The sequence below is a fragment of the Emydura macquarii genome, unplaced genomic scaffold (assembly GCF_026122565.2).
Source record: "Emydura macquarii macquarii isolate MOO-44397 ecotype Brisbane River unplaced genomic scaffold, CSIRO-AGI_Emac_v2 contig_450, whole genome shotgun sequence".
NCBI lineage: Eukaryota > Metazoa > Chordata > Testudines > Chelidae > Emydura > Emydura macquarii.
In genome coordinates, this window is record NW_027130587.1 from 6,399,803 (window position 1) to 6,976,518 (window position 576,716).

The 576,716-nt window shown below is 44.2% G+C and overlaps 8 protein-coding genes and 1 long non-coding RNA gene across 12 annotated transcripts; 7 read left to right on the top strand and 2 right to left on the bottom strand.

The window, feature by feature from the left end:
* Positions 1-303: 303 nt before the first annotated feature.
* Positions 304-44,264, top strand: SPNS3 (SPNS lysolipid transporter 3, sphingosine-1-phosphate (putative)). Its single transcript, XM_067537878.1, has 12 exons — positions 304-529; positions 5,487-5,552; positions 6,765-6,901; positions 7,622-7,773; positions 8,403-8,469; positions 9,784-9,974; positions 11,660-11,812; positions 16,993-17,182; positions 26,636-26,701; positions 34,873-34,971; positions 39,555-39,726; positions 40,263-44,264. Exons 1-12 carry the CDS (start codon positions 304-306, stop codon positions 40,304-40,306), a joined length of 1,563 nt encoding a protein of 520 aa, XP_067393979.1. The 3' UTR covers positions 40,307-44,264.
* Positions 44,265-68,400: 24,136 nt separating this feature from the next.
* On the top strand, positions 68,401-109,589 carry LOC137146553 (uncharacterized). The gene is made up of 3 exons (XR_010917971.1): positions 68,401-68,485; positions 92,978-93,109; positions 109,456-109,589. It is a non-coding gene; the product is annotated as an uncharacterized lncRNA (long non-coding RNA).
* A 702-nt stretch (positions 109,590-110,291) lies between these two features.
* SPNS2 (SPNS lysolipid transporter 2, sphingosine-1-phosphate) lies at positions 110,292-262,239 on the top strand. 2 transcript variants are annotated; one of them, XM_067537879.1, is made up of 13 exons: positions 110,292-110,595; positions 148,879-148,944; positions 184,158-184,294; positions 208,551-208,702; positions 210,920-210,986; positions 214,299-214,441; positions 215,990-216,142; positions 219,045-219,234; positions 220,333-220,398; positions 227,481-227,579; positions 239,926-240,089; positions 254,299-254,345; positions 256,947-262,239. In XM_067537879.1, the coding sequence occupies exons 1-12, from the start codon at positions 110,292-110,294 to the stop codon at positions 254,339-254,341; spliced, it is 1,584 nt and encodes a 527-aa protein (XP_067393980.1). In that variant the 3' UTR covers positions 254,342-254,345; positions 256,947-262,239. The 2 variants fall into 2 exon arrangements, with proteins under 2 accessions (XP_067393980.1, XP_067393981.1); XM_067537880.1 differs by lacking the exons at positions 254,299-254,345; positions 256,947-262,239 and adding an exon at positions 249,074-249,384.
* A 5,844-nt stretch (positions 262,240-268,083) lies between these two features.
* Positions 268,084-342,713, bottom strand: MYBBP1A (MYB binding protein 1a). Of its 2 annotated transcripts, none has more exons than XM_067537882.1 (27): positions 342,426-342,700; positions 341,717-341,812; positions 340,308-340,391; positions 339,907-339,981; positions 338,671-338,778; positions 336,983-337,173; positions 336,459-336,626; positions 335,212-335,329; positions 332,499-332,788; positions 331,450-331,557; positions 330,716-330,841; positions 328,386-328,592; positions 326,924-327,032; positions 325,599-325,686; positions 324,460-324,611; positions 323,478-323,570; positions 322,491-322,637; positions 321,130-321,294; positions 319,834-319,991; positions 318,463-318,597; positions 316,836-316,956; positions 313,921-314,052; positions 311,355-311,423; positions 287,907-288,020; positions 272,366-272,467; positions 271,349-271,477; positions 268,084-268,554 (listed from the first exon to the last, which is right to left on the bottom strand). In XM_067537882.1, the coding sequence occupies exons 1-27, from the start codon at positions 342,594-342,596 to the stop codon at positions 268,201-268,203; spliced, it is 3,810 nt and encodes a 1,269-aa protein (XP_067393983.1). In that variant the 5' UTR covers positions 342,597-342,700; the 3' UTR covers positions 268,084-268,200. The 2 variants fall into 2 exon arrangements, with proteins under 2 accessions (XP_067393983.1, XP_067393982.1); XM_067537881.1 differs by having other exon boundaries at positions 268,356-268,554; positions 271,353-271,477; positions 342,426-342,713.
* A 2,879-nt stretch (positions 342,714-345,592) lies between these two features.
* EIF4H (eukaryotic translation initiation factor 4H) lies at positions 345,593-361,453 on the top strand. The gene is made up of 7 exons (XM_067537883.1): positions 345,593-345,709; positions 355,091-355,275; positions 356,350-356,414; positions 356,528-356,627; positions 357,366-357,431; positions 359,836-359,994; positions 360,264-361,453. Exons 1-7 carry the CDS (start codon positions 345,654-345,656, stop codon positions 360,398-360,400), a joined length of 768 nt encoding a protein of 255 aa, XP_067393984.1. The 5' UTR covers positions 345,593-345,653; the 3' UTR covers positions 360,401-361,453.
* Positions 361,454-362,406: 953 nt separating this feature from the next.
* Positions 362,407-387,909, top strand: LOC137146665 (linker for activation of T-cells family member 2-like). Its single transcript, XM_067538162.1, has 8 exons — positions 362,407-366,502; positions 367,840-368,016; positions 378,448-378,554; positions 381,648-381,687; positions 383,569-383,612; positions 386,442-386,496; positions 387,153-387,190; positions 387,746-387,909. The coding sequence occupies exons 3-8, from the start codon at positions 378,467-378,469 to the stop codon at positions 387,907-387,909; spliced, it is 429 nt and encodes a 142-aa protein (XP_067394263.1). The 5' UTR covers positions 362,407-366,502; positions 367,840-368,016; positions 378,448-378,466.
* A 1,132-nt stretch (positions 387,910-389,041) lies between these two features.
* LOC137146557 (linker for activation of T-cells family member 2-like) lies at positions 389,042-404,097 on the top strand. The gene is made up of 7 exons (XM_067537886.1): positions 389,042-389,230; positions 390,782-390,812; positions 391,897-391,952; positions 397,038-397,100; positions 397,782-397,844; positions 398,797-398,857; positions 400,157-404,097. The coding sequence occupies exons 1-6, from the start codon at positions 389,143-389,145 to the stop codon at positions 398,853-398,855; spliced, it is 360 nt and encodes a 119-aa protein (XP_067393987.1). The 5' UTR covers positions 389,042-389,142; the 3' UTR covers positions 398,856-398,857; positions 400,157-404,097.
* Positions 404,098-405,088: 991 nt separating this feature from the next.
* Positions 405,089-417,221, bottom strand: RFC2 (replication factor C subunit 2). The gene is made up of 11 exons (XM_067537885.1): positions 417,047-417,221; positions 414,157-414,226; positions 413,011-413,052; positions 412,496-412,602; positions 411,443-411,544; positions 410,698-410,798; positions 409,516-409,673; positions 408,897-408,962; positions 408,178-408,258; positions 406,742-406,855; positions 405,089-405,564 (listed from the first exon to the last, which is right to left on the bottom strand). Exons 1-11 carry the CDS (start codon positions 417,157-417,159, stop codon positions 405,454-405,456), a joined length of 1,065 nt encoding a protein of 354 aa, XP_067393986.1. The 5' UTR covers positions 417,160-417,221; the 3' UTR covers positions 405,089-405,453.
* Positions 417,222-441,781: 24,560 nt separating this feature from the next.
* CLIP2 (CAP-Gly domain containing linker protein 2) lies at positions 441,782-551,969 on the top strand. Of its 2 annotated transcripts, none has more exons than XM_067537887.1 (19): positions 441,782-441,872; positions 453,547-453,616; positions 454,314-454,448; positions 463,209-463,432; positions 493,389-493,921; positions 509,188-509,312; positions 517,313-517,526; positions 518,624-518,821; positions 520,214-520,317; positions 523,821-523,881; positions 532,368-533,312; positions 534,866-534,923; positions 536,429-536,512; positions 537,061-537,217; positions 537,807-537,966; positions 539,848-540,033; positions 545,529-545,591; positions 546,309-546,367; positions 546,820-551,969. In XM_067537887.1, the coding sequence occupies exons 4-19, from the start codon at positions 463,321-463,323 to the stop codon at positions 546,935-546,937; spliced, it is 3,177 nt and encodes a 1,058-aa protein (XP_067393988.1). In that variant the 5' UTR covers positions 441,782-441,872; positions 453,547-453,616; positions 454,314-454,448; positions 463,209-463,320; the 3' UTR covers positions 546,938-551,969. The 2 variants fall into 2 exon arrangements, with proteins under 2 accessions (XP_067393988.1, XP_067393989.1); XM_067537888.1 differs by lacking the exon at positions 546,309-546,367 and adding an exon at positions 530,240-530,344 and having other exon boundaries at positions 546,820-546,944.
* The last annotated feature ends 24,747 nt before the right edge of the window (positions 551,970-576,716 follow it).

Sequence of the window (576,716 nt, forward strand, 5' to 3'; positions counted from 1 at the left end):
CTCACAGTGGATTATTTTGAATTTACATGGTCCGCTCTTTGCACTTGGAGTGCAAAGTAGAATGTATTCTACAACTTACATTTCTCAGCAAAAACCACAGGGTAGAGCTCCTTTTTCTGCAGAAGCTCTACCATGGGGAACCTTAATTTTCAGTGTTAGTGGCTAGCCTTGTGGGAGGATCTTCTTTTCAGGAAATGACTACAGTGGGTGAAGTTCCTCATAACTTAATTGCAAAATTGAGACTTCACTTAATGCACTTAGGGAAGACTTTGAAACTTGCAGTGGCTTTATGCACTGTGGATCATGCAGAACTCTGTGCCAGAGGGGTCCAGTGAAATGTATGAGTCCACAGGCCTGCGTTTACAGAGGTCCTTTGGCTCACGGAATTATGGAGCTGTTGCACCAAGAACAAGATATGCTCAGTTCTTTCAGGCACCAAGAAACATTTCAGCAAAGAGATCTTACCTAGCAGTTGGTGTGCTGTGCTATATTAACTTACTCAACTATATGGATTGGTTTATTGTACCAGGTAGGACTCTTCTTCCTCTATCTTAGAAAGAACAAACTATAGTTTTCAGCAACTCTATTCACTCTATAGTTAATGGGGAAACATTTGACTTAAAACTATTTATCTGTGTAAAAAAAGTAAATCCTTCAGAGTCACAGACTGTTTCACTTATTTTCTTTGGTCTGTTGGTCACACTTCCTGTCAAGGTGCCATTTATAGATTTTAACCAATGATTTAATAATTATTAAGGGTCAATAGATTTTTAAGCAACCTCCAACAATTCATGTCTGTAACGTGTATAACCTGCATTAATTATTTATTAACCTTTCAACCATTTTTATAAATGGAATCTGGGCAAAAAGCATAACTGGTCTGGTTGTATATAACGACTTGGCACAGTTTTGACAAAGATGTTTTTGTGGGGGTGTTGACAGGCAGCTCACAACATCTGCCTCCAGTAGGCTTTGCTCCCATCTGCCTGGGGAAGTGCGTGGGGAATTATTGCCCTCTTTGCTTGCTTTAGACAAAGCTTCTGTGAGCCTTGCTTGAATAAGGACTAATGATGAGATCGTCCCTGACTCTCTTCTCCTATGGAGGGGATTTAAGGAGCAAAAAATCTACTCTTTTGGCTAAATTTTGTCAGGGAAAGTGGTTTGATCTTTTGGCCCTGTGGAAACTGTGTGATCTATGCAATTAGGAGTTTCACATAATTGTGTGAAGAGCTGAGGCTAGTGGATACACACTCTCCATTGGATTGCTCTTCAGACTCACAAATAGCTCTCTGAATAAGATCATGCTAATTTAGGGGGCTGGTTTTTGTCAAGACATGAGTGGGAGCTGTGATAAGAGCACTGCTTCTAGTGGAGCTTCATTGCAAATGGGATATCTGGGGAGTAGTGGGGAAGCCATGGTTCTGCAGATGAATTGTGATCTGTGGGATTTATTTCTGTCTAGGTGTCATAAGCCTATTTCTACTCCTCTCCCTTCCTCGCCTGCAAACCTCTAGCTTGCCCTCAGGAAGGTAACTTGGAGGTAAGAATGAAAACTTGTGGCGGGTTTCCCAGGTTGCCTGTAGGTGATTTTTAGTTTGTGATTGGCCGTAAAGACTGGGATTCCCTCAGTCTCTCTATCTACCAGACATACTTTTTATTCACAAAATAGCAACTTCAACTTGGCGATCATGAGTCTCTTGTTTGTCAAAGTCTTTGCGGGTTTGATCAGTCAGTCTAGACTTAAGTAAATGCCTAACTTCCCTTAACAGGAAAAGGAGTTATTTTGTGCACTCAGATGAAACTATATATGCTTTAGACTTAATTCACACAGCAAGCAGTTTTAGCAACTGAGAGGTACTGGGGCTGTACATTGCATGTGGGTTCAAATTTGTTTCCCTCTGAATAATTGGGGAAATGAACATGACTTGTTTTCAGCCAAGAATAGGAAACAAATAGGAATATGAGCTAAATGAAGTAGCAAGGCAGTTACTGCCATAAACCCTTCATGGGAACTTTAATTCTCTTACTATTTTCTTTTGCTTAAGCATCAGATAATTGGCCCTCAGCTAGGAGCCGAATGGGGGATGGGTAGAATAACAGGGGTGGGGAATAAGGGAAAAGAGCACACTTGGGGAAAGTTGGTTGTTAATAAAGTGAATTTGCCAAAGGCTAGGCATGCAACGTCATGGTCATGGTCACTGTCATTCGGCTCATTACTGACTAGAACTATACTACCTTAGCTCCTTCGATCCTATGATCTGAAAGTTCATTACACATATTAGTGAAAGTTTTACAGCACCCCTTTGAAGTCTGTGATGGCACCCCAGTTTAACAAATAAGGAGAATGAGGCACAGTTTAACACAACCAAGATAACACAGGAACTCGATAGCAGAGATGGAGCTAGAACCCAAGCCTTCAAAATATCAGTCCTGTACCCTAATCGCAAGATAGGAGTTAACTGAAATATGTTTTAATTCTAATTGTTATATATTCCCCTTTTGTTTGCTGTGTGGGAAATCCAGTTAAAATGACTTATACCGTATAGAAATATCCTGTACATCAGCTTGAAGTCAAGCTGTATTGCAGAATTCTTGCATCAACCACCTTCCTTTTAACTCTAACTCTTTGGATGTCAGAACCCTTAAATAAAAGGTATGTTGACTCAGCCCATGGCAGCGAGTCTCCCAGTGCGGGTTGACGGACTTTGGCTAGTGGGATTTGCACTAATGCTCTATAAATAGCTCTGTAGGCTGCACGGGAAGTTGCAGCTTGGGCTGGAGCTGAGGCTCTGAAGCCCACCCCCCATTCCCCATGCTTCAGAGGCCAAGCTCTGGTCTGAGCTGCACCTTCAAAGTGCTGTCTATACAACTATTTTTAGAGCACTAGAGTGAGCCCCACTAGTCTGAGTCTGTCTGCCCGGTCTGGGAGACTTGCTGCTATGGGCTGTGTAGATACACCCAAAGTGCCTTTGCTTTTAATAGATTTAAACAGGAAAGTAGGGGAAGTGTATGCACCAACTTGCAAGAGTACTGGAGGCAGTGGAGAAGTTGTGGTTTTATGTTCGTAACACTTCTTTTCAAGATACAATCTGCTTTGCTCAGACCCTCAACTTCTACCTTTTGTCTGTGTGCATCTAATTATATAAGTGGAAAGGAGATAATAGAATCTGTCAAATGTTTCTTCAAGTGTTGATAATTATGTTAGTTTGAATTTTGACCATCTTGTCTATAATCTTTGTTGCTGGGGATTAAGGTCAATACTTTCCAACTTGGTTCCCATTAAACATTATACACCTGAATAACTGGCCTGACTTTCTGAGGTGCTAATCATCTTTGGTTCCTATTAACTGCAGTGGCTTGGTATATGAAAGCTAGAGAATTATTTAAGTGGATAACTTTAGGTTGCATTCAAATGGAAAATCTTTAACCTGGGTTGGAACGCTCAATATGTGTATGCAGGAAAGGAAGCATTTAATTCCAGTTGTAGTTTCACTTAGATATATTACTTTCTGTATTTTCTGTTGTTCGGTGGTGTTGTGCATTGATAAATAGCTACTAAATTCTACCAGTGTTACCCCAGAGGCATGGATGAAGGGGTTTAGTTTAGAAATTAATCAAAGTGGTGTAAAATTTTGACCATTAAAGTTCTGTCTCAATCACGAAATACCTTCAGGACTTAAGTATGGGTCTGCTCTGAAAAGTGACTAAAAATGTCACTGGAGTTCCAGGTGTTTTGACATCAATGTTTTTTCCCCCTTAATTTTAAGACCTGCAAAATTATCTTGGGATATGAAAATCAAAGTCTGAAGGTCTACATAATCACTAAAAGCAAAGGCTTTGCAGGCAAATTCTGCCTTCAATTACACCTGTGTTTTCTGTATTGAAGGCACAGGGACTGTACACATGACGTGTACACTTGATTGTAGAAACGACCGGTGAAGGAAAATAGATTCTCCAATCACTGAGTGAGTTTGCAGGAGTAGTAGACAACAAAAGAAAATCTGTTTGTACATGAAGAATATAATCAGAGGCAATTAAAAATCAAGCATGGAGCCTCAGTGTTTCTGTTAGTCTCATTTCAAAGTCACTTTAATGTGTCATTAAACTAGCCACATTCAACAGTTGCTTGTTTAGCAAGCAGTTGGAGATTAGACAGTGGCACCATCTTCTCATTATAGTCTTTAAATTCCTTTTCAAAAATATAAAAATAAACTAAACAAATACATGAAGTGAGAAATTTAAATTGATATAACATCCTCTATTATCATCGGATTAAAGGAATACAAATTACAACCCTGTTTCTTTATTGTTTAAGCCTCTGTTATCTGTCTTTAATTTTGTCCCAGAAAAGAGCTGGTGCGTGATTTATTACACGATAAATGTGTGCTAGCTACAAATGCCGTTTAAAAATGGTGATGGTCATGATATCGTGCAAAAGTCATGTTCTATTACAATTGCATTAATGCATCCATCTGATGCTAAATCTTACTATTTTTCCCCATTCTGTTGCTGATGTAAAGTCAAATAATTTTGAAAAAAACTAACATTTCTTTCAATAATTTTGAATAAGCTGAAGTGTCCAAATTTTGTCACTAGTCTTAATTATTTAAGAGGAAGTGAGGAAGAGCATAAACCAGCCCTTCACATCTTTATATAAACCAGATACAGAAATATCAAATAATTCTTTATCATTGCAAACTTGGGGTGTTTGTCAGTGTCATAGGGATCACAAGAATCCTTTGTCTCAAAATTGCTATCCTACCTGTGCCTCAGTTTACCCATACAAAGTGGTCAGAATAACAATCTTTCCAAATGATGAAAACCATTTTTAGAGAATTACTATACCAATCACTTGAGTTTCTTTCTTTTAGCCTTTAGCTTGTAATAAGGACTGTTGTAACCATTGATACTCTCTTTGGAGAAAGGCAGAAATTAAAGCACCTCTGTATGCTGGAAATGGTAAAACTCATCCTTAACAGGTTTTTAGAAATAACTTTTCTTATCCTAAACATTTCAGTATCTCTAGCTCCATGAGGCTAAAAGCCTGCTAAATTAAACTACCATCTATTTTATTTTGTTTCCCATTGGGTCTTTCTAAACCTTGAATTGTAAACTGTTTATATATCACTGTGCTCACACATGGCTCTGCAGAAACTGTAGTGGAAATCCTGGCTGAGTTGAGTCTTGCAAGATCTACATAGTAGGATGACTATGAATTTCCTGAACAAAGTGATGGAAACTTCAAAATGACTAGTTTATTGATGTATACAAGATGCTATGGAAGGTGTCTTGCACACTTCATTTTGAAGATTACAGCACCTGTTTGTGTGAGATTACATGAAAATTAATGGGACAAACTCATTATGTCTGTGCAGCCCCATGTCTTGAAGTGAGTCTTCAGGTTAGCAAATGAGTAAAATGGCAACTACTGAGGAATGAGGTACTCTGCAATTGCTGCATGATTATGATTTTTCTTTTTGTTGCAGGGGTACTGTTGGATATAAAGAAGTACTTCAACATCAGTGATAGCCATGCAGGCTTACTGCAGACAGGTAAAGAGATGTCACACTACTGGGAACAACTTAGCCTGCCACACATCCATGTTGTCTGTTGCTAAAATGCATTCTAACTTTTTCCTGCTCCATGTTTTTTTTTTTCCAGTTCCCCGCTGTTCTGTTGATTTCAGGTTTGATTTTTAAAATGTTTAGTCAGGTTGCTCACAAATGCAAGACTCAAAGTCACTGGCTAAATCTGATCAAGTCTGCAGCCTTCTAAGAGTAAAGAAAGGTCTTGACTGTGTGATCACTAAGGTTCCTTCGGGACTTCAACCATAAGAATTGAGGGGTTAACCTTGGTTTCTCGGACAAATTCCAATTTGGGCAATAAAGCTCTGCATACGAAAATTCTCCTTGAGGTTGCCATTGGGAAAGCTATTTGCTTCCTGCCCTGAATTTAACAGGAAAAAATTCTGACCTAGTCAATTAACTCCAGGGTATAAAGGGAGCAGGCTAACCAGTTAAATAGCTCTTTTTTCCATAAAGCAATTGGCATGAATGAATGTTCTAGATAAAGTGGTCATTGCGTGTAATTCCTTTGTTTTATTTTAACTGTGGGGTATCTTTCTGTCTCTGTAAAATGATCAGTTCCAGAACTAGAACTCTGTGACAGAATTCAGTAGTATTTAAGGTTGTGTACGCCCTTTTAGAGTGTGTTGTGGGAATAACTAGTCCATTCTGGATGGTGACGTGAACTAGTAAATTGGGTTGACAGTGTCTGAATTGTAACTGCAGAATCTGGAGGCCTTCAAAGAAAAGCCAGGGAGATGTCACTAAGGTGCAACCTTTGGCTGAATTTTCAGTGTCTCCTATGGTCTATTGAGATACCTGGGAGAAGTGTCTTTCAGCTATGTATATAAAATAGTAGCGTTAACAAATTTCAATCAGTTGATTGCTTTAAACATGTATTTTACTGTTCGTGGGCTTTGTCATCTCCATCTGTAAACTTTGATCACTATAAAAGCTACTGTCTAAGACAGAATTAATAAATCCAGCCATCTTGTAACTAGAAAGGAACCAGAGATATAAAAATGTGAACTGTTTGGATCTGGAGGTTTGGCTCCGAGTTCACTACTCATGAATTGCAATTCTACAACCTCAAAATTGGACATTCAGCCTAATAAGAGCATGGTATTCCTCTCCGGGGAGGGAGGAGAGCTATGTGAATAATCTGACCAGCATTGTCATTACTCTTGCTTTGGATTGCAGTCTTCATCCTCTGTTTTTTGCTATCTGCACTCGTCTTTGGATACCTTGGTGACCGGTACAACAGGAAAGTCATCCTCAGCGCTGGTATCTTCCTCTGGTCAGGTGCGACGTTAGGCAGCTCATTCCTCACTGAATCGGTATGTCACTTCCTTATTTGGAATGATACTTTTAGAAATCAGCTGCCTGAGTCTTGCAGTGACTCATGGAACTTTTGTTCTGATCAAGTTATACTTTGCAAAAGCTTTCAGGCAGCACCCTGGACATGAGTAAATGGGCTTTGTGCAGGAAAGCTCCATAGGGAATGATACTCTGTCCCTTCCAAGCCATAGAGCACCAGTGAAGCTATTCTTCAGCTGCTGCTGCAATACTGTTAGCAGTGTCCTTGCCCTCTTGCTGAGCACATGCACTAGGGTGTGGGGGATTGGCTGGTGAATTGGTGGAACTGCTGACCATGCCTTGCAGTGCCCCTCGGTGACACCCCAAGAATTCATGCTGCTGCAGAAGGAAGCTTGAAAAGCACAGCACTGTCATGCAAGCGGGTGCAGGTGTGGGAGGACATAACACACTGAAGTCAATGGGAGACATGAATGAATAAATGCACAGCACTGCAGGATTTGGCCCAGTCACTTCAGCTGCCCTTTTTAGATCCTCCAGTTTAGCGATGCTACCTTAGTAACCATGCGGGGGACTCAAAGTGTTCTTCCTATTGTAAACACTGGTAAGTGTAAGAACTCTGGCAGAGGCAGCTAAAAACTTGTCTACACCAAAACTCCCATCCCATGAAAAAAGTGCTTCTTTAAAAGGTAGCTTCCATTTCATATGTGCTTTTTGGATCTTAATGCCTCTTCTGCCCCCAGTACTCCTGGATATTCTTCCTTTTGCGAGGATTTGTTGGTGTTGGCACAGCCAGTTATTCCACCATAGCACCTACTATAATTGCGGACCTATTTGAAGAAGATCGAAGGACCTTGATGTTGTCTGTCTTCTATATCTTCATCCCAGTTGGAAGGTTTGGCTGTTCGCCAGTAACTGGCACTTCTTAGTTTCTTAGTCTTGTCCCTACCCCGCCACCCCCCCCCCCTTCAACCCCATTTACCATTATCTCCGTGGGAGAAAGTAGGCAAGCCAGAGGCATCACCACATTGCTTCTCTGCCTTCATGGGCCTGGATCATCCTTTCCTAGGATAGTCCAACAGTGTAGGAAAGCTGCTCCCCAATCTTAACATTTTGTGTGGGACTGCTGGGTAAGGGCCATTCTCCTGTTGCCCTCCAAATCTGTCCGCTGAGGGAAGGTAGCCTGACCACCTGTGATTCAACAGTAGGGACACTCAGTCTGTGTCTGCACTATGAAAAACCAGTACCCATTTTATAGCATCAGCATACTTGCATCTGTGCTAATGGAGACCTGGCTTGGGTATTCTTAGCACCATCTCAAACCTGCTCTGAGCAGGTTAAAATGCCTGAGCCCGACTGGTTCCCATGGGAATTACAATTGAATAGGCCTCACTGCTAGGAAATGACAGCAAAAAATGTTCCTCTACCTCCTCTCAGTACAAATCCTTCCCCCTGCGGGGTCTCGGGGTCTCCCTGAACCAATGGAAATTAATGAAGTCTTGGCATCCGTATTTGTTTTTACAGTGGCCTTGGTTATGTTCTGGCATCTGTTGTGACACGGGCTGCTGGCCATTGGCATTGGGCATTCAGGGTGAGTCTTTCCTTTTCTATGACTGCTCAGTACTGATCCACTCTTTGTACAATCCGTTTTAATTGGGATCGACATAGTTTATTGGGGTCTGTATCGTGAGGATTTCAATCCTATATGTAGCAACTTATCTGATCACTGTGTCTCAACAAGAATGTTAAAAGGGATGTAAAGAAACAAAATACAAGAATGAATGGATGGGAACATAGTTATCACAACAGACAAGAGAGTTGCAGTCCTAAAACCTTATGTTAAAGCCCCCTTTTCCTACGTGAACTCACTATTTAATGGAACTCTTTCTGGAGCGTGAGTGGTGTTTTAAGGCTCCATGACTGTAACAGTGCTCATTTTAAAGCAAGGATGGGTGAGCTGCCGAGCTGCCCTCAGATCAATTTTTAGGTGGGACATTGAATTCTCCTTAGTCTCAAAGGCACTCCCTAATTCAAAACCCATTTGGAAGCACTACAGTGGACCGAAGGGTAGCTGGCCTTTTCAAACAAAGGTACCTAAAAATTAAAATGGCCATCACTTTGGCATAGAATCATGTCATTCTGCAGAGAAATTGTTACAAATTGTTGAGCCAGTTTTGCAAAAACAAAACTGCTGGAAACAACCCCTCTCCCCTCTTGTATTTAGTCATATTCCCATGATGGATGCCCTGCCCTTACAGGACATTTCACTTCTTCAAAGTACTTTATAAATCTTCCTAGCTTACCTGCAAAGTGTGTCAGCTAGTGTCAGTGGGGAAAAGAGGACATGGAGTTTGACTTAGGGCTGCACAGGAAATGAGTGACAACTGGGACTAGAACTCTGGAATACTTGACTTGCTGCAGTCCCACGCTCAATTCTTCTACATCATGCTGCTCAAAGTGACCTGAATAAACCCCCACCCCTTTGAGGTACTTGGAGGATTAGAAGTGTGCATGTTTGGGGTGAATGCTTCTAATTGCAGCAGGTCTGCTAAGACTCCCATATTTGGTGACCCTCCCGCTCAAGATCCCAGCGTTGCATCATGGGGAGCTCTCCCCTTACATTTTTCTTCAGGACCATGGGGACAAGAACAGTGCTTTTGCATAGGAGAATGTATAAGGGGTGGGGGAATATACTGCATCTTTTCACTGAAGTCACCAAAAGGATTTCTCCTCTTAGATAAAAGCTAGTCATGTTTAGGTGATACATGCAGCTGGGTTTAGGCCTGTCTGCAGCTTCCCTAGATGTAAATCTTTAGGCGCAATGTTGTGACTTTCTTTTGCTATTAACTGTCCTTCAGTATAAGAGGAAAGGTGATATGACCTTACTCCAAATTTGTCTATACAGATAACTCCTTGCATGGGGGTTATAGCACTGGTTCTTCTGATTCTACTGGTCCCTGATCCAACCCAGGATGCAGCTGAGGGACACGGAGGCCAGAGCACCAGCAGCACAACTCAGGGAGCAAATGAGAACCATGGTGCCCAGAGTACTGCCAGCATGACCTGGTGTGAAGATGTCATATCCCTCATCAAGAAGTAGGTGGTTATGGCTCCAAAGGCTACACTTAGTGCCATTACTTGTGACCAATGTGCTGTTGAACTCTGTGCCCAGGTGTTAATGTTGATATTATTGTGTGAATACTTGCTTTTCACGGTGCTGAATTTGTTGGTGTCTCCTAAGGAGCATTGGATCAGCACTTCTCAGGCAGTCTTGTATGGTATTAAATAGCCAGCTACAGTGCCTTCTGATACCAGGGGGCTAGATCCTCCAAGATCAGGACTTTAGGTTTATGGAGTAACCGTGCATCCTGTGTTGCATGATTAGCTAAGCACTTCAGCTTTGGCAAAAGGCTAGAAAAGCTGATTTTCTTTATCTGCTAGGTGGCACTGTTGACCTGCATGAAGTGTCTTTCTCCTAGGCAGGACTAATATAGTGATCTGGCTTGAAATGCATTCTTGTCAGCTGCCTTTATTTTAAAGATGAACTCACTCTTTTGCTTTCTTAGGAACCAGGCTTGATCATGGTATCTTGCCATCATGGAGTGGCTAAATCATCTGGGAGGATGGAATTGTGGTTCATTAGCTGGTGGGTGGACACTAGAGCAGAGTCCTCCACTTGGAGACTGGAGTTTTTTTGCATGTATCCTATGCAGTAATCACACCTGAGACCCAAATCATGATTTTCTTGGTCTGTAGACAATAGTTGTCTTAAGTGAGCCAAAAGGGATTCTGTCTTTGGTTGTTCCAGTGCAAGCAATGCAAAGCTTTTCTCATCAGGAGGTCTTCAAACGTTAATGATGTAACACATCTGTGGCCACCTAGTGTCATATACTGTGACCTATTTACCTCTAGTAGTGACTGATCCACAAAGAAAATCAAGAGAGATCTATTTAACTCAAGTGCTAGAGCCACATGTCTTTAGGAGATGAGGTACTAAGGTTCTAGTCTTGGCTCACGGAGGCATTCTGACGTGTCAGCTGCAGCACATGTACCTTACACTAAGACGTCATCTAAATCACTAAGACTCTATGGACCCCTTAAACTAAAGCAGACTTACTGTTAGCCCGGGGGAGGGGGAGGGTCTATAAAACAGTTAAATGGTTCTAATTGCTACTAGTAGAGGCAGCTTGTTACATTGCTTATCCTTCAGCTTGAAAACTATGTAGACCGACTAAGAAATAATTTATACTTCCATGACACTTTGAGATACAGTAACACTTAACTTCTCAACCCCTTTCTTAACTATTGCACCATCCAAACAAATGGTTGTACTCGTGTGTATTGGCAACAAAACAGACTTCAAATCATCCTGAGGCACTTGGGGCTCTGTGCACTGTATTTTCAAACTGTTGGCAAGTCATTAAATTCTCACCCACCTTCCTAAGCTGTAATTTTACTTTCAGCACCTACCTGCAGCAAACGCTGGTTTGAATCTGCAAGAGACTAAAAATGGACTTTAACACGGTGAAAGCAATAGTTCACATAACTAACTAATGCCTACTATTTGCTGGTCTGAGTGTATATAGATTTGTTCTCTTCAATGATCAGATCTTCATAATCAACAGGGAAGTTTCACACATTGTTACAGCTCTCTGAAGCAATCCATTCATATTGATTATTAGAACACTAGATGCCCAGGCTGGACTTCCCCTTTCTTCCCAGGCCCCATTCTTTCAAACTGTTGATCATAACGCTAATACTTATTTCTTTTGGTGTGACAGCCGAAGTTTCATCTGGTCCTCATTGGGTGTGACAGCCATGGCCTTTATGACGGGAGCCCTGGGATTCTGGGTACCACTGTTCCTTTCCATGGCACAGCTAGCCCATGACCTTGTACCGCCATGCCTTCAGGAGCCATGCAATTCTTCTAACAGGTGAGGCACACTTTACTCTGAAAAGATCAGACAGGATATAGGAAATGCACATATGACCACTCCCTGTTTCTAAATGCTAATGGTTATCATGTGCTTTCTCTTCCTGAAGACAAAGGGTGGGATGTGGCTGTGAACGCTTACTGAGAAGGTATATGAGGCATTAATGTTGATGTATTGCTCCATTTTACAGATGATAAACTGACTCAGATAACTGACTTGTCCAGGGTCACACAGGTAGTATGTGATGGAGCCAGGAACTAATGCCAACATTCCCTCTTTATGATGGGGCATAATACATCTGTACATTGCTTTAAATCATCTGAGGAAAGAGATGAGGTGTGCATGTTAGGATTATCAATGTAATCTCTGGATTAAATTTCTTTTACTTTACACTTCTTGTGATACAATCTACTGAATTGAAAAGACTGCTCTTCAGCCCAAGTGAATGGATCACCTAATTAAGAGAAGAGGCTGGCTTGCTCCTGAAATGCCTCTCCGATTCCTTGATTTGGCTCATGTACAATGTGCCGGCTCACTAAAATGTTAAAATCTGCCACTGGCAAAGGGCTCTGATCTCTCCCAGGTGGAGCTGATTTGTAGTGGAGTAAGGGAGATCCAGGGCAACATAATAACTTCTTTAAACAATATCCCTACTTGGATGCCCCTGAATCCCTGACAGGTATCCCAGACAAGCAGCAGCACTTGCAAGAAGCAGAAGTCTAAGGGTCAGCCTCACACACACATTTATCAGTTCAGGTGTTCCCACAAGACTTGCACTGATTTTGCTACATTGAATTAGTGAAACCTGTGCAATTTCTGTGTGCAGACAAGCCCTTAATTTGGCTTCTTGGGGAGCACCCCAATGAAACTTATTCCCTTATAGGGCATTCCAGTTGCATCAGATTTATATCAGTACTGTATTAAAATATGTGGTTTGGAGGGGAAAAGTAATTTAAACATTCAGGTAATGAAAAATTGCTGGTTGGAGAAGGGTTGAAGTATGAGGTTTAGATTCAGAGTTTAAGGGAGTTTAGTTCTACCTTCAGTGGATATGGAGAACAAATTATCATTGTCCTCTTCCCTTTAACATATTTGAAGACTGTTATCAGATTCTCCAGTTTGTCCATATCTTTCTAAAAGTATGGACATCCCTATTCCTTTCCTGCTATTCAGGTATTAGAATCCACTGCCAGGATGGCAAAGTCACTGTGACTCCAGGGTGAAGCAGACTTCATTCATCTGGCACAGTACCATAACCTTTTATATCAAAATAGGGTAATTTCTACCAATCAATAATTTATTTGCCAACTGAGCTCTTCTGGAGAGGAACTCTCCATTCCAGATCTTGATATACAGATAAAATATCTGGTACCTTCAGAAAACTGTGTGTGGTGTCAGAAGGAAGGGAGGGATTTGTTACCATGTGTCCCAGCAAGGCAGCAGGACAGAGCATCTGAGGCTGTAATTCTGATCTGACATTTCATTGGCTGTGATGGTCTCAGAACCTTTCCTCCTTCAGGGTGGAGGAAGACTATCCTCTTTGGCCTTCTGCACTTAGGGGTAGTAGAATGTATTCAGTACTGCGCTCTGACCCTCGCCAGCTACTGCCTTTGTCAACAGCAAACATCAGAACATCTCCCCTACTCCTCTATGTACTGACTGCCCGGTACCAGACTCCATGCAAGTGTGCTTACCCTTGACTCGTCGGGTTTATGATCTGTCATGAGTATCCCAAACCAATCTATCCCTAGCCTTTCAGGATTTTTCAAGGACTGAGTGATTTGCCATACTCTTCATCTATGTAAGGGTTTAGAATGAGATAAAGCAAACCAGTAGAACCCTGGTGATGTCCTGGTGTCTGTGAGATGCAAGAAACCTTAAGGAAGCAGGCCAGAAGGTTCTGAACTCAGTGCTTGAGATATCTTCAAATTGGGTAATCAGATGGGTAGCTTGACAGGAGATGGCGGCAGCAGTCAGAATTTCATTGCACAAGTTTTTTGCACTGATCAGACATCAGCATACACTTAGGCAGTGAAACCCAGCCTGGGAGGACTTGTCCAACTTTTAGATTAACACAGGTTCACTGATAGCAGAGCGCTTTAATGATATGTTACCTACAAGTAACTGAAAGGGAAGCATATTTGCCCTGGTACAGATGTCAGTATTAGAGCAGGGGGAAATCTTTCAGCAGAACCCAGTTTTGGTGAAAAATGCAGATTCTGCGGCACGAAAACATTTTTTGCGAATTTGTGTTGATTTGCCAAATTGTTTCTGTTTGGGGGTGGGGAGATGGTGTAGAAAACACCATTCTAGAAATCAATGTTTGGTTTTGGCATTCTAAATGAAACACTTTGGTTTTTCAACTATAGCCTAAATGACTTGTTTCAAATTCCAATTTTATTTTAAAACTAGAAACCAAAATAGTTAAAATGTAAAAATATTTTGTTTTAAGTCAAATTCAAATTATTTTTTAATTTTTTGGGACTGCTAGTGAACTGAAAAATCACTTATTCACACAGCTGTAGTTGAAAGCTGCATATTACTTATTAGTGACTGTTGCTTAGGAAATGAGTGTTCTTCCCGGCTTGGGTAGGTCTGACTCGGGTGGGAGAGGGAAAAAAGCTAAACTTTCAATTGTATCTTGAGTACATTTTTGCAAGTGTAAGGTGTGGGTGCATGGTTTTATTGTTTGACTTATTTTTGAATTATTATTCCATGGCAATGGCAGTACGGTAGACCCTGCCTTTAGAAAGTAAAAGGCAGCACCTGATAGTTACAATCTAACTTTATGTACTGCCTCCCTAAAGGTTGGTTTGTCATTGTTTTTAATTCTTGGCATAAACGAATACCAGGGACTGCATATAGCTGGCTTTATATTGTTATACTTGAACAATGAAGAGGCAACGCATACATAGAAATGTTAGACCTACATCTGACAATTCTGGGAGTTCAATGAGCAGCATATTCCCGGATCTCTCCAGTGATACTTTAAGAATGTCTGCAGCTGCTTAATAGCCAGAGGGCATTAGGCACTAATGTTGCAGCACCTAGGTTCCTTTAAACACAGGTTTAAAATCCCAGCGTAACTGACTTCTTGCCCCCCATCCTTGCAAGGCAGATAAATATGTTCCATGGAGATTGTGTGCAGGTCTCCATGCTGAGACCTTTGCACTGACCAGACAGGTACCTGGGGTTTTCAAACATAAAAGATCCCATGGCAGTCTTTTTAAAAAACAAAAACCATCCCTAGAAATGAGTTTCTGATCTCTACTTAGCCAAAAGGCCTCTTCCCCTCCCCTGCCCATTGTGCTGTGCCCTGTTTCTGTCTTAACTGCTCCCTTTCTATATTATGGGTGGCTTTGTTTCAGTACTAGCCTACAGCTCATAGCTCCTTTGAGATAAAAAGGGATCTCTAAACACAAAAGGGCTCCTCAAAAACATTAATGTAACCTTAGAGCAGTTGTTCTCAACCTATTTATCATTGTGGGCCACATATGTAGCTCTCTATTGTGTGGGCTGCATCCACACAATATATATATTGTATGACCCTGAGGATGTCGTATGGGCTGCAGCTGAGTGCTGATTGGGCCGCAAGGAGTCTACAGGCCACGGGTTAAGAACCACTGCCTTAGAGCTTCAAACTTGCCTGCACCAGGCAAATGAGTGTAAAGTAGATCTTTTGACCACTGATGCTCTATCCATATCATTTCTAACAAGAACTGTTTAACTGTGATGGTTTCTTAGAGTATTGCATACTTGAACTCTGCTAATGGAGTTGGCTGTCAGTTATTGCTTCACCTTTTTAGTGTAGAATTAGTAACAAGGAGAAATGGTAAGAGCCAGTGTGCTACAGATTCCTCCTTTGGCATCACAGTCTGCTATGTACAAGTGCAGAGCTCCCTGCCCTAGATCCAGGGAGAGCCAAGAAAGGGCATAGCTTCTTAAGGGTATGTCTACTCCGCAATTCGATACCCATGGTTGGCCCATGCCAGCTGACTTGGGCTAAGGGGCTTTTTAATTGTAGTGTAGACGTTTGGGCTTGGTCTGCAGCCCATGCTCTGGGTTCCTCCCACCTTGCATGATCCTAGAGCCCAGGCTCTATCCAAGCCCCATGAACCCGAGTCAGCTGGCACGGGCCAGCTGTGGATGTCTAATTGCAGAGTAGATATAACCTTAAAGCCACATAGCGTGCTGCCAGAATGCTAAAATCTTTAGAACCTCTTGTGTTCTGAACACTACACTCCTGTCTCCCCTTCATTCAAGAGAGCTATGACGGATTAAACAGTCAGTCATGCCACACTCTTTATTTATCACCGGAAGTTTATTTTTGTCATCAAAATCTCATCTGGGACAGAGAGGAAAGAGTTTACAAAAGTCCCACTGGAAGTCAAGTCTTGTGAGCAACTAGGTCACATGCTTTCAAGAAGGCAAACTGGCTGTTCCTCTGAGGAGCTCTTCAGCTTTCACAGGCATATGATACAAAACTGAGTGGCATTTGAAATTCTACATTGTGAAAATATTTTGTGTAGTTCCAACTGGATAACAATTCAGTCTGTCCCGAGTTGTAACGTAAAGAGGCGCTGTATCCAACAGTGTGAGAAGTGTCGCATGTGAGCCGGATTAATTTGAAGGTTATGATGGGTTGTACCAGCATGATCACATGTGATGGAATCTCTTCCAAGGGAGCAGACTGTGGTGCAAAGCTACCCCATCTGCATTTGGGGTGGCGGGAGTAACTCAGTTTGTAGGTGTGGCTATGATGACTGGAAACACCTCTGAATCCATGGTTGTCTAAGGCAGCTCTTACTGATGGAGCACCCAGTGGATTGTTAAATTGATCTCCCTTCCTCAGGACAGGGGTGATAACACCTGCTCTGTGCACGCTGCTTTGGTGGACAGGACATTGACAGAGGTGTAATTTGCAGATGCTGAGGCATGTATCTAGCCCTGGAGGACTTGAGTAAAATGGAGGCCAGATTTGATATCACCATTAAATTTCTTTTCTGCTTTGTAAAGTAAACACACACAAAAGGGGTGGGAAGAAAAGAAGCTTGAAACTTCAATCTGGGACATACAAGAGAAGCTGAGGTCACAAATTAATGATAGACTCTTGGACTGATTCTTCTCCCTTAATGTGTCTTTATTACCCTACTCACCCCATCCCTTTGCTTTACCACCAGCCTGATATTTGGAGGAATTACCATTGTGACGGGAATTGTTGGTGTCATCTCTGGGGCAGGAATTTCAAGAAGATGTAAGAAGATAAATGCTAAGGCTGACCCTCTTATCTGTGCTGTGGGCATGTTCTCCTCTGCCCCATGCCTCTATCTGTCTATCATGCTGGCTGCGCAAAGCATCGTTGCTACTTACGTAAGTGTTGATAAACTGTGTGGCCTTGACAAATGGCTTTGTTCAATAGCATGGGTGGTTTGCAGGGTGTAGTCCTCAGAATGGTTTAGTTGAAGGAATTTAATTGACAGCTTGCACTGGGCTCATGTTATGCCGCAATATAGCCCACAGGCCAAGTGTTGTCCCCGAGGCTCTAACCTGGTCTGTGGTTGCAATCTCCACTTCAGAGAAGCAGCCTAGGGACTACATGCCCCATTGTGCAGAGCTCCCCTTTAATCTGAACAGCCAGACCACCTGTGGAAAAGGGGACATGGCAGACTGGGTCTTGTAACCTCCACGCGCTGCATCTTTATGTTGAAGAGGATGGTAAGTTTATGCAACCTAGTTTGGCCGCTTCCTAAAAGGCTACAGTGCACCTTTATCTGGGCATGGTTTGACTGCCCCTGGTTTCCGAAGGTATATAGGTGCAAACTCAAACTTGGTGTTTAATTGAATGAATCTGCTATGTATGGTACTATTTCTTTTCTCTCCCAGCACACTTAAAGATTACAGTATGCTTGGCACCGTACAATAAACAGAGTTCCTATTAAGAAGAATTTACTTAGCAAGTAATGTGCCCAAAATCACTGGTTGCTTTTGAAAATTTAGGCTTGCGGAAATGTAACCAGAAGCATAAATAGCCTAAATCCTGTTCTTAGTAAAGAGTAATGCAGAAACATACCAAGAGACATTAATAACTGCAGGAACTCCCTGTGAGGATGAACTGAATGCAAACCTTATTTTAGCAATAATCGGTTAACAGCTATGAAGGGACTCCAAGCCCTCTCCAATGACTGTAGATCCACCATTACCAGAATTAACATAAATAATAGGATCCATGTAAAGTTAATTACAGTAATCAACACTTCACTGCAAAAAGAGTGCTTTCACAGTGCTTTCTTTTCTAAAAATAGCTTTTGTTCAAAAAGGTTTTCCTTTTGCCTCTTCAGCAGTCTAAAATCCCAGTGAAAGACTACTTAAGGGGGGAAACGGATGAATTTTTCATACACATAGAGCAATATGTGGACTTGACTTTTTTTTTTTTTTAGGATTCGGGTATATGGCGGTAAATGGCAGAGAATATAATTGCCTTGAGAATCTGTTTGCTTTCTCTTTGTAAGAGTCTCTATCTCAAATCTGTTTACAGTCCTGCTGCTAGCCGACATTTTTACACCTAAAGGTGTGCAGCACACAATCATAACTGCATATTCTTCAAATGGTGTCCCTTTGGGTGCTCCATTTCTGGTGTTGGTGTGTCGTAAGTCGGAGATTTCTATCAGCAGTGGTCTTCTGGGTCGCGCATGTCATCCCCATCTCATGGCGCTGTTATCTTGCTTGGCGCACACGTGACTCAACTCTCTCAGTTCCTTCTCAACCATCTGCAGTCCAAGACGGAGCCCTCAGCAGTTCATACCTTTAGCTTTTTTTAACAATTAGATAGTCATTATAGAGTATATGTTTAGTCATTTGCCCTATTAAAAAAATTTTTTTCCTCATAGTGTAGAATAGCGTTTTCCTTCAGGGAACCTGACATTATGCCCTGTTCACCAGATTATAAACAATGCATGTCCTACAGAGACATGATACCAGCATCAGATGGACACTCTCCATGTGTGTGATGTCTGGATGTGGGGCACATACCCCAAAAGTGCACTCATTGTAAAAACTTAAAATCTAGAGCCAGAAGGGACCTGACTCATCTTAATGGAAAAGTTGTTGAGACCCGCCTCAGATCCTGGCCAGGAAACCTCATTGTCAAAGTCCAGAACAGCTCAAACCTCAGAAAAGTCTTCAAGAAAACATGCCTCAGAAAAAAACAGCAAAAAAGAAGACCTCAATGGCAAAATCTCTTAGTGATACCAACGAATAAGGACATGTGAGGCACTGGTTTCTTCTTATTCAATGAATAAGGACGTGAGGCACTGGTTTCTTCTGTTACCACCTGTTGAGCAGCACCAGGGACTCATAATGTTACACTGAGGAATCAAAAATAAGAATAAAAAATAAATCGACCTCCGCTATGGCACCAATGAAACAAGAGGCACGGACACCAGTTTCACAGGTCAAGCTGCTTCCAACCAATTTAACATTAACTTCAGCACTGACTGTGGCATCGATTCTGACTGCGGCACTGACAATGGTTATGGTGCTGATCCCAACCACAGCACTGAGTATGGCTATGATACTCATCATGATGACAGCACCGACCCGGACTATAGCACCAATAAAAACCCCGGTACCAATGTCGGCACCGGGACAAAAACACATATCAAAACATTATTGCCATCAGAGAGAGAGAGAGATGTAACATGCACACCACTGTTGCCACTGTTTGACACAGATACCTCCCCAGTACACATCACACTTGACGAGGCTCTCTCTCCCATACCATTTTCCAGCAACGAAGAAGACATGGGAGAGGAAGGAGTCTTCTCTTCACAACATTCCTCACCTACCAGACCAACTCCTGAATCTCTAAAACATAGGTCCCTAGACAATTATGGTATGGACTTCCCTGGTTCGGGCTACCCATGCCTTTCCCTATGTAATGGCCCAACTGGAATACACGGTCCGCTTATACGAGGGTTTACAGCAGACCCCCTACACCCTATAGGGACACAACCAGATCTCTGTCACAATCAATCCTACCTGTTTCTGAACCACCACCCAAAATTACTGAGGAAAGGAGGAAAGTACTGAGCAGAAGCCATCACCTCCAGTTCCTAACTCATCTTCATCAGCTGATGCGGCAATAATACCCCCCATGACTGCAGATGACTTCATGCACTTTCAGGAACTATTTAAAAATGTGGCAGAAAATCTGGAAATTCTACTTGAGGAGGTCACTGAAATGCACAATAAACTGTTGCAGATTCTTCACACCACTGCCTCATCAAAAATCACGTTACTGATTGACAAAGCACTATTGGAGCTGGCCAACAATATCTGGCAAACACTAGCAACCATTCCACCCACTTGCAAGAGGGCAGACAAAACATATTACGTCCCCTGAAAGGGTATGGAATTTATTTTTTCCCACACCCCCTCCAGCTCTCTTATTATGGAGGCAGTGAACCACCTGAGCAACAGCCCCAATAAAGGTGCACACCACAGGTTAACGAGTGAAAAAGGCTAGACCTATTTGGTCGCAAAGTGTACTCAACCACTATGTTGCAACTACATGTAGCCAACTAAATATCCCTAACTGTTTAGCCCTTTTCACAGATCAGGAAATAAATGACCTGGAAAAAGGGGTAAAGAGTGAGGTGGCAACATTTGCAAATGATATAAAACTACTCAACATAATTAAGTCCAAAGCAGACTGCAAAAAGTTACAAAGGAATCTCACAAAACTGGGTGACTGGGAAACAAAATGGCAGATGAAATTCAAAGTAATGCACATTGGAAAACATAATCCCAACTATACATATAAAATGATGGGGTCCAAATTAGCTGTTATCAGTCAAGAAAGAGATCTTGAACTCATTGTGGATAGTTCTCTGAAAACATTCATTCAATGTGCAACAGCAGTCAAAAAGCTAACAAAATGTTGAGAATCATGAGGAAGGGGATAGATAAGACAGAAAATATCATATTGCCTCTTTATAAATCTATGGTATGCCCACACCTTGAATCTGCATCTTGCATATCTGGTCGCCACCTCTCAAAAAAGATATATTGGAATTGGAAAAGGTACAGAAAAAGGTAAATAAAAAGATTAGGGGTATGGAAAAGCTTCCATAGGAGGAGCTATTAATAAGACTTGGACTTTTAAGCTTGGAAAAGAGACGACTGGGGGAGAGGGGGATATGATAAAGGTCTATAAAATCAGGACTGGTGTGGAGAAAGTAAATAAGGAAATGTTATTTACTCATAAAACAAAAACTAGGGGTCACCAAATGAAATTAATAGGCAGCAGGTTTAAAACGAACAAAAGAAAATATTTCGTCACACAACACAAGTCAACCTGTGAAACTCCTTGCCAGAGGATGTTGTGAAGGCCAAGACTATAAAGGGATTCAAAAAAGAACTAGATAAGTTCATGGAGAATGGGTCCATGAATGGATATTATCCAGGATAGGCAGGGGCTGCTGTTTGTCAGAGACTGGAAATGGCCAATGGGATCGATCACTTGATGATTATGTGTTCTATTCATTCCCTCTGAAGCACCTGGCATTGGCCACTGTCGGAAGACAGGATATTAGGCTAGATGAACCATTGGTCTGACCCAATATGGCCATTCTTATGTTATGTAACTACGCTACATTGCTTTCAAATTATGACTACAACAATTACTCCAATATCATGGAATTTATTAATGCTATTTCAAAAGAGAGAAAAGAGCAATTCAGATCACTCATAAATGAAACACATCTGGTGGCTAGAACTGCCTTTCAGGCCTCCCTCGACGTGGCTCACATGCATAGGGCATTGCAGCTCTACTTGGCGGGCTCGCCAAAAGAACTAGAACCCACCATAGAGGACACTGCAGCTGCACTAAATTTGCAGTACTTAGGGCCACTAATGTAAAATAATATATTTGAGGGAAGGAGGAAACTGTCATTAAGACTTAAATAATGGACCAAGTGTGCATCCAAGCTCCTTTGATGTTAGTTGTTGCAACAGGGATAAATCTAGCTTATTATGGATGGCAGGCAGATAGAATTTCACTTTGCAAGCCAATGTTGCAATGCATTTATTAGTCATCTTGAAGACAATCATGGAAGATTATTTGTGTAATGGTGTATTACAAAACATGTGACTGACTTGCAGCGGGGCATTCTTGTGTCTCATTTCATGTTTAAATATCATAGTACAGTGTTCAGTCCATTTTATAGGTGCAATATAAGAATACAAGTATCTCATTCACAGCAATAATCCCAATAAAATAATAACCCTGTTACTGTGGAATTTTATAATCCAGGATCTCAGCTGACTCTGTGGTATGAACAGTACAGTACTTGGCTTTCCCTGTTGTTTTGGACTGACATTCCAAGGCCTTGGGTATATAATTATACTTATTAACAGATGAGAGCTGACTTGCCACAAAACAGACAAGATTATCTATAGCTCTAATGGAACCATTCCCTATATTTGTTTAGAGTAGTGATTTGAGAGGTCTGAGGCTGCATTAGGGAATGGCAGAAATAGCAGGGTGCACATACATAATGCATTGTGTGTGGCTTTTCTGTGTGAGTAAAGTCTTCCAGGATCTTTTTCCCTCAACCAGGAAAAAGGAACACACACCAAATCTCTCTGTTACTCCTGCGTGCTGCTGGATGGCTGAGTATACAGGGCATGTACCATGCTCCATTTATACTATAGGAAGGAAAATAAAATTGGTGTTAGTTCAAGAACAGATAACAACTACACTGATATGAATCTGCAGCTTTAGGTTTTGCAACACAAAGCAGGTTGGGGTAATATTTTTCCACTGTGAGCTAAAAGTACCATCTGCATGAGGCCTTAACAATGAATTCTGTTAGCCCTAGGTGGAATCCCTCATACTACCAGAACTAACAAAATCTGATAATATATGAAATAGTACAAAGTATTTCTTTCAGTAATGATCCAGACTACCCAAGTGGAATTGTAAGGAGCTGTAGGGCCTGGAGCCTTTGCTATAGCATGCTGTAACTTTTTCCCTGTTCCTCTGCTCTCCCAGCTCATGTCAGTCCCACCACTTGTTATACTCTGGGCACAGTTATTCTTTGACTTCCCTGGGATGAATTTGGCCCTCTTTCTCAGCAGCTTGTTTGTCACATCCTTGTACTGCAAGAAGTGCCTGGACCTATTTTCACTTTGATTTTAACACTAGATTTTAGAGTTTAAAGCTATTCTGTATCTGTATGACAAATGAGCTCCATGTCCTCTTTTTTTTGTGCATGTGCATTTTATAATACCTTGTCCTACTATACTGCCTTTCAGCCCAGTATATCAAATTATTTACAAATGCAAAGCATCATGAGCCCCTGTAAGGGAGCTGTGTGGTGTTAACTTCCTACTTCTGGAAAACAGGAATAAGTGAGTTGCTGAAGACCATACAGTAATTAGTAGTAGCCAGGAAGAGTGCAGGACTCTTCCAATCTTTTGTTCTAATCACTGCACATACACCTCTTCTAAATCCAAAAGATCTACCACTTTCTTCCAGTGTTTCTATAAATCTCCACTTTCTTTCAATGTCTCTTCTCTACATCATTTGAACCTGCACTGTCTCTTATAGCCTATTGCAGGATTGATGGATTTGCATAAAGCTTATGCTGCACAGCAGGATTCAACTGCATGCAAACACTTTGCACAAAGCCTCTTTCTAGTACTGAAATCTGCTACTTTAATCTGCAGTGATTCTAAAATATCAAATCACAAACAATGATCTAGTTGAATTTTCAGTCACCAGTAAAAGGGAGGAAGTAAGGGACTTGTCTAGGCACATGATCAGTTAGGACTATCCAGGGAGAAATTAATGAAACGGTGGTAGTTTGGGGTGAGACAGAGAAGGGCTGGGTGTTCTCAAAAGGTTCACAAGGTGCTAGGGTATCTGTGGTTGTTGCCTGGTGGCTTGACATAGACAGAGTTGTAGACTGTAAATTCTGCAAGCAAATCTAGTGTGATGATAATAACAACTGCTTTTCACAACTTCATTGATTCAAGCTCTAGCATTTGAATTCTCTAAATGAACCGTTTTGGTGGATGTTATTCCCCAGAATCATAGCACCACTGAGCTTCTCCGGAAGTAGTTATGCTTTAGTCAGTAGTGAGGTGCATGGACTAAGGAGGAAGGAAAGCTTGCCACAGCATCTTCCAGGATCATATGTGAATATGGCCCAGTGGTTCCCAACCCTTTTGGCTCGAGGGCTGCAGATATCATTTTTACAACCCTGAAGGGTCACCAGTTTCCACTAGCAGCCCACCCATCCCCATTGCAGCAAGCTGGAAGGAGTTCAGCAAGGAGGCTGCCTCCTTGATGATCTCCCGTCCCCCTGGCTGCAGCAGGGAAACTGCACGCATCCTGTAGCCCTGTGCGCTCCACCTGGGTCCCTAGGCAGTGGCTCCCTTCTGCAGCCAGGGGGATGGGAGATCAGTGCTCCCCTCCCTCTGGCTCCAGCAGGGACCCCAGCACCTATGGACTCAGGTGGAGCACTTGGCTGTAGCAGGGAGCACAGCAAGGGGGAGAGGAGCGCTGATCTCCCATCCCCTTGGTGACAGCAAGGAGACTGCACCGATCTTCTAATCCTGCAGCAATGCGCTCCTCCTGGGTCTTAGGCTACGGCTTCCTTCTGTAGCCAGTAGGACGGGAGCAGCAGGCCACTTTGGAAGACCCCACGGGCCGCTTTTGGGCCATGGGTTGGGAACCACTGATATAGCCTGTGCTTTAACTGTAAATTCACCCACAACTCTTTAAAAAAAAAAACCCAAGAAAAACAAAATCACAGATTGTAACTGTACCATGGGTCAAGTGACAACAGGCATAATTAGCTATTCACATAAGCACCTGCTTTAACTCCTGGGTTTAATTTAATGTAGAGAATAGTCTAGACTCAACTGCAAGCCTTGGAAATTCAGATTTTCCTTGCAACTATTACTGTGGATAGCTCAAAGTTATGTTGTGCTAATGACCGAGAAACAGAAAGACCTGGAATCCTGAACTCACTGGGTACAGCATGAAGACAGGCTCTGACATTTCCGTTCAGGGCCACACATGCTCCTGGTACCTGCCACGTCAGTGCCACTTCATTTCAAAAGTGTCCACACTAGAACTAATTCTGGATTCATCCCACTAGTGCTGGCTCCCACTGATGGGGACTCAAAGCTGCCTTTTAACAAACCCCTGGTTTCCTGGTGTGATGTTTTGGGGATTAATGTGAAATGAGTCATGTCCAAAATTTCCTGATCAGCATCAAGGAGTCATTGTGCTATGTGATATAACCTATTCCTGTAGTGAAATTATAATTTAGCTTACTGTGCATATTACATAACTGTGGCCGCTGTCACTAAAGTCAGATGCTGCCTTCTGAAATTGCTCAGGAGTGATAGTTTAAATCAGTGGCTCACTACCTTTCCAGACTATTGTACCCCTTTCAGGACTCTGATTTGTCTTGCGTACTCCTAGTTTCACCTCACTTAAAAACTATTTGCTTACAAAATCAGATGTAAAAATACAAAAGTGTCACAGCACACTGTTACTGAAAATTGCTTCCTTTCTCATTTTTACCATATAATTGTAAAATAAATCAATTAGAATATAAATATTGTACTTACATTTCAGTGGATAGAGCAGTATAAACAAGCCATTGTCTGTATGCAATTTTAGTTTGTATTGATTTAGCTAGTGCTTTTTATGCAGCCTGTTGTAAAACTTGGCAAATACATAGATGAGTTATGTAATCCCTGGAAGACCTCTGTGTACCTCCAGGGGTATGTGTACCCCTGGTTGAGAACCACTGATTTAAATTACAGGTTAACTTTTTTTAATCTTGTGGTGCTTCCATCAGATACCACTTGGTCCATACAACCTGATTTAAACCTCTGTCTGGGGACTGGCAGGGAGAGGGCTAATGCTTTCCAAGACCACAGCTGTAAGACCTGTTAGGGACCCAGCCATGGTGGGAAGTGTGGCGTGGGCCATCTGTGGTGAATTACGGAATTCCCACAGGACACCATAAGAGGGATGTGATCCAAGGAGTCAGGGCGGGCTGTGTCTAGGAGCCAGTCTCTCCCTCCTCTTGAGAAGAGCCCTCTTAGTGGAGTACTTGAACTTTTACCTGCAGGGAGTTAGGATGACCAGATGTCCCAATTTTATAGGGACAGTCCCGATATTCGGGACTTCCTCTTTTAGAGGCGCCTATTGCCACCTACCCCCGTCCTGATTTTTCACACTTGCTATCTAGTCACCCTACACGGAGTTATCCTGTTGATTTCATTTAGGAACTCAGGCAAAAGAACCCCATGGAGGTCATTTTAAAACTCATCTGACTGTGGGGAGCTTCCTCAACGCTAATGCTTTGATTTTCTTTTTTTCCTTTTTTCGACTGATTTCCTTTTTTTGACTGGGTTCTGAAACACTTGCTCCCATCTGCTACACCTAAACCTGCCGCTGTCCCTTCTGTTTGTTACATATGGTGTATCTGAGAGTTTGGGGATTGGGAGTGAGGACTCATGACTCCTGTCCCTTGCTCTGCCACTGACAAGATGTGCTGTTGGGCAAGTCACTTACCCTCTGTGCTTCTATTTCCACATTTTTAAAATAGAGACACTATTCGCATATATCTCAGGGTGTTAGGATGCTTAGTTAAGGGTTTGTAAAGAGATTTGCATGTACAGCACCTCTCATCATCATGGCGAAGTGTAATTACATGTCAGTGAACTCTCCTAGCCCCTTTATGGTACAGAAAATCAATCTGTCATACAAAGCTGCTGTGCTTTTTCTTTTTGCAGATTTTTATTGCACTTGGAGAATTTTTTTTATCCTTAAACTGGGCCATTGTGACTGACATACTACTGGTAAGTTCAAGTTCATTCTTCCTACAGTTGTATAATTTGTGCGGATAATTTTAATTCTATTCTCAAATTTGTGTATTCAAGCACCGCAAAGTACCTGGCTCGCCTAGTAAGACTCCTCCCAAGAATACCGTAATTGGTACCCCATTAACACTAAAACCTGGCCTTGCACCAGTAAGAGACTCCATTTCGCTGCCCCATTTAAATGTTTAATTTTTATGCTGAAATGGCTTTGAATAAGAGATCCAAATGGGGAAAACTCAACATCTTTAAATCACAGTTTTCTAAAGAAAATTGCTGATTAGGGAAGTCTGATGAAAAATGCATAGTTACTCTCCTTGCTTTTTGTTGTCACTACTGGAACTCCCAGTAGTCTAGTGAACTTCACTGTTTTCCTAACACTCTGGCAATGTGGCACTGTGTATTAATTTGATCTGTAAATGCTGTAACCTGTGTGCACTGTTGTGGGGAATAGAGGAATTTGCTGATAATTGACAGAGTGGTGAAATGAGATGGAGTCGCTTGCTTTGTAATTTTAACCCCAGATATTTAATATTTTGAGACTGCTAATCTCTCTGGAAGGGGAAAAGGTGTTCTAACAGCAAATGCCAATATTTCAGATGGATGTTATCCTGTCATTAGTGATCTCTACTGATAGTATAAATGAAGGGGCATGCTCAGTAGCCATAAACTCACTTTCAGCATGAACTTGAAGCCCCTCGGAACAATGGCTTTGCTGCCATGCTGCCATGTAGAGATACTGTACTCATTTAGGCACAGCGTTGGGACTTGGGGACCATTCTTGTCATGCATTTGGAGTGTGCATGACTTTGGGACAGTAGCTGTGGTGGAGATTGGGAAGATGATTGCTGCCCAGTCAAGTGGGATTAATAATATACTTCTGTTATAACTAATGCTGTCAGTCAGTGTCCTGATGGACACCTATCCCATCAGCTCTTGCCTTCAGGTGACCTCTTCTATCAGTTTGTTCAGTCAGTCAGTCCTTGCTCTTTCTGCCTATTCAGTAACAACTTGTCTCTACTGAAATCGCCTCTCAAGACTGACATCTTCTTCCCAGCGATAGAAGCTGTTATTGTGGCTCTTTTTTTTTTTAGTGAGGACCATCTGCTAACATTGCCACTCTATAGAGGAGTTCATGTTCACAATCAGTGCCAGTTCACACCTTCCTAGTGGTTGAAATTCTGTGGCCTGTTCTGTTGTGCAATAGGTCAAACTTAAAGGTAGTTTAAAAACTCAAAAGACCAACTAAGTCACAACTTTGATACACTCTTTGGTGTGGTAGAAAGTGATGCTACACCAATCAGTTCCAAACCTTTTAATTTTCCCACTTTCCAGTACAGAACTTTGCCATCATTTTATTTGTGACTAAATGCCCATTGGGACAAAGCACATTAAGCTATTTTCTGAGTATGCTTTGTGATGTAATACTAAATTGTAAACTTCGGTAATTCTCATTTTCCTGGTTATGCCAATCTTGACTTAGTTATCTAGTTGTCTTTGCTCACTCAAGGGCACTATAACTTAGGAATTATATTCCATTGCATTGAAAATCAGTGTGGGTTCAGTGTACTGATTCTATCATCTTGGCTGCAGAGCAACACTGTAACCATTTAATCTTGGGTCTTTTTATATATATATATATATATATATATATATATATATATATATATATATGTTGTAATTTGTATTGTTCACACAGTTGCTGATGATCTGTCTGGCCTTGGGTATGGCTGTTCTTATTTTGCCGTGAAAGTGGCTTTTCTTTCTCCCCACGTGGTGTTGCTATCCAAAAAATGTAGTCAGGCTTTATTTATCCTGCAATCTACAGAGCAGCAGAGAAAGGAAGATGCTGCCTGAATGATAAGGCTCCTGCTCGTTTGTGGCTATTGTATCAAGATCTTTGCACGTAGCAACCTCTGTGCCCCCTTCCCAGCAATAAACATGAAGAGAACTAATGTAAAACCACAGCCATAATCATGTGTGAATGGTGAGGTGCCAAGCTCCCTTGTGCCTCTCCTCTAGCGACACGGGAGGTTGTACCTAGAGTCTCCATGTGTATGAATCTGGTTACCAAAGTGAACAACCAAAAACAACTATCAGAAGGGAAGAAGTCAGCACGGAGAACATTTACTTGCAGCGTGTCCGTGCGTGCACAGAAGGTCTTAGGCAGCCGAGAGTGAGGAAGATGCCTTGGCTGGAGGCTTTGGGTTGGGGTTGGGTCAGCTTGTCAGCATCTCTCAGGTCTGGTTTGGGAGTAGGTCTTGAGGTGTATGGGTACATCTGTCACAGCTGGCAGTGTGAATGGCAGCTCTCCTGGGAACGTATTCACTTCTGTTTTTAGAGAACTAGCTCAAGTACATCTAGCACAGGCACATCTACGTGATTGCCATTTGCATCATTGGTTGTGACGTAGACTTGTGTGTCTGTGCGTGGCCAGTCTGTCAGTTTCTTCTGCTTGGCTACTTGGCAGCTCCATCATGTAGCCAATTAGCAAAGGGCTGTCTCTGTAAAATCAGAGGCCAGTGGGACAGGCCCTGTAAATTAAGACATTTGTTTGGGGCATCCTGCCTGTCTGACAAGGAATCCGGACTGGATCTCCCAGCAGATGACTTGCAGGCTGCCATTGGAATCAGTGGGAATGAGTGGGTGTCTAAGACATCTCCTTTGATAAGCAGGATGTTACAGCACATGATTCAGAAGCCTCTGTATGGGGGTGCTTGGTTTGTTCAGTTCCTAACAAATGCCATGTTGCATTATATGCTAGTAGGAGGAAGAGCGCTTACTAAAGCGGTATCCACTCAGTTCCCATTGCATTAGGATACATCATGGGAACTGAGTAGATACTCTTCCTCCTGCTAGCATATAACCTCTGACAGAATGAACTGCACAGCTGTAGAACACTAAGTGTTATATATGAGTGAAACCATAAGATGAACCTTACTCACCTCTTCATCCTTGTTGACTACTCCTAGCAGCCCCACTCCATCCACTCCTTGTCATTCTGGATATTGTCAGTTGAGTGACGGCAGCATCAGTGGAATTGAGTGGGTGCAGGATATTGAACTGGGCTATAGAGATTTCAATTTCTGGGATGCTTGTTCAATAATTCTTAATACTTTTCATCTCTATATCTTTCAGTGTATAGTAGCAATCATTAATCCTTGTAGAGATGGGGAATGAAGTCAGGAATACAACCCAAGTCTCCTGACTCCATTCCAGTGCCTTACCCACTGTAGCATGGCAACGTCTTATCCACATATTTATAGGAATGTGCTGGCAGAATTTTTGCTCTTTGTCCCTGGAGAAAATGGTCCTTCCCCAAAAGCAACTAAACACAAACTGGCACTTTGGCAGTTAATTTAATTGAAGGGCAGTGGTTAAAAGCTGTAACATTATTCAACGTAAAGTTGCTATCCAGCTGTAGTAAGGGCTTATCTCAATGGCTGTATTTCTTGCCACTAGTTAGTTACTTTGGAGCAACTCTGTTTGTAGACACTTACTTCAGATTAAGTACCCAGTTACTTTTTTATTTCAAAACAAGCATCCATATACAAATTCACAGCAAAATAACTAGTGGCATGAATTAAAACATCTTCTCTGGCAGCAAAGATGTGTGCTCACAGCAAGAGAGGTCATGTATCTTAGTTATCTCCTATAAAACCCTAATGGTAACAAAATGCAGGTAGTTTTAAGCACTCTGTAGCTAGGTGAGGTTAACAATCATAGATTCCAAAGTCAGAGGGGACCATTGTTGTCATCTAGTCTGAGCTCCTGGATGACACAGGCCATAGAACTTCCCTAAAATAATTTACTTTTCAACAGTCTATATATTACACCGCCCACACACCTGTGGCTGATCTTGCCTACCTACCTACCTCACAGCAAAAACTACCTGTGTTTTATCGCCACTGGGATTTTGTGGTAAAATAGCTAACATGTACTAGTTGTCTCACTGTAAACACACACACCTTTTTGGGCAGTCAAGATATGGCCTTAGCTATTTTGGTTCCAGTTTTTGTAGGCATGATGTTTGAAATACGATGCCTTCTATTAAAGCAACATATCCCAACTAGTGTCTGGATAAGGCATGAAGGAAGGGGAGAATGCTTTTCACGTGAAGTCACTGGACAGCATGAGACTTGCATTTTAAAGTGATGCCAACAGCGGATGCTACCAGTCCGGACAGACCACAAGTGGGGATCTTTATGGAAAACCCAGGTACAGCAAGGATTGGTATTTGCTAACTGGGCAGTGCTCTTGTGTCTGTTGGTGCTGAACCCAGTGCCTAACATGGTGAGGGAGAGAGGGGGCTTTTGGGCTATTGCAGGTGATTTCTTAAAGATGTAAAATTGAGACCTGCTCTATACACCATTTTTTTTTTTGTACTGGCCTAGATATGTCGGTAAGGGAGGTGATTTTTATTTTGAACCAAAATAGCTACACTGATATAACTGTAGTGTGGACGCAGTTATACTGACATAACTTATTTCTCTTTCCAATACAGGAATAAACTATACCCGTATAACTGCATCCACATTATAGTGGTATGGTTAAAGTGTTAAAACCTTTGTGTGTAGAACTTGATGTCTTTTGGTAATTAAAGAGCTTATGGTCCTTTTTTGCAAGAGTATAGGTGTTAACCCTGGGGTCCTGGCGACAACTAACTTGTGTAATTACTTTTAGCCTTCCTAATTTCCATCTTCAGTTTCAGCTGAAGCAGTTATTCCACCTACCCTAAATATATGGTGGTGGAGTGTTGCTGGTTCAGAGAAGCTGCATTTCAATGATGGGTGGAGTGATTCCTCTGTCAAGGGCTTTGGGATCTCTTTTGATGGAAAGTGACATATAGACAGACATATGCAAGTCAGACATGAAAGCTGGATCTTTCTCTTAAACCTCTTTGCTTTGCTTGTTAGCTCCCTTTTACACAGACAAGAAACAAATATTTATTTTCTCACAGTAGCTAATGCAGGCACCTTGGGTTTGTCTCTTAGAAAGAAAAACACCAGCCATCACATTAAATACTTCATGAGATGCCCTACGATGAGGGACAATTTCTATATTTATGAGAAGAATGTTAATAATTAACAACGCAGCAATGTGTCCTTGTCTGGTTCTGTCTTGTCTAGGATTTTAGGATTATGAGCCTATAATAGAAAAAACTGTCCTTCCACAGAGCCCAGAGAAAGGAATACAATGTTACATAGCTTCTCCTCATTCACTTACTGGAGATGAGCTTCAGCTGTGAAGTCCAGAGCAGTCCCCAGCTTCAGGGGTGTTTGGATCTGGAACTTTGGTGTTGCCGTATCTCATTGTAAAATCCCAGGGTTGCCTTAATCCAGGGGTGGATTTTCAGTACCCTTGTGTAAAAGGAAAGGGATAAGCATGTGATTCACTTAAACATCTATTAGAGGGCAATGGTATAAAGGCTTCTAATGCTGTCCCAGAACAGAATTATGCCTGCCCCTCTGCATAACAGTGCCTCATCTCAGAGGGTGCTAATTCAGCAGCATCTAGAGGGTTAGGCAGCTGATAGAAACTAACAGAATGAATTTCACATGTCTGAAACTAAGCCTATAAGTGAATGTAGCGAGTTGAAAACAAGATAAACAGCCCATTTGATTTTGAGGCTTCAGATTCTTCTAGCAATGGGCTAGCCACAAATTTCCAGGGTTGGAGAGGGCTGTAACACCAGAGCTGTCTGTCTTAACTTGGAGCTCTAGGATTGACTTGCAATGCAGTTACATTGTCCACCTTCATTCAAGCAGTTTTGAAGACCTTTATTGAAGGTCTTTGTTCTCCAGTGAAAAGTCTTGGTGGTGCTGTAGTACCAGAATTCCTAGTCAGGGCTAATGTTAGCATTGCTGAACAAGGAGGTTTCAATTGTTCAGGGCCTCTCTGCCCACCTTTTTGGCATGTTCCGTTCAGACTCATTTGGCTGTAGCCTCTTTCTGTTTCTGGGCTTCACTGAACTCAGAGCAAAACTTGACCAAACTCAACCATTTTCTCTTCTTCTTTTTTAAATGAGTAACTGAGCTGGTAGCAGTAGCCAGCCAGGCCAGCCACTTGGGAGAAACATCATCACAATTAGCCAGTGTGTTATAGTCCCATCAGGGAATCCTTACCCATGTCTGGAGTCCACAGGAGTCAAATTCACACAGAAGCCACGACTTCTCCAAACAGCCTTCCCCCTCCAGCAGGTGATTAATCTAAAAGTCAGGCAGGCAGCCTAAAAACCTCTCAGAACTCCATGTGAGAGTCCCTCAGCACCATCTGGGTTTGAGGTGAAACCTGAGACCGGACAAGACTCCGTAGGCCTGGAGTTTAATGTGAAAGTTTGGCATAGATACAACTGATGCTAGGGCATCACCTGTGATTAGAGCCTTAAGTGAAGGTAGTGTTTGGTGTTTCTCCTCTTCCTCCTCAGAGATCTTTCACAATTGCTGGGATCAGAGTTTCATACAGCAATAATATATCCAGTGGGTCAGATACCAGTGCTTTGTCCTCCCTAGTTAGGAACAAGGGAGGCATATTAATAGACAGAAGAACAGTTTTGTGGTCAAGGCACTTAACTCAAGACTCAGCTTGCCACATGTAAAAAGGGATAATACTCTCACCTACTCCTTGTTTTGCCTACCTAGATTGTAATCTCTTTGTGGCTAGGATTGTCGAATTGTGGGTATTTCTACATCAGGAGAATACACAGTGCATTAACAGATCTTCAGCACAATGTTAAACACAATTTTACCCTTGGAGTTAACCATGACCAGTTGACATGTTTCTAAAATACAACTTGTCTTTGTCCACATTAAGGGTAAAATATCATCTAACATGTTGAAGACGTGTTAAGACACACTCATTGTTCCTGGTGTAGGCTTATATTGGCTGCACAGTACCTAGTTATAGTGGAACCTGAATCTCAGTTGGGACCTCATGGCACTGACATAATACCACTGTGTGTTTATCTGTGGGCCCCAGGTGGGCTTTGGCTTGATTGTAGTTGGTCTGAGGCTGAGTGCACTATCTCTGGGCTGGATGTATGACTGTGTCTTTCTCTTCAAAGATAATACAGATAAAAAGACTGGACTATAAAGGGTGGGAGGGAGGGAAGGGAGAACACTGTGCTTTTGTCTTAAAAGTGAGCTTTAACATTTTTGGTGTTTCAGTGTTCTGTGAAATCCATCGCTTGACTGTTGGTAAACATACTGTCAGAACAAAAAAGAGGCATAAACTATGTAGGATCCCACTGTACTTTTTATGCATAGTTAATCTTTGCCATTATCCCAAATGACCATATTTCATTTTTAAAAATCACTGTAATTATCTCAGTGTTTTTCAATGTCTTGAACATGCAGGTACATATGTTCTTTCAACTGGTTATTTAAAGGGTGTGTAATTAAAGCAGTTTGTGAACAATATTATTAGGTAGAAAGGATGGCTCTGGGGAAAAGTAAATAAAAGGAAACAAATTTAGTCTGTCATCAGATATAGAATTACCACCATCTGACACCTTTTTTGGTGTCCTGTCTGAAAAGTTTGAGCTCCAGTCCCAGTGACTTGGAATGCATAATGTGTGGTCCTGGCTTGCATCCTTTTTAGTCTCGGCAGATGCCATACTGAGTCTTGAGTCACAAGTACTCTCAGTCCAAAAGGCAGTCTTACTAGGCCAAGCAAACTGACGGTGTGGTGTCAGTGAAACTACACAGAAAACTGCAGCGCAAACATCTGCTTGCGGATAAATCAGTAAAGCCACAATGGCTATCATTCGGCATCATCAGTAAATGCTAAAATCACATGGCAGAAAGAACCAGTACATGCTGCATTGAGAGAGGTGGATGAGGTCTTTTATTGGACCAGCTCCTGTTGGTGAGCTCTTCTCCAGGTCTGGGAAATGTGTACAGCTAAATGTATCACAGCTAAATACACTGTGAAACAGATTGTTTAGCACATGGCGTTGTTATATATTTCAATGGACCATTCAAGGTGAAATGGCCAGCTGATACCTCTCCAGTCATAGGGGGAAAAGAAAGGAGGGGGGAAAAAGCTATTAATGGACTGTCACATTCTCCCCATTTCTGTAGCCTAGAACTGTGGAGGTCATTCACAGAACTATTGATTCTTTATATATTGCTCATCCTCTTGTTTTGTTTCAGTGTGTGGTGGTACCAAAGCGCCACTCAACAGCTGTTGCGTTGCAGATTTTGGTGAGCCATTTGCTGGGAGATGCAGGCAGCCCATACCTGATTGGAACTGTAAGTAATGGGATTTTTTTGTCTACCTCTCTGATGCTTATCCAAACTTTTTTTAATATAAAATGTTTGAAAATTTCCGAAAAATAAGATCTGATTCCTGATCCTAGATTGGAAATGCCTTGAATAGCCTTTCTTGCAGTATGGAATTGGGATCTAGATGCAACTTAAACCAGCCCTTCTATACTAAGGGCCCTGTATTGGCCCTCTGGCCATGCAAACACTTAAGAACAAACTCTGAACATATCATTAGTCCCATTGAGTGCAAAAGTGTCTGCAGCAGGATTGGGGCCTCACTTGGATATCAGCTATACTTATTCATACATTTTTTATAGCAGTCTGATTATGGAAATGGCACATGTTCAGAGTGTTTAAATCCAAGTGCAAAACCTGCTTTCTGCCAAGTTAATGGACAAGTTCATGGGAACTAATAAAATAACATTTTGCACCTCAAAATGTAAAATGTAGTTAAATAAAATCTGTGGGCAAGATCTCATTCTTCAAAATACCTTCTGGAAAACTCAAATTATGCAACTCTTGTAATAGCAGGAGGGACTGCTGTAGTTGAGGTTGCATAATGGTTGGCATTCCAAGCCCCTGGTCTCAAGTGCTCCTAACTTTCCAAAACTTTATTTCTGGACTCAAACTTTCTACCTGTTGTCTTTAAGTATGATTTTTTTTTTTTTTTTGAAAGACTAAGGGAAGGAAAAGGGTACAAAGAGTGGGAATGAACTTCATGTCACTTCCAAAAATAACTGGAAGGTTCTGTGGCGCCCGTGCCAAAATGGGATAGGCAGTTGAAATTTGGCAGGGATATGCTCACTGAAGAAAAGTACATGGGAGTGGTCTGATGAATGCTGGTTTTGATTTTATGGCTCTGATGCTTTGAAAGTCACTCTGATGTGCAGTAACTTTTACACAGTAGCACTAGGCTCTTGTTGGTAGCTAAAGAAGGCTAAATAAATGAGTGCCTGTAAGGCAGCAGCACATTCAACAAGAAGTGCCTGGATATGAGTTTTGAGTTCCGATGCTCCTTTATCAACTTCTCTGCTTTGGCACAACTAGGAGGCCTGGAGCTGGATGTACCACAGCTGGGGAAGATGCAGAGGCCTGTCCCTAGCTCTGGGGCTCCTAAGGATTTCAGGAGAAAAGGGGATTTTTCCAGATGCGTGTGCTTGGTCACATTTAGCCAAATATTTCCAGATTAGAGAATTTCTCAATTTTTTTTTAAAAAAGTTGCCAGGTTAAAACTGCAGAAATTAAATTTGACCACCAGAACCCCTTTGTGTCTGCATTATGATAATAGTCTTTATGATGCCATGTCATTTCCATTTGAGAAACAGCAGCATGTGATCATGTCACTAAAGACTCCTGATGCAGATGCACAAGCAGAGTTAAGGTTGGCTGCTCAAATTTAACTTTAGCATTTTTTTTACTTAAATGTTTACGCTGCATAGTTAAGCACTTAGTTTTTGGTGAGGATGACATCTAAATGATGCCTAGCGCTTAGTGCTTCCATTTGCAGATCCTGTAAGGAATTAAACATTAACAAATTATGCCTGACCTTTTCTGTGCGGTATATAAGTGGTGATATCATCACCTTCTTACAGACTGGAAAACAGAGGCAAAAGTTAGGATGGTGACAAAGTCATTTGTGGGTAAAGCTAGGTGTAGAATCCAGGTCTCCTGACTCAGTCCTGCACCTCATTAATGAGATCAATATTGGTAAATGATGTTGGTCAAACTTTCCCTCCCAACCCTTATGTCTTTGCAGCTCAGTGATTTCTGCATATTCCTTCAAGAACTGGGTGATTCCCCTCCATTAGTTTGTTCTTAAGGAGAATGTAGTAAATTGGCATGTAGTAGATACCCAACATCCAAGTTACTTGTGAGATGTTTCTGCTCCAGTGAGCAGAGGGGAGAGAAGGTTCTTCCTTAGGAAGATCTCAAAGCCTGTAGCGCAGAACTGAATTCCATATGGATTAGGCATTGTGCCAGAAACTTCAGTTCTGCCTCCATCGTACATTCATGCTAAGAACATCAAGCAGAGCCAGAGGGGATAACCTGATGTGGGATGCACATAGCAACTTCCAGCTGAGACCATCTTAGCACAGCTGCTACCAGTCTGGCCAGAAGGAAATTTCCCTTTGGCTCACCTGGTACAGCTGCTACCCATGGCCAATAAGAATCCCAGTTGATAGGTTTATCCTCCAACCAAGATAGTCCTGCCACAAGATGGGAGAATCCTACTGTTTGGTTAAACCCGTTGTTAGGAGTTGTGCTACCTTTTGGCAAATAAGAAGGTCACTTTATCTACTAGATGATGCTGTGTTTCTATTAGAGGGTTTTTCATTGGTTGAGATTTAGTGCTAATGGAAGACAACAGGTTGACAACCCGGGTTGCCAAAGGCCTCTGAAATAATAAAAACATGGTATATGCATATACCTAATACAGCAAGGTCAGAGGCAATACAGACTCTTCCCTCTCCCTCAACCTTCTTGCCAGGATGTGCCTCAGGCCTGGAGGGATGAGACTATTTACATCTCCATGGCCCACTGATCTTTGGCATCAATGGAGGCTGCTGACATGGTTCCAAATTAGTGCCAGCTGTAATGATGCGTTATGGTGTGGATACTTGCCCATGAGAGCCTAGGTTGAGGCTTCCTACTGAATGCATTGAGGGCTCCATGAACTTCTGATCTAGATTTTTTTCTGTCATATGGCTTCTGCAAGCCCATTTCCCAGGCCTATTGCATCCGTCTCGTAACTGACATGCAAAATGCTTTTCTGAGTTGTCTTGCTGTTTGAAAGTATATTATCTTGTATGCAATTCTTAAATTGTTGTTTACTTGAAAAGCATTTAAGGAAAAAAGTATAAGCCTCCTATGTCTTATCCCAACCTTAACTCATAAAACTGTTTAAGTGATGATACATAATGATGGAACTATCTTTGCAAGCAACACTACACTAAGCAGAGGTAATAAGTCAGTGACTGATGCTGTTGTATTTCCAGCTGGGATTCTTGTGGGAAAAGCCTCTTTCTTGCAGAATTTCTAGACTCAAGACATTCAGATAAATATCAGACTTTGGGAGGCTTGTGTGCACCAGCAGCCCTTCTGAAATTCACCCATCTCTGATCTCGTTAGCCAGACACTAAATATTCCTTGTTCAGATCTTGCTGTTGCATGCTACCCTGCTTCTCCTACCTCTTGATTTTTTTTTTTAAATCCACTCTGGAAAGGCTGTGAATGGCCTCTTTCACAGGGTCTGTCTACATTGCAAAAAGAGACTCCCCCAGCAGTGTATCTCAGAACCTGGGTCTACAGAGCTGGGCTCATGCCACGGGGCTAAAACTAGCAATGTAGATGTTTCCACTTGGGCTGGAGCGTGGGCTCTACACTTCGATTTTTAGCAATATAGTGGAAGCCTGAGCCTGTAGACCCAGGCTCTGATACTCACTGCTACAGTGGATTTTGGTTTGGGGTTGTTTTGTTTTTTTTGCCATGTAAAAATACCCGGAGTCTAAATATTTTATTATTTTCTGAGTGGCAGAGATTTCCTTACTGTGCTTTAAATAAATAAATAAATGTGTTACAGCTGCATTTTAGCAGAAACTCTTGAGACAATCCCTGGATGCCTTTTTACAGATAATCTTACTCTGATCTGGGTAAATTGCCATAAATAATCATATCATACCAGTGTGACTTTAAGAAGTTCTTGTTTATGTATATTTCAAGTCACTTAGCTTATCAGATCTATGATGGGCTAATGTAAGAGTAAAAAAACCCTGCCCTTTTATATCCATCCCTCAGTTCTGCTCCACCAGGGGATTTTAAGCCCATGGGGAATGAGGTTAAATACTGAGATTTTTATTGAACACCTTGCCACACAGCTAAAACTCATTCATTTGGGCCAGTCATGATTCCTGCAGCTTCCTCCCCCTCCAGTCCATGGGATATGCAGCTACTAAGACCTCTTCCTTTCCATTTCTTACCATGTCACCCCACCCCATCTTGAATGCCTCCTTGCTCAAAGTCAAATTTCCTTTCCTCATCTTGATGCCCCTTCATAGCTCTTTCCTTCTCTTCTTGTCTCTTAGTGCTGCTGCCTGCTTCTGCCAACAATGCTAGCCTTGACACCCACTCCATCAAAAGTAAAAGCCCTGATTAGGAATGGGTGAAGATGTTCTGATAATTCAAGAAATGACTCAAACCTTTGTACAAACTTAAAATGTGGACCAAGCCTATTTTATGAAGAAAGAGTAGGAAACAGTGAAATGAGTTAATGGCTACTGCAGGAGCACTCCACCATGCCGTGGTTGCAGCATTTCCAGTTCACATGAAACTGGAAGCTCTAGAAATATGCACCAACTTGATTGCATGAGACTTCTAGGCCGAATGAATATTGAAATGCAGTGAAGGCCGATTTGTGTATGTTACCAGATACAGCACATGTAGGCAGTGAGTTTTCCTTTCCTATTCTTTCAGTCTTATTCTTGTCAGAGATGGCATTGTGAGCAACACAAAAGTATGGAGAAAATAACCCATTTAGTCCAAAGTAAATGACACTATGTTCCCCTCTCTAGATCTCTGATGTTATCCAGACCAGCCAGACTGACTCACACCAGGGGGCCTTCCGGAGCCTGCAGTACAGCTTCATCTTGTGCGCCTTCATTGGTGTCCTTGGGGGAGGCTTTTTCCTCCTCACGTCCCTTTATATTGAGGAAGATCGTAAGGAAGCACAGCAGCTTTGCAGAGGTTTCTATATCCATTTGTAATTTCCTCTGACAGCCTATCCAATTGCTTGTATCCCAAGCTAAAATAATCTCTGTCTAAAATATGTGACGTAACAAAGGGCAGTCTATTCAATTCAAACCTGCAGCAAAACCAAACCAACTACAGTAGCAGACTAAACAAATACCTTATGCCCTGGGACAATAGGCTTTGCAACATGCCCCAAAAGTCAGCAAATTGCCATTCTTGGCAATCCCTCAAGTAACTTCACAACACTACAATAAGAAGAAGTAATAAGATAGCACTATTGTAAGTATTGCATAATTCAAAACATTGTGGGAATTTTAAGTCTTTTTCTGGAGCATCAGTCATTCATAGGCAAAATGCCAGGTGAGAAGGACCATTTCTGGTCTTATGCAATAATTCTTAGAAATTCTCTCTCATTCCATACAAGGATCTAGGTTCAAAACTGTAAGAATTGTAGTGAGTGTGTAATGTTCCCTTATCACAAACACTCTATTCAGTAGCCCACTTCTTCTGACTCAGACTCTGTTTTCCAGGTATTGAGAACAAAGGCTACATTTCAAATGAAGATGAACTCTAGGATGAGCTTCCCAAAGCATGAAGGAGTCACTGTCTCTTTTCCTTTTGCCTGATGAAGCTACAGTTGGAGGAAAAGGCTAAATAACAATTCCTCCATATGGAAAAAAAATATATGTACCAATTTTTATGATGCTTTTGTCAAAAACTGCTACTGAAGTGGCATATGGCAAACCTCCACCCCCGTCTGTGAAACTAGCATGAGAGCGCCAAGGAGTTGAGTAGCTCCAAAAGCCAGGAATATAGAGCTGTCACAGAAATGGCTATTATCCCAAAGAAGACAGTCCCATTTAAGGTGGAATGTCTAGTTGAGATGGGGGATGGGGCTACTGAAAATTCTCAGCAGGATGATGAGGTTTCTGCCTAAAAGTTTTGGAAAATCAAGACAAGTACAAACATAACTGGGGATTCTGTATCCCCATGTCCTTATTTATGACAATGGAAGGCAAAGGCTGGCTGTGGAACAAAATTAGGTGTTGTAGTGAAGAGATTTGACAGTCTCTCACTAAAATACATTCATGCCCTGTTTTTTTAAGCCACTGAGATTCACTGTCTTTACCTGTGCACTGTGGCCTTAGCTCTCTCAGTTTTGTTTTTTGTGGCTACAGTTGTTCATTTGAATTAACACTTTAACACAACTGTCCATTGTTAGCGCTTAGCCATTTCAGAACCATTATGGATGTCTCTATGGCACTTACCGATGGACACTACCTGGGAAACAATTGTGTCGCTCTCAGTCAGAAGGCTGTGTCCCTCTTGCAAAGAGTGATATTCAAATATGGAGATTCTCAGCAATGCCTCAAAACCAGGGACTTGTGCCCCACTGAGTGCTGATGTTATGAGCCTCACCCATCGTATTACTGCTCCCCAAAAAGCAGACAGAACATGAAGTACTCTAGAGCACTACTGAGAATAACTCCTTAATTTCACCATCAAAATATGCAATTATAGCAACTCCTGTTTAAATGTATTCCAGAAATTAACTGAGGGCCAAATATGGACAGCACTTACACTTGTGGTACTCCATTGAAGTCAGTGGGGTCAGTAGGACTGAACAAGTATAAGTAGGGGCAGAACTTGCTGTTTCGGAAGTTTAATAAATTAAACTTTAAACAGTCACACACACAAAATGGAAAACTAACCTGGAGCAACTTCTGCATGAGATTCCACAGTGATCTAGTATGTCAAGGTCCAAAACAGTCTGGATTCCAACTCTTCCCATATGTAGAAGCAGCTGAGATCATTCTTCCACTGAAATTCTGACTGGAAAGTGACATGGTGCAGATGAGGTCTTCTAGTCAGTGATGGATTCCTAATATTAAATGAAAGCATTGGAACATCTTGGTCTTGCAACATGATATCATGTGTCCACACACAGTAGCTTTTCTTGGCATTTTTCAAGTGTTTGTACCAGTTGGTGGCAATGCCTGAACTGACAGCTTTGGTTCAAATGTGGTTGAACTGGTGAAGTCAGCAATGTCTTCTCCCTTGCTAGATAGAAAGCACCATGCTCTGCTGCTGCACTGGTTCAGCCAGTTTTCCTAGGCTTCCCAAAATGCAGAGCCTCATTGTGGAATGGAGTTAGGGGGACTGGAAAAATACCCAAAATCCTCTTCTACTTCAACATTGCTGGTCACTATTGGATTGGTCTTTAAGGAGCCTTAGGATGCACTTGTACAACCATGATTATACAATGTGCTGTGTGGATAAATCTAAAGGGCTTTCACAAACTCTTGCCAAGTGAACAAGCTAAATTGCAAGGACAAGTGAAACATCATTAATATAATTAATAACTCTTTAGCCATGTCTTTGCTAGGCACAATCTACGAGCACATCAATCTCTTATGCCCTGAATACGCCCTCATTTTCCAAAAGGGCAAACCCCAGATCAATTTGGTAACAACAGAAAGCTCCTTGAAACTTAAAATACATACAGCATAAAGCTCTCAAAGAAAGAATTAGCAGCATGTCATCTAGAAACAAAAAACCTTTGGGACCAAATCCTGAAGTCCTGAGTAAGGAAATAGGATTTGGCCTCATGTAACTGGATTAAACTAAACTGGAAAAAGACACTGTTCCTCCAGAATAAAAGTGTCCACACAGGAGTTTATATCAAAATAATTATTCAGAAATAGCTATTCCAAAAAACTTCCAAGCGTTGACAAGTCCTAATACTTGGGACCAAATTCTGCCTTTCTGGCAGTTAGGGACTTCAGTGGCAGGTGTACACCAGAAACAGAAGCCAAAACTTTTCCTTCTGGTCAGTTTAATTACACAACCTTCTCTTGGTAGCTACTTTGTATTAGATTATTTTTCTTCATATTTTATTTGTATTTTTTTATCATTTGCATATATTCACACTGTTCTATATTCTATATAACACTCTATATTACTTTGTAAGTCTGTGTACACATTACATGCACATGCATCCAAACAATATAACTATGAATTGACCAGGGTGTTTTCTGTTTTGTCTGTTACTAACTTTCTGGCCAAGAATTAATCTTTTAAGGTAAGTAAAGGGTTTAGAGCTTGGAACTGAACGGCTATGAGATTCAGTAAAGCAATCTGAAGTCTTCAACCTCCAGGCTGACTGTAGCCTAGAGTAAGCAGTGATGGAAAGTTGCTACCACTAGATGATTCACAGGTGTCCACATTACAGATTCACACCACAAGTGGCTCCTGTCAGTCTTGACAGAGAGGCCAAGACCTTAAAGGGTCATGAAGCCTAAATTATGTCTGCTGTTAGAGGGGAAGACATCTTTGGAGCAGCATTATGAAGCTTTCCCTACATGGCATTGTCTGTTCTGTGAATAAAGAACATGACTGTCAAACCAGAACTAAAACTTGCTATTTAAAAATTCAGTATATTGAGTGAGAGATGGCAAATAGCTTTTCTGCAGAAGCTATATAAACTCCATGACAAAACAGATTCCAGGTATGATTTCCTAAAATCTTACCTGTCTGTGTGCAAGTTCATGAAAATAGGACTTCAGGGTGGAAATCAGAGATGGACAAATCAACACTTCACCCCAGTATTTTTCCAGTTTGGTTTGTTTGTTTGTTTTGTCATGCTGCAGACAGATTTTCAACGACAGTGCTACTGATTCCAACCATCTAAAAGGCCAGATGCTCTGAATTTAGCTCGTGCCTCTCTGAAACTGCAAGACTACTGTATGGATTGTTGCAAACTGTTGAGGCAAGGTTCTTTCAGACTGGCAATGACTGAGTGAGTGTAAAGTGGGATGCATGAAAGGAATCAAACTTCTTCTTTTAAAAAAAAAATCAACCTGCTGAAGAATTTTAGTATGCTCTTTGACAGCACCAACATTTACACTGAGAGATAAAAGAAACAATTCAGCTATGCTGGTGTGGGAAGTAGAGTTTTGTCTCTAGGGCTGCACACTCTAGGGTAAGAGGGGTACATGTCAAACTTGCTGTTCTCTGGCATCTCCTGGTTGAATGGAGGGGCATTTCTGGCTATCTGCTTACTGAATTTTCTGCGTTACTGGGTGAAGGAAAAGTGTGTTATAGGTTCATGTTAGCTAGAGGTGGAAGAGTCTTTTTAGACGATATACTCCTGAAAGCACAGGATATAGAGGATGTATAAGTTGTTACATCTGATGTTAGCTCAAAAGTAGTGAGTGAGTCATAACAGACTACAAAACTAAATGCGGGGAAGATTGTAAGAAAGTAGTGCCTGAGAATAAAGTAAGAGCTGTTCTTTCTCCTCGCCCCTTCCCATTTACTTTAGCCATAAAAGTTGAAAATATTGCCCTTCCTACCTGTCTCTGCCCCTCTGGCAACACAAAGAATTGATATCTGACATTAGGAGCTAGGTATTCAAAGTCATTTTCGCACACTTCTCATGACTATAAAACCAGGTGTGGGGACTAGCTGTAAAATTTGGATCTGGATCTGGATCTATCTATCTAAAATATTGCAGTTAATAAAAGCTGGTGTGGTGACTTTTTAAGCTTTGCTTGGGTTTTGGCTTTGCTCATTATGGAATTAGGGTCAGCCAAAGTTTGGGAATCGTCACAACTGGTGGTATACAGCATTTGGATGATGCATAACTTAATTTTCAGGCATGTGCAAAAGAATTTAAACACATAATGCATAGTGACACCATGGTGCCAACTCTCATTACAAATGTAGTTATAGGGTTTGTATTCATGATCAAGAGGCAATTTAATAATTGAGTTACCTGCTGTTCATACCATGCTGTCCTCTAATACAAGGACACATGCCTACTTATATGGCACTCAGCTAGGATCCTCTAGCCATCTTTTGCTGGACTTGCTTCATTCCAACAAGTTCCCTATTCCTACCATAATTCTTTGAGTAAGACTGATGTCTTAGAATTTGAAATTAACCAAAAGATGTCAGGAAGGATATAACCATTTTAAGGTTATATGCTTTTAGCATTCTATCAAAAATCTTTAGTAGGCTTGTTGTTTGAACAGTATTACATGCCAATAAAGTAACAAGAGAATTATTTAGGAGTCCATTGCACACAAGTTAATTAGAATATGAAGTGCCTGCTGTCTGCCCACTTAGAAAAGAGATGCTACAGAAGACTGCTGCTTCCTAAGCTAGTTTGTTCTTTGGTCTTGGAATCTTCTTTGTGTGATTAAATAAAAGGTAAGTATGTGAAGGAAACCAAAATGGGTGCTTGTGATGCCACAATGCACAATCACCTGGAAGACTTCAGTTTGTCTCTTGTATTTGGCAAATAAAACAAAATGGGATCAGTTGTATTTTCTTAACCAAAAAAAAAAAAAAAAAAGTACATCTTCTTTTCCTACCCTAGTATCTCCTCTCTACTCTCCCACACTAAAATAAAAGTTAAAAAACAAAACATTTTGGAGCCACTCCAAAAGATGCAGTGTTGTCATCCTATAAGGTTATGATCTATCCAACAAACTTTGGGCAGACGAGTCATGTTGGGCTTTAGGGTTCTGTGTGTATATTAAGGTTTTTAGAATGTTACAGGCCTTCAACTTGCTGCGAAAGGGGTGACCAAACCAGAAAACAGTAAGCCAGCAGGACAAGTCCAAGGTAAATTTAGTAATGCACATTACTCATCTCCCTAGATGACTCCTTTCATCTGAAGCAACACTGATATTACATGCTATTGTTAATGGAAGGACTTTGTTTTCAAAACCCATTTGTTATCTTGGTCAATGATCCCGGGTATTTGTTCCTGAAAGTGGAGTGTGATACTAAGGAAGTCTAACTAGTTGTAGCAATGACTGGAGATGTAGAGATGGCAGTCTGTGGCTTTACATTCTCTCTAACGGTACATCTATACTGCAGCTGGGAGCATGCTTCCCAGTGCAAATAGACAGACATGCTAGCTGTGCTTGAGCTTGTGCACTAAAAATAGTTGTATAGCTGGGGGTAGCTGACCCCCTGGGTACGTACTTGAACAGCTAGCCCAACCCACCACCCATGGTACCCCTGGCCACACTACTATTTTTAGCATGGCAGCTTGAGCAGAAGTAGCATGTGTCTGTCTCCCTGAGCTGGGAAGCTTGTTCCCAGCTGGAGTGTAGCTGTATCCTGAGGTGGTTCTTTTTAAATATCCCTTGTCTTGTTCCTTTTCACTCTAACCGCTGACACAGCTGAATTACTGTGGGCAGGACACGGTGTGAAGCAGCAGTCGCTGTTATGTGGAGTGTGGCCGCAGAAACCCAATGTTGTCCTTCAGTTTGGATGGCAGGTTTCAGGAGTGCAGAACACTGCCATCAGTACCAGGCTTTGATTGTTGCTGGAGTTCTGTGATATTCAAACTGATCTAGTAGTTCTTTAAGGCACAGACAGCTCGCATTTAATAGACATTGAGCTATGATTTCTAAGCTAACTCACTTAGAACCAAAGGCTTTATAAGATATGATCAACAGTGATGGTGGTGATGGAGCCCTTTCTGCATTCTGAGCCCCTTGCTGGTCCTAAGAACAGTTGCACTGAATTGTCTTGCAAGCTATAGATAGTAGTGGAGTGCATGCCAGCTGTTCAGCCCAGCATGTGCCTGGATTTTTTCCAATTCTTTCTATGTTCTGATCTTCTAAACTGAGTGACTCGTGTGCAGATGAAAGGTCTGGGATTGGCAGTCCCAGATAGAATGTTTATTAGCAGAACACAGAGCATGCAAGATCCCCCTGGCTGCCCTGCCCATCTGCCTCTCAATCTACCACAAGTGGGAGGGATCGCCTCCCAGGAGTAAGAGGGGAGTTCAGACTCCATGTCAAGTGAGGAATGTGACACACTGCATGTTTTAGGTTTATCCCCACAGGAAGCAGTGCTATGGATATTGTGTTATGGGTATTGCTGATGAGAGATGGGTTGCTCTATAATTGCAACAAAAACTGTTCATATTCTGGACGGCAAACTCTTAGCTCATGTAAATCTCAGCGCTGACAGGAGAACTCGAAGAATATCTGCATCCATTTTGTGCACATTATATGATCCAAATCCTGAGGGCCTTATTAAATCGAAATCTGATTTGCTTGCAGGAGTTGGTTACAATAACTGAAGCTGCCAAAAGGTTAATGACTGCCACGTTCTCACTCAGGCACGAACTGACCCTCACAATTGAGAGTATAATTATGATGCTCAGAAAGACCAGTGTGAACAGAAGATGGCACCATGTAGGCCGAGTCCACTTCCAGTTCATTCATTCACATTGTAAGCTCTGCTTCTCTCCAGCAATCAATACAAAATCTGAACTGGTTTCTCACCTCTAATTGAACTGACCAGGGATTGACTAGCCTGACAGGGTAGGATAATAGCTTTCTTAGGCTGCTTGCAGGTTGTCTGCTCTCCGCATAAAGTATCACCTGTTTCTGTGTGATGGACATTGAAGCTTGGTACCCGTGACAGAGACTGCATTATTGCTGCTCTTTTTGTGCAGCATCAGTTGCAGCCAGCAGTAAAACAAAGTGACTGACCATCTGCAGTTCCTGAGCTAGGATGACCACAGCCAATATGCTCCGATTCAGGTAATCTCTTCCAGTTAGAAGGACAACAACAGATCCTTTTCTTGTTCATGTTTGTTATTGTTAGTTGTCTTGTTCCACTAAGCTGTGATGCAAAGAAACAGAGGCAGGAAATTCAGTGAGACCTTAAATCAACTGACTCCCTCCCTCCCCTCTGGAAAAATCTCATCTATCTTGAGGTAAAGTGCCAGTCAGCAGAGCTGGGGAGAGCGTGGGCCTGGAGGCCTCCTGTGGTGCTCTTCTGGCTTGTCGTATAAACACACATTTAGGCAGGCAATCAATAAATCCCCAGGATTTCTTTGGAAAGCAAGCAGCAATATGTGCAAGAGGGCAGCAGCCACTTTCCAAAGTGTAGTGTCGCAGCTACTTACTTTCCTTCTACAGGTATTGTTCCTGGAGGAACACAGAATGCTACTGACATTTATGGACATCGGGTAAGGTCCAAGGTAAGAAAATAGTTCCATACGGAGCCGCATACACATGGCAAATCTCTGCATGCATCGGATCTCTTAATCACGTGTATCTAACTAGCTCTTCCTCCTTCTCTACTTAGGGATTGAATCTAGTTGTATTAAAACAGTGTCGCCAGAATAACTAGTCTTCAGGTGGTGTCTTCACTGCAAAAATGGTGGGGAGTTTAACAGCGGTATAACACATATTTGCTATCTTGTCGTCAAGTCCTAGTGGAGACAAGGTACTGTAGTTTCTATCATGAGGAAAATGTTTTTCACTAGGAGGGTGGTGAAGCACTAGAATGGGTTACCTAGGGAGGTGGTGGAATCTCCATCTTTAGAGGTTTTTAAGCTATGGCTTGACAAAGCCCTGGCTGGGATGATTTAGGTGAGATTAGTCCTGCTTTGAGCAGGGGGTTGGACTAGATGACCTCCTGTGGTCCCTTCCAACTCTAATAGTCTATGATTCTATGACAATAAGCTGAAGCTTTCTCCATTTTCTGTTCACTAGAGATTCTCACCAAGTTATTTTTTTACGTAGTGTGTTGTTGTCCTCCTTCCTTTCAGGACACACAGGATGATAGAACTGACTTAATTTTCTTGCTAAAGGTGAGCCAAATGGGTGATCAAATGTGTATGTTCAGGTGGGCATATAAGGGAAAAGTTAGTACAGCAAGGCCAGATGAGCCAAAGACACCGTGTAGCCAATTGTGCCGATTAATGGGGTCACACTTTTCGGTTTTAGCCTTTTTTTTTTCTAAAATGTGAGCTCAGTATCTGTGAAAACTGCCAGTCTGAGAGCCACAAGGTGAGAAATCCTCACTTAACCATAAAGTCAGATACAGCACAGGCCATGTTTTCTGATGCTACCTCTCCAATATGCTCCTTGGAGGCAGGAGTGGTTGGTTCGCTCTCCAGGCCCCAACCAGTCCTGGGACTCTGCCGAGTCTGCCAACAATGATACTAAATAGTGCTGATTTTGAGTGAGTGATAGGACACACTTCTCACTAAAATCTGGAGAGAGCGCACCAGCTCATTTCATACAGGGCTTTTTCACACAGAAGCCTTCAGATGGTAATACCTTTGGGTGACCACTGAGCTGGCATTCAAATAGATGAAATTGGCTGCATCTCTTTACTAAGACTGCCAGTCAGCTTTTATAGGTGCAATTTACTAATCATGCATTCTCCTATAATTCTTCTCTTTATTGTCATTTGGTAGAGTCTAGTAATGTTGACTTGAGCGTAATACGAAGAGAGGTTTGCCTCCAGTACTAACTCCAGAACATAATTGCATTGTTTTCACTCAATATAACTTAACGATCACTGCAGTCTTATTCTAATGTGTACAGTTGGGTACACAGCTCTGTTTGTAATAACACAATGGTTATAATTTCAGAGCAGTTGTTTCAACTGCTGTGAAAACCGTAAATGCACAGCTGACACTGTCTCCAAATTCTGTTTTCAAATGCTGTTTTCACAGGACTAAGGAATCGTAACTGAATTCCAACAAGCCTGTGAAATTGGCTTGAAGCCAATGGGAGTTGCATGTCCTCAGTGCCCCATAGAATTAGGTCCTTATAGTGCATGCATGTTGGCCTATGTGCTCTAAGATTCACACAGTAAAAACAGTAGGATTTTAAAGGCCCTATATTTGGCCCTCCTGATAGTGCTGAATCCCATTTTGCAGTGCTCTTGTACTGTGGTGCTTCTGTTCCCACATCTATATTTTTTCCACGTTGCTATGAAAAGTGCTTCTAAACAACGTTGAAAAATAAAATTCAATTTGTTTTGTGTTGATGTGTATAATTTCCTTGGACAGTGGGTCAGGAACCTGAGAGGGTCAGAGGCAACCATTTTTTAAAATCTTGGCTTAAAACTGTGTTTAAATCCATATTAAAGTGCCTGAATAAGTGGCCTGATTTTTCTAAAGTGCCAAGCACGCACCTCTTCCTAATGATGGGAGCTGCTGCATGCTCAGAACTTTAGAAAACCAGGCCACTTATTTAAGCTCTTAACTGTGGGTTTGGGAACCTAATCTTAGGCATTCATTTGTTGAAAATCTTGAGTGGAGGCACATAGGAACATAGAACTGGAAAGGACCTTCAGTTCTAGGTCACCGAATCCTATTGCAGGCAACCCTATCCTACAGTCTCATTCATAGACTGACTGAGCTGCATCTTAAAAACATATCTGCCCCCAGTACTTCTACTGGAAGATCCTCACTCCCTGATGATTAGAAATCTTGTTCTAACTTCCAGCCTAAATGTATTCATGGCCAGTTTAAGGATATCTTTAGCCTGCTGAATGAAAAAAGGCCATTTTAGAAAAACAAAACACAAGACAGTAAGTACTCACTGGGATTAATAGTCAGTATGTCAAGCCATGCAATTCTAACCCCTTTACTGTTTTTCACCACTGCAGCTTCAGGTCAGGGTTAGAACAAGTTTTCTGAAAACACCGACACTCCATTGGACTTCCAAAGTGCAAGGGGCAGCATTGAAGCTGCAGTTAGCCCAACGTACCAGAAATGTGTGAGAGCGCTCACAGTGGATAAGATGAATCGGAAAAGCACAGCTCATTTTTTCCAAAGGGCCATGCTGAAATCTTATTCCACAGCAGGTCTGGGTCAAAACACTTCTGCTTGGCTCACCTACTGAGCCGTATAGTGCTTGACTGAAGTGCAGGTCAGATTGTAAATGAATAGCTTAATTTATCTCAGAATTTTATGGACCTGGGGACAATAGCCAGATGGTATGGTGTGGAGTTACCACAGAAAGTAGAGATGGAGAATACTACATTGACAGTCCCATCTGTCTTCCTCTACTGCATTTTCTAGTGCGTTGTCCACTGTTAAAAGCCTCAAGCAGTAGAAACAGAATGGCTGTAGATGCCACATTGATAAGGTGCTTTATCAGTATGTAGGCAGCTAAACGGCAACCATTTTTTTTTGAAAGGCAACCACGTGGGCTAATTTCACCATGGAAACAGCCACCTGATTTAAACTTGGACTCCGCTCCAGGTCAGAGGTCACTAGTGCTCACCCCCATTTAATTTCATTGTTCCACAAACTTGATGCACTTCACTCCGAGTTATTTAATAGGAGTTGTGGGGCTAAATCCCATGCATGAGAATTAGTTTTCTTTGGCACTTTGTCCTCTGCAAGTCATAGAGGACAGAACTGTTTGCCTAATCTTCAAATAAGAAGGCACACTGCCTAAAGAGAATTCTGTGATTTGAATTCTGTCTACAGAACTTTTTTTTAAGTTGACGTCAGATATGCCCATCTCCTACCTATTAACCTAGACATGCTGTGTGGTCTTATCCTCCTCTAATAGCATGTGATTAAATATGATTCATCATAATCTCTGAACAAACAGCTGAGCACGTGCATGTAGAAGAATATCAGGGAGTGAAGCAGATAGTTATTTTCATAGCAGCTGCTTTCTCCTGTAAATTCAGTTAAATTGTTAAGCGCTATCACAGTGTTGTTGCAGGCCAATGCCTCCTTATTTAGTGCAGTGACTAATGCTCTCTGCTACACTTTAATGAGCCTGTGTCATTTGGGAGACAAAGTGGCACTGGAGGGGACTGGCAGTAACAATGAGATTGTAGTGTTCACTGTGGATATCAGTGACTTTGAAGGATGTGGATAGTCTGTCTCTGGAGAGAATGAAACCTCACACGAACGGAGGTGGAGTAAGGGCTTATGCTAGGTCGTATTTTTAAGGAACTTGTTTTTCGCTTGTCGTAGAAGTGCAGGAGAGGATAAGGAGATGGGGTAAAAGTATCTTAATTGCTGATGCCTCCTGAAAAGGAAACTTATTTCATGATGGGAAGTAATTCACTCAAGCAGAGAGATGACTCTAGTGGAATGCTGCATGCTCCCTAGAGAAGAAACAATACTGCAAGTGTGAGTCTGCTCAGAAATGACTTCAACAAGGGCAATGCTGGGGTTTCATTTTTTTTGTAATCTCAGCCACCCCAGACCTGTTTTGTTACAAGTCAATATATTAACTTCCAGCTCTGCAAACCTGCCCTAGAGCTGAATCAAGCTGGGTTCTCTTTGACCCATGTGTCATTCCTGGTCATAGATTTTGCAGGCCAAATACAGTGGGTTATACACAGATATAGGGATAGGAATTTAATAATTCCGCTCCATCAAATCCGTGTTTGGCGCCACAGGGCTACAGGCAGTAAAGTTAAAATCTTACCAGTCATGGGTGAGGGGGCTAGGAATAGTGCCCAGGTCTATGTTCAGCTTGGGTGGCCTAAACACTGGTCTGGGATGAGATGCAGCTTATTCAAGTGGCCCAGCAAAACATGCCTCTAGCAGTAGAGGCTGCCAGAAAGCAGGTCTGCAGTTCCAGTTGGTGCTCTGTATTCCTGTCTCGCTAGGCTTTCCTTCACCAGCGAAGGTGTCTAGCAGGCACAGGACAGGTCTGAGCCTGCAGCTCCCGATCTTTCTCTTGGCGTGAGAGAGGACAGCTCCATGCCCCTCTGGAATGATGCTCCCCAGCTCTAGCACTTCCTCTTCCCCTGGGAGGGAGGCAGGGAAAGTTGTTTGACAGTGTAAAGGGGAAAAGGACCCCCCAAATTACAAGAGCCACCTTTGCCCTCGCTTACCATGGGGAAGACCTGGAGAAACATCAAGAAGCATATCGGGTTTTGTAAAGTGAAAGTGGGTTTTGTAATGCTGTTCTTTTCAGGTTCTTTTACCTTGTACATCACTATGGTATCTGTTTGTCTCTATCATGGCTAGTACTTGCAGTTCTATAATGGTGACTTGTCATTCTGTGTTTTCCTGCCTAGACTGAATGACAGTGAGCCACATCTTCTAGTAAGACATACCCACTGCCTCACAACACTGCTAGTTCCCCACTGCTTGACAAGGGAAATGAAAGGGAGAGGTGCAGGCCACAGCAGGAGATTAAGCTGGCCAAGAACCAGTGCAGAGCAGATCAGATCAGATGGGAAACAAGGCCAGAAGGTGCACAAAGAGTGTATGGGGATAGGAAGGTGGTGTGGGAAGATGGCAAAGCAGGAATAGAGGAGGAAAGAGGTCAGGAAAAGGAAAAATACTTGAGGTATCCATGTAAAAATCCATGTAATAGGCTTTCAGTGTCTCATTTAACATCAGTGACATTAAGATTTTTCAAAGAAACATCAAATTAATTTGTTTCTTCAAAGGATTTATTTTAATTCCTCATTAAAATAAGAGAAGTACATGGGTTTTTCCCATTTTAATAGGATTAATTTTAGAGCCACCCCATGGGTTCTTTTATTCAAATATCCTATATGAAATTGGCTCACCAGATCTAATCAGGTATATTTTTTTCTCTCATTGATCACTGTCAGGAAGGAAATTAATTTTTCTGAGGCAGAGAGAACAGTATAAAAGGGATGAATATCCTTCACCCACCCAGCCCTTCACTTGCATTCAGTTCAGTTGCTCTAAATTAAGCCAGTATTTTCCCAATGCCAGTCATCACCCTAATTACTTTTGTTTGGTTTACTTTATATTTCTCTTTGCTATCCAATGTGGAAATGCCATAAGAAGCACTGATATTTTAAATAGAGAGGAAGTGGGGACGCCTTGTATCCAGAGCCAAAGCTTATCGCTCAGGCATGTTTTTCAGGGCAGGTTTGCAGTTTCTGATGCTGGGCTTTCATATGCTATGGCCAACAGTTCTGTTGCCTTGCAAATAAAGATTAACTACAGTTCCTGGGTTCAGTGCCCTAGTCTGAGACCATTCTTAGTGGTGTCTGTCAGTCCATCTTACTCTTTGAACAACTGAAAGGGGCAGTGGTGGAATATAACATTCCTTTTATATGTAGCTCTCAAAGCAGTTTAGAAAGGCAAGTCCACATTATTATCCCCATGTTAAAGATAGAGAACCCAAGACATAGCTGGGAATAGAACCTAGGTCTCCTGACTTCCAGCCCCATGTCCTATCTATTAGAACATGGCACCTCCCTCTGTGGACTGTTAATTGCAGAAAAGCAGTGTTGATGCATTATATGATGAATACATCTTAAGTCCAGCAGCAGAGAGAGAGGTTAGGTGGCGTAGCTAAGGGAAGACAGATCTTTTAGGATAACTGAAGATGTAGAGGTGATGGGGGATGGGGTGGGAGAAAGACAAACGTGATAGAAGTCTCACCAGGCCAAGAAGTGGGTTTAGAGGAAGCCTTTCATGATGCAGGAGACAGCCAGGAAGGACTCTTGTGCAAACAGAATATGGTCACCATGCTTGTAAAAATAAATAACATTTTTTGAGTTCATTCCATGCTAGGATCTCAAAATGCTTGCAATGATCATTGAATTAATTCTTCTGACCCCCTTTGTGGTTAGGTTGTTGTATCCCCATTGTAAAACTGAGAAAACAGAAGCACAGAGAAGTGAAGGGCCATACTTTTAAGAGAGCTCAGGGATGGATTTTTAGGTGCACAGCATCCACAGCTGGGGACAGATAGTCCAAAGAGCTCAGCTTTCATTTAGACACATAAATCAATGCCACACTTACAAAAGAGCTCAGCAACCAGCAGCTCCCATTGTGATGCTTATGGCCAGATTCTCAGAAGCTCAGCAGCATTCGGCACACTGAGCTCTTCTGAAAATCTGTCTGCTTGCTTTGGTGCCAGAAGTGGGAGCTGTGAGCTCTCCTTGAAAATCTGGCCCAGTTGTGGGAGCACAGCCCTTCTGAAAATTCTGGCCCTAAATGACTTGCTGAAAGACATGCAGCCAGCCAGTAGTAGTGCTGGGCAGGCAATGAAAGGCTGCTGACTTCCAGTCCTGGGCCTTAAAAATAGGTCATCCTTCTTCCCCTTCAGAAACAAGGTTCCTGTTTTTCACTATTATTAAAGTGTTATTTCCTGAGGGGGAAGTTCATTAGCTGAGTGAGATGATGTGTAGTGCTGGATTGGCTTGCCTGGATAAGTGTCCTCATACGTTATTTGGTGCAAAATAATTAGGCCTGACCCAGGAGCGACTGGTGTATAATTTCCTAGTGTTGATCAATGAGCACACAAGGATTCTCTGTGTACAGTAGAACCTCAGAGTTACGAACACTAGAGTTACAAACTGACCAGTCAACCACACCCCTCATTTGTAACCGGAAGTACACAATTAGGCAGCAGCAGAGACCCAAAAAAAAGGCAAATACAGTACAGTGTTGTGTTAAATGTAAACTACTAAAAAAATAAAGGGAAAGTGCATTTTTCTTCTGCATAGTAGTGTTTCAAAGCTGTATTTAGTCAATGTTCAGTTGTAAACTTTTGAAAGAACAACCATAACATTTTGTTTCAGGTTACGAACATTTCCCGAGGTGTTTGTAACCCTGAGGTTCTACTGTTCTTAATCACCAGGATTTTCTTTAGCCATTAAATCAGAATTTCTTTGACCTTGTAGAGTCATACATCATTTTACTTCATTCTTGTCATTCCCCAAGGCAATGATTACCTTGTAATGAGCATCTTGCCTGTGGTGCTCTCTTTTAAACTGTATTTTGGGTTAGTAACTGCAAGTAGTACAATAATAAGTTTGGGGACATTTTGGGTCTGTCTTTTAAGACAGGGGATTGCTTCATAAGTGTGTCTGATGCAGGTTGCATTGTAATTTTCAATGCAGATGCTACCTCTCAGCAATCTGATGCCTAACATCTTTATGGAAAATACAACACTTGAGTTGAAATTACAGTCTAAGGTGCTGCCATTGCCTTCCTGGGATTTAAACCAACTGTTAGGAAAGACCAGGGCATTGCTGTGGATAGTGCAATAAAGACCTCTGCTCCGTGTGCTGCAGTGGTCAAAAAAGCAAATCTTAGGATGCCTAAGAAAGAGCTGGAGAATAAAAATGAAAACATGATGCCTCTACATAAATCAATAGTACTGCTGCAATCGGGGGGTTAGTCTGGGTCACCTATCACCCAAATCAGAATCAGAAATGAAGCAGGCCTAGAGACAGGTGCTGAGAACAGTTAGACACAGGAAACTTCCCTGGGATAAGAGATTGAAGTGAGTGCAGCCATTCCATGTAGAGAGGTAACAAATAAGAAGCAACACAAAGGCTGCGTTTGTATAGCGCCTAGGAGTCCTACTCCATGACGGGGATTATTAGGTGCTATTGCAAAAGAAATAATGAGTGGTTCCGAGAGAATAGTCTGGGCACTTGATTCACCCTCTCTCATAACACAAGAGCATGAGGCTATTCAATGAAATTGAAAGGAAGAAGATTTCAAACCTAAGCAAACATTTCCACACAGTGCACAACTGGCCTGTGGAACTCATTCATTCTACTAAGCTAGTGAGCAGAGTGAGTAGTAGGATTTTAAAAAGAGACTGGATGTTTGTGGGGATAACAAGAACATCCAGAGTTAAGAGTAAGGCTTACATCGTTTTTTTAAAAAAGTTTTAGAAGGGTTATAAACCCTCCGACTTCAGGCTATAAGCCAAACTAAGGAATGGAAGTTAGGATAAATGTTCCCCGGGAGCATGTTATCCTGGGCCATGACTGGCCCCGGAAGCATTTCTTGCATCTTCCTGTGAAGCATCTGGTGCTGGAGCCAGTTGGAGACCAGCTGGTGGATTAGATGGACCCCTTTTGTGGTCCTCCTGCCATTGAAGCCAATGCCAAAACTACACCAGGAGTAGGATTTGGCTCTAATTTCTGCTAGGAATTCGAAGGTAAGGATGCCAACTACAGATGGAGAAGATGGTTTATTAGATTGTCTACTCTGCCCAACGTAAGCCAGTGCTGAATTGTTCTGCATGATTTCAGGCTAGCTGAGGCCACTGATTGTGCAAGCCCACAGTCTGATTGGTGGGCTAGGACCTACTGTATACACCTATGCACCAATATAGCCGTGTAATGCTGACACCTAATTACTAGAGAATCATTTTCCCAAATACCTGTGCCCTTTGTGAAATAAAGCAAGGAAACTGAATAGGGGAACACAGTCAATAGAAGCATCTTGGGGTTGGGGCTCGGAAGGAGAAGAGCAATACTTTGCCCTTCCTAGCAAAATGTAAGGCTGCCCTTTCTTCAGCAATTTGTGACCCTTCAGCTAATTCAGCTGGACCATTTTCTGTTGTGAAAACTCAAGGGCCCAATCCAGTGAGGGGCTGAACACCACCATCCCTGCTCACTTCAGTAAGCAGTGACATTGTTGATGGAGGATTCAGTCCTTCGAAGACCTGCAACGTAAACTGACATCTATTCAATGTTCTAACCGTGGGCCCAGATTTTCAAGTGCTCAGCCCTCATTGAGGCACTTTTCCAAGGTGCTCAGCACCCAAACAGCTTCCATTGAAACGTTTGTGCCCACATTTTCCTAACAGTTTGGAACCAAATATGCTGAGCATTTTTGAAAATCCAGCTGCTTGTGTGAGCTGCCTCTTTGGAAAATCTGGACGTGATTGTGGGTGCTAAGCATTCGTTCTTATTAATGGAAAGCAAGTTCTCTTGAGCCACAAATTGCTGCTGAAAGGGCAGGTGGGTTGCTGGGGAACAGCAGAAAGTGTCCAAATAGCCCAGGGTGCTTTAAAAAGCATCCCTTGCCCAGGCTCAGCTCCCCCTTCTAAAACTGAATTTGACTTCGGAGTTGGAAAGAAATGTTCTGATAAAACTTTAGGGGTGCCAAGCCCATTTTCTCTACAACAGAATAAAACAGACCTAAAGGACAATGGGAGAGACAAGTCTGGTTGATTTCCTTTTAAAATGAAATAGAACGCTGGAGCAGAAAGGTAGTTCATGACGTGGAAGGATGAAATACGAATGAGGATTCATTTCCATAAATAGCTGGCACGCATCTGAGTGTGTCAGGAATTAGTAATTGCACATCAGGAGGGACTTGCCAAACCCACCTTGCTCACTGAAACTGCTGTATTAAAAAGTTAAGGCTTTTGATCTGTTCTGCGCTGAGAGGAATTGTTATTGATGAGAAGCAAAGAAAAATGCATCCTTCTACTGGAAAGAGCATAGAATGAACTGGCTACAAGGGAATGAAACAGACAAACACCACTGCGAAGCAACGAACCTCTTCTCAGAGTGATATTACACTACCACCACTGTGCAAGCTGGATTGCATCTATAGCGTAGAATCCGAATTACTCAGCTGTGGAGCGTAGTCCCTATGCAGCTAATAGAATGCATTCTCTAGCTCTGCACTGCTGGAGGATTGGAATCTTCTCTCAGCTTTTGCTGTGAAGTTCCCTGAGGCCGTGGAGTAGATTGTCATGCAGAGACAACTTCCTAGTTGGCCATTATTTATTTACAATACTACACAATCAAGCAGTTTTTGGACAACACTACCAATTGGCTCCAGGCTCACACTTTGCTTCCATCAGCCAGCATCTGCTACAAAGAGCTGTTGGAATGCTCAAGCCCTCCCCTAGATAAACCCACGGGGCATTGACAGCAGCCCCCATGCACCAGGGCAGGTATGAGTGTACACAGAGGAATAGGAGGCAGGAAGAAGTATCAAACAAGCCTCACACTGAGCCGGGCAGCCTGGAGAAAGCATAAAGCAAGAACAAATAGGAGACAATATAAATTGGTCTAGGCGGGGGTAAGAATGCATCTTATCCTGTAGGGAACATATTGTTTAATTATCAGAGGCCTGTTGCTTGCAGAGGGAAACCTAAGTTAAGAAATTAGGTGTTTTATTTTCTTTTGCATATGGAATGAACTGGCCTATGGCTGCTTGCTGTACCTGGTTCGGAGCACAGGGGATAGGATAGGATGTAGGGGAGTCTGTCATCTAGATATAACACAGATAGAAGAGAGCACTGTTGGTGCTTTTGCACCAAGTTGATTTGTTAATATATAGCATGGTACATCCAGGCCTTGCCAGGCCCCATCCAACGACAAATTGGATGCTCCCTTAGCCTGTGGCTTTTGGAGGCCTCGAAAGATCTTCTGTTTGAATAGAAAGATTCTGAGCCTGACATCTTGGTATCTTTCAGTCATAAATATGTTCCTCCTGGCCCATGCCCAGCATAGCAGCAATACCTTAAAGAAATAGAAAAGGGGGAAGGAGAGAAGAGACCTGGTAGCTATGGACACCCAATTAGGTTTACAAATTGCCAGTTGATGCTACCCAAACTTCCATACATGACACTTGAGACATTTCTATTCTCAGTGAAATTAAACAAACAATATCAGCTAAATCCTTAAAACAAGGCATCCAGTCACTTGTAGCAATTATGTTCATATACACACTGTCGTTATCGTCTGTCTTGCAGAGGACAGTCTGAATGTCTTTAGATGTAATCTATACTCTGTTGTTCAACTGCAGTAGTGTAATAGCGCTACAATTGGATATGCTAACTGTAATTTTCCATAATAATGTTTGTATAATGGTAATGAGTCTCTCTGATTGTGTGTACTATTGGAAAGCCTCTGGAATTAGGTATTAAAACAGCACAAATTACATGTGTTTTAAATTTTGGTAGGATCTGGACCAATTTCCATCCCGCCAACACATGATATTTGAATATGTATTTGTCAGAAGAGGCAAAACTGAATTGGGTTGGCAGGCTTTGTGAATGGGCAGCCCAATCCCATGTTGGAGGTGCCTCAGAAAGCCACATCAGGCATGCCATTTGTCATGGCTGATCTAAAAAAACCAAAAATGTAAAACCAATTGAAGGTAGAGAGTGTGAGGGAAATATACCACCCACCCACCCTGTGGTTAGTAGCATTTGGTCTAGTATCATAGGCATTGCATTAAGGATGAAAAGATCTGTTGGGCTATCTATTCTCTGGCCAGTTTGCCAATGCAAGATTGTTCCATAAAGTTTTCCCTTTAGCACTCTGTGCAGTTTATTTAAATGAGTTACCCATGGTGTTTCTGTCAGTTCCCTCAGACCATACCAATCTAATGGATTTCACCAAGAGAGTATTTTCTCCTGATAGTCACCTTGCTCTTTTCTTAATGTCATCTTATTACCCCTTCAGTTCTTCTCTCTTTATGTCTTTCAAGCACCTGTAGTCAGCCCTCTTACTCTCATTTAAGAAAACTATATATAGTTAGCTCTTTTAGTCTTTCCTCACTAATCGGTCCTTCCAGTTACTTAACATGCAGGTTGCAAACATGGTTTAAGTTAGTCTGTGCTGGTACAGACCTGGCTTGTGCCTCCAATGAAATGCCTCTTCTTTTGTTACATCCCTAGCAGATGGAACACTGACATTTTCAGATCATCTGTAGATCATTGCCAGCTGGCCTCAGTCCTGTTAATATCAGGAGTCAAGATTTTACATGTGCGCCTGAAATCTTTCTTTGCTCGATGAGTCCATTTTCTTTTGGAGACTGGGATTTGGGCTGTAGGCTGTCTTATATAAATATAACAGTATCTTGTACTATTGAAAGCAGCAGGTTCTTGGAGGCTTGCTTTAATATTCTGAAGCAGCCAGGCTCAATGACTCCTCCACTGTCTTGCCTTTGTCTCTAACACATAAAATGCACTCCAGATCTTGATGCCTCAGAGTATATTGGAGCATTCAAAAACTCCTGGTCTCACAGCAATCTTCTCTCCTATCACTCCTTTTAGGACAGTGCAATCTTTCCTAAAGCCCTAGTTTTAGGGGCCTAAACGGTTCAGCTAAGATTTGGATATTGAAATATTTGCACAAACCCCTATCTACTTCAAACCCTCCTCCCATCACTATATTATATCCACCCATCTTATTCCAGCATTGTTGTGCTGTTAGCAGTTTACAACAGTGCAAGCCTATGATATTTTCACTTTAAAAGCAAGTGCAGCTAGTTTTGCAACAAAAGAAGCATGCTTTCCTGAAGGGAACATAATGAAATGTGAATGAAGCAGACTGTCACAGCATGAAATCACTTGAAAGCTGAAGATGTACCCAAGCACTTGAGAAATACCCATTGACTAATTGATAGCTGGGGCAGGTTTAGCATTTGTTCATCCACAATTGGGAGGGACCCATTCTAGCCTCTGTGAGGGTCAATTGTTTAAATCAGTTTCTAACCATGAAAGAAGGTGGCTTCATTTAGATACCTCCTGCTGCCTAACTGAACAGTGTTTCTATGAATCCTGCCCTTGTGCACATCCCATCAGGTGGTTGCATCAGATTTCCATCATATTGATGAGAGCACCAGGAAAGAGACAAAGCGCTGTTCTGCACGGTCCACTTCCATGATGCATTGTGCACTTGCTCTGCAGACACGATCCATAGCGCCAAGAGAAGGGTCTGACATGGAAGAAGTTCAAAATATAGGGTATTACTCTGTCAATCAGAGCACCTACCCAGTGTGTATAACATGGTAACTCAGAGAGAAAGCCATTGGATCCTGTGGAAGTAGCCATATGTAAGAAGCCTGGTGCAATGTTTAGGGAGTTGGCATATAGAGCCATTCACCTCCAAGATTCCAGCCTAGATTGGTAGATACTAGAAGCGGTTACATCTGAAGATGAACTGTTGAATCTTCTACATGAAATAGGTCCCATCAAGCTCCATTTCACAATCTCAGCAGAGGAATCCAGATCTCTAGATACTCTAGTAATACTACTAGCAATAACTGGTACTTTTGGTTTGGCAGCCTTGGGAAAGTCCAGGGCTTGAAGGGGGTCATAGAAAGTGCAGGTCAATTCAGTCTCTCTAACTGGTCAGGCACACAGGTTGAGCAGCAGAGAGAAGGGAAAGCTCATACTGATGCTGCTTATGCTGTGCCTGTTCTTTGGGGCATCAGGAGAAACCACAGCTGTTCATCTGACACATTTCACTGGCATCTAACGTAACACCCATGTTACACTTATATATTGGTGCAAAGCAGGTTTTTACAAACATACATTAGCTAGGACCAGCAGAACAGTAATAAAACCCCAAGTATAAGTGTGCTGCAGTCTAACCAGTTTTCTATTGGAAATTCGTCTGATTTGATGGAAGTTGAGAGAATTTTGTCTCTTAGAGTCATATGCCCTATTCCTCAATTTACAAACTGAAATGCAGCAGGATTCCTTCCAGGGCACCTTCTCTGAGCAGCTGCGATGGTCTAGCATTTCCCTCCACCCCCACAAAAAGAAATCCTTCCTACAGCTACTGGGATTTCTGCACCAGTTGTAAAAATACAACACTGCTATAGCAAAGCAAAATGTTCATGTAACTGACAGCAAAAACTGGTTTGAGACCTTTCCATACTCAATTTGTCCCTGCTCAATCAAATTTAGACTTTTCATTATCTCCTGGACACAAACAAGCCATCTTGTTATGACAGCCTAGACTTGTGTCTTTAAGTGAAGTCTTGTTACTCAAATGCCAATTTAGGTAATTGCACAATCCCATCTTTGTTCTACAAGTATGTCCCCAAAGAGAAATAGTCTCCTCTGTCTTAGCTGTCACGACAGGTCATGACAGCAGAAGGAGCGATGCTCTCAGGTAGCTAGGTTCAATCCTATGCTGGGCTTTGACTATCAGGATGGATCTTGAACTTCTCTTTTTGTTCAACAGAAAGTCAGCGTACAGTGACTCATGTTGCTTAGCAGAATTTGCAATTTTTTGGTTAGAGCTCTCCGGGTGCACAGTTTCAGTTTTAGATAGGTGTTCCAGTAGTCAGGTGACAAGCATGTGATTGAGTAGCCAGATTTTCCTCATCAGAGGATGCATCCACAGTCAGATCCTTGCAACTTATCCTCTCAATCCTTCACACCAGATCCCACACTCTGTGATGGGGCATATGCTGAGAATCATTGCAATGGTTTATGGGGTGTTCAGCTGAGGAGGGCTTGTTTGCAAGTGGTAGAGTAAATTTGCTTCAGTGGAAGTCAAGAATACCCCACTCTCACTCTCTCACACACACACACACACACACGTCTAGCCCTCAACACATATGTCTACCTCCATCTTGTTAGTGAAGCCTATGAAAATCTCTATATGTGTCAAAATTACTTCTTCCTGTAACATATTTAATATAAAAAGATACATGAACCATCTCTTTTCACCATGTCTGTAGCAGATCTGTTCATCCACAACAGTAGGAGAGTAATCCTCTGCCGCAGTTGGGGACTCCAGACTGAAGTACTCTGCACAAGCTCCACTAATGTCATCCATCCATCTTGTCTTCCTTGGCAGCAAAATGTCTTCCTGGTTAATAAATTTTCATTTACCCTGGTGACTGTATAGTGAGATGTCTCTCCCTTCTGATTGTATTGGAGGTCTTGCTCTGCCCTTTGCTTTCCTTGATGTCTTCATTTTTCATTCATAAGTAGTATGAGCTCCCAGAATACTCCTCGGTCTTTCCTCTTTTGCTTTGGTGAGTGGCCGTAGTCTGACCCACATATGATAAGGGTAATATACACTTCAGTTGTCCATTACTTGTAGTTCTTCCCACTCAGATCCATGTCCGTTCTGTTCCCAAGCTGTATAGGAAACTGTCCCCTCTTGTACAGTTGAGTCCAGATGTGCAGCCTTTTTGGGGTCTTCCATTCCCTCAGATTCTATTCTAGTTTCTAGTGACCCATTCACCAGGACTCTTCATTAGTATGGTTAAGAGCTGAAGCTAACTGGTTGTCGTCTTTCTTATTACAAGAATTATAAGAATTAGCATCTGAACCAATAGAATTCAGCCCTGTTTTAAACGGTCTACCTGTGCAAGCCCACCCAGAACCTTGGGTGCTCACTTGGGCAGCTAGCCAGCCCATGCTCAAGTCCATGCTGCATCCAGTACAGTTTAACTGCTATTGGTACCCAAATTAGCTAGATCAAAGTTAGCCCAGGTATGTCTTCATGTGTTGCAGTCACATCGCTGACTACAGTGTAGACTAACTGGTCTACCCTGCAGAGCTATATCGGTTTAACTATATCGTTCAGGGGTATGCAAAATCCAAACCCCAGAGCAACATAGTTTTACCGACCTAATCCCCTGCGTAGACAGCGCTATGTCGATGGCAGCACTTCTCCCATCCACATAGCTACTGCCTTTCGGGGAGGTGCATTAACTACATAGATGTGAGAGTTCTCTCCTGTTAGCTTAGAACATCATTAAAGCACTACAGTGGTGTAGCTGCACTGATGCAGTTTTAAGTGTAGAGCTGCCCATAGAAGCTGCTGCAGCATAGCTCTACTATATGTGTGGCAATGTTCTTCCCTCTGCCCCTTCTTACTAGATCAGCTTAATTTATATGCAGAACAAGCCTACGATGGGAGTAATAGACATCAATGCATTTACTACAGATAAAATTGGGAGGTAGAGACTCCATTAGACATATTCAGGCATATGGAGCTTTAACCATCCCTTTTCATCCCTGTTAAATACAGGCTGTCTGAAAAAGATATGCTTTCTTGTTCCATGGACTGGAAGATTTTATAAACTGAACACAGATTACAAATGAGGATTCTTGGAGGCTGGATGGCTCTAGGTTGCTGGTTATAACCCACCCTAAATCAGAAGTGACCAAAAGTTGTCGGACAACAGCTTCAAGTCTTAAGTGAAATGAATGTATAGACTGTATAGAATGTATAGAATGTATAGTGAAATGAATGGACAGTCACTGTCACAAGAGCCACCACCCAACTCGGTATCGATAGATGTGTTAGTATACACAACCGAGGGATCAATGACTCTACAAGCCTTTGAGACTGAACTGTTCTATTAAAGTGGTCCCTTTGTCAAGGCTGAGGCTGTTGATGGATTCCACTATCTCTGCTTACAGTATCCCATGTTTTACACTGCCTTTCATATAGGGATTTTCGAGCACTTTACAAACCTTGTGAGTCAAACACTCCACTGAAAGTATGTAGCTCATTATATGCATTTTACAGACAGGTCACTGAGGGGCAGAGACTGTTTTGCTAATGGGTCATCTTGCAAATCTATGGGAGTAGAATCCAGGTGACCTAAAACTCAATTCCCCTCTTCCAGTTACTCATGCCCTTCCTTTGACTCCTTAAGTCTTTCTTGTATGTATCTCTGAAGTGAATAAACTGTTATTTTGACTATTGCTTTAATAGCTCACCTTACTCCATTGAGAATTTACACTGCCAGTGTGCATACCCTTCTGTTCTTCCTTTCTCACCCCTCTGATATTAGTCACTGTAAAAACTACCACCAACAACTATGAATGAGAGGTGAGGAATGTGCTTCCCAAAAAGGGAACACTAATGAGAGTGATTTAACACCTCCTTTGAATGAAAGGTTATTTTCCCCCTATGAACCTAAGCTACTTTTAATTTGTGATTTACAGCACCACTGAAGTTAAGAGGGAGAAAGGTTTGGTTGGGTTTTTTTTTAAACCCTCTATGGCAAAATATTAATCAGTCTGGGTTATAGTGTCCCTTTAGCTCTTGCTCTTTCAGTTAAAGTAATTAATCTTAATTGCTCTCTACCACTACAGGTGGAAAAGTCAATTGGTGTTTTACTGGTTTAGGAACTTGCCCAGTCCATCAAAATTGCTGGACCAGACTGCTCATAATCCAAGTAATCCATTTTCATGTGAAATCTGTGTGGGATTTGAGTAGTGTACAAATACATACAGCCCCTTTGTGCACCAAGTAATTAGACTGAGCAAATCAGTGCAGAATTGGGCATTGGCGAGAACAAAACCTATTAGACAAATGGATGAACAACATTTTAGATAAAAGAATCTGACATTATGAAAGAAAAGCACTACATCAAAGATCTCATAGTGCTTTATTTACTGTTCCATGCACCGCTGAAACAACCACCTCTGACGTGGAGCATGACCCATTTGAAATAGAGAATCTTAGACAGATAGGATTTATTATGTGTTAGAGTAGACTCCCTACTGCCCTGTCAGGCCTAATCATGGTGAGGCCTATTCCTGTGCTATGTTGTGAATAAACACAGAAGGACATAGTCTTTGCCCTTCAGAGTTTGCAGTAAATTTATTTGAAACTGTTAGGAAACTGGACTTAATATGCTATTCTAGCAGGAATCATCATGGGATCTCTTTGGTGCATTTCCAACACTAGGTGACTCACAGTTTGTGTCCAGGTTCTCCATCTGTAAAATGGGGTGTATAATGCTTACCCAGCTTTGTAATGCATTTCAATATCTATAGATGAAAGGCTATATAAATACTAAGTATTTTTAGCTAAGCTGGGCTCATGACCCTTATATCACAGCCTCCCAGGAACAGGAGGACAGTGGTAAGATAAAGGTTACAGGATAGAAGAGTTGGGGGTGGGGGGGAAGAAGGAGGGACAGGAGAACGCAGCATGTAGGATAATAGCGGCTAGCCCTCCTGTTTTGATTCTACCTGATTTTCAGACAGATTCCATCCACTCTATCTATGGCTTTCAATGGGAATTCCATGCAGAGAGGAGCTGGCAATGTTCAGCTCTTGGCAAGACCTGCAGCTTGCTCATTTTGCACCAAGGGCCTGATTTGCAAAGGCATGAAGTGCGTAGACCCCTCCTGTCCAGCTGCTGCTATCAGCCACATGAAAATATATTGCCTCCTAGGAGAAGTAATGCACATTCCTATTCTGGCTATAATTTGAAGTGAGATTTTTATAAACAATTCTGTTAAACTGCTGCAGTTATTAACTCCCTCCTATCCCATCTGTTTATTTTTAACCCAACACAGCATGCTAACAAAATCACACCTCTAAATATATGCTTCACCTGACTAAGTAACAGCTGATGACTAATCAGTTGCATTTCAGATTTCTAGTTAATTGATAAAGCATTTTTATAGTCTGAACTACATTTTCAGATAGAGATTCTTTCATTAACCATCTGCTCCCAGCCTGACCCCACTCCCACAACTTACTTGGGGAAACTAAAGCAGATTTTTACATTTTGTCCTATCATTTTAGGAAAGTAAAAACCCTGTGACATGATCAGTTAGAATCATAGAAGATTAGGGTTGGAAGGACCTCAGGAGGTCATTTAACCCACCCCTCAGCTCAAAGCAGGGCCAACCCCAACTGAATTGTCCCAGCCAGGGCTTTGTCAAGCCGGGCCTTAAAAACCTCTAAAGTTCAGTTGCTTGGGTTCTCCATCCCCTTTTGGAACTGATGTTTATGTCCTCTCCCCTCTATAGAGCTCCATCTGTATTACATCTCCCCCCAGTCTCCTGGCTGGCTCTCTCAGCAGTTTGATTATGTCCTTTCATCCATTTACTGTCACCCTTCAAAACTTCCTAGTGATGCCAAAAGTGATCTGCTTGTTTTACACTGTGGGGAAAAACCCATCACAAACATGCACCAGCCAAAGCTCATGAAGCTCGTTAGCACATTCTATTTCACATAGAGTAAGCAGAGGCACAGAAGGTGAATTATGCTCAGCAAGGGTATTCCCTTCATCCTAGTCAAAACAGGTTCTTTTTCAGTTTTAGTATAGTTGGATTAGCAAACCAACTGGAAAGTTGTATTTGGTGACCCTGAAGCATGTCAGCTACATTTCTGGTGCTAGAGTTATCTACTAGAAACAAAATATTTACAGTAAGAATACACACAATTTCAACTTCCATCTGTGGCACTATCCCAGGTTAGATACAATGAGCTGCTGAGTTATTGGAGCAATCTTGAGCTGTAGTTATAAAAGAATCTGACTTTTTTTAAAGTTCAAAGCATTTATAAAGCATTTACAAAAGTTAATTTCACCTACATGCTTATCATGGAATAAACGTTCTTGGTAGTAGAATTTAGCAACTGATTGCTTAAGTATGAAATGGCAAATTACCATACTGTATTGTAGAACCAGAGAGAGTCACATCAGAGGGAGAAATTCATCCCTTTGTAGAGGAGAGCCAGCATCTACAGAACCCTCTTCCAAGGATTCAAGTGGTGCATAGGTTTTGTGTGGCCCTCAGCACAAGGGTGAAGTTTATTTAAAAGTTTAATGTATTTGGTTTTGCTGAAAGCTCCCAAAATAGAATAGTCCTTTCAATCCCTTTATTTAGGGAACATTACAATCCAGTGAAAAGTTATCTAGCTATATGTGAATTTCACCCAAAAGTTCCCATCTGTTGCAAAGCAAAACAAGGCTGTCACAGTGAAAGCAAGTCTTATCCATGGTCAGGATAGATAATATAATTATAGCATGGGAAATATGAGTTAGAGACTCAAATACAGTGGAGAAAAATAGGACAAAGGTCTGTACACTATAGAAAAAGAACTTTTTAAAAATCATATAGGAAATACATTTTGACTTACAGAATTCCAGCAGTACTAGTCAAATGAAAGAGTCACCCCTTTATAATATCTACCTTTAGTACAGGAAAGCCTCAGAAAATATTTCTAACCCAAAACTACAGCAAGACTAACTCTTTATTTACTTTTCCAACCATTCCATTTTGAGGAGAAGAGGGGGGCCCTGGAGACCAGATGTATAGTCTCTTGCCTCCCTTATTGGTTTTAGCCTATCAGCCCGCTCCACCTTTCCATGTAGGGGTGGTCCCTGTCCCTCCCCTTCCCCCCACCACTTCCTCATTTGTATGGAGTCTCCCCATTACTCCCTGTTCTGGCCAGTAAGATGTAAGGGGCCACCATCAGCAAACCACTCCTATAGCCTAACTGAACTTAGAACAACCAAACCATTGAATATCATTTTTCCAGTCTTCACTGGAGAGTTGCAGTATTGCCTCCTTGCAGTATTGCATTCCTGACATCAGAGGGTGCAGCTATAAAAGTTATAAATAGCAGCACTTTGCAGCCTCCCCCAGAATCCAAAATGGAGCCCAGCAGCTAGGAGTAAGGGGCTTCTCTTAACTCATGAGAAATTTCCACTACAATGTTGACTTCAGGTAAGAGTGTCCACATTTTTGCTACTTGAGATAAGAACAAGTAGAGGGAGAAAGGAAGACGTTAACTATACAGCTGGAATCTCCACTGTCTTTCTCTTGAAACTTTACGTACTTTTTTTTCTTTGTAAAATATAAATGACATAGTGTTAAACTAGCCCTTTCTCAGGTCTGCTCCTTGAGCTTCTGCGTGGTTCCATCACAAGGTCTGACTTCTACCTTACAGGCTGGTGTGCAAGAAGGGATAAGTTATGACTCCATCTGTTTCTTTCTCTTCCCTGCCTTCTCCTTGCATGCATTTTTGTGTGGAGGGCTGCGTGTGGGGCCTGTGCATTACACCACACCTGCAATCAATATCTGGGCAGGTTCTGTGCACCTATATGGGGAGCTGGAGCAAGATATTACTTCCCTGTGTGGCTGTCACATGAGAGCACAAGGACAGTCTAGCCTGTATAACTACATTAAATGATCTATCTAGAGCAGTAAGAGAGATGAAGTATACAGGCTTCATTCCAGATGATGGTCCCAATCCTGGAAGGTGTCCTCTGCTCTCATTGACTTCATTGTGAGATGTGGGCCCTTGGCATTTTGCAGAAGACGGCCTCCCCTTTTCAGAACAGAGCCCTGTGTTAGTGAGTGTGGTTTCTGTCAGTCACTGGGCATGACGTGGAGGTGAGCAGGGCTGCTTCTCTCAACGCACTGAGACTCTGTGCTGTAGGGTAGTACAGAACCACACGTGGTTCTCAATCGTGTTCACGATGCATGGGCAGATGGTCTACGTAGCAGCCCTTTGTCCAAGCATGCGTTGCACTTTGTGTAAACCCTGGGACAGAGTCCCTTCTGTGGTTGTTGCAAAGGCCTGGTCAGGACTACCAAGGACATTACAATAAGAAATGTCAGAATACTTAGAGTTTGGGTTCAGTTCAGCTTGGCAGCCAGAAGCTCAGATGTTCACCTGAACATCAGGAGTCTGGAAACTTTGGCTGAGAACAGGCTGCCTCACAAAACTTTTGGTCAGGCTGTAAATACCCCAGTGGCTGCCTTCCTTAGGGGATTGTTCGCATTCTTGGCTCAGTGTCAGCATGAGTATGGGGAAAATGCCCTGCGGTTAGTGGGAGTTAAGGGAACAATTCAGACCCTTCACAAAGGCTCCCTTTACAAGTTCTGGTGTGGCACTGGAAATGAGTAGAGGTTTTGGGAAAAGCTCTTATTTTGTTTTCTCTCCAGCCACCTTAGTTCTTTCTCCAGGTTTGGCTAGTATGTAGAACCCTAACTTACAGCTTAGGGGTCTGTTTTGTTGTCCTGTATATGTTTACTTGAGCCATGTAGCAGGTCCTGTGTTATCTGTCAGTCTCTCTGAAGTTGCAGTACCCTATGGAGAGTGTCTTCACAAGTGATTCCAATGCATTGATTCTGACCAAGGGAACAGCAAACACTATCAACCGGCTTCCCAGGTCCAGTGGGGTATCCCTGATTTTGACAAAAAGCCAGAGCTGCTTACACTCACCCCCACCCAACACCCAGACTGCTGTCTCACTAGGAGATGCTAAGACAGTTGGTTTGTTTATATAAAGAAACCAGGATATCATTGCAAGCCTATAAAGCTTCTGAGTTAATACTAAAGACTTTGTGACAGAGTCTCATAGGGATTGTGTTCTTGAACCACTTGGACGCAGTCAATCAGGACTCTGGTGCTTCGGAATCTGGCCCTCCCGGGTCTTTGCACACCAGTGCTGCAGCCTCCTGATTCTGGCCCCGCAGTGAGCAGTGCTCTTGCTCCACCTGGAACGACCCCTGCGGGACCCCCTCTTGGATGGGTCTCAGGGAGTTCCTCCACACCCAAAGGGCCATGCATCCCACCTTGCAGTCAGAAGCTATTCACAGCCAGCATGAAAGTCAGAAGGGTTTATTAGTTCTCAGGTTCATAGTGTAGAAAGATTTTGTTTGCTATCAGCCTTAACTAGGAATTACAGCAGCAACCACCTGGAGAGCCCCATTCTCGGAGCTCTCTCCCCACCAGGGGGAGGTATCCACTTGGTCAGAAAGGAAGGGGTCCAAACCTTTCTGGGTTGGGTGGGCCCCTTGCCAATCCAGCCTCAGTAAGGGGCAGCAGAACTGCAGAGCAGCAACCACACTGACTCCGAGTCACAATCTATTCCCTTGCCCTGGGGGTGAAGTAAGATGCATCAGCTCTTTTGTTGTTGCAGGCTATTTCCATTGCTGCCCAGACTTAGCCACGCTTGCTTGTGTTTGGAGGGGGCAGTTCCAAAGGTCCACCCACTTCTGCCCACCTCTGTGAGATGGGGCGAGTAGCAGCCTAGCAGCAGATCTGACAACACAGAGGCTCACGTTGAGAATTAAGGGGAATGCCTTATAGCTTCTTACTCCCCCGTGTGGGCATGCAGTTGAGCTCACAGCTGAACCCTCTTTGAAGATGCAGGCCACACTATAGAAGGATTTGAGAGCCCCAGGCATAATTAATTCTGCTTACTCTACCTACAGGATACAATTTCAGTATTCTCACTTACGGTGCTGTACACATTTTCTATTGGCCTTGGCTCAGTTCAGGTGCAATTTTGAAGCCGTTGCTTATTGCTCTAGTCCTTCCCAGTTCACTTATGTAAACCAAAGCTTTTATCTTGAGTATTCCAGTTAGTGTGAGCCTTTAGCATCATGTTGTCATGACAATGCAGTACTGTGATGGAGGAAAATCAGCATTTATGTATGCCTGCTAAGGAGTCTCTTTCTGTAAGCTGATTGTATTTCATAGAGCCAGGTGACCACAGATGAATATATGAGTATAGGTTTGATGTAGAATTGTTATAGGGCTCGTAGGTAACACATGTATTTGGAGGGCTAAATCTATACACCACTGACTGCATATGCATTTGGATTGTACATGTGTATGTCAGGTACATATGTTTTTGTGCTAGTCTTGTATGCTGATAGATGTCTGGGAATTCAGCATAGTATGTTATGCATCTGAATAGCACCTTACATAGATTATTGGTGCAAGATCCTTTTACTCAAGTGAGTACACAGGTATGGTTTGCAGTATGGCTGTACAAAAACCTGTGGTGCAATGAGCTAGTGTTTCATATTATGTAGGTCTAAAATCTGTCTTGAAAGAAGAGATTAACACCTTTCTGGAGACATCACAATTTGGTTTTAACTCAAGGTCATGGTATGTTGCATGTTATAAGAAGCTCATAAACTTAGACCAGTCTTGGGGGCCATTTAATTTCTTATAGATTGTTTGGCTGCTTTGTATATATAAGATGTTTCCTTTATTGTAGTGGTGCATTTCCTTCCTGCTGCGGTAAATAGAATTTGAATAAATCTCTCTGTGGCTCTGTAGATTTGGGGTTTGGGGTGGGGTCAGACTCTTGTTTAGAAGAAGATTTAGAGATCTGGATATCATAGATGATGCTGAGATTTTCATCTAAATCACCCCAGGTTAAAGCCAACATGGGTCAGTTATGATCAAAAGTGCATCTGTCTGATTGTTGCTCTATGGTCTGTGCATAGCGAGTTGTTGGTTTCAGTGCAGTTCCTAAAGGTTATATGTGGACAGAACAAAAAACACCATCATATCTGGCCTGTATCCTTCCCTAACTTCAAAAAAATTAGTGTGATATTTTCAAAAGTGCTCTGGATTGACCTAACTACTTCCATTGCAGTCAACAAACTGCCACAGACTTCAATGGGAGCATACTTACTTAAGCCAACACTGAAAGCTTTTGAAATCCTCACTCAGCGTCTCACAGAGATGGTCCAAACCCTTCAGTTCATTTGACTAAAAAGAGTTCAAGGCCTTGAAAGGTCGTTGAAGCTTGAACTGATTTTCTCACTTTTTCAAACAGACTTCGGTCATGGTGTTGTGGCAGCACTCCTGCTTCCCAGGCAGTAGATGGATGGAATCCTTCAGTCTTCAGTGCTGTCCTTGAGGCATTTTCCCTCAAGAGTGTGGTCACTGAAACTGAAGAACTTCAGATTTGGGCAGTGAACATTTTGGGTCAGATTCTGGGCTGCCATGTGGCCCCCTTGAAGACAGTGGGACTTAGTGGGATTGCACAGCTCCCAAGTCAGGTATTGGTTGGCTCCTTGTCTGTTAAAGCATGTCAGGTACTTCCTAGGTCTGCAGAGTTTGCAGTAGATAGTAATGATGTAGAAGTGTTCTGGCTACTATATCTCCAGTGAAATTGGAACAAGAGGTTCCTCCCTTGGTAAATTACTTAACAAGAGAAACAAAGCTGGCAAGGGTTACATTTTAGGAGAAATATGCAAGCATTGTCAGTGCTGCAAATGCTAACTGTAATGTGGAAAGCACTGATCTGCTTTGTAGATAGGCATGTTCCATGCAAGTCAAATACTTATTCAGCCTGATTCTATTCAATTAGCTTTGCATGGCTCTTGTACAAGCAAGTGTTATGTCACATTATGCTCTGAGAAGATATGCCAACCATTCCACCAGCCTTGTGTTCATCACACTGTACAAAGATGAGAAGAAGAATGTGGCCAGGAGTATTCATTCTTCACATGCTCCGAAATTAGGCAATCTGCACAATTGCACATGTGCTCACATACAAGTGGCTTGTGTGCTGTGGTCTTTTCATGGGGGCAGTCATTCATTTCCCATTTTGCAGCTGTCACAGTGCATATACATGGGTTTACAGATGGGGGAGGGCATTGGATAGGCAAGCAAAACACACATTTGGGAGCCTGTATGTTCATCTTCTGTGTATCGCTCTAACTCTATGGACTGAGTGGACACAAGGCCATTAAGTCTCAGACACATGTCCAGGCAGGTTCATAATGTCAGCATGCTGTACAGCATAGTGATACTCTGTATCACTTACAGGTGCCTTACAGACATCTTGGATGGCCAGTTTTCACCTGGGCTCTCCTTTCACTAAGCCTTTATGCTCCAGTTGTTGGATCATTAAGAGTGGTGCTGTGACTTACAGTGAGGCAAGGACACTCATTCGCTGGTACCCAGCTCCCTTCCCATTACACTATCATGACGTTTCCTGCCTATGCATCCTTTAAGCAAATAGCGTATATAACTCCCTCTACAGGGAACTGCCTGCACCCTGACTCAAGCCTTCCAAGGCTACTTGCCTGCATTTCCCCTTCTCCAAGATAATTTGGAAGATCATTGGTAGAGCTGGGAATAGAATCCAGGAGTTCTGCTTCCCAGTTCCTTTCACTAGCTACTGGCCACGTGGTGACACTGCTTTCCTTGGGCCTTATCATCCATCTTCAGATGGATCTGTCAACCTTTCTGCTGGGATCCAGTTTGCCATTCATTTCAAACTTGCAACCACTTGACTTTGTTTTCAGTCATTCTCCAGAGAGCTTTGTGTTCTGCATTGGAAATCTCACTTTCCTCCTCATCCATATATTAAGCTGGTATGCCATAGACTAGCATCCAAGATTCATTGACAGTTCCCTTCCCAAACAAAATAAGGTCCTTGGGCCTGATCCAATGTCCACTGGAGACTCCTCTTGAGATTTGTGGGCACTGGACCTTTATTTCAGAAGAACAAAGAACTGTGACAAATTTTCATAGCTTTTGAGTCTAAATGAATCAGCCCTGTAAATTGCTGAGAACAAAGATATAAACTGTTCCCCCTTTCCCTCTGCAGTCTGGCATGTAGGAGAGCTACAGAATAATCTTAGGGAGATGAAAATGTTCTATTAGATCAACTATTGCACGTCCTCACCACTGCAGGATTGTATTTTTGTTGATTTTGTTCGATTTAGTTTTTAAATGACTCAAATGTGTGTTTACTTCTTGTATCCTTTGTCTGATTTTCCTTAAATTTTGTTTCTACTCTGAAAAGAGACTATGGAAAACTGGCATTTCTTACTCAGCAGATCTGCCTCTTTTGCATTGAGAATCTGATCTGCTGACTTCAGTGACTAAAGTAAGTTTTGCTGCCTTTTACTACTCTTAACGTTGCACAGCGATGCTGAGAGCAAAATAGAATGCATCTTGCTCTTAGATAAGTTCCAGTCACTCATTGGGATTGCACAGGTCTAAATGAGTATCTCTCAAACTTTGGAGATGCTTTGAAATCTGAACTTGGATTTAAATCTGAATTTCATATCTAGCCCATCATCACAAAGAGTGGAATCAGCTTTGAATGCCTCTGAATTTTGGTGAGTGCAAAATCTGGACTAGATCTGAATCTTGTAGGTTGGGCCCCTCTTCAGTTAAAATGGGAATTTACAATATATTTAAACTTACTGTGCTCCCATAGCATAAAAATGTCACCCATGCCTCTCAAATGTAGCCATAAAATGGAGAAGTGTTCTGATGGGGGAGAGATGTGGCATGGCGGGGGTGAGCCTCTGTAATACATGCCTAAACTGGAAGGCTTGGAAAACAGATGATCACAAATTGCATAAAGCTGCAGCTCCCATAATAAAATCTGAGGGTCAAAAAAGCTACTAGAAAAAATTCCAGTTATTAGCCTTGGGGGAAGTAAAAGAGAAGCTATTATTAAATGCAATGGGCCAAACTCATTGCAGGTGCAGCTTCACTGAAGCCAGTGGAGTTACACCAGGTGTTAACTGGGCCCAGTGACATCACAGAATATCAAGGATATACACACAAACTACTCCTTAGATCAAAGAATGTCACGAAATTCAGGTACAGATTAATTTCTGCATCATCTTCAAACCTTCTTGAAACAGGTTTTTGTTATAGAAGAATCTTGCGAAGGAGTTGGGCAGGAGAGGCAGTGGGAAGAACATGCTACTTTGGCTTATTTCTTACCCAGTCTGTTTTACCTTCCTCTAGTCATCTTTCATTAGCATATAAAGCACTTCAGATACATTATACAAGATGTTGTCCTATTTTTAAATAAGATGTGTCAGCCTTCATCATATTTCACCAGTCTGAGATTGGAGGTTTAGACAGACGCTCAGAGTCATTTTTCATCTTCCCTTTCACCACGTCTCTCTTTGCCTGGCAGATCAGAGAGGATTCTGTACAAGTGGCAAATCAAACCAAGAGTGTAGAGACGTTTTTCCTTCTGAATGTCACTTGCTCAGATGTTCATAGGCTGGGACTTTAACAAATTAAATAACCAGATGGTGCTGAGGGAAATAGTGTAATGGTTGTTTGGAGTAATGTCTCTTTCCAGCGGATTGCTATTAGTCCCACTGAATGTGAAAGCATTTCACTGTTTTGAGGATTCCTACCCTGATACTTATATCTCTCTTGGTTGCTTTAAACAGACAATCTTTCTGGCTTTGTATTGCAAAATCTCCTTGGTTCACAGTAACAGGAGTACTGGGGGAGTGGGTTCACTTAATGTGACAGCTGCTCTGAGTGGGAGGTGAGTCATCCTAATTTACTCCATTCTCTTGGTTAGCAGAGAAGCTCCCAAGTTAGGGAGTATCCTATTGGAGATGCTTCATGTGCCATCAGCTCACACCACATACTGCTTCCAGAGATTGCCAACAGCAGCAATGACAACAACAGGAGAGTTTGCACAGTGTCATCTCTCCAACTGGTCACCCCCCATTCCTTTGTAATCCTATTACTTGCTATAACAAATGGGGACCTAGACAGGAACTTGGTTAAAAGGTTAATGAACACAGGAAAACAGCATGTTACAGATGTTATTCCCTCTTCTTATTATTATTTGTATTATCACAGTGCCTGGAAGCCCCAGTTATGGATCAAGCACCCTTTCTGCTAGGTGCTGTACAAAAACAATTATGCTTCTAGATTACTGTATGATGTCAGCAAATCGGACATCAGTGCAGGGAGATGGACTTGATTCTGAGCTCACACAGGTGTACATTGGGAGTAACTCCATGGAAATCAGTGAAGCCATGCTGGTATAAAACCAATGAGAGGAGAATCGGGTCCCGTATGTCCAGTGGTCCAAACAGGAGTGGAGCTAGGAATCAGGACTCCTGGGTTTTGCACCTGGCTGAGCTATTAGCTTTCTGTGTGACCTTGGGCAAATCACTTAACTCTGCTGTACTTTTGGTTCCCCATCTGTAAAATGGGGATGATATTAATACTGCAACAAACCCATCTCGTAAAGTCACATGTATCTCTATGTTGCATAGCTTAACCACTTGGAGACAGTGAGGTTAGAACTCTGATCATCTGAAGAAGCACAGGCTCCTGCCTACCTTGAGAGCTAATGGAGTATCTCCATTAGGTGCTGGTGCTGATGCAGACCAACAGCTCTGATTCTGCCAGTAGAAGGCATCTAGAGTAGCCTGTTGATGCAATAGTCAGGGCTGTTTTGAGGTTCAACTCTGAAGGGTTTCAAAGTGCTCTGACTGTTTGAAAGATGCTGTATAAAAGCAAAGTGCTATTAGCAGTTCAGGACTGCTGATTACACTGCCTCTTCAAAAATAAAAATGCCTTCCCTTAACGCCAACATAATCTTTTTTTGCCTAAGAATTTTCCAGGTAACTGGATAGATGTGGAGTGGAATGGGTTAAACCTCTCCCTGCCTGCATTGCCTAGCATGAAAAGCCTTAATAGGCAAAAGTGATTACACTTGAAAGAACTTGGCTGTGAGTGATTAACCAGGAGCTAGGCCACCCTGTGGTCTGAGATGTTAGCCACTGCCAGGGAAATAGGTTTGTTTTCAGGGATGAATTTTGACTATTGAGGAAGTTTGCGTACATGCTGGAGGTTCGGAATGGAGTGGTGCTCAGTGAGGATAATGGATAACCAGCCTGCTGCTGCCGGAGACCTAAAATTAGTGCAAGTGGAGATCTGTGAAGGAAACACCTGTCTGCAAACGAAGGCATGGAGTGGTGCGGTGAGAGTTGATATGCCTGTCCTAAAAAGCTTTCCACTTTCATTTTACCTGGTGGGAATAAGCATGGTCAGCTCTTTCTCTGATATTTTGCCTAATGAACTTGAAGACAGTAATATCTGATCAGAGCAGGAGCTTATAGATTCATAGGTTGTAAAGTGAGAAGGGACCATAATCATCATCTCAGCTGACCTCAGTAGCACATGTTGTAGAGCTTCACTCAGCTATTCCTGCTGTGGAAGGATTTATTCTTCTCCTCTGTAAGGGTGAACATTGTTGAGCCAAATAACTTGTGGCTGAAGCAGAATATGTCCTGATTTCTATTCCTGACATACTCAGTGACTTTGGGAGAGCCCCTTCATTTCTCTGTGCTTTAGTTTCTCAATTTGCAAAGTTAGAGTTTTCTTGCCTATCTCACAGGATAAGTTGAGGCTGAATTAACTGTACAACACTGAGACTTCGAGAGGAAATATACTATCTGAGTGTGAAGCATGGCTAGGGACAGGACAAAAATCACCGCTCTTAATTAGCAGGAAAAAATTCTATATGGTAATCTTGAGTCGGTCTGCCTATACTAAAAGGGTTAATAATACTGATGTCTGGAGCAATGTTAACCAGTCAGACTGCATATGCCAATGCATGTAACCTGGTTGGCTGCAGTGAATTCAGTTAAACCTGTTACTCAGGAAGTAAATAGCACCTTTCTCTGGACATATACATTCATCTGACTTTTAAAACATTGGTCTAAAAGCAATGCAGAAACCTACTGGCTCTTTATGCAGTCAGATTTAGAATGCCATCTATCGTTTTACTGTCACAGTGAATGTATGTAACAATACACTTAATGATGTCATGTGTCTGTGGGTATCAAGATGGATTCTTTTCCAAGAGTAAAGGTACATACCTTCATAATTCACTGAAGCAGGAATATCTGCTCAGTTTTGTTCAGTGCTCTGCTCTACGAATCATAGCCTGTATTTGTTTGTATCACAGCAGCATTACTTGAAAGAATGCAGCTGGAAAATCAAATGGCTGGCAGAAGAGAACAAGAAAGACCCAAAATTATTGTCTGAGCTAAGGGAGTGTCCCTTCCTGAGCTAAGGGAGTGTCCCTTGATCTTCCCCGACAGTGGAATGTGTACATGAACCATATCCCACCTCACTGGCCCCCGAAAGCAAGGGAAAGCCTGGGCAGGTGGCAGCAACACTTAAGGAGGACCATTGCAGGGGGGGAGAGATGCTTAGGCTCCTTCACCCAGCACAGCCCTATATCTGAATGCCAAAGAGATGCAAATGAAGCGTCAGTGGCTGTGGATTTTATGAGCAGCAAGAGCTGCTCGTGCAGGTGCCTGTCAAAGCTCTGAGTTAGGCATTTCACGGGAGCAGTGAATCAAATTAACCATTGTTATGGGGGAGCTGAAATGGTATAAAGCCCCTAGCATTAAGGTGAATGGGGCACCTTAGCATTTGCACCTGCTGTTCCTTAATGCACAGACCTTCACCTGTGAAAAGCTTTAAAAAACTGGAAATACACTGCTAGTGTGACATGCTTTTGCAAGTCACAGAGCATAAGATCCAGAGTTTGAGATATTTTTAAATTAGGATCCCAGCGCATTTGACTCTTAACAGACAGCATAAAAGTGGGTCAAAGAACTGCAAAGGAACATCAATTCAGAGACAGTCAGTCCTGTGAGTTGAATTACAAGGGTATGTGAGAAATACCTAATGTGATCAATATCTGTCTGCAAAACTCTGTTGAGTGGAGACAGTGCAGGAGCCAATGTACTGATGACTAAAATTCACAAATGTGGAGAATTAAGGATTTGCTAAAACTGTGTAGACCAATGTGGTGTTATGAGTGCTCAGAATGAATCATGACAGAAATTGACTGCATGAAAAGAGATGTATTTTTATTACGCCATGTTTTATTTGGTCATATAAATATTTTAGCAAAGCTCTGGTTAAGTTCCAAAGCATGTATTCTGTAAACCTCTGTGTCACTCCTATAAGCTGCAGGGCTTGCAAGCTTCCTCGCTACTTGTCCACCAAAAGGATATAATTATTGCCCTACCCTTCAGGACAAACCAGATCTTCCATTGCTACCTTCTCTAATATTAACTCATTCCACCTGCTGCCTTCTAAGCAGAATAGGTCCAAATTGAGAACCATGCAGAGTTCCATTGCTGCTTCCATGTTTAGATCCCCTCTATACTTGGCACAGGACCTCAATGCAGAATCTGCCATGTTGTCTCTCCTCCTTGACCTTTTTCCCCAGGTCCGAGGCAGGGTGGAAAAATGCCATCATCCTCCCTTTTCAGTAAGATTGTGTTGATCAACCAAAGAAGAAATAAAGAACTGACGTGCTCAGTTTCACATAGATTTTACAGAGATGTGTATTAATCACTTCCTGTAGCCACTTTTCCTCACCCTTATGGCTTCTTTTGTGGTAACTGGTAATTGCAACTCCTTTACCATCATTGGTGAGGACACCATGCTTTCTTCTCTTGCAGTCTTGTCAGAACTCCAAAGCTCAACGTGCTTCAGCCAGATTGATACTATACTTAGATGGGAGATCAAGGAATACTTGGGTGCTCCAGGACGGAAGTGGATGGCACTTTCTCCTTGGATTCAGTACTGCATCAGTGCCCTACTGTGGTGTTATGCAGTGCTGTACTGCTGCAGAATGCTGAGAGACTTCAAATAGAGTCCTGAGCATGGGTGGCTATCAAAGATCCTATGGCATCATTTTTCCTCCATAAAAGTAGGAGAATTAATCCCAACGTCATCCTCATAACCCAGAAAGGCTAATGCAGCTTCAATTTTGGGCTTCACGCAACCCATTCTGGACAGCTTGCATTTGGGTTGGTACTGAGTTTTTCATTGTAAACACAGCTCAGTCAATAACCTCCATAGTTTTTTGGCATAGACATTTTGTGTGAACTGAGTCACTGGACTGTATTTGTGTGACAAGCTTAGGCCAGAATGGACATGACGTGCCTCCTCACAATGCAGATCCTTCTATTCAAGCCAACGAAAAGAGGGATGTATTCTGCGTGAGGTCATTCTAGCCATAGCTCACACCATTGTTAACCTTTTGGAGACCATGAACAGCAAATTAGTTGCTCATGTGCTTGGTGTTCAGAAAAGAGGCCGCTGTCTAAGTGGGTCACTAATAAATTCTTAATATTAACATTAATGACGGTCTTGCATAACTCCCTGTGTTCCAGTTTCTTCAGTGCTTTGCTAGGGGCTGTTTGTACCTGTAATGATGATAACCCATAATGAACAGAGAACTCAATTTTTGCCAATCTTTGGCTTTTTTAAATTAACGCTTTGTGGAGCTGAAGAAGACCGATAACTGGTCTCTTTATTAGATGATATTTGTGTATTGACATGACTCAACCTAGCGAGATCTTTGCTACTTTATCTGGCTCTCTTTTGTAGGTTGTGCAAAACCCTGCTTTTGCAATCAGTGGCAAAATTTGTTTCCTTTCAGCGGCTCCACGGTTTGCCCCTCTATTTCCACTTGAGGGAAGCCAACATCAAGGTGCTCTGTGCAGTGGCCTTTCCCCATGACATAGGCTAACTTTTTATCTGTGTGTATTACTGTAGCACCTGGGAGCCTTAGTCATCACCTGCACGCTGGTTCCGTAAGGGAACAAGGTTGCATTTGCTATAGTGTGTTTAACATCTTCTCTGTAAAATAAATACACTGCACCATACCCTAACATCTGGCTGGAGTTCCAGCCAAACCTGCATGGAGGTGGGGGAAGGAATTTTAAATGCTTGCTGAGTGTATCCCATCTATATCTGACCATATGGGAGCAGCGTGGTTTACAGCATGCCAGCTGATGACTAGACACTCAGTGGGCTAATTCTGCATGATTAGCTTTTTGGCAATAGGGTCATGAATGGTGGAAAAGCTTTTCATTTAAAAAAAAAAAAAAAGAGAGAGAGAGAGAGACTGGTTTAGATTTAAGCCCTGGACTTGGTTACATCCTTTACAGGACCTGGCCTGCTGCAGTCTGGGGAGCAGTTCAGCCCACACTGAAAGTCTGGGTAAGTAGATAGAAATGGATTTGTGCAAGGAACTAAGTGGGGGTAGATGGGTGATGAAATGCACATCTCCTGCAATGCAGCCCCACTGCTGCTGTCATTCCACCCTCTGGCTTGAACTGTGCCCTCCTGATCACTCTACAAGGGTTCCTGGCCACTGGATCTGTGTAGCAGTAGCCCTATCCCTACAGCCCTTTTAATGTTTCTTCTCTGCCAGTTTGTCTGAGCCAGCAAGGGAGCTCACCCCTGGCACTCACAGATTGTGACACTTTTGCATACGGATGGCTCCCTCTGTATATAAATTACCTGGAGAAGAACAATCCATGGAGCTGTTGGAAGCTTGTCTTGCAGGTGCAATGGTCAAGAGCACTGGAGAAATAAAACATATTGGTTTGCGTCTCCCCTCTATTTATGATGATGGCAGTATTGCATATCCCCTCCATAAATGTTACACAATCTGATATATTCTCTGTTGGCAGGGATCTGACCGATGGTTATGTTGTTTTTAAAATTGAGAACTAAATCAATATCAGTGTTACATACAGAGCTTCATGAGCTGGAAGCTTGATGAAATATCACTATGCAGGGGCCTGGACTAGAAGACATCTCGAGGTCCCTTCCAGTCCTACAATTCTATGATTCATTAATGACTGATGTTTGCAAGTGCACTATGACATACTGCTGCTATCTTTATTAGCTAGGAGGTGCTAGGCCAAGGAATGTTGCTCTTGTAGAGACTTTTCCCCCTAACTCCCTAGAGTTAGGTGGAGGACCTTTTAGACTGGTGCAATAAACATTTTATAATAAAAATCTCAAGTGTGTGGCACAGGAAAAAATTACTAGAAGCAGATGGTGGAACAGTAAATGAATGGGAATTGGCAGCAAATATAAGCAAATCCAGTCTCATCAAAGCAGGGAACGGGAAGAGAAATAATCAGTACATACATTGCAGTGACCATGGGAAATCTCTTCATTCACTGGAGGGCCTCTCAAAAATAGTCCTTGGCAGGCTTGCATGTAAATTTATGCCATCAAGGACTTTATCTAGTATGATGCCTATTGACATAATGTGAACTCTTCTGTGGAGAGTACGCTGTCAATACCAAGGAGCAACTCTCTTCTTTCCTTCTTCATTTTCCTATGTGGAGAGAGCCAGTTACTGCACTAGAAAAATTATTATGTGCATCCCCTATGAGTTTTGAGAGAATAACAAGAATGCAATTAAATTCACTCTTATTAGCATTAAACCCGAAAGCAACCAAGTCAAAATATAGCTAAGCAATAATCCCACAAGAGCATGGAAACAGAAGAAGCTGCTGCAGCATTCTTAATTCAAGCCTCTTGCGCCTGTGACTTTCAACACAGGGTGTTTTGATGCTGAGTACTAAATGCCTGGTAGATGGTAATACCACATATGTGACACACAAACTATTACAGTAATGCCTATGGAAAAATCCTCTTGGATTGAATAGAATGGTAAATTCACCATTGAACTCCTAAATCAACCTGACAGGAATGATGGTCCAATGGCTAGGACGCTAGCCGGGAGCTCTGGAGATCGTGGTTCAATTCTGTTCTCCACAACAGACTTCCTGTGTGACCTCGGGCAAGTCACTTCGTCTCTCTGGGCCTCAGTTTCCCCATCTGTGCAATGGAGATAACAGCGCTTCCCTGCCTCACAAGTGTGGTATAAGGATAAATACATTAAAGATTGTGAGGTGCTCAGATACTATAATAGTGGAGGTCATGTAAATACCAGAGGGGGAGAGAACCTGTAGAGCTCCTTAGTATGGGCTTTTCAAAAGGACTTAATTAGCTTTCAGTGGAATTTGGGCTCCTGAATTAGTTAGGCACTTTTGAAAATCCCAATCTTAATTCTTAAGGGTCACAATTTAAAAATTCACTGGGGTCAATAGGAATCATTCCATAGACTCCACTGGGCCCTAGGTTTCTGCAGTTATAGCAACTTGTTCCTAAAAATTCTATTGATTTTGTTGCCATTAAATTCTGTAGGACTCTCATTGGACAATGAAAGCAAAATGTCCCCAGAAAAACTTTACACAGCATGTAGAACAGCCATATGTGTTGGGCTAATTTGTGACTGACTTTCAAAGAGACCCTATTGACGGTGGTAGGATCAGTATCTTCCCTTCTTTCTCTGCCTCTTTGCAGAGGATGAATAATTCTGTGTCTTTAAAAAGAACAAATACTAATGCAAATTTAAAAAAAATCAGTGCCAGTTGACCAATGTTCATGGGCAGCTCTGCGCTGGAGAGAGAGCATGCGAGTGTGTGTGTGTGGTGTGTGTGTGTGAGAGAGAGAGAGAGAATATCTCACAAGAAACGGGAACATTCATCAGCATTGAGACTTCTTTCTGAGTGTGTGTGTGGGGGGGAGGGGAGAGGAGAAGTGTAAGGGCAGATACTTTCACCGTGTTCTAATTTGTCAGTTTGCTGAGGAACACGAGTGTAAGCTGCCTCTTCCCACCCCATTTAATTCAGTACCTGAGGATTCCTCACATGCACAGGCATTTAGAAATGTTTGGAAGGATCTAGCCAGATTTCCGCTGCTACTTTTGGCTGCAGTCCTGGGCTAAGGGTCACATAATGTGAAAGGATCCCTTTGCATCTTTCTTTGGGATGGTGAGAGCTTTCTGGGAAGCAGTAATACTGCTGGAGCAATGGAATTTATACAGACAAGGTAATGGGTGGGCAGAGCAGTAATCTTGTATGGGAAACAACCGGAATACAGTCAGATTACAAAGGAGAGTGGCCTTTTAAAACTGAGGGAAATCCAGGAGAAGAATTTCTCTAGAAAGGCTGCACTGCTTCTTATTTTTCCTGACTCAAACCAGCCACCTGTAGCTTGGATGATTTTATGTGCACAGTGTAAAATCGTACCTGCCAAATCCTGCATGGCACTTGGACAATCTGCAGTGTTGACCGATGTGCACTTTAACGCAAACGGAATGGGACTTGCTCCCACAAGTGAATCTTCAGTCCTTACCTTTTCTTCTGGTATCATAAAGTGTATTATGTAGTGGATGGTAATTTCACCTTGCTCCATGGAACACACTGTGATGCCAGCACTAGAGAGTTTGAATTATTGGCTGCAGATAAAGATACCTGACAGATGTAACCTTTTTCCTGTTCATGTACTGATTCTCATTTCTACACATTGATTCATTATTGTCAAATGCTGACTAGGGTATCTGGACCGTTTACTTCTGGCTCTTTGTAGCATGTGATTTATCATCTAAGGCAGGATTTATCAAACTGGGGGAGTGCAAACAAGTGTCAGAGAGTCATAACGATCCAATCCTTCCTATGTAAGTAAATGGAGGTGGGGGAGAGGGGACATCCCAGCTAGGTCCTGGCTAGATGGGATGTTGAGCTTGGGGCAGTTGTGGCATGGAAGAAGTTGAGAGCTGATTTAAGTCGCACTGAATTGTTCCTGCTCCATGATTGCATGGTTGAAACTCTTTAAAAATAGCCAATTCTGTTGGTGGTGGACAGATACCCTTGTCTGTACATTAACCCCAGGGTTTGTGTGAAGAACAGTCGTTCCCCCAAGGCATGTGCAGACAAAAACCTGTTGATGGAAATGTCTGAGAATAGCCACGAAAGGATATTAAAAAATGAACACTTGTGAATTCAGATAAATGCTGGTGAGTGCTGTAATGGATAGCAATTCAGTCACCACAATGTGTCTCCACTTGGGACAAAACCCGTAGGTACTACTGCAGTATGAATGTGAAATAATTCTAGCTAGAATAAATAGAATGAAGTATTAAAGGGTTCTCCCCATTAAGAGCTAATGATGGCAATTGCTGCCCTGTTTGGTGCATGAAATTTAATATTGGACGAGGTGCCATGGTGGTTTTAATGTGAACTGGGAAGGAGTGTACATTTAGAGTTTCATATTCCTCTAAGCCTGTCTGGGATGGGGGCTGGGTGAGGGGAGTGTTGTGGGGGTATTTTTTTTCTTTGTAGTTTTGCCCTAATGCCAACTAGCAACTATTAGTTGAACTAAAAATACTTTATAAAAGCAACCATATGGTGCAAAATCTGAAGAATTATTTGTTCATGTTGGTGTTGTGTTGGGTCCTGGGACCCTGTGTGAAAATGTAGGGATGTTCTACTGGCTCAGCCCGAGAGACAGATGGATTGGGCCTCATCAGCTCCAACCAAGAGGACAGGAGATCTTGCAGGGTTAAAACCCAAGCTGAACTCTTCTTTGAGAGTAAAGAAAGGATGATCAGTTTTGGACAGTAAGGTGGCATTTATGGGCTTGTTGAAAGCACGGTGAGGACTCTGCTCATTCAGAATGTGCTTGACTTAAATGTTGCTCAGGCTTTGGTTTCCCTCAGTTGTTCAAATAGCTACAGGAAGGCAGCTTTGGAAAACTGCTCCTATTTTCCCCTCTCACAATCTGCTGCTCATTCAAAATAGGTCACTAGAAACAGCAAATGGCATTGGCTGACATTCCTAATCACCCAACTCAGGAAGTGCCAGACAGATGTTACTGGTCACATAGTCAATGTAGCTGTGCAGTGAAAACTGAAATGAGCATCTGCACATCCATAAGGGTTTCCAGTCTGACCCGCCAAAACTCAGCTGATCTTTCAGAACTTGTATAGTGAAGAGAAAGTACCACTGGTGTAGTCTGGTGCTGGGGAGTGTGTGGTTAGTGTTCTCCCCTGCCTTGCAAAACACTCGGCTTCCATTCCAGGACCTTGTTAGCTCAGCAGGACTGAAAGCACTTCACTCCAGGGGAAGGACACCTTTCACCCCATGTATATGTGGTAGAAGGAGAGGATGGGCTGCAGGTCCACAGATCTAATGAGATTTTTGCAAGGGCTACTTAAGATAAGAGAGCTGAGAAGGTGATAACTAGTCATAGATGGCACCACACCAGTTGAAAGAAAGGGGAAGAAAAGTAACGAGTCTGGGGGAAAGCAGCACTTCCAGCTTAAGCCCTGAACAATAATTATGATGATTAGATTCCTGATACACACTGGCATCCAATAGCTGCCATTATTTAGGTCCAATTTCTTTTTGAAGTTAAGGATTTTCAGTGCACATTAGTTACCTACAGTAATTAACTCACTAAGTCTTGTTAGTGGAAATGGCTTCCTCCCTAAGGAGAGTGGATAAATGACCCAGTCTGATGGGCAGGTGTTTCCCAAAATAAATGGAGCCAAAATGTCACTTATGCAGCTGTTAACCCAGTTAGTGGCACCCGTTGACGTTTCATGCCTGCTATGCTGTCTTCATCCTGTACTGACATGGCAGGATGAATTGGAAGGTTTCTTCCTCTGTTCCAAAGACTGACTTGAGCTTCTGGTATCGCATATGGGGAGACACCTGCTTACGCAGGTGGTGGTGATCCATATGGCTCTTAATGAGCTGTAACAAAACTACTGTAACAATACAGTGTGACCTTGTGAATAGAGAATGGGAATGGGACTTGGGAAGTGTGGATTCTGTTCCTAGCTCTGACACTGATCTGTTGGGTCACCTTAGGGAAGCCACTTCCCTTCTCTGTCCATGTTTCCCCAGGAGACAGCTCCTGCCCTCAAAAGCTTACAATGTGTGTGCCCAGCCCCCAGCACAAAAGGGAATTGATCTCAGTTGGAGACTCTGGATGCAACTGTGATACTATTACTATTATCCATCAGGTTTAATTAAATACAGTGCAGTGTGTTGTGTCTTGGTGTTGTCCTCAAATAGCACCACAGTGCTTCTCAGACAGGCACATAAACAGAAGAGAGAGTGTTGCTCAGAGGGAGTCTGTGTGATGGTGACTGCATGCTCAGATAGATGGGGCAGCTCAAATGAAAGAAAATACCCTCGTCCATCTACGTGGCCACAGTAGGAGAAATGAAAAGCACTCCAAGGAGAGTCATAATACTTAGTATTGTATACAGCACTTGTTATCAAGTGCTTTGGCATTCTTAGTTTAAGTGAGGATAAACATTATCTCTGTTCTATACACTGAAAGTAAGCTACAGAGGGAAATTGATGTGAAATGGTGCAATCTGCCCAAGCCACGCGGCAAATCAGTGGCAGACTGGGGTCTGTTCCTGACTCTGACATTCCTTGACTCCCCGATCCCTTGTTCTCACCTGTGGACCACATTGCTTCCTAAGCTGTGCTATGTCTACCTAAGAGCAATAAGAGTATTTCCATAGTTTCTTTGATTACATAGGAAAAGGCTCGTATTTATTATTCCCCTGCTGCTTGTAATTCAGACTATCAGGTTCTCAGCACTAGTCCAGTGCTGCAATGGTTAATTATCCAAGGTGAGTGAAATGTGCAAAATGTTCAGTGTTAATTAGTTAGAATGCAGTGCTAGAAGTGTGCTAAATCATTTACAGATATAGGACAGAGTCCCTGCCTAAAGAGAGGGCAAATTAAGTGAATGTATAGTTGAAGGATGGGGAATAGGATACAAAAGCAAGTGTTTGCTAATCTGAGGTATTAGTGACCTAGGAATGGGACTCATTAAAATGATACATATGATTAACAGTGTTTCTGTAACCTAAGTGCACCTCTCTATAAAATAACACTTCGGTGAGGTGTATAAAGATATACTGATCTTAGTTCATTAGTGGTTTGAGATCTCTGGATGGAAGTTCAGAGTAGTTTCCTTCTGGAATGACTGTGTAGCAGGTGTGTTTTTGTAGTTCATGCTGGCGCAAAACCTAAACCAGAATCCTCTATCCAAGCTTGCTTGAGAATAGGGTAATTGAGCTGCAGCTGCCTCATCTGTAATTGTTCAATTATGAGAATACAGATGTGCAGGTCAAAGGCCAAGAGCTACAGGAGGACTGTATAAATTTTTCCAGAAGGAATGAGTGTCTTCCCTAGTTGAACTGTTCATTAGGCCACATGCAGCAAGAGATAGGACAAGCCTTGAACTAGGAGAATGTGTCGCCAGTGACATCCTAACCTAGTCAGTGACAGGATACGCAGGGCTGAAGGAATGCTGTTGAAGTGGAAGGAAGCCGTATCCTCTTCCTAGGATAAATTATCCCAAAGATGATTGAGAAGAGACTATGGGGTGTTAAATTCTTTCCTGAGCACTGTTTTCTCTTCTCTCCCCCCCCCTTTAATCTGTTTGATTTATCTAGGTACCCGAGTTCCCAGTATATGGTTGCCTCCCAGATACTTGGAAATATTATTTTTACCTTTTTCTTACTTTTTGTTCCTAGCCTGTAGGAGGAACAGCTTAATAAGCTTGGCTGTTGTAGACTGGGGTGAGTAAGGAGAGTGTGCGTGTATGTGTTTAGAACTTATCTGAGGGGGAAACTACGTGGAAGAAATGAGTCTTATGTTTAGCTCTGAAAGGTTTCTGAGCTCATGCAGGAGTGGGCTCATGACTGTTCTGTACATTGAGTCTCTTGGATGTGTGAGCAAGCTGGTCCAGCCTACTTCAAACCAGCTCTGACACCGTGGGTTCAGAATTCCAACTCATATGTTGCTAAGGTTCATTTTCTGCTTAAGGCTTTGTCTTAACTAGGGAAAAGATCACATTTAGCTCGGCTCAGCTAATACGAACTAGCTAAGCCTGAATTAAACTTTCATTCTATACAGAGCCTAAAGAACTAGAGGGCAGGAAAGGAATGAATAAAGAGGCCTGAGTTAAACACAATTGTATAAAGACAGGAAAAAAGACTGAAGTGAGGAGGCGATTCTAATATTTGGGGGGGAGAGAATTTTTAAACACCCTCTGTTTCAACTTATCTTTGTGGATATTATGGTTAAGGCTGGGGCTTGAGATCTCTGTTCAGTTTCTGGCTCTGATAAATGTGACCTATAGCAAGTTACTTAATCTCTCTGTGTGTCGGATCCCTATCTATAAAATGGAGATAATGCTTCCTTTTTCCCCGCACATTGTGTCTCCAGATTGAGATCTCTGTGGTAGGGACGTCTCTCACTATGTGTTTGTACAGTGCATACAATGCGGTCCTGTTCTCAACTGGGGATACTGTAATGCAAATAGATAATTTCCTCTTATCTGCATCACAGGCTTCCTTTTACCTAGAAATACTTTTAAACCAATCTGTCTTAATTAAAAGGGTTAAATTACAGGACAAAAGTTAACTAATATGAACTAGTTCTGCCAACTCCCAAACGATGGATTTATTGGACCCCACTGCATGAGGTTCCCCCTTACTAGTACTTTATAGCATGTTGCATGATTAAGTGTTGATAAGTTGGTCTATGTGTAATGTATGTTAGCTCCTATTAGGTTCCCTCAGTGTGAAAGGGGAGTTCCGGAAATACACATTAAACAGTGGCTTTAGCAATTCCTTTTGTGACACTTAGCCATACACCATTAGAGGGCGCTGTACACCTCATAAAATGAACTGCTGTATGGGTCAGTAAGTCACGCCGTTCCAGAACTGCTCCTCTAGCACAGTTGGCGTTGTGTGTGTACAGGAATTCAAGGCTGCTGTGATGCCTTGTTCCAGCTCTCCTTGGGAATGAATGGATTGTTGCAGACACCTGTTCATTTTAGAGGTGTGGTGAGGACCTCAACTGATGCATGTATGCAAATGGAATGGGCTGTTTGGGCGCCAAAGGTGGGGTCCCATTTCTTGATCCTCTGTGTAAGAGCTTGAGGGTGCATTCTGGCTTGGGTGGGCTCAGATGCTTGTCTAATGAGCATCGGCTGAAGAAGATATTTGTCCAAGACCAAGCACCTCTCCTGACTTGTCCCTGTGGATGCGTGTATTAAGTAGCATATTTATACCTGCCATGTCACGAAATGTGGGGGAGGATGTCATGAGGGGTCTGTGACAGGCCATCTCTGTGAGAGTACAGAGGGTTGGATGGTCTGCAGGATGCGGGAGAAGAGTATGAGTAGGCTTGCACATCTGGCCTTCACCAATTAATATTAATGGGAAGCTAACCAGCCCGAAGCAATGGGGTAGAAGGTTAGGCAGGCCTCACTGTTGACTACTACCGAGCTGTCTGCCATTGTTTTCCCCTGAGCCGAATGAGGTGGTTCAAATATAAGCAGAAAGATTTGTGATTTTGCTATTTCTACTCAGAGTTGGGACAGCTGTCAGGAAGTAGCAGGGACTGCGCTTAGTGCAGCGGGATCAGGAGTCAGGAAGAATATATTCCTGAGGGCTTGTCTACACAGGAGTTATACCGGAGTAAACTACAGTGTGAATTTCAACTGTTGTAGTTATATTGATCTAGCTCCCCGTGTGGGCAGTCATAGTCTCTGGTGTAAAGAGTGTCTTTATCCAGTTTAGGTTATGGTTGCTTTGGAAGCAGTTTAAACAAATGCCAAAAAAAGCCACTCTTATTGCAGAATGAGTGTCCACCTGGGCAATGATACCAATATAAATATAGTGGGTTCACTACACCGATATTGCTGGTGCAGCATTCCTGCATAAAGTCCTGAATAAGCCACTGACTTCCTAGGCGGCCTTGAGCAAGTTGCATCCCTGCTCTGTGCCTAAGTTTCCCTAGCTGCAAAATGGGCATACCGTCCCATCATTATGAAGCACTTTGAGATTAAAGGTGGGGAAGTATTACAGGAGGGATTTGGTGTGGCCAAATTGTGTAATGAAGCATTAGACCGCATGATTGTATTTTTTAGGTACCATTTGCTAGACCACGGTTCTTCATTGAAATGCGTTTAGAAACTGTTTGTTTATTCTCACAAGGGTGACAGATTTTCTACCCCAGCTATTCAAGAGCCTTTTTTGTCTGTTTCAGGGATGATAAGATTGCCATCTCTGGCGTAGGGAGGCAAATCATTCACTTATTTCCTGCCTCACCCCACAGCTGCTGCAGCGTCCTAGTCTAGTGCTTTAGAACTGGCAGCAGCAGGGTTCTGTCCCTGTGAACTGTGTCTAAAGGAATGCTTGTGCATAGCAGCTGCCAGGTAACTATACTAAGGAAGCTCCCTCTTTTTTTTGCAGCACCTAGATCAGTCAGCAGATTTTTCCTTCCTAAGTGAAGCGGCTGTTACTTAATGGAGTATTAGGCATGTGTGAATGATTGCAACCCAAGCTTTGGTGTATGTGCTACCCATACTCCATCTGTTCCGAGGATGATGTAAGAAGGCAGCCAGGAAAGTATAGTAGTAAATAATACTTCTGCAGCACTTGCCATCAGAGGCTTGCAAAGTGCTTTGCCAGCATTACTGAATTAAGCCTCTTAACACTAGTGAAAAATGGGGAAAGCATTGTTATCCTGCTGTTGTTGCTTGTTGTTCTGTAGTTGGGTAAACTGAGGTACAACAATGAAGAGAGTTTTCCAAGGTGTACTAGTGCATCTCTGATAGAGCTGGCACAAGTGGCAATAGAACAAGATCTTCTGAGTTTCAGGTTGGCGACTTAAATGCTAAACCAAGAAATAAAACAGGAGCAAGAAAAACAATTAATTTTCTTCAAATGAATGAGCTTGGTACCTTTAAAAGAGAATTGTACTGAGGCGGAGGTCTCAAAACAGTAATTGCAGGAGATTTCAAGGAGTCAGCACTTACCTTACTCAACTACTTGGTAATAATGTAAAAATGTCTCTTTAAGGTTGTATATCTTCATGCTTCAGGACATCAATTAACCACTGTTTGACAGGAGCTAGGAAGAAACTTCCTGTCTGGTTATGTTATTCCATTACTTATCACTGCAGGGATTCTTTCTGTCCTCTGAATCATCTGCTTCTGGCATCTGTCACACAGGATACTAGACTAGGTGGACCACTGGTCTGATCTGGCGTGGCCCGCCTCAGGTGGTGTTCTCAAGTGATGTTACTGTGTTAAGTTTACTCTTAAAATAAGACACTTCTTCAGTTTCCCTAATTTTAAAGACACTTTGTGGCCAAATACTTTAAATGAGACCCTTGGTTACCAAAATATAAAATCAATGCTAACTTTAAGTGTCTATGCATTTCAAGGAGATATTAAGGAAATGTCTCTACTCTGGTTCACTCCAATAGTTTCGGAACAAGGGCAGCAAACAATTTAGCTGTAGAAATAGATGGCAGCACCTTGTAGTTCCACAAGCACATTCCCGCCACAGGTGGAGAATGAGAGGCCTCTAAGCTGCACAAGCCAAATGATCCAGAATCTCTCTTCTCTCCTTCACTTTCTCTTCTTAAAAAGAAAGTGGGAAAGTGAATGCAGAAACTCTAATGTTAAAGGTGTTTTGTGATGACAGCCTTTAAATGGGAAGAGGTTGTGCTTTGTGCAGTGAGACCCCTGGTACTGCAGCTATAAGATTCTGTCATGCTTCTGTGCCACTGAATCCGATGTACCAGAGCCTCTGCTCCTCAAAACCTCCAAGCAGACTCCATATAAACAAGTTGCTGCTGGAAGCAGGCTCGGGCAGAACCAGAGTTGGACAGAGCAGTTTCTCTAATCCACAGGGATGGCAGGTTTGGAGGGTAATATTCTTCCCCACCCTCCAAAGCACTCAGGTGAGGACCTGAGTGACAGGGATTTGTGTGTAGAGGCTAATGTAGTCCTGGATCTCTCCATGACTGATGTCTGCTCTTTTCTGACAGCCTTTTGTTAAATCTTGCAGTGCAGTGATGTCTGGCTGGCTCTCAACAGCCAGTTAATCTCTCTCTGGGTTACAAGTCTGCTTCACATTTTCCCCCTTTTGCTTTCAGGACTGTTTGCATCAGCTAGTCCCATCCCTGGGAATTAGACACTTTCCACCCCCTTCAGCGAGACTCACCCGTGCCTGTGACTCGCCTGCTTCTTCTGCTGGGATTTGAACCAGGAACTTCCTGCTCAGTCAGGTGAGCTAAAATTAAGGAGCTTGGCAGCTGGCTGAATGAGCTCCAAGTTGGCTGAATTCTTTGGTGTTGGAGGTAGGGACTTTTGTGTACTCCTAGAGATCGCTGGTTTGATATACGGATATCAATCAGTAGTAATACACTCTCTCGATATAGAGATTGCTTCTCCTGGCGCTGGAATGCAGCCAGCTCTGCAGCAGAACATGGTGCACTATTGTTCGTTTAGTCAACCCCTCACTCTGTGTTCTCTTTTTTTGGGAAAGGAGTAACGTGGGTTGCCTTTTACAATGGTCTGGGCATCTGGAGAGGTGGTGCCAAGTTCATCTGTGACGTAATTCCACTGCAGTCAATGAAGTTACATCAGGGATTAACTTGGTTTGAGATTTCTGGGAAGGGAAATGAAGTAATTTCTCTGGTGCAAGTCTCCACTGTAGTATCTTACAGTAGATTTGTGGGCCTTACTTATGCTTCCATTAACCATCAGTACCCCATCAGGACAGCCTTCCCCCATGCATCCCTCCCATCCAAAAGCTCAAAGACAGTTCTACGTCTTGGGTGCCTGGAGCTTCTCTCTGTCACACAATCCTGACCGTCCTCAGCATTGAGCATAAGCAAAGCAAAAAAAAAAAGGGGGGGGGGGAGAGGGGCCATACCCTGCACTTGCAGCTGCTTATCACCACCAGCAACACTTCTCTGCTGTGCAAGAGTAGTGACAAAAAGTGAGAGCGCTGGAATTTGATGGTGGCAGCATTTAATTGTTCAACTAGAATATGACCAGGACAGTAAAGGTGTTCATTATTTGCATAGTTCTTCACAGATGTTAATTAGTGCATCCTCACAACACCTCTGGGTAAGTTGAGGCTTGTCTACATGAGAAAGTTGCAACAGTTTACCCTAAAGTGTGACTTTAACTGATGATCATAAACTGGCACTAGGCCCATTGAGGGCATTCTTAGCTTGCTTTCAGAGTGTTTTTTTTCAGTTTGTCTATTGAGAATAAATTTAAGCTAAACCGAAATAAGTGTCCACACAGGAGTTTGCACCAGCTTAAATACACATTTAAATTAAATGGATGCACCTTTCCATATACAAATAAGACCTTTGTTTTGCTTCACACTTTTCAGATGGGGAAACTGAGGCAGGGAGATGAAGTGACTTGCCTGTGGTTGGCAGTGAAGTCTGTGTCAGAGCGGCATTTAGAAATCTGGAGTCTTGGTTCCCAGCTTTGTGTTAGGACCACACCTCTTCAGTGAGCTGGCTTGTTGGAGCAGGGTATATTTATGGCATGAAGTCATCCTGGGTTTCTGCAGAGAGCTACAGTAAAACTTCACAGACTAGTTCCTTCCCCCCCTCCACTCCCATCCCCAGTAAGAACTATCAATGGCAATCCAGCCCTTTGCTTCCTGATCCAGAAGGCTGTAAATCTACTCCCTTAAATTTGTGTGGGAGGAGACATTTCATATTGCCAGGAGGTGAACTCACCTTTGCAAAAGGATGGTTATATAACTCAACTGTCTTTGGGGGATGCTTCTGCTCTCCGCAGCGCTATCGTGGCTGGGGCCTGAAATTCCCATGGTGCTCAGATGTGGGGAAGCCCAGTGCATTTCTCTGAACCACCCAGTCCCTGGAGAGTTCAATCCACCAAAAAGCTAGGAAAACCCAACTGCTAAAAATATTTCTAGTGGGCAGAAAAACTACAGAACATTCATGTGGCTTAAAAGGCAGGCTACTCTGTGGTGGTGAAAGTCCTGTGGATTATGTATCATTTAACTGCACAGTCCCTCACAAACTATGGTTTCTTTTTCAGATCAATAGGTTTGGAGCAGCTTTAAGAGCAGCATTTCCAAGGCCTTGGTTTGCTCGTGGAACCAAAGACTTGAGGAGGCGGGGGCTGTTTTGAGTCTCTTTGATAGAACAGTTGAAGCACAGGCTTCCTGGCAGGGTCAACACTAAATAATAAGCAGTCTCACCTCCCCCCTCCTCATTTATTTCAGTCTATTGGCTGTGGTCCAGTTTAAAGGACAAACAAATTGTGAGCTAGTGAAATGGACTGGCCTGGTTGTTTTCCACCATAAAATGTTGACTTTATTGTGAGATTTTATTCTTTTTAAATTAATTTTTATTGCAACTTTATTGCAAGTTTATTTTTATTGAAGTTGTGTGTAGAGTCTTTCTCCAAAATCCATCTGCATAATGCAAAATGTTCCAATAGGGATTTCTCCCCTTTCTCTTTTTGTTGCTGTTTATCTTATGTTAATTAAAATCTAGCATATTTTATTTGCATATTCTTCTGTGAACATGAACTTATCCTGACATCCCTGCTTCCCCCACCCTCTGTGGAGTAAAGGAGTATCATCCCCACTTCATTGGGGGGAGCTTGAGTATCTTATATTTTCACAGAAGTCTGTGTTAAGAGTCAGCAGCTGGAGTTCCTGGGCTCAGACCATAAGGCCATGTCTCTTACTTGAACTGATGGAAGAACAGACCCAGGATGGCTTGGTGGGTCTTCTCCCTTCTAACTTATATTGGACCCTGCAGAGTCTCGTGATTTCTGTGGATTTCATCTTCCTTTGAGAGCACACTTTGCAACATGTTCTTACCCTATTATCCAAAAGGGTGGCAGCCTCTATTTCAGTTGAGCTTTCCATGAGCTACAATCAGTTGGGTTAAAACAACCTGAGGTCTGTGAGAAGGCATTTCCTCTGCCCTTCAGCTCAGCCTGAGCCATTTCCCCATCCTCACTGCACCATGCTCCAGTGTGGTTTGGTTTTAAAATATCTTCCTTCGTTTCAGTGCCCTGAAAAGTTCTGGCCATGGAGGCATGGTGCAGGTCAGTTTATCTAGTGACACGATCAAAACAAGAACCAGGGAGCTGGGAGTTGGACTTCCCTTCTCTTAAGCAAACCTTTGGGCAAATGTAAGTGGCAACTAAGTATGTGAGCTGCGTATTTTAGGTGGGTGTAATTTAAAGCCTCCTCCTTCTGGCTTTTCTTGCTACCCCATATGTCTGCAAGTTATATCCACTTACCCCCCACATGTAAAGGGTGCTTTTAAATTATGCTGTCTCTGAATTTAGCCTTAGGCCTTTCTTTAACGTTTCAACCTCATTGGACCAGTATAAACTACTTTAAGGTATTAAGAAAGAATACTGAGGTCTGGTCTACACTTAAGTTTTCCTGGCCTAGCTGTGTAGGTTAGGAGTGGGGAAAAAAAATCACACCCTGTAGTAGACGGCTATGCCAGTAAAAGCTGTAGTGTAGATACAATTATACTGGCAAACACGTCCTTTCTCTTGGATAGCTTAATTTGTTCAGGGAGCTAGTATAAGTGATACCAACAAAATAAATCTGCTGCTGGTATAAGCTCTGTCTCCACTAGGAAGGTTTGCTGGTATAGTTTTTACCAGTATAGTTATCCTGGCAAAGCCTTTCTGGTGTGGACAAGGCCTGAAATGCAACCACTGCTAGGGAGGAGGACAGCACAACCATAGGGAGGTGGAAATATTGCCCAAGGACGATAGAGGCAAGCTTTTACTCCTAAAATAAGTGCCACGGGCTGTCTGAGAGACCCATGCACAGGAAATTGCAGATAATTCAGTTTCTCTGCTACAAATGGGTAGTGGGCTGAGTTGAAATTGTGGTTCCAGAGTCCTTAGGCATTTTCAGCCTGATGCTTAGTTCTCTAATGGGTGTAATGTATGTGTGTGGTGAGGAGATGTTAATATTCCATTTCAGAGATTTGGGGGTGGGGTGTATTTTACCATCGGCCACATGAGCTCCAAGCTGAGTCCTCCCATTTTATTTCCAGGTTTGCAAAGATGGCAGTGACCCTGCTAAGTAATGTGAAAGCTGGGTGGGCTTGACCAGGCTGCTGTGATGATGGAAGGGCTCTGTTCGGAAACATGGTTTGAGAGAAGAGCATGAACAGCTAGCTGCAAGGGCGACCCTTCGGGTATATCTGCATTGCAGTTAGACACCCAGGCTGGGCCATGCCTGCTAGCTCAGATTCACAGGGCTCAGGCCAAGGGGCTGTTGAATTGTGGTGTAGATGTTTGGGCTTGGGGTTGAGCCTGAGCTGTGGGACCTTCTCCCCACCCAGTGTCCTAGAGCCCAGGCTCCAGCCTGGACGTCTACAGTGGAACTAAACAGCCCTTTAGCCTGAGCCCCAGGAGCCCAAGTCAGCTGGCATGGGCTTTTAAATTGCAGTGTAGACATGCTTAGTGTCATCCCAAAGAGGGGCCACTGATGGTAGCCGCTATACAAAGGGGATAGAAGCTCTCTGTAACAGGGCAGAGAGGAAGGATGGTCTTGTGGTTAAGGCAGTGGACAGGGACTATGGCGCTCAAGACTCTTGAGGTCCTAGCTCTGCAACAGGCTGTTTGTTGATCCTGGGCAAATCATTTAATCTCCCTGGACCTTTTTTCCCCTCATCTGTGAAACAGACATTCCCTTTGTCTTGTCTATTTAAATTCCAAATAGGGGCAAGAGTGTGTCTACTCTGTACAGCACCAGCATGATGGGGCCCTGACCTCACTGGGTGCCCTTTTTAATACAAACAATAACTAAACAAAGGGCATAATAATGGAGGTAGACGTATGAAGCGTTAAGATGGGGGCATCAGCCAATAGTAGCTGAGGCAAGAATGTTGCAGGGCCTGTATGAAAGGAATAATCAGAATGATACTGGGTGAGCCATAGTACTGCATAAAGCTCTGTGGGGAGCGGGGAGCCTGGCACATGGGGGTGGGTGTGACGGAGATGGAGACAACGATTTTTACAGCGTGGGCTACTCTGCGTTGATGCATTTCAAGCATCCTTCATCTCTGTCTTTTGGGCATCATTTTCTGGCAGCTCCTCCAGCCTGGTTTCCTGCTATACCAATACCCCTTTCTTTCCCTGATTATGGAATAGCTTTAAACGCAAGTGTGCGCTGTGAGGAGGATGTGCCGAGCTCTCCATTATATTCTCTTCGCCGCCTTGTAGAAAACGCATGTTTCCTGATTCCACGCGACATTGTAATTCAATTAAAGGAACTGCTGATGGAAGTTTTCTCAGCTTATGAATGGCAGGAAAACGTGAGTTACAGTTGCATTCAATTAGATCTTCCACTGCAGAGAGCTGAGCCTTGCTTGGAGGATTTTATTTTGAATGCGGTTTACAATGGATGCTGAAAAATGTCTGGAATTCAGCGTCCAAAAAATAGTTTGGCAGCAAAGAACAACTGCTGGAATTTTGCTGATTTGCCTCCGTTTAGGAAATGATGTCGTTTGGGTCTGTCCAATGTTCTTCCTGTTGGAGCAGGTTTTTCTGATGTGTAGCTTTTATTTTTGCCCCACTCCTCCTTTCAATGGTCTCTTTGCCAATGGACTCGCTTCTGTGTCTACCAAAAGCTGTAACCATGATTGTGAACCTAAGCTGTGGAAATGCCCCCATCAGGTCTTGGATGGGCACTAGGGCCTGTGAGAGGTTGATCTGAATTGGAGCATGACTCCTGCACCAGCAGTGGCTAGAATCTAATGCTTTATAGGAAAGTGGGCCCCTGTAGTGCTCCTACCCAACTATACAGTGTTGAAGAGTGGAAGAAGGGAGTGGGATTCCTCCTACCCACTGCTTGTAGACAACTAACTCTTTTCCCTGAAGGATGATGCTCTTGTCTTTCTTTGCCTTAACGTTATTTTTAGTTATGCATACAGTGCACCCCTTCTCCTAAACCTAATCACGTTGGTCTTAGTGTAGGTTGTATTTCAGCATGGCTGGGAACAGGGAAATGGCTTGCAAGGCCTCTCCTGCTCTAACTACTGCCCTTCTTCCAATTTTGCCAAGGATCTCCAAACCAGAGGGAAATGTTGCACTTGGTAAATCACCGTAGCCGTCTCTGTATCATGAGTTGTCAGAGACTGACTGGGTTCAGTTTTACCCCCATGATGCCAGCAGTCAGGTTCAATGCTTGCAACCCGTGTGAAAGAGAAAATGCACAACTGATAGAGCCACATGCACATTCTGAAATATGCTGGTGTAAATCAGGAGGTGAAACCATTCAGCTCCACTGAGTCGTTTTTGGGCCTATTTCAATGTATCTACCTTGGAAACAGGCCCTGCTAGGCTTGAAGGTGTGCTTCCAAGGAATCTTTTTTGCAAACCTGAGGTTTTAACGCTTCACCCTTCCTCTCCAGCTTTACGCGTTCTGTGGGTTATTTAACAAACCTTACAATCTGCCCTCTTGCCAGAAATCAATCTTTGTGCATTATGTTTTGCAACATCGAGCTTAGAAATAGACAAGTGATAGAAATAATAGCTTCCTGTGCTGTTTATATAGTACCAGTCACTGCAGTATCTGGAGGCTGATTTTCCCTTTATCTTTTCTCAAAAAGGGAAAAACACACACACACACACCCAATTTAAAATCAAAACCCCACCACCATGCACTCCAGTTTCCTTTACGTTTGTTAAGAAGTAATCTAGAGAGAGAATATTTAAAGACTGGTCACTCGTTTGGGGCAATTTCAAGCCTTGAAGTGCAGACATGGTTTCATAAAGAATGTTCTTTTTCTGAAAACAGAGCGTAGCCCTCTCCAAAGCTGCATGGGAAAGGAGTTGGGCTAGGCTTGCAAAGAGACTGGGAAAATATTGCTTGAAGAAAAATAATACCACAGCTAAAAAGTTGATGCAAGTGCACTGTTTTATAGCAACTGAAGTCACCATTTGGGTGTTTAAAGAGCCCAATCAACTTTTTTTAATGAGATTATCAGTTTGGTTGATTAAAGGTAATAGTGTTGATGTGATATACTTTGACTTCTCTAAGGAGTTTGGCTTTGTACCACATGACGTTTTGAATAAAAAAAAATAGAATGACATACAATTAACATGGTATATATGAAATTGATTAAAAATTGGCTAACTGTTAGGTAGCAAAATGTAATTTTAAATGGGGAATCATCATCAAATGAGTGTGTTTCAAGACATGACGCTTAGTAAAACCACCCTTGTGAACCTCACATCTAGCCTAGATCACTCTTTTTCCTGCCAGCTTTTGCAGTACTTGCAGGTGGGATGATTCCTCTTATTTTTCAATTTCTGACTCTTCAGAGCTCAAGGAACTTCCAAAATTTAAACCACATTAGAAAATGTAACAATTTTTGCAGTGTAATAGCTTGATCAAATTTCCAATTAGTCTCCCACAAAAAAACCTTCCTAAATATATTCTGTCCATTCATATTAGACCTGAAGTAGATCAACTTGCAACCTACAACTGCTCTGCTTAAAAAACCTCTACTCCTTTAAAAGATTAAAATCAATTAGAGAGGCACATATTTTTATTAAAATGAGCTCACAAAAATTTGTGGAGATAGGAAGATAAGGAGAACAGGCAAGTTAGGCATACGAGGTCCAGTGGGGTCATATTTTTAAATGAAAGCTAAGTTGAACCCATGGAACTAAAGGATATGCAACCATTTCCTAACTCACTTTACTTGTATGTATCCTTTTTTCTCCCGTACTGTGTCTTATTAGCATCCGTCCGATCCTGCAAGCACTTGAGCATGAGTAGCTTTTATCAATGGGACTACTCATGTGAGTGAAGCTACTCATGTGCTGAAATAGTTTGCAGGACTGAGCCCTTTGGGTCCCAATCCTGCAATCTGACCTGTGTGGGCACACCCTGTGCCTGTGCAGAGCACTGTGGACACTGCAGACATAACGGTCAACCCACATGGGCCAGCTTTCAGGGTAAGAGGCTGGGATTGCAAATTATAGGCACCAAGAATTTGTATTTGTACAACACCTAGCACAGCGGGGCCTTGATCTTGATGGGAGGCTACTGTCCTACAAATAGGCTGGGATTTTCAAACTTGCTTAAGGGAGTTGGGTGCCCAATGCCAATTAAAAGTCGAGGAAGATAGGGTGCTTAACCCCCTTTCATTAGGGCTGGGATTCTCACCTTGTTTTGTTTCATTTTGTGCAACCTCATTTCTTATCTCTCCTTGACTTATTCTCATTCCTCTCGTGTGCACAAAGGAGAGTGGTGAAAGCCTTTTTTGATGCTGTTTTTGAAGGATCTCCTCAAGTATCTCAAGTCCTTTAGTGAGATGCCAAGAATCCATCTGTAAACTGGTAATTGCTGGGTCGGTCTGTCTGTATTGTTTTGTGATTCCTCCATTCCCACGAGGGGCTGGCAGTCTCATCCTGAAATGCTGGCGTGGTGTGGCAATACTATTTCTGTAGCTCTCCGCTCCACACAGGATTCTTAAATGCTAGTTAATCAGACCTCAAATATTTGGCAGCTCTGAGGACCAGAAATGCTTTCTAGCAGCAAATGTGCATGTTGTTGTTCACGCAATCTGAGGCCTCTAGCGGGAAGAGGCAGTATTTCAGAATCAGTGCTCATTCATTTAAACCTGGGGCAGGGTTTGCCAAAAATATGGTGTATATGAGATGGCAGTCTCCATTGGGAGCTGAGCTGAGACCACAACATTCATTTTATTTGGAACATTGACATCCCTCTGAGTGCAATGAAATTCAGTATTCTGGCAATAGACTTCTGCATTCAACAAGCTGTCCCAAACATCAAAGGCTATTCACTTAACAGTTGCAAAGGATGGGTGACCTATTTACCTACTGTAGCAACTGCCTCTGGACACTGGTTCTGAAGGCAGCTTGATATGATTGTGACTTTTTCATTTCTGCTTGGCACTAACCACAGAATTCCATGCATATTGGAACTGAATAAAAAGTGTTTTGATTTCAAGATGCACAAACAAAATATATGGTCGCTTACTGGGGCGGGGGAGCAACTGCTTGTATTTAGACTTGGCAGAATTTGGTTTTATTTTATGATTTTGATATATAATATCAGTGTTTAATTAAAGCTTTTTTCAATTTTTATCTATTTAAACGTTCACAGTTGTGCAAAAATGGGTTTGAAGCTTTTTTAAATGTTCACAGTTGTGGGAAATAATGGGGGGAAGGGTACCAGACAGTGGAATTGGGTGGGTCAGACAACTATTTAATGACTGCAGACATTGAGTTTCACCATTAAATCACAAACTGTTAACATCACATGTCAAAATATACGAAGTAAATATCCTTAAATCAAACTCTAATACATTCTCAAGTAGCATTTTTCTTACTTTGATAATCAAAATGTATAGATAAGTATCAGTGGAAATATTTCCATATTGGTTTGTATGTTTACGGTGAAATTGGCATTTACTGACATTTACCAATTAAAATCTAATCCTTCCAAGCCTCCTTATGTTGTCATAAAGTATGATCATCTTCACTGAAGCACAACTTATCGTGTGCATCTCTCTGATCTGGTATTTAAGGAACTGTAGCCTATTGGTTAAAGCAGCAGAGCTGGATCCAGGACTACTAGCTTCTACATCTGAAACTTCCTCTGATTCAGTATATCCTTGTCTCCAGCACAACTTCAGCTGAGTCTAGGGGACCCAGTTACAACATGGATCCATTGTATAGGGTAGATGTGACTTAACCTTGTTTTAACAATGTCTCTGATGTGTGCTAAAGCATTTGATATGTCCAAAGCTTTAGAATGTTTTAGGGACACTTTTAATGCCGAATAAAAAATGTAACCTGGATGCTTTGGGGAGATGAGGGGGAGAAGGACATTGTCATACTGTGTATTTGTGCAGCACTAACATGATGGAGGCCCTGATCTCAGCTGGGGCCTCTAGTCTTTTCACTAGTACCTGTGTTAAATAACTGGGTGGGGGGGGGGTTACCATGCTGTAACTGGGTCTGCAGTGTGGCAGTCCTGTAGCCTAGAGAGTGCTCTTGTGATATCAGTTGAGTTAGATAACCTCTTGGTGCCTTAATTTACCCTGCTGTGAAATGGGCCTTGCCTGCACTGAGCATTTGCCCAGACTGCGGCCACTGATCCCCCAGGCTGGGTCTAATACTTACTGTGGCGGGGTGTGAGATCATACGTGCGCAGAGCGGGGAGATGTGAATACTGCAAATAGTATTTGCAAAGTGCTTTAGATCCTTGGGGGATAGGTGCCAGTGCAGTGCAAAGTATTATTCTATAACTGTAGTAATGTAAAATGTAGGACAAAATGATCCTGTATCACTCTCCGTGTCTAAGCTCTTTGGCGGAAGGACTGTCAGTGACTATAGAGGACTTGGAACAGCACAACGTGGCTCTGACCTGGATGAGGCTTCTTGGTGCTACTGTAATATAAGTGGTTAGTAACAGCTAATTAATGAATGAAAGAACCTATGCAGAAACTGCAGGTATGGTTCTTCTGGTAGAAGCTGTAGCTTGGTAATAGCAGGGTTCTCCCCTTGCCCCATTCCTGTGAAGCTGCAGGCCACTTGGTCATTCAAATGTTCACAGCTGTAGTATTTTATGTCTAACATCCTCCTTTGGCTTGTGTTCTTGCAGCATTGTAACAACCCAAAGATGTGGCATGTTGTCAGATGCAGTCAGGTGGATACCCTACTCAGGGTAACCTGAAATCCTAGATTTGGTGTCCCAGAGATTAGAATTCTGTAGCTTTATTTTTGCATAATGCAGTGTGTCTTTGTGTGTGTGTGTGTCTGTCTCTGTCCTGAATTTAAACCAGGTTATGAAGAATCCCTGACTTAAGCAAAATGGGGGTGAGGGACATGCTCTCTTGGACCATAATTATTTTCTTTAGAAATCTAAAAATACTAGCCTGCTCAAGGTAGTTCTTCCCTCTGGGAAATCAAGAATTTCGTCCTTGGTAGTCGTGGTAGCTGTGGTGTGTGTGCATTTCAGATGAGCATTATTGCAATGAGACCACCATCCTTAAACAATCCTGTATTAAGAGGACATGACTGAGGTTTTGAAGTCCAGAAGGCGACCTTCCTGAAAATGGTTGTTAGCAGAGGGGTATCTGGATTCAAAATAAACTGGGCTGGAAACTGAAACACTTTTTAAAACTAATATTAAAAAAAGCAGTCACCCTGACAAAATTATAAAGATTTACTAAATGATTAACTATTATAATTTATGAGCAACATACTGACGTGTTGGACTGACAATCTATCGTACCGTCCAGTGATGTGCTTGTAATAGTTTGTAAACATGCTTAAAAATCTAACCTTTTATTAACCCACTATAAACTGTTTTTAAAAGTACCTATAGTATAGTGTCATCAACGTGTGTTCAGTGCCATGCACATTTTAAAACCACAGACTTGTTTTGTAGTGCTCAAAACTGTGCTCCCCTGCTGACCCTGCAGCCACAATTGTTGACCAGCAGCCTCTGTTCGTAGGGCTGTGCTGACAGCTTAGATTATGCTGGTGCACAAACAAGGTTGGTTTTGTTTCCAAAAGATAAATTGTAACTGTTGTCAAACAAAACCAGGCTTGTTAATATAGGCTTCATTTAAAACTTCGGGGTGGAGAGAAAAAAATCAATGACCGCAGACCAGAACAAAATAACACAAAGAAATGTTGTCACACTTTTAAGATACCACTGAAATAATGGAGAAGTAAAACAAAATACAAGTGAAGAGTCCAGTCCTTTTGACTGTATCTGGAAGGATGGTTCTGCTCGGGAGCAGCTACCTTGTCTCCAGGCCTGTTCAATGTGTGTCTGGGGCCACAGGTGCGGGTTAGTGATGAGGTATGGACTGTGGTGTTTTCAGTGATCTCATGATGCACCCAGGGCTATCTTCTCATGCAGAAATGCCTTACCCAGAGTCTGGCTGAGATTTGGCCAAGGATGAGAGCTGGCCAAAGCTCAGTCTGCAAAAGACAGAGTCGATATTGGTTGGCTGGGGGAAGCAGTTGGAAGATATGGCTAGGATTATAGATATCCCTTCCACTGACAGTGTATGCCCACTTTTCAATTATATTGTCGTGTTCAACCTATCTAGTTTCATCCTAATTCATTCTTTAGTTTAAACATTTTAATATCAAATTAATTATAGTTGTAATCCAGTTACTTTATTGAGTTTAATGCATGGTTATATAGTATCATTTCTTTAAGTTTAGTTGTTGATTTATTTTAAAATGCTTAAAGCATTGTTATTTTAAAGTTTATGGCACACACAAATAATGACAATTGATATTTTGAAGTTAGAAGGTATCTTGTCTTACTCTCACACACAGTGTAGTGTTACAAGGGAAAGATTCAAGGCTGCTTTTCATTGGCAAGTAATTCTCACTCACAAATGCAAGGCAGCACAGCTGCAGAGGTCTTTGTGTGTAAAACACAGGGCAAAAAAACCCAGTGATTTTTATAAAGCTGCTAATTCCTAGTAGCACTTTTAACGTTAGGAATTGAGTGGAAACAAGACAATAAAACAAAATAAATCATAATACAATTAATTTCCACAAAGATATAACAACATAATAAGCACAGCTGAGATTTAGTTATGTATGTATTAAACCAAAGTTTTTAAGTTTCTCTCTTAAGCAGTAAACCAGATAATTTAGTAAGCCAAATGAAGTAATCTCAGTCAGCACTACACGTCAGGTGTGAACAATAACTCTGGAAGTTACAGGTGTAAACATGGTGTTTAAATTAGCACCAAATCAGTTTTAGTGAAAATGTTTTTAGATTTAAATGTTATAACTTAGTTCAGTTATGTTTTTAAGAGACTTTTCCCCAGGCTTTAGAGCTACTTTTAGGCTTTATTTGTTTTCCTGTTTCTAGTATATTTTTAAATTTTGTTTCTTTGGAATCAGGATATTAGTAGTATCTGTGGAAATTGTGAAGTTTGACTTTGGTGTTTTCCAGGTGAGAGTTCCTATCAGCCCAACAGTCTGGTTTCATGGGAATGTTTTGAACTCTAGTGGGTTCAGTGTTCTGGAAAAACAATAATTCCAAGGCCAAAACTCCAAAACAAAAACTCCAATGCCAATTTCTGACTTTATTTGAAGCATAGAAATTCCCTGTGGAATTATAGCAATATATAGCAATTGATTTCTTAAAACTTTCTGTACCTTTAAGCAGGTGGAATATCTTACCTCTGTTGTTCAGTCTGCAGTTTTCTTTTTCATGCTGGGACTTAGGCGTCAGTCTTCAGGGAGACAGCTTTTTCCCAAAAATGCTTGCAATTGGGATTCTGGACTTCAGTGTCCCAGAATTCTTGTCCATAAAGGACTCTTAGTCAAAGAAAATCACTTTCTTAGGGAGAATTTAACAAACACTTCTTTTATGGAATGAACTAGCAGCTCCTTTGGATCAGGCATTGATCTGCTGAATGTAGGTTTCGCTGGACAAAGGTTTTGGGCTTGGTAATCCTTTTAATGTATTATCTTCCCATTTGGTTGCATTGGGGGGTGGGGTGTTGGTTTATCCCAAAAGAATATATTTAGTAATTTTTATTGGCTCTTTTCTTTTGGAGAAGTGGTCATTCATTAACAGGACTGGTCAAAATGTCATGGCAAGTTTCCTGCCCATCCAGTAGGTGGCAATCAAGCTTTACATAATGTTCCTTTCCAAGGGTTTCCAGCCTTTCTTTGTAATCCTTAATTTTTAGTTTAGCGTAGTTAATTAAACTATACACTATAAGAGAATTGTGTAAAAAGTTTTTTGACTCATTTTCTATTTCTTGTTCTTGGACCATTTACCAGGATAAAGTTTTCTCATGTATATTCTGGAAGCTTTATTTTTTTCTTCTTACTTTTAACTTGAAGAGAGTTTTATTCCCAATTTGATTCTATTTTTAAATAACTTCTAGATTCATTATACAATTAATATCCTAACTCCAAATGGTTAGAATAGTCTTCTAGCTTATATTAAGTATTGTCTTAGATAGTTAAAAACACTAGCAACGCAACGAGAGTGCTAATTGTTTTTACTAATAATGACTTCACACAGCTGTCTCTTAAATTTTATACATTTTTAGATTTATTAATATGCGAACATTTACTATATTCGATACATGAAAATCTATAAGTTTTGTTAGTAAAAATATTGTTATGTATGTGAACTTTAGCAAAGAGATATTGCCTGAATGGATGCAAAGAGAACAGATTGTAGCATCCTTTGTGCAGGCGTCTATCTAATTTATTATGAGATGAATTGAAACGTTTGTTTTGATATTGATTAATGTATTGTGAGACCTTTCGGCATGTTACCTTTTATTTTGGACTTTGTTAGTATTTTAACAAATACTGATTTGTTAGACTGATTCCAAGTGACAGAAATCTAGACAAAAGAGGGACAAATGGGGAGGAACAGGTCGCTGTTTTAGGATGTGGAATGTGTGGATACATTGAGGCCTGGGTTTATATTCCTTCCTTTACAAGCATATTTTCCTTTGGAAGGTTACAAGAAAACATTCATATAGATAGAAATATCTAAGGCAAGGATACAGGTAAAGGGTGACAAAACTGTTTAAAGCATCCCAGAGTTTAATTGTAGGTTACGTGGCCTAAAATTAGGCCTTGGTTAGCCTTTAATGCAAGGATACATGATTTGTATGTGAGCTATTCCTTTGTATCATTACCTTATCACTTTTAAATAAAAGACTTAAATTTTCATATTCAGAGGCCAGATTTAGACCCTTTAGGCACTAGACCAGGCTTTTGGTAGGAAGGAGCATGAGAAAGGGTGGTGTTAGTGGTAAGGAGAGGTATTGGTCAGATCTTGATTTCATCTTTGCTTGATTGTTTTCAGTAGGTGTGTTTTTTGTTACAAATCTAAATAAATAAATAAAAAGAAATATAATTTCCATTGACTTCAAGTCAAAGGAAATCTTGCCCAAGTAAGGACTACAGGGCTGAGCTCTGTGCCTTTTTTATAATTCCATGAAGCAAGTATTCTCTCAGGAGTTTGTGCTATGAAACTGGGGCCTGTACTTCTGGCTTCACCTGTTATTTCTGTCAGCACTCGGTTCTCGGAATACAAGAAGCTTCTAAAGCTCTTTCCCATGTGAGAGAGAGCCTGCTCTCGTGGATAGGATTCTGGACTAAGAGCCAGAAATAGAGGTTAATCCAGGTCCCTCCACCACTGACCTCCTTTGTGGCCCTGGGCAAATCACTTCACCCCTCTCTGAGCCTCTGCTTCCCCTCACACTCTGTCTTTTTCTGCTTAGACAATAAGCTATTCAGGGGAGACATTGTCTCTTACTATATGTATGTACAGCACCTAGCACAGTGGGGTACTGATCTGAATTATGGCCTGTAAATTCTACTATACTACAAAAAACAAACTCTCTACGTTCAGTCACTTCCTCCACTGTTAGATTGCAGGCACTTACAAATTAGCTATTTAATACCAGACAGCCCAACTATTTGGAACAGGAAGTGAAGAAAAAATACGGCACCAATTTGAAATTACAAGAGCAATTTAAGTGGCACATAATTACCTTTACTGGAATTTGAGTTAGACACTGGGGCTAACCCTTACCACCCATGACATCTTTTTAAAGACCCCTAGTGGCCAATCATATTCTGTTTGTTTGTCTTAAGCGTATCACCCAAGAAGAACTGATTCAAACACTGACTCAGGTGGAAAAATGCTACCTGTTGTGTCATCTTCCTTCAGCGGCATCCTGGGGTTTCCTTTGGATTGTCTCATCCAGAGTACTGACAAAGCCCAACTCAGTGAACGGGTGTGACAAAGCCATGCATATTAACACAAACACGACTCCTGTGCTTTTCCCAGAGTAGCACCCACTGCCCCAGTTTGTTTAAGGGATGATTGATGATTTTTAAATACATTTTATTTTAAGTATGTCCTGAAAAACGAAGATTCTCACCCGCACATTGTAGCAGGTGCAGTGTGGGTAAGAGCCAGCGGATTCAAAGAAGCCTCTTGATTGGAAGCCCACTATTCTTTGGCAGCTCCATAGCTGATCAGCTGTCCTGTATTCTTGTAGTTATTTGGGTTCAGCACTGTGCTATGCATACCTGAGCTTTCATTGTGAACGCTTCTACCTCTTTACCTTTTGAACTGAGTTTTGGATCTTTGTGGGGAATGTGGATAAAAGGGTTTGATGTTTTTCAGTAGCTGGAAGCTTTGAGTAGTTTTCAGATGCTTTATGATGGAAGTGTTCCAAAACCAACTTTTTCAGGGTGGGAGTGTGGTCTGGGGCTGGAGCAGGGGCTTGGGACTCTGCCATTCCACTTCTAGCCCTGCCATGACCTTGTGTGTGACATTAGGCCCTCATGGAGCAATGAGAGCTCTCTGTGTGGATGTCTGTGCTCAAGGGCAATCCTACTGCAATCAGTGGGCATCACTTGGGTTCAGGCATCCAGGTGATGCTCTTTGTAGCATCCACCTGTGCTTTTAGCTACCAGGCTCTACAATGCTCTCTGGGGTAGGGCAGTGTTTTACACCCCTTGTGTAAGGCTGTAAAATGATGACAAGGTACAGAGCCTCAGACAGGGCGGGTCCTCTCTGCCTTAGGCTCCAGGCTGAAAAAATGGAGGAAATAATGCACAAGGCACCTCCCTTGACAACATCTCAACCCAGCTTCCACTCTGAAACTGTTGGACTCTGAACTCAGACTGGTCTGAAGGCCCCCATGAACACGAAGGGACTTGCACGCTCCTGTTACCGTTGTGACCCTGTAGCCAGCTGGGGAGCTCTGCAGGTCCCTGGGCGGGCCGGCCAGCCTGTGTGTGTGGCTGCAGGCGCCCAGCGCCGCGGGAGTCTGGCGGGGGAGATCTGCAGGGCGGACATGCGGGGCCAGCCCCAGGGGTGCCTGGCGGTGTGTGGGGAGAGGAGGGGATCCCTTCTGAAGGGCGGGCGGGGCTGGGCTGGGCTGGGCTGTGCTGTGCTGTGCAGGGGGGGAGGCGGTGCGTGGACTGGGACTGGAGGGGGATGCTCCGCTCTGCGGGCAGCAGGGGACTGCAGGTGGGGCTGGAGCGGGCGAGGTACCGCCGGGGGGCGGAGGGCGGGCGCCCTCTGTCCAGGCTGGGCCCTGGGGCGGCTCCGCCGTGCCTGGCGCTCCCTGCGGGCGCGGGGCCCCGCTCGGCGGGTCGCCTGTCGGGGGAGCCAGGCGGGGCGCGGGTCCCCGGTGGCTGAGCGCCGCGCAGGGCGGGCGGGAGCCGGGCGGGGCGGGGCGGAGCCAGGGCTGCGGGGCCGCCCGCCCAGCGCACCCCGCTGCCTGTCAGAGCGGCTGGCGGCGGCCGGCCCCGCAAGCAGGAGCGGAGGCTGAGCCGGCTGCGGGATGCGGCGCTGAGCCTGCCCCGCTGGCGTCTCTGCCCGGCCCCTCCGGGCCCAGCCGCCGCCCGCAGCCCATGATGTGCCTGGAGAGCGGCGGCTCCTCGGCCGGCAGCCCGGGCTGCAGCGGGCGGCTCCGAGCGGGGGACGAGGAGGAAGAGGAGGAGGAGGAGGGGGGCGAGCGGGGCTGCTGCGGCCGGAGCGCCGAGGGCGAGGTGCAGACGCTGTCGGTCAGGATGAACCCCCCGCCCGCGGGCAAGAGCCCCGAGCGCCTGGCCGCCCGCAACAAGCCCCCCAGCCTGGGCAGGGCCAGGGTAGCGGCCGCCGGCATCCTCAGCGTGGGGAACGTGCTCAACTACCTGGACAGGTACACGGTGGCAGGTAAGGGGCAGGGCCCCGGGCCCCTCGCTCGCCGCCCCGCTGCTTCTCCATCCCTCTGCCGTAGCCATCCTTCCGCCGTCCTGTTCATTCCTCCCTCCCGCCTCTCGTTCGTATTTCTCTCCATCCCAGTCGTTCTCTGGTCCCTCTCTGGTTTCCCATTCTAGCCCTCTCTCCCTCTCATTCACCCCCTCCTTTTTCCCACTTCTCTGTTCATTTGTTCCTCGGTTCGTCTGTCCACCGCTTTCCTCCGTCTCTCCAACTGTTCTGCCTTCCATCCACTCAGCATCCTGCGCATGCTGTTAGAGCAGGGCTCCTGGAAATGCAGCTCTGTGGCTTATGGATGTATACAAAAGGATAAAGTCCCAGGGGATCTGGTTTGTGACAATCGCTCCCAGCAGGGAGAGGAATGGGTTCATAGAGCACCTGGAAGGAAGGATCCTTTTGTATTGGAAATGTCTGATGCTTGGGACACAGGAGGTGCAGTTTTATCCCCGTCGCTGACTGGGAGCAAGAGGCATGCTTTTCAAAGGGAGGGGATCTATTCTAGCAGGCTGCAAACCAGGAATCTCTCCTCCTTGTGTAGTGGATGGGAAGAAAATGCTTTTAGTACAATTGTCTTTATCCATTACTAGGCAGGAAATGCACAAGCAGTGACACATAGAGGTACATCTCTCCTAGTACAGGTCAGAAGACAACTAGTCTGATAAACAAATAAATCCCAGTTTCAGGATGGCTCAGTTATAATAATTTAGCACTAGGTAAAAGCTGGTCCATATATTGTAATTAGCTCCTATTGTGCTGATTCTCTTCTTATCTTCTATGCTATCTTAATTGCACAGGTCTGTAGAAACTGAAAATTACTCTTTTGTTTGGTTTAGTGATAGCATAAATATTCAATCACTAAAGAAAGCTGTAGGCTACACAGCCCTGACAATGCACATGAAGTGTGTGAATTCATGGATTGATGGGAGAAACGCTGGCAAATTCATGAATAGTGCAAAATGCCCTGGGTGGCAGGTGCAGCTGCTTTCGGACAGATAAAATGTACTTTGAAATTTGGGCCTTGGAATTGCATTCACTTGCCTGTTTCTTTTGAAAAACCACACAGAAACAAATCACCTCTGCTTTGTTTTTGATGGGTCATAGAAAACATGTAATTTCATGGGAGGAGTATGGGGAAGGCCATCCTTTGCTTCTTAACCAAAGAGGATTCCTTATTTGTGGAACTCCTTAATAGATGACAACAGAGCAAGAAAATGATTTAGGGTTTTGCTGGCTTATAATGGAACAAGCTGCAGGAGCAGTGATACAGCCGCATTGCATTTTGTAAAGTGTATATTTCCCTCGGATGATAAACGTCTCAAAATTGTGCACTCCTTCATGGATAAATTTTACATGCTGTAATGTCTGGAAGGCAGTCTGCATCTTGTGCCCAAGCAATCAGTATTATTGTGAAGCCCAGTTTAGGAACAAATATGTCTTAAGATGTTTACTGTACAGCCCCTAGTGGGACTCTTCATTTATTCTTGTCAGGCAGTAACAGCAGGGAGGAAAACGCTTATTGAAGTCTGTGAAATTAGGTATGTAGTAGGCCTGTTGGTATTAAACTGACACACGTACTATAATATTTATTTTAATGTTTTCTATGTTGATAATTCCTATCTTCAGAGCTATAAATAGGGTTTCTGTGTGTAAAGACATCTATATACATGCATTTTTAATTTCTAAGAACCAACTTGATATGCAGTACTCAAAAAAATCTGTGTTTTTGTTTAGACTGTCTTAGAAACAGTGTAAATTTGGAGGGAACAGGGAAAGTATGTCGCAATTTAGACCCACATTTAAGAAATAGTTTCAGTTTAATTCATATTTTATCATGTCTGTTTAAATAGGGAAATTAGTTGTTATGCTACCTCATTTTTTGTAAAGGGATTCCTGTCTGATATTTAAGGGCCCAATCCTGCAAGACATTGAGCATCCTCAGCATCTTGCAGGATCAGGCCTGAATATATCAGGTTACTCTTCTGTCACTGTGATTTCCTAGTGTAATTTTTGTGCACAGAAAATGGAAATCCCTCTGGTACAGAAGATGCAGGTTGAAAAGCATCAGGGATTTTTTTTTTTTTTGAGGGTTTTGCTTATTTGCAGGAAATCAGTTTTCTCTAAGTAGAACTAAAAAGAAAAAAAAGGAGGGGGCACTCATTACATTCACCTGTTTGTTACAGTAGCTCCAGTAAAGAGACATAGTATATGATTTTTCTGGCAGCAGGAAAAAAGGGAAGGGATCCTCTGACAGGGGAGAAATTGAATATCTTCATTTGTTGGAAGGCCAGGAAATGTCTGTCCAAAAAGAGCATATAAATGCCAGCTGACCACCGTATAATGGCACCAGACCTGACTCTAAGGTTTTCACCATTTCCAACCCAGATCCTAGTTTTGAAGGGGCTGATAACTAAAATGTAAAATTTAGCTGTTGGCTTGTTCTTGACATAAAAAATTTTAGTTTAGGAGCCAGATTTTGCTGAAATGAGTTTTGGAGTTTGATACAAAAAAAAAAAAAAAAAAAAAAAAAAAAGGTCCAGGTTCTTCTGGTGTTCTCTAACTTGATATTTGTTTTTCAAAATGATATTTTGAAAGTTACTAATTCAGAACATGAAATATTTTAATTCAGTCCAGTAAAACAGCTGAGATAGTAAAAATGGTGTGGCTACTGAGTTCAAAAACTACTTTCCATAAAACTATTTTATAAGAAAACATATATGTTATTATCTTAAACCTATGGTACACACTATATGATAGTGTGACAGGTATTTGTGTATGAATTTGGTTAGCAGAAATCCAGTTCGTGTCTCAAGACAGGTAATAATTAGTACATGTAGCTCTTTAAATCTTCAAAGCACTTTATAAACTTTAATTATCGCAATAGGATGATGAGAGAGAGTCAAGCATCCCCACTATAGAAGGGGAAACTGAGTCAGAAGCTGCGTTTACTTAAGCCATAGAGTTGATGTCACACTGCCATTGGTTTCTGACTCAGATTATTCCTCTTTTTACCTATAAAGAATAATGTAAAATCTTTGGCTTTGAAGGAAGAATCCATATTTGCACTTGCATTATTACAACCGTTGTGGGCTATCTGGTCAGTAATACACATATTTTAAAGTTTTGCAAATATGTATTTTAGCCAACTTTTTATTTTATACACTTAAAATGTGAATCCCAAAATATTGCCAACTAACCACATAGAAATTAAAGAACATGAATTCCATCAATTCAAGGAGATTAAGTGAGAGGGGAAAAACTCTCCATCCCAAATACTTCTTGCTCTTCATTGCTGCAGCAGACTCAAACAAAAAGGTATTGTTATTTCTTTGTGTCTACACTGTTTTGCCTAGGCACGTTGAAACTGGGTATAGTGAGTTTAGTTTTCTTGCAGTTTTTGAGTGGGGAGGTTGAGTCACACACTTTCTTTTTGATTAGTTTTGGTTTCATTGCACCAGTGATGTTGAAATGAGTCAAGATAGTATGTATTTCCATGTAGTTTAAAACTCCATAGTAGATCTTTCATGTGGTCTTAGATAGCATACATTGCCCTTAAATAGTGGTTTATGGGAGTAGGTCTCAAAGCATTTTATAAAGGAAGTTGGTATCATTATGCCCATTTTACAGATAGGAATCTGAGGCATAGAGATGAAGTGACTCACCCAGCAGGTCAGTAGCAGAGCCTGGAATAGAACCCAGGCTCCTGTGTCCCAGTTCAGTGCTCTATCCAGTAAGCCACAGATTAGGACCCAGTGTTGCAATCCTTGGGCACTCAAAACTTCCTTTGAAGTTCATGGGAATTAGAAGTACACTAGTGAGATGGAGCTGGACCTCTGCTGTGGACTGATTTGTTTTTTCTGCTGTTTAAGAAAGTGTATCCCAAAAGTTTAAAGTAAACTACTATACAGGGGATGGTAGATCTTTTTATAACATTATACACACACATTGAACTAGGGGTTCTGAACATTTGTGGGTAGCAAATGTCTGGGAATCACAGCCATCTACCCTTTCCATAGTGATAAATAGGAGGGGAAGGTCACAGCTAGATGTCATGGGGTTTCATGGGGTGGTACCTGATATGGAAAAGCTTGATTACCACTGTACTAAATAATAATGACTTTAAGGAAAATCACTTTCTGTAATTGTCTTAAGATATCATGAAGCATACTGAAAACATAGCTTACATCTGATCCGATGACTTTCTGTGGAGTAGAAATCTGTTGTTTTAAAAAGTATGTTGGTGTTGCTGCTATAAGGAAGGGAAATCATGAGGAAATAAAAGAGAGAATAGTAATCTGAAGACATTAAAGATCACCTGTGAGTCTGACATCATTGTAGAGCTGCATTCCAAGGGTCTGGGTGATACCTGCCTTATTCTCTTCTTTAGTGAAGTTTCGGCAGAAGACCTGTTATCTTCAGAGCTTTGGAATGCAGCTCTGCGATTATGTCATGAATGAGCTTTTGTTGTTCCCATTGATGACTATGACAGTAGTCTCACTTCATCATCTTTCCTCCTCCTTATTAAACAGTAGTACTTTGCATTTCTGTAACACCTTTCATTTAAGGATAATGTTTTAAAATGTAAATTAAGTCTCACAACACCCCTGTGAAGTACCTGTTACTGCCAGAGTTTCCCCATCTGTAATGGAGACAGAGTTAAAAGCGATTTAGTGATTTGCCCAAGGTCACACACACTAGGTGTGTTCTGACTCCTGCGATCAACATCTTTTCAAGTTTGGTTACCTCTATGACGCAGAGTGAACCTTAGGTTTAGGTTTGATAGTTAATTTTCTTATATCACTTTCTTTGTAAAATCCGTACCTCAATAATGACCACATTTTTGTGTTAATCATTTGTACAATCCTGAAGAGACTTGGCCTTTCACTACAATATATAGCTGCCAACCCAACTCTTCACACTAGTTATATACATATGTATACATTGCCAATTAAATTAAAAAGTCAAGTTTACTACTGGACAGCACAAGCTGTGCTAACAAGATTAGAGAGATTCAACATTAATTCTGAAATGCAAGGACATTTAACAAATTAAAAAGGCCAATCTTACCTATTCACATTTTCTGTAGCAGTATCTTACCTTCGTACGTAGTGCATTTAATTCTGAAGGATCCCAAAGAGCTTTACACAGTTAACAAACTAATAGTTATACTATTATAAAGAAATCAGTTAGTCCCTGGTTGGAATATCCCAGTAGCGAGAATATGCTCAGTGCTTTTGGTAAGAGTGCAGAAAGCATGGAGTGGCAGCTTAAGACCTTCATTTTTCAACTTTTGTTGAGCTAAACTCAGCATTGCTGTAACATAGGTGTTGGTTGTGGAAGGAACTGTGTGTTAGAAAGAATAAGGTGGAAAATAGCCACAGATCTTTGTGCAAATAGCAGTGTGCATAACTTGTTGCCCAACCATGGTGCTCATGAGATACACCCAGCAAGCAGGGCAGGAATGTGCAACAGGATCACAAGGGGAGTGGTTTAATTGGGTAATGGGAGTGACTAAATCAAAGTTCAGGAAGCACTGTACAATTAAGTGCATGCCAGCAGCAGTGAGATTATACTGCTATTGCAGAAAACAGCAATAAGAAACACTCTGCAGCACAAAGGCGAGTTGTGTGAAGTGACATCCTGCCTGTCCTGTAGTGGAAGGGTGCTTCTTACACTGGATGGGCTTTATGGCATATCCAGCTACATTCTATTGTGGCAGCTTTTGTGTGAATTGGTAGGATTTGGCCTAGATCATTTTACACTTCATGTGAAGTCACGTTAGGCTTATTAGAAGCATTTTTCTTCTCTGTGAATTGTGTTTTCCAGATTCTAACTGTATCTTCATTATTATAGTTAGTTTTTTAAACTCTCATACATTTTATGATATGCTCCTTGGTAGGTGTCAGCTAGTTTCTCTCTCCCCCACCCCCCAACGTATTGTACTTTATTGCAGTTATTGAATAAAACCTTTTGTAACAAGGCTTTTAGATTCTGGTAAATACTTGATAATCTTCATCCTATGAATACTTGTAATATAATCAGGCACACAGAATCTCTGTGCTTATATCCATCCGTATGGAAGGCACGTGGAAAAACTTTCAGGATCGAGAGTGTAGGAACTTTGTAACCATGCGTTAAGGGAGTGCTGAATTGAACTGGGTTAAAGTCCATCAGACCACTTGTGTTTTATTATACATTTATTTCTTATTACTGCATATAGGCTGCACATCATAGGTAACCTGATTGCTTACCAGGTAGCTTAGCAGTCTGTTGATTAAAGTCTGGTGTCTTTCCCCTCCTATGAAAGGTCATAGTTCTTACTTCAGATCTTTATAAATGGTTTTGAAATACTTGTGATTTAAAAATGTTTGTTATCTCATTGGTCTAATGCTTTTATGCAGCATGCTGGGTGTGTTGTGAGCCTCAAACAGTGTCTAATGACTCTGCTACAAAGGTACGAATGAGAATGCAGTACTAGTTTAAAAAAAAATCCCCTCAGACTCATTTGGGAATGTTGCATTATGGGTCTGTACTAGTTTAACTTTCCAAAAACTGGGTCTGTTCATGATATATGAATATAAATGATATATCCATGATCTATAAATATCCTTTAAAAAAATATTGGCAATTTTTTTTCCAGTGGGTGTCTAATCTGATGAATACGTACATATAATGATGATCATTGGAAGATATTTTTAAATACCTTTTAATGTGAATTGTAATGTTTCATTTGAAAATACCATTGTCAGCGATGGAGACATTTGAATAACTACACTAGGACATTCAGTGTGAGGTTTTTCTCCAACTATATCTAGTGTAACTTAGCTATTTCAGTGAAGTTGCACTAAAAGGAAGTAAAAGAAAGGGGACACGCATTTCCATGCTTCCGGTTCATACAGCAGCACAAATAGTTAGGAAAGGCAGACTCTGATGAAAATTGGATAACTAATGGAATGTAGAATCTTTTATCTCTTTGGTCACTAGCCCTGGCCTGGAGTGACTGAAAGTTGCCATCTGATGGCTGCTTGATGGCCTATGTGGAATAAGCTGGTGCTTTCATTCCACTTCTTGGTGCACAGCTATTCATGTCACAAAAGCCATCACCACATTTGGCACTGCTAGGAACTCTCATTACTAGTCCTCAGCAGAGAGGCCAAGGATAGAATGAGTCATTAAGTCCAAAATACCCTAATCCTTTATAGAGGTGGTCCCTCCAAGGCTGCAGTGAGGCATGTTAGCAGGGCAATGTTGAGAAACTTGTAAGAGGAAGAATGGTCCAGTGGTTAGAACTTTAGTTTGGAGATTCAGGTGTTCAATTCCTTCTCCATGATAGACATCCTGGGTGACCCTGGGCAAGTCACTTACTCTCTCTGCCTCAGTTCCCTTTTGCAGCATGGGGACACTAGCCCTGCACTCTGTCACAGGGTGTTAAGGATAAACATTGTGAGGCACTCAGATCTTACAGTTTTGAGGACCATGTAAGTACCAAAGATAGATACATTGTGTTGCTGCTGCTGCCTGTGTCTGGTGTCAGGTTTTTGGATTGATCTCAATCATCCTTCTTCAAGGCTCTTAATCTGCCATCTTCTGCCATCACTAAATTCACAAAGAAAGAGAAGATGACAAATTGGAGTCCAAATCCAGCCATATGCCTGAAACGAGCTAAATTCTGCCCTCTAAAGTCCACATGCACAGGCCTCTGATTGTTGCTGAACAATATTCTCTCCCACAGTCTTTTTGAATTTCTCCTGGAGGAGGCTAGTGTCTGCAGTGGCTGAACAGAACAGCAGAGGGAAAAGTTGAGGGCAAGCTGCAGAGGATAGCTCAGAGCTTGGCCGACAGAACGAGAAAACCACATGCTGGAATGATAATCCTTTTAGCCTTGGCATGTGGTGATGATTTAAAAAAAAAAAAAAAAAAAAAAGACTGCATTGACCCAAAACTGCTATATTCCATTTTGCTCCTTGTTCAGACTTCTGCTAATAATCGTGTAATTAAAAGAACACAGTTAACTACTTATTTTTTCTTAGCCTGGCTGTTCTTCTTAACGTTATCTGTATTGTAAGTAAAGGGTTACCAGTAACTATTTAGTATGTGAGCACTTAGTGTACTTGATGATTGTGCAAAAAGTAAGAATCGTTGAAACCGTGGAAACCTTACTCAGATAAAAGTCTCACTGAAATCCACAGGAGTTTTATCTGGGCAAGGTCTGCAGAGTTCAGTCCAATACTGTTTAAAGTTAACTTTACCCTTGGCTCCAGGTGGGTATCAGAGGCTCGCTCTGTCTGCAGGAGAGTGATCCACACCCATGAGCACGGCTGGTGAGGCAGAGTAATTCTGTGCAGAACTGAAAGAAGGATCTTGCCCATCATAATTCAGAATGGGTTTTAAATCCTCCTTTAATTTTTACCAGAATATTTCACCACATGTCCTAGAGCTGCAGTAATGAGCTTGATTATCTCTATATTTGTTCGTATACACCATTTGTTTTAGGGTTGCCTCGGGGAAGGTAGTGCTCTAATGTGTGCAGTTCTGGGAGCTAGCAGATGGTCAGGCACTCTTTGTTCATATTTCTTGAGTAAGGCATCTAATTTTAAAACATATATATTATAACAGGACATCCAGTTCCCACACATGAAATCTCCATGCAGATACTCAACCCTCCTTTTTATATCCCTAAGCATTGATCTGAGCTATGTTTCAGTGTTTTGTTTAGGATGCTTATGTTTGAAAAGGTCCATTTTAGGCCTGCCAGCCTTGATAATGTTAGTTAGATAACTTGATCTTACATGGGTTGACCAAGTCCAGTAGTTCTTGAGTCTCCATCAATTGAACAGATCTTTGTAAGAAATGTCTGGTAAGAGATGCTGAGTTAACTGTATTTTAAGCTGTCCAGAGCAGGGACCGTATGCTTTTTCCTGTTCAGTTCCAAGCACGTTGCCAGTGCTAAACAAATAATAATTAGCATAACATTGTGATGCTATTAACAATGTTAGCTGTGGAAATATTTCTTCCTATAGTACAAAGTTTAAAGGAAAAATGTTTGCTCTGTCTTTTCTAATACACCATAGAACCCCTACAGCTCTTTCCCCCTTTACTTTTAGGCCATTAACATTCTAATATTGCCACAGCTACACTAATTTTAATACATTTAAAATATTCTTGATGTTATTTCCTAGTAGCCAAAACTGCCAACTAACATTCAGGGTAATCTTATATATGTATGCAGGAACAAATGCCCACAGGGTCAGCTCTTGGGGAGCCACTTGTGGCTCGCAGCTGCAATGCTCAGATTAGAACTGTGTTCCACTGAGAGCTGAACAACAAGTTTCCTGACCATTCCAACCCTGGTCTTTCTGCCTATTAGATTTCCACTGTTGCGGGATGGGAAAGTGGAAAGAATGTGTTATTGCAACATCATAACATTGAAGACAACGAGAGAAATTGTTACATCTAAAAATTGGCCATGAGTCCCATTTCAGCAAAACGCTTATTCTTGCCCATAATTTTAAGCATGTGAATGGTCCCTATGACTTTAGTGAGACTACCAGGTACGTAAAGCGAAGCGTGTGACTGAATTTGGGTCATAGTGAATAATATGAGTCAACAAAAATATTGTCATACTAAAATCTCAGGTTTAGTTTTTCTATTTTGACTGAATTCTTGCTCCACAAGATTTTTAAACAAAATGGCCCTTTTCACATTGCAAATGTGAACTTCTGAAATGTCTCATATTGTCAATGTGAAATGATTTTTCTCCAAAATAAATTGGCCCTGATTTTCTTATAACTGGCGTAAATTAGACATAACATTGAAGGCAACTCCAGTGTAAAAATTGGTCTAAATGGGAGGAGAATTGGGCCCACTTTGTTTAGGCTTTGTGTATATGATATCATAATACCCTGATTGGATGCTGTGTTTCAGAGGTATAGGTTATATTCTAGTAATGAGAAATGTTTGACAATATCCTTATTTTAAACTCAGAGGCCACTTCTTCACCTTGCATCTCTTCTCACATAGTAAAGAAAATACTGAATTGCTCATTGCCAGCCATTTATTTTGGGTGCTCTTGCTTGCGTGCAGCACATTTAGGGCTTTTGCTAATCAACTTTTTGCCATGCTGCTTATGATGGCTCTAGTTGGAAAAAGAAAAGTGTTATTGCAAGACACAGAAGTATTGTGATCCCCTTGTATAAGAGAAGCCAATATTTATGTAATATTTACATCTGAATCTGAAAACAAGGTCCATAAACAGTTACAGTACCACCAGGGAGGAGATTCCAAATCCTGAGTCAGATCTGTTGGAGTGATAGATAACAATAATTCCCATACTAAAGCCAAACTCAGACAGGTATATGTCATAGTAGTAAGGACTGAATGCTCTGGGACTAGGAAAATAAAACACGCACTTGCACCACACACAATACCACCCACCCACCCTCTGCAGAGCAGTTGGCATTTTGGGAATGGATACCTGTAATTCGTCCATCTGTGTTAATTTAATTTACTTTTTGTATTTATTCAAGCACCAGATATTCATGAGCTATTTGTAATAGTTTCCCCTAGCACTTAGAGTACTGTAGACTGCCAGCTCTGTGGAGTGCTTTGAACTGTACAGCAGAAATGAAAAAGCAATAAAATAAATGAGATTACTTCTCTCGCCTGTTTCATTATAGCTGTGCCTTAGTAGCACCACTGTAGTTCAGGGTCATGTGCCATTTCCATCATAAAACCTGTAGTTTTGAAGGCTTTTCATTTGTATGTTTTATTCCTCAGCAGGCTGGAACTTGGCATAGGCGAACATCTTCTGGAGGTTGGCTCATGGTCTTAGAGACAGTGATCAGTTCTGGGATCTGCAGTATTGTTCTTCAACAAGCTTTGGATCAGACTCTTGAAGTGAATAGGAATCTTTCTGGTTAATTCAATGACCTTTTAGGTCAAGCTCTGAGCTCATGGGAACTGGGCATACTAGAGAGGTGGAGGAGTTTCCCTTGGCCAAAGAATAAATGATAATGTCTCTGTCAATATCACATGTGGACTGAATGTGTTACACAGCCAACACAGTGCAAAGAGCCGTACTTTTAGATGATGATTCCCCGTGAAAGCCTACCTGTGCTTCCACTGAGGCACAATACAGTGTCCTTGCAAAGGCTGCTGAGTCTCTCAGTCCCTGACTGAGAAAAGCACGTGCTTAAGTGCTTCCCTAAAGGAGGAGAGGATTACTTGTATGCTTGCAGCTAAACGTGTCAATGCTTTGCTGAATCAGGCCCTCGTTTGGCAACTGTTCACGTTCTTAATGGTTTTTCTAATCATGATTCAGCTAATTAAATAACTGGCTCTTAAAAGGCAGCTGTGAAATGCTGTACCGTAACTAGGGAAATGGATAACAGGCGGGGGAAAAGGAGAGGCAAGCAGATTTATTTTATTCTGAATTTCTTTGCTTTTGTCAAATTTACCTTTACAATTTGAACCTGACTCTTTGTCATTAATACTTAACACTGGTATGTAGTGCTTTGCTTTATATCTTCAGAGCATGCTGCCAGTGTCCACTAATAGTTTCTTGCATCCACGGGAATTGTTATCCCCATTTACTTGCCCAGAGCAAATGCATGGTAGAGCCAAAATTAGAACTCAGGTGCTCAGATAATATTCTGATGAGGACTGTGTGAGTCTGTGCATCCATTAAACCCTCATGTATCTGATTACTTAACTTCTTCGTTATAGTTGGTGGGGGATCCTTAAAAAATATTTGTTTTTCACATACACAATTATGAAATTATTCATTTAAAGTTTACAAAGCGTTGGAATGAATGGCATGGAGATTGGGTCCTCTGGTCACTGAACGTGTAGGGCATGTGCAGTGGAAGTATAAGTTTCTTCATTCCTTCCCCTTTGTGTATGTCACCCCTGAGCTAAAGAGACCGTTTAAACCAGTGTCAGTTCTAGCAGCACCAGTGTTAGCAACGGTGAGTTAAAAAGATGAGGCTAGACAAAGCCTAGCCGTGAGAGGAGTTCAGTCTCCATGGCCTGTTCAGTTTCTGGTCTCTGTGCAGAGCCTGCCAAAAGTACCAAGTAGCATCAACTATGATGTGGACATCAGTTCACTAGGGACTGGACTGAGATAATGGAACTGTTAATTTGATTAATCATCATTTTGGCCAGGAATCCTGATATAAAGGGACACTTGTCAAGTAGTCTGTATATTAAAAAAATACTTCTCATTGTTTGCATGAGCTTGGCTAGAATAGTTCTTTCTATAGTGGTTTGTTTCATAGCAACACAGTTTTGCCACTTTTTATGGGAGGAATGTCAAAATGTTTTCCTTGCAATAAGACCCTAGTGTATTTATTTCCTTGTTTGTTATCATCACCATCGTGAATGATATTCCCTGTAGTACATTTGCAGTTTCCTGTCCTGGAAACAGAATGTATTGACTCTGGTTCCCTGTGCGAGCTGTCCAGCTTCGAGGCAGCAGACCTAGAACTTGTGTTATAATCATGCAGAATGAGTTTCTATTTTTAAAAATACCTTTGTGAAAGTGTGGTGGTTTAAAAATGTATTATAATTATATCCATTCCTTATAATTATATTGTTTAGATATTAATATATATAATTTACAATGTATAATTGAGACTTTGATGGGGGAGTGACTTGACAATTTTAAAGTAGTTTTAAAAAAATGTGCCTAACCTACTTCACAACAACAACTTTCTTCCTTAGTGACATTCCTGGGCCTAACGCTGGACAGTGTCATTTTGGGTGGAACTCCTGTGTATATATATCTGTTTGGGCAGACTATTAGTCAGTATCCCAAAGAATCCATCCCAGGTTTGCCATGAGATTCAGTGCCTGCAGGGAGGGGGCACTTTGGACAGAACAAGTTGGTCCTTTGTAGACCTCCAGCAAAATAGGACATTGCCAATAAAGGTGCTAATGCCAAGTCTAAGGTCCTGATGCTGTAAACAGTTGTACGCATACATATCTCTACTCACGTGGGTATTACTGTACACGTGTGTATGAAGGATCCGTAGTAGGCGGATTAAAGGACATGACATTGTGACTAGACAGAACTAATGAATGGCAATGCAGAACTTCCGTTCCATTGTAGCTACATCCTCAGGAGCCAGGTCTTTAGGTAATTCATGATGGCAATTGTGAGCCTGGCAGCAGGCCTGCAACATTTGTAAGCTTGAAGGAATAGACTGGAGTGGTGTGTGTGGAGGGATTGCAGAATCTACTTCTTTGGTTTTATTGTTTTTTAAAAGCCTATTTTTCCTTTAAAACTGGGAGTGTGTCTGTGCAGTTGAAATTGTTGTGCAGCATGTGGTTTGCTGAGAGGAAGGCAAGTCATATTTTGCCTAGCAAATGATCCTGCCATGTCAGCTGTGTGGTGCCCCTTGTAATTTTACTGTGACTGTTGCTTGGAATCCCTGCTGCTGATAATGAAGCTGCGTGTGTATGCTGCATGCATGGTGCTTGTAGGCCACTTGCTTTTTTTTTTTTTTTTTTTTTTTTTAAGTTGGCAGCTGTGTAGGTAATCGAAGTAAATAGTGGCTCAAGCCCCACTGAAGAAGAGTTGAGTTTCCCTGCTAGGAACAGCCTGGCCCCCTAGCAATTACATACAGATTTCATCATATGCACCGGCTGCTGATCTGGTTTCTCATGCCAGCAGCCCCCACTGATAAGTGGCCGACCTATTTCTCCTCTCTCTGCTAAGCATTTTAGGCACGTTATTTTTTCTTCTAGGTCTCCCACTGGTGTGAAGCTTGTCTTTGTCCACAAACACTAAGGATATTTTGATCGATTCCCTGCTGAGGAATCTTGCCAGTGAGTGTGCTGAGAGCTGCAGAAAGCAATATTACAAGGTTCACATTAGATCTGTAGCTAAAGAAAAGCCTATCCCACCAGGAGTGGAGGAGTCAGATAATTATGCAAGGGGACCAGTTGGCTCGAGGGATTGACAGTAGGAGATGAGACACTGTAGATTCTTAGTTCAGTTCAGTCCCAGGTTGGTAGCAACTAGTGCTACTGTGTTCTATTCTGTATTGGTTGTTATACCACACTCATCACTGTAGTATCTCATAAATTAGAACACCCTGCCTCACCTCTGCACTACGGTGTTTTGCACCTCCTACTGGGGAGGCCCAGTGTTTTCCAACATTGCATTTAGTCTTTGTTGTCCAGGTTTCAGATTCTCCTTTGGGGGACAAGGAAATAGGATTGAAGTTGCATTGTGTAGCTCAATGAACTGTTCCATTAATTACTGTCACCAAAAAGAAGAGTTGCAAGGAAGGTTTAATGTGGATGGAAGTTGATTCTTTGGTGCAATCCATCCAGCTTTAGCTGAGAGGAAGATAGGGGTTCTAGCTCTAGCCATAGCCCACCGTGTCTCGCCTGGGGAAAAGCCCTAAGAAGGAAGGAGAGACTCTGCACACTCCATGATCACCACCCCTCTCCTAGATGGCATGTTGACTGAGGGTTACTTGATCACTCTGGGTTTTCTCCTTGCAGCATGATTCTGGCTGTCACTATTTTAAATTGCACACATGGGGATAATTTCACACAGCCCAAGTAATGAGAGCAAATTATGGGGAAGGTTGGTTCAGAATAGTTGTTCTCCGCCCAATTTCATGGAATCTTTAATGACACAACAACAAACAAACAGAATCCCTTAAAAAATACCCTCTTAAAAATAGAGATAGGGTTAAAAGGAGAGTGTGTCTAATTCTGTTGTCATTGTGGTCCTAATTTGCTTCTCCTGGTGACTTGAATTCCTCACAGATTGCTGGTTTGTCTGCAGATCTGTAATTCCCACATGCTGTAATTTTGTCCTTGGAAATGTTGGTCATGGTAGCTGCCTCTTTCCGAGTTGAAGCTTTGCTCACTTTCAACTCTCAGCACACGTTTGCACAGCTAGTTTCAAGCCAGAGATTCTCCCTTCTCTGAAGAGATCATAAAGCCCTTGGAGGCAACACGTTCGATGACCCTGTGATCTCTCTCCCTCCCTTCCCCACCTATGTTCTGATGCATGTTTTTAGCAAAAAAGGAGGTTGGCTGGCTGTTGGTTTTTCACAGAAAAATGTGATGTCTCTTCATAGAAAGTTGCAAGCGCACACAAGATAATATGTAGGGCTGGCAGGATTGGGTAGGATTGGACTAGGCTGAATGGTTTTATAACACTGAGGCATGCGCTCGTATCAATATGTGCCTGCATGAGGTACCTGGTTGGCTTGACTTTGTGTATTTTTAGTCTTCAATTTTCCCTAACTAACCATGGCCAAATTCTGTTGGAAATGAGTTAGCCCAAGGTCACTGGATCCCATGAGCCCAGAGGCACTTTGTGACTGTGGTTTCTTTTGGTCTCTAGGGCCCTGTCAAGACTAGGAAAATAGGTCATGTTTGAAAACGTGTTGGCTGTTTTCTAATCAAGACCTAGCCTAAGGCTTTGTCCACACTGTGACTGAACAGGTGAAAGGAGGATGTGCCTGTAGTGGTGAACTAGCCGTCGTAAAATGTCATGGAGTAAAAGATCTAAGCTGAGGAGACGGTGCCTGGAGATGCAGGGATTCCTCTGAATAGAGGCCCTTTCAGAAAAGTGAAAGAGCAGTAAAACAGATAGTAGGAAACTGAACTACTAAAAAGTGTTCTGCTTCCTCATTCCCAAAACAGGAGGAGTGTGCATACATGATAGACAGTCTTCATTGTATCTATCAAGTATAAAATAGGCCAGTTCTGTGTATGTGGATATGGAGAATAGAATTGAAAAGATCTCTATAGTAGAGCTGCCCATGACTTCTGTCATGACCATCCATTACACAGACTGCTGTCACAAAATCCACAGTCCAGTGTTTCTATAGCGTTTGTTGAGGTCAGGGGAAAAGAGGGGGGAGATTATAGGCCCTACCAGCCAGAGCTAGGGAGGTCCCTGTGGCATCACGGGCAGGAGGGGGAATCTTAAGAGCTCAGTTGCTGGGTGGTAGAGTGAGTGCATGCTGTGCACGTGGCAGAGTCTTGGAGCTCCCTGTGACTATAAAGAGGAGAAGCTTACTGTATTCTTAGACGGTTGTGTAGCTTTCCCACAAAAGTGAATGCCAAAGAAGCAGGCTTTTCTACTCTAGGGGATTCCAAAGAGTGAGATCCAAGAAGCTACTACAGAGAAGAGCTATGAGATTTCCCATACTGGCAGTAAAACAAGCATCCTGGGTCAGGCTTCCAATGAATCATGAGAGTTGCAAGCAAATGGGGTTCTTATTATCTGCCTTCTGTGTTTGGAATCTTTCAGGGTCACATTTTCAAGTTTTTCTCCACAGCCATGAGGGCTAGAAACATAGGGTGTCTTTTTTTTTTTTTTTTTAATGGAAGCTGAGATTCTCCCATAATGACTTAACTTTGAGAGCTCGGACTTTAAAAAAACACCAGTTATCAGGAGACTGTCAATAAAATAATGAGAGCTGTGAGCACTGGTATTGTTTCTTTAAAAAGTTGAAGGTTGAGGCAGTATCTACATCATGGTCAGGACTAAGCTGAAGCCAGACAAGTGTCCGCTTGCAGCGCCATGGAGAGCTTTACCAATGCCCTAATGCAGTGTCTCGACAAATCAGAGCCTCCCAGTTAACTAGAGGGGAGACATCTCCTGGCCACATCTCCCTTTTGACTTCTCAAGAGGCAGCTTGTGCATATATTAAGGTCAGCCCTAAGATGCCTGTTGCATTTTCCTAATGTCTAGCAGCCAATTTGTTCTTAACTTGCCCCTTTCCTGCCGAGATACTATTGCTTCACGTAGGAGTTCCTCTTCTGACTACATCAGCCGCCAGAAATATTCAGAGGTCTCACTACAGCTGCACATGCCACTGGAGGGGAGGAAATGTTGCAAGTAGTAATTTTCTTTACAAAGAAAATGAATGGAGCAAAAAATATAGATTCAGAACTAACAAGGGAATTTGATGAGGACTGCTAGGAAAATGCCACTTGTCATGTTTTTTAAGCAATTTCTTCTTATGTTCTTTGCCCCCCACTCTTCTGTTGTATGTTTAGCTTAATGGAGATGTGTTATGCCCTTGACACACAGCAGGATCTTCAAGTGTGTTGCTGCTTTAAGAAATGCCTACAGTTCTAGCTCTGGCACAGACCTTGGGTGACTTGCCCGAAATACTCCCTGTACCCCAATAAAAGTCAGCGTTACTTACAACACAATCTGGAGAAGTCATACTAAAACAGGGAGAAAGATGAATGCCATGTGTTTTTGATAATTCTCCATTTCCAGTACCTCCTAGGCATCGTTATTGTCTCTGAAGATGACAGTCATGCACCTTAGCCGTGAGAACAAGATACGACACAGTGTGTATAGCAGTTGTGATTTCCCAAAAGTCAAAGCTCCATCTTAAAATGTGAGCAAGTGAGCAATAAGGTCAAAATAAGGAACACAAAAGCAAAAACAATAAATGGAAGCATAAATTAATCTGGAAGCAATTTCTGAACTGGGAGGAGGAAGGGGGTGTTTTAAATTGCTGTTTAAAAACACCTGTAATACTTGACAAACTGATTTGGGAGAACAGTTTTTTTCTGACCTGCACTTTTTTTTTCTCCCTTGACGCACACATTATCCCTTATCCCATCTTGTATATGGCTGTATTTGCTAGGACTGTCTCTTAGAATTTGGGGACTCTGCATGTTCAAATGTATTTTGGCTGAGATCCTGTTTAATATTATTTGATATCTTTGCTATGTCCGTTATTGCACCACTTTGTATCCAACCCCGGAAGGAGGGACAAACTCTCTGCTCTGACAAACCCATTTCCATCTTTAATGTGTGAATATGCAGACACAATTCTGCTACTAGGCAAGTTTCTGATTACTCCAGAAAAGATAACTCTCCCTGGCAATGTGGCTCAGATTTGACCTGACGTTTCAATGTTGTTGTTGATGCGTTAAAATACTGTTAAACTGTTTCTTGGCTAGAGAACTCTGCTTTTCCTATTTCATGCTCAGGTGTTGAGCCATAAGAGCAGAAGAAAAATTAGCTGACAATGCTTCAAAATTGGAACAATCTTCTTGAGACTCATTGAATGCCCTCTTTGAATGCATGACCTATTATAGTACATGCCAGGGGTAGCAACATCCTTTTACTACCATATTTGCATTCCAGGTCTGCCAATGCACTAACATAGGTGCTTTTGCTTTTCAGTAGCTTCTAGGTTTTGCAGCTTTTTGATGTCCCCAGAAGTTAGGTGGTCTTTCCTGGCCAAGTCCAAGGTGGGTTGGTGTTAATTCGACAGGGGAAGTGCCAGTGAGAGCTCCAAGGTGATGGTTTGCTATGGTTTTTTACTTTTTATTAATTACAGGTTGTTGTAATGAACAGATGGCTAATGCAGGGTGTGGGGTGGGGCAGGGCAGAGCATTTCTCCTTCTTTCCGAGAATGTACAATATTGGTGAAGTAAGATCATTTGCAGGGTTCACTCACCTGACCTCTATTTACCATCTATTACTACTTTCCAAATCCAGGAAACTGCAACTGCATGCATAGTGCCAGACCCATCAGAGTTTTTTGAATACCCTGACATGGCTGTTGGCTTTAATGAGACAGAGTAGTGCTGTGAAGTGGCCTTACCCACAGCATGTTCTTCCTTCTTAAAAGCCATTTCTTGCTGCTTTTTTTTTTCTTCCTATCACCAAAAATAGGAGTAGGAAATTGCTCAATATTTTATAGGTGGAAATTTCAGGCAGGTCTTTGAGATGTCCAAAACTGCTTGTTTAACTACCTGGGTCTAACCATAGCAAAGTATTTAGACTGAGGTTTTCAAAGCTGCCAAAGGGATTTGGACATACAATTCCCATTAAAATGAATGCCATATTAGTTGATTGAATGCCAAATTCCCTAACTGACTTTGAAAATCTCTGCCTTAAAGTGCGGTTGCTATCTAAATATGGATTTATATTAGTTTTTGTAAGAGCCCCTGTGAAGAATATATCATCAGTTATATTTTCTTTCTTTAGTGAATAGATTACTTTTCTTCTGCTTTTATTTGTAGCTCAGACCCAGGACAGATATGGCAGAGTGCCCCAGCCTGCTTGTTAAATGGGTTATTTTGCTGTGAGCACATGACAGAGCAGTGCTCTCTGATTTGCACTGCGTGCCTGTTGATATCTGGGTGGAGTTTCAAGAGTTGGCTTTTGCCTGTAAAATCCTAATAGCCTATTTGAGAGACCACCTCTTCATGGTATTGGCACAGCTGCAGTCAGGAGAATGCTTGAGCTGGATTTCCCTTGGTTAGGGGAGAAGGCCGATGTCAGAGTATTTTCCATATTCATAGATTCCAAGGCTAGAATCTAGCCTGACCTCCTGTAGAACACAGGCCATAGAACGTCCCCAAAATAATTCCTAGAGCAGATCTTGTAGAAGAACAGCCCATCTTGATTTAAAAATAGTCAGAGATGGAGAATCCACCACAACCCTTGGTAAGTTTGTTCCAATGTTGTCACTGTTAAAAAATTACTTATTTCCAGTCCAAATTTGTCTAGGTTCAACTTCCAGGCATTGGATCATGTTATACCTTTCTCTGCTAGAATGAAGAGCCCATTATTAAATATCTGTTCCCCTGCAATGTTAATCAAGCTGTCCCTTAACCTTCTTTGTTACACTCCAGAAGCTCACTATATAGTTTATCACTATAGGGCATGTTTTCCAATCCTTTAATGATTCTAGTGGCTCTTCTCTGAATCCTCTCAAATTTATCAACTTCCTTCTTGAATGGTGGACACCAGACCTGGACACTATGTTCCAGCAGTGATCACACCAGTGCCAAGTACAAAGGTAAAATAACTTCTCTGCTCAAACTCAAGAGTTCCCCCACCCCCACTAGATCCAGATTTGCTCACTGCTAGAGCACTGTGCAGAGCCCCTCGGTTATCCTGTGTCTGGGGAGGGCACTGAGCCAATGGGGAGACTTGTTTGTGGCTTTCTTTATTCGAACTCTTCTGTGCACTATGCTGTGATGTTTCTCTGCACATAGCGTGTACCCATCTAGGTGCTCTATTATATCCCTTTGAATTTCCAAATGGATACAAATGACGAGCAGGATTGAACTGAGTTCTAAGTGCAGACCCTTTCTTGCTGGTGATAATGTAGGAGCTAGGAAAGGCATGCCATTAAAATGAATGCAGAGGTTTTGCAGGATCGGGCCCTTAGCCATTTTTAGCAAGAGGAAAAATCCATTATCTGGCAAACTGTAGTGCAGTCCCTTCTGAAATCTGTGGCGAATATGTCCCGCTGCGTCCTCTTGCTCTGGTAATTATCAGAAATTAAAGAACAGGCGCTATTGGCAGTGCTTTCAAAAATATGTCTTGGTTGGCTCCTAAGAAATGGAGACTTTAATATACTGCCCCTTTTTTAAGAAATGAAAAAACTTTTTTTGCAAGGTGAGTGAAAGGTGTCTGCATGTTCTAGGAAAGAGGGTATGATTATCTCTTTGCCAGATTCTCTCGTTCCTGTGTTCTTTAAAGATGTCATTATTGAACTCTCTAAGGGACATCTTATAGCAGTCAGCACTTTCCTGGTAATGTTATGCAATGAGTTTAGAGCTGGAACAATGTTGGTTTCCAGAAAAAATGGAGTTGAAGGAGGTAATGTCATCTAGCAGTTAGAGTGGAGAGATAGGAGCTGGGATACCTGTGTGCTTTCCTCAGCTTTGCCACTGACTTCCTATACGGTTGCCTTGGGCAAGTCACTCAGTCTCACTGAGCCTCAGTCTGCCCCTTCGTAAAGTGTGGATGATGGATGTGCTTTTCTCAAGGGCGTATTGGGAGGCTGTCTTTACGACCCTTCGCTGAACAGAGCTAGAGAAAGATGAAGTACTATTATTTTTACCCGCCTTTTTAAAGTTATTTTTCTCCCCTAAATACACAGGACCCCATTGCAGAATCCTTCCCCATGCTGGTCAGCAGTGTGACCTAGTGGATGGTGCACTGGACTGGGACTCAGGAGATCTGGGTTCGATTCCTGGCTTTGCCAGGAGCCTGCTGGGTGACCATGGGCAAGTTGCTTCCCTGCTCTGTGCCTCAGTTTCTCCATATGTTTAATGGAGGTTGACAACACTGATCTTTGTAAAGCACTTTGCGATCTATGGATGAAAAGCATTATATAAAAACGTAAGTGTTAGAACTCATGAAGTTCCACTGATGTTAAAGAGACCATTCGCCAAAGGGCTCCTCAATGCTATCTGGTCCTGACTGCTCACTTCAGTGTTTTTTCACGAGAGATTTCTCCTCCCTTAGATCCCAGGCTTTCATTTGGCTTAGAGTACCGGTGAATTTTGAATCCCACTCAGTATCACAGTTAGAGGCGTTTCAGCTTTGCCGTATCACAGATGCCCAGAATGCCATTTACTCTGAGATCAGGTTTGCTGCCTGCCCTGTGATTTGCTTTGATCAGAGAAGGTCCTTTATGCTTCCTTGGCAGAGCCTCAGCACGATTTATCACCTTCCCACAGCCCCAAACAAGTCACAAGATAGAAAATAGTTAAAAGGGGACAGAGAGAGCTGTGCAGATATAGAAATAAAGGCTGCCTTAACCTGAGAGAGACTCTTTTTTAATAACAAGAAAATATATTCCCTTACTTTTGTTTTATTTGGGGTGCATGTATCTTATAATTACTCTTTCCCCTCCTCAGCGCCTTTCATCTGAGGATCTCTAAGCAGTTCCCAGCCATTTATTAACCAAGCCTCATAACTCCACTAGCTGAGACTTCACATTGTTGAGTGATTAAACGACTTGCCCAATGCCACACAGTGATTTAATAGCAGATGGGAAACGGAGCAGAATAGTTCTGACTCTAGTAACCCTGCTTAGTCACTACACTATAGTCCCACTGAAATGTATGAAAGCTGCTGATCTCTATGTGTACACATGCACATAGATATACACACATAGGTACACAGGTACATATACAGATAGTATATCAGCAGTGGAGCTATAATAGGACAGAATTTTAAAAAACTATAATAGAACACATTTAGAAATAGATACGCGCACACACACATTTAAATATGTCCTACGGCAACTCCATTGCTTTTTTTCCTCCCTCGAATACTTAACAATGCCACACATGATTCCAGGAGTCATTAACAAGCTTTCTGGACCTCACGCAGCTCTCCCTCTCAAATGCATATGTGCTTTATTAATTAACTGAACAAAAGCCGCTTGCCTTGTCAGCCAGATGAATTTGCGGACATGTTGCTTACAATAACTAATGCAGCCTTCTGTCCATTGTGCACCATGCTTGATCATTTCCCACTGCTGCTGACCGTGACCCACAATGAAATTTAAAGTGAAAGCCAGTCCTTTAAAGCTGGTGCATTTATCTCCTACGTAGCTATAGGGGAGAGGGTGTTGAATTATTTTGTCTACAGTAAAAGGATGTTTTCAGTCAATGAGGAATGCTGCGCGAGGGAGAAAAAGCCCCTTTCTGGCCTGGCTTGGAGTGCAGAATAGCTGTGATTAGAATCAATATGCCGAAGGCTGTCGTGGCTGCTTTAAACAGCTGGGGAAGAAAACACAAGGGGGATTTAGGCGACTGCTTTGGCAGCCTTGCAGTAATATGCCCTCAGGCCTCAGCTGCAGAAGAGATGCCTCCCTCAGGCCATGTGGGGATAGGAAAGGAGCTCCTCTAAATGGGACTTTGTGATTTATTTGCAACATGCATAATCCATTAAAGCAGCACATCATAGGACTCCAGGTTAGATCAATGCCCTTGTGGCAGACTGGTACCCAGGGCGGGTTTGTATGTATTGAGGAGGAGAGGTGTTAAAAAGGCTGTGTTTGGTGCATGACTGCACCACAGATCAGAGGTGGATGAAAGAGATGGATGGGGTGTGCAGGCTGAAAATTCTGGCTATTGTGCTCTAGAAAACACGGGGGGAGAGAGATGGAAAATAAGGAAGTAGGAGATGAAAAGTGGATTTTGCAGTGGTTTTATCTGGAACTTGCAACACCTTTTAGCAAGTTCAGCAGCAAAGGCTCCAAGAGAAATAACCAGGGCCAGTATTCAATGGGAGTACTGACATGAGGGTAGGTACTTGTGTCCACATAACAGCCTTTTTAAGCCAATAGTATTTGCACTTTTAACTTAAAACAAGAGCCCCTCGATTGTTAGGCTGCAGTGACATATTCTGTAGGTGCTTTCCTTTCTTCTGAGCAGCAGGGCAAAGCAGCGGGTGCATGCCAACGAGCTTTTAAATGTTTTTTTTCCTGTGGAGGGAGTGAATAAGCCATTATACTACACTAACCTTTGGTGCTATTGCCCTGACTTGGGTTTCAGTCTATATAGGACTGGAAAGGGAGTAGTATTTGGTGGGGGTTAACCCTATTCCAAAGCCACTATGCAGTTTGGCATGAGTGGGAGCCTTAGAGAGGCAGTTATGAGTTTCAGATCAGAATTGTGGTGCGTTAGCAGAGCTCTGTGGTAGCCCAGGTTTGGGATAGCAGGTGTGTTCATGTCAGGCTAGATGTGCATTGGCAGAGCAGTGCAGAGCAAACTTGTCTGGCATCTGCCTGACCTATCATACCTGGCTCCATCAAGCACTATTAATCCTTCACCTCTATGAACACAATGTAAAAGACAGACCTGCATTTGGAATCTCCCACACATCATAAGATATGCTTGTAGTAAAGCCCTTCTCAGTTGTGTGGGAATACAGGAGCACTCCGTGAGCAGCACGCAGCTCTTAGAAATAGATTGTGAGGCACTGCTAAGCGAAAGCAAAATGTGAATATGAAATGAGGAGATAATTTTGAAGTATGCCTAATCTAAGTACATATTTCTACAGATTTGATAGAAATCTCCTTAAATGGAAAAATTAGCTGTCATTTGCTGTAAAGCATCAGTCACTAATTATCCCAGGCGTTCATCCACATTTCAGTCTTCTCTTTAATGCTCTGGAAGCATGTGTATGTAAAATGGGGGAGGAAGGAGCTCAGTGGTTAGACAATTACTTTACACTCACGTGCATAGATCTGTGACATACAGATTGCTGAGTCTCTCCCCTCTTCACCCACTGCCCTGGGCCTGGAAAGGCGTCATTACAAATAAGAAATGGATTTCTTATTTTACTCTGTGTAATGTCTTGTTAGAAATTTGGATTGAATTTTGTGGTGATGAAATGTGCCTGACTGACAAGCTCAGAGAAGTAACTCTGTACACAGGGCATAGCACAGTAATGCAGGCTTCCCGGTCCGTCCTCTGCTGCCCTACCAATATACCTACACTCTGTCATGGCCCGTGTCAGAAGACAAGAAGGGAGTGCAGGCTCCATGGCCCATTTACCCCTTGATTTCTTTGCAGAGGCTGCCAGCTAGGAGGCCAGTTAGAGGCAACTGTGATAAAGGTCAATAAAGTGTGAAGTACTAAGGGCTTAGGAAGGAAAAGATCGATTAGGTACAAAATGGGGACTAACTGGCTGGGCAGTAATATTACTGAAAAGGATATGGGGGTGGTTATAGTGAATTACAAATTGAATGAGTCAACAGTGTGATGTAGTTGCAAAAAAGGCTAAGATCATTCTGGGGTGTATGAAAGACACAGGAGGTAATTATCCTGCTCTGCTGGGCAGTGGGGAGGTCTCAGCTGGAGTACGGTGTCCAGTTCTGGGCACCATAATTTAAGGTGCTACAAGACTCTCATTTTTTCTAAAGACTAACAAATTTCTGCAGGCATAAGCTTTTGTGGGCTGCAACCCACTTTGTCAGATGCAAGAGTTTCTCTGATACTTTAGAAAAGATGCTCATAAATTGCAGAGAGTCCAGAGGAGTGCAACAAAAATGATGAAAGGTTTAGAAAGCCTGATCTATGAGGGAAGGATAAAAAATCTGGTTATATTTAATCTTGAAAAAAGAAAGCGGGATCTGATAAGTCTTCAGATATGCTAAGGTCTGTTATAAAGAGGACAGTGACCAATTATTCTCCATGTCCGCTGAAGGCAGGGCAAGAAATAATGGGCTTAATCTGCAGCAAGGGAGACTTAGGTTAGATATTAGGAAGAACTTTCTAACTATAAGGATAGCTAAATACTGGGATAGATTGCCAAGGCAGGCTGTGGATTCCCTGTCATTGGAGGATTTTAAGAACAGGTTTGACAAATATCTGTCAGGGATGGTCTAGGGCTGGTATACCTGGTGTTGCCTTAATGTGGGAGGTTGGTATGGACGTCAGCTCTAAAGAGACAAATCCACCAAAAACTATAACTAGTAAATACTTAGGTGCTTGCATTTTTGTTCTCTGACATTTGTGGCTATTGCCACCTTCCTGACTCTGTTATTCCAGGGCTATGACACGCCAACTTTTCCAGCAAAGGAGCAGTGAGTCACTGGCTGGATTCGTATGTAGTTTGACTCCTGCTGTTCTTATCAGTACTGGTTTGTTTTTAATTTATCTGTACCCAGGGTGGCCATCTGAAAGAAATGATTGGTGCATGAATTCAGCTTCTGAATCTTGTGTCTCAAATTTGCTAAACCAAGGGGGTGAGGCATTTGGAAGCTTTAAGGAGCTGGAACTTGAGAAGGTCCCCTCTCCATTGTGCAGTGGTGTGCACAGTGAGAGTAGTAGTGGTGGAGCCTCACAAGCTACCTCAGCTGTTTGAATAAGCAGGATCCAAAAGGCCTTACCACTCGAGACTGCAAAATTGGGCTGGAAACATTTCAAGAATAGGTGACATTTCCAGTTGGATCAGAAACCCCACCGGAGCAGACTTTTCAATGATATTTCAGCGTTTGTTTTCTCTCCCTACTGGGATCTGGCAGAGCAGAGGCCGGCATGAGAAAGGAAATTGTGCCATCGTTCAGGTTTGGTTTGGTTTTTCTTGGTTTTGTCTAAATGTAATTCTAAAGAACTAGAAATGGGGTCCAAACGGAGATCTGAAGCCTGAAATGGGGTGCCAGGGCATTGGCTATCTGAGGGCTTGTCTACTCTTAAAATGCTGCAGCGCAGCATCTCCCCGAGAGCTGGTAGCTAGCCCAACAGGAGAATTCTCCCATCAGCCTACGGCTGTCTACACCAGGGGTTAGGTCGATTTAACAGCATTGCTCAGGGGTGTGGATTTTTCACCCTTCTGAACAACATAGGTATACTGACCTAATTTCCTAGTGTAGACCGGGCCTGAATGTTGCGTATCACCCTGTCATTGCAGCTTGCTGAACTAAACCCCGGATACAAACACATCCCTGAGCTGAGTGTTCAGAGTTCAGACCCAGTTCCAATTTTTGAGGCCTCAGTCCATCTCCCTAAGGAAGTTTCCAAACCTCAAAGGATGAGTGAAGGCTCAGGTCAGGCTGGGACTTTGTACAGGGCGGGGCGGGGCAGGGCACTGAGCATTCTCTCTCTCAGGTGCTTGGCTGGCTGGTTCTTACTCACATGATCACAGTATAACTGATCTCCATATGTGGGGTCGGGAAGGAGTTACCCCCAGGTCAGATTGGCAGTGATCTTGGGGTATTTTCTCCTTCCTCTGCAATGTGGCGTGCAGGTCACGTTGCAGGATTATCTGGGTATATCTCACTTTATCATTTCCCTGCCATTGTGGGGCTTGGAGCTCTGGTGTACCTCAGTCGCTTGTATTCTCTCTCAGGCACATAATAGTTCAATCTCCTGTGGGCTGTGATAGATTGGTTTATTTTGATAGTTAAGTTTAGTGTGCTGGTGGCCCATGATATATGCAGGAAGTCCGAGTGGATGATTAGGTGATCCTTTCTGGCCTTAAACTCTATGATGCTATCCAAATTGGCATGCTCGCACTTTGCAGAGATGTTTCCATGGCTTGCAGAAGTGCAACAACTGCAAGAGCAACTCATGTGCCCCAGCCACAGATTAAAACAAGATTCCCTGGGAATCAGACCTGGTGAGATGGGATGGCAAAATCAAAGATCTCGTTGGTGGTGAGCACTGAGAGCAAGAGAAGATGAATAGACAGAAGAGGAAGAGCAAAGAATTGGTAAAAGACCTGGAGGATGAGGGTGGGTTAGTGGGGACAAAGATTTGGTGGAGCTGGGCTTCAGACTTAATCCACTCTGAGTCCACGATTTTACCAGTGGGAGCTGCTGTTAGGGGTCATGTATGGAAAGCATTCATTACTTCAGGTTTCACGTAGCATTTGTGCTTGCATTGTGTGAGAACACTGTACCCTCCATCTGACATGCACGAGGTTTGCTTCCAAGCCATAGTCCTGAGCTGTAATTAGGGAGATCAGGGATTTGATTAGGGTGTGGTCTTGCCAATAAAGTGCTCTGTTGTAAACAGAATTGCATTTAAACTCAAAACAGAGCAGGATTAGCAGTCCTACCCACTTTCTGGGAACGGCATCTGCAAAGAAATGTAAAGAGTGTGTTCAGTTCCATAAAATGAGGATGTCAGGGCTGCACCCCCTTCAACTTTTTCTGACTGTGTGTGTGAGGGGGAAGAAAAGTTGCCTTTTGCTCTGCATTGTGCAGCCTATCAGCTTTCTTTGTGCTTTCTCACCTCCTTACCTCTTCCCTCTGTGGGAGCTGTACGCCGGTACCATGTGTATGAAGGTAAACTAGGTCTCTGAGTATAATTCTGATGGTAAACGATTCTCTGCACTGGAGTTCAAGCCACCAGGGTAGCGGCATTGATGCAAACCTTTACGGTAGGCATATTTCACCAGTGTAAATAGTGACTTGTATTTGGCCTAGTCAATAGAGAACTGGACTGCACTCGACTTGAGAGACAGGGTTCTAGTCACTGCTCTGCCACTGGCCAGCCGGCTGATCTTGGGCAAGTTGCTCTGTCCCTCAGTTTCCCCATCTGTAAAATGGGGATAAAGATACTGACCACTTCTGTAAAGCTTTGAAATCTATAGATGAAAAGTGCTTTGTAATAGCTAGGTACTGTTGTTATCTTACACCTGATTTGAACCTGGGGTAAACTGCATTGCTGCAGGTCTTTTTGTTCTGGTACACTGTGTTTATACTAGAGGTTGGTGGCTAAAACTCCATTCTAGTCATTTCTACCCAAACCCTTAGAGACAGAGGTGTTGAGTTGTTTTTTACATATTTTTTCCTCTCTCCCCTTGGCCAATTGCATTCCTCCTCTTGTCTGATGCTTAATTACCTGTTATGTACCATTCAAATAAACCAATGGCCTTGGGGATGAAGGAATAGTTCAGAAATCTTCCCACAGATATAATCATAAAAAAACTGACTGGAAAGAAATGAGTGTGACAGGTGATGCAGCTCTCCAGTGAAACCTGTTTTCCTGTCCTGAATAGGAATCTTGCAACTGGAAATGTTTGCTTCAGCATTTTCCTGTGTGATAGCCAACAATTTACTAAACAGAGATTCAGATGCATAGCAACCATTGCGCCACAAAACCCCATTGAAAAGACCACCGCAATGAAGCAAGGAGGTCTCCCGGGTGGAGTAGTTACAGATGTTTGTCCTTTGGTTTTTACCTCTCTAGTCAAAACAGTGTCCTGAGCTGAACTTCAAACCAGTCCTTTTTCTACATGTGCAAACATATAGGAACCCTCTCAAATCTCCAGGACCATCACAACTGACTCTTAAGCTTTGTTGTCCTCCTGTTTTTTGAACAGATTCTCAATCCGCTGTTGCAATGCCCCTGAAGGATTACAGCACTGATTCCTGAGGCACCTGACTCACTCTGATCTGAACTGGATTTTGCTTGACTGGTCTGCTCAGCACTCAGCTCTGTATTACTCAGTGAAGCTGCTTTCTAGATATGCTGTGGTGGGTGTAAAGGGATCTCTTTCTTTGTGTTGTGATGAGAAACATTTGTAGGCGCTCTGTTGCAAGGTCATTTTGTGTCTGTGTGTGTGTGAGTGAGTAATTTGTGGAGGAAACACTTATTTTCTTGTAGCAGCCACATTTGATTTTGTCTTGTTAATTTATTTGATTAGAAGCTTGCAATGTGGTTTCAAAGGCAAAAGCAAACATCTCATCAACAAACAGTGTTGCACCAAATAGGAGAAGCTAGCAAGCAGTTTTACCGCCATGGTATTGGGTTTTAAACTGGCAAAGCATGTTTGTCTGAGCCTCTGTGGAGATAACAGAATCATAGAAATATAGGGCTGGAAGGGACCTCAAGAAGTCACCTAGTCCAGCCCCCATTCATGTTGAGTCAAGATAAGATATACCTAGACCATTCCAGACAGGTATCTGCCTAATCTGTTCTTGAAAACAACCATTGATAGAGATTCCCCAACCTCTCGAGGTAACTGGTTCCAGTACTTAACTATGCTTCTAGTTAGAAAGATTTTCCTTCTATCTAACCAAAACCTCCCTTGCTGCAAACTAAGCCAATTACTTCCTTATGGTCATGGAGATCAACTGATCACGTCCTCTTTATCATCTTCTTCACGTGGCTGATGTAAATATAGAGCAACAACTATAATTTTGCATTCAAATGGTTAAGCCAGAAAATTGCATCTGCAGTAGCAGAGTGTATTGCTGTGATGCCTCCTTTGTACTTGTGAATTGGACACTGAGTTGTTATATTTTCCACAATCTGTTCTCAGTGACTATAGCTGCACACTGGAGTGTCTTCAATTTTCCATTTGTGCAGCACGTATCTGCATCTGCCATGGTTTGAGCGGATGCTGTTTAGGGTTGCCTTTGAGCTTCGTGGGAGATTGAAGCCAGTGATCTTCTGCGTTGGGTCTTTTATGAGGTGTTTATTTGTAACATTTGTAAGTTTTGGTGTAGTTTTGCTAGCCATTGGAGTCCCCTGGGACCTAGTTGATGAAGAAATTCCAGGTGGATACCATCTCCACTGGCAGCCTTCCCTTTCTTCATTGCAGCTAACCCCTCTTTCTCTCCATCTATGCTGACGGCGATGAGGTCTTGTGGAGGAACTGAGGTCATTGTCCAATGTGGCTGATGATGGATCTCTCACTGGACGTTGTTGTGGAGTGGTCCTTTTGTGCTCTCCACCAATTTGGAGGCTATGGAATTGGGCCGGACTTTTAAGGTTTGATATTCAATCAGATTAGCAGCTCCGAGACGTCATAGTAAGGCCCAGGCATGGCAACTAGAGTGTGTGAAGTTTAGACCTTCAACACACTCAGACAGATGCTAGCGGTGGACTGAGTCTAGAGACTCTATTAGGGCCTTCGCAACCAGTGGGCTGCCCAACTGGTTGTAGTGCTGGTGCAGTTCCTTGGGTCTCTTTTGTCCAGCAGGGAGTGTATTCTTCCCAGAAACCCCGGGGGATATTCTTCTTGGCAGTGGCAGTAAGGAGGCCAACAAACCGGTGATAACATTCTGGTGTTGCAGGGATTTGGATCACCACGTTTTCGATGGCTTTCTTATAGTAGTCCCAGTCGGCTTTGGCCAGCTTCCACAGAAAGAGTCATTTCAACAACATCATGTGGATTTCACTGCTGACGTGTGTTGGCTGTTGGGGAAGTTGGGAAGTATTTTTGCAGGATGCATGAAGCCTACTCCCGTGTTGATCTTTGGAAACAGTGGTGAGGTCTGGGTTGTAATCGTGTTGCCAGTGAACAGAGTGGAAAGTTGCTCGCTGTTTGGGAACAAAGACCAGTTGGACATCCAGTCCATGAGGACATCCAGTGTGGACATCCAGTCCATGAGGTCTTCACCATTGGCTTCATTTATTTCATAGCCTCACACAGTGTGGTGGCTGTTAAAATCACCAATGTATAGGGCAGAGATTGGTGCATTTGGGAGCATTGGTTCTGGTCATTTTGAATTAGGGGCTTTATACACATTGATAATGTGCAGTTCCCCATCCTATGGCGGTGGTGTAGATGGCTTCTTCTGTGTGTGTGTGTGTGTGTGTGTGTGTGGTGGGGGGGGGGGAGAGGAGGAGGAGAGACATCAAAATCCGTGATGGTGTTCCTCTTTATAACAGCCCTTAACATATTTGCACACTGTTATCAGTTTCCCTTTCAGCTTTCTCTTTTCTAGATTATGCATGCTCAGCTTTTGCATCCTTGCTTCATAGGTCATGTCTAGAAGATCTCTTAGAGCTGTTGTTTTAAACCTTTTCCTTACCAGCACATCTCCTCCCATTCAGCAATATGTGAAGGGCAGGGTGGTTGCAATGCTGGCACTGGGAAAGTGATCCCCAGGTTGAGAACTCCTGTTCTATAGGAGGAAGACATGATTTATAGTCAGGGCTGCCCTCCGTGTCCTGAACAAAGATGTTTTTTGGTCTTAATCCAAATTAAATAAAACCCAAAACTATACACCCTGTCTCTGTTCTCTCCCTCTCCAGTGAATCAGTCTCTCTAGTGCTCATGTACCTCTGTGACCATACCAGAAAGCCAGGACAGTCTTTTTAAACCAGGATTCAGTCAGACTATGAGTGGAACAGAGAAGAGTTTCTTATCCCTTCCCTCTTCCCCTTCCTGAGGAACAGCTTCCTTGTGTATGTGAGAAGATGACACTGTCTCTGACATGCTGTGACATTCTGTGCTGTGTAATGAGCTGTGACCTAGGAGTAAACCTGCCTCTGCTGAATCTTTTTATATGCGTGTCCTTTATAATGACCAGGATTGCTGGAAAGTATTTTTAGGCCGTGCACTCCCTGTTCCTCCAGAACCTATCCAATGCAGTGTTTTGCACACAGTGCAAGTGAAGACAACAATCAGAGGGAAGAAAATCAATTTAATTTCCATGAGCTGCACTTCCACCTTCTTCCTCCTTTTCCTTATATCAGCTGTAGCCTGGAGGGGGAGCCACATGACTAGCTGGGTCATGGAGAACTCATGATTTGTCAGCGGTGGTTCCCCCAAGCAAACAATTTCAGAGTATATAATTTTTTTTTAAGTTTAGGGAAAATGACATGCTCTGGTTTTAGCCCCCAGTGGCTCTCTCCTCCCACACACAAGGAGTGATTGAATAACTCAGTGGAATGACATTGTGTTCTAGAATCTCTCATGCCTCAGTCACTGGTTCATATCCAGCCCAGGTTGGCAGTGTCCAAAAGTTGCAATCCGTTGGTTGCGTTTGATGGCTTACCAGTGTCATCTTTCCAATAGGGGTAATGCTGGGAAAATTGCTTTGATGCCATGCCTGGGATCGATCTGCTCATTGGCAGACACATAGATGCCATTCCCGTATCTGCTTAATTCAGGATTGTAGGGGATGGAGTACGGTTCTGAACATGAGCCCTAGCTTGACACTTCTAGCTATGTAGAGACTGTTCAGCATGGTGAGTTGTATCCTTGCACTCTGATGTCCTTTTAAGACCCTTGGTTTTTTTCAGTGATATACATTTTTAAAAATTAATACTTCTAAAATTAATAGCAACTAAAATTTGCTAATAGGATCTTAACACACAGGTAGCATTTAAATTATGGCTGTTGTGGTCTTTGGTGCATGGCTTGTCAGGCTTATATCTTTTGTGGTGTTTTGAGGTGTCATAGCTTCTCTAACTACATTTTATAGCTCTTTGCTCTATACACAATCTGTCACTGTGCTGTTCTTTCCTCCTTTGGAATTGCTATCGTTTGAAAGGATTAAAACCTGGCGAGAGCATCATTTTGCTTCCAGGAGCAGCCCTTCTCTATAGAAAACCCTGGTACGGTGCTGTAGCCACCCAGCCCCTCCTAGTGCTTAATAAAAGCCGTGCTTCCGTTTAAAATGTCAGCTTGAAGGTTGTTTTGGGGAGAGGAAGAAGGGGCTCTTGTGTGGGAAACCATAATGCCTTTTTGCTTTGGAAATTGTGACTTCGTGGTATTTTGATGTACAGCAGCAGCTCCTGTTTAGTTATAGAGCATTGGTCAGGTGAAGAGCCTAGATTTGAGTGGCTTTAAAAATACGGAGCATGCTGGCCACTTTGGATAGACCTAGTTGCTCCATTTGATCAGGATCACGGTGTTCTGTGTGCAACAGTATAAGCCAAGGGATGGGATAAGTGACCTCACAACTGGGCCCTGGCTTCAGAAGGAGCCACATCCACCTTATGTTCGCACCAGCCTCTTTACCCCTCTGTCAAATGACCTTCCTGCCTTAGTTCAAATCCTTGGAACATAGGAATTGCTATACTAGTCATGCCATGTAGTCCAGCAACTGGTCTCCAATGGTGGCCAGCACCACCTGCTTCAGAGTTTGAAACTTAGCAGTGGGGAGTTATGTGCCACCAGAACAGCTTCTAGCTATCCCCTAAGTCCTTCCTTAAAGTCGGAGATGGACTCATGCTGCAAAAGCTAGATATGGCGTCCGAGGGCGTCCTTTCAGATGCAGGGTTTGGGGTTCAGCTGTTGTAAAGAGAGAGGCAGCCATCTGCTAAGTGGAATCTAGATCTTGAGTCAGGTGTCAGACACCCTGAGATTTTGGAGGCATATGATGTCAGCCTCACTTCTCCATTCGTTTGCTTTACCTTGCATTCTTCTGCACTGCTCCCTATGTGTGAAATGCTCATTCCAGTTCTCCCTTTCCTCCTCCAGATCCCTCCTTCAAGGGTCTCTTTTCCCATGATGCCTACAAAGCTCTGATGTCCACTTTAAACTTTTTGTTAGGTGCTCAGATACCACAGTAATGGGCCCAGTAGAATACTTCAGATAAATATAATTGACCTAATTATAATAATCAGAATAAGCATTCCTAGTCATTTCCTCTTCTGGGCTTTGTAATGCATCCTGTCTTCTCTGGGTCTGCCTGTGTTTTGTGCAGCGCCAAGCACACTGTGAGCACTTAAGTGTCTGATTCAGTGCATAAGCATTTGAGGCAGGGAGGCACCATCTTTCCTGCGTATTTGTTCAGGGCTGAGCACAGCGATGGTGCTTGACAAATAACACGCCATAATTATAATAATCATCTGTATAGTGTCGTAAACACATCCCCTACAGTAATAATCCATGGCAAGAGGCCATTTCTCATGAAGGGTGTTGCCTACCTGCTAGCTAGTCACTGGTGTTCCCGCTCCTCCTGAGACACAGAGATGAACTTCCTCATTAGAAAAGCCTTTGTCTGCCACTGGCAGCTGCTTCCTTTCCTCATCTGCATCAGGTGGTGTGCCCCAGCCGGAGGCATGTATGCACAGCTCAAGGAACAACATGATTGTTTCCCGTGGTCCTGGGGTGGGCTCCAGATTATCTCTGCCTTCCCGCAGTCCAGAAGCGCAGCACTGAGAGTGACGTAGGAAAGGGACAAAGTCACTGTGGCTGCTGCTGTTTTTACATGTTTTGTTTTGTTTTTGTTTTTTTAAATCTATCCTCTCTCTGTCATGCCCTGGAATCTTATTAAAGATCTGGGTGAATCACTTATATGTATGCAGATAGAAATAAACAGAGCTGAGCAAAGTAAGGAAAGGAGGAGTGTTTTCCCAGCACAATAGGAACGCACTGAGGAAGAACGCTCTCTCTTCCCTAGAGAGAAACTCCTATCATTCTGTGCATGTGTTACATCATAGGCTCTCTGCTGCCTCCAACTTACTATTCCAAATCCTATATCAAAACATCTGTGCTCCAAAGGGAATACAAAATGGGCTTAACATGCAATAGGAAGTTCATGCCAATTAAGCATGCAACTCTCCGTAAACCACATGAGACTATTTCCCCCAGCCAACCCGGGACCTGATGAGTGTGGTTAGGTTGTTGTATTTCACTAACTAACGGAGAGCCCTCCCCAAGCCTACCGCTCCCCAAAAATGCACCCTGTAGAGCAAGCAAATCCCCTTGCTTGAGAATCAAAAAGGATGTAGACCAACCCTAGATTTTGTCTTTAGATTCAAGTGTAACAGTGACTGGAACTTTAGTATCCATTCAAACCCCAGCCTGATGCAGTTGCTGGTGAGCACACAGCTTTATCAGAAGAGCTTGAGTGATTACAAATGGAGAGAACAGAAAATGAAAATAAATTCTCTCTCTCTCTCCTTCGACTCTTGCTCTACCATTGTCAGAATCTTTTAAAGGGTTGAAATCACTCTCTGATTAAACCAATACTTTCCTATGTAACCAGTGAATCCTGCCGATCTGTTTTACCAGGATGGAGAGGCATTTTTCTTTGGTTTTTGGCACAACTGTTCTATGTTACAGTCTCTAGCCTTCTCCTCAGAGATGGCTGCATTTTAGTTGTGATAACTGTGTGTAGTTTATAGTTTCATCACTTCCAGCTTATAAAGTGCTTTGGGATCCCTCAGAACGGAAAGCATTTTATAAATGTAAACCCAGTGTCTGTACAAAGACCATTTCTTTATAATGACTTGACCTTTTGACTAATGACCTTTTTAATAGGCAGGCTCCATTATAATCCCTTCTTCCTCCTGTTTAGATTTCTGATGTAAATTTAAACCTCTTTTCTTTCTGAGGTACCATTTTCTCTAACATCATATTCTCCTCTCCTCAGTAATGTTTGATATTTTTAATGCGCCTCTTAGGAATTTTAGAAAAACCTGGAGTTAAATGAAAATACATTGCCCTCAGTGTCCCTTTGGAGTCCTCTTCTAAGACAATAGGCTGTGCCACTTGTGATATAAAAGCCCTTCTATATAGTGACCAGCCTATTTTTAGCTTTTGCTTGCTTTACAAATTCTCAGCTCCGAAGGTATATCCTGCCTGCTGATGACCCATATGGCTTTATCATGAGAGAGACTCTTCAGAATGCAGGCTTCTAGCTGCGTGTGGGAGGAGAAGTCAGGCAGTGCCCATTAGAAACCAGCACCAGCCATTCTGAAAATCTTTCCATCAACTTCAGACCAAAGGGAGTTTAGAACTTTGGTGACCTTGACTTGTTTTGTATCCTCTGCTGCAATATCTGTGTGAAACTGGGCTGCAGAGAGCAAGAGCTCAGTATAGACAGGAATAGGTTCAATTTCTGTTGTGGTGGCTGAGCCGGATTGAGTGGTGATGGTAAACTCTGGCGTAGATAAGTAGAGGTGATATTTCTCACCTAATAGGGAACATGGGATGATAATTTACCTTCTTCTTGAGGATGTTGATGGGGTTAATTTTTGATGATGGAGATGAAATTCATCTTTTTGAAGATGAAATTCTAGTCGTACCATTCTGAATGCATCTAACTTGTCTGTTCCCAGATGAGCTCCCACTTATATGAAAGCCACAATTTGTCCAACACCCGAGATTGAACAAAGAGCAGGAGTCACTACATCTTGAGCTGAAGAGCCAGGCTGTTTAGCTGAGGGGTGTAACAGACTTGTATCCTCTTTGGATCAGGCATCAAAGAGAGCATAGAACACACACTACCCCAGTGGGCTACACTATGTAGATGCAAAATTATTTTCATCCATCAGATTCTGCCTGGATGACTATACTCCAGTTATTAACGGAGCAAAAAAAGAATCAGGCAGCAAAGGATGATGGAAGGGCAGGCATGGGCTAAGCCTAGAGAAGGTGAATGAAGAATTGTCACACAGTGGAGGTTTATCTGTGATCCAATAACAAAACAAAAGCTCAGGAAGGTCTGATAGAAATGTATATACCCTGAAATTTTAGAACACAGCAATGCTTTCAAAGCAATTGGAGGCCAGGGTAGAATAATAGAAATAAAGGGAGATGCTACCTCAGGGTAGATGTAATGAAGCTCTGTGTCCTTCAGAGAATTAAAGAAAGGAACTTGTTGTAGGGGCTATGAGACTAAATTATTGTTGATGGGCAGAGACTGGAGTCATTCTAAAACAATTTGAATGCTGTTGTCTAGAGTAAAAGAGGCATTATTAGGTGACCCAGCTGGGACACACAAATAGATTTCTTTCCTCCTCTTGGTTCCCTTTAAAAAAAATTTGTTTTTAATCCATTATTGTTTTCCTGGTACCATCACAGATACTTGTCACTATTCATCTGTCTTTGTTCTTGTTGTTTGGCATGACTCCTGGCTGTTCTGAAAGTTAAGATGCTTTACAGCCAATGAGATCCAGTTAACTCTGCTAGTTGCTTCTCATGGGAAAACGTTCCAGTTTTTTAAAGAGAGGGTTTCCATGCCATTTCCTGGTTTTGGTAGAAGCCACAAGCAGCAATTCCACAAGTTAGGCTATTTATGTGCTGTTTGCTCTCTGGCCAAAACAAGGAAGTGCTAGAAATTGAGAAAGCAAGTGAGTGTGCGTGTTCTAGGTCAGAGAAGTTGGAGTAACTTTGCTTCAACTTTGGACAGGCATCTGTCTATATCTGACCATATAGAACCTCTGAACCTTTGGAGATATTTGCCCATCATAAGTAACTGTAAAAGATTGTGTTGCAACTCAGCCCACCTTGAGTTATGGCTTGCAAAGCATGGTTGGACAGTTTATACTACATCATCCACATGTGCACTTTGCTAAATTTGTGAAGCCTTTATACCCCTGTGCTAGGTGCAGTATGAGAATCTAGATGGATAAGTTAGATACTTCCTAACAAATATACATGTAACACTGTAGTTTTAGAGGGTGGGTGGGTGAGTGATGATGTATTTTGTTCAATAATTTTAAAATAAAGTCTAGTCACTTTTTCTGCTTTTACTAAACCATTGGTTTCATTTCTTTCCCCAAAAATATCAAAAATAAGAATTCACCAGAGCTGGATAAATGTGAAAACCGAGGCTCAGAGAGGGGATTTGCCCAGTCTGACGTGGGTTGTGCCCAGTCTGACGTGGGTTGCCTGTTACCAGTCCTATACGCAAGGTTGCACTGCCTCCCAACAGAGAGTCATTTGAAACTAGTCCCTGGTTTGCATGAAGTTTGTAAACCGTGGTGAAATGTTTGAAGAACCTTGTCTGAGTTTTGGGAACTAGTGTGGTCCAGTGGATAGCACACTAGGCTGGTAATCAGGAAACATGGATTTTAATGCTCGCTCTACCACTGACCTGTTACATAACCTTAAGCAAGTCACTTCACTTCTATGCTTCTCACCCTTTGTCTGTCTTTCCTGTTAGAGTGTTAACTCTTTTGGGCAGAGAGATTCTCTCTCCCTGTGTGTCTGCACAGCACGTAGTGCAGTGGGACCCTGATCTCTGTTGGTGCTACTGCAACACAAATAATAGATAAGGAACAGGGCTAGGCAAGCTTCTCATGCATATAGATTTCATTGTGAATATTTTGCACTCTGTTACCTGCTGACCATTGTTGATAATTTAATTGCCTCCTGACTACCCCAAAAGTAACATATGCGCAGGAAAGAAGAAGCCAGTGCACAGGTTTTGAACATCGTTGCGTGTTGTGAGTTGCTGCAGGCTGTGCAGGCCCTGCTGCTGCCTCAAAGCCGCATATCTCTGCTGTGCATTCTCCAGGACAAGGGCACTGAGTTTCTTTCCATTTTCTCTGCAGGTGTATTACTAGACATCCAGCAGCATTTTGGAGTTAAAGACAGCGGGGCTGGCTTGCTACAGACTGGTAAGAGTGTGCATGTTTCCCAGTTATTTGGGGTTTTTTCCCCTTCCTTATGGGGCCTTTTGTAAGGTTTCTTGAGTGAAGGTCATGCTGCCCTTGCATGAACACATTTGCTTTGTTAAATGATAATTGGCTTGCAAAATGTTCCTAACTCTGAGTGGCTGTGTTTGTCTTACAGCTAGCAGTGGCTTTGTTTGCAGCATCCAAATAAACACTGGCATGAGGGTAGGGCGGGTGAAGCCTGCTGCAGCCTCAGCTTTCCAGTGCGATGGCTTGGTGCAACATGGAGAGTGAATGAATAAATCTGTTCACATAGCTTATGGGAATTAAATCAAGGCAAAGAAGTGCCAGGCCACAGTAAGAGAGACAGCCACCTTGACTTGTATTAGGGATACTACAATATAGGCCAGCAATGGCCTCAAAATTCAACTGAAAGGGAGTGGGGAAATGGTATTCACCACTTACGGTGTTGGGTCAAGAACACGCGGAACATGTGATCTCATAATCATGTCACAAGGTAGCTCATTGATATGAAACCATTAACTTTATTGATGTAAATATGGCCCTGGAAACAGCAGAGAGTGTTAACAGCCACTGCACTGACTTAGCTGAGCAACCCACTGGGTTAGTTGACAAAAAGACACATTTGACTTTCAGCCACTAATGTCAAGCGCTTTTGTGCTTATGTTGAAGGGAGGAGGACTGTGAAAATCTAAGTGTATTTCCTTATTGTGTTGCAAACAACTGCAGACAGATCTGCTCAACCCCAGGACAAACCCTGCTGTTTAGACCTCTGAGTGTGGTGTGGTCTTGATTGACACCTCGGCCGAGTGGCTGAATTTGGTGAATTTGGCAGCCCCCGATGGGACGGTCATAACAGAGTGTTTGATGTTTTGGGGAGGAGTTGACACAGTCACAGAGCAAATGTGATATTAGGGAGAAAAAGAGCTGGGTTGGGAAGCTGATGATAGGGTTGCTTGCTGGAGTCCTGAAAGGATAGTGCTACTGCTGTTGCACATGTGTTTTTCCATTTGATGGTCCTGTTCAGGAGTGTGTATATCAATAAACAAGATTCTGTTCTGAGTTTAGATTTTATTCTGATTTTGTACAGCTTTTAGCCCACGGGGGTCCTGGTCTATGACTGGGTCTTCTGGATACCGTTGCTATATAAATAATAATCTATACTAGGACTTTTAAAAAACTTTTCTGTCTCTGGTGCAGCTCGAATGGCAGTGGTGGGAATGCCAGTCTAGTAGCAAACTATGGTTAGGGTGTGCAGGCTAGACCTCAATGGCTCCACTTAGAGAGAAATCCTTGCAACACACTTAAGAGTTAGTGGTGCTTGGCTTCTGGCGAGAATAGCCCTCAGCTAATAAAGTTTGTATTGTAAGAATGAGTTCCTCTAGCATCATGGGTACAAGAGCAAATTATCTATCATGCCTGGCTTGTTATTACTGCACCAGCTGCTCTCCTCTTGGAAAGGCAGAGTTCTGCTAACCCGATGTGAGTGACACATGTCAGGAACAGAAGGCCCGGACTTTACAGATGTTGTTAATTAGTAGTATCAATCAGTTATGCCCAGAGCGGTACTGGGTATCTGTTGGCCCCCCCTCTACAGCAGTTATTTCTATTTATTTATTCTGCTCCAAGGAAGAGATCCTTAACTCACCATTAGACACTTAGCACCTCCAATAAAACATTCTGGTGGAAAATGGCACCCTCCAAAGCAAATATTTAATTTTCATTCCTCTTGCTGGATGAGAAGCTTTGCAGATTATTTACGGGTAACAAGTGTTGGAAGTGCTGGTCTCCAGAAGGCCTCTCATATGTTAATTGCAATAAGTAGTAGTAGTAGTAGTATATTGATTTCTATAGCAAAACAGGGAGGCTGTCTGAAAACACACCATTTAGATGTCACAGCCCTTTCGCGATTTGAGAGATTACTGGTGGAAATGCAAAAGTCTTTGTCAGCAGCCAAATGTTGCTTTGGCAAAGAAATATCTTCTCATTCTTTGCTGCTCTGAAAGTTATTCCCATCCAATGACTGCTCAGTGTCCTACATGTGACACATTGGTGGTTTTGGTCCATTTCTTGGTGTGTAGGGTAACTTTGCACCTCTATTGCACCTCCACTCCAAGGATTTAAAAACACTAAGTCCTGCCATTCCAATTCTAGGTTGAGTAGTGATTTACCCTGTGGGTATTTGTATTGGATTAAGAGGACAGCACACAGAGTATGCAGCTGCTTGCTGAAAGTTAAGGGAGAGCCTCAAGTGATAAGATATTTTTTATTGTCCACATTGTACAAATGGGGACAATTGAGGCATAGTGTTAAAGTGATTTGGCCAGGGTTGCACAGGAAGCTTGTAGCAGAGGCAGGAGTAGATCTTGCATCTCCTAGTCCTGTTCCTTAAACTTGTTACTTCATCCGTCCTCTTCCAAAGAGTGAAAAGGCCTTCAAGATAAAAATATCCTCCTGTCCCCCAGAGGTGGGCCCACCATTTAGTGTTAGGGGTGATGTGGGGAGAAAGGGTGCTCAGCCCGTCCTGTCCAGTGGTTAAAGGGAGGATTTCAGTTTTTGGGATTGTTAGTCCTGCATTTTAATGAGCACTAAATTAATTGAATACTTCGTTAACGTGGAGGAATAAAAATAATATGATGTCCTTTGTTAGTTCTTATCACTCATCAAATAATCAAGCTAATTTCTTATTAAAAAACCCCTTTTAACTGATCAGACAAAATGCCCCAGAAGGTTCTTTTGGGCACGATGGTATTGCAAATCCAAATGGAGGAAGAAAAGAAATCCTCCAAAGACGCACCATATGCTCCTGAGTCATACACTCATCTGTACACGCACACACGTCTCACAAATCACTCCATCTAAACACACCAGAACTGACTTGCTCTCATTCTCAGTCTCTACGCCCAAATGTTTCTGGATAACACAGGAGCCTGGTATCCTGGCAGGAAAGAGAGGAAACCTGAGTTGTGGGTGTTTTGTGCTAATTAGGACTTCATATGCATACCAGATCTGTAAGGTAAGCTGCTTCAAGGAGCACTGTAACTCCTCACGTGGCGAAATGCCTCGAATTCTAATGCCTCAGCCATCAGAATGTGGTAATCTCTGTTAATGAGGATTCGGCGACAGCAAAGGGCACGTTGACAGATGGATCACGATTGCTGCTTGCTCAGTATTTTGAGTGATAGGCATGTAACCATGTCGACCCCAGAACTTCAATTATCTCTTGATGGTGCTTAAATTGAGAGTTGAGCCTTTTTCTTTTTAAAGTGCTACATCCCGTTGGTGCTATATAAATAATACTAATTTGTGCTGAATTGTCCTTGAGGCTTGTGCATGAATGTTGTTCTGTGCGGGTTTTTTATCTTAAGGTTCCTTTCATTTCACACCCGTAGCCTTTGCTGTGCAGAGAGTGGATAAGGCTGGCTGATCTCTAAATGTGTTACAGAATTCCCTGGGCTGGTTGAACCAGGGCAGCTGTGATCAGTCAATATGATTGTTATAACCCATGTCGTGCAAAAGAGGATTCCATAGTGCAGAGTTGTGAAGGAGGTGGGACTGGAAGAGGGCTTAGGGCAGGGAGAAGTTCCTGGAGTTGAAGACTTTTTAAACATCATAAACTGGGGAGGCAGGGGAATGAGATTTATAAAACTAGTTGAAATTGTCATTGTTTCTCTTGTTTTTAAAAAAAAAAAAACGGAATCATTTTTTGAAAATTCAGATTTCCAGGGGCATGTCTACACTGCAGTTAGACACCGGCGACTGGCCTGTGCCAGCTGCCTCGGGTTCACAGGGTTTGAGGTTAAGGGGCTGTTTAATTGCAGTGTAGACTTCTGGCCTTGGGCTGGAGCCCGTGCTGTAGGACCATGTGAGGTGGGAGGGTTCTCGAGCTGGGGCTGCAGTGTGAGCCTGGAAGTCTACATTGCATTTAAACAGCCCTACCCTACGTCTATGGCTACGCTTCAGAGCTTACAGCAGCACCGCTGCAGCGTGCTAATGCAGACACTTTAAGAGAAAGAGCTCTCCCGTTATCTTTGTTACTCCAGCCCCCGCAAGCGGCAGCAGCTATGTTGGCAGGAGACGCTCTCCCACCGTTGGGTTGAGTTATTCACACCTGAGTGACATAACTTATACTGACCTAAGCTATACTATCTGTAGCCTAAATCCCACAAGCCCGAGTCAGCTGGCATGGGCCAGCCGCAAGTTTTTAATTGCAGTGTAGACTTAACCAAAAAGTGAAGCCTGTGCTCTGGCTTGGGGATGAAGACACCCAGTACTCACAAGCCAACCTGTATAATGGGTGCCCTGTATACTGTTCTGTACTGTTGATTAAAAATTTTTTTCTACCATTGCTTCAGGCTCACCCTTGTTTTTTCTGCCTGCTCTCCTTTCCTACCAACCCTGGACTTATTTTCTCTTTACCCTTTTTTCCCATCTCTCTTAAGCAGAACATGGATCTGATGATGATCATACCTGCCTTTTAGGCACTGCTTCCTCTGCAGATCTCAAAAAGCTTTACAAAAAAGGGATAATGATGAGTGCCCATTTTACAGATGGCGAACCTGAGACACAGGGGAGGGAGGGAATTGTCCACAGTAACACAGTAGGCTGGGGCAGAATCAGGAGTAGCTCTGAGAGCCAACCTTTGAATCCACAACGTTTGAACGGATTCAAAATTTGACCCAGTTAGATTCCTTGATGAGCACCATTCTCTTCCAACACTGAACATCTGAGCTCTAAGCATGACAGAGGGAAGGCACGTAAAACCACATGGCAGTTGGGAGCTGTATATGCGGCATTGCAATCTGTTTGAGACTCCCAGTTGGCAAAGGGCTGAGGGGAGGATTCCACTGAGAAGCAGTAACAGTGGCTATCTTAAGGAAGGCTTTGGTAATATCAGAAGAGGAAGTCCTGCTATCCCAAAGCCAGATGGATGGAACAAGAGGAGGAAGAGAAGGGAGTAGTCTGAAAGGACTCATAACAGGAAACCACACTTCACTGTCCTGTATAGAGAGAGAATAAGGAGTCCCACCCTTGAATCCTGTTCAGTTGATAGCTTTCCAGGGGGTGTTTGTGATGGCGGGTGTTGACCTGAGGCTTGACCTGGGCTCATGTTCCCCTGTGATGAGCAGTTTGCAAAGTGTCTGCAAATCTGCCTTCTCCCACCTCCTGAGAGTTGACTCAGCAGATCCATGCAGAAATGTGGGCAGCATTAAATAGGTTCCAAGGCTGCAAACATAGCCATTTAGGTACCTTGTATTCCTACCAGCAAAGTGAGCATGAACTCGGGCATGGGGTATCTGTGGGGAAGACTAGTCACAGATTTGACTTGGTAACCTCGGTGGTGGTTCTTTTAACTCCCCCTCCCTCCTGCTTCCTGGTTGTCATCTGCTCCTGGAGTATGTCTTCCCTCTACCGACGCTGTTTCCCTACCCCTCCTGGTTGCAGTTTGTCTGCATGCGTGCCATATACAAAGAACTTTATGTCCAGAGGAAGCTACTACTGATACACTAGATAAGATGGATCCACAGCTTATTTTTTCTCTCTGCCATGCACTCCCACCTGCATAGGTAACACCTTTCCATCTCCCACACCTGAATCAGCTCTTCATCTCTTTCCTTCCCCCCAGTCTCTATAGCTGTCCTCTCCTTCACCCTGTTAGGACAAGGAGCTTGTCTCCTGGCCAGCTAGCTTCTGCCAGTAGCTCATGCTTTTTAAAGGAATGGGCACTGCACTCTTCTGGGTACCTCCTGCAGCAGAGCTCCTTCCAGAGTCATGGCACCCCAGGCAGCTGCATATCCATCCTGTGCCTTACGCTGCGCCTACCCAGATGGTGGAATAGAGCAGTCCGCTTTGCAATTGACCCCTTTATTTGGGACAGCAGACTGCATAGCCCCCACTGCACCCTGTGACATTTCAGGGCAAACCATCCCACCGTTGTCTTCCCAGCCAGTTGAGCACTTGCAACTCCAGGGTGACCTCCGTGGAACTTGAGGGTGCCTAGCACTCTGCAGGATTGTGCTCCTTTTGTGCTGTGAGGGCTCTTGTTATCATGACTTCAGCATAGGAGAATAAGGAATAAACTGAGGGATTTTTATCATTTTGTCATCCCCATGTATTCCCCCCTGCCCCCCGGTGCCGTTTTATCTGTGCTCCCCCATCATTCTACACCCTGACACTATTCTGGAGATTAAAACCGAGCTGTATGGACCAGTGCCAATTTAAGCAATAATGATTAAGAAGCAAGTTGTGCATTCAAATAATGTGTCTAGGTTAATGTTTGGGGGCAGGGAGATGTGGCCTATGTCTAAGGTGATCCTACTCTGTTATTTAACTGCTAAGCCAGTTCATTATTTCAAGCACAATGTGTGCTGAAATGGGATTAAAAAGACTCTTTTAGGTTGGGAAGCATAGGGCTGTTGAAGATGTTCTTTTGTATCTTCCCAACCAGTATCAATTCCTAATGACACTTTCACATGTACAAGGGTTAGCAAACTGGCTCAGGGGTCAGCAAGTGAATACAGACTCTTACAGACTGAGGTCACTGGTTGAAATTCACCCAGTCACCAGTAGACAAAAGTGTTGCGTTCAGACTGTTTCGTGGCCCATATGGACTGACATGAATCTCAATCCATTTCCTAATACAGGTGCCTCTGCAGGAAGATGCTGCAAAGAGGTCTAATGGCATGAATATTGAGCTGCCTACTACCTCTCCAAAGAGACCAGGTGGGTGAGGCAATATCTTTTGTTGGACCAACTTCTGTTGGTGAGAGAGACAAGCTTTCAAGCCACACAGAGCTCTTCTACAGGTCTGGGAAAGATAAATGGAAGGTGGAACAGATTGTTTGGCATAAATAGTTAGCACATATTCTAAGGGACCATTTAGAGTGGCCTGGTAATACCTCTACAGTCATAGGACAAAAAGAGGGCGTTAGGGGCACAGGATGCCTTATTACAACAATCTGTAACTCAGTAACCCCATCTGTGTGGCTTGAAAACTTGTCTCTCTCACCAACAGAAGCTGATCCAATAAAAGATAGTACCTTATCCATCTTGTCTCTCTAATATTCTGGGAAAGACTTGGCTACAACTACACTGCATGCTTCCTTTCTAGGCAGTTCTTTACAGCTCAGGATTGGGGCCAGATTGAGGAAGTCTGATGCATGAACTGATTACATGACACCAGCATGTCTTCCACAAGAATTTGTGGTCCTTTTTATTCTCTTGAATAGGTGAATCTGACCAGTATTTCTGATCTAGATGCTTGCAAAAATAAATAACTCAAACAAAAGTCTCTTTAAATAAAAAAATATTTTTACATTTTGTTTAGAATCTTTGAAAATGTTCCCATTTTACAAAATAAAATTGTAATGCTTTGGACATTTGCTTAAAAAATAGGACAATATTTAGTAAAAACAGGTTAATTTTCCCTTGTTTGTTTCCACCCTCCCTCCCCCAAAGTTAAAATCAGCCTGCATTTAAAATATGCACAGTGTAAATTTGTTCATATTTGCAGAAGTTTTTATAAAACCCTAAATGTCTGGGTTGCAGAGTGACAGCAATACAGGCAACTCATTCCTTTCTGAACTATTCATGCCCTGTATTTATAATACACTGTGCTGTATATGTCTGCTTGGCAATTGCTTACATCCTGCTTATTGAGAACGAGACGTTTGCTCTTGCATAAAGCAACTAAACAATACAAATATTCCATTTCCCACTGTAAAAGACTTGGATGAAATCCCAGAGTTTGAGGAAGATACTTGAGGGTAGACAGGCAGGGTATTTTAAAGTGGACATAAATAGCATTAGGGCTTCTGGTGGAATGGTAAGTAACTACTTCTCCAATTTCTGTGTGGTGGAGTCTCTCTCTCTCTCTCTCTCTCTCTCTCTTTTTCAATAAGATCATAAATAAGTTAAGCGAATATAGCACTGGTGAGTGGTGCTGGATTGACAGCCCTGCAGAAGGAGGTCCTAGATTTAGTAATGGAACCAGTACAGCATGGTCAGTGGTAGTGCAGGCTTCCCCTTACAACATGCAGGCAAAGTGCCTGTCATAGCATTATAGAGAGAGCAACACTAAGAATGCGTTTTCTCTAGGAAAAAAGGTAAGTTCTTACCTTGTGTTAGATACCACTCATTAGCAACACAGGGTAAAGCCCTAATATAGACAAAGCAGTTTGTCATTTTCGCACATGAGCAAGCCAAGGTTAAGACTATGTAGAAGCCTAGTATTCATCTCAGGTTGTCTTCACTAGGATTTGTCTTGTATTGCTAACACGTGGTAACTAACACAAGGTAAGAACAAAGTTTTTTTTCTCTGAGTTAAGACAAGGCTTATGAGTGAAAAGGCTATTGACTTTGCATTCCATCCAGTCAAAGGGCTCTCTGACCAGACTGCCAGTTATAATAGTGCAGATGTGGGCCGACTAAAATAGGATACTAATTACTTTTCCTGTAACTCACTGAATCACCTTCAGGCTCCAGTTTGGGAGAAGGGTTAAACACATATTTAAGTCCCACTGACTTTGATGGGATTTAAGCACATACTTTAAGCATGTGCTTAAATGCATTCCTGAATCAAGGCTTCCGATTGCAATGACTTCTTTGTTAACATCTGGGCTACATTCGAACCAGTCATCTGTATAGAGACTATTTGGCATGGGTGCAGATCTGAAAAAAAACAAATTTGTTTTGGGTCAGCCCTAAATGAAAGTGTTTCAAAGGTTTTGGTGAAGTGAAATGTCAAGAAAACTTTCATTTCAGGTGGACCTGAAACGTAACATTTCAATTTCAACGTTTTACAACTTTTTAAAGTGTTTGTTAGGGTTAGTTTTGTTAGGTTTGTTTTTTTAATAAAATTGAATGAAATTCTGAAATAAAATGTCTTTCTCGAATGAAAAATTGGAACATTTCATTTTGGGAAAGCTAAAACAAACCATTTTGACATTTCCAAAGTGTTTCTCCTTTTATTTTCCTGATCCAGGCCTTTATATGAATTAAGACTGAGAAGAATACAACTAAAAAAAACAAGAGTTCTGTAGCACCTTAAAGACTAAGGTGCTATAGGACTTATGTTGTTTTTGCTGTATACAGACTAACATGGCTACCCCTCTGGATGAATATAACTGTTGTCTATGGTACATTTCATTTACATAGTGTGTGTCACCTCAGGGAATCCTAAAGCCCTTTTTTTTAGGCTCTTATTCTTTCCCCCAAAAAATCCAACACAGAACAGTAGGTTTTTTTCTGTCCTAATTTTTTTCACAATAATTCTCCCATTTTCTCAAAGCCCAATCCTGCAGTTTTGCACAGCAATCTTCAAGGTAACATTGTGATGTGAAGAAACTAAGGCTTATTTGGGCTTAGATCTTATGACAGGCAGGTCAGGCTTGATCAGTGATTTCCAGTCAAATCCAGTGTGGTGCGGATGGCGGTGCTGGTGGTAGAGATGGCATTTGATCCAATAGGTGTCATTCTTTCCTCTGATTTACTATGGATTAAGCAACCCAGCATAGTGTCAGGAGCTCTGTGATGCTGAAGGTGGTGTCGTTCTGTGGGATGTAAAACATGACTGTCCCATTGCATTGACAACTAGTAGTCACTGATAATACCAAGGCATTTTTTTTGCAGTCACAGGAATGTCCTGTCCATATTCCAATTTGAGCAACAGTTTTGCTTATCTAAAATTCCCCTTTTCTTTTCAGTCGGATATGGTGTTCTTTGGCTCTTACCCTAAACTATTGTGTATTGTTGCTGTGTGCTGTGGATGTGTTCTACATTAGAAGTGGCTGCATTTCAGTACGAGGTGCAGCAGTTCTTGACACACGCACAGGTGCGTACGTGCACGTAGATTTTGTATACACACTATAATTAAAAGATGTGTCCATTTTTCAGACAAAGATAGCTGGGGACTTCAAAAATGAATTCAGTGCTGTTGGCCAGAGCAGTGTATTTAAAAGTGAGCATCCTCCTTCTCAGTCTTAGCAGTGTTGTTAACCTATAACACTGGTTTCCAACTTGCAGTAATAACATGGAATTGCATAAAAGATGCATTGCCGTAGCAGTTCAGGAGGGATTTCCCCCCACCTTTACTCACACTCACCCCACCCATTCTCACTTTCTGAAGCTCGTAATCCGGTGTGCTTTGTCCTTGCTACGAGAGGAGACTAACAAAACTGCATTGATTTGGAGTACTGTACATATGTGAAATGTGTATGAGAGAGAGAGAGAGCTATCCCCAAGTGACTGTCTAGGTGAGACCAATAGTAAAATATGCTGCTGATGATAGCGAGGAGCCATTGTATTTCCAGTGTAATTAGAGAGCAGTCACCGTTCAACCCCAAAGGAAATGAGCTCTGTGTCTCGCTCGCTTGCTTGCCTTCGTTAGAGTTATTGTTGCTGGGTTTGTAGTTACTCATGTGTAATGACTGGATACAGGGAATGAGCTATTAAGGTGAGAAGCGTTGTTATAACAAACTAATACTCCACAGGATCTATGGTTGTGCTGATTGGCCAATTTCCCTTGGTTTATTAACTGCGGTTTAGAAATACCTCATACGCAGCATGAGACGATTCACACCCAGATGGAATCAGCATCTACATTTACGATTACAGTCGCAAGCAGAGTGGGAGGCAGTGGACCTCATGCATGGAGCACTTAGTTAGGACTCAGGAGGACCTGGGTTTTATTCCCAGTTTAGCCACTGGGCTGCTGGGTGACCTTGGGTAAGTCCTTTCCCCTCTCTGTGCCTCAGTTTACTCATCTGTAAAATGGGGATAATGATACTGGTCTCGTTTGTGTAAACTGCTTTGAGATCCGTGGATGAAAAGTGCTATAATAAGACTTAACTGGTATTATTATAATAGGTTATGTCTAATGTCCCCCCTCCTCTATTGTTGTCATTACTTACACTGACTGCACCTGGTTGTGAAATGTTCTTTGTTCTTGTGAAAAATTTAAATGAAAAAGTTTTTGTTTTGGTGGAAAATTTCTTCAAAAGTTTTCAGGTTTTCATGGGACCAAAAACGTTTTTGTTGTAGGGAATTGAAAAGTTTCAGATGGAAACTGAATGCGGAAGAGTAAGGTTGCAATTCCCCACCCCCCCTCTGTTTTTAGCTGCCAAAAGGAGGGAAATGTTTTGGTTTCCATCTAAATTGTTTTCATTTGTGGCAGCTGAAACCAAAAAACTTTTGGGTTGTTTATGAAAACCTGAAACATTTAATCAGAAATGTACATTTTGCATGGAAATGTCAGTTTTTTGGGGGGAAGGCGGGAGCTATTTTTCATCATCATCATCCAAAATAAAAAAGTATTTTGAATGAAAAATTTTGGCCACTTCTTTCTTCCCATCTTTTCTCTTTACCTTTTCATCCAACACTTTTTTTCCTTGCAGAGCCAGCATTTATTGTGCATACCTTTTCAGCTGTTCCTTCTCATTCCACCTCTCAGTTGAGGGTTACTCTGAGCTGTGGCACTCTCATTTGTTCTCTTGCGGTCCAACAATGTTTAAGTGATAGCACTAATATTAATCTGATAATCCTGCAAAGACTTGCCCGAGACAAATCAGAAGTTGTATTAATAATTCTTCATCAATCTTTGTGGAGATAAAAGATGCAGTTTGAATGGATGGCTATAATGGAACACTGATGGAAAGGGATAGGTGTGGAGTTACGTTACAGACAGAGTAGTTAGGGTACTGTACTGGGCTCAGAAGAAAAGGGCTCTCTTCCTAGTGTGGCCACTACTGGTCTGCTGTGTGACCCTGGGCAAGGCACTTCCCCTCTCTCGCCCCCTCCCTGTCCTTGCCTCTTTGTCTATTTCGATAGTCAGTTCTTTGAGACTGGGCAGTATCTGGCTGTGTACACAGTGCCTAGCACTTTGGGGCTGCAGTCTTGGTCAGGGCCTCTTAAATATTACTGTCCTACAAATAACAGCAGATTACGAGTTGTATTTGACTATGTGGTCTCTGAGTGTATGTCTACACAGCAAAGAAAAATGCACAGTGCAGAGTCTTGTAGCCGGGGTCAATTGACTTGGGCTGCAGAGCTAAAAATAGCAATGTAGACATTCCTGCTGGGGCTGGAGCCTGAGCTCTGAAACCCAGCAAGGGGGAGGGTCTTGGAGACCAGGCTCCAGCCTGAGCAGGAAGTGTGCAGTGCTGTGGTTAGCCCGGCGCCCACGCCCAGTCAATTAACCCAAGCTCTGAGACTCAGTGCCGCGGCTTTTTTCTTTGCAGTGTAGACATGTTCTACACCCATCTGAAGTCCTTACTGGATGGCAAAAGTCCCATGAAGGTTGACTTCACTGGGAGTTGAGAGTGAGTGAACACGTCAGGATTGAGTTCCCATTTAATTGTTGTGATTTTCTCTTTTTCTGGATGAATGTGTGAAATGTGCTCAAAGAAAGTTCTTGCTTTCTGCATTCCTAATCCCAAGTCTCACCTCTTCCCCAAGGTCCTCTTCTTCTTCCACGTCTGCTCTGACGTGGATGGTCCAGTTTTATCACAGTTATTGATGAAGTTAACTGTGACCTTCGTGCCTTTTTATTCAACACATTTATTGGCCCTGGTTGGTAATATGAGCTGTACTAAACCCCTCTGTAGCATCAGATGTCATTAACTCAGTAGGATAAAAAAAGATAGACATTGTCTGACATGGGCATTGTCACTGTAAATGCTCGTGTGAGGAGGATGGGAAAGTTAGAGGGCAGCCATGCAAAACAGAACAAACAAAAAAGTAATGTCCTCTGTTAAGTTCCTGAATGGCATGTGATGCATTAGAGAAATCTAAGTCTGATTGAGCTGAGCGCTGTTAAAAACAGTTCCAGTTGTACAGGTGTAGTTTACAGCATTTAGACAGTTAGCTCACTGATTGTGCCTGCAAATCAGGTATTAGATGCTAAATAGCATAAATTGCACCTACTGTAAATTGCAGGTTCAAAATTGGTGGCTGAGTTGAGGACCCTTAAAAAATCAGGCCCTTAAAATAGATTTTAGTTGGGTGGGGGTGAAGGAAAGAGTTATCATGATGAGGGGCCATGTAAATACCTGGATAGACAGCGCCACCTCATTGACTGATCACTCTTCCAGTTAAAATTGCACAGTAGATCTGGTTAGGGGGCTTGGCATTTCATCATGAAAGGATTATTTTTTTTACTGACACCTTCCCCAACTAGCAGGCTGCCATCAGTGACATCTCCCTGTTGGGTATTCTCGGAAGCAATGCTGGAGAGTTTAAAATCCACGTGTTGCTCTATTGCTGTGATTTTAAGAATAAAAATAAAGGCAGCAAGCAGCCACACAGGTTCTTTTGGCTTAGGCATGTGGGGCAAAGGGAATCTGCAAGAGAGCCTTGGCCTGTGGGGCTATCTCTGCCTTCATCATGAGGTGAGCGCACCCTCTGATAGAAGGATACTGCCCTGTGACTCTCGGCTTCGTTAAATCACTGTCACTGAGCTGGGCTCTGCAGGATAAGTAGTAGACCAAGCGTGAAGTGGAGTAGCCCTGCTGTCTGAAGTGTCACTGGTGTGTGAGAGAGGTTGCAGTTGCAGACAGCTAAATGCTAGACCCTGCTCTCTGCTGAGCAGTGTTTCTAGTGCATGAATGAGAGAGTCCAGCCTCTTTTCTTTCTTCCATTCCTGTTAAGCACCAGGCAGAACTCCAGCTCAGAACTTGCCCACCTTGAGGTTCAGCCACTGATGCACTGCACGATGCAAACCCCTAGAGCAGTGGTTCCCGAACTTTTCTCTGCCGTGGCACACCTGGATACCTTTAATTATTTTGAGGCACACCACCATACAGTCGCCAAATGAACTCATGAATATTCATGAGCCAGTTCAGAACTCTTCAAATAGTTTTTCAAAAAATCCCGTGGCACACCTGCTCAGGCCTGACGGCGCACCAGATGGGAAGCACTGCCCTAGAGTGCAGGCGGGATGAATTGCTACAAGCTGAAGTTTGCAGCCCTGTTTGAGCGGCAGTGGTGCAAATCCCATTTTTGCCTTTCTGCCCTAGTAATTTGACCTGATGTAGCTATGCCGGAGTCTCGCCGCTGACTGCTGGAACTGGGGCAGCTCCCCAATGCAGACGAACCCTTAGTGCTGTGTTGGCAGGCCCACCTCTGTGCCAGCTGACCACTCCCCCAAGCAGCTTGACTTGCTAGGGATGGGTCATTGCCAGCTCTCAGCTGGCTAACGCACATGCTGCATTTCGCAGTGCAGGCTAGCGGGATGAGGTGCGGGTGATACTGTTTCTTTCTCAAGGTTCAGCAGTGTGTGGTCCACTCTACGTCTGCTGCAGGAAGTCCTGCCTTGCCAAGAGGAATTGCAAAGCAGAGAAAACCCTCACCAGTGTTCTAATATTTCCTGTTACAGAGCAGCCTGGCCAGAGAAGGATGTGACCCTACATTTCTCTTGCATACTTATAACCATGGTCACCAGGAATGCTTCAATGATGTGTAAACCTCCGAAGGTTCAGTTTGGTTTGGATGCTGGTCTGAACCACTAGAGTCTGTGGGCTGGACTGGAAATCACATGTGAGCAGCCTCTGGCTGTGTCTTGTCATTGCCAGTTCTGATTCTGGTGGGGATGGGAAGTGAATGTTGTGAAAAGCATAAAGGTTCTGAGCTAAAAATGGGCCTGTGGGAGGAGGGTATATTATCTGCCCCAGCCAAGTTGTCATCCCCAGGTATAAGTTCACAATATGTGAGAATGCTGTGATAAGACTATGAAGTATGGAGCTACTCGTGCGAGTTCCTTTAATTGGCTTAGAGTGCTGCAGGCAGAGGGTGGCTTTGCTGCTTTGGAGTAATGCATTGTATGAGTTGTTTCAGTACCATCTGTACCCTTATATATGCGATTTGAGGTTTGGTTAAACTGGTGCTCCTCTAATGGGAAATCCAATTAGCCAACCCATGGAAACAGTAAAAATGTCAGTCAGGGCTGCTGAATTTAAACTGCTTGTTCAAGATGGCCACATACAGAGGTGGACTCCTTTGTTTTTGCAGGACCAGAACCTCAGAGTGGCCACGGCATGTTGGGTCCAACTGCCCTGTAGCTGCTTAACGTTCTGATCTCGGTGTGCAAATATCACTCGCGTTCAAGATCCATTGTTTGTGAGGGGTGCTTGCGTTTGGGCACACAAAGCTAAACAGAGTCCAAGCCGCTTTGAAAACTTGGCTTTGCAATGCTTCCCAGGGACAGTGAGGCTAACCCCAGTGATGTGCCTATATAACCCACTGATCAGTGTGTGCTTAGATGTCCCCAATCCACAGAGGACGAATCTGATGCAGCCCCTGCTACAGAATCTGGTTCTTTAGCGCAAGCTGTAAACTCATGATTTTAGCTCTGGAGGTGCTCAATTCAGTCCCTGGTGTAGGTCAACATGACAGTCATCACATGTGCGAAGTGCTTTAAAATCCTTGGCTGGAGTGTACTGCAGAAGGACAAAGCGGTGATACCGTTGTGTAAAACTTACTGCATGGGGGAAGAGCTGACTTTATAATAGAAGGACTCTTACAGAGCAGAGAGAGAGAACAGGTTTCCTTGGGAAACATATTGACCAAATCTGCCCTCACTCCTGCTGAGGATTTTATATGAGGCTAGAGGTGATAATGCAGAATGTTACACAATGAAATGCTGAATTCACACTAAAAGCTCCCCAGTGAGATATTCCTCTGTGCTCGCTAATGTACTATGCTTGCAATGGCTTGGATAATACAGTACATCTCATACCTACATGCTGAGAAAGTACTTGCTTCACATATTGAAGGCATCGCTGTTTTTCTAGTTTGTTTTTATTTAACAATGGCATCTAGGGAATTTTGTGTGGGTGAAAGGTGGCAGATTGACAGCCCAAAAGACTAGGGCCCTCACTTTGACCCCAGGAAAGATATAGTGCTGGCAACAGCAGGACAAGTTCCTTGCACAAGTTCAGTGTCCATTCAGTCCTTGGCCTCTGAAGAGACTGCCAATGAGGATGCTAACTTGGTGGGATCTTAGGATGCCTGCGAACACCTGTCCTCTAAAGAAGGGAACGGACCAGGTTGCAAGCATTAACTAATTCCAAATGAGCTACTAAGCACCCATGAGATGGCATTACTTGTATCCACTATGTACTGAGGCCTGGTTGAAACCAGCGATCTGGAAGTGATGGGGCTCCTTAATCAATTAACTATCCCTGGAGCTTTAAAAAACAAAACAAAACAAAACAAAAAAAGGAATAAGCTAACATTAATGTAACTGGTGATGCACAAATATATGTTGCATTTGCAAACCTTACACTCTACAGTGGTTTGCACTCAGCTTTCTTTTTTTCTGTACTAATTCTGTAAATAGAGCATAATAGTCAGAATAGATCTAAATATGGGAGACATTTATCATGGGAATAATAGCCCTCCATGGCAATTGGAATCTTGATCTTGTCTAGAGGCTGTGTTGTGTGTCTAGGGATGCTTCTGAGTTGCAAAGTTCATCTCAAGCTTTGTAGCTGAATGTCCCAAAAATGGAGGGTTCAGGGTGTTTCCCGGTCAAGCAGTGATACCCAAAACAGTGATCCAGTTCAGGCCCCTCTCCATTTGTCATTCTTTGTTTTTAGTTCAAGTTCATTTGAACCCAGGGATGCTTCAGTATTGAACAACTCACCTGAATAAATTTGCCCCTTTGAAAGGGCAACCGGCCAATGTGAACAGGTTGCTTTATAACTGCACGAGGCAATTCAGTTCCTAACTGCTGCCAGGAAAATATCACCAATTAATCATTTCTATGGAATAGCACCAGCCACTTACAAATGTAAAGACAGAAGCTTCCTTACAAGCTCTGTAATCCCTCTTCATTGTCTGATGAAACTTGTTTGTTAGATGTTTATTTGTGGCCTTGCCATTTGTGCGGCCCCCTTTGTCCTGCAGCTACTTGATGCATAATTGTAAATTACAGTCTATAGCAAACCTTTCTTTGTATTTACCTAATGGTGCAAAAGACACAGCAAAAGGTTGCTAGCTGCTTGGAGAGAGAGATTGGTAAATCCATGGCAATATACCTAGGCAGGAGGAGAGATTCATTTGGCTATTGGTGTATATACTGTACCTAATGATGGAACTGGTTATAAAATAGGGATTATTCCTCTTTGGTGTTTTGGCTCCTAGTCCTATGCTCAAACCACACCTTTCTAAATTGGAATTCCAGCTATAACAATGACTTCCTCTGTGGCTATGGACATATGGTAACATAGGGCCTACTGCTGAAAAGTACGCTGAGTGCACTTATCTGCTATTGAAGTCAGTGGAACTGAGGGTGCCATGCACCCTCAGGATTGGGTCCTGAACTTCATTGCCTGATTTACCTCCCTCCTAGGTGGTGTGTAGGATTCACTGGCTAATGTATGGAAAACCTGTATTTTGGCGCTTAGACACCGAGGTGGTAGGTAGGTTGGAAATAACAGAGAGAGCGAGAGAGTGTAGCTAGAGATGTGGTAAGTGTTATTTTATTACACAGGAAAAGCCACACAGAGACTACAGAGATTCCAGAGGTTCAGCTCCTGTTTTGATCTGAGAATTTAATTTGCTGTGTACTGTATCCACGCTCCTCCTTGAGTGAAGCAGGTATATTTTTAAATGTGTCTATTTTAACTGCATGCCAGCTTAACTCTTTTTCCTGGCCCTTGCAGATATCTGTTGGGTCAGATGCTGTCAGGACTAAATAAACTGTTTTTGTAGCTGTGCAAGTGGAGTGACTCGAAGACCATAACAGCTGGGAAAATAAAATAAGTGAGAATACATTCAGGGTAGGAGATGAATGCTGGCGCAGATAGTCTCTTGTCAGCCTTGCACAGGAATTGGTGGTTCATAATGAAACTAGACACCACGTTCATTTGCACTCCAAGACACCCTTGGCTAACATGTCTAGCTCAGCTCACCCGTCCCTTACTCTTATATAAACTTCATGTCCCTTCTCTTCCCCCAATCACTTCCTTCCCTGGAGCAGCAATTTCAAAGATGGGCAGTACTGTACATTTGCTTGCCTTCGGAAAGAAGAGGGTAGTGTGACGATAGTACAGTCCGTGACTGGAGAAGGTATATTGGATGCTTCTGTTCAACCTTTCTCCTGATGTTGGAACAAGGGGACGTTCAGTGAAGCTGAAAGATGGCAAATACAAAACCGATCAAAGGAGATAATGTTTTTTCATATGTATGATTAGCCTGTGGAACTTACTGCCACAGACAATAACATCCAGGCCAAGAGTGTGGCAGGAGTGTGTGTTTTTTTTAAAAAGCCTGAACATTTGTAAGGATAACAGAGTTATAATAATAAATATTAAAATAAACAAAAGTTTTTGGAAGGAATGTAAACCCTCATGCTTCGGGGCATGAGCCAGCTTGTAACAAATGTGGTTTAGGAGGAAGCTCCCTGTAAGACGGCTATCCCATAACTGCCGATTGCAGGGTTTCTTGCACTTTCCCCTAGAGCATCTGGTGCTGAACAGTGGAGTAAATGGACCTGTGGTCTGATCCATTGTGATCATTCCTGTGAAATGGGCTTCTGAGGGGTTACTTATAAGAGGACTTGCTCTCCCTTGTCTAGAGTCAATGGTCATTCAGGTGTTCACTGGCTCAGGCAGCAGGATGGACACTGCTCTTCAGGGGAAATCCGGAGACCTGATAATGGGATATTATCCTTTCACTTCCAGTTTGCTGGTTTGAATCCAGCCCAGAGTTGATCGTGACAGAAAGTTCCTCCCATCCATCAGGTGGCCTCTGTGAAATGAGTGCGTTCTTGGTCCAGTTTCTAATTGACAGGAGGTGTTCATATTACCAAAGCTGTAATTGCACCAGGCACCGACTCTCATGCTTGATGGCCACAGAGGTGGGCCACTGAACAGGGTAGTGGAGACTGAAATCCCCTCTCACCCATGTAATGAGCTCCCCTACAGGTAAGAGCAGCATGGGGAAATTTGTATGACTTCTCTCAATGAATAGGGGGCTCTGTCTGTCTGGCACCTTTCACAAGTACTTAAAAAAAGAAAAAATCACTAGTAGAGAACAGAGATAAAATCCCAGGCATTGAACAATAGCAATTACCCACAATTGCATATACATCCACATCTCCTGTGGATTTTAATGTATTTCCATTCCACAGTGATTTGTATTCCTAAAGAAGCAAATTAGCATAAAGCTGCAGACAGCATCATTTTCCGAGCAATATCCTATGCCCACGCACTGCCCAGTTTAGAACAGGGAGGCGAATAAAGATTAGATGTTTCCAATATCCTCTTGCAGCCTTTGCTGCAAGGTCTAATACATTGTCCCCCCCTTGAATTCCAATTTCATTTGACAAATGTCTTCCTTTCTCTAAAGAATGGGAAGCAAAAGAGTCACGCCTGGTCTTGTACAGAAGGTCGCAGGGATTTGAATTAACCTCAGTGAAGAAAGTTGGTCACAGTTTACAAAGATGTATCTGTGGTTTAAAATATATTCATAGATTCCTTGGGTTTTTTAAATAGTGTATTATTTCTGGAGCTGTTAGAGTTCACTGCTGCACATGTATGTACATATCTTTGATTGAAAAGGTCAGAATTGTATAGAAGAGTAGTGTGAAAGGAATTTGCTTTCAAACCCTGCACATTTTCATTTGCATGTGTAGAAAAGTGTGCTGCAAATGCTGTTCCTTACCTTTCATGCAGGAGAAACACTCACACAGCAGTGCTCCTTCTGCGTATATGGAAGCAGCAGCCAGAGCAAGTTCTAAGCATCTCACCCCATAGTGGAGCATTTCCTGTTCACTCACCCTGCCTTTACACATTGTCATTACTCACGCAACATGTAATAAACATGTAGTAAACCCTCACTCCTACAGTTCTGGCTGTGCTGGTGTAGTAGCAGGACCTCACCTCAAATACAGGCTGCACCAGAGAGGTAGTGAGAGCAGCTCCTGGTTACTTAGCCCCACTAGATCAGTAGTTTGAGCAAAACCTAGCGTCTTTCTCCTCTCACTGCCAGATAGGAGTAGGAAATGTTTCAGTCCATTGCTGTACTATCAGGGTGCCAGTTACATAATTACAATTACATAATTCAAATGTAAGCACATTATTTTGTCCCAAAATAGGGAACACGTGCTCTGCCGCATCCCACATCAGCCAGTAAAACAGCCGCCAAAAGAACCAGAGGATGGTGACCAGGAGACCAGCTACCAAGGGGGCAGCAACGCTCTTGTCAGGCTAAAACAGCAGTAGAGGCATGAGTGGTGCCACATGAGCTCTGATCAGGGCTGCTGTGGGAACCATTTCCACAGGAGAAGATAAGCCACTGTAGGTGTCCTCCTCTCCAGTTTCCATGAGTGCCATTTGGGGGCTGAGCGTTGCAGGGTCCCCACCATCTCTCACTGCTTTGATTGAACACAGGGGGAGAGGGCATAGTGGGACAGCTGAATCCTAGCTTTCCCAGCGTCCTTTGCCCTGCAGTAGCCACAATGCAGCCATTTGCTAGAGTGTCCCTGTTGTTCAGATAGGATATTTATTAAACACAAGGTCTAAGCATCACAGAATTTCTCCAGCTTTGTAGTGCAACCAGCACCCGGCAGTCTACCAGGAGCCCACTATATTAAAAGGCTCCGCCAGTGGGGAAAAGGCATTTATATGTGAATTTAGTTTTGAAAACCTAGAGCCTGAATTAAGTCCTGGGATAAGAATACACCAGGCACATGTTTCTTTTAGTAAGTTTCCATTAGCAACCATGGCACAAGAAGCTCTTGGATTTCCTATTGTAATGTTGTTGTTAGGAAGTTGCTGCTATTGGTAAGCTAAAATAGCAAAGATTTACTAGGAATATACTGTGTTTTTATAGTGTGTTTTCGCTTACTCTCTCCTGTTTTCTGCTTACTGCAGAAAGCAGGTTTTGGGGCTCATTTCTGTTCTGAAGCAGAATAACTTAGTGCAAACTAGGATGTGATCTGGAAATGGGATGTGTTACTGGGGCAAGAAGTGAAACTGATACACTGGAAAGGGGGAAATGTAGACTTGGTGTTTTATGTTAAAAAAAAACCCCAAAAATTAGGAACAGGAAACTTCACGTTTCCTGTGCTTCAGATCCCGATGTTGATGCAGTATGATTCTGGGAAGAGGAGATGTTGCTTTGTGGCATCTTTGCTGGTAAGGCCACAGAGCGTCTGTGATGGTTTAATGGCACATATGGTCGTCTGGCCTGGAATAGTTAGCACAGTAGTGACTGCTAGGGATACGACGAGGGGATAGGCCAGATTCACTTTAGCTGAGGCAGAGAGCTATAATTTAAACCAGCTGATCTCTAGACATTCTAATGTGGGGCGGGGGGGGATTTTACCTTCAGGGAAGAGAGGTTCTTTTATTGCTACCTGCCCCTGCTTGGGGTTTTCTCTAGGGCAGAGAGCTCCATTGCAAGGTGCACTGGTCCAGCAAAGCCCTTGAAGCACATGCTTAGCCTTAAGCATTGAAATAATCCCATTGAAATCAATGGGATGACTTGTGTACTTAAATTCAAGCATACGCTTAAGTGGTTTTCTGGGCCAGGGAATCCACTAAGTGCCCTGGCCACACTTAATCCCCAGCCAGTGCAACCCCTACTTTGAGCAGCGCTGCCGTCTCATTGCTCTGCACCCCCCTACAGACAAGAGTTTGCCACAACTTGCCACGGCCAAGACCCTGACCTGAAGCTCCCGATGAAATTTCTACCTCCAGGGCTCCTGAGACGTGGTTTACACTGATTAATGCTGGGCTGAATCTGAGCACAGCCTGTCCTTTTGCAAACCAATAAAAGGGGTGAAAATCAAAAGCAAGGCACCAGTGCCACAGGTGGGAGAGAGGGTGGGCATGTGCCATAGAAGCAGACAAAGTGTTCACCTACTATTCTGAGTAGGGGAGACGTCCTATATTGGAGCTGGAGTGGAGCGTCCCAAAAAGCAAGTCTCCATCTGATGTGCTCTCCCTGTAGTGAGCACCCTTTTATAGGCTGTGGTCTGTAATGCAAGTAACAGTCCCCTTCCTTCCCCCACCCTGGCTGTTAAACAAAAGCCAGATATTTGACCCTCGCCAAATTAAATACAGATAGCAAAAATCTTTGGTGTATTAACTAAAAGCCCAACTGAGCCGTGTTGTGTCTAAGGTCTTTAGGCACCTTCAGTTAATATTGAACCAGATCCTACCAAAGACATACAGTCTCCCAGGCTAGTGCTGATGGGGGATCCTGGCTCCAGAGAGGTGTGTGTCACAGCTGCTGATATCCCTCCTCAGTGGGGATGGGGTCTTGCAAACAAATCTGTGCTGCTGACATTGACTGGCCTTGCAGGTGCCATGGAGCAGCCTGGAGGCTGCTGTCGCAGTCACAGAGCAGCCTCAAGGTGTTGGATGCTCTCTCTCCTGGATGGGAGATTCGTTTTTACACCCACCCACCCAACACCTCTGATTGAAGTCATTTGAAATTTGTCTGCATATGCAGTACAAGGTCAAGCCCCAAGACCTAGTAGCTAGTATTCTGCTTGGGTTCTCTAAAGCAGGGGTTCTCAAACTTTTTATGCTGGCACCCCTTTGAAATTATTTCAGGTTGTGATGATTCCGCCCCCTTCCCCTGAAATGTGATGACCCGCCCCTCCTATGCCATGCCACCCTTACTGGCATGCACAGGGACTGACAGCTTGTGACACCCCCAATAATAACCTTGCGACCCCTTGCGGGGTCATGACCCCCAGTTTGAGAACCCCTGGCCTAAAGGGCTTTAGAGATCTAAACAAACCCTCACTCTGCAGGGAATATTTCCTATGTAAAGCCTGGGATGGATTCTCCTGAAACCGTCAGGACTGTACTTGTTCGAGAATCCTGGTCAGGAGCACAGAAGGCATCTCTTTTGGCTCCTTCTCCTTCAAACCCTGAAGTCAATTTCCTTTCTGCTCATTTTCCTCCGTACATGCTGGGTTTTTTCCACTCTGCTGCTGTAACACACACTTGATGAGGCTGCTGAGTGGGCAGAGGTGCATGGCACATGCACAACTCTTTCTCCTATAAGGAAACCAGACTTGAGGGATAATCTCCTACCAAATGATATAGTGCAGGCTTCCAGGTGGCAGTGGCTGGTTTTAAAATACCCATTGGCTAAGAAAAGACTTGCAGCTGGTGTGACCAAAATTTGCAGCATGAGGCTTCACATCCGAGTGACATCCTCTGTACCCTGTAATGCCAACACAAGCTGTCGCATGTTACCATTCGTTCTGCAGTCTGATCTCCTGACTCTTGCAATTGCAGCCCTGAGCCAAGATTTTGGGTGCTTCAGTCTTTGGGTGTCCAATTTGAGACACCTAAGAGAAGCCTGATTATCTCAGAGTGCCCAGTGAGGCCCTCTTAAGGCATCTCAATTTGGGCCCCCAAAGTCACTAGCTATTTGAGACGATTTTGGCCTTGTTTCATTGAGGCTGCAGTGAATGCAACAGCAATGCGCGTGCTGTGTCACAGGTACGGTGGGAAAATATTTCTACTAAGGAGAGAGGAATAAAATAATGATGTTCAATTTTCATGGCTCTTTAGATGTTTCTTTCGAGACATCTCTCTCTAACCCACAGCCTGGGAGTGAAGATTCCAGCCACCTGGTCATTCCATCACCTGGCGCCCATGAAACACTGCCTTTTGCCCTCTTGAGGCTTTATATGGACTTAGTGTGCTCATTGAGATGGAGCACACATACGGCACATTATCTGATCTGAATTCCTGCTAGAAAGCTAGACAGGTGAGCACAAAGGGAGGGAGAAAACTGCTATATTTTTTTTTTTCCAAATGAGGTCTTTTTTCTCAGTCAACAACTGTTTCCGGAACAGCAACCCATCTCATTTAAGTGTATAGCAGTCATGTTAAGGCAAAACCAATCCTGTATAAATGTCTCTGAGAATGTTTCAGTGCTGCGGAGTTATCGACCAGACTCTGTACCTCTGGGACTTCTGTTCTAATTCAGAATTGACCAGAATGGATGCAAATCTATTCTAATCGGCTGGCTCAGTTAGCGAGGTTATCCCTAACAAGATTGCACAACGGCAAGCAAATGTACGAGACACATTCTGTGTGCATTGAGGCTGCGTTCATGAAGGGATGACTTACTGTCTTATTCCACTGTGTTAAATCTGCAGAGTTCTCAAATCAGACCCAGTTAAATCAAATGGAGATAGAAATCCCAAGGGAAGAAAGCTTCTATTGTCTGACAAGGTAGCTTATTACTTTATATTAGCAAAAGGGGTGTGTATTTGTATTTGATGTTTTGGAATTACAACTTTGTCAATCACAAAACAGCTTCCAGAAATCTTACTCTTCTGCATATTTTTCAATAGGCTTACAAGTAAACATTTGCTAGTCCATCTGATTGATTGAATCCACTATGCAGATTAAATGTTGTCTTCCTACACCTAACCAGTGCAAAGATGTTATGTTAAAGCAGTGGTTCCCAACCTGTGGCTAGGGGCCAAAAGTGGCCTGCGGGGTCTTTCAAAGTAGCCCACCACTCCCCTTCTTCTGGCTGCAGAAGGGAGCTGCTACCTAAGGACCCAGGCGGAGCACACTGCTGTGGGGGCTACAAGACCAGTCCAGGTTCCTTGCTGCAGCCAAGGGGACAGGAGAACAGCTCTCCCCTTCCCCTGGCTGTAGCAGGGAGCGAGGCAAAGCGCTCTGCCTGGATCCCTAGGCGCTGGGTTGTAAAAATGATACGTGTGGCCCTCGAACCGAATAGGTTGGGAACCACTGTATTAAAGCAACACTGCAAACTTTAATTTTGGGGGGATTTTTTGTTGTGGTTTAGAAGCTTTAATAAACCGATTGCTGGTCGAAATGTTTTCATACTGTTTAAAAATCTCAGTGAAGACAGTTGATTCTCAAAAAACATTGTCTGATCCAAATCTCTTTGAATTCAGCAAAATTGAATGTCTTATGTGACAGGGTCAGACTAGATGGCTACTGGAGAGTGCTAGAAGGCCAATATATCAGCCCCAGACTCAGCAAGTCCTTTTTCCCCTGGTAGCTGAGCAGAGGTTACTCTAGGTTAATTAATACACCTGGAGCCAATCAAGGCCCGCCCAGGACTCGTTAAAAGCCTCCCTTCCAGAGAAAGGGTGTGGCTGGAGTTGAGAGTGAGGCCAGCTACCAGAGAGTGTGTGAGCAGGCAAAATGCTGTCAGAAACCAGGAGGGTTTTGGAGAAGGAGCAGAAGAACGCTGGCAGAAAAGAACCTTGCAGGTACAAAGACTGGGGGAGGGCAAAGGACCTTTCTCAGGCCTGGAGGCCTGAGGGAAAAGACCCTGCCATAAGGGGAAAATAGAACTGGACATTTGGTTCAGCACTACCACGCCCATGGGGCTGTCAGAGGTCAAGAGCCTCACCTGGCAGGAAGGGTGCCTGTCCGAGCAGGGTCCAGACATTAAGTCAAGGGGCACGGGGAAGTAACCCAGGGAAGCTAGCAGCTTTCCTGAAGCCACAGCACGAGGCTGCTACTTGTAGGGTCCCGGGGTTGGGGCCCGGAGTCGAGGGTGGAACCGGGTCCCCCTCACTCCCTACCAGCCATTCACTGAAGAGGGAAGAGCTCCAGCGAAGAGGCAAGGGCCTGTGAGAACCAGAGACAGGACCAGGAGCCAGCAGGGAGCGGCTGTCTTAGAGCGGCTGTCTTACCTTCCCCCACCACTAGAGGGTGGAAGAACACTAAAGGGTGAAGCAGTTCCCTGACCTACCGCTAGAAGGAAGCGCTGGACCCACTGAGGTAGAGGAAGAACTTTGCCACACTTATCAAGGTAATGTAGGCATATTAAAGATAAACTATGGACTGATAACACACAAGTCTACCCTGAGGTTTGCTTGGGGGACTGAACAGTCGGTTTCTGATTCTCTGTCCATATATATTTCATGTGATCTTGGACTTCTAATGCTTCCTTTTGTTTAAGGAGGAGTTAGGAAAAATAGAGATGACTCATTGACTGCGTGTGGATGAATGGGTTCTGGTAACTTCAAAACCATACTGAAGCTCGTTCAGACCTTCTTGATGCTTCAAAATACTTTTTAAAATAGCCATTTAGTTTTTGTGTTGCTCTTCTGGGATCTGACTGGGACTGCAACCAAAATGTTAAACTCTGTTTATTTCTCCTGCATACACACATGCTATTTCTGGCCCATTCTGAGCAGGACCTCAAGCTGGCACCTGTGCCGGAGAGAGCTGCAGCCTGATTTTGATGTCTTGATAAGCATCTAAACCTATTATAACAATAATGATGATTAATATTGATTCTTTGATCCTCTGTAGCACCTTCCATCCGAGATTCTCTAACTACTCCACAGATATGTCCAATACACCTGTGATGTGCGGAGAGCAGTGTTATCAGACATGAGGGGTGAAATGATTTGCTTATATTCTCAAAACAAATTTGTGATACTACCATGAGTATAACCCAGATTTCCTGGCTCCTAGTCCTGTGCTCTAATCACTTGACCAAATATCTTCTCCATCTTTAGGTGCTGAACTTTCCTGTCGCCATCATTGGCTTGGACATTGCCCTGTAGTACAAGAGAACCTGGCTTGCCAAACTAGCCTTGTGACTGGGTCTCAGAAATGCTACTCAAGAGACTAGCTGTGGAGAAGCCCACATATAAGTGAGGCAGAAGGAGATTTATCCCAATAGGGCAGACATTTTATATCCTCCTGGCCCATCATGGAAAACTTGTGCTGCTATTCTGCAGCAGAAGAATCCCAGCTCGATGGTTAGTTTAGAAATGCAAGTGTGGGAAACAAATACCGTCAACATATTTAGCTTTTACTTCACCAAGCAGCACAGGAGTGATGCTGAGGGATAGCACCACCAGAAAACAAATACTTCTCCTCCTACTCTTCTTTCAGCCTCTGGTAATATCCCTTTGGCTGCAGGCATACTCCCTGCCTATCTGAACCCACCAGAAACAATGACAAACAAAGCCACCTGCTGACAGCTGGTTGGCTGTAATCAGCTCTTACTAGTCAATGTCATGACCTCTCCTTATCCTCGATCTTGCTTTTATAAAAGGGCTCTTCAGAAAAACTAAATGCTTGCATATAGTGCTTTAGAGGCTTTTGCTACTATATATGCTGTTGTGTGCACAATCTCTTATCTCTAAGACTTCTGGCTGGTAGTGGATGATTATATTATTTGAGTTGGTGCTTTAAGCCTTGATTTTGTCTCTTGATAACTCTTTTTGGAACAATAATGACCTGCTTCAAAAAAGATAAACTGTAAACTACAAGTGCTTTTTTCCCCCGATAGCATTGCACAATTGGCTTGGAGGTGTTGCATCAGATACTGGCTAATGCAAGAGGCACGTTTCTGGAGTTGATGAACTGTTGGTCTGCTCCAATATTGAGTAAATCTTATGTTCCTATAAAGACGTTGTGCTAGCTTGTGGCTCATCCTTTTACCCACTTGAGTCTGGATACTTTTTGCCTAGCACAGTTTCTCCCAGGGCACTGGTATGTTAATGTGTTATTGCATTGATTCTCTAGCTATTTTTATCTGCCTTTCTGTTTCCAAGAGGCGTGGATTTCCCAGCAATTCCCATTGAAGCAATTATTCATGCTAGGTAAGGTATACAGAGTCTACTTTCAGGATATCCTTTGCTGGGAGCTTGGAAACTATTTTCTGGAAGAACCCATTTTTGAAGTGGTCAAGAGGGATGGAGCTGTTAGTATTTGATCCCTCCCTGTAGAGAGTACTGTAAAAAGCTCAGTGAGTCAAGACTTTGTCAGGAAAGCTGTGCTTTCAGGACCCCGTCAATACTACAAGTGTGCTTTAGATCACTAGATTGCAGATGGCGACACCCATTGGACACTGTGACCCTGTCTACACTTACTCCGGGATTCGGCGGCAGTTGATGGGAGTTACGCAAGCTATGCAAAAAATTTGCATAACTCCCATCGACTTCTCTGCTCCTCTTCTGCGCGCCGTCTTCACTGCACTGTGCTGATGGGAACCACGTTCCCGTTGACGCAGTGCTACGCCACTTGTGAAGGTGGTCTTAGTACGTTGATTTCTGGATCGACTGAGCGGGTCTTCACTGATCGCTCAGTCGATCCAGAGAAATCGATCTGAGGGCGGTTAGCCGTAGCCTGTGACAGTGATCAGTTTGAGAGGGGTACATACAGTAGCTTGTTTCTGAGCGTAACTACATGTCAGCTGTGTGTGTGCATCCATGCTGTTTGTATCAGTGTGTTGTGGGAAAAGCTGTTCAGTTATACCATAGTGACTAGTCCCTCAGCAGGGCATAGGGTGTCTGGAGGACATGCACACAGAGCGGCATCAGCATGTGGGGAAATGTATTCTGGAATGTCCTACCTCACACAGAGCTAGGAGGTAGACTATGGTAAATGTAACTGCTGTGAGTGGGAAGTATCTTACTTTTAATGGCTCCCGCTGTCTTTGTGTTCTTATTAGCATGCTAAAAATTCAGAGTACGTGAGGATGATCCATTGATTAGATTCCTAGCTGGTTTTGCCCTCTTTTCCATTTCGGAGATGCTGAGAGCAATTTAGTGCATTTTCCCTGTGGTGCTGTCTTAATACTGTCAATATTAAACCTGCATGCTCAGCATATTGACTGATGGCATGTTTTGAATCTGCCTCCAACCCTACAAATCTCTGACCTGTGAAATCTGTGTGCCTCAGTCTCATAGTCTCAAATCTGCTCTTTTTGTGGCTTGTATTTGTTTGACAAGATGGAATAACATGATCTATCCACTGGTTGCCAAGCCAGGAAAATAGTAAAATATAATGGTCATGGGGAGTGACGTAAACATATTACTGTAACCAAATTGTTTGTGTTAATTATGGACTGGCGGCTAAAATCTGATGCAGGAGGCTGTATAATTGGATCTGATTATATTAATGCATTGGCATCTCACAGGAGAGTGCAGTTCTCTCTTCATTCATAAGGATGCTGCTGAGTAGAATGGATGAAATGTCTGAGCGAAATGACTAAGGATGATATTCTGCCTCGGATTCCCATGCAATCAGAACCCCCATTCATGTCAAGAAAACACGTTTGATCCCTCATGTACTGAGGACAGCAGTATGCTGCACCACATGATGAACACTCTTCTCTGGAGCAGACTGGTCCCGCATCTGGTGATGTAAGAAAGATTCTGCTCAGCGCTTGTGATCGTAGGTTTAAAAACCTAGCACCTTGTCTTCAGGTTCTGGCATTGCTCATTGATTTGCCTTCCCATGTAGCTGCAGTACAATGCGTAGGGTCGTGAGATCTGGATTCTCTTCCTGGCTCTGCCACTAACCTGCTGGGTGACGTTGAGCAAGTCCCTTCCCCTCTCTGTATCTTAATTTCCTCACCTCAATGATGTTCGTGATGTTCAGCTTCCTTTGGAAAGAGCTTTGAGATAAAAGTGCTATGTATGTGCTAAGTGATATTGTTATAGCAATAAAGCTGCCATGAATAATGCAGCATTCAACAAAAGTGCCCTCAAGACAGTGGGGCTGGCTGCATAGATGGTAAGAACTTTATTTGCCAATGCAGGTGCAGAGAAAGCAAGATTGTGCTTGTACCTGTCTGCATAGTATCAGAGCCTAGGAAGATACACTGCGTGTTTCATGTGTTCCTGTTGTTTAGAAATGTATTGTTGGGAAAAATATTAGCAATCTCACCGAGCATCTGTCTTCGCTGTTTCTGTTTAGATTGCATGTCCCTTGGGCAGAGGCTCTCTGGCTTTGCCTTCCAGAGAGCCAAACATACTGTCAGCACTCAATTAGTAGTAAATACACAGCTCCACGCTGATTCAGTTTTCAAATGTAGAGGCCAGTTTTTATGAGAAACATCCCTTCTCGGAGAAAGAAAACTGTTTTTAGTTGAAACTGAGCCTTTTTAAACCATCCCTGATGTTACAACAACCCTTGTAAGGGTTAAATCACAGCCTGGCTGAATTTTTTATTTCTGGCAGATGCAGTGGGGTTATAGCAGCTTTTCAGTAAGTGAGCAAATGCAGCTTCTGCCTGTTCCCTTTGGTAGAACCCCATCTTCCCCTCTGTCATACTGAGCACATGCTATTCTGGCAAGCATGTAAATCCCTCTGCGAGCCTGAAAAGCCTGTGAGCCGGATCCGTCCCACGGGAGGGAGCGACTATGGTCAAGCAGGCAATGCTGTAAGAACAGAGTGAGAAAGTGAAAAGCTGAAGGTTGGCCTTCTCACCAGCAGGTTCTTTTAAGGCCATCATTACACAGTGCAACAACAGGGGTCGAATCTTTATTTGGGGGTGGGGGAGGCCATGGGTCTAGTTCCAGGAGGATTTAAGGGCTATAAGACACTAAATTCTGCACGGCTTGCCTTTTCTCTCCCTCCTGCCTTTTGTCTCAAGTGTCTGGGATTTTTTCTTTTCTACTGAGTAAATGGGCAGATAGTTATTTCCTGAGGGAGGAAAGTGTGGGTTGAATGGCAGCTCCCTGGCCAGAATCACTGAGGGGCAACGGTGCATGAAGAAAGCAACAGAGCCCAGAGAGGATGCTTTGCCTTTTTGTTTTTTAAACACATAATTTTTGTAATTCCAACCACATACAGAAAGATTGTTGGGAGCGCTGGCCCACCTGTCCCAGGGTGGGGCAGGCTCTCAGAGGCAGAAATAGATACTGAGCCATCCTGTTTAGGCAATTAGACTCTTCCTGTGCTTTCACCAAAGTAGGCATTTTAGTGGTTGTGACATAGAAGGAGGGATAAAGACAAATGCGTTCCCCTTTTGAAAACACCTGTGCTTAAAAGAGCCTTCCTTTGGGACGGCATTTATTAAATGTATTTTTATCCATCTGCTGGTCGGAGTCCTGCTTTGCTTCTGCAGGCGTGCATGTCAACACCATCCCAGAGCCGGGCGTTGGCCTTCCTTTGCTTTGCTCTGTTTTAGGTCCTCCTCTGAGGGTAATCCACCACTCGGCCTACATAATGGCTGTCAGCCCACATTACCTGTACCCCTCTCCTCTATGGGTTTGCGCTGACATTCTCACTCTACCTTCTGAGCAGCTCATCCTGAACCTTACTGGGTGCCTGGCTCTGCGCCAACTCACTCGCTCTGTTTTCAGCAGTTGATTCTATTCTGAGAGGGCTGGAAGGGCAAATGGAAAGCGGAGCGGCTCATAGGGAGGTTAATGAAATGCCATTTGACTCATGAAGGCTCTTTGTCGCTGTCCTCTCTCTAATGTGGACGATCAGAGGCTGCAGTTGGTGTCCTGAGGTGAAAGCTGCTGTGGATGCAGTTTAACTTGGGTAGCAGATGAATGTAAGCAGCATAAGCTGTTGTGTAAGGGGAGAGGATCTGGAGAGGGAAATAGAAATGAGGAGGGCCTAGCATGAGAACTGAGCTATTTATCTTCTGTGACAGACCAGTGATCTTCCTTTACCTGCAAATTCCTCTCATGTTTCCCCACTGCCCAACGAATACCCTTGCAATAGCTCTGTGTGGGGGATAAAATCCTTCCTGCTATGAGGCTGACTTAGTGCTGAGACTTGAGCCAGGGCCCGGAGTGAGACACAGATCTGGAACAATTAAGTCGTTTCCCTCCCACCCAGGAAGGTGCCCTGGATTCATTGTCCTCTGTTTTCCTGTCCTAGTTTGTAAGTTGTGCAGAGTCACTTTTTGTTCTTCTTGAACCTGTCTCTCCTATTCAGGAACCTCATCTGTCATATACAAGAGCAATCGCAAACATTGATTTGTGGGAAACGCATCTAACAGGCAGATCTGTTTGACAGATCACATAGCCATCATTTTCTGCATTTGTTTAAGAGTCAATCAGTGCTTTGATGCATATTTGGGTCATAAATAATCTGATACAAATTAAATTTATTATTGTGACAGCTTTATTCAGCTATCTATTATTTATTAGGTTCTGTTGTCCTTTTGTTTACTCCTTTGTGGAGCTATTAAGTCAGCTTTTTACCTGTGATGTAGCTCACAGCTTGGTTCAGAACAGAATTTGCCAACCACATTCTCCAAGGGGTCTCTGAGTAGCAAGGAAAATGTTATTTATTGGTGGGGAAGTAGGAGCTGTTGGGTGAGTTGGGAAGAGGATATCTGAATGCACATTGGATCTCGTCTCCTGCTTGTACCCAGATACTGGCATTAGATGTTAGGAATGTGGTCCAGAGCTCATTACAGCCAAGGTTATCTAGCAGGCCAGTGGCAGAACTGGTAATAGAATCCAGGTCTCCTGAAATCCCAGTTTTCTGTAGGCTTTGGGGCAGAATGGTGGATTGATGAGGCTGTTGGTACCTGAATCAAGTGAGATGCAGCCCTGAGAGTTTCTTTGGAAGCTTTCTTTAGTTTTTTGTCTAATAAAAATGGCAGACTCTCCGAATCCAGGATGAATGAATTTCAGTATGATTCCAAAGGGGAGGGTCACTCAACCTGGAACTTCAATCAGCACACTCTTACATACTGAAACTTTTTGGATCTGGCATCTTCTATTTCACTGTAAACAGATTTTCTTTCTCTAGATTCAAGTCCGTTGTGGGCTCGACCTTGCAAAGTGCTGGCCACAATCCACCAAAACACTTAGTCATTTATTAGTGACTGTTGAAGTGCTTAAATTACGCACATGCTTAAGAGACTTGCTGGACTGGGGCCAATGTGGTAGTACCTTGCATAGTCAAACCCTCTAAGCCGAGTTCACTACAAGGCAAATCCTTCACTGAATGCACAGCTTGAGTAGCTGGACTGTGTGCTGAGGGGCCAAGGAATCCTCCCTGCCGCAACCCAGCCTACAGAGCATCAGCCAAGGTGGTCCCCAGCTCCTACAGCAATGCAGGGAGCCGTGGCAGCATAGTGGTGGATCCAACTGGCTCCTGCGCAGGTCACTCCCAACCCTTCTTAATGAGACAGGATACATAGGAGTCCCTGCAGAGTGGTGTTCAATGATGTATATGGAGAGCACTGTAGAATCCATACATCCAGTGCATAATGGAATTGCACCAGTTATGCTGTATTCAGGGACCTCTGTGGGACCCTCCACATGAAAGTGTATTCCCATGTATTACAGTGATATAGGAATAGCACCGCCTGATGATACTAATAGCTACAGGCCTTACGTTGCTCTCCTTTTGTGACGCTGGCATGGCCTAGTGGACAGAGCAGTGCACTGGGACTCAGGAGACCTGAATTTTATTCCTGGCTCTGGCATGCTGGGTGATCTTGGGCAAACCACTTCCCTGCTTTGTGTGTCAATTTCCGCATCTGTAAAATGGGGATAATGATACTGACCTCCTTTTGTAAAGTGCTTTGAGATTTACTGGTGAAAAGAGCTTATTCCACCAAAAATAGTAAATTTCAGTTGTGTAGGGACTGCCAAACTGGGCTGCATGTATCCGGCATGAGATTCTGTATAGCAAAGTAGTGGCTTGTCACTAAAGTAAAACAGGAACATGTGTATAATCTTGCATTTATTTCTATTTCTTTTTTATCCAATATTTCTCTCTTTGAATGAATTATTCCTTCATTTTATTTACAGATACTGTACATGTTTGCATTGTGATGTTGCTTACTACCAGAATTATAAGAAGTTGAGATAAAATATAAAGTAGCATTGCAAAATTGTGGATATTAACTGACATATATGTAATTTTTATTTGAAGGTCTTGGAATTTTAGTTTTTAAAAAGGTATGCATATGTCCTCTAAAACAGCTTCTCATGGTCCAGCATTATACGCATTTTTGAGGATATTATCTCCTATTACCGTGAAAATCCATTAATTACATTGTTTATAAACACATTTAATCAGAAGAAGTACTTGTCCTTCGCTCTACATCTCCTCTTAGCATTTTAAAAATAGAACGCTACAAATAAACAATGCCAGAAACCCACCTTGCCTGCCAGGAGCCACCCAATAATTAATATGATTGATAACCCAGTGACTTAATACATATTTCCAGTCTCTCTAATTTGCCAGCAGAACCCTCCCCATTTCTATCGGCTCAGGAAATACATGGGCCTTGCAGTATGCGCTGGAGGTCAATAAAAAAGGGGCTTTTAACAACCTTTCTCAATGGCCGGTCCATGGACCAGCACGTGTCCCTGAGATCTCCCTGATACAGTTTAGGAAGGCAGCAAGCCAATCCCTGCTATCAGAATGGTTGAGAAACGCTGTGTTAAAAGAGTTGTGCTGGTGTACCTACATTGAGACAAAATGCTGTAGTTGCACTAGTGCAAACCCCGGATATAGACACATGCAGCTTTAAACCTAACTCGTATCGATTTTAATTTAAATCTCTTTACTAACCAAATTGATACAAGTGGTGTTGAAACTAGTTTAAGTACACCTACATTTAGTGTTTGTTGTCATGTCCCTAGATCTAACATGGATAAGACCCAAGTACTGTTTCGGGGCAGGGTAGAGAAATGAGTTCCCAAGCTGAGAAGTCCTTGCAGAGAATACTCTGCCAGCTGCCTCCTTTCTTATATGAGTGGTACCTTGGCTGACAGTAACTGAGTCAGAATGGCATGTGGAGAAAGGCAATCTTTCAAATAAGGAGGTCCCAGGCCACTTAGGGCTTTACAGGTCAAAACTATCCCCTGTAATGGATACTGACTGATGCATGTAATGCTGGGTCAGGCAAAAATGTAAAGAAAAGTGAGTTGAGTGTTGTGTAAAGGTGCTGGAGACTGGAGCCCTCTGATTAGCTACAAAGCAGATGCAGCTAGGAGAATGGTAGTGAGAACATCTCTCACACTGTCTCAAAAGGCTGCTACTTCTAAGGGTGAGTGGGGAATTCAGTCTCCACGGGCCATTTCACCCAGGGCCTTTGCTGAGATTGCCAGCAAGGGGGCCATCATCTATACACTATCTGAATGCTCTCAAACCTTTGCTCCAGCTTCCTGTTGAGGTTTGACCAGAGGCTCTTTATTTATCCCATCCCTGTTTTGCCCATCCCTCAATTGTAAGCTTGCAGCAGACTCTGAGTGGTGTTAGTGCTTTAAAAGGTAACCCAAGTTTACTGTGCCGAAGTTTCTCAGGGAATGAGAAGTCTGTTTGCTTTATGGAAACTATACTTTCTGAAAGCCTATTGGCCTGCCTTACTTGGTAAGTCAGGGCTGCAGAGCATCTAATTAGGTGGAACTACTCTCCAGAGGACTTGGCTTGCAGAAAATTACTTTTCATGTTCTTGACCTGATGTTTATTGAACGTCCCCCTGCTTTTCTCTCCTCTGCAGTTTTCATCTGTAGTTTCATGGTGGCAGCACCTATCTTTGGTTACCTTGGTGACCGCTTCAACAGGAAGATCATTCTCAGCTGTGGGATCTTCTTTTGGTCAGCCATCACCTTCTCAAGCTCCTTCATCACTGAGCAGGTAAGAATTTTATGTGGGCAGGAATATCAACAAAGGCATTCTGCAGAGTGTACTGAGTAGAATGGGGACCCTTCTCCAAATTTCCCACCACAACGTATTATGGATGTGAGATGCCCAGTTGATGTGTGATTGGTATATCACAAAGAGTATTGTGTAATAAAGTATAATGTTTGTGGTCACTTGTCTCTTTGAAAGTGAAGTGTGTTCTTCCCTGGTCATGTGAATCACATAAACATTCCAGGGGAAGCACACATAGACACATGTTCAAATTAACATGTGGGCTTTATTTTAAGGGAGAGTTTACAGAAATAAAAAACCTATCCATGGCCAAATATTGATTCTTTTGCCCCCCTCTTTGTAGAAACCATGGCAAGTTATCATTAACTCTGCTTGCTCAGATTACGCAGAAAGGCAAAACGCTGGTCAGATGGAGTTTGGACATAGATTTTGAATAATGACCTTGGATCAGTTTCCCTGAAAGTTAGTGAAGATAAATGGTAGAACTTAGATTAGTACAGCATCAGCTCCTCTCTCTATTAAATTATCTCTTTGGGGAATTGATGATGGAATCCTCAGGCATCTAATTTTGGAAAGTCAAATATAGCGTCCCCTGCCACCCTTCCATACATCTCACAGTGCCTCCAGTAAATGAAGCCATGTCAGTCTGTTTGTTTTCTTACCTGTCAAGGATACTGCAAAACAACAAAGACGGGAGTTCTTGAGAAAAGAATCCTCTCATTTAAATTATACCACAGAGGAGGCTTTAATTGTTGTAGGTGGCAGCATTCCTGGAGAGAGAAAGCACAGCTACAGGAGCTGCAGACAGATTTCCCTAGGGAGCAGCCTTTCATCCTCTGGGTTCAGCTGATACCAGAGGTTGCAGTGCTGTGGTCACACCCTGAGGATGACAGCCAGCCGTTCACCTGCACACACACAGGCATATGGTGCAGTTTCTTAGACAGGGTTGCCACCACAGGTGAAAGTGAAGGAAGTCATCCCTGTGACTTGCTCACCTTGACATCCACTTGGATAGGATGGCATTTCTAAGCCCCCATAAATCATTGGGCTTAGTGCAGAAGCCTTCGGGTGCATCTACACTGCAAAGAAACACCTGCAGCACCACATCTCAGAGCCCAGGTCGATTTACTCGGGCTCGTGCAGCTCAGGCTGCAGGACTAAAAATTGCAGTGTTGGCGTTCCTGCTCGGGCTGGAGCCTGGACTCCCGAGAACTTGCCCCTTCTCCTGGTCTCAGAAGCTGGGCTCCAGCTTGAGCAGGAACAGCTATGCTGTGATTTTTAGCCCAGCGGCCCAAGCCCCGCCGACCTGGGTCAATTGACCTAGGCTCTGAGACTTGGTGCCGCGAGTTTTTCGTTGCAGTGTAGATACACCCTTACATGCCAGCAAGTTGTCCTGGTGTAAAATCGGTTACGTAGCACCCTTCATGGAGAGAGAATGCCTCCCATCTGGAATGACATCAGGTTTTTTTTGGTTTCCTTTCGAAAAATGCTCTGGAAGTAACTGTGATTAAAGCAAAAAGGTAGTTATTGTCGTCACCGGTTGTAAGGCAGAAAGGACATGGCAGCAGGGTTAAGCCATTAAACCTTCATTAAGAGCCAACAGAAGGAATGGCTTTCCTGCCTGCCAGCAGTTTGCACTCTGCACTTTTCCACCTAAAGCTGTTTACCTAAAGTTTCTAATCAAGTCTCTTGAGTGGGCTTCATAACCCAGAGGACTGGAGTCACCTAAACTAAGCACTGGACTGGAGTCGTATATACTTGGGAGTGGATTTGTAGTTGGTGCATTGGGGGTTATTCCATTGCATTTGTCAAACTAGCTTCAAAAACGGATTGCTAGAGACACTCCCCCAGGAGCGACCAGCAGCTCAATCTGGATGCGGGATTATTGTTAGCCTGAGAGAGAGTGAGTGCTGCCATAAAACAAGGGTACAGCTGAGCTCTAAACACCAGCATTTTGACTCTTGCTGCTGTTGCAAGTAACAGGAGCATTAAATACCCCAGGCTGCATACTTTCTGGGTGTAGACATGTTCCTTCTGGAATGCAATCACCACTAGATCTGGGCCCAAACAAAAACCCTGGATCCAGACATCCCCAAATTCTGAAAAAGTTCTGGGTCATCTCTGATTCCCTACCCAAGTTCCACTGTGACCTTCAGTTTTACCATTAGTCTTTCCTGTAAGCCAGGAGATCACCTCCAGCGTATTTTAGAAGTCTCTACAGCTAGTGGGAGGACATACTTTAACCAGTATATCAGACGGCTGCAGCAACAGTACAAAGAGCCTGCGTCTAGTCATACTAAAAACACTCCTGCTGCCATCTTGCTCCCCTGGCAGGAGGTCTGAAATCTAACAGATGAGTCATGCCAGTTTGCACAAGGTGACTCTTTGAAATATCAATGACAAGGGGTCAGAGAGGAGTAAATGCAGCTCTTATTTGTACAGTAGCTTCCCAGCTTACGATCTTTGGCTTCTAACATTAGCTTAAAGAGAAAACACTGTTTTTTCCTAAAAAAGGGAGGTAAGTGATTGTGGGGGGGGATGGTGGTTTAAAATATGAAAATCCCTTCACTAGTTTAAATAAAAGCAGTGGTGAAGCTACTGTGAGCAGATGAGATTGTCCACATCCCCATCGACATGAAAACAGAGCGAGAAGCAGCAAGTTGGCACAGCCCGAGCCCATAGAAATACTGCATAGAAAACTCCTTTATGTGGTGACAACAGAAACACTGAAATAGGCAAGAAACAATAGCCATTCGGTGAAAACAGCAAACAGAGTTCAGGGCTGTCTTTGTCTGTTAGGAAAGTGTCGACTGACTTGTGCATGCTACCATAGTGTCATGAATAATACTAAACACACATCCCTATAGTTTCCTGGTATTTAGCATGTTAACTGTAAATACAGGGAACCTGCCTTTCCGAGGTGCTGAGCACCTTCCAGCTGCCGTGAAAAATGAGGCCATTGGATTGTTGAAGGGTTTTTATGGTGTCTTCATCATAAATATTCATTCCTGACTGAAAATTGGACATAAAGGCAGCAGTTAGCAAGCTCCTTATATATGGAAAAATGTTCAGGCCGGCTTCTGATCTGCATCCACTAGTGCATGCCCAGAATCAGTGTGTCAAACTCGTATTTATTTTGATTCGATTCAGGTTCAGTTGCATTCAGTGTGTTCAGGTTTGTTCTGATTCAAATAAAATAATAATGGCTTGTTTACTGATTCAATTCAAATTTCAATCTCAGTGGAAGTAAACTCAAGAAGGTGAGTTGAAACTTAAAATTGAAACTACTTTGATTTTTGACCATTTATTTATTCATTAACTTTAATTTTACATGAGTTTTCCTAGTGTTTCTGTGTTGTCAGATAAACACGATTGCTATTTTTTTCTCTGTGAACAGCTTAAGCGAACTAAAATGCTTCATCTAAAGTTTGCTCTGTCATTTTGGGTCTCTGCAATGGAAGGATAAATTTGCGTTTGATTCATGGGCCCTGCCTCAAGTGGAATAAACCGGAGGGAGGAGCTGGCCCTGGGGTTGAGGGTGGGGTGAGGAGGGAGTCTGTGGGGAGTTGGGCTGGAAGAGTTATTGTTAACTTCTGGGACCAGGAAGCATTCTACTGCTTCTCTCCTCAGGAGGGCGTCTGAGATGGTCCATCCGTCTTTGGGGGCACCCTGCTGCCTCACATGGCGTGCAGGCAGTCCCTAAGCTTGCTTTCTCCCTCCTTACTCTTGTGGGCTGGCCTCATTTTCTTCTCATTCTCATCTCATCATACTGGGGCAGGCCTTTTTGGTAGCCCTGACATGCCTATTTGTTGTTTTATTTGGGTTTGAAAATAAGGTCACCGTTGTTTGTTAAAATATTGCGCTTATAAATGCTGAACCTTTATTTGAACCAGTAACCCACCTTTTTTTTTCCAGTTCAATTCCAATTCAGGTTCAGCCAGTAGGACAAAATTATAGTTCTGGTGCAGCACTGGTTTAAACCGGTTTGGTTCCGATTCGTCTTCCTGCCCAGAATTAAGCAGGTCTGTACCTGTGCCTGCACTGTGCAGCTGCAGACACCTACCAAAAATTCAAACCCCTTTGTGCGTGCCCTGGAAGTAGTCCTACACCTGTGCATGTGCAAGTCGTAGCAGTTTCACTTGCAAACCATTTTGGCAAGTGTTTGGGGAAAACACAGTCAGGGCATTGGTTCAGGCTCAGTAATAAAATGACAGCATGCAAACTGAAAAACCTGAGTGAGCTGCTGTATGGCTTAAAGACAAACATTTCATCAGGTGCTTACTGACCACAGAAGGCCTCACAGAGCTCCTCTATCAAAACATGGCTCCAGTCACTACATTTTATTCCACATGAAGAGGTAAATATTGCTCCAACCCCCTTGCCTGGCACTGTGATCTCTGATTAATGACTATGGTAAAAGTCCGTTTTCTTTTTGGATAGTGTTTTGTTTGATTAATCAGATGTCTGATTACCCTATATATCTGTGGATCATCCTCCCTGGGCTGGTTTGCATTATGGTATTTCATCAGGAGGGCATATAAACCTGTGATTCCTCTATTGTTCTCTTTCTAAATAACATTACGTGAACTTCACTTAGTTATCAGGAGCAATGAGACTGCGCTGGATCTTCTGAGAGTTTGGATGTAGCTGCTGAGATGACATTGTCTCTCTTATGGTTCACTCATTTGGCCAGAATTCTGTTTCTGGGAAAGTCTTGTTGCTGAGTGAAAAGTTTGGTGCCCCCCCCGCCCGCTGGTCTCCTACACCTCACTTAGCACTAATGTCCAGAAAATTAGCACCTCTCTCCCTAGTGGGCGCAGACAGCTGTGATTTCTTAAAGTGAGGAGATGCATGGGAGTGGAAAGCTGCAAACTCTTCTCAGTATTTCACAGTGCTTTGATATTTCCCGTACAAATGGCTTGAGTAAAGCTTGCCTCTCCTTAATGGTGGCTGTACTTCAGAGATGGGCAAAATAATCCGCAGTGTGGTGTGTGCATTGTAAAGGATTTGGGGGTCCTTCAGGATGAAAGGGGGATTATGTATAAATGAAGCTCAAGCCAGATAAGGCTGTGACAATGCTGATAGAATGGGGGAACAAGCTAGAACACCTTGATGAGCAAACATCAGCTCTATTGATTCGAGGGTTGTGTGCCTGCCTTTTGTTACTTATCTTAACAGCCGAGAAGGATTTGCTGGATCACATCTGCTTCTGGAAGCTCAGGTAGCACCAGTGGCCAGGAATTCTTTTTATAATCTGTGCCTGGCCCTGAAGCTATGGACTATTCTGATCTGAGACCCAAACTGTTTTTGACCTGGCAGAAAATAAAGGGCTATTTTCATAGGTGACGTCAATTTGGAGCTGGTGTGAATTGCACATCAGTAAGTTTGTGTGAATTAAATGCTGAGGGAAGAAGAGGTTGGAACAGGAAGAGCAGCCAACAGAGGACTGTGAGATAAAGCAAGGAAGTCTTGTATCTTCCAGCCTCTAACACCCTTCTGTTGGTTGGGTCAGTGCTTAAATGCTCTTGTGATATAGTAGGGTAGGTGCTATAAAATATCTAAGACAGATGCAACCCAGCTTCTGCTCCCTCTATAGGTAATTACAACTGACTTACTGATAGGTACTTTCATTGTGTGCATCCCCTCTGAATTTGGCCCTGTAAAAGGAAAGAAAACAGCCCCCTGTGGAACACGCTGTCAGCCCAAGCCAAAATCCGTCTCGACATTCATAAAATCATGTCTTTGAAATGTGCCTGGCTTACTTCAGGTTATTTTAGTTCAAGGAGAGAGAAAAGAGAGACAGAAAATTACTCAGCGTAAAAAAATAAAACTGAGGTCAAGCCCTCTACAGCATTCTGGCATGTGTTGCCTCATAAAACATATACCTAATGTGTGTTAGGTGCTATTGAGTGAAATAAATCCTCAGATTTAAAAACAAACAAGCAAAACTAAAAGCACTAAGCCATCTCTTTGTATGACTAAAGCAGACTGGATGTTTTTGCCAAAGTCTCATTGAATTGATGGAATGGTTGTATTTCATTGTATGCAAGATGAAGTCTCTTTCCTAGGGAGGGCAAAACAGATTCCCAATGCAGCTTTGTATCTGGGGTCTGGGAGCTGTGGCTGTCCCATATCTGGTCCCTGCCCTGACTAACATTAGATCCTTGTCAGTTTGCACAGCTGTTAAATAGATCTGTGCTGAAAGTAATTCAGGTGCTGATGGACAAGGGCTGTAAGTTGGCTCAGCAGTATTTTGGTAGCCATCGCTTGGTGTTAGAGCCTTGCAGGGATGACCCTATGACATGAAAACATCTCTTTCCAGCAGAAAACATTTAGATGGCTCTGACACATGTATCTCTTTCCATGGGATGGGTAAGGTGAGTAGTAGATTTACTCTTCCCCTGAGCAGATCATGGGCAAATCAGCGCCTCCATATTAGTTGTCCAGGCTATTGCAGCCATATTACGTGGAGAGGACACTCCATCCTTGCTGGCAGCACGGACACAACATGGAAGGTGGCAGTTGGAAAAAAATAAGAAACTAAGGACTTTCCGGCTTGGGAGCTGGAATGTGCCCGGGATTGACAGATGACAACCTATAATACACAAGCAGCATACGGAAGTCAGCGTTGATAGACCGTGAGCTGTACAAACTCAATATTGACATTGCAGCACTTCAGGAAACAAGACATGCAGATGATGCCGGTTCTGTCCAAAAGGCCAATTATACCTTCTTTTGGCAGGGTTAAAGCAGCGAAGAAAATAGTCTGCATGGTGTCTTCTGTGAGAAATAAGTGGGTAAAGCTCCTAGAAATACTCATTGGGAAGTCCAAGCACATTATCTCACTTAAATTTCAGCCAGTTATTGGCTTTGTGAACATCATTAGTGCTTATGCACCAACACTCAAATCTAGCCCAATGAGGAGGATATATTTTAGGACACTTTGTATGAAGTTGTCAAAATACCATCAACTGAGCAACTTTTCCTCCTCGGTCACATCAGTGCAAGAGTTGACGCAGTTATCAACTCATGGCCAGATTGCCTAGGGCAATTTGGCATTGGCAAGACACATGAGAATGGCCAGATTCTGCACCCAAAACCAAATGTGTATTAACAATTAAAATTTTGCAGGAAAAGATCACCACAAAGTGTCATGGCAACATCCATGAGCAGTCCACTTTCACCAATAAGATCTTGTCATTGTCAGGAGGAAAGACCTACCCTCAGTGCAGAACACTTGCACGTTTCAAAGTGCTGATTGTGACCCTGACCAATCTGTGATCATTAGCAAAGTGAAGATTACAGCTAAGAAACTATATAGAGCAAAACTTGGGAACAAGCCCAAAATCAGTGCTACCAACATCAAAAACTAGAGGAAATGCCAGGAGTTTGTGAAGGCTTTTGAATTCAGCATGCATAGGAAGTCACTACCAGAGAAGGCAGAGGAATTTTGGGAAGATTTAAAAACAATCCATGAAACAGCTTTAGCTACATTTGTGGGAAAGGAATCATCAAAAAAGGATTGGCTTGAAGAAAATGAAATGGAACTATTACCTTTTATTAATCTTAAGAACACAGCCTATCTGGAACACAATAAGAAGCCAACAGAGAGCACCAAAGTGAGACTTGGGCATGCAAAAGCTGAGGTACAGCGAGCAAGTAGACGCTATGCAAATCATTATTGGATTAAGTTCTGTGATACTTAAGATCTTCAGATACAGGAAATCTCAAAGTCATGTATGTTGGCCTGAAGAAAGCTTTAGGCCCCACTGTCAATAAGGTTGCACCCTTAAATCGCGAAGTTGTGAAATTATTATAGATAAAAGTAAGCAGCTGTCTTGTTGGGTTGAGCATTATTCAGATCTATATGCACAAGAAAGGAACATCACCAGTGAATCACTGGGTCAAATATCAGCTCTGCAGGTCATGTCAGAGCTAGATGTGAAGCCCAATGTAGAACAGCTAAGCAAGGCCATTGATTTGTTATCAAGTGGCAAGGCTCCTGGAAAAGATGGCATTCCAGTGGAAATTCTTAAGTGCGGGAAAGAGAGCCTACTACCGTATCTCTATCAGTTGTTCAGTATCAAAACTCATGCACACTGCTATTTCTGGAAAGGCTTCTATTGCTAGCTCATGGGAATGAAGACAGCAGGCAGCACTGAAACATCAAGATTGCTAATCAGAGCTCAGGCATCTTTCTGGGTGAGCCTGACAGAACGCGGTGCTAGACAAGACTTGCGCACACCCTGGGCTAGATCCTAGAGTCTGTTTTCTGGCAAACTCTCTTTAACTTCAGCAGACCTACATAAGGGCTGAGTAACTACTGAGTGGGGGCCTGAGGAGGTGGCTCTGTGTGCGTGCGCCTTCCCTCTCTATTTAGGGAGATGTTAGATGTTTAGGCCAGTGGTTCTCAACCAGGGGTATGTGTACCCATGGGGTACACAGAGGTCTTCCAGAGGTTACATTAACTCATCTAGATATTTGCCTAGTTTTACAACAGGCTTCATAAAAATCTCAGTACAAACTAAAATTTCAAACAGACAATGACTTGTTTATACTGCTCTATATATTTATACACTGAAATGTAAGTACAATATTGATATTCCAATTGATTTTTTTATACTCATATGGTAAAGATAAAGTAAGCAAATTTTCAGTAATAATGTGCTGTGACACTTCTGCATTTTTATGTCTGATTTTGTAAGCAAGTAGTTTTTAAGTGAGGTGAAACTTGTAGCATACAAGACACATCAGACTCCTGAAAGGGGGACCGTGGTCTGGAAGGGTTGAGAACCACTGGTTTAGGCTATTGAAGAATGTTTGGCACATGTAAAGGACATCCCCATGGAGTCTGTGCATTGTTGGCCTCATCCAGCTACCATGGAAGTCAGTGAGACTTTTTCCACTGTCTTTCATGGCAGCTGTTGGATTAGAGCATGTCTCTCTAAATGGACATGGTTATGTTTGATTATTCTTCATTTATTCTTTGTATTCTGGTAGCAGCTAGAGGCTTCAACTGAAATTGTGGTACCCTGTTGTGCTAGGCGAGGTACATACATAACAGAAGGACAAGCCCCTGCCCTGAAGAGCTTTGCAGTCTTAAGTGTCTTCATCCCATTCTGTGAATAAACACATCTCTTTGCATGTCCCTGGACAGCTTGCCAGTCACCTCCAATTACAGAAAGGGAGACTGATGTTTAGAAGCAATGAATGCTAAAAGGAGCAAAAATCATCCCATCTCAGCTTTTAAGCTGTCTGATGGGGAAAGACCTCTGGACTTGATTGAGCTATTCAATGGGTAAGCAGGGGATGTGTGTATTTAATTCATTGACAATCAGGTTGCATTTTTAAATCCATCTTTATTTGTGTGAGACTCATAAAATCAGTGTTCTGTTTGTGGATTCCCAGAGCTGTGCTGACGGTGTACAACCCGAGATGTTATATTGTGTGGGGTGCATGAGTGTCTGTCTGTCCTATCTCCTTGAATGTTTATAAAGTGCTATGGAATGCTTTATAAATAATTATCATCATTGTCTGTTCATTTCAGCCCCTTTCTAACCCTTAAAGGGATGGAGGGAGGAAGGAAGGGGGAAATGTCCATTAAATAAAACAGGGCTGACTTGGCAAGGAAAGAAATACATGTAAGCTTCTTAATGGGTGTTACAGAAGACAGTGAGTAAATGTAAAATGCCCAAGGCCCTTATAATGATTGTGCTGAAACAGATGAAAGCCGTCCCAGTATGCAGCATTTCGTTATTGATGGCATTGCATGCTATGTTTCCACACTGTGGAAGCTTGACTTGGCCAAATACATTTGGAAGGGAAAGCAGTTTGCTAGACTGTGATGGCCTTGCAGCACCATGTGATCCTGTTCCTATGGAAATAAGCTTTCTGGAGAATTAAACATTATTTGGTTACACCGTGTGCGAGCTGGTGGGGTGGACCATGTTTCTTGCCATTTGATCCCATCTGTCCAGTGGTCTTATCTCTAAGCTGTTAGCATGTCCTATAACATTTCAAGAGAAGGCATTAAACTTCAGTAGTTATGGTCCTAGTTTGAGAAGATAAAGTGAAGATGGAAGCCAGTTGTCTGAAGTTTGGGTACGAGCATGTAGGTTCTTAACTGCTGGATGCCAGGACTAGGTTAGGACTGGAGCTTACTGCATGTGTCCTATGAAATGAAACAATCACGTAGCAAAGATATCATGCCATCTCTGTGTTTGTGTCTTTATTGAGAAATCAGGTCACTCATGCATTGTTGTGAAGCACGAAAAAACGTTAGGCCTCTTTAACTGTCAATCAAGTTGGTAGGATAGGTCCATGAAAACTGTGACTGTTGGTTAGGAGGGAAATATGGCGGTACTATTCCCTGGCTTGCAGTTTTCGTTGCATTGTGTTTAGACCTAAGAGGTAGTTTTTTACTAGATTGTCATCAGGTCTATCCAGATGTAGGTCTTGAAGAATAATACCTTTGAAGAGGGGTTGTAAGCTAATGTGTCCTTGGGTTGGGAGTGTAAGAGGCAGTATATGGTTGGTGTTCTCCAGGTCTGACTCTTAGAAGGGCTTCAGGACAGCTTGATTTATGATCTTTTACAGAGACAAAGAAAAAGGAAATAATTAGCTCAACCCAGTGGTGAGTGTATTAGGAGGCCTGGGTCTAATCTTGGCTGAAGTATGGGGTTGGAGGTCTTTGCAAGGCGGCATTCTTAGTATTGACCAGCAGGGTTCATGGGAGACTGAAGGCATCATTAAACTCTTGTGAATATGGGTTCAGACTCACTCTATTGAGTAGATTCAAAGAAGGAAGGATGTAAAGGTGGAGAGATAAATGGACCCAGAAGATGTGAGTAACAGTTCCTCATCCATATTCTTTACTGTGGGCATGGTGAGAGAGAGCCTGCCGTCAGATGTCCACTGTTGCAAACAATAAAACAATAACACCTTTCATAATGTAGGAGGGAATCTGACTCTTTGCATGAGTCATCACAGAGTTTATGGCCTGCTGGGTAATGTATAAAGACTGCAGAAATGGGCTGCTGTGTTCTAGAGCATGTGCAAACAGTGTGAATGTGGGAAATAGAGTCTTGCTAGCACCAGACGCTTTTGAAGCACTGACATTCTTTTTAAGTACAGAAGTTTCACATACTGCAGAATATTCTGGGTTTGCCATTTAGAGATCACTGGATTCCAGTAATAAGACCAGGCCCATGAAATAGTTCTTGAGCTGAAAATCCCTAGTAACAGTGCAGAATATCATGTCTGAACATACGATTGAAGTAATCTCATTACATGGTAGCTGCAAAACAAGCAGATGCACTTAGAGTACATCCATAGGTACTCTTTGGATTTGATAGAAGAATCCATCCCAGTGCCTGAGTAGCTTTTAATGGTATTGCCAGTGTGTCAAAACAGGATGGTTTTACAAGTGAATCTACAGCATGAGGATATCAAGTCGTGGGGAGAAGCCAGTTCAAGGAAATTAAGAGGCACACTGACTTCATTGACACTGGAAACCTGTGCATGAATTTACAGCTGATGCTAAAAGCAGGAGTGATATCTCAGACTTTATCATCACATTTCCTGTTTGCACCAGAAATACTGTAACAATCAGCCTCCCTTGTAGTATTTTGGTTCTACCAGTCCCAGGTAGAATTGGGAGAAGTCAGAGGAGAAAGCAAGTAAAAATGGTCTTTTTGAGGGATGGGTGAAGGGTTGGGTTGGTTTTTGTATATCTGAGCCAGTTTGCCCACTGAGTCTGTGTCATTCAGACATTTAAACTTTTAGCATGTGTGCCATGTGCGAAGGAAACTAGGCCAAGTGAGCTAAACCATAGCTGAATACAGTCATTGGTAAGGGGGCTGGTGGTAAGAAATGTAGTTCTTGAGTAATGTCATGTAATCCTCTAAGACATTTCATTAAAATCTGTCTTTCATGAACTGTAGAAAGTCTTGTCCAGCCTCTAGAAAGCATACACTTAGGACAACTCTTTTGTTCTTGCCTGCCAACATAAGTGGAGTGATCCTCAGCAGTACTGAATACTCACAGCTCCCACGGAAGTCACTTCTGAATGGCGATGAGTGCCTGAATCCTGCAGAATTGGGCCACTTTTATTTGGTAGTTTGAATATCTGTTTAGGTGCCTTTGTTTAGTTACCCATGTTTGAAAACTTTGGCCTTATTGTCCTTTTGCATCAAAAACCTTGGGTCTATTTTATTGTTATGAAGAGATGGTGTAGATATCCTGTTTCCCATTCAGATGAACATGTTGGATGTCTGTGCTTGTCAAAGTGGGGGATTGATTGTATTGGCTAGAGTCAGAAGTGTTTGCTGTAAGTACTAGTGCAAGATTTACCACCTCACAAGTAGGCGAAAACAGCTTTCTTCTGATTCACAGCTATCAAGTTATCCCAGGGGCTGATGGGTCTAGAAGAGCCACTCTGGCTGAACTGTGTGATGGCTTTGTAATGTGGAGAAATGGCCACCACTCAAATTATGCAGAGTGCTGCCAGGCTCCTTTGTAGCTTGTGGCATAACTCAGATTTTCAGGGGTGAAAGGCTAGTGTGTTTCCTCAATGTTCAACCAAGCCCCAGCAATGTAAGTTTCTAATGTTTCTGATGATCTATTTTAAAATCAACCTTTCTCTTTAAGCCATTTAAGTTACACTTTATAAGCAGCCATCCAAGTAACATTCCACTTTATGATAATCTGGTGAGTAAGCAAGTTGATCTGTTATGTTCCTTCAGTTCCATTCCAGGCCTTTTTTTACTAACGTGATATTAACGATCAGTAGTCTAAACCCAGAAGAATATAAAATCCGCCCATCTGAGTGTCATGTAGTATTTCTGTAACAAGGCAGTACAGTCAAATGAGAAGTACTTCAGTTACCAAACTGGATTGCTGCTGTTGCCTGAACTGAAGCTGTCATCTGGACCCTCTAATTAAATTACTTAATCACCTGATATGGGGAGTGGGCTTAGAATCTTGCTTTTGTTACCTGAAAATAACTGAAATGTCAAGGCAGAGCCTCCAAGGCTCCAGATAGGTTAGAAATGGGGCATATTGCGGTTTTCTGCATTAAAACCATGACCTTCAAGAAAGGGTGCCTGAAGTTAGGCTTCCAAGGCTGAGACTTTCAAATCTTAATGGAAATTGGACATCACTTAAGCAATGGAAATTGGACATCCCTTCGAAAATCTCAGCCCTAAGACAGTATTCAGGCACTGAAATAGATGGCCTGATTTTTGTAAATGCTGAGCACCCAACAACTCGTCTTGTCTTTGGTAAGACTCATAAGATCTGTGGGATACATTATACTTTTTTTTTTTGGAAGACCAGAATGCTTAATTAGGTGCTTAAATAGAGATTTAAAAGCATAACTGTAGACACCCATTTTTAAAACATCTTGGTCTAAGGGTGCAAGTAATGAGGGAAGGAACTTCCCACCAAGCCTTTCACTGGATATCTTTTTGTAGTAAATAATGGTATAAATCTGACAAAGGTAAAAGGGATTTTAATCAGACAATCTCAAGCGAATCCCAAATCCATTTCCAAATAAATCCCTCCATATTCAATCAGGCATGACTGAGCAACTCACCAGGGAGAGCTAAAGCTATTAACAAATACTAGGAACAATTAGAGCAGAGGCTAGTGGACTTAGCTTCATCTACTTTCCTCACTGCTATATTTAAATACAATTTCTTCCTTCTTTCCTTGCTGCAGTTCATTCCTCTCCTTGCGGGATACTAATAGCAGCCCAGCTTTCCCAAAGGAGGGTATTCTAAAGAGAGGTGTGTGGTAATGAGAGCTGCTGAGCTACTTAAAGCAATCGAAATTGTTTTAAACGGATGTGTTGATTTATAGATTACGGAGACTACAAAAAAATCAGCCACAGTTCATACTAAGGGTAGTTTCTAAAGGGTTAATAAATCAATAGACACTTGAATAAGTGATTAACGGGTAGAGGCTGACAGCTCAATAATCTAGAACATGTACTGCTAATGTCTCTAACATGCTTTTATAACGTTTAGTAGTCGTTTGTTAACCCTTGATACGTATGCTCTTAAACGTAAAGTGTGACTGAAATAATTTTAGAGCAGGAATAAATGACTGTACCTAAAAAATGAGCTTTGGGGAAATTGGAATGGGCTTCACCAAATGCAAAGCAGAGCTTCAGTGTGGTCTTTCTGTACCACCAGCCAACTGCGAGGTGCATGGCTCTTCAGAAACACTCAAGCTGCCGGAGTGAGGCTGAAGGGGGGAGGACAGAGCAGGACCCCTCGTTAATCCGCATGCTGGTGATCACACGTGAGCACAGATCTCTGAAGATGCCCATTCTCTAGCCCTGCTCCTTTTTTACCCTGTGCATAAGGCTATGCAAGGGTCTGAGATTTATTGTCACTCAGCATGCTGAGCTTAAACTTACAGGGCGTACTTGTGCACCCTGCTGTTGTCCACCCACCCACGTACACTCAGGAAGCAAAATAACTGAATCAGTTTTAATCCACACTCTTTAGTTATTTCAATGCAGTCTGTGTCTAGACACTCTAATTTGGGAACAAAAGTGTTCTGTTGATTCAGTAGGACACTGTTACTGTGAAATAAGGGTGTTCACAGACAGACTTGTATTGAAATCACACAGGGTATGGATTAAAACTGATATTCAGTTACTCCAGGTCCAAAGTGTGCATAGATGAGCCTGAAGGGAGGGAAGAGGACACAAAAGGAGGTAGTGAAGTGTGTGTGTTGAGGGGGAGCAGGAAGAATAAGACTTAAAATTGAAGACTAGGTAATCCCACCTCCATGAGAGGCGGTAAGTAGGTCGACCGAAGAATGCTTTTCTTGACTTAGCACTGTCTATACTGGGGGTTAGGTCGGCTTAACTTTGTAGCTCAGGAGTGTGGGTTTTTGCAAAAGGTGAGGCCAGAGCGGAGGAGACTGCAGCACTTGAGACCAGAGATGACCCACGGTATAGAAAAGGGTTTTTTCAGTATAGGCTGGGGGCTGGTCTGTACTGTAAAATTAGGTCAAGAAGGTCAACAGAAGAATTGTTCCATCAACATAGCTACTGTTTCCCTTAGTCCGTTCTGTTGTTGTTGTGTCTGCTGTACAGTGGCACAGATGCAGTGCTGCTGGTGTTTCTAGTGTAGATGTGCCCTGAGGAAACATATGCACTACGGAGACCATCACCATAGTTATGCTGGCATAGCCCCGTGGTATAGACACATCGACAGAAAGGGTTTCCTATCAGATTAGGGACATCACCTTCCTGAATAAGGTTAGTTATGTTGACAAAATCATTCTTCCATTGATCTAGCTGTATCTACACTGAGGGTATCTACACTAGCTGTGCCGGTCATTGCTATGGGGTTTTCTTTTTTTGCACCCCAACCGACATAGCTCGGCTGATGTAACTTTTCAGTGCACACCAGCCTTAAAGGAAAGGTCAGATTTTGGAAAAAACTGCTAGGATTTAATGGCAGCCTGGATTGCGTGGGAAGGGTATGGTGGAGGGGGAGAAAGGAGTCGTGAAAACTACCTAAACTTGGATGGATTCGATTTTTATCGGTATAGGACAGTAAATGTTGATTTCACCAAACACGCACAAACTGATGAAAAATATTTTTAATAATCATTGAAATTTACAGATAGGCAAAGTAAGAAAAATGCTGCTTGAGAACTTATTAGTTTAATGTAAAGAGATTTACTTTGTATATTTTTATATGTGATGTTAACAATTTATGTTTTAATGGTTGTACAGCTGTACATTTTTAATCAGTTGTCATTAACTTATTATTATTTGACACCTCCATAATATCCCACTACTGTGAAAATTTAAATCCATTTAAAGAAAAACAAAGCCTTAATTTCAACAGATATCAATGTTTATTTTTATTTGTTTTAAATTGAATTTTCCAAGCCTAAATATACCAGATGGGATCAGAACCAGCAGCTCTAGTGAAAGCTTCCCCCAAGCCCATGCAGCCAACGTGATTCATGTCTGATAATGAGAAAAGATTTGTAGGGGAGAGAGGGTTGTTTTATAGCTATAGGTGCCCATCACCCAAGCCTCTAGATGCACTTACATACCTAAGACAAAGAAATGGATGCTGGTAATTCGTAGCTTTGCATCAGTGCTGATAACGCATAGCCTCAAGCTGGCAGTACACAGAAACCCATCCACACCCACACACCAGTTCCCACAGATTAACCAGCAACACCATCACAAATTACATGGCCTTATGATTAACCATGTCCATCCAATTAATTAATGAGACAGGGAGGTACAAAACTTTTCCCAGGAAAAGGTCATGGTAAATAGATGGGTAAACTGATGATTGGGAATCACCCAGACCATTCAGGGGTTCTGTCACCACCTGCCTTGTAACTTTGGGTGCCTTAATGTCATGCTGCTCTGGCTCTGAACTCTGACACCAGTAGCTGGCCTATGAGCATAAAGAGGTCTCATCCTGGCTTCCACCTATTACTCCTTGCAGGGTGAATCCTGCCAAGCCTTCTGCTCCTGAGTGCCCCCCGCCCCAGTCCAGCTCCCTGAGTTCTTAACTACTAGACACTCAGATTTTTCCCCTCTGGTTCATCACCCTCGAATGAATGAAACCTGCCCCCATTATCAATTCACTCTGGAGGACACAATCCATACAGTTTGCACAACTGAGGCCTGCTAGTGGTAAAAATAAACAAAAATAAACAATGTTTATTTAATAGGAAAATCATAGATTCAAAGATGAAATAGTAAGGAAAAGCAAACACATACAAGTTACACAGAAAATAAATATGTAGATGCAGTCTCAGGCTTTCCACTTTATATTAGCTAAATCCCCTTCCCTAATACAAGTTACTTGTTGCCTCTGAACAGGTTCCCAGCGTGCCCTCTGTCTTAGAGAGGATCCAGTCTTTCATGGACAGCGCCCTGCTTAGATGCTAACCTTCAATTTCTGGCTCATCTTCCATGACTCATTCAGACTTTGATCTCTGTGCTGGCACTCCTGAGGGGGGGCTAGGTGCCATTTGTTGAGGTAGTTTGTGTGGCATGGCCATCAGATGATATAAACTTTCAGTCACTGTGCATGGGTTGTACATGTTCTACAGAAGACCCCATCCTTTAGGATTGTTAACACAGCAACTTTCATCAGCACTAAATATCTTCCCTTCTTCATCTCCCCCCAAAATGTTTTTTAAATACATTTGACAATGCAAGAAATTGTCGTGCAGAGTACTCTTGTGTGCAGGTGTATGACAAAGTTGGGGCACATATCATTGGCATTCGAAGAGTAGCTATGGATCCATAATGTTATGGGATGTTTGGATCCAGGATTTCTGTTGTACCCATTATAAACATAGAGGCCACTTGCAAAATTCCGTGATGGACTTCCAACACCTGTACAAGTTTTTGTAGAGCTCGGATTAGAAGCTTATAGTTAGGGCCATCTCTTCCACCATAAGCAACACCTGTCGTCCCACCATGTCTCTGAAAATAACGTAAAGCTGTCTGCAATATCTGCTCATCTTTCTCATAGGGAGGATGTCCTTTTTTAATTTGGAAACCCATGATTCTGTCTTTGCTGGGGAGTCTGGGGAAAAGAGGAAAGGTGGAATTTAAAGATATATGTCACCTACATTTGTCATGCCATTTCATTGCTCACTTCTCCTAGGGAATGTCTGTTTCTGAGCTGAAATTTGAATTGTGTGTTTAGAGCTGCCAATACTATTAGTCACAATACTGGTACTACAGAGCACATTTCTGTTCTGGTTCACATCAGGCTTTTGGAACGCCTTTGCATACCTGCAGCACAGGGTGTGTCAGCTTCAATCATTAGAACCTAACACAGTGCTGGTATGTTTGGGAAAGCTGTTTATGAAGCACAGCAGAAAGTGTGATTCATCTGATCAGAAAATACAGGTCCTATTTGGAAAAGCAGTTGCTTGTGCTTATATGCGGCTTTCTGCGGACCTATTGAAAGGAGACTGGTAGCACGACTGTATGCAATATTTTAATGCAAGTTACAGTTGTCTTCTGCTCTGAGCATCTGACCCCTGCAATGTAAAAGGTCCTTCCTCGAATGATGTGATATCACCTGTGACCTCTGTGGACATGCTTGTAGGTCTGACACAATGTCACTGATGCAACACCTTGCCAGCTAGGATTCAGTCTTTGTAACTCTGTAGTACTGTCCCACGGAGGCTGCTCCAGGAACTGTCAAGCTCTGTGAAAATAACTCCACACTGACTCTTTGTCAGCTCATTGCTACTCCACCCATAAACTCTGCCAGTGTGAAGTGTGAGAATGGCACCTGATCTTCTCTTCCACACTGTTCAATATGTGCTGGTATCCTAGTAGCCCACTGGTCCAAACTGACCACCCCAACGTGTGCTTTCCTCACAGGACTGTGACTCCTCGTTCTGAATTATGCCTCTTGTATGTAACAATAACCCAGTGTTTGGTGACTCTCAGCAGTCCACATGCTAATTTAATGGAGCTGAGCCTCCTTTAAGGAAACTAAATATGGGATCCTTAGGAGGTCAGCTCTGTGGGGTTGTCTAGTTAGAGGGAAATTTTCACATGTTGCAATTGATGTAGCCTGGGTGGTGGACAATGTTGCACAAGTGTGCAAAAGGTGGATTGCACCTGTGTAATGCATCTGTACTAGGGATTTGTACTGGAGCAGTCACAGCAATGTAGTCAGTGCTTAAAGTGTGTTAGGTTGCACACCCAGTAAATAACATTTCTGAAGCTCTGGCTAGGTTGATGAGGGGCAGACATTTCAGCCCTGCCTAGAGGGGAACTCTCTGATTGTGAGGAGTGTCTTCACCCCATGTGAGGAGTGTCTTCAGTGCGCCCTCCCACCCCCGCATAGTTCTCAGAAACTCTGGAAGGTTCCACGAGATTCTACAAAGTTCCAGAACATTCTAGGAGATTAGCGAAAAATGAATCCACGTGTGCAATACCGGAAACATTTTACTTCAGACGTTCTTTTTTCCCTTTTGTCGCTAACAAGAGAAACAACACCCCAAGCCCAGCACCCCAGACGATCGATCGCCTGCCCCTAAATCCGGCCCTGCTCCTGGGGTAGAGCAGTCAATCAGAGCTGCTGCAGAAACAGGCAGAGCTCTTCCCTCCCTACCCCCACGGGCGACACCATTCTCCCAAGAGGTGATTGGGTGGGAGGAGGGGGAGGCAGGGTGAAGAGGCCCAGAAGCTGCAGGAGGAATTGAGATGAGGCTGGATTGCAGAATTGAGGTGCTGATTAGGTGGCCAGGCAGTGGTGATGTCACTTCCATTTTGTTTTCAGCCCTCTTTCAGCACTGAATGTAGTTAGACCAGTGCAAATATCCCTAATCTGGAGAAGCCGCTACTTCCTTTGTGTTATGGGATCCCTTACAGCTACTTCACATGCACATTCAGATGCTTAATGACCCAGGCTTATGGATCACATGGCTGTTTAGACAGTAAGGCTGGTTCTTCAGAGTTTTACACATACTTTGGCAGATTATAGGTTTATCAGTGACAACTAATCTTTTAGAGAACTGTGGCCTAATTCCTTTTGTTAACTTATTTAAAGAGATAGAGAAAGAAGTATGGTCGTGATTAGACCTATTAAAACCTATATTACTCACTCAATGATATGTGCCACTTAGATAAATGTGTAATTAGGGGCTTCGCTCAAACACGATTAAAGGCAGTCACATGTACTGCTTAGCCGAAGAATGTCTTGGCCTACTGTAGTCAGATGCGAAGTTTGACAGCAGCAATAAAAACAGAATGAAAATGTTAATGTAAACCTGTTGAGTATGTTAAAATGTTTTGGTGCCTTTTAAATATTTTAGAGTCAAATCATGAAGCCCTTATTGTTGGTTGCAAGGGCGTGTAGTGCCTGTTTAAGAACCGAGTAAGAATTCAGTCCAGTCCCTAGTTTTTAAGAGGATCGTAGAGATTGGCAGTCCACAGATCTCCTAATCCAGTGTCCCCTCTCCATTACTATCTCCATCAACCCAGCTGAAGGTGCAAGAAACCCAGCAATGGGCAGTTACGGGACAGTCTACCCCCAGAGAAAATTTCTTGCCAGCCCCCATTAGAGGTTGGTTTATGCCCTGAAGTATAAAGATTTATATTCCTTCTAAAACTTTTTTTTAATTATGTATTTCCAGCAATGGAATGTGTGGACAAAGCAGTAAAGTCCCGGGATCTTGAAGAAGGGCCACATTTTCCCGTAGAGTCTGAAGAGAAGAGCCAGGTCCATAGCTCCTGCCTTGCTGCCATCCCCTCCACTGCACCCTTTGTGGTATAGAGTAGGGGGGATTACTGCTATTGTGCATCTTAAATTACACAGGAGCTCAAGGGGGGATTATACCAGGTAGATTAGTTGCTCGCTCTCCTGCTGTCTGTACCCCACTTTGGCTAAGATATTTGTCTCACTGTTCTGCTCAGGCCTCAGGGTGTGACAGAAAGGAAAAACAGCAGAAAGAAAGGGACTCAACCCAGATGAGTTGGCCTACCCCCAGGTAGAAGAGACGTACAGGTTTCAGGTCAGACTAGATGATCACAGTGATCCCTTCTGATGTTTGAAACTGTGACTGTACATGTGTAGTGTGCCTCTCTCTATATATTACTTATCTCTGTGGACTTACTATTAGTTCACTATATGACTGTGGCCTCAGCATGTTATAGCATAAGAGTTTGGGGGTGATTGTTTTTTGTCTGTGTTGGCAGAAGAAAATGTCTGTTTCCTTGTGAGCGGACCATACTTTAGCCGAGGTACCTACCTAGCTTTTTCCTTCCACATTAATGAGAAAAATGTTACAACATTATGGTCCACTGTGTTCTAAACATGACGGGTTAGGCTTCGGTTCATACAGTGAAATGGCTTATTGAGTATTTCTATCACTTAGGTACTGAGACGATAGGTGCTGTAGAAATACCTAGGAGAGATCACTCAGTAATATAAATAATGTTTAATCCTGGAATAGAGTAATTAGGATATGACTGTAAATAATGCCCTAACCTCATTTTATGTTTTTATATTTTCTGCCTTGCTGCTCATCTGGATAGGTGCTTTTGTCCATTGCCTGGAAGATGCCTTTTGTGAAATGCAACACTGCTTACATCTGTGTGTGCTATTTTTCTCTTGTGAGAGTCTTACGTTGATCGCCATCTAGAGTCAGAAACTCATCACTCAGGCCTGCTTACGCCTGGTCTACCCCTAAAACTTAGATCAACCGACCTACATCACTTAGGGCTGGGAAAAATTTTGCACCCTGTGCAATGTAGTTAGGTTGACTTAACCCCCACTATAGATGCAGTTAGGTTGATGGAAGAATTCCTTTCTGTCAGTGTAGGAAGCAGCTGCAGAACAGTGACACAGCCACAGTGCCATAGCTGTGCCGTTGTGGTGTAGACATATCCTCAGACGTCCACAGCATCAGAGAGAGTCTAGCAGAAATACTGAAAAACAGATTTGGCTCCGTGTATGTGAGGCTGAGTCCTGATGTGGATAGGCTACCAGCTGCTGCCGGTGTTGTCAGTGCACGAGCACTCCCAGTGTTATCAATACTGGTGGAGCTGAACTGGTGTTAGCAACAGGGGGAAGGCTTTGCACAGAAGCAATACTCAGAGTAAATCCCCGTGCATTGTGTTCATTGAGAATATTATTTGTTGCTGTCTCTCTCTCTGTTGGTATTTTTATAATGATGGTTAGTTTTGGAAAGGTCCCATATGTCAGCGTGTTTGTCAGTTCCCTGGCATGGTTGACGTTTCATAGTTACTGGTTATTGGTCTGGAAGTGGGCCTTCTTACACCATCCCCATCACTTGTTGGTATCTGTATCTGAACTACCCTTGATTTTGATTTTGCAATGCCAGAAACCAACTGATGAACACGTGCAAACCAAAACCAGCCTCCAGTTTTGCCCATTTCTAATCCTGCCTCACTAATGCATTCAGTATGTGTATAAATAATGATGCTCATTCCAACCGCATTGGCTACCCATGTGCCAGTCACAGGCAGTACATCTCCACAGCATTCCTGGGTGGTTTAGCATTGGGCAATGGGCATAATTTAACTTGTTTGAGTCATGATCTTGCCCTTTCTGCATACACCCGCGCACATCTGTTCAGTATGACTGGGCTAGAGGAGACATTTAATTATACCTGTGGTTGCAAATGCTCAGCACGTTATAATTATATTCAGAAAATGTAAGGTACCAAGGTAGAAGAACTGTCACCAAAATAAGAGGTGTGCAAAATACTGTTTGTGTGTTTAGAGGCGGTATCGAAGTTGTCTGGCAGCAGATGTATGTATGGTAGAATCAGGTGTTTCACCACCCACGTTTTACAGATCATCTCAGCGAAGACTCGGCCTGATGAACGTAGGAAACCTGGAAATCAGGAGACCTGAGTTCCAATCCCAGCTCAACCTTAGACTTGTTGTGTGACCCAGGGCAAGTCGCTTATCCTCTCTATGACTCAGTTTCCCCTTTTACAATTGATCAATAATACATACATATTCACCTTGGTAAAATGCTTTTGCATTTGAGGGACTAGTGTAACCTACACGGTTCCAACTCTCCCCAGTGACCTACTGTATACAAAAAGTGACAGTATATGGGGATCTGCAAGGGTTAGATTTTTAAGGTTTGGCCTCTCCCAGCCCTTTTCTTTGTCCTTAGTCGGCAGCTGCAATTAATTGCTATTGCATTTCTGCAGCATCAGTTATTTCTGGGTGCAGCTCATGTTGCTTTGATATCTAAGTATGGATTGTGCTAGTGCATCAGTTAGTGAGACATCAAATGGCATGAACTATGCTTGCAAACAGTTGCAACCAGAAAACTCTAAATGTGCATAGAAGCTGGCTTGAAAATCAGGCACTTACGGTGTTATATAATGTCAGATCTTAGCGGAGCCATCACTAGGAAATACATTCTGTTAGCTCCCTGGTGTCTGTGGAAAATTCCTTTTCCTCTTCCATATTGTCTTGTGTTAGATTTCAGTTTGTTGCATCTCACGTTGTTCTAACCTGTTCTGGTATGTATTCGGTCTCTGCCCACTTGCAGACAGTACACTTGTTTCCAAGTGATTTCTGTAGCCGGCTTTATGTTTGTGCAACATGTACAATTGCAGGGGATGTCCCTGAATCACTCATTCTTGTTGCGAAGCAGCACACTGCTCTATAAGCCAACCAGTGTTCCCTGAGCCACTCTCAAACGGTCTCATTGAAACTTTTAATCCTGTCTCTTCATCCCTGTTTGTGTTTGTCCGTTGGTTTTACCATAATGTAGGTGAGCTTTTCAGAAGTGTTCGGTGCTAGCTCAGGGGTGTGAAAAATCCACATCCCTTGAGCAGCGTAGTTATACTGACCTCACTCCTGTGTAGACAGCCTCTCGGGTAGGTGGGTTAACTATGCCCTTGGTAGAAGCTCTCCCATCAACGTAGGAGTGTCTTCACTTAAACGCTACAGTGACACAGCTGTGCAGCTGCACTGATGCTGCGTTTTAAGTGTAGACCTGCGCTTGGACCATGGGTTAGTACATCTGAAAATCCTTCCCCTGCATGCCTCTCCCACCCTTACCCCACTGCATAATCTCCAAATCACCTGCTCAGCCCATTCATTGGCTGAATTATAAATAGAGTAGGCCCAAAATACAAATATTCGGATCCAGGTATGGATTTCAAACCCGGCAGAATTCCAGAGTGTTTGGTTTTGGTTCTTCCAAATCTTTAGAAGAGTCTTGAAAGTTGCACCGGGATTGACTTTCCAACCCTGTGCTCTGTGGCAGCTCTGACAAAGAGGATTTAGACACATCATTTAAGACCTCCAAATACAGGAATTGTCCTAGCTCAGCCCCCTGTAGGGGTGTTCCATCATCTCTACCTGTAAACCTCCTATGGTTGAGCCTTGCCCTGAGAATGAAATGAGAATCTCCTGCTTCCCATTCTTTAACCATATTAGCTGCCAAAGGATCTTCGTAGCCAGAAGGCTTGGACCATTCTTCTGGAATGCACATTAGGGAAGGGTTTAGTATTAGTTATTTTTTAAAATATGTATAAACTACTACAGAAATATGGTACTGACATTTTTCCCTGGGAATACAAACATAAAGAGGAGTGGTAGGAGTGACAGCAGGCTGAGAGGGAAGAGGGGTAAGTGTTATCCTCTGGTTACATGGGCTTGCGTTTGATTATTAGCCATTTTGAAGACTGATTGATTTTTTTTCTTATTTCTTCTCAGTATTTCTGGCTCCTGGTCCTCTCACGAGGTTTGGTTGGCATCGGTGAAGCCAGTTATTCCACCATCGCTCCCACCATCATAGGAGACCTTTTCACCAAAAACACCAGAACCCTCATGTTGTCTGTCTTCTACTTTGCGATCCCTCTTGGCAGGTAACCGGTCCACTGCTGTTCTCTGGAATTAGCATACATCTGAAGTGGCTGATAATAAAGCCATGTTTTGTTTGATTTGGATTGTTTGTAAGGGAAAAGTTTACGGGTTGGTGGCTAGAATAGGGGCTGTTTAGTATGAGGAATGGGTTCTGTTCCCAGTTTTGCCACTGATTCATGGGCAACTTTGTTTAAGACCCTTGTATGGAGTAAGTGTGCGATATCCCTAATTAACAGAGCTGGATGAAAACAGAAAAAAATTATTTAGCAAATACATTTTTGAAATAACAGCAATATTACTTGTACAATTGATGATGTACAATTGAACATTATGATGAATAATGTTATACCAGTTCTTAGTTGTTGTTTTTATTCATTTGAAGTATGGGCTTTTTTGAAGTTCCTCCAGGTTACTGTATACTTTAGAAGAGCCATTAGTTTAAAGTACTAAGTTTTCAAAAGTGTGCAAGTGTAATTGCAGGCACATATACCTAAGGCATGTGAATATTAGAGAGCTACCGGTTAGAGGCAAAATTTAGCTCTTGAAATTTTGACCTTCTCAAAGCGTTTCTTAACTTGCACTCAAACTCTGACCTACTTGAATCTGCACAATTTGGCTGAGACCCAGTGGTTAAAACCACAGTAGCCATTCTGTATGAGTGTTCCCATTATTGCACTGCAACTGTGGGAAATTACTTTTAAAAGTCTAGTGTTGAAAAGGCTCAAGAGAGCTGCTGTAATGAAAATTCACACTTAAACTTATGCAGAGGAGTCGAGGATAGCACAGCCCATAGTCTCCTGATGAATGTCACAGCCATACTCGATCTTTGAGTAATGATTTCCCCTGGCACTTTCTTTCAATTGAGTTCCCTTATCAGCCCCATGCAGTACCTGATTGTTGGGACTGGAGGGATCCTTGTTTTTTTTCAGTGGTTGAGCCTGCATTGTGAGGTTGTAGACAGGGTGGGCTCACACAATTTGGATGCAGATTCCCAGAGGCAGATGACTTCCTGTGGAGAAGTGGCATGGTGAGTTCATTTCCAGAAAGAGAAAACCTGGACAGCAGTTAACCTCACCATTGCAGTAAAAAACATCTGGTTTAGGATGGTAACACGCCAGCTAGAACTTATGGCAGTAACCTTAAGACAAAGCTTGAAAACATTCCTTTGCTCTTCAGGAAGACGAAATGGCCTGCCCTTAACTAATGGAAATAACTTTTTCCTAAATAGCCCTACGACACTGAACACTTACATAGAGAATCTAGCTGACAATGGTTGGCAACCAATCAATTTCTTCCAAAGACAAACATGCTTGATAATGGCAAATGGCTAGGAATGGGCCCCGGTTGCTCACTCTGGCTCTGGATCTGAACTTTTCCATGGCTTAGTTTTGGGGCCATATCTGTGACTGGCTCAGTACTGGAATGGTACTGATGGCAACTCGGGGGCCTGCACGGCTTAAAAGGCTGTACAATAAATGTGTTTGGCAGCAGCCAGCCACCCTGGAACGGCTCTGGCAGCTTTTACTCAAGGCAGCTGTAGTGCTGAATGCTGCGTTTTTGAAAGATGGATTTTGTGTCTGTTCATTTCAGTTATATGGAAGCATCATTACAGTTCACAGCCAGACCGCTCAGCTAGAGCTGTCTTTTATTACCTGACTACAATTCTCTGATACCTGGCTGAAAGTCCGCTGGCTTCTCTAACCTTCCGACAGATTTCAGACGTTTACCCATCAGCCTAGCGTGCTTCTTGTTCTAAGATTGTTGGTACAAACTTATTTTAAATAAACGGTCTCTTGATGAGTATTAGGGACCAACTGCTGATAAATTAACAGATGGCATTTAAATTGTTTGGTGCAGTATAAACTTGAAGGCACTTCTTATTCATTCTAGGTCTGGGCCCAAAAACGCAGGTCTTCAGCTTCCTGCAGTGATCGGTGCAGCATAGGAATCTGCATGGGACAGTGTTTGGATCCTGGGGCTTTATTTCAGCCTCTTATTGGGCAAAGGGCTAGTGGATATTTAGACCCATCCTACTGTTGGAAGTTACACATTCTCCACTTCTGCTTTTAATATTGCTTACTCTTCTCTCTGTAGGAAAAAGGATTTACAGAATCAGTAGCTGACCATGACTCTGATCTGTCTGCATTTCATGTTCTCTTGAGAACAGTTGACCTATAGCACTTCATTAACACTAGCTCCCTTCTCTGTACTTTTTGCAGTGGTTTGGGATACATCACTGGATCAAGTGTGAAGCAGGTAGCAGGAGACTGGCACTGGGCGTTGCGGGTAAGCACCTGTGTCATTCATGAAATCTGTTAAAATATTCCTCGTGAACTTGCGCACTCACAAACATTAGAGCTGGCCAGAAAACAGGGTGCAACTTTCATGAAAACTTCCTCAAAATTTCCAGCTCTTCAGCTGGTCAAAACATTTTGAAATATTCCATTTTGCTGACATTCTTCATCAAAATTTTGCCAAAAGACGGACAGAACTTTGGCAGTTTTCTGTGGGGTGTGTGTGAAATTTCCATCTTGTTTTTCCCTAGCAAAATTGCAATTTTTGAAAATTTCCAACCTACTCCAATAAGCTGGCACTTGTCATTGTCACGGTCTTTATCCCATTTCAAAAGAAGGTGGTGCTGCCCCACCATGTTTTACTCTGCCTTACGTGATCCATCATAATGTCCGGTCACGAACAGTATTTAACAGGTTGAGGTTAAGAGCAGAAGAGGACTTCTAGGCAGGGGAGGATTTAAAAAAAAAAGTAGAGCACTGGAGAGAGATGTGTACAGATATTCAGCATGTAGTAGATTAAATCTGTGCAGCCACTGGACAAACATGGAAAGGTGTTTTTAGTGCTTGTTTCCCTGCCTGAGGGTAGCAGATTTCCGATCACTTCATTGACAGTGGTTTCTTGATGGGCTGAGGAAGAGGAGGCGGCAACCTTAAATCAACTCTGTAGCCTTTCAGTCCCCTGCTATCAAGAAACTCTGCAAGGACGGTTTCCTACTTTGAGGAAAAAACACTTTGTTCCAGTTTCCGCTTGTTTTTCTGCCCTGAGACACTCAGTTTCCTTCTATTTTAACCTCTAGGGACTCGGATAAATGTGTTGAAAAGATAATACACCAGACACACACACACAGTGAAGTCTTGAAAGAGCTGGCAGGAAGCGGCTCAGCAAACCTGCATTCTGGCCTTTGTCACAGTCTGACCAGCACGGGGTTGAGTGAGATGCTCTCTCAGAGCTGGCAGTTCATGAAGGCAATTAATTGCATGAAGCTTGTGCCAATGCAGTTTATAACAGCCGGTGCTGAAATACATGGATTCCCTACCTCAAACAAACGGTGCTTTTTGGCGGTTGGAAATGAGAAATGAAGCCAGTAAAGTCACCAGGAATATTCCTCAGTTGCCAGCTGAGTTGGGGCGGATTCCAACCAAGAACGTATAATGAAAAGAATTAAGTTTAATGACCTGAAGTTTCAGACCAGAAAAGGGGCCACCTTGTCTAATGGCTGGAATGCTTTAAGTGTGAAGCTGACTTCTGAACAGGGGAGCAGCGCTAAGCCTAAACGCCTCACTCAACCCATTGTGCTTGAATGAGACTGATGTGTTGCATAGGTGTCATGCTGGCCTAGTGCGCAGAGGTGAATGGCACTCTAAGGCCATAGTTCTCAATCTTTTGGGGCTCAGGACCCAGTTGTAAACCTTGATGGCATAACCCAGCAAGTAGTTTTAGTGCCCAAAACATCTGGCTTAGGAAATATTTCGTACCCACCGTACAGTATACACATTAATATAATAAATGCGAAAAAAGTACACTTCTGTATGCTATAGTGGTGGCTCTTGTGGCCCCTGTCCTGTGGGGCTGGCTGGGCCCGGCACCCCGCTCCAGGGGTTGTAACTACTGGGGTCACAGCACTGCTCAGGTTTGGCCCAATCTGCTTAACAGGTGGCTAGCCAGGCCAAATTTGTGTGGGGAGTGGTGTGACCTGGTACATGATGTCACAGCATCACACTCTCAAATTTGGCCCAGCCAGTCCCCTGTCAACCTGTCGTCATGATGGAGGGATGGCTGGGTCAAACCTGAATGGCACTGCAACCCCCTGGACAGGTTGCAAGGCCCAGAGCAGGGAGCTTAGCCCAGTCAGTCCCAAGGGACCAGAGCCACAGGAGCCACGGCTGCGGGACGATTGTGAGATGGACTCTGCAGCCCTCGGGCCTCCCACACAATCCATTGACACATTCCGGCGACCCAATTTTGGGTTGTGACCTGCAGGTTGAGAAGCCCTGCCATAAGGGCCGAATAGTACAATTGGATGCAGGAAGTTACCATTCGCTCCCTTTGCTTCAAGTGAAATCTCTACCTTTGTTTCTGGCAAGAGTTTTTCCAGGCTGCTGTGCTTGTAGATTCAGACTCCCTGTGTGTCAGTCCCTCCATCACATTACATACAGACACCACAACTAATTGCCAGTGATATCCTGACTGTACAGAACAGATGGAAACAGTCAGGATAGGTTGGTTTGTCTTTGGTCTTGTCTACATGGGGACACTTAGGAAAATTAATCCGAATTTACTAAAGGTATGAATTTAAAATACATTAGTTAAACCTCATTGAACCCCTCACATGAATTAAACTAAATCAAATTAAGTCCACTTTAATTCTGAATAGGAGAATTCTGAACTAGCAGGGTTTGTGCTAGTGCTCTGAAAATAGGTGTGTAGACAGCGCTTTGAAGTTGCCCCATTCCCAGGCTTCAGAGCATGAGCCGCAGCTTCCAGAGTGCTGCGTATGCAGTTATTTCTCCAGTGCTAGTGCAAGCCCTGCTAGCATGAGTTCATCGCCCCGTGCTGGGTGACTTGCAGCTGCAGGCTGGGTAGATGCACATGTCGTGTTCCAGGGCCCTGTTCACCAGTGCTGTGTTTCGCTCTGGTGATGATTGAATCTCAGTGGTGGACACATGGTTCATTTTTATAGCTTGTGATGCCCTCTGGCATCCTTTGGATGGATGCCAGCTTTGTCTAGTGATTGGAGTAGTGGACTGGGAGTCAGGAGACCTAATCCTTGTGTGCCTCAGTTTCCCTTTCTATTTTCTCCATGCTCCACCTTGAGTGCCCTGTGCAAGGAGCAGTCAGGAACTGGCTGAAGGTGGAAAGCTGGGGTGGGCAAACTGGAAAAGATGTGTGTGGAAGGGAAAAGGTCAGACCAATAGTGACTCACTCCCAGCATCCAGAAACCCTTTCACCTTCCTAGCATGCCACTCCAGATTCCTCCAAATACTTCTAGAAATTAGCCAGTCCCATAGCCCACCTGGGAGTTAAATGTCACGGAAGAACTGCGTCAAGATGAGCTAGGTACAGCAGTAACACAGAATGTGACCACCTTAATCACAGCATCCCCACAGCTGAGTGAGCTACAAGAGTCAGGTAAGAGCCTCGAGAGGAAGGAGAGGCGCTGATGCGGCAGTAGGTGCATACAGATTCAGATCAGCTGTAAAGAATCTGGTCACTGAAATGAAACTAAAGCAATCTGTTTCTTTTTGACTAGCCATGGTAACCACTGCTGACTTTCTGTGCTGATTCCCAGGTCTTCTCTTTCAGGTATCTCCACTTCTGGGCATGATAACAGGGACACTCATCTTGATATTTGTACCCGCTGCTAAAAGAGGCAACGTGGAACAGCTTGGGGGACAGTTGAAGGCTCGGACCTCGTGGCTAAGAGATATGAAGGCACTGATCAGAAAGTAAGAGAGTGCTGCTGAAATGTGCGTGGCCTTTAATGTTCAGCCTGGGAGTCAGCTCGCTTTTGCTATTCTAGTGCTGTACAGATTGCGAGTAGCAACATTTGAGGACAGAAAGCATGATCCTTGGGCCTGAGAAAGGAATCCATTGTTGTGTTTTCACTAGGGACGGGCCCTAGTTGAAATCCAAATTTGGATCTACCCTCCGGTCCATTTCTGATTCTTGCTTCAGGGAAGCTAAGGTGTTGAAGAGGAAACATATGAAAGAGGGCTGAGAGCAAACTGTGTTACTGGCTTTCAGCCCTGTTTTCTGTTTGGTGGGCACTGGGAAAGAGACACCCTCCTGAGGAGAGGGGGAGAATTAAACATCAAAGTGAATATGGAGGAGAAAATATACAAATGCAAGCACCTGCCTGTGGGTATACGCACGCGTACATAGTTTGACATGGGTATGCACACAAGCATTTTCAGTCTGTCAGTCATTCTGCTACACTTGCTGTAAGGATGGTTGTGTGGCTGCATCCAGGCGCATCTACATTTACCCACTGATTGCACTGTAACACCTGTAAGTTCCAAAGTGGAACTTGCCCATCCCGTGATTTTGTTCTTTCTAGCGGTACTGGCTAGGGCATCTGACCAGTGTTGCCAGCAAAAACAAGGGCATTAGGACAAGTGGTCATTGTTAATTCCCAGGTGTCTCCATGGTGCTCACCCTTATATCATTTGAAAGCCTGATAATCCAAATGGTAATGATGCCACTCTCTCATTCAGAGCAAGGTCACTCAGATGGGGAGACTGGCCCTTGGAGCCGGCATGATGGTAGCTAGAGTGGCATGCATAGGGAGGGCATCCTGATGATTGAATGCTGACTGTTTTCCAAAATTATATTACTTAACGGTCACATGGCACTTTGCAAATGCGAGGTGCTGGCCAAGAGATCAGACTTAGTGTTACTGTCACAACTTAGTGCGCTAGGAATGCACTCGGGGCCTGATTTTTCATCACCTTGCACCATTGCTGCATCTGTGCAAAGCGAGTGCTAAACAATACCATGTCAGAGCCTGGTAGAACATTACCCCTGCTTTGCACTGATGTATATGACTGAACAAGGGACAAGTAGGGAGGACCCAGGCCATGCACACTGTTGGGTGATGCTTTAACCTAAATTACAAACCCATGTTGTATAGCCTGTAGCAGACGAAAACCACAGTGGTGACTGCTGCAAAATGAGTTCCCAGTTGAGAGAGCCTGTCGGAGATGTCTTTTGAGAACCCATCTTCTGCAGAGGCAGATCCCGCAGCAAGTACTGTAATTATATCAGCAGATATAGCCTATTTGAGCAGCCATTGATTTAATCTTAGCTCCAGGGATACTCTGGCTTCTGGGTTTGGGGCTGAGCTGATGCCATTTTCTGTGTTGCTGGGTCACCACTCCCCAACCTGTGGAGCTGGCCCACGGCTCTTATTCCTTCAGGGATTCCCTACTGCAGAGGCTAAAGCAGTTCTGGAGCTAAAATTTCCCCTTGGATTTTCCTCTCTTGCATCTCCACAGCCGCAGCTATGTGTTCTCATCGCTGGCCACCTCAGCCGTCTCCTTTGCCACGGGGGCACTGGGCATGTGGATCCCTCTCTACCTTCACAGGGCCCAGGTTGTGCAGAAAACGGTGGAGACCTGCAGTTCGCAGCCCTGCAGCACCAAGGACAGGTAAGGCTCATCCTCTGCTATTGTAAAAAGGGGTTTTCCTACTGCAGATGACATTCAGACTTAGAGCTTGGGCTTAAGAGAATGAAATCCATTTACTAGGATCCCTATAACTTCCTATGATCCTTTGCAACAATATTAGGAAGCACTGGGGTTTAAATTCAGAATGTATTCCTCGCTGCAGCAGCTGATCCCTTCATTGCTACGGGACATGAACCTGTAGTAACACCAGAATACCGGGCGCCTGAGATTGGGGAAGAAAAACAGCCTTGTAGCTAAGGCAAGAACTGGGTGCCAAGAAATCTCAGTTCTACTCTGGCTTGGCCACTGATTCCTAGCATGATGTTACATGGGGATGGAGCTTCGCTATCTGTAAAGTGGATGTACTACTTCTGCAGAGGGGTTTGATTGATTTGTATGTAAATAGCACGTGGAGATCTTCAGATGGAATGGAGCACACTGTGATGAAGATGGCTGCAGTGGTGAGAGAGGAGGATGTTACGATGGCTCAGATTTCTTCAGCGATAGCAGGGGTTGGTGTGGCAAAGTTCAGGACTCAGTTTGATCCCTCTCCTCCCGAGGGGCCAGCAGGAAGTGCCCTGATGGCCACGTCCTCAGCCCCTCTGGGTGGGGCAGTGCTCTTCTGCCCAATGCACCAGGTGCTGTAAACGGGCTGCCAAAGGAGGATCTTTGACTGGATGAAGGGCTTTGGGAGTTCTTTATGAGTTGGAGAGAGATCCCAGACTTGCAGGGGAAGTATCGAAAACTGGCTTTTCCTGTCTCTATTTTCACACAGAAGCTCTTGGTTTTAACTTACCCCAGGGTGAAAGTTTCTCTTTAATTTTACTGTAGTGCTGACCCTAGGACAATGAAGAGTTAAGGGGGAGGGTCTGTGGGTATCCGACTGAATAAACTTCCCTGCCATGCTGGAGTAGCTTAATACTGGAGAGGAGTATTAATAATTACCTTTCATCCTGAAGGGATCCCTAGGCACTTTACAGTGTGTGTTTGCTGGTATCGTTCACCTGCCACTACCATGCGGCTCCTGTTGGAAGTAGATTGCAGCAGTCCTATAGCATGTTATTTGGGAAGAATAAAATCATAGAAGTGTAGAGATAAAAGGTCCTAGTCATCTAGTCTGGTCATCCCCTGCACTGAGGCAGGACTAAATATTATCGAGATCATCCTGACGGGTATTTTTCTAACCTGCTCTTTAAAGAAACAGTGAAGAACTGCAAAGTTGTGGGGGGAATTTCAGTAGTAAGGACACACTCATCAGGGTTGGAAATTGACCATCACACCAGAGTTAATATGACAGTTGATCAGGAAATCATTATTTTTTTCCGCATACAGAAAATTTGAAAAAAATTATTTTTTTTCATTTTTGTTACAATCTCTTGACTCTTTCAAGTTTTTGGGGAAAATAAAATCTGAAGAAGATTTTTCAGCAATTGAAAGTTTTAAATAAAAATTTGACCATTCGTTCAATTTTTCAGCAAAAACCTGAAACTTTTAATGAAAACGGAATTTTTTTCACATACATTCCCATTTTAATTTTAATAGATGGTGGAAAATTTGTGATCTGCTCTAGTAATACCCTTAAAATGTATTATGAAATCTTTAATGGCCTGAAGTGCCTCTTTCACTAATCTTGCATTAAATTACTTAAGGATTGCCCTACCTAGACACTGCTGCCCTCTGGTCCTTTAAGAGCTAGTATTTGTTATTACTTTTGATGTGTACCACCATGGCAGAGGGTGAAAGTGTGGGAGCTGTGATGACAGGGGGAAAATTAAGGTTTGGGTCCTACTGGCTTTGCTAATGTATCACAGAAGACCCTTGCTCCATTCTGTATTGCTTCATGTTGCACATGGGTCTCTTCTTTCAGCATCTTTGATGAAATGTTGTATCCAGTTACATTTTACGTGAAAGGTGCTCAGAAGATGAAGAAAGCGTTGCGCTGCCTGGGCTAAATTGTAGGAAAGCATCCTGTTGCCAGCTTTTTTACTTTGTACTTACTATAGCAAACAAATATACAACTGGCTAAACTAATATCACATCACAGATTAACTGCCAAGAGTGGTTAATTCAGCAGACTCAGGCCAGCCTGCAAAAATGTCGCTAGTGAAGAAAGCAGCTGCAGCCAGACTGCCCATCTTTTGTTTACAAAAGGGAGATTTTCGGCTCCTACATTTTTAGCTATCCTGAAGCTCCTTTGCCATAACTGCCAAAGACCATTATGTTGCAAATCATGCACACAAGATGCAGAACACATGGGAGATGCACAGACACTCCTTTAAATGCAGAACTTTCTGTATTAGCCTGTGGCTGAAATAAGCTGCTACTCTGAACTGTGTCAGACTAACTTTCTATAGGGCTCCTGCTGGCTCCCCACAACAAACAGCTATTCTGTTCTTTCCTCACTTGTGAATATGACATTTTCCAAAAAGTGCTCGTGGAGACTTTGCAGACATGGTTTATCAACCGTTTTGGAACAAGCAGCCTTCTAGTTTTTATTCTCACCATCACATGCCCAGTTCCTCGGTAGCCCAGGAGTTTGCCATGGGTCGCTTACTAAAAAGCAAGTTACAGTATTGCCAGTGCCAAGCATTCAAAAGTCATGAGTCAGGCTGTGACGTGTCTGTGCCTAGGGCAGCCCACCTGAAAATGCTGAGGTCAGGGTAGGCTACAAAAGGCAGCCTGGTACCTTGTGTACCTTTCTTCTCTTCAAGGAAAGGGAGCTTAACATTGACAGTGACAAGGCCTGTATTTTTAAACCCACAAAGCCAGAGCTGGGGTTCATATCCTGTTACCCTGTATTTTCCCTGCTTGTTTGTGTATGAAGCTTGGCCACATTCGTGCGTAACTGAACAAATAATCCTCTCTCAACATTTTGTTTTAATAGTTTGATCTTCGGAGCAATCACCTGCTTCACTGGTTTTCTGGGTGTGATCACAGGGGCTGGGGCAACCAAATGGTGCCGGTTAAAAACCCAGCGAGCTGACCCCCTGGTCTGTGCCGTCGGCATGCTAGGGTCGGCCATCTTCATCTGTCTGATCTTCGTTGCTGCCAAGAGCAGCATTGTGGGAGCCTATGTAAGTATGATGCATTCTCTGAGTAAGTGTATGCCATCTCACCTGCACACTGTCCACCAGGCTTCTTAGAAGATCGGTGTGCATCCTGCCATGCGATGGGGCTCAGACACTGCTTTGTGCTTGCCTCTCTTCTGCTTGTCCTTCTTTCTTTTGCTCATTGCTGACTCAGCATTACCGTGCTGTATTTGGGGGCAAGATGGCATTGAACCATTTTCACCTTTCCCATCAAAATCTCACCAATAATTGCGTAGGTTAGACACCGGGATTTAGCTCATGTGCAGAAATCCTTTGTTCTTCTCCTTTGTTCTGCTTTAGCCAGGTAAGGGACTATTGCCTTAGTCCAGAATGCATTGTCCGTAATGGGAAATCTATGGTCACTTTTATTATGAGGATTCTGTAATGATAGTATAGTTAAGTTGCAGTTACATGGTGGCTATCCTTTTTGAAATCCGGAGTTGCCATTTAATTGATATGATTGGACAGTTTGCTGTGTGACTGAGGAAAATCCCAAGTACCCGTGTCTCCCACATCCCAGGCAAGTGCCCTCATCTCTGGAGTATATGCACTATTAATACTATAGTATTAATACTATAGTGGGGTAATCGTGTACTGATACACCTGTTCTGTGGTTAGAGAAATTCATTCCCAGTTTGCTATGTGACCTTCAATACTTAACCTAATTGCTAGAGAAGCAACTGAGTTGTGTGTCCCGGGGAGTGCCATTGAACACAAACTTTGTTCCTTTTCAGAGTGGCTCTAATGACTTCATGTTTTGAAGCCGGGAATCCACCATGGTGTACACTCATGTTGACTTTTCATGTTAATCTCTCACTGAAGATGGCATACTTTTGCTTAACTGTTCTGTAGATAATAAACAATGTTTGCTAAAGGAGACATGATCCTTCAGGGTCAGATAAAAATCTATATATTTGTAATGTGGTCTGTTGTGAACATTAACAAGGGACTTATTGTAGATAGAAGCCTTGGAGTAAGTTTGAAATAAACAAACAGTATAGGAAGGTTTATGGCAGTTGATTATTTCCCTGTTGAGTTTCATGTGACTAAATCTTGCCCTTTGTATGTATTTTGTTATGACAGATTTGCATTTTTATCGGAGAAACTCTTCTGTTTTCAAACTGGGCAATCACAGCTGACATACTAATGGTGAGTCTATGCTCTCAAAGCATCTTTCCTTCTGGCAAAGTCAATACAGCTTTTCAGATTGCAAAGGACAACCTGTGGGTGTTCACAAATTCCTTTAAAAGTGTAACTCCAACTCCATCCTGTTTTTTCTTTTTTGCTAAGAGGGAGAGAGATGTATATCCTCCCTTATCTTCCTTTTGAATGTCAGTTAGGTGAAACCTCTGTAGAATTCCAATGGTGCCCTGAAATTCTAAGGAATTGTGCATGGAGTTCAGTGAGAGCTCATGAATGGGCTGCCCATTGGCCGGTTTTACCATCCAGAATTCCCACACTGGCTTTGTTTAGTGATAGGAAGTAACCCCCCCGCAACACAAAGCCAGCCACTACTTCTCTGTCTGGCTTAGCCCCAGGAAACCCGCCATTCAACACATACACAATAGAGTATCACCTTGGGGTAAGGGGAGGTGGAAAAATACAAAAGTTTTGGAATGTGTCCATTTCTTCCAAGAGGAAACACTCAAGGTTCTTTAACACCATGTCCCTCATCTTCCATTTGTTCTCTGCATAAAGCATTTCATGCCTCTGTGACTGGAAAGCTCTATAGCATTGAGCTTCTCCAACTGGCTTCTGCTCTGAATATGTAACACTTTGCACATCTGTAGCCCCTTCCATCCAAGGATCTCGAAGCATATTGATCCTCACAGTGCCATTGTGAGAGAGGTTATTGAACGGTGTGTTTTACAGGTGGGGAAACTGAGACACAGCGAGTTTACAGGACTTGCTCAAGGTCACATGGCAGGTCAGTGGCAGAGTTTGGAACAGAACCCAGTCCTGTGCATTAATCACTGGATGGCATCCCATACAGTGCAGGTCCCAATTCTTCTGTCCCTCATAACTGTTTTATGGCAGTGTAACTCCATATAGGGTTATTCCTTGCTTACACAAACGAAAGTAAGTGGAGAATCAGGCCCACTATTTCTAAACATTAAGGCCCTAACTCAGCAAAGAATTTAAGCTTAAAGCTAAGCACATGCTTAAAGGCTTTGCTGAATACCTATGAAAGTTAAGCACATTATTATTGATTTATATTATCATAGCCCCTAGAAGATCCAGCCATGGACCACGACTCCATTGTGCTAGATGCTGTACAAACAGAGAACAAATGCCTGTGTTGGTCTGTCTAAGCTATTTGTATAGTCCCTAACACTGTAGTACCTGAGCACCACACACTCTGTTATGTTGATCCTCACAAACTCCAATGAAATAGGGCAGTGCTGTTATCCCCATTTTACAGACCGGGGCCTGCAGCACAGAGAGACTAATTGACTTGCCCAGGTCACACAGGAAGCCTGTGGTAGAGCAGGGATTTGAATCTAGGTCTCCAAGGTCCCAGGCTAGTGCCCTGATCACTGGACCATCTTTCCTCTGTGTTAAATCAGGGGCTAAGGGCATTGTCCTGCTCCCTCGTGAATCCGTGGGAATTGTGCGTTGATTTCAATGGGAGTGCAGGATCCTGTAGCTTTTTAATAGATTTTCTGGTCTCTGCAGTCTGCTTTGTATGAGTCGAGGGGGCTGTCCAGGCGCCGGGAGGCAGAGGGGCTCCACCAGGCATTGTACAATACCGTGGCTACTGAAGCATAAGGAAAAACCTGTAAATAATAATAATAATTAAACAAAAAAAATCAAAAGAAAAAAAAAGACTGGATCTTAAACTCAGTTTGTTTTTTGCAGAGACACTGCTGGTAGGCCCAGGCATTGTCTCAATGCAAAAAATAAAACAAAAAACCCAAAAAACCCACAACAAAAAATTAACAGTGAAATAATTGGTAACTTCTAGATTAAAAACAAACAAACAAAAAAACCCTAAGTGAAGCACAGAAAAGAGAACATAAAATAATATCTAAATGATTTTTAATAATAATTTTAATTGATATAGACTTTTAAGCCACTCGTGCAGTTTGCTATTTAGACAAATGAACCGTCTGTAATAGACAATCATGTCCCGGTTTAATACATTATTAGTGTGAGAATGTACTTAAGAACACTATACAAATAAATGTGAACATCCATGTGGATCAGTACTAGCCCACAAACAGAAGAGATGGTCTGCAGTGCATTTATATTACACGTGGGTCTTGAGAGTTCATTTAGTCAGACAGTAAGCGAGAACCAAGATTATAACCATGTTTTATATGGTTTATAACAGCTTTATAACAGTTCTAGCCAGCAGAGAGGTGTGTAAATGCTCCAGCTGGGATTCACTTTAAACAACACCCAGTAGAAATTAATTTGCAACGTATTTATTTGGTGAGCTAGTAACAGCACTTTGCAGATCTATGGTGCCTTCAGTTTGAGGCGCTCCAAGCATTTAACAAACATTAATGACATGAGATTCCTGTGGCAGACATAAATCTTGTTATCCTGTTTGTGCAGGTTTCCCATTTGTTCCAATTGTGCAGGTTATCCTTTTGCGACATCCATTCCCCCTCCCCTCCCATTTGAATTTTGCTTTCCTAGCTGGGCTCTAATGTGTTGCTGCTTTGTTGTCTGTTCCTCCTCCTCCTCCTAAACAGGCAAATGTCTTTGTCTGCCAAAGCTGCTTACTGCTTTTGAGTCCTGCTAGCTTTCCATGGTATCTGTTATAACTTCACATCACCTAACTGGTGGTTTGAGGTGAAAAGGTAAAAGCCACAAGAGTCCATGCAATAGCTCCATGTTACTTAGAGGATGCAGGGGGTAATGTTGCTGTATGCCACATGGTAATGACTCAGGGTTTGTCACATAGGGTGCTACAGTCTTCAGCACTCCTATTTGCTGGGCTGCCTTTCTTTTTCCTTGCGATGGCTAAGCATGTCCTCCTTCCCCCACTCCCTCACTCTGCAGGGGAGGGGCAGGCCAGCAGTGAAGACTGTAGAGGTGGCAGCTTGCTCATGCAGTAACTGGGTCATTCTGAAGCTGAACAGAAGCCACACGGGCTCCCTCTCCAGCCTGGGCTCTTCAGACCCTCTCACCAATTGGACCGTGCATTTTCTTAGAAACTAAAGAGAAAAAACCTGAAACAACAGGCATCCGTTTGGTTCTGAATCTAAAGGATAAATGTCTCGGGTGCTGTTGCCCCTGGCCGTTTCTAATTTCATGCTTTTTACTTGCAGTCTTAGTAAGCAAACATTATTCTTTTATTGTTCAGTGTTTTGGGCCTGATGCAAAGCCTACGGAAGTCAGTGGAAAGGAATCCCATTGACTTTTGAGTCAGGCCCTTGGGAATGGGAGCTCCTAGAGTGGTTGAACAGCTCCGTAACTCTCTCAATAGCCAGATCAGTGGTGGCTCGTGCTTCCTCTGGCGTCTGAAACAATTCAACACGGAGTATCCTGGGGATTTCTGTGAGTCCTAGAATGAAGACCAAATCAGCAGGAATGCTTTAAAACAGTGGAATGTATTTGAAAGCTGAGGAGTCAACACCATCATCTATTCTAGAGGTTATGTCTTTGGCGTGGGAGCCCTACATGGGAAGGACGTTTTGACCTTAGCTATGAGCCATTCATGGTTAAACTGAGCAAGGACGGCACAAGTCTGGGAAGAACAGTTCTGCCAGCTCCACTAGGAGAGTAGAACGTCAGTAATAAAACCACAGCCTTTCCGAGCCACTCTTTAAAGAGGCGAGGCTCACCCCAGAGCAGCTTCGTCAGCCTCCCTGCACATCCTGTGTGATGTGAGCCACCCAACCTGGAGGCAGGGAGATGGGCCAGGACGATCCCACATTCTTCCTCTTGGCCGGTGTGGCAGTTCCACCTCCAGCTTCCGCGGGGACATTCTAATTAACCAGCCTGTGTGTGGTTTGAATTCAGCTCTATTTTAATATTGAAATCCCAGTTCAGATCTCTAATTTACTGCTTTCCTTCCTAGGACAGTAGCTAAAGTTTACTACCAGCTATTTCCGCTCTGTCAAAATAAAATATCCTTTAAGCAGGCATAACTGGTTTTTTTGCCCCCTAACATTATTTAAGGGAGGAGAAACAATCTCATGTTTCATTTGGTTGCTGTGTAGTATTTCTGTCAGTAGGATTTTAAGCTAGACACACAAATGTATTTGGCATTATAAAGTCAGTCTGGTCTTAGCCATCAGTAATTTCATTAGTTCATTAGCCTAAAACCTTACTGGAAGTTATACTGCTGTTTGCAATGCTATATTTTTTTAAAAGAACAATTAACGATCAAAACCCAATTAACCAAGACAAGAAGCACTATTTGCCCCAAATGGCATTAATTTACTGCTACTCATTTATCAATAGAAAATTCTAATGCCTTTAAAATTGTTCTTTTGCTGGAAAAGGATTGCCTTATAGCTAAAGCATAGGATTCTGAGTCAGAAGAGCTGGGTTTCATTCCCAGCTCTGACAATCACCTGCTGTTTATTACAAATAAATATATTTTTAATTGTTTTTAGCTGAAAACTCCTTCTCTGCTCAAATCTGACTCCTAAAGAGTAGAATGTGACTGTACCTGCTCAGAGTCACTCTTATGGCAGTTCCCTGTAGCTCCTGTGCAAATTGGGTAGGGGTGGGAGAGCTGGAGTTCACCTATGTTTCACCAGCCCAGATAGCACCCTCGCACTCTGTGTTGTCATCTGGTTGAGGGTGTTGTGTGGTAGCCATGACTCCTAGCTTCTGTTGCCAGCTCTGCCATTGTTTCACTGTGTGACCTACTGTATGTCTTTGTGCCTCTGTTTGCCTACCTGTAAAATGGGGATAACACTCATTTGTGTCACGGGAGTTCAGTGAGGCTCCATGTTTGTTTGAGCTCCTTGGATAGAAGGGGCTATGGAAGGCACTGTGTATTATCAGTGTGATTAGGTTGTTGCTCAGGAGCTGACTGACCTTTGTGTTCCTTTTAGTGGAGTGCTGCTGCACTTCAGCCGTGTCACAGAACGTCTGAGTAGTACGCTGCATCAGTTCACACTGGTTATGTTTGCAGCTCCATCACAGCCATGATAAAAGAACTCCCCAGGTGTTCCTGAGGAGCTGGGGCCAAATCACAAGAAACTGTGGAGCAATTAGCTCCCTGAAATCCAGAGTAAATAAATTAGTGAAACAGAAACAAAGTCATTCCTAATATTATGGCATGACACCAGGCACATCAGCAATGAACCATGCTAGGAAAAGGTCCAGAAAAGAGCTACAAGAATTCCTTGAGGTCTAGAAAAACAAGAATAGTAAATAATAATAATAATACTAATAGTAAACGATTAAAGCTCAGTCTGCTTAGTTTATCAAAGAGAAGTTTAAAAGATTTACAAGAGCCTATGTGAGGAAGAAATTTCTGGTTGTATAGACAGCGCTTTCATCTAGCAGAAAAAGGCACAGCAAGATTCAATGGTTGGAAGCTGAAACAAGACAAATTCAGGCCTAGGGATGTGATGGATGTGATTCCCCTCTAGAAGAGATGCTCTTTGCTCTAGCTCAACCAGAATTTATGGCCCTGATGCAGAAATTGCTGAGGGAGGTTCTCTGACCTGAGTTATGTAGGAGGTCTGACTAGATCATCATAATTGTCCCTTCTGGCCTTAAATCTATGATTCTATGATAAAACTAAGACCCCTCCCCCCCCCCCCCCCCCCCAACCTTCTAGACTTTTATCATTCTTTCACCTTGCTGGCCAGGGCTTTGTTTTCTGTAACTTCCAGCACCAACAAGGAAATAATTATTCATGTTCTCTCCATTGGTGATGCTGAGTCATGTTGATCTTGCTTGTCATCGGGTCAAGGGGTCATGTCCTTTTTACAGGCGTGTAGAGGTAATGGGACACCTTCTTCAGATTCCACAAAGGGCTTATTTTCAAGCAGTTTCCCTAATGAGTCACTGTTACGTTTTGTGATCTTAATCAAAACGCCCACAGAAAATAATAATAATTTCAGACAGAGTTAGAGCTGGAATGTGTTGCCCTTTATAATAATGTTAATAAAAGGTTATAGTTTAAAAACCAAAATATCTCCATTATTTATTGTTTGTCCACTGGCCCTTGCTATGGTGCTCACTGTGTAGAACAAACGCTAAACTAGGTGCATGCCCCAAAAAGCTCACATTCTGATTGTAGATGTGTTGCAGTGAGTGAGAGTAACAAGTAAGGTGGGGGCTGGGGAAGGAAGAAAAGTGGCTAGTGATGAGAGCACACTCTTATTCAGGGGCTCTGACAGCTCCATTGAAGCTAACTATAAATACTGTGAACTCAAGAAGCAAACACTGTCTGTATCTTTCTCTGTTTTTGAGAGGCACTGGGAGAACCTCAAACTGTAAAGCTCTCGAGCAGGAGTAAGCGTTTACCACCAGACAGAATATAGCCAAAGTTCTGATCAGCCGCACAGGCATCTGAGTGGGTATAAAATCTACTAAACATTCCTAGAAATCACCCAGGGAAATTCCCGTTCAGATACGGCTCTGTTCTGTTAGAGATGAGCCTGCGCCACAAAGTTCAGAACCATATCTGAGTCTCACCAAGCTTTGGGTGTGTTTCCATCCAGAGTTATGGGGTCAAGCCCACTGCTGAGTCTGGTGCAGATAGAAAAGGGTCTCTTCCTTGATAAAGAAGATCCGTGTTGCCCTATAAGAAGCAGCTGCTGCTTATTTTTGTAGGGAGGCTGGGGCATGTGGCTTGACCCCATTCTGCTGCATGGGTGAAATCCTGGAGGATTCTTGTCCCCTCCTTTGTATTCTCCTCCTCAGGCATGAAGGACTCTGCTGTCATGGAGTAAGTAGGGGGAGTCAGCAGGAGGTGCACACCTGGGAGCCCACTTGTTAGCCACCTTGGTGCTTATGGACCAGAGAACCTCCTTTGCTGACCGTCTGCAGACTAGAGCACTAGGGGAAACCGTGGGGATAGGAGAGGTCCAAAGCTGCCCTGGCCACCTGCGGGACTGCTGTGTATGTGGAGCTGGAACGAAGCCTCCTTCACTGCTGCCACTGAAAGCGTGGTGGTGGTTTTCCTGCTCTCTCCAACAGCAAGAGCATTCAGCCTGGATCTGGGGTTAGAAAGGAACCCAGCCGCACAGCGATGGTTGGCAGGTTATTTATTTCACTTTCCTTGTGTATTTTTCCCCTTCTCCTTGCAGTATGTGGTTATCCCAACGCGACGCGCGACCGCAGTGGCCTTGCAGAGCTTCACTTCGCACCTGCTGGGAGATGCTGGCAGCCCTTACCTGATTGGATTCGTAAGTGCACACTCTGGGTCTGAGCAGGGGTTTGTGTGCGTGTGCTGACTTGGTGCTGGTAACAGGTACCACATTGAACCCCCTTGTGCTTATCCACAGAACAGGAACCACATGGTCGACAGCATTACAAGCTTACACATGCGCACACAGTACAGGTGATGCAATCCTGGCCTGGTGGGATCATTTGTGAGAGGGCAGGTCAACCTCTAAGTCCATCCAGTGCAAGGAATCTGTAAGGGGCCCATCAAAGTGTCTAGGCAAATGCCAGCAAGGGAAACAGCATGTGACATGGACATGTGTCCACTCTGGTAGTATTTTACAGTCACGCTCAAAGGTGTAAATGATTACACAAAATGCAAGGCTGTGGGTGTGTCTTTTATTCTTATTCTGATTATGGTGGTTCTTAGGACTCCCAGTCATGGTCCAGGAACCCATTGAGCTAAGCGCTGTACAAATGCAGAACAAAAAGACACTCCCTGCCTGAAAGGGCTTACAATCTGAAAATTTTCCCCATTGAAAATGTAAGAACTAAGTAGCTTCGTGGAAGGAAAAATTTCTGGATATATTGGGCCAAATTCTCTGCTAGTACAACTCCGTCTTCAATGCAGCTATGTCATCAGAGAATTTGACCCACTGCCTTAAAACGCTAAGCCAAATTCTGCTCTCTTACCCCAGTCTAAATCTTGAGTAGCATTGTCAAAGTTGTGACTGCAGTTACTCCAGATTTACAGTGATGTGACTGCGATCTGAATTTGGCCCATCACGTGATAGACATTACTGTTAGGCTAGTACTTCTAGCTGAGACCATGGCTTTGATTGAGTATTTTGGATGTCCCCTGGAACATCCCGTGTTACTTTGCTGTGTGGTTTCTGTTGTTAAAATAGTCATTTCTGTTTCATCAGTCTCACAGCCAGTCAGGTGTATCTTGCACCCACTGCAGGGGGCAGCCGCAGAAATATGATACACATTTATACTGTGCATATAGTGCTGTGCACCACCAGTCTGCCTGGGGCTCTGTACGACATCCTGCCGCATGGGGCTTACATGCTAAAAGACGGACGCAGAGAAGACAGAATGTGCTGGGGCACTACGAGAAGGGAAGAACTTAGAGTATAAATAGATGTCATTTTACTTTACTTTACTTGTAATTTCATCTGATTATTAAATCAAATCTTGTGGGCATCCCGTCGAGTTCTAGAAGGGATTTGAATGCGGAAAGGATGATAGTTTGGCAAACCAGGGATGGGGAGAGGCTGTTCTGTGGAGGGTGGGCAGCATGGCTATTGGGGTGGGAGAACGAAATAAACAAGGCTTTGAAGCTGGCGTATGTGGTGGGGGCGTGGGAGGAAGGTGGTGTAAGAGACCAGGCCTGCTATGTAGACTTGGATTTATGTTTGATTACACACATGCACTATTATGCCTACCAAATCTCCCAGAAAAAACATTCCCTTCTCCCACTTCCCATTGTTTCATAAAAGGGACATCCTAGAGAGGTGACCAAGACCCTGAAATGAATGCAGTTAGCCTTGAAAGTTACCCAGGGCTGCCATGTGCCACAGACTAGACAGGACTTTGGTTTCATAAAATAACACGCCTTACTCTACAGTATCCACAGACTGAGTGAGCTCTCTGTTACCGAGGGATGCCTGCATGCTGTGTGATTAGCCCTGGATTTTCTCTGGCCCTATCTTAGTTGAAGATTTTTTTAAAAAATAATGATTTTGATTAGTTTGTGTCTAACATGGTGGCTGTAGAGCAGTTCTCGTTTTGGAGGAAGACTGTTCCAACAGCAAATAAGAGGGGATCAGGAGAGAAAGCTTTCAGACTTCGTGGGAGGTGCATCAGAGTCCCGGGCTCTGCAGCCCTCTCTGGCCTGGCCTGGCTGACTCATGGTCCCTGTGCTGTGATGGCTGAAAGGTCAATTGGTAATTTTTCAAATGGGAAAGAGCAAATGTTAGTAAGAGCCAAAACGTGAACAGTCGACGTTGCTGCTGAATCTGAGGCATGGCAGCAATTTATACTGTGGGGAGACCTCCAGTGAAGCTGCCCCCTGGAGTAAGGTCCTAAGTGTTTGACAAGACAGGATTTTCAAGGCACCTCCGGGAGTTAAACATCTAATTCCTATTGGCTGCCAGTGGGGTTTGGGTACTTACTTCCCTTAAGCTTCCTTGTGAGCCACAGCCTAAGGACATTAGCCCAATTTGCTGCTGGAGCAGGGTGATCATGGGTGGCTGTAATTTGCAATACGAAGGTTTTACTGCTTGCCTAGCACATCAAGCACTGTAAATTGTTGCTGTTGGACGAATCCCAAGCAGGGGAAGGCACCATTGCCCTTTTTCTTTGGGTGAAATGGTTTCAATTCCTCTATTCCTACGTAGTCTTTTTAAAGAGCTTTGCAGTAAAGTGCAGAATTGATGTCAGCCCTGTTGAGCAACATAGCGACACCCTGTGCTCTGGTCAGCGCCACGGATGGCAACGTGGTTTTTCCCTTAGCACTTGGCAGCCGAAGCTCTCTAAAGCACTTTGCAAAGGTGGGGAAGTGCGATCCCCATTTTGCAGATGGGGTGACAAACTGAGGCACAGAGCAGTTAACTGGCTTGTCCAAAATCCCCCAATGAGCTGTGGTAGTGTGTGTTACAAGCTTCCCAACTCCCATTCCTGAGCTCTGATCCCTAGGCTGCATCGTTGCAAACCTAGTAAGCATGCATGGGTGTAACTGAGAACAGAATTTGGTTCAGAGTTAACTCCTTACATGCTGGAGCATGGCAGCATATTTCCCCGAACTAACCTTTTTCTTAGCTCTAACCAGCCATGTCTCTGCTGCCATCTGCAGATGTATTATTGGGATGAAGCAGTGCTTCTGGGTGTGTGTGCGCGTGTCTATGCCTGTTTTCACTGCGGTGGGTTTGCGGTATTTCTGTACGTAAAAGGCACTTTTCTTTGGCATACTGACATGACCCTTTGATTCAGGAAAATCCAGTATGGACAGACAGCTCCCATGGTGTCAGTTTCACACTCTTTTCGCTCGCTCACTAGTGCTGTCAGTCACTTCCTCTCTGAGCACAACCAGAGCTTTCCTCTTTCCTCCTCTCTTCTGCTTCCAGGCCTGGCAGTGATGGTGACCAGGGGTTTGCACCATGCTCTTGTCTTTGATCTGCGAGGGAAGTTTCACTCACTGACACAAGCTGTCCGCACTGCTCATGCCTCCTCTGTTTACCTTGCAGCTTTACAGAATTCCTCCTCCTCAGCATAGTCAGCCACCCACACGAGGGAGCTTCTCCCATCAGCATAGAGCATCTTCACCAGATGCGCTGCACCTGCGCCGATGTAACACTTCTAGTGTAGACCAGCCCTTAGTTTCTTTATTCTCACTCAGCCAGGTTCCTCCATGCACTCAACATGCTCCACCATCTCTTCCTTCTCAGAACCCACTCTGCAACCCGGAGCAGTTGTGGGTCGCTTTTCTTTTGAATGTAATTAAGCCATAAGGACTGCTCTTGCGCACTCAGAATGAGGCTCTCTGTCTCTCTCATGAGGTGTCCTTCTACAAGCCATGAATTGTTAATCTTTGATCGTTAATGGGTTTAATCTCTTTCCACCTCTGTCCCTGCAATGGTTTCTGTGTAAATCTTTCAAGTCTTTGGTGATTTACAGTCTCCTTTCATTTGTACTTTCTTGGGCTGGGGTGCACACTTAACCATCACTTGTTATTGTGACAAGATGATCTTTGACTCTGCCTGTGTTCTCATAAATTTTGATAGTGAATTCTTCATTGTAAATTGCTTCCTCTACAGACCGTTTTCCTCCATCTCACTGTCAGATGTACATTCTTATCCACCTCTTGACTGATATTCATTACTTTGTGTATTGCCAGGAGCTTTCTTGTTCAGATGTCAATTTTTTTCTTCTCTTGATTCCATGGTGTTCAGTTCAGCAGTGTACCATACTCCTCTATGGCCCACATATTAAAGACTTGATAAAATTCTTCGAGTTTTGTCATTAGAGTAGTTCTTATTTTTCTGTAACATTCTTTCTTCACTTGTTCTTTGACTACCTTGTGTTGTAACTCTGACAGTCTTTTGTAGGGGTCATGCTGAGAGATATCTTGGATAGTACCTTTGTTAACTTGTATGCCATCTGATTATACCAGTTTACTTCTTTAGAGACGCTGACTCACGTTTAGCCAACCCAACCCATAGCTTTGGAGCTTCACCAAACTTTCCTACTTCTCACCAATCTCTGTGACTCCTTTTGGGATCGATCATCCGTGTGTAACAAATGGGTAAAGTGGCGGTTGCTCTTTGCTGAGATGCAAAGCACAGTTTATCTCATGGAGCATCCGTGTCAGCAGCAGAGCAGCATTGCTACCACGGGCAGCATTGGTGCTGAGGAATCCCCTTGAAAGATTCCTCTTTTAATTTGGAGAGCCAGTAGTCATTTTTATTATTCATGTTCTTGTTAAAGAGACTTCAGACCAAAGCATCCTGATGACAGCGTGTGACACCCCCACTGTGCATCATCCGAGAGGGCACTGGGCTTCAAGACCTCATCTAGAGTGCCCTTCTCCTCTCTTCACTTAATTGGAACATGTAGCATCAATGGCTGGTTGCTCCCACTGCTAACTTCATTTGAGTCCCTGTGCTCTGCACAGCCTCCTCGCTGTGGAAGCTACAGGCCTGAGATTCTGGGACCCAGGGGTGTGTTCATTTTCAATACTGGAGCTTCGTTTATCTGGCTGGATGACTGCAGTGTCTGCAGAAGGCTCAGTGCCCTTTTGACCAATCTGCCCCCAGAACACAGGGCTGCAGTGATTAGAATGTAGGTGACCTCGTAATCAATTGTAGGCAAATCTGAGCTGTTTTGTTATTTTAAAAGAGCTTTGCGTGACTGTGAATAGTTCCTGGAAAAATTTTAGCCCTAAACCTGCACTTCTCACCTCTCACCTCTACCCCAACTCCATTACTTGAGTGGATTGATAAACTGGATCTAATGAGCTACTTAAGTAGCAAGAATGCTAATGACTTTCCTTTAACAAGTAGTTAGCAGAACAGTGTTAATTATCCGTGGTGCTGAGTTGCACAAAGATAGATATGCAGCACAAGATCAGCAACATAGCTAAGGAGAATGAGAGTAAATGCAGAATTTGGGATACTTCTGTAATGAAACTTATAATTGGAGCTGTAGGTGTCTCGGTCTTTTTGGCCTGGTTTAAAGTGGCCTCATTGCAGATTAATTTTTGAAGAGCTTTCTGTGATCTTAGCCACGTACATGAATATTTTTAAATACAGGTGGAAGGTCACTTCATGGCAGAACTGTTTATACAAGAGGTCTATCATGCAGATCAAGAGAGCTATTTTGGGGCTTGTCTACACATGAAAGTTAATCTGGAAGAGGGTAGGGTATGAATTTAAAGTGGATTAACTCCATGTGTGAATGCTCTGATTCTGGGATGAGTGCTGGTTATTCCAGAATAACTATTCCTGATTAACTCCTTCTGTAGACACTCTTATTCTGGAATAAAAATGCTTTATTCCAAATTAATTTAATCCACTGTGGAATTGGATTATTCTGGAATTAAATTCACACCCTACCTTAATCTGAATTAATTTCCCGATGTAGAAAAGCCCTAAGAGTGCCTTATTCCAAATTATCTTAATCCACTGCATTAAACTAATTTGCAATAAAACAACTTTATTGCAGAATAAGAACATTCTCACGTGGAGTTAATCAGGAATTATTCCAGAATAACTCCTCCTCTAGACTGACCCTTGATGTAAAATCCTAGTGGAGCCAAAGCAGAGCCAGTTCTTATCTCAAAGTTAACATTTTATACCTGCAGTTTGCCTTGACTAGATACATGGAGGTAAAAATCTACAGTGTCTCATCTCCACTAGGATTGCTGTCTCGATATAAAAACACACCTTTATTTTGCAGTGAAGACATAGTCATTAACAAACAAGGGACTTGGGTAATGGTTTCAAACTTTACCTCTCCCATTGTAAAAGGTTGGGTTTTTTTTCAAAAGATGTTAGTCCAGGGGATTTGTTGATTTAAAAGGGCTTCACAGGTCTAAAATCTCACCACAACATGTTGGGGTTAAAGCCCATTGTCCTGTGATTTTAAATCAAATATGTTAAGGGATAATGATGTATTTGCTGAGGGCTTGTCTACACTACAGATGCTACAATGGCACAGCTGTGGCACCATAATGTAGATCTTTGCTGTTGGGTTTTTCCACCACTGTAGCTAATCCACCCCTTTGAGATGCAGTAGCTAGGTTGACAGAAGAATTTTTCCATCAAGCTAGTTGTGTCTTCACTGGGATTTAGGTTAACTGTCTCTCAGGGATGTGATTTTTCAACACTCATGAGTAAGGTAGCTAGGTTGATCTAAATTTTAGGTGTATCCCAGCCTGAGAGGAGTAGTGCAGTATCTTAGAATCACAGAAGATTAGGGTTGGAAGGGACCTCAGGAGGTATCTAGTCCAACCCCCTGCTCAGAGCAGGACCAACTACAACTAAATCATCCCAGCCAGGGCTTTGTCAAGCCAGGCCTTAAAAACCATTCAGAATGGCAATTCCACCACCACCTTAGGTTTCCAAATTGTGGTCTCCAGAGCACTCGCTAGTGACCTGCAGAGAGCTGGGCTGCTCACCTGGTGCTGGCTGTCATCCTTCTTCCTTCTGAAAGCAACAGAATTGATGGGAGGGGAGGGGGTGAAATGAAGAGCAGAAGTAAAGTGTGAGATGAACTTGAATCCAAAAAGGACCGAACACTTACCATGCTAAAACCGGGCTACATGCCTTCCTAATATCACTTTTGTGTAAGCCATTGCTGTAGCAACGAGAGGGATGTCTCGTAAGTAGGAGTGGAGGGGAGGTGTCTGCTAGACAGTTTCTCTGTCGAGATCTGACCCACCCTCTGTAGAAGCTTTGAAACGTCCCCTGCACTAGGACACTTTCCAGGTAGTGCTGGAAGGGCAGTGCATTTCGTGGGCTTTCTTGCTTGCAGAGTGGAATTCAGTTTCTAGTGATTTTCTGCTTATGATGGATCAGCTCCTACTTCCTAAATGCCATTTCCTGTTGGGGGCTGATGTATTTGCCATTAGCTTGTACTGATCAGTGATGCTGTGCTTTGTTTTTAAAGATCAGATTAGAAGAAATTTTTCTGTTTTTCTTTGGTCTTGTCATCCCATCATGTATTCCTAAGGACCACTCAGCTGCTGGTAAAAGAGGTGACAGTTCGGAGAAGTACTGGGTACAGGCAATTATAGCACGAGTTACCAACCATGGCATTCAAAATGTGCAATAACATTCACTCTGCCCTTGCAAGCTGGCCGTGCTTATTCTATGTATGTCTGCTTGGGGGAATTCCCTGTATTGTGTCTGGGGATGTAACTATCACTTGACCGGAGGGATAGAGTCTCCCAAGATGGTACAGAGTGGTGTAAAGTACAGCTCTCCGCACGCGCCGGGACCCTCTTTCTGTGGGGGAATGTTGCCCCATCTTGCCCTCTTTCAGGAGCTCCACCGTGGGAGGGCAAGCTTTACTGGCAGTGCCTCTTTTCCAGCCGGCACTGCCCACATTTGGGGCTCTTTTGGGTCCTCTGCCAGCTTCCATGGCAGAGGGGAAGTTGCAACCTCCCCCGCAATGGGCTTTCTACTGCTAGGAGCCTTCCATCGAGTCTGTGCTGGCAGATGAACTAGGGAGTAATGATTAAAACAAGAGCTGGCCAAATGGATCCAGCTAGCAGGATTCCTGCTGTACATCTGCCCAGAGAAGCAGTGCTAGGATCTGTTTTGTTTTTTTTTTTTTTTTATACTATCAGTTTTTCCACGCAATAATGTCAGGTTCTGGTCCCTGTTGAGCTCAGAGCCTTTCTCACTGAGCACAGAAAGCCCAAGTCTTCCTTGCTTTGGTGATGCTGCTTGCCAACTGGTCCCATTTGTTTTGCTCCCTTTTTCTGCCCATAAAATCAAACTGTCTTAGCTCTAATGGCCTGTAAGGAGTTAGATCCTTCACATTAGTGCTCATCTGATTTGTCTGACTGGATTTGGCACTGCCTGCTCCGGAGATATGTTGAATACTCTGCCTCTACCACTGACAGCTATGGGAGCTGTGGGCGCTCGGCCCTATTGAGAATCAAATCCTTTGTCCCCAGCATCATGCCACTTTTGCAGTGGAGTATCGAGGGCGGGAGAACGGGGGGTGCTGACTTGTGGGGGGGGTGCAGGAGGCTCTGTCCATCGTGAAGGCCTGGCCTGGAGCACACTTGCCCAGCGCCGTCTCAGATTGAGCAGTCTCACCTCCTGGCCTGGAAGCGGGAGCAACTGCCCCTCAACCTCCTGCGCACCCCTCCCCCTCCCCCTCCCCCCCCCCCCCTTGTGTGTGTCATGACGGGCCGGCCTGGCACCCTCCCCCCCATTTGAGCCGGCACCGGTCTGCGAGGCTGGAGCAGCGGGTAAGTGCTGGGCCAGCACTTCGCGATGGGCGAGGGGTGCAGGAGGCTCTGAGGTGCACCCCTCAGTGCCTCCCCCCGAGCGTTGTGAAGGGCTGGCCCAGTCCCCCTCCGCAGGCTGGGGGGTGAGGCCGCCCCATCCAAGCCGGAGGTGGGCTGTGGGGGGCAAGGCGGGCGCCACGCTCCAGGTAAGTGCGGGGATGGGGGGCGGCAGAGCCAAACCTGCATTTGTGCCCTCCCCACACCTCATGCCCCTCCTTCCCTGCAGGTACAGATTCCCCCTCCCCAGGGCAGCTGGGGGGCGGTACCGGGACCCTTCCGCCCCTGCCCGGGGAGTGTGAGGCCTGGGAAGGGGGCACAAATGTAGGCTTGGTCCCCAGGCACCGGAGACCCTCCGTACACCACTGCATTTGTGCAGGAAATCCTTTTTTCTTCTGCAGAACAAAATGCAGGTTGGGAAGAGGGAGGCAGCTCAGCCACTCCCTGGTATCCAAAGAGCACATGGGACTGGAGTGAAAGTGCAGTTCCCAAAATGCAGAGCTGCAGAATACATAGGGTTGGCTGAGTTCTTGCACCAAGACTGTGTGGTGAAAGACAGGTGTTGGCATGGTGGTGGGTCAGTGGAGAGGAACAGGTGTGGGGAGGCCACCTTGGTATATGTGTTAGTTAAAGACTATTTCAATGTAACAAGCTACATTTAGCCTGAAATGTCCATGTCCGCAGACAACGCGACTGGTGAGCAAACGCATCTGGGAAGTGAAGCTGAGGTTCTAATGCTTTCGGCACTGCTGATTTGTCATGTGACTTGGACTAGTCACCTGACCCTTTAGAGGTTAATACCAGCCCATCATGGAAACGGGCTTTGGGATTTTTAAGTGAAAGGTGCGTCTGAAGGGCAAAGCATTAATTGTTGCTATTACACATCGAGAGGCTGCTTCGATGCCTAATTTTAGTACACAATGTAAAACCAGGGAAATGTTGATAGTTGGGTATGCCAGGGAATAACAACTACAAATGAAGGTCCCTGTCTCTTGGCCATGTACTGCCTGCATCATGTGGTCTGCTAATTTCCTGAGCATTTATGCTCTTCACATTCTTGCCGTGTAGTTATTTTTTTTAAATGTCTCACAAACTAACAGCCACTGCATTTGCTTTTCAGTAAAGACTAGTCTTTACAATAACCTCCCATATAACAACTCTCTGATTTCCTATCTGCAAATTATACAGGGCTGCAAAACCTCCCTTGGCTACATCCCAGACACTTAAATTGCCTCCTTTCTAGGACAAGAAATGGGACACACAATTTTGGCTACAGAGCTTTAGGTCCAGTGTATGCCTAAAACTAGGTTGACCTAGTGACGTTGCTCAGGGCTGTGAAAAATTTCGCACCGTGTGCAACATAGTTAGGTTGACCTAGCACCCCTGTAGACATAGCGAGGTCAATGGAAGAATTCTTCTGTTGACCTAGCTTCTGCCTCTCGGAGCGGGGGATTAACTGCATCTACGAAAGAACTCCTCCTGTCAGTGCAGGACACGTCTGCACTACAGTGCTGCAGCTGCACCGCCATACTTGTGCCACTCTAGTGTAGCAAGACCCTTAGATTTTGAAATTAAATTCTTTGTGGGTGCAGTTTTTTCACTTCTGGCCAGCGGGCAGATTTCCATTCCCAGGGAGAAATCCCTCTCCGTTTGTAGGATGGCTTGAATACTACAGTTACTGAAACTTTCCACCGTCTGCTTCTGGTAGCTCCCTCGTTAAAGATGTTCCTTTTGCTAGACAGGTTTCATTACTAGCATTTGGCCAGATGCCCCTTTGTACATTTCTTGACATTTGCTTCTCCATAGTAGACACTAGTCTGAGTGGTATTAGGAATATTAAAGACACTGAGTTCAATCCTGCCACTCCATTCATATAGATGGTGTATAAGGCCATGTCTACACTTACAAACTGTACTGAGACAGCTGTGCTGCTGTCAGAGCACTCATGCAGCTGTGTTATGCCAATGGGAGCGCTCCCGTAGACATAATATAACCAGCTGAATGAGTGGCGGTAGCTATGTCGGCAGGAGACACTCTTCTGCAGGCATAGCGTTGTGCACACAAGCACATATACCGGCAAAACTTACGTTGTTCACAGGGGTGTTTTTTTCACTCCCCTGAGCGACAAAAGTTTTGCCGACATAAGTGCTAATGTAGACATGGCCTAACTACATGACCTCTTTAGCACCATGTGCTACAATTTCAATGAAGTCCCCATATGTCTATGACCTTTTATTTTGAATGGTCTCATCTCCTGAAGTGCCTCTTATAACAGCTCTTACTTGCTGCCTCGCCGTGTTTGGCTGCAGGGCTGTGAGTTGGTGATGCCCTCTGGGTATCTCCCACTCAAATCAGTTAATGTCTTTAAATTTCAAACTTCAATGTCACTTATTACTCTTGGTTTGTGCTTTAAGCCAGCTGTTCTTGTTACAGAGGAGCCTGCTTCATTAGCAATAGGTGAAGCAAGTTTTTTTGGGGGGTGGATCCTTCCTGTACAACCATTGTCTGTTCCTAGAATTGAAATGTTGGTTTTTTCAGGATCTGTATATGTTCATATAGTTTGGAAAGAGTCTGGTGGGTCTCAGTGCAGGTTTCAGCAGGTGTCTACAGCACAACATTGTTGCTGTATTTGGCACTAACTGGCCCTCTTGCCAGCAGTCTCAGCAAAAAAAAGCCACAGATCAAATGGGCACTAAGATTTAAATACCCCCGTTTCCAGGGGATTATATTGCTACAGCTCTTGCCATGTTGGATTCAGAGCTGGAAAAGCTGATGTGTTTACTAGATCATTGACCAGCTAATGCTAAGATGATAGAAATATGTTACATAAAACTGCATTTTAGCAATCAAACTTTCCAGAAGGTTGGGATAAAGGAAGTCACTCTACGTTGTATTTCTGCATTGCCTGTCACCCCAGATGCATGCACATTGTCATATAACCAGGCCATTTCATTGCTGAAGTCGTGCCACCTCTTCAGCAGAAGGAGGCAGCTGCTCAGATTGGAAGCTGTTTGGGGCAAGGCTCTTTGTTCTGTGTTTGCACAGTACCTTGCACGGTGGGTCCCTGATCCATGACTGGGGCCCCCTAGGCACTATGCAAGACAAATAATGGGCACAAGATATAACAGAAGGGGAGAGGACAGATAAATCCCTACTCTTAGAAGAGTGCTCTATGTCCATGGAAAACTGACAGGACCATAGCTTTGACAATGTCTGAAAGTCCTGTCTCCTCCTCTCCCCCCCGCCTCCCCCTGCACGCACGCGCGCGCGCACACACACACACACAGTTAAGTTGCATGGAATTCGATATATCTACTGCTGGAGGGAAGATAATGTGTAGGTATGACCAGCCCTTACAGAAATCTCTGCAGGTTCATACTTCCCCACCCAGAGCAATGTATCAAAGCGCTGCAGTGCAGACTTGCTAAGTCTTGGTTAGCACATAGGTTAGCTGCTCGCTTATTCAGATGCCAAGGCAGTCAGGGGGAGTGTGTGTGTTTGGCGGGGTGTGTGTGTGTGTGTGTGGTGGAAGGAGGAGGAAGGAAGGAAGGAATGTGGGAATAATAATAAGGCAGGCCAAGAAAGATAACCCCTTGCTGCAAATGTCACCAGGACTCCTGAGCGGAAAATAGTGGTGTGTACAAAAGAGGTATCTTAAGTCACACAGTGGACGCAAGATATTTAACAAACAGAACCTCCAAGCTGAAATCTCAGCCGACATGTTCAGCAGGCAGGCATCTAAGGAAATACGTTCCCTTGCCTGTAATGAAGATAAATCCCACTCTGCATCAGGCAGTGCCTGGTGTTATAGGTAATGTATTTTTTCTTTTTTTTCCCCTCTCTCCTAGATCTCAGACCTAATACGACAAAGCACAAAGGAGTCCCCGCTCTGGGAGTTCCTCAGCCTGGGCTATGCGCTCATGCTCTGCCCGTTTGTCGTCGTCCTCGGAGGGATGTTTTTCCTGGCTACGGCCCTCTTCTTCCTAAGTGACCGTGCCAAAGCCGAACAACAGTGAGTAACCAGGCAACCGTGAGTGGGGGAGTGATGGGAGCATGTTATCTAATACCACTGTTAAGTATGGACTGCTTCACCAAGCCCTTCCAGGTAAAGGATGTGTTGGGTTCTTTGTTAAGAATCCCAGTGCAGCAGAGCACATGATGCCACAACAGGCACTGGGAAATGGTTATGCTGGTTTTGAATCCTTCACAAGTTTCTGCTCCAGGGGTTCTCAACCATGGGCTGCATCACTCTGGGATCAGCATCTGATTTTAGACTTCAGCCTCCTTTTGATCTTTTAATGTGTGGGTGTGTCCAGGGGGTATTAGAATCCTGGCCATTTGGATTAAAATGGAGCATTGCATGCTGGGAGCTGTAGTCTCTCATGGCCACCTCTCCACATTAAAAGAAGAGGATGAGCATGAACCACATTGTAGAACTCAGTGGTCAACTTTTAGCTCATGGTTACGCAATTGGGCCACTTTTGCACTACTCAGCATGTGAAATAGACAAAAGGAGCAATTGCAGAAATGAAACACATTGTGTCTGTATGCAGGGGCGGGGAGATAATCCAGTCACTGTGTGAAAGATAGTCTTTCCTGCTTCCTAATTACAGTTTATTTAAAAGAAAAGAAACAAAAAGCTATGTGTTTTTCAGTAAGGAAACCGATTCCAATAATTTCACTGTTGGCAACTACGGTAACTGAGAAGACACTTCCACATGACACACGGTTTTTGGGTTAGTCTCTTTCTTGTAATCCTGGCGCAAGAATATGACTATCTGTGTATTATGTTCATTGCTGAGAATACTGGCAGTGCTTGGGCCGGAGTTTGCCTGAGAGTAGCCATTGTGTTGCTACTGCCTGTTAAGAAGGAGGTGAAGTTATTTGCTCTACCAGAGACCCCATCTGCTCTAAGGAAACTTGAAATGGTGCATCTCCATTGATGTCGACACGTTGCCCTAATGCAGCCTATACCTTGATATGGTTTGGGATGACGCTGCCCTGGAGCCAACAACAGTGCAGCACATCGGCATTAGGGGATGGTGCTGGTGCAGTAACACTGATACTGTACACCAGTTCAAATCTCAATGTAGTCCAGAGCCTTAACAGGGCCAAACGTGTGTCTCTGTCTACAAGCCAGGCTAAGGGAAGGGAGGAAATCCTGTTCTAATTTAAAAATCCACGTGTCCTGGCATTACAGGATATGAGAAATCTAAGAGCAAAGTGAGGTGCTGGAAGGCGCTCAGTGCATCCAGCTATTCATATGTATTCACATTCTGACTCACAGCAGTTCATACCTGAGCATGAGTTGTGCACATGGCCAGCTGGATCTCTCTGTGGTGCTGTACGCAGGAATAGTTCTGCCGTTCCTTTTCCTTTTTATTAGCACCTAGGGATCAGGGGCCCTTTTTGCTAGGTGCTGTGCAGACAAGCAGTAAAAAGGCCCCAGAGAGCTCACAATCTGGATTATGTCAAGAAGCAACAAGTGACTGAAACAGCCAGATGGGTGGAGAGGGAAGACAAGATGACAGTGAGCCAAGATGTCATACATTAAGCAAAGGTCACTGCTGCTTAGATTATTTTAAAGGCTCTGTCCATGCTTCACCTGTAATTGTGGGAAGGGACCTCTTCACAAGTTGTCTTTTAACCGGTGTGTAACACTTTTCCAAGTGGTAGGCTGGACAGACCGTCATGTCCTCTATAATTGAATCACAGCCTTGCACTGTCAGAGACTTTATCCAGGCTTTGGAGACACAGTTTTGTCCTCCCCACGCTGCCCCTTTCAGCTGTGTGGTATCCCATCCCCTGACTCTCAGAGTCATAGAGCAGATGGTGCCTAAACATGAGTCAAAGGGGTAATCACTGTGGGGATGCGGTGAGGTGAACAGATGCTTCTAATACAGCATTAGGAACTCAGGCTGGCTTTTATTACCAGGGGGGCCAGACAGTCCAGTGTGGTAACTGGATTTAATAACAGAACATTGCTGTGCTATGAGTTTAAAGAAATCTCATTCTTCAGGGTGGTTGGCAGTGATTCAAGGCTTTGCTTGTGGGCCCCATCTCTGTTGTTAGAGCAGCTAGAGGTGCTGAGCAACCTTTCGTCCTCAGCTGTGCACGTGAATAACCAGTGCCTGCAGTAGAGGATTAAGAAGTGGGAGCAACAGCTTTCCAGCGATGGCAGGTCTGTGGGAAGGTCCCACCTGTCCTAGTGCCTCATGCCAGACCCCTCTGTGGCTGGTGAATGCTCTGCAGCACCTGGCTAGTGGTAGGGCCCTGGAACAGCCCTTCTCTGGTCCCAGAAAGGAGGGTGCTCCGCAGCTTGTATTGAAAATCCCCATGCTGTTTGTTGACTGGCTGACCTGGCCTAGGCTCTGGTGTGCAGTGGCATGTCTTACGGGATCGTTTCGCAGCACAGCCCTGCAGCATGCAAGAGTCAGTGGCTGGGGTGACCAAATACTATGGGATGGGAGCCCCCAAGCGTTCATGTCCCCTGCAATAAATATCAATTGCTTGGATCTAGATGGAACTCTCCAGCCTGAGCAGAGTTCTCCTGTATTCTGCTCACGTCCACAGCTCCCAGCTTCCTTCCCCTTTGTCATTCCATTTAGCAAAGCAAAAAACGCAGGCCTCAAACCTAGTTTTATTTCTGTCTCCCCTTCAGCAGCCTTTTCCTTTCCACTCTGTCTGACTCGCATCTGTTTGTGTATTACTACTATTCAGTTAGCACTCCTTCCCGGGCTATTGCTGAGTGGCTCACATACAACGTGGACAGAACAGTTATTATAAATCACAACTGGCAAAGCAACGTCTCTGCTTTTCAGCCTGCTTGGTTTTCCGATATGCCCATTAACACAGTTACTCCCTCGCTAAAAATACTCTTCTGTCCTACGGTCACGCTCCAGCCTGGTGTAGTTTATTGCAGTGTTTTGGACCATCACTGCAGAAGAACACTGTATTTTTAATAAGTGTTAGATCCTCTGAGCTGCTGCCGGCCGCACATCCTCTTCCTTCCCCCCACCTGCTGTCTGGGGTGGGTGTGCTGTACTGTCAGCCTGTTCCTGATTTGCTCAGAAGCATAGATCCCCTGGCACGTCCCACTGGGACGAGTGCATTGGAAGGGACGGGGGAGGGCTGGGGAGTGGCTGAACACATAGAGATGTGATGGGAAGAAGGCAAAGTGCCTTGACATTAGAACATTAATGTTCTATGCTGGACACCAAGTTGAGTCGCCAGCTGCCATATGTATATGTGCCTCCGGGCTGGTTATGCGTATTTAGCTCAAATAGTTTCCTTGCCTGGCCGATCCCCATTTCCACCCTCCCATGATAGGCCGGGCAGAGCGCTGCTCCTTCAGGAAGCCTGATTCTCCTCTGCAAAGGATCCCGCTGATCAGTCAGCAGGACTCCCAAATGAGCCCTGCCAAGTGAAATTGATTAACCTGCAGGAATCAAAAGCCCCAGTGTCACGGCTGAGATTAAACCTATTCATCACAGGTAGGGTCAGGTCACATTGGCTGGAGGTCGCAGCCCTGACTAATGAATAAATATGGGGGCAAAGAGGTGTAATTTTGTTGCCTGGAGTCCTCCTCCTCCAAGGGAGACGGGAAAGATGGATCTGTCCCATCTGTAATTTCCAATCTAAAAGACAGTTCAAGGTTTTTGGCCTGTGCGTGGGTATTTGCTTTGGAATAATTTCCTCATCCAGGCAGCACAAATTGTAAGTAGAGCAGCCTCCTCTGACCCCTTTAAAAAGCTGCACTGCAGTTTCCGCCACATTTCCTTTTAGGAAGAGAGAATGTAAAAGATGAAACCTACAGTCTGTCAATCCCTCATGCTGTCTCATCATGGCAGCTCTTGGCCTATTTTGTGGATTACTTTTTTAGCACGTTAAATCTAGTTGATAAGGTTCTCCCCACCACCCCCACTGTAAAGATGAATCAGAAAATCTCATGATAAGAGCAATACAATGAGCCTTCTCCTTTCAATTGAGATTGTACTCAAATACTGGGTTTTTCATATACATAATAGGGCCTTGGAAATATACCAGCTGCAAGAGGTTTTCAGTAGGTTTAGGAATGAGACAGAGGAGAACAATGCGAGGTCCTGGCTACCTATAGTAATTAAATATCTCTTAAGGCTTTCTGTAAGAACAGGGATATTAGTTTTGTGTCTTGGTCACATTCAAATGTGGATAGGTACATTATTCACCTAAAATTCCTCCAGTGATTGCACTTGAATGAATAAGAGGCCACTTCCTGCTTTGTGGTGCTGCTGGGCACAGTGCCCTGTTAAACAACTGTTGTGTTTCTCTCCGGCAGTTGCTGCATGTTAATTGTAGGTTGACTGACCCTCCTAAATATCCCTTATCCAAATCATAAAGTATTGAGAGGCTTAATTAATGCATTTGAAGTCTGAGATTCTTTCAACGGTGCTACAGGGTGTGTGCAAGTACTGTATTGCAACTACATGGCTGAGTACATACAGCCATGGAGTGTAAATCTAGTGATGTAGATTTCACTCCTAGTTGTCATTGACTTCCTGCAGGACCTTGGGGGGGGAGTCAGTTCAAGCCTGATTTTCTGATATGCTGAACATCTGCAGCTCCATGGACTTCACTTTTTGTTGAGTGCTCAGTTTTTCTGAAAATCACATCCTTAGCCTGCCTGATCTCAGCCTCCCTATCTGTGAAGCAGATAACCCATGGAAAATAAATATTTGCCCACCTCTGTGAAGCATGTAGAGAGCTGTGGAAGAAATGTATTTCACTGGTGTTTAGTAGAAGTAATACAGCTTCATTCTTAATTAGGGGAATCTATCCTCTTCATAACAGAAACAAATAAAATAAGGGCCATTTCCTGCGTTACTAGGCATGTTGGGTACAGGCTCCTGCCAGAACATGGCCTTACACCAGTCCGTACATAGACCCTAGTGACCACTTCGCATTCACTGGAAGTCTTTTTCATATGGTTAATGCTGGTCTATTATACAGCTGGAGATTGTTCCTCTCTTGGGAAGAAAAAAATACTCTGACTCCTCCTTGACATAGGACCAGCAAAATTGCCAAACTGGATCAGACCTGTGGTCCATCTAGTCCAGTATCCCATCTCCAGCAGTGGCCAGTACCAGATGCTTGAGAGAAAGGTGAAAGAACACCATAGGAAGCAATTGTGGGATAATCTGCATGAAGGGCTCCTCTTAATTCCTGGTTTAAGTCCTGAAGCATGAGGTTTTACATCCCTTCACTTGCTTTTTTAACATTAACTATTATAATGCTGGATATTCTTGTTACCCATATCATGGGCCAATCCCTCTTTGAATCTTGCATGATACATGCAGCAGCCAGTTTTTACAAGAGGCATGGCAAAGCGGATCAGGCAGCAGGATGCGGCTGTAGTGCATATCCCCAATGCAACCATGACCAGGTAGGGAACTGCCTGGATGCAGCTGGCTAAAACGAGAGAGTAGGTATTTAATTAGCTAGCACACGGAGACAACTTCTAAGGGACTCATGAGGGTAAATAATTCACCTGTTTAAAAAAAACCCACAAAAAAACCCCAAACCCTGCAGCTCTTAACACCTTTGAGAGAGTGGAAACTCCAGATGAGTAACGATAATGATTTATGTATCATTTAAATGTGATTAATAAAGATACTTACTAGGAGGAAGTTATTGGTTTCATACTAAAGATCAGATGAAGAACACTGCCTAATTGACATGCATCTTTATATTTTCCTAAATGTGTTAAGTTTACAAACTGCGAAGAGGAGAATGGTCTATTTTCAGACCCTCTTTTCTGCTTTACATTAAGCTTGTTTTAGCCTTTTCCAGAGACAGATACAAAATCATCTCAAAATTCACTGCAGCAATTATTTTAGTTGAAGGGGCCTGACCTCCTTATTGCTTTTCAGTTTCTTTTAGGAACATGGAAGTTAGAGACAAAACAGATCCATCAGATATTGTCAGGTCCCCGCCAGGGCAGGATATAGTTCCCCTCAGCAGAGGATGTATGCTGATATAGACATTTTGTTTAATTAATACGACATGTTAGAGGGCCTTGCTCTTTACATCATTAGAAAAATGGTTTTTTTTCCTGCAAATTAATTTAAGACAAACTCATAAGAATTCTTCTTGCTGAGGAAGCTAGACACCTACTGTAGAGAGGGGTGTGAAGTGCTCAGTGCTGCACAAAATAAAATTGTAGGTTGAGATTTTCAAAGCTGACTAGATGATTTACCCACATGACACCCATAAAGGGATACTTGAGGATCAGTTCATGCACCACTGGCATACAGCCACTCGTGAAGTCCAGAAATAACTATGATGGCCGTTTAACAGTGCACAGCATCACCACAAGCCAGCCATGTGTCCGATTGAATCCCCAAAAGAATGGACCTTGTGTGGCTAAATCCTAGTGAGCTTTGCAGATCCGAAGTATAGTCCTACCCAACGAAATGTAAGCTGTGATATTCTGAAGAGCCTATTGGAGTTAGGGCACCCAAAGGCATTTGAATTCATTGGAAACGGGGCATCTAACTCCTTTGAGTTCCACTGCAACTCCCAGCCTTACACTCTAAAATAGAGCTTATGTTCCAAGTGTTGGCTTTACTGAGGCTGATTATGCTAATAAAACATCTCCATGGCACCATAATCATTCATGATGCTTCCCTGACCTAGATAACTTACGCTCCCGACCTTGGAGAGCTTACAATCTCAATAAGACGAGGAACAAACAAGAGGCAGGACTACAATTCAGGATTCGGGAGGATTATTGATGGAAAGGGGAAAGGTTGGAAAGAGGTAGAGTGTCAAGTAGTGTGTTCTGGAGATTGAGAGCAGTCGGATAAGCAAGCACAAAGCTGAGGGTGGGGAAAAGATACCAAAGGGAGTGGAAGGGCTGGAGGACTGGAACGCTCTGTATGGAACATAGGGGGAAATGGGAGCGGAGATGAAGGGGGATTATTATCCTCTGCCATCAGTGTAAAAAGGCACCTTTTCTCCTCATTGCTTTAAACCGTTGACCCAGCTACGTCTCTAAACCTGCAAATGGTGCCATAGATTTAGAAACATGACCATTTGGGATTGGAGGAGGTTTTAATAGTAATTAGCTCACTACAGTAGGCTGGTGGTTAGGAAAAAACTGTCTTCTGTCAAGAAATAGTCTTGTTCTTTTTCCGCTGTGGCCAGCCGGATTTCCTGCAGATTATTTGGAAGGCATCCGAGGCTGGTTTGGTGGCCTATGGCAGTACTTTGTTTCAGGCCAAGCCGTGAAGCCCTTACAGAGGTTCCTGTGGAGTTTGAAATGTGCCACGCGAGCTAATCAGCAGGCAGTGGGAGCTTTGCTGGAGTAAGGACTGAACGATTGAGACAGCTGGCATTGGCGGTGACAACAGGCAGGGCTTTAACTCTCCAAGCCCATTGATTCCTTGTAAGCACTAGTCACCCAAATGGACTCTCCTGCAGTGGTGGATGTGAAGACCTGATCATCTGAAAAAATGCCCTAGAATGTGATGGGCAACAGAGGGGCGGGAATGCTTTCCTGAGCCTGAATTGAGAGGAAGAGGAGATCTAACGGCCTGAGCACAGGACTCAGCCAGGAACTCCATGGAGCCCTCATCCCAGCTCTGCCACTAACTCCCTCTTTGGCCTTAAGGAAGTCAAAGGTCTACATAAAAATCTGCCATCTGCAAAACAGGGATAAACAACATTTTGCCTGCCTCCCAAGCATTGCGAGTATCCGTGTTTGCAAAGAGCTATAGAAGTGTGAAGTGCTGTTAATCCTTCTCTCTCCAAACAGAGTCTATACATTGCAGTATCACTGCCAAGGACAGTTCTTTGCATACAGAGGGTTTATAATGGATTTTGCATCTAGTGGGAAGATGCTCAGTAATGATTTAAGCGTGCACTAGGGCAGTTTCTTTACTAATGGTGCATGGGCACAGGTCTGAAATCCAGTCAGATCACAGGCAGGTGGCTAGGGTGATTGAACAGGAGGCTGCCTTCCAATCCAGGGACCTTCCTGACACAAGGAACCAGGAGAGCAAACCATGAGAAATTCAGCCTTGCTGTTCCATTTCCTGATGCCTAGTGTTGTCATCTGCCATGGGATTATTATGCCCCTTGGCTGAAGGAAGGTAACATTAGTTCATATAAAGAATGGCGTGTGTTTGATTAAGGCAAGAGAATAACAGTGGGCTAATTTATACCTGGCACAACTGAAGTCAGTGGAGGTGCACTTGCACCCATTCTGAATTGGGACAGGAGGTTTGAAATGCACAGCGAAGCAGACGCGACTGAGTTGTGATGCTGGTCTATAGAGTACTGTGCTGTCCCCACTAACAATGTTTGGAGTGCGATCCAGACAGCACCCATTAGTGAAATGAGGCCATAGCTGTCTCCTTGTTTCTCCCAATGTTGGATCAAGGAGCGCCACGCACTAGGCTTTGGTCCAGCTTAAGTGATTTCCAATACCCTAGCCACATCATCCTGACCAGACTGTTAATAGTGGGCTGAAGGAAGGGGTACATTCAGTCAGACACTCAGTTCTCTCTACGTGCTGCTATATCAGACAATAACAACAGAAGTTACCCTGGTAGCTGGCTGGCCTTCCCAGTACCCTCTGAATGATATGGGAGAGAAATATCATGGGTGAGGGACATTCCTAACCAAGCGGCATCAGAAAGTGGGATCTTTAATTGTCCATGGAGGCAGACAGGAACCAGAGTTTAATGTTGCATCCAGAGGGTGACACCCCCTCTCCCCACCCCCACTCAAAAAAAAATTCTCCTCCCCTCTCCAGTACTGCAACTCATTGATCAGGATTAGCCCATCTCAAGAGTGGTCACCAAGGTAGAATTGTATGTGCACAGAGAAACTTTCTGTCAGCAGGTTTTGAAGGATCTAAAGAGACTTTCAGCTTCAATAGGCCTTTCTAAAGCCTATTAGCCTGCTACCCAGAGACGTATGACAGGCTTATCTTTGAAGTTTATTTCCTTCCAGGTCTTCGATACCTAATGAGTGCTGTTAACCCTTCATCTTCAAAACCATGCTGCTGCTGCCTGAAAAATAGAATGGAAAGCGACTGATTTTTCCCCTTAATTCCAGTCTTATCCCTCTCTCAAGGTTTCTGTAGCAAAGGAAAACACAGTTGGCTTGCATTTCTCCCTCTAAGCAAATATGCTTAGTACCTGAATTAAATATGCAGATGGAAAACTTGAATGGAGTCTGTGCAGCTTTTAGGAACAAAGCTGAATGAAGAGGAAAAATATTACCATACGTGGTTGCTGATTCCATTCAATAAGACCATTGACGTACAGGAAGAAATAGTGGGTTTAAGCAATTCATTTCTTAGTGCAGCTGGCGGAGCACGTAACATTGCCAGAATTAAGCTCAAATAAGACTGTCATCCCGCCAAAGGGCTGCGCTTCTGTGAGATCGGCTATCGAACACCTAGGGTGAAATTCACCTTTGTGCCAAGGGCTGTGCATTACTGACCTCCCATTTTAGGTCTGGTTGGAGGACGTAAGTGTGCATAGCCCTTGCTGCCCATCTGCACAGAGGTGAATCTGCACAGAGGGAGAGCTAAATGAAGTAACAATTTCCACTCCAACCCAAGCTACAGCCAGCTCCACTTGTTCATTTACATTCTAATGGTTAGTGACTTTTCCCTTGGCAAATTGACCTTTGCTTCATCAAACATCCTGCTCCAGGGAGGCTAGAAAAATCTGTCATGATCCATCAGGAAATTGTTCCTGGATGGAATATTTTTAGCTGTGTACTAACGCTCCGTCTCCTCCCCCTGCAAATCTTTAGCTCCTCTGTTGCTATATCATCACCGTTCACCTCTCCTGCATTCTCGCTTGGCTGCAGTTTTACATGTACATTGCATTCAACTGCAGGTGCGTGGGAGCCCTTGAAATTAAAGCACTGCCATTCAGTTGTGAGGTACACCACAAATGCATGGTACTACTCTCGTCCGCACTGTTTGAGTATCCACACCATGGGGACCAAACTCCCAAAGCGCACTGGGTTTGGTGAAAAACCAGGCCAAGGGTTCTCTGGAAGCAGCCTCTGCTTTGGTTGTCAGGCAGCCCTGTACTGCACTTACCTGGCCCCATTACCATGCTTTCTGAGGGCCTCGCCATTCTGAACGTGTTTGACTCCCAGCAGCCTGTGAGATAAGGACGTGCCCTTTACCCCACTTTGCAGATGAGAAAGTGAGGCACAGAGACCAAGTGATTTGCTCAAGGTTATACAGGGAGCCTGTGGTGGAGCAGAAAACTGAACCCAAGTTGCCTGAGTCCCAGACTGGCAGCCTAACCACTGGATTATTGCTCCAGCCTTGGGGAGGAAAGAGGCTAAAGGAGATGTTTAAAGGACTCTCTATGTTGCTGGACTAAAAACTGTGCAGTTGAAGTTCTGAATTGTTGAGCTAGAGGCGCTGGGCTGCCATTTCCCTATTGGCTAGAAGAGCCTGGCAACTGACATAAACATGATGCATTGCTGGGACCAGTGCTTGTTACCCATGCAACTGCGGGGAGAACTCAGTTAGGAGCTGTTGAAGAGAACACTGAACAATAGTTAGACAGCTGGTTTGGTTTCTCTTGCTCTTTGGGCTTTAAAAAAAATCATTTTTAAGGAAATTCAGGGATTTCTGTGACTTGTTTCTCTGAACGAACATGGGCCCAATATCCAGCTTTGTGTCAGCAACATACCACCTCAGGTGAAACTAGCTGGATTGAAGTGGGTCTGACTGACTCAGAACCCTCCACGTCACGGGGAAAACCAAGAAAAGTGTTTGTGTGAATCCCCATGCAATGAAATTTCAGCTGGGTGCAGCCTCCATGGCTGTGTTGCACAGACGTGCACTTGTAATGTCTGAGGAGGCTGAATAATGGTGGTGGGAGACGTGAGTGGCTTTGTCATTGTCTTGAGCACATCTTATGGGTACGAGCAGAGTTTTGAGTGAGCTAGGCATGGTCAGCCCAACCTAATGAAATCAGAGCGTGTATTTTAGTCCACAGCCACCTGTTTGTACCACAGCCTGGGGCAGGATTTGCAGAACAACTAGTTTTAAATAGTTTTCAACATACTCTGTGTATTTCCACATTAGACGATGCAGTTATGAGTGGTGTATCCTTCGCGTCCGCTTTTGTCAAGCAGGTTCAGATTAACGCTCCTGACTCCATGAGTTCCAGTGGCTGGGTTCACGGAGCGCTGCAACCTGCTGGGCTGATAATTACTACAGTACTTGAATAGTGAACCTGCAGGCAATTTGTAGCCACACACAAGGCAAGGGAGAGTTGTTGGTTACTAAGCGCTGGGGCAGAAGCCCCTTTAAGAAAAGGAATTGAGCAGATGAATTATCTCTAGCATTTAGGGAAAGGTTTGCTTTTGATAGATTTTTAAGGCATAAGGGAGGGACTATTACGATCATCTATTTTGACCTTCCACATAACATAGGCCTGAGAATTTCACCAACAATTTCTGCATCACTTCTGGTTTAGCTATCATGTATCATTTAGAATGACCTCTAAGTCTTGATGTAAAGACTCCCAAGTTATGGAGAATCCACCACAGCCCTGAGTAAGTTGTTCTGGTGGTGCACTGTCCTCCCTGTTTAAAAATATATATATATATATTGTGCCTGATTTCTAGTCTGTATTTGTCTAACTTCAGCTTTCAGTAATTGGGTCTGTCTTCTTGGTCTGCTAGATTAAAGAGCCCGCTAGTATCAGAAATCTTCTCCGTAGATAGGTTGTTTTAACATAGATATGCACACAAACAGACAAACCCTTTTGAAAGCTGTTTGTGAAACAGATAGTGACATTGGTGTTTTCTGTAGTGTTTGTGGGGAGGTTCATGCTTCCCAAAGACTTGGTGAAATAATCTTGGATGTAACTGGTATCTGCAAAAAGGCACCATTTCAGTAGGACAGGAAGGTAGGTTTCATGCAGGTGTCCCTCTCCGACGAACCTCATTTTAACAGGAGAGACTCTAAGGGATGTTCTGCATGATGCCTCTGTTTCTGCTATGAATTGACCACTGAGAACTTTGTGTGTCAAAGGGCCGGATGCCTATCCTAAAAACTTAATGCCAACCAGCACTGTCTGGAGCTCTCGCACTTTGACTCTGGTTGCAGTCAATGGAGATTGGGGTTATAGAATCTGAAGGCCTTGAAGTGTGAAGGTTGAAGGAGGTTTTGCTGTTCAAATCACAGGCAGAAGGAAAACTGTAAGGGATTTTATTGCTTTTCACGAATGTCAGATACAGATGGCTGTAAAAATTAGGGCATTATTTCCTAATATCCCTCTCCCCTTGTAGCAAAACTGGAGTTCTCATTTGTTTGGGTACTGTAAAAACAGGTGTTTTCAAAATGTGTCATGCTAAAACATGCACACTATAGATATAATCAGTGCCTGAAACATACTGTTCAAAGGATCAGGGAAGCACTGACAAACACTACTGCCCCTCTTTAGACTCTCTCGGCCTTTTTCTTCATTTTGAGTCTCGTCCTTACCGCTACCGCCAGATACTAGCTAGCAGTTGTGTTCTCCACCTTCTGATCCTCTCCATCTTCTTTGATTCAGGCAGTGATAGTGCAGCCTAGAGTTTGTGATGTCACAAGCACAGACAGGATTAGATTCCTAATTGTCTAAGTCACTTTTGAAAGGGGCAGCTTGGCTCCCAACCTACTAAACACTTTTGAAGCTTCAGCCTAAATGAGGAGGCCCAGATGCGTGGGTGGCTAGAAAGGGAAGGCTGGCTTTCTCTGTATGCATGAACGTCTTGGTGTAGGCAGCAGTGGGGTGAAGGAGAAGATGTGGCCTTCTGCTAGGATTTTAGCAGCAAATTCTGTTTCAGAAGCTGTTTAAGGCAGGGACTGCCTCTTACTGTCTGTTTGTACAGCTCCTAACACAATGTGGCCTATTGTGTTACAAATAATAAATCTTGGTATGCACTGTGTAGTGCATGGCTGGCCATGTAGACTAGCTGGATTGAAAGGGCTAGAGTATTTAGAAGATAGTTTAAAAAAGGCTATCTGGTCTCCTTTCAGTGAGACTGGTGCATAGATTAAATAAACCATGAAAGGTCCCAGCAACTGTATATTAAATTGGCTTTTTCTTACTATGCATGGTACAAAATTAGATCTGTTTTACATACCTTAAATATTTCATACATAATTTCAGAGCATGTAGTCTAATATTAAAGAGATGGCTCTATAAATACTTTGTAACTGTAGATGCTGTCACAGATCATGAAATCTATTAGATCACATCCAGGAGGTGGGCCATGGTTTCTTTGGGAAGGAAGTGTTTCATGTGGAAACACCCTTCTCCTCTAACTCTGAGAGGATTTATTTCTTTGCATTATGGTAGCACTTAAAGGCCATAACAAAGATTAGCACCCCATTGTGCTAGGCGCTGTATAGTAGGAGAGAGTCAGTGATCCAAACAGCACAATCTAAACAGATCAGACAGGCAAAGGATGAGAGGCGACATAGAGGTTAAGTCAGTCACTCAAGGCCACACAGCAGGTCAGTGGCAGAGCCAGGAATTAGAACCCATGTATTCGGAGTCCCAGAACTACGTGTTATCTCCCAGACAAAGCTGCCTTTCTGTTGGCATGCTCCGGCAGAGATGGATGTGAGGTGTGGATGGAGGGGAGCAAATACCAGAAGCTTCCCTGAATGGGACAGAGAACAGGGCTGCTGAGCAGACATCGCACAGCCTGCTGGATTAGATCTAGCCCTGAGAGCTGCTGTCAGGACCACGTCTTTCAGCTCCAGTGATTGAAAAAGACTTTTTTTTTTAAATAACCTTTATCAGTGGTGGCTGTTTGTTTGGTGTCCTTTTGACTGACAGCATAATCAACAGTGACTGCACAAACAGCCTTGTTCCCTGCTTAGGGAAACAACTGACGCATGTCTGAATGCCTTTGGAGTGTTGTTGGGTTCTTGTCAATTAGTATCAGAAGTGTTACTTTGTGTGTTTCAGTGGCTGTCAAAATTACCATCAGACACTCCGGTGAAAGAGCTGGGAGCCCCAGACCTGTGTTTGCAGTGCAGCTGCTAATGCACATTAGCTTCCTATCTCTTTAGCGACAGAAATGACAGACACACTCACAATATGAACCTTGACAATTCAAGTGGATTTTAGGTAGTGTTCTTTTGGCTAACTGATGCTCTGACTCCTTAGTGACATTATTTTTTCCCCTCCATCCAGGGTGAATCAGCTAATGATGCCACCAGCTTCTGTGAAAGTCTGAGACGGTGAGTGACCAAAAACAATACCATTTTTTTTTAAAATGACAGTGGTGACTTGCATGCTTTGGAGAAAGAGCTTTCCGGTTCCTGCCGCTGTGGGTTGGCAGAGGGGTTGTGCTGTGTATTAGGTGGTTTCCCCTATACGTTTTCCTGGGAGCAAGGACATGATAGAGTGCAAAGTAGGTGATAGCTCAAAACAGCCCCAACTGCAAAATCCCTCCATTTTGTTCTATTTGCCCACCCCCAAAACCCTCTGTTACAGCCTCCTAAGGCAAACTCCACCCAATGCTGAAACACCTTCCTTCAAAGCAGAGCCACTCGCAACCTACCAGCAGTCTTGCTTACTCAAGGGTGGAAATCCCAGTGCGTCAAGTCTCTCAGTGATCCTTGCAACAAGATCACTATCTTACCTATGCCAAACAATGCAAGAGACTGAGAGAACTGGGAGGCCTGCAAGACCCTTGTGTTTTGCATAGCCCGAGATGTAGTTTGAGAAGTGATTTGTTGCCTTGATTAAAAAAAAAAACCAACTTGGGGAGGAAGGAGGAAGGGGCCTTTAAAATTCCTTTCAGCCCCCTCACCCGCATTGACTGCATGACATGCTAATAATCTGTCCGTTTGCATGTAACCAGCCAGCTTCTCTGATACTGAACCAACTAGTGCACTGAAAAACACACCGCTTAACAGCTCGTCCATTTTCTGGTCTGGTGGAGAGAGGGGAGCCCTACCCCATAACGCTTCCCACTATGGTGGCAGTCCCTGAAAGATCATGGACACTGAGACCAACGTCAAACTAGTTGCTCTTGGCTTGGTCTATCCTTAACATCTATCCTGGCATAGCGGTGTTGGTCAGGCGTATGAGGAAAACCACCCTGTCGGTGTATAGTGTGTCCATACTAGGGAGCCTGGCCCGCACAGGTGCTGTAATGTACACATAGCCTGTTCCTGGACTGACTGATTTCCAGAACACCAGGACCATTGCTCTGGGCAGAGTAGGGCCCATGTGCATAATGAATAGCTATTGACTTCAGTGGAAGCCAGGTGTATTCATCTAAGGGCAGCATTTGGGCCCCTCCTGAAATTCTTTTGCATATATTAAATCTGCTGTGGCATTGCCACGTGACTATCGATAACTGTATTTCAGAGCCAGAACCTGTCATTGAAAAATGCTTTCTGGCAGTACAAGACCTAGCTCTTTGGTGGGTCACCCCCCACCCCCACTGCAAGTCTTAATGTTGGTGACAGTTCTGAAGTCTTGGCATTAAACCACAATCTCACAATCACCCCGTCTCCCAGGTCACACTGTTCTTATTGCTAGCCACCAGTCTCAAAACTGCAGCTTAGAGCTGGATAGACCAAAGGAAAAACACTTCCTGGGTTTTGACAGAGGCCAAAATTAATTAAGGAAGTTTTTTAAAAAGGAGATTTGTCTTTCCCATCAACTAAGTGCACTGGGAGAATCATCATGAAATCAGAGTGAAATAGCAGAAGTAAGAATGGTGTTTTCGGTGGCCTGATGTAATACAATCTCGATTGCAGCAGATGTGTTGTTTCTATGGTGATATGTAGATCATTATCGAATCGAAGGTCTAAGAGGCAAGTTCATGCCCTTTTCATGCCCTGGGCTGGGAGTTTAACACCAACTTAATGCCACTGAATAGTAGCTTTTATACATGGTTAAAGACACTGATTGTGAGACTTATCTAATTATGGAATTAACACGTTTCCCATTATAGTAGTTAGAAATGAAAGGTCATGTAATGAGGTAAAGATAGTATCTCCTTACTCAACAGCTCTGCTGCCTGTATTCACTATCAAAACTGCTGGTGCCACCTCCTTAAAACAAACCTGTTGCCTTTTAATCCTATGACCCCTGCAGTGCTGTGAGGTGTGGCTGGGTTCTCTTTCATCTTCATTAGCAGAACTGCTGACTTTGAGTGTAGACCAGGCCTAAGAAAGAAACAGTTTAACTTTCCCAGTGCTCCATATCACTTAGTAAAACTTAATTTTTAGTCTTTGAGCACTTCCCAGGTAAGCTCTCATGGCCTCTGCAGCCAAGACTGAGGCTCGTGGTGCTAATTTGAACAGGCATGTCCTTGGAAGAGCCTCAAACTGTGGTCAAGCATCTCTCCTGAGATACAGATAATGGGCTGATTTCAGAGGGAATGTAGAATGTGCCAGTGGGGTAAATCTAGTTGTGTTGCAGAAGGGTTAAGTGCACATGCACTGCCACTCTTCATGTACTTATCCAGGGTGTGGATTACACAGCAGTACATTGCCACTGAACTTGGCTAAGACAGACCTGGTCGGCACTCCAGTATAATTTTGGGAAGGGGTGAGATTTTTTGTGTAACTATCCAGTTATTCCAGTACAAGCCCTACTGTGGCTCCAGTAAGAGGAGTACATGATACTTATATTGGTATAACATTTTCCCCTTTCCTTGTGGGAGCAAACTGCACCTGCACTAGGATAGTTGTAGTGTTTGGATAAACCTGTTGAGTGACTTGTTTTCCAAGCTCACAGGAAGAATAGAGACATAGCCCCTGTCTTCATAGATCCACACGCACCTTGTCACACTAACGGCTTTTTCTCCCTTTTATTCACAGTTGACATTATGGATAATGAAGGAAATGATGTGTGGACTCCAGTTCCCACAACCACCACTCAAACCCCCTGCTAGGAAACCCCCAGTACTGAAAACAAGCAAAACTTCCAGCTCTGTGATTCACGTGGAATCTTACTGAGCACTAAACCAATCACTTCAATTGAACCTGCTCCAGGGTCAGGGTCAAAGACATGAATGGGGGTGGCCTAGATGTCAGTGCTCCTGAGTCTAAAGCTATTGAAGGGTTTCCCCGCATTCCTGAATGTCAAAGTGAGTGTCCAAACTCTGTCCTACCTGTGAGTGACTGTACATTGTGTATACAATTTTAGGTTTAGCACTCTATGTTGTGTACAGGGCAACTTCTGTCCTATTAAATGTTGCCCATTCTGTCAGCCAGAGACTCTGCTAGCTGGGGACCTCTTCTGTCCATCCCAGTCTTACAATTGACACTGGAGGCTCAAGCCAGCTGTTTTTAATTATTATTTAAACATGTCATAGGATGCTTGATCTTCATGGAAGACATAAAATATCAAAGAGTTGAGAGCTAGACAGAGTTTTATTTAAGCTTTGAGCCCCTCGAGTGGCCAAGGCACCTGTACTGGATGTGAAAGCTTCCACTGTGTTCCCGTATCTAGCCCTGAGAGGGCTCCGAAAGGATGGCACAGATATCCAAGTACCAGTGGCCTGCTTAAGGGAGTACCGGAGGAGCTAGCAGGGAGATCTGTCTCTTATTCCTGAGCAGCTGGAAGGAGAGAATCTCGCACAGCCCAAGGTGTTCTTTGGGATTGTAACAGAAGAGCAAGGAAAACCATGGTCAGTGCTATCTGGTGGCGTTGTTTTGTTTGACGTACTTGGTTTCAGTTCCAGGTGGAAGGTTTACAAAATACCAAAATCCAGAGAGATTAATTGCTTTACCTGGAGTCTGAGAGTGCTGCACGGATGTGCCAGTGATGGTCTGTCTTTGTTTACATGCATATAATGTTCATCATTAGGGCATGTTGCAAATACTAATAATTTTTTCTATTATTTTCAGACACATTTATGACTTTATAAAGCTTTGTTCCTATTCAGCAACTGCATTTTTAGAAGGATTTTTAGGTTCAGTGCACACTCCATTCCCCCTCCCCACAGTCTTACTGTTCTGGTTCACTCCTTCCTACGGCAGTGACGGTATTACTTAAATTCACTTTGATCTTTACAGAAATGCAACTGGGATTTTTTTAATACACTAGTCTGATGGTCTAAAATGAGTTAGATACTCTTGAGTTGGTAAGAAGCCAGCCTCTCTTATCTGATTGTTTCTAATCTGTCAGATTTTTTGTTTAACAAAGGGGTCTTGTTTCTTGCAGTTCACATTCAAGTGTCAAATTAACACTATGCCAGCATGAACGTATTACAGCTGTGAGAGGGGAGAGACAAACAGCTCCAGAAAAATGATATCAGTTTGCTAGGGACACTAATTGCTCACCCACCTTATTTTTCTGCTTGGAAGAAAACTCTGCCATGGCTTACACTTTTCCTCTAAGTTTTCCTACATATCACTGTAAAATTCATAGGGGCCTTAGAGCTTTTCAACCAGTCCAGCAGAATGCTCTTCTTTTCACACTGTGGCCAGGGCTGGATTGGAAACAATACTACATTAGCCAAGATATTTTCAACCCTGGGATAGTTTTTATAATCTTCAAAACATTGATTAGTTACAAGGTATCATTAGAGCCCTTGATTAATTGGTTCATGTCTCCATCCTTTCAAGCAGCACTACAGTGACTGCACATATGACACATGCCTTAAATAATCAGAGTCCATCCCAATTTAAAATGCTTGTCTTTTCCGTTCCGAACTCTGCAGGGAACACATGAGAGGCAGATACTTCCAGCTAGTGACAGTCTGGTCAAAAATAGCCACTTTAGCAATAATGTTCCTTTTAAAAAGCAGGCTGACCAGAAATATCAGTTAATAATCCCCTTGGAATTAATCAGAGCAGCTCTGAACTGTAGTTGTGGCTAGGAGGTGGTTTTGTGGGATAACCTACCAAAGGACTGAGCGAGCATTACAAGCCCTTCATTGCTGTCTTACAGTAATGCTAGCACTGCCTGGGTCACATTAAATAGAGAGTGGCGTGAGGGACCATGCACATTTGCCAAAACAAATCCCACAAGAATTCATTTTAATTTCTTCTTCTAAACTGTGCAAATAAGGTTTAACTGGCTGTTATGGAACTGCCCTCTAGAAGGGCTATATAATTCTCTAGCAGATTCTATGTTTTTATGACTAATCTCTAGCGAAACCTATTGGTTTCCTCTCTGAATATTTTAGAACTACTCTGCAAAGGCAGCTTTTTCTCTTTTATAGACTGAGCAAACAATGGGAGACACAACTCCCACTACTAGCCCATCTCCAGGAGAACAGCAAATGGGCTTGTGCTCCACTAAAATAATAAGCAAAGCAAGTTCGAAACAAAGCTTCATTTCCCACCTTGTGCCATGATTTACGTCGCTGGGGAAAAATGTGGACTCTGCAGTCTGGCAGCCAAAGGCCTGATTTGGAAGCAGGTGAATTTTTGTAATTCTGGTTAAGACATTCTCCATTAATCTATGTAAAACAAGAACACCAATTAGTCACTTGATCTCAGAGGCCAAGGGAAGATTAGCTGAATTTCCTAAATTATTATTTTAAGTGCTTTGTCTTAGAGTTACAGCACTTACCCTCAAGAACAGGGCTTTGGCATTTACTAAGATTTTATTCTCATCAATTTGCAATGGAAAGAGCTGATAACTACACCTTAATTTGACAGCATTTTCCATTTTATGACACTATCATCTCCTTGGTAGGAAGGCACAGTGCCACCTTGGAAAAGTGTTGACCTCACTTCCTATGAAACAAGGCCTAGTTCAGCCATGGTGTAAGTGGATGGAGAACTGGTTCCAGTCCCCACACCAATGATCCTTCACTGATTGAATTCTTCTCCTTTCGGAGGATGAGAGAGCTGGCACCAAGGAGGTAGAGTAGCCAGCCCTGACAACTAAGGGAGGGGAGGGAGAAGAGAATTGGCAACCCCCCCACTAAAGTTACCTTAAATCCTCACCCTGAGGCTGCCACTTCCCCATTACAAATCACAGCCCATGTTCAGCCACCCAAAGAGAGGAAGGTAGTTTTTGAGTTGTAGCTACATATTTCTATTCCGAGATGGAATTTTTCAAGCATTCTATTGGAGCTTCTATTAAATATTTATTCTCCTAGAAAGAAACCAGATAAGTTGGACAAACAGGGATTAAGGTAATAACAAAGCTCTGCATCACGTCACGCTTTCCACCTCTCACAGCAGGGAAGTTTGAAAAACACTAAAGAGGCAGCAGCTCTTGGATCCCTTCCTTCTGCTGTAACATTCTGGGTATCGACTATTCCCCCCTGCATCTCGTGAGGCTGCATGTTCCTCTGGATAGGAAGAGTGGGGTTCCAGGCCAGCTCGGCCACCTGGACTTCAGGCAAGTCACTACCTTTCTGCTTCAGGTTCTCCAGCTGTAAAATGGAGACTTCTCAATCTTTGAGGCTCTCTGTCAATGAAGTAGGCTCTTCCACACCCACTCCTCAAACATACAACTCCAGTATTCTGGTGTATTGTGTCAAACACTGGAGCTTGCTTCTGACTAGTGTTATTCCGTAATACTAGACTCTTCCCCTCGCACATGCTCCGTTAACTAGGCCAGGGGCCCTGGTTTAGTTTAGAAACAGCAGTGTGGTGAATGTCATTTTGCACCAGGATCCAGTCACTTAAATAATAAGCCTGGGGTTCTAGTTATTAACATACACTGCAAAAGTTTAGCATTGCCTTGTGTGCATCTGTACTTACTGGTATAATGGGGGAGAGTTGCAGCGGGGGAAAGGGAGAATATGAAGGCAGGATTAAAGTAAAGCTAGTGGAGGGAGAGCTTTTCATTTCTGCACAGAGAAGTAGCTCAATGTGCCAGTCTCTGAATTCTGCACCAGCTCTGCCGAGAAGTGGGTTTTTATGAAATCACTTCCAGAAAGCTTTAGCATAAGCAGCTTAGATTTTATGGTCTATCAACTCAGCTTGAAGATACACCTCAATGTACTTGTTAGACGGTTGCTAGTGGGGCCAAAATTAAAGATTTGCCCTAAGGGGCTACATCTATTAACATCAATCACAAAATAGAAGCAAGGCTTGGGTTGATTATTTGGAGGCAAAATGTGGGTTAGTTCATTAGACTTAAGTCTTTAATTTATTGATTTAAACATTTTTCTTGAACTGAAAATGGGCCCTGGGCCACTGTCCTCTTATCTCCCACCACCAAACAAACTACGTCTAATCACCCTAGTGGCCTGTGTTACAGCAATTACAACTGGAAAACCATCAGGCTGGAAGGGGGGGTGGTAGGGCCTGGCTAACTCTGCCCCCTTTTCCATACGCGCACAGCACCTGATGGGAGGAGGTCACTACTAAGGGGATGCATACACTGCACCTCTTGTCCCGGAGCAGTCAGCGCTACAGCTAAGTCCATCTGCCCTCTCAGCGCTCCTCTGAAATCCCTGGGTGAGCACCTGCAATGCACGCGCTCCCTTGAACATATCTCAGTAGTCTTTGCTGTGGTGGCCTAAGAATGGTAGCGGCCCACTGCATGAATGGGTGGGGTAGAGTTTACAGAGAGCTGGGGAGGCTCCAGGCTGCCTTCAGTCAAACCAGACTGTTAGAGCAGATTGCAAGAGCTTCCTTCTACTTCTCTTTATTTTAAAAGCATTTATTCTCTGCCACAACTAGCTGCCTTTGTCCCAATGCAACCCCCTCAGGAGCTTTTTGCATAGCAGGAGGCAAAATGGGGGCAAGACAGCTGTTAACATTGCAGCCTTTACTCACTGGTAAAATCCAGAGGACTGCTTGCCTGAGTGAAGCCTGAAGGAGTGGGCCAGCACCCTCTAGTCTCAGTCACACACCCCAGGCTAAGAAACTGAACCTCAAACTCTTGATAGAAACAAAGTTAAACGCTCAAGTCCTATCCCTTACCCCATGTCCTGATTATCTGATTTCTTCTCTATTTGCTTTATTGTTTTGTAAACCAGCACTTACAATCACTTTTACTATGTGATGTATGGGGAGTATATCGTACGTTTTCTTGTTATACAAGGGAGGAGTATAAAATAGTTTTCTGATTTCTTTCAGAAGCAAATGGCTATTTTATTTTTTAAGAGCAACTGATTGTCAAGCTCAGAGTATAAAGAGAAATAAAGCCAAATATATACCTTTATGTAAATTAAGAAATAAAAGTATTTAAAACATACCTCCCGGCTTTCTTGTCTGTGTTGTGTCTCTAAACTCCAGGCAGGGAGCCAGCGCTGCTGCTGGTGCCATTGTAGAACAGCGCAGTGAAATTCCTGGGGAGATGAGTTTAAATCTAAGGCAGCCTTGAGCACCAGAGCTGGATAGCTGTGCTCCCAGTGTTCACAGCAGCTCCTGCTGGGAGAACCAATGAACACAGCATCCCCCTGAATCACCTTTTCTTAAATGGGTCCCAAGGAAACACACAGGGGAGGAGCAAAGCGCCCAAGAGAGCTGATGAGTAAGGGGGCTGCAGAGCCTCTTCAGGGTGCTGGGTTGAATCCAAACCAGGTCGGCAGACACGCAAGGAGTTCAGTGGGTGACCCATGCAAAATCCATGCGCTCAGCGGAGCGGTGGCTTGCGACTGGGCATTCTGCCTCTCAGCAGCACAAGCCGAGGCAGCCTTGGGTGGATGGGGCGACGGAAGAATCGCACTGGGGGATCTGTTCTGTGGATAGAGGACTTGCTTCCCCAGGGCTGCGGAGGCAAAACCTTTCACCATTTTAAGGAATGGCTCCACTTCATCCTGTGGGTGAGTCACAGAAAGGGGGCCGGACTTAGCAAGTGCCTAAAACCAGTGACAAGTTCCACTGACCTGCACAGTGCCCACCTCTCCTGGCAGCACCCAGCCTGAATTGCTGGGTTGGGTGTGGCGGGGGGGAGATACCCAGGGGAAAAGAATCCCTCCCGCCAGCCTACGGTGTGGTCTGTTGGCTCCAGTGCCCCTCACGCAGCTCCAGCAAAGCTTGATGCTCTGCCTATCTCACTGCACGCTACGGTGCTGCCCTGCCCATCCTCGTGCCAACCAGGGAATGCACCACAAATCCTATCGCCCCTTCCCTGTGGGCAGCAGAACTGCACAAGTCCCATTAGCAGGGCAGCTTTGTGGCATAGGACGTGCTCCTTAACTACAGAAATGCCAGCTGTGCTCATTTCCTGTTGGCAGAAAGCACAATTTACAGCTCCTACATAAAATGTCAGTCTGCACTGGTGGAAATACAAATTACAGTAGGGGAAAACCCCTCTCGAACAGTGATTTCACAAGGGTGATGAAGCCATTCAGTTTGAGGTTAATTCAGGGCGGAGAGAGAGCACGGACAGTCTCCACCCAACAAAGAGCCCAGGACACCACACTCTAAAAAGTGCTTTGGATCTTTCATGATCCGTTTCAAAGCCCATCCAAAATGTTCCCATCTCCTGAGAGTCAGACGCTCCAGTTAATCCCTTGATCGATTTTAGCCTTTGTGTATGTAAAGCAGATGCATTGTTCTTGGTTATGCAATGCCACTGCCCCACCCTCCCTGAAATGTTGTACCATCCACCTGTGACTGCTCCACTGTTGCATCCACAGCCATGTACTTTCCCTGAGAGATGCAAACATCATTTCCTCATTTAAACAAACAAGCACAAGCAGCTGCATAGTTAATGAATTTCTGCACCGTCGTCAGGACCAGGAGCATACTGGCCAGAGATAATCTGTTAATACCCACACCTTGCATTTCCATGTAGCACTTCCCTCCACGGTGCTTAACGTGTCCTGGATGCAAAGGTAACAGGCAACAGAGCTGTTATCCGAGCAGAATGGGTTAGACGAACCCTCAAAGATTTTCTGCTCCCTTCCCCAACTACACAGACATACTGCAACCAGGCTGCAGCTCACACGAGCACTTCTGCTACAAACCACAGTGCGTTCTTTGGACGCCAATGCCCAGCATTGTCCAACTGCAACCCAGTCCACGCCACAGAGAAAGGTGGATGAACACCATGGGCACAGGAATTCATGCCTGGTACCTCTCCTCTCCCTTCACCGACCCCTTCCGCTCTAGGATTAAAATGCCAAAAAGAGGTAAATTGCTGAAGTCTGCTCTCAGTTACACCAGGATACATCCAGAGTCACTTCACCAGCCTCCATGGCATTATTCCACATCTACCATCCATTACAGTCCACCATGGTGCTGCTCAAACACAGCCAATGACATCTAGGTGCTAAAGCCAATGCAACCGAGAGCAGAATTTGGTCCCATTATTTTTGCCTGGTCATCCCTCAGGATCTATGGTCAGTCTCCCAGACACACACCAGTTCTGCTAGGAGTTTTTGGCTCCCCTGCAGTCCTGTGACATTTGATCTCCGATCCAGCCAGCCACGGAAGAGCACTGCAGGCCCTTGTTCAAGACACACCAGGCTCTTGTTTCACCCGCTTCTGGACCTGGGGGATTTACACACAGGGTCCAGTCCTGAAAGGCGCTGAGTAACGGCGATCCTCACTGACGTCTATGGGAATTTGCTGGGCACAGCACCTTTCTGGATCGAGCCCACGAGGAGGCTCCTGCTCAGGCAGCAGAACGGCGCCGTGTAAAAACAAGAGTCTAGCACCGCACGTGCCTGGCTCTGCTCCGCGTTTGTCTCGGCGGCAGACCAATAAGGTCAAGCACACGTGGCTGCAATGACACAGAGTCTCATTTTAACTGCAATCAGGCAGCCGAACTGCTGCTTAAAATACTGGTCACGGGCATCTTCCGGTGCGGGGGGGGGATAATGAGACGGCTCAGCCGGACCCCAACGCCACACTGCCCTTTTCAGTGCCACCCCCACGCTCACCTTTGCTGCCAGACGCGCTGCCTACGGCCAGCTTTGTTCTCCAGATCTGCAGCCGGAGCGATGGCAGATCCCAATTCCCAACAGCAGCAGCTTCCTAAAGGAAAGAATAAATCAGCAGCAGAAACGCCCTCAGCTTCAAACCCCCTCACGTTCCCATCTAGGGCGCCTGCAGAGCACGGAGCACGCAAGGCCCCGACTCCACGCGCTCCACCAGTCATCACCTATGAGATTTCTGGGAAAGCCTTTAAAGTGCAGGGCTCTTCATGGGAGCAGAGGCTTTGAAACGTGCTGGCCCTCCCCCACGACCTCTTGTTAATTCCAGGTGGTGGAGGGGTGCCCTCCAGGTCATCACCCTGCTCTGAAGTTCGTGCACATAGCGACATTTTCTGTGTGTGGCCATGTCAAAGGAAATAGTTCCCAGCATCCCCCCCGTCAGAAAGAAAGGGTTTGCAGACGTTCTGCAGCTAAACTGGGTAGCCATTTCAGTCCCTCCAGAAACAGCCAGGGATCATTCACCAGGGTCCCTTCACACCCTTAAAAAACAAGGGGCCTTGAAAGTAAAGCTTCAGTAGCTGAGTCAGGCTCTAAACAGTCAGAATTTCCTCGGCCACGAAATCCTTTGGGCGAGACGAGCAACAGAGCGGGCAGAGCATGCACAGCGGCTGTGCCAGCGTAACCAAGGGGCGAGCGAGCGACCGAGCGTGTGTTATAGGTCCCCCCCACTGGGCCAATCCACACAGAACGGGAACTGTCCCAGCCCACAGCTACAGAGCTGCGGCTCTTTAGCTCAAGCCATAGCAGCTGGTGCTTTCGGTTCCATCCCCAGTGTGCCGGCCGCAATGGCAGCCAGCACTCAAGCGTTACCCACGCAACACGGCATGGCTATGGCTTTGGAGCAAAGCCCTAGACAGGGCACCTGCAGGGACTGATGCCGGCAGCTAGCTGAGCTGCAGGAGTTGTCCAGAGATGGACAAAGGGGCGCAGTGCGTTAGCTAGCATGGGACACACCCGTTTCCCTTCATCCCACTGTACAAACAGGCCTGAAACCCTGGCCTGCGGGAGCCCTCTCCACCTCCTGCACCAGCCATGGTGCTATCAAACCTCCCACGGGAGCAGGCACATCTGCCTCAATCTCCAGCCTCTTTGCCGAAGCTGGCGAGCGGTGCCAGCGCTGGCAGGGTCTGTGCGACTGACCTCATTGGCGAATACAGATCTGCGCCCCTTGGAAGCAGCTCCTGCCCTTCTGGAGCTGGACCGACCAGCTGTTCCCTCCTCAGTGCGCTGGGAGGAGAAAAACTACTCACAACATCTCGTTACAGAACAATCAGGCAGCAAATTAGCACGCCGTGGGGTATAGGTTCAGCATTACCTGAAACCTGCACCTCCCTGTAAAATCCAGCCCAACCCCAGACAGGGCAATGGGGGCACCCATGTTGGAGGAGGATCACCACCCCAAAGGAGGAAGGAGAGAGATACAGCAAGAGAGCTCCCCGCTGACCCCGATGGGTGCATTCACGGGGAGTGAATCACGGGAATCTCTCTCCTCTGCCCTTGACGCACTCACTCGCCCGTAATTGCAACCGCTGGGCGGCTGGGACAGCCCGCACCGCAGCTCAGACGCTAAGCCACGGCAGCGAACCACGTCCCAATCTGGCAACAAGCGGCAGAGTGCGTTTGCCACCAGCGGCTGTCTCCAGGGGAGTCCACTGCAGCCCCACACCCCTGGCGGGTGCCGTCCTTCGCAGACTCAAAGGAGGCAGAGAATTAGGGCTGACAGAGGCAATGACCAGGCAAGCTCATCCCACCGCTGGGGGAAGTGAGTTTCAGGTGGGACTTCCCACCGGCCTTGCAAGGGAGCCAGCTGCTGCAGAGGAAGCCTCTTTCAGGGTGGAAACCTGGAGGGGGGGTGTGACCTACCTTGGTTAGCAAGAAGCAGCCCTTCAGGTGGGGGAAATAAAGTGGGGTAGGGAGGTTGGAAAAACAGCTAAAAACCCAGACCCTTCCCAGCAGCCCCCCATGCCTCTAGCTCCGGGGGGATATTCCCTGGGGATGGTGCCCGCACACCAGCAGCCTGGGCCCTACTGGGCGCCGGGAGGGAGAGCTGGGAAAGGAGCCGTGCCGCCGCGGACGCCAGCTCTAAGACATACTGAGCGAGTCTAGAGGCCACGTTTAAAAGAAGTGATCGATTCTTGATGTTCAAGTCTCGCTGGGCCAACCACGGGCACCTATCATGGGTGATTCATGGAGCTGGAAAGATACCAAAGTACCTGTGATCTGGGTGGGGCAGGGCCCCTCCGACAACACCACCAAGTGTGACACTGCAGTGCTGGAACCCAGCCCCAGGGAACCAGGGCGCCCGGCCCAGCATAAGCCCTCCCCATAAGTGCTGCTCCACCAGAGACAATCCCCTGGGAAGGGCAAGACAGGAAGGTGTCTCTCTGTTGGTCAGATAAACGCACGAGGCTACCCAGCAGCAGGAGGACAGACATTTACATGAACGAGACGTGGCCGACAGGGAGGCCACGGCCTTCACAGCAGAAAAGGGCCCCTCTGGCAGCAGGCAGGCAGCCCAGCCCGCAGACACTCAGCACTGGCCTAGGTGGGTGTAATGCCAAGGGGTCACTTACGCATGCTGGGAATTTGGCCCAGCTCCTGCTGCCCAGGCTGGCAAGGACCAGGACCACTGCAGAAGTTGCACCTTCGGCTTGTGGGGATGGAGGCCATGTGCTTGTGTCTGTACGTGAGCCCTGGTCCAGCTTGGGAGGCACCGGAGAGCTAAGGGGAATCAGCCCCATGCTGTTCTCGGCTGGAAACGTGGTGGGGGGATGTGTGGAGAGGAGGAACCTCTCTGGTCATGGCAACCTAGATAAATGCCCATCAAGGACTGTCACGGACCATTTCTGATCTGCAGGCAGTCAGGACTTGACCCCAGGACTCCAGCAGTGACAGACTGGGCAACTAATCCCCAACGAAACAAACAGATTTTACCACTGGCAAAGCCCAGATATGAGCGAGGCAAGAGCGCCTGCTGCCCCAGACAATCAGCAGGAGGACTGATCCCGGAGGCACGGAGCCGCTGCACCAAGGTTACAGATAGCGTGAGGCACGAGCAGGGACGCGTCTATCTGGTCCCGGGCTGCAGGCTCAGCAGACAGCTACGTCCTGTGCTCAGCAGATTCCCTGTGCGAGAATCAGGCAGGCAGGTCACGGGTCAGCACCACAGATGGTTTATTAAAACTATGGGATGGTGCAAAAAATATATATACACATTATATATAAGGTTATAAGAACACCCCAGCCCGGTCGGATTAAGTCCACGGAGTTCACACTTTCTGAGCTTGTGTTTGGTTTCTTTTTTTCTTCTTCTTGGCTTTGCCCTCCGTCCCCTGAGTCCCTTTGCCATGGCTCCCCTTGGCCTTCTTTGGCAAAGGGCCCCCCGCTCCTGCCTTCCCCGCGCCTCCTTTTCTCTTTTTGTTCTTCTTCCATGCTGCGGCCTCCCCCGCCGCCGTGCCTGCCTCTCTGCCGCTCTCTGCCCCGTTCTCCTGGGGCTCCGCGGGAGCCTTTTTGCGGTTCTTGCGTTTCTTGGTAGCTGGCAGGAAGCCTTTCTTCTTCCGCTTCAGAGGCTCTGCTCCCGGGGCGTGCTCAGGCCGGGCCACTGCCTTCTCCTTTTGGGGCGCCTGTAAACCAAGAGCACCACAGATCACGGCACGTTCCAGCTAGGAAGGCGACGTGCGCTGCAGCCTGGCCCCTAGGGATGGCAGCGCAGGCAAGCACTGGAAAGCAGACGCACGAGCGCGTGTCAGGGCGAGCGAGCAAGCAAGAGGAGCAGGTTAGCTATGTTCAGCACCCCGTAGCATTGGTTACTTTATCGGGACATATGCCCCAGCTGTTCATACGACAGCCCCAGCTGGGCCAGAATCCAAGCAGATGAACGACAGCTTCAGAGGAAGGCAACTTCAATTCCAATAATGAGCAATGCTGTACGCCTTCTGTGCACACAAGTTGGGGGGGGGGGGGGGCCCACAGAGGGATATAGGGAGGGGGGAGGAAGGGAGAGAATGAGTCGGGAGAGGGGGGGGCCGGGCAGGCAAGGCTAGGCAGTTCCTACCTGACTCTCGGGCTCATTCCAGCCCCTGGTCTCACCGCCTTCCCTTGCCCCGGGCACATGCAAGTTTCCACGGGGGCGGAGACCTCATAGTCTAGCCTCCCCGGCATAAATTCATTCATCGCGCAGCCGCGAACTGGTTAGCACGCCGCTGTGTGAAACCACACTTCTACTGCTATTTAATTCCAGCTAGTGCCCTTGATCCTCGCATGGCATGACAGAGGAGGAGGGTCCGGGCCGTTTTCAGTCTGCCATCAATCCTGACGGACACTTCAACTCAGTCGCCTCTAACGCTGTTCTCCAGGCTAAGTTGTACCAGTCTATGCAACCTCTCTCTACACAGACCCGACCACATCCCTCGCTCTTCTCTGGATGCATTCTGACTCCATGCTGCTGCTAGACAGCTAATCCAGGTCCATTTGCCTGCTGGACCAGGTAGGGTATAAAGCACTGCCAACACCTACCATGCATCTTAAAGCGTGCAGAGCAGAATTCAGAAAGAACACGGTCTTGAATTTCCCTGGCTTCTCTCCTTGTTTTTTAACCCAGAAAACCCTTTTCAAGAGTGTTCACGTAAGGGAGTCTTCACTGCAGAGGTCTTGAGTGTTCAGTGCTAAGGCCTGCCTGACGAGACTCCACCTGGCAAAGCACCAGCGGCTGTGCTGCGACGCACGTGGCCCTGGTGCCAGCCCAAAGAACCGACACAATCCAGCAGCGATGCAGGTAACAAGATTTGGAATCCCTTAAGCCTCCCTCGTGGCATCCGAGCGAGTGCCAAGCCGCTCGCTGGGTAGCGGCAGCCGCGCTTGTTATCTGCCATTATAATAAAACCCTTTGGCATCACTTAGACAGAGCAACCTTGAGCTGGGCCCCAGAACGAGCATGTGTCTGGAAGGGGGGGAAAGTATCACAAACCGCCCTTCAGTAACTTAATTGGATTGCACTTTGTTCCACACTTCACACATCAACCACCAATACCAACGTTGGTAAATGTTAGGACTCAAACACTCCACGCCGTCTCCGGCAGTGGTGTCCTGTCCACTCAGTCAGGAGAACAGAGGGAAGGAGAATGCCCAGCAGTGGTTTCAGCTGTGGACAAAGAGTGCCGGTATTTAACTGGGATGCTCCACCACAGCTTACACCACTGCATTCGCGGGGTATACTGTGTTTTTAGGGAGTTAGGCTAATTACTTTAGTGGGGTCAAGCTCTTTAAACCTGAACTGCATGCCTGCGAATACTGGGAAATGAGTCAGGCATACCCCGCAAGTCAGTGTCCCTACAGATCCTCTCACTGCAATGGAGGAATTATAACCTAGGCTGAAAGCAGCCCTTGGCTGGGACCACGTCTTCTAATGTCTGCATAATATTGAAAATGCCACTCCCAGGAAGTGGCAACGCTCTAAAGACTGTTATTCCCTTTGAGCAGTAGCCTGCAAACAAGATGGATTTCCAGGAACACAGCATTTCTTTTTGCCCTTGGGCAGAACTTAAATACAGCCCAACAACTAAACCACTGGGTCTGAGACATGAAAGACACGTCCAGCCCCTGTGCCTGGCCTCCCACCTTGTTATTCCAAGAGGGTTTTAAAGCCACGCTGTGGTGTGCGGAAACAAAATAATGTGTTCCCTACTCACAGAAACTCACATGGGGTAACAAAGCTAAAGGAAGGGAAGTAGAAATAAAGTCTACAACAGTCACCTAAACAGAGTGGCCCTGGCTCGTCGTATCTGCTCGTCTCTTGCAATGGGCACAAGTGACTAGTGATTCTGAGAATCTAACCTGAGGCACCTCAGAAGGACCTGGGCACCCACCCATTAACACATTGTAAATTGGGCATCCAAACTCACAAGTCATTTCTGAAAACCCCTGACCTATTTACTTGCTACTCAGACACGTCCCTGGGCAGCTGGAGTGTAGGAAACACCCATTCATTCCTCTAGCCCTGCCGCTGCAGTAGCTAGTCATAGTCACCGAGTGGGAGCAGAATGGCAAACCACACCTCGCCCGCCCAGGGCTCAGTTCCATCTGAAGGCCGCTCTGCACTGCAAAGTGACTTGTCTGGAGACAGCACAGCAACTAGCTGTAGGTGAGCTGAAACCAGGCAGAGCTTGTTATCCTTCCCCCAGAGCTGACGGGACACCTGTACATGCCAGCCCTGGCCCAGTGAGGTCCCCAGACACTACCACAAGATAAGTTACGTCCCAACTCCCTGAGCTCAGCTCTGGCTCACATTCAGGCTCGACCCAGGCTCCTAGACAGCAAAGACACTCCTCTGTATGTTCCTATCCCTCCCGTCTGAGAAGCCAGAGCAATACAGAAAAGCCGATGCACAAACTGCCACCGAGGCCCCGGCACCAAGCGTACGTACGCAAATCCCAGCAGCTTCATGACGTTCCAGTAGAGACCGTCGAGGCGCACGGATTTCCCAAACCCTTCCTGCTGGCTCAGAGTTTGCAGCGCCCGGCTCAACTCCGCCAATTCCACATTCAGCTTCTGCAAGGAGCAATTGAAACAAATGAAGACAGCCACGCAACCCTCATTCACAGTGGCACTACGCCCATCTCTGGGCTATGCCTTAAACCGAAAGCTACACCAGGCAAACCCTGATCCCCATCCAGCTCCCACCAACGACCAGGCTTTCCCCCTTCTTAGGGACTATCTGCCTTGTGGACAACACCCCAGTACACACCCTTAGTGCAATGATGTTGCATCCATGTCAAAACTGATGGCTTATCCTGCATGGCTTATCCTGATTTCAAACTACCTGCCACCCTGTGGACACCTACCCTCCCTTTCCTCGTCCCATAACACCCCGTAACGACGACAGTATTGCTTACATGAGAAAGGGGATATTAGCAAAGCATTTTTTAAGATGTCTTCAGTGCAGTTTTATCCTTTTTTAGAATCAAAACTAATCACACTCTCTGCTCCGTCTCTTCATAAAACAGTATTACTACCACCCAGTTTTCCACTCATAGATCTCAAAGCACATTGCATAGAAGGGCAGGGTCATTATTCCCATTTTACAGATAGGGAAACTGAGGCTCAGGAAAAGGGGAATTGACTTGTCCAAGCAGAGCCAGTTCAAAGGGCCCGATACAAGAGCTAGGTATTATTGTTATTATTGTGGATGTTAAGTCTTTTTCTGTCATCACACCCAGCTACTAACTCATTTTCTAAAAGTTGGACAGGGATCTAGATATGGGACTTGCACTGGCTTCAGTGCGAGCTATGTGGTTAAAACCCCAGTGCAACACTTGAACACGGGTTCACGCAGGATGCAAACAGGAGAGCCGCTAGCTAATGCAGTAAGCCTGTAACAGCGCGTATAATGGACTGAGTCGGGAAAGGGTTACAAATTCGGCCAAAGCCTGGGCTCACCTGCTGGTTCACAGTTTTTATGAGGAAGTTCAACAGCTCCAAACACTTGATGACTTTCTCGTGGTCAACTTTCACCTTGAACTCGCTCACCGCCTTCAAACTCTGCAAAGGAATTAAACTGGAATTAAACGGTGTATTAAACTGGAAAACAAAGAACGTCCCTTTAGAGAAAGCAGACAAGCAATTAGCAGGATTAATACATCAGTAAAACCCTCTGAGTGGCAACACCATCAGACTGCAGGAGAACCTAAGAAGATAAGTGGTGGGAACCGCTATTGCTCGGGTTAATAAAAGTGGCTGAACAAAGCCAGGTATAATGCTGCATTGCTGGGAGGCTGCAGCCATCGGAGACCTACTACTGTACGCTGGATAAGAGAAGAAAGTTAATATCTCACTTGCTAAAAGGAGAACTCCACTGCTGGAAAACAGCTTCTCCTGAGAGACCACCATCTAGCCCAAAGGCAGCAGGAGCTGGGATTTACACACAAAGTGCTAATGTAAAACTCTATTAACATTTCTGCCTAGGAAGTCCCAATCGCCAGTGCTAAGAGTGATCCTGTCAATCAAACGTACATTCAGCAAAAAGGAAGGGTGGGGGGGAGCTCTCTATATTTCTTTTAGGCACTGAAGGCTTTCTGAGACACCGGCATGGTTCAGCTTAAAGAACAGCCATGCCAGTGGCAGCGGAAATGAGTTAAAAGGAGGCCAGATTTATTTATGAGGCGAGGAAGGGAAAACAAAGTGTGAAGGGCAGCAGAGGCAGCAGCGACCCTGCACAGAAGTGCTGCGTCTTTTGTTGACAGGTGTTAAAATCCTGCAAGCAGCTACCGAAGTCAAAATCTGTCTGTCACGTAGTGTTGCCACATTGCTGCACATTTCCCTGCTCCAGGCATACCCTATGTTCCGTGGTGGCCGGTTGCAGCTTCTCGACTCCAGCAGAATAGTTGTTTAGTTACATTTTAGAAAAAACCACAACATTCCATCAAGAGTTTTCACGTCTATTCGTGATGTTCTGAGTCCCTCAGGCAATTAAAATTAATACAATGAAAAGGAAACAGACTAAACTGCAACTCCACTGATGAATAACAACGCTGCAAATGTAAGATAAACTCCCCTCATGAGCCGTGCAACGTTCTCTGCAGGTCAAGAAATTCAGAATGCTGTGGAGAGATACACTTGCCCATCTGGTTAGAGGGTGGTAGAGACAGAGACAAGGTGGAACAGTCAGGCTGGTGGAGAAACCTTAGGCACAAGGTTTACATCCTGGTATTATTATTATTATAAAAGTTACCAATAAATCAGGGTGGATAAAAATACTATGATTTAAATCAATCAGATGTTGACATTTCAATTAAATGCTTTTAAAAAAAATAAACCTATCTAAAATTAAATTTTAAATTATAACCACCTATGTTAACACCTACACTTATTATAATCTATTAAAATCATTTAAATTAAATATAAAAAACAACAGACAGTACACGTCAGCTGCCAAGTTTAAAAAAAGTCAAAGCACTGAACTGGAGGAAGTCACTGGCTAAGCACCTGTGCTGACATGCTAACCCGGCTTTACAGAGCAGCAAGCTCTTCTGCAGAGAGGAATATTTTCTTCATTTCGGTTCATTCAACTAGTTTAATTCAATGACTAGTTTGTTCAAGTTAAGAAACCAACCGCGAGTTCAAAAAGCAGGAGAGCTTGTTTTCCTCTTCTAATTTATGAATGAAAATGAGGTCTGAGAGAATGAGATTGACTAGTTTTAAATCCTGAAGGACATGGTGACCCAAAAGAGTTTCAGTCACTAACTGCAGATACTTTCTTTGTTTAATAAATCAGTTTTAAATGCAAAACATGTTTTGATAAAGTTTTTTATAAATTTATTTTCCTCCTGTATCCAGCACATTCCAAATAGTTTTATAAAACAATTTGAAAATGATGCATTTGTGCATTTTTAATTGAATCTGAATTTCTATGCAATTAAAACTAGTAAAATCACAGGTGAAAAAATAATCATAATCTATTAAATAAGAAATGCATCATTCGCCACTTTCTAACATAAAAAATTTGAAAATGAAAAACCTGAATAAACTTAAGTTAAGCTATGTAATTGCTTACATGAATATGTATAGATGTAGCATATCCTCCTGATTAGCAAAAAGCTGCACTAAATTTAGTGCAAAGGCTATATTTAACTGCAAATCAACATGTATGAAGGGTTACTAACCAGTGAAAAATCAAACTTCCTTTACGAAAATAACTAAAAAGTACAAGATTAAAATTGATGATTTAAATCAAGGTTTCCTGCTTGCTGATTTAAATCACGAGTAAAGTCGATTATTTCAAGTCACTTTGATTGAAATAAATCCCTGCTGCAATAAAGCCAAATGCCAGGAAGGGGGTGAGAATGACTGTGCATTATACTGTGCATGTGAGCAGGGGAGGGAGTTTATTTGAAGCAAAGCAGGATTGCCACAGGCTCATATGGGGGACAAGCGTGAAAAGGCACCGTGGCAGAAAGCTTCTCAATGTGACTGTGCGCCAAGTGACATCATATGTGCTGTCCTGGGAGAGAGACAGACAGACACACACACACAGTTATGAAGTCACAACTACAGAGCTGTTGAATCTCTCCAGAAACTCCTCCACAGCTACTGTTTTTTTCTGCAACTCAGAATGCTGACTACTCTGAGCTGTCAAGTGTCCTGTATCAGCCAGTTCAGTTCACTTTCAAACAGCGAACAGATACATAAAGATTGCAGTCTGGTCTCAGACAATTTATGAACTGTTTAGAAAAAGGACTACATTTGCTGAGTAAACTCTGCCTGGAGAATTGTTCACCTAACACCAGCAGGACTTTACTTACTTCAAATGTAAAACAAAATTAAGAGGGTAAAGAAATCTGGACATTTGTAAATGTTAAAGAGGGAGAATGTTCCAGTGGTCAAGAGACCCAGTTCCCTGCTCTGCGACAGACTCCCTGTGTGACCTTGGGCAAGTCACTTAGCCTCTCTGTGTCTCAGTTCCCCACCTGTAAAATGGGGCTAATGGCACTGCCCTGTCTTACGGGCATGTTGAAAGGATAAATACATTAAAGATTACGAGGAGCTCAGATACTATGGTGATGGAGGCTATATAAGTACCTAACATAGATATCAGCGCACATTTACAGAAGTTTATCCCTACTGTATTACATACAACATCCAGGTCTCATTCTGACCCAGCAGTCACACCTATGCAACTCCAACAGCTTCAGAAAAGTTACTCATGCAGTACACCAGAGTAAATGAAATCAGACTCAAACCGCTTGTGTATAGCAGATTCTGAGGAGTATAAAGAATTCTACTCCATTAGGGAAGCGCCTTCTTTGACTGTGGATCGCAACAGCAGGGTAAGACCACAGTCGGCAAGACAAGCTGAAGCACAGCTTTACAGGAAAATAAAGTGGAAACACATGATTATATAACTGCCGGAGTAGCAGGTATCTTAGGATCTATGAGGGATGCTGCACCCTTGAATTACACTTTTTATAAAAATGCAATCATTTAATGATCAGGTAACACCAAGTGCTCCCGATCTAGCAAGCAGAGCCCCCAAAAGAATGCCACCATGTTCTGCAGACTGGAATTCATATCGCCACTCCATCTGACTGTCAATAAGTTGCTAATTAGTCCCTCTTGGTGGGTATAAGCTGTGCTTCCCTAAGCCAGAGGTGTCATTAACCTCCAAGGTTACACATGAGTCCACGGCTCTGAAGTCTCTCAGGTAAAAGGAGAAATAAATATCAGCTGTGTAATTAAAAATAGTCACATGCACGAAATCATTCAACAGACTATGCACACTCCATTTATTTAGGGTGACCAGATGGCAAGTGTGAAAAATCGGAGGGTCGGGAGGGGGGAGGAGAAAAGCTGCCTATATAAGACAAAGCCCTTAATATCAGGACGGTACCAATAATATCGGGATGTCTGCTTACCTTACATTTATGCCATTTACCCCTCTCCCCCCCCCCCGCCCCCCAAAAAAAATCAGCAAGTCAATTATTTGTTTACACAAACAAAGCAGAGATAGATTTGTATTAAAACCATCCTTAATATTAAAATTGGATGCTGCCAGACTAGCATTATTATTTGTATTACAGTAGCTGAGATAAGTTGAAACTAGGGGCCCCTTACACTAGGTGCTGTACAAATACATAATGAGAGACAGTTCTGCCCTGAAGACCTTATAATCTACATAGAAAAGACAAAGGGCAGGAGGGAAAACTGAAGAGAAATAAAACAATTTGATGTTTTGAAAATTAACAACACTTTTGTTTATTAAAATAAAAAGACTTCAAAATCCCCATTAACTTTCCACTATGTATGCTGTTTGTTTCGTTGTCCAAGCAGAGAGAAGCAAAAATGGTAGACAGAGCCTGGGCCGTTTCTATTCGGTTTGAGTTCTTGATTCCCAGGCACTAGATCCATGTCCTTGTGTTTGAGTAACCAGGTTCCTGATTCAGAGCCTGCTGAACTCAAAGGGAAGGTTCCCAGTGATTTCAGTGAGAGTGAGATCAGTCCCTGAAGGATGGCCGAATTTTCAGAAGTACTGAACACCTCCAGCTCCCACTGAAATCAAACCGGCATTGGCTCAGTACCTCTGAAATCAGGTCTTTGAAATCCCTCAAAATTAAAGAACTTGGCACCACTGTAACTAAAGTGATGCAGTTACACTGGTGCAGTAAAGCATCTAAGCACTGGCTTTAGTCCCATTGACTTAAGTGCTTTCCTAAATCAAGGCCCAGGATGCATCAGCAAAAACCCTGCTTTGCTCCAGGGCATGTCTATGCTGATGTAGACGGTTTGCATGAGACCGGCTATATAGATCTAGTTATACCAGCGCAAAATTTCAAGAAAACCCCAGCACACTGTTGGTGCTGTGTAAACACACAACCACCCAAAACGATCACCTGGAAGTTGCTACTGGTGACAAGCTCAACCAGACAAATGACTGCCAATCACCCAGCACAGAAGAAGCCAACATTAATTTCCTGTTGCTTGTGCAACCTTCAATGGTGCAGATGCTGGAGAGAATGATTTTAATGAAATCGGATACAGATAAGGTTTAACCTACTGGGTTTCTCTCTCCCAGTTCGTGCTCATTTTTTGAAGAGGGCAATAAAGATATTTTCCTCCAAGTGTGAAACCACGTAAGTTTATTAGAATCCTATACACACTGCAGCTGAGCTGATTACAGCCGGCTCAAAGGCTTTGGATGCCCAATTCCCACTCCGTTTTACGTAGTTTCTAACACTGCGTTCATCAGTGTAGTATCTGAGCGCCTTCCAGCAGTGCATTAGGCAAGGCAGCTAACTTCTGTCACAGGTGTTGATTTTCTCCTCCTCTCCCCAGAGGGAGAAATGTGCACAAGGGTTTTTTAAATTATTATTATATATGCTGCTCTGTGCTTACATTGGAGAAGGCGGGTCAATGCAAAGTGCCTTGCATTTGAAATGGAAGGTGGTGAGATTTCTGACGGTCCTCAGCCCCGGAGGAGTTGGTTCCCCCACCGCACGTCACGCTACTCATTTTAATCAGAATTGTCTCCAAATTCCAACAGCAGCTTTGAAAAATATCAGCCCAAGTGTTCTTTCTACCTGCAACGTAGACTGTAGTTTGCACAGCACAGATGTGCATTTGATTTGCAGAGTTGATTTTGTTCACACCACTATGCAACTCTATGAAAGACAAACTCTGCACTGTTCGTCTAGTTGTGCAAGTCACTCACTGTTTGGAGTGCGACTTCAATTTATGAATGTTCAAACTTTTAAAATACATTTTACAAAGGTAAAGCAAAAGTGATTACACAGCAAATATGTAACTATTGTAACAATATCACACATCTGTAGCATCCTTGGGCGATATTAACTAAACTCCTCCCAGATTGGTAAATATCCTCATTTTATATCATGAAAAACAGAGGTTAAATGACTTGCCCAAGGTTATGGGAACTTGTAGTTACAGGTCCTTCACAAGGACAACTTACTGATCAAATGACCCAGTCACTCTGTCTAACCATCAGGGGAAATGCTGCTTACATCCTTTCTGTCCACACTCTCAGTATTTCCTATTGTTTCAGCTGTCGCTACCATAGACCCACCAGTGCTACTTAACAAGGAAACTCAGCTCAAATTACAGCTCACCAACAAACACCATCTCCACTTAATTATTCTAGCACATCTGAAACATCAGCATATTTGGGCAGGTCATTCTTCAAGAGGAAAGAATATGAAGGCCGTTTTCACAGCTGGAATTCCCATCTCAGCCCAAGCCAAATACCAACAGTACAGTCTCTGTGCCGTCCTGCTCATGTTCAAATGGTGGAGATGACTCTTTGGAGGGCTACTGAGGGGAAATGCTGCCTCTGAAGGCTTCTGCCATCGCTACAGTGTAGTGTTCCTTCTTCTAAGATTTACCGCCGATAGGACTGATGTCTGGAATTTTTAAATTCATTATTTTTCAGTTTTCTATTTTCTGTTACTAAATCCAGGGAGAGACACAAAAACCTGTCTTCCACGGAGGAAAGAAGTAGGAGGAAGTACAGTCCAGTGGTTAGAGAGCTAGCCTAGGACTTGAGAAACCTGGGTACAAGTCCCTGCTCAGCCACAGGCTTCCAGTGTGACTCTGGGCAAGTCACTAAGTCTCTATGGGCTTCGATTTCTCATCTGTGAAATGGGGATAATAGCACATGCCTACCTTATAGGGGTGAGGATACTGTAGACTGTGAGGTGCTTAGATACTACAGCGGGGGGGGGGGCCATGCGAGTACAACTGACAGAAAATAGTACATGTAGCATCTGTGGAAGTGATAACACAAAGCATAGAGCAGGGAGATGGAGAAATATACATACACAGGAAAGGAGAACTATAGTCCCAGGCTAGGAAATTATTACACATTTGTAGCCCGGAAACTTCAGAAGGGAAGGGAGTGCAGAGGGGAAATGCCCTCAGCTTCCCTCTAAAAAAAAAGGTCAGGCTCACTCCCATGTTTTGTATAACTCTTGGAGCCAAGCTGGCACACACTGCATGCCCATTCTGCAGACACAACTCCCATGGCTGTAGGTGCACAGCTAGTAACTAAACACGCAGGCAAGACAGATACGCCGCCTGCATGCAGCTACCTGATTCGCAGGCACCATCCTGGTAACTTAGATCAGGTGCAGTCACCGTAATCTGACCTTTAAAAACAGAACAAAATACAGACCGGGGACCCGATCCTGCCGCTTTGTGCTGCTGGATCCCTGCACCTGTGCAGGGCTCCACCGAAGCAGACGTTTGGGCTCAGGCTAGAGCCCAGGCTCTGAGACCCTCCCCCCCTTTGCAGGGCTTACCCTGTGATTTTTAGCCCCACAGCCTGAGCCCTGCTGACCCTGGACAGCCACGGCTGTGCCACAGGTATTTTACTGAGGCAAAGTCCAAGCCCAAGGTGGCAGAGCAGGGAATCGATCCAGAGTCCACGGGAGTACCCTAACCTGAGAGATCGCCTTCCTTTCAGGGAACCCAGCGGGAAGACACCATGGCAGTGTACCAGGCCCTAGGTGTTCAACACTCCTCAAAGCCTTTTCACATCACCGGGGGTAGCTCTGCAGCCTCAAGCTGATGAAAGCCTCAAGCCGAGGCTGATGAAAAACATGACGGCATCCCAGAGGGGCATTCCATCCCTGCGAGAGGAGGACACATTTCCTAGCTGCGGGCCCTGGCACCCGTTCAAAATTCTCTCTCTGCCACATCCTCCGGCATGTTTCATTATATAAAACAAACAGCCCTTCCCCTCCCAGAGGCAGCCTGACTTAACAATCACCGGGTGGGTCTTCCAGTCAGTCAAACAAAACCCACAGCCAAGCTGCATTCTTTCCACACACCGCGCTATCCCCACCCTTCCCTACCTGGCTGCTGATGGATGGATGTGCAGATTCGTGCCGGAGTACCATGCCAAGTGTCTGCTCTGCGCTGCCTTACATCCCCTGGTACACTCCAACTTTGCTTTAAATGTTATTTTCCAGCAGCAGCAGCAAACAGCTCAGTGAGCTTTTCATCTCACAGGAAGTCCAGTGTAATGTTTAGAGAGAAGTTCACTCCCTCAGCTCTCATTATCAAACAGAGATTTCCAAGTAGAAAAGATTCCTCTCGTTAGAGCCAAGAAAGGGGGGGAAAAAAAAGATCAACAGCCTAATAAAAAACCCAGAGCATTCAATCTTAGGTACTTTGATGGGACCTATTACCGTACTATCTAAGCAACTCACAATCTCACGTTTTTATCCTCATGACACCCCTGAGCGGAAGGAAGTGCTACTATCCTCATTTTACAGATGGGGAACTGAGGCACAGAGAGGCTAAGTGACTTGATTAAGGTCACCTAGGGAACCTGTGGCACAGCCGTAGCCTAACCACTACCTCCCCGACGGATTTCACTACTCTTGCAAGAGCTGAGCCAGGCCCCACCCCACAATGTCAGGCATACTAAAGCACAACACTTTCTACTGCTCCACCAAGCCCCTGCTCTCCTGCATTCATAATCTTTGGCAACTACTAACTACAGTTTGCTCCATCATTTAATTTTAGCAAGAGCAAAAGGTTACAAATCAGCAAGTTAAAGAAGTATGGGTTGGATGAATGGACTATAAAATGGATAGAGAACTGGCTAGAGCATAGGGCTCAACGAGTAGTGATCAATGGCTCCATGTCTAGCTGGCAACCGGTCACAAGCGGAGTGCCCCAGGGGTCGGTCCTGGGGCCGGTTTTGTTCAACATCTTTATTAATGATCTGGAGGATGGGGTAGATTGCACCCTCAGCAAGTTTGCGGACGACACTAAGCTGGGGGGAGTGGTAGATACCCTGGAGGGTAGGGATAGGATACAGAGTGACCTAAACAAACTGGAGGATTGGGCCAAAAGAAATCTGATGAGGTTCAACAAGGACAAGTGCAGAGTCCTCCACTTAGGAAGGAAGAATCCCATGCACAGCTATAGACTGGGGACCGACGAGCTGGGCAGCAACTCTGCAGAAAAGGACCTGGGGGTAACAGTGGATAAAAAGCTGGATATGAGTCAGCAGTGTGCCCTGGTTGTCAAGAAGGCTAATGGCATATTGGGCTGCATTAGGAGGGGCATTGCCAGCAGGTCACGGGAAGTGATTATTCGGCGTTGGTGAGGCCGCATTTAGAATATTGTGTCCAGTTTTGGGCCCCCCACTACAACAAGGATGTGGAGAAGTTAGAGAGAGTGCAGTGGAGGACAACCAAAATGATTAGGGGGCTGGAGCACAGGACTTATGAGGAGAGGCTGAGGGAACTGGGCTTGTTTAGTCTGCAAAAGAGAAGAGTGAGGGGGGATTTGATAGCGGCCTTTAACTACCTGAAAGGGGGTTCCAGGGAGGATGGGGCTAGGCTGTTCTCGGTGGTGGCAGATGACAGAACAAGGAGCAACGATCTCAAGTTGCAGGGCGGGAGGTCTAGGTTGGACATTAGGAAAAAGTTTTTTACTAGGAGGGTGGTGAAGCACTGGAATGGGTTACCTAGGGAGGTGGTGGAATCTCCATCCTTAGAGGTTTTTAAGCTGAGGCTTGACAAAGCCCTGGTTGGGATGATATAGTTGAGGTTAGTCCTGCTTTGAGCAGGGGGTTGGACTAGATGACCTCCTGAGGTCCCTTCCAACTCTAATATTCTATGATTCTATGAAATGCCTGAAGACAGAAGATCTCTGTTTATCCACAGAACAGGTAGCATCTGTGCAAGCTTCCCCTCCCCCAAACTGAATGTGAGGGCTTTTCTCCATTTGTACAATAAGGAAAGGCTATCAAACCACACTCCCCGACCGAACGGCAGCTACCACCAACACTACAGAGGTGGCAGCACATTATCTCCTCCCCAGAATGATTAGCTGCTGAGAAATCAGCCTCAAACCTCAAAATTGATTTCCCCTCCTGTGCATTTATGGAGGTTGCAGAGACAGGCAGGTGAATTCCGTGCTGCCCCGTTACAAGCATGCAGCTGACAGTGCAGGAAATAGGAGGTGCAGGCAGGGATGGTAGGCAGAATTACTTAGCTTGGAAAGGACCAGTGTTAGTGGGGATGTGGTTGTTAATGAGTGGAGAAAGAAGCTAATCAGCTCTTCTTTTGTCCCTGGCTGCATGAGAGACCAAGCAGATCCCACTCGAAAGGGGATCACTGGTGGACTCTGCATTCTTCTATGTAATCTTCATTTTGGCGGACTTAACAAGTTCACCCCAAAATTTTTAATTTTTTTCTGAGTGTAAAGCCATGGGGTTTTTTAAGGCTATATAAAAACACTGACAAAGACAAACATGTAGGACAGCCAGAATGCAGGGGATGTAATAAACGTGACTGAACGCTTTCACAGCAATACTTAGTGTGCATACAGCACTTTAAAAGTACAGCTGCATCTTCACGACAATTCAGTGAGCTAGCTAGCTAGTTTATGGTGAGCGTGGCCACGCTGACACAAGCTGCTGCCTAGACACACACACACACACACACACACACACACACACACACACACACACACACACACACACACACACACACACACACACAGAGACTCACTGGCTCAGGGTATCGTCAGTGTACACAGCGTGGATGGATTTTTTTTTAAAAAGACTTGGTGATTTTCACTGCCATGCAAAGTAAGACACCCACACACATATGCACTGTGGAGACCAAGAGCTGGTCTACACAGGAAAGTTTTACCAGTTATACCAGTATAACCTCCCTTCTCCTCCATGTAAAGCTCTTATTCCACTATTGGCTTTTCCCAGTTTAGCTTAAACCTCTTCCTAATCAACATAAAAAGCCACTCTAGTACCAGAATAAGAGAGTGTCCAACTGGGGTGTAATAATGGTATAACTAGATCAACATTAAAATCACGTCTCGGCTTATATAGAAAAAAAAACAGACTTTCCCATGCAGACAAAGCCTACAATGATCAGTCCTGGGATAGAGGGGCTCTCCCTCTCTCTCCACTGGCTCTCTGCACTTTCCTCGAACACCTCAGGTACCAGCGATAGCCAGAGCTTTCATTCCAGGGTAACGGTCTGATGTGCTATCAATTGCTGCCCACAGTTCTCAGCCCAGGGATGGGTTGAGTACAGGAATGGTTTCAACACAACCAATTCAAGCACTGCCTGCTGACCCTTCCCTTTGTACAGGATGCGACACAGACAGGAAATGAAAAAAAATAATCCACACCTTCCCAGGATGTACCTACAGGAGAAGGCAGGTCAAAACAAAGAACCAAAAACCAACCAGCAAACCATAGTTTACAAGCCAAGAAAAGACTGACCTTCACAAACAGGTTTCCCACAATTGCTCAGTAACAAACACATACCAATTTTCCAGTGATGCTTCTCATAACCCCTCTCCAATTCCCTCTGACTTTCCACTCTCCACGCCTACTCACAACCCCAGTCGCAGCACCCCATGTAAGAGTTAAAGTGGGCTTGGCTCATACAGCATCAGAGACTCGGCCACAGAAAAGCCGGTGCAGTCTCTGGTAAGGGGTATCTCACAAATGTACTGAAACAGTCTGTCCAAGGCCTTGAATTACATTGGTTCCTAACCAAACTTTATCAATGGGTCACTGGCTCTGAGACTGCTTTGAAGGCAGGACAACAGCAGAGAAGGATGTTAAACAGAAAACTGAGCTCTACAAATAAGAGGGCGAGGGAAAGCATCAAGGTGAGAATGATCATGTAGCTCTGCTAAGCTGAAAGTTGGAATTCAAAGCAGCTGCATCTGACATGAGATCTTTACAACATAGCGACATCAGCTACCAATTTGGCCAATAAATCACAAAGACAATGCATACACAACCCCAGCTACATCACGAGGGTGGTGGGATCTCCTGGCTGGGAAGTCATGAGCCCTAGGTTCCGACACGGGACTTACTGCGTGACCCTGAGTAATTGATCTGAACACATGGTTCCTTCGTTTCTCCATGTGCAAAACGGGGATAATGCTACTTTCTCTAACACACAGTGCTGTTGTGAGGTTTAATTGGGGGCAGTGTTGCCAAGTGGAGAGAGCACTGGACTGGGACTCAGGTGACCTGGGTTCTATTTCTGACTCTGCCACTGGCCCCCTGCATGACCTTGAGCAAGTCACTTCACGCCTTGGGTTTCAGTGAAATGTTTTTTATTTAGTGATTACATCAACAATGTGATGGCTGAACCCTCCTTCTATAAAGGATCCACTGATGAAAAGCGCTACGTAAGAAGAGGTACTATTATTATTACTAATAATAAACATAGAGAAGGCACTTTGGGAGCCTCAGGTGAATGGAGCTATTAGAGAGGCAAAAATTGTTATTCCTTTTTCACTGGCACCTCCATCATGTTCTCTAGGTCCCCAAATCAAGGCAACTTTAAAAAAGCTCCAGCTAGGGGATTCCCTTGCAGCATGGGGGGGAGGGAGAGGGAAGTGGAGCACACACAGGAAACATAGTTTGTGCAAGATCAAATCCTCTCTGATGTATCTGCCATCCTACTATCAGGGAGGCACAGCCACAAGGGCCGGGGAGAGGGTGAACACAAAGCCCAAAAGGTTGTGTTGTGTATGTTTTACAAGAGTGCGTAAACAGTTCGGGAACAAGTAAGGTCAAGTGAGCTTATATCAACATGAGGCAGAGCACTGCAACTGCCAGGGCTGCTATTTCAAGCAGCTGTCTCACCATCTAAGGTTCCCCAGCAACCAATTCCCCCCTCTTTTGCCTTTGTGTTTCGCACAGGGACACACAGATATTTCAAGGATCCACGGATGCAGGTCTCTCACATGGCTCCCTTCCTGGCTCCAGCGTGCACTGCCATCCAGGGCCCTCACAAGCCCGCTAATCCCAAAGCGGATCTCCAATAGGAAGCGAAGCACGTAACCCGATAGCCGAGGCAAGACAAGAGGGAAAGCAAAACACAGAAGATGGCTTCTCCTCCTCTCCTGCAGCCCTTGCCCTGCTGCAGCAAACTGAATCCGGCAGGCAAACCTGACTGACAGCTGCCGGAGCCGAACCGAACCCTCCTGGTTACAGCTCCCTGGTGAGCCGTGCCGCTGTTTAAACAGCCGACGCACGCATTAGCAAAGAGCCAGTGAAACACTCCAGCTTTTCAGACCCTGGGGGTACAGACTGTGCACGAACATCTTCACCTCTTTGGGGACTAGATGGCTCAAGGGGGTGGGCCCAGGACATCTGGAGAATACAGAGCCTTTCCCGTCTAAATCCAACCTCCCGCTGGTAGCGAGCGAGTCCTGCCACCATCTCACAGCTGCCCGTGTGTAAAGGGTTACTGCTCTCAGTCCTGTTCCCAGTAGGCACATCGCAGAAGGCAGACACAGCTGGCACGGGACGGCACCCTCACGGGCAGTTTGCAGAGGGATCATGGGCTGAGCAGATCATAGAGACTGAGGAACTCCTCAATGGTTAATTAACATCACTTAAAAATGTGTGCCTTATTCATAGTCCGAATTTGTCCAGCTTTGGCTTCTAACCACTGGATCTTTCATGTGCCTTTTCCTCCTGGAGATTAGCCAGGATTTGAACCTCTGCCTACTTGCACACAAGATAAGAGTTTTTTACACTGGACTACCAAGCCACCGCACATTTCCAGTGCTATAAGTCAGGCACTGTGTGTTACTCTGTGCAATAACACCACAAAACACCTGGGGCTCTCTCTGCAGTAAGGTCGGTTACTGTGTTTGTAACTTTGGAAACAGTTTTCCGGCACCAGATTCAAGCTCGCAATGAACTATATCGCTTTTCAGATTTTTTGAAAAATAAACTGGAAACAGGCAAACAAATTTTACAATGAATTATGAATTATACACAGTGAATGTGTTCCAGAGGCACATTCATAACAACCACCACCCGCAGCACTTAACCAGCATTTTATGAGGCTAGTTCTGCATTGCTTTATCTCAGTTCTACACCTGCATAGCTGCACAGATTTCAAAGGAGTTATACTGGTATAAAATTGGTGCGTGGCAGTGGAGATTCAGACCCTACAACTGGGATTTTTCAGTCAAAGGGGAGTAGGCACCCAAATATCATTGACATTCAGTGGGATTCAGGAGTTTAATTCCTTTAGGGTTGCTTGAAAATCCTCATCTACATAAGCCACTTTGTGGCGACTTTTGTTAAAGCACACACATCCACAGACATGGAAAAGGATGAAGAATCATTCAGCTCACCAATAGCTCATGTTGCTACTCCAGCTTGCTATAACATCGGATCAGTTGCAAGAATGCAACTCTTCCTCAACTGAATGATATGGAGACATCATAAAATTCAGTGTGTATCACTAATGTGACCAAGGGACCTCTTGTGAGCCCTTCAGGTATTGAACAGGGCCTGCCGACTAGAGAAAGACATGGAGAAACAGAAGCTGGGGGTTTGCGGAGGAAAATAGTTGATCTGATCCCACCCATCATGTTGTTGATGTACTCATTAAATAAAATACATTCCACTGAAACCCAAGACTCCCTTTCTCAAGAGTACTGCAAATGTCATCTCTGAGTTTCTTAAAACAGATTTGCTTGGAATTCTTGTTCCTACTCAAAGAAGAAAAACTTAGAGCCATTCAATCTGTTGCCAACATTATAACACTGCTTCCTGCTATAAAAACTTAAAGCCACCATAACCAATTTAAAAAGGTGTGAAGAATGAAAGCTACACTTAGAAAGATGATAATACAGGTAAGACCCTAACCGATAGGAGTCTCAGAAATTAAGCCCTATTTGTTCCTTGAGACCACCTCTTGCATAGTTTCAGAACACTCACTCCTAAAGCACCAGAAGCAGCCTGGACTCAGCATCCTTTTGCTTTAGCTGGGCTGCAATCTTTGCATCGTTATATTTTTAGAACAAATGATTTTAGGGTCCCTTTCAGCAAAAATCCATCTGCCATTAGCAGTGAGCATGGTCCAGGGGCTATGCCAGGGTTCTAAACCTGGGTTCTAAACCTTGATTCCACCTATGACCTTACGCAAGTCAAGTCACTTGACCTCTTTTGCCTACAGGTTTATCTAGCTGTAAAACAGGTCCAACTTTCGGAGGTTTTGCAAAGCTAAATTAATATCTGTGATGTCCCTTGAGATTCTTCAGCAAAAGGTACATGCAAAATGTTATTAGTGTTTTGAATCTAAAATGCCTAAAATGACCATGCAAGTTTATTCCTCATGCTTAGCCTCTCCCACTTGGACCCACACCCACTTGTATCAGACCTAAAGCCAAGTATCCGAGACCTGTTATAAGTCAAACAAAATGGCAACATCCTACAACATGCAGGAGTTCATGTGGCATGAACACCAGCGAAGGCACTCATAGGTACTAAGGGGCCCAGATTCAGATCAAGTGTAAGTGGGTGCAACTGCACTGAAGTCAATTTAATGGAGCCAAAGCAATTATATCACATCTGAATTTGGCCCTATAAGTCCATGCGGCACAGGTGTAGAAAGGCATCCAAGTAGGCACTACCCACGTTTAACCTGCTGGTTCTCATTACCTCTGTGATCTGATGGGTGCTCTCTCTGATCAGCTCCTCCCACTCTTCCTCTGTCATGGAGAGCTTCAAATCCCGATTCTGCAGGGCCTTCTGGAGAAGCATACACGCCTGTGCCTGGAATGGAAGGAAAAGAGAAGAACATGTGAAACTCAGTTCTTTTTGTGGACGGCATTAGCAACTAGCTACAGACCATTGAACCCCCCCCCAGCTAAAGATGGGCATGGGGATAGTCCGTATTTCACCAGCACAGTTAATGCTTTGCCCCAGAACACTGACTCTCCCTTTCAGAGTCATTCTTTGACACAAGGCACCTGAACAACACACTGGAATTATTCGGTAGAATGGATGCATTTAAAACGGGAGTCAAACAGGTGGAGAGATCACTGTTATTTCAGAATCAACCTTCAATGGCAGTGCAGTGTATATGGTCTCTATAAATCTATAAGCAACCTTCTGTGTCCTTTTACCTTGTATTGCACTCTAGCTCTGTTGGCAAATGCATTACACACAAAACCTACAAGATTGGACCTGGCAGCCCAGCAAATGCTCCATTTCAAAAGGAAGCCTCCGCTGGAAATTGCAGCTCAAAGCAGACGCAGCCTTGCCCTGGAGTAAAACGCACTCATTAAACCTACATGTTAATAGGACCATGAAGAGGAGTATCCAATAGAAAACCAATGGGAATTTGCAGCCTTCTCACGTGACCTTCTCTAGTCCAGAGATTCTATTGTAAGTCCTCACTTCGGTACAGGCGATGCACAAAGAAAACAAAAGAAACACACGAGGACACTACTCCAATAATTAGCGTAAATATGCTGTGGGATTTAAAGGGGACACTTCCCTGACAACAAAATGTCAGGAAGAAAGAGAGAAAGTGAATTCTGTTCACAGCTAGAAACACCGTATTGCTGTCCACAGATACGGTCACAAAGGGCTAATTTCAATCGGGGTGTGTGAGGGGGTAGATAAACCTCGCACTAGCATGGAAAGGGTTACGGAGCTGCTTTGGGCTGGGGTGGCCCAAACCCCCTGCTCCGGGGCATCATGACAGGATGAGAGGAGTGGAAAAAAGGCAGCTCCACTCGGCTGGGGGCAGCTGGAGAGCAGGCTGCCAAGCTACATGGCCCCTGCCCAGGCAGGAGGAGGATGCAGAACCCTCTGCTGAAGGGGAAAAGAACAGAGACTTGTACTGGAGCCCAGTTAACTCCGAAGTGGACTTTGATGCTCCCAGACTCCCTCTGAACTAAGAGGCTCATATCCTGGAGGGAGGCTCCTTACAGGCTTTTCCTCACCTCTCTTTTGTTTAACCCCTTTTGCTGACACAAAGAAAAGCCTCCATTTTGTAACCACGTGCTACACCTTAACTCCGCAAAGAGAGGGGCCCCAATCTGCCTTCATGCCATTGCCATAGCTGATGGAACTCACGGACACAAGATACCCCAGAGACTTACTATGGGCAATAAGAACATCCAAAGTTACAATGGCAAGGAATAAAGAAATCACAAAACAGGAGTTTGGGAGGCATAAACAGTGACGACAGCCCAGGTTCTCAAGTGACTAGGGATTTTGAGACACTTCAGAGAGGCCTGATATTTGGAGGGCGGATGCTCAGCACTTACTGAGAATCAGGTCTCTCAAGTCACGCACCCACAATTATTAGTCACGTTTGATGCTCCTGTTTCTGCTCTATGATGGTCCCACCCAATCATTACTTGAGCTCTTCTGCAACGCAAACCTGTCCCTGCTGCCCTCACTGGGGCTTTCCACTAGATCACCATTTTACAAAATAAAATACAATAGCAAGAGGGCATCCTTGAGTTAATCGACAGGCCTGAGATGCAGTTTAAAGAGGCCATTGTCTTGCCTTGCATCCTGCTGCAATCAAGATGAGTTGCCTGGGCAAGCGTTATTGAAATAGCAAAAGGAGAGATGATGGATTAAGGTTTATGTCCCTGACTGAGGCCCTGGAGTTATGGCCTTTCCTTTACTCTTGGAGTCACCTATTCTCTTATAGCTGCAAGAAGGCAACTCTCCACTACACTCGGTGCATGCAGCAAGACATGCCATAATTGGTCTCGTAAGCCATAGCTGCCCCTCAGTTATAAGAAGTATGTGATAGTTAGTGCCTGCCTGGAACATGGTGGAAAGAATCTGTAACTCTGGTTAAATCAACATAAATCTAGTGACCTCTTCTGCAATTTCCTTTTAAATAACCCAACTAAGAGTTATTGTGCATAAGTGAAAAGCCTGGTTCCACACTGTGTGTCTCCACTCCTGTTATCATGGTTGCTATGTTCCCTGGAGATGAGTCACTCCTGTAGCCCTAGAACCTTAAAAATCCCACCTCTGCGGCCGGGAGGAAAGGTTCAGTTATATTTCTGTTGTTTTTAAAACAGGGGTTCGGCCTGTTCCAATGGAACCTGCCCCACAGGCAGGTAGAATTGTAATGGCTGCAGTTTTCGAAGGTGCCTCACAACCCCCTTGCACCCGTTCATCTTCTCAGATGCTAATTGCAAGTGGTGACTTTCCTCTTTTCAGAGAATCATATTCTTACTCGAAAGACTTCAGTTTGGCATTGCAACAAGTTCTCCTTCTGCATCAGCGCGAGAGGCATGATGAGTTAAGAGGTTACCTATTGCAACGAGGATTATAGTATAGTCAGGGGTGGTTTTAATCTCCAGGCCCACATTCCTCCCTGTCTACTTTACATCCAAATTCCTGCACCAGGCAGACTGCGTACCGACAATGTATGAATTGTGGCTATCAATAAATCAAGCCTTGTAACATCAATGCTTCACTGTCTTTGAAAAGGTCAAGAAATTAAAGCATCCTGAAGTAAGTGAAAGAAAGAAAACTGATCAGATTCAGCAGGTCTCAAATTATAGCATGAGAGAGACCTATACAACTGCAGCACCCTCTTCATTAGAGAGAAATACAAATACCAGTCCTTGTTCTTACCATTTATTTGTACATAAAAATGGAGCTTTGATTCTATAGCTCTGCAAAAGGGACAATCATGGACATCTGAAACTTGCTGGTGCTCAGACGTGAAACTCATCACACACCTGGGATGGTGAATGACAGCACCACAATGGACTGGAAATTACCAGCCCTTCACTATAGTTTTATAGCCCTGAGCCAAGATGATCTATTGTCAAAGAGCAGGCCCCTGAGAAATGTCAAGCTATGGACCTGAAGGCTGGACAGATATTAAAAGCTGCTTGCAGAACAACGGCCCGTGGCAGCCTACTGAAATTAAGAGGAATTTAGGGAGGGATAATCTGCTGTGTGAGTGGGCTGCCTTAGGGGGCCTTTCCTTTTTATTTATATAGTGACACTTTAAGAGGCACGGGAAAAAATTCTGCTGGGAAAGAAAACAAAACTCACTGAAGTATATTTATAAGACTCAAATTATCACCCACAAGCCATTTCCTTTCAGGTGCACTGAGAAACTACTTGCTCTCCTCTCTTTACAGTTAATATTTCCCTAAAGGTCAGAGTTTGGCTGAAAGGAGATACATAGAGGGCACGAATACAATGCATAAGTAACTCAAGGAGTCCAAATGTGTCAGAATTTAGCTAGGGAGTCTACTTAAGAACACCAGCCTAAGCTTTCAAACATGACGAGTGAATCGGGGTGCCCATCATTACAGGCCTGGTTTTCAGAGGGCGAGTGCTGAGCACTTCCAAAGAATCCAGCTCTTTTCAAGGTGCCTCAGGCAGACAGCCCAAGAACTGAGGCACCTAAAATTACTAATCACTTTAAAAAATGTAGGCTACTATTTTTTTCTATGTCCAAGTGAAGGCGCTGGCAACCCAAGAGGTGGGCAGGGGAGAGAGACCAGAAAAACCTATATGTATGTAAGATGTCTATGAGCCAATGCTATTTATTTTTATTTAAGTAGACGCTTAGAAACGTGCGTTGGGTACATGTAAATGCATACAAATACAACTACAGTTACAGCACACCCACAATGCTGTCCTTGCCCTGAACAGCGTGCAATCTACTGGAACTGGGAAAAATATGTGCCGCAAAAAAGTTTCCAACAACATTTGCTTGTTTTCCACTCTGCGAAATTAAATAAAGGGTTTTTTTTGGAGAACGTTTTCATACATAACCCAAGAATTTTGGAAGAGATATAAGCCCTTATATTCAGGGCACAGACCAGCCTCTAGCTGAAGAGGATCAGGGAGCGACTGTCCTTTTGGGCCGCATGTATCATAACTGCCTCCTCCATGATTTTTCCCCCCCTCCTTTGAGGTAGCTGGTCCTGGCTAGTGTCAGAGACAGGATACTGGACTAGATGGACCATTGGCCTGATCTGATCTGGGAGTTCCTACATTTTAAACTGGATGTTTCTAGGGGGCAAGAGAGATCAACCACATGCACAGGAGCAATCCCTATAGGGCGTTTGGTTCTAACAGTTTCAGCCCATGGGACAGAGTCCAGCCATGCTCAAGTTCTCTTCCCGCCTACACCACCAAACGTTTCATGTGGCACTTGACAAACAAGCAGTATAACTTTGTTCCCAGTGGAGTCAGAAGGAGTTTTGCCATTGACCTCCCTAGGAGTGGGGTTAGGCCCATTATTTAGTTGTGGCTCGTGACAGCCTTGGGAGGGAAGTAAATATGTCATTCTCCCCATTTTACAAGTGGGAAAACTGAGGCTCAAGAAAATTATACTCAGAAAAACCACCTTTTCTCAGAATACCCAGGAGTTCCTAGTTCCCAACCCGGGGCTTTATCCATTAGACAATGATGTTTCTAGAACGCACATATCCCTTCCCACCACACTGCACCCCTGAGATATCTGAAATGAAATTTGCAAGTGAGCTGGGTTAGATCCCATGACCAGATGAAAAACTTTATATCCCATTCTGGGTCTTATAAATTCCCCAGCCAAACCCATTATTAGAAACCAGGAACAAAATATTCACACCCTCCTCCCACCCCAAACAAATTCATCCAAAGAGGATATACACACATATCCATCCACAGGAGTAAATGAGGTAGAAATGCTCATTATTAGTTCATGTGGGAGGAAGAAAAGGAACAACAACGGTTCGTAATGCCAATGCTGTGGTTTTCTGCCAGCTTTGTTTGTTTCTCTCTCACACGAATGTGCATATCAATTCAGCACAAACATTCAAAGTCTCCTTTTCAAATACTAACTGCACACTCACTGCAGTAACGGAGATGCATTGGGGATTCCCAAATCTGACCATTTCCCTTACAGGCTAAAATAAAGAGCAGTCAGGCTAAGATGCCAGGATATACACCATGCCTCTATCTTTCCCAATAAAGCGTAAGCCGTCTAATCATTTTAAATGGCAAGTGATGGGCTAACCCCCAGCAACACCACCATTATTCTCAGGTTGACCAATCAGATGTGGTGTGGGCACTACACGGGAGACAAGACAACAGTTCCCCAAATCACCAGCCCAAACAGTGTAGGAAAAGGGAGTTTTAGCCACTGTGCAGTTAGCAGACAGCACATGGGATTACAGCCCTCTACAAGGGTATCAGAGTCACCGTACAGTGTTCAAAAGATGAAGGCACAGTCCAAATCTCAGTTTGTATTTTACATATGGTTACTTGTTATGCGGCACAGACTCACTCAGGCACCAGTTTCTGACACAAGGACAGACAGCGTTTTCCAGTTCTGCACGTTTTAAGAGGATGGCACCGGTAGGAGACATTTGAAGCAAGTTAAAAGGTATCACACAAACACAGAGATGGGAGAAAGCCCCTAAAGTCAGCAATTAAGAGCTACTCAATGTCTGGATTTTTATTTAGTGTCAAGTCAGGACCGAGTTACCGCAGCATTTGCAATTTACTGTGGCACTGCAGAAGTCAGAACACTTCACACTGCCACAACACCATTTCATCTCAGGCCCTCCAAGCATTTTGCAGACAATAATTAACCAATTATGCCTCAAAGCTCCCCTGAATTAGAAAGTTAGTGGCAGTCCAGAGAATAGAACCCACTAGTCAGGCCATTTCGACCCAGGATCATACGGGAACCACTAGACTACACTCCCTGTACATTAGTATTAGCAGTGATGCTACAGTTAAGTCTGAGGGTGCAGTTTTTCAGCAAATCAAAATACAAAGGATTTTGCTTTACACCTATAGCTGTGGCAAATGTAGCATAGATGTAGAATTTCCACCAATTTTGAATGTTTGCTACCAGCTTGGCAGGTGTGGAAACCATGACAGATGGAAAGCTGTGGAGTATCAGACCCTGTGTTTTCTTCCCCCCTTTTTATATATAAAATCACAAGAAAAATAAGCTACGTTTGTGCAATGAAAATCTTAACCTTAAAATTGCATTAGTCAGGAAATTCAGAGTTATTTTGTTGATATCTAACATATGTTGGGAGAAGGCAAATTGTATGGGCAGTTTTACCCATGTATCAGAGCAGCAACGCAGAAACGCTCTTTCTGAGACCTGGGTTTATCATATTTGCAATCATGTTCCCCTTTTAAGAATGCAACCTTGATAACTGCAACTGGGCCCCCAGAAACCAGGCATCCCCCATCCCAGTTCAATATCAGCGGAGACCTCATCTCCTACAAGAAAGAAGCCCCAGGAGCAGCTGTCCCTAACAGGTTCGTGAGGCTTTCAGCCATTCTCTTCTCTTCTCAGCTACAGTAGGCCTAGAGGCCCCAACAGAGATCAGGGGTCCATTGGGCTAGGTGCTGAATATATGCCCAGGAAGACACAGTCTCTGCCCTGAAGAGCTTAGGTGACTTGCCCAAGGTCATACAGAGAGGAGTCTGTAGCAGAGCCAGGAATTAAAGCCAGATCTCCGGAGGACTGATCTATGCTAAAGTGAGATCAATTGAGCTATGTCATTCGGGTGTGAAAAAATCCCACCCAAGTGACGTAGTTGGGCTGACCTAAGCCCTGGTGTAGACACCACTAGGTCAACGGAAGAATTCTTCCGTCACTGCAGGAAGTGTAGTAAGCTGCAGAGTTCCTAGTGTAGACATACCCTCGGTCGCAGTCCAGTATCTTAAGGGCCTCTCAGGCCACATCTTCACTAAAAAGTTAGGTCAACCCAGCTGTGCTGCTCAGGCGTGTGAAAAATCCACACAGCTGAGCAACGTCATTAAGTTGACTTCACCCTTGGTGTAGATAGCGATTGGAAGAAGTCTTACATCGACTTGGCTATCACCTCTCAGGGAGGCGGATTACTTACACCAACGGGAGAATCCCTTCCATCACAGTCTAATCTCCTCTTAGTTATGTATTTCAGTCTGAATTATATATTCCGCCAGGAACAGTGAATGCAGAATGCTGCAGAAGTAGTAATAAAAAAAAAAAAAAAAAACCCCAACAAACCACCCCATAAAATGCACCATGGACACTGTGCAGTAATGTACATGGTGGGGTCAGAGGAGGAATTCACTGCTGATCTCAAAGGCTGTAAACTTATTCTCTGAAGCACTGAAGTCTGTGGTAACTGCCAATCATCTAATATTTTGCAAAATCCATTCTCACTAAACCGTAACAAATGGGTGGTGTGTGCTCCACATGCCGCACTAGTTAATCCAATGGAAAATTTACAAGCCCAAGAACAAAATTCTCCTTGCCAAAAATTTGGTGCAACAGGGGTACGTACAGGGGAAATTATGACACTTTACTCCCCTGTTTTAAAAGGTTACTGAGCCAGCTAGATGGATGAGTGAAATTTTGCAGACTGGTTTAATCACCATATGTGAAGCATTTAAGTGGTACTTTATCATCACATTTCACCACTTTTGACAAGTAAGGAAATTTCACCCAGTATACTCCAACCACTATTCCTAGATTTTTAAGCTTTTATGATTTAAAGCACTACCAGTGTTTCAGAATGAGCAATTCTGCACTGCAACCCTGAATTATCCAAAGCAGACAGTACCTGCCACCAGATTCCTGCAGCAGTAACTAGATGCCTTCCACTCTAAGATCCTTTAAATAACTGATGACGGCTTGCTTATTAGCACATTAAAAATAATCCCATCACACTCCAGACACATTTTGCTCCTACAGCAAGTGGAATATCTGTGCGGCGTCTCCTTGCGTGAGAAAACTATCAATGGATGTGTCTTAAGTCAACTGTTTTATTTCTAAAACTCTGATTCAGAGAGTCTCTCTCCCCCTCCCAAGCTTGTCTTTAAAACAAGTTAAACAATGTTCAGTAAACACAAGGGCTGCTGTGTTCTTATGAACAACTGTAACATCCAGCCTCAGTGATTCCTCTTCCTAACGAAAACATAGCTGCCTAGAACTCTAAAACCAAACCACCAGGACTCACCTGCGGTTTTAGCAGCAAGTCACTAGCTCAGCAATGCTGCTGGGCTTGGGAAAAAAACAAACCCAGGTAGCAGGCACCTGTTAGATGGAGGACTAGCCCCATTAAGCAGAGTCAACCAGTTAAGCAAGATGGGACACTGACCAGTGAGGTTCAAGAGAAATGACCTGGTAAGAGAATTCTGGCATTGCCAGCGGCTGGCAAGGGAAAAGGCACTGGTGCTTCTACCCTGGACCCTGCTTCGGAGACACCATCTTCCATATTTTATGGATTTGAATCTTCACTCCCCGTTAGCTGCTGAAAGAGATAAGGAGCTTTCTGTTTCTTCTTCCCACTCCAGAACCGGCTGGAAGGAGGAAGAGATCGCCACCATTCTATCCCTCCCCCAGTTCCGGCTTTGTTGGCCTCCTTTCTCTTTCTCATGCCCTTTCCTCTGCTCAGTGGCAGCCCTGTCAAGTTTTAAGGAGTGTTGACGATTTCATTGCTGCCCCCAGGTGCTCAACGGCACCTATGACTGCTCAGAGGGCCGTCACTTTCACTGCTGCCATTGAAGGCTTGTCTATGCTAGACTTCTGCCACTTTGAACTATACCAGTATAGTTCCAGTATATACCAGCATTTATACTGGTACGAAAGTGCTTATGCTGATACAGCTTATTCTAGTTCAGGAAGGGGAATAAGCGATGCCAATATAAGGCACCTTTATCTGCTATTGCTGCGTCCACACTACACTTGTGCCCCAACAGGGGAGGAAAAAAATGACACCCTTAACTTTTGTAGTATATACCAGCCCCTAGGCAAAGCTATGAGCAGGTGCTGAGGCCACTGGAGCAGTCTGTCTGCAGACTCAGACAGATCACACTGCATCCATTTACACTCAGGAAGTTTTCTTCACAACCACAAAGCTAGAAGACATTCTGCTTCAATGAAAGCTTAGCTTCTATGGTAATGGGTGACCTGGGCCCCCACATCCATCAGAGAAACTCCATTCTCTCCCTGCTGGAGAGTGGATTTTTCAAGCGCTGTTCCCAGGTAGAAAGGTACCAGCGTTTGGATGCAAAAAGAAGTCTCTATTTCATGTTTATATCTCCATAGAAAGAGGCGCTCCTGTCCCCATACACAGGTTGGCTTCCAAAGGCAAAGCCACTCTGGCTCAGATAAACCCAGGCAGAGAAGGGTCCTTCTTCCAGCACCAGATCCCTGCACAGCCTGAGTAATGAATCTGACAGGTCCAACAGCTACAAAAGGGCAACAGGGAATCAGGGGAGTAGGAAGCTCTGAGTACAGCTATTACTTTAAACACCACGACAGCTGCAGTGCATCCTGCCGCGGTACTGCAATGACAGTTATCGCCCAATAAAAAAACCGGTAGAAGAAATACAGAACGCCTGGCTCCAATATGCAGTAATAGGTGCCTTATAAATGTGGAGAATAGTAATAAATATAACTGCCTTCAAACACCTTTGGAAGTTTGCTACAAGGCATTAGCAAGTATTTAAGGTCCTGATGCGTTCTCTATGGTCTCAGGTCCGCAGCGTAAGACCTAACTTAGTGCCTTTGGGGCAGAGCTTCACTGCAAGCTTAGACAAAACGACATTAAAGTAGAATTAAATGCTATTTAAAAACCCTTCTGTTTGTAGAATATTAATGTTCTGCTGAAGACAGGACGGCAAGGTCCCTTTGCTTGTTCCCAGGCACCGGAGCTGCATCGTCATCAAATTGGACCCCAAAACAGTAAAGTCAGGTGGCCCTGAAAAATGTCATTACTTCACTGATGCAGGCAAGACACATCTATCTATCTATCTGACTGCCACTGACAGTGGGTAGCACTGCCCTCCAGTGACTCAACACAGGCCCAAAAAGGGCATTGGGGGATCCCACTGTCAGCGTCTCCCAGCAATTCCAGATCAAACATATTCAGTTTATAAGTAAAAGGATGTTTACCCCCACGTCCTCCCCTCAACGGCCAGCCCCACAAACTCCCCCTCCCCCCACCCCAACCTCCAGTCAAGCGAAGTCCCTTCCATCTTACACAACATCCCCAACTAGTGGAGCTTCTTCTGCTTAGCGTCTCAGTGAGGCCTGTGCAGAAGACCCATTGGCACAGGTGTAGCTGGTCAGAACTCAATGAACCAGGATGCGCACAACATGGAGCTGAATCCAGCTGCCTCTCCCGTAGCTGTGTGGTCACTACAGAGCTAACGGAAGCTCAGTACAGAAATAACATTTTACTATTTTTGTTTTTATTTTTCAAGTCAGCAGATATGCCTAATTCACCTAAGCAGGCATCTCCCCCTCCTCTCAGCAGTTTTCAGAGTGATTGTATAGTAGTTCAACACAAAGAACAAAGAAAACATATCCTCAGGCCCTGCAAAATTCAAATATTTCAGGGGGCTTCTCATTTTTTTGCTTCTCTTTCACCATAGGCCACTGGGCAGATGCTATCGATAAAGTGACTTATGAAAAGAAAACCCACCTTGATTCCCTTGCCCCCCTCCAATCTGACATTTCTGATTAAATTAATCAGAATAGATCTAACAATCCATATACTAACTTCTTGTTTTGTTGAACATGAAGATTTATTTTCCTTTGAGGTAAATATTGACTGAAGCAGAAGGGCCAATCAGTCTTAATATTCACCTCAACGGAAGTCAATATCATCTCATTATCCTAAAATTTAGAAGAAAAAAAAAAGTATACTGATGCCAGAGAGGTTAATTAAGTGACTCGCACAAGGTCAAATGGTGAACTAGTGGCAGAGCTGGGACCGGTGCTCACAAATGCAGATATAGTCTCCCGTTCTAGTTACAACAACTCACTGTAGGACTGGACTGTCAGCAAGAAGCTTTGGAACTGCATAATGTATGTTGTGCTGTACATCCAGCAACTGGACCACATGGTGAAGATCTAGTTTAGTTGGATGCTTTCACCATTGCCAACAGCCCAAGTGTTCAAAAATCATGATTCAACCTCCAAAAAAACGAGTTTTTGTTTTTTTTAAATATCAAGAGTTTTAAGACTAATAATAATATTTGCGTTCTTTTTATTATTCACCTTCCGGTTTTAGATCCTTTATAGTTCAGGTTTGCAAAACCTTCTCCCCAGCTGTGAGCCCTAGAACCTTCCTTTTGATTTTAAACTGCAAGCAGAGATCCTCATGGAATACCACAATAGCTAGGGCTTTAAAAAAAGGTCAAATATCACAAGCCTCATAATAAAGGGTTAGCAACCCACCTCCCTCCCTTACTCAGTCTTTTCTTCTTCCTGAAAAACAAAGGTCCTGATCCTGCCAACACTGAGGCACTTGAGTAACTTCACACACCTAAGGAATCCCACCAAACTCCATGGAACATCTCGTGTGACTGAAGTGACCTGCAAGTACATTGCAGGATCAGGGCCAAAGAAAACCCGTCTTGTAATATAGATCCTCCTCCACACAATTCCTGAACTGGATGGCTCCCCTGGTCCATAATGCTGGCTTTCCTTAATTCAAAGAGGCATGTGTCAGGGTTTATTTCAAGGCTATTCATAAGGAGGCTTCTGCATAAAGCTACCTAATTAAAAAGAGCTTGCTAGAGCCAAATTCTCAGAGAGATTTAAGAACAAAACACACACAAAGAAAAAGAGAGAGTCCTGATTATCATTTTGCCCATGCATTCTCTCTCTTTCGTTTGTAATCCTTAATTCACTCCACAAGAATCGTGACTTTGCAACTGGAGGACAGAGGTTTTCATCTCTCTTTAAAACGCTTACCAGCCAGATAATGGAAAATTAAAATTCTGATTCACTCAAGTATCAGCTTTTGAAGTTTAAATGTTAAACCTTTTTTTTTTTTTTTTTTTTTTTTTTAAATCACATCAGTAAAGATGCTGTCAGGGAAGAGAAAATGCTGGAGCACATATTGGGTCAAACAATGCAGTTCCAACAATTAAGGCAAACCCGCAAACCTTAGTACTGGCAGGAACACTGCGAGGGCGGTAGTGTTACATTGTGAATAGAGCATTGGACTGGGACAGGGAGACCAGGGATCTCTGCCACTGGCCTGCTGGGGTATCTTGGGCAAGCCACACCAGGGCTCTGTGCCTCAGTTTCCCCATATATATGAAAGGGATAATGACACTTTGTAAGGCACTTGGGATCTGTGGATAAAAGCATTATAGAACATCTACGTATTATTGTTACTACCGATGTAACAGGATAGCTTGTGTAAGTGGAATCAATAGTTATTATTCACTTGAGTTGCAAGACTAGGTCCCACTGCATCTTCCCACACGGGGCATAAGAATCCCTGGGTTCTGTCTGTATTACAGCTTCCATCCTCGCTGCACTCCTGGCCATCAGTAAAGGCCCTCTTTAGGATGGGGTAGTCAAGTCTATAAAATAATCTCTCATCACAGGTGCAAGAATCTAAACTTCCTCCACCCAACAAAAGCCAAGGAACACGTCAACACTGCACATTTGCTATCCCTGTCATTTTTGGCTTTGCAGTACGTGAAAGGAAGGCAGCAAGCAGAACAGTAGCCATGTACAAATCTGAGAGCAAAGCAGTGATTTCTCTCCTCGGGTCAGATGCTGGTCCCATTCAAGGCAAAGGAAAAACCGCCAGTGACTTGAATGGAGCAAGATTTGACCCTAAAAACCATAAAATGTTCTTTACCATCCTACTTACATCCAGACAATCCAGCTATTCATTCGCCCACTTCATCAAAATAAGCAAACAAAAAAGTCACCCCCCCCCATTTTCTCCACTTTTAATTATTACGCATGTTACAATAACTTTGTAACCGAACACATTTATCCCACTCGTTCCAAAGACATCTACCCTTCCACTGACTAGACCAAGGGGCTTTGCTTAAAAGGAGGAGAGAATGCACCGAGGTGGATTACTATCAAATGCACAACTCTTTAAAAACATCAGCTCCCCATACATCAGATAGCAAACAGAATTCAATAGATTAGTCAATCACTCAGTCCTGCAACTCATTGCGGACTAATCCACTGGACACAGGCAGGGCTCCTACAAACCCAGTCAATGACTCCAGCCAAGAAAGCTGGCAGAAGTTCTTGTTCTCAGCTGTAACCTGTAGCACTGAAGGAAAGAGGGATTGCAAACTGATCTGCTGAGCATCATTTAAATGATACAGAGGGCCTCCGTTCTGACAGAGTAACAAAGACAAAAAACACCCTTCCTCGGTCACTGGGAATTTGCTAGAGAAACTATCATCTTGCAATCAAATAATATTTTACATGCCCTAATAACCAAAATGGAGGAGACAACTGGGGTAGAGACCAACCTTTTATTCTTTGTTCGTACAGCGCTGAACACAATAAGGTCCTGGTCCAAGACTGGGGCTCCTAGATGCTACTGCAATGTAAATATATCATAAATGACGACAGAGACAAGGTGAGGGAGGTCCTCTCTCTTACTGGATCAGCTTCTGTTGGCGAGAGAATCACGCTTTCGAGCTACACAAGAGCTCTTCTTTAGGAGAGTCTCATAAAGGCTGTGTAGCTCGGAAGCTTGTCTCTCTCACCAACAGAAGCTGATTCAACAAAAGATATGACCTTACCCATCTTGTCTCTCTAATGTCCTGGGGCAAACACAGCTACAACAACACTGCAAATGAACAGGTAAGGACACACATGCAGGGCCATATTTTCAAACAGAACTCAGCACCCCAAAATCTGTCCATTTATTTAGGTGTCTGAATGGTAGTCAAGCTCTTATTGAAAATCTGGCCCATGGAGACGGCGTGTGTCTAGTAGCTACTAAAGCTGCTGGAGCAATAACCTAACTCCTCTGTTTTACCCACAGAGTAGGGACAGCCTGGACAGCAACAGCCGTGCAAGCTTCTCCCCCCTGCCATCAAGAACTCATGAACTTGATGCAGAAGTTTGATTCGGGGGCCTCACCTCAAGGTTACTTCAAGCCCCCAAGTCTATCTGGTCTTCACCATTTCTGCTGAGACGGATTAGTGCCAGGCATGGGTTTGTGTGCGTGCAATGCAGACATTTGTCCACCAGAAAATGGATTCTGATCAACATCTGCAACAGGCCACTCAACAGCCATCACATGGCAACCAGAAAAAAAATTACCACCACCATCTAAGGGAAAACAGAGTGAGAGATGATATTTCAGAGGAGGGACACACAAGTGTGTATGATGTTCCCAAGAGAGTTTGAATGCCTACTAAGCCACAAAGAGCTCCATCTATGACTGAGATGTACTCCCAGTTGATAACGAATACAGGCATGTACCACAATAGAAACTCATGCACTGGCTCCTCTGGATCCCTTGCTTATTTAAATGTTTCAGGCTCCCCTGAATGGGGTTACATGGTACTTTTTATTTTTATTTTATTTTAAATCAGTTCAGCTGAACAGGTGAAAATAAAAGTGGTTTATAAAGCAACTCAGGCCAGAGGGCTGCATTTAAAAATGGCACAAGGCATGTTTCAAACAACATCAGAGGCTATCTATAGATTCAGCAGCAGCACCTTCCAAGGAAAAACTGCTTTCTTTGAGTTTTCCTGAGGCAAACAAAAGAGTGTCAGATTCACAATTCCCTTTCAGAAGTGGAAGGCTGAGATGGTATAATCTACATCCACAGGACAGCTCAAAGGTCTGGGAATTGAATCTGCAAGGAATACAGCACTCTGCCCATGATCAGCAAAGCCTGGCAAGACACACGAGTATTCCTGCGGAAGTCAAAGGGACGACTCACATGCCTAGAGTTAAGCAGATGCTTATGTGCTTTGCTGGATCGGGGTCAGAGTAGCACAGCACTGCAGGATCAACCTCTATATTCAGCTTTTCCCTCAATTCCACCCAATTGGCTTAGACCACTCTTCTCTTTAAGCAAAAGAAGGGGAGAAAAAAAATCAGGCAGAAAGCTGTCATCAGGTTTCAGTGCAGGCACACCTGACTTTTACAGATACCTCTGCTCTTAAAAGGCTAACTGCCACAATGAAAAATGAACAGAGGGAGGTCTACAGGAGACACCTGCCGCTATACTGCCCTGCATAAAGAACCACAGAACTTCATCCAGTTAACTGAGGCTCCCAAATGTCCACCTTGTCTCTGCAGGACACAGTGCCACGCCCGCCCCCTAGTGGCAGCTCTGTGAAAGAACGCTCCCCCTAGCAAAATACACAGCAAATAGTGAAACTCGAACAACGAGGAGAAAAGAGAATGGAGGCTGCTTTAAATGATTGAGACCTGGGAATCATCATCATCTTCCTCCCTCCACCACTCCTTTCAAGTCACATTTGAAAATGAAAGGAGGTGGTGTACAAGTGGCAGCGGTACTAATCTGGGCAGGTTTCAAATTTGCTTCATTACCAATAGTAGCTTATGCAAACTATTCCGTAACGAATTCTCTCTACCACCCGCTGGAAAACATCTATGAAAACGCATTCAAAGTAAGGTGCATTAGTGTAATGATTCATTTGTTGATCACAGGCATGGGCAGAAATACAGGCTTACCCGGGGGGGGTGCCAGCTTTTGATGCTGTGCAGCTCTTCAGCTGTACTTACCGTGTTAAAATTTAATTACTTTTCAATTTAAAAAATTTCCATGAAACAAACTATTCAAATGCATTATTGTCCCCCAGCCAAAACCACTTTTGGCAGGGTTTAGGGATCATTTTTCACTCTCATGGCAAAGGCAGCTTTGGCATGGAATTACTTTGATTCTGCAACGTTTATCGCCCTACATTTAGCGCTCTTAGAGGAGGCTCCGGAGACACCAAGAATAATCAGTAACTTGCCTAGAATATATTCTAGATTAAATACATTTCAAAGGGTTTCCCATCATGGGCTACTTTATAAAATGCATTTTGAAACCGTGATAAATATATATGACATTTTGAACTCCATCTCCATGCTAAATGAAGCCTCTATACTCTAAGAAAAGTGATTTTTGTTTTGTTTTATGTCAGCTATGCCCTTACACCTGCCTTGCAGAATTCTAGCCAAATCAGCCAATGAGAAGAAACTTGTGTTCTGCTGGACAAGTAAAATATTCTGTTTCCCTGGCCCACCCCCACCCAGATCCTCAATCTCCGCTGAGAAAAGGGAGGTGAGTCAACTTCATATTTCACTTGCTACATATTTGTGGCTATGCTGAAACGCTGAGGTAAATACAAAGAATCCAGATGATTGTGTTTAAACAAACATATAGCACAAACTGCATAACACACACAATGATGAGTATTTCCCAGACAAGCAGGACATGGAAAATTTATTACTCCATTAGCCCAGACTTGGACAAAGGTCTTGAGATTGGGATCTCTGTGGTTTTCCATGATAAGGGGACTAATTTTCCATGGTAGTGGATGTTTTTGCAAGATGAACTCTTCTCCATTAGGAAGCAGACTGAGATCAAAAAATAATGTCACGTAGACCACTGAACCACCATCCAAACCCACCTGAGTAGATTCAAGCAATGAGCAAGAGGTTCTTTTCCCCACTGCTGATACACAGAGCTGTCATCCAGTTGCCCAAAGCCTTTCCACTTTGGAAGGTTCATTAAAATGACTAGAACAGCCTTTAAGAGAGAAATCTTCACTACAGACATTACCTCACGCCAACAGATTCAGAGTACGTGCATGGGTGTCCTTCAAGACAAAACACTTTCTACTTAAACAACCAGAGTCCTGTTGCACCTTAAAGACTTCGGGCATAAGCTTTCATGGGCTGCAACCCACTTCGCCAGATGCATGAAATGGAAATCACAGATAGGAGGTGTGTATATACATCTAAGGGTGAGAAACATAACAATGGGGAGGGCAAGAGCTAACAAAGTCAGTTCAGTTGGAGTAGATGAGGCCTATTCACAACCGTTGATTAGAAGGTGAGAATGTGTGAACAGTGACGATTAATTTTTGTAATGAGATAACCATTCCAAGTATGTATATATACATCTCCTATCTGTGATTTCCATTTCATGCATCTGACAAAGTGGGTTGCAGCCCACGAAAGCTTATGCCTGAAGGAATTTGTTAGTCTTTAAGGTGCTACAGAACTCTCATTGTTTTTGCTGTATACAGACTAACACGGCTACCCCTCTGGAACTTTCTACTTACTTTCTCCTTGGAAAATGGCAGGGAATTACTTAAACCCTTGTGAAATGCTCTGTGCTCTGCTTGGACGCACCTAAACGGCTTCTGCCCCTTACCAAAACAATGAGCGAACACCGAGCATCCGATCAGATTTTGCTACCGTCTCAATGGAACACATCAACAATTTAATCCAGGGGCAGCTTGGATGATGACAACAGACCTAGGGCTTGTCTACACACGGCATTACGATGAATTAACTAAACCTGCAAAGTCAACGCACGTAAGTTAAAGCACATTAAACCCACGTGTGGATTCAGAAGCAAGATGGCCCTAAATTCACTGCGGCTTAATCCTCCGTGGAGGAATGAGAGCATCCACTGCTGATTGGGGGACTAAAAGCACTTTAATCTATGTGCATTCTTCACAGTTCGCCCATCTGTAAAAAGGGTATAACCGCACTTTCTGTCTTCCACCCTCTTTTTGTCCTGTCTATTTGGATAGCAAGCTTCTCCACAAAAATGCTCGCAGGGCTTTAACAACACCACATTAATAGTTGCAGTGGGATGAACCCAAGGCCACAGGCAGTTCCTGAGCTCAGTGTTACTTTAGTTACTCACGCAATGTATTGACGTTCCTAAAAATAAAGCAGGAAGCCATTTCTCACCTGAGAGTCAGGAGAGCTCTGGTATGTTGCTGAGTCGTGCAACGATCTCTAGGATGAACTACATACCTTGATCCCCTGTTTACACTCTGGCAGCACAACAAGCATAAACCAACCCTTTCAGGAGCGCCTTGAAAAACAATTCTTCACCCAGCGAAACAAAGCGCATGGAAGCAATTTGAAGGTCAAGCTCCCCAAGGAAACAATTGCAGCAATAAGATCAAATTGCATTAGGGGAGTAGGAGGGAAATGAACATATATTTCAAAATAGAATTTGGAAGAAGGAGTTCAGTGCTCATGGAAGCTGTCAGACTCACAGCACTAGAAGCCAACATCCCATATACTCAAAAGAACAGCAGAGACAGCACGCATGCCTCCCACGCTTGTTAATATGCCGCACACATTCTGCTTAACTAATCACGAGCATTGGAATTGCCAACAGACCCATACACCCCAGAAGTTCAGTGCAATTCATTAGTGGTGGGTTAGTTCAAAGGTCTGGCACAAGCAGTCCCGCTGGCAGTATAAGACATCGTATTATTTTCCTATGCTAATGTGTGTGATCAAAGAGCCTCCTGCCAACTTCTGGTTGTACTATTTTGATGCGTGTGCATGTGTAAAAAAGAACCTGCAATAGTATGGTTACATACAACTTAGCGTAAGGCTAGTCATGGCACGAGACCTGTCAAGGCCATCGCTGCATACAGATGAAGGGCCTGATCGTGCACCAACGAAGTCAATTTGGCCACTAGTTTCAGTGAGAGCAGGATCAAGGTTAGCGGTCCAGATTTTCAAGTGTTCAGCACCCAGAACTGTATCCAACAAGCTGAACCCTACAGAAAATTTGGCCTGTAACATATTGTCTCCTGCACTTACTGCTCTGACTTGTAAGAGAACCTTACAGATAAATACCAATGCAGGCAGAATTTAAGGCTCCAAGAATAATCCCATCCAATCCAGAACGTGTGTAAACCAATTGATTAAAAGGTCTCTATCACTGGCAGCAGCAAAGTAACACATGCCACAATAAACATGAAATAGGCCACATACGTAGAGTTAATTATAGCAGAGATCTAAATTACCTACACACACTGTCCCAGCTGAAAGTGTTGCAGGAGATGCAATTAATAAGAGAATTTACAGATTTTGAGCCTTTGTGAATTTTTATTATGTAAAAACACACACACCCCAGCCCTTTAAAGGAAATTGAACATTGAAAGACATTGCAAAGGGAGCAGCTGCCACGGAGAAAGGGGGGATAATTTCAACAGCTTGCAGAATGTTAGCCTGAGATGGGCATGTCTGAAGCATCGGTCCCTGTTCTGTTGCCACTCACTCAGGAGGAATACAGCATTTGGAATGCAAGCATTGTATCCAACTACAAACGTCAACGCTCTGCACTTCATCAGAGAGTCTCAGAGCCCTCTACCAACAGGAATGCAATGAGCTGCACAACACCCCTAAATAGGAGGGAAGGTTTTACAGCTGAGGAAAGTAAGGTACAGCACAAAGGGGTTAACTGCCTTGCTCAAGGGAATATAGCTGGATACAGCTGACAGAGCAGGTCCCTACCGCTCCATCCTGCACCTTAATACTAAGGCCCATCCTTCGTGGGTATGGACTCAGTCCCACTGGCTGGAGACTGCCTTTGGCATGGGGCTGAGTCTCCCGAGCATTGAAGTGAAAGGGAGTCAAAGGCGTTCTGCACCTCCCAGGATCTGGCCCCCATGGATGAATGCAAAGACTAGCCTGGCTGTTAAATGAGACACTACCTCTCCTGTTTGCAGGGTGGGACCCTCGCTGGAACTGTAGGGCTGGAAGGGACCACAAGTCCAGCCCCCCTGTGCTAAGGCAGGATCAAATCACCACAGACCATGCCTGAAAGATGTTTGTCCAGCCTGTTCTTGAAAACCTCCAATGGGATTTCCAAAACTTCCCTTGGAAGCCTATTCCAGAGCTTAACCACCCTTATAGTTAGAAACTTTCTTCCTAATATAGAACCTACAACTCCCTTGCTGCAGATTTAAGCCCATTACTTCTTGTGCTACCTGCATTGGACATTGAAAACAAGTGATCTCTATCCTCTCTATAACAGCCCTTAACATAGTAGAATACCATTATCAGGTCGTCTTCTCTCTTCCTGCCCCCTCCCCCCCGGTGTGCTTTACAAAGAAGATGAGCGTCATCAGCCCCATATCACAGGTAGGGAAATTGAGGCCCTCGAGAGAAGTGACTTGCACACAAAGTTGCAACATTTTAAATAATTCAGCTTAAAAACCACATTTAATTCAATTGGTGCATCTTTATGTGTAGACCAGACCTCATTCTCAACCACCCCCTTCCCCGAATCTCTCCGGTAGAGATCCTGTTCTGTAATAATTATGAGGGTCAATGCAATGGTCTTATTAGGTACTTCTACTGCCCCCATTACTGTAATATATGAGCACCTCACAAGCTGATGTATTTATTCCCACAATACCCCTTTTTGGGATGTACTATTATCCACACCTTACTGATGGGGAACAGAGACACTAAGTGACTTGCTCAAGTCTCAGACGCAGCATGTGGCAGAACAGGGCCTTGAACCCAGGTCTTCTAAATCCTATGCTCACACCCTACCTGCTTTTTCCGCATCTGGGCATAGACTCTTGTCTTCAAAGACCCTTCAATCATTAACCTACACTGATGAGTTTCCTGAACAAATCCTGCTGCTTAAAACTATCCAGCATCATCTCAAGAGCCTGCACCAAGGTCTCCCAGCCCAATCCCTCTCCCAGAATCAGAATGGTTTTGTAAATGCTACATAAAGGAACACACCCCCCAGCGATGCATTGGGTCTACAAATGGATTGTTACTACTTAAACACTGTGCTAGTGCCTGGAGGCTGACCCAATCACAGCCCCTTTGTGCTAAGACCTGTACAAACACAGAAAGCCACTGTGTGCTCACGCTCATACACACAGGTTTATGACTGAAACTGAAGGTGCTGCCCAGTATTAGTAACTGTTAACTCTTTGTGTGACAGTAGCACCAGCGGCCCCTTAGCAAGAACAAGGCCCCTCACTGTGCTAGGCGTCATACACACCCGAGAGAAAGTCCCTGCCCCCAAGAACTCACAATCTAAACAGACAAGTCAACACTGGGCCAGAAAGAGAGGAGCAGAAAGGGGAAGTGACTTGTCACGGTCACCCAGCAGGCCAAACAGGAAACAGAACTCACGTCGCCCTAGCGACCATGCCATGCTGTCTCCCCACAAGTGGAGTTCACCATTATTTAGGGGTTCAGCTGAATGAATCCACTAGACACCCCCCGTAACCCAGGGTAAGAGCCTACATGCTCCATTCACCATAAACTAACTGTAGAAGTTAATGCAAAAGTCCAAAGCCGGGTCTGACTCACCCTGCTTTCTTAGCACAGCTTCTTCCTGCAGGCTCTGGTTGGGACATTCTGCCCAGCAGCAGATGATAGTCTGCTGGGTTAATTGACAGGCTAACGCCAGACACCTGTCAGCATACCCAACTGCTCCTGAATGCCCTACACAGCCTGACTATCCCTGCAGCAAGTATAAAGTCTCTTCACAGGGACAAGGGTCGGATTCTGTGGTTCAAGAGGCTGTGGAACTCTCTGTCACCAGAAGTCATTGGGGCCAAGGACTCGACAAGGTCCAAGGACATTCATACGGCTGTTACCCAGATTTATCGTAACATCTGACACTGGAGCCTGGATACTCCGCTAGATGGACCCTGGGTCGGATCCAGTCCAGGATAGCCTATGTTTCTAGGCACAGTACAGATGGCACAATCCAGAGTGAGCCAAAGGAGGCTTTAATCCACTTTTGCACCTTCAGGATTCTGGGCCACAGCAGCCCTTTGTATAAGTGAGATCCTCCACGGAGCAGTTCTAATTTACGGCAGTTTCCCAAGGGCTGCCAATGAGCCATGTTGCATGTTACAGTGTGCTTTGCCCCGGGCCCCATACCGCCCTAGGGACGGCCCTGCGCAAGAAGACTCAGAAGTGCAAAAGTAAAAAAAAATAAAATAGAAAACGGTCTTGAATGTATTTTAGGCCATTGTGCCTTTTATTGCAACCATGGTAACATCAGGTAGAGTGAAAACCATGAAGGGGTACGTCAGGTGAAACCTTGAGACCGTAGGGATGCAGTTTCTAAAAAAGGTTGAAAACCCCTGCCCTAGAGGAAAGAGATGTTATTCCCCAGGGGAGAAGCAGAGAGAACACCACGAACAAAGCTTTCTGCTAAGGATGCTGCACAGTCTCTCGAGGGCAGAGCCGAGAATGTGCTTCAGTTAATTAATTTGTTGGTAATGAACGGAACCCATTCTCATTTCTATCCACCAAAGTCATTTCGGGCCCGGTTCTCATTTACACCAAGGTTGCTCTGGCAACATAAAGGGGCGTGTCAGTGTAAGTAAACATCATGGACACTGGCGATATAAGGCAGCCTGAGTATATGTGAGTATCTGGCCCTTCGTGTTGTAATTCCATTGCTGTTCATGATCAGAGACAGGACAGCGTAAGGCCACTCCTGGCTGTGGGTTTCTAAGCAAGATGCATTTTACAGCTGCAGGTGGGGAGGAAGGCGGAATTAGAAAGACTATGCCATTGGCCTAGAGGAGTTTTCATGGGAGACACTCAGATGTCACAGTGATGGCTGCAGGTATAAAAATCCTGACAGACAGGCTACGGTCAGATGGGTGTGAAGCAGCCTCAGTGGGTAGTCATCCCCGGTCATGTTTTCTCAGTAAGGCACCACTCCTACAGCGAAGCACAGCTCACGCCATTAACAAAACAAACAAAACACAGTTCCACTGAACAGGAAGTCTCCTGCTAAACACAGAACTACGTGGCCTGGGCAGCAGAAGATTGCTGGCATTGGTTTACTGAGGAGAGAGCACTGCCTGGAGGGTACTGGGCACCTAAGGCAGGCGCAGGCGGCGAACCTCGGGATTGCTGGCTCTTGGCATTAGAAGATATTAGACATTTCCTAATACGATGAGTTAATAAAAGGAGCTTCTGACCCACAAAGCATCAAGCAGTGATTCAAAGGCAAGAAGAACCAGGGCATCCTCTACAATAAGACCAGCTCAACCCTGCCAGGCGAGCGCTGCTGTGAGGTGTCAAGCTCCTTGAAGGAACTACTGAGTAGAAAGCAGGGAGTGAGAAAGCTCAGTGGCTGAGAGAAAACAGGGCGCCACCAAGAAAACACAAAGCCTTCAGAACCTGCCTCATGCACCCGCAGTGGGAAAGCAACAGCTGCAAGAGAACTTTCCCTGGGAAGCCCACTTTGCAGAACCGGGCAACTCCAAAGGCAGCAATGGACACATTACACATCAGCCGAGCCAATGTGATTACGCGCCATCTCCAAATTGCTGTTCGAAGCAGCTTTGCTTCCTTGCTTTCCCTCTTACCTGCTGATGCTGCCTGGCTCCCCCGGTGACAGACGTGACAACGGTGTCTATTAACGGCTTACACATGACCTGTAACAAAGAAGGACCTGGCTGTTATTAGTGCCTTGCTGCTAGGCCTAGTTTGTTTTTGTTTTTTTAAAAAGGCTTAAATTTTAGTCAGCTGTTGTGTGTGTTGATACAGCACATGGTTACGGGAAAGGTAACCAGCTTTGCTCACAGCAACCCGGGCAAAACCGCAGCTCTACTGAAGTCAGTGACAAAACTCCCATTGTCTTCAATAGGGTCAAGATTTCACCCTCTGTTTTGCCCAGCACTGTGGGCGTAAAACCAGATCCTGCAAAAATTTATGTACCTCTACGGTCTCACTGAAGCATAAGAACACCCAGAGTTCAGGTTTGTCTACAAAGGGAGTTAATCCTGATCAATTCCATGTGTGGATGCTCTTATTCTGGAACAGAATGCTTTCTTCTGAATTAGCTTAACCCACTTTGCAAGTGCTTTATCCATCTTTAAATTCACACCCTCACTTAATTTATTCTGGATTAGCTTTCATACGTAGACAAGCCCTAAGAATGGTGAATACTAAAAAAACCAAGCAAGAGTTCTGGAAGGGATACTGACTCTCATGCTTCAGAGTGAAATCAGCCTGTAACTAATGAGGGTCAGGGAGAAAGTTTCCCTGCAGACCGGTTATTCCATAACTGCTCATTGCAGAGATTCTTGCACCTTCCTCTGAAGAAGCTGGTATTGACCACTGTCAGTGAGATGGTACCAGGCTAGTGGACCTCAAGTATGATTCAATTTAGCAACTCTTATGCTCCTAAATGAATCTGCCCAGCTTCACAAGCATTAGGAAACCAAAAAGAACAATGCAAACAACATGGGTGCACACGGATTTTAAACATCTCTGATTTCATTTAAAAATAATTGTAATTATTTGTAATTTGCTCCGACGAAGCACTTGCCTATCAGAGGCACTCCCAGTACTTTGCTATATGATGGATCCATCCCGAACTCTACGTGCATTATTTAAAACTACAGAGACTCAAGAACAAGCTTCAGGAGGGAATTCAGACCCCTGCCAATGACACAGTGAATAAACAGGCCTGGCAACCTGTTAAACTGAAACACCACAGTACCCTCATAAAACATCATCTTTAAATGGGAAAATTCAAACACAGAGGTTTAGGGCATGATCCTGAGAGCAGCTTTGTGTCCTTAGCCCCCATTCCCTCCAGTGAGAATCAAGAGCACATGGCATCTTACAGGACCAGGTCCTAAATAAGTTGCCCAACAACAATGGAAAAGCTGGGAGTAGACACATGAAGCCCTCTGGCCAATAGACAGCATTTGCCCTTCCCATATTTCATTTGTCAATTTGGGTGGGGCAGGACACAGCCTCAGAAGGAAACCAGCCTTCAAGAAGCTCCCGCTTGCCAGAACTGAATTAAACCAAGAATCTGAAAATGAAACCACAGATTACACTCATTTTCAGTTGAACATACTGGGGTCTCTTTTCCTTAATTAAACAGGCATGAGACAGCTGTCCAATGACTATTCCCCATTCCCCACAAATGATAACATCTAGAATGGCTGAAGCATCACAGAATTTCAGCAGAGGTTTGGTGGGTTTTGGTTTGTTTCTTTTAAACCATCACCTCCTTTTCTTGATGGCCCCAGCTCAGACACTCTATGATCATATCTTATTGCAAACACTATGCTCTCCAGGAAGCTAATTGAACTGCCACAGCAGCCCAGAGAAAGATTGATGTCTGCATGTCAGGGGTCTGATCGGATTTTTATTTGGGAACAGAAATGTGTTCAGGACAAATAATGCTCATTGAGTCCAATACACCAAGGTCAGATTTACAATGCTGAAGATGCTGGAGAAAGGGCCCTCCTAAAGCACAGCCTCTTTTACCCAAAAGCACCAGGAGTGGCATATCCTCTAGCTGTCCAGAGGAGGTGAGAGGTCCAGAGAACTGCTTCTTGGATAGACTCCCGGAAAGCCAGCTGGCTCAGGTGGTTTAGAGGCAGCCTATTAAGAAGTACCAGTTCTAATCAGGTTCAAAGCCTCAAAGCCTTTGGGGTCATGACACTGCTCCACCATGCAACCTTCAGACAAATGAGATTGGAACATGTGCACTGCAGTGTGGTTTGAAGGAGACTGAGAAAATGCACTCAGAACACCTTGTGTGTGCAGCTAAAAAGCCATTGTCCGGAAGCAGTTGGATGAGAATTGCAACCCTAATGCATCTCTATTATCTTGGGTACAGATACCAAGCGAATACACAATGGCAGACTTCATCTTGCTAGGGCCTCAAACAACATCCAAAAAAGAATGGCTTTTCAATTCAAATTTCTACACCAGCACTCCCAGTATGATGCTGCATTAATGGCAGAAGGTAACTATAGCTCACTCCTCTGCGTGTTAAACTTAGCACGCTGAAATCCTTGAAAGTTTTACAGCTGTTTTGCAGACCTGCAATGAACTGAAAAATAAAACTCACCACTTTCTGAGGGGTTGAATTGGAACACAGAGTACCACATTCGTAGCAATGCTTACCGGGAAGCGGTTGAAAAGATCACAGAACATGGATCCCGTGAGGGCACTCTTTCGCTTGGTCAAGAATCCATTCAGAGCCTCCTGATACACCCTGGTCACTCTCTTCAGGTCCAGACAGCCCGTGTCAGAAAGCTGGAAAGCGCAGCACGGAAAGATGAGCTTGTGAAGCAACGGGAGCAATTCTGTTTATACCAGAGCAACAGGGAGAACATGCCAAGATTGCCAAAACTTAACGTTCTTGGATAACTTACATACTGGTCCCAAACAAGGTGAGTTTTCGGGGCTCACTTCTCCATATTCCTCACACACCCAAACTCATGCGAGCTCTGGGTGTGCAAGGTAGGCAGGATCAAGCAGCATGTTAGACCACTTGGCTCTTATCTGCTGCTTTTCATTTACAGCTCTCCACCCACTTTACAAAAGGTAACCATCCTGAGTCGCATTGTACAGATGGGGAAAACTAAGGCCCAGAAAGAGACTGACACTGGGATTTTCAGAACAGCTGAAGATCCCTGCCCTGGTCATGCAGCAGATCAGTGACAGAGCTAGAAACAGCGCCAAGGTTTCCGAACTGCCAATCGACCGGACAACATTACCTCCCATACACAGGTGAGATACACCATTTGCCAGGTTACCACCAACTAGTCTCAGCTGACAGCAGTGCAGAGTGGTTCAGTTTTACAAGACAGATTCTGGTTTCCTAAAGAACTGTCCACATTTGGGGTGGAGGGTATCTTTGACATGAGAATCTGTGGGAATACACATGGGGCTTTTTCCCCTCCGGCACCCGTTATTCACCCTGTAAAATTACTCTGGTCTCCTTGCGACGGTGGAGCTTTTCTAAGTCTGGCTCTTGTGTCCAGGCTGTGCTCTATTCCCACACTGCTGGGCGCTCCAGAACACGACTGGCAGCCTCCTGCAGGGGGGACCCCGGAACACAGAGACCGAACACCCGTCACTGACAGCACCTGCTGGGAATCTGCCTCAGGTCGCCCGCTTGCACACTTTCTTTTGGGGACTGTTGCATGGATTGCCGTTGGGCTACAAAACTCCAGCCTGCTTCAAGGAGCGGCACTGGGCCCTGTGCGTGATTTCCCTTTCCTGATGGGAGATTGCTTCCCAACACAGTAACTCATTTCAAATGGTGCTCCAATGCCGGCTGTACACTCACTCGAGTCGTGTGCCTGAACACGGTCACACTCCTGCACTGGCAATACACTTCTCCACGCAGCACTGCAGAGGAGTCTTCACCCAAGCGCCACACCAGGGATACTGCTATATACAAGCACACCCAGCGCTCTTCTTTTGGTTCTCTTACCAGGACGGGCAGACAGGCATCCCTGCCAGATGAGTCACTAGGATTAGTGCTCTCAGGCTCCCTTAAAAATGCTGGTTACCTTTGTGAATCCAAATAAGATCTCAACCTTTATGATTTCAGAACCCTCCCTTGTGCACAATTAAGGCCTTACTGCAGCCAGTCCCGCTGATTCCCCCCCATCCCACCCTCCCTGGCGAAACGCCACTGGGATTAAGACACTAACTCCTACATGAGCTGGAGATATAAGCACACAGGCAAGCGCTAGGCAGCCGATCCTCCATGTCCAACGGCAGCACTCCCTGAGGTGTGTCTACACGGCAGCCGCAGGGTGTGATTGCATCAGGCGTACACACACCGGAGCTAGCTTTAACTTAGCTAGCTCAGAGGCCAACAGCTGTGAAGTCACGGCAGCACGGACTTCAACCTGGGCTAGCCACCCACGTAAGTCCCCGAGGTTCCAGGCTGGCTTGGAGAGCTCACGCTGAAGCCTGTGATTCTATGGCCTTACTGCTATTGGTACCTTCACCAACAAGATGAAAGTGAGTTCAGGTACGTTTACATGCCACTGCACAGCCCGGACTGCACTGCAGACACACCCTCAGAGAAACACTTCCCCAGGGGAATAGCCAGGGCCACTGTGCTGGGACATGCCTTTCACAGATCCAGGAAGTTCCTTATCTGCACTGGAGGAGGGGAAATCACTCAGCAAGGCTCCCATCTCTAGCTATGGCCATTAGGGATGGACAGAGAGAGACCCAGATCTAAACACTGGCCGAACAGTCTTAGGACAGACTCCCTGAATACAAACATCACCCAAATCTAGATGCCTGCCTGCTCAGGATCTCCTCTGACGTGACTGCTTACCTGCTCACGCTGGGCCGTGGCCTCATGGCACTCTAACAGCCCGGCCTACACCTAACCATTAGATCGACCTAGCTATGTCGCTCAGGGCTGTGGGAAAATGTTCTGCCCTGTGTGACGTGCTTACAAACTCCCTCGACAGAAGAATTCTTCCGTTGGCCTAGCTACTGCCTGTCGGCGAGGTGGATTAACTACATTGACGGGAAAAGCCCTTCCGCGGGATGTAGGAAGCATCTACACTTCCAAAGGAAGCGGCGGCACAGCTGCACCACGGTAGCAGAGACATAACCTCAGACATCAGAGGTAGCATAAGGTCACTGGTCAACCGCCACCACCCCACTCTTCCTAGAAGAGGGCTCAGAGTCAGTGGGAAGAGGTAGGGGTCAAAAAAAGATATGTGAGAACAGTGGGGTGAACAGCATTCATATGTATGTGCTGGGTCTGGTTTACTACCCGATTAGCATGTACCCAAAATGAATCAGCATCCCTTGATGACTGAAGAGGAGACATCTCACCTGGACAGGTGGTCAAGATGGAGAAGGGCTAGGAGGGTAAGCAAGGATATGGCAGTTCAGGAAGCGAAGGGGTCTTCTGGTCAGAGAGGCAGGACACTGAGGGACCACAGCCACCAAGGGCAATAGTACAACGCAGACTTGTGATACAAAAGCCACCCGGGATCACAGCCCTGTAGAGCCCCTGCAACTTGGGAGCCTGGAGAAGACACCTGCCTTCTTACCTGGCCAGTCTGTGCACTGCTGCCTTCACTGCTTTTCGGGCGGGTTTTCGATGGAGAAAGAGGAGTCGCCGGCTCTCTGGCCACGTTTCCTTTCAACACTCTGAACAGATACAGAGACACACTGCACCAGAAACAAAATGGAGAGGTGAGCAGCGTTTCGTGGAGTGCCCAAAAAGCCGAGACCAGGCCCCTGCAATCAGGTCCCCACCAAAACTCACAAGCAGGCCACAGGTCAGACAGACCAAGCAAGCAGCTCCGTGTTCTGCAGCAGGGTCAGCAAACCGGTCCGGATGCCGGGGGCGGCTACAGGGTCTCCTCGCTCTAGTGTGTTCTTTATTTTACCGACTGCTACATCAGGAGATAATACCCCTTTGCTCTTCTGTCACACCTTCCACCCAAGGACAGCCCAGTGCCTTGCACACTATTATTTACTGTACTGTGGTCACGCCTAGTGGTGCCCTATTGCACTAGGCACTGTGCATAGATGTAATGGGAAGGCGGTCCCTGCCCCAAAGAGTACACAGTCTAAGACATCAGGTGGAGACAGCCAACAAATTTGGGGTGGGGGGGGAGCACGAAGTTATTGTTGAGCCAAACCTAAGTGTGCACGCTTCCAGCGCTAAGTAGCATCCCAATGCAGAGAACCAAGGCTCAGAGATGGGAAGGGACTAACCTGAGGTCACCCACGTGTTCTGGCATTACATGAGAACGGAAGAAATAAATATATGCTGCACCAGCATTAGGGGATCTCCTAACCCAAGGGGCTGAGAAGCAGACACTGTCAGATAGAATTTAGCTCCCTTCCGTTTAATATGTTCAGCTGCTTAAAGCTCTGTCTGCGTTCCCCTTGTGAAACACAGACGGGGAAACAAGCTACCGAGGCGCGTGCAGAAGAGTCACTACAAGTGGACACCAACCCTGCAGTGATGCCAACTCCCCCCGCAATCAGCCGGAATCGAGACCCAATTCCACCACCTACCACAGAAGCCAGCGGGGGGTCTTTCCACTTTCTACCAGGACAGCTGGGTTGGACCATTTCTGTACCACACATCCAGGCAAGAGGAACACTACCAATTTTGCTTCTCATTTCAGTGGTGCTTCAAACAGGCAGGACCCTCTTCCTAGTTGGCCCAATCAGTCGCTGTTCCAGGGCCCTCAGGGCTTCTCCCCAATTCTCTGCAGCCTCCTCAGATTTCCATCCCTCAAGTTTCCCCCAGGCCTATTGGTCAACTTTGTCTCACCAGCTCTGTCTACTTGGCAGGGTATCAGTGTTACCGTAACTAACCAGCTACAATGGACCAGAAACAAAACTGCCGCTGCCCACCCTTGCCCCTTCGATTAACGATTTGAAATAGTAGCACCATTTCCTCAGCCTATACGTCACTGAGCCTTCGGCTTCACCAACCTGAATGGAGGCACTGTCCCACACACTGAATGAATCTGTTTGTAGCATGTGGACATACGGGGCGCAGACAGACCTTGTGTAAGGTCTGTACTGAGGCCAATGTAACTGCACACACTTACAACAGCAGTGAATATGGCCCCCATCCTCGCACTCTGCCTCAGACACGGACACATCACATCACGCTTGCTAAACAAAAAGAGTTCTCCCAGCCTTGCTACCCACCTGAAATAGTAGAGGGCCACCGAGGAGTCTGTGTGCTTGCTGGCTCTTTTCACCAGGCTCTCCATCAGGGCGTGCAACTCCTCCTGCAGGTCACCCACATTCTTGCAGTACTGCTTGGCTCTACATAAGTGGTTCCTGAAAAGCGTGTTCAAGAGGATGCATGCAATAAGAATGCAGGGCTGTTACCTCGAGGGGGAGAGTTCGACACAATGCACTGACATTAAACCTTGACATCAGGGCTCAGAGTTACCCAGCACGTGTCTTACAGCTGGACAGGGGAGCTGTGCTGCAACCAGAGGTAGCCGGGCGGAGGAGTGGTTACAATACTTGTTGGCTGTTTGATACTTGTTAGACTTCAATTTGAGGATGGCAGTGGCTGCAGAGCAGCTGTTTATACCTTTTACCTAGAGATCCAGGCTTCCACACGAAGTGAATGTGGTGGCCTCAAACCTAGTCAGTACTAAAGCGCACACAGAACAGCGGCTGGAGGTGAGAGAGTGACACAGAACTGAAAGTGACTAGAGCAGGGTTGTGTGGGATAAGAGAGTGCCTTGTGCAGCACATTATGCCTAACTTTAGCCTGTCCTATCAGCCTCTCTTGTGCTCTTTAACCCCGAAAACACACACACACACACACACACACACACACAATTCTGCTTCTGCACATGAAGAGCCTCTAATTCATAAAAACACCCTCCCCCGCAAAGCTGTGGCTGGGATAATGCCAACTGAAAGAGAAATCAGGAATGTGTCAGCCCCACGTGTCTGCACCTCCTGTAGCAGGATGGCATGTTTCTCAAAATAATCCCCAGGAGCAGAGAGATATTCCTTGCTACATGATCATCAACAACTCAACTGGCGCTTTCTCCCGTCCAACTGCAGGGCCCACCTAGCAAGGTCTAGTGGGGTGCAGCGGTTAAACCAATCATTTTTACAGTGCTGTAAAATTTACACAGCACTTCAGAAACAGCGTTAAGTTGTTAGGTGATTTCACTCTACACTCAAGAGGGTGAGCTTCCGCTTAGAGCGTGCGATTCAACACACAGACTGAGGTCTATGGAAAGACCACCACTGACTTCCGGGGCATGGGATCAAGCCTGTAAAGTCAATCATACATTATAAGGGATTTCACCTCCTCCAAGCGTGTTTTGTACTTGAAATCCTTAGTGGGAAGGGCTCAGAGGGATGCTGTAAACCGATTTGGATCAGGATTCTTTTCCTTCTAATAACAGGCAATTAGCGGAAAGAAAAACTATACTTAATCCACACACACTGCAGATTCATCGTGTCCAGGTGCTAGGAGTCAAGTCAGTACCACCAAGCAGCAGATGCAAAAGCCAAAGACATAGTTAAAGGACTGCAGACACTTACGTGAAGATATCAGCTGTTTTCTGGAGAAAGTCTTGCTCCTGCTTCCCAGAGTCTGAACTCATGCTCTGCTCAATCACCACAAGGAGGGGTTCAATAATATCAAACACCAGGGGATTCTCTGGCTGTTTAGCAAGGAACACCTCAATGAGGTCCAGCACCTAGAAATACAGGTCACTCAAGTGAGAATCCTTGCAGACTAGACAACATGGACCATCAGGATAGGCCAAAAACAGCTCCTTCAATTTGTCCATTGCCAAGGGACACTTTTCAACTCGGGAGAGGAGTGGGGGATAAAACAAAATTAAAAACCACATTCTCATCTGAAAATTGGGCACCTACTAACACCCAGAATTACCGTAACTGAAAGAGATGAAAGAAGAAAATTCTTGGGTTTTTTCCCTTTAGTTAGTACATTTGACAGTGCTTTGTGGATGTGTCAGTTTCTCTGTATTGTTGATGGGTCAATTACACTTCCTGACCTGATCCTCAGATGGTGTAAACTGACATAACTCTGTTGAAGACAACGGAGCTACAACAACTTCACCAGCTGAGTATCTGGCCCACTGACTTCCAGACCAGAATGATGATCTCACCCCAGTGTACTGGTGTGTATTACTAAAATAAAAACACAGATGCTCCAGTGACCCTGTACGTACACACCTTAGCTCTTTTTTTCCCTGTCAGTTTGACAACATTTATAAGTTACTGCACAAGAACCCTTTTTCTGGATGAAGCATCTTAAGAAATCCCAAATCCAGTCTACATGTTCTACTGTCACCTGGTGGTCACAAAATAATACTACATTCACAAGACCCCTCCTCCGCCCATATTTATACTGAATAACCCAGGGAAAAGCACACAACCAAGAGTTTCCAGGAGTGACTTTGGGTGCCTCCATTTCTAGATGCTCAACTTGAGACAATCAAAAAGGGCCAAGTGCTCACCATCTAAAAAATCGGATCTTTTTAAGGCATCTCAAATTGAACATACAACAGCTAAGGTACCCAAAATCACTGTTTTCTTTTGAAAAGCTTTGCTTTATTTATTAATTATTATTATACATAGTGTGGTAGGACTTTGAAGTCCTGTTCATGATCTAGAAACCCAATGTGCTCAGAGCTGGACAAAAACAGAACAAAACACAGCCCCTGTCCCATGGAGTCTAAAAATTAAGTACGCCCTTAATGATCTTGGTTTCTTTAGCAGCTTATTCAACACAATAAAATACATCCAGCTGTCTAACAAACATGATGGAAAGATAGACATGGGCTATTCAATAGGATATTTGCCTCCTACCTTAATCTTAAAATCCCTCCGTAAGATTTTCTCCTTCCGCATCTTTTCTTTTTCGTCCTTCTTCGCCTGGATCCGCTTCTGTTGCTCAGCAAAGAGGGCTGAAACGTTCTCATCAAGGGCCAGCATGGTCTCATCATCCACATCCTCATCACTCTGGTCTCCTCCCTTACAAAAATACAAAAAACAGTATCACACACACACACGCAATTTTACTTACTTTAAAATTCAAGTCTCTTTTCCTCAGCCTGTTGGGACTGCAGTTCAAGCTCAACAGGGATAAGGGACAGGATGGACTGGCTAGAGCAGGTGTTGGACAGACTTCCCCACCTGTGGAGGCCGACTTGACCTTTAGAAGCTTGTACCTGGCCACGATTAGCATCATGTATGCCTACCACGCAAAGGGTTGTGCGAAGGCAGCAGAGGTGAGTAAAAAAGCAACTGCCTGCCTATCTCTTGCACACCTGCCTCTGACAGCCAGGTTAGTGTGTAATTGATTGGAAAGGTAATTGGGCACTTACCAGTCTTTTGACCCAGCGAGGGGCAAGAAGCAGAAACACTTATATTATATGGGTCCAACTCAGACTACTTCCAAGGTGGACACATGGGGAAAAAAGTGGCCAGAAAAGGACAACTTTTGTCCTCCAACCCCTCCCATCAGACAAGAGCAGGGTCACAGATGAGGAATGCTGGGGCAGGACCTGGGAACGCGATTCATACATTTTAACCACATAATCCTGTGACTGCAGAACCCTAGTGTTTGGAGCAGGTGACAGGGAAGAGGCCTGGGTTTTCACCCTGGGGCTCTGGCAGCTTTCTCTGTGCTGTGGCTGTTCCATCAGTAAAACACTTAGCCACTTCTGTGAAGTGCTCAGAGATCATCCAACTAAACCTGCTCAGTATAAATGCTCAGTATTATCACACACACCCCCAACGCTCTGCTACCATCAGCATGAGAAGTCTCTACAGACTGCATACACAGGGGTTGCACCCCTACATGCAGGCCAACCTGAAATCTAGACCTGCAGGGACACTGCTAAGCATAGTCCATAATCCTCACATAAATAGGCATAAGTTTGGAGCTACAAACTGAGATTTACAAACGGGCCTAAATGGGGCTTCACGCCCAAGTCCCATTGTTTTTCAACAGGAGTTAAGTGCTTAACTCCCTTGGACTCCTGTGAAAAGACCAGTCAGGGGTTTCAAATGCATCTAAAGGATAGCTGGATCAGGATTCTCAGTACCTGGAAGGAAAGTGGATTACACTGCATCTGGGCCTTAGTTTTACTGTACCACAGAATATTCATAGCCTTCCTCTATGCTCTCTGAAGCATCAATCACTTCGCAGGTTTGCCAACACCTACCAACGCATTCCCCGCCTGCAGGACATTCATCAGCTGATTACGAAAATTTTCATCTACATCTTCATTATTATTCTCATCTTCACAGTCTTCCTCCCCATCTTCCTCGGAGCTGTCGTCATCAGAAGAGTCTCCACTTTCCTCCTCGTTCTGAGAAGAAGGAAAGAGTCCACCCCATCAATTCAACTGTTCTACAGGCCCCGGCTCCCTGATAAAGCTGTCTTTGTTCAGAAGGGCCTCACACATTATACACCCTCCTCCACTTCTTAAGTGGTCTGTGAATTTAAGGCTGGTGAGACAAAGAATAAGCAATGGCAATGCAAGCTTTCCCAACACTGCCCTGCCTGTGTGCCTCAAATGTGATGGAGAAAGAGCGCTGCTGACAGAAAGGAGGACATGCAGTCTGCAAGAAAGGGATATCACTGTAGCAGAAAGAACGGGACACGCTCGGAAACTTCTCCAGGGTACAAAATAAGAGAATTACCAAAGATAAGTCAGTCTAAGACAGGCTTTGGAGAAAAAGACCCGCAGGCACTGCAGGAAAGGGAAGCTTTGGAGGCTTGTTATTTTTGTGGCTAATGAACCTAGATTTGGCCCATACCACCTGAGTCTTTGAGGTTCCCAAACTCTGAGCTCCAGGATCCAGACAACTCTGTGTCACAACAACTATTCAGTCTGTGGCCTTTCTGCCGAACTCCCAACAAGAGGTGATAATCATGGTGGTTTGTGTGACGTGGAAAACTGTTCACTGGAAATCATATACTTTATAAAGCAACATTTCCAACAGTATTTTTCTTCAGGACCAAGAGACTAACGTTTATGCACTTTCAACGAGATGTGTTCAGACAGCATACGAAAAATACACCTTAGTAGAGGAGCAGTCATTTTATTAAAAGTGAAATGCAACTAACTTCTAAAGCCACAGATCTGCAGTAGCACTGTTTTCAATGGCGAGGGACGGATGATTATTTATTTAAATGAATGAGTTACCGTATCCTCCAGCAACGTTTTCTTCTTTTTGTCCGTTTCTTCCATCACAACAACAGCGCTTTCTTCATCCTGATCTTGCTCTGGATCAAGAACCTGTGGAAGAGTTTTCAAAACAAGCGTCACTTTGATTTTTTTTTCTACAGAAAATGTACACCTGGTTTCAGCAAACTGAATTAGCTGGACAACGAACAAGGTAAAGTTGTAACAGGCTAGAAAATTACAGATTTTTGGCTTGCATCAATACTTTTATACCTGCTCCTTATGAAAAGCCATACCAGAAAAAAAGAAAGATCTATGATACTTCTACAGCTAGCAAATAAGAGAAAAAAGAAACATATGACAGGAAGAAAGCGATAAAATTAACAGACCTCTATTATAACCCATAATACACATTAGATTCTGCATACAAAGTACTTTTAGTTGTCCTTTGCAGTCAATAGATTATTCTCTCGTAAGATGCAGCATTAGGTAGTGATGTGACTCTATTCATTCAGATTTTGAATTTCAGGTACTTTTAGCATTTTTTTAAATTATCACGCATGCTCACTTATGAGAACACTGATGTATAAAGTGACCCAATAACTTCCCAAAATAAAAATAACAAAGGGAAAAAGTGGCCAAATATCAGATGACCCAAAGTTCCCTGGTTCAGGAACAGGTGGCCTGCACAAATCCCCTCATATGATTCATTTAAGCCCCAAAAGTACATGTTAGGACATTCCCATTTCATAGCGTGTACACTCGGGAGGCCTCTCCTCCAACCCCTGAGCTAGAATTTGGAGACATATTCCTGGACCCAGAACGATGCAGGCAGCTAGAAAGCAGGCTGCAATCTAGAAAGCAAGGAGCTGTCTCTATTACTAACCCTCTGAGTCACAGGATACCCCCCCTTACTGTTCTCATTTAACCCACCCCTCACTTTACTCGTAAAACAATCAGAAACTTCAGCCAATCCAGCTGCCACCCCAGGTCCCTCACTTACATCCAGGATCAGGTGCAGGGCTCTCTTCGACACGGAAGGACAGATGCGTCCAAACACACTTTTGGAGATGCGGCGCATGAGTAGGCTGGGCTGGGAGAGAAGGGATAGAAGAATTTCCACTATCACCTCTACCCATTCTGGCTCTTCGTCATCTGCCCAGGAAACAGAAAGGCATCAGTAGTATGTATCGAGTTATGAGATTTTTGCTGTTATTAAAAAATGTAAAGGCTTGCTAGTAACAGCAGAGAAGCCATCCCCGCCCAGGAGGGGCTCAGCAGCCATCACCCAGCAAAGGGCCTGTAAACAAAGGATTTACAATACAATGACAGTTGCACAAGGCTATACAATAGAAATTGCTCAACCCTATGACTCATTCCATACCGGGCCATCCCTGGACTGATGTCTACTGGACATATAGTCAAAAGATATAAAATAAGAAACATGCCATTGCTTTGGTCTTTCTCCTCCCTCTCCTACGCTGGAAGCCAAGAGGAACTCTGGAAAACTAAGAGACTGGATGCAGGCTCTAGGGAGCAGCCTGTACATTGAGAACTATAAAATCTAGTGGGGTGAGAAAACTGTTTAATCTAGATACTGCCTAGCGGTACAGGTTTAAGATTTAGATTGCGTGTTTATCTTTGTTTGCTTTGGTACCTATCTTTGATCTCTTATGCCTACCACTTACACGCACTTAAAATCTACCTTTCTGTAGTTGATAAACCCGTTTTATATTTTTAACTAAAACTGTGTTTCAGTGAAGTGTTTGAAAAAACCTCAGCTCACTTAACAGAAGTTGGTATATATACTCCCCACATTGAGAGGGATGGGGGGGCAGACTAAGCAATTAACTTATCCTGGTCAGACTTCAACCAGGTCAGGACAGGGCAACTTTGGGGTGCAGGACAGTCTGGAGAGTTAAGAGGGCACGGTGGTATTCTGGTGCCAGGTTGTACCCAGGGAGACCTTCACAGGCAGGACCTAGCTCTCATTGGTTAGTAGCCCACTTCCTCTGGTTTTGTTTTAAGATGTATTTTATATGTTGATAGGCTCCGAGTGTGCTCTGACACTGGAAAACATGTTAACAGGGGGAGATGATTGTTAATAATTCCACAAGTCTCCATCTTTAGACAGGAACTCACCAGTCTTCTTCTTCTTGGATTTCTTGTCAAACATCCTCTCTATGCAGTTCAGAAGGTCATTCAGAAGGTCCATGGTTTCTGCCGGAGTCTGTTTGATGTAAAACAGGAGCAGAGAGAGAAAGCCAGGCACTGAATACCCTCTACCAATGTGATTGCAATGACAACACAAGAAACGTACCCATCTCTGCTCCTAAAATCAGCACAACATGCCATGAGGACACTAGGCATATAGACATGTTGGGGTTGTCACCTCAACCACGTGGATATGGTGGGGAAAAGGGGAGGAGTTAATAGGACTAGCTGGGAATCTACTGGACCCAATCCCTCAGAGCTGTGCAGGCCTTCAGGAAAGTGTCATGGAGAGTTGGGAGTCAAGTCCATGGGATGGAATGGGGCTCAATACCTCACAAGCAACTGCCCAACATTCCCTTCCCCGAGAAGAAAAAAAAAGGATAATTGACTTTTTGTACATAGAACAATTCTGCAAGGAGGGTGCAGTTTTAAAGACCTTCACTTTCCAACCATTAACTGCCAGGAAGTGCTTTTCTGGTCTGTACATATAATGCACGTGAACATTATATTACAGTTCAGACCAGGGATTCCAATTCAAGGAGAATGTACAGTTGAAGAGCCCACATGGACCATCAGCACCAGGCCCCTCCATAGCACACATGTGAAGCTGGTAGCTGGGGTGGCCCAGATGAGAAGCAGAGTGAGGATTTTACGTTTGTTTTCTATTAGCAGGAGCAGACATGATTCTGATTTCAACAAGGTGCCGGAGACAAATCCCAGACTGCAGGGTCTGAATACAGTAACACTTTGCATAATGTGTTTTCGGATGCTTTTTATATTTTAAACGAGGGCTCTGACGGACAGTCCAACATGTGGGTTCTCCAATCCCCAGGGCACAAATAACTTTGCACGTGTATAATACCACTCACCAATGGATTTCCAAGCCTTTACAGGAATTAATCAATCACCACAACATCCCAGAGAATTATCCCATTTAGGAGCAAAGCAGGTACTTGACTTGCCATGTTCACACAATGAGTTGGAGGCAGAGCTGGGACTACAAACCAGAACTCCAACTCCCAGTCACTCGTGTTTCCTCCCTGATAGCCAAATGCACTTCCTTTGCTGGTTGAAAGCTCCATGCTTATGACTGGTGTTGGATTCATGTCCTACTGATCCCTTCATTTAAACAGCTGGAAATTCTGATGGATCATAAACACAAAGGAACTGTCCAACTGGTTCCGCAGGCAGTTCAAAAAACCCAGCAGACGTCAGCATGGTTTATATCGCTCAATATGCACTACGACCGTTACCTTGAACAAATGAATGCCCACTAAGAGCAGAAGGTGCTGGAAAGCAAAGACTTCCACACTGCGGGATTCCTTCCCTTTCTTTTGCAGGTTCTCCAGAGACAGCAGCATTCTAAAGAGACAAACTACTATGGACCTTTCAGTATTACAAGATAAAGTCCCCGTCATCCCAGACAAGAGCAAGAGCATCAGATAACCAGTGCAGGGACCAGCAAGATCTACTGCATCACTTTAAATACTCAGAGACAATTTAACTAGACCAGAATGACATCAAAGCATGTAGGAAATTATTTGTCTTAGATTAACAACTGGCAGCAATAGCTGTCTTCTCTTTAATTCTCGCAACAGCACTCTCTGTATGACCTCTTGTGGCTTCTAAATAACAGCGTGTTTAGGGCAAGGCATGGATTCCCAATAGACTTCAGCAGAACATATAGCAACAGCATAGTCATTTACAAGAGAAAGAGAACAGGGACTAGGCAGGGGTTCTCAAACTGCGGGTCGGGACCCCGCAAGGGGTTGCAAGGCCATTATGGAGGGGTCACAAGCTGCAAGCACCCATGCATGCCATTGCTGCAACTGTCAGCCCCGTGCATGGCTAACAGACGGAGCCCTTCAGAGCTGGGTAGCCGGAGAGCAGCAGTTTTATTTTTGGGGGAAGGGGGGGTGTCACAGCCTGAAATATTTTCAAAGGGGGTCCCAGGAAAATGTTTGAGACCCCTGGACCACAGGAATTGGCCTTTCTAGGAGGAAAGATTAAAAGCGAAATCCAGCCTGGGAAAGCAATGGCTAATGGGAGTGAGAAGGGACATGACCATCTATAAGTATCCGGAGAGTGGAAGGAGTGAGAGGCATTAGTGCAAGGGAGTCCAGCTAGGAGCAAGGGTGAAGTTAAAGGGAAAACACAGGCAGGATTTCAGGCAGAAGTCTTCCACAGAAGAACAAAACACCAAGGACAGGATTTTAAAGGGAAAGAACAGAACCGCTCTGCTTAGGACAGTTCAACCACACTGGACAAAGCAATAAAAAGCACAGTACAGTCTAGGGAACCACCCTGCACTGGCCAAGACAATGGACTAGGTGTCCCAATAGGGCTTATTCCCCTCTAACATCTAGGATGCGTCCTCAGAAAAGACTAAGCAGGCAGATACAGGCTGCTTCACCCAGACTGAAGGAGATACTTATTCAGTCAAGCAGCTTCCACTGTCCCGTGTTAAAAAACCAGGCCCATCAGCTTAGACAAATCAGCTGCTCTAGGATGAGCTGACCCAAAAACAGAGGCCTAGCTCACAGGAGACACCTACAGTAGGGTCCTGGCAAACACATTCATGGAGCACATTTTACCCAAATCTCTTGCACTCTGCTACGGAAGCCTGGATTTTCTGCATGCCTCAGCCATTCCCATAGCCCTTCCTCATCCCCACAACTAGCCACCAGACTTCAGCTGGTCTCCTAAGCTTCTCACCGGTCCCAAGCTGCCTTCTGTTCGCTGGTGAAAGGAGTCACAGCCTTGACATGCTTCCCATGGGACAGGAGGACATTGGCGTACTGGACAACGAGGTAAATCCACAAGTTCCTGTCTGCAGTCATGCCATGGACATGCTTCTCCCTCAGGGCTGCAGCTTCTGCCGTGTCCCCCAGCACCGACAGGGAGTTTAAAATCTGAAGCAAACTGAAAAGCAAGCAGACAGCAGAGAGAGCCATGTTAATATGGAGGATTGCTGGTGTTATCATGAGTTACTGGATTATTATAGCAGCTCAAAGCTCTAGTTATGGACTAGCCCCCCATTGTGCCTGATTTATTCCACCGTCCGTTCCCAACACCACAAGGGCTGGGATGCGTTAGAGGGACATGTCTCAAAACAAGGGACACACTGACTCATTCAGTTCCTTTCTTGGCAGCTCTAGAGATGTATTTAATTTAACATCTGTTTGCAAGCTTTTTGCTTCCATGGTCCAAATTGTAGCTACGGTTCTCTCCTACAACCCCATCTGTGCTACCACTGAGAGGCCACAACCAAAATGGGCTGTGCTAAGTCCTGTCCAAACACAAAGTCAGAGGGAGTTTCTGCCTTGAAGGGCTTATAGTCTAAACAGACAGGACAGAACCAGAAAGCATTATCCCTGTTTTACAGATGGAGAATTGCGGCACAGGGGAGATGAACTAACTTGCCCAAGGTCACCGAGGGAGTCAGTGGCAGAGCTGGGAATTGAACCCAGGTCTCCCAAGTCTCAGTCCAGAGTCTTAACCACAAGGTCCTCCTTCCCCAAACCCTTTAACCCAGGACGCTTCACAGGATTCTTTGCCAAGTGACAGCTCCACTCATTACGCTCCCCTGCCATCTCCTCCCTTCTCTCTACCTCCAACAGAGGGGCACTTGAGCCACCTGGCCTCTCAATTGCTGGACAGAAGAGCACCAGATGCAGCAGCGTCCCTGAGATCACCACGCCACTTGTTTTTGCCCAAGAAAAGGCAGGGTGAGTGGAGCACCAATCTGCAGGTCCCAAGTACAGCACACACCTGTTTATCCAAATGGCCTGGGGGACATCCAAAACTTTTCAATAACAGGGCAGCCAGATACACAGAGGCCTGTCTTAACTAACATAGGGCTACACCTGGGACACGGTGGATTTGGATAAGTAGGATTTTTGGATAAGGAAATTGGGATCACTGGAATTATACTGTGCCACTGGCAGGCAACAGACAGCGGCCACGTGACCCTGCCAGGATCTGCAGTGTCACAACAAACCCTGCCCGCCTACCTCTGGGAGTCCATAAATACTGCTCCCTTCATAGCCAGCGCTTTCTAGTCAATGGGGGCCAAAGGGAAACTGGAGGAGAAAGGCAATCTGGCCTCCCCTCAGCACCCACCCGATCATTGCACAGGTGTGCTTTGGGTCAGTTGTTTTGTTAAGAAGAAGCTTCAGCGTTCCTAGGCAATTTTACCCAAGATCTCTAAGGAAAGTGCTTTCAGTTGTAGCTGCACTGATGCAGAACCACACAACAGAAGTGCAACACCACCATTCTCCTGCCACATGCCTGCTAGGAGCAGAAATAAGCCAGAGTAGGGACTCCTGTACAAGAGGGGTGGGGGAATATGAGGTCCAGCAAGGGCCATCCCTCTCCCCACCGCCCTTTTTGGACTCACAAATGTTCAGGGGAGACACCACACACACCTGGGGGCACTAGGAAAAGGTAGTGCCATCCCCCTCTCCCCCCATCCCACACACCAAAGGAGCCAGTCAGAGACTCTTGCGGGTAGGGGCAGAAGCAACCAAAGCCAGGGCCTCAGAACATTCCAGTCAGAACTCCAGAATGTTCTATCTGCCTCAGCCCTGCGCTGCTGGGCTATTGGCGCCAACCCGCCTTCTCTCCTCAGCTTCACCCCACACCAGCCCTGTCCCCTTCCCACCCCTTCTCTTTCATTTAGCTGACCCCTGTCCTAAGTTAACACCCCCACCCCCCAAAAATTAACTGGAATTAACATGGTGCTTGCTGCCATCACATTGATCCCTCTGCTTGTGTGTTCTACCCCCACTCCTACCCGGTGTCTGTCTTGTCTATTTAGACACCATTGTCTCATTGTTCCCTTGCACTTAGATTGTTGGTTCTTTGGGGGCAGAGATCATCTTTTTGTTCCATGTTTGTACAGCACCTAGCACCAGGGGTACCCATCCATGGCCAGGGCTCACAGGCACTTTGACAATACAAATAATAAATAATAATAATATGCTCTTCCTCTCTGGAAAGGAGATCCATTTCCAACGTTAAATGCACGCAGGCCAAGTCCATACCTGAAAAACAAGTTTGCCGCCACCGAGTGAGACTGTCCATCCAGAGGCACAGAGGCGAGGGATTCCGTTTCTGGTATCTCAGAGGTTGGTTTCTTGGTCTCGAAGAAAGCATGGAAGAAGCAAAACCTAGAGGGGAGAGAGGAAAAGAGCAGAATGAAAAGCTGACTTGGGTTCTGTGTATCAACACAAAGCAGCCTTTATAAAAAGCAAATTCAATATTGTGAGTAACGTGTGCTTACCTAGCATTTCTCACCCAAGCATCTCCAAGAGCTTCACCTCACGGATTCTATAGGCCCCCACGCCCACACGGTACTTGCAGTTTATAGCAGAGGAGGGCATTCAGTACCTCGAAGAAGGCCTTTAACACCCTGCAGCATCATTTTTATGACTACAATACTCATTTACATGATAACTTCGGGCACCAAGGCCAGATTCTTAAAGGTATTCAGACGCTTGAAGATGCACACAGACAGCTAAATAACTTGGAAAACTCTGGCCCAATCAATTAGGGGTATAATTTTCATAGCACCTAGGCTACAAAGCACCTAAGTAACCTAAGTCATATTGGAAGTCAACGGGAGTTAGGCTCCAAAGTCATTTTTGACGCTTTTGAAAATTTTACCATGAGTGACTGACTCAAGGTTGCATGGCAGTTGCTTTAGTACCACTCCAGCCTGCTAGCAAGAATCATCCCACCATTGAGTGGCACTAAATAGTCTTCAAATCCTTCTCACCTGATAATGTCCATCACCAAATCCTCTCCCTTCTTCCCTGGATTGTCAATGATGCTAACTAGTCGGGCAATAATCCATTTTCTCAGACGAACCACTCGGTGCTGGGTCCTTCCAATAAGCAAACAGATACAGTTATAAAACAGAAGCTCAGATACTGCACTGGGTAAGAAAACTCTGATAGGTGATGCTTATCTGGATACTACGGAGACTTTCAGCAGCTCAAAGGCCTTATATAGCTATAAATCAGCTAGAATACAGTACATACTGACACATGCAGTAAGAAATGACAGGTGCATGTATAAAGGTACCTGCATTTGCTCTTCAGCTAGTATAAACACACTTTATAAATAATTATGAACTCAGATCAATTCTAGTCAAGTGAACCTCTGTGTTCCACAAACAACTGCTTCAAGAACAGCAAGAGTACTCCTATGATTGAAAATCTTTATTCACAGAGAGAATATACTGACATAGTGTCTTTTACCCTGGAAGATGACAAAATGCTTTACACGCCCTTGCCCATCTCTGGGGCGAAGCATCACCCTGGCGTACCAGACCACACCAACAGTTAAGACAGCTCTTCTCAGTTCACTTCATCTAAATGGGAAAGTGCAGCTAGAATTTTAAGAAGGCAGAATACAATTATCCAAACTATCATTTGACCAGTGCTCCGACGTCACAAAAAGTGCTGCGCCACAATGGATCAGGACCTAAGTTTTACATCGCAGTTTGAAGAGACACTGAGCAGCGCAGTGCTCACTAGCACCACGCTGGGGTAGTAGCACAGGAGTGACTCAGTGAGGAAGACAGTTACAGAGACATTTTCCCCAGAGGTTTTCCTAAGAGGCAGTTTCTATGGGTGCCCCATACGGATAAAGGGAACAGAAAACACAAGCTGCTCCCAAGGAACACCTACTAGTGCTAATAGGAGTCAGTTATTGTAGATGGCCCACAACTCTCCCAGGATGACCAAACAGAGGTAAAAATGGGAAGATACATACAACATGGATCTGAGAAAGAGGAGGGAGTTGTACTGTAAATACACTCACATATTTACTTTCTCCTGGTTCTGCTTTTGCCGGCTTGTGGTGAAATCTAAACAGCAGTCAAAATCTGGCCTAAGAAACATGCTCTTGAGCCAGTCCACATATTTCAGCAACACTGCAGGCTGCAAGTGTTTCACCACTTTCCAGAAGCTGGGCACAACCGGATAGCCTTGATTGGTTAGAGTGGAGAAGCCAATCATCACTGCCAGTTGCTTCTCTGGATCAACACAGCCCTCTAGGAATGAGTCGACATAGGTCTCCATCTCTGGAGCAAACTTAAACCGGTCCGGAAGCTGAAAGGCACAGTCAATACAAGCAAGTTACGGACCAGCATACTGAATGATGGAGACAAAGAAACATGCACACACAGTCACTGTACAAAACTGACCGTACTCTGTACTCGGTACAATAAAGCCAGAATCTGAACATTCACAAAGGCAGTACCAATACTCCAGGCTCCCGCAACCCACCCACCCACCCCTTTAATGGTCAGGTCAGCCTCTCTGCCGGCTTGTAGTGCTATCAGCAGATCATAAAGGGCTGTACAACAAGCTCATTGTCCCCATTTTACAGATGGGGAAGCTGAGGCACAAGGAAGGGAAGTGACCTGCACAAGGTCACTCAAGAGGCTAGTGGCAGAGCTGAGAACAGAACCCCGTCTCCTGCAGCCCAGTCCAGTGCTCTATCCACTAGACCAAACTGCCTCACCTACCAGCAATGGAATCTTGCATGTTCTAACCTGCTACTGATCTTGGACTTCTTCAAACCCTAATCTCAAATTGCAAGTAGCCTCCCCCCAGAAGATTAGACTGCACATGGACTGACACAGGTGAGGTCTTAAGAACAATCAACTGGCAGTGCGCTGCCCAAAATGTTTGCGAGAAAAACTGCTTAGCGTCCTGAAGCAGAAGCACAGCACATATAAATGTTTTGTGGGGCATGTTCTCCTGTGCTGATGAAGTGGTTCCAATTTTGAGTCTGGGAGTGTTGTAAAATGTTGCCATGTGACGCTGAGATCTACACTAGATCCCAGACTCAGATGCTGTATGTGATAGAATGATACAGATGGCAGACTGCTAGGGTTGGAACTTTCAGCCCAGCATCACCAGATGCATTTATTTAATGCATCCCAGTTCACAAAACTACCCCATTTTCCTGATGGTCTTTTACAGCATTTCAACTATACCACACATTCACAGCCACTCACTCGATTGTGCTGTGAAGAGAATGAAAATATATCTGGAGAAAACTCAAAAAGAACAGCGACTCCATTCAACCATATAATGCAACTTTCATAAGTGAATTAAACAAATTGTTTTATGAAATGTCAGGATCAATACAGTGATATGAGGGAAGCTGGGGCACTAATGAAATTTAAAGGCTGAATTTTCCCTAGACTAGAAGGCCAGTAAATATCACAAGTAATTAATCTGCAGCCACACATCCATTTGACCGTAAGACATATGCCCCAGCACATGCAAAGCACAACTTAATAGGCTTATATTTTCATTCTATTGGTTAGCTTCTCCAGTACTGTCAGTATTGCCAAAAAAATCAGAACCATCCTGAAAAAATTCATTAAAATGTGATTCTATTTTGAAAGCTGACTAGCACTGGGACACAGCAGTTTCATGTAGGCTGTTTCTTGATTAAACAAAATCAAATGTACTCACTTTACAAATAAAAAAATGGGTTGACTTGTTTTTAGGTACAGGGGAATCACCAAACCGATTCAGACCCAAGATCCTTCTAGTCCACCACCCAATCTCCGACAACAGCCTGCACCGGTGACTCAGAGGAAGGTGTAAGAACCCAGCAGTAGTTTTACAACTCCCAACCCTGCTAATTTAGCCTGGGATCGGAGGATCAAAATTGTTTTTTTATTGCTTATGCCATCATCACTAGTGCTGGTGGTTAAATTAATTAGCATTTATTTCTATGCCTTTGAATTAGGCTCTCCATGTCACCTATAGAATCCTATGGCCTCGTATAAGGATGGCGGATCAGAATTAGCATTTTACTCCACACAGCGTGACCTCCCATGTCTAAGTGCGTGAGAGGTCACGAGGCAGAGAGGACGCCATTTTGCAAAGTCACACTGGGTGAAGGACGCCATTTTGCGCTACAAAATGGCAGCCTCCATGCAGCATGCCTTGCACACATGCTGTCTGGAGTCCCAGGAGGAAATAAATAATTAAAACAGGGTCGAGCCAGCGAAAAGTTTGGGAACTCCTGACTTAACAGCATCCATTACACTTTTACTCCTTGTCTTCAAATGTGTGTGCACAGCACACGCACCCCAATCCTAACAGGGGCATCTGGGCACTGCCCTAAAACAAATAACAAAACCAAACAATAAGGATTAAGGGGGGGGTTTCCAAAAGTGCTCAGCAATGCCCTAACCCCCCTTGAAGTCAATGGGAATTTTACCTCAGACGTCAATGGAAACAGGCAACTGTTGAACCCTTTTGAAAAATCTCAGCCTAAAACAACAGTTAGGAATAAGAGCAGAAACTAACATACAATGAAGATAAAGAACAATCCAAATTCAGGCTATAATGACCAATATACCAATAGCAAAAGCTGCCTTAATCAGCAACGTACGGTCTAACAATACTGTAGCAGGATATTTGAAAATGGCTGTATCAGGTGGGGTTTGCTTTTGAGTATGGGGTCCTTAGCACAGGTTGCATCATATCCTCAGAGGGACGCCTACCTGAGCCGATACCACATGATCCCCATAGTTCCGCATCACTTCCCCTCGGAGAACAAGCTGCAGCTGGTCCAGAGACAAGAGCGGGAGAGCGCTGCCCAGCAACCGGTAGCACATGTAACTGAGTGGAAAGAGAACAGATTCCCTCAGGGAAGGACACAACTGTAACACCGCACACAAGGACAGGACAGAAAAAGAAAGACACCTGTGTCTGCTTCACAGAGATGCAACGAAACGGACAGCAAACAAGACCATAGGGAGGAACACTGTCATCCCAGGGTTCTAAGGTGGGCAAGTTTTGTAAAAGAATGGCACTTTGGAGCATAAGATGGGTAGTCACCCATCTGTCCTGACGCAGACTCGAGCACTGAAATACAAGATTTGGGCAGCTCCTGTTTGAAAATGGCCTCTCTTTTTCCTTGTAACTTGCATGTATCAAGTTAACAAAATCCCTTAGAGATAGGCCAAGGAAATCATGTCCAGCTCTGGATTCGGGACAGGTTTCAAGGAGCAGATTTGTGAACAAACCAAGTGCCAAAAGAATTAAACGGTGCCATCAGATTAAACAGCACCAAAAAAACACACAAGATTTTGTCTCCAAACAGCATCAGTCTCAATAAAGCAGCTGGCTGATGAGCTAGGTTCTTGAAAATATTTTGGTATCTTACCCTGAAAACTTGCTAAAACAGCTAACTTGCAGTCTCAGACACATCCATGTTAGAAATGGAAACAAATCCCTTGTGTCAAATCCAAAACCAAAGGGGGCACAGATGAGGCCTAGGAATTCAAATTCAGCCCACCCTAACACACAAAGGGGATTGGACACAAGTTTCAGGATCTGGCCCACCTCCAATTCTCACATTAAGAGGGAGACTGTTACATTGAAATCTGGTCAACTGAAGAATTATAAGTTGCTTCAGGTTGCACGTCTGCTCTCAAGTCCCTCTGCCAGTTTCTGTGGTCTTCACAGCCAAATGTTCCTATTTTTTTTAAAATTCTTTGTCCCAGTTATTAAGAACTGGAAACATCACATTTTAAGCAGTATTTCCTAGATTGCAGCAAAGCTGCTTCTTCAGTTTGTCACAACTGGAGGGGGAAAAATTTCTCATGAAAAATCTGTCTTTTTTTTTTTTGGTGGGGGGGGGGGGTGTCAACTTTTAGTCACCATACAGCAGCAGAATTTATGTTCAGAGGGGAAGCAGAAGCGCAGATTATATTCAGAACAACGAAGGGTATATTTTAAAACAAACCTGTTAGGGCCAGACTTTTCCTTAAGCAGACCATTTTCCACAGCTTCTTTCCAGAAGAGTTCAAAGGCACTTTCCTTCACAGACACTCGTAGCAAGTCCAGCCCCACACGTGGAAGATTCTTATCCTTCTTCTCAGACCTGGCAGCAGTTTTCAAAACCTCCACAAGCCTTGAGAGAAAAGCAACCACGGGAGGATAGGAAATCTGAACTATCCAGTGTGGAAGGAGCTTTCTGAAGGCAAAGTCCTTCCCTCTAACCACCTTCTGGAGTGGACGGATAACGGCATGGAAACTAACAAGTTATTCTTTGGCACAGCCTCTAAAGATAAGCAACTGATCTGCCTATTGGGAACAGCACTCCCTGCCATTTTGGAGATGCCCAAGAATAAACGTCAACCCCAGCAGCAGCTGCTCAACGAGAGATACAGGCACCCCGCACCCCTAGGCATCTGAGCCAAATTATGTTTCTCATTTAGTCAGGAAGCTGGAGATGTGGCATCTTCACGCCCTTCTCCCACAACTCACCTGGGAATGTTCTCCATGGTTATGATGGCAGATGAGCCTAGCAACATCTTCAATTTACTGGGTTTCAGAACCCCGGGGAATTTCTGTATGCCCACGAGCAGGAGGTGCAGCTGCTCTGGGGTGCTGAACGCCGAAGTGAGGTCAGCCCGCAGGGCACTGAATAGGACTTCCTCAAACACAGTTTCAGGAATCTAAACAGCAATGCAGTAGAGAAGCAACACAGCAAGTGAGACCTGCTCTACACACAGTCCTTGAATAGCATAACTATTTGAGGGAAGGGGAGCGTTTTTTTTTAAATCCTCTAGCGTGGATGCCGTTATATCCATACAAAGGTGCCTTATGCCAGTATGGCATATTCTCCTTCCTATATAGAAATAGCTACACTGGTGTACGATACCTTTATACCAATATATTTATACCAGGGGAGTTGTACTAGTGTAATGATGCCAGCATAGTTAAAGGGGTACCACGTTTGTGCTTAGACAGGCCCTAAAAGACAAGATGGCACAACATCAAAAGTCACAGCGGATATGAGAGGAAGAGGGATACCAACTCTTGCCCTCGACTTTTATAAGACACAGATTCTGACCTAACACGATGTTAGGGACACATCATCAGCATGTTGATGATTGCAGCATAGGCTGTATAATTTTTGGCACCTCATAAAAACTCTCTTTTTACTGAGATAACAAAAGAAAACCTGGGCAATATTGAACCCAAATTTATCTAGGGACCCAAAAGGTTGTAAGGATGTACAACAGACACCCATGACAACAACAACAAAAAAGGATGTTGTAATTAATCATGTTTACTATAATAATATCTACGGACCAACCAAGAATGGGGACCCAGATGGTCTCTGCCCAAAGAGCTTTATTCATGGCTGTAATTGCAAACTTTCTGCTGCATTTTGATTCTTTTCTCTTTTGCTGCTATACGGCCATGAGTTTTTTGTATTATTTCTTAACACAAATAAATTTTAGAAGTAAGAATACAATATGGTGATGTTCGTCTCAATGGGATTTTCTTTGCTGAGTATTTTGAACACCACTAATATATTTTGAAATAAACTGAATAGATTCTTTTGAAATAAAAAAAGACCAACTCTGTTGTTGAAGAATCTACATAGTATCTGAATCTGTCACAGATCAGGAGTACAGCAAGTATACCAAAAAAAAACAAACCACCCACCAAATATCAAAGTCGGTAGACCAAGAACATCCCTACACAAAAGCTTTGTTAACGTGGAGTTATGGTTGTTAGTCTGCATGTTTTACCCACAGAAACCATACAAAACAAGGAAATAGGCATGTAAAATATTCAACGCTCTTTCTGTGCTATAATTTCAGCATCACTTACTGCTCCTCCACCCTCAACAATCCAAACATTCCACCCTTATCCTGAGCAACCAACACTGAGCATGGGCAACACATGGAGACTTCTGCTGCTGTTGCCCACGCACCAGGTTTTGTGGACAAACTATGAGCTTCCCTATCAATATAGGAAGACTGTCATGAAAAGTGTCATGTTGCCAATATGACACTTTTCCTGACCACCAAGCGTCTGATGCAACACCCAAGTCAATGGAAAGACGCCTTTGGCATCAGTGGAACTGGTTCAGACCCAACCTAAGAAAAAACAATACCACAAACACAAAGTTCCACTACTCAGGTGCCACATCTTCATACCTCCGAGAGGATATCAACGAGCGTTTTCCTGGGGAGATCTCTGAGGTGGGCGTGGTGCTGTGCCAAGCTCTGCAGAAGCCGGACACTCTCTAGGAGAGCCTTCTTGTCCTAGAAATTAAAAAAAAAGAAAAAAAAATAAAGGCTACACAGACAAGGTTAAGCTCGTGGCTCCATTGCTAATCCATAATGAATATGGTGAATCTTACTATTAATAATAATAAACCTACACAATCACTTCCTGATACAGCATTCCCTGTGTGTGACTGACAAGTGATACCCTCTTTGCTGGAAAGAAATTGTTCCATCTCCTCTGTACTTCTATCTACACCAGTTTTTATATTGTTACCATCTGCCTCTGTTCTCTCTGTCTCTCATCACACTCACTCCCCCAAGTTTCACAACAAAGGATGTTTGGATCTGATAACTTTCCTACAAGGAGGCACCTTAATCATCTTTTCCTGATTTTCCTGTCACTTCTGATTTCCAGCTGTATATAATAAAATAATTTTGAACAAAACAAAGCTAGTGATTTTAGCAGCAGGTATCAGCTATCTGGTGGGAGGAGGCCATGCGCCCGGGAGGGTGAGGGAGGGGGCAAGGGTGCCAGCTGGGCCCTCCTCAGAGGAGCCTCCTTCCCGCCCCCGACATCCTCAGCGGCCGTGCTGACCCCAGCATAGGCCTGCCGACAGCCGAGGGCTACTGCAGTGGGGAGAGCAAGCATCCTCCCAGCCCCTCCGCCCCCCCGATAGGCGCAACGAGAGAGCCCGCAGCCCATGGGGACCCTGGCCGTGCAGGAGCCGGGCAGCTAGGGTGCATCTGCCCCTGTCACTTCCAGACACACCCACTGCACTCACAGCGGGGGGAGGAGGGGGATTGGGGGAGAGCATGAAACAGGCCGGCAGGCATGCAGACACACACACACACACACCCACGGGGCGCTGGCGCTACCAACAAGTATTGGCCCCGAGACCCACAGTGCGCCACTGATTTATCCTCATGACACCCCCAGGGCACAGAGACGTTTTATTGCCTCCAATTGTAAAATGTGGAACTGAGGCACCCAGAGATGAAATGATTTGCCCAACATCACATAGTCCATATGTGTAAGGAATTGAATTGATTCCTAATCCCCAGGCTAATGTCATAACCAATGGACCATCCATCCTCTCTAGCTTTTGTTCCATATTTGGATCAGCACCAAGTCCACTGCTCATGTACAAGCAACACTAATGGTACCTTTGCAAGACGACCAGACTGGAACAGAGCCAATACCCCAAAAAAGTTTCCAAAGGCAGCATTTCTGAAGAGTTTCTGAAAAGAAGAAAATCAACACTGCAGTCCAACAATTCAAAATGCAAAAATAGTTAGAGTTCATGTTCAACAACCGGTCCCACTACAGGTGAAAACTGCCCAGAAGCAGGCAGGAAGAACCAGCCTGGAATATCCTTCCATGCAAAGTAGGGTCCTGTGACAACATGGTTAATCCCAGATTCCAGCAGACAAATAATTAACCACATTAGAATCATTTACCTTAAAAGGAGCCCCAAAGCAAGGGTGATAATCAATATTCACTAAAGAGCACAGAGGATTTAATATAATTATTGTCTGATGTTGTTATGAGCACTACGTAGACTTACCTTTTTTACTCTCTCAAGACTGTGTTTTTCTTTTATCTGCTCCAGGACAGTATGCAGTGGAATTTCCTCAAAAAACTGCAAAACCTGGATATCAGGATCAACATGAGACAGATTAAACTTCATGAGAAAATGCTCTACTAACATCCATACTTCTTATCCTTAATAACTATAGACTGAAGAAGAACCAGAACTTAGCTCTCTGATTCTGTCTACTAACCTTGGATCAGGACTACAGTTAAAAGTTTCCCTGCACAGCTATGTGGGGTAGGGGTGCGATTTTTAAAAATTTGATTTTATTTTCAAATGACACAGCTATATGCTGGGAATAGCCGCAGTGAAGACACAATTTTTTCCAGTATAACTACATCCAAAGTAGAGCACGAAATATGCTTTGACCCCAACAGGTGGTCCTTCCAGGTCAGAGTAGAGACCTGTTAGCATCGGGGGGGTGCATGAAGGGGAACAGTTTTCACTGCCCATACCGTACCTGTTCTGAAGGTAGGGTACTTCAGTCTTCAAAGGCCAAACTAGCACCAGACACGGGCTGACTCGCTTTGATTTTAAAATATTTTCAGTATTTTCAAACAGTTCTAGATGCCAACCTGTTTTACAGCCTGGTCTGTACACAGTTTTTGTATTGGTATAACTAGGTCAGCTAGGGGCTTGATTTTTTTTTTTAAATGCATATAGTTATACCAGTACAACCTCTATACCAATACAACTGCGCCCACGCTAAAGGTGCCCAATATAGGTATGGAAAAACCCCTAATTTTATGAACAATTTGGGGATTCAAGAGTTCATAAAAATAAAAAGTTTCATAAAACTGAAGATCTCAAAATTATAGTGGGTATGGTGCATAAGTTAATCATCCAGCAACAGTACAGGTAAAGAATGGAAACAAATGTATATAGTGTGCTTGGTTTTTCTTTGTGAGAACTGCATCTCTTTGCCACGAACTCATCTTTTCCAACCTGCACAGCTGCTTGAACATTGGCTAAAGGACTGAATTCTTGTTTAGCAGCAAAAAAAATCATTTCATATAATTAGTCGTTCACAAAATTAATGTTCAGAAAATTGTAGTTCTACCATAGAGCACATTCTCCTTACCTTATGGGAAAAAGCTATACCAGCATAAGTGTGCCCGTGCTAGGTGGGGTCGTACTGCTTTACCATATCAGCATAGCTAAAGCAGTACAACTTTTGTATGTTGACAAGGCCGACAAGAGTCCACTCAGATTCAAGAACTCTTCCCAAGATCCCCGCGCACACAGAGGTTAATCAATCAAAACTCCCAAGTAATTCAACAGAAAATAAACACCACGCTTTCACTAAGCCAGGTGAGAACGACTTCGTTATTAACATGCCCATTGGCATTCTACAGAGAGTGCTCCAGTGGGAAAATACCAACCTGAGCTAGTGCCAGACTGAAACCCGGACGTGCTGCCTCTCGAGTCGCTCCCAGTCCTTCTATCAATCGTTTTAGGGTGTATTTCAGCTCATCTTCCTAAAAAATGATGTTTTAAAACGCAGAGTACTTTCAGAAACACTCTCCTACGATAAGGAAAATCACAGGGAGGTACTGTACTGTACTGTACTGCTAGCCCGGGGGGAGTAAGTGTCAATGCATAAACACTGTCTGAACGGTTCTGCTGACTGGGTTCATGACGGTCACTGATAAAGAACACCCACTTCTACAAACGCACCTCACCGCCCTGCGCTGACCAGACTAGCCAGGACCAAGCACAGGGAGCGTCCCTGGGACTGTGAGGTACCAGACCAGCGAACAGCTGGACCCTCTACCTCACCGCTGGAGACAGTAGGGCTGTGTTTACCCACCCCGCACCCCAACCAAAACAGCCTCCTGGAGGATGTAGCTCTCACCACAGCAGCCCCGGGAGTGCCTAGGCCCCATTGCCCGTACACTTCCACCCCCTCCCGAACCCAACCAGCCCCCCCATCTCCCGGGGCCCAATTCTCTCCTTCCCCATCCCCCAACTCCTTGCAAAGCTGGATACAATTACCCCCCTCCTCCCACCGGGGACTCCACAGCCCCGAGGGCTCCGGGCTCCGCTCTATCGACCCCCGCCCCGGTCCCGTCTAGCCTGCCCCGCTCTCACCTGCTCGCTAGCCCGCAGGTAGCGGAGCAGGCCCTCGGTGGCGGCCAGGCGAACCTCCTGCTCAGGCTTGGCGATGTCCCAGAAAAAGTCCAGGAACTGCCGGTTCTGCTGCAGGATCCCCCGCGGGCCGGCCGGGGCCGGGGCCGGGGCCGGGGCCGCCTCCACCTCCATAGCGGCTCGGCTCGGCTCCGCAGTCCCCAGCCACGCGCACGCCGCCGCTGTTGCAAACACGCGCAGCCCAGCCCGGCCCGGCCAGCAGCGAGGAGCGGGGCAGGCAGGCGCACGTGGGTCCCACTCCCGGACTCCTCCACGCGCCGCCCCTTCCGGGGCAGCGGGGCACGCGCAGCTAGCGCTGGCGCGCGTGCACTCGGCAGGTCCGGGGACTGCTGCACAGCCTCTCGCTCGGCTTCAGCCTCGCAGCATACCCGGGGTGCGGGGGGGGTCACGCGCGGGCCTGCCTGGTCCAGCCTGTGCTGCTGCTGCTGCTCTCTGGCTCTCTCGACCTGCTTGCAACAGCAGAGAGGCACCAGCAGCCGGGTCCCACCAACTGGGCTGCTTACACGAGACCTGCCCTACAGCTTACTCCTGGGTTGGGTGGGAGCCCTCTCTTTGGGAAGTCACTTCGCACGGCTGGGATGTGGGAAGATAAGTAAAGAGAGTCTCTGTTTTCTAGGAAAATAGCTATTTTCCCACTGGGTCCATCCAAAAAGCTTCCAGCCTCATGTACTTAAACTGAGCTAACAGCTATGTACATCTCTCCCTCCCCCCCTCAGTGTCCCTTTATAGGTTTCAAATATTGGCAGGTATCCTATTTTAAGGAGCTGTTCAAAGTCTCCCCCTCTTAGAAATGCAGGGTTTTGCTGTGGGCATTCTTAAAATCTCATTTTAAGGCTTTAACCTTCCCTCCCTCCCCTTCTCCCCATACCCTAATTTAAATTCTCTCACACATGCAGAATCTAGACCTCAGGAAGGGGCAGATGCCCCTGGGCCAAAACTTGGGGAGGTGCTGCACTTTGGGGTAGTCTGTGCTGTCAGTGTGCACACAGTCAGGTGACTCTTTTGTCCCTCTTTCCCATGGGCCTTTGTGATCTTCACTGTTCACAACCCCCCACCCATATTTACATGTCTGGAGATTCCCCCACAATTTTTAGGCTTAGTGACTCACCCAATTTAAATTCAAGAGACAATTAAATTAAAATCCTTAAATCAATCTGACAAGTGATTTTAATGTTTGTACAATGCTTTGAAGATGAAAAGTTTTATGTAATGTGCTAAGCATTGTTTTTACTAGTTATAGGCAGGGAGAGGGGCTCACAGGCAGTCGTGAGAGAGCTTGGAAAGGGTCCCTCTGACAGAAAGGTTGGATAGGACCCTATAAAACTTAAGGTCAACTCTCACATAACTTGAGATAGGCCTCACACAGGCAGATGGGCCAACTACTCACAGCAGAGAAATGGAAATCAAGAACCAGTGATGTGGGATTTAATCAGTTCTTTTTAGCATGTACTGTTTAAATTTCCTAGAACCACACAATCTCCATTTCGCAAAACTCCACAGAGTGACCAATGTCTTGAAGTCTGAAACACAGATACACACATATAGTAGGATCTTTCTACTGGCATTTGACTCGGACGCTATGCATTACAGTTATGAACAGGGACCATCTCTTCTGACCTACATTTTAAAGTGAGAGTCTCCAAAACCTGCTGCTATGAGGATACGGATACTGAGAAAGCTAGCGTCTGAAATGCTTTTGAAATGTGACAGCCTGGTTTTGTCTGGGTCAGATATTAGCCATACTGACACAGTCAGTCAGATTGTGGAAAAATCAATAAGTCTTGTAGTTCTATAATAAAAACCCGAAGAGCAGCCCAGTAAAACAAAACAAATAAATAATGCAAAGAATATACCTTTAAAGATATTAGAAGTTTCTCAGCTAGAATCCATTATCTTCCCTCTCAATGCAGCCATAAAGAACCAGGATAGGTTTCCACTCAATATGCTATTTATGAGGAAGAACTGTCCAATAAATGTGTGGTGTAGTTTTTTCTTTTAAAATCTTATCTCCTATCTGTTACAAGTATATAGAGAAAACAGAACAATAGTATCTGGTGTGTGAAATAACTACTTTCTGTTATGCTATTTGTGATAGGTAGGCAATCTGTTGTCAATTTAAAGGCACTTTAACAGATTAAACATCAGGTGATTTTAAAACAGTTAAAAATCTTATTTTAAATCAAATATCCTAATTTTGTGTTACTGATCATTTCTTAATTATTAAAATCTAAAGCATTTGTAACATCTAATGCCTTTCACCATTTATGCTGTTTACTTCTGCATTCCACTCATTTTGGATGGTGAAAATAAATAAGGTCCCTTTTTAAAATCCATTTCATTTTTCTGGTTCCCATGTATAGCACAGTGCTGCTGTGTTTCCGTTGCAAACACTGCAGGGGATTGCTTAAATCCACTGTTCTTACATTTAAAAAAAATCAAATAACTTTTCTATCACTCATAGAGTTTGTAAAACGACTATTTCTTTCCAAAACCTAAAACCTTGTGCTGCCTGATAGCATTTCTTTAAAAGGACTTGACAGACTACACCAATGGGCTTGCTATAATTCACACAGCATTGGTGCCTACAAGTACAGTACATATATATGATAACAGGCCGAGGCCTTGCGTGGCTGGCACAGGCTGAGATGGAGAAGGCAGTAACCAACCCTCATGGTCCAGATACGAGCTGGAGACATGGGGGCGAGCACCCCAGCCTAATGGCCCATGCACTGGCATGCTGAATTAGAGGCAGCTGCACTGACCCCTGTGGGGCACACAGCCTGGGAATTGGAGGGGGAGGGCAAAATACTAGCCCCTCTGGTGCTGGCACAGGTTGGGCGAGGAACCAGAGGCTGAGTTGGCCCCTGGTGCTGGTGGCACAGGCTGGGGAGGGCAGGTGGCTGCATGGGCCCTGTGGTGCAGGTGCAGGCTGGAGGAGGAGGAGGCTGTGTTAGTACCTGTGGTGCTGGCTGGCCACGCGCTGACCTGGGAAGGGATGCGGGGGGGGGAGGTGATTTTTAGACAGGCAGCGCGGAGGGCAGCCGCGGCGGGGCGGGGAGCGCGGCGCAGGCAGCGGCGAGGGCAGCCCCGGCCGGGCCCCTAATAAAAGCGGCGCGGGGGCCTGCGGCCGCGGCCCTGTCACGCTCGCACGGGGAGGAGGCTGAGGCGGCGATGGCGGATTTCGATGCTTATGACGACCGGGCCTACAGCAGCTTCGGCGGCGGCCGGTGAGCGCGGGGGGGCAGGGGCCGGCGGGGGCGGGGCCGGTGCCGGGGCTCACACGAGGGCTGGGCCCGCGCGGGAAGAGGCGCGCGGGGAAAAGGCCGGTGTCGTTCCGCCTTCCTCAGGGCCGCCGTGGGGGGGAGGGGATCGGGCAGCTCCTGGGCGGGCAGGGGCGAGCGTCCCTTGCGGGCCGGATGGAGGGCGGCCTGGTGCCCGGGCTGGGGCAGGCGTGGTCGGGTCCGGTGGGTGGGGGACCCGATAGTCGGGGGGAGGCGGGCCCGGGGGGTGCCGAAAGGGGTTTAACGGGGCCGATGTGGGGCCTGGCGGACGAGCTGGGGGGTGCCGGGGCGCGGGGAGTGACCCCGGGCACTGCGGCTCCGGCAGGAGCGAGCCGGCGGGGGGAGATGGGCCTGGGCGGAGGGTCTTGTGATGCCTCAACAGCTAAGGACTGTGCCGGGGAGGGGGGGGGCATTGTGATGCCTGCGGCTCTGGGAGAACGAGCTGCTATGCGGTCCGTGGGGGTGGGGGGGACACGCACCTCGGTCACGTGTTGTCTGCTGAGATTTCGGGGCTTCAGGGATCGGAAGTTCACTCCTGAGTCGGCGCGGCAGTGCCCGAGCCCTTACGTGGGGGTTACTTCCCTGAGGGAGTGGGACTGCAGGACGACGTTCGTGGCAAACCTGCCTCGTGGGGCTCTCTGGGAACTAGTCTGTAAATCTGTCAACTCCCTGTGAGTGCCTTGTGCTGTATTTCAGGGTCTTCTCAAAGCCCTTCTGAAGAGTAACGGGTTCACTACTGAAATCAAGTGGTGCTGGTGGCTTTAGGATAACCGCATAGCCTACTACTGAAGCAGTTGGCATCCCAAAGTTGTGCAGGTTATTCAGGTCATATGGCTTGAGCAAAATGTATCTTGTTTAAGACAGATTGGGCCACAGACATATATAAAAGGGGCATACTGATCTTATTTTTTCTAAACAAATCTTAATTGATAAAATATAATACCATGTAATAAAACACTTTGAAATATCACATTTACTTCCCACAAGTTACCTGTGTTATTCTTGTCCTTCTGACAGTGTAGATGGTGAAAATTGGCTAACCGATTTCAGTTTCTTGCTCCTGTCTGGACAGTAAACAATGCATAGTGTGGACATAGAAACAGAAAGTCAAAACCAAACCCAGCCCTGCCTTTATTTAGAAATATTTGAGTGTATGTCTAGCTAGGTTTTGTAAATTAAGTAAGCTAAACTTCGTATCAGTGATCAAGTGTTTTTGTGTTTTTACAGCACAAATCTCTTGAAGGGTATATACAGCATCAGCTTGTTTGCGATTCCAGTACAATTGCAATACTTTAGTCCATGTTAGGTTAAAAGCTAATTTGACAATGACTTAAAATAGATGTTGCAAATCTTGCTATTACCAGATAATGATGCAACTTTGGTAAACATCCAAAGATTCTGTAGAAGATGAAGTTGAAACAACTTTAATGTTAATATTTCTCGTGTTTCAGATAGTGTTCAGATGTCTGAAATATGATTGCTATATTAATCAAATAGCATAAAGTTGAAGGGAAGGAGTCCTATGATACATACAAGTGGAGTTCACAGGCTGTGCAAGTATTAATATAATACTCTCCTGTGGTTCTGAGAGATAGGACTATTTTCTGTCCTGAGAAATAGAAGTCTAGATTAGATTTAACAAACCAAGGGATCCAGTGAGGACAGTCTCTATCTCTTAAGCAAAGGACTGCTTAGACATTTTTTCACATGAAACTGAAATATAAAAACATACCTGGCAGATCAGCAAATAGATCTTTGAGTGAGGGAATACATTTGTTTTTATTTAATAGGAGTCTTGGGTTTGTGTCTGAAACACTGAACTTTCAATTTTGTAAAGTTTCATTAATGGTAGTACTACTTTAAAAAACATTGCGTGATCTCTTTACTTGTGTCTAAGTTAGAACTTTTACTAGTTTCCCAATGAAAATGACTGTTTTGTCACTGGAATATGATATAACAGCTTACTGTACTCTTTATTCTACCCATTTTATAAAATAGCTTATATAAAATGGTTGTAAAAGCTTTAAGTCATCAGTGAAACGTAATAGATCCTGCATTGATAAGGTATATCCAAAATCATGTCTGGTTGACCTAGGGGGAGAGAATTGTTCACCTAATACCAAATAGAGAAATCTGATTCTCCAGAACAGATTAGATGGTAAAATTCTCTCATATAAGGCAAATCCTTCTGAGATGTTACTTGCATCTCTACAGGTAGGTAGCTGGTATTCCGAGACCACTGCTTATCACGCTGGCTAGTATTGTTTCACTGTGTTCTATCTCCTTTCAGTTGCATCCATCTACTGTCTCTTGTCTTATGCTTAAATTGTAAGTTGTTTTGGGGCAGGGCCTTTTTTAGTTTGTACAGAGCCTAGGACCGTGGGATCTTGATCCATGACTGGGAAGTTTAGTACTACTGCAATACAGATAAATAAATACTTGTGAAAATTTGTCATGTCACATGGCAAGATGGCAGGCTCTGCAGTAGTGGAAGCAGGTTATTACAAATTCCTGCAAAACAGGCCATGCTTTGGTTTGTACAGCCTTGCCAATTGTAGGTGTTGGAGGTAAGTAGCTCCTTTCTTTTGTAGCCTACCTCAGTTCATTTGTATAGTTCACTTGTATAAGGTGAAATAGGTCAGTGAGGTGGCAAGTAGAACATACATGATATATTACCAGCAGTTGTTTCATAAAGTAACACTGAAGAAGTAGAACCAAATGAATTAATGAATATGAATTCCTCCTTTTGTCACGAATGTCATTAAAGTTTAATCCTAAAATAAGACATACCGTTATATTTTAATCTGTTGTCTTGTTTCTTAATGAATACAAGGAACCAATCTTCGGCTGCTGTTACAGCATTAGAAACCTAACTTTTTGGCAAAGGAGGAACAAAGCTAAAGCCATAGAATCCTCTACTCTTGAGAGGAAGGGATCAAACTGGATTTGTTAATGTGCAGTGTTAAAGCTTCTTAGTTGGATAGTGACTACAAATTGAACATATTAATATTTCCTTTGGGTGTAGGGAAGCTGTTCTATTCCATAGTGTTATGGAGCCTTTAAGATGATACATCACTGTACACAGCCCTTGACTTGTAGCTTTCTGGGATGTTTAAGATGTTTTGGTATCATCTGTGTTTTAGTATTTTTAAAAGGAATCGCGTAGTAACGTGCTCCATATCTTGTTCCTGTTTTTCCTTCTTGCTGTATAGGTGGCATTTGAATCCCTAGCCTGCATCCATATTTAAATGGTCCCCAACACTGAATGCCCCTCCAGCATTGTATACTTCTGCTGCTTATCAGAAGTTATCTTGGGAGTTGGGGCTTGTGGAATTGAACCTTATTTTCCAAATAACCCAAGCACCTGACTGATTACTAAGATTAGTCTTGAAAGAGATCCGTTTGGTTGTATGAGAAGAATGACTTTTCTTTTCAGTAGAGGACTGGTATTTGATAGTCTACAGTTCTAGGAAGTCCTCAGTCATTTGACTCTCAACACAAAGCAGAGGGAGACACTCGTTTAGGTGGTTTCATTACGTCGGCGGGAGAGCTGTCTTCTGTCGACATAACATGGCTTCACAAGCTGTACCGACACAGCTGTGCTGCTGTAAGTTTTAAGTGTAGACTAGCCCTTAGTGAATCATAATAAGCAGGATTCCTATGAGCAAGAGAATAAATTCAGAAAATGTGCGCGTCACAAATGCATTACTTGTATTATGGTTTCCTGACTGCATAAAACATGATACAATTATCCTGACCCTATTAGTTCAGCTCAGTTTTATCAGGTTTGCTTATAAGAAGTAATATAAACACCTCACCGAGCAAACCCTGCATCTCTTTTTAATGAATCTTAGTAGTATGCCATACATTTTTTTTGAACCTTCTGTTAATTAAACCTCTCAACAACCTATGAGATTTCTAATTTATATAACTCTGTAGCTATCATTGTTTATTTTGAGAAGCATAATGTGAGCCAGTGCTTTCTGTCTGTGTGTGTGTGTATACACACACACACACCCTCGAATAAAAAAAAAAGAATGAGGACCAAAAAAAATGCTGCTATGACTAAAGGGTACAAGAGAAAAGAGACAACTTTTTCAAAATTGGAAATCAAATTCTACTGAGAAAAATAGAAAGGAGCATAAACTCTGGCAAGTCAAGTATAAAAGTATAATTGGGCAAGGTAAAGAATAATTTGAAGAGCAATTAGCAAAAGATATAAACACTTTAACAAAAAATTGCTGTTAGTATATCAGAAGCAGGAAGCCTGCCAAAAAATCAGTGGGGCCACTGAGTGATCAGTGTGCTGAAGGAGCACTCGAAGACAAGACTGTTGCAGAGAAGCTAAATGAATTCTTTTGCTCTGGTCTTCACTGCAGAGGCTGTGAGGTAGATTCCCATACCTAAACCATTCAGATCTGAGGAACTGTCCCAGACTGAAGTGTCAGTAGTAGTTTTGCAACAAATTGATAAATTAAACAGTCACCAGGACCAGATGGCATTCACCCAAGAATTCTGAAGGAACTTGGATATGAAATTGCAGAACTACTAACTGGAATGTAAGCTATCGTGTAAATCAGCCTCTGTACCAATGACTGGTATAGCTAATAGCAATGTTTCAAATAGCTAATGTTAAACTGATTTTTTAAAAAGGGCTCCAGAGGCGAACCTCGCAATTACAGGCCAGTAAGCCTAACTTCAGTACCAGGCAGACTGGTTGAAACTATAGTAAAGAACAGAACCATCAGATGTAGATGAACACAGTATGTTGGGAAAGGGTCAACATGGCTTTTATAAAGGGAAATCATGCCTCACCAATCTATTAGAATTCTTTGAAGGGGGGGGGGGGGTCAATGGACATGTGGACGAAAGTGATCCAGTGTACTTGGACTTCTAGAATGCCTTTGACAAGGTCCCTCACCACAGGATCTTAAGCAAAGGTAAGCAGTCATGGGATACAAGGGAAGATCCTCTCATGCGTCAGTAACTGGTTAAAAAATAGGAAACGAAGGCTAGGAATAAATGGTCAGTTTTCAGAGGGGAGAGAAGTAAATAATGGATTCTCCCCAAGTTTCTGTACTAGAACCAGTGCTGTTTAACATATTCATAAATGATCTGGAAAAAGGGGTAAACAGTTAGGTCAGAACTATTAGGGACTAGAAACATTTCAGGACTAGACTCCGAAAACTTACCAGCCTAAGCTTTGTGTATCTTCTCTCACAACACACAGTTTGGCTACAAGAGCATTTGTCCTTGTACGACAAAACCCCCAGAGTATGACCCCGCCCAGCAGTCCCTTGGGAAGGGAAGCAAAAATGGATAAAAACACAAATGGTGGAATTAGAAACAGAAGAGAGGATGTACAGAGAAGTAGGCAAGGCATCTTTTAAAAAAATTGACAAGTTACAAGGGTTACAGGGAACCTCTGTCATTAGTGGTGTTAGGAACTGGGGATTTTGAGGCTGGTAAACAGAAGCTGTTCAGATACTTAGTCATGACTTGAAACTCACCCCAAACACACCATATAGAAGTATTTATAGAAATGCAAGTTAAATTAGAAATGAGTCTGAACATTGATCAAAATCTTTACTTGTTGCCCTTGGTGGAAAAGTGGCTCGTTGCACACACTTCCTAATTAAAAATGGCTTTCCATGCTTAGGAGGAAGGGGAAGAGATGGTGAAACCTCCAATAAAACCTGTAGTTTTTGAACAGATAAGTATATCTCTCTCACAACCAACTTCAAATGGGTTTGCCAGCAGCATGCAAACCTTTTTATTTATAGGGATGAAATCAAGGGAGAACTTGACACTAACTTGGTAACTGGGAACTGGTGCCTGTTTGACCAGCAGACTACACATGTAGTGGCAGACATTTGGGCAGAGGACAACATTTGAAAGAATTCAGTAACTTGATGTAGGGGTAGAGAAAACACTGCTGGAACAGTACCTGCTTGTGCTTTATTTTAAACTGTGTTCCTGTTTCATGAGTAATACAGTAAAGAGTATTGAAATAGAAAGTATAGCAACACCAAATGCACTTGGAAAACTTGAATGCCAGAACATTGAGAACAGCATTTGAAAACCTAGCATGCTTTGCTTGTTCCCTCTGCCTTTCCCCTCTTCCCCAAACTCAATTCTATTAGCTGTAAACATGAGAATGGCCATTATGGTTTGGCTTACCCTTAGTTCTACAGTAAGACCAATCAATTTGTAGCTTGCACATTGTTTTCTGGTACATATCACTATAGAATCATAGAAGTGTAGGACTGAACGGTACCCAAGAGGTCTTATAGTACAGTCCCCTGCACTCAAGGCAGGGCTAAGTATCTAGACCAGTGTTTCTTAACCTGGGGTTTTAGAGGGGTCGCAAGTGCAGAGCTGGTATTGGGGGTGGCAAGAAAGGCAATTGCCTGGAGCCACAGGGGCGCCATGAAACTAAGTTACATGCCTCAGCCCTGTGGGGGTGGGACTCAGGCTTCAGGGGTACAGTAGTTTGGAAAGGTTAAGAACCACTGATCTAGACCATCCCTGACAGGTGTGCGTATAACCTGCTCTTAAAATGATGGAGATTCCACAACCTCTGTAGGCAATTTATTCCAATGTTTAACCACCCTGACAGGAAGTTTTTCCTAATGTCCAGCCTAAACCACTCTTGCTGCAATTTAAGCCCATTGCTTTTTGTCCTATCCTCAGAGGTTAAAGAACAATAATTTTTCCTCCCCTCTCCTTGTAACAACCTTTTATGTACTTGAAAACTATTATGTCTCCCCTCAGCTTTCTCTTCTCCAGATTAATCAAACCCAATTTTTTCAATCTTCCCTCATGGGTCGTGTTTTCCTAGACCTTTAATCATTTTTGTTTCTCTTCTCTGGATTTTCTCCAATTTGTCCACATCTTTCCTGAAATGTGGCACCCAGAACTGGACACAATACTTCAGCTGAGGCCTGATCAGCGCGGAGTAGAGCGGTAGAATTACTTCTCGTGTCTTGCTTACAACACTCCTGCTAATACATCCCAGAATTATATTTGCTTTTATTTTTGCAACAGTGTGACACTGTTGATTCATATTTAGCTTGTGATCCACTGTGACCGTCAGAGCCCTTTCCACAGTACTCCTTCCTAAGCAGCCATTTCCCATTTTATAGGTGTGCAACTGGTTGTTCCTTCCTAAGTGGAGTACTTTGCATTTGTCCTTACTGAATTTCATCCTATTTACTTCAGACCTTTTCTTGAGTTTGTCCAGATCATTTTGAATTTTAATCCTATCCTCCAAAGCACTTGCAACCCCTCCCAGCTTGGTATTGCCCAAAAGCTTTATATCTGTACTCTCTATGCCGGTGGTTCTCAACCTGTTTATCATTGTGGACTGCATGTGCAGCTCTGTTTATGTGGGCTGCATCCACACGATGTACATACTACCTGTATGGCCCTGAGGGTGTCACAGGCTGCAGCTGTGTGTTGATGGGACAGTAGTTCTCAACCACTGCTCTATGCCATTATCTAAATCATTGATGAAGATATTGAACAGAACCATACCCAGAACCGATCCCTGTGGGATGCCACTTGAGATGTCCTTCCAGCTTGACTGGGAATGGTTTTCCAACCAGTTATGCACCCACCTTATGCTCCATCTAGGTTGTATTTCCCTAATTTGTTTATGAGAAGGTCATGTGAGACAGTATCAAAAGCCTTACTGAAGTCAAGGTATGCCACATCTACCACTCCCCCCCATCCACAAAGCTTATTACCCTGTGAAAAAAAGTTGTTAGGTTGATTTGACATGATTTGTTCTTGACAAATCCATGCTGACTTGTTACTTATCACCTTATTATCTTCTAGGTGTGTGCAAATTGATATAATTATTTGTTCCATTATCTGTCTGGGTAAAGAAGTTAAGCTGAGTGGCCTGTAATTCCTCGGGTTGTCCTTATTCCCCTTTTTATAGATTGTCATTATATTTGTCCTTTTCCAGTCCTCTGGAATCTCTCCAGACGTCTATGACTATAAGAAAAAAGTTTTGTGCAATCTCTGTGCTATTTATTCTTTCCTTCATCTGTAGCTTTCTCCTGCACAAACTATTGTCTTAATATTATAACTTAATAGTACTTTGTAATCCCTGCTTAGAAAATAACAATTGTAATATTAGGTCACCGTTAGGCCATTATGCTGTAGCCTGAAATGAGCCCTATATATGATCTTAGTGAGTTCATTGGCAGGTTGCAGAGTAAACGTGTAATATGAAATGACTGTATTAATATTGTACTACCTTTCTAGCCTCTGGACAGATAAATGCAGTTGACTTACCAAAACGTTCAGTAGAACCAAGTGCTCAACCGCTTTGGAGCAAAGTTTGTTTTCTAAGAACCTGATGTTAAAATTGTCTTACAGGTAGTTTGAATGAAAATTTCTTCAGTCCTGTCTACATTAAGGAAATTCAGGGGGGCCTTACACTGGTATAGCTTAATCTAGTAGCATACCGTAGTTAATAGTCTAAATTTTAATAGTCTAGAAGTGACAGGTAAGGGGTAGTTGAATTGATCCGTTGGTCCAAGGTTGGGATTTTCAAAAGATCATGATGGAGCTGACTTTAAGTGCGTAAGGGAGTTAGGTGCCTAAGTACAGGGACAAATTTCAGTGATCAAAGATGCAGTGTCTCTCCTCAGTTTTCACCCATTGCTTGACTTTCCTTGATTACTGAGTATTCCTCTGAGTATTTAATTTTCTTTGACAACAGAAGGGACTTGAGATATTACAGGCGCATCCTGGTCTAACCTTTGAAAAACCTTAAACAGTTTAAAAAAATACCACCAAGATCATACTGCAAGAACTTAAAGATGCTTAAATGAAGGTACAAATATCAAAGATGTCAACTCTAGTAAGCACTAATCTGAAACCTTTTGGCATTCTCTGTGGAAGTCAGATAGACAGATTTCCCCATACCCCCTAGAAGTGTTCCCTTCTGCTCAGGTTTGAAGTACACTGGTGGGCCATTGTACATAAGCTTGCACTGCATTTTCCTGTACTGTACTTGTTCTGAGGTAGATTTCATTCCCCATGGCTATTATTGGTTTGACTTCAATGTATTTGAGCTAACCAGTGTTTCTTACATTAAAGTGATGACTTTTCATAAAGCCAGTGTCTCTTGAGAAATTCCTATTTAGTGTTACCTAGGTTTTGAGAGAAATAAAAAGGAACTAATTTAAGAGCTGGGTTCATCTCATTGACTAAAAGCTACAAGTCGAACAACAACTAGAATGTAACTGCTACTACTTAACCACCCTGGAAGTTGTCCAAGTGTCGGGGTTGTAACCCTGTTTCTCTCATTAGGTCTCGTGGTGGTGCTGGCCCTGGTCCTCGTAAACAGAAAGACCTGCCAACAGAACCCCCTTTCACAGCGTATGTGGGAAATCTACCCTTCAACACTGTTCAAGGAGACATAGATGCCATCTTTAAGGATCTCAGTGTAAGGAGTGTACGACTAGTCAGAGACAAAGAAACAGATAAATTTAAAGGTGGGCACTTGTGTGATTTCTTTCTTATATAGCTACAGGTGATTAGTAAAGGATGGTGAGAGACTCATTAGGGTTGCGTAGATGCTTTATCTTTGAGGGTTCTGATCCATATTTTTAAAGTAAATAAGATTAATTCAAATTTGTTAATTGTGTGCTGATGACTTTCTGTGGACCTATTGGTATCTGACGTGAATATGAATTGATTGAACACAAACAGCATTATCCTCCCTCAGATTTATAATATAGAAGGACATCAACTTCATTTGCAGAAAATTGAGGCGATGTGGTCCAGAAGAATAAATATTTCCGCTGCCCACCACAAGGGACCTTGGAACTTTGATTATTCTCATGGATTCCCCTTGGAAACTTTCAAACCTTGCATATTTGTAATAATTGGTGCAACTGACAATCATCTGAGAACAGAACTGAGACTTCTGCAATATTTAAGCACCATGAAAGCTAGACAAATTCTACTGATCCTCAGTCCTTAGATCAGCTCAATTTCTAGCTCCTGGGAAAATGTGCATGGGTTTCAACTCTTTTTATTACAGGAAAAGGATAACCTGCAGAAGGGGATTGCATTTCATGAGGGCAACCAGCTTAAAAGAAAATATTCTGGTGCCCCTGTTTCACCACTAAGGTGTTGGCACCTTTTTCCCTCAGCAACTGCGAAAGTGGGTAGTTTGTGTATAATCTAAAGATGCTTGGCACAGGAAGAAAGTTTGTAACTTCAAGAAGGAGTGGATTTCAAAACACTGAATGGCATTTAAAATATCAAGATTTCAGCCCAACAGATGCAGCAGTTAATCTTAAAAAACTTGGGAAAAGCTAATCATTCACTCACTGATCTGGTTGAAAACTTTCTACTTAACTGTAAAATCTGAGAAATATTATACTTAATCTGTAGCCTATCTCGAGAACCTGCAATATTAAAAGAAAGTAGTCTCTGACATGCTATCTGTTAGTTATATGCAGGAGAATTACTCTTCATATTCCTCCTCTTTACCTTTTTATATATTGATGTGCGTTCCCACTTGTTGAAGCTTTGGTATTAACTCCTAATTTTTCTTACAGGATTTTGTTATGTAGAATTTGATGAGGTGGAATCACTTAAGGAAGCCCTTACATACGATGGTGCAGTAAGTTTAACTCCATTTATGTTGGTAAATGGAAAGACAAGCAGAATATAAAAATTCTTTGGCAGTCCAGTTTGACAAATTCTTAGAGGATTCTCTGCTATTCTTTTCAATAGCTCTTGAATGACCGATCACTTCGGGTGGACATAGCAGAGGGCAGAAAACAAGACAAAGGTGGCTTTGGCTTCAGAAAAGGTGCCGGGCCTGATGACAGAGGTGACTTTCTCTTACTTATATGGCAACTTTTAAATGTGTTGACATTTGATTATATCTGTATAATGACCATGTAGGGTGAAAACTACCTGATATCTGAAGAGCAGACATGGATGAATTTTCAATTCAGATTACATGTAAAGTAGAAATGACACATGCTCTCCTTTTGCCCTGTCACTGCTGTTTCTTAGTTGTCTAGATAAATTCCATAATTCCCTTAGAGCTGGATGCATTGTCACACCTGGCCCAGAAAGTGAAACCAAAACCACAGGTAATCAAACCATGGTGTTTTGCAGAGTGCAATTATTACTCCAGCAGTCTGATCCTCTGTGCTTTCTCGTGTTAAAAGATGAGCAGGCTAAGTCAGTATAAGAAGACAAAGGCTTAATGTGACATCAAATATCCTGTGATAGATCTAAGTTCTTACTTCCTTCACCACAGCCTCTCTGAGCTAGATTTCTAAGGAAGTGTATTTTAAACATTTTTATCTAGTTGATTTTGCGTTAGAGAGGCTTTGTCATCAGTCCTTCCTTATTACACTTGGAAAGCTCCCACTTTGGAAACTGTTTTTTGTGTATATCTGGTGGGAGTAGATAGCATTGTGACTTGATTAAACTGTACAAGGATTTTGCACCTGATTAATTTGAAAGTTAAAGGACTACAATTCAGATTGTTTCCCATTAATCATTCTCTTGCACAACTTCAGAGCTGACCACAATTGTGACATGGTTTTCTTTCTAGGAATGGGAGGAGGTCCTCGAGAGGCAAGAGGAGGTGGATGGGATTCTAGAGATGACTTCAGTTCTGGTATTACTATTTACACTCTTACTGACAAACTACAGCATTTCTTGTGCTGCCTATTAATTGACATGTCTACTACAGCCGTCTCTTAACTGCTTTTTAAGTATCAGATTTATAGACGTAATAGTTGTAAGCCAATCTCATTTGGCCTCTGAGGTGAGTTAGAGCAGAACTTTCCAGGGGGAAGGTTTCCATTGTCTTAGACAATATTAAGAATTGGGATGCTTGCAAGACACATGGAATAACCTTAGTTCTGGAAAAGATGACTAAATGATGCCTGTGGTTCAATGTGAATCTGCAAAATGCCTGCTTCCTTTAAAAAAATAAAAATAAAATAAAAATCTGATAATTGATGACGGCTGGAGTATTCACTCATAATCTATGACAAAAACAAACCAACAGAGCACACTTCTGAATAGTTGCAGAAGCATGTACTTCCTGTGTGAAAAATGGTCCGTTTAACTTTTACAAGATAATTACAGGTTGATATTAATATTTTTGTCAAAGGTGGTAGTATGTTCTCATCTTTTCTTTCAAATAAATTCAGCAATCATTATTTGCCTCTCCAAAAGAGATTGTGAAGTCTGAATATATAAAAATTGTTTTCCAGAATTTTCCACTTTTTATAATGTAGTTGCAAGTAGCTTCAGATGACAGTTTGTAAATAGCAGGTGACCAAGCCAGTGGATGTATTTTTCATGTTTTTGAAGAGTTGATGATTTTTCTTCATCCAGAAAACCCTCCTTCCTGCTTGGATGAGATCATTTATAACTACCTGATAGCTGTTGATTGTCCTCTGTGAAATGGGTTAATACATTTGATCCATTTTCTGGTGGGGAGACGTTACATTGCACAGTGGACACATCTGTCAGCCTGTTTGGAATTGAATGGACATGTAAACTGCACAACCTGCTTCTCGTAGTACCAGTTCCTCCAGGGTGAAGCTGAAGCATGATATTGAGGGAAAGTAGGAGAATCTTGTAATGCCACTGCCCATGCAGTGTTCTGTAGCTAGAATTCTGATATCCAGATCTTAGTCTTGTGCCTTTCACTAGTAATTTCCCTTTGAAAGAAATGGAATCTGTTCCAGCCAGTTAGATGTTGAATGGATGACTATTCACTGATAAAACATCAACCAATCAGAAGGTAACCTATTCATGAAAGTACAGTACTTCTAAAAACTTGCACTACTTGGATAAGCTGATCTGACTAAAATGTGCAGAGCAAGTCTGATCTCTAAGCATTTCATTTATTACCGTTTAAATGATACTCTTCTGCACCCAAATACTTACATACTAAATAACTGTCATTGTGGTTAGTTACTACAGAACCTTTGTCTCTTAAGTGGCACTGTATTGGTCTAGCACTTGTCTTCCTAAACCTTATTGCTGCTTCTGCAGTGATGAAGGGGACCATCCTGTCATTCTAATTCAAGAGATTATAAAATAGGGGTAAGACCACTTTCAATCCCAGGCAGTATCTGCAAAATCTCTTAATATGCTTCCAAAGACACTTAGCTATTTAGTATATACATTATGGAATATTGCATTGGGAGGTATCTGAGAGAATGCTCCACTGGTAATGTGACATAAGTATTTGCTACAACAAAGGTGATGGTTGTACAATAATCCTTTCCTGATGTGATTTCCCCTCCTCTGCCCCCACCTCCTTCCCCTGGAAATGACAGGGAGGCACTCTTAAAATTCATCTTTAATGATCCAGTGATGTTTTTCCCCAGTGTTTCTGTATTCTACCAGGAAGAGGCTGATGATTTTATTCGTTTCTTGAACTTTAGTCTTTGGTGACAGCGAGTCAGTTTGTCACACTATCAGTCTGTCTATCACACTTGTATGGTATTGCTTTCATAGTTCTAAATGTGTTGCTCTGCTCCCTCATTCCTTTCTCATACAAAACTTGTATATACTCCATGCAAAAGCTACTTCCACTCCTGTGGCTAACAAGGTCAAAGTGCTTTAACAAGAAAGCCAGTGTTAGATCTACTCAATAGTGTAACTTTCAGCCCTTTTCCCAGTTTACAGTGGTTCTGATTTTAACAATACCTTCACTTGTTATTAAGAAGACATGTCCAAAGCTCAGCTAATATTTTGGCGAAATGGTATCCATATTTACATGGATAAATAGCCTCTGAGCCCAAGATAACCATATGTTATGTTACCAGTTCAAGTGGAAGTTTTAGGTTTTTTCCAAAATTAGTTTTGGCTTGCTGCAGATCTGTGAAGTGATCTCTTATTCTTGATGACACATAAATCGTCTTATGTAAAATCACACTGCAGTATTTGGACTAACAGCAGTGATAGTTACACAGTGATCGAGTCATCTAGACATGCAGTGTTAAATTTGAAAGTATGACAAAAATGTGCTCTCAAAACTCAACATCTTCCTTCTTCAGGCTTCAGAGATGATGATTTCTTGGGAGGCCGGGGTAGAGGAACTCGTCCTGGAGATCGTCGAACAGGCGCCCCCCCAATGGGGGGTGGTGGCACTGGTCGCTTTAGAGATGGACCTCCCCTTCGTGGGTCTTCCATGGACTTCAGAGAGCCAACAGAAGGTGGAAAACTTGTATATTTTGTATTAAGTATCTCTAGTAAAACTAACCTTTAGCCTTTGCTAAAGGCTAAAGATAGCCTTTAAAGCTGTCACCCTTAACAGGCAATATTGTTCTTGTCCTAGAAGTAAACTGCATCTCATGATTTATTATGTTGTGATAAAATGCAAGAACTCTGCACAAATGATGCATATAAACATGTATGTCAGCATTTCAAAGTTGTTCCTTAGCAGTTGGTCCCTCTCCAACATCTTTAAATATTCTTTTTCCAGAGGAAAGAGCACAGCGGCCCCGACTTCAGCTCAAACCTCGAACAGTTGCTACTCCCCTCAATCAAGTAGCCAACCCTAACTCTGCTATCTTCGGAGGAGCCAAGCCCCGAGAGGAAACTGCAAAAGAGCAAGAATAAGCTTGGGGCTGAGGGAATGGGAGTGGAGGGGCTGGGGGCGGGCAGGAGAATAAGCAAGACAGCACAGAGTCACTAGCTCTGCTGGAACGTCTACCCTGCAGTTACCATTCCTGCCATCTGACGCTTGTCCTCTTTGAAACCGAAAACACAGAGCTTGTGAATGCATGTCAGCTGTTAACAAGTGGTTTTTAGTACGTTCTTGGCTTTGCTGTATCTAGTGCCTGCTTTGTGCTAAGTTTTTCCCTCTTCTGCTTTTCTTTCCAAGCAGCACACAGTTTCCAACAGGTAAATCAGTGGCTGCTTCCACCAGTGTAGCATCCTCTTTGGACTAAGGTGCTGCTTCACTTTCTCTTTTCTAGGTTTGTTTTACTTTAGAAGCACAGGGTAGACTTAATTATTATCCTGTATCATTTTCTTTTGATGTCCTCAGTACACCACCTTTTCTGACCTGCATGTTTTGTTCTGTATTGCTGTGGCTCTAAAGAGGTAAACTGAAGACACTTACTAAGTTGAACAGTCTCAGTAAGTTATACAGTCCTGACCATGTAGAATCGGGTACCATATGCAACTTTGAATGATAGGATTACCATATATAACAGCAGAACTCCATATGACTAAGAAAACAAATTAGATTGACCTTTCCAGTGGTAAGGGAAAATCACGTCTAAACAGAGAGAAATTAAAGAAAAGGAAGATCTCCATTGAAGTATCTGTGTATCGTGCACAAGGAAATCCACAGGGCTTGACTTATACCTTATAATTGATTTCACCAACCCATTGTGGCTGTCAACATGAACAAATAAAGCACTTGTTTCAATAAGCATACTAGATGGGAAGATGCATGTCACTAGATTTTGCAATGTACCATCTATTTTTAGCTCCCAAATGGTATTATGCTACACTCTTTTGAGCCTGCTGATTGGTGCTATAAAGTTGTGCCTGTTCTAGCACATTTCTACTGACTGGCTCTTTTGCTTACTATTTCTTTGAGTTTTACATGGTTGGTAAATTTTTAAATGACGTTTCTATGAATAAAGTTGACTTTTTATTTTTGTTTTGTTTAAGGAGTGTGTAATTTGCCACTCTTTTCGCCTTCAGCCCCTATATACCTTTGCCCGTTGGTGTAGAGCTGACAGATGAGTCTCTAAAATACACAGAATTTGAATTCTTTACCTTCATTTCACTCGTAAATTCTGATTTGTACTGCATAGAGATTCAGGTAATGGCTATCTCCAAACAGATAGATAGTAATAGCTGCACTCTTTGAATCTGAAAGATTTTATCATCAGTTTTGATGGGAGAATGTGGGGAAGGACATACTGAATAGTTGCAGTGTTATACAAACTTTGAACTGCAACACTCTAAGAAATATTAAGTGAAGATTTACCCAGTGCGTAAAAAAGACTCTTGGGTTCCAAACACCAGTGCTGAGAATTTTCAGGTATCAAGCAACCAACTTACCCAGAGTTACCTACACGGGGCCAAGAGTTGTAGAAGCATGGATGCTTCAGTGCCAGATCCACTGATAGTACTGGATTTTTTCCTTATCGTTACCTTTGTAGCATCAGAGTCTCAGCAATTTACAGAACTTTCCTTCTTTCTGCCTGTCATTTAATCTGCTTCTGAGATAAGAACCATTTGTCTAACACTAATACTTAATTTAAGACAAAGACATGCATTTGTGTGGTTGTATTCCAAACCAATAATAGCCAATGACCTATTTGCATCTTCAATATGGAAAAGATTTTAAGAACAAAAAACTCCCATATAAACTCACTTCTACTCAATAAAGTTGACTTTTAAATGTAAAAAAGGAATTCCAAACACTTAACACATTCTGCTTCATAACAGAAAGTAAATTTATGAATATGGTATTTTGTGATGATCTTTTAAATAAAAGAAAACATTAAGTAATATTTAATGCTGTTTTTTATTTCTGAGTCTGCTATAGTTTTTTAGCCCTCTGCAACATTGCATTAATTCTCAGGTTTGGGTCAATCTATTTAAAATTGGGAAACTGTCAGATTAGATGTTTTTGAAAAATGAGGTGTACCATGCAGTAGCAAAGGAACATCTTGAGTGGAGAGGTAATCTCATCTAATAAAGCATTGGTAGCATATAAGAATGGCATAAAACTGATCAATTAGTTGTAAAAACACTTGTGTTGAGTTTGGAATAAAACAATCCTAGTTTTCCTTCTCTGCCTTGGGTGGAATTCCACTGTTGAAGTAGGAAGTTAAAGGCTGCTAGACAGATGCAGAGCATGAAAGCTGCAGTTCTGCTAAAAGTTGAAGGTCTCTTGGTTTAATTCATTTTAAATGAGAAGTTAAGTTCTGTTTCTCTTGCAGGGCATTTTATTGAAGTGGAACAAGTTAACAGCCTTAAGTGGACAGATCTCTGGACTGTACCTAGAATTTATCTTGTCTGATAAGACAAAAGAATCCTTTCACACTGAATACTCTGGTGTGAGGAAGTCTTTTTCTCTGTAGTGAGATAAAAGGTGGCTGAGAAAACTGCTCCTAATCTTAAGCAACCTTTAGGGTAATGGCTTCCTTACAAAGAAGTCTATTCTGTACCTTGGCTTTGAAATGAAAAATGCGTGTCTTTTTTTGTGTGAGATAGTTAGCATTGTTCTAACATCTCTGCAATAAGTTCTTCTTGGAGACTGGTTAAAAATACAGAAGCATTTCAAATCCATATCTTCAGCAGAAAGTGGGAAACTCGAGAGGCATGCTATTTTGAGAATCCTAGTAGCGTTACTAAACCTGCAGTAGGAGTTGGAGGTTTTAGCTGCATGTGAAAACTGATTTACTGTACTTTTTTTGTGGGAAATCTGGAAATATTACATGAGTATCTAAACTACTGAAGAAAAAATACCATTGTTCTATGTTGACCTATTGTACACTTGACTGGGACATTTTAACGAAGTACAGTGTACTAATATCATATTTAGTTGAAGGCAACCTGTTTTCTGATACTGCAGATAGTCTGTCTTCACTAATAGATCAGTGTTAGTGTGTTCTTGTAATACATATTTCTGAGACAAGAGATTCCTTTGGTGCAGTGTAAGATAGCATTGTAACAATACACATTAGTCTCACAGAGATAAACGATAGCTGGTTTTTCTGAATTTCCAGGCTTACTATTCCTCTTTTCTTCAGTTCAAGAGGCAGGATGAAACCTGTTAGGCACCAGGCAGGGGATTTGAGGTCTTGAATCTAGTGAAATTGCTTCCAATTCTGAAGAATAACTTCAGTGTTAGAAAACTAATATATATTGAATGTCTCCTAACTAAACCCTATGGAAACCTAATTTATTGATACTGAATTAAAATACCGTTGTTGGGCTGGGTCCGAGTGGCAAACCTGGATGTGCTGATAAATCAGGTATCCCATGTATCTCATTCAGACACACCAATCCTACTACTGGGGTTTAACAGCACATAACCCATGGCATGGACTGAGCTAACTATGAAAGGAGAGACAATGAGTTTGTTCTGATCATGGATTACTGAAGTACCGCAGCATGCAGTGTCTTATTCAAGGCCATGTTTGCCATGTCCTGGACATCTGGCTTTAGTGTCTTGCTGGTGTTTTAATGTATTGTTGTTAACACATTTCATTTGTTTGCTAACTGTAGGTACTAGTAGTACACTAGTGTAGTTTTATGAATAATAATTGTGTATATATTATTCAGCTAATGTAGAATCAAATATTTTAGAGGTACCCATGCATTGTTGGTCTCAACTTTTTGAGGTTTTAATTCTGAATATAAAGCACTGATGTTTGTATTTTAATTCTTAGAAATGGGAATTTTCTCTGTGTGCTTGGATACCAGATAGAGCTACATTTACAGTTATTTGTAGTAAGGCGCCTCCTATCGGCCTGGTGGCTAAATTCCACACATTACATGCCATTTACCCATGGTTTTAGGTACTCAAAAATCTTTTTTAATCCATCTGACACTGAAAGCATCTGTATCTTGTACCACCTTACACTGGCTTTTCTGGTTACTGAGAACTGGCACCACATGTCTGACAAACTACGTGTTCAGCAGCTTATTTTTTTTAAGCAAAGTACTTTAAGGGGGGGGGGGGAGGAAACTACAGCAAAAAAACAGTTTGAGTTGGAAGAGGCATTTGAAACAATGTGGAAGTGTACACTGACCCTGCAGCTGTTGTTTAATCCTTTCACACTAGAAGCTTGACACAGCCTGGCTCATATATAGTAATATTGCTATCCTTATAACAATGCTTCAGGTTTGACTAATTGGCCTTAGGATTCTGTTCCACAATGGTTCTTGTACCTCACTATACTTGCTATTGCTTAGGATTCTCCTACTCATAAAGGACTGGGTACTGCACTACTGTTGTTTCCCCAGAAGTGTTGACTTAAGAGGAGGAGTACATGAGGAATGCAATACTGGTCCCCTTGTAGCATATGATCATGGTGTAACAATTGTCAATGGGTCTAAACTAGACTTAAAAAAAGTTTCCAATTTTCATAAAGCAGTGTTTACAAAGACCGATGTATCTACAGCATTTAATGGATACTTTTATGAAGCCAAAGTGACTCACTTTCTGTTACCATTGCATGCTCAGCTGCAAGTTAAAACTTGTAACTGTGGCTTCCCTGATAGTTCTGTTCTATTCAAAGCAAAATGTCTCCTTGGGCTTGAAGTCTACTGTAACAAATCTGTATAACTTGAATTGCTGTATACCATCAAATAAAGCATTCCGCCCTTGCGAAAGGTTGTGTTCCAGTTTAGAAATGATTGTCTTGAGCATAAAAAGTGAACACTAACACGAATGCCCTGGGGTACAGTAGCCTTCGTAAATATAAGGTGGAAGAATAAACTTTTGTGCTAGGGACATAAACTTTCATGTCAAATTGCTACACAGTGGCTAGAACTGTCAGCTGCAGTCTTTATTTTGCACTTAGCACTTCTTTCCACGGGGTGGTAGTGTAGTGTACATCTTCAGTCACAATCTTGCCACTTTCCATTACATCCACGATAAGGTCAAACCAGCAGCATTAAGGCAGCGGAAGGGTGGGCTGTGGAGAATGTTCTCTCTAACTTAGTTGAGGTCTGTGCAGTTGTAACCTCTGTTCCAAGCTAACTCAGCTAGAGCCTTTCATCAGTCAGTCCTTTTTCTATGTGGCATGTAAAGGGTGTCAGCCAGCCTTCCAAGGCAAGCTAGTTGCAGATTAAAATTATTTGCACTTGCAGTATCTAGCTCTCCCAACCACGGAGGGAGGATTTTCAATGGCACAAATGCAAGTGGATGCCTACTTCCAATTAGTGCCTCTAGAAATCTCCCCCCATCAATATTTTCTGTGTGGCTTTAAAATACAGAAGTGATGTGAACTGGCACAATGTAGACAAGCCAGCAATGGCCAAAAGGTGCAACCTGTAAAAACTTGCCTAGAAAAACCTAAAATGGATACATTTTTAAAAGAAGTATAATGGCGTCATAGGGTAGCATCTTGGGCTGAGTTTGCCCTGTGAGCTAGGGCTGTGATTCCCAGCTCGAATAGACGTTACTTGCCGTAGCTTTCAGCAAGCTAGCCTGCTAAAACTAGAAGTGTGGCTGTAGTAGTATGGGCAGTGGTGAGCAGCGGCACAGATGAGCCACTCGGAGAACAAGCCCATCCGGATCCCATGGGTACATACGTGGGGCTGCTAGCTTGTGCCACTGCTTGCTACTGTCCGTTCTACTGTGGCTATCCAACTTGAGAGCTAGTGCGAGTATGTCTACTGGAGCTGGGACCCTCAGCTTCGAGTGTAGATGTAGCCTAAGTAATTTATTGCACTAGGTGACTGCATGAGGTTCCACCACTGACCTTTAATCACCCCTGGCTTGTACCAGCAGCTCTAGCTGAGGCACTGGATTTGGGTGAGAGCGCGCAAAGGGAAACTGGTCTTACAGCCTCAGATCAGTGCGAATGGTTACTCTCTGACCTCTTTTCAGCAGGAAGAAGGCTGCAGCCCTGCCAAATTTTCTGTCTTGTATTTACAAAGTGAGCCAAATGCTAATGAAGAGATTGTGGGCTTCAGAAGGAAACAAAAGGAATAGATAAACAGAGGAACTCTGTTTCACAGGTAAAAAACAAAGGAGTGGTTTTGTCTATCTAGGGGTGCAGAGAGAGAGACCTGGCGTCCTTCTGGGCAGACAAGCTGCCAGCGGGCTTTCTTTTATGAAGGGATATCAGCCAGCCTGGTTGAGAAATGCTGTGAGAGGGATGTTGGGTGAGCAGGCCCTTGGTAGATGAGGGAATCCTGTTAGTCAAGTTTAGGCACTAGAATGCATGTTATGATTTGATTTTCTGTGCAACCCCTGTTTCCAATATTTGTGTTCCTGACCCAAAACTGAGGGTCTGTTTCAATAAGAAATGGTGATAGAAAAATGCCACCATCTGCTGAATGTGTGCACAAATCCCTCGTTGTTATGACCGATACTGCATGCCGTAACTGTTAAATGTCATACTTAATAAACCCTCCCTCTGATGAAAAACATCCAGTAGGTATATAATTATTAAAGCACATATAATACACATGCAATTACATATTTGGGAGATGTATAGCAATGGGAAATGCTTTATAACATGGTATATCAAATAGCTTTCTTATTAATTGTATTTCTTAAATGTGTGTGGCTGGCTGGATGTTTAGTATGTGTTTATATACACACACCTTGTGCCTGAAACATGAAAATGTGTTTCCATGAGAAAGCTCTGAGCTAGTAAAAATAAATCCCCTGCAGGGAGGGTTCATAAGTCCTTCCCTATTGCCATTAAGCAGAAATTTTATCTTAAACAATCTGCAAGCTTTGTAGAAAAGTTGAATGGAATAAACTGACTGACTAATTGCAGGCTTCCAATCTGGAAAGTGCTGCCAAAGTTGGAAGGGAGGGATGTGGTTAAGGCACTGGACTTGGACTGCAACTCAGATCTTGATTTAATTCCCAGCTCTAGCACAGCCTTCCTGTGGGACCTTGAGCAAGTCACTTAATTGTTCTGGGCCTCTGTTTTCCCATCTGTAAAATGAGGATGACAGTGTTCTTTTTGTCTCATCTGGTGAGACTGTGAGCTCTTTGGGGCAGGGATTGTCTCTTCCTAGGTATGTATATGGCAGTTAACAGACTGGGGCCCTGAACTCAACTGGGGCTTCTAGCTGCTATTGTAATACAAATAATAGCTACACAATTCATTACAATAGTTATTAATTCCTGGTACTGACTTGCTGACCGAGGAGAAATAATTTGCTGCCACTGTTGTGTAGGGGCACAAGCTGATTTTTGAAACAAGCTCTAGCCATATGTGTATTTAGTGTGGTTCGTTGAGTCTCTTCCCCTTGCCCAACAACCATGAAATAAAACGTTTGAGTGAGAGCCAGCTGGGACGAGTGTGTGTCAAAATGTGTGTTGATTTCTTCATCAGCTAAAGGGGGTTGTCCAGCACAGCAGCGGATGTCGGGTTTAATGATTCAGAGGGTGACAGGAAACCAGAGACCTGCTTACACTCCCCGTGAGGAACCCGTTCCAGCATTGCCTGCTGCTTCTGTGAGGGGAGAGTGAGGAGAATGAAGAAGCTGGAAAAAACAGGCTGATGCTGCAGGTGAGAAGGGTAGGGAAGGGGGTTTGGCTTGGAATGGGTAGGGCCTGCTCCAAGATCCATTGGAATCAGTGGGAGGCATTCCATTGACTTCAGTGAGGTTTGGATCAGGCCCTAATTCAGAATTGGTTTTGGAAGGGCATTTGGAGCTTTGGATTATCCTTGTCAAATTCTTCTCTAGAAGAACTGCAGCTGGGTTACTGTCACTCCCTTGTGTGGGATGTATGTAAATTAGCTGATGGGCCCCACCATGCGAAGAAGGTACTAAAATATATTTCACCCCCTGCGGATTTTACTCACATGAAGAGCCTGCTCCAAAGACCATTAGACACCTACCATCTCCTTCCATTCTGATCAGATAGTAAAAGTGGCTTCACATGCCCTCCCTATCTTCCTTCTGATCGATCCTGGATATGTTTATTTTTATTATGTCCGTTATATTACACCTTTATAATATAAAATCTGCAATGAACCCTAGATTTTGGGGGGGGTCCTCCATTTAAGTTATGTGCTAGCCACCCTCTCCAGCCATCAGGCTGTAGCTTCCTGCTTACGACCCCTGACTGTAGGGCTCCGGCTATCTGCCATGGTTTCTCTCCAGAAGTCCAGTCCGCTGAAAAGTCTGAGCTGTAATGACACTTTCTGGGGTTTCCTCCTGTTTCATGGCTTGTGTGGGTTTGAATTTTCCTGCATAGAGATGCCTTGAAATATCTAGCAGTTCTGGTTAGGAAAAAATAAAATCCTCTTTGTGCCAAGTTGTTCTTAATATCAAAACAGGTGTAAAATGTTCTTGAGATCTAGGTTCATTGAGCAATGCCCCAGGAAGGTTAGCAAAATCTGGGATCATTAGAGCATTTGGTGACACATTATCTGTGTCCTAAAAGTTAACAGAAATATTATTCCATACATGGGCTTATCTGCGCAATTCCTAGCAGCCAATCCCTCCCAGGAGCCGTGATGATGACTAACCATAAGCATGGCTTCAGCATGGCCTGTGTCCTGACAAGTAACGGGTAGTTATCAGATATTTCCTATGTAAGTGTGCGATCTCCAATGCACAAAGATAATACTTTTCCATAGCATTTTCTAATTGAGGCTCTCAAAACACTTTACAAGATGCTAAAGAATTAACTATTTAATGACTGGAGGATCTTTGTCCTTTTTATTTCACCTGCTGATTCCTTCTTTAACTCTTTCTCTGCAGCTTCTACATTTGCTGTAGTTCTCTCTTGCTATAATTTATTCTTGCTTCAACCGTTCCTCAACTCTGACATCCACAATATGTGTCTGAAATACAGTGCTGGGTTTCTTTTTGAAGGAATTGTTCTAATTCTCTGAAATCATGCTGTCTGGACTGCGAACTCACAGGGGGGCCCACTTTGCAAACACTTGCTACCAGTGCAGGGCTTACTCCCACCGACTTCAGTGGGGTTAAACAATAGCAAACACTCCGCAGCAATCAGTTGTTTTCAGGATCAGACTCCTTAGCCCTGATCCTGCAATAGGATCTAAGTGGGCAGAGCATGGTTCTCCATTGACTTTATTGGAGCATGGTGATAGTGCCAGGAGTCACATGCACATTGTAGGATTGTGGCATAGGCATAGTTTGACTTTTATATTTGGAGGGCGGGAGAGGCAGCTCCAGCCAGGCCAGTGGGTACAGCCCTGCAAATCTGCAGATAGCCACATCCATGGATCATTTTTGCAGATCGCGGATCAAATGTGGATACAAATTCTGTATCCGAGCAGGGCTCTACCTATGGGGCTGCACATGGGGAGAGGAAGCAAATGCTGTGCCTGCCTGAGGCTTGAAGTTTGGAGGGGCAATACCCCCACCCTCTCCAAACTATGCCCATGGATTATGGCTTGATGTTGCAAATTTCAGGTATCAAGGGTCATTGTCTCCTCTTTGTTCAGCGTAGCTCTGAATGCAATACTGGTGCTCAAAAAATAAGACTAATAAATTGTAGGGACCATTGAGATAACCTAGTTTGAGCTGTATAACATAGGCCATAGGACTTCCTTGAATTAATTCCTGCTTTGACTAGATCATATTTTTTAGAAAAACATCCAATCTTGATTTTAAAACTTCCGATAATAGAGAATTCACCATAACCCTTGGTAAATCGCTACAGGGGTTAATTCCCTCACTATTAAAAAGTGGCCTCTTTTTTCTAGTTTGAATTTGTCTAGCTTCAACTTTCAGCCATTGGATCTTGTTATACCTTTGTCTGCTAGACTTGGAACACTAAATATCGTAAGAATTCAGGCAGGATGTTTTCCTATATATTTCTACGAAGTTTACAATTTCAGGATCTTGTGTAAAATAAACTTTTTAGGATTAACTAAAGTGTATGGAGTGCTTTGAAGATATAAAGGGCCATATATGCACTGAACTGTTGTGTTTAATCTGCATTGATTACATACAGACATATAGATTTAAACAACTACAGTGGGTATATGTAACATACACCCAAATGGAATGCATTGTGTTAGGAGCAGGATATTTATTTATACCCTTTGAAATATCTGTAGATTCAGTCAACTCTTTTTCTGGGAGGGGGTAGCATGGGTGGATTGGGGTGTGTATGGTTCCCTATTATTATTATTATTTTTAAAACAACCCAGCGAATCACATGATTTTCATGCCATCCTTCAGAATCAGTTAATTCAAAATCTGTGTGAAAGTAATAATTTGCCAATTCGAATGTTTATAGAATCATAGAAATGTAGGGTTGGAAGCGTCTATTTATATTTATTGTTCCATCCAAAGCTGACATGTATCCACTTCTCTGTTGGCACAAAATACAAATGTTGTACATACTTGTTGTCTGTCCAGAGCTATCTGGAGAACACTTGGGCAAAATACAGCTAAAGTTCATGCAACTCCTTTGGTTTCCATTTGGAAACTGTGAACTGAATTTAGTCCATTTCTTTGACAGTGTTGCTATTTGTGTTACAGTAGTGCCCAGAGGTGTAAGTCAGGCTCAGGGGGCCCCATTGTGCTGGGTACTGCACATACATTAAGGCCTTATCTGTGCTGCTGAGATTTCCCAAAAATTCAAACTGATTTTAAAACTGGTTGGAACTGGTGTAGACTAAATTCTGGCAGCCAGATCTTTCTGTAACTGGTTTTGAAGGCTTAACTATAAACCGGTTATAAAAAAAAAAAAAAGTTGCAGTCTCTGGAGCCTGCTCTATCTTAGGGCTTTGACTATTTTTAAAATTGGCTACAATTTCTGGGGAAGTAGCTAGAATGGGTGAGAGCAAAGGGAAAGGGTCTTTCTCTGGCACTCTTAGAAGCCACTGAATCTGTATAAGGACTGCATCTGTTTAGCAAGGGAATCTCTATGCTACAGGCTTCTGTCAGCATAGCTATGTTGGTCAGGGTGTGAAGAGGTGTGATCCCCGACCAATACAGCTGGGCTGTCAGATGTCCCAGACACAGAAAGTTACACCAGCAAACTGTGCTTTTACCAGTGTAGTGTATTTCTCTTCTGGGGCAGGAGGGGAGGTTTACTATAGCAGTACAAAGTGCGGTTCTGTCGGTTTAGCTGCATCCATGCCAGGAGTGTTTTTGGATAGTATATTGCATTCCTATACCAGTAAAGTGTTCCTTGTGTTAGATGTAACCATAGTCTGTGCGCTGAATTCCTGGAGTGCGGTTTTTTAATCAGCCAGCCTTTTTATTTTTCACTCCAGCAAATCACCAAACTCATCTAAATTCTTCACATTTTATTTAAAAGCAGTGCGGGTTATGCAAATGGCTATTCCTTTCACAAGCATAATCTAAAATGGCGGGTTGGTGGAGGGAATCCTCTATTTACACCAGCTTCTCAGGCAGAAGAACGTCTTCCAGACGAGATTTATAAATTATTTATTATCGGTTTTGGCCCTTATCTTGCAATCAAGACAGTACGGTGCCGTCACAAAGCGCTGCTGCTTTCACTGTAGTGATTTCCCTGGGTCTCTGCTAGCACCCAACTATAGGATTGGGCCATAACGTCCAACTGCTGAGATGCCTTTAAGCACAGCAGCCCAGATCATAAGACCTAGCTAATATCGACCAAAGGACTCTTGAAAACTTATTTCCCTCTTTCATCTCCATTAAAATGAGCATCTTTGTTTACGCAGAATACCCCTGTATTTGAAAAAGGGAGCCTCAGTGCTGCTCTGGTTGGGTGCCCTGCTCTGAAATGTATGCTTAATCCTCAACGGGGTGATATGTAATGGAAACTAGTATTGTATTCACCCTACGACTGGTTGTTCTGAATGGAATAATCATTTATGGTAAGAAATTCTTCCAGGAACTAGCATGCAGTGTATGATTCACAGAGTGTTGCTTACTCTTGTTTGGCCTTTTACAATGTTTAAGTCTAAGTATTAGAACAAATTGACTATTAATAGTTTCAGCTACCTAACACACACATAGGTCTCCTTGTTTGTGTGAGGACATGTGACAAATAGACGAGAAGCTTGAGAAACTTTAAAATGGGCCACATCTGCAGCGCTATCTCTGAACGTTACTCCTAGGGAACCGTAGAATCATAGGACTGGAAGGGACCTCGAGAAGACATCTAGTCCAGTTCCCTGCACTCAGGGTAGGATTAACTATTATCTAGATAGACCATCCCTGACAGGTGTTTGTCTAACCTGCTCTTAAATATTTCCAGTGACAGATTCCACAACCTTCCTAGGCAATTTATTCCAATGCTTAACCACTCTGACAATTAGGAAGCTTTTCCTAATGTCCAGCCTAAATCACCTTTGCTGCAATTTAAGGCCATTGTTTCTTATCCTGTTCTCAGAGGCTAAAGAGAACAATTTTTCTCCCTCCTCCTTGTAACAACTTTTTATGTACTTGAAAACTGTTATCACGTCCCCTCAGTCTTTTAATCAAACCGAGTTTTTTCAATCTTCCGTCATAGGTCATGTTTTCTAGACCTTTAGTCATTTTTGTTACTCTTCTCTGGACTTTCTCTAATTTGTCCACAGTCTTTCCTGAAATGTGGTGCCTAGAACTGGACACAATACTCCAGTTGAGGCCTTAACAGTGCAGAATTACTTCTCGTGTCTTGCTTACAGCACTCCTGCTAATACATCCCAGAATGATATTTGCTTGTTTTGCAACAGTGTGACGCTGTTGACTCATATTTAGCTTGTGATCCACTATGACACCCGGAGCCCTTTCCACAGTATTCCTTCCTAGGCAGTCATTTCCCATTTTGTATGTGTGCAACTAATTGTTCCTTCCTAAGTGGCGTATTTTGCATTTGTCCTTATTGAATTTCATCCTATTTACTTCAGACCATTTCTCCAGTTTGTCCAGATCATTTTGAATTTTATTCTTATCCTCCAAAGCACTTGCAACCCCTCCCAGCTTGGTATCATCCACAAACTTTTAAAGTGTACTATGCCACTATCTAAAGCATTGTTTAAGATGTTGAACAGAACCGGACCCAGAACTGATCCCTGTGGGACCCCACTTGATATGCCCTTCCAGCTTGACTGTGAACTACTGATAACTACTCTCTGGGAATGTTTTTCCAACCACTTATGCACCCAACTTATAATAGATCCATCTAGGTTGTATTTCCCTTGTTTGTTTATGAGAAGGTCATGCGAGACAGTATCAAAAGCCTTTCTAAAGTCAAGATATACCACATCTACCGCTTCCCCTCATCAACAAGGCTTGTTACCCTGTCAAAGAAAGCTATTAGGCTGATTTGATACGATTTGTTCTTGACAAACCCATGCTGATTGTTACTTATCACCTTATTATCTTCTAGGTGTCTGCAAATCAGTTGCTTAATTTGCTCCAGCATCTTTCTGGGTATTAAAGTTAAGCTGACTGGTTAACTGACTGAAGTTAAGATGACTGAAAGGAACTTCTGAGCAGTCCCAGACTATAGCGAATAGGGTTTTCAATACACACTTGGATTTTGCAAATGGCCTTCATCTTCAAAATTACCCCAACCAAAACCCTCCTGTGCTCTGAAATGCCCTGAACTCTAACGTGTTTGAAATCCAAATGAAACGTGGCTGCCTGAGCACGTCGATACTCCCCGCCCATTTCCCAAAGACAGCGAGAAAAGGAAGAGTTCAGCCTTTCAAAGAGACATCCAGTTTGTTTGCTTTTCTCAAACACTGAGCAAATGTCACCAGCCATGTCCTGCCCAGTCATAAATCCGCTTGTCAACTTCTTCCATGAGATCTTTAAAGAGAGAGAAGCTTGTGTGGTTTCTGAATCTCTGCATGTGGGATGAATGTGCTACTGACAGATGGACAGTCATCATATGCGCTTGCTCCCTCGCAATCACATTCCCAGCAGCTCATGTGAGATCTGCTTGACCTGAAGATTCCAGGAGTCAGACTACCCTTCTGTCCTTGCCCAGTGGGGATCTGGTCACTAGGCCAGGACAATCCTTTGGGATTTGATAGCACATGTATCTGGGCTGGGGGTGTTTTTTTCTGATTTGGGGTGTTTAGTTATGTTTTTAGACCAATTCTACCCCTATTTCAGGAGCGCAAATTGCCTCTCTCTGGGCTTCGCTTGAATTACAACAAACGTCATGTCGTCGAACTCTTGGGGCTTGGCTTCCCGGTAGGATTTTATGTCCACAAACAATTTCTGACACTGCAGAAGTGGGAAATTTCAGGGATTTTGTTGTGGTGGAATCATTGAGTTTAACCTAAAACTAGCAACCTAGCATCTAATGACAGAAATAGCCTGTCTTGGGATCCATTTTGCCACCTTGTAACCTTGCTAAATACCAAGAAATACTTCCAGACTAAGGGCTTGATCCTGTACCACTTGATGCCAATGTGAGATTTTTCCCTTTGAATCAGTCGGACCAGGACCTAAAAGCTTCATTGGACTCTGCAACGCTTGCTGATTAGCACATTTTATGCTTCTACAGTGCCACACATCCTGAAGCACTTCACAGTCGAACTGCCTGTAGCATCACTGCAATGCAGCCACCTCTGGGGTGGACAACGGCAGTCTGAACAGAACAGAAGAATGAACTCTGCGATTATTGAGCTTATATGGATGCGCACACAAGTGAAGGAATTGAATACAATGAAGATGGGGCGGCTGTCGCTGGGGCTATCAGGAAGGGGGAGTCCTCAGGACTTCGGCAGCAGTGTAGACTGCAGTTGGCTGCTCGCATTAGCTGTTTCCTCACAAGGTCTGTTTCCTGCACAAACCTCAACAAGAGACACTGGGCGATGGCTTCCCGTGGAAGGAGAAGACGATGTAGTCTGAGGACAACAGTGTCTGTGCAGGCTCTGTGGCAGGGGCGCTTTCCTCCTGCCGTTTCTCTTACAGCTCGCTAGCGCAGTCACTGCTTTAAAATCCTGTTTCAAAAATAGCTCTCCCCCATTTCTTCCAGGGAGGCAGATGCAGGCATAGCCGAAGGACAGTCACAGCCCTTTGAGCCTAAACAGCTCCCTGCCCATGGCTGGGAGCAGAGATGTTAACTGGGCCACACATTAAAACCCCACCATAATTGCCTGAATGGCTGAAGTCTGTAACGTGGAGGCCTTTGGGCCAATCACGGAGAAAACCGAGGGACTTATTTTTCTCTCTCTTTCTGAGTGCATATAGATAGAGAAATACAGAATGTAAAAATAGCATTCAAATGCCTAGGAACTGCAATACAGCATCAGACTAATGGTCCATTTAATCTATATCCTCTCTGGCCAGTACCATTGGGCTGCTCATGTGATTAAGAGTAAACAGGTATTTAAGAGATTTGCTGCCTAGGGACCAATACGCTCAGCACCTCACAGGACTGAGCCTGAGATACTTCAGAAGAAGCTGCAAGAAACCCTGTAACAGACAATTACGAAATAGTCTGGTCATATGGAAAGTTTCTTCCTAAGTATGGGGAGCTGGTGGTTTCCTTATGCCCTGAAGAACGAGTGTTTATATCCTTTACTTGTTTTTTACCTTATCTTTGGGTATTGCTGGGGAAAACTTCCAGTAGGTCACCAGCTCCAGCCATGACTTACAGTTCTAGGAAAAAAACTTGCCTCTTTCACCAACAGAAGCTGGTTCAGTAAAAGATATTACCTCGCCCATCTTGTCAATCCTCAGAAAAGGGATTGCAGGAAGCTATCCTCTGTTGTGCACGTGTGTGCATCGGAGAGAAATGTATAGAGAGGAAGGGCCTGTCCCTGCCACTGCCTTCTGGAAGGCAGCCATGGCAGGAATGGTTCCCACAAACTGTTACTGATCTAGACATAGAATAGTTGCAGTACTCATGCAAATGTCACAATGTTCTCTCTGAAGATGGAAAGAACTGATAAGCTGGAGAGAGTGACATGGAAACTGGAGTGACTTCAGGGAGCTTTAAGAGACTGACCAACCCAATCCTAGATAGGCAGAAGAGGATTCAAGTGGTTCCAAATTGATACAGATCAGTATTGCCATCTGTAATGACATGTTGGCCTTAAAGTCATTGTGTGCATGCATGGAAAGCCAGATGGCTTTGCCAGGACCTGTGCACTGAATGCAGACTGTCTGCAGAGAAACTCTGCTCTAATGGGGAGAGGTTACTAGTAACCCTTGCAGACCTGCAGCTCCTATTGTTCTGAGATCCATGTGCTGCTGGCAGAGAGAAAGCATCATTGACCCAGGTGATCACTGGATTGAAACACGTGACAGTCCTTTCCTTAACTTCAACCTAAGCCCAGCTCCCATAGGTTCCCATGAGACGATGGACGGCCCAGTGGTAGAGTGCTAGCTTAAGGACTCAGGAGGCTTGGCCTCAATTCCCTGCTTTGCCAGCGCCTCCCTGTATGCTGTTAGGCCGTTCAGTTAGTCTTTCTGTGCCTCAGTTCCCCATCTGTACAATGGGGACAGTAGCACTCCCCTGCCCTACAGCTGGGTTGTCAGGGTACATTAAAGATTGTGAAGTGCTCGGATGCTGTGGTAATGGGGGCCGTACAAGTATCTTGGGTGTGTTTTTTCCCATCCTTCACTTGTGCAAAGTGGCTGTAAACCGTGACCAGGCGTGAGAGGGGAGAACTCTGAAGTGGTAGCATTTTTACGACTGCTTTGCACAGGTCAAGGTCCCAGGCAGGGGAGAATCAGGCCTTCTCTTTTCTCTAGTCTCGGATAATGAGATATGGCTTTTTACAAGGTTAAGGCTGAAATCCAAGGAAAAGAAGATCCAGGCTGACTAGTGAGCAGTGGCATACTGTGGGTCTCCGGCACCCAGGGGCCAATACTTGAATTTGCGACCCCCCTGTTGGCGGCGGCAGCAGCAGCAGCGCCCCGTGGAGGGAGGAAGGGAGGGTGTGTGTCTGCGGACCCATTTCCTGTTTCCCCCACCCCAGCTGAGGGACAGCAGGTGCAGCGGGGAGCGGGAGTGACAGGGGCAGATGCCCCCGGGCTGCCCAGTGGCGGGGGGCGGGGGAGCCTGACAGGCTCTGCTCCGGAGCCACACTGCGCAGCTGGGGTCCCCATGGCTCCCAGCGTGGGGGCCGGAGGGGCCGAGAGGATGCTTGCTCCCCCCGCAGCGGGAGCCCTTGGTCGCCAGCGGGCCTGAGCTGGGGTCGGCGCAGCCACCAGGGATGTCAAAGCCTAGCAGCCCCTGACCGGTTGTGACAGAGGGGGGAAGCTCCTCCAAGGAGAGCCCAGCCACCACACGCCCCTCCTCCTCCCCAGGCCGGCACCCAGGGTCATGGCCTTCTCCCACCCTCACCTCCACCCCCATCAGTACGCCACTGCTAGTGAGAAATATTGGCTGTTGAGGCACTCTGTTAAGGTGGTGGAGAAGCAGTGGAGGCCCCATGGTTTGAGCCATTTAAATGCAGAAAATGTATTGGAGAATATGGCGCAGAGAACTGAACTGTCATGCTAGGAAATGCCACCTGCCCCTCCATGGCCATGTCTCCTGGATGGTTTTTATTAACACTAGTATGAGATGACAGTGTGGCCTAGTGGATTGGGAGTTGCCTTGAAAGTCAGGAAATCTACATTCTCTTCCTGGCTCTGCCACTGACCTCCTGGGTGATCTTGGGCAAGTCACATCCCCTCCCCTTGCCTCAGTTTTCCCATCTGTAAAATGGGCATGATGATTATTTTGAATGTCTAGAGGTAGCGCGCCCACTGTGTGCTAGATGCTTTCCAAACACTTAAAGAGAGTCCCTACTCTGAGGACCTTGCGATCTAACTACAAAGATCAAGGAAAGGAGAATAAGAAAAATCAACTTAAATACAATTTAATGATACTTTGATTCCCTCTGAAAAGCACTTTCAGCTCTGTGCATGAAGGGAGGGAAGTATTTGTCTTGTTGAGCAGGCGTTAAGTAGGTCTTGTTTGTGCTTATACTCTCCCAGCCACAGAATTGCATGTGACTGACCTGCTGCGAAGTGCTGACAGGTCAGGTTCATAGTTTTCTTTTCTGCTGCATCTGTTTCAGGCTGGACCTCAGCGGAGCAATGAGTCAAGTGGAGCTGCTCTGGGCTGCGGCCTCACTGATGCTTCTCGGGGCTCTTGTGAGCATGTGCATGAAGTGTCAGCGTTCTGGTAAGACTTTCTCCCCTGTCCTTGAATTAAGGGCATCTTCAGTGTGTGAGGAAATCCCGCATTGCTCGGTTTGTTTGCCTGATGCCAGACAGCAACACATCTCCCTGCAGTTCCAGTGTGTACTGGTCCTGGTGCCTACTCTCCTACTCAGGAGGCTCTTCAGTTAACTGTAATGGGAAGTTGGCCTGAGCAGAAAGTTTTTGCTGCCATTCAGAACTGCCGCGATGATCCCTTCAGAGCCAAGCTGAGCCTCATGTCCCAAAGCATGTGCTTGAGCCGGTGTTTCTCTCCCGTGCATGTGCAGGAAGGCTGCCACCCACACCCTGTGCAGTGTGAGCTCCTGCTGCCAGTTCTCTTCTGATGCTCAAAGTTCTCAAGGGAGTCCCTTGCCCTGATCCCGCCGTGGGCATAACGAGTGCTGCTTTTCTCATGCAGCTCCTGCTGCTGAAGTGGTGGGTGGCAGGAAGGGAGCTTGTGCTCATAGGCAGTGCCCACTGGTGTGGCATGAGCCCCTCCTCTTCCTTCACCCAGTGCAATCCCCTGCACAGAGCTAGGCTCTGTAGAGCTGGAATGGGTTAGGGAGGAAGCTGGATGGGGGGGGGGGGCATCTGCCTGCACCCCTCCAGAGTCTAACCCCTGCCACACATAACCAGGGAAAGTTAACACAGCCTATGTGTGAGCTTGCAACTTTTACTCATCCATGCTGTGGGAGCTTTCAGGGGTGGTTGTGGGGGCAGTCCGTGGTAGCACAGTTCCTTCAAGAGTTGTGCTGTCTAGGGGCCAGTGGGAACAGAGGCAAGGAACCATGGATCAAAGGGGGTGGAATCCCTGGCTTTTTACACAGGGAGATACATAGCAGGAGAGCAATGGGGAAAGCCATGAGGTTCCCTCTCCACCCTAGTCGGTGCAGCAGACTGCAGGGTGTAGAAGGAAAAGCTCCAGAGCCTTGGGGATGGGGAGAAATCCAAATGCACTTGGCTGGTTCACTGGGAAAGCAAGACACTCGAGGGCTTTTTGAAATTGAGATATTCTGTGTGTGCATGAGACTCCTGACGACAGGCCCACAGTCCTGCAGTAAATCAAGGGAGCCTCATATAGCATACTTGCCCTGCTCTGCCGCTGAGCAGACATTATGCAAAAGAAAGCAACCACAGCAGCAATACGGTTCAATAGTCACGTTAACCAGCCGGGCTGCGGGATCTGACTCAGTCTGTCTCTGTTCTCCTCCAGCAAAGGACCTACATCAGACAGGACCAACTGGCTGACGTTTCATTGGTGGTGGTTGGTCAGTGGCTCAGCAACAAAGTTGACACTGAGATTAAAACATTCCCTTTCGAGCCAACTCCCCTATAGCAGGGGCTGTGAACTCGATGACCTAGTAGAGCTTTGCCATCTCTGAACTTTACAACGCTGCGATTCATTCACCATCTGCCTTCTGATGTGCGGAGGGAGCGCGCATCTCCTAAGTGGCCCAGAGCCCTCGCATTCAGTATCACATCTCCTACCCGAATCTCTGTTCTGCTGCTTCATCTCTCAGTTCAGCATCTGCATGCAATGAGCCAAATCCATCTGAGTCAATGGAGATTCACCAGGGATGTGTTTCATCCATTGTCTTGCTGTGGTGTGGACCCATAAGGGATCTTCCCCGGGCTGGTTTGTCTAGGAGATGTTGGTAATTAACTAGCCATACTTATTAGTGCCACGATGGGCTCCTGTTAGTGTAATCATGGGTGGGTTTTGGCAGTGCTATGGCTATGGTTTGCAGCAGTTGCGTAAAATTGCACTGATTTGGCTTAGTGTCATTCTACAAAGTTGCAGACAGGAGGCTTTCCATGCAAAGCAGGGTACCAGGGGTCTCAAAGCAAAGTCCGGCATTACTGATCTTCCTTCTGCTACTGGCAGTCACGTGTCTGGCCACTGTGAATTCATTTAGCACAATAGGGATGTGGAGACCCGCACCTCCCACCCATTGATCAAAGCTTGCCTATATGCCTATTGGCAGAGAGTAGGTGGATGGATACTTGTGTGTAGGAATGACTCCTTAAAGGAAACCGGGGTCAAATTCATCCTTTGTGGAATTCCACTCAATTCATTGGATGTGTACAAAGGATGAGTTAGATCCCGTGTTATACAGAGAGAAAAACCCAAAGCAGCAGTGGTATTAAACTTGGAGAAGTGGCCTTTGTCCAGCTTATGGCTGATCCTATGAGAGGCAAGATGGTCTCGTGGTCAGGGAGAGAGCCTACGGTTCAATTTCCTGCTGCTCCACAGACTTCCTGTGTGACCTTGGGCCTGGCACTTCAGGACAGATTGTTAACACTATTCACTCACTCAAAGATGCAGACAGGTGCCGAGTGGGATTTTCGAAGCGCCTCGCTCCCGTTGGTTTCCAGGGGAGTTACGTGCCAAGGCACTTTTGAAAATTCCACTGGGGGTCTAAATGTCTTTTAAAAATCTGGCCCTTAATTTCTCTGGACCTCGGTTCCCCATCTGTGAAATGGGACAACAGCACAGCCCAAGCTACAGGAGTGTGTGAGGGAAAGCAAGGGAAAGTCTGTGAAGCGCTCAGACCCTACAGTAATAAGGGCCAGGAGAGCACCGAAGAAGTGAGGTGTGCAGCATATGCTGCAAGATGCTGAGTACCCTCCCCTCCTATGAAAGTCACCCGGAATGGAGGCTGCCCAGCTCCACAAAGGAGCAGATCCTTGGAGAATGCCACTGACAGTCATGCTCTGAGGTTTGCTGTTGAGCGGCTTCTTGGGCACAGACTCGCATGGCTGGGCTAAACTGTGTTCCGTACGGTTGGACCAGGGATTAATTTGACTGATCTTGGTTCCAATCCTCCAAATGCTGTTAAAACATTCCTCAGTTAGCGGATGGGACAACAGCCTCAGTTCAGCGCTCTTTCCTGGTCTTGGCTGCAGGTTTGATGGAAGTACATCTTTAAATTCTTTCAGAGCTGCTGTTCTCTGCTGCCTCTTGCTGTCTGACCCCCAAAGTGTCTGCAGTTCTAGTTAGCTCATGTTAAGTTTTTTGTCCTTTTTCTGTCCTTTAATACCTAAGTCACCCATGTTGGTTATCTTCTTCTTACAGCTACTAAACGGGAAAAGAACCTGAGCAAGCAGAGGAATCTGTAAGTTGCCCTTCACTGTCACATTATTTGTCAAGATGTCCTCATCGGGAGGAGATGTCTGAGCCCACACAGCAGCTGGGGTCAGAGCTGTGTGCATCCCATATGGGCACATGCTAGGAAATCTGGAGGTGACAAATGACTGCCCCAGAGCAATAGTGACAGTCCAGAATCCCATAGTGCCCAAGAGCAAAGAATGGATCAGACACAGGCAAGCTGCCTAGCGCCCTTAGAAAGAATAACATGAAACGAGAAGTGATGAGCTTGGGTTGAATGATGCACTGACTGGTTTTAATGAGAGTTTTGGACGAGTAAGGGGTGGAGGAGCAAACTTGTATGTTGCAAAATGATGCCAGAACATTGATCTGTACTAGGAACAAGGTAGATTAACAACTTTATTAGGAACAAAAACCTGTGTTTAAATAATATGTGCCAGCTAATAAAAACATATGACAACATTAACTATCAACCTACAACATCAGCTAAGTCAGGAAACATGAGTTCTCATTCACACCCCCTTGTTTCCTTCAATAACAGATAAACCATAAGTAAAAAGATTAGAGAAAAAAGAAAAATCATGGCTTTTAAATTCCTCCTGCCTTTGGCAGCACAGCTAACCTGCTGCAAAGGGCTCTGGTAGAGCCTAAGCAGGGAAAATATTGTGTGCTGCTGCTCCATTTACAAATGACTATGTGAAAGGCTTTTGATGTGATGTTTGGAAATTGATGGAAAAGCTACTGCAGGGCTCTATCCCTCCTAATTCTGTATGGGGAGAAATGTCCTGACTTGCTGAAATTAAACCAAGACCCTGGATGCATTCCTGGTCCGAAGGGGGTTGATCAGAATGAAGAGAAATGGAGCGATTCACTGCATGTATTAGATTAACAGCTGACCTATTGGAAGAAAGATGGGCAAGAGGTCATTTTAACAATGATAGAGCTTTTACTAAAAACACTGCAGAGATTTTCGAAGGCACAAAGTTGGGTGCTCACCCAGCATTGAAAATCACAGAGTTTAAGGCCAGAAGGGACCACCACATCATCTAGTCTGAGCTCCTGTGTATCACAGGCCACCACCACCACCCAGCAACTGAAATGACACCAAAGTATTAGCCCTGACGTGACTTGACCATTATGAGCCACAGGGAGCGAAATGGAGGGGCACCAATGCCGGAGGCTCCTGCAATGGCAGGGAAATGATTAAGTGAGATATACCCAGATTATCCTGGCAGGTGACCTGCACCCCCACACTGCAGAGGAAGGTCAAAATCCCCAACGTCACTGTCAATCTGACCTGGGAGAAAATTCCTTCCTAACCCCACGCATAGTGATCAACTAGACACTGAGCATGTGAGCAAGAACCAGCCACCCAAGCACCTGAGAGTAAGAACGCTTGGTGCCACCTCAGAGTACTGGCTTTTCCTGTCCAACATCCCATCTCCAGCTGTGACCAGCCCTGATGCTTTGGAGGAAGGAGACCAACCATCTCCTGAAGACACTGGGTGGGGGGCTGAGGAAGTAAATGGGAGCTGAGTGCTCAAATCCCATTAGTGCCTTGAAAACCTCCCCCAATGTATGTACCCACAGGAACGCCTAATCTTTACTGTTACAGCTCTGCTGTATTCCCCTTCCTATGTCGCCGCCTTCTTTTTTTAATATTACCATAACAAAATGCATGGTCAACAACTCTTCATCTTTAAAAAAAAAAGAGTGACGTGCTGTGCAAAATAAGGCTCATCTTTCCTTAGGCTCCACTTTCATGCCCTTAGTGTCTTCTGCCTCTGTTGTGTGCTTTGTGACTTTAACAATGTGGGACCTCCATTGCATGTTTTTCCCTTTAATACGTATTGCATTGGCCAGAACTTTCCCTGTACTGTATTTTCAGGCATGAAAACCAGCAGAGATTCGAGGTTATACGATCCTATTCAAGTGAGTATTTTTACAAAGCTCTATAGGTACCTGGAAGAATCCTGTAGTTATTAAGTACTGAGAGAGTTTTTCAGGTTGCAGTTTTTGCAGGGATACCAATCTGTCTCTTTTTTCATAACAGCATCTTGCCATGCAGATAATTAAATTCCTTTATCAAAGAATAATGCATTATAGTCAGGAAAGTCCCAACTGATAGAATTAGAAGGCTCAGATTTTCAAAGCGCACTTAGGTGCCCACTTGGGATTTGAGTGCCTAACTCCCCATAGCTCCTTTAAAATCCCAGCCTAAATATTTAGAGCCACAATGAACCTGTATCATGAAATTTGACAATGTCTGGGCTTAGCTTTTAGGGTCCCTGCTCTTCTGAGCAGAAACTTCTGCTCCTGAAAATGACAGAGAGTGCGGGGAAGCCCTTGAACCCAAATTGATGTGAATGACTCATTTGTCACTGCCCTGACACTGCTTCCTGCAGCACTGTTGGTTACAGGCTGACCTTTTAATTTTATCCCAAACTGAGCTGTTGATTGGGTTGGTGATAAAGGTCACCATAAACAAACAAGCTGCCGGAAGTCAAGCTTGCGGAGGCATTGGCTTCCCGCTGCAGTCTCTCTAAGTTCTGATATCATCCTGAGCGCGGTATTATCACAGCACCAAACAAAGGCCCCACACTCATTCCCTTGACTCACCCTAGAGGAATTTCATTTGGATCTTTTCTTCCTCTCCTCCTGCCCCTTCTTTCTCCCTCCCCCCCTTCCTTTGTCTTTCTTTACATTTTCTATTCTTTCTTTCTTTCTTTTAATTAGTTCCCCCCTTTTCTCTTTATTTCCCTTCCTATACCATCTTCTGCTGTTACTCCCCCTTCCCTACAGTTTCTGTTTTGATTTGGGAAAGCAAATTTGAAGACAGCCATTTTACACCTTGCTCTGAAAGGAGTGAGATTTGTGCAAAGGAGTTATATGGTCTTGAGCTGACTGTTGAGGAAACCCTATCTTCTGGTTCTTAAGGCTGTTTCCTTAGCAACTGAGGACCACAGCTCTCTCGGGAGAGTGTTGTCACACAAAGAGAGGGAGAGTTTCTTGGGTAACATGACCCAATCCTGTGGAGCACATAGGGCTGAGACGTTGGAATGTGCCTGGCACGCTAATGGCTGCTTTTAAAACAAGCAAAACACTATGGGGTCGTGCTCTTGCGGAGCAGAGGAGATGGGCCCATTGCATTTCGTATCTAGATACAGGGAATTACAGTAATCCAGCCTAGAGATCATCATGGCCACGTTCGTGTTGGACAGGATGACGTGCAGTCTCCTGGCCAGCTGTAGCTGGAAGATTGTCTTTTGCAATGGTAGTCATTAGAGTATCTTGCAGCAGTGAGGAGACCAGGAGGGTGTAGAGGCTGCAAAATGACATGAGGATCTGAGCAGCAAAGCTCCCGTCACAGTAAGTGACACTGTGGTGGGAGCTGGATTTTCAAACCATTTCCTTCTCTCTGTCTACAATACCTCTGTCTTGCTGCTTCAAGCAGCGGTTTTACATCCAGGCACTGATCTCTAATAGCTGAAAGATGGTGCTGTTAGCTCTGAATATAAATGAAACCGATCTGGTTGTCATCCATGTATTGCTAGCATTTGACTCACTGTCTCTCGGTTTTCCTGAGAAGCTAGGTGCTGTCTGGCATGAGGGAAAGCACTCGAGAGAGTGCTCTGATGCCAGAAGAGCCGTTGTCCAACAGTACTGTCTGGGAACAGCCTGGAAGGACTGGATTGGGGTCATCTCAGCAGTTTTTCATTGACGCCTGCTATGTCTTTAAAATGGGACAATGCTAAATCATGGTCAACAGCAACAGATGCTGTGGAGAGCTCTAGTAATAGGCGCTGTGGATATTCTGATTATCCATTGGTCCAATGAATTCTGCTGGTTCTGTTGCACAATGGAATGTATTCCCAGCAACAGAAGGATTAAACCAGAATAGAGAGAAAGGGTTAATGGTGAGGGTACCAGCCTGGGATTTGGGAGACTGGGATTCAGTTCCCTCTTTTCCCACAAATTCCCTATATAATTTAGGGCAAGTCACTTAGTAGCTCTGTGCGTCAGTTTCCCATCTGTAATATGTGGGGATAATAGCAATTTCCAACCTCACAGGGATATTGTGAAGCACTTGGCTATTATAGTGGGAGGGAGGACAGATAAGTCCCTAATATAGATAGCTAGAACTGGGAAGGTGTATTTATCACAAGGAGAAAAATTAATTTAAAAAACAAACGTGGGAGCAGCAACTTACATTTAGTAATACTTTGCCTTTCTGCAGCACCTTCATCCAAGGAGGATAGTGAGGATTATTAAGCCGTGATGGGCCAAACAATCTAAGAAATCTTTATTTTAACAAGATCTAGGAAACATGACAGATGCAACCAAACCGCAGGGGAAGTTGCTACTGGAGCAGCTAGGAGAACCCAAATCTATACATTTTAGAGAGCGGAAGTCTATAAAAAAAACTGCTAACAGCTTGGGGATTGAAGTTCATGCAAATTTGGAGAAAATGTAAGAGAACTTTGAGGGGAATAGGGACCAGCCCAACTATTAGGACTGGAGCTTTATCAAACGAGTGTTCGTCTGTAGTGGCTTGTTCCTTTGCTTGTAGACATAATAGCTTTCTATAGTCATTTCCGTCCTTGACCCACCCTATGCTTTTTAGGAAGCTAATTGAAAAAGTTCTGGATTTGGTGTCTGCAAAGACCTGGAATCCTATCTGATTGATTGTTCTGGCCTTAATTTTAAAATGTGTCTCCTGCTGCCATAACCTTCAACATCTGATTTTATTTTCCATGCCAGTAGCAACAACAAGGCAAGATCAAATTAAGTTGCCAGACAACATCCCAGTAACAAGGTATGTGACAAAATAAGATATTTCAGCCAAAATTTGAGCCACTGAGTCCACCCAAACTTTGGGAAAATTTAGGATTTGGGTCCACATCTGGATCTGAACTCTGTGGCTTGGCCTACATTTAATTTACTACTTAGCCTTTCATAATGCTCTAAATCCTCTTGATATCTGCATTCCACCTGCTTTTATACCATCCACTAGCATGAATTCTTAAAACCAAGCCAGGGAAATGAACTGTCATTGCAGATAAAAGGCAAGTAGTGCAGGAGTTACTAGAAGGCCCTTGATTTTAACCAGTTTGACATTGTGAAGCCCAGACAGACTGCTATGGAAAACGTATGGCAGAAACATTATGGCTCGAGAATATATTTGTTTTTATCCAAATCTTGGATTCCATTCCAAATACCTCAACTCCCATTTCTTAGTCCTCAAAATGTCTCCTATCACACACCACCAAGAAAAGCTCTGTGGACCATGGGGATTACTTAACTCGTTGGTTGGGGACCCCTGTAATATCCAATATTTAATATGGTGTGTTCAGAACTGAGATTTTAGCTACTTTCCAGTGTAAATGGCTTGTATTCCAGATATAAACTGACACAACAGGAGAAATTGCATTTTGCAGGAATCTGTTACGTTAATTGGTTCCTCTCTTTCAGGAAAACCAATGAGCGACTCCAGACCACGGGTCTTGATGGTAGGTATTTATACAAAAGTATCCGTTTCTTTACACCTTTTGTTATCTGTCCTGGGTGGATTGTCACTCCCATACACAAAATTAGTTAGTAGGAATATTACAAATATTTGTTGGTTTATATTTACAAGTGGAACATATGGTAAGAGATCCCATTGTACGTCTACACACTCCATGAAAGCTGAGCCTATGAGAGGATGTTCCATTCATGTTTATGGTCATCCATTTTGAATTCTGAATGGTGCATTACGGGGAGGTATGTTACCTTGGAAGTAAGTTAGCTAACACTAAAACCTACTACTCCTATAATAATACCTAACACTTAGGTATTCCAACACTTCTACACATTTGTAGAACTATACAAATAAAAACCAACCAATCTTCATGACGTCCCATGTAACTTGTCACCCTTTCCAGGATGTAATGCTGCCTGCATTCTGTTTTTTTTTTTTTTTTCCTGTTTAAACTCTTTACCTATGTGACTGTTTCTGACTCTTATCACCTTTCTCAGTCCTTTTGAAAACTATATTTAGTTCTCCTCTTCTCTTTTCCTTTGAGACTACGACCAAACTGCTGAATCTTTCCACAACGATGCAGATTCTTCAGACCTGATCCCTGTTGCCCTACGCTGCACTGTCTCCTATGGCTGTCTTCCTGGGGTGTGGTGGCTGGTAATGCACACAGTCGTCCATCTTTATTTTTCTGAGTGCCCATTGCTGTAGCATCCGGGCAGATGATGTGGGTTTTCAGAGAAGCTGAGCACCTGCAGCTCACAGCGATTTCAACAGGAGTTTTGGGTGCTCAATGCTTCTGAAAATCAGGCCCTAAAGGTGGTAGTAAGTGAAATCCACTTCCCCACAATATTCGGTACAAACAGCTGCCATCTCCGTCCTGCTGTGAGACAGCGTTCTACCTAGTCACAGGTGAGCAAGGGGTTAATCCCAGCTCAGCTTTACCCTCTCCTCTTGCTTAGCTAAGGGCTATAGGAGTGGCTGCTTGTGAGATGTGGTGGGGAAAATGTCCTGTGGAAGGTCAGGCTGCTCATCCAATGGCCCTACGACTAAGCTAAACTGCACTCGGGAGTTTTTCCTATTTACCTTCTGCTTAAATTAATTTATTATTCTCCCTTGCTACAAACCCTGTTCCTTAGGGGAAAGATCTTGCTGATTGCAAATGCTGAGCCATTCCAACTGCTAACTCAGTGACAGACCACAGCTTTCCCTAAAGCACGTGTTTTGCATCACAACCTGACTTGGTCAGAAAACCAGGGATTTGTTGAAATACCAGAGGGGAGGGAGTTTTTGCATCTGTGGACCCCTCTATAGTTAGGGACTGTTCACAAAAGCACCTTGGCTGTCATGGAGACAGAGTCCCCAAGGGTTCTATCTAAGTTTTTAAGCACCTTTCTAGGTAGTATCTGAGCACCTCACAAATATGTAATGAATTTTTCCCCATTACCCCTGTGGGAATCTGTCTATATTATTATCCTCACTTTACAGAAGGGGAACTAGGACACAGAGATTAAGTGACTTGTGCAGGGTCACAGAGGAAGTCAGTGGCAGAGTTGGAATTGAAACAAGGTGTCCTGAGTCCCAGATCAATGCCTTGGCAACAGCACCACCCTCTCTGTCCAGAGGTGGGGCTTAGCAAGTGCCTTATCTTTTGTTTTGTATTCTAGTCCTCCGCTACTACAGCTTGCAATCTTGTGTTTCTGTTTTTACTGCAGTATTGCACTGAATTGGCAGTGCTAAAGATTCTTTCCTCTCTCACCCACAAATCTATTTTCTAATTAGTCATCTAGATGGCTCTTCTCTTTAGTGCATTTTCCCCAGACTGGTTCCTTGTTCCCCAATTTATTATTTTTCCCTTTCTTTTTATACTGAGCTGTATTTCACATCTGGTGGCTTGATCGCCTAATCCTCCTGAATCTAATTTCATAGCCCTTGTCATCACTAATGATCAAATCATGGCTAAAGTACAATGTAAATATGTGCTCTCTTCTAGGTGACAGTGCTGAGGTCAGATACCAAAATTTCATGAGAGGTAAATGTTATGACTGCAGCGTAATTCAGTTAGACTAAGAACACGGAGGACAAAATTCAGCCCTAGCACAATTAACTCCCATTGAAGTCAGTAGAACTTGTGCCCACTTATGCCAAGCCTGCATCTAGTCCTCTGTTTAAAATAAGAGAAGGAAAATGAAAGGCTGTGATTTAATGTACGTCCGTATTTCTGCTTTCTAAACCTATATTAGGCGTAAGATGTAATGGTCACCAACTGTTCCAAGATCACCTTCAGAAGCAACGTAACATTTTTGTTCCTGTCTCCTTTCTGATTGGGCAATCTACATTAGTGTATTCCCCTTGAATGTCTAACAGACCTTGCTTGTATTCTGCTGTGTCAGGATATTTCTAAGGCTAAAAGATATTCCCAATCTCTAAAATGGGAGTCAGAATACTCCCTTTCTCCAACCTGGCGTGTGCTCTCTATTTAGATTGTAAGAGCTTTCGGACAGGGATTGTGGGCTCTAATCTCAGTTGGGGCCTCTGTGAGGTACCGTAATACAAATAATTAATAACAACAATAGAGGTAAGAGGAAGAAGGCATCTCTTGCCATCAGAATTCCCTTCATTAGCATTTTATTCTTTAGTGCATAGGAATGTATTAATTATTCTGGTCCTGAGGTCTCCAATAGCAGCACAGCTCTATAAAGGACACTTTACCTTTGGAGGAAGATGGGGCTGATTGGGCGTCATTATGATGCAATGATAGAATGAGCAACCATCACAAAGGCCACAGCTGGTTATGATAAAGCCCAAATGATGGCACTGCTCAGTCTGTTCTTCATAGAGGAGCTCATCAAATCCTTTGAACTATTCGTACCCCTTGAGCAGGCCGCATGGTCCTTTATGATAACCTAGACGATCTGCTGAATTAATCTTTTTTTCTAAAACAGCGCCCCTTAAATTCTCTTTCCCTGAGCCCTTAGAGTACATCTACACTGCCATAAAACTCCCACGTCAGGCCTATGTTGTGGGGCTTAGGCGACATAGCTATAAAATTGCCAGGAGTGTCAGGCCGGATGTGGCTTGCCCAATATGTTGAACCTGCCCACACGCCTCTCTCGAGGTGTGTGAGCTGCAGCCATGGGAGTGACGTTGCTGATTCCTTTTGGTCAGTTCACTTTGAAGTTTCTGGGCAGTGCAGTAGAAAGCGGCAGGGTGGGGAGCACAGCAGAGAAGTGCTGCAGAATGTGGCATGGGGAGGAGACTGGGTAGACCAAGACAAGAGAACAGTAAGTTGGTGGAGAAGTGTTAATTTTTCATCGGTAAGAGATATACAGATCCAGAAAAAAACTGAGTGGGAAAGGAAAGTGCTGGAATGTTTGTCTGAGGAGGAAGCAATTGCTCACAGATCTTCCTGGAGTCCTGGTCCTTTCCACAGGAAGATTTGATATCCATGATGTAACTGGTGTCCCTGTGTGTTTCTAAGTGCATAGACCCTGTCTGCATCAGTTTTGTGAATTCGTTTTGATTTTGCGCTATGAGAAATGTCCCTAAGACTGTGCTAATGGCAAATTAATTGTACTTGCAGAAGACCACCAGGATTTGGAGGCTACCTACGTGTAAGTTGATCTTTCTCTTACCCACCAATACATTGAATCTAATCTCTTTAGTCTCCCTTGCTAATTGTAGCTTTGAATTGTAGGATGTTACAGTGGGTTTAGTTCATCTTCTTAAAGAGGAAACTAAGTTCCAAAGCCTGGGTTCTGAAGCAGAGCTTTGAAGATCATGATATTCATACTGTTTCATCATTCAGATTGTGCATAGCTCTGTTAATTTCACACCCTCTATAAGACCTTGCAATGGGCTGAATTCCTGTGAGCCATTGCTTCCGCTGCGAATAGTAACTTGCAGTTGCATTTACTCTCAGCAGAGAATGATGTGCTTATTGCAAGATCTCAGGATGGGAATGAAAAATCTGGGTCAGAAATGCTTCGGAATTTGTCACGAATAGCCAATGGCAAGCAAGGTGCTAAACTTCAGGATACATGCACGAGGTGTTCCATGTCCAAATTCTGCCGTTGTACATAACTCCTGTTGAATGTGATCTCCATTGTATCAGATTTGTCTGTAGTGCTGCTCACTCCTGAGTGTGAAACTACACATTTTGTTGTCTGTGTAGTATTAGAGTCATGAAGAATACAATAGACTTGTTCCAAGAATGATATTGGACAAGGAGCCAACCACTTACAAGAAACATACCCAAGCCAGATACAACCAAGATACAGTGCAATACACACAGAAAAACAAATGCTTCACCTTCACTAAATTATTGCATGGACCCACTGTTGTAGAACCTGCCTATTAGATTAATCACAGAAATGGGCAGTACTATTGATGTGGATCACAAAAATCTCATTTAAAAGAAATTGCTTTGGGCTGCATCTCCGGAAGTTTTGTATTTGGTTTACCCATTTATAGAAGTGTACTGCCCAGGAGATGAGGCAGCTTTGTGATAGCTATGGCAAATTTAAGGGAAGTTTAAGATTCTGGGAAGAGAAGGCTCTCTGTCTCTCTCTGACTGATTCAGGACCATAGGTGGCTGGGAAATGGGGGTCCCATGCATGGGTAAGATGAGTGGGGTTTTGCCCCAAGTGCCATCTCAGAGTCAGGAAATATCTAAGACTGAGATTTTATCTTTTCTAGTGACCCTATAGCTACAGATTACTACAACTGCGGAAAGTTCTTGAGACCACCAAACGGTATGTTCACAAGACAGGCAAATGAATGGCTATTTACTCAATCAACTTATAGAAGATGAAGCAACTGAAGTATTTCTAGCCAGCCAGGTTGTAGTATGGGTTTGGGATGAACTGAAAACAGACCCTTTTTTCTTCTTTTAGCTTTCATGTTTGTTACAATATGGTTTGACACAATTTTAGGTAAGGAATAGATATATGGCTTCTGTGGACCAAAGGGTTAAAAGTTATTGTAAGTGGGGGAGGAGGGGATACAAAAGGAGTATGCTACAGAGCAGCAAAACCACTGAAAACGTGACATTTCTGGGCTAAGGTCCGGTGACATAGTTCAGTGCAAATCAGCTGGTTTATTTTTATTAAGTCCTGGTTGGCTACAGGCCTGTGGCAAAGCATTGACAAAAGCCCCAGGTAGCCCAAAACCAAAGCCCTGAATGTTGGAAGGTGATGCTATCGACCCTGGCCTAACGGCAGCACAGCCAGATACTTGTCTCCATGGCATACAGTGCCAACAAGATTAGCCCCAAGCAAGCTGGAAAAGAGATACTGCTACTGCGGTCCTATACCAAGCACCTTGGTTAAACCATGGTTTAACGTTCACTGGGGAATTCCCTGGGGCAGTTTAGCTGTCCCAGGAAGAGAATTCAAAGTGCCACAGGTCTTAAATCTCCAATAATCACTTTGTTTTTCAAACCATCCAATAGTCTGTGTTCTCGTAACTTGAGTGTAGGTAGAGAAAGGTGTATCCACGTAGGCCCTGATGCTACACACACTTACAGATGTGCTTATCTGTATGCACTGGGAGGAATCCCATCTGGCTACCTGCAGTGTGTGAAGCTACTCTCATGAGTAAACATTTGTAGGACCTGGACCTTGGGGCTGATTCTGCAATTCTCACCCACACAAGTTGTCCCATTGTAGTAAGTGGGGCTGCTCTCATGAGTGAAGGTTGCAGGACTGTGCCTCAGACCTCTACTACTAGAAACACCATAGAGTGTTAAAAACGGAACAGATGATGTAGCAATTCTGGAAGCTATGTTTAGAGAGACAGTGACTTTGGCTCCCTGCTGGTGCAGCCGATCCCACTGCAGGATTGAAAGATCTTCAGGGCAGAGAGTGTCTCCTTGTTCTGTGTTCGAACAACAAACCCCTGACCTGAAGGCAATATCATAATACAAACAATAAGTCATAATCTTAATCATTATTTTGTCTAGGGTCTTTCATGAAAACTCTTTCCCCAGATTGCTTCTGCAAAACTATATCCTGTAATACAATTAGAGTTAAAAAAGTAGTAATTGAAAGAGGTGTTTAATACACTGTTCTTAGAAGTACAAACAAGGGGTTAACTAATTTAAGTAGTCGCTCACCAGAAGAAGGATGTGGTTTATAGACCTTTAAAAAAATATCTCTGACTTATTTGTTATAATTATTATTATTTTATTTATAGTGGTAGTTACTACAGGGCTCAATGGAGATCAGGACCCCATTGTGCTAGGTCCTGTACATATGCATGGTAAATAGCAGTCTTTGTCCCAAAAGCTTGCAATACACACTTGTTTTTCTAGTTTACAAAACCCTAGTGCTTGAGGACTATGAAAATTATGGGTGGGAATCCATAATGGGAAATCCAATGGGTAAATGTATAATTTCACCCTAAGACATTTATGCAAAGCAGATGTTGCATGTATGAAATTCTGTGAAACGGCCATTTTCATATCCTAAAGTGCACAAAACTTATCTGAAATGTTATCTGATATTGACACCATTTTTGTATAGTCCATTTTTTATCCAAAAGAAACTTCAAAACTTGAAGCTTGTTTTCCATTCCAAGATGCTCTTATTTTTGAGCAAAAAAAAAAAAAAAAAATTCCTTGGGTGATTCCTTTTTTTGGCAAAAATGTAACTACTTTTGGGGAAAATTCAAAACTAAATGTGAAAATCCTGAATTTTGAGGTTTTCATGCTACTTAGCAGTTTTTATGCTTCTCTAGTAGCTCAGAAACTAAATATAATGTAGTTGTTGCAATGCTAATTGGTGTAGTGCCTGGAATTCATACAACAGTTCTGCTAATGCATTTCACTTCTGAGTACTACACTCTTGCACTTTCTAGTCCTGGGAGTTTCTTGAGCAGAGATGCTAAGTACTGCAGAGATGAGTGGTACTTTTGTGTTGTGACTATAGTATCAACTGACTTTATTAGCCTAGCACTTCCATTTTGTGCTATGGGAGGGGTTAAAGCAAGTGATTAGCATCTTCATTTGCATGAATGAATATCTGCAGAATCTTCCTAACTTAGATGTGGTGACCACATCAACTGTTCAGGCTTCAGTTACATTTTCTACATCTGTGGATGTACGTTTCAGGTAGTAAACTGCAGGCAGTTGCTCGTGTGGTTTAACTGCTCATGTACATAACATGATATAAATAACTGGCTTGCTTTTTAAACGGATTCTAATTATAAATATTATTAAATGCATGCCCTTCTCTCAGCCATTAGTCTCTCTCAACTGTGGTTCCAGTCTGAAAATAGATAGTGAATGTGGGTTGAGACAATCAGAAGCTACTCATCAAATGGAACAGATTTTTCAATGAACACATTCAACAAACCACATAGAGAGAGTACTAATTCCAGTACATAAAGAGTAGGGCCAGCTTGTGATCTCTCTTACACAGTGTAAATCCCGAGTAGCTCCATGAAGTCCCATACTGAAATTAGAATCTAGCCTGTAAGATGTACCCATTAATTCAAAAGCAATTTTAGCAGTTGGCTGTGTGATTATAATGGTTTGCTATTTGTATTCCAGTGGGGACTGGGGGCCAGCTGAGAAGAGGGCCCATTGTGCTAGAGTATGAAACAGTTCCTTCCCCAAAGAGTTTACCATCTAAGTAGACAAGACAGACACAGGGTGAGAGGAAAGGGGTAGAACACACAAGCAAAGGGATGGTTTGCAGGTGTCATGTTAACACGTTTCCAGTTTTTTGGTGGGGGAGGCAATACGTCAGAGGGGGATTAGTGAAATGGAAAGACAAAGGAAGGGATAGGCGCTGTGAAAGGAAGTGCTGAGGGGGACAGGGCAGGGGAAAAGAGCATGGAAGACAAGTGGTGTGAGGCTGATGAATGCTCTGCACTACCAGGTGGGAGACCTGAGTTCTATTTCCAGGTCATGTACCTTGCTCTCCAGGCTATGGGCTAGCTTTAGAGCTCCATGAAGATACCATGCTCAGCTCTGGGGGAGGGTAGATCGTACAACAACCCTTCAAGCCATGAAGGGTCCTGTCCAGCCACTCTGGCCTGCAAGAAGATGGCTCAGATGATTTATAATTATTATTAAGGTAGTTCCTAGAAGCACCCCATTGTGTTAGGGGCTGTACAAATACAGAACAAAATGCAACAGGCTTTGAGGAATGACACGTGTATGACCTGGAACTGGGAGCATGCCCTACAGAGAACATACCACCAAGAAACCCCTTAGGTTTGACAAGTTTCCAGAAAACTTCTGTTTGCCAAATCCTGTACACTGTGAGATCTGCGTAACTCTGGAGACGCTCCATTTAAGTCAACAGTTACTTTGCATATATGAGTCTCTGCAGAACCTTCCCAATTGAGATGTGGTGAGTGGTGTAACTTAGATCAGAAACTGGCCCTACATAATTAGAATGCTTTACAAAAGAGGATTAAGAAGTTTCTTTTAGCTTTACGTAAGATGAACTCTAGGTAGGATTGTCCAATGGGTAGGGTAGGTGGCTTGCATTCAAATCCCTGCTCCACCACAGGCTTCCTGGATGATCTGGGCAAGTCCTTTAGTCTCTCTCTGCCTCAGTTCTCCCTCTGTCAAATGGGGATCTCAGCACTGCCCTGCCTCCCAGGGGTATATGTGTGCGGATAAATACCTTAAAGATTCTGAGGCATTCCAATACTGCCATAGCAGGGGCCATATAAATACCTAAGATAGAAGTGCTAGAAGCTCAGCATTCCAAGCAAACCTATCTTCCTTCAGAACGACTGGAACAGGTTCTGACTCCTGTCACAGCCAACAAAGTTCAGGAGCAAGGTGCTTGGTTCCATTTCTTATTCTGCTTTATCAGCAGGGCAGTTTACTAATTTCCTATCAGTGACAGCTATCCAAACCCTTTGAAGGCAATGGGGCTACAAAGGTGTCACTGAGGGTGTAAGTGGAAGTCAGTGGTGTTTCTCAAGTATCACTGAGGGGTTAATTTGGCTTGAAGAACCTTCATTACTGGTCACGATGTGTGAGATGGAAAGAACCCAGCTTGACTCTCAGACCCCAGAGTGAGTTTGCAGGGCTGGTAGATAGAAAAATGTCTTTTTAAACCAGTAATCTGTGCCCATTTGATCTGGAAGCCACTGACTGACAGTAAACATGGACACCACCCAACACCATTATTTTTCAAGAGACTAGTTTCAGAGTAGGCGGCACTTTAGGGATTTGTAAAAGACTTTACACATGTACATTGCCAATTTAAATCCTGCCAAGGCTGGTAGTGAAGGATTGTGAGCCTGGGGACTTTTTACCCCTGCTTGTAGGTTCTGATCTAACTCATGGAGATTTTGGTTGTTTACCAAAACTGCACTGAAGTAATAGAGGTTGGTTGTTCCTATTGCTACCCTATTATGCAGGGTTAATAATCCAGTTTAATTTTTTACTCCTGGCTATACAGGGTGATATGTTCAATGTTTCAGTAGTAAAGCAAAAATTCCTAATCTCTATATCATCCAGCAGATACTCCCAGCCTCTCTGTAAACACTGTCATGAATGCCCAGTCCTGCTCTCCTTTAAACCAATGACAAAACTCCAGTTAATTTCTATGGTGCCGGATCCGATCTCATGTTGGCATGTTAAGGTGATGATACTAAAAGTGAACATGCTGCACCAACCCCCAGTTCTAGCACAGTCCTTTACAGTGATCTTTCTGCTTACTTTCTTAAATAGTGCATTTATTTCTCTTGGTAAACATAGCTTCCTCACAGGCAGATGGTGCTAAAACTTAGTCTTGAACACAAAGCCACACGCAGAGCTCGTCTTTCAGCATCATCCAACACATTAAGTCCTTCATTTTTATCTCTTACAGAGGAATCGGAATTCTCCTCCTATCAAAATATTGTGGTCGGGGCACCCAATAGCAGTGAGTCGGGTAAGTGTCAATTTTTTTGGTGATTATTATTATTATGTGTATTGTAGTAGCACTGAGAAGCCCAAGTCATGGAGCAGGGTCCCGATCACTTCGCTTAAAGGAAAGCAAACTCATTTACTCACATAAATCTTTATCCTGCAATAAGCTCCATGTAGGTAGATCCCCGTGCCTGCATGGAATCCAGCTGAAGTCAATGGAGTCTGCATAGAGTTCACTGCAGCACTGGTTTCAGTGAAGAGGGGGAGTTCTGCTTAGCAATTATGAACTTCTGAGAACTTTTATCTCTAATTTTTACAAAGTTGTGGATTAACTTTGGCTTTTTATAACACATGCTGAGTTGATAACATCTCTGAATCTGGTCACAATTAACTCTATGCTGAATGATTACATTGGGTTATACTGTTTTAATGGGAAGCAGTAACATCAACAGGCAGGTCTAACCCCTGCCTGAAGAAAAAACAACCCATTGGCTGAACTGGAAGGTAGATGAGATGGCTATCACCAGACATGGGAGCAGAGCTGCTCTATGTTAAAATGCACAAGGCCACAAGTGTGACTGGAAACTCAGCCGTGTCCAAACAGTTACATTTTTAGAGGGTGGAAGGAGATATTTCAAAGAACAGTTACACATTCTTACTCCACTTGCTTTCATTGCTCTGCACACACTTTTCTTGGTCACAGATGACGTGGAGGATTATGAGAACAGTGCAGCAATAAAGATATGGAAACATTCAAAAATGTCAGGTATGTTCCGAAAACTGTTACTTAATATTTTTATGGTAGCATCTCAAGGCCTGATTTAGTGCGCTAGCTGCTGTTTAAACAGATGAAGACACAATCCCTGCCCCAAGAGATTTTCCTTGTATTTTTTTCCTGTACAGCCATGATAATAGAAATATATAAAAAATTAGTTGTAAATTGTTGCATATATTAGCAACTATTTTGAGTACTAGCTTCAGATCTTTATGTGGCTCTTGCCTTTCTGATACTCAAAGGAGCACAGACAGAGTTGGCTGGCCTAAAATTTGGCTGAGATCCGCTGGCAGGTCATTACAGAAGACTGTCTCTTCTTATTTCAGACTTTCCTCAGTTTCAAACTCTCCATGTTGCAAACTCATCCTTCCTTTTTGAACCCTAAGACCAGGACATGAACAAGCAACAGTATCTTTGTATGTTATTTCCCCAGACTATGAAGCTCTCTGATGGGCCAGCAGAAATTATGTCAGCACATAAGTCTTGGTTAGGTTAACTTTTTAAAACAGAGGCTCAATTTGATATGTAGCTTCCTGTGAGGCACATTGAGACAGCTTTGGTTGTGAGATGAACTGTTGAGTGCATACTGGAGTATTTAAGAACTTTTCACATGTGATTTAGAGATGCTCTAGACAAACAGATTCTTGGTTTTTTATGTGCCGTTTATAAATCCAGTGGAGTGTAATGTCTCTGTGGATCTGTTATGATCTATCCTAAAAACCTACTGAAGGAACACTTGCAAACTGCTGATATGTACAGTCTTGAAGACTTTCCAAGGAGCCTTGATGCTGGACTCTGGTATTTCTTGGCACATACAGAAAAATGGCTGGTAAGGAACACACACACAAATATCAACCTCAAGGATTAAAAAGGGTAGGCAGGATGTATAAAGATGAGTGTAAATCAATGCTTTCAATTCCCAATAACAACTGTCTGCCTTTAGAAAGTCCAGATGATGATCCAGATTACGTTAACTCAGACGTTGCAACTGTGCTGAACTAAAGGTAAAAAAAATGTTTGATGCATTTATTGCAAACTGAGGGTGGAGTGCATCAGTTCTTAGATAATGATTTGCACTCAAATTTGATTCTGCAGCCAGATGGTTTTAGCCTATTTTAAAAGCAAACCTTGGAAGGGGAGAATCTCTCTATCGGCAGACTTTAAGGAAGCTGGGATGCTACTGCATGTATTCACAGTTGGGAGTAACATGACAAGTGCTGATTGCCCCTATTACAGGAATTAACATTTATGGACCAGCTAGCCATTCTCTAGTGCCTATAAAAAGTATGTAGCTGATATCACAAACCAAGTCATGGCAATGGCAACATTAAATATCTGATTTGTCCTAAATTTCCAAAGCAAGTAGTCATTGTATGCCAAATGTTCTAGTGATTGTCTTGTATTTTATCACATAGTCCCTATACGAATATAGCTGAGTGTTAATAACAGTCTTCTAGAAGTTAAAATGTATAGTTGTGGGAGCAGGGAATTGCAATCAGAACAGATTTTACCTTTAGAGATACCCACTATCCACCTCTTAGCAGCATTTCACAGCTAGGTGTCACTCTTTGCTTTAGTAGAAGCAAAATGACAGTTTTCCATTAGTGATTATTACAAAAGTGAATCAGTTCAGAGAGGGGTGCGGGAAATTTGTTTTAGGGGAAATTAACTGAACATTTTCGTTTTGGTGTGTGTGAAAGGGTTACTGAATTACAAGGCATTACATTGGACAAATGAGGGGGCAGAGGGAACAGAGCTATATGAAAGCAGAGAAAAAGGCTACTTGATAACATTTGTAAGCAATTCTCCATTTACCACTCCCCCCCCCCCATGTTATATCAGTAAACCCACCTAGCGTAGACACAGCTATACTGCAAAAGACTGCTTTTAGTGATATAGCGCCTACTGGTTTTGCAAATGAAATAAGCTACACTGGCAAATGCACTTTTTTGCCTTTATAACTGCGTCTACACTAGGATTTTTGCTGGCATAGCAACGTCATTTAAAAAAAAAAATCATCCCCCTAGCCACCATAGCTATGCTGACAAGAGTTTCTAATGTAGACTTGCCCTTGCTCCTGACATCCATATAGTTTTGGAACTGTTCAGAGATTCCTCAGCTATAACAATTAGGCAACACACACACTGCATAAATTTTAAAACTACATTATCCAGCTCATTCAAAAATCTACCTCTGATAGCAACCAAGGGAAAAAACCCTAGCACTGAAAATAAAATGCTAGAAAGAGTCAATAATATAATGGAGGGTAAAAACGCAGTGAATTATCTTTCTCTTATTTCCAGGGAAGCTTGCATATGCAGAAAGCCTGCTCTCCCCTGACAAGTGACTTTCAGCTGCTCAGTGCAGCAATTACCAAGAGAAATGCCAATGTTTTGTTATCCTGACCATCATATTTTCCTCCACATCCATTCAAGGGAGTGTTTTTTGCTCTCAAGTGTGAAATGAATCTGTAAACTGCTGAACAGCAATGCAAGCAACAGTTTAACTTGCCAAACTGCCTCCTGCAAGGAGTTTGAAAGCTGATAGATTGTTTCTTGTTTAGTTCCCAATGAAGCAAAGCTCTTGGACAAACACTGCTTCTTCCAACAGAGGGATGGAACCTTCCAGCCGGATGTCAAGTTTTCAGAATAGGAGTAATTCTGTATAGCTTAGTAATACACTGAAGTGCTCACAATAGTGAAGGCTACAAGATCACTGCATCTACAGATAATATTCAGAGTGCTTACAGATACTATCTTTCCTTGTGCTTTCAGGATTTATTTTACAGCAATGCATAGGAGGTGAGACAGCTCACAGGGCACTAAGTTCATCTTCACCACATTGCCATCCTCCGAAATTGCATCTGCTTTTCAGAATTGCTACAGAGAAGAACTTCAGTGCTAGAATTCAAACCTTATATCTGAACTATACTTCATTTCTGAAAACTAAAATGTTCCCAAGCATAATATTTTACCTGGCAATGTTATAGCACGTGTTCATTAAGGGTGAAATGAAAATCAATGAAAAACCCATGCACTATTTCAGTCCTAAGTAGTGTACATGCTGGCCTGCTGCATAGGGGTGAACTTCACCCATGGAAGAGTGAGACAAAACATTTAGATAAATGCCTACTAAAGGGACTTCTGATCGAACAGCAAATTATGTGTTGGAGCGACTGTCTCCTGCCAGCCCTACTCACCGCTGGAAACTGCTTCACCAAACTCTTATGCTCCAGCATGAACAGGTACTCTCCACCTAACAGGGAAAAGGGTCACACAAGCAGTTTCCTCACTTTTGTTACCATTGACTAGAGAAAACCTGGCATAAGGGTAAGAGTCAGCTATGGAGTGAAAGGTGTGGACATGAAACCTTGCCTACTACAAATGACCTCACTTATGAAATTTTGCTCGGAGTAGAGGAGTCTATTTAATCTAATCAGTTGAATTATGGTCAAATTTAAGTCTCTTTACACATGTGGATTTAACACTTCATTTGTATTTGAGACACCATAATCACAGCAACAAGGTGCCCATTATTCATGTGTCTAAAACCAGCAGGCCAGTCAAGCATTTTATAATTAGTGATTTGGGGGGAAACTTAATTGCAATTGCCATTAACGGGTCTAGTCCTAAAATCTACAGAGACTGCAGCACAGGGCCTTTAATGTAGCCCATTTAGGAAAGAGAAAAATCTAGAATGTCCTTAAACTGTTGAAAGGGATATATCTAGTCAGCTTCAGAACAGGAGTTAAACGCTGTCGGTTTTACACCTGCCTAAGTCTCCCACCTGTTTGTATCTAGAATCACATTTTCTTTTTTCCAAAATGTTCTTCTCTCCCCTTGTGTGTGAAAGGCCCAAGCAACTAAGGGATACTGATGATAGACTGAGGGTGCAATTTACCTTTGAAGAAAGGCCAGCCCAAGGTCTGTTAAACCACTGACTCCCTAGTTTGAAGACTTAAGCAGTGCATAGACCTTGTCCTGGCTCTTTTGTTCATAGGTGAATTTCATCCCAAGTGACTAACCAGACAAGTTCTAACCTTTGTTATAGAAATGTATTGTGTTACTGGGTAGATCGTCCAAAATTTTAAGTTACTAGTGGTGATGGATGTCTAGTATGATACCTGTCAAAACTGCCTCATTTTTAGAAGTGCTGGGACTCTAAGATGTCTAATGTCAAAATTATTATTCACATTTGAAAATGTTGGCTTCAATTTTCTGAGAAGTGCAATTGTGGTGATGTGTCAGTTTAAGATTCTGATCAAATATTTAGAGAGACATTCAAATGCTTAAAGTTTTGCAATAGTACAAGTTGCCTGGCCCAGACCCAATCCACAGTTAATCAAGTAACAGAATTCTGAATAAGTTCCAGGATTTAGATAGGTGTCAGGCCAGGGCAATACAAGATTTATTGTACTCTGTGTTCAGCAGGGAGACGTGAATAAACCAAGTAATATTTCCTGGAGCATTTATGGCAAATATTTCTGTTGCCCAAACATGAATTCAAAGTTGTATAAGATAAATGGCATAGTAGAGTGGTTAAAGGAGAATATACAGATTCTATTCCCCAATCTGCTATTGAGAGCATGTAGGCAAATCTCCACCTTCTGGTGGTCCTCTGTACAGTGAGGTTAAATCCTTTCTTAGTTTTGTGAAGCACTTTAAAATAACAAGGGCACCTTTCATTCAAGGATCACAGAGTGCTGGAAGATATTCAGGAAATGTTACAAGAAATTATATTGAAGTGATTGGAATTCTACAGTGTAGTTTTTAAAACACACCCACCCATTACTAACTTTTCCTTTGTCACCTGTGTGTACACAAATAAAAGTATCTATACTGAGAGATTGGTTGCCTTTTCAGAAATCTTGAATTTGTAGATGTACAGGGAATTCGGGGTATATACAATGTTGGCTACCAGTGAATGGGAGTAGCATCCAGCCTGTGTGTTCCAGCAACAACTCAGGGAGAAGTGAAGTAGCTCAAAGTTGAGTACATCTACATCCACACCTTCCTTCACCTCACTCACATTGGAGAAGGATCCCAGTAATCAATACCACTTTCTGATGTATGTTTTCAGTCAAAGTCTGCATTAGCAAGTTATGTGTTAGCTTTGTTTGTTTTATTAAATTCGTGGGCACAATTCAGCATTAAGGTAGTGACAGATGTTACAAACACTTAGCAACATCTCCTAGTGACACAGTTTTCTGCTAAACGATGGAAAGGGAGGGACAATTGACCAGGGCTTTTATGTTGGATTGTCTGAGTGTGGCAGAGGACACATCAGGGACAAGGATGGTGTAGGTGACCTCTGGGATCTTATAAGAGCTACCCCTATTCCTAAGGGGTGAGGAAAGAGTAGCCAGGAACTACCAGACACCATCATGGAGAGGTGAGCTAGCTCTGGGAGATCCTCCTGCTGGACAGTGGTGCTGGAACAATTTTTATAGTGAGGGTGCTGAAGAAGGAAACAATGTATTTCGGTTGTTGTTACCACTTCAAGCCAGGAGATGCGGTAACACCCCTCATTCCAGCACCAATGCTGCTGGAATCTGCCCCTGGTGGAATGAGGAGAGCAAGCAGGAGCTGCTTTAGAAAAGGGAGTCACCTTAGATTCTTGACATCACCAAAAGCTGCTCCTCTGTTCTCTATGGGAATAGGGAAAATGTATAGCTGGGAGATCCCAATGGAGGACACAATCGGGGGCAAATACTAGCCCTAGGAGCCCTTAGCCATTTGACTAGTCTGCAATTGTAATTCGTTCCCCTTGTTTGAGTGGACCTGTAGTTAAAGCTATGAAAGTGAGGGCACATTGAATCATTAAGGGCAGAACAGGTTGTCTGGAATACATAGAAAGAGAGGAAGGGAAGTGGCTCAGTATCTCATTTTGCTTGTCTGCCTGCTCTAGTCAGACTAAGCTCTCTGGGGCCAAGACTGTGTGTACAACATGCAGCAGATTGGGGCCCCTGATTTAATAGTATGTAATAAAAGGAGTGTATAACAGTACTTCCACTAAGAAGTTGCTATATACATTAAGAATCAGAAGTGTCAGTGGTCATGTACACAACTTGATAAAGACTTAGTGAAATACCATGTTAATTAAATAAAATGCTTCGACTATCACTCTTACCTGCTTATAGTGCTGTCTTCATTTGCATTACCAACCAGGACCTAGATGAAGTGCACCTGTACTTTAGATGCCAAAAGCCTCATGCACAGCTTCCCTCTCCCTTCTATAGTGTAGAAATACCACTGTCCCACCCTTACAGAAGAGGAATTTGTCACATCATTCTGACAAACTGCCTCAGTTATTTCTACTTTTTTCACATCTGAAAAAATTAAATATTTCCTAAACTGAAACTCTACAGTCCATGAGATTTGTGCACATAGTAAATTCACTAAACTGTCATATCTCTTCTGTGAGCAGAGATATACAAAATGCAGCTGAATCAAGCAAGATATTTTCCCCCGCCTACAGAAGGATGACCGTGTAATCACCAGCAGCATCAACATTTAATGTCTCTTCCTTCTGTATATCCATAATTCCTGTAAATTATTAACTTGGTATTTTAAGATGGCTCAATTTCCAGAAACCTTCTCTTAGACTTCCTCTAGATGCGGTAAAATCTTCACTCTGTATTTATATTCCCTTTGCATTTCATACACTTATGGCTTATGAGAGGAACAACTTTATCTGAAGTGCTTGCTAATTACTTCTGAATCTGAACATGGAAGGGGAGAATAGATGCCTTTTAGATGCCTTTTTAGATGTATTAATTCTATAGGCAGAAGATCAGGCATTCTTAATTTCTAATGATGGTTAAATTAACCAAGGTCAGCAAGAATTGATGGCTAAATCTAGAATACCAGCATCTATATGAGATGGGCACACACTTCAATACTGGTTCTAAAGGCAGTATCCAAGGTAAGGTATCACTTCTGACTACATCTGTGCTTTATTATACAACAGATTTTCTTAGTTATATTAAAGGTGCTTAGTGAATGGTTCCCCTGTTATCCACAACACAGGTACATCTTAGATTGTGGCACCAGCTTTATATGCCTCAACACTAACCTGGTAAAATCACATGTTTGCATGAGGGTAGATCATTTTCCACAGGCCCTTTAGTCCTTAGCCTCACTGAGATATCCAGTCATGATCAGTTGTGTGATGTATACTCCTGTCCACTAGGAATGAGATTGAGACCACTTCATTTCACAGGTCACTGAACAATCATTGACTGTTAACTGCTGGTCAGGACAGCCATGAACTATTTCAATAGGCAGACCAGAGACAAGGGATTCTATCTCTATTGCTAATCATCTGTACTCTCCAGTCCTACCCCCACCACATTTACATTACAGACACAACCATTCTCACTGGATTTAAGTTTATTTGGCCTAAAAAAAAAGTACAAGTAATTTAAAAACAAATGCTGGCTGTCATTTTCAGGTTCAGCAAGAACAGAGAATAAGTTCCCCTAATTCAGAATTTACTATATACACTAGGTTCTAGTATGCAGGTAGCAGCTGACCTTAAACACCATGACCTCATATTTCCAGAATCAAGGCTGTAATTGCAGTCCAGTAAAATAGTCCATTTAACTTGCTGCAGGAGCAGCAGTCTTCTGACAGAGCCTGGCAAGCAGTCCAGCCATCTGTAAGAGAGAGTTCACCCCTTCTGCTATCTTCATGTGAGTATATCCAATTTCCTGACAATAAAAATATTAGGTGTCAAACCTCAGTTTTTTCAGTTTGCTTCGTCTACATTTCTTCAGCAAAGGGAGGCAAGTTTAGTGGAAGACTTTGACTTGTACTTTTTTCCCAACAGAGAGTAGTTTGTCTTGTCTACATTGTCCTGTTAAAGTACATATTGTACAGAGTCCCCAAACATTAGCTAATTACATATATACCACATTGAATAGAGCTTGGCCTTCAGCTCCAAAAATGCTGGTCTCAAGCTACCTGAGCTGAAAGAAAAATTAAGTTGTCAGCAATAGTAGGGCTTATATCTTCTTGAAGCCAGCCACAGGGCCCAAGCATAGTTTTTTCGGGCCCAGTATAAACTTGTAACACGGGCCCCCTCCCACACACATACCACAATCCCTCATCCCATATATACAATCTCATGAGCCATGAAAATTTTTTTCCTCATGGTAATGGGGGGTGCAGCCTGGGCCAGGGTCCCCGGGGCCTCCGGGCCCCAATGAAGTGTACCTTTCCCCCCACCCTTGTGGGGGCCCTAGCCAGCCACTCTAGGGCAACATAATATTCTGACATACCAGGTTAAATGTCTCTGGTGCAAGCATATAGCTCCCATTTTCTTTCAAGGAAGCACTATGCATGTATCTGAGGGCAGGATTTAACCCTAATGGGTCTGATTTCAATACATACCATAATTATCACTTGTCACATTAGAACTCAATGCCATTTAATCCTTAGTAATCTACTGAAATAAACCAGACGATGAGCTTCTGGCCAAGCTGCAAAAACCACTTATTTGACAGAGTTTTGGGGGAAATATGAGCCTATGTTCCAGGGCAAAGACCTGAAATGGTTATTTGAAGCTTAGATTTAGTGGCCGGTTGAGTTTATTCGTTACTTGAATATGATTATATTTATGACTAAGTCTAAGTAAATGATATGACACCTTGAGCTCATGTGGGCATTTATTGTTTAACTGTAAATAAACACTCACCATTCTTACAACAGGGACATAAATAGGCACACTGCAGACAAGTCTATGGGAGGGGAAACATTAATGAGAGGTTTAGAAACCTTTTGTATTAAGATCTAGCAAATCTTGGAGAATAAATTGAGGCTGCCCCTTTAGTCGGAATCACTTTTTTTATAACGACTATTTGATGTGATAATGAGGCTAGCACTAACCTTGATAAACTCCAGTTTCAGATACTCTGGCATTTGGAAAGTTTTACACACTCTGAAGATGTTGCCAACTATATCTTCTGGTGAGTACCCAAGCCGCCACAAGTGGGCAAGAATCTGTGCAGGAGAAAATAAATCTGAATTTCTCTGGAAAAAAAAGTTCTGGTGGTTCACGTTTGTACTCATTCTTGTGTAGAAATCATTTCCCACACGGTTAAACTGCATGTGATGCTTTAATGTTTAAGCAAGAGGTTTAATCTCCATCTTGTACTAGCGGGCAGTTTTCTGCCAAAGTGACACTCCAGTTGTACTTGTTTTGCTGGTTACTTTTTTTCATCTTACTTATGATTACAACTGAGGCAAGCTGCAATTTATGGAGCTAGTATCAATGATCTCCCGTTTATAAACTAATACATTGATATTTTATTGCTATATTTAGCATCTCTTCCAAGAACACTAAGACTGATCAACAGCAAGTTTAATGTTTAGAAACACTAGTGCAAACATATGCTCCTGGTGCTGCTACTGCCCTACTATGTATATCAAGTATTGTTATAGAGTAGCTACATCTGCCATCATAAGGGAAACAGTCTATATTAAAATCCTTCAAGTTCACTGGTTCCCTTCCTGGTGCCATTAGAATAATCCAGGTTTGGGACTGAGCTAGTTCAGAGGCCAGCAGAGAATGGACATATTATTTACATCAAAACCTTTTTCCACCAGCCATATCATGAAGCAGTATTGGTGGGATTCTATAATGGGCACACATGTTTTCCTTTGCAAGTGGAAACACCATGACTGACAACTAAAAGCAGAGAGATGTAAGTTAAAAATGGCACCAAAGAGTTGGGGGGGAGGGGAGACCTCACATGGATGTCAGAAGGCCTATTTAGAGTAAAACATCAGAACCTTATTAATTCTCTCCAGTAAATAATTCACATAATTAGGAATAAATTGCAAATGAAGACTGAAAGCAAGGATAGTGCCTAAGATGTATTTTGTTTGTCTATCATGGCAACAGATTTTTTCCATTTATCAAAATACACCAGTAACTGCTCTGTAGTATGTTCTTTGAAAATAAAATTGCCTACTACATTTTTGAAAATATTTTATTTTCTTTGAAAATAAATCTTGCCTACTAAATTTTTTAGAAGTGAAGTTACACTATTTATATGTGAATTACAAAGTGTGTTGCTTAATGTGGTGTCACTTGTATTCAGACATTTAGATCCAGTCAATCAAAGATGCCTCGGTGTAGAAATATACACGCTATCTGGATTTCTATTAAAGATTCCTTGCATGAAAAATATTTATATTCATGAATTTATCTGCATACATATAGTTTTACCTTTGTCTTGGGTAGAAAGTAAAGAAAACTAACCGCTTGTAAAAAGCAAGCATTCTGTTGGGAAAGTGCCTGAAAAGACAAAAATACACACCTTGTACGCTTCGTCAATATTTGCATTCACACAGTGCTGTATCATTTCCTTCACAAGCAGAGGGTGTGGCTCATCACATACCTATACCAAAGAGAAATTAGAATTTCAGGAGACCTCAGTGCATGTAGTCTCTCCTGCACCCAAATTCCCTGAATAATTTTAACAGGCTTCTGTATAGTTGATAGTTTAAATGCTGTATCTGAGAGAACCCTATAAAATAGGTTATTCGCCACATTTTATTTTTAAGTTTTTAATTTTTATGGTAATGTAATTATTCACCCAACATTAAGTCAGACTTTTATCACTGAGTGCAGAGCATCCAACATATTAGATATCAACAATCACTAAATTTCACAGTAGTCCTGTTTAAGATTCATTATTTGTTATACTGACAATAGGTCTTGGTTGTGTCAGTCTACATTCAAATGCTCTACATTCTTTCTCCAACATTAAAGGGAAAACCGAATACTCTGTAACAATCTTTTCAAAAGATGCATGCACCTCTTATGTTTAATGTAGTGATGTTATCTGAGACATAATACTGCTTGGGAACTGACAAAGCAATGTCTGATATAGTTGAGCCGCTAGACTTCAAGAGTCACTCTGTTCTTAGTGTGGAATGATGTCAAATACTGAAAACTAGGAAGAAAATGTGTTATCTATGTTCCTATTCCAGTGCAAATATTGAACATCATCTTGCTATAAGAACTTCTACTAACCTTAAATACATTCTCACTGTTAATAAAACCAAATCCAGAATATGTGGACTGCAAGTTGTTTAATGCCTGTAAAGAGTAAAATTAACATTTCTATTACTTTCTGAAAAGCTCCACCTCTGGCTCCCCTCCTCAGAGTCAAGCAGAGACCTTTTTTTTCCAAACTGCTGCCGGATCACCCATTCCCATGAGTCAATAGGATGAACTCGAAGAGTTGTGCAGACTTTGCTTCCTCCAGCTACAGGTCAGCATTCAATTTTCATTGATGCAAGGTCTTGCAACTAGACCAGGGGTTTTCAAACTGGGGGTCGTGACCCCTCAGGGGGTCGCAAGGTTATTAAGGGGGGGGGGCGTTGCAAGCTGTCAGTCCCCACATATGCTGGAAAGGGTTGCATGGCATGGGAGGGCATCACAGCCTAAAATATTTTCAAAGGGGGTCCCAGCAAAAAAAGTTTGAGAGCCCCATTTCAGAACTCAGTGAAACCATACAGTTTAGTTACTGGAGTACTGCAGATTGTGTCATCTTCCCTTTATTTCCCACAACTGAAAGCCTGTAGGGCCACTACTCAAGGCTTTGTATTTCAGAAAGGAGGCCTTTCTTTTGCTGGGTTTGTTTTTCTACCTGTCTCATATCTCCTTGTGCTGTGAAGATAATGGCTTCCACTCCATCATCTGTGTATTGTACATTCTCTCTTTCAATAATTTTCATTAACCTCGCAAGGATCTGAGCGTCTGTAAGCTTGGTGTAGCGCAGCACTGCACAACGAGACTGGATTGGTTCTGAAGAGAGAGAGAGACAGACACTTGTAGGAGGAACACCTTGTTCTCTTCTTAAATATCCAAGTTTACTTCTTTCAGCTTGGGAGAAGGCATCTGGAGTAGTGGGCAGGCCCAGGTTCTCCTACCAGCCACTGGGGAAGTGGCACAGATCAGGAAGTGGAGCTGAAGACTGCCTATGACAGTTGTCCAGTGGGCCTTTGATACCCCAGAATTGGAGGACTACAGTAACCTGACCAGAGGGCCAAGACACAAAGAGAGTCTTGGGGGAGAGAGAGAGAGGAGGCAGGGCATATGAACAAGCAGAGAAGGGGGCATCAGACCTCGGAGAAGCGAATCTCCAGAGCAGCCAGGAGGAGGTGCCCTAACAGTGAATGAACCCTGTGAGTGTCCAAAATAAAAAACACACTTGTTTTATCAATCTATACTTTTAACCACCTATACAAACAGAACAACCTAATAGCACCTTGTACGGTCCACCATGCAACTGTCGTTAACATAACCTTGCAACACTGAGTATATTTAGAGGGAGCCGAACAATGGGATAAAACATTTTACTTAGATCTTCATCTAACTTCTGATATAGTTTGTATGGCTTCTGTGAGAAGTTCCCTCCTCAAATATTTGAGTAGTATAAAACAGCTGTTCAGAGACTTTATCTAATGGAATGTGCTCAACTTCTGTGAACATGGGTGCTTGCAGATAGCTAGATTTTTTCAAGGGGGGTGATAAGCACTACACCCTCTTGTGATATACAGGCAGATGCTCACCATCTCTGAAAATCAGGCCACCTTTATTTGGATTTACTGAACTTATCAAGATTTGCCTCAAAATCCAAAATCTACAACAAAAGTAAAAGCAAAGGAAGATGATTAAAGGAAAATTACACTAGAGCTATACCTAAGAGACTTTGCGAAGCTCCGATCTTGAAGCCCTACCATCACATACTAACGGCATCAGGAAGTTAACTGTAAACATGGAAGACGTGTAACAAAGGTGTATACAGAGACTAGCGGCTTTCCTTTACCTATGATTTTATCTGAGGCATTGCACGCAAGTGCAAAGCGAGTTGTTTTGGAATAAATTTCCATTGTTCTTCGCAGTGCTTGCTGTGCTCCATCTGTCATGCTGGAGGAAAAAAAGAGAGTTAGGATGGCTTTTGCCCTTTACTATCTAACATCCAGCAGCAGTGTAATAGTTTCTATTTATATTAGCTACTGCCTTATGAATTGTTTGATTTTCTGGCTAGACAACTAGGAAGCTATGTACCTTTAACCAGACATTACATGAACAAGTCACCCCACAATACAAACTCTCTCTGAATAGTATTTTAAAATTACACACTTAAAACCAAACCATCAAAATTTGAAAGAATGATCTTTAGTTGTAGATGCACATGTAGTATTTTCCCAGAACCCCTTTTCATCTAGTAAAGCTAAAATAGAATAGCCTACTACAGAACTATGTATATCAACCACCCCTTTTCCAAATGAGAGCTTAGAAATAGCCAGTAAATTGGATGATAAGCTAAAGTGCTTCACTCAGATACTAAACATCTCTGAAATGCAGCAGCCTCTGGTGGAAGAGAGTCTGATAAGAGTGCTGTTAAAGGAACATTTATTCACAACCAAATTACTTCTGAGAGGCTAGCAAAATACCCTAAACTTTAAAATGGTTTATAACAGAAGTTTCACATTTTATGCAAGTTATACAGAACATGGAGGCAGAGCACTTCTGATGGGTTATTTGTGGTCAGAAGAAACACAGTGTACCTGTCTGCTTCATCCAGGATGATTATCTTATGTCGACCTTTTGGAAGTGTGACCTTCTGCTGAGCAAACATTTTGATTTTGTTTCTCACAACATCAATGCCCCTGAAAAAATATTCCCATTAATTCCATGATCACTCAGACCAGTTTGTAGTTCATATCAATTTAAAAAAAAAAAGTGCAACATATTACATTTCATTATAACAAAATGGACACTATTTACATTGGAGGGGAACTGTATCTAGGAATTAGCTTTTGGAAAAATAAGAGCAAACATTTGATTATCCTTCAATGTTCAGTTTAGAGTTACAAAATTTCGTGTTCTACAGTTACTCAGTAACTGAAGTTAACAATAAAGACAGAACAATACATTGCACTCTTACAGCACCTTCCATCAAAGGTTCTCAAAGCACTTAGAGCCTGATCAAGCCCTTAAGCACAAACGAAGCTTTATAATACCCTTGTGAAACAGGGAAGTGACATAGGGAGAAATTAAGTGACTTACTTAAGATCACAAAGGAAGTCTCAAGCAAAATCAGGAATAAAACCCAGCTCTTCTGCCCATAAGCTTTCACCACAAAGCAATCTTTTGTATTTGAGGTTCTTACCACCTATATACCTAAACACAAATAATCTTTCCTCTCTAAACTAGCTAAATAAAATAATTTTCCTTTAAATGTTAATGGAAACTTTATGAACACATGACAGGTAGAGGAGCTCTTCAGGATATATTTGAGACGTTATGGATTTAATTACAGATTACATAGCACCTAATAATCCGCATATGTTTTACAATTCCATTACATTAATATCTATAAAGTTCCCAAAACTGAAAGTGATAATGTCTACAAAAGATCTTAAAACATCTAAGATCACCTAAGTCTTGTTTCTGTGTGCGTGTGTGTGTGGTGTGGGGGGGAGAAGACAAAGAAGCGATTACTGGAAATCTTACTATCATTAATCTAACAAGCATAGTAGATTTAAAATTAAAAAAAAATTAAATTTGTTGTATTTCTTCCTTAATTTGAAATTTAGGTATGGAGTTTTCATACACACCTGTCATTTGAAGCATTCAGCTCCAGAACAGCATCCTTTAACGCAGGACCAAGCAGTGCACGAGCCAAACATAAGATACTGGTTGTTTTACCAGTTCCTGGAGGACCCTATGAAAACAATGATTGTTAAGTATTATGACATTACAGTGAGTTGTACTCTCTAGCTCGTGTGTTCTGTTGCAGTAGTAGAAACACAGGAATTCCCATAGAGACTCAGATGAGGTATCCATATAGTATCCTGCTTCCAACAGTACTAGGTGCTTCAGAGACTCTGCAGTTATGGGACAACCTAACCTCCACAGAGGTTGGTTTATTCCCTGGAGGGTGTGTATCTGGGACAACTATGGATTAAACAAAAATACTGATCTTTGGCTATACAATTAAGGTCTCCCTTACCAACAGATTCATGGACCAATACAAGTCCAGAGAAAGCCTGTTCACCATGCGGAATAGACACCACGAATATAGAACAAAAACACAGCAAGAAGAAATATGGTGCAACACAAAAATACTTACAGCAATTATAATATTTGGTACATTCCCCTCCCTTGCAAAGACCTAGGGAAAGAATGAGTGATTACTTTGCCACAAAACTTAGTTCATAAATACTACCATTTTTCATAATTAGCATTAAGAATCCTCATTCACTTCCCCTCTTTCATTTTTCCCACATTATCATTTTCAGATTTCTGACTTCCCTTACTTGAGACACACAGTAGGTAAGGTAAAATCTTTCAACGGATCCACTTTGGTTCGTGAAAGATAAAAACTTTTGAGCTTCACAAAATTCTCTTCAGGTCCCTTATTTGAGGCATTATATTAACCCTTTGGGTGCAGAGTCCTGTCAGACTTAAAATGGTTCATCTAACCTGAGGTTTTTAGTATCCTTGCATTTTCTTTCCATTGATTTAAAAAAAAAAAAAAAAAACATTTTGGTACGTCATTAGCAAATCTGGAAATTGAACTCCAAAGTACAGACTACCAGTCCCACATTCTAACCATTAGACAACACTTCCTTTTACAGTAACCCCCGAGGAGTCTGTTAAAATGGTCATTCCAAATAGCAGTATACACACAATGATGGAATGGTGGAATTTAAATAAGTTGAATATGTTTATGTATACAAAACTGAGCATAACTTTGTATGACCACATTAGTGAACATTTCTGTTACAAACTAGTTTGTTAGGATGACTATAAGGAAAATATTTTTACCTGACTTAGCTCTAGAAGAACAACAAAGATATTTGCAGGAAGATACAATGTAAAATTAATTGTAATGCAAACTATGTTTAGTTATGATTACAATTAACATGCTTAATTAACAACCTGGGCACTAATTTAATTTTCTGAACCACACCAGAACTGGGCAAATTGATATTAAATTTAAATGAATAAATTTAGGCCCTGATTCAGGAAAGCATCCTTACTGAAGAGGACAATTCTGGAGCACTTCCTTTACTTTTAAGTATGTGCTTAAATCCCACTGAAGTCAAAAGAGACTTAAACATGTGCTTAAGTGCTTTCCTGAATAGTGGGATTTAAATTTGGGTTAAATGTTTTCCTGAATTGGGGTTCTAAGCAGAATTGTATATTAAAACAATATATACAAAACAAACACAAGAAGACAATTTGTTTTTGTTATAAAAAGCCAATTACCTACCTCCAGTCTGCTTACAGTGTCTTCATTCCCAACTATTTCAGATAGCTTCATAGGTCTGTATTTTTCAACCCTATTTAAAAATAAATCCCACAGCATTAGACATATCTAATCTAGCTCATGTTTTATATTAGTTAAAAACAGATTAAATTAATATAATATGGGATGAAAAGAATTGGAAGTGTCTGAAGTCAATGTCTAAATTTCTTAAGGAGGATTTCTCACATTTTTCAAAGGGAAATTACATGGAAATTGCTCATGTGGTTAACAGCATACATTCATTAAATATTTAAAATATGTCAATATATTAGAACACAGCCATTTGATAATCTTCTGATGCTGCTAAATGCAAAGGGAGGAGATGCTGATCCTTTGATAGTGTTCCGTTGCAGTGATTTATCTTACCAAATGACTTTTTATTTCATTATTATAGTCTGATTGATTTTTAGTGACAGATAAAGACGGATGATGAAAAACTAATTTAACTGCTGCACTCTTTTGGCATACATGACACTTATGCCCCCCAACTCTGCAACCGACAGCATGAAGGTGAACTGCTGCACCTAACACTATCAATTACAGGATTAGGGTTTACACATTTCAGATAATAAAAACAAATGCTGGATTCTAAATGAACATTATATGCAAATGCAACTGTGGCTTTAATCCTATGCTGAGTAACAATCTTAATTGCTGTTTCCCGACACCCATTTTCATACTTACATACTAGTCCTACAAATGACTGCATGTGGGTAGACTGATGTACTTGCAAAGAGCCCCATTGAAGTCAATGGGACTCTGCACAGGCCCTGAACAGCCATTTGTAGGATCAGGGCCATATGAGCATGTCCTCATTTGCCTAGTTTATACAATAGGCAAGAAACCATACACTCCAAACAGAACTCAGTATAAATATTTGGTCAATCATTCTGGTTCTAGTCATGCAGAACGACAGCACTGTTTAATGACATCTTACACGGCACTCCTCCTCCTAAAGGATTCCAAAGCATTTGCATACTTAGAAGGGCACCATCATCTTAGAACAAACAAATCCCAAAGCCCTCACACTATTTTAAAAAAATTATTACTGACACAAGTATAGCACCTAAGATTATTATAGTTGGAAAACATTAGAGATTTTTATTTTTCAGTTTGTGTACTTTGTGCATATGACTGCACTCTGTCAATTTCAGTTTACCCTCTTTATTGTCAGAATCTGTATTACTGTAGTAAGGTGATGCCCTATTTGAGTTCAGGGTCCCATGGTGTCAGGCCCTGTACAAAAACATAGTAAAAGACAATGCTGCCCCAGAGAGTTTAAAATTTAAATAGGCAAGGTGGCAGGAGAACACAAGCAGAGAGGTGAAGTGACTTGTGCAGGTCAGTACCCAAGTCTTCTGGCACCCAATTCAGTGACCTATCCACTAGACCACACTGTCATCTGGTGATCTGGTGTGTTGTTTTTTGGGGGGGTGGGTGGGGGGGGGTGGTCCACAAAACAGAGAACGATTTAAAAACTGCAGGCCACAAAAACTAGCAAAGGGACATGTGGGCAGCTGTAGTACCTGAACCTTTGAATCATTTTTTAAACTCACTAGCTTTTGAGTTGATGATGTCCTTTTAAATTATATGCAAAGGATAAAGGGATTCCTTCATCCACTTTCTGAGGCGGAATGCAACAACTGTTTGCTAGTGTACATCTACACAATACAATATTTTAGGATAGGAAGAGAACTTAATTATGCAAGTTGGAATTTGACCAGGAATAATATCCAAGGAGTAATAACACTAGTTTCACTGCAACAGTTTATGGCAGTGTATGTAGAACCGTGCAGTTATGTGACTGCTTTAGAGATACCATAAACACCTGCAAATCACACGTGACAACAAAACCGAACCCTCAAATGTCAGCACCAGACATGGACTTCTACATGGTTTGGGACTTGATCATTTTATGACCCTCACAATTTGTGCAGCTATGCAAATTATAAGAATAACCAATGAGCATGTCAGAAGAGTACTTGTGAGGGCAAAAAGGAATCATCCAACCGAAATATATAGTGTTGCACATTTGGCTAGGGGACTTTTATAACTCAACCTAGCATCCTTTTCTCAGAAGTATCAGTTACAGCTGATATTGGGCTATGCAAACCAGTGATAACAGAGCAAAAGGTATGTTCCCATGCAAGCTACAGGTGCAGAGGCATTATATCGGTTAGTGAAGTGGACCAACAGCCACTAACAATTTCAGCCAGTTCCCTCTAGTAGCAGGCAATGGTGTGTGCACACTGGCCAGCTCATTATAGTAAGGACGCAGCTGCTATTTCAGGCTTCAGTTCCATGCAAGGCGGTGCTTCAAGTGCAGAGGTTAGGAACCAAGCTTCAGTTTACTGTGCACAGACATTAACGAGCCCATGATCCTTTCCTTAAAGGGCTTGGATTTGCTGCCCCAGCATCTCCGGCCAAAGCTGCAGCAGCTTTGCGGGCATGCTGGGGTTCGCTGTCTCTCCACACCCAAGAGCCAGCTGCATGTCAGTGGAGGTGTGCATGCAGCAGGACACCCCCAGAGTACATCAGGGGGGAAGGGCGCTAAGGAAGCCTTACATCACATTGCTGGCAGAACTGCACCCCCCAGCCAAGGGGAGCCACAGGGCAACTCTCCCCTCAGTAGCTGATCTCCCTGCCTCCTTAGTGCAGCTGGGGGGGGGGGGGCAGCCCGCCTCTCTTCCTCCAAAGCCCCCCAGAATCCTCCCTCCAACAGTGCCAGGCCGTGACCAGGCCCTTCCCTAGACACTCCCCCGGGCTCCCCCACAGACCCCCCCCCGGCTCTCCCCTCCCCCACACACACCCCGCGGGCTCCCCCACAGACCCCCCCCCCGGGCTCCCCCCTCACCAGGGCAGCTCATAGTGGCCACTCCCGGAGGCGGCGGCGGCGTCGGCAGCTGCCCGCTTCTCCCTGTCCCCCGACCCGGGTCTCTCGGCCTCCACCATCTCCACCGCCTCCATCCCGCGCGCGCGCGCCTGGCCTCCGCGCGCACTCCGTCCCCTTCCCGCCAGCCCGGGCCGTACCGCGCACCGCCCAGCCCGGGACCCCGCCCCTTCTTGCTGTCACAGCAGCGTCACTCCCCACAGGCGGGGCGGAGCCACCTTAAAAGGCGGCGCCCTAGCAGGGCCCCCGGCTGGGGCTGCGTGGCCTCGTGCCTGGCTTTCCACGGCAGCCTTAAGGGGGCGCCGTGTCTGCCCCTCATGGAGTGGCTACTCTTTGATGCCTGCCTAGGGGGGAGGCGGGCTAGGACTCCTGGGTTCTGTTGCCTCCTCTGAGGGACTGGGAGCCAGGACTCCTGGGTTCTGGGGCCCTGGGAGCCAGGGCTCCTGGGTTCTGGGCCCATGAGGGGGGGACTGGGAGCCAGGACTCCTGGGTTCTGTGCCCTGGGACAGGACTCCTGGGTTCTGGGCCCACGAGGGGCAGGGCACTGGGAGCCAGGACTCCTGGGTTCTGGGCCCACGAGGGGCAGGGCACTGGGAGCCAGGGCTCCTGGGTTCTGGTCTCCCCCTTTGGGTGGGCGCATGAGCGAAAGGGTTGAGTTGAGTTCAGTCCTGGTCACTTTGGACAAATCAGCACACCGTTTGTACGGGTGTAAGGCACGACCCATGGCAGAGTCAGCCCCGTCTTCATTTAAAAAAGGAAAAGGGGAATAGGAGGCTTGATTCTCATCTCCTCCTGTTGTGGGTAAGCAGCAGCTCCACTCAAGTTCAAGGGAATTGGGCTGCTGTAAAACTGGCGAGAAAAAAATCAGGAGGGTAATGCTCCCTTGTTCAGAAATTTGGAATTGGCTGTGACCTTTCGGGCGGTGGATACCCGCCATTTAAAATAATATTTACAAATCTCAGTAGTTACCCTTCCTGCTCAGGGGTTTTGTTGTGAGACGGAGTAGAGAGCCATACATTCACAGCAGAAGTAAGGTCTCGGTATAGCTTGATGTACCCTGTCCAAGGTAAGGAAGCAGCTGACCAAAAAACCAAATGTCTGAGTCTGAATAATCCGAATGACAATGAACTACTGATTTAAATATAGAAAGAGAAGTGAGTTTGGGTGATATGGCAGCTAAGATCGTGACAGAGCTGGTAATGGAATCCCCAGACTTGCTGGGCAAGTCACTTGAGGCCAGATTTTAAGGATATTTAGGCTCCTAAAGATGCAGATAGGCACCTACTGGGATTTCAAAAGCACCTGGGCACTTCAGTCTCATGGAAGTTGGGTGACTAGGTGCTTTTAAAAATCCCACTAGATGACTAGCTGCATCTTTAGGTGCTTGAATATCTTTGAAAATGGGGCTCTTTCCCTCTCTGCCGTATTATCCCCATCTTTAAAATGGAGGCAATACATTTATCACACAGGAACATTGTGAGAGTTAATGAGTTTATGGTAAAGTCCTGTGTAAGTGCTATTATTTACATTACTATTTGAGCATCTGTATTGGTCTGAAACTTCCTCTAGCTATAAGGACCCAGATTCAGCCTTTAGGCCCTGATTCTGCACCTTTAAAGCAATGCAAGCTTTGCAATTAACTTCAAGGCTCAGGTTCTATTTTAATGTAAACCTGTGTCTGTAAATATTTAATGTAGTGGTTTTGATAATCTTAGGCAAGCGATACATTTGTTTTATTTGTCTTTGTGGGGAGCTATTAAACCACTTTGTAACAAGCCAACTCACTAGAGTGAGATAATGCAGATATATTGTACTGTCTGCATGCTGCTGGTCAGAGCTCTCCCACAGTACAAAACAGTGGATTGTGCTTTGTTTTTTCGCCACGTTCAACAGGGTGTTGGACACTTAGGAGGTGCCAGCCTTCAGATAAGATAGAATTTCCTGGCCAACATTCATTCTCCTATTATGTATGAGTATTGCTGCAAATTAGCACCCTAAGGTACTGTGGGAAAACTATGCAGAAGAACTGTTGCTGAGTGCATGATGACAACTTGCATGATATCATTCCACTAGCTAAATGCAATTCATATAGTTCTCTGGAGCACAGTGTTCTATAGTAGCCCTGTACAGCCTCTGTGCAGACATCCAGTCTTCTGTTAAGAGCAGTGACCTCTTTCAAATCCATGGTGATCTAGTAGTTTGGTATCAGGGGTGGCATAAAGGTAGAACAGGCACACACTGGGTGATTTGGGGCAGGTTGAAAAGTGGACTTTTGCTAGGTTGCCTAGGATATCAGAACGCCTTGAACTGGACCTTTTAAAACCATCATTTCCCTGCCACAATTTCAACCATTGCTACGCTGGCCTCTTTGTTAACCTTCTGGACCAAATTCAGGGTACAACTCCACCCAGTTCAGGGTCAAAATTGTTTAATATGTCAACGAAGAAGCCTGAAAAAAATGTGAATGTAGCAGGTAGAGTTGTAATCCAAGGTCTAGTTGCAAGTGAACATCTTGGAGAAGGAAAAAATAGGCAGGCAGCCTTCAGCATCTAACCAGGATACTGAAGAGAAAAGTCCAAACTGGTATAATTATAATAAAACAATTGGAAAAATAATATATGAGAGAATACACAGAGCTGAGGAGCCTCTGTCATGCTCCTCAGGGTAGGGGTGAGTACAGTAGGACCATGCTCCAAGTCAGGCTCCCTGCTAGACCAGAAATGTTATTGTTTCTAAAGGTTTTGTTTCCTTGTTTATCCATGTTCCTGTTTTGGAGAATATGTTTTTGTTCCCTAATCAAACGCTCAAAGATCTGACTGCATAGTTCATATGAAAATACAGCCAAAATCATATAACATTTAATAATGGGAAGGAGCAGACCTGATCTACAATATCAACACTTGTCCCTAGACACCGTAAGGAGCAGAAAGCCTCAGGCTTAGACCACATCATCAGGAAATGGAACTACTGTGCTGTGAAAACATATTTGCTGCAAACTCTTTCTGGCTTCTGTGGACCTCACAGTTAATCACTAATCCTTTTTCCCTGGCAGGATAGAAATTGCCCTTGTGACTACTGCTGTCAGGAAATTATAAGCACCAAGGAGATACAGAAGGAAGAAAGGATATGGTACTGTCCATCCTACTACCCTGCAAACGGGGGAAGAGACTGGAAGATTACAGGTAGCAACAGGATTTAACTAAACTGTTCTCTATTTATAATGATTGTTCTCTCTGAAGCTTTCACAGCCCCTACCCCTGCAAACAGCACATAAAGTACAAAAACTGGGGGACTAGATGGTTCAGAGAACTGGTGACGGGTAATGGAGCTTTCAGTCCAGATTTTCAAAAGAATTCTGCTTCCTTTTAGGTGCCTAAGTGAAGTAGTCAGACTTTCCAAAGTGCTCAACACCCAGCAGTTCCCATTACTTTCAATGGTAAGTGGAATCCAAATGCAACCAAAATGTTGTGGTCCTGTGGACAGACTATACAATTTCTATACAGCCCACCTAACCTGAGACAGACTCTCCCTCCTAGACCCATGGCCCAGATTGATTCTTGTAACACTCTCTCTTTTAAATCCTTGATCTTTATCCCAAGTGAACCAGGATAGCCAACTGGAAATGCAGCAGGTCAGTTGCAATCATCTGGGGTGTTGCTTGCTACCCTGTCTCTAACACTCTATTCCATCCAGTACCTGCTCAGAGAATTGAAAGATTTGGCCATGTAGTCCCTCACTGGGCGCCAGTGCAGGAAGGTTCACAACAGTCTAGCCTAATGTTAAACAGGCCAAGCAATGGGGGCCGCCACTATTTCTCCTGAGAGATCATTCCACTGATGCTCTAATCTCCCAGAAGAGTTACTCTGCCCATAAGCAACCAGAAGAAGATGCAGGTGAGGAGACGCAAAGAGGCAAGGAATATTTGGATTTAGTTTAGCTAGCCAGTAAGGCTTGGAACAAAAACAGAGTGGCTTTCAGTGTTTACACAAAACTAAATGCTGGGACTATGAACTCTAGCACTAGGAGATGGGCATTACCAGTATCTCATCCATCCCACCAGCAACTTCTGAATCTTAAATCCGTCGCTTCCTATTGCAACTTGCTGTTGTTCAGCAGCCACAAGTAGGTCATGCAGCCACAGGCTGTCTCATTGCCAGAGAAATACAGTGTCCGCAATCCACTTTGAGAATATTCTCTGCTCACTCTCTCTTTCATGCTCCTGGGGTTGGAGCCAGTGGAATTAATGCTGTTGCCACCACTGATGCCAATCATTTCATTTTGTGTTTGGCTGTACAGGTTGTTTTTTCCCCATTGCAGTAAGAGATTACCTATAACAGAAGGCAAAGCAGATACAGAAGCCACTAGCTGAAGAAATAACAAAGGGAATGCCACAAGGGAAGCTGGCTGGTTCTCTAATGTTAAACTCTACAGTACTATATGGGTTCAGCGCCGAGGCTTGGGATCTCCCTCCCCAGATTTGTAGGAGCTGAGATTACTGTGGAGCTAACAGGCTTGATCACCTGAAACAAGAATGGGGTATCCTAAATTGCTCCCAATCTAAGGTATTTATATTGTCCTTATCTCCATAGTATCTAAGCACCTCACAGTCTTTTAATCTATTTATCCTCCCAACGCCCCTGTGAGTTAGAGAAGTACTATCAACACCATGTTACAGATGGGAATCAACGCAGAGAGGTTCAGATCCACAAAGTTATTTAGGTTACTAACTTCCACTGATTTCAGTAGAAGTTAGGAGCTAAATACCATTTAGTGATTTGCCTAAGTGATTTGCCAAAGATCACACAGGAAATCTGTGGCAGAGCAGGGAACTAAACTTGACTCTGCCAGGTCCTGGGTTATCCCTCTAACCACCAGATCCTCCTTGCTCTCAAATGAGCATTTCCAGTTGAAGAGCAGTGGAGGCACCTCAGGATAGTCAGCATGGGCACAATCTAATGTTTATCCACTCCTGTTAATGGACTCTGGGCATGTACCTTTATATATTATGCACTGCATGTATTTAATTTTTACTTTGTGTCTAAGTATTTATGTGCAGGTTTTTTAATGTTATATACAGAGTCACAGGCAACATCAGAAGATGAGCCTGATGCCTTAGTCCTGGATTAGCGAACTCATACTGCTGGAAGAGCTTCATGCCATATTCAATTGGGCCTGTGGTTTTTAAAAAAGAGAAAGCAGCAATCTGTGGGAAGCTCAGATATCTTTATTATCATTTAAACACCTCATATGTTTCATAAAAGGATTTAAAGCACTTAAAAGAATGGATTGAGATCACCACACTCCCTATGAGGTAGAGAAGTTTTATTCCAATTGTATAGATGAGGAAATTGAGGCACAGAAATAACTTGCCCAAGGTCCTACCATGCATGAGTAGCAGAGCCATTGAGAATAGGACTCAGCAGTCCTGACTCCCAGATCCTACTCTAACCTCTAGACCACACTCTTTGTAGACTGATGACTAAACCTGGTCTACCCCTAAATATTAGATTGACCCAGCTAAGTTGCTCAGGGCTGTGAAAAAGCTTGTGCCCTGAGTGCTGTGGTTCAGTAGGCCTAACCCCACGTGTAGACGCTGCTAGGTCAACAAAAAAATTCCTCTGTCGATCTAGTTACCATCTCTCTCATAGGTGGATTGACTACATCGACGGGAAAACTCCTTCTCTTTATGTAGGAAGCATCAACATTATGGAACTATAGCAGTTCAGCTACAGTGCCGTAACTGTGTCTCTGTAGCGGCTATAGTGTAGACATCGCCTAAGACTGACAGCCTTATGAAAGCCCCTTAACTTTCTGTTTAAAACATCCGAATTTTAGGGAGTTACAACACTAGTCACTAGAGGGAGCTTATACTATTGTATCCTAGGATAACCAGAATGTCACCAGGGATAGCCATGAAACAAATAGAATCTAGACAGAGATTCCTGTTGTGTCTGTGTAAACAGAGAACTCCTTTAATCACCAATTTTCTGGGAGGTCACAATGCAAATGTGGGATATTAACACTGTTAATATGCTAAAAATGGTGGCGAAGCGAATGTTCATTTGGGCTCTGAAAAGATTTTGGGCTCTGAAAAGATTTCACTCTTACAGCTGACTTATTATGAGGCCCACTGGCCACTCACACCTGCTGCTAACAGCTGGCAAGGGGTGGCCTCTTTTATTGTTAGGATCAGGCACTTCTATGAATTGCTGCAGCGTCCTGCTTGCCTGCTGTGTGTTTCTAGAGATGATGCCACCCCCTGTCCCTGAAGATACAAAGAGAGCATTTGTATGCATGAGTTTTGCTGCCAAATGTAAGCTCTGCAAAGGGCAACCTGCCGCTGAGACAAACTCAGTGTGGTTCTCACCGGCTCAGCCACAGGAAGGATCCTTTTGTCTCACCTGCTGGTTCTGGAGCCAAGGCACCATGAGGGTCTTGCTTTAAGATTCCACTATGGTGCTGTGCAAATCCATATTTGGACATGGTAGCTCAGTCTTCCCTAACAGAGGGTAATGTTGTCTAGTGGTGAGAACTGGGGTTGGGATCCAAGCATTTTGTTCCCAGCTCTGCCACTGATGTACTGTATGACCATGGGGCGAGTCATTTAACCCCTCTGGCCTCAGTTTTCCCATACAAAAAAGTGAACCCTGTTATTATAAAACTTGATTGATGTTTATAAAGTGCTTTGAAACCCTTTAGAGTCCAGTGTTTCTTAACCTGGAGTTTTAGAGGGGTCTCAAGTGCAGAGCTGGTATTGGGGGTGGCAAGAAAGGTAATTGCCTGGAGCCACAGGGGCGCCATGAAACTAAGTTACATGCCTCAGCCCCGTGGGGGTGGGACTCAGGCTTCAGGGGTACAGTAGTTTGGAAAGGTTAAGAACCACTGCTTTAGACAGAGTATGCCAAAATACAAAATATTAATACTATTAATAATGCCTGATTACTGGCCATAGCAAGATTTAGCAGGAGCTATCTCATCAGAGCATTTCCATTTACTGCACCCCAAGCAATTCAGTTTTTCTTTCTACTGCGAAAGACTGGAGACTTCTAGGTTCTTGGCATGGTCTTAACACCATTTGCATTATTTCATACTCCGTTCCTAGCATCAGCAGTCAGGTATTATTCAACACTGGCCACCACTCTTGAAGGTGATGCATCATGTTGCAATTCATTTCATTTGTACATAGCCTCTTAAACAGAGGCCAAAACTCCTTATCAGAGTCCATACACCTAAGCTCCCTGGGTCTATGATAAAATGGGATCCAGATCAGAGCCGCTTGCATTTTTGTGAAATTCCAGTGCTTAAAAGATGGAATAATAATAGTTTATTGTTCATCTAGAGCCCGAAGTCTATCTGGCTGCAGCACTCTGGACTCCTTGAAATGAACAGAGTAAGGATTTAGAAATACCATAAAAGGAAACTGCAGTAGTCAAGTCAGGGAGTTCTTAAAGTCTGAAGAAGGATTATAGCAGAAGGTTACGGTAAGGATGGATTCCAGCAATGTTCTGGTGGTGGCAATGGACAGACTTGCAGATGTGTGAGTGGGAAGGTTGTTGGATGAAAAGAGAACCTAAATGGTTCAGCCTTCAGCATATTATTGAATTTCATCCAAAGTGCTTAATATAAATCTCCACACATACATGATATGATTATAGGGGTCGTGTTTTTAGGACTGGTGTTAATAGTTGCATATCACCTTGGGATGCAAAGTGCTGGATCAGAGCAGAATGTATTAAGATGATAATATGCCAGCTAAAGCACAGTTTTGCCATTATAACTGCATCTAGAGTAGGGGTTTTTGCCAGCATAGCTTTGTCAGTCAGAGATCATACCTCTTCACATCCCTGATGGAACAGCTATGCCAGCAAAAGTTGGTAGTGGAAATCTGGCCTCTTTGTCCTAATCTGTTGTAAGGTATTGCTGAGTTCAGCTAAACAGCTGTCACATTTCATCATAGAGGTAACTGCACTTAAGTAGTGGTCAAAGTGATTCTGCCACGCCACTGATGTCACATGCAAGGAGCTAGGAATTGCTAAACCAGATCAGACCAATGTCCAGCATCCAGCATTTGACATCAGTGGAGTGTCATCAGAGTAACTGAGATCACACTTTATTCCATAGTTAGTACAGTCAGTTACAGGTACCATGTTAACTTAAAAAAATCCCATTTCTCTCTGAATGTTTTTTTTTTTTTAAACCTGCAATTGTTCCAAATAACCCGTACAATTACCGTAATGGAAAGTGTTTAAAGGAAAAATTAGTATTTCTCTCATTTTGTTCTTCCAGTTTGTTCATTCTGTGCATTTGACAGCACTTTGTATATAGTCAGTTTCACTGTTTCTCCTATGCAGTAAATCAGTTTCCCCTGTTGTTTGTGTGAGTCTTTCACATAGCAGTGGGGAAGAAGAAAACATGTAAAAATATAGGAAAATTGGCTGGGGAACTCAGGGGCATTTGTACATTACGCTAGTCTTCACCCCTTTTCTTTGCAAAATGGCTTAATTGGCTTTGAGCCTGCAAACACTTAAAGATGTGCTTAAATGTTTGTAGGATCCAGGCCATAGTCTGTAAAATGCTTTGGGCCCTATCTTGACAAATGTAAGATCATTATCATCACTGTCATATAGAGGTTAAACACTGTGACACATTATACATACAATAACTAGCCATGCCACTGGGAGATGTCTTGTTTCAGTGATAAATGTAAAGGGAAACTCAACCTTCAAATTCATATCTAAAATATATATATTACATACCTTCATTTCTGGTATCATCTTCAAGTCTTTAAGAGACACATACAGTCAGCTTGAATTTTAAAAAAATTCTGACTAATTAAAAAAAATACTTTGATAGAGCACTCTTTAAATAATATGTCCCAATTTAAAAACAAAATATTCTTTAATGGTTATACTCGTCCTCCCCTGCGCCTTCTGTTCATATTTGTAAGTCTTTTCAGCAAGGGAAAAATGGACTGTAACTGGAGAACAGTGGAACCAACTACGCACAAGCCTGAGATTTTGAATGGCACCTCAGAGTCTGTGTTTTTCAAAAGTGGATATCCAGTTCCTATGAATTTCTAATGGGACTTGAACATTTAAATCCCATGGCAGCTTGGTGCATTTTAACAGAACTTTGAGTGGGATTTTCAAAGTAAACTGACTAAAAAGGTAAATAAATATAATAAATGAAATCCTGGCACTATTGAAGTCATTGGCAAAACTTCCATTGACTTTAGTAGGGTCAGGATTTCACCCAACATTTTTTCATTAACTTCTTTCCGTTACAGTAATCTTAGGTGGTACTTGTACGGGTAGTAGCTAAATTTTCACACTGAAATGTGATTCCCCCCCTCCCCCCAGTTGATTTCTGAATTGAATTTTTAAACTGTAAAGTACATGTGAAATGTTAATGTATTTTTGATCTAATCCTCCCACTTGGCATTATTAATCCATAGATTTACTGCCACAGAGAGAGGCTTTGCATATGAAACATACTGGGGTTATTAAATAAGGATAGTTTTCTACAACCAAGGTCGCTATCTCTGCCTCTCCTGTTTCCTGTCACTCTAACTGCCCAGCTATGATTTGTTTCTTTTTTCTGCCCTTGTATAGTGGATTTTTGGTGTCTCTTCTTCCTATTTATTAGGTGGTAATTAATGTTTGCTTGATTGATTGAATGTTTGATTTGATTGATTGTAATGATTGATGTTCATGTGAAACACTGTATCTCGCTTGTAATTGTCAATGGGTTAAACCTCCCTCCGCATCTTTCCTTCTTCCTCAGGTCCCCATGTAGGCATTATGTAGGCTCTTCCCTTCTCCCCAGATCTTTGAGGAACAGCAGAAGGGGCCACAGTCCCATCCAGCCTCTCCCCAGTCTTGAAAGATATTCTGAAAAGGGATGCCCTGTACTGAGCAACCAGAGCTAGTAAACTGAGTCACTCCTGCTCAGGACTGACGAGGGACACACAACACCCCCATAATCCTCTGGGCAGGGTAGCTTGGGAAGTCTTAGGTTCTCCCTTGCAAACAGGCTAAGGATCAGGGGGCATTTCTAGTGGAGGTTCCCTAGTTACTCTGACATAAAGATTCAAGGGTATCATTTGCCCCTTCTCAGTTCCTGGGCAGCTGCGGTGGGTTGGCTGTCCAGGCATCTGCTACCCAACCCTCTCTGTCTCTGCATGAACTTTGTACGATTGAGGGAGATGGTGGTTTCCTTGATGACCCCCCTTGGTGGCCCCCAAACAGACCCAGAGAAGGGGTTGGGAAGAAAAGCACCCCCTACCAAAGACACAAGGAGAAGGAAGGGCAATTTCTAGCTACATGGGGAAGAAGCAATCCCTGGCTTCCACCGAACACACTTAGCAATAAGGACTAGGGGCCCAAACCTGCTCCCACTGAAGACACTTGCAAACCTTGGACTTCAGTGATTTAATATTGGGACCTACGAAAGGACCCTGAGAACTACCTGAGTAGGGGACAGGATGGGGCGGGGGAGGGGAAGATTCAATGGAGGTTTTGAATCTACTTGAAGCCAGACCTTTGTGCAAGAGGCTGACCAGCCAAGACTGGATTTGTAGCAGCCTCTGTGAACCAAATCCTGGAGAGTTCCCTTATATATCCCACAGTCGCCAACCCCGCAAGGGCTGTGCAGCACTTGCAATAATGCCCCAGAGGATGGATCTACATTGTCAGGGCATGGGCAAAGATAACATCCCCTACCCTCATTAGGTCACCCCATGTGAAAGAGCCCTTGCACACCCAGCACTAAGGGGAGCTCCTGTCCATATGCAGTGTGCCTGCCGCTCAGCCTGGGAATAATGCAGAGAGCAGATCTGCTGGGTGGGCTGCTTCCAACTGCAGCATCTGTTAGCAAGGGGGGTTTCACACCGCCTACCTCCACCACCCTGTCAATTCCTGTTTTTGGATGCTGGCCAGATTGCGACCCAGTGCCCCAAGAAATATTTACTTCCTGTTTCTTGCCTAGACCTCCACCAGCCGCTTTTCATGAATAAAATATGAGCTGTTCTTTTGGAGCCATGAAGGGAGGAAACCACTGCCAGCTGGTGTGGCCCACAGCTCTTTATTGCTTTGGTTGCCGATGCCTGCCGCCTCACATACACAGAGAGCCAGAGTGGAGTGGAAAAAAAAGAGCAATCCCCAAGCATTAAAGATTTAATCCCATCAGCTATTGCTGAGCCTCTGTGACATGGAAAGTTGAATTATAGGCATCAAAATTATAGGCAGAGCTGATGGTGCTGCCTATAGTTAATGTTGTCCAGCATATCCCATTATAGGACCTTGTTTTCAGTTGCTTGTAACTTTGTCAAACTTTAACCGTTTGGGCTGATGTTTTCCATGCTGGGTGTCTGCCTCAGGCTGAATTGTTTTGGAAAGTTTCAGCAAAATGATTCAGCCTTTTCTGAGAATGAGATTAGAAAAAACACATCACTTTATACATGTTAAAAAAATCCTTACAGCTGTTCTCTTGAGAATCTCTAATGCTTCCATGCTTTGGAGCAGAGTCTTGAAATTTGGCAGAGAGGTTGGGCAGGTGCCTGGGGTCAGGGTTGTACCTTTTGCTGTTCTCATGACAAACCACCCAAATTTTGCCAGTTCTTTGAGGGGGGAGGGGGAAAACCCCCACACTTTGCACAAGCTCAGTTGAGACTTGTTAGAGTTTGGCTAAATTATCTGAAGATTTTGTCTGTACTGAGTATGCGCTAAGCCATGGCTGTAGGAGCTGAGCAGGACTTTCTCTCTAGTTGCTGTGTCTGACTACGGTGGGCTGTTGTGGTACAGGCACCAGAACTGAGCAAGTCTCTCCTGTACTCTCACTCTAGGAGCCAGGCAGTTCTGTGAATAAAATAGCATGTGATCACGCAGGTAAAGACTGTATCATAGTGCAGGTGCATAAGGGGGTTGAATTAAGGTTACACAGAAAACCTTATTTCTGACATTGCCTAACTTTAAAGTTTTTAATATAGCTTTTTTGAGTGATATATAATCAGCAGGGAACAGGCCTGGTAGGTGCTAACTCACTACTTCCAAGGTTTAGAGCCTAGTCTGGGTTCTTGCTTTTTAACAGAAGGATTCTCACTTTTAATAATTTATGCACATGAACTAATAATAATACCTCACCTTTCAAGATCCTGTTTTATTCAAGGATTACAGATCACTTTACAGACTCTAATGACTTAAGACTCACCTGCGAGGTAAGCATTATTAGTGCCATTTTATAGATTGGGAAACAGAGACAAAAAGCAGTGCAGTGACTTGTCCCAGGCCTCAGAGCAATTCAGTAGCTGAACCGGGCATAAGCCTGGACCCTTGACTTTCAGTCCTCTCCATTAAGCACTCTTATAATCCCCCTTTGTGTACACACATTTGTATATGTGTGCATGTATTTATTATGCACATATATAAAGTGTGTGTATGTACATACATATTTCAGTGTATGTGTGCGTGCAAGTGTTGGTGTAGGTCTGTACGTGCAGATATTTGTGCATTCAGATGCTACTTGTTCTACTCTATGTAGGTGTTCATTCAACACTCATCACTGTAGTATCTGAGCGCCCTTCACTAATGCGTTGTGCAAGGTGACTCCAGTCTGCCACATGTTTGTTCTCTCAGCCTCTCCCCAGGGATACAAGAATGTGCAGTGGAATGTTTTGTTTTGGTTGGTGATTTTTGTTTGTTTGTTTGGTTTTTAAATAAATCCCTATGTTGCTCTCTGTCTGTTAGAGAAGGCAAGGGCAAAGAAATGCACCTTACACTTGGAGCGGAAGGTGGTGTGAGGTTTGTGATGGCCCTTAGTTCTGGGGGAAGTTTGTTCCACAGTCAGACCAGCCAACCAGCCCCTGAGAAAGTTCTGTCTCCTGCCCAGACAAGCTTCACCCTTATAATGGAGAGTTCTATTGGGCCAGAGGAATGTATTTTTCCCAAAGTTTTAGGCCCTTGAGCACCTTGGAGATAAGGACTGAGATCATGAACTTGACTCAAAATTCTATGGGACACCAGAGTAGGGAGTGGGGGAGGATAGGTCTGATGCACTCGTGGTAGCCTGTGTTTCTTTGGACACATGCTACAGTGTTCTGTACTAGTTGGAGTTTCCGAAGCACTGAAGGCTTCATGTCCAGGTATATTGTATTGGGTTCTCTTAATTTAAAACCAGTTTTTAGTTTTAACTAACTCCCACTGACAGCTATTTTATAATACAGATTGATCTGCGTTTGGTGCTAATGTAACTCAAATGCAATTATTAAGTGTTCAAATTATTCTTCACCCAACGAAGTGGCCATGGTTCATGTGAATTACCCTTTAATCCTGCATTTCTGGAGGATCCTTGGTTAGCTAAGCTGCTGCCCGGGCTGGCATGGATGTGCAAATTGAGAGCTACATAAGCTCACAGTGACCTGACAGATCTTCACTGTTCCTTCAGAGACATTAGTGACTGTCAGGTCAGTGTACTGTCAGTTAACAACCCCCTTATCTATGTGCTGGTGGGATAAGCGCCAAAGAGCCAGGGAACCTCATGCACTCCCATGAAACTGGAACTGAGGTGGGGCTGGCCTGGTGGCTTCTCTTTACCTTTCAGAATATCAGTTTTCCTAGATTATGATGATAGGATAATGCATGTGACATCCTGTGTTGTGTTGCTCCAGCATCAGAGCCAGCTTAGAGACTGGAGCACAGAATAGATGACTGTACATTTATCTCTGGAGTACAGAAGCAGCAGCAGTTATACAATCTGCTTTACTTGTACTGGTTATCAATGTCAGCCACAGCTCTGATATTATTGATGCTTTGGTGTATGACCTATCATGGAACCAGCAAAATCCCCATTGTTTCAGAGCATTGTAGAGTGCAAACGGCTATTCCAATCAGAGTGCATCTCCTCTCAGAATGCTGTTCTCTGGGGGGAAAAAAAAAAAAAAAAAAAAAAAGAGTTCATAATAAGGATTCCACAGAGTGTATTTTGGGGGTGGAGTGGGGGGGACGGACATATCAGGCAAACACACCTCATCCGACAAGATTATAAATTTAATTTTTTCCTGATGGAATTGATGTCTTTTTTTTTTTTTTTTTTTTTTTTTTAAATTCTGTTTGCAGTTAATGATTGAAAATACATGTCATCTTCAATAGTAAAAAATGTACTGGGCAATAAAAGTCCATCAGTTACTGTAACCTTGAGCAAGCGTTTGACTTCCTTATGCCTCAGTCAGCCCAGCTGGAAAATTGGGTAAAAGGCAGAACGCCATTGAAGAAACCATCTGCTGCATTAGAGTGGAGTTTTCCTGAGGAAACAAACGATCCAGAAATGCCTGGGTTCTAATGCTAGCTCTCACTTGCTGTGTGGCTCAGTTTCCCCCTCTATGAAATGAGAATAATAGCAGGCATTTAAGGATGTTGTGAGGATTAATTGGTTAATGGTGGTAATAACAATAGCTAGTTCTTACAGCACTTTTCCTTCATATATTTTACAGTACTTTAAAACAGAGGTCAGTATCATTATCCCCATATTACAGATTGGGACACTGAGGTACAGACAGGGGAAGTGCCTCACCCGCTAGACTCCTCCTGCCTAGGTCTGAGTTCTAGTCCAGTGCTCTGTCTGTTAGGCCACACTGTCTTGTACTACATGTTGAAGATAAATGCTTAATGCTATGAGACATGACATGACTGAAAGGTGTTGAGCATGTGAAACACTCACTGGCTTCAACTGTAGGTATGCCTGATCAGACCTAGTACTACACTATGTGCCATGGAGCCCCCACGTGGTGATTCTAGCTAGTATCAGGACATACATGTAGGTAAGAGGCTATAAAGCTAAGCGGGCAGGAACCTGAAAGTGTGTGAGAGTTCCTGGATCGAGGTTCTATTGTGGCATTTAAGTGACCAACTCCACACTACACTGGACTTTTTCCATACTTAAAGCAAGAAAAACACATGGCAAAATCGTTTGCCTCCTCGCCCTTATTGTATCAAAATTTTAATTCCAGTGTTTGTCACTTTTCCCCCTTCCATATGATGTTCATTCTACAGCAATATCCAATGGCAGAATGAGGTCATGCAGGGCCCCTCACTACTCTTTGTCAAGAGGCATATCTCCTTTCTACATAAAGAAATAGCTTCTCTCCTACGAAGGGATTGCACTAATTCTCTAAACCTTTTACTGTTTCTTTAACAAAGGAGAGCTGAGATTAGTGGGTGGTAGAGCAGGCTGATGACAAAAACATAGTGTGGTGAGAAAACTGAAATTTGAACAGATGTTGGATATTTCTCCTGTACTAGAGGAGAGCACTGCTGCTGCATGTGAACACAACTGTTAAAAGAGAACAAAACACAATTTAATCATTGTCAGCAAGAAAAACCCTAAGGCACATTCCCAGAGCCAGCATTGGGGCACATTCCTCTCCCCACCGTTAGCCTGGAAATAGGATTTGCTCTGGGGTTTCATCTGTCTGTTTATACTCTGCTCATTGCTGTGATAGCTGAGGTGGTAGGTCAAGGTCTCTGGCTAAAACCAAATATGTTGTCACCTATAACAGGAAAGATAGTGTAATTAGTGGTTAGAGTTTGTCAAACAGAAATTAAGAGATCTCAGGGTGTTCTTTGTGGGACTTTGAGCAAGTCTCACAAACTTCTTTCTGCCTTACTTTTCTCCATCTGCAAAGTGGGGAATAATGATACTTCCCTACATTTTAAATGCTCAGAGATCCCCTCCTGCAAGATGCCCCATATGATTACAATGTTACAATTACAGGTGTTAACTCCCTAGCTCATTCCTTATGGCAGCCCTGCTATTTTGGAGTGCCAAGAAATCAAGCAGATTGCATGTAATAATTTATAAACGGACAGGGCCAGATTTCCAAGGGTGCAGTACCTGAAACTGGGAACAGAGTTTCAAAATTGCTCAACAGGGTGGGTGCTGAACTCTCTTGAAAACATTGGGCTCTTCCTTAGGTGTCTAAATGGGACCTAAGCCATTTTGTTAATGCAGTCCTGGTTGTGGATGCTGAGTTCTTCTGGAAATTCTAGCCATGGAAATTAGAGTGAGGGGACATTTTCAGCCTGGCTCTTATCCTTGCTCTTTGATCTTCTAAAACATCCACTTTATCCAAAGGAAACAGGGGTCTCTTGCCCCCTTGCAAACTTTGTCTGTAGTTCTAGTACCAGAAACATCTGATTCTTTTATTCACTCTCAGATTAAAACAGCAATTGTCAGGGACCATACATCAGGCAAGCAGGCTGCTTTCTTCACACCATATGATGGGGGCACTGATCATTACAGATCCCAAACTGTAAGAGACCCTTGTCCCCTGCACCCAAAAGAAAACTCCATTGGTGCATAGCTGAGGCAGCAGCAGGAAGGAGGAGTCATCTTGTCATGTTCTTTAGAGATAACCCTCCACATCCAGGAGCCTGAACTAATTCTGATTTCCAAAGCACCAGAGAAAAGAGAATTAGCATAATTTACAAATTATTGGCGCTATTCTACATGGTTTGTTTTTGATAGTTGGAACAATTCAGGGTTGCCCCATTCATTAATATCTTTTTTTAAGGTACAGTGTAGCCAGTAAAAGATTAATCAAAGAATTAGTGGGATATAAGGTGAATGGGGTTGAATGCAGCCTTGTCTAGAGCATAAGACCGGGTATCAGGAGAGCTGGCGCTGGCTTGTCCTGTGTATGGAGTAACTAACGAAATTAATGGAAATGCACCAGTATAGTAAGGAGAATGAGGTTCCTGGGTTCTAGTCCCCCCTCTGCCACTGGCTCAAGGTGCACCCTTGGGCAAATCATTTAATCACTTCCTGCCTCGGTTTCCCCATCTGCAAAATAGGGATGATGATACTTTCCCACCTTTGTAATATACTTTGAGATCTACAGCAGTAAAGTCCTTCCTATAAGTGCTTTTTCTTGCTGTTGCTTTTTAACTCAGCTAGCATAATCAGCAATCTTGATTCTCAGGGAAGAGAGTAAGGGTCTGATCTTGCAACCGATTATGGTTGCTTGGTTACATCCTCCCCCTTATTTTGTACCGGGGTTTGTTACCTTCTCTCCTGAGCGTAAGACGTTACATGTATTAGCATCAAGTCTCCCTTCAGCCTCTCACTGCTCTGGCTTTCTTAAGTAATTTTGCCTTCCCAGGTGTTTGATACCCCAATCTGGATTTCACCTGCACATTCAATGACAGTGGAGAGAAAGGATGGTCTAATAGCTAGAGCACTGGACTGGGACTCAAGAGGCTTGGCTTGTATTCCCGATTCCTTTTCTGGCCTGTTAGGTTACTTTGGACACATCACTTCATCTATCTGTGCCTCAGTTTCTTCATCTGTAAAATGGGGATACTGCTACTGACCTTCTTTGTAAAGTGCATTGAGATCCACTGATGAAAAGCGCTAGGTAAGAGCTAGTATTGTTGTTGTTGGTTCTGCCACTGACTGTGTGTGATCTTGAGCAAGTCACTTAGACTCATTACCCACAACTGGGGTGAGATTTTCTTAGGGGCTCAACATATTGAGCACTGAGCAGTTCTGAAAATCTGGCCATAGTGAGAGCAGCTGGATGCCGAGCACTCTTTCTGCCTTTTGGCTGATAATCACATTGGCTCCCCAGTTATGCTGCTTTATCAGTTTGCTCTTGGGTACAGTTTGTTCAGCATTCCCTTACGATCCACAGGGATGCTGCAAGAAGGTTTATTTTAAAAATGTAGAAGACAGGAACCAGGAGTGTTTTAATGAATAAATTATACTGGTGCCTTAAACTCAAGTAATGGTTAATATACTAGTTTAAGTTAAGCAGGGGTGAAAAGCAATAGAAAATCAGTAAGTGAGCTCTCCTCTATCTTCATAATTCCTCACAAAATTGCCATGATCCTTCAGCATGTTTCCACCCACCACCTCTCAGTGATATTAACAAGTGTGTAGGAATGCACAGTGCTCCGCTCTGCAGAAAGCTTCCTTCCAGAACACTGTGTTAATCCTATTGCAGAGAGCCCCACAATAGAGTTTTAGGGCCAGATCCTACTTCCCATTGAATCAATGCCAACAGTCCAATTGCCTTCAAGGGGTGTGGGATCAGGCCTTCAGACTAGAACATATTTAAAAAATATAGGTGTAACACCATTTGGCACCATCCACACTAGGGGTCAGATTTTCAAAAGAATTCAGCACCCACAATTGGGGCTAGATTTTCAAAAGAGATCGACTCCCACCCAGGCACCAAAGTCCGTGACACCCAAGTTGCTGAGCTGTCTTGTAAATCTGGCCATAAGTATCACAGTGTTGGCTGCTGGGTGCTGGAGAACTTTTGAAAATCTGGTTCTTGTTTAGGTACCAAATGGGAGCTGGACCCTTGAAAAATCGGGCCCTACCTGGGCAAAATGTATTGGAAACTGGTTTAGCTGGAGCTATATTTAAATTCTGCTCACACCCTGCTCCTTAACTTTATTCCTGACCCAGCATGAACCAGGCCTAAAGCAGTTTCCAATACCAAGAGCAGCAAATCCTTCCAGCTCATCTGGATCTAAAGAACTAATTGCCTCATTTTTTGGAATCATTGTTTTGATTCTACTTTGCCCACCACTGCTGGAATTTGTACTTTGCCTCGTGGTGCAATATTCTATTTATAGCTCCAGTGGAATAGTATAGAAAGAGCTTATGCTGTCATTGCTACTGCATCAATGAATTGGTGGGAATGAAATAAGTGCACAGAGGAAACAGACAAAGTTATGCAACATTTCCGAATAGTCATTTCATTTTGGTATTCTTTAGACAAACAAGTAAACTTCCACCCCTACCTCCCAAGTCACAATCACAGGAATATACATTCAAAAACATGAATGTTTAAGATTCACAGTGATCTTCTGGGCTCACTTCCGGGAGAAGAGAAGGAACAACTGTTGTTTTTTCTTACTGATAATCCTCCACAGCCACTACTTAACATAAACATGCTTTTAAGAGCACTTCCAGTTGCAAACACACAGCCTGTAAGAATTCAAACCTGCCACTTCTGTAGACCTCTCATATTAGATCAGATCAGGTCCCTGTGGCCTTCCTTCATCCCCACCAAAGAAGGCAGTATAAATACATTCAAGTGGTCTTTAAAAGATCCTATGCCACATTCTGTTTCTCTCACTCAGAGTGATGTAAACCAGGAGTAACTCCACTGATGTCAGGGGAGATACACCAGTGTTAAAGCTTGGAAGACACTAGCAGAGCAGGAAAGAACTTCCAGCGTTCCATGTAGTAGCCTGATGTAATCAGGACAAATCTCCATCCACCAAACTTTTCTCATTTTGGCCTTTGGTAATTGATATCATCGGAACTAACCCTCGAAACTAATTTTCATTCAATGACACGTGGGCCACACATCCTTACGGGGAAAAAAGGGAGCAACAGAAGGGTAGGATCAGAGAGGTCTGTCAGAAGAGAAGTCCCGGGTGGGGAGTGGAGAGTATGGCCGAGATGTTGTCGTTACATTGGTGTAAATGTGAAAGAATTGAGGAGTGCTTGAAATTGTGTGGGAGTGAGTGGGGGTCCAATAGGGTTAGGTTTGAAATAAGCAAAATAGCAAAGGGTTAAAAAACAAAAAGAAAACAGGAAAAGGTTACAATCAAACAAATGCAAAAATAGAAAATAAAAGTCAGCAAAACTGCAAGGGCTGAAAAAGCCCCAGAAAAAAGATGATTAGAAAGGATTTTGAAGTCTTGGGTTGCATCTCTTCCCCCTTCCTTTGTATTCTCCCCAGTTAAGCCCCAATCCTGCAGCGGGATCCATATGGATGTTCCCTGCACAGTGGGGCTCTGTGTGGGAACCGGGGTCTGCCTGCACAAAACTAGTTGCTAGATGGGAGACATTGATCGTGAGTTCTGAGGCTGGGATCCCATGCAGTTTATGTGAACGGTGCTTTGGGTATAGTAAAAATAACAATACAGATTGAGATTTGAGTGAATTAGCAAATGCAGGCCCTGGTCCAGTAAGAAGTTATTCACAGTGGAACCTCACTGAAATGTCAGATCCTCCTCAGCCCAGGACACTTTGCAAAATCAGGGCCTTAGAATGAGTAATCCTATGGTGGAATGACAGATTAATTGTGTTTCAAGACAGCTCATCAGCACTCCTGGTGATTTGATTGAGGATGTGATGAACAAAAGAAAAAAATAGCTGAGCATTTGTGTCCATTTCATCTCTGCTGCCCCAATTCAGAAATAACATAGATATAACAATATAGATGTCTGCTGTTTTCTTTTTGCTGTGTGTGGGCATTGAATATTCCCTTGGTTTCTGTGTTACTTTGTCTGTGTAACATTTCAATTTGTCAGAACCATTAAAAAAAACCAACTCTGAAGACTTTCAGTGATTCCAGTAGCTAATGCAAATCCAGTCACTGAATCAAAATAATGTATCAGTCAAGCAGAGAGAGTTTTGACTATCTATAAAAAGCCACTTTTCAAATAAAAAAGTTACATCCCGTCACTTAAAGCGCAAGGCAAGTCTATGCTAGAAGAGCAGTTAAAGCAAATGAGATAGGCTAGAAATGTTAGAGTTAATCCAAGGCCCCCGTCTTGCCAACCAGGGCCCAAGCATAATTTTTTCGGGCCCAGAACACACTTGTAACACGGGTCCCCTCCCACAAACATACCGCAATCCCTCATCCCACACATACAATCTCCAGAGCCATGAAATTTTTTTTCCTCATGGTAATGGGAGTTGCAGCCTGAGCCGGGCTCCCCAGGGCCTGTGGGCCCTGGTAAAGTGTACCTTCCCCCTCCCCCCCCCATGTGGGGGCCCTGTTGCCAACACTTATGCATATAATAGTCTCATTGACTCTACTGGCTCTACTCCCCTGTGTAAAGTTAAGCAAACGTCTAACTATTTGCAGGACTGGGGTGCTCTGCTCCTGATTTGGGGTCTGCTTATGCAGACTCGTGCACCTATGTGGAGCCCCCTTATTTTCATAGACTATAAGGTCAGAAGGAACCATTATGATCATCTTGTCTGACTTCCTGCACAACGCAGGCCACAGAACTTCATCCACCCACTCTTATAATAGACCCCTAACCTAAGACTGAGTTATTGAAGTCCTCAAATCATGATTTAAAGATTTCAAAGTACAAAGAATCCACCAGCAAGTGACCCAGGCCCCATGCAGCAGAGGAAGGTGAAAAATCCCCAGGGCCTCTGCCAATCTGCCCTGGGGGAAAATTCCTTCCCGACCCCAAATATGACGATCGGTTAAACCCTGAGCATGTGGGCAAAACTCACCAGCCAGACACCCAGATAGAATTCTCTGTTGTAACTCAGAACCCACCCATATAACGTCCCATCACAGGCCATTGGACATATTTACCACCAATAGTCAAAGATCAGTCAGTTGCTAAATTAGGCTGTCCCATCATACCATCTCCTCCATAAACTTATCAAGCTCAGTCTTGAAACCAGCTAGGTTTCTTGCCCCCACTACTCTCCTTGGAAGGCTGTTCCAGAACTTCACTCCCCTAGTAGTTAGAAACTTTCATCTAATTTCAAGTCTAAACTTCCTGGTGGCCAGTTTATATCTATTTGTTCTCGTCTCCACATTGGTGCTGAACTTAAATAACTCCTCTCCCTCCCTGATATTTATCCCTCGTCTGATGTATTTATAGAGAGCAATCATATCTCCCCTCAGCTTTCTTTTGGTTAAGCTAAATAAGCCAAGCTCTTTGAGTTTCCTCTCATAAGGCAGGTTTTCCACTCCTGGTATCATCCTAGTAGCCCTTCTCTGCATCTGTTCCAGTTCAAATTCATCTTTCTTAAACATGGGAGACCAGAACTGCACACAATATTACAGAGAAGGTCTGACAAACGCCTTGTATAACGGTACCAACATCTCCCTATCTCTACTGGAAATACCTTGCCTGATACATCCAAGGACCGCATTAGCTTTTTTCACGGCCACATCACATTGGCGGCTCATAGTCATCCTGTGATCAACCAATATGCTGAGATTCTTCTCTTCCTCTGTCATTTCCAACTGATGTGTCCCCAGTTTATAGCAAAAGTTCTTGTTTGAATAGGGCTGGCCAGAAAATAACTCTGTTTTGCAAAAAAGTTTAAAAGGTTTCAAAATTTGTTTTTGTTCAAGTATGCAAAACAAACCTGAGACCTTTCAAGATGTTTTATTATTGATGGAAATATTTTTTCTGCAGTTTGTGTGTGTATTGTGAAATCAACATTTATTGATAACAATCTAATCCTTCCAAGCCTATCTTTAACACATTTTAGATTAAATTAGTCCTGGGACCTGGTAATAATATGAAACTGAAGTAAGGAAATGATGTTCAACTACTGTGCAGACCACAAACTGTTCTCAAACAAAATATATAACACTTGCTGACCTTATTTGCTGTAATGGAGAGAGAACTGAATGAAATTATATATATGGAAATTTTAGTACCAAGACTGAAATATATTAAAATATTGCATAAAATTGTTCAATTGTCTTAAAATTTGAATCCAGGGAGGTTACACAGGGATTTATTTTAACTTCATAATACTAAATAATGGCCATTTTGTAACATCTTATCCTAAAGCACATTAAAAAGAGGTGAAATTTTCAAAGCTTTTGTGGTGTCCAAATCCCTGGGGTACCTTTGAAAATCTCATATCTAGCTTGTATATGGCACTTTTCATCAATAGTTCTCAAAATGTGTTACAAAGGAAGGTTAAGTAGTATTATCCCCATTTTATAGATGGGGAAACTGAGTCACAGAGCGGTGATGTGACTTGCCCAGGGTCACTCAGCAGGCCAGTGGCAGAACCAGCAATAGAACCAAGGACTCCTACATCCTAGTCTAGGCCACTCCCCATTAGGCTACACTGCTCCCACCTCGGTGCATCCACCTTGACATACAGTCACTTTGGAGAAGCTATGTAGCACCCTTTTAACATAGCAGAGAAGAAAGGCCTGGGAGTCAGGCAACCTGGGTTCTGTTTCTGAGTTTCAATAGGTCTTTTCACCTCTCTTTCTGGTGGCTTCCCTACCTGTAAAATGGGAGATGAGAATATTTGTCTGCCTCACAGGGCTGTTTCGAGGTTTAATTTACTGATGTAGGTAAACTACATTGAGATCCTTGGATGCAAGGTGCTATGGGAGTGCATCTCATATGAAGGGCCTTGGGATCTGTAGTACTGACTTCTCATCCAAGAGACTGCACCTCTGGCAGCACAGAGATGCCCAGCTCCATGCAGAGACACTGCTTTCTAAGGACTCAGAGGGCAGAATGCCATTTCCTGCAACACCTACCTCTTCCCTGGAGGTTTTGCCATCCAAGCAATGATTCAGCCTAGCCATGCCTAGCTTACAGAGCAGAGGGCATCAGCATGGCAATAGCATAAAGGTACATCTCTTACCAAACTCTGATGAACATCATTTTTTCCCATCATCCCTGGCTTTTAAACTAAGGATTAAATCACAAGCTGCAGGGTTCCCAAGAATCACTCTGGTAGTTAAAACAACAAGAGTCCTGATGAAGTGGGTTACAGCCCACGAAAGCTTATGCCCGCAGAAATTTGTTAGTATTTAAGGTGCTACAGGACTCTCATTGTTTTTGCTGTATACAGACTAATACGGCTACCCCTCTGGAACTTTTCCGGTAGTTAAGTTCTCCAGAATCAGGTTGTCTTTTTCAAGCCACAAGGTATTTCCTGCCTCCTCCCTCTCCTTTATATAAATAAATAAATAAAGTCATAATAAGTTTAAAAAATACCCAGAATGTTCACTGTAGTTTAGAAAAACCCTCACTTGAGTTATGAGGAAAGGGGGCTACTTGAAGGTCTTTGGGTGATGGGCTGCTTAGAAGAATCATGCATTTCTGCTGATTGGGGGGGGAGTTTCCTCCCCACCCTGCCCCCTTTTAGGGGAAGAGGGAGTGAAAAGTACTTTAAGAACAGCTGTGTGAAGCCAGGAAAGGTTGTGGGAATTTGTGGCAAAAGGCACCACAGAGGGCTGTTGTGAACCTTTAGACCAGGCCAGGTGGCCTTCTAAGTGGGTCTGGGACTACTTATTATTTTGGGTGGAGACTGAAATTGAGTTTGTTTTTCTTTTTTTAGGGGCCAAGGGGGTGTTTGAACCTCAAACACCAGAGGCATAAATTAGCCCAGAGTAAAGCCTTTATAACAGAGGAAAACACAGAGCCCTCTGAATCCAGCCCACTGAGACTCCCGTGGGTCAGTACAGCTGCTTGGCCTACAAGGCAGGTTTAAAAACATCTCCATTTTATGACTGGGGATTTTTACAGGGGGGGGTGTCTCCACTGCAAGGTAATTAATAATCATACAAAGAGCACCTTCAATTGCAGGAACTCGGAATGCCTCTTAGGTACTAATGCATTCAGCCTTGCAACAACACACCTGTGAGGATTGTCCTTGTCGATAGGTGGAGAAACTGAGGCACTAAGCAGCAGAGAAGTGATTTGCCCAAGGCCTTTCAGTGCATTAGGAGTAGAACTAGGAACAGAACCCAGATCATCTGATCTCCATGCCCTGCCTTATCCCTCTATCCCTCATTAGTAGTAGAACTAGGAACAGAACCCAGATCATCTGATCTCCATGCCCTGCCTTAGCCTCTATCCCTCATTCTATTAAAAACATGTAGGGCACTTTAAAAAAACAGACTCCCTCATTGAAATTGCTGTGTGGAGATTTCCTCGGCAGCTGCCTGCAAGTATTGCCTGGGAATTTCCATTTTCCAGCCTCCCGCTTGCTTTTCTTGCCGGGCTCAGGCCTGGGAAACGGGAAGATTAAGGTTTGTGTGCAGCCCTGACAAAAACAGCTGGAATGCCCCTCCCTCCCCGGCTCCTTCCCCTTTTGTTCCAAGCAGGCAGGGAAGGGGAGATTCGCAGAGCCCAGCGTTAGAGGCACATTCACTGAGCCTCTTCAGCAATAATAGCCATTACCTTTCCAGGCAGCCAAGCCAGCCCCCCTGACTGCAGTGCCTGCTCCCCTCCCCATGGCCTGCTAGAGAGCGGGGAGAGATTCCTCTGTGCAGTCCCTGGGCTTGTCTGGCAGCATCATCCCCCAGCTCTGGCTGCATTGGTGCCTGTCAATTCCCTCCTGCTCTGGCTTCTCTCGCCTGCCTGGTTGCAGCCAGCGTTAGCCTAGGGGAGTGGCAGGCTGTATTCCAGAGGGCTGCCGTGTCCGGCTAGGGCTGGGGGGCCAGGAGATGGTTGCAAGCAGCCTGGAGGGCTCCTCCGCAGCCCCCCTGCAAGCTGGATGCTAAGGAAGAAGGTAAGAAAGACCTGGGTTGAGGGAGGGTGGAGAACAGCCGAAAAGGGGACATGGGGGGTCGTTGTGCAAGCCCAGGCTGCTCTAAGAAATAGGAATTATTTTGGGGGAAGTCCTCTGGCCTGTGTTATCAGGAGGTCAGACTAGATGGTCATAATGGTCCCTTCTGGTCTTGGAATCTATGAATTCTGAGCTGTGCACTATGAATCTTGAGCCAGCAACAAAGGAGGGGGGGTGAATGAAGCTGGTGTGGTTCCCTGTTGGAAAATGCCAGGGGTGATTTGGGGGTGGGGCGCTGAGATCGGCATTGCATCTCCTTGCTACAGGATTGTTCATGGAAAAAAGCATTGTCCTTGGGCTGGGGAAAGAAAAGGACACAGTCCTTATGGCAGGCTGGATTATGTGCTAGGGATGCTGCAGCAGTCCCTTTTGGCTGGGCAGCGATTAAACGTGGAAAGCTGGGTTAGGAGGGGAGGACTGGAGAGAGAGACTGTTGGAGGAGATTTTTGTTTTGAGCTGTGCTGCTGTCGCATCCACTCCATCTCTACTCCTCCCCCCCACCCCATGGAACACGCCCACCTGAACACAGCCGGGGCTGTGATCCTGGCTTGCAGCCTCTACCCATGGGTGTAGGTTTGACAGTAAGGCCATATACACACTCACAGATGTAGAGAATGGCACCTTCCTCTCCTTAATTCCAAGCAGAGGGGACAAACGGGCCTGATGGGAACGACCTTGCCTATCATCATCTATTGCTTAACACGGCTCAAGTTTTGGTTTCAAACAGAAGCTGTGTTTTTCTTGTGTGTGCTGGCTGTTTTGATTGCGTGGCAGTCTTTGGCTGCTGTGCTGGGCATCACCATGGATTACTGGTCCTCTCATCATTTAGAGATTGATATTGCTGTGCTACAGGATCTGTCTACTTCTTGTCTGTAGCTGGGAAATGGCATTCTAAACAAGGGCAGACTGGAATGTATTGTTAGTATTTCTATAGTGCTGCAGGAGTCGGTGGTACTTTGTATAAATAATACAGCATAAAGACAAGGTCCCTGCCCCTTGCAGCTTCCATTCCAAACAGAGGAAAGGGCCTAATGGTGTGACTGGACAGGCTCCATAGGCGTGAGTGAGGACGAGGCAGAGGCGCCCCTTATCTTTCGGTATCTAAGCAGGCTGGTCAGAGATGTGTTTGGAAAAGGCTTGAAGACAAAGCCTTATGTCAGTGCTAAGCGCTGTTTACGGTTCTGCTGATTGTCAGTCTGGTAGGCCTGTGAACCCCAGCTCAGAAATTATTCCTGCTGGGATGAGTGTCAAGTTTCAGTAGCCCAGCCTTCCTTGCTGGAAAAGAAGGTTTCCTCGGGGGTGACTTGCATTTTAAGAGTTTAAAAAAAAAACAACCCAAAAAAACAATTTGCAGTGCCTGCCTGAGCCTTTGCTCTGTGTGCTGCTAGGAGACATTCCTCTACCTAGCTGCGCTCAGGATGCCCCCTTCTAATCAGCACATTTCAGCCTGGCCCTGTCATTGCTGGGGAGGTGATGCTTTAAAAGCAGTGCAGCTGCCTGGCCTGTTCTTCAACTTGGGTCTATTATTTGGCAGTTTAAAAAAAAATTGCTGCCTGCTGTTAGGCTACTTGAATGTGATCCATTTCTATTAGCCCAATCCAGCAAGGACCGGGTTTGCAGTCAGACAGCTGTGCTCTCCCCAACAGATGTCACTTTGCCTGCCAGAAACCACTCGGGGTGCAAGACTTGAAATGGGCATCGCGAAGACAGGCCACTGGTTAAAATGTTAGCAACAGCCATTATAAGAATCTCGGTGACGAACTGTGTGAGGGGTTGAGCTATGATTTTGGAAGGCTGAGGGCGGCTGTATTGAAACAAATAAAAACCTGTCTATCTAACGGGACGCTGTTGTGATTAAAAATCATGGCCTGGATTATCTACTGAGGCCAAGATTCGGTTGCGACTCCCTAATATTTTGTTTGGCTCTAAGCCACCTCCGGGCCAGAGGGACTGTTCTAACCTGTTCCAGCTGGCAGTGGTCCTCAGTGGACTGCCTATAGGTTAAAGCCATGTGTTAGTCCAGGCAGAGAGAGTTAGACTAGCACATGGCTTGCTGTTTTTCACCTACTTGTTAGGACTTGGTTTGGCCTCATTCAGACAAAGAGTATTTATGTAAACCCTCTGTGCCATGGTTGGTTTCAAAGGTGCTGAACATGCAGAGCTCCTATTGAAGTCAATGGCTGTTGTTGGTAAAGAGAGAGAAATAAATTGGACACATTCTCCTTTTTACTGCTTTATGGGTTTTTTAAAGATGGCCTGTGAGTGTGTGGCATTTATTTCTCCTCCTGCCCCCGCACTTGTTTTTTATATTAGAAATTCATGTCTTGTTTGCCCTAGAGTAGTGGTTCTCAATCTTTTTGGGCTCAGGACACATTTGTAAATGTTCATGGCCTGGCACAACCCAGTAAATAGTCTGGGAGTGGAGGGACCCTGGGGTGGTTTTGGTCAGATCCTGCCCCCTGCGGGGGTTGGGTCCTGCCCTGCACTCACCCCACAGTGGCGGGTCCTGCAGCTCCTGTGCTGTGGGGCTGGCTGGGCTTGGCTCTCGGCTCCGGGTGTTGCAACCTCTGGGGTTTCAGCGTTACTCAGGTGTGGCCCTGCTCCCCTGACTAGACCAAATGTTTGTGAGTAGAGTTGTGACCTGGTTCACAGGACTGTAGTGCCACTCACTCAAATTTGGCCTACCTGGACTCCTGTTGTCATGACGGCAGGGCCAAAGGTGAGTGACGCTGGGACCCCAGAGGTGGCAGGGCCTGAGCAGGAAGGTGACCCAGCCATCCCTCAGGGACCGGAGCTGCCATACAACCCTTTGAAACATTCTGGCGACCCAATTTTGGGTCCCGACCCATGGGTTGAGAAACCCTGCTCTAGAGGACTCTGTGGTTGACAATATTATGGTAGTTCCCAAAGACACTAGCCAGGATTGGGGCCCCATTGTACCAGGCACTACACAAACTCAGAGGAGACAGTCCCTGCCGAGACAGCAAGATGATGACATTGCATGAGTCAAGGGAGTGAAAGCTGCGCTGTTGGGAGAGGAATGGAATTCTAACCACACAAAGATTTGTGTGTTAGTGCCTCTGTAGCTTCGTTTGTAACTTGTCTTCAAAATGTTAATCAATCTTTGGATATAGCTTTCAGCTCCTCCATTGTTTCAGATGAAGTGTGAGAACTCACAATTCACAAGGTCTGAGTCAAGTCGTAGTTCTTCCAGCAAAACAAGAGAAGCCAGAGTTGACATTTCTAGTATTTCCCTATGCTTGTTTCTTTATCTTAGAAAAAACCTCTTTGAGACCCTTTTTGTACATTAAAACAAGGACAAAAGCCCACCTTTAAATAGAAATCTTTGTGGGTCACTGTTAGTGTGGGTCTGTGGTGTAAAAACCCAGCACTTCACCAATGCATCTCCTCCCTGTTTGTGCTCAGAACCGTCTCTGCTAACTTTAGTGACACAAGTAATTTTTCATTATTGTTTACTCCTGTTAGCCCTGCAGAGCCAACACAGATCAGAGAGAGTGGTCTGGATTCTATTCTAGCTCCTTCATCCTCTGCAGGATTGTTAACTGCTTTATTACTGTAGTTCTCCAACAAAGATTGGGGCTGCATTTTGCTAATCACCGCACAAATGAATAGTGAGAGACAACTCTTATGCCAGAGATCCGTATGGTCCAATTAGACAAGAGAGGCATAGGGTGGGCGAAAGGGAAATTAAGTGATTTGCCCAAGATCACACAAGAAGTCTGTGGAAGGTCCAGAATTGAATCCAGACCTCCTAAGTCCAACTTTAGTGCCTTGTCCACAGAATCATCCCTTGCCCTTCTCTCCTAACACACGCTTCTGTTGCAGAATCTTTATTGCTCATGGTGATGCATGAGCTGTAAAAAACCCATTTCAGCTGTCAGATCATTGGCTGAATCTGCAGAGCTAGCAGTTGGGAAAAACCATCTTTTTACGTGTAAACTAAACATAGGTGATAGGTATATTGTTAAGAGACAAACATGGAACCCTACCAAGTACAGTCTCTTTCCACAGTGCAGACACGCTTCAAATGCAGTTACACCTGCTCCATAGATGTGGGGCCTGATGTAGTTTGTTTACATTTTGCAGAGATGATAAAACTTCACAGGTCAATTTCACTTGGTTTATAGACAGTTTTACCTTCTGGTTTTCATGTTCTAGCAGAGTGCTCCCCTCAGTGGAAAGATGACTTCATTCCACATGACTCTTGGTCTGTCACCTTATGCCAGCACTCATCTCTTGTTTCATCTTTAAAAAAAGTTATTTTGCTAAAAAGCCAGTAAAAATCACAACCTTTTATCAGCCCTGTTGCTTGGAACAAGTACTAAAGGAACAATATGTTTTTATTAGCTGCTTTCTAAAAGGAAAAACAAAATCTGATCCAGAAAATAGCCAGCGTTCGCTCAATTACAGCATAAGTGAATGGAACACATTGAAATAAATGCAACCAAGGATTGTCAAATTCCACTACAGCAGAAATAATAAATAAATAAAATCAAATCATAAAAGAGGCATGAAAAAGTGAAGTGACTTGCTCAAAGTTATGTAGCAGAGCCAGGAATGAAACCTAGCTCTTCTGAGTCCCACTCGAGTGCTGTATCCCCTAGACCCAGGCTGCCTCCCAGGGAGGAATGATCTATATTAAGGCACAAAAGAGATCTGAGACATTGACTTGGCTTAAATTTGTTACTTTAGTTTAGAAGAACTACCTGAACTCTGATACTGACTCTCACAATGGCCTAGAAGAAATCAACCTCTCTACCTCCATTTTCCAATCTGTAAAATGGACTTATTTATCCATAACTCACAGAGAGAGAGAGATTTTAGCATCTGAAAGAATTAGGGCACCTAACTTCTATTAACTCTCAATGGGCGTTTCAGTGAGGCAGTATGATCTAGTTGGCCAAGGACAAGACTGGGATTCAGGACTCCAGTGTTCTATTCTTACCTCTGCCACTGATCTGCTGGGTGACCTTGTGCAAGTCAATTCCTCCCTCTGTGCCTCAGTTTCCCCAACTGTAAAGTGCTTAGAGATCTATGGACAAAAAGTGCTCTAAAGGAGTTAAGTGGTATTGCAACTCCCTCAGACACTTTTGAAATTTACACACATAGTACTTTTAAATATGTAATCCAAACCATATTCCCTGTCCCAAAGACCTTAGTTTAAATTAATTCTATTAATTAACATAATTATCATATTAACATTAACAGGGTTTAGGGAAGGCTTCGTTAAACGTTTGTATTGTACTTGGAATACAGTAAGAAGCTATGTTCATGTTTCTTGGGGTTTCCCCTTGATTTTTTTTTTCTGTCTGTTTCAAATTCTCTTTAGCTCATCAGCCCCTCCATACCACTTCCTACAGTGACTCATCATGCCAGTTATGAGCTGATGTGCAAGGGTAACTTCCCTCCCAGCACAGCTCCTGTAAAACCAAGTGGCCAAAACGTTGCACCAACTTTTGGCACAATTACTGACAAAACCTTTCTCTGGGTGACCTGCTTTGTCTGTTGACCCCTTGTTTATTGCATCAGGCTCTGAAAACTTTTGTGTTCACCAATTAGTGCTGGCAAGTTTTCAATAATTCTTTGAGCCTGGCAGGCGCGAAAACCAGCTGCCTGTAGAAACAGCACAAACTTTCCCATCACTTGCGAGCACTCCCATTTCCATTCATGACCTGTAAGCATGTTTCCTGGATGTTAACGAGCTTCTGAATGTGTAAGAACCCCAGAAAAGAAGCTTTCTATTGGAACAGCTTATGAGGCAATTATGTCATGGGATGTACTTAATGGACTTTTCTTTAGCTTCACTTTGAATATTGAGCATTTTGTGTGTGTAAAACACTGGTTTAATGCATGTGGTCATCTCTCTCCATACACCCTGTCCCATGACTATAGTCTATTACTTAGTTATATAGCTTCTGTTCAGTTCTACTATCGTTGTTCTACAGAGCTTCTACTTAGCTTAGTTCTGTAGCTTCTATTTAACTTTTAGTTAACCGCGTTACTGCTCTGGCTTGGTGGGTAGGGTCGGTCACTGTGTGACCTTGAACAAGTCACTTAACCTCTCTGGGCCTCAGTTTCCCAACGGATAAAATAAGGATATCCTTGAATAGTACTAGGATATTTTAGTGAGTGTCCAACAGTCCCTCCTTGAATGGAGATTTACTAAGAGAGAACGTGGCATAAATAAAATGGTGTCTCAACACCTGTGCGTCACAAGGAAAATTTCTGTCCTTTTTTCCCTGCCTTGGCTTCTGCTAAAGGAAATTTGCTCAGTCACTTGCTATCTGCTCCTTAGTGCCCAGAGCCTTGCACTACGTTTGGCACCAAATCTAATGATGATTTCTTGAAGTGCCGTAGGACTTGGTGTGTACTTTGAAGTGTCAGCGAACCAGTGCAAAGGGTTCGGTGGTGAATCCAAATACAACCACTTAAGCGTGGATGAATGGTGATGATCGTGAAGCTACACTTAGGCAGTTTCTTTCTTTGTTTTTTTAATATATTTTAGGGAGATACTGATCTTTGGCACTGAGTGTCTCAGTATCTAGACAAAGAAAGCAGGTGGTTCCATATTTGGTCCAGGGCATGGAAATATTACAGGTCTTACAAATACATAAGATGCACCCGTTCGTCATCAGCTGGTTAAAGTGGCAGTCGTCAAACTATTGGAACTAGGAAGTGCTGTTCATCTATATTCAATCACGTGTGATCAGAACAGCTTCTCCATGGGTCAGCTACCAGTGGGCCAAACCTGTACTGAACATAGTACTCAGCCTGGGGAAAGTCAATGTGTATTCTTGAAGGACAGCACAGAATGTCATGGAATTTTTTTCCATCTTTCATTGGGATCTGTGCAAAAGCTTTTTGAACTTGCTAATGTCTGTTCTATATGGAGGCCTTCTGTGAATGCATCCCAGGAAATGGTGCTTGAAATAACAAGGATTCATCTAACCTGCAGATTCTTAGTCTTGAGACCTTTGATGCATCAGCAAGCACATCTTTCCCTGATGAAAATGAAACTTCACAAATGAGTTCATTGGCTAAGAAGCACAGGCGGCGTTAGGGCACTTCAAAAAGGCACTCATGGGTGTTAAGATAATTCATATTTATGGAACACTAGGATCTAATCTCCCTTAGGGTGCCAGAAGTTTATGGCTTGCCCTAGTTAAAAGAAGTCACATAGCAAATTTAATGCTCTGAGTTTTTCATTTGTACTTAATTGTTGCTAAGATCCTGTTTACTCTACCAATATAGTTGTGTCAGGGGCCCCTAGTCTCAGGCTGTATTGGCACGTCTGGACAGGGCCAAGTCTTTGCCTTTGTTATGATCTTGCCTATACTAAGGGGTGGAACTAAGGGGAATTTGTAGTGGAGAAAGACTCTGTATTTTGCTAAATGACATTTTCCTGCATAATAAACCTGCTATACTCATAGTCTCTAAAGTCAGAAGGGACCAATGTGATCATCTAGTCTGACCTTCTGCACAATGCAGGCCACAGAACCTCACCCATACACTCCTGTAATAGACCCCTACTGTGACTGAGTTATTGAAGTCCTCAAATCATGGTTTAAAGACTTTAAGGTACAGAGACTCCACCAGCAAGTGACCCATGCCCCATGCTACAGAGGAAGGTGAAAACCCCCCAGAGGCTTTGTCAATCTGCCCTGAGGCAAAATTCCTTCCCAACCCCAAATATGGTGATCAGCTAAATCCTGAGAATGTGGGCAAGACTCACCAGCCAGACACCCAAGAAAGAATTCTCTGTAATAACTCAGAATCCACCCCATCTAAAATCTCTTCACAGGCCATTGGTGTATCTACCATCAGTAGTCAAAGATCAGTCAATTCCCAAACTAGGCTGTCCCATCAGACCATCCCCTCCATAAATTTATCAGGCTCAATTTTGAAGCCAGCTAGGTTTTTTGCCCCCACTGCTCCCCTTGGAAGGCTATTCCAGAACTTCAGTCCTCTGATGGTTAGAAACCTGCATCTTATTTCAAGTCTAAACTTCCTGGTGGCCAGTTTATATACTTTAGTTCTTGTGTCCACATTGGCGCTGAACTTAAATAATTCCTCTCCCTCTCTGGTATTTATCCCTTTGATGTATTTATGGAGAGCAATCATATCTCCCCTCAGCCTTCTTTTGGTTAGGCTAAACAAGCTAAGCTTTTTGAATCTCCTCTCATAAGGCAGGTTTTCCATTCCTGTTATCATCCTAGTAGTCCTTCTCTGCACCTGTTCCAGTTTGAATTCATCTTAAACCTGGGGGACCAGAACTGCACACAGTATTCCAGATGAGGTCTCACAAGCACCTTGTATAACAGTACTAACACTTCCCTATCTCTACTGGAAATACCTCATCTGATGCATTTGAGGACCGCATTTGCTTTTTTCATGGCCGCATCACATTGGTGGCTCATATTCATCCTGTGATCAACCAATATGCCCAAGTCTTTCGCCTCTCTGTCACTTCCAACTGATGCATCCCCAGTTTATAGCAGAAATTCTTGTTATTGGTCCTTAAATGCATGACCTTATACTTTCCCCTATTACATTTCATCCTATTTCTATTACTCCGGTTTACAAGGTCATCCAGATCTTCCTGTATGATATCCCGATCCTTCTCTTTATTGGCAATACCTCCCAACTTTGTGACATCTACATATTTTATTAGCACATTCCCACTTTTTGTGCCAACGTCAGTAATAAAAAGATTAAATAAGATTGGTCCCAAGAACATCCCTGAGGAATGACACTAGTAACCTCCCTTCAGCCTGACAGTTCACCTTTCAGTATGACCCATTGTAGTCTCCCCTTTAACCAGTTCTTTACCCCCTTTCAATTTTCATATTAATCCCCATCTTTCCAATTTAACTAACAATTCCCCATGCGGAACCATATCAAATGCCTTACTGAGATCTAGGTAAATTAGATCCACTGCATTCCCTTTGTCTAAAAAATCTGTTATCTTCTCAAAAAAGGAGATCAGGTTGGTCTGGCATGATCAACCTTTTGTAAAGCCATCTTGTAGTTTGTCCCAATTACCGTTAACCTCGATGTCCTTAACTACTTTCTCTTTCAAAATTTTTTCCAAAACCTTACATACTACTATACTATATATACTCAGTAATGCAACTGCCAGGGCTACAGCTATCAAGAGATAGTGAGACCTTGATGATCTAAATGAAGCATAGTCCTTTAACAAGAGTGTGGCTAGGTCATTCCATCTTTCCTTCCCACCTCATTCTGTCTGGATTCTCAGAAGGTCACTTTGACGCTTTTCTGCCTCCCTTTACATTTAAATTGTGTTAAGTGATGTAAAATTACACTTCCACAATGCTCCATCTAGCAAGATCTGCTAGCTCCACAAAACGTTAAGAACCAATATATGGTTGCTTTCCAATAGCACAGCGGCTTATAGAAACCATAAGATTAGGGGTGTGATTAAAAACAGGCTGTGCAGCAAAGCTGCTCTTGCAAAAGAATCCTGTACTGGTGAAAGACATCAGATTGATAGTCCTGTCGCAGAATGTGTACACCCCATGCAGTGCAAGCCTTCTCCGTTCCACCCAGCCAGCGGTGCCTCAACCCTGATGTGGAGAGAGCAGAGTGAGGGAGTAGTTCATTTTTCCTTGCCTACTTTGTTATCTGATGGCTGTGTAGAATAGTGATTTCTGTGCTATGGATGCCCATCTGCTAGGAACTAGCTTGTGACGTCTACCTTATGTTGCGCAAGCCACTGGGTTGTGAGTTGTGGCTCATGTTGTGTTAGCACCTAGAAGCCTCAAGCAGATTGGACCCTCTTTATGGCAGGCACTATGCAATTGTAGAGCAAATGTCAACCCCTACCCCATAGACCTTACAATCAAAAAGTCACACGGTAAGAGGTGGGTGAAACAAATAACCAGGCAGAGGCTGAGAGGAGGGCAGTATAACAATGATGGTATGATTTTTAGCACACACTGGTTGTAATAAGCCAGTTGATTGGTAGCAGTAATTGAGACTTGCCATCTGCCCAGGATGGTAACAACTTCCACTCCACTTCCAGCTGTTTTGGGCAGGATTGGAATTGGTGACTTGTAGGGGAAATGCCTCTCTTCTGTCTCTAAGCCCCTGAGCCATCCAGAGCTTTTCTTCTCACGATACCTTTATGCTGGTGCTGAGTAAGCTTAAATAGGAAGCTATATGTGACTAATGCACACTGGCCAGAAAACAAACATTGTTTAAGTTCCTGGCCTTCCTGTCTCTATCACTATGGGTGGTGGGAGTTACATAAATGTAAGTGCGGTCTGGGGAAATCACTCCTTGTTAAGAGACTCCAGAGAGAGCAGCAGTCGGAGAACCATGAACCATGGCGGAGGGGGTCAGCTTTTTGTGTGGGAAACTTAATATGAGCTGGTCAATCAGCAAAGAGGAGGAGGGGTTCTGGGAACTTGTCTCAGTCACTGTTAAGCTGCCCTGAGAATAGTGACAGACAGACAAAGCAGAATGACTGCAGTGGAATAAGACCAGTGAGGGGGCCTCCTCAATGGCTTAGATACTTCACTCTTCCAGAGCATTTTCAATTGGGTGATCTCATGCCACTTAACAGACATCAGTGAAGTAAGCCTCAGTGTCATTTTCCACCCACTATGGGACTGGTGCTATTATTTTCATTCTTCATCTGGCACAGAAAGTTGAAGTTACTGGCCCTAATGAAAGTAGAACCCAGTAGTCCCTGCTGCCAATACACTCTTCAGTCTCAAGACCCATGCCGTAGCACAGGGGTTGCCAAACTTTTTTCCCTGAGGCCCACCTGTGCAGCTGCATTTGTCAAGTGAAAACTTGATCCTTTGGGAGCCGCAGGGAATGGAGAAAGTCTGATGCTCCCTTGTGGTGATGAGAGTTCCAAATGCTGCCGTCCCAAACTGTTCTGCTCTGTTAGTATGAGACATGGACACACGGGCAAGATTGGCTCGCCTTACTCATGGGGGTAATCTCTTTGACTTCAGTGGAACTACTCCCAAGATTCAGCCCACACAAGGGTGAATTTACCAGAGGCATGCAAGGTGAGGCAAGTTACGTTTTCTCTGCTTTTCTCCGTACGCATACAACTTAATTCCTTGAACTGTTCTTAGAAACAAGAACCTGTTTGAGCTTTGCTGACCAGTCTCCATCTTGAAGTTGGATGCATCAAACCTTTCAGCAGTAAGACTTTCAATCTGACCTTTAATATAAATTCACTGGGCTAAATACTTCCCTGTCTTGCACCTGCACATGGGGTATAAAGTGGGTCACAATGTAGCCCACTGTTTTAAGGTGAATCTTTGCTGCCTCTGGGTAAACAGAAGTGTATCCTCCCCTATACTTTCTGTATTCCTTATTCTCTTTTGGCCAAATTCTCTGTGGTGTAAACTGCTGCAGCTCTATTGACTTCAAAGTAGCTCTCTTAATGCTGGGCAAAAGATGAACATGAATTACAGAAAGGAAATGCTCTAATAAATTCCCCATGTTTTAAATGTTCAAAGGGAAGAGAGACTGCAGTTCCCTTCATCATCCCTATTGCTGTCAACACTTTTATTTTCAACACTTTATGTTGCACCAGCCTTTCAATTACACTCTGCAAAGTGAGGCTGGCTTACTAAGAAGTCTTGGGTGTGTGGGTGGAAAAAGAACTTGGTCTTGGTTTTTTTTTTCATAATCAAAACCTGGGAAAGAGGTTAGACTACCAACCATGAACAAAGCAAGCCATATGCATAACTCATGCATATGCATGAGTGAGTGCCAGTGCATACTTTAATGCATTGTTAAATGGAGCAGTCAAAAGCCAGGAAATTCCAAAAGTTAGGGTTTCTATTGGAGGATTTACTCTGCCATATATGTTATGGCATGTATTTAATTACAGGAAGGATCAGATCTAAAAGGATATGCCACGTGTGGTATGTTGCAGAGCTGTATGATGGATTGTTTTATCAGACCTCTTTTCCTGCCTCACCTGAACTCTGCCCATTATTCTGTCTCCAAGCAGACTATTTCTAAAGTAAGTATTTTCCATTAAAAATTTGTAAAGAAACAGTTATTTCCTCTTTTTTTTTTTTTCTATGAAAAATTTGGGCTTGACCCAAAGCCCATTGAAGTCCATGGAAATCTTTCCACGGATTTCAATAGTCCCTTGGTCATGCCGAAGGTGTCCTGCACTGATTAAACCAGTGGGACATCACTTGCCAGCCTGCAGTGCTTGTACCATTGCTCCTATCCCCCACATGGATGCATGGTAGGTTCCATGACATCTCTGGGAGCATTCAGTATCTTTCCCATGTGGACCATGACTTGCTGGTGCTGAGTCCCAGCCCCACTCCAGAGACAAGAAACCTACTCCATACATGGGATGATGCCACGGAGTTGAAAGTCATGCAGCTTCCAGGCCCTTCCCTGGGATTTTTCCCATGGATGGGAGATGGTTTGGGCCTTCTGCTAGCACAGAGTGGTTTGTGTTTACATTACTGCTATCTAAGGGCCTGATCCTTCAGTTTTCAATGTGCATGTTGCCAGCATGGGAAGTACACATCCCTGTTGACCACAATAAAGATTTTACTTGCGTTAACCGCAGGCCCAGGCTCATAATTATACCCCAGTTAGTTTATAATGAGCTGTCTGAGTCTCCTTAGCCTGTTTTTTCTCTACTTTGTTTTAGTTTCCGCATTGTGGGTTTTTGGTTATAAAGTACTAGGTGAGAGTCTCATATTCTTTCTTTGATAGTGTTTTCTTATGTCTCTATGGCTTATTGGATGTCTAGACAGCCCAGTGATTAGTGCAATATAAATGCATAGACTGTTTATTTAGTAAAAAAATAATCACAATACATCTAGGATTTCCTATTGCACTATGCACTAATTATTGCAAAACCTGGATAAAGAAGTAATTAAAGACAGACATTTTAAGAGGTGAACATCTATGCATGTAGGGAGAGCAGTATGAGAGCAACAAATCGTTATGACCATATCAAGAAACTTGTGACTTCACACCAGGGAGAGATGTTTGTTTTTGCCAGATAAGTACTGTGCAGTCCAAAGAACACTTCAGGGTTCCCTTTCCTTAAAACCTTGATTATAGCACAGACCCGCTCTTATCTCTCAGTTAAGCTATTAGGAAAGTTTCCTGAGTCAATTTTATTTATCACAAAAATGTTTTCTTGGCGCGTAATTCTGGCCTTCTTAATTAAGAAGGCATATCTTTTCTTCCCCTCTTCCCTCATGCACTGATTAAATTTTGAGGATTTAATCCTAATATAACAGGTGCTTTAGAGATACTGTAATTATTTCATCTCTGACAAGCAGTCAGAAACTTTATTAGAGAGGCAAGAAGGCGAATGTATGACCACATTGGATCAGATGGAACAACTTACGGAATTAAATCTGGAGCAAGATAAAGCTGCCCTCCGTTTTCAGCATCTGCTTTTTCCCTTGATATCGGCAAAGCTGCAATTTGGCTTTATCAAATCATCCTCTTTATTTTGACTGGCTTCATTTCCTGTCTGTTCCTCACGAAGGGCTGAACAGTTTGAGCCTTGCCTTCAGATTTATTTCACTCTCAAGGCAGATTCTGCTCTTCAATCCATATGGCAAGTTCAGATATGCTGAACTTTGCAGGATTCCTATGGCAACAATGGCAATTCCCTGCGCATAGGGAGAATTTTGGGGGGTTTTGTCGTTTTTTATAAATTCTGTGCTGTGAAGATCTGAAGGCAGAATTTTTCCTTCTGTTGGCCTATATTCTGTTGTTGGGTGGGCAGCAAGATATGTGTGTGCAACATGACTGGGAGCCACATGTTCTTTTATAAGGCCTGTGCTGCCTCACCCCATGTTTTTAGTGACTCTCGCTGATTGTGTTGCATCAACAAATAACATTAAGCTCTTTGGGGCAGAGCAAGGATTTCATCCATGTTCCCTTTGGAAGTCAATGGGATTTTTGCCATTGACTTAAAAGAGTCGGGATACTATGTTCTATTCTATATAAATACTTCTACCACGCTCATCACCCTAGTACCTGAGCACCTTTCAGTAGTGCAGTAAGCAACATGGCTGACATCTGTCACGTTTGTTTTCTCAACCTCTCCCCAGGGGGAGAAGAATGTGCAGTGGGAATGTCTTTTGTTTTTTAATATACATGTTGCTCTGTGTTTGTTAAAAAAAGGCAAGGTCAAAGAAATGCACCTTATACTTAGAGGGGAAAGTGGTGAGGTTTCTTAGTTCCTAGGGGAGTCTATCCTACAAGATTTCACCTCAGGTCTTTGCATTTCTCTGAAGTGTCCGGCACACTTCTGGGAGCTGTGTAAAGAACATCAGTGGGAGTTTGGCACTAGGTTTAAAGACAATGTAGTATATGACTTAACTTTTATAAAATGAATGATCGACCAGTAGCTTGTTTAGTTTCTTTATTAGCAAAAAGTAGAGCTGGTTAAAAATGGGGCAGAAAAATTGGCAAAAACCTTCAAAATTTCCAAAATACTGGAGTAATTTTCATTCCACATGGTTGTTAAAAGGAACCATTTTTTTCATTTTGAATTTTTGTCATTAACATTTATATATTTTATTTTCAAAAAATTTTGGTTTCCTTCCCCCTCACTCTCCTTTTTCCTCACCCCTTTTCATCGTTACCTAAGGAGGTTGTGGAATCCCCATCATTGGATGTTTTTAAAAGCAGCTTGGACAAACACCTGTCAGAGATATCAGGGGTACTTGGTCCTGCCTTAGTTCAAAGGGCTGGACTAGATGATTTCTTGAGATCCCGTCCAGCCCTGTATTTCTGTAATTCTATGAAAAATTTACATTTATTTTTGTAAATAGAACTTTTCACCAAAAAAATTGTTTAAAAAATTTCAGCCAACTTAAGTACAGAGCTGCAGGCTGCCACTGGAGAGACAGTGGAGCACCAGCCCATGAGTGAAAGGGAAGAATAGCCAGGCCACCCCACCCAATCACACCCCTCAATTAAGTCCCCTTCCATCTATAATGGTTTAGTAAAACAAAACAGTCTAATAAAACTTTATTTTTCTGTGATGCTTCAAAAAACGACCGGGGAAGGGTTTTTTACTTAACATTTCCTCTGTACTGCTCAAATCCACATGCAATGGGATTGGGTTTGTGCTTGAGAACTAGAAAGTGAAACAGACTGTTTGCAAAGGGCAAGCTGAATAAAGTGCAAAATGCAAACGGCGAAAATCAGAGATGGTGTTGATGATGTGGGGGTGGGATACTAACACTGTGTTGCCAACTGTTGCTTTCACCCGGAGTCTAGTAATAGCTGATGTTTTACTTAACATGACTCCAGGAGCTAGGGCTTTATTAAGTGAGAATCTTAGCTTTCATTTAAAAAACATATATATAAGAGGATTTTAAATTGGGGAATGTCCAGCAACATGTTTGTTCGCACAGATGATCCATCAGCATTTGGAATTGTATTCACCTTTCGCTGTAGTAGATGGGGGATATATCTCACAAGCACAAAAAGAATTTCCCATTACTGGGTCCGAAGTCAACATTATTTCATGAGTAAAACAGCTGTGAACAGAGGAGTGTGTGGTGTGTGTTGCTTCACAAGCTGTCTCTTTATTGTGAACAGTGCCAGAGCCTTTGAGTATAATTCAGACATGTCACTGCATGGTTACGAGAGCCCTAAAAATGAATGAGGATGTTTTCCTTCTCACCTTTCCCTTCACGTTCTGGTTTCTTGGCATTCCCCATACATTGTAATTGGGTCTGGGAAGCTAGCCCATTACACTTATTTCAACAGCATGAGCACTTGGGTTTCTAAAGTTTGTTCTAGTTGGGAATAGCTTAAAATGGGAGCAAAGGTCTGACCCTGCAAATTGTTACTTACACAGCAGTCCCATCTGAAGTCTGTGGTTACCCCCGTGAGTCAGTATTTTATAAAGTCTGTTCTCTACCACTTCTCAGATGGCACCCTGTATGCATAGTGAGACTGTTGCATGGCAGGAATTGGTCTCTTTTCCCTTCAGTGAGCTGGCTACTTTTCTTTACATGTTTTTGCTTTCGGGCCCTTGCAGATGTGCACATGCATAGACTTGACTGCAAAAATTGGGTCACTTTTGTTTAGTTGATTAAAGGTGGACTTAGGAATCTAAAATTAGGTATCCACACTTACAGATTTTGTCTTTACCTTTTATGGAACATGCTGCCATTCCTTTGGAAGGTGATTTGTTTCCAAATAGCACATGCAAACATCTGCGACAGTTGGTGTTTGCAAACCAAGATCTGTATTCTGTGCAGGCCCGATGACATGGGGGACCAAAGGGGGCAACTGCCCAGAGGCCCGGCCATTTACAGTGGCCCAGCGGATGGGAGGATAGATACGTATCCTCCGCTCCTCCACAGCCCTTTTCTCCTGAGGCCCCTGCTGCTAGTGCTCTCCGCTGAGCTTATTTATTTATTATTATTATTATTTATTTATCATGCAGGTTCCCGGGAGGCCAAGATGGTGGTATCTGCTACTCAGCTTCTCGGGTTCCTCAGTAATCTCCCTGGGGAGTCCAAGGGACCTGGGAAGCTGAGTAGCAGTTACCGCTGACTCAACCACCCGGGAACCGAAATGGCATATAATAAATAAGTAAAAACTTCCGATGGAAGCCCACTTGGACCTCAGCCATCCCTTTCTAGGAGGGCCATTGACTATTCTGCCCTAGGGCTTGGAATTGCTGTTGGTGGGCCTGATTCTGTGCCTGACCCTATCTCACACTCGTGTGTGAATCAAAACTTTTGGATTGGAATATCCCCATTGATTTGAAGTTGCGGGGAGACGGGGGGAATTCAAGATCTTAATTTTGCACTTCATGCTCACCTTGAATGGGAAGCCAAGCTAGGGTGGCACTGGATATGGGAGGCAGGGCTTCATGCTTATTAAGGAGAGCAGAACGGCTCACCAGCAGGGGTTCCTACAGCAGAACTCTGCCAACAAAGCTGACAAAGGCTTCTGCTTCTTGCGCCTTTTATTTGTTCTGTCACTCCTTCTTTCCCCCTCTTGCTGGAACTCCACTTTTAAACTCCCTGGAACAGAGGTACAAAGTAATAGCAAATCCATCAGTAGTACATCCTTCTTACTCATGCTGCTTTGATGATGAAGTAGCGTTTTTCTGAAGCAATTCTGTCTGGGCCCTTACGTACTCTGGTGTGTTTTTATAGAAAGCTGTTTTCTGGCGTTAGCCTCCAGCTAAAAAGAGACACATCTGCCTTTTTCTATGCCGGTGAGCGTGCCGAGGTAATGCAGATTCATCTTCTTCTCTCTCGTTGTAAAGACAGAATATAAAATTTCCGCTGTCAGAAAAGGACTTTCATATCATGCATTCCTGGGATGTCTTTTCTTGGCTGTGGGAACACACAGAGCCATTGATCATAGTATGAAAGGACTGGGGAAGAATTTAGTTGAGATTTAGAAAATCCCTGTAGGCTGCATCATCTGGAAGAGGAAAAATGAAAGCAAAGGAATCCAAACTGTCAGGCCCAACGTCTTCACAAAGGGAGACTTGATTTCAAGATTGTTGCATCAGGAAAATGCCTTAACTTTCATGGGGTTGCGTCAACAGGCTAAGCAAATGCTATCGGGAGGAATATGTGAGACATTTCCAATCTGTTTACATGAGCGGCAGATTTTCAAGTGCTCAGTGCCTGTAATTAAAGCCAGATTTTCAAAAGAGCTCCATTCCCATTTAGCCACCTACATAAAGATCAGATTTTCAAAGATGCTCATCACACAGCAAACAGCCATTGTGACCCTCTTGGCCAGATTCTTAAGAGCTGATCATGCTGACATGTTTTGAAAATTGGGTCACTTCTTTTGGTATTTAATGGGAGAGGAGCTCTGTTGAGAACCTGGCCCCAATTGTGGGTTCTGAGCACTTTAAAAAAAAAAACCTGGGCCATAACCTATTGAGTCTGTAACACTGGTTCAGCTCTTGAGCTCATCCTCGCTGCCCCTCTGCCTATTCCTATGGCTCATGCTGTGTGTGGAAGCTGTGTCCATGCTAGCATTTGTCAGAATGAAAACCATGAATTTGCTGTAGCCCTTGATAGTCATTTGCTTGCAAGCACTGGTTGTGAGTATTTTGAAAGTAAAACTGTCCCAAATGTGTTTGCACGGAGGTTTCTGCCAGAAGTGCTTGAGCGATCATCTTGAAATCCTTTTGGTTTCCCTTCTCCTGTTTTTGTTTTGTTGTGTTTTTTAAAAACCGTCAATCCCAGCAGGGAGCAGAAACAATATCATGTGACTTACGTGGCCAATGGCACCCTGGGAACACTGAATAGTTGAAGATTTAGTTGTCGCAAATAGTTAATGGAGAAACCCATAGGCTGAAATATGCTTGCACTGTATTCTCACCATTCCAAATAATGAACGAATGCATCCAAGTCTGTTCACAGATAATCTGCAAAACAGAAGAGCAGGTGGAACTCTTCGAATAAATTATAAACTTCCTATAATTAGCTTAGCTGTAACTGCAAAACCCTGGCTTATGAGACTCCCTCTGCTATGAGACTGATAAACTGTGAGGCTTCTTTCTTCTGGCTTGCACTATTGTTAAATCTCTCACTCCTCCTATCCCCACCCCCTTACCTTCCCACCATCTGAACGTGGGTCATGAGGATGGATTTAAACAGCATTTCTGCTACAAGTCTCAACCTAAAGGACCTCCCACACCTCTCCCAAATGCAGCATCAAATCATGTAGGTGAAAGACAAGACAGGGGTGATATGTGGATGGTTGGTTTTTCCCCCCGCCCATCTCTGATTTCCCTTCTCTCTTGATTCCCTAGGCTGATGTCCTGTGGACATCTTCCTTGCTGAAAGTTCCTCTGAGCATCTTGTGTATTTTTAAGCACTCAAGACTAAGAAGCCTTGGAATTCTCCTTGTTTTTATATTTTTCCCTTCCCACGTTCCCTTCTTTTCTACATCCGCTTGCTACTGCCTCCAGAGTGTTGCCAGAATTCCCCCTTCTGTTGACCCGGCCCGTGTGGAAATCCTTACTCATTCCTTAATCACTTCCCGCCTCAGCTATCGCAATTCCCTCTTCATGGTGTTTCTAAATCCTTGTTATATTAATACTGAATGCAGCATGCTGCACTCCAGCTCCTTCCTGGCTCTGTGAAGTAGGTCCATATCCCCTCCCCCTGCTACTTTGTGGCTCTAGCCATCCAATGCCAATTGCCTGTTTATTTTCAAAACCTCTGCTAGCTCAATTTACATCCCTCTATCTTCCCTCCATGGCCCTGTCCGCTCACTGGTCTTAGCTTCTTCCTGGCTCCCGGCAGATGATTGATAGTCACTGGTTTGGGTTGTGTTGCTCCATCTATCAGGAATGTTCACCCGTCTTACAAGCTACTAAGTCATTTCCTTTCTTTACATTTCACCTTTAAAAAGTTTTTTTTCCCCTGTTTGTCATGTAGTAGTGCATGCTCAACGACCCGTGTGTTTGTTAATTAATCCTCACCTGCATAGCTGTGAGGCAGGCAAGTCAGTAGTAGTATCCCCATTTCACAGATTTGGGGGTGGAGGATGACACTCAGATGGTTGCAGTACTTCACCTATGCCTTACAATGACTCAGTGTAAGAGCCAGGGCTAGCCCTCAGAAGGTCATCGTTCCTAGTCTCGTGGTAAATCTATGAGCTCAAGCTGCCTCTTTGCATTGTGCTTCTCCCCACTTCCTGGCAATGTTTGTATCCTCTTAGTATGGTGCTTCCGGAGCTTTGCAGCTCAGCAGTAATGCGTTTTGCTTAGTACGAAGGGAGAAGTAATTTCATGCCCTCCTTGCCTGCAGCAAGAGCTTTGTCCTGTTTCTAATGAAGTCCATGGCAAACTTTCTGTTGCGGAGCAGGACTGGCCTGTGACAGATTAATTTTGCATTTTTAAGATTCATACAAGATAGGGATAATTTTAGTGACCTCTTTAGAAACTCGGTTTGGGATATTTGAACCAGCTCCCTATTATTATTATTACCTATTTGTGTTATAGTACCACCCAGGGCCCCACTGTGCTAGGTGCGGTACATACGCATGGTGAGAGTCCGTGCCTGACTTGAATACCTTACAGTCTAAATAGACAAGGCAGACAAAGGCAGTATTATCATCCCCATTTTGCATATGAAGAACTGAGACACAGAGAGATTGAGTGACTTGCCGGAGGTCACACAGGGAGTGTGCTGTAGATGAGACACTGCATGGGGTGGACTGGTGCTCTGAGGTGGCACAGAGAATCTCTTTCTTAGATGCCGGGCTGGTGTCCCTCACTCACATGCTTAGGGTTAAACTGATGATTTGGGGTCAGCGAGGAATTCCCCTCCCCTCCAGGTCAGACTGGGTTTTGTTGGTTTTGTTTTTCCTTTCACTTACCTCTCTGGCATCGGGTATGGGTCACCTCCTAGGATCGTCTGGGCATATCTCACTTGATCAATTCCCTGCCATCGTAGGGGCCTCAGCGTGGGTAGCGCCTTGTCTCTCCTATTCTCTGCCTATGGCACACAGCAGTTTTGTCTCCTGAGGACTGGAATGCTTTAGTTTAACAGAAATCATTGGGTTCAGTGTATCAGGGGTATCAGGATGAAATTGAATGGCCTCTGATATGCGGGCGGGCAGACTAGATGATCAAATAGTCCCTTCTGGCCTTAAACGCTTTGAATCTGAGTCTGAGGGAGGTGGGAAATAAACCCAGATTTTTGGGTCCCAGTCTAGTGCCTTAACCACATCTTTCCTATCTGAACTGAGTCTGACTTCTTTGTGCTCTTCTTTTCTCTAGGTCTGTGGCGATGGAAGAAAGGGTCCGTCATCTCAAAGCCTGACTGGGTAACAGTCGGAAAACCCTCCAAGAGACGGGCAGCTACTAGTTTGAGATACAGAGCAAGACAAACATGCTGAAGCCAAGTGGACTTAAAATCCCTGGCAGGGCTGGGAAACACTCCAGCCCTGTGGGACGGGCTACGGGGACAGCTGCAGCTGCAGTCACTACTGGTTCGAAGGAAGGTGAGATCTGGATTCATCTAGGGCCTGACCCAAAGCCCATTGAAGTTACCTGGTGTAAAATGCCTTAAGTCTGGGTTCACCTGGTTTTAAAATTCCCTGTGCTTGTTCTTCATGTTGGCTTAAGTAGACTCATCCTGGTTAAGGGTCAGTCATCATCAAAGAAAGTATATTGGAATGAGAGTTGTCACCCTCTAGTGACTGATCTGCAGGGCACAGGGACCTGCTGGTTTTATTTGCTTTAAAAAAAGTTCTCCTTTAGCTTGAGATGTTTGGCACTGAAGGCACAGAGTTGTCGTCCCAGCTCTGCATGCGTGTCTACCTGTGTGACTGAGCTGGTAATTGCATCCGTCTGGAGCACGTGGGTTCATTAGAGCAGACTTTTTTCGGTCTGCACAGTGTGTACAGAATTAAGGCTGATTTCTTTTTTAATCCAAATGTTGTACTGTGGTGGCAGTCATTGTGGTGCAGTCACAGGGCACTCAAGGGTGTGTGTGTGTGTGTGTGTGTGTGTGTGTGTGTGTGTGTGTGTGTGTGTGTGTGTGTGTGTGTGTGTGTACACACATATATATGTTTGAAGAAAAGCTGACTGGGGAACTGAAAGCATCACTCGTACACATGCATTATAATCACCTTGGGACAGAGTTACAGGAATAATGCGTTGTCATGAGGTAATGCGAGAATGTTTTTTCAGTGTTATGCGAATGAACCTTTCTGATTGATGGCAGTTGGAAGGGGAGGGCAGTTTTGGATTATCCTGAATCAGTGTAAGAATTGGGGTTGAATCATTTGCAGGTGTGACCTTCGTGCTATTTATCGTCACTCATACCTTGGACTGTGGGTGTATGATCTTCATTCCTTGCATGCTATTTGTACATCAGTATGTGTAGGGAATATAGTCCAGCAATGCTAGGGCCAATGTTTACTAAGCATGCCTAAACATTCAAGGGAGAGCATGCTGCACGTCATTTAGGGCTACAGTTTCCTGTTTGTGATTTCTTCTGGCCACCTTTTTTATTTTTAAGTAGATTTGAACTAACTTTTTAGATATAAAAAGTGTTTCTTTTTTAAAAACAATTCCCGTGAAACATATGAAGTGCGCCCTTTCCAAATGCCTGTGATCCCAGGAATAAGCCCAGATATGGAGAATCACTAGGGCTTGCCAGCCCTTCCACTAACTGTTTTCAACACTGCAGTGTGCACTTTTTCACTATATATTTCATTAAGAACATATACTCAAATGTTTGCCTTGATGGGGACATTGCTGGTTTTAACTTAAGATCTGACACCTTCTCCTTCCTACATCATCCTAAGACAGTGTTCACTAGCTTCGGTTATTTCTGTGTATGTTTCTGTCCCTTTAGAGAATAGCATTTTAGGTCCCAATCCTGCAGTGAATTCAGTATAGGCACAAAAAGGCCCCATGCTCCTACAGGACTTTTTTGTAGGATCAGGGCCACAGTTGACAACGATCTGCTTTGTCATTGCAAAGCAAGTTAGTCTGGGGGTGATGCTTTTACAAAAGAGAGGGATACAGGCAACGATTCCTGCAGTGATGAGACCATAGAAGTGGTGTTTGTGGAATTTCAATCAGACAGAGGTTATATCATTGTATATTTGGCTTCTGAGCTCTTTGTAATGAAAGCAGGGGTTCAGGCAGCTGCATCTGCATGGACTTTTCACACAAAGAGCCCCTCTCTGCTCAGCGACCCTGACTCTCTTGCCATTTCAATGACACTGATTTGTTCAGGGACTTTTTTTAGTGGATATTTCTGTTCTTTCAATGGTGAATAGCATCCCACTCTCCACTTGCCAAACTGTCCCCTGGAGTAGATTGCAAAAACTTTGGGATTTAATTTGCTTTTCTCTGTGAGTGCAAAACTTTTCTGGGCAGCCAATCTCAGTCATCTCATTGGACTCTGAGCCAAATAAGTAACTGGAATAAAGTGGCATTGAAGTAAATGGAGCAACACTGATTTACACTGGCTGAGGTTTTGGCCCTCTGTGTTGTGTTTAAAATTCTATTGAGGGAGATGTGGTGACGAAGACAGATGTGACTATGAGTAGAGTTGTTGTTTAGCTTTAGGGCTTGTCTCTCACAATTCAATAAATTTAAAAGCTTCTTGATGTCTATGTATTAGAGTGAGAACACAGGTAAGGCAAACGGAGCAAATTCTCACTGGAATGATTTATTTTTCCGTAGTATTTTCTACTCTGGGTAGGCATGATAAATTAACTGCAGGACTAGATTCTTATTCCCTTCCTTAGACCCATTGATTTCAGCAGGCCTAGCTGGGAAGGTATCGTTATGCTCCATAAAATCTGAATCTGCCCCTGAAGTACCAGGTAGCTTTGCCCAAAATACACCTTCCCTTCCCGCCCCCCCCCCCCCCCGGTCTGCACTGAAGTGCTGGCATTTGAATGATTCTGCAGTGGCTGAGAACGAAGTAGGTCCAAGATGACTAGTTAGCTACCAGCACAGAGGTCTGTCAATGCACTTGATGTTGATTCTATCTCTGAACTTGTAGCAGAGGGGAAGGGGGAAAATATCCATCTCTCTTTGACAAGTAGCTGCTGGCCACTGCTTCCCTCTTCAAGCTGCCAGTACGGAGTCTCAACATAGGCAGTCAGAGGACGCGTTGCAGTGCAAAAGGGTTAGTTAAGTGATAACAATTGGCCTGACGCTTCAACGCAGCCATTCAGCTGAGTTTGGTACTTGTTTACTGCAGCTCTTTTGTGCCTCTGTCCACCACGGTCATCCATCCCTGTGATGAATGTGCCCTCAATGTAAGCAGCATCCAGTCTTGGGCTGAGTTTGACCTTTTGACTGAAAAATTTACAAACAAGGTTTGTTTCTCCAAAGACAAAGGTGGAAAGGTGGGGAAAGCTCTGACCAGCTCTTCCCCTGTGGGGTCAGTGGGGGAATGACTGCACATGGGGCGGTGGGGAGTAGATGAGGGAAGGATCTGGCTGGTGATCTTGGATATGCAGCATCCGCAGGCTGTAAACTGCTGCGGGTGTCGTGCTGGTTATCATTTCTCTGCTACAAGGTGAACTGCTGCCTCTCCCCCAGCGCTGGGCCGGCAGAATTTAGCTGAGGAGGACACGCTGTCCTTGGCTTTGTGCACAGCACGGTGATCCCTTGTGAGCTGCTGAAATAGTCACACCTTTGCATGCCTGGTGGGAATGGGGCCGGACGGGACCGTGGAGCCAGCCACATGCTTGTCAGGCAGCTGTAACAGCAGTGATGCATCTTGTAGCAAGATCGGGCCTCACGCACCCTATTTCTTCACGCACCCTGTACATGTGCCACCACCTTTCTCCCTACCTCCCCTCTTGGAGGTAAGAGTGTGGGACATGGTGAGAGGCTAGCCATCCCTTTCTCTCTCTCCCTGCCTACCCTGCTCTCTGTCTGCATGGGAATTGTGAAACAGCACCCCACTACACTCCAGACTCTAGCTGCCCGAGCCACATCTTGCTGGCTGGGAATGTTGTCTTTTCAGACGGGTGCCTTCCCAGCCCGGAGAGGAGCTGCTGGGATGGTCCTGCAGCTGCCCACTGAGCATAGATGGGGGCCCGGTGACAGCAGCAGGGAGAGCTGGTGTTGTGGTACCCACCCTGGTTACCCCAGCAAATAATGGGACTTAAACAAATTGAAACATGATATAAATTTTCGCCTCCTTTTCCTGCTGAGATTGGCCTTGCTTTGGTATCTAGTGGTCAAGTGCCACAAAATCCCCCCTTCCACAGCTGGCATTAACTTAAACTTTTGTCCACAACCTCAGCGACTGGGCCCGGCCTCGTGTGGGGCGTGGAGCTGAATTGCACTCACCAACCTGGAGGGGGTCAGGGTCTGAGACCACCAGCAGGGAGGCTTGCTGCCTCTGCTCTCTGCAAGTGCCCTGTGTCCTCTGCTATGTGAGCACTTGGCTCTCTGCCGCTCTCAGGGGGTCCCTTTCACCAGTATTGCCCTCCCACGTGCCGTTATAACCCTGCTGGCACGTTAATGGGAATGCACTGAAATAACCATCACGCCAATGGATAACAATCAGACCTTGGTGTCTAATGCCCATAAGTGCAACCGTGCTAGCCAATCAAGGCGATGCCATTAGAAGGCTCGTCTTGGTGTGTCGTAAGAAGTGAGTGTCCTGCCTTGGCTATAATGATCCTAGTCTTCAACACCCTCCACTGATGTCCAGCAGTTTTCATCTGTCCTCTCTTATGTGTGGCAGGTCTCAAGACTCTATAGTGTGCAGGATGAAGGTGTGTGGAGGCAGACAAATTGTGTGCTGCCAGAAAATGATGACTTCCCATTGTCTCTAGAAAGACCCTTTCTGCCTTCTTCCTCTGCTTTTGCTGACCACAAGGGGGCTCCTCTTTCAGTGGGTCAGTCTCCAAGGCCCACATTGGGAGGGAAAGAATCCTGCAAGGTGCCAAGTACTCAGAGTTAATGTAAAGAGTTGCACAGAGAGACCCATTGGTAGTGCACAAAAGAAGTGGTATTGGTCCTGGAAAAGCCAGGAGCTATGCTACACATCCTTAAGCGCCATCTGCCGGCACCTTATCTAGTGACTATTGGCAGACACACGGCATTCTCATAGCAAGTACAGTAAGTTCTGCTGAAGTGAAGGCGATAGGGGGCTCATGACCCCCAAAATCCCATTACTGAGAGCTTACCTTAGATGGCTCATGCCCCTTATCAGTTTATTTCATGCTCTGGCTTTGTGATTCCTGTGGGTGTGGAGCATTGGTGTGTCTGTACTCTTGTAGGCTGGATTTTCAAAGGAACCCAAGCGAGTTAGGTGCCTAAATCTCACTGAAAGTCAATGGAAGGTGGGCACCTAACTCTCTTAGACTTCTTTGAAAATCACAGCCTTAACATGACCCTCTCTTTGCTGTCTCGATTGTCCTTCTCTCCCTCACCAGTCCACCCCCCACCCCAAGCATAGCAACAATGTGGAGGATATGAAAAGCCACCACAAAAATGTGACTGAAAAGCAGGCTGGAAATCCAGCTCTGCATGTTGCTGATACAGCAGAGAGGAGATCACTGTTAACATGTTGGCTTGTTACCCATCATCTGCCAAAAGGAGATGCCAAGAGGGCCTGCAGGGAGCTAGGGAGGTCTGTGTGTATAAAGCATCAATCGCTGTTAAAGCTCCAGAGTTAAAGTTCAAACTTTTTGTTGCCCCTGAAGTTCCAAGTCTTGCAAACCTGTCTCTGCCCCAGCCTGCCCCCTGCGTCTCCCTTCGCTCCAGCAGTGAATGAGCAGCAATGATGAATGGGGTCCACACAACTTTCACAGCTGGTGGGACAGGTGAAGGCTGCTGCCAATAGAAGTGTTTGCATTTCAGCATGTTTTCATTTGCTCAAAAGAGCGTTCAAGTAACTCGGTGAATGAGGAAAGCCTCTCCTTTCACAGTCTCCTGTCAGCTGGTCCTAGGATTTGTTTACAAGGCATTTTACAGCCCTTCTTCGGGATTAGAGAATTTTTGGCAAGAAGAAAAAGGGGAAAATGAGTATGTATGTTCGGAGCTTTGGCTGATGCTGTGAGGTCCAGGGCCAGACAGAGATGGTCCCCAAACTAATCCCCGTGTCCCAACACCCCCAAGCCTGGGGCGTGGTCAAAGTCTGAACCCAGACTAGATCCACATTTTGCATGTGTGTCCTCCTTTTTTTTTTTTTTTTAAAGAATGTGCAGATCCCAAATTCAAGACCCAAACAGCACCACGCTCTGGCATGTCTACCAGCTGGATCCAAATTGTTTGCAGCTAGGGCCCAGCCTTATTGCCAGGACCCAGGTTGGGTACTTAAGGCGTCACAGGAAAATTGCCAGGAGCCTCAGAATTGCACCTAATTTGCATACAAATTCACATACATTATTTTAAAATAAAAAATTCATGCACAGAACCATCATGTTTGCTTGTGAATCTTGATAAGATGTTGCTTGATGGCTCTGTCCACCAGCAATGAAAACAAAATAACCCCAGGCATTCAGAGCCATTAGTGAGGAATACCCAGCGTGGGCTCCAGCCTGTTCGAATAATTAGACTCTGGGGGCTGTGCTGAAAGTTTTATAAAGCGGGGAGACTGTGTGGTTCAAGGACGAGGATAATTGTATGCAGAAGTGTTTGCTCGGAGCTGAAGGTTCCAAGTCAGCCCAGGGCCGTGGCGGTGGATAGCCATTACTATCTGGTGCGTGGTCAGTGCCTGTGTACAAAGAGTTGATCGTCTCAGTTTGGCTCGTAGTGACAGATAGCCATCACATTTTGCTAAAAGAGATGCTATAGGTCATGCAGAAGTTATGATGGGCATGATGCAGGAATTGCTGGGGGAGGTTCTCTGGCATGTGTTGTGCAGAGGGTCAGACCTGATGATCATAATGGTCTCTTCTGGTCTTAAAAATCTGTGAATCTGTAGAAACTGCCCCCACATTGGGCACTGCGTGGTTCCTTTGTTAGCACTTTTGGGCAGAGAGACCAAAGACTGACTGAGTCATGGAGAATGAGCAGCCCTGTCATTCCCTTCAGGTCAGTTTGTGGCTCCTTTGTAGGATGCTGAAGAGAAGCCTGGGCTGTCCTAGCCTGTGCTGTCCGGTCTTCAGGGCTGTGTCTCGGACACCTTTCACAAGTATGGAATCAGTCCACTCACAGAGAGGGCTCCCGTGGAGGGGGCTGCAGATTAGGACTCTGCAGGCTGCAGCCTGGGCACTTCCGCGATAAACCCTGATGGAAGCTTCACTTTAAAATAGCACATCATTAACTTTTTAGGATTTGGACAGACCTTACCCAAGGTCTGAGCAGTCCCAGGGGCGGGGCAGCGGAAGAGGTAGCTGTGCAGTCTTCTCTTCGCTTTCTGCAAGTGCAGCTGGCTTCTAATGGCTACTTATAGTTTTATACTCGTATTGATTCCATACTGAGAAGTCTATAGATGCATTCATTGACGCCCATTAATGTTAATGGGACTATGCCTGCATGTGTGGGGCCAGAAGAGAGTAGACCCTGTAGCCTGTCTAACTTGTCTGTTGGAGTTGTGCTGGGGAGCTGCACTCCTCTCCGCCTTCATGGGTAATCTTTGTTTCTCTTTATTCAACTGCAACTGGTAAATAACAATGTTAATAACCTGCAAATATTTTGCATGGTCTCTAAAGATGGTTGGGTGTTTTGTCAGAGTACACAGTCCAGGTATGTAGCGGGGAGAGCAAATTTCTAGTGCATCTAGGGTTTATTTTGCAATATGATGGACAAAGGGAAAGCAAGGAATGAAGAATGTGTTCTTGATTAAGCTTAAGTAATTGGAACAAACATCATCTACTCTGGATGTCTCCAAGGTAAGCACTGGCATTTCAACTTGTTTAGCTGCCGGGTCTGTTTCAGGTATGCTACTTTTTCATTAGATTGTAAGAAATCAGCACTGAGGCTGCCTGATGATCAGTATCAGTCTGTTAATTCTCTAGGAAAGAATTCAAAACAAATACAGAAATTATTCAAAGACTGCCAAATGCAAAACAAAAGAAATGGGATTGTGGAATCCATGAAGTTGATTGACTGACACAGGGGGCTAATTCTTGTCTTTACACAGGCTTTGTAGCTCCCAGCAATGTTAATTCTGGGTGTTGCACACAGATGAATCTAGAGAGGATGGACCTCAGGCTGAGAAGTGCTGTTGTTTTTGGCAAAGGTTTTGTTTTGCTTCAAGCCTCGTGGAGCATTATCTCTCTGATTCTTGTTCTCTGTTAAAGAATATTCATTCACACTTGAAGCATGGATTTCAGTTAGATCTAGTGACAGTACTTGAAAACGTACTGCCAGTTTTTGAGACGTTTACTAGGTTTTCTTTCCTCACCTCTCTTTCCCAATCCTGTAACGTACTCAGCATCCTGCTGAAATCAGTGGGCATTAAAGGTGCTAAGAAGCATCTCTCAAGCTCATGCCCCAAATACTTCTGTCACTAACCAGATATCAACAGATTATTTGACTGTTGCACTTAGTCACACCTACATGTATCCATTCATCTGCCAAGGAAGATATTGAATACTGGAATGCCAATAAGAAAATATTACTTACGGTTTGATCACTACGTATGGATTATTTGCAATGTGACTCGGATATGTATCTGCATGTTATATTAGCTAAACCTCAAGAAAATTGCTTTTAATAGTCATTGCTTCATGATCCTCTGAAATTAGAGATAAATATGTAGCGGCCAAATGCATTTTGAACAGAATTTTAATGTATTCCCTAATAATTCTTCCTTTTTACCTGCTTATGCCAAACAGCTTTGCACGTGTGTATGTGAACCTATAAAAGACCAGCAACAACACTGCGGAGCAATACTACACTACACATAGTGCAGTCCTACCCTGCCAAAAACATAGGTCACCCCTAACTGTAGACATAATAACCCTGTGCAGGCCCATGGCAGCCGGGATGATCCTCCTCTCAGTCCTCTATTTCTGTGCTGTGGGGAGTCTAAGTCTCTGAAGCAGCATGAGATTGCATATTGTGAGTGGTAAAGGATGCAATTGTCTGCATGCTTTTAGGGACAGCATAGGCTAGGCGTGCGTTGATACTGTTGTTCAGATTACATTCCTATTTGGGAGTCCGGTTGTTTGGGCTGAGATATGTTTATAAAGGCGAAAGGCTTAAAAGGGGGAGCTAGTATGGTCAGGTAACAAAAGTGATGGCGGCAGCATCATCACAGGGAGACCACACAGAAGAAAATAGATCAATTGAGATGTTTTTTAAAAAATTATTATTGTGAGCCATTATAAATGACTTGCATTAGGTCACGTGATGGAGTCTAAATCCAACCCCTGATTGAGTGTGATGCTCTCGAGAAAGTTTTGCCTATCCGCCTCTAATCCCAGAAGCCAAATGTTTAGCTGCACTATTAAGAACCCTTTTACTACTTGAATAGGACCTTGATTCAGCTCGCACACCCTGATGTGGGCCTCTGTCTATGCTCCTGCTACCTGGAGTGGGACTTTTTGAAGGGGCAGAGAATCCATGGCTGGATTCCATTTCCAGAAAAGATCCGGCTTGCTACATTCCAAGCAATATAGGAAGGTATCGAATCAATCCTTTTTTAGCTAGTTTCATGGCTGATTTCAATAGAAAATTGAGTGGCTGATCTAATTGTCTTACTCATTAGATGCTCTTAGAAGGATTTAGTATAGTTAATCGTTAAAATTCAGTGTGCACCAGGGCACTCATTACTGAATTAGAGGTGCACATACTCTGGAGGCATATGGAGTAACTGCATTGTCTTCAGTGTTACACTGGTGTAACGAAGAACAGAATTTGGCCCAGCACATTCTGTTTCAAACAATTGATCCATATCAGCAATAGTGCATTAATCAGAGGCCTGAGCCAATGCCTGTTCAAAACTCCCATTGCCCTCACAGGCTTTGCGTCAGACCCTAGGATTACAGGTATTGCCATACAAAATCCATAGAGTCCAGTATCAGCCTGAAGTAGGTGAAACTCGTCCTATAATGCATCAAGCCAATTGTACAAACTTCTGGTCTTCTGCGACCTAGTATTGCCAGACCCAGACATTTGAAAATCAAGAATCAAGCTCTAATCAGCAGGTTTTAAAACACCTTTTTTTTTGAGGGGGGGAGGGAGGGGATGGGGTGGTAGGTTCACATTTTCAAACTTTTTTCTGCAACTCTGAGAACTACACACTTAGCGCATGTCTACATGGGGACACTCAGGAAAGTTAATCTGAATTAGCTAAAGGTGTTTATTCAAAGTGGATTAGTTAAACTGCATAAAATCTTTGTGCATGTGTTTTTATTTGGAATTAACATGTCCTTAATGTAAATTACGCTAAATGGAATTAGTGTTATCCCCATTTTACAGATGTGGAAACTGGGAAGTTTCGTGGAATTTAGGGCCAGAAATAACCATTAGATCATCTCATCTGACCTTCTGCATGTCACAGGCCATTAATTTTTAACCAGACATCCTCATATTAAATCCAAAGACTTCAGTTAGACCACAGCACGTCAGTCCTTAGGAGACTGTGTGTGTCAGGGAGAAAACAGGAGGGACTGTGGTCCCACCAGTGCCTGAGGCCCCTGCAGTGGCAGGGACTTACCAGGTGAGACGTGGTGACTTGCCCAAGGTCACACAGTGATTCAGAGATGCAAACAGAACCCAGTAGTCCTGTCTCTCAGTCCATTGGACAACCTTTTTTTTTCACCTTTCTTGTGGTCACAGCCACCCACTTCCTCTGATGCTGTATCCAAAATCCTTTGTTCCCCTAATGCTAAATTCCTTTGTTTTGTTTCAGCCAACAAGACTTTAATAATTTGTTAAAGTTTGTAAGATCGTTGTGCCATATAGGGATAAAATCTGCTTTTATTTTCAGTGTGTGTAAATTGGATGCCTAGACATTTAAACAAATACAATAAACTACAATGAATACTTAATGAAAACTTCAGAAATTATATATTGCATAAAGCTCTATTCCACAGACCTCTTTACTGCAGTAATGTACATTTTGGAAGGGCTTTTTGGTTCACAACCAGAAGGACTACAAACATTATTTGGATTAAATTTTAATATTTACATTTTGGATTTTGTAGACAATTTCATGACCACAGGAAACTGTGTGTGGCCTCTGAACTGAGAATTGCTGCACAAGACCAGTGTGTCGCCTACCTGTGTTCAAGTCGTTCTAGAGTTGAAGTATAAACTCATAGCACAATTATATTTTGAGGGAGTGGAATGATAGGAGATGAGTTCTGAATAAAAACTGCCCACGTGAGTGAGTAGTTTTTAGATATGTGTAGAATAGGAGCAAACTGACTGCTCAAGGTCAGTCAAGGATGGTAAGGTATAAATAAAATAGACACCGCTGCAGGATTGTGCCTACCTGGGAAATTTGCTGTGTCCAGGTTTGGCTTGAATAGTCAATCAAAGAGAGGAATAGAGGCACCCTGATCTTCCTCTGAGGTCCTCTCTTGAAGTCTTTAATTTTGTCTGGAGTCTCACTTTTTTGTTCTGATTTGCATGCTTAAATGGAGCCACATGCCATTTGGTGAAGCAGCTGAGACACAAGCATTTTGATGTGGGATACCCGCTGTGAATTTGGATGTCTTTGTCGCTGCTGAGGGGCTGCGCCCACGTGATTTTTTTTTCTTTTCTTTTTTTAAGGGATGGACAATTTGGATTTTTCTGCAAATAGTCTGTTTGTGCTCAACTCCTTGCCTCTTGAACTGGGCACTTAGCCAGAGATTTAGAACAACATTGATGATGTTGAGCAAATTTTAATCTCCCTCCCAAAAATTCTTTGTATTAGACTAACAAAACCAAAACAGAACAACAAAACTGCATTCTAGACCTCACGAATCAGGGTGTGCGTAACTTACTGGGTGTGTTTGCTTAGGAAGATGTATAGACATAGGCACCTACTTGGAGAAATAAACATCTTATGGGCCTGTGAACTGAAACTGCATTTCAGTGCAGTTTATCCTCAGTGTTGTAGGAGAGTTTCTCTGGCAATTATGGGATGTTGAGCTTCTCTTTTCCCTTAATTCCAGTGGGAGCCCAGAGACATCCCAGAAGGCCTTTTCAAATTTCCTTATTTCAAGGAACTGGATTGGCAGCTAGGTTACTCCTAGTGTGGCTGTGGGGTGAGGCAGCAGAGACCCTGCCTTACTGACATTTATGCCCATGCTTCCCCAGGGGTTCAGTTAACACTGGTTCAGCTTTGTGCTGTAGCATAGTGGTGGTTACTTTGGAAACAAATCTCTTATGCCATGCTGATTAGGAGCTGAAAATGCTAATTCCCCCTTTTTAGTCATGTTTTGCTCATCCTACCTTCGATACACATGCCCATCTGCCCCTGACACCAGTGGGAACAGAGAGCATGGAGAGCTCCCAGACTGGCCATACAGGCCACCATGACTTCCTGGCCTGCGCTCAGGGTGGGAATGATCTTATTGCCAGGAAAAGTAATTTGAGAGGAATCCATGTTACTTAATGGCCTGAAAAGCCCTCGGATTCCTTTCTCGCATTTGTATTCTAAAAGAACCATCTGTTTCTCTAACTAGTTGCAGTATTTTGCTGTTTTAAATCTGCTTTGGGAAGCCATCGGAGTCTCATGATTCCAAGGGGGGCCTGGGAGTTAGGCTGCTGCAGTTCTACTCCTGGCTTTTCCATTGACTCTCCTTTGTGGGTTCAATCCTAATGGGAGCTGGATTAGGCCCTCAGTGTAAATGGAAAGGCTCCCTTTTGGCTTCAGTCAAATCCGACCCTGGTACAACTGGGGGGAGTTCAGCACCAGACACAAGACTATCAGCAGTTTGCAGGGTTGGGCCCTGTGTGACAACTGCTTTGTGCCTCACTTTACCCCGCTGTAAAACATAAAAACTCACGTGTGGCGTGAGGGCTCATTAATGAGTGTTTAAAGGGGTTTGTTTGTTTGTTCCTGAATCTTGCGTAGTTATGCCTCCTCTGTTCACACCTACTGGTGAAATGTCTCTGTCCTTCACTGAGGTTGGGGAAGGAAGGAGTGAGCCGAGACGGATGGCTGTGTGGCACAGCAAGGGTCCTAGGGCTGCAATCCTTTGATCGCTGGGCTGTTATGACAAACTGTGTCCGCGATGATGTGATGCATTGATGCGGAGGCCTGGAGGGGAGTCATTTTAGATGCCGTCGGTCAGCCCGTGGTTTTGCTGCATTTGTGTATAAGAGGAAGTATGGTCCAGTAGATAGCATGCTGGCCTGGGACTCAGGAGATCTGCGTTCTAGCCCTGACTCTGTTGCTGACCTCCTGGGTGACTTCAGGCAAGTTACTTCCCCTCTTTGTGCCTCTGTTTCGCTTCTCACCTTTCCCTGGCTTGTCTCTCTTTAGCTGGTAAGCCTCTGTGAGACAGGGACTGTCTCTCTTGTGTGTCTGTACAGTGCCTAGCACCTGATCTCATTTGGGGCCTTTAGCTCAGGAGTTCTCAACCTTTTTGAATCATGTCTTATCTTAGCATAACACCCCTCTGCCCCACTTAGAGCCACCCCTTACAATAGCGAAAAACACTCCCATCACTCATTCATGAGGTCACAATGCCATTTATGCAAATTGGCACGGCCACCTTTCCATCACGAATTAGGCGGCTTGCCATGCCCCCTGAAAAGCTTGACTTCCCCTCACCCCGCAGCTGAGAACCGCTGCTCAAGCTGTTACGGTAATACTGTTAATTATAGGCTCATTCTTATAAAGCATAACCATACCCAAGAGAGAATTTCAAATGTGTGCTCAATAGAATGTCAGAATCCCTCTTTATCTCTCTTTAAAACATAGGTGCAAAAAGTGGAAATTTACTTGCCTGGGTGACAATCTGAATATCCAAATGTGGAATTTCTAAGTTCCACTGAGAAGCACAAGTTAAAAAAAGCCTTGATCAGGGTCAGATTGGAGAGGGAAAAGTGATGGTCCCCTGTTCTACCTTTCATCCCAAACTCCTCCCATGACCCCCTCTCAGCTGGAAGCTGATGCTGAAGTGCTCAGTAACAGTGAAATATTTGACAGGATTGACATTTAAATTAGTATGTTGGCACTTGAAGCTCATGATGACAACGGACATGACTTGGGAAGTTTTTGCCTCAGATATTGTTCCAGGCTGCTACTGCACGCTCAGGCAGACAGCACTGCTTTGGTGACATTTGGCAGGTTATCTTCACAATCGTAAGGGCTAGAAATTTCACAGCAGACTGAGTCATTATGATCTCCCCTGCCCTCATTCTTATCTTTTGGCCAGCTGCGCCTGCTCATTCCTATATGGCAGAACTTGAAACAAGCATAGACTTTTCTTCTCACTTCTGATGTTGCCTCACTCTGTATCCCTCCTGCTGTGGCTTGTTTCTGGCTGGAAAGACCAAGCCCAGCTGGCCGCGATAAGCACACAGGCGGGTTTTTTTTTTTTTTTTAGATCAGTTCATTTTTCACATGGCTTACTCTTAACAAATATTCCTGACACAAAGCTGGGCCTTGAACATTAATCAGTGAGGCTTCAGCATGGGGAAGGGAGGGTGTGATAATTCAAACTCTTCTTGTTGAACCAAAACAGCCATGCCAACAGCTGACCCATTCAAAACACGAGGAGGAAGAAACTTTCATCTAAGTGGAAAAGGACAAAAATTGATAGAAGGGAAGATAATTATTTTTCTATGCTTCCAAGGGGTGAAGTGTTAAAAACGGAGAGTAAAACAGAGACTAAATGCTAGTGACCACGGGTATTTTGCTGGTTCAGTATCTTTGGGTAAATCAGTCTAGTGCATGGGTGTCAAACACTTGGCCCACTTGTGGTATGCCTACAGTGCAATAAAAGGCCCCTGGCATGGCCATGGCTAGCCTGAGTCAGCTGACTTGGGCTCATGGGGCTCAGGCTGCAGGGCTATAAAATTGCAGTGCAAACACTTAGGCTGGGGCTGGAGCCTGGGTCTGAGACCCTGCAAGGGGAGTGGGTCTTAGAGTCTGGGCTCTAGCCTGAGATTGAATAACCACACTACTATTATTAGCCTCGCAGCCTGAGTCAATTGACCCTTGCTCGGAGACTTAGTGCTGTGGGTTTTTTATTGCAGTGTAGATGTACCCTTAGGGCCTGATCCACTTCCCGGTGGGGGGAGCAGCCCCTCAGGCAATATTGTCCCAAACATGAAAAAATCATGAGTCAGGCTCCAAAAATATCTGGTGATGGACTCAAAGATTAAAACATTTCAGTATGGTTTTAGTTCTTTTTCATCTGGCTTCTGAGCCTGGAGCAGCACTTGGGGCATGTTTTCAAGCTTTTCTTTACAACCATGAGGGCTAGTAACTCTTTTTTTTTTTTTTTGAAGTAGAAAGCTGAAATGCTCATCTCATCACATGATGCTGGGAGCTGGGGCTTTAAGTAAAACACCAAATATTGTGAGAATTGGCAACACTGCGGTAACTTCCTCCTCTTCTCCCTTCCCCTCCTCCCCCCGATAGAGTTGCAGCCCACAGAATCGTAAACTTTCTGTTTCAAAGAACATTTTTCTTTAATGAATTTTTTCAAAATACAAAGCTAACCAAACAAAAAGTGAACGCAGTGAGCAAAGCATTTGAACAAATACAAAAATCATCGGAGGTTGTGAGGTGATCACGTAGTAAGTACAGTGACAGAGGCCATATAAGTACCTCAGATAGCTGGAGAAGGAAGCAACTGTAGAATCTCAGATAATATTGCATGGTAAATGGTGGCCATTTTCTGCTTGTACGTGATCAGTGGTTAGGGTGACCACTGGCAGTTGTGTTGTGTAAAATGGTTCAGTTTCACTGTAAATAAATACATTTTCCTATTGATAAACTTTAATAATATACAGTTTAACACCCTCTCCCTTCATAGGGAGACCCACAATGACACCTCCTGCCCGCTCGGGTCCTGACCCAGAGTTAGAGAAATAACGATCTAGCGTTTCCCCATCAGCACCGTGCCCTGGCTGAGTTAACTGAAAGGCCATGCCTGGTGTTCCATAACCCCCCGCTGCAGTCCGAGCTGAAAAGGGGCCATGTTGCTCAAAACATCCCATTTGTAGCTCTGGCAAAGAGGAGGGATTCCAACCCCGTGGAGCCAATCTCAGGTGAAATGAGCAGGTAGCGTTATCGTCACTGTACAAAGCTGTTAGCAAATGGCTGAGACTCAGTGCGCCGTGGTGTTTCTTGGAAGCCATTCCTGTTGGTGGCACGTTCAGACAGCTGAAATGCACACCATGTTTGATGCCTGGCTGTGCTGCATTTGTGTCCCAGGAGGGCGGTAATGCTAAATGCTCGGTCAGCTGCCTGGCTTTACTGAAACCAAGGGCAAAACAGGGCTGTATGGTCTAGTCACCTTCTACGCCCAGCGGGCGGGTTGGAGCCAAATGTCTTCTTCATAGTTTTCCATCTCTTGCATGCCATGCAGCGGGGCTGCCGTGCGCTCTGCGTGCAAGGGGAGGAGGGCTGGTTCGGATGCCAACCTTACTGTGTAACAATGTCCTGACCAAGTTCTGAAGATCAGCAGTGTTGGTATCGACTTTCAATGTAAATGTTGGCACTTTGGGCTGAAAATGACCCAGGGAGGCCCTACTCTGGATCCTGACCCACATCTTGCTGTGCAGGTTTCTGGGACACACAGCTCATTGAGAGAGCTCATTCTGGGATGTGGCATTGGAGTCAAACCCCTTTTCTTGCTATTTCTGAGCACACAGACAAAACTTATGCTGGGGCGTAGAGTGAAGTGACCCATCTGAAGTACACCTGGTGCTATTGAGCGGCATGTAACTCAATCCTGCCTTGTACGAAAGAGAGACAAAACTCAGACTTCCTCTATTTTCTTTGTATTAGAGCAATGGCTTTTCTGAGCTATGGAATGGAGTATCATCTTGCATTCAGCAGCTGGCTGTTTTTTCGGGAACAGTAACTTGTTTGTCACAAATGTGAAAGCGAATGCAGGAAGGATCAAGTTTTGTTTTCGATAGTGTCTACTCATGCAGACTTTGTTTATGTTTAAATGGTATTGTAGAAAGAACCAGGAGGGCACTGGTACCGCAGCAGGACCGATTCTGAACCCAGCCAATTTGATAAAATAAATATCTATAGTTCCAGTTTGTGGTTCGCTTTTTTCCTAATGGTCACTGGGGTCGATAGTGATGCAGATGCTAGGGCAGGTTGTGATTTTTAGGAAGCACACAAACTAGGAATAAACCAGCCTGACCTTCAGTGCTCATTGTATACCCCCATGTGTATTGTGGGCTCTTTTCTGAAGACAGGCTTATACTTTGTGTACTCATCAAAGCGTCAATCCAGTATTTTGCATATTTAATTTTAAAAGATCAGTACAATTTCCATTGTCATTCGGGGGGAGGGCGTCAGGGGAAAGCTCTCCAATGGTAGTGAATGCTTAATCATAGAACTTCATAGATTTTGTGCGAAAACCCTTGTGTGTTTAAATGGATTTAAAACCATCAGTTTCCCACAGCTTGAGTTTAATGGCGCTTTAAACTCGAGTTAGCTGCTCTGGTGTGGGTTGAAGTCGGAGTGCAGCTGATGCTCCAGGCAGTAATGCAGTGGGGATGCCGCTGTAGGATACAGCTCGAGTTAGCACAGCTCAGCTGCTGATCCAGACACTCTGATAATTCAATCATTCCGTGCGGCTCGAAGGTATGTCTACCCTGGAGCTGGAGGCATAATTTCCAGCTCAAGGAGACATACCCACACTGGCTTGATTGCTAGTGCAGGTATGTCTCCTCGAGCTGGAAATTATACCTCCAGCTCCAGGGTAGGCATACCCTGGGTGATGGTTTGCATGTGGTTGCTTTTGACTGGAGCTAGGCTAGCTCGAGTGAAGATTCAGTGAAGACAGGCCCCGTGCTTGGCATAGCCAAGGCTGTCCTGTGTGAGGAGGCATTCAGCAGGGATGCCCAAAGGGGCAGATAGGAGTCATCCTGAAGTGAGGTGTCACACTCCCTTTCACTATCCTACAGTGGGGTGAATGTACAGTTGGCCCTGTCGTGTCTGAGCGTCCCCATGAGGTAGGGAAGGATCATCCTCAGTATCTAGATGGGAAACTGCATCAAAGAGCGGGGACGTTCCTAGCTCAAAGGAAGTCTGTGGCTGAGACAGGAATTGATCCCAGATCACCTGAATTCCTAATGCAGTGATTTAACCTCTAGACCGTCTTTTCTCCTCAGGCTTTTAAGGTAGGTGTAACCTCCATTTATCATCAAGGAAAGAGAAAAGTATGTGTGTGACTAATAAGGTTATGGACACTTAGTACATATGTTGGATTATACAGATTTGAAATGCCTTGTATGATACTTGTCCAGGCCTCAGGATCAAAATTCTGGGTGTTGCTGAGCACTTAGTACATCTTGGGTGCTACCACTAATAATAATAATAATGCTGCAATAATAATTCTATTGATGGAATAGGACCAGGGGTTCCAATTATAGCATGATTTTCTTAGTAGAATTTCAGTCACTTTGCTTATTGCTGATTTCAGCGATAGTGGGAATATTTGAGTTAGTTGCATTAAAGGAGTCTCTATTTAATTGCGTGTGTGCGTACGCATGCGCGTGTGAGAGAGAGAGAAAATAAACTGAATGGTCTTTTATGTATATAAATAAACCACAGTGGTGCTGTTTTGAAAGTCTTTCGGTTAACTCTTTATCTATTCAGGAATGACTGCAAAATAGCTTTCTGTTTGTGTAGGTTTTACACTAGAAAGGGCCCCAACTAAAATCCCTGATCTAAGCACTTAGTGGAAATTAATATCCATTTCAACAGTTTGCAGCGTGGACCCTTCTCTAATGCATATAAAACCCAGACTGCATTCGCTTTGCTCTCTGCTGTTGCACCCTTATTACTTAACACACTCATTTCCCGTTAAGGTGCTTTCAGTGCTAATATGGCCCAGCTCTCTGGCTGGGAAATCATTTGTAAATGTCTCATTAAAGGCCACTAGTCATCTTTCTCTTGTCAGATCAGTTTACTGAGAGCAGTTTTTTCATTTCCTTAATATCAGCCATCCTAAACCCTGCTTGCAATTTCTGAAACTCTTATGGCTTGGAAAATCCCTTCACATGGACAACTCTGCGTGCGTGCACTGTGAATTTTGTTGATTGCACTAATTCAGAAACTTGACTTTGTATAATGGAACTTTTAAAACTTTGGTGTTGTGTCAAAAACCATAAGCACATGGTAGAATTAATCTATGTATCCTGAGAGTGGGAGGTCTTTGGTAAATCTGTGCATATTTGCTTAGTTAATGGCTTGGTTTAGTTACAAGCACTTCGCAGGGTCGGTATATAACAATTACTGTAAGTGTATCCCCACCAGTTGTTGTTATCACTCAGATGTCTGTCATGTGGGACCCTGTAGCACCATGTCCCCCAACTCATTCTCTAACACTGTCGATTCTATTAAGAAGTGTTTTCACTGCTACGGCATGGGCTGGGTGTGACCCAGTTTGGATAAATGGGAAAACATCATGAATCTTACCCAAAAATATAACTAATGGCTTGTCTGTGTGGGGACATTGACTGGCATAGCTATATTGGAATAAACTGTGCCAGAATAATTTCCCATATGGACACTATTCTGGAATAAATTGTTTTATTCCTGAATAATTACTCCAAATAATGTCACTTTTATCTGGCAATTTAGTGTCCTCATGGGAGTTTCTCTGGAATACCAATGGAAAATTATTCCACTATAGCTATGGCAGTCAATTTTTCCATGTAGACAAGACCTTAATCTGAATGTGTTTTTGAGGGTTAAAAAAATGGAATTAATTTAATTATTCTGGCCAACATTTTCCAAAGTGACCAGTGGTGGTTTGGGGGGATGTTTAAGAGGAAGGGATGCTTCAATTTTTGGCTGCCCAACTTGAGATCCGGCAAAGGAGCCTAATTTTCAGAAAGCATTGAGCATGCATCCTCTGAAAATCAGGCCTCTTTCAGGCGTCTCAAAATCCCTAGTTACTCTTGAAAATCCTGGGTCTCTCCGAAATACATTTTAAATCTGAACTAAACCGCTGAACCGTTCCATGTGTTCATCATGAAGGGGAAGACACTTTATAAATGAGGGTTTTTTTTGTAGTCACAGCAAACAATCCTTATGTAAGAATCAAGGAATGAGACATCTTGCTGAATAAATCCATTGTGGTGCTGTGAGTTGTTAATTCCCAAATGAAAAAGGGGATCTTCTTGCTTGTCACTCACCTTTCTACCTCCCCATGCTGCCAAAGTCTCTCTATCTGGTTTTTGTTCAACAAAATATACCAAAAATGCAAGCTTCTTAGTATTCAAAAACTTACAGGCCTGAAGCATAATAAAAATACATGCAAATTTCACTATCTAGCCACAATCTCTCAATAGCTCTTAATCTAGTAAATATGCTGCTAAACCAGCCAGCCTAATGTTCTTTAACCACAAAGATTAAAGCTCTGAAATACTGTGCTAATCTTGCTTTAAAGAAATAGCAAGTACAGTGGCTGGTATTAATTCTTAGATAATAATCTAATCAGTATTAACTGAGCTCAAAGAAATCTTTGGCTCAACCCTTGCAATGTATTTGCTATGTACTATGGCCACTCAAAACTCGGCCAGAATTCCGCTGGTGGGTAATTCAAATGTGGGCCGCCGGTGGAATTGAGTCTGCCACCCCTGAACATGAAAACATGAACATGAAAAGTCCTGGGTGCACACCCTAATGAAATGTGCTGCGCACACCTATGCCCATGGCACTGCCCGACTGCCTGCGTGAAGACAGAAATCTGTTTGAGTAGGGAAGCTACTTCAGGAGAGGAAGCTGATTCTAAGGTGCTAGATGCACAGGCTTTGTGAATGCCAGACACTATCCATGTTCCCCACAAGACGTGCAATTATAGTCCCGGAGTTTTCAGCTCTGTACTTGGAGAACTTTCAGTCTTTCCCACAAGTCAGACATAAATCTTCTTGACAGTCACTTCCTCCCATGATGCATTTCCAGGCCATTCAACCTTCCCCTGCAAAGCGCTCCTTCCTCTTGCACATGCATGCTTGACCAGATCTCATGGCTTGAGGCCCCCTTCCCTCCCACCTCATCTGGCAGCTTGCAAGAGACATGCTAAATCTCCTTGCCGAAAACAGCTGCTGCATTGCTGCGAACTCAAAGTATCAAGGCAGAAAATGACAGCGTGACAGGGGTCTGGGGCTTCTCTTGCTTCTAAGAATGCCAGGTGAGGGAATTCAGGCACCCCAAGAATGCACCTGTTCTGAGTCCATGATAGTGAATAGATGGTAACTGAAATGGCAGACCCAACTCTTCCTCTGCTGTAAATACAAGTACCTCTAAACCCACGTATTCTACAAAGAGATGACAAATAGAGAGAGCAAATAATCGATTTTTTTGGTTTGATGACTGAGCCAAAAAGTCTGGGGCAGGAATATCACTTTGGGGTGATGTGAAATCAAAATTTAAAAAAATGCTCTTTCCAAAATGAGAAACCAATATGTGTTTGTGTGTGTGCTGTTCAGGTAGTTTTGGTGTGTTTTGTTTTAGTTTTTGAGGTGCTTTTTAGATGGTGGAATCTCCATCCTTTTTTTGACGCTTGACAAAGCCCTGGCTGGGATGAATAGCTGAGGTTAGTCCTGCTTTGAGCAGGGGTTGGACTAGATGACCTCCTGAGGTCCCTTCCAACTCTAATATTCTATGATTCTATGATTTATTTTTTTAGAAAAATAATCGTTCTAAATTTCTAAAATGAAACATTTCAAAACAAAATGTCAAAATGATTTTAGTTTCAAAAAGGTCAAAACATAACATTTGCCTTTTTTAAAACACCCTCCCCCCACACACTCTCTCTCTCTCTCTCTCTCACACACACACTTTCTTTGGCTGAATCTATTTGCTAAACCAAATTCACTAATGGTTGTGTCTGACCCAAAACTATGTTTTTTGGCCAAGAAACTATTTGTCCAAACATTTTCACCCCCTCTAGTAGCAAGGATTTGCTTATGCTGCTGCTATACAGAAGTGTTCTCTCTCTGTACCGACTTGGCTCTTGGAAGTACAGTAGCTGCTGGAACCTCACCTGGTAGAGAGGCTGCCATGTGTCTAAAGAGCCAGGTTCCAGACGTGGCTGCAGTTAATGCTCAGGATGGACACCCTAAACTCTAGCTACTTAGATGGGCAACTTCACCCGCAGGTTGTGTGGGCAACCGCTGACTATTATTTGCTGAATGCAGTTCACTGACTGCAGTGTTGTGCCTACCGCCCTGTTTCACCTGCAAACCCAGAGAGAGTCTACGGAGTAATTATAACACAGGAGGGACAGGCATAAATTAAAGAGCTGAGAATGCTGTAAAGACAAACCCCCCTTGTTTTGGTTCTCTGAGTAACATTACTGTTCAGTACCCCACACCTTTAGTGGAGGGAAGAAGGCCTTCTAAGTATTAAAGCATCTGTGTTGTCCATCACAGACGGATGAGCAGTACCAGTTTTTATAGAGAACTGGAGCAGAGAGTGGGATTGAAAGGAGGCCAGTGTATGACATCATGGCTCATGCCAGCTGACTCCAGACAGTAGATCCCACATCATCAGTTAGGGACTAACCCAAGCAGAGAGCCAGGCGTGCAGAGGCCGCTCATAATGCTCATGGCAGCTCAGGCATACGTTATTCCTCTTCTAAGCAGCAGCCCCCTTGGCCAGCATCTGAGCTTTCCAGCTGACGCCTTCCTCCTTCGCTTGACTTCAGCTGTAACTTGTTATTGTGAAGATGGAGAAGTAGGGAGCTAGCACTGCTCTGGTTTGACACCAGTCCGTCTCCCTGACAATGGGCTGAACGTTGAGAACTGCTGAGCATTGCAGGCGCTCAGCACCCCCAGGATTTACCCCCATGTTCGTAGCCATGTGAGCTAAGACCGTGATGAAAGGCCATCAGATCTGCATAGGGCTGTGAGGCTGTCCCCCACGTACAGCATTGGCTCGGTTCTCTATAGTGATGCCGAAGCTATTGTGTATTGGCAACTGCAGGAAGTGCTGGACTACATGGACCCCCGTGTGCCAAAACCTACGCTATGTTTTGCTGTTGGGTGAACAATGGCAATTTTCCAGCAGCTACCTTTCTGCAGGTGTGCAGTATGCCGAGATTTGGATGGAATAACCATGCTACTTTGTCCTTCTATGGAGTCGTCTTCTACCTGAGGATATCCAATTGCTTCCCGAACACTAATCAAGCCCCACCTCAGGCAGCAGTTAAGACCCCTGTTTTATAGCTGGGGACACAGAGAAATACAAGGGTGACTTGACCAAGGCCATGTGGAGTTAATAGGAGGATAGATCCTAGGGGTCCAGGTTCCCAGCCCCCGGATGCTAACCACGAGATGCACTGTTTATAGCAGATTCCATGGCATTGGATTGGCATCAGCTTGCAGTGCCTACTGCAAGGAGCTTTTCCAAGGAAGTGGACAGGTAGCAGCTGAGGCGAGAGCTGTGGCGTGCCCTAGGGGTAGCCATGGCATCTGAGACACACACTTCATCAGGGTAAGCTGATATTTTATTTGATAAACACCTGTCCAATTTACCCTGGGGAAAACCAACACTACCTCCGAGATTTAAAATGGAGACTGGGGGGGGGAAGCCCTTAGTGTGAAGCCTTCTGGTAAATTTAATATGTACTTTCTCACTTCACCTCCCTGTGGAGAGAGTGGTATCTATCTATCTATTTTTTTTCATCTAATGAGGCTCCATTTTATCAATTAGCTGGCTTTCTCTAGATCTCCATGGCAACACAGCTTGAGTGCTGTTGAATTTCTGCTCCGTCTGGTGACCAGTGTGCCTGGCACATAGCTTGGGAATAATAAGATTAAAATGGGCTTCTGCAGGGTACAGGAAATGCAGGGGTAAGGATGGTGCACCATTTTCCTGCTAAATTCTTTTTCTGTTTTCTCCCCCTGGGAACAAACTCTCTTCCCTCTTTATGATGGTAATGTCTGAGGAATGTAAAATAGCAGCAACTCTAATGTGCTGTGAGAAACCAAAGGGCACTGAGTGAGTGGACATGTGGCTCTCATTAAATGTATGGTACCAAAATCTTCAGTCAAGGGCACCCCTACTAGTATCCACAATGTGCATCTGTCCTGTACCTGCTGCTTCACCGTTGAGTGCTTTCAGAATGGTGTCTTGCTCCTGTAACGACAAGGAAACCTCTTTCTTACCCCTTCCTTCCTGTTGGAATGTCCAAGGGCGGGAAGAGGCTGTCTCTTATATGTAGCAGTCCATGCAATTTAGCAACATGTCTCTTATTAGTCTTTTAATGGGAGCTATGCAGTTGAGCTAAGGGGCTAGTGTAGCGCATCAAGTTCAAACCTTTAACCTTTTCAGTCCTCGTTGGAGTGGAACGTGTTATGCCCTTGGAGTGCTGGCACCAGAAAACAGGGCAGGGGTACAAGGCGTACAGTCCATCACAGGACACGAGTCTTGCCTAACATGCCAAGTATGTCAGGCAACCTCAAAGCAGTTAATTAGCAAGCAAGAACGGCCTAAACATTTAAAAGGACCCAAGCCCCTCAAGAAAAACAGTTCTGGGGCTTGTTGGCTCAGAGCTGACCATGCAATCCACTTGCATTCTAAACAATATAGGGCAAAAAACCCGGGCCACCTTTTTATTTACGGAGAGGGAAATTAGTTAGAGCAGGACTCCTGGGTTCTGATCTTGGCTGTGCCTCTGACTCACATCGTGACCCTGGGTCTGTCGCTTAACATTGTAAGGGAATAGTAGTGCAAATGTTATTGATGGGTTTTGTCCCTGTGAGAGACCTGGCTTTCGAGTAAGCAGAAGGCACCAAATGCTGTCATTTGTCCCCTCCCCCGCCAATCCTTGATTTGGCAAACTCCCCAATTGTGTTTTGTCAGCTTTGTCATGAGGCAGATTTTTCTCACATCTGTCTCTGAGTGCCCCATCTTTTTAGGGTTACCATATTTCCCAAAGGGAAAATGGGACACTGTGTGGGGCTAGCCCGAGCCCTTCCCCCTTCTCCATGCAGGGCTGGTGCAAGCCGCTTGTCCGAGCTGCCCCCTCCATGTGGGGCTGGCGTCATTGCTCACCCAAGCACTGCCTGCTCCCGGCCAAGCTCTGCCTCTCCACCCTGCATGAGGCTGGCATCGCCACTCAACCGACCCCCCACACATGTTCTTCCTCACCCCAGTTTTTTGACAAAAGTAGGCATTTGTCCCATTTGCTCTTGCCACCTTGATCAATGACCCCCCAAGAGTTACAGGTTGGCTTACTCCCTTGAAGCATGAAGGTTTCTACTCATTCCATTTAAAAAAAAAAAAAAAGCTTTTTACCACTCTACTTCTGAATAGTCTTGTTCTATGAGACACTACTCCAGAGATGTCTAGAAGTCCATCCTCGGAGTGGAGGTGAGCGGACGGGGCCACCAGTATGGGGAAGTGGCTTGCTACGAAAAGCCAGCTTTCTGGATTCCTGTCCCCAGAGCACAGGGAAAGGGGGTCAATTGTGCTGATAATTCAGAGTTGAGGCTGTCAAATTTGAAACTGTATGCAGTGGTGTTGTAGCTGTGTTGGTCCCAGGATACAAGAGAGACAAGGTGGGTGAGGCAATATTTTTTTATTGGACCAACTTTTGTTGATGAGAGAGACAAAAAGCACTTTTTCAGGTCTCAAGAAGAAGCGCTCTGGGTAAGCTCAAAAGTTTGTGTGTCTCACCAACAGAAGTTGGTCCAGTAAGATATTGTCTCACCCATCTTGTTTTTCTAAATTTGAAACTGCAAAGATTGCATTTAGTTCAGCTATTGTGAACCTGTGTGCATCTTCTGTTTAACATTTTACAGAGCTCCAAAGTTTGTTAGTCTTTACAGCATGGTTACTCACTTTATCCTTGTGATGGTTCGGATAATTATTTTATATAGAAATAGTGCAGATGATGTAATGCGCTCCCTCGATGTAGGCATGGAGGAAAACGAGGAACTGTTTCATGGAACCATTCACCCAGTGCTAACAAATAATAATAGCCCTGTCTGTGGAATTGCTCTGTTAGCCTGTTCAGGAGTCTGCTTCCTTTCAGACTCTCCTAATTATTTACTGCATTTAGATTATGGTAATTAGATTGTGTGACTGAAATGATGCAATTACTATAGTTCTGCTGCAGCAATTTTATTAAGCAGGGATCTAAAATTGAGGCTGAATGATGTCCTGCCAAGCTGTTTTCTCTCCTGGTGGGCACCATATCTCGTAGTTTTTTAAATCAGCTACAGCAAAGTTTCTAATGAGCATTTTATCTTTCATAGACAAGTCAGTTGTTAGGAATATATGCTGATGGTAGGAGCTGATGTGTGCTAGTGTAGTGGAAGATGGGATTCCAGATTTTGTTTCCAACTCTGCCACTGACTTGGTCTGTGACCGTAGGCAAGTCTTATGCCTTTCTGTGCCTCAGTTTCCCCATCTGTAAAAAGGGAGTACTAATAGTTACCTCACAGAGATGTTGTTGTGAGGTTTAATGTAAACTGCATTGTGGTCCCTAGTTGACCAGCTATGCAGAAGTGCAAAGTGTTGCAGTGCTGAAACTCTTTAGGGATGGATTTGGATATACGCTGTAAAAAAACAGCTTTGATCATCCATGAATCCAGACACTTCAATAAAAACGAAGCCAGTGCCCAAGGCCCATGGTGCAGCAAAGCACTTAAGAATATTCTTCAGTGCTTTACTGAATCTAGGTCTTAAACCAGAATATAAATTGTGCTTTTAATTTACACTTTATTACACATCCCTGTTGAGATTATATAAATATAGACAGATAGATAGATACATATCACTGAGAGCAGCCTGGATGATTAAAGCTGAAAGAATCTTTACAGCGTGATTGGTTGTTCCTGATTTATACTGTTCATTTACTTTCCTGCACTTGTGGACCATTAAACTAGATGGGTCAGTTTTATTTTCTGTTTATAGTTAGTTTCACTTTAAGGTTCTCATGCACAAATCCAGTGCTGATAGTTTTGTTTTCCAGCTGGTAAATGTTTGAAGGTAATTAAACAAACAATGTCCCCCCCTCTTTGTATTTGAAATATGTAATAAAAAGCCTGAAAATCTTGTGCAATTTTAAATTTTTTTTTTTTTTGTAAACGGGAAAGCTCATTCATGGACATAGTCTACTTGTCAGTATTCCTTTAATGTGCTAGCTATTACTAGAATGTGAGAGACAGAGGCTTGAAAGTAATTTAAGGCATTTATAAAAACATTTTAAAGAAAAAACATCTGAGCATGGGCAAATTTCAGAGCAGGGTTGAAAACCAGAATGGAAAACAGCTCAGGAACTGAAGTATATTTGCAGCTTCAAGGAAATGGGCTAAGCTGCTGTGCATCGTTGTGCAAGATTGTTACTGCATTCCTCCACTGGTCCTATCAGGTTCTGCAGAATTTAAGGGCCTAGGTGTCTAAAAACTTAATACAAAGAATAGCCTGATTGTATGATACCCCTTTTCGTTCAGTAGTCCTGTATTCCTTAGATAATCCCACTGAAATTAATGGGGCTGCTCAAAGAGTTAAGGCTCTTTTCAGCATGAATAGGGATATAGCTCCGTCTGACCCATAGAGTTTACTAAAGTGAGTTGTCTCCAATGACCTTGATGGGGTTCTGCTCAGTAGCAAAATTTTGCTAGATTGGGCCCTAATTTTTTTTTTTTTTTTTTTTTTTTTTTTAAAGTTTAGCTCATCCACGTGCGGACAGATGCAATGCTGTCTTCCTGAGTCTGCAGACAGACTGACACAACTGCTCTCAGAGGCATATGAGCTTCATTTATGTGTTGACTCTGAAGTCTGATGATAACTTGACTGTCAGCATTCAGAACCATTTCCCTGCTGATTGTCTTAGCAGAAACATTACCTTCTACAGGGAGTGCATTGAACTCCAGTAGAGCACGGTTTTTTTAAAATATCTATTGCTCAGTTACACCTCTTGCAAACCTGAGAGCATCTTGGTTCGGGGGCTTTTTTGTTCTTTGGACTTTCCAGAAGTTGACACCTGGCCTGTCATGCCCATTACTTCTGAAAGAGCTTGAAGAAACAGTGGAGGCTGAGCACTTGTGAGGTTTGAGGTCGCTTCAAATAAGTGCTCGCAAGTCTGACTGCTTGCTGGAACAACCTGAACCTCTTTCATTAGTAGAGAAGGCATGGGATTAAGAGCAAAGCACTGTTGATTAAATTCAATCCTCATGTAAGAGGGCACAACTCCTGTTGACTTCAAAGACAGCTTTGCCCATCTATGCCAGGGGTGATTTTGTGCTTTGTGCCTCGGATTCCCCTACTTTGATAATGGGGGTGATGATGATTCTCTCTTTCGCAAGGGTGCTAAGACTTCATTCATTTATATGCTTCAAATGGCAGCCTCTGGGCACCACTGGATACAGTAGCATTATTTGTAGTTATACAGTTTGCAAAGTTGGGTTGGAAACTTCATGGTAACAGGTTTTCTTGAGCTACTTTTGTTGTTTCCTGTTCCTGGCTGGGTTGGCAGTGCCGTGAGTCTCGTGGTATTTCCATGTTTCCAATTCCAGCCCTGCTGAAACCAGCAAGCAGAGAGGCAGCTGCAAAAATGTGGCTTCTTGGAGACTGCAGTGAGTTATTTTCTTTTGAGTTGACCTTTTTGGAAGCCGGAAGCTTAATCACCAGGTGCTGTATGTGAGTCCCTGAGCATCAGCGCTAGAACTCTTGTGGCTTTTGTGGTGCCTGTCATCCAGAAAACTTTGCTTTGAATTTTGGCTGATGGTTCAGGTTGGTTTTTATTTCATTTGAAGCCCCTTGGCCCATCTCTAGCCCAGGGGTGCACATGGGCCAGTAGTAGATTGCAGGGACTGAAAAGCACAGCCTGAGATCTCAATGTTTATTGAGCAACAAGGAGGTTTGAAAGTCCGATGGGCTAACGGGGTAGGGTGTCTGGCTCAGTGTTTCTTAGGGTTTGTCTACGTGATGCATTAGTCTGCACCAGAGGGGGGTAAATTCTGGTGTGCACTAATGTGTCACGCACTAAGTGTCTGTGTGGGCCCCGTTGCTGTGCTCTAAAAGGTCCCTAGTGTGCATTAGTATAATTCCATTTCAAACAGTGCGATATGAATGCGCTCCAGGTGTGCCAGCATGGTCCCCCCTGGGCATGTAGTGCTCACTAGAATTTACATTCCTCCGCTGTGGACTAATGCACCATATAGACGAGTCCTTGTTTTCCAAAGTCCCCCATTCTTTTTCTAGGCCTCTCCCCAACCTGCCCCATTAACCTGTTCTTTTAATAAGGTCCGAATGCAACCTGTTTCTCCTTCCTTGGACCCAGGCTGCAAGCGAGGCTGGTGACAGGGATTGTCCGACTTTAACCTTCCATACTTTGACCCCATTGCTAGCTTTCATTTGCATCGGTTGCATTCATTCCCACTTGAATTCCATTTCATGAAACTTGGGGCCTGCTAGACACATTGCTGCTGCCTCCGTCCAGGCCTGGAGGAAGAGTTTCAGGGTGGGGGCAGTGAGCTTGCCTCACCTGCTGGCCCCATCTGCTGCTCTCCTGCTCCTCACCTGAGAGGGAAGTGGTGCGGGAAGTCAGCCTGGCACTTGCTTGAATCCATGGTACCAGTAAAGGAAGTTCCTTATTCTGGGTTTCATTTAGTTCTGGGGTGACGATTTGCAATCCCAGGGAAGTCTGTGGATTTGCAGCTGTTAGTGCTAGGGACTGAGTTTGATTTTTTGACTTCTTTGTTTTCTTATACTGAGACGAGTTCAGTTGGTCCCCTTCCTTCTGGGTCTTGGCTGCATCTCTTGTGAGTCTGATGCAAAGAGCTGCACAAAGCAAGCCATTTGCAGTGCATGACAACAGCAAGTTTTACTGGTCCTACAAAAGCCAAGAGCTATGTACATGTCCTCAAGTGCCATCTACTAGCGCATTCGCTATTAACTCTTCGCATATACTGAGACACAGAGAGCACTATCCTAACACAGGATGACACCAGGAAAACACAGATTCTCCATTTTTCATAGGAGTGATTTCCTCCCTGAGGAGAGGTGGAAAATGAGCTGCCTTGAGCCATGTAGGCTCTTTGAGCATCTACCAGGATTCCTTCTGCCCTTTATTAATACCTGTGTACTTAGTGCTACTTCCACAGAGCAGAAGACAAGCAGTAACCACCTATCCTAAAATCCTTCCAACACTGCCCTGAGGCTGTGGTAAGTAGTGGTATTTCTGACTCTCCTCCTGTGAATGGGGAAACAGACACAGGTGGGTTCTGAAGAATATGGATGAGGAGGCAGACAGTGGGCAGAAAGAGAATTGTTCCAGAGGTGTAAGTAATTACTGTCATTCCGGTCCTGGTCGCTGTCTAATATAAACGTATAACCTGAACGATGGTATTGAATCTGCCTAGTAATCTGGCTTCATGTCATACCACGTCCTGTTTTCCTTTGATTTGCAGGTTCCCCTTTGCACAAGCAGGGTTCCACTGCCAGCACTGAGAAGTCTGGATCGAAGGTCACTGAGGTGGGCGATGACTTCCTGGGAGACTTTGTAGTGGGCGAACGCGTCTGGGTGAATGGAGTGAAGCCAGGCGTGATCCAGTATCTTGGGGAGACACAGTTCGCCCCCGGCCAGTGGGCCGGGGTTGTTCTGGATGACCCAGTGGGTAAGAATGATGGCTCCGTTGGCGGCGTACGTTACTTTGAGTGCCAGCCACTGCAGGGGATTTTTACACGGCCCTCCAAGCTGACCCGCCAGCCCATGGCAGAGGGTTCAGGCAGCGATGCCCATTCTGTGGAGTCCTTGACAACTCAGAACTTGTCGTTGCACTCGGGGACAGCCACGCCGCCTCTCTCCACTCGTGTCATCCCTTTGAGAGAAAGTGTCCTGAACAGCACCATGAAAACTGGAAACGAGTCTGGGTCTAATCTGTCTGACAGCGGGTCGGTGAAAAAAGGCGATAAAGACTTACGGCTTGGAGATCGTGTCCTGGTGAGTCCATTATCCATTCAATGGTCCCTCTAGAATGTTCCTGCTGTGAAGTGCTTGCAATTCAACTAGAGACAAGGGAAGGGAAGGACACAGCAAATAGGTAGCGAGAAACGGGGAACAAAACGGGGAACAAGCATTACAAGTATCAGACAATGAGATCACTTGATTATGCAGGCGTTGGGGGATTTTATAAACATGACATTATTTTACACTCCTGGTTTATTCGCACATGAATAGGGTGACAGGCAGACAGGTGAGAGGATGGGGAGATGAGGTGTGCGAGAGATCAGGATGCTGGAAGGTGGGTGAGGGGAAAGCTGAGCAGTGGGAAGGAGTGGGAGAAGGAATAGAGGTGAGGAACAGGAGAGCAAAAAAGCGTAGGGCTATGAAATAGAGAGATGAAGAATGTTTATTCTTTTCTAACAGTTTATGCATTGATCGCCTCTGTGCTGGTGTGCTTTGTGCCTTTGGTTCATTGTGCCTTTGTTGAATCTGGCTACCCAAGGCTTCCAGTTGTCTTGTCAAACGTGGTCAAAGCTCTTGCACAGTGTTTGCAGGGCAACTCTCAGAGCTGATGCTGCTCTTCAGTGCCTCAGTTTGAGGGTGTCCAACTTAAGAGACCTTGTGTCTCTTTTTCAAAGAGGCAGATGACCCACACTTCCTATTGACGACTTCTAGATTTGTGTTGGCTCTGCTTGTCTAAAAACAAGGCACAAAATATTTTAACTTGGGCACCCAAAACCAACGGCCACTTTTTTGAAAAGGTTGGCCATAATTCTCTGGCGGTCCAGTCTTCTTTTGCTCCACAGGTTGTTGTAACACCCTCTCCTGAGTACCTCCTGGCAGTTCATTAAACAGCATGATCTAACATGTGTGACGTGAGGTTTGTCCTTCCTCCACCCCCAGGGGGAGAATTGCGTGCATTGATTTAGTGGGTTTAACATTTGGGGGATTGGTTTTTTTAGTGTACATGCTGCTCTCTGCCTATATCAGAGAAGGCAAGTCGAAGAAAGCCTTGCTCTTAGAACAAAAGCGGGTGAGCTTTGCGACAGTCCTTAGTTCCTGTGGGCATTTATTCCAAAGTCTGGGACCAACCCTGAAGACAGTACTGACTCCTGCACAGACTAGCATCACTCTTACGGTGGAAAGTTGCATTTTGCCAGAGCAGTGGAGTTGCTGATCACAATCCTTATTTTGGAGCGTTAGGCAATTTTTAAAAGTAACCTAGTATTGAGTGCCTTGAAGACCAAGCACTGAGATCCTGAAAGTACAGAACTTGACTCCTTGAACTAGACATAGCTTTAATCACCCCTGTTGAAACGTGACTAGAACCATGGTACATTCTAACAGTAGCATAATACATTGGCAGGATCACTGGTGAGCAACTATGCCCCATATGCAAGTCAAATGGATTCTCCAGCTAGTTCTGTATATTTTTGTTCTGTATATCTACAATCGAAAATCCAGCATTTTAAATCTAAAAGGCTCAGCTGGGCTAAAAGTGGTAGTTTGTCATTGTAGACTAAACCAGTTGCATCATGGTAATAAGTAATGTACTTTAATAGATGCCTAAAGGGGGAGAGAATAAAATGAAATCAACAGTATTGTTAAGTAAATCACAATTAAAGTGACTTTGAATGTAATGGTTCATTTTAACTCTGGAGACAGGTCTTATTTGTTTCGGTGGGGGGGAGAAGTAAGCATTTACCATGATACCAAATGTCAGGAAGTATCAGCCCATGGAGCACAAAATCTTCTGAGACTGTATCCCTTTGCAACACTACTAGAATCAAAAGATAAAGGTAATTTTAACAGACAAAGATGACAGGTCCCAAAGTGTCTGGTCTGTGTAAGTCCTCGGCAATCTGTCTACCGGTTTTAAAGTTTCAGCTACTGGTTTCTAGCTGTCTGGTTTTTCTACCTTTTTGGCACCTGGTTGCTATAGTGATGGTTGCACTTAGGGTGAACAGATGTCCCAATTTTATAGGGACAGTCCCGATATTTGGGCCTTTTTCTTATAATATCCCTAAAATATCTAATAGCCCCCCACCCCCATCTTGATTTTTTCACACTTGCTATCTGATCACCTTAGTTGCACTAGAAAAGTTTAGATAGGCAGATCTGCCTAGCAGCATTGCTAAGTAAATAGTGCAGTAGCACCCAACGTTTTCAGTTCTTCCCTAGACCACTTTTGGGGTGGATAGGAGGGTGAATCTGGAAAAACTGACTTCAGGATTCAGCTAGGAGCAGTGCTCCCCAAGTGCCCAGCGAGTAGGAACTACACATTTTTCTAACCCAGTGCTGATTTCTGACCTGAAGAAGCTTGTCTCCATTAGAGCTGGGTGAGCTATATATAGCAAATGATTTCTCAGCTAAACAGAGCCCTCTGTGCTGGGTACAGATTACCTGCCAGCAATCGTTGTATTTCTTAGTTTGTTTGTCAGTCACAAGGACAAGCTGATGTTTAAGGCAAACATAGCTCAGCCTATGGGTCGCTTTGCGGACTCCTCACTGCAGCTACGGCTTTGACGACTGGCTCTTCATGGTGAGTGAGTGAGTGAGTGCTCACCCGACGGTAGCTTGGCATTGCTTATGCTTCCCAAGTGGCTGATTGCAATTTTTATAAACCGGAGGAGAAGCTACGGAGGAAGAAATCGCCCTGCCTTGGATCTATAAAAGGGAGCGGGGGACTGGAGTAAGTCAACGGGGCTGCCCAAGTCCCCAGTTCAGAACAGCCCACACACACATCCTTAACTGCATTCCTGTTCAGTACAGCACAGAAGCACGAGCACGTGCGTCTCATTAACTTCATGGGCTTGAGTGCTGTCCTGCGTAGGAATGCTTTCCTGAACAAGGGCCTGAGGCCGGGCCTCCTCCAGAAACTCTACCAGTAAACCAATGTCTGCGCGGTGTGTGTGTGTGAGATTGATTGATTTATTTTTATTTGGAGATGTTTTTACGCCAGCAAACACCGTAACACAGTCGTAGTCAGAGCGGCCTAAAAGTGCTTTTGCCAAGAGAGCTGATTTTGCTCAGGGAAACAGTATCAATTCCATTGACAAAAGCCCGGGTATAAGCTGCGGCTGCACTAGGAGGGTATACTGACATAGCTATGCCAGCAGACCTTTTCTAGTGTAGACCTGGCCTAACCCATTTCCAAGTTGGTCATGTGAATGCCCCTGGCACAAACACAGTTTTGCTAAAGTATTCAGAAGACTTTAGCTGTCCGTGAGCATTCTCTGGGTTGAAAACAATTCGCTTGTACAAGAAGTGAGCTGCGAATACCACTGAAGTAATTTGCATATTTTATCATACCAAATCTTGGCCCATACTCTTCTTCTCACCCCCCCAAGCGTTCATCTACCTTTATTCTCTGCCATTTCTGTTCTAGTTCATAAGTAGCCAGAAAAGCCTTCTTTTACCAGTCATCTCACTTCTCATTTTCTCTCCTTCTGCACCACTTTCTTATTTTGACATCATTTGAACATGTTTGAGAAGAATTTCACAATGCCTTTGTATTTGGCTGCTTCGCTATCTCGTTGATCTGCTTTCCCTTGAGTCGATCTCTTTCTGCCTTGGGTTTATTCTCTCAGATGCTTGCCATAAAGACCTGGCTGTTGATCCCAAGAGGTTTTGAAATTCATCTTCCCAAGCTAGTTCTTCTGGGGCCTGCATGCTGTCCTCCATCCAGATTAATGTCAATGGAAGTTTCGTGAAACCCATCAAGAGCAAAGTATGGCCCTTAATCATAGCAATTAGGAGCGGAAAAGCCCTGGTGGATCATCTAGGCCATGCCTCTGCCAGTGCAGGATTGTTGTTTCCTCAGTACCTGCTAGAGGACTGGGAAGCTGCAGAAACTGCAGTTAAGTGAGTGCATCATAGGCTGTTTGGCTCAGCCGGCTCTTGTCGGAGCTCTCTTCCAGTACTCAGCTCATCCCCCTCATTAGAGGAGGACTGATGATGATTTTGCATCATCATGCAGTGTTTTGAGCAGCTCAGAGACTTCCCTGTCTAATGGGTCACCACGTGTGAAACCACCTTGATGTCTTTCCCCTGCTGCAGCAGCTGCTGCTCGACACCACACACACACACCCTTCCCCTCCTTCACACCCCGCCCCCCGGTGGTTTGGCGGGATTCTCTTGCAGAACTCAGTGTAGGCACCATGGCCTGGCCCCTGCTGCCGACCCGCCTGCATCAGAGCAGGAGAGAGGCAATGAGCTGCATTGTTCTGCTCACTGCTGTCTGCACCCACTCAGTCAACTACTCTGTGGTTTTTAAAAAAATAAAACACTTTGGGGGCATGCTGTATTTATTTATTTTTTATTTTGGGGAGACTAGACACTGAATTCCCCAGGACCTTGGTGCTCAGTGCATGTCTGCTCAGGCCGCCGTGCTTGCAGTTGTGTTACTCATCGCAGTGGAACTAACGCAGCAATTCCTCTGATGGCCACGTTTGGGAGAGTTCATCTCAGGGCTCAACAGATATCCATCAGGTCCCTGACTTTGAGCCAGTAGTGTGGCTGGCTCAGGGGCTAGCTCCAGGAAGCTTGGTTTAATTCCGGAGATCTGTCTGTCTGAGAGAGAAACCTCCTCGAGAACTATTCTGTTTTGTGTTCAGTGGTTTCCAAGAGCAGAAACCTCCCCTAAGCCCTCTGCTGAGCCCTCCAGTTTTGCGGCCCCCTAGCAGGCACTGAGCCAGTGGACTCAATTCCTCTGCCTCTCTCTCCACAGCCTCTAGGAAGCCAGAGCCAGCTGGTATGAAGGAGAGCAGTCCCCAGGCCATGCCAAGGCTGGATTTGGGGCAGAGGATTGTGAGGCTGTAAATGGCTCCCTGAAAAGCCGTGCACAGTCGCCTCTGAACGAAAGCTGGGTGCAGCAGAGCATCTGCCCCAAGGATTTTAAAATGTGTTGCAGCCAAACAGTAAGCAACTCTGTCATTGTAAATGTGCTTTCAAAACGGGCAATAGGCTCAGATACCAGAAAACGGCTGGTCTGTGTGGTCATTTTTTTCATTTAAAAAATGTTCATTATTTAAAATATTTCTAAAAAATACTTAATCGGGGAGAAAAAATGATGGTGGGTGCTCCTGAGACACCTCAAATCCAGTGCTGAGGCTGTTGTGGTCCTAGACGTAAGGACGAGAGGAAGCTGGATCATTTTAAAAGCAGCGCAAGAAACTGCATTTAAATCCTGCTAGCGTCCTGGCAGAAACCAAGGGCTGCTCAGGAAATTCAGTGTTGCGACTGACTTGCCCTCCTTAATTCACACCACATGTGTCTGCCTCTCTTCTCCTCCCTCCCGCCCTGGGGAATGAATGATGCAGTGTGTCTCTGCCTGTTCCTGTGGCAATGGTAGCTGAAGGGAGAGAAAAGCTTCCATCTTAAAGGGACACTGTGAAGTTACTGGGTCAAAAATAAAATGCTTCTAGACAGTGGCTCAGATGGAAAAATTTACCTTCATGGGTTTTAACCTTCTTGATCCCTTCCTGCTCCAATCCCCAAAAACAAAGTGTTCCCATTGTAGAAATAAAATACAGACCAGAGAACTGGAAAAATTAATTCTTCACTTCCTCCACTTGGGGGAGGAGTATCGGGGGAACAAAATGTGCTTTACTTTGCTGACACATGAGTGTGTTCCACCCCAGAAAAGTCCTGGTTTTTTTCAGTGGTGGGGCAAGTGAGTGTTCACTAGATCTGTCTATTTTTTTTTAAGAAAAGAAAAGAAAAGCACTCTACAGAGGTGGTGTTACCTTTAATCTTCCTCCCAAACCCTAAGTGCGAGTGTGCTCTTTATTTGACACTGAAATGTGGAACCATAAACACACGATTATTTTTCAGAGCTGGGGTTGTACAAAGAAGCACCTAATGGAAGACTCCTTTGATGCTGTAAATAAGCAGATGAGCAACTGATCTAATATATTATTGTGGGGCATCCCCCTGTATCCTGGTTATATAGGTACAAAAATCTGACTTAGCTAGAACTCACTGTAGATGAGAAGTTAGATAATGTAATCAGCGTTAGTGCCAAGAAGGTGAAAGTGTACAGCTCGTCTAAATGAGAGACCGAGAATAATCTGAGCTGGATATTTATGCCTGGTTTCACCCTTTGGAGAAGGGTTTTTAATTAGATGTGCATTTCAAATTCTTTCTTTCTGTCTGCTGTATGTGCAACTCCTAGCCCCTGGCAAACTACAGAGGCTTCTCATGAATAAATTAATCAGATTCATTTGATTCATTTATTTTTTTTTAAGAAATAAACTCAGTGTGGCAGCCTGAAGCTGAAATGGGCCTTTTACCACCCGAGTCTAAATCATTTGAATTAATAGCTCGCACATAACGAGAACTGCAACAACCTCTCCAGTGGAGCAGGGAGGTTGCCACTTTCTCTGCTGTCATATGTTGGCCTTGAATTACTTAGCAGCTCCTGAGCCGACTGGAGTTGGACAGCAGGAAAACGGTAGTGGATATTTTTTAATGGCAGATTCTGCCATTCCATTTCTTAGCCAGTCAGCCAAGTGTTTCCAACTGGCCGTGGGCTTACAGGAAGGCAGGTGCTCCAATACAGGGTTTCGCAGGAGGGCAGCAAGTGCCTTTCCTGGCTTCGTGTCAATCTCAGAAGGGAGAAACATCACGTTCTTCGCCTCCCCCGAGGTACTTAGTGCTTTCAGAGAAGATATTATTTCATCACCTCCTTGCAAATCAACCCACGGGAGAGCAACCATCTGTGTCTTGGCTGGCGAGTGTAAGTCAGCGTGGCAGGCTCTTCGACCTGGTATAGGAATGTGGGCAGCTCCTGCAGAGGCACCTTGGGTTCTAGTTTTAAAATCCCTGCAGTAAGACATGAGGTAACCTTTGCATAGCTCCAACCGCAGTATAAGTGGGTGGGTGCCTCTCCTTGGGACAGGGCAGTAGCAGAGAAGTGGTGCTAGAGGGGATTGCAGGGACTGCTGAGCTCAGGGAAGTAGCCTAGGTTGAGGTTTGTGTTGATTTTTGAGTAGCCAGTAAAGCCAAACCTCAGGTGAGGGGTGAACTCGGGCCCAACTCCGAGCCTGCGCTCTCGGAGCATGAAGTTGGCGCCCCGCCTGCTCAGAGCATGGAATGCCCTATGATGGTGAGTATGGAACTGCGTGCGGGATAGGCTCTGTAGGAGCCCTCCTGGTCCCATATGAGTACATATAACCTGTAGCCTCCTCTAGTGGTTAAAGCACAGGATGTGTAACAGGCCTATCCGGCAAAAGTGCAGTTATTCCTAGCTAGCTGCCACATGCGGCTCTGCTCCTGAACTCCTGGGATTGACCTCAGCTCGGACGTGGATTCTGACTCCCAACCAACCCCTGGAGCCCTAACATGGACCCTGATACCTGGCATTGACCCTCACAGTCTGATTCCTGACTCTGCCTCCATCTCTGACCCTCGGCTTAACTCCTGACTCTGACTTGACCCTCATCTTGATTCTTGACTCTGATCCTGGCTCTGGCCCTCTGGCTTCAGTTCTGGAGTCCCAAGCTCCTGCCCCTAGTCCTGCCTACCTTCGCCCAGGGATCCTGAGGGGACAGAGATTCAAGACATCTGCCTTCTGTGCCTGGCTCTGCTGCTGACTTATGTGACCTTGTGTGAGTCATTTAGCCACTCTCTGGCTCAGTTTCCCCATTTGAAAATGGGGACGATAATACTGTGAAGTTTAACTTGTAAGTCCATGAGGCAATGAGATCCTGACATGGAAGGTACCATGGAAGCCCCACAAGTTATATTATTGATATACCAGCAAAGGGAGTGGGAGCTGCACTGAAGCTGAGAAAGAGACTGAGAATATTGCTTCTAACTCTGCAAGAATAAAATCTTTTCATCTTCGGTCACCTCAGCCCAACTCATTCACGTGAACTCTTTGAACCTTCGTGACAAGTATAGTTGTGCTGCGGGTTCTGAGCTCAGCGACGAGTCAAGTAAACCCCTCTCCATTCCCTCTTCTCTCACACGCTCCGGCCCAAAGCGGACCTCCCTGTGGTTTAAAGGAAAACTGCTTGCTCGGCCAGCGTTGACAAGGTGCAACGATTTTGAAAGTCCTTTAGGCTGTGTCTACACGGCAGCTGGGACTGAGCCTCGTGGCCGGGGTGGAGCTAGCGTGCTAAAAATAGCTGTGTGTTGTGGACGTTGTAGCATGGGCCACTCACGGAGCATTGGGTGGTCTTGTCCGTGGGTGGCTAGCCCAGGCTGTAGCATCTGCATGGCTATTTTTAGCAAGCTAGCTTAAGCAACGCTAACGTGTCCGTCCGTCCGTCCCCCCTACCAGAGTGGCCTGCGCTGATTCAGGCGGGCTGGCTGTCACCTTGGACAGCAGTCATCATCTTGAGTTTGCTAGTGGAGAGTGTCTCCCTGCTCCCTATGGGAACGTCCTTCACTCCCCCCAGATGCCCCACAGCTGTGGTTCCCTTTCTGGCTACGCCCCCACCACACATTAACATGAGAGAAGAGGAGGTGAACTAATGAGGTTGGCCAGCTGAAGGGACTGTCAGCTTTGACCCCTGTCCAGGAGGAATAGCTGTCAGAGCTGACTGCAGCTTGTTGTGCCTACCATGGGCGTACAAGCATCTGAATCGTAGTGAGTTGGGCTCAGGACTCCTCTTATAGAGCTATCAGAGAAATGGCACTGATTCTTGTCTGGAAGGCCATCTGCTGTGGCCCATTTATGCATGGACGCAAGAGACACCTTCCGCTGAGTGAGAGACACTTACAGTCCATTGGTCTCTCTAGTGTAGGCAAGGACCAGGCTGCTACAGAACTAGTGGCCTGAAGCCCGTATGTTGTGTAGCCCAAAAACAAAGCACCTCCGAGCCCTTGCTGGATATAGGAGATCCCTGGATATCAGATGAGGATGGGAAGTTTCCTTGGATGCTGATTGTTCTGTGTGATGGCGATTTATAGGGTTATGTTTATTGACAGAATCCCAGGCAGGAGAGACGGGAATACCTCACCCCTTAGGTCTTTTAGTTTAGCTTCCTCCTGCCAGTGCAGGATTGTCCTTCTCTGATCCCAAATGTGGCGTTCTTGCTGTTGTCACATAAACAAGTATTGGCCATCACTAGAATGGAAGTAAAATCCCAAACCAATCCTCCTGCCCTCTTGTCACATCAGCTCTTCGGAGGCTTTTTCTGTGTGCATACATGCCCTCATAAGCATTCATTTAGCTGGCATACTGGCAAATACTAGAGTTCTGCTTGCAATATATATCATTACAGAGGAGCTGTAAGTGGCCGTCAGTAGAGAGGACTGTGTTATTAACATGGACAGCCTTTATAACAGAGACAGCCTGATAAGGAGAAGCAATAATTTTAGGGTTTCCTCTTGCATTGGATCCTGAAAAGATTATTTTCTCATTGCTGCTCAAGAGATGTGTGCAGATGCCTCTTGCATCAGCTGCCTTAATGGAATGTGTATCTGTACAAATCCAGTTATGTTGTGGTGATCGGGGGAGAGCCCTGACTCTGAGGTTTGATTAAAAATCTTTACGGCTTTACTGGGAAAAATCCATTTTCTCTGTCTTGTGTTTCTGGCGCTGTGCATTCCTTTGACCCACCCTCCCCTGTTGGTTTGGACAGTGAGCTCTGGCTTCCTCTGAGATCTTCTAGTGAGTACCTGACTTTCAGATGCCTCGGTTGATATGAATAACTTTTTTAAGAATAAACTATTAATGGCATCTACATCACCACATGAGAGGACACACATTGCACCTTTAAAACTATGCTGCCAGCTACTCTGCAGTGAGTGACAATGACCTTGTGCTAAACTGAGACAAATCTTCCAGATGCATATTGGAAAGGTAGCACATAGCCAGTTGGACTCTTTTTCCTTTGTGTGTCTTTCTCCAAAGATCATGTTTTGCTTTTTTCACGTGCAGTCAGTAGCATCTGGAACAAAATTCCCCATACATTGGCCAGAAATCCCCTCTGTAATTTAACGCTGGCGTAACATAGTTCCCCACCACAAGTGCTCAGCAGAGATGGAGACTTGGATCTTTAGCACTAAAATGCAGGTTTCTGGGTTTCTACCGCTTGAGATAAAGTAGTAATTCCACTGGCTGCTAGTAGTAGTAGACCCCTTATCTTCTGTGTGGACAAACCACTCTAAAGGAAGAGGTGTCACACAGTCAACATGTTACAATGGTGCATTTATCATTCCTACTTCAGCCTTCCAAATGACAGCAATGTTCTGTGGCCTTGGAGGGTGCTTGGGGTGACAGCAGAGGGAGTGAGTTGGGATAGGTAGAGTAGCCACCAAAACATTTTAATCAGGCAGTGCAATCTCCCTTCATTGGCCTTCTGTCAGCGATGGCACTGTCTGTGCTCTTAGAGTGGGTGCTGAGCAGTGGGCCTGTAGGTGTGGGGTGAATGTGGGGGCAGGTTTAAGGGGAGAGATGGTGAGGCAGAGGGAAAATTGGATAAAAGAGCAAATGAAGACTAGAGGGAGGAGACTAGAAGCAGGCGGGTTGAAACATTGTCTGGTCCTAATCTGCCAAAGTTGCTTAAACAATATGGTGGAAATTCTAATGAGGATGGTGGGGTGGTGTCTGGAAGGATTAAGATTGGCCCTTGAGTTACTGGTTTGACTCCATTTTTGTCCTTGCATTACATTTTTCTTTGCATTCCTTATTCAAAGTGACACAGTGGGTATCTTTGGCTTCACACATCTTCCTTTTGCTCTGCCGTCTCCTTGAATGAGCTGCAAGATTGATCTACTTCTCCGGCTTCGCCTTGTCACAGGGTTTGAGCTAAATGCTTTCTCCTGAGGTGATTAGAGAGCATCAAGATAAGGGAAAGGATTGCGGTGATACTGTTTAATGAATGACTTTTAAGCAGATAGAGAGGGTGAGTCTGGAGTCAAACTCCTCCCAAGTTTAGAGGTGTTTGGATCAAAGGCAGTTTTAGTCCATCCTGAAAATGTCCCTTTCTCAGGTCAGAGTGGGATGGGTTGTGATGGGTGAAACAGTTTGTCCTGGAGGTTTTTCCTGAAGCTGAAAGGCCTGGAGGACTACAATTGGTCAAAAAATAAATAAATTAATTAAAAAATAAATCATGGCTGTTTCCATTTGCAGGGTTCAAATCTGACACCCTCCACCCTTTTTTTCCAAAATATTTTACTGTTGATTTTTATTGAAACAGTAATCAAAGTTTCTTCTTCTACATCATGATTATGGTAATGTTTTTTATTAAAAATCTCAATTTAAAATTTTCATTCATAAAACTTTGGAAAAAGACCAAGTGAGGTTTTTATGTGTGAAATTTTTCATTTTCTAAAAAGGCCACAATGAGTGTTTATATTTTCTGAAATTTGTGGCAGGTTCTATGGACGATTCACTAAATGTGAGCATAGCCACAGAGTTGGGGTGGGGAGTGGTATTTACTTTGCCTTTGCTGCTTAGAGTAACCATGACTTAACTAGCAGGGCATACTGGGCATCTCACCAGATTGGTAATGCTGCTACACAATAACAACAGTAGCTGCCCTCCAGACTTTAGTCTGCTGCTAGTGGCTAAAGTGGCGATACTCAAGTCAGCTCATACTTAGCTCTTTTTTCCCCTATAAATTATGGAGTACTTTATAAAAGCAGACATGTACAGAAGAGGAAATTGAGACACCATGAGCTGAAGTGACTTGTCCATGGATACAGGACAAGCCAGTAGCAGTGATGGGAAAAGAACCCAGGAGTCCTGTGTACTTCTCTTATGCCCTGTCCATTGGATCACTCTTGCTGCCTCTGTACAGTTGCTGCTCCCTTTGTTTTTCACGGGCAGCTCTATTTCTCTCGTTGCAAGATGATAAAGCTGCTTGCTTGTTTGAGTGCTTGATGGAAACGACTGCCTACGTTTTGATAAAACCATCCAGCTCATAGACTGATGCAACCTGCCAGCTGATGCTTTTTTTGGTAATACTTATTTTAGCAGCTTATCAAGGATGAATAAATCTGCATGTCTGAGTCAGATTAATTTTCTAGGCTCACCACACACACTCTCTCTCTCTCCCCCCCCCCCCCTCCCTCCCTCCCGTATGCTTGCCAGGGGATGGGAAGTTCAACAACTGGTTCTAGAGCGATCATGCAAATAGGACAGTCTCAGCTATTCATTATTATTTACTAAAAGATGTGTTCCCCGGTTCCTTTGTGGGTTGGGGGAGCGCTACATGTCCGGGACAGTAGGGTTGCCAACCCTCCAGGATTGTACTGGAGACCCCAAGAATTAAAGATTAAACTTTAATTAAAGATTGTCATGTGATGAAACCTCCAGGAATACGTCCAACCAAAATTAGCAACTCCTACAGGACAGTTGTGTCTATGCTCATTTAAGGAATAAGATAATCCTGAATGATGGTGATGTATTGTATGGAATACATCAGAATAGCTAAGAAAAGAATTGAAACTTACTTTAGGGGAAAACTCTGCATTATTGTCACTGTTAAGTACAGTAAAAATGTTACCGATTATTATTATTTTGGTTAGGGGAGTTGACTTTTTCCCCCCAGAAATAGTTATACCAGTAAATGTCCTGATGTGGATATGGTTTTATCAGTGTAAGATGTCTTACACCAATACAGTTATTCCCCTTCCCAAACAGGAATAGCTATACCAGTATAAGTCACCTTTGCACCAGTATAACTGTGCCCACACTAGGGATTGTGCTGCTTTAACTATCTAAGCAGTGTGACTTTCTAGTGTAGACAAGCCAAGAAGAGGAAGTAGACCTCAATGTAGCACTGTGAGAAGCAAGGACTAATTAGGGTCAGGCTTTTAAATTGACCAGCTGGTATCCACCCCAGGCCCTCAAAGGTTCTGGACCCATGTACTTTGCTGAAAGAAATGTGACTCCACATATCTTTATAAATTATATTAAAACCCTTCACCAAAATAAAAGCAAAAAATATATAATCACATCTAAGATGCTATATTAATATTAAACTCCAATTAAGAGTAAAGCAATACAACTATCAAATCAAGGTCAAATCAAATAATTAGTCTGTGTTGGATTATAATTAAATCTTCAGATTAATACCCTCAATAATCAATCCTAATAAATTCTAAGATGCAGTCTAAAAAGGTGGACGTCCATTGGATTATAAATCCTAAATAAAGAATTTTACTAAAGTCAATCAAATATATAGCTTGAATGGTTAAGTACATTTAATGCTGAAATTGAATTATTATCTAAAGTCTGGACCACAAACTCAGAATTAATTATAAGGCTTCCTGGGTGCCTCCTCTGTATGGACTTCATGGGTGCTCATACATGCACAATGCCACACTTTCACTTTCACCCCTAAAAATAAAAAGGCTGGGACGTCTTCCAGAGAATAAAAATAGAAACTAAGATACTTAAGATAACAGGGGTTGCAAACGCTTCAGCTCTGGCAGCCATCTGGACTCTCGTAGTGTACGGGCTGAATCTGCAGTCAAGTAGCCAGAGGGTGATGATCCATTGATACAGTGCTTCTTGCTAGTGGGCCTCTTTTGGGGACAGGGAGAGACTGATCGGAGGCCATAGTGGCCTATTTGTTGATGTCGTGACTCTCTCTCCAAGGTGATCAGTCTTGGAGAGTCTGGAAAGTCAGTCTTTCCTCAGGCGGCTGGTGGACCCAAAAGGTGAGACTTCTCGGCCTTACCCTTGAGTTTTATAGTTTGCAAACTTTACTTTCTCGGCCTTGCTGTACCTCCTTCCAGGCTCTTTGGACAAATCAGATACGATGCCTACCTTGGAGCCATGCAGCCTGGTCCAATCAGAACTGAATTAGATCGCCCTTACCTAGGCTCATTGTGGAAAAATCCTGCTTAAATCAGCAATTTAAAAAACATTCACTGCTTTGCCTACCAAAGAGCCCGTAAGTCTGTAGCCCACCCCTGCGACCCTTCCAAAAATCTGCATAAATGAGATCATGTTTGAGGAAGCTGGCATGGTCTTACTGCTTAGGATAACTTTGTCACCAGTTTACAGAAAGTTCAGTATAAAAAGAGCTAATTGGAAAAACCCCAGCAACAAAACCAGTCATTTGATGTTCATTCATCAGCAAAATTAAAAAAATTCTAGCATTAGTTTCATGATGTCGCATTTCTTATTCTTCTTGGAAACAAGGCAACTGCAGTAACCATTCTGTTTTGGAACTGAGCTATTCGTCAAACAGCTTACCTGATGGAAAATGCTATATAAGAATAGGTGTTGGTGTTGTTATTTCATTATTACCTTCTGAAAGCTACCTGGAATCTTTAATCACGATGAAACCTATTTGCAGTTTACAGTTTTGAATTGTACGTAAGGTCGGTATCTCTATATGAGCTATTCTTCTCAGAACGGAGAGAGCTCAGCAAACCTTTAGGGGCGTCTAGTGTGAAGAAAGATACCAGCTGATGCACTATGGCTGTTCAGTCAAGCACACACTTTTATTAGCAGTACGCAAAACGTGTAGAGCATCGTGCTGTCTCATGCCTGGCACAGGCAGTGCAAGGGGGTAATTGTGTATCTTTTATTCTTTCTGAGGCCTGGTCTAAAGCTTTGCCGGCTTAGCCATGTCAATTGGGGGTATGATTGATTGATTGATTTTGTTTTGCTGAAATAACAAAAGCCCTACTGTAGATGCAGTTAAACCAGCAAAGAAGTCCTTTTGCTGGCATAGCTTATTTCAGTCCGGGAACTCGTTGAAGCTATACCGGCAGTAGGACTTTTTTGTCGATTATAAGCTGCATCTCCACTATGAGATTTGATGCATAGCTATATTGGCAAACCTTGTGAGTGCAGGCCAGGCCTAGGAATAAAATATGTGTCATGCTGGACTGGACCAATCATCCATTTTATCTGATATCCTGCCTCTGTTGTTGCTCGGCACATGCCATTTTAGAGGGAGGCTGAAAACCAAACCCAGCCACCTGTGATCCAAGCAGCAAGCTGTGCCTGAGGGCAGAAAGTCCCTTTGTGACGTCTGCTGCAATTAGCTGACACTCTGAAACGTGAGATTTGATTACCTCTGCCTTAGCACTTTCTTCCCAGGCGATGGGGAGTGAGGAAATTCTTCGTCAGGTTTAGAGGAACCTTTTCATTGCTGGAGGATGCCGGGAACAGAAAGTGTCTGAACTTGATCCATGCTTTGTAACCGTGGCAGAGCAGGGCTATGTTGCAAACTTTTTTTTCTTCTGCATCCCATTCCTTATCCTCCCAGCCTCCCCGCCCTGTGTGCCCTCGATTTAGTACTGGTGCTTCTGCTTCTAACCTCCAGCGTTTTGATAACCAACAGGTTGGCGGGACGAAAACGGGAGTTGTGCGCTATGTGGGAGAGACAGATTTTGCCAAAGGAGAGTGGTGTGGAGTGGAACTGGACGAGCCCCTAGGGAAGAATGATGGGGCAGTCGCTGGTACAAGGTACTGTATGCACTCACCATGCTCCAACTTGGGGTCTGACGCTTACCAATGTAATGTGGACTCCAAAAACCAGCTGCTTAGGGTGGCCCAAGGAGGCAGAGCTAGAACCTATGCTATGAATTTAAGCAGGGGACATCTAGGCTGTCTATTGGCAGGGGGTAGAGGGGAGGGAAATATTTTGACTGCAAGGCCTTTTGACGTGAAATAGTTTCCCCAGGGAAGTGGTGGAAGTCCCATCACTGGCGTATTTTAAAACTTTTGAAAAGTTTTTAGAGAAAGTTTGTTTGGTTGTTTGTTTTAGAAAACAGATCCATTGTTGGCTTTTCCCCCCACTTCTGGTTTCTGTGATTCTGGGACTTTATTAAGACCACTCATCACCATATGTTTACATCATAAATCCTTCCTTTTCCCTATTCTATGTATAACTCACCCGTTCAGCTTGCTACGTGGTAAGGACGTGAGATCTTCTCAACATGCTGGGCATCTCTACTTTCTGGATGCGAAGCTCTTAATGAGCCCTGAATGAACAATTAATTAAGTTATTGCTCCAGGCTTGTAGTGATCCCGAAGGGTGACATCTGTTTGCAGACTGAACTTGCCAACGCCTGAATCCATTCAGTGTCTTCTACAGCAGCCACATGTCTGCATGTGAAGGGCAAAGCTGTGAAAGCCAAAAGGACCAGTTTTGGATTGGGTAAACACCAGAAAAGCAGTGTGCTCTTCCAATCTATATCTTGAACTTCTGGGTCTGCAAAACTGGGTAGGAAATCTGATGAGACTTGCAGATCACGTTTATGTTCATGCTGGAAGCTGTGACCCAAAACCTAAGATCTTGAGTTACCCTGAAGCTCGGATCTGAGTTCTGCAACTCATGCTTGACTCTTGTAGAAATACAGTTGGCAAAGACTCTCAAGATCCTTCAGCAGGTCCATTAATGGGAATAGGAGTAGGGAAAGTTCTCAGTCATTTTAAAGGTCAAGGGTTGGGTGGGTTCTCATGGTGTCCAGAATGGTTCATCCATCCCTTGTGTTCACTCTCACTTTTCAGGAGTTCTGCAGAGTCCTATGAATCTTTGCAGAGTCTTGATCTCGCTATATTTACGGCTGTAAATAAGTGACCAAAGATGGTGTGGCTCTGGTTAGTAAAAAGGATACTAGGGATAGCAGCAATATCATGTAACATTATTATTGCTTCAGGGCTTCCTCAGGAAACCCAGCGATGGCAGAGGTCAGAGTGTAACTTCAAAAATAGAATGGAACTGACAATTACTCGACAGGTCCCAGTTTCTGCAGCAGCGTCCTTCACTGTCTGACAGCCTAGGTGCCTGCTGACCATGAGTTTTTATTTGAAATAGGAATGGCTCTGTATAATCCCATGACGGCATCTCAGTAAACCAGCAAATGATGGGAAGCAGAGAGTCCCTGAGGTCCCGAGGCAAGGGAGAGAAAGCAAGGGAGGATGCTGTAGGATGAGCTATGGAATGAATCCAGGGTCCTGCTCTCCATCACTCAATTATAAAGTGGTTGCAGGTTTTCTCTTCAGAACTCCCCCAGAGTAACTTGTTTTCTCTGTGGATGTAGAAGGTAAAGAGGAGAAAACAAGGTGGGTGTGCTGAGCTTAGGGCTCCAGGACTCTGCTACTGGGATCCAGTACTGTCTCTGCCAGCACTTCCCACCCATTTGTAAGAGAAACGTGGCTCTGCACCCAGCCTCCTGCTCGTCGGCAGGCCAGCATTACTATGAGCAGGAGTTGACCTTTCTTCTTTAAGAGCATCATGCTGGGATCAGAGTTCAGGTAAGTAGGAGACCCCTGGCAAAGCCATGGAGTGAGGTCTCCTGGCTGCAACACTTTCCTCTCTGTCATTTGCCCCAAACCCTGTGCCGCGCTGTCAGGTGTGGGGCAGTTCAGCCCCACGGTGGGGAATGGGTAATAGGAGTGAATTAAGGGGCTAATGGGTGGAGTTTTTCAGTTCAAACAAGAGGAAGGAGAGAGCGAGGGAGGGGACAATCTGTACCGTGCCACTCTAAAGAGGCAGGTCTCCTGGAACTCAAGCAAACCACAGACCTCTGAAGCAGTTCGATGTAGCACCCCATCCAGCACTAGCACACCAGCAGCAAACCTCCTGCTAACAATTCAACCGGTGCCTGTTGGAGTGGGTCTCCCTCCCTTCCGTGTTCGGACTGCAGGTTTGGCAGCGTTGTCTCAATTGACCCTTGTAGCCTGAGCCTGACCCCCGCTGATTTTCTGTACGTTACCATCTTCTAGTGGTGAGCTGTTAAAGCTGGCGGGTGCTGTGAGAGGCCCAATGGAGCCTTTGGAGGAAAGGCATCTTGCTGAAACACGCGTGCTTTCGTTTTGCTGCTGGACCACAAAGGATCCACTGTGCCAGCATTCAGCCCCTGTCAGACTCCCTCCCAACGCCAGCCTGCCATGGAATCGTTTTTAATGCCCTGTGCTTGTCCCATCAAAATCCCAGAGTCCTGGGACACAAGCAAGGGGGGAATAACGCACGCTTTGGCTTTGCTAACTGTTGCCATCTAGTGACCACCCAGTCTCTCACCTTGGTTTGTTTTTCATGCCATTGCTGGGAGAACTGCTCTTGGTCTTTGAGTGATGTGTTAGCAGGGCTGACACAGACCATGCAAATTACGCTGTTTTCTAGTGGGTTCTGGGTTCGCGCTGGCTCCATGCATGTCACACAGTTGTCTCCAAAGGAGACGGTTCTCCCTGGGCGTTGGGGACAGCAAGTGTTAGGGGAGGGGGATGAAGGGGTAGTGTTCCTACCTTTTGAAACCTGCCACTGCAAGAAGAGTGAAACCTGAGTGAGTGGCACTCTGGGGAGATGAGAAGTCAGTGGAAATGCCTGGTGGGTGCCATCAGGGTGAGCAAAGGGTGCTTGGTGCCTGGCACTTTGCTGTGACTGCCTCACCTGAGTGGTAAAGCCGGGGTGACAGCTGTGAAAGATTCAGAACGGGATAATTTTGACACAGCTCCAAGTGTTGCAAGGTCAGGGATGAAACTCCAGGGCTGTTACAGGAGACATGACAGGAGTGGCCCCGGCTATCCGGGGGGAAAGGCAGGGCTGGTGCACCCGGGTGGTGCACAGAGTTTAAAGTTGTTCTCCCCTGGCAAAGGGCAGTGGCAATCCCACCCACTGCCTTGCACTGGGGATGAATACCCACACTGACAACACTGCCCCGGCTGCTGTGCGGGCTGCAGGGCGCATACCAACGAATCAAGCCGAGTATTCATAAAGCAATTCTCAGATGGAAGCTGCAGCACAAGGCTGAGAATGTAGTGTTCAGCACTATGGAATGGCAGAGTATTGTTACACTGTGCCTGATTCTCCTCTGTCTTACACCAGCCTTTGCACTGGTGTAAGCCCATTGACTTCACTGGAGCTACTTCCCATTTGTACTGGTCTATCTGGTCCATTATTTTCCCACCCATGAAGCAAACAGATATTCCATTAATTCACCAGCGTTTCTTTGTATTTGTCTTTACATGCTGATCTTTTCCACCCCCGGTTACATTTACTGAGACTCTTATTTCCATCTCTCTCATCTCAGCTGCGTTTCCAAATCACTCCAATTTTGGTGGATGATTTTCACCTTGGACATGGAGCATATCAAAAATACCGTACCCAGAACACTGACAGGTTGATTTTTGTTGACTTCAAAAAGATTCCCCATGAACAATTTTCATAGTTTCCCTTGTTTTCTTTTTTCCAGTGCACTCCTTCCTTAATGAGGATGAAGAGCCTACTAGTGCTGCCAGTGAAGGGATGCACTCTGTTAGCTCCAGGGGCAGAAGTCCCTGTGTTGGATGCCAAAGGCCCTAGTTTCAAGTCACTTCACCTTTCTGTGCTTGTTTCCCCATTTGTGAAGGGAGGATAATGTTACTGACCTGCTTGTGACGTTCTCTGATATCTACTGGGGAAAAGCGCTCCATAAGAGTGGGTATTATTATTAATGATCTGTGGAGAAAGACAGTGTTCTAGCTGCAACCCCTTACACGTCAGACATCCTTTAACTTGCAGTCACTACCAATCTGGACCCAAACCGAGCTAGCAGACGAGTGATGGTGGGCTCTGTATCCTATTACCAGCCCTCCCATGCATCGCAGGGTTTTGGCTAGTTTGCAGAAGCCACACTGCTTTTCCTCCTTGGTTCCCCAATCCGCAGTGAGCTCAGCCCTAAGCCGTGCTCTTTTCCAAGGCTCAGGGCCTGCATAGCAGCAGCAGAAGGGACAAGTAGTGGGGTTTGGGGTTTTTTTGTTTTTGATTTTAAATAGTTGTTTTGAAAAGCCTGGGCTGGAACAGATGCTTGCAAATGAATCATTTTCTCCTCTGGATGGAGAACGGGCTGTTCTACAGGCTTCCATGTACACGGAAACGGCCTGTGACAGCACATGCTGCTGCCAGCATTTACATGCCATTTCACAAATGGAAGGCGATTTTGAAACAGCTGCTCACATCTGGAGAAAGCCCACGCCTGTGTCAGTAAAGCTAAAACTTACCATTTGAATGTTGGTTAATATGAGTAGCCGTATTGGTCTTGTATATTAATTGTTATTAATTAGTAACTGTTTTAAGTTCATATTGGATAGATTTTGCTCCATCGTTTCTTGCCAGTGGTTCATTTTCACCGTTAGCAGATGACTCCCATACCAGACGGTATTGTCTGTGCTGGTCACTACGCTGAGACCAGAGCATGTGACACGCAGAGGTTGTCTGGTTTTACTTTCTGAGCTACTGCAGACTGGTGACAGCATAAGCATGGCTTGAGCAGATCAACCTGTGCTCCACAGAGGCCCCAAGTTTCTGGCAATGTGGGTTGTTGGCACTCATGTCAGCGAAAGGGGGCCCCCAAGTGCCGACTTACCTTAATCTCTTGCCAGCAGCAGGATCAGCCCATGTCCTGCTTCCAGACTTGAAGTAACCGCAGAAATGGGATTGCACCTGAACTTGCTGGTCCCCTTGACTTCCTTGAGGCTCTTGTTTTAGTATTTCCTTCTTTGTTTGTCTTCATCAAAATCTTCATGTCTTTTCTTTTCCTTTATCTTCTCCTTGCCTTCGGTAGCACCACCTGGAGAGTTGGTGATGAGACACACACCCCTTCTGCACGGAGTTTTCTCTCCTGGTGTTTTGGTTTGGAAGTGTAATAGGGCTGTCACTTCCTGAGCAGTCCCTCCTGTGGCCAGCAGCAGCAGCCTCCCTCTGTTCTCCCTTTTCAGGGCCCCTTACAGACTCCCCACAGCCTTTCTTGTAAGTAAGTCCTACCACCCTTAGGACACCTTTAGTGCTCACAAACATTGCCAACCAGTCCCGCCAGTAAAGTCCATCATGGGAATCCAAAGGTTGGCACTTCTCTCTGGCTCTTCTGCTTCTCCCCTATCAGAGCCTGCTCTTCACGGGGTCACTTCTCATAGCTGTCCCTCCCCACAGTTTAGTCTTCCAGCTCTGGCTTCCTTCTCTTTCCAGTGTCTCCCCTGGTCTGAGGGTGAAGGCAGTCTATATACTGCCCTTCCATAGTGAGCTCTTCCCGATTGGCTGGAAGAGAGGGGAACCCTCCCCTGCACTACAGGGCTCTTGATCCCAGGCCCTTAAAGGAACAGTGTCCTGAGGTTTCCCCCCATCCAACTCTTAATTACTGCTTCCTCTTTTCTTCTATCAGGGCATTTCCTGGGCCTTTGTTCATTCCATCTCCCTGGAATGGGGTCTTTTGGCCCCCTCTACTCTTAAAGCACCAGTATGCCCCATTACAGGAAGTTAACAAGTTGATTTCTCTCCTTGTCCTGTTTTTGGGAGATCTCCCTTTCTCCTTTGATGCAGGAGTCCCCATGTTGCTTGTGGCTCAGATTCGTTCCTCCCATCGGATGTACCTCTGCAATGCTGCCTCACTCTAAGCCAGGCTGAAGAGCACCTGACGGGGTTTTTGTTTGTTAGCAGAAGGAAGGGAGGCACATGCTCTCTTGGTGTTTATACACGTGCAATCTTGGCACTGGCCCTGACTACCAGATGGGCCTTGTAGAATCCCCCAGCTCTCTGCCAGCTCAGCACAGTGCACAAGAATCTGAATCCAAACTGCTAATCCATGAACTGCAGTTGTCTCGTGCTTACCGGAGTGAGCACCTCAGGGAAAATATGGGGGTGCCCCTGTCCCCCGTGCTCTGCTCTTGGGTCTGGTCCAAAGCCTATAGAAGTCGAGGGAAAGACTCCCATTGATTTCAAATGGCTTGTGGGTCAGGCTTCTGGAGATTAACTCGTGCTGATCTGGAAGACGTGTGGACGTTTCCACAAGAGATGGTGTCAACTGGAGTTCTTAGAGGCAAAAGATGCTACGTATCACCGGTAGCTGTTCCAATATTCGCTGACTATGTAACCCTTTAGAAACAATGCTCTCCCTGGTCATTTATGCAATGAGCCTGTCCTGATCTGTGCACAGTGCCCCTTACTGAAACACGCCGACTGTGATTGAGCTACAGGGCTAAGCGTGCAGGATGCCTTGGATTGTTTTGTGATGTGATCTCTGTGGATTGGAGTTGGGTTAAGTTTGAAGCAGCGGCAGGGAAATTATTTTGTAGGCCCAGTCCAATATGCTACCATTTGCTGTGCACTGAAACCAAATAGTTCTTTGTTCTGGGTTTGGTTCAATTCTGAATAAGCAGCTGTGGGGCATTGGGAGCAGGGGAAAGGCAAGCTGGTGGTTGACAGATGTTGCCTTTCCCTGATGACAACGTGGGTAGTGAGGGTATTTTTTGACACACACATCTGGGATCCTGTATGTCACTCGGCTCTTGGGGGCACACTGAAGGAAGGTCACCTCTATCTCGTTCTTAAAAGATGTCGTCATCTCGCTTCTCCTCCTCCTCCTACCTCCCCATATGGCAAACCACTATCACCTAACAGTGCTGAACTGGAGTGATGTAGCAAGCAGAAAATGGAGTTGTGGATGGTGTCACTTACACCTGCCCAAGTTAACCAAGTCTCCACAGCACTCATCTTTCATTTCTTCCCTTTTTTTAAGGTTGCATTATCTGGTTAAAAAGACTGTAGTAAAATCAAAATGTCTTTCCTGTTCCTGTGTGACTAATAAAACCCTACATTGCTCTGGGAGGATGATAAAATTCAAAGGCCTATTCTCATTTCCACTGCTTTGGAAGTGCAAAGGGACCTTAATGTGGGTGTGAATTTAATTTAGCGTCACCTTAAGGCTCTTTTGCACTGTCAAGGTGGTATAAGGGGCCTCAGTATAAGTGAGAACTGGCCCCCTACCATGGTTCCCATCAGCTATGATGCTTGGTTGTTTTTTTTTTTCCTCACTCACTCACTCTGTGTGCACAGTGAAATCCAGCTGGCTAATGTCGCTTTCACAGATTCGTAGATTTCAAATCCAGAAGGGACCACTGTGATCTAGTCTGATCTGCATAACCAGGCCATAGACCTTCCCCATAATAATTCCTGTTTGAACTAAAATCATTACTGATTTGCTTAAAGCAGCATCAGGCTTAAAAACACTCTAGGATGAATGTTTAAAATAAAAAACACAACAACCCCCCCACCCTAGTTTCACTGACATTAAAAAGGTAATATAATGTAATTAATATGTATGTCACCGCAAATGGGGTTTATGTTTTACTTTTGGATATATTTGCTCTTGTGAAGGCATTTATTTTACTTAAGCAAACCTAGACTTGGCCAAAGCCTATCGTTCCAAAGTGGGCCCTTGACTCCCCCGCAAAACACCAAAAAAAGGGGAACGCTCTAACCTGTTCTGCCCATGGAACCACATCTGGCTGCAATGTTGGCGAGGGGACTATTAAATCCCCCTGTAATTCCTGATTCATCGTCTCTGAACTATGATCACAGGCCATAGAATATTTCCCGGAGGATGGAAATTCTTACTTAGACTCCTGGCTCTGGGTGTTGCCCATTGCGGAGGGTTGTATAAGTGGAACCGCCAGACCTTTTCTGACATTCTCTCTTTCTCCTGCTCCAGGTATTTTCAGTGCCCCCCCAAATTTGGCCTCTTTGCTCCCATTCACAAGGTGATCCGGATTGGGTTCCCGTCCACCAGCCCTGCTAAAGCAAAGAAGAGCAAACGGATGGCAATGGGTGTGTCCGCCTTAACTCACAGCCCCAGTAGCTCCTCCATCAGCTCTGTCAGCTCCGTGGCATCCTCTGTTGGTGGCAGACCCAGCCGGAGTGGATTGGTGAGCGAACCTTTTCATGGACTGTGCAATTTGGACCTAGATCCCTCATGCTCTGACTCTGCAAAGTGGTAGGGCTGGTATTGAACATTTCAGCAGGTGTATTGGTGCAGCTCCTACTGCACAGTCAGCTGAGAAATGGGTAGTGCCGGGGAGACTGTGAGTAATCTTAGATTCCCTCCCCCTTAGATGGAGCAATAACAGACCCCCTCAGAATTTGTGGTCATAAAAGATCCTGTGACACTATTTGCAGGGGCACTAACCGTGATGTCATCACGTCCAAATTTCACTCTGGGTAATGATATTCTGTCTCCCTAAAATGCCATCTAGGTTGCAATACTTCTCATTTCCTGTCCTAAATGGTTGCACAGCATTGCACTGTTGTATTTAACAGCTGCTTCCTTCCAGCTTCAGAAGTGGCTGTATTTTGTTGTTGTGGGGAAGAATTTCTGTGTATTGTGTGTATAATGCCTTGGGGTTCCCTTGAAAAAGCAGGCACTGCGGGAATGCAACATATTATCATTAAACACTCTAGCTATAAAACATACAGGGCGTTCAGTATTGACAACTATCATATAGGCTTTAGTAGAGAAGGACAAACAAGTGTCCGCCACAGGGAGTGGATCCAATTTTCCCATACTCGCCGTCCAGGGGAGAACAGCCCTTTGCAGCAAAGCTCACTTCGTTTTGGGCTTCTTCAGCGGCTGCATAAATAAAACATCTTTGTGAAGAGAAAACCGTTGTTCTTTAAAGAATAGATTGTGATCTTCCCTGCACCTGTCAGACACCCTCAGCCCTGTCCCTGGAGAACTCCCTTCCTGTCACTGCACAGAAGAGCTATCCAGTCCGCAGGACATTGAGCTGCAATCTCCTTCTGCCTGGGCACCCCCCCCCCCCCCCTTTCCGGCTAGGAGATGAACTCCCAGCTCCAGACAGCCAGGGTCTGTGGGCTAATGGATCAGTGGATGAGCGGCACCCCAGCTCCAAAAGGGCCCTGTGTGCGTGCATTGGCTCCGTTTGGATGGTGAAAGTTGCTCGTGTGATTGGCAGGGAGCAAGAGCACAGCTACAGACCCTTCACATCTTAACTCTTCTCTCTAGCTGACTGAGACCTCCTCTCGATATGCCCGGAAGATCTCTGGCACCACCGCGCTGCAGGAGGCACTGAAGGAAAAGCAGCAGCACATCGAGCAGCTGCTGGCAGAGCGAGATCTGGAGAGAGCGGAGGTTGCCAAAGCCACCAGCCACATCTGCGAGGTGGAAAAGGAAATTGCCATCCTGAAGGCCCAGCATGAGCAGGTGAAGCACGTGGCAAGGGCAGGGTCAAAAACCCTTGTATTGTCTCAGACACCCTTCGCTTTAGGTTCAGCTGCTGGTAGGCCAATTGCATATTTGCAGCTCAGCCCAGGCCATTGAGACCCCTACAACTTGCCAGTAGAGAGAGAGAATCCCACCATGTGGATTTGGTGCTGGTGGAAGACAGTGATATTTTATATCGGTATAACTGTGTCCAGTCCGTGGGGTTGCACTGCGGTACCTGTATCGGGTTCTAGATTCTTGGTCCCAACTTAGGCGATTTTGTGTTGCCTTAACTCACAAAGCAGCCATACAGCTGCCTAAAAGTTACAACCGGCGGTTCTCTCATCACTGATGTTTGCTACCTACTCTGCTATCTCCACATTCAGTCTGGGAAGCATGCAGAGACAGAGCACACACTATTCCCATAAACTTCTCTCTAATGCCTGATCAATAGTGGTGAACACTGGAGTGGCAGGAGATAATCTGCTGGTGAAAGGGGAATTCATTTTCCTTGGGCCATTCATTCCATGGCCTGTCTGCTAAGGCTGCTAACCAGGGATTGGATTGCAGCGTTTCTTGCAATGCCACCAGGTATTGAACTTATTTCATAGAAGTCAGCGAATAGCCCCCAGCTGGGGGTAGCATTCGGGCACTGGGTTGAGTCAGAAAATTGTGCAGGGACATCTGCAAAAAGTTAATCATGTTCACTCCCCTTTTTCACACACATTTGTGCACATGGTGTTTTGGTCACATGAAATTGTATGTAGGAAATGACTGTAAATGCATAAACTCTTATTCACATGTGGGCAGGGGTGTTTGCTCTACTTTGGGCACTGGCTATTCAGGTTTATAAAACGTCCATTGTCCACTCAGGAAGCAGAAACGATACCACATGCCATAGATGTCCAATCACATGCCAGTCAGAGACCTAGTAGAAATTAGCAAACAGTCCACACAGTTCGAAATCTGTTTGCATAAAGTGTTCATTAAATAATTGCCAGTAACAAACTGATTAATAAAAATCCATCTCTTCATGGCTAGCTGGGGAGCAGAAAAAAGGGCTAAATGGTTCACTCCAAATAGTTCACCCAGCTCTAGTTACTGCCAACCTGGGCTGGGTTTGATCTGGTGATTTTCAAAAGAGCTCTGGGCCAGATTTCAGGTGCTCAGGAGTGAGGTTTTCAAAAAGGCACACTACCCAGCAGACTCCTCCTCTTATGACACCTGTATGCTGAGCTCTCTGGAAAATCTGGCTCATAGAGAGGAAAACATCCATAAAGATCACTTACCAAACCCCTCAGTTATCCAGTTCGGTCCCCTGTTACATTTTTAACGACTGTGTATTGCAAATGTAACTGGCTCTGTGCGGGGTGGGATTTCTTTTCGTTACAGTATGTCACAGAGGCGGAGGCAAATCTCCAGCGAGCACGGAGCCTGGTAGACGGGGTGCAGAAGGAAAAAGTGGAGCTGCTGAACCAACTGGAAGAGGAAAAAAGGTAATGGAGTAAAGGGGGAATGGGATGGGAATAGGAAGCATTGTAAAAATAGCAGAGCGTGGTACGTTGGAAGATGTGGGGAGAGGCCATGGTATTTCGTTGGTGCATTTTCTTTGAATTCGATGAGGATACCTAGCTCTTGCGTAGTGCTTTTCATCCACAGACTGTCTTGTGCAGAACATATCATGGACTCCAGGAGCTGCTTAGCTCACTGATTTCAATGCACGTAAAATGTGCTGGGCTTTGGCTGGCGGTGGAGCTGCTCTTTGCATAGGCAGTGAGTAGGTGGTGTGCAGACCTGGGAAACGCATGAATAATGGGAGTGAAAATAGCTGGCAATGGAAAGTCATGTCCAGATTACTGTAGTTAATATATCAAACCCGTTCAGTCCTTCTGTCTAATGAGGATTATCCAGTAAGGTGACTGAAATGCTAAGGCTAATATCCATAGAATGATGGTGGTTGTAAGCTAGAGTTCCCCGCTCCTTTGCCTAGCAATGTTTAGAGGAAACTTGAAATGGGACCCTTACTTGTATCCCACTGTTGCATCCAGAACACCTGTGCATTTCTCTTCCTGTATTAAGTGTACTCAGCCAAATCTGCTCAATTGTTGCTCTGAATTTAAAGGAATCTTTAAAAAAAAAAAAAAAAGTCAGCTAGGAAGATAGCACTGGAAGGGCGCTACTGGGTCATTAAGTTCAGTTTCTGGCTTTCGCAGTCATCCTGGCATATAATCCCATTCATAAATGTATCAAGCTCCATTTTAAAACTAGTTGGGTTGTTTTTCCCCACACTACTCGTATTGGGAGGCTGTTCCAGAACCTCATGCTTATGATGGTTACAAACCTTATTCTAATTCCCAGCCTACATTTATTCATGGCCAGTCTCTTTCCTGGACAGGTAAGGACATGGGACGCTTCACACTTAGAAGAACAGTAGTTCTGGTCCTTGTCCAAAAGGACTAGTGTGATTAGAACCACTTTGTTGCTGTCTAATATGTGTGGTACTTAAGGCAAACAGTGCCTGCTCTGAGCCGCCTCTTGCGGCTATCAGCTCTGAAGTGCCAGCGTTCCCAAGATGACACTATACAATATTCAGTGGGACACCAGCACTTCAGAGAACTGGCGGATTCTCTGGCTGGACTCAGGATGAAGTGGAAAGCAGCAGCAAAAGGATTAATAATAATAATAGTGCACTAAAGGGCGTCGCTCTGCCGTACCCAGAGTGCTGCTGTTACCAGAGCCCTTATGTGGGCTGGGGATGGGCAGCAGAGGTATTAGCCTGATGGAGAAAAGCATTCAAGGAGACTTTTAGCCCACCAAGTATCTTTGGAAGAAGAACCAATGGAGGGTGTGCTGTCTGAGATCCAGTAAACCGAACAGAACAGCGCACCCCTGCGTAATGAGATTATCCAATGGAGCGCTGCGTGGACTATGTTGGTTTGATTTTTTTTCAATAGGTCAATATGGGGAAGGGGGTGTCTTCCTTGAGATGCTTGGTGGTGAGGCTGTCAGTGGTCCTGCACCGAGACGATGTGTGAAAGGGTGCACACACCAGTTCCGTTGCAGAGTTATGTGGAAATGGGAAACCTTCTGGTGCTGCAGGTTCATGAGAAGTGGCTCTGAGAATTAGCTAGTTTCTTGAGCTTGGCAAGAGACAAGGGGCAAGACCTGCCAATATTTCTAATAGCAACTCGATGCTGCAGGGCTTTGAGAACCATCTACCGAGAGAAGGGGAGGGGCAGGATGATTTGCAAAGAAGAAAAGCGCAAAGAGATACAGCAGAACACTGTATTTTGTTGCCAGCATCTTTGTCTCCTCCAGGATGTTTCTGGAGACAAATCATTACAAGATGAACCCTTTGGGGGACAGTGTGGCTGGAGAATCGTCACAGAGAGCGTTAACAGGGAGAGAACACCGAAAGGAGAATGAATGGTGAATCGCTTCTGGATCGTGCCCTGACAATGATGGGAGTCATTTCTGGCTCTAAGTTAATGCTTTAAAGTGGTGGGATTGAAGCATTTCAAAATAAAATTCAGGGGCAGTCAGCACAGCCTTCCCTGCAATGTCAGTGTTAACTTATTTTTTGCATTTTTAATATTATGTCATCAGAAAGTAAAGAGAAACACTCCCCAGCATGGGGTTCATCCTAGCCCTATAACTCTGGTTGTGGGATCCGATCTTCCCCAAAGACATTTCCATCCTCACCCTGTTTTGCAAGGTGATAATCTTCAAGACATCTGTGGGTGGGGAGGAGAAAACTGAGTTGGAGTTAAACCTTGTTTCCCAAGCATCAGGTAGCATCCCTGTACCTTTACCCTCTCACATGTGCTTTCCCCCAATCTCAGATCCTACAGGCAGCACCTTCCAAGTACATGTGCTAGCATTGCTGAGAATTCACTGCAAATGAAGATCTGCTCTAGTCAGCCAAGTGATCCAAGGACTCCATTTACAAAAAGCCTTCTGCTGAGGGTGGGAGTATAAAGACATTTCCCTGTGCTGTGTGTTTAATAATTAAAAGGGAACTAGTAACTCCCTCTTCCTTTTTATTTGAAAGATGCCCCTTCTGAAGAAGTTCCTTCATGCACAGGGCTCCCACTTTTTCCCAGCTCCCTTTTCTCAAGCTACAAGAAGCAGGAGATTATTTAACCCCAGATAGCTGAGTTCTTGCCTAAGCAACAACAGATGCCTCCTCTAATTAGAAGAGGTTTAGACAAGAAAGCTTGTTTTTTAAAGTTTGATATGCATATTTACAGAACTATTTTTATCCATGTCAGGGAATCACTGAGTCCTTACTGCTAGTTCCCAGTGCAACATCCACGGCACAAGTTTATTGTTTTAAAAAAATCAACTAAAAGAACAAAGAAGGTTGAATTTACCAGGAAGATTGAATTACAATTGTGTCGTTAGTGGGTTTTATTTTTGTACTGGAGGTGTGTGTGTTTGTGTTTGTATAATATATATCTGTACAACATTTGTCTCTTGTGAAGATTTTTCTTCCAGCCTGGTTCATCATTTCCACGACATGGGAACATGAAACACTGCCCATAGTCAGCCCTGAAGGGAAAAGCCCTGATCGTCTGTGAATATCCTGCAATGAACCCTTTGGGCCTTGACACTGGAGTTTCCCAGTGCTTGCCTGCAAAATGCATCAGTGAATAGCGGGCAGAAAAACCCTATTCAGTCTCACGGTGCCAGTGGATTAAAGTCAAAAGCCTACTCCTTCAGTATCCAAATGGAGCTGTATAGCAGCCAGGCGCACTGGGGGAACGTTGCAATAAGAGGAGTATCTGCTTTGCAGGAGTTACACTAGCTGCCTTCCCCAGTGTATCAGAGTTCCACAGGGAGTGCCTCGCTTTTGCTGAGTTATTTGCACGTATGATTTATCCATATCCCATTCCTCTCATCCTTTTGTTCTGCAGGGGCCTTTTTGGGGCAGCACAGCAGCTTCGTGATAAAATGTTAATCCTGTCATTACTGATTTTGGCCTTTTTTCCCCCCACAGGAAAGTGGAGGACCTGCAGTTCCGAGTGGAGGAAGAATCCATTACAAAGGGCGATCTGGAGGTAATTCACAGCACACCCGCTCTAATGTATTGTCTGCAACTGCATTGGGAACTTTCCTTTGACCATTTCTGCTGCCTTTTGCCCAGCTCTGTGACCAGGATGTGTTAGTAATCGCTGTGCGGGGCTGACTGATTACTCATTGCAGAAAGGCATTGACAATGAATATTATAGACTGGACTGTGAAAAATTCCCCACAATGTTTTAGCTGGTCATTGTTATTCCCAGAGATCCACTTAAGGTAGAGATCCACTTAGGGATAATCATGACCAGCTTGCATGGTTTTTAAACTTGACTTGTCCTAAGAATATTAAACACCCATGTTAATTAAATGGTGTGGATTAATGCATTCTAACATCTGTTTTTCCACTCTACAACCACTGTCCCTGCTCCTTCTCTCATTATTATGGGAGAGCAGCTATATTCCAGCTTCCTTCTGGGTACAATGCCACACACACACACTTACATAGTCCTTCAGCCTCCAGGACTTTTCTGTGGAGTCTTCCTCTCCCAAGCACAGGAAGTTGTGGTTTGACATTGCAATGCCTTTTCTTTTTGGAAAGAGAAGAGTTCTTTACAATGGCACTGCAGCCAACTTTGTGCAAATGAGCTTGGTATTGGGAGACCTCCTGTCTCAGGTTTCAGTTCAGGCAAGGTTCCCCTTGCAGGAGAAGTAAGGAAGACCAGTCTTTCCATAAAGACAAAGCAGCATCCAAAATCTCCCCTTTCCCTAGGCTCTAGAATTAGGCTAATGAAGTGAGCCAGGCAAGTAGAGTGAGCTGATCCAGCGAGCAGTAGCTCAGCAGGAAATTGATAAAAGGCCTCGAACGAGGCAGCTCCAGGAGTGCAGTGTGTTTTGCTGGACATTAGAGAAACATAACTGCTTTGGCCACCCTTAAGAATAAATCTCTGCTGTTGACTGGGAGGAGAAGACAGAGCAGCATAATGGGGGGGAGGAGGGGATTGGAAAGCGCAAATCAATATTGCGTGGAGAGCTGTACTAAAGCTTTTCTAGTGCAGTGAGCGGTGCCTACAGAACCCCTCCATTCCGCGTTTAAAGCCAGCCAGGGGATAATTGCAATGAAACGCGGCTTTTGAAAGGTGTTTTTTTTTCATTTTCACAAGATGACAGGCTGTCAAGGGCCGAGTGCTTCCGTCATATTTGGTTCCTGGGAAAGGCTATTATTAGATGATGTACAGATGGGTTATTCGGCAGATGAAGCAATTGTGAGTAAGAAAAACAAAACAGAGCTCAGAACTTGCGGACTGCACAGGACATGTTTTATCTTTTACACACCCCTGTGTGGAGCTTCCTATCAGTGTCCAGCTTCTCCATCTGTGCCTGGTGGAAATCACCTCCGGGAGCAACAAAGTAATTCATTTGCTGTGGCTCATTCAGTCTTTGGTTTCTCTCCTGAGAATGACCCCTAGAAGTAGGTCTTTACTGCAAAGTTAATTTCGGATCTTACTCAAGTGTTGCTCCTAACCCCCCCTCAACCCCCACCCTCCATTTACACATCAGACTCTCTTACCCAAGTTTGGTGCTGTCAGCCCAGGCTACCTGGCCCAGCTGGGGCTATAGGCTAAAGCCCAAGTGAGGTTTTCACTCAGGCCGGTGACCCACGCACTTTGCAGAGAGGATGCAGGCTGAACCACTCGAATACTGTTTGTCCTCCCTTGCCTTCCCACAGTTCCCCTATGCACCCAGAAGGACAGAGGAGTTCCGCCCACAATTCAATGGCAGAGAATCACGTGTGCCCCCAGGAGTCCTAGTGATGTGCTGTGCCAGTGAGAGCAAGGTCACTCAGGCAGGGCTTTGCAGTGGGGCTGCGCACACGCCAGCTAGGCTAACCCAGATGCCGATCGTCCGAGTTAATGACTGCAGCGAAGACAGAGCGTAAAGGACTGAATGTGATGGTGTTTGAGATTTTCAAAAGCACTTAAATGACTTAAACAAAAGCCCCATTGAAAGTCAGTGGGACTTGTGCTCCTTGATCATGTAGGGGCTTCTGAAAATTCTTGCCACAGGGCTTTTTTTGTTATCTGAACATGTGTTCCCTGGGAATTGCACTGACCCCACTAGCTCATTTCATTTAAAGTTATCACAGAGCCATCCAGTGGTTGCCACTCTCAGTTGTTACCATCCTGGTTCAGCTTTGAATTAGCCACCTGGCGTATGTCTACACTGCAATTAAAAACCCATGGCTGGGCCATGCCAGCTGACTCCGGCTCGCGGGGCTTAGCCTAAGGGGCTGTTTAGTTGCGGTGCAGACGTTCAGACGCAAATTGCAGCCTGAGCTCTGGGACCCTTTCACCTCACAGGAACCAAGAGCACAGGCTCCAGCCTGAGCCTGAATGTCTACACCGCAACTAAACAGCCTCCTAGCCCAAGCCCTGCATGCCCAGGTCAGTTGGAATGGGCCAGTTGCAGGTTTTTCATCGCAGTGTAAACATACCCCTAGAGGTAAAAAAGCCCCATAACTCATTGCCGGTTGCCCCACCCCAACTTTTCTACATTCTTTACCCCACTGACTGTCTTTGGGGAGCTGTGATTGCAACACTTGTCCTTCAGGAGAGTCCAGCATTCATTCTTCATAAAAGGCCGTTTACAGGTCCTTGCACAATCCAGCAACAGGAGGCTCTAAGGTAGCAAAATGCCATCACCTCCTCGTGGAGCCTAGAGCGTCATCTCAACGGTATCTTGGTCCTCTGTGCTTGGGAAGGAAGTAATCTGAAATTACTCCTGAACTCAGCATCTCTGCTGCCCAAGCAGGCTGAAGCACTAGATTCAGTGCCTATGGCATGTAAGTAACAGTAGTGTTGGGTTTTTAAATAGAGCCTGATCCACCCCAAATGCTGAGACACTCAGTGATGTAGATGTTGCTGATGGCATCTGTGTAGGCCAGCTTATAAAACAAATGGGTGAGTTCACAGCCAGCTGCGTTCGAGCACAGAAGTGACATTCCAGCACATCCCTTTGTGAGAGGATTACTGCGGCCACATACGGTCGAATCCCTCTCTGCAAATGAGCAAGCATAGCTGTTTCCTGAACATTCATTCAACTGGACTATCCGGTAACAGGCTTTATTGAAGAGTGTGAGCTAGGTCAGATGCTTTATCAAAGGGGGTGGCAAGACTAGGTTCAGCTCTGTGCAGGTTAGCTATGTTCTTTTGGCGACCTGCAGTCTGTGGCTGCAATTTTAGCAGCTGTGAAAGCTGCAGAGCTGTCTAGCTAGGTCTCCTTTATACTCGGAGGACAGGGACCGCAAGAACCACCAGATTAGATTTTTCTCTATGTATTAGCTTCTCTGATGGTCCTAGAGATTAGAAGGTTAATGTCCTAAGTAACGAACAATAGCTAGTAAAGTGTGTGTTGAGTATTGGGGTGCTGTAAATCGGATTGTCACGCAGTGCGTGTCAGTCATTCCCACTGAAGAAGGATGCTCTCTAATGATCATCTTCTCGTTTTGTTTCTCTAGAACTCCTAGCCCAGCATGTCAGTGGAGTCTAGAGGTCTCTGCCCGAATATGCATAGGCATAAAGACAGGAACAAGCCACAAAGCTCTATCCAGATTTGGAATTCTCTAATTTGGAGATATTTGGATCTGCAATTTTTTTTTTTTTTTTTTTTTTGTTCCCTGGTAGATGTAGGGAGGAGCTGAGAAGTTTGGCTTAGAACATCTCCCAAAAGTCAGTGTCGCTTCGATCCAGGCCCATTGCTAGCCAGCATGATGTTGCTAGAGCTTTAAACCTTTGGAAAATGGGAGGCAAATGCAAGAAAGAGCTAAAGTCTATTTATAACAGATGATGATCTTGTAATCGGGAACCTTAAAATCCTTAGGAGAAACTGCTGTGCTCATCTGCTGGAATTCATGTGATAGCTCATGTATTTATTAGTGAGAAATCAGCTATTCTTATAGCTCATCGTTTGTGGGAAGTACTTAGGGTTAAAATTGGACCTGAGCCATAAAATTTGGATCTGAATTTTGAGTTGTGTGGAGCTCAGAATTTAGTCTGGTCTAATTAGAGCTGGATGGAAAGGGATGGTATTAAGTAAGAGATGACACGTGAGTTCATCTTAATGTTGGGAAAAAAAACATATTTGAGGTCTGGAAACATTTATTTAACTTCTCCTCTGTTCTTCATTTCCATATGCCTCTGGTCTTCCACGTTTTGGCTAACAACAGGATGACTGGAATATTAAGTGAGGCTGCTCTGTGGTATTTCCAGTTTAACCAAAAACAGAAGTACCAGTATCAGGAATCTTGTGAAGGAGCTTCTCCTTGCAAGATTCCTGGACTAGTTTTGAAATGGATCAGTAAAAGATCCCATCTTTTGAGTGCTTGTACCTTTGGAGAACGGGTGGATGGGAAATTGCTGCCATTAAAAAGATTTTGAACTGCTAGTTGAGATAATTTTATGAATCCATATAGCTGAGGGTTCAATTAAAGACATTGGGTTAGCTGTTACCATTGTAAATTCATAGTAATGCCATTGAAGTTAATGGAATAATTCAGGATCAGCAGTACTGTAAGTGAAATCAGAACCTGGTTCAGCTCTTAGGAAGGGGATCTTTAAACTGCGTGGAGATCGGGGGAAAAAGCATTCAACAAGAAGGCACATTTTCCCCTTTACCTTTACAAATATCCAGTCATGTCTGCACTTCACTAAGGTTTTTTGGCAAGCCTGACAATGCTTGGAGACTTCTTTAAGAGACCTTGTCTGTCTTCTCCACCTGTGGTCAAATAGGACCAATAAAATTTGAAGTGTCCTGAATATAGACACCTCCCCACCCCAAAACACATCTTTCAAGATCTACTGGTCCTACATATGTCTATTACAACGTGTGGTATACCTCATCCAGTGCAACAAATGCCCCAACAAACTATACAATCACTATGCTGGGTGAAACTAGACAATCACTACACTCTCGAATGAACTCGCACAGAAAAGTGATAAGACAAAAACACCCTATCACCTGTGGATGAACACTTTTCACAAAAAATCACTCCATATCTGACCTCTCTGTCCTCATCCTCAAGGGAAACCTGCACAACACTTCAAAAGATGAGCCTGGGAGTTTAAATTCATAACTCTGCTAGGCACCAAAAACTGTGGACTCAATAAAAACACTACATTCATTCTATTCCATCTTAGATCAGGGTGTAAAGAAAAAAATTCAAATGAATTTTGACTTGGGAGTGGGGGAAGAAAATAATGAAATGGCAAGTGAAGGGCAGAAAGGTGCCTAGATCAACTTGAATAACCATATAATCCTCGTCACACTGTGGCGTTTGGTGGATCAAATTTGTATTCAATAGGATATAGTTTTGAAAGTTAAAAATGTGAAAGTCACAGTTTGCATGTGGATTCCCTCCCTCCTCTTCTTCACAGGGAATTTACATGATAGCGGTGGCCAGTGCTGATGTGTTTAACAATAATTTTGCTACTGATAAAGAGGGAGTGTAATCTAGTTGTTAGAGCAAGGGACATTGAGCCAAGACTTCTGGGTTCTAGTCTTGGCTCAGGGACATTGAGCCAAGACTTCTGCCTCAGTTTACCCATCTGTAAAACAGGCATAATTGTATTTCCTTACCTTGCAGGGATGTTATGAAACTCAAAATTTGAAAATCAGGTTGAAATCATTGGATATAGGTGCTGTACAAATGCAAAGCATTTAATTATATGATTGTTTCATACTTAAATTTCCTCCATTGCTTGACATGAGGTATATTTTCTGGTGTTGTCACTACACTGTGAACAGGGGAAACTGCTTCCCTATGTGTGAACTAATTCATAGTTCAAACTCTCTCTCTATTGCAAAAGGCAAATGAGAGTTCCTGTAATTGTCAATGCAATGCAGTGCGCAATGCTGCCTGTAGGCAGCCTCCGACAGTTCACGTTGCTCAGAGTGAACACAAGGTCTGTGCTGGATGGTCTTTAAATGGTGCATAGATCTTGCACTGACGCACACTGCACTGGGGGGAATTTCTTCTTTTGGGAAGTGTTCTCACGACAGTCCCCATTCAGGAAAGCATGTAAGCATCTGCTTAAGTCTCATTGCTTTTAGTGGGAGTTAAGTACCCTTCTTGAATGGGGATGTTTGCTAAAATGGGCCCAATAAGAGGATTCCACTGTGTCTTAAATCGCCACCATGAGGACCATGTAAAATCCTTCAGTAACCTATTTCTGTTTGGATGAATTTTCCTGCCTGTGCAGACATTTATTCTTCTCCCGTTGTGAACTGCCTTTCCTTGTCTTGTATTCGGAAGCTGATGTTGCAGCCTTTTCTCTCTGTTTTCTGCTCTCTCTCCCCTGTTGTTGTTGTTGTTGTTGTTTTTTCTTCCCTATGTGTGACCAGACTCAGACGCAGTTGGAGCATGCCCGAATACGGGAGCTCGAGCAGAGCCTGCTGTTTGAGAAGGCACAGGCTGAAAAACTCCTCAAAGAATTAGAGGACACCAGGGTAATCCCAACCCCACTTGCCCTGCCTGCAGACCAGTTTGCTTCTCAGCTGCATTGATGCCATCAATGCCGTGTTTTGGATTTTGTTGTTGTTTGGTTTGAGTTTGGGCTTCCATGGTTTTTGTTTTGTTTTCTTTGCACTCCCTTTCTGGAAATAGTAGCACCATATAATTTTGCCTTTTGCTTCTTGTGTGGTGACTCGTTTTTCAGACTTGAGTTTGCTTCTCAATCCCATGATGCCATTTAACATGAGCTCTTCACAACTCGCCGTTCGATTAACACCACCAAATAAATAACCACAGTTAAACCTTGCATGGTTCATTTTGCTTCCAGAGGTCCTTTCGAGCTAGAGTGGAAAATAACAGTGCTACAATCAATGTTGCAAACGTCCTTCCACCTATTGCAGGAGCTGTCATTTGAGATAGAAAGTAAGGTTGAAGAGTCTAAACAGAACTGCTCCAAAGTTGTAGCACTGCAGCTCTGGTCACTTGCGTTAGACAGACTAGCAGTGAATGCAGGAAGAGGCCGTCTGGAGGAGCAACACACCAGGGCTTTAAAGAGCCTTGTTTGGGGAGGATGAGGAGAAGGTTTTTCATGAAGGTGTACCATGGCGGAGAGAGCAGTTAATTTTAAAAAAGACAAGCTGACTGTCAGGACCAGCTGATGTGGTCAGAGGAGGTCATGCCTAGTGGTCAGACCCAGGGGTCAGAGCTGGAATCAGGAACCAAGCCAGGAGTCAGAGGAGGAATCAGAAACTGGGGATCAAGCAACAGTCAGGTCCACTGCTGCAGCCGGTCAGGAAATCTCCCAGTTGCTCAAACAACTTCCTGTGACTTCCTCTGGCTTCAATAATATGGTCAGGCCAGTCGGTGGGGCCGATCATTCTCTCCAGTCACAATCCTCTGAGGTGGTGCCTCTGGGAGGGGTCAGAGTTCAGCTAGTCCCTCACGTCCAGGAGTTTTGGATGAACTGCCCAGTAGCGGCCAGGTGTGAGGGTGCCTGGGAACCTGTGGGCTCTTATATCAACTTGTCAGTTGTGAATCTGTAGAGATCACCAAAAAATCCAGGCTGAAGTCTTCCAAACTGGTGAAAGGGATTTGAGCACCCAATTCTTGTTAAAAATTAGTGGGAATCAAGCATCCAAATCCTTTAGGCAGCTTTGAAAAATTTCAGCCTAAACAAATAAATAGAACTGATCAATTCTGTTTTGGTGCTAAAGAAGTAAATGTTGTAGATTTGCTTGTTTGTTTGTTTTTTACCTTTCCTCTGATCAGGTTTATTGATTGTTCTGTACCCAAAGTTCCCCATGCAACCCAAGACCTCCATCATGATCCAGCAGTCAGATCAGACCAGAAAAGTTAAACTCACAAAGCTAAGAATCTGCTCAAAACCTGTCATTCAGAGTAACCTATGGCCAGCAGTTTATTATCTTACATCTTCTAGCATTCTACCTTATTTTTACTTTGCTAATAACATCTAACAAGACTCCATGTGTAAAATTCTTTTCGTTTTACACCAGGGTAAACCATAAAGCTGTCAAGGGGCCAGAGGCTCTGATGAGCTGAGCAATAAAAGGAAACATTCATGATGTGTATGATACTGATTTTAATATCTGCTATATTCCTGAGTGTACAGTAGCATTTCCTGTGTGTCAGCTAGCAAGCAGCCCAGTTCAGAAATATAATGGGATTTCAGGGCGTTATTTTTAATAAACCCATCGCTTTTTAGTAGCTAATATTACAGCAGTTGTTTCAAAGAGATGTTGTCTGTGATGCAAACCTGTAGTTCAAATTGGAAGCATGCAATAAAAATCACCATAAAGACTTTGATGCAAGAAAGTATTGGTAATTACCCTGGTGCAAAAACTGTAATCGGATTGGGGATGTTTTTCTTTTGAAACTTTGGCTAATGTGCTTGGGATTTGACTGTCACTGGAGCACATCTACTAAACAGAAGCAGACAGCAAGGAAAGGTGGGAACTTACTTTGTGTCTTTTTTTTTTTTAATTATTATTATTGTTTCAGTTAACTACGGTAGCAGAGAAGTCTAGAATCCTTCAGCTAGAGGAAGAGCTGAGTCTCAGGCGCGGTGAGGTGGAGGAGCTGAGACAATGCCTAAGGAACTCTCACCAGGCAGAGACCCCTGAGCACAACCTTGGTCTGCAGACAGAGGCGCTTCGCCTGCGAGACCAGCTGCTGTCTGCCAGCAAGGAGCACCAGAAGGAGAGCAGCCTGTTAAAGGAGAAGTATGAAAAGACCCTGAAGAAGTACCAGCAGGAGACAGAGAAGCTAAAAGCCGTCAATGAAAAATACTCCCAGGAAATCGTTGACCTGAAACAGAAAGTTCAACAAGCTACCAATGAGAACATGGGGCTGATGGACAACTGGAAGTCCAAGCTGGACACCTTGGCTTCTGACCATCAGAAATCTCTAGAAGACCTCAAAGCCACCCTGAACACAGGCCCTGACACCCAACACAAGGAAATAGTAGAACTGAAGGCTGTGGTTGAGAGCATAAAGATGGAGCACCAGCTTGAACTGGAGAACCTTAAAGCTAAGCACGATATCGACACTGCGGTTTACATAAAGGAGAAAGAAAGTCTGAAGCTGAAGCTGCAGGAGGCCAGGGATGAAGTGGAAGAAAGCAACAACAACTGGAAAATGCAGCTGGAAACCAAAACAAACCAGCATCTTGTAGAACTTCAGGACATGAAGGACAAGTGCCAACATGCTGAACTGAGAGTGCATGAACTGGAGAAGCTACACAGTGAATATAAAGATCAAGCACAAGCAATAGCTTTCTTGAAAGAGCAGATTTCTCTGGCTGAGAAGAAGATGTTGGACTATGAGACACTACAGAAAACAGAAGCCCAGAGTAAACAGGAGATCCAAAGATTTCAGGAAAAAGTGCTTGTCTTAGAGAACAAACTGCAGTCCATGGAGGCTCTGCATCCTTCTCAGCATGCCAATGTATGGTTTGGGCTATTCTGGTTATATTGTTTTGTCCCTAGTATTCCTTAAGGGCTAACCTGAATTTTGCCCAGTAGTATAATTTTCTTGGGCTCCTTGGCTTTAAAGCCATCTGATAATTTTTATCTTCTATCAATAGGATTCCGAGCAATCCTATCACATTATTGGGTGGGCCCACGAGTGGGGAGCAGGTGGAGGGGGCATTGCCTTCACTGGGAAAAGAAGCCTGTTGCCTCCCCGCTAGTGGAAATGAGAGTACATGTAAGGACACCGCTCTATGTGGGTAGATGGCGTAGCCAGTGTGAGCTGGCAGCCAGGAGTAGTTAATGTGGAAGTGCTTCATGTGCTTCATGCATGTGTCGTTGCTATGGAAGGACTGACCAGTCATGGAAGAGAGGCAAAGACAGAACTGGTATGAGATTAGGATGCTAATAGCCTGACCTAGGAGCTCCCCTGAAGGCATCCCAATCACCATTCTCATTCATTGGAAGTCAATGGGAGCCATAAGGGAGAGAGGCTGCTGTGTGGTTAAGCCAGGAGACTGGGAATTGGGACATGATGGTGCTAGCCTGGCTCTGCCACTGACCCGCTGTATGAAGCTGGGAAAGACCACTTAATTTCTGTCTTTTAATTTTCTCATCAGTAACAGGGGCATCTGGCAGGGGGGGGGGGGGTTATAAGGGAAGGTTATAATGAAGCAGCTGATGGGGATGGTCTCACAATGGGGGAGAAGGGAAGTCAGCCACTCAAGGCAATAGTCACACGTAATGAAATGCCTGACTTAAAGGTGATTCATCCACATCCTAGTACTGATTGGAGGACAGGCAGTAACTATCATAACCATGGAGCGATCTGTTCTGAGATGATTATGTTTCTTTTGTCCACCAGCCTTATTATTCTGATGCCCTCTTGTCTGTCACATGATATCCTCCCATCTTTATGAAATGACATAAGGATAAAAGATTGGTCTATGACTTATTCACATCACATGTACTAGGTGATTGGAAAATGACTGCACAGTCTCTGTGCGTTTGGACCCTCTGCCCAAACTTGAACTTTACACCAGAAGCTAGATAAAAAGAATATTCAAAACAGGATAGAGCTCCTGTCCCAGTGGGACACAGACAACCAAAAGCAAGTCTTGGAATATACTTTGTTTGTTTGAGAATATTTATTTGAAAGATACCCCACTGCTCCAAATTAAGGCCCCAATCTTGCAAACATTTACTATGTGCTTAACATTACCACCATGAGCAGTCCCATCAGTTGCATGATAGTAAAGATAAGCAGCTGTATGTGTGTTTGTTGGGCTGAGGCTTGATACTAGTAAAATAGCATGTGTACTGGGTGTGAAAGAAGGGAAAGGAACAAAAGGAAGAAGAAGAATCTTAAGTGTTAATAATGGTATTTGAAGGGTTCTCCAATGTGCATCCTTTATCCTAGTTAGGTCTGGATTCTAAATACAGAGAAGGGATTCTATGGGAGAATGACAGTAAAGAGGAGAGAGAGAGAGTGTGTGTGTGTCTATATGTAATATTTTACATTTATTTCAGATGATTGAAACTAATGATATTTCAGAAGAGAAGATAAAGATGAAACAGACTATGGAAGGTAATGAATTTCATTGTCATGCTCCCGTTGAATCGATTTATTCAGCATGATTGACATGCTGTCATTCTTCATCTAGCTTTTCCTAGCTAGAGTAGAAGTGGGATTGGGAAGTTCTTGTCCTCTCTGTGCTTTTGTGTGGGTTGCGCTTGTTGTCTGGCTTTTTCACCTCTGTGTGGCAGGCATGTCTGTCTGACCAAGTACAGTGGACAACTCTTATTCCAAAATCTTCTCCTCACACCTGCAATATGGGCCAGAACCTCAGTTTAAAATGGTGAGAATGGGCACTTCAATGGAGTTGCACATTTTACAGTGACTGAGAATCTGGTCCATAGAGTAAACTTCACTTCCCATCAGAGGGTTGCTAACGAGAATGATGATGTGCATGTTGCAACTGGCTAGAGCAATTGGGAGTTTTCCCTCTGCCTTGCTTTAAATCAGATATGAGCCTGAAACAAAACCCCAGATCTGGACATGCTTAAACTTTGGATAAGGTTTGATTCAGAGCTGAATTTCACAGTGGTTCCCATCCCTGTAATGGACTAAACCATAGCTCTGGATGTGAACAGCTCCGGAGTCTGGACAAATTTTGGTCTGGATCCTTGCTGTGTGGCTCAGGCCCATCTCTGCTGTGAATGAGATGTCACTGCATCTCAGTTCACTTTGAGTAAGGCTCAATCATATCAGGCCAGTGCTTTGTGGTTGGCTTTCAAACAGGGATGAGATCCAGGGAATCTTGTATAGGCCTGGGAAAGCAAGTGCAATCCCAAGACATAAGCTCGCACAAATCAATTTCTTACTCAGGGAGGTACTTCCACAGGAGCAGCTAAATCTTCACCATGCAAATCACTGCTGGTTGACTACATCACACCTTCTTTCTTTACTATTTACAGCAGCAGAGACTTGCCTGTGCTGATTGCAAAGGTGATCTCTAAAGCACTGGGCCTGTCATTTCTCATTTTAGACTAAATTTGGCTTCAACAAGACCCAAAGTGTATTCAGTGTGGGTGCAATTCACTCCTGTATAAGGAGCCTGTGTGCTGCTTGGGTCTTCCCTTAAGCCCTGGGTTTCACATGCAGGGTACAAAGCCTTTGTGGCTTACTTCTACTTCTGTCTTTGCTTTTTCCATCATGCCTGTCTTCCAGTGTAGTGGGTAACAAAGGGAATTGTGTGGCAGGCTCCTTTCTGTTTTCTTTCTCATAATATTTCATGCTTCCTTCCTTCCCTTGGCACCTGTTGTTTAAGCCCATGCTCTGATGCAGTTTCCTCGCTGCATGTCTCCACTTCACTTAAGATCAAATGGTGATGAGAGACTGTGAGACGCCAACCACCTCTCTCTCGAGTGGACACCCTGCATTTGCACCCACTCATCAGTCTCAAGTCTGGGCCATAGAACTCTAAATGTGTCCATACCACCATTGGCCTTCACTGCGTGACCAGGCAAAAAAATTGCCAGGGATGTAATCTACCTCTCTTTCTCTCTCTCTTTCTCTCCATTCACCTAAAGATCTGCAAGACAAACTGAGTAAAAGAGATAAAGAGGTGTCATCCCTCATCTCCCAGACTGAAACTCTAAGGACCCAAGTAAGTGGTAAGTTTCCCTAATCCAGTGCTGGTGGGATACTTTCATTTGTGGTCTTTTTGTACCTCCACTATTTTAAGTAGAACCTGGGCTTATACATTAAAGCACCCTAGTAATGTGTGTGCATAAAACATGCAGTTGTCCATGTATAAGAAGACTGTGCCTAGGAAATGTTTGTTCTTGATACAGTGGGCCCAGTTCTACCCCAGCAAGATGCAAGTAAATCCTATTGAAGTTATTTATATCCTGTAGGGAGAGAATCTGGCCAATAATCTTAAAAAATTGTGACGCCAAAAGGGACGTAGAAATAAATGCAGCTGGGTTTATGATTTCTGGAATCTCTGCTTATACAGGGCTACATCCTGAGTGCTGCTGAGCATTTGCAACTCTCATGGACTCCAGTGGCAGCTGCAGATAACTAACTAGGCATAACTAACTAGGGGAAGCCACATGTTTCAAGGAATGGAAATGAAATTGAGAAGTGAAGTCATCCAAAAAAGGAACGTAGGTAGGGACTGGTAGATTTTTTTTCTCCTCCCCTTTTATTTTTCCCTTAGCATTGGAAAATAAATGCAAAACTGGAGAGAAGAAGGCAGATTCTCTGTTGAAGGAAAAGAAGAGGTTGGAAGCTGAATTGGAGACAGTGTCCAGGAAAACCCATGATGCTTCAGGCCAGTTGGTCCTGATTAGCCAGGAGCTGCTCAAAAAGGAACGGTTAGTCTTTTAGAAACTAACTAGAAAGTCTGGAGTGTTATGATCCTCAGGAAGGACCCATGCGTTTGTAAGAGAGAGGCTGAATTTGGCCCTATTCAGAGCATTGTTATTTAACGTACAAAATATATACGAGTTGATTGAAATCCATATTTCAACGTCCCCATCATCTAGGTTATTTGGATGTTGGGTGCTGGTTTAGTATATCAAGGGCTGGATTATCAAAAAAGTTCAGCTCCCCCCCACTATCCCAGATTTTCAAGACACAGCTCAGCTCCCGTTGGGGCACTGAAATCAGTGGCCAGGTTTTCAAAATGAAGTTCGGCATATTGGATGTTGAGCTCTTTTGAAAATCTGTCGTAATGGTGGAGTCCAGCTGCAGAGATGAGTTGGGTTCTGATCTGTATTTTCCCAACATTTGAAGGGGTCTGGATGCACGGTTCACGGTTTGCACCCCTCTCTCAGACAATTCCTCATTTGACGTCCTCTGGTGAAGCTGAGAGAAGCTGCAAAATCCAACCCCCGCTGCTGTGCCCAAAAGACAACTGAATAAATGTTCCCCTTTGTGAGGTTCTCCCCCTCCCTCCCTCAGGAGCCTGAATGAGCTGCGAGCTTTGTTACTGGAAGCCAACCGTCACTCGCCCGGGCCAGAGCGGGACCTGAGCCGAGAGGTACACAAAGCAGAGTGGAGGCTGAAAGAGCAGAAACTCAAAGACGACATCAAAGGCCTGAGAGAAAAGCTGATAGTGCTGGTGAGAGCAAGGCGTACCCACCCTTGGTTGGCACAGGTGTCTGCGAGGGCTTCACCTAGCTCCCGGGCTCTGTGGGAAGAATGTTTGTGGCAGAACAGGCAAACCCAGGAAGAACTTTTCACAGCCTGGGGATTCTTTTGGTGTCCTTGAATTGACCATCATTTTGTGAATTTTGCTGTCGTTCAGCAACTTACATTGGGGTGTTGTGTATGAAAATCTGGAAGGTCAGTGAGCCCAATCTAAGAGGTTCTGGCCGTCTGCAACTCCCACTGGGTGTGATCCTGAAAGCAGTGGAGCTCCCTCATCCCTGAGGGCGAGGCATTCAGAAAAACACAAGAACCTAAATGTTCCAGACTGACTGCTGTTTTTCATGTGCATTCATTTTTGCGTGTCCAATTTAAGACACCTTAAATAGGCCTAAACTTCAGAGGGTGAGCACTCAGAATTCTCTGAAAATCAAGCCCCTTGAAGGTGTCTCAGATTGGACACCCAAAAGTGGAGACATTTGAAATCGCTAGTCACTTTTATCCAGATTAAGGCCTGTTTGCTAATGGAAAGCGCTGTATGCTGATAGCAAATCCTTGCAAAATAATCCGGGTGGAAAACAGCCACGGTCATTTTATTGTGAACCATCAAAATACAGATTAAGACAATAATGAGCATATGACGTTTATTCCTAGCCACATTGGTATTTTATAGTGTGTTGTATCTTTGACAGAGGAACCTTCTCAAACTGTGTATGTCAGCTGTGGCATAGTTTAGCGTGCACCTGGTTAGAGTAATCCTAAATGAGGGATTAGATCTCAGTTCTTCAACATTTGCCTTCCCTTTGTTTTAGATATGTGCCTTACATCTATACTTATAGATAGCTATAATTTTTTATTCAAGGCAGGGACCTCATTTTATCCATATTGCCAACTCCAGATGTAAAAAAAACATGACTCAAGCCTCCAAAAATCATGAGATTTTTTTAAAAATGACATTTTTATGTGTCTTTTTTTTCCTGAGCATTTAGGTTACACTTGGTCTATTTTCCATCTTTTCTCTGCAACTGTGAGGGCTAGAAATTGACTTTTTTGTTTTTTGTTTTTTTTTAAATGAAAGTTGAGCTCACATAATCACATGCCTCTGGGAGCTGGGGCTTTAAGAAAAATACCAAATACCACGAGATTCATAATAAAATTCTGAGAGTTGGCAACACTGTCACATTTTAAATCTGTAAAATGGCATGCACACTTACGGGGCTGTATCAATAATATAATCTACATAACTGAGGCCTCGCCGGCTATATATCCTTTTTAAAAACCTACACACATTTTCAAGGAATTGTTTAAAAAAAAAGAAGTCTTGGCAAGACTTTCCTTCCATCTCAAACAATAACTGGAGTCAACTTGTTTTATATATTTATTGTGAGATGTCAGATTTCCTAAAATAAAACAGTAAGAGAAGAATAGGAAGAAAATACAAAGCTACCAGTTTCCCCCATTGTTTATTCCTTGATAAAGGGATAGGGGAAGATAGTGCACCCTATTTATTAATCTGAGAAAGAGCTGAGTTGACAAGAAGAACTAATGAGACAATGATTTTTTTCCAGATATAGATTTGCCTCTGTGTGATTCCTATAGATTGCAGTGACCTCTAGAGGTGGAGACTTTTAATTAATTGACTGAACTCAGCTAGCAACAAATTTGCGCAGCTCATTGGTTCATTTAGTACTTTGGCTCTCTCCAAACTTGCAGTCTGCTCTGCTCTGTTACTGAAATCAGAGTTTGGCATTAATCACCCTCAGATTTACTCTGCCCCTATTTTTTCTGTGTTTTTACGAGAGTCTAACCTGCTCCCCTGCTTTTCCCCCTCTCCCCCCCACTTGTAAATGTCAAGGATAAAGAGAAATCAGTAACGGATCAAAGGCGATACTCCCTGATTGACCCTTCGTCAGAGTCTGAGGTGCTCCGGCTGCAGCATCGACTGGTTAGCACAGAGGATGTCCTGAGGAACGCGCTGGAGCAGGGTCAGCAAATGGAGAAACTCATGGAGGCCATGAGAAGTTCCTCAGAGAAGACACAGGTAGCGCACTCCCCACCACCTGGATGGTGAACATATCAGCGGCATGGCCAGAGCAATGCTCTGACGGGGCTCCACACCACCAAGGAAAAGAAACTGGCACTGTCGCTAGTGATTCAATAGGTAGCACCCTTTCCACTGTCGCTAGTGATTCAATAGGTAGCACCCTTTCCTCTGATGGAACAAAGCATTTACTGGGATGCCATGTTGCTAGAGATGCTGTCTTTCAGATGAGATCGAAAACTAACTGCATGACTGTTTGTGGATCATTAAAGATCTTTTGGCACTCTTCACAAGAACAGGGTGTTTGGTCCAGTTTCCTGAGCCAAATCCCACTGTGGGTAATTACAGTCTACCTACTTGAATTGGAACTTCACACACACCTATCCATTTCATATGTGCATAGCATTGATTTCCTTTCTTACGCTGTACATATAGTGCTGCTGGATGGTTTTTAGACACCTACCAGGCGTCACACCAGAATTGGCTGCATTCATGGGTCTAGAAAGGGAGTGTGTATGTAGGTATGTCTATACTTCAGGCTGGAAGGGGTAATTTCCAGCTCAAGTAGACAGACCTGTGCTAGCTCTGATGGAGCTAGCACACTAAAAATAGCAGTGTAGCCATGGCGACATAAGCAGTGGGTGGGGCTAGCTGCTTGAGTATATACTTGTGGTCTCAGACACGATCGTACTCAGGTGGCTAGACCCTCCCGCTTCGTGCGCTGACGTGGCTACGCTAATACTGTTAGCGCCCTAGGATCAGAGCAAACTGCGGTATGTCTCCTCAAGCTGGAAATGACACCTCTAGCTCCAAGTGGAGCCAGGCCCTGTGTAGCTATTTCTGGAGAGAGGAATAACCATTGGGAACAATCTAATCAATGTTTTCTTTCTAGCAGCGTCCTGGCTGGGTTTTCATTTGGCCTAATGGAGAGAGTGATTTAATGCACTGTTCCTGGCTTATAGGCTAAGACTATTTTTCATTGTTTATATCCTTTAAAATGATACATGGAAAGTGAAAAATCCAGCTTTATATCATCCCTCTTCTTTGTTCCCGTCACAATTTACTTTCCCTGCCGTCCATCAATACGGACTTCTTCAGTTTCCTGGTGCTTAAATAGATATCTGGGAAAGATCTTTCCATCTCTCTTGCCAGTTCCCTCACAATTCTTGGACTGTACCTGACTCGGGGTTGGTCTGACTCCAAACAGGCCCGACTCTCAAACACCTGCTACAGAGTCCTTCTGGTTTCCTCCAGTACTTCTTTTGCCTCCCCTGGGAAATTTAGAATTGCCTCCAGCCTCTGTCCTACATCCTCTGCTGTGAAAGCGGAGATTGAGAATGGGCTTAATTTATCTTGGCATGCTCAGCCTGTTCTGTCATTTGCCTTTAATGTATCTGAGATCCAACTGATTGTTCCTGGGAACGGCTTCTGGGGAAATGCCCTCTTATTTACATTAAGCTCGTTTAATTCTCGATCTTTTGCTTTTCTGACTGCATTTTCTCTTCACTTGAGTCTACAATCAGTTTGCATCTCTTAGAGGCCTGGTGTTTTTATACCTTACATGTGTTCCTTTGATTGTTTCCTCATCTATCTTATCCTAAAAATGTTCCTCACAGCAAGTGCATGCTGCTAGCAATTCACATTCAGAGGGATACTTAATACTGCATGATCTGACTTAACCATTATGCTCAGCGGCTAGGGCTGAGGTTGTTTTTTCTCTGCTGTGCTGTGCCGTTATGGCATGGCAGGCAATCTGAACCAATGGATATCCTACTTCTCTCCCCAAGTGCAGGACACCACAAATTGTGCTGCCGAACGGGGGCGGGGGCAGTGGCATACTGTGGGTCTCTGGCGCCCGGGGGCCAATACTTACATTTCCGCCCACCCCATCAACAGCAGTGTCTGGTAGGGGTGTGTCAGCGAGCCTGTTTCCCACTCCTCTCCCCCCACCCCCCTGTGGGGGCGGCAGGTGTGGCAAGGAGTGGGAGTGATGGGTAAATGCCCCAGGCCACCTGGCGGCGGGATGGGGGCAGCATGACGGGCTCTGTCCCAGAGCTCCGCCTTTGGCTGTGAGGCCGGGGTCCCCACAGCTCCCTCCTTGCGTCCAGCGTGGGGTGGGGGGCCGGGAGGATGTTTGCTCCCCCTACAGCGGGAGCCCTCGGCTGCTGGTGTAGTGCCCAAAGCTGTTACCTGTCAGTCATCCTGTGTCAGAAACAGAGATGGATCACAAACTCTGCCAGTCAGTTTTTGGCACGACACCTGTCAGAGTCCTCCTGTGCTGTGGTCCATGCAGCTGCCAGGGATGTTAAAGTCCGGCAGCCCCTGACTGCCTGTGACAATGGGGGGCAGCTCCTCCTCTGAGAGCCTGGCTGGTGCCCCCCCACGCCGGTGCCCCGGGGCATGGGCCCCCTCACCCTCTCCCCGGTACGCCACTGGCAGGGGAGGGATGTTCATTTATTATCTGTATTGCAGTAACACCTACCAATCCCAATCAGAGACCTGGGATCCATTGCGCCAGGTGCTGTACAAACACCAAATAAAAGGATGGTGCCTGCCCTGAAGATCTTACAGTCTAAGATTAGAGTCCATGGTTTGGTAGAGAGAATTCCTCAGAACACAGAAGTGTAGTGAAAGCAGCCACCTGTTTTGCATGAGATAGAGCTGTGGATTTTTTATTCTGCACCACACACCATAGCTGTAGTTATGATGACAGCTTCTGTTGTAGTCCAAGACATCGTGCAATCCTGTCAGTGACACCAGAGTTACTTTAGCTTCTACTGTAATCACCGTGTCTTAAACTGAAATGTGTCGTGATGGCTGTAATAGTGTATGGCGTGGTGGGTGTGTTCCTCCTTGGAGGGAATGCTAAACCCATTGGTGCTAAGAAATCTTCCCTTTCATATTTCCTTCTCCAAAGATGGTCCCTAAATTATTCTTTTTTTTCCTGAAAGGAGGAAATATCTTTGCAATTCCTGCATGTTGGCACAGGGAAATCTTGTTTTATTTTTTTTCAGAAAAATTTCTCTTTGGCCAAATCCCCAAGGTGTTCACATGATTTTACTCCATTGTTTGACTGTTTTTATTTTACTTCATGCTTTTACTCCATGTTATTTGTTTGTTTAACAGTAGCACCGGAGGCCCCCTCAGCATGCCAGGGGCTGTACACACACCTAGGAAGAGTCAATCCCTGACCCCAGGAACTAATAATTTAAATAGATCAGACAAAGGGTGGCAGAAAGGAAATATTCCCAATTTACAGATGATGACTGAGGCACAAAGAGGCTAAAATCCAGATTTTTAAAGGTATTTAGGCGTTGCTGTGCTCAGCATTGCAAATCTAACTGATTTAGAAGCCTAAATCTCATTTTCCAAAGGGATTAAGGCATTTAGGGGCCATAATCCCATTGACATTGAGGGTATTTGGATTCCTTAGTGCCTCAATCCATTTTGAAAATGAGATTCAAGCTCCAAAATCAGTTAGATGGTGCAACACTGAGTGCAGCAATCCCTAAATGTATTTACAAATCTGGACCATTGTGACTTGCCCAAGGTCACCCAGGGAGTGTGCGGTGGGGTCAGGACTGAACCCCCATCTCATGACACTTAGTGCTGGGCTTGAATCACAGACCAGCCTACTCTCTGTTAGGAGAAGGAAGTCCGTGGGAACTTGCTTAAACAAGGGTTTAAGGAGAAACACCAGGACTTTGACTCATTAAAACAAGGGTCACTCTAGCCAGGTTTCCAGTGGGCACAATGGGATGCACTGGAATAGTCTTGGACTCTGGTTCAGCTTCGCTAGATACTGAGTTTCAGTGTAAACCCTTTCCACTCTGCTTTGGTCCTCTAAGTCAGGGAGAATCACGCCTAAGGTGACAGTAGCAATTGTGTGGAAATCCAGCTCACCACTGGTTTCCCATTGTCTCTAAGCTGCAGGCTTTCACTTTGCAACCCTCTGAAGAAGGAAATCGCTCATTACCACAAGATGCTGCTGCTTTCCTTTTGCAGTCTTATCAGCTGACAGGCTCTGGACTCCCTTGAGGTGTATGGCTGGCCTTGCAATTAGACAAGGAGTCGCAGGAGCTGCGGTGTAATAGCTCTCTCTCCATCTCATCCTCAAGTAACGGGCACTTTACTGTTGCCGTGGCCATGACAGCAGCTAGGTATTAGCCTGTAATAAAAAACCAAAATCTCCACATACTGCATGTCTTTCGATACCGTGATCTCAGAGCTTTACAGACAATGACCAGGATTTGGCACTCGAGCTTGTTCTCAAAGAATTTATAATAATTGCTTTGGGAGATTTTATTTAGTTTCTAGCAAATTACACCACTGCTTATTCTTTCCCAGCAACCTTGTACTCGGTGAAGTTCAAGTCTAATTTCTAGTGCTGAATGCGTCTGTCACTCAAGGCACAGGCTATGTGTCTTCTGCAGGGACTGGGAAATGTACTGTATTGCAGAAAATTGGAGCACCCTGTAAATGCAGGGATGAAGTAACCTGGGCTATTTCTCCAAAGTGCCTGACTGTCGTGCGAGAAGCAATATTAAGTCCAGTTAGGAATGATCACTGGGCAAATAGTTTCTTTATAGTTTTAGTTTCTTTATAGTTGCATCTGACGAAGTGGGTTGCATCCCATGAAAGCTTATGCCCGCAGGAATTTGTTAGTCTTTAAGGTGCTACAGGACTCTCGTAGTTTCTTTTTAAAGGCTCATCCTGAATTTCTAGGATCCTGTCTTCCAAAACTCAACCTGGCCTTTCTCTTCTCTCTAGCTATGTCTACCCTTACAAACTCAGTAGCCCTAGTCCATTACTGGTTGTAGCAAAAGTGGAAGCTGTTGTGTAGACAGAGCTCAAGGTTAAATGCCATGATAGTTAAAGCTCCAGAGCCCTGTCTCCACTACAGTATCCATCCGTTCTGCCATCAGCAACGCACTGGTGGTGAATGCACAGCTGTCGAGTTGGCATGCCATTGTCATGTACTTCAGGCTGCTCCCCTCCCTTGTTTCATGCTGGCTATGTTGTAGTTGCAAAGGATAAGGATGCTGTTATCACTACTAGAGAAACATTATCAACATATAACTTCATTGTGGTTTTCAAAGGTGGAAACCAAAGCCCATTCTGCTGGCCTGGCTCATCTCTGGGGACAATGGGCACTAAGTGGTGAACCCACGCTACGTTTCTGTAGTGCCTGGTATCCCCAGAACTCAAATCATGTGCAGAATAACAAATCCAAAAGCAAGGGCCATGCTACCCAGGAGGTCAGTGCAAAGCCCAGCTGACACTACAGGGGGCAATTCCACTGCTAGGAAGAATGCAGTTACCCCTGACAGAACTTGGCCAGGACACAGAGGTTAAAAATCCCTGGCCAAGAGCACCAGGGGCTCCCTAAAGTCTAATTTCCCACCTCAGATGTCAAAGCTTCTGGGGAAAGCATTGAGGTTCGATGGTTTTTATCAGTGCCCACCTTCAACCAAGTCTCCTCTGTTCTGTTACAGACTATTGGTAACTCGGGATCTGCGAATGGGATCCACCAACAGGATAAATCCCACAAGCAAGAGGTAGGTTATACAACACTGAGCTATTGGAATAAAAAACATTCCCATGCAGGACCTCTTCCATGGCGTCTTCACTGTGCGCCTGCCCCATCTGGGACTGAGGTCATCCCCTCGAGCATGGCTCAGACCATAACATTGCACAGCGAGAACAATGGGCTTTGCATAGCACTCATTCCTGAGCGCACTAGACCCAATTCCCTGGAGCAGCTGCACTCGCAGCTGGGACTGGCTTGAAACTGAAAGTACAGATTTCAGCTGTCGCTGGAGGCTTTGACAACCTCTGGGTCCTAGAGCTTCCAGTTTAAAAAAAAAATGCCAAGAAATTGCACTGTGATGCCTTGGACTATTGGTTTGGGAAACCTGGTGCAGCTAAGACGTGCCATCCCATGTACATCTTCCATATTGGAGAGTTCACCCAGATCAGAACTCGTATGTCTCTCTTCTTGTGTCAGCACGTTAGAACCTTCCTTAGTTCATCAGATCTCGGTCTCCTCCTTTAAGCCCACTGTGTATTTCACAGTATAGACCATTATGGAGGAGGCTCACCTTTATGCTCTCTCCAGTTTTCAAAGCCCAGGCAGGAGGTCCATGGGCTCAGAATTTTGTCTCCTTACTGGTAGCACAGTCCGATTGAGTAAGTACCAGGAGCATGGCTTGTAGATTGTCCTTGTCTGCAAAAAAAGTGACCATCCGCCCCTCTTTGATCTCTTTCCTCCAAAGCATCAGGGATGGCCACAGCTGGAGATGGGACGTTGGATGGGAAGAGCCAGAGATTTCAGGTGGCACCGAGTGTTCTCTCTTTCAGGTCCTTGGCTGGCTGGTTCTTGCTCACGTGCTCAGGGTCTAACTGGTTGCCATGTGTGGGGTCAGGAAGGAATTTTCCCACAGGTCAGATTGACAGTGAGCTTGGAGGGGTTTTCGCCATCCCCTGCAGCGTGTGGCTGCAGGTCACTTGCCAGGGTTATCTGGGTTTTTCTCGCTTAATAATTTCCCTGCCTTTGTAGGGGCCTCGTGCGTTGGTGCATTTCTGTCTCCGCCTATTCTCTGCCTGTGACACATCATAGTCTAGTCGCCTGTGGGCTGTAATACTTTGGTCTCATTTCAGTTGGGTTTGGTGTGTGGGTGCTGGGTGGTGTTGGTGGCCTGTGATGTACAGGAGGTAACAGTGATCTACCATGATCACTATCCATTGCAAAGGTCACTGCTTTCCTTACAGTCTCGTTTCTTCCAGGAGAAGCACTGATAAAGAAGAGGTGGAGAGGACCATTTCAAGCCAGTATCTACTCCTGTGCCCAGACAGGAAAAGGATGCATCTCCTAAAGACTAGCAACAGTATTTTCACTTTATAAACAGGACATTTATAATGTATTTAACTGACCTAAGTAGGACAATCCCCTGGTTCGTATTTTCCAAGATGAGCATCATTCCGGAAGGAGCGGTATGGCAACCTACCTGTGTAAAGATCCCTTTGTTTTGGTTTCTTATCCGTGTTGGTTTTGACTGTGGAATTTGTATTGGCTGAATGGACAATCTCCATTCATCCCACCTGAACAATGTGGTCTGGCTGAGAACTGTTGGTGGCTGAAGCTTCATCGGGGATTCCTAGAACCCTACAGGAAATGCAAAGGGATTTGCTTGTGGCATTAGAAAACTCCTAAATGTGCTCCCAAAGGCTGCACACTTCCCTGCAGGTAATCTGTGTCCCTCTCCTCCCCATCCACCCACGTATTCTGAAAGAACCATGGAAATGCCTAACACCTGCTGGGCTGACGCTGCTCAAACCAATACATGTGGATTGTAGAAGAAGAGCTCGTGGGAAAGTCCCCCCACTTCCCTCGCATAGAAGACATCTCAGCTCTAGGACACAGAGACTCCATCTAGTGCCCTATAATATCTCCTCTGTTTTCAGGAGATATAATTTATTTCAGCTGAACACACCAAGCGTTATTAGTGAGTCAGTGTTTACTCTGAGTTGCTGAAGGGGTGAGCACAGGTCTCCTTAACTTCTATCCACCGAGAGATCTCTTCGTAGGACTGGCTGTTCTGGGGGCCCAGAGCAAGGGCCTGTGGGTGCGTTGTGGCTCTGTAGGGATGTACACAGCAAAGCTTTGGCAGCACCTGGCTAGAACCTTCATATGCCTTTTTGGAGGGTCTGAGTAGAAAACACAGGCAAGACGTAGTCGCATTGGACAGAGATACCTCTAGGCCATGAGTCCCTCCTCATGGCTATCCACAGAATTCTCATCACTAGCTGTCAGAGCTGGGTTGGCCTAGCATTAGGCTGCTTTTGGGTTGCCCCTACCATTGTCCGTCATCGTTGGCTTTGCAGTACAATCCCCGAAGGAGTTCAAGGGACGGTCCAGTGCTGACATGCTCCTGTGAGCATTTGTGCAAGAGCGCCTTATACCAAGAATTGAGGATGATCGTGAAACAAAGGCCCCGTCTAGAGCAGGAGCGCTCCAGCTGTAACCAGAGCAGATTTCTGTTCTTTCCTCTGTTCGCTGGGCACCTCAGACTCCCTCTACTTACTCCAAGTGGGAGTTTGGGGTGCAGGTTTAGGCCCCAAAACAACACTGAGGGTCACATTTTTAAAGCAGGAGCTGCACGCCATGTGCACAGAAATGCAAGCACAACTGAGCGCCCAGGTTTGCACAGAAAACTATTGTGATGATGGGAGCAGAGAGCTAGCTGGGCACCTCTGTGTCCATCTGCACTGGCCCTAGATGTCGGTGGAGGATCCCCATTGCCTATGTAGATTTGCACAAGGACTCGGTCCCTATTCCAGTGGCTATATTCTAGCCTCAGTCTTTGCACTAAACTCTGGTTGGGTTGAATGGGTTACTCGGGTAGAATATGGTCCCAAGTGTCTGAGACAACCCCTGGCTCTGAAAAGGAGCATTCACCTTTCAATACCCTGGGGCCATAGGGAGCAGCAGCAGATTCTTAGGCTCCCTTCACATCCTGATGGGAATGGGGCAGCTTCCAAAGGGGAACATCAGTACCTGGGATGTGGGTCAGGGCTTAGATTTTTTGCAACATCAGGGAAATGGCTAATGTTCCATGGGAAATCCCCTTGTTCTGGGGGAGAAGGGGCTTGCCATAGAAACAAACCGCTGTTCCTGCTGCTGTTTGATCCTTCCCCCTGAGGGAATTAGTTGCAGAATCCCTTTTCAGAGGTACACAAATCACATTGGTTCCTGGGAAATGCAGCATTTTGGCCGCGTTTACCGTATGCAGCCAAATGACACAAGGTTATGAACAGCTCAGCCTCTTCTCTGTGCATCCTTGTGCCTCTGAAATGTCTAGATCCAATTCACCTCTCTGCTCCACTCTCCCGATCTCTGCTGCATATCCGGGGCTAGTTCATTAGCATGAGCTCCCATTGCCATGAACAAGAGCTCCCAGCATGGCTGGACATGGCATATGTGTTGACTTCCTGTGAAGCCGTGCCATTGCACACGAGCTGGGCATCTGGCCTTCTGTTTTCCTGTATGATTTTTCTTCAGCCACTTTTGGCTACTCTGAAACTGTCCAGCAGTACAGAGTTTTGGGCCGCCTGAGGCAGACAGGGACGGAGCTGTGCCCCACCCCTCCAAGTCTCCTGCACTAGAGAAGCCACTCTACCTCTTGCCGGGTGGTGAAATAGGCTTCGGCCCTTTTCTTCCGTAGGGATGGTGGACACGATCTCTGCTTCAATGGCTGAGATAAGGAGGTGAGGTCATGGAAGCGAGGCATGCTGGGAGAAGTAGCCTGCATTTGGATGATGAGTTCAGAGGGTTAATAGAGTGGGATTCAGGTGGGAGAGGTCCTGCTCTAACTGCAAAGAAGAATAAAGCACTAACCATTGCCTAAGGCTTGGATTTTCAAAGAACCTAAGGGAGTTAGGAGCCAAAAACCCATTGACAGTTAATGGGACTTCTCACCTGATGCCCCTAGTCTCCTTTGAAAATCCCAGAGCAAGTGTGTTAACTGTAATAACCAAGCCAAGCTAATAATCAGCTGAAGGTGCCATTTTGATAATTTTGAGCTTGTATTTTCCAAGGCGCTTGGCGTTGGCTGCCCGACACTGCTCCCTCCCCCTGCAGTCAATGGCCAAACTCCCGCTGACTTCGGTGGGAGCAGGCAGGGCAATGCCAAGTGCTTTGCTTTGGAAAATGCCTTCCTGGGTGGTTTAGATTAGGGCTTAGGGAAGGCAGCACCCGGGTGAGAGCACTGACCAAGTGTAATCGATGTATGTATTTTCTGTCTCGTTTTCAAGGGACGAGACCCCGTTATTTAAAGAGGGCTGAATAACAATTTGCAGCAGGTTCAGACAGGAGCTGCCCAGTGTGAGGTGTGTGGTCTGGGCCAATCCGCTGCTGATCAGGGCAGGGCAAAGCTCTGACGTGAGCTGCACTGCACTGATTTAAAGCGGCCGGTGGAGAATTTGGCGGTCTGTCCTCAGGCAGGTGTATCAGACTGTATCAGTCCAGTGCACCTGAGGCCATTCAGCTCCAGGGGAGAAGGGCGGAGAGAGCCTGCTTTGCAAGCTGGCTTTGACTCTCTTCTCAGGCTCTCTAGGGTGTAGTCTGCCAGGGGAAGCATGGCTGCCCTTGCCCCAGCAACGGGCCGCACTGAATCGCACACGGTCCCGTGGGCTCCGCGTTTTTCCTTTTGGAAAGAGATCTCTGAGCAAAGAGAGCAGCAGCCTGGGGTGAGCCAGCTTTCCTGGGACACACCAGGGCAGCCCCAGGCTCTGCCTCCAGGCACCCAGCCCTCTGGGATCCTCTCTCCATTTCCACCTCGCCCTGCAGGCGGGACAGTTGCAATAGAAATGGATGGCCCTGCTCAGGAGTGCCCAGCCAGGGTTGCATGCCTCGTGCCTGCATGTCACACAGGGTGCAGTTCACCGCTGTGGGGCAGGGCCAGCGCGAGGTCTGTGTGCCGGTGAAATCCCCCAGAGGCAGCGGTGTAGGATTTCCCCAGTGCAGACAGTCCATGCTGGCCGTCAGCTCAGGTGCTGACTGCACCTACAGATTTCAGGAGACCAAATTAGAAAGAAACACAGAGTGACAAGTAAGAGGTCTCCCCCAGGTTTGTTTATAAGTTTCTCGCTACTTTTGCCCTGATACAGTAGTGCATAAAGTACTCCCCAACATTCTGGGTAACTGGCATTTGGAGGGAGATTTTCAAAGAAACCAAGGGAAGTTGTGCACCCAACTCCCAGTGGCAGTCAGTAGGAGTTGGCTGCCTAGCTCCCATTTGAAAATCTCTCCCTTCAGATTAATCCCAGTGATTTTGTTTAGCGCTTCAAATCTGAAATACAATAGAAGGCTGCTTTCTCCTCCATGGCCCCCCACCGATGTCACCATTGCATGTTCCATGCTGGTGTCGCACCCAGAACTGGGTGCAGAATAAGCCTTCGGGATCAAGAGCTGCAGTGTGGGTCAGAAGCAGGAAATTTTTGAAGGGGTCTTGAATGGGAGCTAATTACATGCAAAACCAATGCTGAGCTGTCTGGTCCACCCATGTGTCCTTCTCAGTCAAACAGCAATTGAGGAGCAGCACAGCAGGAGTTATAAGTCCCCCCTGTTGAAAATCAGACTTTTCTATCCATTGTGTTAGTTCAGGGGCTGGAAGAGTTCTTTGTTTTGTTTTCCCACTGAAGGCTGAGAAATGGTCTGACGAGTAAAGTCCCCTTGCCAGTTGGGGAAGCTGTTCAAGATCCAGATTAGCAACCTTCCCCCCCGGCTAAAGAGAAATCTTACTTGCGTTTGGATGGCAGTACTGGCTTTATCCCTTTCAGAGTTCAGAAAAGTGAAGCAGACACCTAGTCCCACGCTAACACCCTTACCTCGTCATGGGACCTAAATTCATAGCCAAGACATGCCAGCTACTGCCTGTCCCCTCCTCTGATCAGTTCCTTTGACTCTCAGTGGATATGCATGACGGTTTCATTAAAACAAACAAGATGCAAATGAAACCTTAACAAAGATTCCAATACTCCATGGTTACAGCAGCTTTTAGCGGTTCACCGCTGTCTTGTAGGGAATTATTAATCCACTAAAATCCTATAGGCCTCCATGTAAACGACCAGAATAAAGGCGATAGTAGATGTATAAATGGATGATAACCTTTTACCCGTAAAGTATGTATTACAATTTTGTAGCTTAGTCATTTTTTGGCCATCGACTTTTGTGAGTAAGATGAAAAAAATGGTTTGATTGCTAATGTCTATTTTGTTATTTGATTCTTTTTCCCCTTCCTCTGTACAAACGCTGTACAAATCTGAGTCCATTGAGTGTAAGTACGACAGATCTGTATTAATGTACCACAGACCCCCAATACCAGCTTGCTAAAATGTGGTGAGCTCATACTAAAACAATAAAACTTGTGGCTAAAGTCAAATGCTCCCTCCTCTTCCCTCCGTGAGAGCGCAGAGCCGGGTAGCGCGCACGTGCTGGTGAACGGGCAGTTGGAATGGTAAAAGGATTCTTCCCCACTGACCAGACAAACCTTGGGGAAAGAAGCACACACATGGAATGGGGGCTTTTGTGATCACAGGGCCCTTCGGACCGAATAAGGCAACAAACGTGCTGCAAGAAACCCAGACATCAGCTGGGGTATTGGCAGAGCTGGATGGCCCTGGCACATGCAGTCAAGAAGAGGTGTGACTGGTGGTCTCAGTCCAGTTTCCTGTATCACAGACACACAAGTGGCACCAGCCAGTAGCTGGCAGAGAAGCGGCAGGCTGAACTCTCCTCTGCCCCTTAGAGAGTGGGATTGGAGCTCAGTGGAGTGCGGGGAATGCAGATACGGCTGCTGCCCTGCTCTGTGCAGAGGCCTTCGGATGCCAGTGCTGTCAACTCAGCACCTTTCCCAAGTGCTCTATTCTTTTGCAATGCTTCAGGGGTCTGAAAATATGCAGGAGCTGGGTGGGGAAAGAATTGCAGCCGCCACCTGTCAGCAGGCCGGCATCACTTCTTATGGAGATCAGGCAGAATGGGGGTGTCAGGGAGCTGATTTACACCGGTGCTTTGAGGATGCTAATGTTCATGTTAGGCATTTATTGGCTGGGAAGTAAGTGGAGGGATAAATGCATCGAGATGGCTGTGGAGCAGAAGTGGTAAATTAGTCAGGGATGCAAATGGAAAGTGAAAAATGAAAGGAATAAGGACTTGAAATGCCAGAAAAGAATGGGTGGATTGAGGGGAGCAGAGAGAGACCTGATTTGGGGGGTGGGGGGGGGGAGAGGGGGAACAAAGTGTCAAGAGGACTGTTGATATTTTCCAGATGATGCTACCAGACTTGCTCAACCAGCTCCTCCTGTGGGTGTTATGTACCTAAATACCTTTGAGGATCTGGGGCCCAAGTCCTAGTCAATAACCAGTTTATGGGCTGCATGGAGTTATTTTACCTCACAGAAGCTCTGAAATTCTTCTTTATATTACTGTCGCATTGAGAGGCCCCAAGCAAGACTGAGAATCCTGGTGCTAGGAGCTGCACGTACACTTATAGCTGGCAATCTAACTAGACCAGGCAGGAGGGGAAACAAGCACAAAGAAACGCTGACTGGGCAGAGCTGGGACTAGAACCCAGGGCTCCTGAGTTTACATCAGCTCGCCTGCCCAGCGACCCACACGCCCAGCTCAGCTGGCTGGCTCGCAAGGCGGGGCCACATGTATGACAAAATGGGGACGAGCGCTAGCCTAGGTGCTGGAGCTAGGGGTGCGGCTTGAAGTGTTTCCATCATGCCCAGCACGACAGACTCGCTGAAGAGAAGCCAGCCTGCTCCCTAGATGCAGGGCTGGGCAGGCCCCTGCGTCTTTGTGAAAGGCCAGATCAACAGATGTCAGGGTGGGCTCTCTCTTAGCCTTGGTGCAATACTTCGGGGTGCTGTCCCCAGCCTGGGCGGCAGTGGAAAGCCAAGACTCCCCCGCAGGGTTTTGGTGATGATGAGATTTTTGCAGTCTGCCCTCCCAGAATTGCAGCGCTCCCACCCATCACCCCACTGGGGTCAGTGGGACGAAGCCCAGGGCTAGGCTTGCAGGATTTGGCCCTCAATGGGAGGAAGAGGGGCGCGCACAGAGTGAGGATTGGTGAGATTGCCACCAGCTTCTCAGGCGCGTGCATCAGCCCAGCAGTGCAATGCTGCTTGTCAGGCAGGTGTCTTAGTGCAGGAACGAGCAGCATGCTCCCGTGAGTGGCCTCCCGTTGATTTATAGAAAGGTATTATTTCTGCCCTAGCTGGGTGCTTGCTCCCGGGGCTGAGAGAGCTGAGCACCAGCGTCAAGTAACCAGCCTGACGGAGCCGCTGGCTGGGCTGGAGCGGCTCCCAAAGGAGAAGGCCTGCATTTTCCGAAGGGCTCAGGATGCTTGAGCACGTTGGAGTGTCGCAATGGAGCTGCTGGAGACGAACCTCTTCTAAAATCTGGCCCGGTCCAGGCAAAGGCACCAGTCAGACCTAGCAGCTGGGCTGGGGCGACGGGAGGGATCACGCAAAATCGCCTTGTTCTGTTCATTCCTCCTGAAGCACCTGGCACTGGCCACTGTTGGAAGACAGGATCCTGGGCTCGCTGGCCCACTGCTCGGCCCCCGTATGGCCACTGTTCTGAGCTGTCTCGGCAGTCAGGGGAGTTGGCTGCTCCCGGGCCATTGCAGTCCCAGAATTCGGCATGTTTTTACTCCTGCGTTGGTGCTGCTGAGGGATTCAGTTTATATCGCCTACAGGCTTGAGTGAAAGCACGCCCGCTACTCTCAGTGCTGCCCTGGCTCGGCCGTGGAAGCCCTGCTGGCTGTCACCGAGGGGGTCAGAGAAATGGAGATTAGCAAGCAGTGGCCACGGCGCAGCCTCTCCATGCAGCATGCGTTCGAGCCCTGGCTCAGTGTGGACCTTGCCCGTCACCCCCCACACAGCACCACGTCCTGAGCGTGAAGTAAGCCGGGCCTGCTCGGCCACCTGCAGCAGAAACAAAGGCTCAGCTGCGAGCCCTGCCTGCAGGAGCCTGTCCCTGCCAGGCCCAAAGTAAAAGGGACTGGGGGGCATTTCAAACAAGCAGACCCAGCGATCGCCTGACAGCACTTACATCACCCGTTACCGTAGCAGGTGAGCACCGCACCATCGTCCCCAGGTCCCCAAAGGTCGGGAGGAATCATTATCCGGACGGGAAACTGAGGCATACATGATTTGCCTCGGGTCACACAGGAAGTCTGTGAGGGAGCAAAGAATTGCAGCTGGGTTTTCCAAGGCTAGTGCCCTGGGCACTGGACCCGCCTTCCTCCCTCCCACCGTACCTTGGTAGGAAAGGGCAGGTGACAGCTCGCGCCCCTGGTCGAATACTGGGCTGACGCCCTCTGCCGCGAGCCCCACGGGCACGGCACTGGTACCGCGGCGCTGGCGATAATGTCAAGGGAGGGGTAACGCCCGTGAGCTGTGAGCATCTCTTATGCGCGGGGTGAAGAGAGAGAGAGAGACACCAGCAAAGAACACAGGTTAGAAATCTGTTGCCTTCAAACATCAGCAACCCCGCAAAGCTAAGCAAACGCTAGTCAGCGAACCGGGCAATCCTGGCGTGCCTGACCCTCCTCTGGGCGCCTAATGCACCGCTTACTAACTGGGCTTGCTACGGTTCTGAAAAGCCACTGGGGGGCGCTGTGGCACCTCATAAAATAGAGCACTGCGCTTCCGAAGGGGTAACAGGGCGGTCCCTGTGTGTGTCTTGCAGAGCGTTAAACCCCAGCCCTAGGCGCTGCTCCATGGGGCTGCCTCCTTCGAAGGAAGTGGATTAAGTCAGCACTAGCTGAACCGTTCCATGCACTGTAGCTGAAAAGACTTGCTTGTCTGTGATGTTAACCTCTGACGGCTCCTGGAGCATGGGGCCGGGAGAATGAAATTGTCTCTTTATCTAACAGCTACGTGAGTAGAGGAGGGGTAACTTTAGGGAGACCAGATGCCCCGATTTTACAGGGACAGTCCTGATATTTGGGGCATTGTCTTATATAGGTGCCTATTAGCCCCCCAACCCGTCCCGCTGTTTGACACTTGCTATCTGGTCACCCTATGTCACTTCCACCTCGTTACCCTGTCCCTGGGCCTCAACCCTGCTTTGCAACAACTTCTACAGCGAGCAAGATGGGAGTTGGCCAGCCGTGACCCGTTCAGCCCAGGGCTTCTCTGCTGGGGCTACTAGCAAGGTGGGAGAATACGGAGGGAGGCTCTCCATCATATGGACAGATGTCTCCTAGCTAGACCGAGATCACCAATTAATTTCCCTTTCCCACACCCAACAGCCCTCAGTGCTCCCCAGAGCAGGGTGAGGCCATGATGTAACCTCCCCGTAAACGACGCCTTTGCGTAGCGAGGTGTGAACAAGTTTGGCAAACCTATCGCCAGCCTGCAGGGGAAAGGACTTCAGGAGGGCAGAATAGCAAAGAAACACTTTTTAACTCCCTGCTCAGAGGAAGGGGACTTACAAAATCTCATCCTTTACTTAACTCCACTTTGCAATTCATCAAGGGCATATTTACCATCCAGGGCCCATGCACTTGGCAGCCCTTACGGCCCGTTCTGTAGCACAAGTCCTTGTTTGCAGACGTGCATTTCAGTGCTGTTAATCAAACAGGGACGATTAATAAAACACGAGATTTAAAGCGGCCTAACTCGCGGGGGGGGGGGAGTTGATGCGCTCTGCAAACAAAAATGTTGCATTTTTTTTTTTTGTAAGAGCAGCAAGCCGAAGACCTCAAGCCTTCCGACTGCTAGGATGGGCTATGGCACCGGGAACGCCCAATTTAACAAGGCTGGGCCCACGTGCATCTGCAGAATGGTGCTTTCCAGGGGCTGTAGGATCAGATACTATGGTGAGGGGCAGCAACACAAACCCCTAAGGCCAATGACAGGATTGGGTAAGTGTACATGGGAAGGCTCTTCATCTGTTAGCAAACCAATCTGCTGCCATGCCTGGAAACGTTTCAAAAGCACCACTGCTGGGGCACAAGCCTGCCGTGCTATTTCTAGGGCCCAGGGCTGGTACCTAGCCGGGTGCGTTTCAATATTCAGCGTGCCAACCCTCCGGAAAAAGCCAGCGCGCATTTTTTAACTCGTCCCAGGGCAAAGGTGCGTTCCTGCCCTTCATTGAGCAGCCTTCCGGGTCCGCCAGTGCAGGACCAGGCCCCTCTGCTGCCCTGCTCCCCCTGATGGAGCCTGCTGCTGTTGCTGCTCTCCCTGAGCAAACCTGCTGAAAGCAGGTCGGTGCGCACTGGCGACGTTGAGGTCCCGCTGACGCTCCTTGGGGATGACTTTAACACACTGCTAGCATCAGGCTGCAAAGTGTGCGTGGAACGAGCCTGTCTCTGTCAGGCGTCCATTTTGTTCTTGAGCATCAGATACATCTGCTGGGGGGGGGGGGGAGCCATATCGAGTACCTTCTCAGGGGCATAGACGCCATAACCGACTAGTGCTTTTCCGTTGCTAATAGGCATGATCCTGTGAACAATGAGAGCCGCTAGCTGGTGTCTGGAGGAAAATGAGACGTCTGATCTGTCCCATCCCGCATTGGCGCTCTGCCTTCATTGGCGGCTCAGCACTGGGATTTGCAGGTCCATGGAGTCCCCTTGTCGCTGTTGTATAGTGCAAATGGTCCAGACCCTGCTCTGTGACCACAGTGATGCACCTGAACCAAACCCCCGTGGTCTGTGTACAGCAGCGGGTGACTACGGGTTGAACTATGGCTGTGTTACATCAGGAGCATTAGCCCAGAGAGCCTCTAGCTGTGGCTGCGGAATCAGCTATGGCGGTGAAATGGCTTGGATTTGCCATTTGCGGTGACCAGCCGCCCAGAACGAGGCCTACTGGGAAGGGGGCCGTAACCGAGTCAGTGAGGACGTGGCCATGTGCTCGGCGGTCACGCAAAGAGGGCTCCTGGCAGAGACGCAGCACGGAAGTAAACAAGCAGGAGCCGTACCCAAATCGACCCAAGAGGCGCATTTCCCACCTGAAACTGACACGTGGCCCATTGGCCAGGCCCGGCCTGTGCACTATGGTACCGCTGGGAGTGGCATCGCACTCTGGAAAGAGCAAGAAACTTCGGGGAGAATATTCCAGGGTGTGGTGTCCGCGACGTACCCCTTTTGCCATTCAGAAAGCCCTGCTTCCGACTGAGCTGCACAGCCCCTCCGAGGTCCCTGGTACCCTGGCCAGGTCTGAGACTCTCGGCGCCCGCACCCCCTAGGCCATGAGTCTGTGCCGGGGGGATCAAACATCGGCCTAGCTGCTGCACTGATGCGGCCCACGTGAGAGAGCTGGAGTCTGCAGAATCTAATCAGGGTTCCCAAGAAAACCTTCCAAATGTGACTCAGGCCTCACTGATGCAGTGAAGCTGTGCCTACCCTGGGGACTTCTGCACTGATGTAGCTAGACCAACCCAGCTTCACCAGTGCAAACCCCTAGGGTAGAGGCCCTGCACTATACAAAAAGTGACACACACTAGTGCCATTTATGTAAGCCACACGGATACAAATGCGGCTGGTCACGTTTTATTCCAGCACAGGAGGCTGCACTAGGGGTTTGCACTGGTGTAGCTACGCCAGTGCAAAGAGCCCCAGGTTAGGATCAGGCCTGAGTCCGCAGACAGCCGGAAACAATGACTTGCTGCGGTGTGGACTCCCCCGCTACTCTTAGTCTCATTGGGGTGTTAACACTGATAATGGATAACACACCCGCAGGTGTAGTCACCATAGAAAGGCCGTATTCTTCACTTGCTCTTTGTGCAAAGCTTCCTTTGGTGTGGATGGAGGGGAGTGTGGAGTCTTAAATATACCAAGGGCCATGGACCAGGATTAAAAGTACAATTCAGCCCTCTCCAGACTGGGTTTGACATCCCTGGTCTATGATTGAAAACCAAGGGGCCGAGGAGTTTGGCTCGATTAAGCAACGCAGAATTTAGGTTCTGATACTTAAATCACGGCACTAAGATCTCCCTCCCCACTCTGAGTGTATTTCTTCCCCATCTCGCTGCTATCTAATGAGCAGTCTCGCCAAAAGAGCTAATTTCCTTGCAGAACAAAAAGTTGCCCGAATACATTTGGAAGCTGTATTGCACTATCAGGCTAATCAGAATTTAATTTGATGCAGTCAGGGCTCTAAAAGATGTTATCAAGGGAAACATCAAAGATAGATTCCTATGCTTGAAAATGCTTCTGGAATATTTAGTCCGGATTTCTCACTGTATCAAGGACTTCTGAAATATCACGCTAAATAACAAAAAATGAATATTAAGTGTATTTGCAAATGCCTTTTGTAGCTGGACAAAGGACCCTGTCAAACTACCTGTTTTACATATCTGGGACTTTCTCTAATTAAACCGTATTTATACAGCTTGGTTGTGTCTCCTCATTTCTGCACTTGGAAGAATTAAAATTGAGATTTATTTCCAAATATGTTGCACAACATCAGGCTGGAGGTCTCTGATCCCGCAAGGAGAATCTGAGCCCATTGAACTCAGTGGGGTTCCAGGTGTATGCAGGGATCTGCCCATGCTGAACTTGATGCAGGAATGGGGCCTATATTTTTATTTGACATCTAGGTTCTGTGGCATGTCATAAAATCATAGAAAGGTAGAGCCGGAAGGGACCTCAAGGGGTTAGCAAGGCCCTCCACCTGTGCTGAGGCCGGATTAAGTATATTAAACCATCCCTGACAGGAGTTTGTCTGATCTGCTCTTAAAAACCTCCAGTTACAGGGATTCCACAACCCCCCCTAGGTTACCTCTTCCAGTGCTTAATTCTTCTTATAGCTAGAAAGCTTTTCCTAATATCCAACCTAAACCTCCCTTGTTGCAAATTGAGCCTATTACGTCCTTGCTACGGTACACCATTACCAGCTCTCGTGATATCGGAGGTGAAGCCTCAGGTCCTCTGGACAAATAATTTGATCAGAATCTCAGCTTTCATTTAAAAAAAAAAAAAAAAAAAGTAAACATCCAAGCCTTGTCGTTACAGAGAAAGGCTTGAAAACGTGACAGAAGTGCACCCTAATGGACCTTTAGTTAGATCTAGTCATAGTTTTGTATTATGCTACAGCAACAAAAATATAATTGAAAACAAAAATCAGAAAGGAAATAAAAAGAACGCTACATTTATTTATTTACTTCTTGTAAATACCACGGGTTTTAAGCCAATCTTGTGATTTTTCTGTTCTCAAGACTGTTGAACATTGGCAGTTTTCAATGATCTCTTTTAAAGCGCAGTTCAGCCCTGAAAAGTGACTAGGTAAAAATGGCATCAGATTAGTTCCTTTTAGCTGCAAGAACAAATCTGTTTTTGGCCCTTGCAGCTCCTGGTAGCCCTGCAGAGCTGAGCTCTATTTCTCTTTGCGCTGTGCCAACAGAACTCTTTATTCATTCCTCTCAGTGACACCTGTGCGAACCCAGCAATGGCAAATGGATTACATGTGTGTCAGTCAGGGCAGCACCGCCATGCACAATATTTATAAGCAGCGATGATGCCGCTAAAGGAAAGAACCCAGTTTGGCTGCCAGCACTTAAGATGAGTTTGTAGGCCTTGTAAAACAGCAATGCCCACGTCCTTTCACTTGGAACCAGAAAACGTTTGCTCTGGAGCCATTGGGAGATGATCAGTGTGAACCTTTGTATGCCATTTTCCCAGAGCAGAACCACAGTGGACCCACAGCTTTGATTGGCCCAAGCTGACAGCAGCAGCAGCAGCTGAGCTCCCACACGAGCCCCCTTGAAATTGCTGCTTTCCCCAGGGCTGTCTGGAGCTCTGGGTGTTGCTTGTCAAGATAGCAATGGAGGGGAAGGGCGCTGACTTCTATTCAGTTCTCCCCTGCTGCTGCTGCCCTCTTCAGCTCCCACAGAGTTGCCACAGGCCCTTATTACAGGGGAGTTTCCTTAACGGGAGTTGCTGAGTGCCACAAACAGCAGCAAGAAATACCCCGGCGAATGTAGGTGAGTTCTGCTTATTAATTATTATTGTATTATTATATACATTGTATATATAACATTATTAATACTAACATAATGTCGGGAGGAGGGATGGAGCGAGGGGGGGTGTGCTAAGAAAACCGTTCCTTCTTTTTGAAATACAGTGTTGGCAATCCCTTCTGTTAGCTGTGCCATGCTGGTTGTGTTCTTTTCCTTCCACTCCAGCTGCTCAACATCCCTCACTGCTGCTGCTGACTCCCTCCATCCTCCCTCTGCGCCTGAAACCTAGTTTTGGTGTTTATTGTAGGGAGAAGATTTAAATCCAAGGGATACTGGGAGCAGAAGCTCTGCTGACTGCCATGTTAACCCACTAATTGCTGGCTAACTCAATAAAATTGCATGGTGTGTTTCCTGCTTTGGCAATAGAGAATGGGGCTGGACAGGCAGTAGGGCTTCTGCTGCCTGTCCATAGGTTCTCAACCGTGCGCTATTCTACTTCCCAGGCAGAAGTCAGGAAAGGATGGTATCTAGTGGTGGGCGAAGGTCAGCCTGCTCAGGGTTTGGGTGTTCCTCTGTATGAGCAGACTTTATTATTTGTATTCTTGTGGCACCCAGGAGCCTTAATCATGGGCCGGGACCCCATTGTGCTAGGCACTGTACAAACACGGAACAAAAAGATGGTCGCTGCCCCGAGGAGTTTATTTGTAGCCTGAACTGCTTCTTCAGGGCCTGACTCAAAGCCCACTGGAGTCCGTGCTAATTATCCCATTCACCTCAATGGGCTTGGCCTCAAGCTGTCAGCGAGCAGCTTCACGGGAGGCAGGACCTCGAAGTCAGGTTTGTAAAGGTATTTAGGCACCTAAATGCAAACAGGTGCCCAGGCGCTTTTGAAAATCTCATGAGGTGTCTAACTCCTGTTGGAAACCCACCGGCTTCCAGCCCCAGCCAGATGCAGCAGGAGCAGGTGAGACACTCACCCTCTGGAAAACATTCCCGGAACGGTTTTTTTTAAGCAACTCTTTTTTTTTTTTAAATTCGATTCCAGGTTCAGTTTGATTTCAGATTTGTGTGACCGTTCAGGGTAGGCTGAACAGGATCTGCTCTCCCAAACTGGTATTTCCATGAGGCAAGGAGTGTGTCTAATAGTTCAATCGGGAGAGACGCAGGCCGGCGATTCACATTTCTCTTCCTCGCTCTGCCACAGATGTGATGTGTAACCTGGAACCAGTTGTTTAACCATTCCATGCCTCAGTTGCTCTGCTCCGTTATGGGGATAACAGTTCCCTGCACCCACAGGCACGTTTGAGAGGCTGACGTAGTTAATGTTTGTAACCAAGTTTGAAATCGTTTGCTGCAAGTTGCTAGAAAAGTGTGACTCATTGCTACAGATCATTACCAGTGTCTGTCATGATGCGTGCCCCATCTTCTGTATTAGCCTGATGGTGGCTGCTGCGCTATTGTAAATTCATGAGTGAGCATTTTATGTTGGGATTGATATTAATGCAGATTATGTCATTGGGTCCTTCATGGAATTACTTCCTTAATCATGAACTCTCTTATAAACATTGAATATGCTCTTTGGAAGGACCTAGTTCCTTTTCCTATATACGAACCTGTAGAGCTGTAACCAACCCAATAAAACGAAGTGGGGTAGGAGGGCTGGAAAAGCAGCCAGATTTGATGCCCTTGCTCCCCAAGTCCCCCAGGGATAAACGTTGGAAATAATTGGCAAAACAGACAGGTAGTTAAAGAGCCGTGCTAGCAGGCATCTCCCTTAATTGATCACTATAGCCCACTCCTTAATGGGAGTTAGGCTCACTGGAAGTTAGGAGCCTTCGTGCTTTTGACAAGCCAGATCCATCACTCTGCATTCGGGAGTCAGGAGACCTGGGTTCAGTTTTTGGCTTTGCTACAGAATCCGTGTGTCACCTTATGTTTGCTGCCTGCTCCCTCCCCCCTTATAACAGGAATCCTGATACTAACTTTCCTTTGTAAAGTGCTTAATGAGCTATGGATGAAAGTACTACACATGGGCTGAATAACTGGTCAGACTTTAGCCTCTTCTAGTCACTCCATCCTCCCCAAGGAGAACAGAATGATTATGAACTGCTCCTAATTCCAGCTATCCTGCAATCTCTGAACACTTGTGGGTGTGGTAATAGTCCAGCTTCTCCATGCTTGAAGACAAGAAACTTTCCTAATTATATCGTTCTGAGTGCTGAGAGAGAGAGAGAGAGAGAGAGACACACACACACTAAATTGATCTTTGCTAAGTATGAGCTCTGTTCACACAGATTTTTCACACCTCTTGCTTTGTATTGTTATGCTATTGACTTGCTGATTGTGAAGAGAAATGCAAAATCCAGATCACATCACGTAGTGCACATGTACGTGTGTGTGCGTGGGGGGGGAGAGCTGTAAGACACTTATGTTGCTCTAGCCTGCAGAACTGTAGAGGGGAAGCTTTGGGGTAAGTGAGGTTCGGTAGAACTTTGTTAGGGAAATAGCACAGATCTTGTATTTAAACCTTTGAAGTGTTAATTAAAAAGAATTATGCAAAGAAGTGAGGATTTGAAACATTAATTTGAATCTCCATAGGCATCTATTAAAAATAGCAATGAGATCAACTAGAGATACTGTCATCTTATAATAAAATAAAAACATTGGAAGCGGCTTCCCTCTCCAGTCAATATAATACACAAAGCTGATGTAGGTAGACTGCAATGTGCGAAGGCACCCTGGTGGATTGGCAATACTACATTTTGCCCTCTCCTGTGTGAGGCACACAACACAGTTGAAAGTTACGAAATGCAGCATATTGAGGGTTTGCAAAAAACACTCTTCGCCCCTAATATTTAAAGAACTTGGAAGTGGTTCATTTACAACCCCCCGGGGGACTGGATGGCTCATGGAATTAGTAGACTGCTGCAAAGGACCCGGCTTTCTATTCCTCACACCCTCTTAGACTAGTGTGTTGCTCTATGGACTCTAGTGGAATTACCCTTAAGTCACAGCAATGTGAGTAGGTGGAGAATCCGGGCTGGAACCTCTCTTCTGCTGGTCAAAGGTTCAAATCTACCAGGGGTAGTGCCTATGGAAGGCATGGAGTGGCATACGTGAAGTGCGTTGTTGACTTCTAGGAATCCGGCTGAAAACTGGGCCCTGCTCCTATAAACTGCTCCATGTCTGTGGAGTCCTGTGCCCACACAGAACCCTGTTGATCTCTGCCCACGCAGAGCAGCGTGGAGAATCAGGGTGCTAGTCTCAGCCCAGTTCCTAGGGGACACCAACTTATTTCACGTAGCTGCTCCACGGCGTCCATGGCACAGCTCGCAGCCTCCTCAGGACTTCATGAAGAATGAACTACCTTCTGGCCCTTAGACGTGTCCTTCCAGGGCAAGACTGAGGTGCATTAGCAAGGCAGTGTGGGTAAATCTCACAGGCTTTTCCACTGGCCTGTGCGATTGGCTCAGTCCAGTCCTACTGCTCTGAATAACTGTGGCGAGAAGACTCCACGACTGTCCTTGTTTTAAAGCAACGTCCACGTCTAGAGAGCTCCTCTTTGAGAAGATGCCTGCTGGCTGCACGTGGACCGAGCTGGTTGCCTCTCCACCTGTGGCTGTGCAGAAAAGGGTGAGGCGCCATCTTCCGTGCCTAGCCACAATCTCACGCCGGTTGCTCTTAGAGCACAAGCTCTTTGCAGACAGAGTATCCCTGCACACTGATGGAGTTGGCTATTAATTAAAACCCGAGGCATGTCCTGGTCCCATCTCACACTAATAAAAAGCATCCAGGGTATTAATTACCAGACTGAGCTGCTGTAGACATTAAGTTTACTTTTGGGATTGTGACGATCCAATCAGAATATCAATGTGCTGCTTTCGAACCTCAGCTGCTCACTGCCTGTCACTCCGCAAGGGCACAAACAGGGACAGAAATGTCCTTCAGAAGACGTCAAGCAGCTTTTTGGTTGGCTGCATAAAGTCTAGCAAAGCCTTTTGCTTCTAAGTCACCAGTTCAAATTCAGCCTGGACCATCGCCACCTGAAAGGCACTCGATGGCCAGTAAAGTGTACCATGAGCCTAAGCGTCCACATCAAGTGCTCTGTCACCCTAGCTGGCAGTCGCAGGGCAGGATCCAAAAATTAGATGGGCCACTGAGAGTGAACTGTGGGGGCAGGACAGGGGGCAAAACAAGGATTGAGGCATATTGGTGGCGCAACATGGGGGAATCTTGTACTGCACGGCCTGTTCTGTTCCTGCTAGGTGGATAAGAAGGAGACCCTGGGAGCTGATCTTCATTGGTGTTGAGTGTCTACAACTCCAGGGGAAGGCCATGGGAGCTGCAAGGGCTCAGCCGCTCTGAAAACTTGGCTGTTGTTCTCTAAGCCAGCTCCTTTCACTGGCACCAAAGGACAGATTTTAAAAGGTATTTAGGCTCCTAACTCCCATGGAAATCAATGGGAGTTAGGCACCTACATATCTTTAAAAATCTGGCCCAGTCCTGCGGCTTTTGGCTTCAGTGATGTTGGGTTAGACCCTGGTAACTCAGTCCTTTATTCCTACTGTTAAAAAGGACCCACAAAATAGAATCTGGCAATCAAAGCTCCAAGAAGTGAATTGTTCTCAGGAAAGCTGGAGGATGGGGTGGGAAGGGGGGAGGAAAGCAAAAGGGCCTTTAGGGGGGCCCTCCTCATCCTGCTCTGATGCAGCAGTGCCCTCTCAACTGTGGTATCTTCCCGATCCAATCTCTGAATCTTTGTGGCAACTTTGAATAGCACTAAGTCACAAGGAAGCACGTGACTGGTACTTTCATAAATTGCTCCAGTCAGGGGAAAGGGAGGGGGTAGCCCCTGTCTTGTTTACGGTCAGTTTTGGCAAATTTCCTGCCTTCCAGGATGTGGCTGTTAATTACATGGAGATTTTAAAGGAGCGAAGGGAACTTCAGCTGTAACCTTAACCGCAGGCTTTATTAAAAATGTATCAATATCACGCTGACCTTGGGCGCTTTTTTTAATTCCAGAGCCTCATCAAAGCTTTTCCATCTGGAAGTAAAAGCCACCTTCAGCAAAAAATCTGCATCCTTGCTCAAACCGCCATGTAAAGAAAAAGCCAGGCTGCAGCTTCAGTCTCTGTCTGTAGTATTTCAACAGTCATCCTTCTGAGCTGGGTTTGTGGAGCTAGGATGTCCCCTGTCCATCCCCACCCTCAGCTTGCCTGGCTTTTTTTAGTGGGGAGGCGAGGAGAAGTCTCTGTTTTTAGCCCCACTCGCTTCCTTCCTCTTCCGCAAGCCAGCACTGCCTTTAAAGTAGCCTACCCTCCAGAGCTCAGTGCCCTTCTCGACCGCAAGGAGTGGGGTCACGCTAAAGCTCAGCTGCTAAGAGGGCCAAGCTCAATTTCAGCTTCCCTATGATGGCTAAAGGAGGCCTGAAGGGTAAGGGTAAGGTTACGTTAGAAAGCCAGGGCTTAGGTCACCTGGAGGACTCCATGGCGGCTGGATAACAGGGCAAATCAACTTTGATAGTGACTGTAAGCTGAGTGATGAGGGAGGTTTGTCAGACCATTGAAAACTCTTTTTTTTCCCCCCTTGTAAAATAACTATAGTATCTAACTCTCTCTACCACAAACTTGGGAGAAAGGAGGTCTTTGTTAAAGATTCAACGCCCCTCCATCCCCGTCCTTTAATTTAAGGTGTGAGAGCTCACAAGACAAACGCTCAGAACTGTCCAAGGAAGTCTTCCAGCAAAACCAGGACAAAACAGACTTGATGGTCCTGATATTTAAAGAGGAAACAACCCCCATGTATTCAGGTTTTCACGCATCACAAAGAAGTAGGAAAAACCACAACTCCTCTCCCCCGTTCTCTAACACTCATCCATGTAAACAAGCCCTGTGTGCTACCTGCAGGTAAGCCCAAATTTTCAAAATGCCCCCTGAGATGGAGTGTCTTGGTTTTGTGCATGTTCAACTTGAGATGCTTTGGGTCTGATATTTCAGAGAAACTGAATCCCCGCAGCAACTATGGACTGGAGCAGAAGTTGCGGGTGCTCAGCACTTCTGAAAATCAGGCTCAAGTGTCTCAAGTTGGGCACCCAAAATCTGAAGCGTTCAGAATTAGAGGCCACTTTTGAAAATGGTGGCCCTTTCCTCTGCCTCTCCATGCCTTGCTTTCCCGTGGGGACAATATCACTCATGCAAGGGGTGTCATGATTCCTAATGTCTTTGAGCCATTGTAATCTGCTCTGAGACTCTCGGGTCGTGTGGAAGGTGTTTTAGAAATGTCCAAAGTATCGTAAGTTTGTAAATGCCAAGACTGCTTCCCCATTGTCTGGGTTTCAGTTTGCCTCTTTATGTATCCCATTTACAGTGTTAGCATCACATACCTAATCTGCTCTCCTGCCTTATGCCACTGAATTACTCTTGTATCTGGGGGATTTAAAGTTGGGTGATGATCAATTGCCTTTGTTGTAAGCTGACCTTCCAAAGCATCTCAGGATGCGACTCCCCGTGACTCTCGAGGCTGACTCATGAAGCAAGACAACACTTTTTGGCTGGGCCTTGGCAACTTTTCCTGCAGCTTTATCTGCTTATGCTGAGAAGTGGCTCACTCTGAATTATTCACCGATCAGTTTCAATAGGCAGATAATTCATTGCTGGCACCTCACATGGCGCAGGTCCATTTTAGATTTTTTTTTCTCTTGGAGAGAAACGGGCTGCATACAAATGGGTCCTTTGAAGAAGTCAAAGCAAAAAGAATGGGACCCTAGTGACAGGAAAGACAGAACTCTGCACAGGTAAGCTGAGGATAAATACCTTCTTTTAAAATAATCACTTGTGATGGGGTGATGGCATTGCTGCTGCCTGCTTTTTGAATCCCTGGCCAGCAAACAAAGATAGTATTCACTTGCTTAGAACAGAAGACATTTTCCCTACTGCCAGGTGACGAGAATCTCCCTGCATTCCAGAGGTCATCTCCCAATGATGCCAATTTTTAGAGCTAACAGCACCATTCTCCATGAATCTATCTTCCTAGGTGCCTTAGAGCTGCAGCGTTGTTTCTGTAGGGATCTCATTAGCATTGGCATAATTCAGCCAAGTTAATGCAACACAATGTGGAAAAAACATTTATCCTTGGGACTAAAACAGACCAACTTAGCATGGTAGTGCTCAAACAGCTGAGCAACTGCGACAGGTGGCAGTGCAGATAGATCTATCAAGCGCTAAATGGAGGCAGCCCAGGAAAGCAGAAAGCAATGGAACTGAGGTTCCTTTTCCGATCCCTTTCTTCCCTGATCTCCCCGTGTGTTCAAGAGTGAAGATTTGTTCTATTTTGGGGGAGGTTTTTCTTGCTAATTTTGCTTGATTGCATTATAAAAAAAAAATCTTTTGGCCCCAAATTATTCTATTTTTGCTGTGATTATAAATCACTGCAAGGAGGAACTCTATCAGAGGTGCTGACAGCATACAGAAAGCATTTAAAATGTGATATTGGAAACAAATATATCCTATCAACTTGACAGACTCCATGTGGTGTGTCCAGACACTCTTTCTTTATGGACACATGCCAAGAAGAAAGCAGATGTAACATCAACCCATCACTTTCACCTCAGCCAAGGAGGAGCATATGTGGCGTTCCAGTGTAAGAGCGAGAAGAAAACTTCATGACATCACTTTCACCCCTCACTGACACTGAGGCCTCTACAAAAGCAATGGCTAATATGAGCAAGCTGTCAACTGACATTCCAGTGCAGGCAGCTAAGGTCACCTCTTTGAATGCAGATGGTGTTGACCTGTCTTTGGACTTTTAAGAGATTGCCAGATCATCCAGTCATCTCGCCTTTCTGCATACACACCCAGTCCCAGCCCCCTGTCCTGAAATGGACAGGCATGTGGTATGAGCCAACTGCAGAGGAAAGCCAGATTAGAAGCTGGATCACTGGTGCCAATCCACTTTGCGAGGCCCTGTGTGAGGCAAGATCCTGATCTGCTCCTATTGAAGTCAGCAGGAGCTGTTGAATTGAACGCAATAGGGTAAGGCATGACAACGGAAGAAAGAATCTCATCAGCCCTCCCTTCTCCATGTGCAGACCTCACCCTCTCAGCTGCCGGTTGGTTTGAATGTGCCTCTGGGAGCTCTACAGGCAAGGAGCATTCTCCAGCTGCAGAGGTGGCATGACTTTGGCTACTGTCAGTCTTGGGCTTAAGCCAATGAAGCTGGTTTGCCATGCTGTGATCACTCTACAGCAGCATCCGCCATCACTGGGGGCCAGAGGCCAAGGAGAGTGAACATGAGGGTGAGAGAAGCTGACTGAGGCCTGACCGTGCTGCAGTTAAAGACAACATCCCTATCACAAGCTGCAGGTATGGAAGGGCTGATCCACCCGGTTCTTTTCTCCCAATCAGGGTTACGTTTTAGGAGACCCTTTCTCCTGTCTCCAGCAGTGACTTAAACTGCAGCTAGTGTCGCACCCAACTTCCCTTTCACTTGAGCAGCTCCATTCCCAGAAATGGGTCCCGGTGAGATGGATTCTCTTACAATAGCCTGTCTCTTAGCCTCCTGGAGTGACAGCTGCATGCCATATTCTGATGTAAACTATGTGAGTGGCAGTAGGGATGGCTCAGAGAGACCTTGCAGGGTTTTTAAACATCCTAAGTGCATTAAGAAAAAAATATAAAGCATTTCCCTGCAGCCACAAACCAAGCTTTGAAAAGAGATCTAACTCCCTTTTACAAGAGTGTTTGTTGTCTGCCAACCTGTGAACCCCAGTGGATCTGGCTGAAGGTTCTTCCTGGCTAGTGGTTTGGTTACAGCCCAGACCAGCATTGACCCAAGTCGCCTTAGCCACTGAGATCATTTCTATTTTTTTTATTTCTTTTTATGCAAAAGCAAATCGGCCAACACCACGCCAGCAAAGCTCTGCTAATCCTGTGTGAAAGTTACAGATTGCTAATCAGGTTCCAGTGCCAGCTGGCTGCTTTGTCTAATGTGCGTTAATGCAGAAAACTCCCTGAGGCAGAAGTAGGTGGGACAGGAGAGGGAGAAAAAGACTCAAACACTATTCTGGGAGCTTGGGGCTATGTTCTTACCCTCACTCTTAACTCCTGACTCTGTAGGGTGGCCAGATAGCAAGTGTGAAAAATCGGGACAGGGTGGGCAGTAATAGGCACCTATCTAAGACACAGCCCCGAATATTGGGACTGTCCCTATAAAATCAGGACATCTGGTCACCCTACTCCTGAGTATGGACAAGTTGAAACCAGACGCGCAGACTTCTGATCGCAGCTCCCTCGATGACAACTGTTGGAGCCTCCGTTGTGGTTTTCCTTGTCTAGCGTAAGGATGAAGGGAAGCCGAACTTACTGCCTGTGGAGTTGAGCGTGGGGCAGCAGCTGTGACCCAGCTAACCAGCCTTACCAGGCGAGTCAAGGAATGGGAAGGTTGGGAGGCAAACCAGCAACGATGTCAACACAGAGCAGCACCTTCAACATTGAGTTTGGGGGTGCCCTGCACTTAAACTGCCCTGTGTATTAAAACCCAGCACAGCCAATTGGTTATAGCCAGGCAAACCAGCTGAGCCAAGTGAGGGTTCTCAGATGTGACTGAGCAGAGAATTTGTTTCCCCCCCCCCAGTGCAGCCCAGGACACTAATCAGCCTGAAGTAGGAATTATTTGGCTATTGGTGATTTGTGTCTTGGCAAGAGAGAAGCCTGAGCTGGAAAAGCCAAATTTGAACTTCTCCTAAACTCATCTGGGTTTAGAGCTAAGGGTTATTTATCTAGTCACAATCTCAGGCAAATTTCTGCCTCTGGTTCTCAGGCCGGCTGCCTTTTGGTGTGACACCATGCAATAGCCATATGACAGTGATTTAAGATATCTCAGTGTTTGTGGATTGACGGCAACTGATTTTCAAAGATACAGAGTGGGCGGAGTCATTTTGAAAGAGGACAGTTCTGCGTGGAATAATCTGAAGAAGCTGACTCTGCTGAAAGATAAACTTTCAGTTATGGAATAACTGGAAAAAAGTCCATTCATCAAAATAAAAACAAAAAATCAAATGTAGCCTGTGCAGACGATTTCAGAGAGTTGTAATTAGCTGGGGAGTTTCAAGAGTGTGTTCTTTTATTACGATCGTTAGGGACAAAAAAGGGTTCACACAGATGCTAAATTTCTTAAAGGAGCTATTTTTAAATTTTAACTAATAAACTAACAGATATCCTTGTAAAATTCAGACAATTCATTCTGTACCCAGGAACTGCTATCATTTTGGGGAGGATACACGGCATTTTTTTTCTTGTGTAACAAGGAGGCTGAATCCCCTGCTTTAAATGCAAAACTCAGGTATGCCTCCACTATGGCGCTGCAACTGATGCCTCTGTAATGAACCTACTACTGCTACCTGCTAAGGGAGTTTACTCTTTTTAACTCAAGGAATAGCAAGAATCCTGCTGTATCACTGAGGGAGGCAGGAGCTATTGCCTGTCTGCCCCCTTTCTTTTTAGTACTGAAAGTCCTGGGTTCTAACCCCCCTGGCAGCCCAAGGGATACATATAGGTAGGAATGGTAGCTCTGCCACTTACGGAAGTTCTGTACTTTAGACTGGATCACGAGGGAGTGGGGTGGCAGGGGGAGATTATATGAAAGGTTTCCTCAGTGAGGGATGCTGTCTGCTGAGCTGCTGCTGAGGATACTCCTTCACAGATGCCAATTCCCAGCTAAAAGACATTCAATCTTGCAAAAATCATTGGCGCAGCTTCCTTGAGTGGCCCAAGAGAAGCAAAGGTGGCAGGTAGAAAACTGTTCCTGCCTCCTTGCGCTGATACAACAGGGTATATGACTGAAGGGAGATCTGATTGCTCTCTATAAATACATCAGAGGGATAAATACCAGGCAGGGAGAGGAATTATATTTAAAACCAGCACTAATGTGGACACAAGAACAAATGGATATAAACTGGCCATCAGGAAGTTTACACTTGAAATTAAATGAAGGCTTCTAACCATCAGAGGAGTGAAGTTCTGGAACAGCCTTCCAAGGGGAGCAATGGGGGCAAAAAAAACCTAGCTGGCTTCAAGACTGCGCTTGATAAGTTTATGGAGGGGAGGGGATGGTATGATGGGACAGCCTAATTTGGCAATGATCTGATCTTTGACTACTAGCGGTAAATATGCCCAATGGCCTGTGATGGGATGTTAGATGGGTGGGCTCTGAGTTACTACAGAGAATTCTTTCTGGGTGTCTGGCTGGTGAGTCTTGCCCACATGCTCAGGGTTTAGCTGATCACCACATTTGAGGTTGGGAAGGAATTTTCCCCCAGGGCAGATTGGCAGAGGCCCTCTGGATCTTTAACCTTCCTCTGCAGCATGGAGCCTGGGTCACTTGCTGGAGGATTCTCTGTACCTTGAAGTCTTTAAACCACGATTTGAGGACTTCAATAACTCAGTCATAGGTTAGGGGTCTATTATAGGAGTGGGTGGGTGAGGTTCTGTGGCCTGTGTTGTGCAGGTCAGACTAGATGATCATAATGGTCCTTTCTGACCTTAATGTCTATGAGGGTTCTTGCATCCTTCCACGTCCTGAGCAGGGATTTGTGAAGTAACTGACTGTGACTTAAAGCTACCAGGCTCCTCCATGTTTTGTTCCACCCTGGCCTGGCTTGTTCCATAAGAACACTGGGATTGCTTATTTGTAACGGGCCACTGGCCAATCTTGCCTAGTGTCTCGGCTCTGAAGTTCTTCCAAAAATCAAGCACTTATCTATGCTACTGACTAATCCCCACACTCTGGAAGCTAGGTACTCTGCAGTAGAAAGACAGGAAATGCAGGCAGGGTGACATGTGCAAGGCTGCAGGGATGGTTTGTCAGAGCCAGGTACAGAACATGGGAGCCCCTGACCCCCATTTCTAAGCTGTGAATCATTTTGCATTTACTCTTGAGGAGGAGTGAATCCTTTCCCAGTTGGTGATCAGCTTGTCCTAAATCAGGAGGATTGATAGCCCTGGTGATTTATTCCCCTTAGTAAGGAATAACTACACACATTGTTCCTAGTCTCAAAGAACCTGATATTCAAAAGTGCTGAACAACCAGCAGTTCCCATTGTGGGGTCTACAGCTAAACCTGAAGAAGAGCTGAGCACAGTTTTGAAGATCTGGCTCTGTGTGTGTTGTGTGTCTGTGTCTCTGGGTATGTCTACACTGCCAAGAAAAAAGACCCGGGGCAGTGAGTCTCAGAGCCTGCATCAATTGAATCTGGCTTGAGCTACAGGGCTAACCTAGCAGTGTAGATGTCCCTGGTTGGGCTGGATCTCAAGCTCCGAGACCCTTTTCCACCTCTGGGTTTCAGAACCCAGGCTCCTTCCCACGCCTGAATGTCTACACTGCTATTTTTAGCCCCATAGCATGAGCCCCACAAGCCTGAGTCAGTTGCCCTGGGCTCTGAGACTCGCTGCTGCGGGTCTTTTTTTTCGCAGTGTAGACTTACCCTCTGGGTGTTATTCTGCTTCCTATTATTATAGCATCTGAGCATCTTCCCTGTGAAATGGACAGCAATAGCAAAGTCTGCTGAGCTTCAGTGAAAATGTGGCCTTGATCATGGGTACTGAGCTCTTTGAAAAACGTAGCAGATCTTGCCTCCTTCTTTAAAATGATTTGCCTCAATAGTATCCAGTGTGGTGTGTTCCACAGGTCTTTTTAGAAAGATCATAATGAGTTCAGTGTATAACTTAGCCACCATTTTGTTTCAAGCTGATGATTTTGGCTAGCAACCTGTTATAGAAAAAGAACACAGCTCCCTTTTATAAAAGAAAAAAAATCTCACTGTTTTAATTAAATTCCTCATGAACTTACTAAAACTTTTTCCCTATTCCCTGTTCTAAAGAAGCAGCTTTTTTATGATTGCAAATTCCGCTGAGAGAGAGAATAAATCAGCATATCAGAGAAAACAACTATCCTTGTGATGCCCAGCAGCTACTAATTAACAAATTATTTAAAAAAAAGAAAAAATCTTCATGCAGATATAATTGTTTTCTGGCTATGTTGCCTTTTGTCAGCATTGTGTCAAGGAAATTCTTTATTTTTACAGATCAGATTAAGACACCACTATCAAGCAGAATTTTTCTAGTTTAATGTTTTTGTACTGCTCATTGTTTCGGACCCTAAATAGAAGTCCCTGCCCATACACTTTTGTTTCATTGCATTTGGCAACCGTCTGGTATTTTTCTCTGTAGATAATAAAATGGCATGAGATTGCCTGAGTCCTCTGGCACATCCCCTCGGTGTATTGGTGACAAAAATATTTTTAACAAAAATGAAATTAAATAGAGGAAAGATGATCTTGTGGGTAAGACACCTGACTGGGACTCTGGACCAAAGCTGGGTGAAGTTTTGGGGACACATAGTTTATTAGCTGAAAAATGCAATTTCGGTTGAAACTACCTGTGAATCAGACATACATTTGCAAAGTTTAAAAAAAATAAATACAAAAAAATTGGGGGACTCAGGTGCCATTTGCAAAATGGTTGGAGAAAGAGGAAATAATAGTGCTGCCTGGCCAAAAATGAATTTTTATCAACTTGTTCAATTAACAGGAAAAATGTGGACTATTTGGATTCGAGTCAACCCAAACTGAATTTTTTTTTCTTTTACCAGAACTACCAGCAAACTGAAAAACTAGCTGTTTGCCCAGCTTTAGTCAGGAGCCCTGAGTTAAACCCCCAGCTTTGCAGACTGTTGCAGATGTCCTGTCTGATCTCGGCCAAGTCACTTAATCTTGCGGGGCCTCAGTTCCAGGGTAATTTGTCTAACTTGTCTATATAGATTGCTTGTTCCACAGGGCAGTGACCATCTCTTACTATGTGTATGCTTAGCACAACAGGGCCCTGATCTTGGCTGAGACCCCCAGGTACTACCATGATATAAATAATGAACAATAATAAGGATGTTTTCAACGTCCACTTGTTGTATATAGCACCAGAGTCATGATAAGGCATTTAACTTAATGAATGATTTCAGCACAGTTCCGGGAACAGTGTGTATTAGTGTTTGTAGCAGAGTCACCAATAGGAGCAAAAAGCACTGTCTTCTTTATTTTGCATGGTTTCCACAATTGATGGTTAGTGGTTTCTCTTCACATCATACATGTAAAGAGATTCATTATTAAATCTTTGTATTAGAATAGTGCCTAATATCTAGCTCTGATACAGCACTTTTCATCCATAGATCTCAAAACGCTTTACAAAGGTTGGTATCATCCCCATTCTATAGATGGAGAAACTGAGGCACAGAGAAGGGAATTGACTTGCCCAGGGTCACTCACAAGGTCAGTGGGAGAGCCAGACATAAAAGCTCTGTCTCCTGAATGCCAGTCCTATACTCTGTTCACTAGGCCATACTGCCTCCAACAGGTGTCAGTTAAGCTTGGGGCCCCCCTTTTTGAACTACGGTGACAGATACATTGGATGACATGGGCCCTGCCCCAAGGAACTTACAATTTAAGGCCTCAAATCTGCAGTGAGTTCATTGGGTCTCTGCAGAATCAGGGCATAAAAGGAATTCCCAAGTTCCCACCAGAGAACAGAACAATTTCAAAGGTAAGTCAAATTTTGGTCCTATGGTTAAAGTACTTGGTAATATGCCTTTCTAAATGCTAGTGTTCTTAAAAGAACCTTGGAAAAGTGTTGATGCTGCAGGATATTTACAGGGAAGATGAATCAAATACTTATGAGAGTTGGTTTAGTAACAAAAATATTGATACTTTCTTGTTTGTCTAACTTCTATGTAAATGTTTGCTTGGAAATATTGACTTCCTAGATGTTCTCGCAGTGCTATTAATGTCAGTGGAGCTACGCTGCTGTTCAGGTAGTGCAAACCCATGATGAGACCCAGCAACACAGTCTAAAAACTATGGGTCAGATTTTTTAAAAGCACCCATAAGTGACTCAGGAGCAGCTACAGACCTATAGACTTTAAGATCAGAAGGGACCAATATGATCACTTAGTGTGACCATCTGCACAATGCAGGCTACAGAACCTCACCCACCCACTCCTGAAATAGATCCCTAACCTATGACTGAGTTATTGAAGTCCTCAAATCATGATTGAAAGACTTCAGGGTAATTCATCTATCCCACTTGCAATGAGACTAGTGATCTTAAGTTACTTCTAGGTGTTTTCGAAAATACTACCTTGTCCATAGCAAAACACACCCTTGTAATGCAGCCGCTTCCGGGATGCAGAGTAACAGTCAATTAGTACATGGCACATGATACAACTGTGGAGGGTGGGGAATGGAAATTTTGGCTAAGGACACTGGGACAAATCCCTACAGTTAAAAACAAATTGACATGAGGTCCTCCGTGTCCATGAAAAACATATAAGGTCTGTTTTCAGAAGTGCTGAGCACCTACATATCCGACTGCAGTCCTTGGATTGTAAGCTCTGTGAGGTAGGGCCTGTTTCCTTACTGTGTGTTATACAGCCTAGCACAACTGGGTCCTAGTCCATGTCTGGGGCTCCCAGGTGCTGTAATATAAATAATAATAGGTCTGCTCCTCTGAAAGTCGGGCTTTCAGTTTTCAAGGTCTCCTCTGGAAGATGTGCTCTGGCAAAGTGAAATCGTCCAAATATTGTATCTGCACTATTGTTCCATGCAGCAGCCTTCCCTGGCCGACTGCTTTTTGTTTTAGGCAGACAGAGCTAAGATGGAACAATTAAGTCACACAAACGTGATAAGGAGTGCAACTCTCAGAAGCAGCTGTAGAATATTAAAGGAATTAATGAAGGAAGTCCAAGAAAGGAACCGTGTAAAGCACAGCTCTGAACATAAGTGTACAAAGCCCTTTGCAGATGTCTCTCTGTGTCATTAGGCTCCCGTGTTCAGATGACCTAATTAAATTAATTTTGTTTTTTTGCTCTGGCTTTAAGATAATTAGTCAAAAAAACCGCCCTGGTTTCTTCCTTCTGAGCAAGATCTTTCATTTCATTATGCAGACAGACTTGCCTTTCCATTTCATATTTTATTGTATTTAGATTTTATGGGTAGCATCCATCCTTCTACTGTACTGTGTTAATCTCCCAGCTTTAAACCCACAGTCAGACAACTGGCTTTAGATTTCTTATTCCAGGTTATATACTTCATTATAGTCCATTGGTTTGAAGGGAGCTACCGCAGCCACGAACTAGTCCCACTAGATGTATCCTGTTGTTTGTCTCCC

What these genes read in the sequence shown, in the direction of transcription:
- SPNS2 (XM_067537879.1), top strand. Translation starts at nt 110,292, where the DNA reads ATGATGTGCCTGGAGAGCGGCGGCTCCTCGGCCGGCAGCCCGGGCTGC. An exon ending in CCCTGCAGCACCAAGGACAG is followed by an intron (nt 216,143 to 219,044) that starts GTAAGGCTCATC and finishes TTGTTTTAATAG; the next exon opens with TTTGATCTTCGGAGCAATCA. An exon ending in GCAGCATTGTGGGAGCCTAT is followed by an intron (nt 219,235 to 220,332) that starts GTAAGTATGATG and finishes TTGTTATGACAG; the next exon opens with ATTTGCATTTTTATCGGAGA.
- LOC137146665 (XM_067538162.1), top strand. Translation starts at nt 378,467, where the DNA reads ATGAGTCAAGTGGAGCTGCTCTGGGCTGCGGCCTCACTGATGCTTCTC. An exon ending in GGTTATACGATCCTATTCAA is followed by an intron (nt 383,613 to 386,441) that starts GTGAGTATTTTT and finishes TTTCCATGCCAG; the next exon opens with TAGCAACAACAAGGCAAGAT. An exon ending in CCAGACCACGGGTCTTGATG is followed by an intron (nt 387,191 to 387,745) that starts GTAGGTATTTAT and finishes TTTTCCTTTGAG; the next exon opens with ACTACGACCAAACTGCTGAA.
- CLIP2 (XM_067537887.1), top strand. Translation starts at nt 463,321, where the DNA reads ATGCTGAAGCCAAGTGGACTTAAAATCCCTGGCAGGGCTGGGAAACAC. An exon ending in CAACTGGAAGAGGAAAAAAG is followed by an intron (nt 520,318 to 523,820) that starts GTAATGGAGTAA and finishes TTCCCCCCACAG; the next exon opens with GAAAGTGGAGGACCTGCAGT. An exon ending in ATCCTTCTCAGCATGCCAAT is followed by an intron (nt 533,313 to 534,865) that starts GTATGGTTTGGG and finishes CATTTATTTCAG; the next exon opens with ATGATTGAAACTAATGATAT.
- MYBBP1A (XM_067537882.1), bottom strand. Translation starts at nt 342,596, where the DNA reads ATGGAGGTGGAGGCGGCCCCGGCCCCGGCCCCGGCCCCGGCCGGCCCG. An exon ending in GAAAAGTCTGGCCCTAACAG is followed by an intron (nt 335,330 to 336,458) that starts GTTTGTTTTAAA and finishes CTTTCCACTCAG; the next exon opens with TTACATGTGCTACCGGTTGC. An exon ending in GAGCCAGGCAGCATCAGCAG is followed by an intron (nt 288,021 to 311,354) that starts GTAAGAGGGAAA and finishes CTTCCATTCCAG; the next exon opens with GCACAGGCGTGTATGCTTCT.
- RFC2 (XM_067537885.1), bottom strand. Translation starts at nt 417,159, where the DNA reads ATGGAGGCGGTGGAGATGGTGGAGGCCGAGAGACCCGGGTCGGGGGAC. An exon ending in TGCCTCAGATAAAATCATAG is followed by an intron (nt 409,674 to 410,697) that starts GTAAAGGAAAGC and finishes CTCTCTCTTCAG; the next exon opens with AACCAATCCAGTCTCGTTGT. An exon ending in ATATTGACGAAGCGTACAAG is followed by an intron (nt 406,856 to 408,177) that starts GTGTGTATTTTT and finishes TCTCCTGCACAG; the next exon opens with ATTCTTGCCCACTTGTGGCG.
- SPNS3 (XM_067537878.1), top strand. Translation starts at nt 304, where the DNA reads ATGCAGAACTCTGTGCCAGAGGGGTCCAGTGAAATGTATGAGTCCACA. An exon ending in AAAGCATCGTTGCTACTTAC is followed by an intron (nt 17,183 to 26,635) that starts GTAAGTGTTGAT and finishes TTCTTTTTGCAG; the next exon opens with ATTTTTATTGCACTTGGAGA. An exon ending in AGCACAGCAGCTTTGCAGAG is followed by an intron (nt 39,727 to 40,262) that starts GTTTCTATATCC and finishes TCTGTTTTCCAG; the next exon opens with GTATTGAGAACAAAGGCTAC.
- EIF4H (XM_067537883.1), top strand. Translation starts at nt 345,654, where the DNA reads ATGGCGGATTTCGATGCTTATGACGACCGGGCCTACAGCAGCTTCGGC. An exon ending in AGAAACAGATAAATTTAAAG is followed by an intron (nt 355,276 to 356,349) that starts GTGGGCACTTGT and finishes TTTTTCTTACAG; the next exon opens with GATTTTGTTATGTAGAATTT. An exon ending in TGCCGGGCCTGATGACAGAG is followed by an intron (nt 356,628 to 357,365) that starts GTGACTTTCTCT and finishes TTTTCTTTCTAG; the next exon opens with GAATGGGAGGAGGTCCTCGA.
- LOC137146557 (XM_067537886.1), top strand. Translation starts at nt 389,143, where the DNA reads ATGATCAAATCATGGCTAAAGTACAATGTAAATATGTGCTCTCTTCTA. An exon ending in GATTTGGAGGCTACCTACGT is followed by an intron (nt 390,813 to 391,896) that starts GTAAGTTGATCT and finishes TATCTTTTCTAG; the next exon opens with TGACCCTATAGCTACAGATT. An exon ending in GAAACATTCAAAAATGTCAG is followed by an intron (nt 397,845 to 398,796) that starts GTATGTTCCGAA and finishes GTCTGCCTTTAG; the next exon opens with AAAGTCCAGATGATGATCCA.